At 40.6% G+C, this 576,716-nt stretch overlaps 9 protein-coding genes and 1 pseudogene across 9 annotated transcripts in view; all 10 read right to left on the bottom strand.

Moving 5' to 3' along the window:
• LOC139315007 (protocadherin beta-16-like) overlaps positions 1 to 57 on the bottom strand; it is a 2,373-nt gene extending 2,316 nt beyond the window's left edge. Inside the window, exon 1 of the mRNA XM_070941031.1 lies at positions 1 to 57. This exon is cut by the window's left edge and continues 2,316 nt beyond it. Within this exon, the coding sequence (XP_070797132.1) occupies positions 1 to 57 (57 nt within the window).
• A 30,558-nt stretch (positions 58 to 30,615) lies between these two features.
• LOC139315006 (protocadherin beta-16-like) lies at positions 30,616 to 33,105 on the bottom strand. The gene has a single exon (XM_070941030.1). The coding sequence runs from the start codon at positions 33,103 to 33,105 to the stop codon at positions 30,616 to 30,618; it is 2,490 nt and encodes an 829-aa protein (XP_070797131.1).
• A 22,215-nt stretch (positions 33,106 to 55,320) lies between these two features.
• Positions 55,321 to 61,844, bottom strand: LOC139315005 (protocadherin beta-16-like). Its single transcript, XM_070941028.1, has 2 exons — positions 59,493 to 61,844; positions 55,321 to 55,365 (listed from the first exon to the last, which is right to left on the bottom strand). The coding sequence occupies exons 1-2, from the start codon at positions 61,842 to 61,844 to the stop codon at positions 55,321 to 55,323; spliced, it is 2,397 nt and encodes a 798-aa protein (XP_070797129.1).
• Positions 61,845 to 76,971: 15,127 nt separating this feature from the next.
• On the bottom strand, positions 76,972 to 79,960 carry LOC139315004 (protocadherin beta-16-like). The gene is made up of 2 exons (XM_070941027.1): positions 77,537 to 79,960; positions 76,972 to 77,106 (listed from the first exon to the last, which is right to left on the bottom strand). The coding sequence occupies exons 1-2, from the start codon at positions 79,958 to 79,960 to the stop codon at positions 76,972 to 76,974; spliced, it is 2,559 nt and encodes an 852-aa protein (XP_070797128.1).
• A 4,911-nt stretch (positions 79,961 to 84,871) lies between these two features.
• LOC139315003 (protocadherin beta-16-like) lies at positions 84,872 to 87,244 on the bottom strand. The gene has a single exon (XM_070941026.1). The coding sequence runs from the start codon at positions 87,242 to 87,244 to the stop codon at positions 84,872 to 84,874; it is 2,373 nt and encodes a 790-aa protein (XP_070797127.1).
• A 10,740-nt stretch (positions 87,245 to 97,984) lies between these two features.
• Positions 97,985 to 100,420, bottom strand: LOC139315001 (protocadherin beta-16-like). The gene has a single exon (XM_070941025.1). The coding sequence runs from the start codon at positions 100,418 to 100,420 to the stop codon at positions 97,985 to 97,987; it is 2,436 nt and encodes an 811-aa protein (XP_070797126.1).
• Positions 100,421 to 168,108: 67,688 nt separating this feature from the next.
• Positions 168,109 to 212,220, bottom strand: LOC139315000 (protocadherin beta-16-like; annotated as a pseudogene).
• Positions 212,221 to 321,747: 109,527 nt separating this feature from the next.
• LOC139314999 (uncharacterized) lies at positions 321,748 to 565,015 on the bottom strand. Its single transcript, XM_070941024.1, has 8 exons — positions 562,679 to 565,015; positions 537,599 to 539,938; positions 526,815 to 529,085; positions 445,872 to 445,878; positions 434,504 to 434,520; positions 350,814 to 350,872; positions 346,574 to 346,662; positions 321,748 to 323,943 (listed from the first exon to the last, which is right to left on the bottom strand). The coding sequence occupies exons 1-8, from the start codon at positions 565,013 to 565,015 to the stop codon at positions 323,633 to 323,635; spliced, it is 7,431 nt and encodes a 2,476-aa protein (XP_070797125.1). The 3' UTR covers positions 321,748 to 323,632.
• PCDHAC1 (protocadherin alpha subfamily C, 1) lies at positions 452,496 to 456,151 on the bottom strand. Its single transcript, XM_070940843.1, has one exon. It carries the CDS (start codon positions 455,986 to 455,988, stop codon positions 453,505 to 453,507), a length of 2,484 nt encoding a protein of 827 aa, XP_070796944.1. The 5' UTR covers positions 455,989 to 456,151; the 3' UTR covers positions 452,496 to 453,504.
• Positions 565,016 to 569,385: 4,370 nt separating the features above from the next.
• The window catches only part of LOC139314998 (uncharacterized), a 24,377-nt gene continuing 17,046 nt past the window's right edge, over positions 569,386 to 576,716 (bottom strand). The window contains exon 3 of the mRNA XM_070941023.1: positions 569,386 to 571,800. Coding sequence (XP_070797124.1) covers positions 569,386 to 571,800 — 2,415 coding nt within the window. The remainder of the gene's footprint in view (positions 571,801 to 576,716) is intronic.

Raw genomic sequence — 576,716 nt, 5'->3', positions numbered from 1 at the left:
CACCAGAAACCCCTTTTTCTTTTCTTCAGGGACAGAAAAGCGAATTGAAGCACACATTACTCTAAGGAATGAGAAAGAGAGAATGACATACAGACCTTGCCTTTTCCAAAAGCAATTCTCCATGACTCCAGTCTCTTCCTTGTAGGCTCAAATTCTGCCTCAAAATTCAGTCTTTCTTTCCTTCCTTTATGATTTAATTGTTCAAATCATAGTTAATTGTTCAGTCTTTTGTCATTTTATAATCTGCAAACGTTTCGCTGCCAAAGAGTCAAATTCCTTTTGTTCAATCTTGTATTACTGTCTGCCCTGATTCTGAGCAAGCAGAACAGAACTAAATTTCTTTGTTAATATCGCCACCATGTGGAAAACTAGGCAAAAATTCTATTTGCATGGTTTAGACGCCATAATCACATCGAATCCATTTTTATCTATCCACTAGCTAGCCTACCAAGCAGAATATCTCGTTAACTGTTTAATCATATAGAAAAAGAAACAGAGTGACAATCTGCACGCAAAAATTTCAAAGTTATTGATAAAGATTGTAATCCAGTCCTTTCACAGTTGAGTTCTGAATGATTATGGGCATATCCAGTGACTCTTTAGGTGGCTTCTGTTGTGTGCCCATGGATATCAAGTTTAACCCTGTGTAAGGAAATCATTTCTGCTTTGAGGCACTTTGGCAACATCTTTCAACGCATTCAGTTTGGATTACAGGTGACAACATCCTTCCACATTTTTTTTTTGCTGCTGCGTCTTGTCCCATTTGGGGAGAGGTGGGCTTTGAATCAGTTTTTTGCTCCTGTCAACTACCCAGACTAATCCTTACAGTTTTCTTGAAAACGGTTTTGGAATAGGTTTGCCTTTGCCTCCTTCCTAGGCATCAGAGAGAGAGAGAGAGAGAGAGAGGCCTAAGATCACCTTCCATGTTACTGTCTGTTTGTTAACTAGGGAATATTCACGTGCAAACTTTTAGTTCTGGCTCTGCTTACTATTTGATCCGCTGATCTGATGAACTAGCAGTCAGCTGAAGTAGCTGCAGTACTGCACTCTAACCATTGCACCACCTCGGCTCTTACTGGTCATACTTGAAAACTAACTGAAAAGCAGAGTTGGAAGGGGCCTTGGAGGTCTTCTAGTCCAACCCACTACTCAAGCAGGTGGCCCATACCATTTCAGACAGATGGTTGTCTAATCTCTTCTTTAAAACCTCCAGTGATGGAGCACCCACAGCTTCTGAAGGCAACCTGTTCCAATGGTTAATTGTTCTCACAGTTAGGAAGTTTCTCCTTAGTTCCAGGTTGCTTCTCTTCTTGATAGTTTCCATCCATTGTTTCTTGTCTTGCCTTCTGGTGCTTTGGAAAATGGGTTGACCCCCCCCCCTCTTCTTTTTGGCAACTCTGAAATACTGGAATACTGCTATCATGTCCCTCCTAGTCCTTTTTTTGACTAGACTAGACTTACCCAATTCCTGCAACCATTTTTCATATGGTTTAGCCTCCAGGCCTTTAATCATCTTTGATTCTGCACTCTTTCCAGCATCTTTGATTTTGCACTCTTTCCAGTGTCTCAACATCTTTTTTATATTGTGGTAACAACAACTGGATGCAGAATTCCAACTGTGGTCTTACCAAGGCATTATAAAGTGGTACTAACATTGATGATGTAATCCATCTGGTCCTGGTGCATTGAACTTTCTAACATGATCAGGTGTTCTCTTACCATTTTCTTGCCTATTTTAATTTGTATTACTTCTCTGTTCATTATGGTTCTGTTTTTGGTAGGTTGGGCTATTTTTTCCTTTTGCGTGAAGATAGATGCAGAGAAAGAATTAAACAGCTCTACCTTTTCTCTGCTGTCCATCACTTCCTTGCCATCTTCTTCACATTAGTGGACCAATTGTTTCCTTGACATTTTTCTTGTTTTTCCCATGTTGAAAGAAACTATTTTATTATATTTGACATTTGTTCCAAGTCTTACTTCATTCTCAGCTTTAGCTTTCCTGACCTCAGCTTTGTAGATTCGAAGTATATGCTGGTATTCTGCCTTAGTTTCTTATCTCTCTTTCCATTTTTTATACCGATAATAGGCAGTAAATATCCCTGTACATTACATCCCTGTAAATATCCCCACATCTTTCCATGTTGCAGAAAGTGCATTTTTTCACTGACAACCTCTGAACTATTCAAACCTTCAGCTGTTACATACCCCTTCTTTAGCAATTTAGCAAGTGTTCCTTTGTGCTATTGATTTCCTCTTTCCAGGATAAATGCCCATGTAGAAACTAAAATACATAGAAAACCAATACAAATTTCTCAATACATTACTCTAAATAAACATGTTCTCTGGAAATTCATAGAAATGTACCTTAATAGACATTCTGAGTCATTCAAACTGTATAATTACGTATATAATTATACGTAATATACGTATAATTACGTATATGTATAATTATATACGTATAATTAATTACATTAATAATTATTCTAACCTGGGATATATGCTCTCTTTCCTCCAGCTGATTAGGAAGATCATGGCAATCATTTCTAATCTATGGATTTAGCAGTTTTTGGATGCTCCATAGTTAAAACAGGAAAGAAAGGCCTAAGAAACTTAAACTCATTGCTTATAGATCCAATAGCTAAGCATACTTCATAGCTGTAGGTTTGGAAAGATGTCCCAGTATTAGGATCTACATTTGTTTTGTGATTTTGGTTCCATGGTGAACCAAATTTACCAAAAACAGAACCATAAAAGACAGAATAGGAATTCAAATTAAAATAGGCAACAATATGGTAAGAGAACACCTGTCCATTGGAAAAGAGCCAATGTGGTTCACATCTTAAAAAAAGTGGGGGGGAATGCAGATCCAGGAAACTACAGACCTATCAGCCTGACATCAATACCTGAGAAGATCCTGGAAAAGATAATCAAGCAACAGATCTTCAAACACATGGAAGAAAGCAAAATTATAATCAGAAGCCAACATGGATTCATCAAAAACCGATCATGCCAAAGAAATCTTATTTCATTCTTTGACAAACCAACTAAATCAGTGGACCAGTGAAATGTTCTGGACACAGTATATTTGGATTTTAGTAAGACATTTAATAAAATAGACCACAACCTACTTTTGGGGAAGCTAGAAAAATATGGAGTAGACAGCATCACCACTAGCTGGATTTGTAACTGGCTGACAAGCCATACTCAACTAGTAGTCCTTAATAGAACTACATCTACATGAAGGGAAGTAAGCAATGGGGTATCCCAAGTTCTGTTTTGGTCCAATATTCTTTAATATCTTCATAAACGATTTTGATGAGGGAATAGTAGGGGAACTCATCAAGTTTGCAGATGACACCAAGAGGACGGGAATAGCCAATACCCCAAAAGATATGATCAAGATCCAGAAGGCGCTCGACAAATGTGAACACTGGGCCCTATGTATCAAAATGAAATTCAATGGGGAGAAAAGTAAGGTTTACACTGAAGCTAGAAAAAAACAAATGTACAGATATGCAACAGGTGAAACCTGGCTCATTAGCAATAACTGCAAGAAGGATCTTAGAATCCTCATGGACCATTATTTAAATATGAGCCAGCAATATGCTGCAGCTAACAAAAAAGCCAATGCAATCCTAGGCTGCATTCCTTTTTTTGGGTTCGCTAATTGGACAGTTGACATTAAATCAGCTCTCTTAACTCAACTCAGTCTACTTGGATAACCCCAAGAGAACTGTGACCTAATGATGTCTAGAACAGAGCAAAATGAGTTAAGTGAAGCCTGGATTGCTCCCTCCTCAGGAGGCACCAACAGTCATCCAAGCGGATGCTGGGGCACAGACTGTGGTAACCCAATCAAAAGTGAGAGTGTAGAAGACGGAGCAGCCACCGGTGCATGAGGTGGGGATTGTGGCTGGAGCCATCTGCCCTGAACCAAAGGTGCAATGGCTGAGCAGAGGGGGGAAAGCAGCAGAGTTGGAGTTCCCCTTGGTTCTGTCTGGAGTTGCTGTGACTTGAGGGAGCAAATGGAAAGCCTGGAGGGCTGCAGACTGGGAAGAGCTAGGGGAGTGGAAATTCTTGACAGCATGCCTAGCCCATCTGTGGAGCAACTGCATAAGAGATTTGTCAGAATGGAGATGTGAGGAGCAGCACCAGTGAATCCATCAGTCCTGAGAGCAGAGCTTGGGATGGGCCAAGCATTGGCAACCCCTCCTCTTCTCCACCCCAAAGGGTGAGACTGGGGAGTATTGTTCAAGGAGCTGGGAACCCCCCAGCATGGGCTGCCATTCCCCCGGCAGCTGCAGGACAATCCCTGCGGTGGCAGGAGCTCAGGCTGAAGCAGCCTCCCAAGGAGGAGGGCTGCCACCAGGCTACATACTAGTTTGGGATGATCAGGAGCCCCCACCTCTAAAAGCCATGTTTGATGGGCAGTCAGAGAAACTAGCCCACTTCCTGAACTAGGTGTGGAATCATTTGGAGCAGTATGGGGCAATGTACCCAGACTAAGCTGCCTGCATGAACGCCATCACTTAGAACCTAGAAAATGAGGCAGCAGAGTGGGTGATATACCTCCACGATGAAGAAGCACCTGAGCTGGGGAATGTAGATGTCCTCCTGGATGAACTTCGAGCCAGATTTGGAGACTCTGCCCAGGTCCGCCGAGCAGAATCTGGGATCCATGCCATAAAGCAGGGGAGCCGGCCAGTAGCCAAATACATTTGGAAGTTCCGCAGCCTGGCTGGGAAGCTAAGAGTGTGGCCAGATCACTTACTGATCTATCATTTCCAAGATGGACTAAATAAGGAGCTATACCAAAACTGTCTACCCTGAAGAATTCCAGGCAACCTCAGGACATGGTCCCAGGTGCCGATAAGAGTAAGAGACCTACAGAAACAATATCAATTCTTGACAGGACAGTTGATTAAATACAATGTAAACTTCAGATGGTTGTCACCGAGGGAATATTAGTCACTTGGAACGATAAAAGATATAGATTGGACTCCTTAGACAAAGCACATGAATTCTATGACCACCACTTCAGTACAAATAAGGAACAAGAAAGAAGAGAGGAAGTAGAAGGTAAAAGACAAAAAAAATAACAGGAGGGAAAAATACATAAGAAGAAGAAAGTGAAGTCAAAAAAATAGAACGAGCAGAATGAGAAGGAGCAAGAGCAAAGGAACAGAGAGAAATAAGATCAGCTAGAACAACAAGACCCATTTATAAATGAAATGATGGAAGAAGAACTAAAGTTATTGTTAATTAACATATTCTCCCATGAAATGGAAAAAAACTTTTATAAAACTACAAAAATTAAAATTAGATTTAATCTGTCTACAAGAAGTTCACATTAAAAAACAACATAGTAGACTTCCGGTTTGTCTGCCACCGACGAAAGATGGTCCTGCTTTTGGACCGCCAGCCCCGCTGCCTGTAGAGCCGCTTCGACCCAAAGAAGCGGCTTGAAAATTCCTAATTCCATAGGAAGAAAGGAAGAGAGTGGGCGAGGAGCAGGTTGAGCCCCTGTGAACCCCCAGATAGTTGTTACTGGGGAGGAAACAGGTGCGGCTCCCTTTCAACTCGCTGAGGCTCCGGACGGCGTGGGACAACTCTGCCAAAGCGCAGAGTAAGTCGGCAGCAGCAACTTTTTAAATTGAACAAAACAAACTCCAATAATCAGGGGGAGATAACAACTTGAACCCCCTAACTTCGAAACTGCAAGTATTACTACTTTTGTGACTTTCTGACTCAAAACAGAAGCGTAACTGAGCGGAAGCGGCTTGAAAATGGTGCCCGGCTTCAGCGTTACAAGCTGAAAGTGAGAGTGGATTTGTAATTGTTATTTCAACTAGCTACAAAGTTGTGCTGTCTGTAATAAGGTGGAAAAGAAAAGAGCAAAAAATTTTTAAAAATAAGTCTGAGCCTGCTTCAATTTGAATCTTATCCTCAATTTGATTAAACCTGGGGGAATTTTTCAGAGGACTCTGTGGTGGTGGAAGAGGAAAAAGGATCTCCTTTTTTAGAAAAACTAGCCTATGTGGCAGAATGGCTTCTAAGCCTAAACAGGAAGGGAAGGCGGCGGGGGGGGGGGAATCCCCCACACATAAATCTGAGCAGCAGTCTTCTAGCCAGCAGAGCCAGAAAAAAGAGTTTGATTTTGAAAGTTTAAAAGATTTTATTACTCAGGCTCTGGATGAGAAATTTCAAAAATCACAACAGGAAATCAAGCAGGAGATTAATGAAATTAAAGAGGTGGTGCAAGAGAAATATGACAAGGTGACTAATAAATTGATGACTGTGGTGTCTGGTTTGTCAGAGGCAATTATTAGAACGGATGCTAAATTGGAAGAATTTAAATCAGAAGTGAATGTTAAAATGAAGGACACTGATTATAAAATTTCTGATGCTGATAATAAAATGCAGAGAGTTGAAAACGAAATTACGATGATGCAGTTCAGGTCCATGGAATTTGCTATAAGGCTTAGAGGTATAAGAGAGAATGAACGACAAGATTTGAGACAGATTTGTGCTGATGCTCTGGCTGTATTGTTAAAAATTAACCCTGAAGAGATTTTTTTACAAAATAGATAAAATTTACAGAGTGAATTCGTGGGTGGCCAGACAAATACAACTGCCTAGAGATGTGGTAATATATTTTACAGACAGAAGAATGAGAAATGATATTCTGCAAAAGTCTTTTCTTGCTGCTGTGCAAGTGGAGGGAGCTCAGATTGGAGTTTATAAAGAGTTGCCACCCAAGATGTTAAAAGATAGAAAAGATTTTTAGTGAATGAACTAAAAAAACAACAAATTCCATTTCGGTGGGATGCCCCAACTGGTATAATTTTGAGATACAATGGAGAGAGACATTGATTAAATACTGTTGAGAAGGCAGAACAATTTTATTCTACTGTTTTTAAAGAGAGATCGCCATCCCCATGTACATCTACTGTGTTGGAGATAAAGGAGAGTGACAAGGAGAAGCAACCTCAGCAAGAGATGGAAGAGCAGCTTAAGCAGTTGGAATCAGAGGCGGAGATACAGGGTGCTATAGGAGGTTTTCTGGAGGAGCCCCTGATAGAGCCCTCTCCCATTCTGACTACAAGAGATGTGGCTTTGGACCTAGTCCGGACGGCTGAAGCTAAACGTGCGTGTAACCCGAGCAATTTCTAAGCAACTTAAAGAAAAGCAGCAACAGGAAAGGTCCAAGTCACAACAATATAAGAAAGGAGTCAAGAGTACTATACAAGAATGTGAAGCCATGGGGGGAGCAAAGCCGAAGACTTCGGAAGATATTCGGCAATTCTGCTCGTCGCTTCAAAAAAGCCTACATGACGATTAAGTTTCTATCTTGGAATGTGAATGGACTAAACTCACCACAGAAAAGGAAGAAATTATTTACGTACTTGAGACAATTTAATAATGATATAATCTGTTTACAAGAAACTCACATTAGAACGCAAGACCAAAAATATTTGATAAATTCAAAACTAGGAACTCATTTTATAGCCTCAAATCTGGAAAAAAAGAATGGAGTGGTTATTTATATAAATAAAAGATTGTCAGCTAAAATCATAGAAGCAGATGAAGGCGGCAGGTTTATAGCAATTGAACTGTATACAGTAAGTGGCCAAATTCTAGTGATTTGAATTTATGCTCCTAACCAACAACAGGATCATTTCTACAAAACTTTGCATTCCAAAATATTGCAATGGGATTATAGATCTATTTTAATTATGGGAGATTGGAATGGAGTAATTGATTCAAAAATAGATAAAAAGAGTTTGGCGAAGTCAAGGACTAGATTACCACAGATTTTTTTTTTGATATGAAAGAAGATTTGGAATTAAAAGATATTTGGAGAATACATAACCCAAAAGATTTGGACTTTACTTTCTTTTCAGATGGACATAAATCCTTTTCTAGGATTGACTTTATTTTATTATCAGCTGATCTACTTGTTAAGGCAAAAAGAACAAAGATTTTTCCAAGAACTCTAACCGACCATAGCCCACTATGGATAGAAATGGAGATGGGAAAGATTGAGAGAAGATCATGGAGTGTTGTGGCCCCGCCCTCTGAGCCTGTCCCATCAGAGGAAGAAAGCTCCGAGCATGAGGAAGAGGAGTCAGCCAGGCCTCCCTCTCCAGGCCCCTCCCCTCTGGCACTGTCTCAGGTGCCGGCCGAGGGAGAGGAGATTAGCAGGGAGACAGGTGGCTCGGATGAGAGCGAAGGAGAGACATCATTCCTGGACGCACGCCTCCAAAGGCGTGATAAATGATTGCAGCAGCTCAGGAGGCGTGCTAGGGATTAGAACTGAGTCACTGGACCACATCCCAGAGACTATATAATAGAGGGTGGTGGCCAGTGATCCTTGTGACGAACAAAAGTAAACCTTGGATAGTCACTAAAGCCTCATCCAAAACTGCTGAGAGGAATAATAATTCTGTTGAACTCTTGTATGCTGAGTATATTATCTTTCTGTTTCTGTGGAAATAAAGCACTTGGCAGACGGTGTGTATATCGCTGCCAAGTTGGAGATAAAGACCTGGGTGTGTGCCAAGTGCTTCTTTAACCCTCGGCTGGCTGTGTTTGTGTGTGTGTGTGGACGGGGACAGATCATCTTGTTTGTCACCACATACTCCATCGTTAACCCACGATGGACCAACAGCTGCAGCAGCAGTTACAGCAGATGCTGGAGGTCAATCAGCTTCTGCAACAGCAAGTAGCACAGCTAACTGCCCAACTTGCTTTGGGAAATGCTCCTGCAGCTCCACCTCCTCCCCCTCCCCATCTGAGATGCCCAGTGAACGTGCCAGATAGGTTTTCTGGGCAGCAGGAGATGTTCCCGGCCTTCTTGGGGCAATGCCAACTGTTCATGGTGATGAGGCCGGAGGATTTTCCGGATGACCGGGCTCGGGTGGCATTTGTTATCAGCTCCCTCTCTGGCACTGCCGCCCAATGGGCCACACCCCTGTTGCTGCAAGATAGCCCCTTGCTCCTGGACTATCAGGGATTTTTGCAACACCTGCGCACCATGTTTGAGGACCCCCTCCAGGTGCAGACGGCAGCGAGGCACATCAAGGACCTCCGCCAAGGCAAGCGCCCCCTGCAGGACTATATTGCGGAGTTCCGACTGCTAGGCCAGGATTCGGCTTGGAATGAGGTGGCACTGATGGATGCCTTCCAGGACGGCCTCTCCAACGAGATGCAGGACAAGCTGGTTCGTGTGGAGGCGCCACAGACCCTCGACGCGCTGGTGACCCAATGCCTGCGCATCGACGCCCGCCTGCAATGGCGATGGCCCCGTCGGGCTCTTCCGGAAACACCGACAGCGTCGGCACCCCCGCGTTTCGCACCAACAGTGCTCCGGACCGCACCGCGTTTTGTGGCGATGGCTGAGGAGCCCATGGAGCTCGGAGCAGCCAGACCTCAACTGATGGCCCAGGAGCAGATGCGGAGATGCCAAGGGGGGTTGTGCCTCTATTGCGGCGAGGCTGGACATTTTGCCGCCTCATGTCCCCGGAAGCGGAGTGGACCGCTCAAGCCTGTTCCGGAGTCTCAGCGTGACCAGCTGGGAAACGGGCCAGGCCTGGCCTAGGGAAAACTCTGGGTCAGGCACGTGACCATGCCCCGCCGGAGTCGGAGGCTGTGGACTGTGAGCCCCCTCGGCACCTGATTTCGAACACCCGGGTGTTGTTGGCAAACCGGTCGGAGGGGCTCCAGGCGCATGCGCTGGTGGACTTGGGGGCCACCACGAACTTTATGGACCAGGCCTTTGTGGCCCATTACAAAGTCCCCTTGGTTTCAGTGGACCTTTCGTTGAGGGTCGAGACTATCAATGGGCGGGAACTCGTGGCGGGGCCCATCAAATTCGCTACCCAGCCCTTGCGCCTCGCCATTGGGAACCACGAGGAGGCAATCCAGTTTTATGTAATGGTGGATCTGCACTTTCCCTTGGTCCTGGGGATGGCTTGGCTTCGGGCGCACGACCCTCAGGTGGCATGGTCGAGAAACGCCATCTCGTTCCCGAGCCTGCAGTGTGTCGACCACCTTCGCCACACCTGTGCCGGCCAGGACGTCTCTGCCCCGAACGCCTCCTTGCCTCCAGAGCTGACGCCCTTCGCCGACGTGTTCAGCGAGAAGGAGACGGACCGCTTGCCCCCGCACCGACCCTACGACTGCACGGTGGACCTGATGCCCAACGCGCCCCTGCCCTCGGGACGCCTGTACTCCATGTCAGAGCCCAAGCTGGCCGCCTTCCGGGACTTTCTGGAAAAGAACCTGGCCCGTGGGTTCATCCGGCCTTCGACCTCCCCGCTCTCGGCCCCGGTCCTCTTCGTTAAAAAGAAGATGGGGGACTTACGCCTGTGTTGCGACTACCAGCGCTTGAATGCCATCACAGTGCGAAATCGCTACCCCCTGCCGCTGATCCCGGAGCTGATGGAGAGGTTGCGGGAGGCCTCGATCTTCACTAAGCTCGATCTCCGAGGGGCCTACAACCTGGTGCGCGTGAGAGAGGGGGACGAGTGGAAGATGGCGTTCGGCACTTGGTACGAACACTTCGAGTATACCGTCATGCCGTTCGGGTTGACCAATGCCCCCGCGGTCTTCCAGCACTTGATGAACGACGTGTTCCGGGACATGCTGGATCGGTTCGTGGTGATCTACTTGGATGACATTTTGATCTATTCCCGGACCCCGGAAAGTCACCTCCAGCATGTCCGCCAGGTCCTGCAGCGCCTGCGGGAGCACCAGCTCTATGCGAAGTTGGAGAAATGCTACTTCTTCCAGACTTCCATAGAGTTCCTCGGCCACATCATCACCCCCGAGGGCATCGCAATGGACCCACACAAGGTGGAGGCCTTGCGCAGTTGGGAACCCCTGCGTCGGGTGAAGGACGTCCAGTGTCTGTTGGGATTCGCCAACTACTATTGGACCTTCATCCTGGGCTTCGCCACCCTGACCTTGCCGTTGACCCAGCTCCTTCGGAAGAAGGTCCCGTTCCAGTGGGGGCCCCTGCAGCAGCAGGCCTTCGAGGTCCTCAAGCAGGCCTTCATCACGGAGCCAGTCCTGAGGCACCCCAATCCACACCATCCGTTCGTGGTGGAGACGGACGCGTCCAACGTGGCGATTGGGGCGGTGCTGCTACAGGCTCCGGTGGATGGCGGCACTCTTTTTCCCTGCGCTTACTACTCCCAGAAACTCAATCCTTCCGAGCACAACTACACCATCTGGGAAAAGGAGTTGCTGGCTATCAAGGCCGCGTTCGAGGCTTGGCGACATCACCTCGAGGGGGCCCGACACCAGGTGGAGGTGCGGACGGACCATCGGAACCTGGAGCACCTCACCATGGCCAGGAAGTTGAACCAGTGGCAGATTCGGTGGTCGTTGTTTTTCGCCCGGTTCAACTTCCACGTCACATACATTCCGAGCAACCTCAACCAGAGGGCGGATGCGCTATCCCATAAGCCGGAATACTTTTGACCCAAGGACTCCCTTTCCCCCTGGACGGTGCTGCCAGCGGACTCCTTGGCCGCGGTCCAGGAACCGGTGGACCTGCGGGCTCAGGTGCTGGAAGCGCAGCGACAGGACGACTGGTCGCAGCAGCGGAGAGCGGACGTCGGCCCCGCGTCCCCATGGACCGTGGAAGAGGGCTTGCTCAGGCACCGGGGTCGGCTGTATGTGCCCACGAGTCCGCTCCGAGCCCTCGTCATGAACCAGTGCCATGACAACCCCGTGGCGGGGCACTTCGGCTTCTTTAAGACTTTGAACTTAGTGACGCGAACTCTTTGGTGGCCTCGGGTACGGCACGACATGCATGCCTATGTGACGTCCTGTGTGACATGCCGACAGGCCAAAGCCGCATCCGGCCCCCCTCCTGGACTCCTCCAGCCGCTGCCGACACTGGAGAGACCGTGGGGAGCCGTCTCCATGGACTTCCTGACAGACCTGCCCCTGTCCGCCACGTTCACGACCGTCCTCGTGGTGGTGGATGCGCTCACGAAGATGGCACATTTCATCCCATGCCGCGGCCTGCCCTCGGCCCGCACCATGGCTCGCCTGTTCCTGCAGCACATCTTCCGCCTCCACGGCCTGCCGGACTGGGTGGTTTCGGACCGTGGGGCCCAGTTCACGGCCCGCTTCTGGAAAAGCCTGATGGCCGTGCTGGAGGTGCAGGTGTGCCTGTCGTCGTCGCACCATCTGGAGACTGACGGGGGCATGGAGAAGGTCATCGGCATACTGGAGCAGTACCTCCACTGTTTTGTCAACCAGCAGCAGGACAACTGGGCCGAGTACCTTCCCCTGGCGGAGTTCGCCTTTAACAACTCCTAACACACCTCCACCCAGATGACCCCGTTCCATGCCAACGTCGGATACCATCCACGGCTTTTCCCGTTGACCATCATGGACTCCCCTGTTCCCGAGACCCGGGACTTCCTCTTGGAGCTGCAGGCGGTGCAGCAACTGGTGCGGCGGCAGCTGATCCGGGCGAAAGAGGATTATAAACGGTTCGCCGATCGCGCCCGCCGGGCGATGCCACCGCTGGAAGTTGGAGATCGGGTGTGGCTGTCCACGAAACACCTCCCCACGGACCGGCCGGTGAGGAAACTGGCCCACCGCTTTATCGGTCCCTTCCCTATCGAGGCGGTCATCAACCCGGTGGCCTACCGGTTGACTCTACCCCGCTCCATGCAGCTCCACCCCATTTTTCATTGGTCCCTCCTGGTCCCTGAGGCCCCCGCGAGCCATCTCCGCCGCCCGCCGACGCCTGCCCCCCCAGCCGCAGCCGATGAGGACGACGCCTCGACGTATGAGGTGGACAGTATCCGGGACTCCCGTTGGCTGAAGGGACGCTTCCAATACCTCATCGCCTGGAAGGGGTACGGGCCCGAGGATTTCACCTGGGTGGACGCGTCTGCCGTACAGGCCCCTGACCTGGTGCGAGCTTTCCACGAACAGTTCCCGTCCCGACCCCATCCCGACCGTCAGACCTGGGGGAAGGGCCCTGTGGTGGGGGATAGTGTTGTGGCCCCGCCCTCTGAGCCTGTCCCATCGGAGGAAGAAAGCTCCGAGCATGAGGAAGAGGAGTCAGCCAGGCCTCCCTCTCCAGGCCCCTCCCCTCTGGCACTGTCTCAGGTGCCGGCCGAGGGAGAGGAGATTAGCAGGGAGACAGGTGGCTCGGATGAGAGCGAAGGAGAGACATCATTGTTGGACGCACGCCTCCGAAGGCGTGATAAATGATTGCAGCAGCTCAGGAGGCGTGCTAGGGATTAGAACTGAGTCACTGGACCACACCCCAGAGACTATATAATAGAGAGTGGTGGCCAGTGATCCTTGTGACGAACAAAAGTAAACCTTGGATAGTCACTAAAGCCTCATCCGAAATTGCTGAGAGGAATAATAATTCTGTTGGACTCTTGTACGCTGAGTATATTATCTTTCTGTTTCTGTGGAAATAAAGCACTTGGCAGACGGTGTGTATATCGCTGCCAAGTTGGAGATAAAGACCTGGGTGTGTGCCAAGTGCTTCTTTAACCCTCGGCTGGCTATGTTTGTGTGTGTGTGTGGACGGGGACAGATCATGGAGATTAAATGAAAATTTGTTTAGATATGAAAAAAATATAACAGAACTCAAAAAGAAGATGAAAGAATTTTTTGAAATGAATTTGAATAAAGGTACCCCTATTGAAATTGTATGGGATGCGAGCAAAGCATATATGAGAGGGGTACTTATTCATATGAATTCTAAACATAAACTGAATCGGCAAAAGAAAAGGTTTGAAATGGAAGCAGAAATAAAGAATAAAGAACAGTTACTTATTAAAAATCCAACAGATGAAAGAATACATTCTGCTATAAAACTTTTGAAAGATCAATTTCAGATGCTTATGGCGGAACAAACAGCAACAAATCTATAATATGCTAAACACAATACATTTTGTAATGCTAACAAACCGGGCAGATGGTTGGCGTATACACTAAGGAAGAAGCAGAGTATACGGACTATTGACAGTATTGATATTGGAGGGAAGGAAATTTTTCAACAAAAATTAATTAAAGAAGTTTTTGTAGATTATTATACTAAACTATATGCTAAAGATGATATGCAGAATGGACTTATAGAAAAATACTTAGAAAATAAAAGAGTTACAAAAATTACCAATCAACAAAAGGACAGAATGGATTATTTTATAACAGTTGAGGAGATTATTGTCGCAATTAAACAACTGAAAACGGCTAAAGCTCCTGGAACGGATGGTCTAACTGCGGTGTATTATAAAACTTTGCAAGCAGAAATGGTTGAACATCTTAGAGATTTATTTTGTAATATACAACAAGGGGGTAAAATACCCCCATCATGGAAAACAGCTTATATTTCTCTGATACCAAAAGAACAAACAGGTCCTAAAAAACCTGAGAATTTTAGACCAATATCTCTTTTGAATAATGATTATAAAATATATGCAAAAGTATTAGCCAACAGGCTGATGCCAGTTATTCAAGAGGTGATTCATGGCGATCAAGCGGGATTTATAGAAGGCAGATACATGAAGGACAATGTTAGGCAAGTTATAGATCTATTGGAATATCTTGAGAAGAATAAACAGATCCCTGCAGTGCTAGTTTTCCTGGATGCGGAGAAGGCCTTTGATAGAGTGGATTGGAATTTTCTATTAAAGACTTTAAAAAAGATGGACTTTGGGGATCAATTTATACAGGCGGTTTCAGCAATTTATCAAGAACAAAAGGCACAGATTATTATTAATGGAAGTTTGACAACAGATTTTAATATTGAGAAAGGAACAAGACAGGGTTGTCCGTTATCCCCATTGTTATTTATTTTAACATTAGAAGTCTTATTGAATACAATACGGGACTCGAACACTTTGAAAGGAATCGTGATAAGGCAAGAGGATTACAGAATAAGGGCATTTGCAGATGATCTGGTTGTTACCCTAACACAGCCGATGGAATCAATAATCCAGATGAAAGACATTATCAAAGACTATGGTACAGTATCAGGATTTAAATTGAACCAGAAAAAGACTAAGATGATAGTTAAAAATATGACACAAGATCGAAAACACGAACTTGAAAGGAGGGCAGGTTTTGAGATTGTACCAAAGGTTAAATATCTAGGAGTTCAGGTTGCAGCATCAAATATGAAATTGTTTCAAAATAATTACAAGGTGTTGTGGCGAGATGTACAGAAAGATATGGAGACCTGGAAAAAACTGCAGCTGTCTTTACTTGGAAGAATAGCAGCAGCTAAGATGAACATTTTGCCAAGATTTCTTTTTTTGTTTCAAATGATTCCGGTGCTTAAAAGTGATAAACAACTGAAAGCATGGCAAACTGGATTGAATAAGTTTGTTTGGAACAAGAAAAAACCGAGAGTGAAACTGAAAATTATGCAAGATGTTCCAGAAAGGGGAGGCCTTAAACTTCCAAACTTACAATTATATTATGAAGCAGCAGCTTTGACTCAAGCAAGTGATTGGTTTGGAAGGAAAAAGACTGGAACATTGAATATAGAAAGCTTTGATCTTGAATTTGGTTGGCATGCTTACTTATTTTACGAAAACAAAGTGGATAAAGTATTTAAAAGCCATATACTTAGAGACTCTTTGATGAGAGTTTGGAAGAAGCACCGATTCAAATGGGATTACAAAATACCGCTATGGCTGGATCTTGGTCATATTATGTGGAATACAAATATAATGTCACTCGGGGGTTTTTTATATAAAGTTCTTTTTACAGATGCGGGCAGATGGCAACTGAAGACATTAGAAACATTGTTGGACGAAGGGATTATCTTAACTTGGTTACAGTATAATCAACTTCAACTGAGATGGAAAGAGGACAAAAAAACTGGTATTATGTTACATGAGGAAGAATTGGTTAGACATATAAAAGAGAAAGGTCCAATGCATATTAAAAGGCTTTATAATGTTTTGTTAGAAAGGGATTCAGAAACTGAATTAGTTAAAGATTGTATGATTAAGTGGGCACAAAATTTTGTAGAGCCAGTGATGTTGGAAACATGGGAAAAAATTTGGGTTCAGAATGTTAAATTTACACAGTCGCAGAATTTGAGGGAAAATTTTTATAAAATGTTTTACAGATGGCATTTAGATCCTAAGAAATTGTCGTGTATGTACCCTAATGTTCAACCAAAATGTTGGAGATGTGACTGCTTAGATGCTACATATTATCATATGTGGTGGACTTGTAAGAAAGTGAAGGCTTTTTGGATAAAAATTTGGTGGGTCATGCAGAATGTTTTGAAGAAAAAAATCCAGTTTTCTCCACAATTGTTTTTACTGGGTATAGTTAAGGGTTTTACATTGGGTGAAACAAAGCTGATATTGTATATGATAACTGCAGCAAGACTACTGATAGGTCAATACTGGAAAAATGAAGACATGCCCACTATTGAGGAATGGACATTGAAGATGGCCAGCTTTGCAGAGATGGCGAAGATTTCAGCATATTTTAAAGATCGCTCACAAGAGACTTATGAGTGGGAGTGGAAAAAGTGGATAGACTATGTGCAGAACAAATATCAAATCAGGAAGTATCAGATAGCTTTTAACTGAAAGTATTATATAAAGATAGAAAGATAGAAATATTTGAATTTTGTGAAGATGAAAAAATATAGGGGGAGGAGGGGTTCAAGTTTTATAAAAAAAAGGGGGGGATTTTGATTTGGATTATATTCTGTGGGAGTCCGGGGGGGAGGGGTGGGTTAGGGAGGGTTAGGGGGGTTAGGGAGGTTAGGGAGGTTTGGGAGGGTAGGGGGGGGAAATGGGGAGAAAATGTAATTGTAAAACTTTTTCAATAAAAAAAAAAACAGTAACAGTGAAAAAAAAACAGTAAATTACTGGAATACCCCAAAATTGGGAAATTGTATTATTCATTAGCACAACAAAAGAAAAGAGGGGTGGTTCTATATATTAAGGAAACAATAAATGCCAGACAAATTTATATAGATGAAGAAGGGAGAATACTGATGGTGGAGGTAATAATAAATCAAAAACATATATTCTTTTTTAAAAAGGTTTTTTATTTTTTTATTTTTTACGAACATATCAAATCAATGCGTGAACAGTGTGGCACCTGGGTGTCCAACATTCTAATACAAATAAAACTAGTAAAATTAATCATAATTATTAGATTTAATCAACTTATATATTTCTAATAATGATACGCAATTATAATAAGTTGCAATCTGTCATTATTCAATTATTCCATGTTTTCTCTTATTGTTACTTTTGTTTTATTATATAAAAGAGTATACACTAACATTCCTCCTTCTCTTATTTCTATCACTTATTCTAACTTTTAATCAAATCACCTTTTCCTAAAAAAAAACAAACATTTTCTTTCTATCCTACCTAACTTCTAATCATGTAACCTACCTTAAAAAAAAAAAAGGAAAATGAGAGAAAAGGGAAAGTAAATCAAAACAACAACAGAAAAGAAAAATCATCTATCCATCATCCCTTGCCTGCTTCAATACTTTAATTGCTATGCTTCTTTTTTTCACTTGCCCCCCAAATTCCTCTCCTGGATCCCTATCTCTGTCAGAATCTGCTTCTTGGCTGTTCAATCTAGGTATTTCTCCCACTTCTACCCTCTTCCACTGCCTAGTTCCCCAAATTTCTGCCCAAGCCCTTATCTCCCTTTGAAACATCTCTTCCAACTCTCTTAATACATTCCCTCCCCCCCCCCCCCGTTTAATTCATCAATCACAGTCATTTCCATTGTTGTCTCCTCTTTGTCTTCTTCTTCCTTCGTTTCTTCTGCTGATTCCTCTCTTTCCTGGGCGTCTTGTTCTTTACTCATCATCCCTCATATGGTATTTTCCATTTTTCCCATAATCTCCTTAAATCCTTTCTCCATGGTGTATTTTGTGTTTTGGAAGAGTAACAGCATCTCCTTCGAAATGCCACCCATTTCTGCCTCATAAAGCATCTTATTTTATTTTTTAAAAAATTCAATTTTTCTCTAACAATCCAAGAACTATTTATTCAGTCCTTAAGTTGCCCTTCAGGAAGTGCACTAGTCCCAGTTCTTTATATCTCTTAGATAAACAGTAGGTTCCATTTAGGTAATCCCAAAAGTTATCCAAAGCCTCTTTACATCCCCTTTACAAGTTCAATCTTCTAGCATAACATTCAGGAATCCCTTTAGTTAAGAAAACTTCCTTATTTTCATATTTGGGTCTACAGTAATCACAGGGTAGTTAAAAGTAATCCAATAGATATTTTAACAGTCCTTCATGTAGATATTCCCAGGTTTGTACTTTTTCCTTTCATCAGCAGGTGGCACTCTCAGCTTAAATTTCAGTATTGCCACTAATCAAGTGTTCTTTTAGTTGTAGAACAATTATAAAAGCAGAATAAATTTTGTTAGTAAATGATTTCAGCATTTTAAAATACCTTCCGAGTACCACATCTTCCCAATTTGAGAGTCCAATTTTCTGTATATTTCAAAGTTTGTTATTTTCTCTCCTACACCCCTCACTTCCAATCTGGTAGTTTCTCAGAATGTTCAGATGCCACTTTAACAGATAATTCTGAGCAAATAGTTCTAAATTGTTCCTTGGGGTTGAATTTAAAGCAAAAGGAAATCCTCTCCCCCACTTCCAGTCACTGTTCACCTACTTTGCTCCAGCAGCAGTCTTAGATGTTCATCAGTTGTCCCTGCTTTGTAGCAGCCATCTTTAGCTGACTCTTCTTCTTGCTGTGGCTGAGAGGAAAAAGAAACCCCAGGTCAGACAGGAGAGCTGCGATTCTCCTTGACATCACAGGGTGCCCCTCTTTACTTCACCACCCCTAGAGGGTGGCTTTGGCTCCTCTTGGAGCCCACAAACAGGGAGAAGTCAGCAGAATGAACATGGAGACCCATTCACTGTGTCTGAAGGTGCTGCTAAGTCAACCAGAAGTCTCAAAAAAACATATATTCTTAATAGGAATATATGCACCAAAGAATAAACAAGAAGAATTTTACAAAAAACTACATAAGAAAATTATTGAAATGGATTATGAAAATATTTGTGTGGTAGGAGATTTTAATGCAATTGTAGACACAAAACGTGATTATAGAAGTAGTAAAGCAGGCAAAAAGGCAACAAAAACTTTCCCAAGGACTTTCTTTAAATTAAACCCCATCCCTCCTATGGGGGGGAACACAAGCAGCCTGAAGTCACCAAGCCACGCGAGCACCTGTTCCCTCCCCCACTTGTGTGCCTTCCAGGCCTCACTATGTTGATGTGGGTGAAGCCAGTGAGCACCCAGCTATTCTGCCCAAGCTACGGATCCCAAGGAACACAGCACACACAAACTCTGAACAAAACTTAGTTTACTCAAAAATGCAGTTTTAGCAAATGCCGGCTGTTAATAAAGCATTCTTAACAGCCTGCCAGAATTCCATAGATAAAATATTCAGAGTCTTACTTGAGTTGGCAGAAAGCCCAGAAATAAGGTTTGCAGAGATATCCCTTACTCTTGAGGAGACCTCCTCCTGAGGAACCACTCCTGCCTTTTGGAAGCTCTGCATCCTGTGCATTGAGAAGAGGCTCCTCCTCTTCATCCTCTTCACGTAAAGGAGCCTCTGGAGGTTCTGAAGGCCCTGACTGAATCCCTGTCTCTGACACCACCTCTTCTTCAGCCTCTTCGCTGTCCGACTCGAGTGCCGGCTGCACAGGCTGCTGGTGCAGCACCACACCAGCTTCCTCGTCATCGGGATCAGCAACAATCCATGCAGGCCGCTGGCGGGCCACAACACCAGCTGGAAGCCGCTGGAAATGGAGAAATGCCGGTTGGGCCAGCCGCCTGCTGCCAAGTCTTCCAGGAGCTGGGGCAGAAAGTCTTCCGGCAGCCAGGGCAGAGAGGCGGCAAAGGGAGCTGCAGCTCCACATGGGGAGACTGTGCCACCGATGCCATCCGAGCACTGAGGATGGCTTCCTCTGTGGCTTCCAAAACCCGGCTGGAAGCTGAGAAGCTGAGAAGAGGCCAGTCTTCCAGGAGCCAGGGCAGCCGCATGGAATTGAAACCATAGAGTGGGATGAGGTCTCTTCTTGGCTTCCAGCCAGGTTTTGGAAGCCACAGAGGAAGCCATCCTCAGTGCTCAGATGGCGGCAGTGGCACGGTCTCCCTATCCGAGGCTGCAGCTCCCTTCACCACCTCTCTGCCCTGGCTGCTGGAAAACTCTCTGCCCTGGCTTCCAGAAGACTTGGCAGCAGGTGGCTGGCCTAACCGGCATCTTCTCCATTTCCAGCGACTTCCAGATAGGGTTTGGAAGTCGCAGGGGAAGCCATCCTCAATGCTAGATGGGCACAAAGTGGCAAGAAAAGCTGGGTGGCTGCTCTGTTGCGAGCGGGGCAGGAATTTACAGGTGAGGGGGTGGATGGATGAATGGATGGGAGGCAGGCGAGCACCAAGAACGCTGGGGGGAAAGAGAATGAGAGGCAGCTCCCAATCAGCTAAGCTGATCTGCATGTCACAATTAAGGGGCCCAGCTGCCATTAGCTGACGGGGAAGGGAAGGGCTGCCTCCTGTGCTGGCCATGCCCACCCCTTCACTAGGGCTTATTTTCAGGGGAGGGTGTATATTTACACCCACCCCAAAAATCAGGCTTGGTCTTATTTTCGGGACATGTCCTATTTTCGGGGAAACATGGTGTGTGTATGTGTGTGTGTGTGTGTGTGTGTGTGTGTGTGTGTGTGTGTGGTGTGTGTGGTGTGTGTGTCACACATACACATATGTGTCAGTGGTGGGATTCAAATTGTTTTACTACCGGTTCTGTGGATGTGGCTTGGTGGGCGTGGCTTGGTGGGTGGGTCATGTGACTGAGTGGGTGTGGCCAACTCGACATCACTCATGGCAAGATCATGTCACCCACCAAGTCACGCCCACCAAGCCATGCCCACAGAACCGGCAGAAAAGGCAGCTCCTGCAGCCTGTCCCTTTATGGTCCCCCCTCCCCCTGTGTCAAAGTACCTTAAAGGGACTTAAGTCCGGCTGCCTTCTTAGCAGCTCCACTGCGATGCCATCCCTCTGGCGCAGCATCCCCTTTGCATTTTTGGAGCAAAATGACCCTCACTGCCACATCCCTGGCATCAGCTTGTATTATCTATCTATCTATCTATCTATCTATCTATCTATCTATCTATCTATCTATCTTATTATATCTATCTCTACAGATAGAGATAGAGATAGAGATAGAGATAGAGATAGAGATAGAGATAGAGATAGAGATAGAGATAGAGATAGAGATAGAGATAGAGATAGAGATAGAGATAGATAATACAAGCTGATGCCATTGATGTGGCAGTGGGGGCTGTTTTGCTCCCAAAAAATGCAAAGGGGATGCTGCAACCCTGCACCTACACTTCTCAGAAAGGCATTGGGTGGTGTGGGAGAAGGAACTGTATGCTGTTTGATTGGCGCTACTGACTTGGAGGCAATTCCTAGAAGGCAGTAAGCTTCTGTTTGAAGTGTGTACTGACCACAAGAACCTGGAAGCCTTAAGAACCCCAAGGAAGAGTTCCACTGTAGCTTATTGAAGGCCTTCCTTCACTTTGCCAGTGAACTGAGGAGAAGGAAATGGAATGTGGAGAATATATGCAGAGATCGTATATATGCAAAGCATGGAACCAGCAAGGTCACTGCTGCAGGTGCTTGAGAAAGAGATCATTCTCATAAAAAAAGACAGTCTCATAATTGGACAATGTGATCAATCGGGGTGGGGAGAAGGAGAAAGTATTGTTTAACAGGGCAAGTGTTTGCAGGGGAAACTAGAGCTGCTTTTCCAAAGCACCTGAAGGCCAGATAAGGAATAATGGATGGAAACTGATCAAGGAGAGATTCAACCTAGAAATAAGGAGAAATTTTCTGACAGTGAGAACAATCAACCAACGGAACAGCTTGCCTTCAGAAATTGTGGGAGCTTCATCACAGGAAACTTTCAAGAAGAGACTGGACTGCCATCTGTCAGAAATGGATTGGGGTCTGCTGCTTCGGCAGGGGGTTGGGCTGAATGACCTACAAGGTACCTTCCAACTCTGTTATTCTGTTCTGTTCTGACCACACTTGGAATACTGCATCTAGTTTTAGTCACCACCACAATATAAAAAAATATATTGAGAATCTGGACAACATGCAGAAAAGAGCAACAAAGATGATTTGGCGGCTGGAGATTAAAACATATGAAGTACGGTTGCAGAAATTGAGTATCTAATCTAGTGAAAAGTACAAGGGGAGACAAGATAGCAGTGTTCCAATATTTAAGGGGCTGCCACAAAGAAGAGGGGTCAACCCATTTTCCAAAGCATCAGAAGGCAAGACAAGAAGAAATGGTTGGAAACTAATCAAGGAGAGAAGCCTACTTAGTTCTAGTAGAACTAGAAGTAGAACTGAGTAGAACTAAGAAGTATAATAACTTATCAACCTTCCTTTACCATCATGGTTAAAATACCTTAGAGATTTGCCTTGTATAATACAGGTTTGTACCTATGGAAATTGGTGTCAAGATTGAACCATTTTGCATCTTTCAAAACTAATGCTTTTCAATTTGCCAGGGAACTGAGGGGAGGGAAATGGAATGTGGAGAATGTATGCAAAGATCATGAGAGCATGAAGCCAGCAAGGTCACCGCTGCAGGTGCTGGAGAAAGAGATGGACCATTCTCATAACAAAAGACCATCTCATAATTAGACAATGTGATCACCCAGGGATGGGGAGAAGGAGAAAGTATTGTTTAACAGGGCAAGCATTTGCAGGGGAAACTAGAGTTGGTTTCGTTTCTTCAGTATCAACATGGTGTATCCAATAAAGCTTTACTTTTGGGAATTCAATTCTCCCGAGAGTGTTTCCTTGTTTTGGGTTCGCTAATTGGACAATTGACAATTGGGATGGATAGAAGGAAGAGGAGGAGGAGAAAGACTACTTTTCCTACTGCACTAGGAACTTTTCTGTTTCTGCTCTCTATAAGTGGTTGAAACCCCTTTCAGGTCACAGGGCAACTAGGCAATGTAAATCAAGCCACTACGACCATCCCTTTGGAATGAGCTGCTTATACTAAGTGTACTGGTCATCCTTGGAAATAGATAATATCCAGTAAATATCCCAGTATGTTAGCATCCTGTCCCCACATCTTTCCATGTTGCAAAAAGTGATACTGGAAAAGATAATCAAAAAACAGATCTGCGAACATCTAAAAACAAATAGTTAAACTAGAAGCCAGCATGGATTTGTTAAAAACAGACCATGCCAAACCAATCTTATTTCATTCTTTGACAAAGTGACTAAGTTAGTAGACCAGCGAAATGCTGTGGACATAGTATACTTAGATTTCAGTTAGGTATTTGGCAAAGCAGATCGCAACTTCTTGGTAAGCTAGAAAAACGTGAGATTGCCATCAGAAATTGTGGGTACTTAGACTTCCGGTTTCCTTGTCTTCGGCGACGGCGGTGCCTTTTGAAGCTCCGCCAGCCCCGCCGCCTGTAGAGCCGCTTCGCGACCCAGAAGCGGCTCGAAAACTTCAAAATCCTCAGGATTGCTGAAGCAGAGATCGCAGGGCACAGGTCGAGCCCCTGTAACCCCCCAGGGAATTGTTTCTGGGGAGAGAACAGGCGCGGCTCCCTCCCAGCCTGCTGAAACTCGGGGCGACGTGGGACGATTCTGCTTTTGCAGAACAAGCCGGCTGCAGGAAACTCAAAGTGAAAAGAACCAGCCTTAATAAACAGCGAAATTACCTGAACCCTGAAACTTGGAAACGCAAGTATCAGCGCTTTGTTGACTTTTTAATCTGAGAAAAATGCGAATGAGTGAAAGTGCTTTGAAAAAACATGGCGCTTAGCCTTAGAGTTAACGAGCCAGCGAGTGTGGATTGGTGAAGTTATCTTGCTTTGTTACAAAGTTTCCAAGTTGCTACAAAGTTGCTTTGTTTGTAATAAGAGAAACAAGCGAAAAATTTCTCCTTTTTCAATACTTGACTTTGCTTTACTTCAGCTTTTATCTGATCAAATCTGGGGGACTTTTTTAGAAGTCTTTGTGCAGGAGGGAAAGGAAAAGGAACTTCCCTCTTTAGAAAAACTAGATTACGTGGCAGGATGGCTTCAAAGAAGCAGGAAGGGAAGGCAACAGGGGGGGGATCCCCCACACACAAACATGAAACGCAGCTTCCCCCTGCTCAACAGCTACAGACTCAGAAAAAAGAATTTGATGTGGGAGATTTAAAAGAATTTATTTCTAAAACTTTGGATGATAAATTTCAAAAATCTCAACAGGAAATAGATGATAAACTTCAAAAATCACATCAGGAATTTATGCAGGAAATTAATGAAGTTAAAGATATGGTGAAACAGAACCAAAACAAGGTGACCAAAAAAATATCAGAAGTGGCATCTGGCCTGGCAGAATTTATTGGGAAAGTTGATTTTAAAGTTGAAGAACTTAAATTAGAAGTTAATGTTAAGATGAAAGACAATGATTATAAAATTGCTGATGTTGACAATAAAATGCAAAGAGTTGAAGACGAGATTGTCATGATACAATTCAGGGCAATGGAGTTTGCTATACGGCTCCGAGGAATTCGAGAGGAGGAAAGACAGGATTTGAGACAAGTTTGTTCTGAGGCCCTGGCCAAGATTATACAAGTCAATCCTGATGTGGTTTTTCACAAAATAGACAAAATTTACAGAGTGAATTCCTGGGTGGCCAGACAAAGACAATTACCTAGAGATGTGGTCATATATTTTACAGATAGAGAAATAAGAAACGATATCCTGCAAAAATCCTTTTACACTTCTGTGCAAGTGGGGGGCTCACGAATTGGAATTTATAAAGAATTACCTCCTAAAATGCTGAAAGCTAGAAAAGAATTTGGCTTTCTTGTTAAGGAATTGCAAAATTTGCAGATACCTTTCCGGTGGGACGCACCAGCTGGTATAATTTTCAGATATAAGGGAGAAAGATATCGTTTGAATACCGTGGAGAAGGCACAGCACTTTTACACTACTATTCTCAAGGAAAGAACACCATCTCCACGTACATCTACAGTTTTGGAGATTAAAGAGAGTGAAGAGAAGCAACCTCAACGAGAATTGCAAGAACAGTCTAAGCAGGATTTAGAGGAAATGCAAGGCGCAGAAGGAGGTTTTTTAGATGAGCCTTTGCTGGAATCTTCTCCAATCTTGGATTCGGTTCGGATGATTGAAGTTAAGGATCAACGTATAACTCGAGCTCAATCTAAGCTACTTAAACAAAAGCAACAACAACAACAGGAAAGACAAGACAAGGAGGCAGTTAAGAGTACTGCACAAGAGACTGGAGCCATGGGGGGAGCGAGATCGAAGCTTTCGGATGACCTTCAATTATTCTGCTCTTTGCTCCAAAAAGAGGGAGATGATGTTTAAGTGTTTATCTTGGAATGTTAATGGGTTGAATTCAGTACAGAAAAGGAAGAAATTATTTACATATTTGAAACAATTTAATAATGATATAATTTGTTTACAAGAAACGCATATCACAACTCAAGATCAAAAATATTTGATAAACTCCAAACTAGGAATACATTTTATATCTTCAACTTTGCAAAAAAAGAATGGTGTGGTTATTTATGTAAATAAAAAGTTAACAGCTAAAGTTATAGAAGCAGATGAAGATGGTAGGTTTGTAGCAATTGAATTGCTTACAGCAAATGGCCAAATTCTCTTGATTGGAATTTATGCTCCCAATCAACAACAGGACCATTTCTATAAGACGTTACATACTAAAATACTGCAATGGGATTACAGATCTATTTTAATTATGGGAGACTGGAATGGAGTAATTGATTCTAAATTAGATAAAAAGAGTTTGGCAAAGTCTAGGATCAGATTACCACAGACCTTTTTTGACATGAAAGAAGATATGGAACTAAAAGATGTTTGGAGAATACATAATTCAAAAGAATTGGACTATACTTTTTTTTCTGACAGACACAGATCCTTCTCTAGGATTGACTTCATTTTGTTGACAGACGACTTACTTGTTAAGACAAAAAGAACAAAGATTTTTCCAAGAACTTTGACTGACCATAGCCCAGTATGGATAGAAATTGAGATGGATAAGGTTGAGAGACGTTCTTGGAGATTAAATGAGAATTTGTTTAGATATGAAAAAAATACAACAGAACTTAAAAAGCATTTGAAAGAATTTTTTGAAATAAATTTGAATAAAGGTACCCCAATTGAAATTGTGTGGGACGCAAGTAAAGCTTATATGAGAGGGGTACTTATCTACATGAACTCTAAACATAGACTGTTCCGACAAAAGAAAAGATCTGAACTGGAAATAGAAATAAAGAATAAAGAGCAGTTACTTATTAAAAATCCAACAGATGAAAGAATACGTAGTGCTATAAAGCTTTTGAAAGACCAATTCCAAATGCTTATGGCGGAACAAGTTGCAACAAACTTACAATATGCGAAGCATAACACATTTTGTAACGCTAATAAACCGGGCAGATGGTTGGCTTACACATTGAGGAAAAAACAAAGTATACGGACTATTGATAGTATTGATATTGGAGGGAAAGAAATTTTTCAACAAAAATTAATTAAAGAAGCTTTTGTGGACTATTATACCAAACTATATGCCAAAGAGGAGGTGCAGAATGGACTTATAGAAAAATATTTAAATGATAAAAGAGTTACAAAAATTACTGATCAACAAAAGGAAAGAATGAATTATCCTATAACAGAGGAGGAGATAATAGTAGCAATTAAACAGTTAAAAAAAGCCAAAGCTCCTGGCACGGATGGTTTGACTGCAGTGTATTATAAAACTTTGCAAGCTGAAATGGTGGGACAACTCAGAGATTTATTTTGTAATATTCAACAAGGGGGTAAAATACCCCCATCACGGACAACTGCTTATATATCCTTGATACCAAAAGAACAAGTCGGTCTTAAAAAACCAGAGAATTATAGACCAATATCTCTTTTGAATACAGATTATAAAATCTATGCGAAAGTACTAGCCAACAGGTTGATGCCAGTAATCCAAAAGGTGATTCATGATGATCAAGCAGGATTTATCGAGGGCAGACATATGAAGGATAATGTAAGGCACGTAATAGATTTATTGGAATATCTTGAGAAGAATAAACAGATTCCTGCAGTGCTGGTCTTTCTGGATGCAGAGAAGGCCTTTGATAGAGTGGATTGGAATTTTCTATTAAAGACTTTAAAAAAGATGGATTTTGGGGATCAATTTATACAGGCGATTTCAGCAATTTACCAAGAGCAAAAGGCACAGATCATCATTAATGGAAGTTTGACAACAGAGTTCAAAATTCAAAAAGGAACAAGACAGGGATGTCCGTTGTCCCCACTTTTATTTATTCTAACACTAGAAGTCTTGCTAAATACAATACGGGACTCTAATATCTTGAAAGGTATAATGATTAGGCAAGAGGATTACAGAATAAAGGCATTTGCAGATGATCTGGTTGTTACCCTATCACAACCAATGGAATCAATAATCCTGATGAAGGACATTATACAAGATTATGGTAAAGTTTCAGGTTTTAGACTGAATCCAAAAAAGACTAAAATGATAGCTAAAAACATGACACAAGATCGTAAACATGAGCTTGAAAGGAGGGCAGGTTTTGAGACTGTACCTAAGGTAAAATATCTAGGAGTTCAGGTTGCAGAATCAAACATGAAATTGTTTCAAAATAACTATGAGGTGTTGTGGCGAGAGGTGCAGAAAGATATGGAGACTTGGAAAAAACTGCAGCTGTCTCTACTTGGAAGAATAGCAGCAGTTAAGATGAACATTTTGCCAAGATTTCTTTTTTTGTTTCAAATGATTCCGGTGCTTAAAAGTGATAAACAATTGAAAGTCTGGCAAACTGGACTCAATAAGTTTGTCTGGAACGAGAAAAAGCCGAGAGTGAAATTGAAAATTATGCAAGATGTTCCAGAAAGAGGAGGTCTTAAACTTCCAAACCTACAGTTATATTATGATGCAGCAGCTTTAACTTTAACAAGTGATTGGTTTGGAAGTAAAAAGGCTGGAATATTGAATGCAGAAAGCTTTGATCTTGAATTTGGATGGCATGCTTACTTATTTTATGATGACAAAGTTGATAAAGTATTTAAAAGTCATATACTTAGAGACTCTTTGATGAGAGTTTGGAAGAAGCACCGACTCAAATGGGATTATAAAATACCGCTATGGCTGGATCTTGGTCATACTTTGTGGAATACAAATATAACGTCACTCGGGGGGGTTTTATACAAAGAGGTTCTTTTTACAGATGCGGGCAGATGGCAGCTGAAGACATTGCAGACACTGTTGGACGAAGGGATTAATCTAACATGGTTACAATATAATCAATTACAATTGAGATGGAAAGAGGACCAAAAAACTGGTATTATGTTGCATGAGGAAGATTTGGTTAGACGTATAAAAGAGAAAGGTCCAATGCATATCAAAAGGCTTTATAATGTTTTGCTAGAAAGGGATTCAGAAACTGAATTAGTTAAAGACTGTATGATTAAGTGGGCACAAAATTTTGAAGAACCAGTGATGTTGGAAACATGGGAGAAAATTTGGGTTCAGAATGTTAAATTTACACAGTCGCAGAACCTGAGGGAAAATTTCTATAAAATGTTTTATAGATGGCATTTAGATCCCAAAAAGTTGTCATGTATGTACCCTAATGTTCAGCCAAAATGTTGGAGATGTGAATGTTTGGATGCTACGTATTATCATGTTTGGTGGACCTGTAGGAAAGTTAAGGCTTTTTGGATAAAAATTTGGTGGGTCATGCAGAATGTTTTGAAGAAAAAAATTCAATTTTCTCCACAACTGTTTTTATTGGGTATAGTTAAGGGTTTTACATTGGGTGAAACAAAATTGATATTGTATATGATAACAGCAGCAAGATTGTTGATAGGCAAATACTGGAAGAATGAAGTTTTGCCCACTATTGAGGAATGGACTTTGAAGATGGCCAGTTTTGCAGAGATGGCGAAGATTTCAGCATATTTAAAAGATTGTTCACAAGAGACTTATGAATGGGAATGGAAAAGGTGGATAGAATATGTTCAGAACAAATATCAAACTAGAAAGTATCAAATAGCTTTTATTTGAAAATAATGTATTAGAAATATTTTAAAGTAATGAGGTAAAGAGAAAAATTATACAGGGGAGGGAGGGGTTCAAGTTTACATATAAGTGTTATATTAAGGGTTCTTTATGAGTATGAGTATATTATAGGGAAGTCTGGGGTGAGGGGAGGGTTAGGGAGGGTTAGGGAGGTTGGGAAGTTTGGGGGGGAGGTGGGGGGGAAAAAAGGGGTGAAAATGTAATTGTAAAACTTTTGCAATAAAAAAAAAGAAATTGTGGGTACTTCATCACTGGAAGTTTTTAAGAAGAAACTGGATAGTCACTTGTCTGAAATGGTGTACAGTCTCTTGCTTGAGCAAAAAATGGTGTATGGTCTCTTGGTTGGACTAGAAGACTTCCAAGGTCCTTTCCAGCTCTATTCTGATTGATTCATTTTGGGGAGAAACCTCCTGCAGTCTGTATGGCAAAAGTTTGTTCAGTTCTGACTCTCTGCCTACCCAAAATTTTCATTTTGACTGAAGAAGTTACTTGGATGAGAAACAAAATGTCTCAGTTTTAATAAACTTCAGTCCACTTGCCATGATTTAACCTTTTTAGATAAATTGGTTAATTTTCACTGACCAGCTCTGCATTATGCAATCCTTTAGCTATTTCATACCCCTTCTTTAGCCATTTTAGTGGTATTCCTTTCAGATATTTGTTTCCTTCTTTCCTTCAATTTGTTTTTCATGTTTCTGGAAGTCTTTAATATATAGTTCCCCAAATCCTGACCTGCTTAAGCATTTAATCACTTGTATCACTCTTCATCAAATCAGATCAGGCCCCAAGCTAACTGGCAGAGTCAGTTCTTCAGGCCCGCAATGAAAGGATAGGAGGGTTAGGGTGACTTCACACCAGGGGGCAAGATGTTCCAGAGGACAGATGCAAGAGCAGAAAAGGCCCTTCTACTGGACCCCACTAGCTAGAACAATCGGGCCGGCAGGGCCTGCAGCATGACAGGGCCTCCTCTACTGGCACGGGTGGGATGAACCAATCCCAGTGGGATGAGACGGTCTCTCAAATAGCTTGGACCCATGCCATGAAGGGCTTTAAAGATGAATACCAATACCTTGAATTGGACCTGGAAGCAGACAGGCAGCCAATGCAGATTGCGGAGCAGTGGTATTACATGGTCATCCCTCAGACTCCAAGAATTGCCCGTGCCACCGCTCGCTGCACCAGCTGCAGCTTCCAAATTTGAAAAACATACTACATTGTTTCCTTCTTGGAGAATTGTATGATTTTCCTTTAAGGCAGTGTGTATTTTATAGCTTCTCAACTACCAAATTACATTTGGTACAATTAAAACACAGGATAAATACCCACATAGAAACTAAAATACATGGAAAACCAATACAAATTTCTCAATACATTACCCTAAACAAACTAGTTTTCTGGAAATTCACAGCAACGTCCATTAATACACAATATTTTATTTTTAGAAATTCATTATTTCTGGGTTACTCAAACCATATAATGTAATTACATTAATAATTATTCTTACCTGGGTTATATGTTCTCTTTCCTCCAATTGATTAGGAAGATTATGGCAATCATTATGAATCTGTGGATTCAGCAGAGTTTTTTGATGCTCCATAGTAAAAACAGGAAAGAAAGGCCTAAGGAATTTAAACTCACTGCTCAGAGACCCATCAGTTAAGCACACTTCATAGCTGTAGGCCTGGGAAGATGTCCCAGTATTAGGATCCACACACTTCTCTTGCAAATTTGGTCCCATCGGAAAATTCGATGCAGAATGAGAACTTCCTAAGAACTTCTTTTGCTTCTGAAACTTGGTTGCAATAAACACCATAACAGAAAGCAGAAAAATGGATGAGATGGCAACCAAACAGATAATCAAATACAGTGTCAGAGTATGATCTCCCTCCTGCAGGACTTCACCCTTAGGATTATCCATAATTTTTATGTAAGGATCAGAGAAGCCGTCCACTAGAAGAATTCTTAGGGTCACAGAGGCAGACTGAGGAGGATGCCCATTATCCCTAATTGCCACAATAAGAGTGTGTTTGAAACTGTCTCGGATGTTCACCGGCCTCATAGTTTTCACCTCCCCATTCTGAGTCCCAACAGTGAAGAGACTCGGATCTGTGGCCTTCAGCAACTGATAGGAAAGCCAAGAATTCTGCCCTGAATCTCTGTCCACTGCCACCACTTTGGTGACTAGGTAGCCTGTCTCTGCTCCCCTGGGAACCAGATCATTTGATGGAGAAGTGCTGTTCTGAAGGGGGCAGAGGATGAAGGGGGCATTGTCATTTTCATCCGTGATAAGAACTCGGACCATCGTTTCTGAGCTCAGGGGAGGTGAGCCCTTGTCTACAGCCCTCACCATCACCTGGAAATCTTGTATATCCTCATAATCTATAGATCGAATGGCATATAAATTCCCAGTTTCAGAGTTGATGGAGATGTAAGATGATGCAGGCTCTTCCCTGATCTTTCCAAACAAAAGAGAATAGGTTACTTTGGCATTCTGTTCTGTGTCCACATCTGCAGCATGGACTGATCCAATGAACAGTCCTGGAATGTTGTTTTCTCTTAAGTGCAAATTGTAGAAACCTCTTTCAAACATTGGAGGGTTATCATTGATGTCTGAAAGTTGAATGCTAATAACTGTGATTGAAGTGAGTCTGGGAGAACCTTGGTCGATGGCTGTGATGGTGATGTTATAACATGACATTTGTTCTCTGTCCAATGGCTGTTGAGTCACAAGCTGGTAATAATTGTTCTCAGTCAGTTTTAGAATAAAAGGCAGGTTTTTCTCAGTGCTGCAGGTAGTTCTGCCATTGTCTCCGGAGTCTTGATCTCTGATGCCAAAAAGTGCCACCAGTGTTTCTGGGGGAGAATTTTCTGGTAAAGGATTAGTGATGGATGATACAATTATTTGTGGAGCATTGTCATTCTCATCTTCAATGTCAACAAGAACTTTACAGTAAGCAGACAATCCTCCTCCATCTGTGGCTTTGATATTGAGTTGATATTTACTGTTTATTTCATAATCAATTTTCCCTACGAGTGTAATTTCCCCAGTATGATTGTTTAACCTGAATGATCGGAGTACATCTGCTGGTGCTTGGCTAAAAGTGTAAATGATGTGAGCGTTGGATCCAATGTCTTTGTCAGTGGCTTCAACTTTAGCAACCAATGAACCTGGATGACTATTTTCCATTAGCTGCACTTTATACCCTGTTTGTTCAAATTGGGGCACGTTATCATTGATATCCAGAATATCAATAATTATCTGTGCTGTTCCAGTTCTCCTTGGGATCCCTCCATCCACAGCTTCCAGAGTGAGAATAAACTGAGGGATCACCTCGCGGTCTAACGGTTTTGCCAAAAGCAGTTCTGAATATTTGCTGCCATCGTTTTGACTTTGTATGTCCAGCTTAAAATATTCGCTTGTGCTAAGTATATAGTTCTGGATAGCATTTTTTCCTTTGTCTAAATCGTGGGCTGTCTCCAAGGGGAAACGTGCATTTATGGGAGTCTGCTCAGGTATTTCAAAAAGGAATTGATTCTGAGAGAATATAGGGGAATTATCATTGACATCTTCTACCTGAACTTCAATTTTGAAGAATTGAAGAGGATTTTCCAGCAAAATTTCAGAGAATAGAGTGCAAGGATCACTCAGACCACACAAAGCTTCTCGGTCAATTTTATCCCTCAATATTATATTTCCAGAATGGGGATCCAGCTGGAAATCCTGCCTGGAACTCTTAGAAATCAACTGTGCTCTGCGAGCAGAAAGCTCCTTCACATCTACTTTCAAATCTTTTAGCACATTTGCTACTATTGATCCAGCTTTCTTCTCCTCAGGCACTGAATAGCGGAATGGTTCACACAACACACCAGAGCTACATAGAGAAATAAAGAATAAGACCACTTGCCTGCTAGGACGAGAGACTTCCATTTTCCCAGCCTCTTTCAGGGAAGGTCATGCATTCAATAAGATTCTTTGTAAAGCAATTCCTATAATTTCCTTCATAGTTGTGATCAGAATCCAATGGGAGTTATTTTTTGGTATTCATACTGGATACTTTCTTCGAAAATTTCTCAAGATTTAATTGAAAGCTGTTGCCTTTTGTTGTGAGATTCCTTTGTCTAATGACTGGATCATTCTGAAATAAATGAATCTCTCCTTTTACTGTTTGGTGCAATAGCACCACCTTGTGTGTAAAGTAAAATGTAGCACTGAATTTCTGAAACTCCTTTGAAAAGGGCATTTATTTAAAGTACAGAAAAGTGTGTGCATCTTTTCAAAAGAACAAAATGTTATACAATCTTGGTGTCTTTTGTCATATCAAAATAATATATTAATAGCTTTCAATTTAGAGAAAAAGGATTCCTCCCAAAATGTAAGAGCTATCATTTTTGGTATGGTTGTGATATGAATGTGTGTATAAGAATGTGTATAAAGTACTGTAAGTACAAGAATCCAGAGGAATATCACTTGTGTTTTTTATTTTTACTTGCACCTTTTCATGTCATATGTTTATAATGACCATGTAGGAAGGAAATTAAGCAGCCAGGAATCTAAATTAAAATGTCTCCATTTGCAGAGGTTGCCACTGCATTTGTTTGTTTCTTTTTTCTTATTACTTTCTAGAGGTTTTTTCCTCTCTTGTCTGTCTAATGTTTTGTTTTGGATTTTTAAAATATATTTGTAACAAATATGATGTAAACAGAAGAGAAGAACAGGAATGAACAATTGACTATCATGTTAGACCATCTTGGAAAAGGGATGCAGACTGTATTCTTATATATCATCTCTAAAAATTCAGACATTTTCAATGTATCTTTGAAGCTGAGGTGTAGACAGACAACAACCTGTGTCACATTCAAATTTCCAGAGGCATAGCTTTAATAAATTATCTAGCAAAGGTTACACCTTAATATGTAATGTTGTTTACCTTTCATGTCTTAGAGCTGACTTAATCAGCTGCATGAAGTATAGGTTTTTTTAAATATAATAATAAGCTGACTGTGTGATGAACCATAATAATAACAATTGCAAGGGGCAATTTTCCTTGGAACAGCTTACATTGTGCAATGAAATTGTTAACACCATTGAACAACATCTGCCTATCCCAGCTCCTTGGGAGGGACACAATAGGTGAATAAAAGTGTCAAATCCAGTTTGATCCAGTTGATTGTGAGATGCACTAACATGTTTGTTACTGCACTGATTCTCCTGTCAACTATAGTGAAAAGGTCAGGCCATAGTTATCAAACATCCAAAATATCTGCCAGACTATCACATCTCCTTTACATGGATATATGAATCTGTATGGAAAAGCGCTATCTGAAATAGAATCATTGTTCAATTATGTCCATATATAAGGTCAAGACATTGCAATAGAATTTGGGCTCAACCAATGTTCCACTCTCACCACCAACAGGGGGAAAATGGTGAAAACCATTTTAATTCCATAGGGAATTAAGATGCCCTATGGAAACTGCATTAAGAGTCTGGAGGAAGACGATCAGTACAAATACCTGGGCATCCTTCAAGCTGAACATCTTTCAAGCACACCAAAGTTAAGAAGAAGATCAGAAATGAATACATCATGAACGTGAAAAAGATTTTAAAGTCCAAATTCAGTAGAGAAAATGACATCAAGGAAATTAACACCTGGGCAATCCCAATCATTAGATTCACCTGGGCAATCCCAATCATTAGATTGAATAATGGATTCAACTCAAGCAGAACTCAAGCCTTGGCTAGGAAGACCAGAAAAATAATGACAATGACTTAAGCCAGAATTAAGAAGACAGCAACGGACAGCCAATAACATTTCTGCAAAGAAGCTGAAGAAACAGTGGACCACCTAGTTAGCTGCTGCAAGAATATCACACAGATTGATTACAAATAACAGCATGACAAAGTAGCAGCAACAACGGCATGACAAAGTAGCAACAATGCTACTTTGCAGAGCTGCAAGAATACTGTTGGCCTGCAAGCAAGAACTGGTGGGATCATAAAATGGAGAAAATAATAGAAAATGAAGAAGCTAAAGTGCCCTGAGACTTTAGAATTCAAACAGTACCTGCCACATAACATCCGAGACTTAATAATTGTTGTTAAGAAAGACCAAAAACAACAACACCTGGATAGTGGATGTGGCAATACCTGAAGACAGCAGAATACAAGAGAAAGAACTGCAGAAGATAACAAAATACAAAAACCTGCAAATAGAAATAGAACAACTGTGGCAAAAGAAAGCAAAGGTAGTACCAATAGTAATAGGCAACTTGGTTGCAATCCCAAAATAGTTGGAGCATCACTTGAAAACCATGGGCATTGAAAAAAATCACCATTAGTCAATTGCAAAAGGCAGCTTTACATCCTGCAATGATACTTTTAACATCATTAAACATCAACATCTACCAGATCTTTCAGAAGGATTTAATAGGTGGATATAAATGCCAAACTCAATCTAAACATCTGGCTGATTGTGCAACCAATCAATATTAATATGATCCTTCAATTTTAGGCAATGTTATTAGGTGGTTCCAGTTTTTACTGATGCTTCTGATATCCAGGAACTACAAAATCTTTATTCAGTCTGTTACACCATTATAGTTTTTACTAGGCAAATCTGCCTTGGACTTTCAGATAAACTTAGGGCTGTGATATCAAGCAGGTAATAAATAAATGGAACCTTTCCCAAAACAAGATAGATATATTTCTGAAAAATGTATGGCCAATACAACTTAGCAATTCATTGTTTGCCCATCCTCTATTCCTACTTCCAAATACAGCTACTTTTTGTGTTTGTGTGAGCAAATATTAAACAAATCAAAAATGTATCCTCAATCATGGGTAGGAATTGAATCTGGGCCTCTTATTTATTAAAAAAACAAAATAAATAAATACTCTCTGACACTGAACTGCTCTGGTCCTTCTCAAACTTGGTACTAACCATGTACACTTACAAACTGCATGCTATTTTCCCCAAATCCAGGCTGGCAGTGCGGAAGTTGGATTAAACATCCTTGGGAGTTGAATGTAGAGACACAAGAGTGATGAAAAGTTGTGCCTTCCAAGATGGCATGCACTGTTCCAAAGGACTAAGGTTAATGTATACCGGGTTTTACATAGTTTCTCAAACTGGATTGCAACTCAGAGAAATTTAAAGAAATGTAGAGGGCAACCTTGTCTTGACAAAATGATAATACTATCAACATTTGCTCTGGGTTGTTAGAATTAACCAAAAGATTCTGATAGAAAATACAGCCATTTGTCCTTTAAACTAAGCAGTGAGTAAAAATACAAGCTGCAGAATAAAAGCTCACCAAGAAAAACTTCTTCCCATCTCTCAGTCTAGGGAAAGTTCCAGGCAGACTGCCAAGAACCACTTAGCAAGATGATACATTGTTGCAATAAAGAAAACCACAGGAATGCAGCTAGAGGCAGCACCTTTGCTTTCAGCTAAAGCAATCAGTATTGACAGGATTAACACAAGAAAGCTAAGGTAATCAGTATTGACAGGATTACGAAAATAGCCACATCCAAACTCACTGGCTTTACATCTCCATCCCCTTCCAGTGGCTAGGATTAACCTCTTCCTCCCTGAATGACCACGCCCAAAGAAATTATCCCATCAAAAGGCACACCATCAGACCCCAGAAAGAGCATGAGCATAGTGAGGCCTGGGGAGAGGGTACAAGGGTGTGTGAGTGTTTGGCAAGGTGCAACGTGACTGCAGAGAGGCTGGGGGAATGCATGCGGCTGGGTAAGATTTACCTGAGCAGTTTGCAACCCTGCCTGTCAGGTTCTCCATTGAAACTGCTTGTGGGAAACCTGTACCGAAGGTTGCAAATTGTGGCCACATGATCATGGGATGTAGGGCCATCCTATGTGTTAGCTGGCTGCCAAGTGAATCTCAAAATCTAGAAAGAGTATAACAACTCCAATAATTGCTTCACTGGTCAGCTGGCTGGCTCGGAACCCACTGCTGATGTCACTGTCTTCCTAAAATAAACTTCTTTCCAGCAGCTTGCTTCCTTGTCTATTTGTTCTCAAGCGCTGACAGCTTCATCCCAGCTGGAGGGACGAATCTTGGAAAGTTTTTTTTAAAAAAAGTTTTTTATTTTTATTTTTTATCAACATATTCAAATGTACATTTTTTTATTCATCAGTAATCATTATTCAATCCTCTTATTCTTTAATTTCCATTTGTTAATTATTTGTTTGGGCCTGCTCTCCTACCATCTCTTTTTTTTATTTTAATACAACCTTTCCTTCTTCTTCTCTCTCCTCTTCTTTCTGCTTCCCACTTTCTTCATTCCTCCTCTCCTTCCCTTTTCTACTTCCTCTCCTCTTTCCCCTTTCCTCTCTTCTTCCTCCCTATCTTACCCTCTCTCCTCCTCTTTTTTCCCCTTCTTTCTTCCCCTCCTTTTCCCATTCTTCTTTTCTTCTCTTCTCATCTTCCAACTCTCCTCCTTTCCCCTTTTCCACTTTTCCAATTTAGTCTGAGATGATATTCAAGCAACCCCGATTTCTAATCACATATATCTTCATTTCAAATTTCTTTTCCATTTTATAATTATATCTCTTCTTACATTCCTGTACATTATTAATCAATACATGTATCATCTGGGTATAACATTCTTGTGCCTCCATATCATCATTTCTCAATATATACATTTATCTTTCTTTTTTCATTTAATTCTAATATAGTACACCTTACTTATCCCAAAATTCTTATCTCTGCCATGGTTATTGTCTATACTCACTTTCTATCCATTGATAAAATTTTCCCCATATGTTGTAATACTCTGATTTTTCTTTCCCTTTAATTGCCAATGTCAACCTATTCATTTCTGCACAGTCCAATATTTTCTTAATTACCTCTCCCTTTGTAGGAATTTTTTCTGTTTTCCAGTTTTGTGCAAATACAATTCTCGCCGCCGTTATTACATGTATTATCAGATATATGTGTTCTTTACTATATTTCTCTGAAAGAATACCTAACAGGAACAATTCTGGTTTTAAGTCAATATGTTGTTCTGTCATTTTCTCTAGCCATATTCTAATCTTTGTCCAATAAATTTCTCGCTTCTGGACATGTCCACCACATATGATAATATGATCCCAGCACCTGATGGCATTTCCAACATTTAGCTGATTTATCTTTAAACATTTTTGCTAATCTTTCTGGTGGCATGTGCCATCTATAAAACATTTTATACAAGTTCTCTTTGTATGCTGTGGCCATTGTTAATTTACAATTTCTTTTCCATAGTTGCTGCCATTTATCTAATTCAATCAAATATCCAAATTTTTTTGCCCATGCTATCATTGTTTCTTTGACTTGTTCTTCTTCTAACTTCACTTCCAGTAAATAATTATACAGTTTCCTAATCACTTTTCCTCAGTTCCTGTGAATTTCTCATCTAATACTGTCATTTCCAAGTAAAAACCGTATAACTTTGCATCTTTTTCATATCTCGATTGTATTTGCAGCTGAGTATACCATTCCATTTCAATCCCTTGTTTGTCTAATTCTTGTTTTGTTTTCAATTCCCCTTTGCTGATAACATATCTTTATATCTTATAATATTTCTCATGTTAATAAGATTTGAATGCACAAATGCTTCCATTGTTGAAAGCCATATTGGTATTTTCAAATAATGTTTCTCTCTAATTTTTTCCCATACTAATAATAATGCATTTCTCACATAGTGCCTTTGAAAATAGCTATGCATCTTGTTCTTCCCATACCATAAAAAAGCATGCCAACCCAGTTGTAGATCATGCCCCTCTAAAGTTAATAATCTTGTGTTTCTCAACACAATCCATTCTTTTATCCAAGATAGTGCTGCTGCTTGATAATATAGTTCCCAGTTTGATAATCCAAATCCCCCTCTTAATCTTGCATCTTGTAGCATTTTCATATTAATTCTTGCTTTTTTCCCCTGCCATATAAATTTCAATGTCATTTTATTCAAGTTTTCAAAATATTTCTTTTCCAATTTTATTGGTATTGTCTGAAATAAGAACAGCAATCTAGGTAATATATTCATTTTAATTACTACTATTCTTCCCATTAGTGAAAGTTGCAATTTTCCCCATTTTCCCAAATCCTTTTCGATTTGCCCTTTTAACTTATAAGTTATCTTCTTTAATCGTTGCACACTTTGCTGTTAGTTGTATTCCCAAATATCTTACATTTTTGGTAATTTGAATATCTAATTTCTCCATTATTTCTCTTTTCTCCTTCTCTGTAATGTTTTTCACCAATATCTTTGTTTTATCTTTATTAATTTTCAGTCCTGCCACTTCTCCATATTCCTCTATTTGTTCTATCAGTTTTTTATTCCTCTAGAATAAATACTAAATCATCGGCAAATGCTTGTAGTTTATATTCTTCTTTCTTAATCCATGTCCCTTTTATCTTCTCATTTTGTCTTATATTTCTATTTAACACTTCTAATATCAACACAAATAATAATGATGATAGAGGACATCCTTGTCTTGTTCCTTTCATAATATCTACTTTTTCCGTCATATCTCCATTTATTATTATTTTTGCAAATTGTTTATTATAGATCGTCTCAATCATTTTTATAAATCTTCCCCCGAAGTCCATAATCTGTAATTGTTTTGTCATAAATTTCCAATTCACATTATCAAAAGCTTTTTGTGCATCTAAAAACATCAATGCCATTTGTTTTCCTGGGTGTCTTTCATAGTATTCTAAAATGTTCAAAATTGTTCTGCCCCAGCTACGGGTCCCAAGAAATGTAGCACACACACACAGCTCCAAAAACTCCGTTTAATACAAACAGACCCCTTTCAAAATGCAGGCTTTAACCACAAATGTCCTTATCAGCCTGCTATGAATTACAAAGATTAAACAAAGTCCAACAAGGGTTGGCAATCAGCCCAGAAACCAAGTTGTAACAAAAAACTCACTCTCAAAATGCTCTGCGTAGGATCAAATGTTGTTTCCAGCAACGTTTGCTATCTGTGTGCGAACTTAAATAGGCTAAGGGAGTGGCCAATTAACCCCAAGCCTTACTCTCAAGGAGACCTCCTCCTGAGTAGCCACTCCTGCCTTTTGGCAGCCCTGCGTGCTCGAGCATTGAGAAGAGGCTCCTCCACTTCACTCTCTTCACTTGAAGGAGCCTCTGGAGGTTTTGAAGGCCCTGGCCGAGTCTCTGCCTCTGGCATCACATCCTCTTCAGCCTCCTCACTGTCCGACTCGAGCGCCAGCTGCACAGGCTGCTGGCGCGACACCACACCAGCCTCCTCGTCATCGGGATCAGTCACAATCCGCGCAGGCCGCTGGCAGGCCACAACAAAAATTATTCTCATATTATGTCTAATTTGTCTTTTTGGTAAAAAAAACCATTTTGATCTATATGTACAAAATCATTTAACAATCTCTTCAGTCTATTCGCCATTATTGATGCAAATATTTTATAGTCTACATTTACCAAAGAGATCGGCCTATAGTTTTTAGTTTGTTGTAGATCTGTATCCTCTTTCGGTATGAGAGTAATATACGCCTCCCTCCACGAATCAGGTATTTCTGCATTTATTAAAAGATAATTAAACACTTCCAGCATTACATTACTCAGCACATCCTGAAAAGTTTTATACAATTCTACTGGTAATCCATCTGGACCTGGTGTTTTGCCATTCTTCTGTCTTTTGATGCTCTCTATCACTTCCATCATTGTTATTCTTCCCTCTAAGACCTCCTTATATTCTTCTGGTATTTTTGGTAGATTAGACTTTTCTAAGTATTGTATAATCTTCTCTTCTGATACTATCTCTTGCTCATAGAGTTTCTTATAGTCTTTCTGTACCACTTTTTTCTTTTCCTCATTTCAGTAACATGTCTGTCCTCTCTCATCTATTAGTTGATTAATTGATTTTTTCTCCTTCTCCTTTTTCATTTTGTATGCCAACCATCTACCTGGTTTATTAGCATTTTCAAAAAAGTTTTGTTTGGACATCTTTATTTGATAGGTCAAGTTTTCTTTTTCAATTAAATTCATTTCATGATTTTTTCAAATCCATTTCATTTTTATTCCTCCTATTTTGCGTATTTTTTTTGTAATTCCATCTCTAATTCTTTGAATTCTTCTTCCAATTTTCTCTGTATTTGTCTTTTCTTTTTATTTCTTTTTTCCAAATAGGTCATTGCCAGTCCTCGAATATATGCTTTAACTATATCCCACACATTTTGCAGTAAGGTGTCTTCTTTTCTGTTTTCTTTAAAAAAGAAACCTAATTCTTTCTCTACAGATTGTTGAAACTCTTTTTCATTTAATATTGTTTGATTCAATGTCCATCTTAGTCTCTTTCTTTGTCCCTTCCATATGGTTATAATTGGATTGTGGTCTGCCCAAATACTTGTTTCAATGCTTAGTACATTTGCTAGTAAATCAGTTGACATCCACATCATGTCTATTCTGGACCATGATTTGTGTCTGTTTGAATAAAAAGTATATTGTTTTTCTTTCAAATGTCTTTCTCTCCAAACATCTTTGATACCTATTTCCTCTATCATTGTGAAGAAGGCTTTTGGGAGCATTTTTCTAGGTTTCTTATTAACTTTTGTCATTTTATAGTCCCAATCTGTTTCCTTTATCACGTTGAAGTCTCCCATTATACATATATTGTCATATTCAAATTCTATTATTTTCCTGTGCAATTTCCAATAAAATTTTTCTTTTTTTTTTTATTGAAAAAGTTTTTCAAATACAAATTTTCCCCCTTTTTCCCCCCTCCTCCCTAACCCCCCCTCCCCCTCCCCTCCCCCTGTGGCTTCTTCATAAAACCCAAATTCATAACAGATTATATAATACTTTACCATCCCCTTACTCCATCCCCATATGCTGACCCTTTCTTTCTAATAATATTATCATATCCCCCTTATACTATAACATTATATAATAACTCCTAATTTAGCATAATAATATTATTATATCTCCCAGTTTAGCAATTTCTGCTCATAATCTACCCTTTTTCTACCCCCATACATATATCTCTTAAATCAAATCTTTTATGTATATTAATATAACATTTCAAAGCAACCTTCCTCTATAAAACTAAATAATAAATCCTAATTTAACATTTATTCAATTCATAGTCTACCCATTTCCTTCACCCCCATCGTTATATCTCTTAACTCAAATCTTTTACATATATTCATATCTAAACATAATATCCCTTTTCTTAAACTAAACAATCAATAAACTAACCTGTCTCCACCCACTTTCCTACAAGACTACCATACTTAATAATTCGTAATATCTTTATTCTTCTGCCCACACCATTAAAAAATATTCCCTTATGTAAATAAAATCTTCTTAAAAAAGACTTTAAGCTTGTAATCCATATAATATCTTCTGTAATGTCTTTCAGCTGGATTGTAAACTCCATCACCCATGTTAGGGTAACATCACATCCTAATTCCAACAGTATGTTCGGTATCTTCAATTACCATCTGCCCCCATCAATAGCAAATATCTTCATAAAAAAAAAAAAAAACTACCCGAGTGACTTTATATTTGTATTCCATATAGTGTCTATAGAGGTGTCTTTTATCCAAATTATTAATTCCAACCACCGTAATAGGGTAACAGCCAGATCATCTGCGTGCCCCAATTCCATAACTCTCTCTCCTTGTAGCTCAGCATAAACGTAGTATATTTATCAAAGAGTCCCAAAAAAAAAAAAAAAAGATAGTTCCAATCATTTCAGTTTAAGGCCCTTTTCACATCCCAAAAGTACAGCATTGCAGAAGTCTGTCACTCTCCTCAGGATAATATAAACCAATACTTCGACTCAACTATCTTTTCATATATTCCATCATCTCTTAAATAACTGGCATTACACTGTTGTTTGGTTTAAAAGTTTTTGTTTTTGTGTGACCTGCTTCTTCTTTTCTTGACTTTTTGTGGGTTAGATCTCCATCCTGATTTCCTTTCTATAAATTGTATATCAACTGTTTGGTTTTCATGCTGATCTATAACTTGATTTTGTTGGTTTTGCTTTTGTGGCTTAAATCTCCATTCTGGTTCTATGAGTTTTATATCAACTGATTGATTTCCATGCTGGTCTGTAACTTGATAAGTCATCACTTTAGAATCCAGAACCGCCTCTCTTGTATTTATAAATAGTCCAGCTGAGACCTCTGAAGGAGAATCCAGAAGCGGCTCATCTACGGGGACCTCTGTAACTTGTTGTTTTTCCATTACTTCCACCTCCTTTTGCTTATCTTGAATTTCTATCTCTTGTTGATTTTGCTTTTGGAAAACCTTGTAGTTGGACTTCCGACGGCGACCTCAGCACGTTAGGGACAAAAGGGACGGCGCTCCATTCCTGAGTCTCTAACAATCCCACATCTGGAGCCGAAATAGGCGCTATCGATCTCGGAGGGATTGATAGTTTAAAGGGGAACGTCTTAGGACCTCGGAGGAGACCGCAACTCCCTCGAAGGTACAAGACAAACCCTTAATCCAGAGTGAGGAAAAACCAGCCTTTTGAGACTGGCCGGAGGCGCTGACAACTCCGTGAGTGGGAAATGAAGATTGAAAAAAGAAAAGAAGTCATCAACAGAGGACTTTAACCTAAAAAAAAAAAAACCCAAAAAGCATTTGATGAAGAAGCAGACGCTGGTGGCAGAGATACCGGGAAAAGACATTAGACAAGCGGCGGCAGAAAAGATCGAGTGGATTGGAGCCATTTTGAACAGATATGACAGCGCAAAAACTTTGAACAGCCGAGAGAAAAGAGAGAGCGACAAGAATTGCGGAGGATTTAACTCTGATATAACCGGATTTTATTGGGGTGGACTGGATCGAGAGGACTAAACTGAGAATAAGAATAAGAACAGATCTTGCGAGATTGAAGGAAATAAAGAGAGAGTGAGGAGACTGGTGTGCCGGAGATTGGAAGGAGGATTGAAGGAAATAAAGAGAGAGTGAGGAGAGCGGTGTGCCGGAGATCGGAAGGAGGATTCTGGACAGATTTCTAAAAACTGATTGCATTGGACTCTATTGGTTTTGGCCGGGCAGATTGGACTGAATTGGAAAACCGAGTGTGAAATAGACTGAAGGAGAGTGTGGACATTGCATTGACAGAGACGAAACAAACTTTGATATAACGTATTTTGAGCGGACTTTTAGAAGCTACCAATATTTTCGCCATTTCCACTGGCACTCTTCTAAAAAACTGGGATATATAACGATCTAACCGTTAAATATTGAACTATTTAACTATTGAACCACTGAAACAACTGGTGAACAAACGGACAATATAGCTATTAATCTTATCATAATATACTAGAACGCAATAGAATTGAAAAGAATATTTAATAATTTAGTAGTTTTTCTTTCTTCTTTTTTCTGTTTGTGACTATATAAGAATAAGTTGATTATAACAATAACAAGTTGATCATTCAAACAACTATAGAGTACTACATGTGTGATAAATATTGATTGAAAGCTAATTAATTTAAACAATTTAATACAGTTATAACAATTAAGATAATTAGCAATATAAATTGATATAAATTGATTTTAGAATTACTACAAATACTGCTAGTGAAATAGATCTTTTAACTTAATTAAAAGAATTAATTAATTCAATTAATTTAAGAATAAGGTAATTTATGAATTGCTAGAAACGTGCCCTTTCCCCGCTGTTTTCCCCATTTCTACCTTCCCTCCCCCTGCTTTTCTCTTCTTTCTATATATATTATTATTATATTGCTGATTGCTGATTAGAAGTATTTCCACTAATATTAATTCCAACAATAACATTTATTTAAGCCATTAACATAAAATAGGCAATACATAATTATATGAAATTGTGGACAAGTCTAACACGTACAATAGACATGGCTACTTCAAGTATATCAACTACCATTAAAACAACCAAAAAGGTACCCCAAACTCAAACACTACTAGTGGCCTCCCCAGTACAGCAAAAGACGGGAGAAGAAAAGACCAATACTATCATAGGCATGCAGAATATACAGGCTGCCCTCGCAATGATACAAGAGGGAATGAAAAGGATGGAAGATAAGATGACGCTAAATCACGATGAAACTAGAAAAAACCATGAACAATTGTGACTGGATGTAGGGGAAATTAAAGATGACATAAGAAACATAGATGAGAAGATAGTGAAAATCCAGCAAAATATCATAGAAAATGAACAGAGAATACATAAAGTGGAGGAAAAAACAGAAGCTACAGCCTCGAGGCTGGAGAGGATGGAGAACCAACAAACGATGAAGAGCCAAGACACCGAAGATGCACTCACGTTTCTTGAAATGGAAAAGGCATCCTTCTTCCTTAGATTCCAAAATATAGAAGAACAGAGAGATGAAGACCTGGGCGAGACTATGATTGAAATACTGGCAAAGGCAACACACAAAGATAAGGATGAAATTAGAAATGGAATTGATGAAATTTACAGAGCCTTTACAAATTATGCAAGGAGAAATAAACTCCCCAAAGAAGTCCATATTAGGTTTACAAAAAAAACAATGAGAGAAGAAATATATAGAAGAATGAGAGAGGAGACAGTCATGTACAAAGGGAGGGAAGTTCTAACATTGAAACAAGTACCGAGAAGAGCCAGAGACAGGAGAAGAGACTACAATTTCTTAAGTAGACAACTGAATAAACTCAAGATAAAATTTAGATGGCTCATACCGGAAGGCCTACTTATTTCATGGGAAGGAAGGAAAATCAGAATAGATACAATAGAAAAAGCTCAAGACTTTATGGACCAATATCTAGGAAATGAAGGAGAACAGGAAAGCAGAGATAGTAGAGAAGAACATAACCCAAGTGACCAAGAGACACAAATGACAAACAAGGAAGACAAAGAACAAAAGAAGGGAAGGTTGGAGAAGGAGGAAACAGCGGGGATCTCACAAAGAGTTACAAGAAACACAACAAAGCTCAAAATAACAGACAAATAAACACTAGCGGAAATGGAAGAAGAAATAAAGCTCATTTCCATAAATATAAATGGTTTAAACTCACCAAGCAAAAGACATCAAATGTTTACAAGGTTGCAAAAATTAGAGGCAGACATAATTACATTACAAGAAGTACATATAAGAAAACAACAGAAAAAACTACTTGAAAATAAAAAATTAGGAGTAATATATACATCTTTAGGAGATTGCAAAAAAAGGGGAGTGGTAACATATATTAGAGACCATATAAGATCTAAACTGATTTACACTGATAAAGAAGGCCGAGTCTTAATGGTAGAACTAAAATTGGAAATAAAAACAATATTGTTAGTAGCTATTTATGCTCCAAATGGAAACCAATTAGATTTTTACAAAAAATTACATGACGAACTAAAGGAGTTGGACTACGAAAATGTATGCATTGTCGGCGACTTTAATGCGATAGTAAACTTACGAGAAGATTACCACAGCACTAGGAAGAATAAAATTAAAAGGAAGACATTGCCACAAACATTCAAAGATTTAGTACAAGAAATGAGCCTACACGACACCTGGCGAGAACTAAATACCAAAACAAAACAATATACATATTTCTCGGGCCCACATCAATCGTGGTCCAGGCTGGATATGGCTTGGATGACACCTCAACTAAGCAAAGAAACACACGAAGTAGAAATTATGTCTAGTATATGGGCCGATCACAATCCTATTAAAATAGTCTGGAAAGGTTTCCAAAAACAGAAGAGATGGAAAATGGACACAAGTATAATAAAAGAAAAAGAATATCAGCAAATGATAGAAAAGGAAATCAAGATATTTCTACAAATAAATACAAAAGACACAACATCATTACAAAACCTATGGGATACCACAAAAGCCTATATTAGAGGCCTAACTATTGCATATATGGCAAGAAAGAAAAAGGAGAAACAAAGAATTAGAAATGAATTATTGGAAGAAATTAAGACAGAGGAACTTAAATTACAACAACAGCCCAACAACTCGAGTGTGCTACAAAAGCTAAATTTGGCCAAACATAAACTGAATCTAACCACAAAAACCGAATTGGCACAGAAAATAAGAATGGTAAAACAAAATAATTTTGAACATGCTAACAAAACTGGACACTGGTTAGCATATAAGCTAAAAAAGCAAACAGAAAAAAGAATTATACACCAACTCCAAGACGAATCAGGAACTCTTTACCACACACATCTGGAGAAGAAAAACATAGCCAAAAATTTTTTTCAAAAACTTTATCACCAGGAAGAGGTCCCGGAAGACCAAATCAAAAAATACCTCCAAAAAACCAATCTCATGCACTTCACAGAAGATCACAGAGAGATGTTAAACCGGCCCATAACAATGCTGGAACTAATGGAAGCCCGCAAAAAACAAAAGAACAATAAGACTCCAGGACTGGATGGAATTCCTACTGAATTCTATAAACTTTGTCAACAATCGATAGACCAAATACTGTTACAAGTTTTTAACGAAGCACTACTGATAGCAGAAATTCCAAAATCTTGGACAGAAACTATTATTACATTAATACACAAAGAAGACTCAGATCCGACGCAAATTAAAAATTACAGACCAATTTCATTACTCAATGTGGACTATAAGCTATTCATGTCAATACTAGCTCAGAGACTCAAAGCAATAATACATAACTATATACATCCAGACCAAAACGGTTTCATACCTAAAAGACAAATAAAGAATAATTTGAGAATGATTATAGATATTCTGGAATATTATGATCAGAAGATAGACAGAGAAATGGCCATAATCTCCCTTGATGCCCAGAAGGCCTTCGACAATTTGAATTGGTCCTTTTTCATAAAACAACTTGAACTAATGAACTGTGGAGAGAAATTACATAACCTGATTAAAAAAATTTATTCCCAACAAACAGCAAAAATCTCAATAAACGGTGACATGACACAAATTTTGGATATTCAGAAAGGAGTACGACAAGGATGTCCCATGTCACCGCTAATATTTATAATAGCATTGGAGGTATTATTAAACGAAATAAGGAACGAGGAAGAAATCAAAGGACTCAAGATCCGGGGAGAGGAGTACAAATTGCTCGCCTTTGCAGACGATGTAATTTTCAACTTGGAAAACCCAAGACGATCTGGACCCAGACTGATGTCGATGATAGAACAATACGGGGAAGTTGCAGGCCTCAAAATAAACAAACAAAAAACAAAAATAATGACGAAAAATATGACCCAGACTCAGAGATTGGAATTAGAAGAAGAATTAGGAATCCAATTAGTAAAGAAGATAAAATATTTAGGTATTTGGCTGACGGCGAAAGCAACCACGATCAAAGAAGACAATTACACGAAATTACTAAAAGAAATTTAAAAAGACCTGGAAATCTGGAACAGGCTACAGTTGTCATTGATGGGCAGAATCAGTTCAATTAAAATGAATATATTACCGAGGGTACTATATCTATACCAGGTAGTACCATTACATCCAGGAAGGGACTTCTTCAAAAATCTCAACAAAATTAAGATTAAAGCGCTACAAGACACACGAGACAGAGGAGGCCTCGCAGTACCAGACTGGGAGCTATATTATAAAGCAGCCGGATTGACCTGGATCAAAGAATGGATGAGATTAGATGACAAAAGAATGTTATATCTAGAAGGCTTTGATCTCATACGAGGATGGCACGCGTTCCTATGGGATGGACCAGACAAACAACACATGTACTTCCAAAGACACATAATTTGGGCCTCACTCTTCAAGATTTGGCAGGGAATTAAGAAAACCTATTATACTAAAATACCAAAATGGTGGTCCCCGATGGAGGCATTGATATTTCCAAATACCCTTGAAATCGGAAAAATTATGAGATACCAAGATTTACTGAATCATGAAGGAGAACTTACTCCAAGACATCAACTCCAAAATGGCGATATAAATATTGATTGGTGGCACTATACTCAAATATACTCAAGATACAAGGCAGATAAAATCAAATATGGAATTGCAAAAGATCTGAACGAACTGGACAGAATTTTATTAGGAGCAGACCAGAAAATGATTACTAAAACATATAACTACCTTTTGAGAGACAAATTAATAGAAGAAACAGTTAAACATAATATGACAATGTGGGCCAGGGACATAGGACATAATATTCAATTGGCTGACTGGGAGAAATTATGGAAGCAGAACATTAAAATGACAAGAACCACATCTTACAAGGAGAACCTCATTAAAATGTTTTATAGATGGCACTTACCACCAGCCCGACTTGCCAAAATACACCCAAACACTTCGGCGTTGTGTTGGAAATGTAAATCAAAAAAGGGGACATATTATCACACTTGGTGGAAATGTAGGAAAGCCCAACACTATTGGCAAGATATAAAAAATATTATTGAAGAAATAACGAACATTCAAATAGAAAACAGTCCAGAATTTTTTCTATTTGGCATGATAACGGCACAACATCTTAAGGAAACGAAATATCTCATCATACATATCTTGACAGCAGCAAGACTACTGTTCGCGCAAAACTGGAAATCAGACCAACTCCCATCCAAAGACAAAATCGTTGCAAAGATAACAGAGTGTGCTGAAATGGACAGATTGACGCTGGAACTCCAGGAAAAGGAAGAAAGCGAATACTATCTTGTATGGCACCAATGGTATCAATGGCTGGAAAGGAAAATCAGCAAAAATGTAGAGGACAGAAATTAGGGTAAAGACTTTCAAAAGGAGATGAACCCATAAGAAATGTAAATTTGTAGTGAAAAGTTATAACATTGGAATTAGACATTTAATAATTACTCTTTATTAAACTATATAAGCTCAATAACATATATTCTGTTGATGACAAAAGCGTAAATGTAAAATGTTAGGTGGGTTTGTAGGTGGTGGGTTTTTTGTTTGTCTTTGTATTGTATTGTATTGTATTGTATTGTATTGTATTGTATTGTATTGTATTGTATTGTCTTTATATCTGTGTTTATATTTAATAATAATAATAAATATATATATATATATATAAAAAGGAAAACCTTGTAGTAAAATTCTTCCGCTTTTTCAACAGTATTTAGCTGATATCTTTCTCCTTGATATCTCAATATTATACCAACTGGAACGTCCCACCTGAATGAGATATTTTGTTTCTTTAGCTCAGTCACCAAAAATACAAATTTCTTTCTATCTTTTAGAATCTTAGGCGGAAACTCTTTATATATCCAGATCTTTCTTCCATACAATTGTAGAGTAGAATTAAAAATTTTTTGCACAATATCATTTCTTATTTCTTTGTCTGTGAAGTAAATCACCACATCTCTAGGCAATTGCCTTTGCTTTGCAATCCAAGAATTTACTCTATAGGCCTTGTCAATCTTACAAGATACCTCCTCAGAATGAACCTTTAAAATCCCGGCCAGAACTTGAGCAGATATTTTTCTTAAATCATCTCTATTATTTTCCTGTAACCCTCTCATTCTAACCGCAAATTCCATAAGCCTGTATTTCATCATTGTAATTTCTTTTTCAATCCCTTGCTTTATATTTTCTGCATTGTAAGTCTCGTGAGCAGCTTCCTTTTTAGACTTTACTTCTAAACTATTGTCTTGAATATTTGTCAAATCATTTTCAATTATTTGTATTTTATTGTCCAAATTATTAATCTTATCATCAACTTCCTCCATTTTAGACTCTAATAACTTGATATTTGTATCCATCTTTATAACAATTTCTGAAAAAGCATTAGTCACTGTTACAATCTTTCGTTGCAAATTATCATACTTTAGTTGTATCATTTCTTTAATTTCTTGCCTAAATTTTTCAAGTTTCTGGTTCACAGTCTCGTGATATCTTGCCATTTCCTCCTGGACAAATTCTTTTAAATTAAAGCCATTCTGCTGAGTCTGTAAGCTCAGAACTTGTTCACATAATTGTAAATGGGGGAACACCCCCCCACTGCTTGTTTGTCAGGCTTTATTAGTTTTAACGCCATCCTGCCACACAAACTCTTTTTAAAGAAAGAAAACTTTTCCCCAAGCAAGATCAAGTACAAATCTCCAAGAGAAAAGAAACTTAAAATAGATATTTTTCTTCCAGATTCTAACCAGCACTGTTTATTCCGCTACTTTATAGCTTGTTACGGAAGGACTTTCACTTTCGGCTTTCTTCTTCTTCTCAAGCCTCAGCAGTCACCATTTTAAACCTTTTTTTTTCCTTCACTCTGAAACGCTTGTAAAATCATTAAAAATACTTGCGATTTAGGGTCCCAAGTCCAAAACTCATCCTTTTTAATTAGTCCATCTGTTAATTTTGTTGATTGGTCCGGTTCCAGCGCCTAGCTCTGCAAAAAGGCAGAGTTCTCCTGAAGCCCGGAGCAGCGGCGAGCGGAAATAGGGAGCCACAACCTGCTCATCCCCAAGAGTAAAAAAAAAAAAACTCTGGGGACTTCGCAGAGGGCTCTACCTGCCCTCGCCTGCTCTGTCTCACATTTCCTTCAGGAAATGGAGTTTTTGAGACGCCTTTCAGATGTAAAGGAGGCTTTTTACAGGCAACGGGGCTGGCGGTCTCAAAGGACTGTCTGGTGGCGATGGAAGCCAGACCGGAAGCCTCAAAATTTTTCTTGTTTATCATTTGGTGCATATATTGCCACCAACAATATTTGTTTATAGTTCATTGTCACTTCCACCATTAGAGTCCTCCCTTCTTCATCAGCATATATTTGTTTAGGTTCTAGTCTTTTTTTAATATATAATGCTATGCCTCTCTTACTTTGATGTGTCAATGAAGTAAACAACTCGCCCAATTTTGGATGTTCCAATAATTTTTTATGTTGTTTTCTAATATGGACTTCTTGTAAGCATACAATATCCATTTTTAGTTTCCCTAATTTATTGAAGGTTCTTTTCCTTTTAGTACCGAATTCAAACCATTAATATTTATTGATATTGCTTTGGTTTCTTCTTCCATATTTTACTTATTACTAGATTTTGTTGATCTTGTTGCTCTTGTCTCTCTTTGATCTTTGGGCTCTTTTGGCTTTGCCCCCTCTCTCATGGCCTTTTCTTCTTGTTCTTTTATCATCTCTCTTTTTTGATCTTCTTTTTCTTTTGCTGCTTCATCTTGGACTTTAGTTTCTTTTTCCTCTCTCAATCTTTGTTCTTCTTGGGGCCCCAAATATTGGTCATAAAATAATTTCGCTTTCTCTATCGAGTTCAGTCTATGTCTTTGTGCTTGCCAATAGACCAATACTCCTTCTGGGATTAACCACCTGAAATTTATTCCTTTTTGAATTAAAAGTTTTGTCAAAAATTGATATTCTCTCCTCAAATCCCTCACTCTCCTAAGAGAGTGAGGGACAAATCTCTTTGTCTTTGTATTTTATTGGAGTGTTTCTAGCTACTTGTAATATTTCTCTTTTTATTGTTTTCCTAGTGAATCTTACATGTACCTCTCTTGGCAATTTACTTCTCATTGCATATTGAGTATGCACTCTGTACATCTCGTCAATCCCATTTAATATCTTTTCCTTGGTTTCCTCCACCACTTCCGCCAGTATCTCCGCCACCACGTCTGCCAGATTCTCTCCCTTCTCTTCTTCTATGTTTTGAAATCTTAAATAGTACTCCGCTCTGTCCATTTCAAGGGAGATAATTTTTTTCTCCTGGTTCTTGTCAGCCATTGTAAGTCTGTCATCTATTTTCTCCACTTTTTTTTCTGTTGAATCTGCCTTTTCCTCCACTTTCTGCATTCTTTCTTTATTCTTTCCAATCATTGTCTTCACTTCTTTGAGTTCTCCTTCTACTTTCTCCATTCTTTCTTTAAAGTCTTCATGAAAGACCTGTATCATATTTTTTAATTCTAGTTGGATGGCCATGGTGTCCAATGTCCTCTGCACTGCAGGACTTGAAGCTGGTGTTGCGGAAGGTAACTGTGTTGTTGTCTTCTTCATCTTGTCCTGTCTTGTCTATTATAATCCACTGAATTTGTAATTCAAATCAAGTTTGATTTTGTAATCCAAATACCCAATCCACCCCATTGAATGGATTGGTTAAAAATAAAAATAAAAAAACTCCATCACACCCAAAACCACATAGCAAAAGGACAAGGGAATAAAACACAAAAAAATAAAAAAAATAAATAAAAGAAGAGAGAAAAAAATTGAAAAAGAAAAAACCAAAAACTTCAAATACTTCAGGTTCTTTTTACCTTAATCCAATTTTTATTTCCCATCAAAATTCAACTACTCAAAAAACCAACCAGTCAAAAAGGAGGGACAAAACATAAAAGGTAAAAACAAAGAGGTTATAAATCTCAATCCAATCAATGAAAATAATTCAAGAGAAAAAAAATCACTAAAAATGGTCAATTCCCAAGCCAAAAAAAAAAAAAGAGGGTATGCAAAAAGGAAAGGGAAAAAGAATTGTTTTCTCAATTGTCTTGCTCTTATTTCTATTTCCAAAAACTTCAAAAGGCACACTGTTTCGACTTCTGTTGAAGCTATCTATCTCAATATGCAGTTCTTCCCAGACACAGCTGTTACTCATCAGTCCAAGCTTACCATCTCAAGGTCAGTCTTCTCAGTCAATTTTATTTGAAACAAAGTCTTTTAATTTGTGTCTCTAGATGGCGCTGTAAATCACTTTCACTCAGAAAAAAAAAGCAAACATGGAAAAAAAAATTTAAGAAAAGTTTTATAACTGTAAAGAATTTCCACTCAGTCTCATTGGTTTAGCATAAATCCACAAGTCCAAAGTTTACAAATATTCAATCAGGCTTCCTGTTTTTATTTTCTTTCTCTCCAAAATTAATTTTGTTACTTCATTCAATTCATTTCTTCCACTTGGGCCAATCCACTTTCTTCGCTGCTACACAGCTGAAGGTAGAGAGCTGACACACGCCCTGCTCTCCCCTCTTCTCTTTGCACCCTTCACTTTCCTTTAAATTATTTCTCAGGGTTTTTATAAAAAGAACTTCAAATCAGAAAGCAAAAAGAAAGATCGGCTTCTCAACCAGATGAATCCACATCCGTTGCCTCTCCGGTCCCGCTGTGACCGCCCCGGCTTTGTTGCGGCTCATTCAATGGCTGCTTTCTAGATCGTTTGGTTGAAAGGCTACTTCTGACTAACCAGGGAATTGCAATTTCCCTGTGTTAGCCAGTCCATGCCCTTCTTGCTCACTGTCCCTCCGAGACAGTTTTCGGTCAGTAAAGACCCCAAATGACTTTGATATGAACATTTTCTCAGGAGCATCTGAGAAAAGCATTGTGCTGCCGTGACATTGGCCACGCCTCTCAAATCTTGAAAAGTTTTTCTTCCAACAATTTGGCAACCACGAAGGGACTCCCAGCCCAACCCAGCTATAGGAGCTACAGGGCCAATATTGTGCTGGTAACAGACTTCTTTTGTCTGTTGGTAAGCCCACCGAACCTGTCTGGGTCGCACAGGGTAGTAAAGGGAGTCTGAGTTTTGCACTCAAAAGCTGCATGGAAAGAGGGTAAATACCTCTAAATTCTGATTCTTGGAATTTTTGGGGAGTGGAAGGATGTGCATGTGAGAGAGTGCAAGGGGCCTCATCATTTGGCTGCAGCTGGATCCCACTCCCTCCGGTGATAACTAGCCACCCCTGACCTGCTGCTAGCTCCACTGAACCAGAATCAGCAGAATCGGGAAAGCAAATAGGTTTTGCCAGAGCATAGGACCTTCTGCAAGGAGAATGAGAGAGCCAAGCAGGTAACGGTTGAGAAGGTGTGGGAACAAAAATGGAGTCCTGATAAAGTCCAGAAAGCAAGCCCAATCCTTGGAGATTTCCATACTCACTACTAAGAAGAGCAGCAGGTCATCCCAGACTCTCCTGGGTCTAAAAAACATGTGACAGGAAAGGCCAGGGAAGGAGGTGCATAAACTCATTGCAAGGGGAGCAGCAGGTCCTCCCAGATCCTTTTTTTTTGCGGGGTCTGAAAACCATAGCAGGAATTGCCAGGAAAGGAGGTGCCTTTATTCTGCCAGGGAACCAGAGTTCTCCTAGACCCCATTTTGGTCTGAAAAATGACAGGTGGGTGACAGGTAATGTGCGGGGGAAGGCCCGGCTAAGCCAATTGAACACTATATCTGAAGGGGAACATGGGAAGCTATAGTTCGAGGATCATGCTCAGGTCCCCTCTAGGAGACTTGCTCATGGCATGGGATGAGAGGTGAGTGCTCATCCTATGAAGAGAAAACAAGCAAAGGATATGTAAGGAATGGGCTTTGCTTAAGGACAACTCCACAAGACAAATTTCGCCAGAAGCAGTACTTTTTAATATCAAACACTGAAAGCACTTAATCCCAAATAAAAGCCAACCCAGATACTCTATTGGTGTTGCTGGGTTGAACTCTTCAGGTCAAAAGATCCAGTTCTAAGAAAACCACAAGTCAGCATTGAACCCCCTCCCCTCCTGATGACCAAAAGCCAAAACCTATGGCCCCTCTGCTGAGCAAGCCTGTAGCTGGGCAAGGAAGGGGCCCTTACAGATTCTATTCACCATGCAGACAGCAATCAAAATAGCAGAAAAGAGCTCCTGGATACATGGGACTCATGTAAAGCTGGCAGTACTGGACCATAACTCAGAACCTATGACAACACCAGAGGTGCCACCCCTGTGACCCAGGAAGGACCTGGAGACTGAGGAGTAGACTCTTAAGGACTCCTTTTGAAAGCAAAGAAAATTGGGCAAGGGACAGCAAAGGGGAATAAGGCAAAATCTGTTAAAATGTATTATAAGCTATGTTGTATGTTTATGTCTGGTTTGGTGTTCTGCAACTCAACAAGACAGACACAGACTTCAGATGATAATTAGAACTGCAGAAAAAACAATTACTACCAACCTGCCTTCCATTGAGAACCTGTATACTACATGAGTAAAAAAGAGGGCTGGGAAAATATTTACAGACCCCTCGCATCCTGGACATAAATTGTTTCAACTCCTACCCTCAAAATGATGCTATAGAGCACTGCACACCAGAACAACTAGACACAAGAACAGTTTTTTCACGAATGCCATCACTCTGCTAAACAAATAATTCCCTCAACACTGTCAAACTATTCACTAAGTCTGCATTACTATTACTATTAATCTTCTCATCATTCCTATCACCCATCTCCTCCCACTTATGACTGTATGACTGTAACTTTGTATCTTTACATACATATATTGATTGTTTCCTAGTATGAGTTGATTGCTTATTTGTACCCTATGAATATCATTAAGTGTTGTACCTTATGATTCTTAATGAATGTATCTTTTCTTTTTATGTACACTGAGAGCATATGCACCAAAAACAAATTCCTTGTGTGTCCAATTGTATTGTATTGTATTGTATTGTATTGTACTGTACTGTACTGTACTGTACTGTTATCAAACATCCAAAATATCTGCCAGACTATCACATCTCCTTTACATGGATGATATGAAGCTGTATGGAAAAGCGCTATCTGAAATAGAATCATTGTTCAATTCTGTCCCTATATAAGGTCAAGACATTGCAATGGAATTTGGGCTCAACCAATGTTCCACTCTCACCACCAACAAGGGGAAAATGGTGAAAACCATTTTAATTCCATAGGGAATTAAATATGATGCAGTTTCCACTAATATGAAAACTGCATCAAGGAGGAAGACGGTCAGTACAAATACCTGGGCTTACTTCAAGCTGAGCATCTTTCAAGACACCGAAGTTAAGAAGATCAGAAATGAATACATCAAGAACGTGAAGAAGATTTTAAAGTCCAAATTCAGTGGAGAAAATACCATCAAGGCAATTAACACCTGGGCAGTCCCAATTATTAGATTCACAACACTTTGAATAGTGGATTTGACTCAAGCAGAACTTCCTAGTCTTGGCTAGGAAGAGCAGAAAAATAATGACAATGACTTAAGCCAGAATTAAGAAGACAGCAATAGACAGCCAATAACATTTCTGCAAAGAAGCTGAAGAAACAGTGGACCACCTAGTTAGCTGCTGCAAGAATATCACACAGATTGATTACAAATAACAGCATGACAAAGTAGCAGCAACAACGGCATGACAAAGTAGCAACAATGGTGTGTTGGAAGAGCTGCAAGAATACTGTTGGCCTGCAAGCAAGAACTGGTGGGGTCATAAAATGGAGAAAATAATAGAAAATGAAGAAGCTAAAGTGCCCTGAGACTTTAGAATTCAAACAGTACCTGCCACATAACATCCAAGACTTAATAATTGTTGTTAAGAAAGACCAAAAACAACAACAACAACAACACCTGGATAGTGGATATGGCAATACCTGAAGACAGTTTTTAGTGATGCTTCTGATATCCAGGAACTATAAAAACTTTATTCAGTCTGTTATACCATTATAGTTTTTATATAGGAAAATCTGCCTTGGACTTTCAAATAAACTTAGGGGTGTGATATCAAGCAGGTAATAAATAAATGGAACCTTTCCCAAAACAAGATAGATATGTTTCTGAAAAATGTATGGCCAATACAACTTAGCAATTCATTGTTTGTCCATCCTCTATTCCTACTTCCAAATACAGCTACTTTTTGTGTTTGTGTGAGCAAATATTAAACAAATCAAAAATTTATCCTCAATCATGGGTAGGAATTGAATCTTGGCCCCTTATTTATTAAAAAAACAAAACAAATAAATACTCTCTGACACTGAACTGCTCTGGTCCTTCTCATACTTGGTTCTAACCATGTACACTTACAAACTGCATGCTATTTTTTTTTATTTTTATTTTTATTTGCTTTAATTCATATGCCGCCCTTCTCCGGAGACTCAGGGCAGCTTACAATGCGTTAAACAATAAACAATTTCCCCCAAATCCAGGCTGGCAGTGTGGAAACTGGATTAAACGTCCTTGGGAGTAGAGTGTAGAGACACAAGAGTGATGAAAAGGAAACCTTATTGCATCCTGGACAAATGACTATCCAGTCTTCTCTATAAAATTCCAGTGATGGAGCATCCACAACCCTGGGAGGCAAGCTGATCCATTGATTAATTGATCTCACTGTCAAGACATTTCCCTCAGGTTGGATCTCTCTTTAACAAGCTTCCACTCATTGTGCTGCGCTCAGGGGCTTTAGAGAAATAAGGCAAATAATATTAAATATCAGATATGTTTCTTGAATGCTTGGATGGGTGGGTAGGTGTTGACTATCAGAAAAACTCTTGAATACATTTTTTAGTAAAAATATTGTTCAGTATTTTCAACTTTTTAAATTATAATAAATTGTTCAGAACATTAATTGCTCCAAAATACTGATATTCTTTATCATATTATATAATATGTATATATATTTCTATCTCTCTCCCCCCCTCCTCTCTCCTTCCCTCCTCTTGGATCAGTATTAAAAGTGAATCCACCTAAACATGGAATAAGAGAATAAATGAGAACATCTTGATCAGTTGATATATGTTTTTGAAAACATACAGTATTTCAGATACCCCTTGTGATAGGAAAATATGAAGAAATTAAAACAACATTTTTAAAAGAAAGATAATTTAAGTTGATATACTGTCAGATCATCATACAAGTTCCCTAAATTCAATATTGGCAATAGAATCTTTGAATTCCAGTTGGTAAATTGCTTTGACAATCTCTAAATGGGGAAATACTCCAAAGTATTTATTTTTATAAAAGTCAATCATTTCTCAAAAATTCTAGAAGACAGGAATAAAAAATAATTATAGTAGGAGAAAAATGCTCTTGTAGGGAACTGTAATAGAAACTTTAACTCCAGATTTTCAATGTTGCTCCTTTTAGGAGGATTTTTGGAACACTTTGATCTGTGCTCTAATTTATAACATTCCTGTGACTCAGATTAAATTTATATTGCTTACTTTGCAAGTAAAATACCCCTAGACTGGCATAAGAAGCTGAAACATTGTGTCTGGCTGCCAGTCAGGCTTGGTACAAATCTTTAAGATTCATATAATTTACTGTTCCCAAACAACTGTTATGGATTAAGCGATGGCCTGCTTTACTAGGCCATGCTAGGACAGTGACTTATTTCCTGAAATACATGAATCAGAAATTATCTTAGGTATAATTATGTCTGGCTTATGCATAAAGTGTAAATCAATGTGTAGAGAATCCTTAAGATATGACAGCAGTTGGGACTAGAATTTCTGCCACTAAGCAATGCATTCATAAATCATGCGATCTATGTTCTCAACTAAAATTAAAGTAAAATTACTTGTTTCTTTAATAAATAACCAGCATGTAGTTCAAGAATAACTGATAGAGCAAAAAGAATAGAGGGAGAATGAATAGGAAGAGGCTAAATTAATTGCATGTTTTCCTCACCTCTTTCTTTGCGCCATTAACTGCAACCTGCTCAGAAGTATCTTGGATACCTGCAGAAATACTATTGTTCCCTGGGACATTAACATCTCCCACTGAAAAGACCGGAAAGAGGGGCCTGAGAAATCGGAACTCGCTACTTAAGGATCCACCAGTCAAACAGACATCATAACGGTAAGTCCTGGAAAGCGACCCATTCTGTGAATCAGCACAGTTCTCTGGAGTATCAGCATTGGCAGGTGGGAAGTGAGGAACAGCTGCAGTAAAATGGCTTTGGGGGTCCTTCTTGAGGATTTTGACCACAATAAACACAACAATACAGACAAGGAATACAAAGGAGACTGCAGCCAAGCAGATCACCAAATACTTGGTCAAAGTTTTATCTTCTTCTGGTTCTTGCACACTGACATCCACCCTCCTTAGGAAGGGATCCGAAAAGCCATCCACAAGAAGAACATTAAGCAATGCCGTGCTGGTCTGTGGAGGGAGACCGTTGTCTCTGGCCAGTATCACCAGCCTCTGCTTATTTGTGTCTCGCTCATTCAGGGCTCTCCTCGTTTTCACTTCCCCATTCTGTACTCCTATGCTGAAAAGGGCTGGATCCGTGGCCTTCAGCAATTCATAGGAAAGCCAAGAGTTTTGGCCAGAATCTGCGTCCACTGCAACCACTTTGGTGACCAGATAGCCAGCCTCGGCTGACTTGGGAAGCAGCTCATTGCATGGGGATGTGTTGTTCTGGAGGGGATACAGGAAGAAGGGAGCGTTGTCATTCTCATCTATGATGTGGATTCGGACAATCACTTCTGAGCTCAAGGAAGGAGAACCTCCATCACATGCCCTCACAGTAACTCTGAAGCCTCTTATCTGTTCATAGTCCAGGGATCGGAGGGCATACATGTTTCCAGTTTCAGAGTTAACTGAGATGTAAGGGGTCACCAGGCCATCACCCTTCCCAGGCACAACTAAGTAATTCACTTTAGCATTCAGCGTTGTGTCTAGATCCAGAGCGTGGACTGAGCCGATGAGGAAGCCTGGAATATTATTCTCCCTGATCTGCATGTCATATGAAAACTTTTCAAAAAGGGGAGAGTTATCATTGACATCGGAGATCTGAACATTGATCAGTCTTGTTGAAGTGAGCCTAGGAGATCCCCAGTCAATGGCAGTGATGGTGATGTTGTATTCGGTGACCGTCTCTCTGTCTAGGGGACTTTGGAGCACAAGTTGATAAAAGTTGTTCATGGTGGCTTTCAGCACAAAAGGGAGATTCATCTGCATGGAGCAGACCGTTTTGCTGTTGTCTCCAGAGTCTTGGTCTCTCACACTGAAGAGGGCCACCATTGTGTCTGGCGGAGAGTCCTCCTTTAAAGCATTGGTCAGAGATATGATGGATACTTCTGGGGGGTTGTCATTCTCATCTTCAACTTCTATCAGTACATTGCAGTGCCCTGGAAGACCCCCTCCATCTGTTGCTCTGATACTCATGCTATAACTCTTTTCTTTTTCATAATCAATCTGTCCCCAAACAGTTATATCACCAGTAATTTCATTTAAATAAAACAAATTGTTTATTCTTTCAGGCACTTGATGGAATGAGTAGAGTATCTGTGCATTTGAACCCAAATCCAGATCTGTAGCTTCCACCTTAATCACAAGAGTGCCCTTAGGGAGATTCTCCTTTATTTTTGCTTTATATTCAGACTTACTAAACAGAGGAAAGTTATCATTATTATCCAGAACATTAATATTAATTTGAACTGTGCCGGTTTTCTTTGGAACTCCTCCATCAATAGCCATTAGAATCAATTCAAGGTGTGACATCCTCTCCCTATCTAATGTTTTCTTCAAAACAAGGTATATATTGTCTTTTCTATCTTCATTCTTTTGTACTTCAAGCTGAAAATGCTCATTGGGACTAAGAGTATAATTTTGGATGCTATTTTCTCCCAAGTCATCATCCTGAGCTAATTCTAAGGGAAATATCATATTTATTGGAATATTTTCAGGAATGTCCACCTTAACTTCATTTTTCCAAAATTTGGGTGCATTGTCATTCACATCTTCTATCTTGATTTCAATATTAAAGATATCTAAGGGGTTTTCCAAGACAAGCTGAGAAAGAAGTAGACAAGGATCATTCTGGCCACATAAAGCTTCTCTGTCTATTTTATCATTAATCAACAGATTCCCAGTATGAATATCAAGATGGAAGTATTCCTGAATGCCCTCAGCAACTAAATGTGCTTTGCGTGTGGAGAGCTCTCCTGTTTTCAGTTTCATTTCCTTGATGACATTAGCCACCAGAAACCCCTTTTTCTTTTCTTCAGGGACAGAAAAGCGAATTGAAGCACACATTACTCTAAGGAATGAGAAAGAGAGAATGACATACAGACCTTGCCTTTTCCAAAAGCAATTCTCCATGACTCCAGTCTCTTCCTTATAGGCTCAAATTCTGCCTCAAAATTCAGTCTTTCTTTCCTTCCTTTATGATTTAATTGTTCAAATCATAGTTAATTGTTCAGTCTTTTGTCATTTTATAATCTGCAAACGTTTCGCTGCCAAAGAGTCAAATTCCTTTTGTTCAATCTTGTATTACTGTCTGCCCTGATTCTGAGCAAGCAGAACAGAACTAAATTTCTTTGTTAATATCGCCACCATGTGGAAAACTAGGCAAAAATTCTATTTGCATGGTTTAGACGCCATAATCACATCGAATCCATTTTTATCTATCCACTAGCTAGCCTACCAAGCAGAATATCTTGTTAACTGTTTAATCATATAGAAAAAGAAACAGAGTGACAATCTGCACACAAAAATTTCAAAGTTATTGATAAAGGTTGTAATCCAGTCATTTCACAGTTGAGTTCTGAATGATTATGGGCATATCCAGTGACTCTTTAGGTGGCTTCTGTTGTGTGCCCATGGATATCAAGTTTAACCCTGTGTAAGGAAATCATTTCTGCTTCGAGGCACTTTGGCAACATCTTTCAACGCATTCAGTTTGGATTACAGTGACAACATCCTTCCACATTTTTTTTGCTGCTGCGTCTTGTCCCATTTGGGGGGAGGTGGGCTTTGAATCAGTTTTTTGCTCCTGTCAACTGCCCAGACTAGTCCTTACAGTTTTCTTGAAAACGTTTTTGGAATAGATTTGCCTTTGCCTCCTTCCTAGGCATCAGAGAGAGAGAGAGAGAGACAGGCCTAAGATCACCTTCCATGTTACTGTCTCAGAGGAAAAAATGTTTGTTACATTCCTTCCTTGGTGTGCTTTAAATATGTTTGCAGCACTTGCAAAAGAGATTTCAAACAAAAAATCCATTTTTGTTAGTCCTTTTGCAGTATAATAACTTATAAACCTTCCTTTACCATCATGGTTAAAATATCTTAGAGATTTGCCTTGTTTGATACAGGTTTGTACCTATGGAAATGGAGGAGGCTGGAAGGCAAAAGAGGAGGGGGTAGAGGTTCTACTCTTTTATCATTTCTCTAGGAAACAGGATTCAGAAGTAGCCCCTTGCCTACTGAGGTTAGCCAGTAAGGAAGTAAAATACTGCAGACAAAATGGTCAAGATTACGTAGTAGGAGGAAGATTCCTGTCAGAGCTGCCATCCTTCCTTCACACCTATGCTTCACTAAATGCCAATCTGTCATTAGCCATGGAGGGATGGAGCTGTGGGGAGATGGGGGAAACTGAAAGCAGTCTTCATGCCATCCTGAGACATCGCAAGGCTGCAGACCTGGGAATGGAATGCAACACCTAGCCATCTACCCAACCGTTGCAATGACAGTTACCAAAGCATCTTCTCTGAATATGAATGGACAATGGGGAGATAACAGGAGGGTGGACCAGAGAAGGGAAAGTTAACTAGGGAATATTCACGTGCAAACTCTTAGTTCTGGCTCTGCTTACTATAACCACTTGGCTTTTAGTAAAAGTAACCTTTTCGCTATCAAGAGTGTTTCTTTCCCAAGGGATGAAGCTGAGCCAGATCTGATAATTACTTTCAAACTACACTAGGAAAATGTGCCTGGTAGTCATGTTTATTGAAATTAATTGCTTATTCTAAATATACTGGTCATACTTGAAAACTAACTGAAAAGCAGAGTTGGAAGGGACCTTGGAGGTCTTCTAGTCCAACCCACTACTCAAGCAGGTGGCCCATACCATTTCAGACAGATGGTTGTCTAATCTCTTCTTTAAAACCTCCAGTGATGGAGCACCCACAGCTTCTGAAGGCAACCTGTTCCAATGGTTAATTGTTCTCACAGTTAGGAAGTTTCTCCTTAGTTCCAGGTTGCTTCTCTTCTTGATAGTTTCCATCCATTGTTTCTTGTCTTGCCTTCTGGTGCTTTGGAAAATGGGTTGGACCCCCCCCCTCTTCTTGTTGGCAGCTCTGAAATACTGGAATACTGCTATCATGTCCCCCCAGTCCTTTTTTTGACTAGACTAGACATACCCAATTCCTGCAACCATTTTTCATATGGTTTAGCCTCCAGGCCTTTAATCATCTTTGTTGATCTTCTCTGCACTCTTTCCAGTGTCTCAACATCTTTTTTATATTGTGGTAACAACAACTGGATGCAGAATTCCAACTGTGGTCTTACCAAGGCATTATAAAGTGGTACTAACATTGATGATGTAATCCATCTGGTCCTGGTGTATTGAACTTTCTAGCATGATCAGGTGTTCTCTTACCATTTTCTTGCCTATTTTAATTTGCATTACTTCTCTGTTCATTATGGTTCTGTTTTTGATAGGTTGGGCTATTTTTTCCTTTTGCGTGAAGACAGATGCAGAGAGAGAATTAAAAAGCTCATCACATAGTTTCCCAAATCTTGACCGACTTAAGCATTTAATTGCTTGTACCACTCTCCATCAGTCAGGGTTGAGCATTGATCATGAGCTGCATTACAAATATGCTGTTTCTGATCAATGTACTCAAATCTCATTTAAATACTTTTTCACATTCCTTTCCCCAAATACCCATTTAACTACCTGCAGAATTTCAAATACCTTGCAAATTGTTTTCTTTCCCGAAAATTGTAGGATTTTGTTTTAAGGTTTATTTCAGAATTTCTGATCCACCAAATTGCATAGGAGAAAGCAGGATAAATACCCACGTAGAAATTAAAATACATGGAAAACCAATACAAATTTCTCAATGCATTACCCTAAATAAACATGTTCTCTGGAAATTCATAGAAATGTACCTCTTTAATTTTACAAAAATATTTCTGAGTCATTCAAATTGTATAGGTTTATAACTTAACTATGTTAATAACTATTCTCATTTGGGATATATGCTCTCTTTCCTCCAACTGATTAGGAAGATCATGGCAATCATTTCTAATCTATGGATTTAGCAGTTTTTGGATGCTCCATAGTTAAAACAGGAAACAAAGGCCTAAGTAACTTAAACTCACTGCTTATAGATCCATCAGCTAAGCACACTTCATAGCTGTAGGTCTGGAAAGATGTCTCTGTAAGGTCTTGCCTCAGCAGTTCCTTCAAGGAAGCAGAACTCCTGAAACAGGCAGCATTTCAAAAGGAACTTTTATTGAGAGACAGTGATAGCAAAGAAAATAGGCAGGATCTGAAGTTCCTGTGCTAAAACGTTAGATTAAAAGTTACTCATTCAAATGCCTCCCCACTGCTCAGTCCGACGCCAGCCAATCACCAGGTGTTGAGTTACTGTGAGAACTTTACACTGGGAAGGTGATAAGAAGTTGTTCTCAGGCACCATGCTCTTGTCTTCTTTTGGAGCTGAGACAAAACAGTTGGCCCCAAGCCTATCCCCCCCTCCCTAGCCCAGGAAGATACATCAAAGTGAAGAAAGCAGGTGACAGGTCATAAAAATACCAGGGCCCCCTCCTTCTGCCAGAATGGTAATGTCCCTATAGGGATCTATGGGGACCTGACATGCTGCCCCCCCCCAAGAAAAGGAGAGATCCACCTGGTGTAAAAGCAAGTAGGAACGGGGAGAGACAAGAACAGGTTATTAATTAGATTTGTCTGGGTATTGAGCGTGGAAGCATTTGAGGAGCCTAGGAGCTCTAACATGTTTCTTGTGGACCCATTCATTTTGGGCCGAAGGGAGGTTTTTTTCAGCTACTAAGTATTGAGTTGCTTCATGGTGTTTTCTGGAGCCAAGGATTTCCTTAATTTCAAAATGTTGTTCTCCTTCCACCATGATGGGCTGTGGTGCAGGGGCAGCCACCGGCTTTAGGGGTGAGATTATCTCCAACTTTATGAGGCTACAATGAAACACTAGGTGGACTTGCCTTAAGGCTTTGGTAGCTCAAGTTCCACTGTGACAGGATTTATAATACATGTTATGGGGAAGGGTCCGACAAATTTCGGCCCCAACTTTTTTAAGGGCCATAGAGATTGCATGAACCTTGTTGAAGGGTATACGTGATCCCCCATGTTAAATGGTTTAAGCTCCATTCTCTTTTTGTCTGCCTGTGCTTTGAAGGTAGCTCAGGTTTCATCTAGCACTTTTTGAACCATCGGCCAGGTATTTTGTAGCAGATTTATCCACTCCTTTAAGGATTGTATTGTGGGTTCACTGGCTGGCAGCTCTGGCATTGGGTTGAATTCCTGACAGGTGGCTACCTGGAAGGGAGTGAACTCTGTGCTTGACTGCACAGCATTGCTATAGGCAACCTCTGTAAACAGCAGGAGGTCGGTCCAGTCGTCTTGTTGATAGTTAATAAAGCATCTAAGATATAGTTTCAGAACTGAATTCTTACGTTCCATCCTGCCATTTGTTTGGGGATGATGACTCGAACTCAGACCCTGGTCACTCTCCAAAAGGGCCAAAAATACTCTCCAAAATTTGGAGCTGAACTGGACTCCCCTGTCAGAGATTATACAACGTGGGTGATAGATGTGGTGGAGGAACAGTTTTGCCAGTGTTTGGCAATGTTTTGGGAATCTTTTGTCATGGGATGAAGTGGACCTGTTTCAAGAACAGGTCAATGACCACCCATATGACGGGGTTTCCCACACTTTCTGGCAATTCTACTATAAAGTCCATAGAAATCTCTCTCCAGGGTGCTGAAGATTCCACTACTGCTGTAGAAGGCCCGGCGTTTTCCCTTGCCTCCATTTGACAGCTGCACAGATGGGGCAGCTGGCTACATAGCTCTCAATGTCTTTTTTGAGGGATGGCCACCAAAATTGTCTTTTCAGAAGAAAAGTGCCCCGCTAGCCTTGATTCATGGCAGGTTTGCATGGTTTTAAGTCTCTGGCTGGCTGGAATGTACATCTTCCCTCCCAACCAGGGCAAACCTTTGTGCATGGAGCAGGAGTCTTTGTGGCTGAGGAATCACTCATCTTCAGTTAAGGCAGTGGTTCTCAACCTTCCTAATGCCGCGACCCTTTAATACAGTTCCTCATGTTGTGGTGACCCCCAACCATAAAGTTATTCCTAAAACCATTGAAAATATGTGTTTTCCAATGGTCTTAGGCCAGGGGTCCCCAACCTTTTGGACCTCAGGGACCACCAAGTTCATAATTTTAAATTTTGTGGACCACAAATATGAATCCAGTGTGCCGCTTGCTGAAGCACCTGGATTCCCAGTGACAGGATGGGGTCTTTCAGGCACTCTCCCTCCTCTCTCTCTCTCTTTCTCTCTCTCTTTCTCTCTCTCTCATTTTCTCTCTCTCTCTCTCCCCCTCTCTCTTTTTCTCTCTCTCATTTTCTCTCTCTCTCTCTCCCCCTCTCTCTTTCTCTCTCTCCCACTCTTTCTCATTCTCTCTTTCTCTCTCCCCCTCTTTCTCTCTCTCTCCCCCACTCTCTCCCTCTCATTCTCTCTTTCTCTCTCCCCCTCTCTCTTTCTCATTCTTTCTCTCTCCCCTCTTTCTCTCTCTCTTTCTCCCACCTTCCCTCCCTCCCTCCCTCTCTCTCTCTCTCTCTCTCTCTCTTTCTCTCTCTCTCATTTTCTCTCTCTCTCCCCCTCTCTTTCTCTCTCTCCCACTCTTTCTCATTCTCTCTTTCTCTCTCCCCCTCTTTCTCTCTCTCTCCCCCACTCTCTCCCTCTCATTCTCTCTTTCTCTCTCCCCCTCTCTCTTTCTCATTCTTTCTCTCTCCCCTCTTTCTCTCTCTCTCTTTCCCCCACTCTCTCTCATTCTCTTTATCTCTCTTCCCCCTCTTTCTCTCTCTCCCCCCACTCTCTCTCATTCTCCCTTTCTCTCTCCCCCCACTCTTTCTTTCTCTCTCTTTCTCTCTCCCCCTCTTTCTCCTCCCTCTCTCCCAGTCTTTCTCTCTCATTCTCTCTCCCCCACTCTCTCTCTCTCTCATTCTGATTCTCTTTCATTTTGTCTCTCTCTCTCTCATTCTCTCTCTGATTCTCTGATTCTCTCTTTCATTCTCTGTCTCTTTCTCTGTCTCTCATTCTCTCTCACTCTCTCTGATTCTCTCTGTCTCTTTCTCTCATTCTCTCTCTTTCATTCTTTGTCTCTTTCTCTCTCTGTCTCATTCTGATTCTCTCTTTCTCTCTCTTTCATTCTTTGTCTCTTTCTTTCTCTCTCTGTCTCATTCTGATTCTCTCTTTCTCTCTCTCTCATTCTCTCTTTAATTCTTTGTCTCTTTCTCTCTCTCTCTCTCATTCTGATTCTCTCTCTTTCTCTCTCTCTCTCATTCTCTCCCTCTTTCATCTCATGGGCCAGCCAGTGTCTTGGGGCTGAGAGGAAGTCAAGCATCTCCCTGAGAGACCGAGGGCCGGAAGAAGTATGGGAGCGAAGCACTACTTGAACTTGTGTGGCATGAGCATTCGCCTTGGTATATTTGCGCCAACCAATGGCCAAGGCAGCCCTCATTTCTCCGCTGAAAGTGCGGCATCAGGATTCTGCCTTGGTATATTTGTGGCGCAAGGCAGCCCTCATCTCCTGCTGCTTGGGACTCAGAGCGGTAAATGGTGACTGGTCCAGGGAGCAGCTGGATTTTGCTCTCCATTGTGGATGCCAGATCGGCCCCCTGCAAGCTCTCATCTCTTGAGGAGCCCAACCAAAGTTTCCAGCCCTGCTTCAGGGAGCACTCCTCGAGAGACGAGAGCTTGCAGGGGGCCGATCTGGTGTCTGGATTAGAGAGCAAAATCTGGCTGCTCCCCGGATCAGATGCCATTTACCGCTCTGAGTCCCAAGCGGCAGGAGAGGAGGGCTGCCTTGCGCCACTGGCTGGCACAAATATACCGAGGCGGAATGCTGTTGCTGTGCAAATGAAAGTAGTGCTTTGCTCCCACAGCTTCCAGCCATCGCAAATGCAGCTTCTTCCTGCTTCTGCCGCCCCCTCCCCCACTGCCACAACAGCACCATTCATTCCGGATGGTGAGGGCTGCATTCCTTTTTCCGTATTGCACCACCTGCAAAAATACGAAAATTTCTCCGCGGACTACCAAAGGACCACCGGTTGGTGACCACTGTCTTAGGCAACCCCTGTGAAAGGGTTGTTCGACCCCCAAAGGGGTCGCGACCCACAGGTTGAGAACCACTGAGTTAAGGCCTGCTTAAAGGCCAAGGTAGTGGCATTATTTGGGGAATGAGCCCCCTTCCCTTGTGCTCTAGTGGTTACTCAAGTGACTAATTATGATGCTGGGAGGAAGGGCTTGACTATTTCTGGCTTTCCACTGTTGTACTGTGGGAGCCTTGATAGGGCATCCACCAGGAAATTCTTCCCCTAGTAAGTAGCGAAGGGTGAAGTTGAAACTTTGAAAGTATTGGGGCCACCCTGCCTGTTTAGGGGACAGTTTTCTTGGGCTCTTTAGAGCTTCCAGGTTTTTGTGATCGGTCCACACCTGGAATAGAATCTTGTTCCCCTCCAGAAACTGGCACCAAATGAAAAGAGCCCATCAAACAACATAGGCCTCCTTCTCCCACACTGCACAATGTTGTTCAGTTTCAGTTGATTTTTGGGAGCTGTAAGTCCATGGCCATAGTTGGCCCTATGTGTTCTCCTGCAGTAGGACAGCCCCGATGGCCACATTGCTGGCATCAACCTGAATGACAAAAGGCTTCTCCGGGTCCAGAAGCCTTAGTACCGGTTCAGTGGAAAAAAGTCTTTTTAACTTTTCAAATGCTGCTTGGCACTCCATTGTCCATTTTAGGGGTTGGCTGGGTTTTGTCTTGTTTTTGTTTTCAGCAAGGAAATGCTGCAATTATTTCCTTATGTAGGGAGGTGCCAAATCTAGCACCACCTCACCTTATCTGGGTCCATCTCCACCCCCTCATGGGAGATTTGGTACCCTAAGTAATCTATCTTGTCCTTGGAACTTGCATTTGGACAGGTTAGCGTACAGTTTGGCTGCTTGGATTTTGTATAAGTCTGCTCTGACCAACTTCATGTGCTCCACTTTTGTCTCGGTGTAAATTAATATGTCATCAAAGTATACCAAAAACCCCTTATATAGGTGTTCATGGAGAACCTCATTTATCAGCTGCATAAACACAGTGGGGGCTTCCTGTAGTCCAAATAGAAGCCCTTTAAACTGGAAACATCCTAGGGGGCAATTAGAAGCAGTCTCCCATTCATCCCCTTCTTTAATTCTGACCCGGTAGTAGGCCTCCCATAAATCCAGCTTTGAGAATATCATACTCTTGAAGAGGTGGGCCAGCATGTCTTTCATGAGGGGAAGAGGGTACAGTTTTCCATGCACACTGCATTCAGACCCCTATAATCTATGCAGAAATGAAGAGATTCTTCTCCCAAAACAGTACTGGGGCAGCCACCTTGCGTCTAGCGAGTTGAATGAAGCCCTGCACCAGATTTTTATCTATAAAATTTCACAGCTCGTCCAGCTCCCTTGGAGTCATGGAATACAGCTTTGGTTTTGGTAGCCAACCCCAGGGATGATCTTGATGGCACAGTCTGTGGGTCGGTGGGGTGGGATTTCATCAGAGCTTTATTTGCTCTGATGAAATCAGAACATCTCGGTTAAGTTCTGGTATTCTTGGCACATGCCCTGCAGCTGCTCTTCCTTTGATATGGCCACCACTTCTCTGCGGGGCTTGCCTCTTGCCTTGGGGCTGCTGCTGCAGGGGGCTCACTATCCTTTTGGGAATTTCAGAAGCCCCTCTTTCCAGTCCAGCTGCGGATTCCACTTTTTTAGTCAGGTTAGCTCTAGGATGAGAGGCCATTCCATGCCTGGCGCTATGACAAAAGGCGGAGTCTCAGAATGATCTTTCATTATTAGCTCCAGGGACTTGGTGGAGACTGTGGCCAGGAACCGCCCTGCGATGGACCCATCTAACTGGCAGAAGGGATCAGGTTCTTTAGTCTCCTCAGGATGACCTCCAACTTCCCCAACAGGGTTGGGCTCATAAGACACCTGGTGCATCCCGAGTCCACTAAGACTTTCTTCCCTAAAACAGTTCTATGGGCAGGGTGACCAGTTTGATTAGCCCACTTACCAGGGGGTCATCACCAAAGTTGCTATACAATGGCCCTGGTTCTTCTTCTGATGGGGTCGGAGTTTCCCCTCCAGGTTTTGGGGAGGGACAGAATTGCACAATCTTGGCGCTCTTCAGGGCTTTGTCGTTTGTGTGTTGTGGGGTTTTATTTGGCTTCCCTCTGGGTAGGCAATCTCCTTTCTTAGTTGGAGTCTTTGTGTGGCATTCAACAGCTCGGTGACCCTCCCTTCTGCACTTGAAACAGGGCATCGAATGTGGCAGCACTGCCTGGGGCTTGGCAACTTCTCTCTTTCTCTTGGGTGAAGAATGCTTCCACATTCTGCTGGAGTGGTATTGATTTCTCACTTGGTTGATTTCGGCCTCTTCTGCAAGGATGTACCAGTCGTGGAGGCGATTCGGGGTACCTCTGGCAAAGCAGGCATGGTACAAGTCATCATTCAAGCCATCCTTAAATCAGCTTATTAGGATGTCTTCCAGCCAGTTTAGGTGGCAGGCTAGGCTCCGGAGTTCTTTGGTGTACTCAGGTAGCGGACAGCAGTCCTGCCTTATGGTTTTGATCCAGTTCCTAGCCTTGTAACCAGCCAGGGGTTCCTTGAATCTCCATCTCAGCACCATTGTGAAACAGTTGATGCTGCAGAGTTCTGGGGCATTGGCATTATGGAGGGTCTCCATCTACCGGGTGGCAGTGCCTTCCAGAGCCAGGGTGACAACACTGACTCTAACTCCTTCAGTGGGAAAGTGTCATCCATATTCCTCTATGTAGGTGAGGACATGGGTGAGGAAGAATCCCATTTGCTGGGGCTGTCCATTAAACTTGATGCCCAGAGGGGGTGCTTTTTTTTTTTATAAATATATATATAATTTTTATTCATAAGCATTTTTGAAAAACAGTGCCTTGTCAGTATAAAATTTAAAAATAGGGCAAAACCAAAGAAAAATTGATAGTAAATCTTAACACACAAACTAATAACAATAATAATAATATAATACCAGTAATTATAATAGTATAACCAAAAAAGTGAACTAAATTCCTTCTTGCATTAGCTTATTTACATTTTTATCCCTTACTATAGTTATAGTTTTATACATCTTTATTTTCCATACTAACAATTATTAACATTCGTACTCTTACTTTCTCTCATTTCTACCTCTTGTCTCTATCCATTCATAAAATTTATTCCATGTCCGATAAACCAAATAATCTTTGGTCCTTCCTCCCCAGTCCTCCTTCTTCCCCATGCCAACAGACCATCTCAGCTTCATGGGGTTTTCCATGGTAGCCGCTTCCTCTGCCATTCGCTGGAGGCTGTGTCAGGTTGAGCCTTGGTGAAGGTTTCTCCCCAGCATTCAACTTCTTCGTGCTCGCTGCCCTGGTTTGACATCACATGCATGGTCCCCATGGTAGGGCAGGTGCCTCTCTAGGTTGACCACTTTGCAGATACTGCCTAATGTAAGGTCTTGCCTCAGCAGTCCCCTGAAGAAAGCAGAACTCTGCAAACAGGTAGCATTTCAAAAGGAACTTTAATTGGGTAACAGTGATAGCAAAGATAATAGGCAGGATCTGAAGTTCCCATGCTAAAACATTAGGTTAAAAGTTACTCATTCAAATGCCTCTCCACTGCTCGGTCTGACACAAAGCCAATCACCAGGTGTTGAGTTGCTGTGAGGTCAAAAAAATACCAGGGTCCCCTCCAGAATGGCAGTGTCCCAATAGGGATCTATGGGGACCTGACAGTTCCAGTATTACGATCCACACAGGGAACTAAACCTACCAAAAACAGAACTATAAAAGACAGACTAGGAATTCAAACTAAAATAAGCAAGAATATGATAAAAGAACACCTGTCCACTGGAAAACAGCCAATGCGGTTCCCATCTTCAAAAAAAGGGGGGGGAAACATCCAGGAAACTACAAACCAATCAGCTTGATATCAATACCTGAGAAGATCCTGGAAAAGATAATCAAGCAACAGATCTGCAAACACATGGAAGAAAGCAAAATTATAATCAGAAGCCAACATGGATTCATCAAAAACTGATCATGCCAAAGAAATCTTATTTCATTCTTGGACAAACTGATTAAATTAGTGGATTGGTGAAATGCTGTGGACACAGTATATTTGGATTTTAGTAAAACATTTAATAAAGTAGACCACAATCTGTTTTTGGGGAAGCTAGAAAAATGTGAGATAGAAAAACAAATGTACAGATACACAATAGGTGAAATCTGGCTCAATAGGAGTAACTGCAAGAAGGATTTTGAAATCCTCATGGACAATGATTTAAATATGAGCCAGCAATATGCTGCAGCCACCAAAATAGCCAATGCAATCCTAGATTGCATTAAGAGAGGGATAGATCGACAATCATATGAAGTTTAGTACTGCTTTATAATGCCTCCTATCTAACAAAATGAAATTCAATGTAGAGAAAAGTAAAGTCTAACACTTAGACAAGAAAAACCAAAAGTACATATATAGATTGGGTGAAACCAGGCTTAATAGCAGTAACTGTGAGAGGGATCTTGGAGTCTTAGTGGACAATCAATGAAATATGAGCCAAAAGTGTGCAATCCTAAACTGCATTAACAGAGGGATTCAATCAAGATTACATGAGGTACTAATACCACTCTCTAAAGTCTTAGTAAGAGCACACCTAGAATACTACATCCAGTATTGGTCACTACACTATAAAAAGATGTTGAGACTCTAGAAAAAGTGCAGAGAAGAGCAACACAGATAGTTAGAGGACTGGAGACTAAAACATATGAAAAACAGTTACAGGAACTGGGCATGGCTAGTCTAGTGAAGAGAAGGACCAGGAGAGTCATGATAGCAGTGTTCCAATATTTGAGGGGATGTTACAGAGAGGAGGGAGTCAACCTGTTTTCCAAAGCACCTGAAGGCCAAACAAGGAATAATGGATGGAAACTGATGAAGGAGAGATTCAACCTAGAAAGGGAGGAAGGAATGCAGGAGAGGGGGAAGGATGGATGTTTCAGATGCTATTGGTATATTATGATTTATCAATTGTTCATATCTTATTATTTATGATTGTATCTTATGATTTATGATCTATGAGTTATCACTTTGTTGTTTGCATGTACTCATGAGAGCTTATCTCCCGGAGACAAATTCACACTTGGCCAATAAAGAATTCTAGTTCTGTTCTGTTCTGTTCTGTTCTGTTCTTTCATTTGCTATTATGCCTTTGTACTTTGGGTGTGCATGTGTGCATGTGTGTGTAAGGGAGAAAGAGAGGGGGGGGAGAGAGGGAGAGAGAGAGGGAGGGAGGGAGGGAGAGAGAGGGGGGAGTCTGTCTTTGATCAGTGTTTGGCTTCTGTCAAATGTCTAGGCAAGTCCTTGCACTTTTGTCTAGGCAAGTCCTTGCACTTTTCTTAATGTCTTTAGCTATGCCTTGCCATTGCTTCCTAGGTATCAGAGACACAGAGAGAGAGAGAGATACTGGCCCAAGATAACCTTTCTACCTTATTGTCTCAGAAAAGCAATTGTTTGTTACATTCCTTTCTGGGTGTGCGACCATGCATTATCGGTCCAAAGAAGGATAATTTAAGCCTGATAATCTGTGCCTTGAGTGAAAACTGTGCATTAATTTGTTAAAGCTTGAAAAAGCATCTATATTCAGCACTTGCAAACAGATTTAAAACAAAAATTCCCATTCTTGTTAGTCCTTTGTCAGTATAATAAACCTTCCTTTACTATCATAGTTAAAATACCATAGAGATTTGCCTTGTATGATACAGGTTTGTACCTATGGAAATTGGTGTCAAGATTGAACCATTTTGCATCTTTCAAAACTAATGTTTTTCAATTTGGCAGGGAACTGAGGGGAGGGAAATGGAATGTGGAGAATGTATGCAAAGATCGTGAGAGCATGGAGCCAGCAAGGTCACCGCTGCAGGTGCTGGAGAAAGAGATGGACCATTCTCATAAAAAAAGACTATCTCATAATTGGACAATGTGATCACCCAGGGATGGGGAGAAGGAGAAAGTATTGTTTAACAGGGCAAGCATTTGCAGGGGAAACTAGAGCTGGTTTCGTTTCTTCAGTATCAACATGGTGTATCCAATAAAGCTTTACTTTTGGGAATTCAATTCTCCCGAGAGTGTTTCCTTGTTTTGGGTTCGCTAATTGGACAATTGACAATTGGGATGGATAGAAGGAAGAGGAGGAGGAGAAAGACTACTTTTCCTACTGCACTAGGAAAATGTGCCTGGAAGTCATATTTGCAGTTGGCGGGAGATAAATAAAGGCTGACATTTTCTGTTTCTGCTCTCTATAAGTGGTTGAAACCCCTTTCAGGTCACAGGGCAACTAGGCAATGTAAATCAAGCCACTACGACCATCCCTTTGGAATGAGCTGCTTATACTAAGTGTACTGGTCATCCTTGGAAATAGATAATATCCAGTAAATATCCCAGTATGTTAGCATCCTGTCCCCACATCTTTCCATGTTGCAAAAAGTGATACTGGAAAAGATAATCAAAAAACAGATCTGCGAACATCTAAAAACAAACAGTTAAACTAGAAGCCAGCATGGATTTGTTAAAAACAGACCATGCCAAACCAATCTTATTTCATTCTTTGACAAAGTGACTAAGTTAGTAGACCAGTGAAATGATGTGGACATAGTATACTTAGATTTCAGTTAGGTATTTGGCAAAGGAGATCACAACTTCTTGGTAAGCTAGAAAAACGTGAGATTGCCATCAGAAATTGTGGGTGCTTCATCACTGGAAGTTTTTAAGAAGAAACTGGATAGTCACTTGTCTGAAATGGTGTACGGTCTCTTGCTTGAGCAAAAAATGGTGTACGGTCTCTTGGTTGGACTAGAAGACTTCCAAGGTCCTTTCCAGCTCTATTCTGATTGATTCATTTTGGGGAGAAACCTCCTGCAGTCTGTATGGCAAAAGTTTGTTCAGTTCTGACTCTCTGCCTACCCAAAATTTTCATTTTGACTGAAGAAGTTACTTGGATGAGAAACAAAATGTCTCAGTTTTAATAAACTTCGGTCCAATTGCCATGATTTAATCTTTTTAGATAAATTGGTTGATTTTCACTGACCAGCTCTGCATTATGCAATCCTTTAGCTATTTCATACCCCTTCTCTAGCCATTTTAGTGGTGTTCCTTTCAGATATTTGTTTCCTTCTTTCCTTCAATTTGTTTTTCATTAAAGACTGAAAGTCTTTAATATATAGTTCCCCAAATCCTGACCTGCTTAAGCATTTAATCACTTGTATCACTCTCCACCAATCAGATCAAGCCTTGATCTTGAGCTGCATTATAAAACCTTCAGTTTCTAATCAGTATACTCAAATTTCATTTAAATAGGTTTTCACTCAGTCCACATTCTTTCCCTCAAACGCCCATTCAATCCCCTGCAAAATTTTATTTTTTATTTATAAAATTTATTGGAGCAATGTGGTGGCCTAGAGGTGAAGATGCTTGCTTCCAATTGGGAAGGTTGAGACTTCAGTCCTAGTCAGTGACAGATGTTTCTTTATCAGGGCGCAAAGAGAAAATATCTGCTACAAACTCCATGTTGGCATCAAGAAGGGCATCTAGCCAGTAAACGCTCATTCAGTCACCCCAACTCCACCCCTAACTCCACCCGGAATCAAGGGATTACAAGAAAGGAAAACATTATTAGCCACCTGTCTTACCACAAGGTAATACTTGGTGGGTTATAATCAGAGAAAATGAAAATAGAAAAATATTAAAATAAAATAAAATAATTAAGGTAAAAATATTAAAAACATAAATAAATTAATACCCATGAACACTATGATCTAATTACAGATGGGGAGGATGGGGGCAGGATGTGGGGGAATGGAATCTATTGTTAATCGATCAACCACCGCCACTGTGATGCTCCCCCATTGGGGCCCCAAGCTAACTGGCAGAGTCAGTTCTTCAGGCCCGCAACGAAAGGATAGGAGGGTTAGGGTGACTTCACACCAGGGGGCAAGATGTTCCAGAGGACAGATGCAAGAGCAGAAAAGGCCCTTCTCCTGGACCCCACTAGCTAGAACAATCGGGCCGACAGGGCCTACAGCATGACAGGGCCTCCTCTACTGGCACGGGTGGGATGAACCAATCCCAGTGGGATGAGACGGTCTCTCAAATAGCTTGGACCCATGCCATGAAGGGCTTTAAAGGTGAATACCAATACCTTGAATTGGACCTGGAAGCAGACAGGCAGCCAATGCAGATTGTGGAGCAGTGGTATTACATGGGCCATCCCTCAGACTCCAAGAATTGCCCATGCCACCGCTCGCTGCACCAGCTGCAGCTTCCAAATTTGAAAAATATACTACATTGTTTCCTTCTTGGAGAATTGTAATTTTCCTTTAGGGCAGTGTGTATTTTATAGCTTCTCAACTACCAAATTACATTTGGTACAATTACAACACAGGATAAATACCCACATAGAAACTAAAATACATGGAAAACCAATACAAATTTCTCAGTATATTACCCTAAACAAACTAGTTTTCTGGAAATTCACAGCAACATCCATTAATATACAATATTTTATTTTTAGAAATTCATTATTTCTGGGTTACTCAAACCATATAGATTTATAAAGTAATTACATTAATAATTATTCTTACCTGGGTTATATGCTCTCTTTCCTCCAATTGATTAGGAAGATTATGGCAATCATTACGAATCTGTGGATTCAGCAGAGTTTTTTGATGCTCCATAGTAAAAACAGGAAAGAAAGGCCTAAGGAATTTAAACTCACTGCTCAGAGACCCATCAGTTAAGCACACTTCATAGCTGTAGGCCTGGGAAGATGTCCCAGTATTAGGATCCACACACTTCTCTTGCAAATTTGGTCCCATAGGAAAATTCGATGCAGAATGAGAACTTCCTAAGAACTTCTTTTGCTTCTGAAACTTGGTTGCAATAAACACCATAACAGAAAGCAGAAAAATGGATGAGATGGCAACCAAACAGATGATCAAATACAGTGTTAGAGTATGATCTCCCTCCTGCGGGACTTCACCCTTAGGATTATCCATAATTTTCATGTAAGGATCAGAGAAGCCATCCACTAGAAGAATTCTTAGGGTCGCAGAGACAGACTGAGGAGGATGCCCATTATCCCTAACTGCCACAATAAGAGTGTGTTTGAAACTGTCTCGGATGTTCACCGGCCTCATGGTTTTCACCTCCCCATTCTGAGTCCCAACAGTGAAGAGACTCGGATCTGTGGCCTTCAGCAACTGATAGGAAAGCCAAGAATTCTGCCCTGAATCTCTGTCTACTGCCACCACTTTGGTGACTAAGTAACCTGTCTCTGCTCCCCTGGGAACCAGATCATTTGATAGAGAAGTGCTGTTCTGAAGAGGGCAGAGGATGAAGGGGGCATTGTCGTTTTCATCCGTGATAAGAACTCGGACCATCGTTTCTGAGCTCAGGGGAGGTGAGCCCTTGTCTACAGCCCTTACCATCACCTGGAAATCTTGTATATCCTCATAATCTATAGATTGAATGGCATACAAGTTCCCAGTTTCAGAGTTGATGGAGATGTAAGATGATGCAGGCTCTTCCCTGATCTTTCCAAACAAAAGAGAGTAGGTTACTTTGGCATTCTGTTCTGTGTCCACATCTGCAGCATGGACTGATCCGATGAGCAGTCCTGGAATGTTGTTTTCTCTTAAATGCAAATTGTAGAAACCTTTTTCAAACATTGGAGGGTTATCATTGATGTCTGAAAGTTGAATGCTAATAACTGTGATTGAAGTGAGTCTGGGAGAAGCTTGGTCGGTGGCTGTGATGGTGATGTTATAATGTGACATTTGTTCTCTGTCCAATGGCTGTTGCGTCACAAGCTGGTAATAATTGTTCTCAGTCAGTTTTAGTATAAAAGGCAGGTTTTTCTCAGTGCTGCAGGTAGTTCTGCCATTGTCTCTGGAGTCTTGATCTCTGATGCCAAAAAGTGCCACCAGTGTTTCTGGGGGAGAATTTTCTGGTAAAGGATTAGTGATGGATGATATAATTATTTCTGGAGCATTGTCATTCTCATCTTCAATGTCAACAAGAACTTTACAGTAAGCAGACAATCCTCCTCCATCTGTGGCTTTGATACTGAGTTGATATTTACTGTTTATTTCATAATCAATTTTCCCTACGAGTGTAATTTCCCCAGTATGATTGTTTAACCTGAATGATTGGAGTACATCTGCTGGTGCTTGGCTAAAAGTGTAAATGATGTGAGCGTTGGATCCAATGTCTTTGTCAGTGGCTTCAACTTTAGCAACCAATGAACCTGGATGACTATTTTCCATTAGCTGCACTTTATATACTGTTTGTTCAAATTGGGGCACATTATCATTGTTATCCAGAATATCAATAATTATCTGTGCTGTGCCAGTTCTCCTTGGGATCCCTCCATCCACAGCTTCCAGTGTGAGAATAAACTGAGGGATCACCTCGCGGTCTAACGGTTTTGCCAAAAGCAGTTCTGAATATTTGCTGCCATCGTTTTGACTTTGTATGTCCAGCTTAAAATATTCGCTTGTGCTAAGTATATAGTTCTGGATAGCATTTTTTCCTTTGTCTAAATCGTGGGCTGTCTCCAAGGGGAAACGTGCATTTATGGGAGTCTGCTCAGGTATTTCAAAAAGGAATTGATTCTGAGAGAATATAGGGGAATTATCATTGACATCTTCTACCTGAACTTCAATTTTGAAGAATTGAAGAGGATTTTCCAGCAAAATTTCAGAGAATAGAGTGCAAGGATCACTCAGACCACACAAAGCTTCTCGGTCAATTTTATCCCTCAATATTATATTTCCAGAATGGGGATCCAGCTGGAAATCCTGCCTGGAACTCTTAGAAATCAACTGTGCTCTGCGAGCAGAAAGCTCCTTCACATCTACTTTCAAATCTTTTAGCACATTTGCTACTATTGATCCAGCTTTCTTCTCCTCAGGCACTGAATAGCGGAATGGTTCACACAACACACCAGAGCTACATAGAGAAATAAAGAATAAGACCACTTGCCTGCTAGGACGAGAGACTTCCATTTTCCCAGCCTCTTTCAGGGAAGGTCATGCATTCAATAAGATTCTTTGTAAAGCAATTCCTATAATTTCCTTTATAGTTGTGATCAGAATCCAATGGGAATTATTTTTTGGTATTCATACTGGAGTATTTTCTTCGGAAATTTCTCAAGAGTTAATTGAAAGCTGTTGCCTTTTGTTGTGAGATTCCTTTGTCTAATGACTGGATCATTCTGAAATAAATGAATCTCTCCTTTTACTGTTTGGTGCAATAGCACCACCTTGTGTGTAAAGTAAAATATAGCACTGAATTTCTGAAACTCCTTTGAAAAGGGCATTTATTTAAAGTACAGAAAAGTGTGTGCATCTTTTCAAAAGAACAAAATGTTATACAATCTTGGTGTCTTTTGTCATATCAAAATAATATATTAATAGCTTTCAATCTAGAGAAAAAGGATTCCTCCCAAAATGTAAGTGCTATCATTTTTGGTATGGTTGTGATATGAATGTGTGTATAAGAATGTGTATAAAGTACCGTAAGTGCAAGGATCCAGAGGGATATCACTTGTGTGTTTTATTTTTACTTGCATCTTTTCATGTCATATGTTTATAATGACCATGTAGGTTATATTTGGAAACAATTATAATTTTCACTTCCACTCATATCTAGACATTTCATATTTCCTTTCAAAAAGGAAATTAAGCAGCCAGGAATCTAAATTAAAAAGTCTCCATTTGCAGAGGTTGCCACTGCATTTGTTTGTTTCTTTTTTCTTATTACTTTCTAGAGGTTTTTACCTCTCTTGTCTGTCTAATGTTTTGTTTTGGATTTTTAAAATATATTTGTAACAAATATGATGTAAACAGAAGAGAAGAACAGGAATGAACAATTGACTATCATGTTAGACCAACTTGGAAAAGGGATGCAGACTGTATTCTTATATATCATATCTAAAAATTCAGACATTTTCAATGTATCTTTGAAGCTGTGGTGTAGACAGACAACAACCTGTATCACATTCAAATTTCAAGAGGTATAGCTTTAATAAATTATCTAGCAAAGGTTTAAGGGCTACCATCTTAATATGTAATGTCGTTTACCTTTCATGGCTTAGAGCTTACTTAATCAGCTACATGATTTTTTATATATAATAATAAGATGACTGTGGTGACGAACCATAATAATAACAATTGCAGGGGGCAATTTTCCTTGGAACAGTTTACATTGTGCAATGAAATTGTTAACACCATTGAACAACATCTGCCTATCCCAGCTCCTTGGGAGGGACACAATAGGTGAATAAAAATGCCAAATCCAGTCTGATCGTTTAGCTGATTGTGCAACCAATCATGATAATAGTATCAAGAAAGGACTCTTTCAAGGAGATGCACTACCATGTTTGTTATTGCAGTGTTTCTCCTGTCAACTATAGTGAAAAGGTCAGGCCATAGTTATCAAACATCCAAAATATCTGACAGATTATCACATCTCCTTTACATGGATGATATGAAGCTGTATGGAAAAGCACTATCTGAAATAGAATCATTGTTCAATTCTGTCCGTATATAAGGTCAAGACATTGGAATGGAATTTGGGCTCAACCAATGTTCCACTCTCACCACCAACAGGGGGAAAATGGTGAAAACCATTTTAATTCCATAGGGAATTAAATATGATGCAGTTTCCACTAATATGAAAACTGCATCAAGGAGGAAGACGGTCAGTACAAATACCTGGGCATACTTCAAGCTGAGCATCTTTCAAGCACACCGAAGTTAAGAAGATCAGAAATGAATACATCAAGAACGTGAAGAAAATTTTAAAGTCCAAATTCAGTGGAGAAAATACCATCAAGGCAATTAACACCTGGGCAATCCCAATTATTAGATTCACAACACTTTGAATAGTGGATTTGACTCAAGCAGAACTTCCTAGTCTTGGCTAGGAAGAGCAGAAAAATAATGACAATGACTTAAGCCAGAATTAAGAAGACAGCAATAGACAGCCAATAACATTTCTGCAAAGAAGCTGAAGAAACAGTGGACCACCTAGTTAGCTGCTGCAAGAATATCACACAGATTGATTACAAATAACAGCATGACAAAGTAGCAGCAACAACGGCATGACAAAGTAGCAACAATGGTGTGTTGGAAGAGCTGCAAGAATACTGTTGGCCTGCAAGCAAGAACTGGTGGGGTCATAAAATGGAGAAAATAATAGAAAATGAAGAAGCTAAAGTGCCCTGAGACTTTAGAATTCAAACAGTACCTGCCACATAACATCCAAGACTTAATAATTGTTGTTAAGAAAGACCAAAAACAACAACAACAACAACACCTGGATAGTGGATGTGGCAATACCTGAAGACAGTTTTTACTGATGCTTCTGATATCCAGGAACTATAAAAACTTTATTCAGTCTGTTATACCATTATAGTTTTTATATAGGGAAATCTGCCTTGGACTTTCAAATAAACTTAGGGATGTGATATCAAGCAACATGGCGCTCCCATGTAACACCGCTCCTGAGCGAGCTGCACTGGCTCCCGGTGGTCTTCCGGGTGCGCTTCAAGGTGTTGGTTATCACCTTTAAAGCGCTCCATGGCATAGGGCCTAGCTATCTCCGAGACCGCCTGCTGCTACCAATGACCTCCCATCGACCCGTGCGCTCCCACAGAGAGGGCCTCCTCAGGGTGCCATCAGCCAAACAATGTAGGCTGGTGGCCCCCAGGGGGAGGGCCTTCTCTGTGGGGGCTCCCACCCTCTGGAATCAGTTGCCCCCGGAGATAAGAAGAATCCAGGACCTCAATGCCTTCCGTCGTTCCCTGAAAACCTATCTTTTTCAGCAAGCCGGGTTGGCTTAAGAAGAAATTTTTAAAATTTTTAAATTCTTTTAATTAGTCTGTGATTCTTAACTTTCGGGCCAAAATTTATATATATTTTTAAATGTTTTAATATTTGTATTCTATGTTTTTTATCTTGGCTGTACACCGCCCTGAGTCCTCAGGGAGAAGGGCGGTATATAAATTGGAAATTAAATTAAATTAAATTAAAAGCAGGTAATAAATAAATGGAACCTTTCCCAAAACAAGATAGATATGTTTCTGAAAAATGTATGGCCAATACAACTTAGCAATTCATTGTTTGTCCATCCTCTATTCCTACTTCCAAATACAGCTACTTTTTGTGTTTGTGTGAGCAAATATTAAACAAATCAAAAATTTATCCTCAATCATGGGTAGGAATTGAATCTTGGCCCCTTATTTATTAAAAAAAACAAAACAAATAAATACTCTCTGACACTGAACTGCTCTGGTCCTTCTCATACTTGGTTCTAACCATGTACACTTACAAACTGCATGCTATTTTTTATTTATTTATTTATTTATTTTGCTTTAATTCATATGCCGCCCTTCTCCGGAGACTCAGGGCGGCTTACAATGCGTTAAACAATAAACAATTTCCCCCAAATCCAGGCTGGCAGTGTGGAAACTGGATTAAACGTCCTTGGGAGTAGAGTGTAGAGACACAAGAGTGATGAAAAGGAAACCTTATTGCATCCTGGACAAATGACTATCCAGTCTTCTCTATAAAATTCCAGTGATGGAGCATCCACAACCCTGGGAGGCAAGCTGATCCATTGATTAATTGATCTCACTGTCAAGACATTTCCCTCAGGTTGGATCTCTCTTTAACAAGCTTCCACTCATTGTGCTGCGCTCAGGTGCTTTAGAAAAATAAGGCGAATAATATTAAATATCAGATATGTTTCTTGAATGCTTGGATGGGTGGGTAGGTGTTGACTATCAGAAAAACTCTTGAATACATTTTTAGTAAAAATATTGTTCAGTATTTTCAACTTTTTAAATTATAATAAATTGTTCAGAACATTAATTGCTCCAAAATACTGATATTCTTTATCATATTATATAATATGTATATATATTTCTATCTCTCTCCCCCCCTCCTCTCTCCTTCCCTCCTCTTGGATCAGTATTAAAAGTGAATCCACCTAAACATGGAATAAGAGAATAAATGAGAACATCTTTGATCAGTTGATATATGTTTTTGAAAACATACAGTATTTCAGATACCCCTTGTGATAGGAAAATATGAAGAAATTAAAACAACATTTTTAAAAGAAAGATAATTTAAGTTGATATACTGTCAGATCATCATACAAGTTCCCTAAATTCAATATTGGCAATAGAATCTTTGAATTCCAGTTGGTAAATTGCTTTGACAATCTCTAAATGGGGAAATACTCCAGAGTATTTATTTTTATAAAAGTCAATCATTTCTCAAAAATTCTAGAAGACAGGAATAAAAAATAATTATAGTAGGAGAAAAATGCTCTTGTAGGGAACTGTAATAGAAACTTTAACTCCAGATTTTCAATGTTGCTACTTTTAGGAAGATTTTTGGAACACTTTGATCTATGCTCTAATTTATAACATTCCTGTGACTCAGATTAAATTTATATTGCTTACTTTGCAAGTAAAATACCCCTAGACTGGCATAAGAAGCTGAAACATTGTGTCTGGCTGCCAGTCAGGCTTGGTACAAATCTTTAAGATTCATATAATTTACTGTTCCCAAACAACTGTTATGGATTAAGCGATGGCCTGCTTTACTAGGCCATGCTAGGACAGTGACTTATTTCCTGAAATACATGAATCAAAAATTATCTTAGGTATAATTATGTCTGGTTTATGCATAAAGTGTAAATCAATGTGTAGAGAATCCTTAAGATATGACAGCAGTTGGGACTAGAATTTCTGCCACTAAGCAATGCATTCATAAATCATGCGATCTATGTTCTCAACTAAAATTAAAGTAAAATTACTTGTTTCTTTAATAAATAACCAGCATGTAGTTCAAGAATAACTGATAGAGCAAAAAGAATAGAGGGAGAATGAATAGGAAGAGGCTAAATTAATTGCATGTTTTCCTCACCTCTTTCTTTGCGCCATTAACTGCAACCTGCTCAGAAGTATCTTGGATATCTGCAGAAATACTATTGTTCCCTGGGACGTTAACATCTCCCACCGAAAAAAATGGAAAGAGGGGCCTGAGAAATCGGAACTCGCTACTTAAGGATCCACCAGTCAAACAGACATCATAACGGTAAGTCCTGGAAAGCGACCCATTCTGTGAATCAGCACAGTTCTCTGGAGTATCAGCATTGGCAGGTGGGAAGTGAGGAACAGCTGCAGTAAAATGGCTTTGGGGGTCCTTCTTGAGGATTTTGACCACAATAAACACAACAATACAGACAAGGAATACAAAGGAGACTGCAGCCAAGCAGATCACCAAATACTTGGTCAAAGTTTTATCTTCTTCTGGTTCTTGCACACTGACATCCACCCTCCTTAGGAAGGGATCTGAAAAGCCATCCACAAGAAGAACATTAAGCAATGCCGTGCTGGTCTGTGGAGGGAGACCGTTGTCTCTGACCAGTATCACCAGCCTCTGCTTATTTGTGTCTCGCTCATTCAGGGCTCTCCTCGTTTTCACTTCCCCATTCTGTACTCCTATGCTGAAAAGGGCTGGATCCGTGGCCTTCAGCAATTCATAGGAAAGCCAAGAGTTTTGGCCAGAATCTGCGTCCACTGCAACCACTTTGGTGACCAGATAGCCGGCCTCGGCTGACTTGGGAAGCAGTTCATTGCATGGGGATGTGTTGTTCTGGAGGGGATACAAGAAGAAGGGAGCGTTGTCATTCTCATCTATGATGTGGATTCGGACAATCACTTCTGAGCTCAAGGAAGGAGAACCTCCATCACATGCCCTCACAGTAACTCTGAAGCCTCTTATCTGTTCATAGTCCAGGGATCGGAGGGCATACATGTTTCCAGTTTCAGAGTTAACTGAGATGTAAGGGGTCACCAGGCCATCACCCTTCCCAGGCACAACTAAGTAATTCACTTTAGCATTCAGTGTTGTGTCTAGATCCAGAGCGTGGACTGAGCCGATGAGGAAGCCTGGAATATTATTCTCCCTGATCTGCATGTCATATGAAGACTTTTCAAAAAGGGGAGAGTTATCATTGACATCGGAGATCTGAACATTGATCAGTCTTGTTGAAGTGAGCCTAGGAAATCCCCAGTCAATGGCAGTGATGGTGATGTTGTATTCAGTGACCGTCTCTCTGTCTAGGGGACTTTGGAGCACAAGTTGATAAAAGTTGTTCATGGTGGCTTTCAGCACAAAAGGGAGATTCATCTGCATGGAGCACACCGTTTTGCTGTTGTCTCCAGAGTCTTGGTCTCTCACACTGAAGAGGGCCACCATTGTGTCTGGCAGAGAGTCCTCCTTTAAAGTGCTGATCAGAGATATGATGGACACTTCTGGGGGGTTGTCATTCTCATCTTCAACCTCTATCAATATCTTGCACTGCCCTGGAAGACCCCCTCCATCTGTTGCTCTGATGCTCATGCTATAACTCTTTTCTTTTTCATAATCAATCTGTCCCCAAACAGTTATATCACCAGTAATTTCATTTAAATAAAACAAATTGTTTATTCTTTCAGGCACTTGATGGAATGAGTAGAGTATCTGTGCATTTGAACCCAAATCCAGATCTGTAGCTTCCACCTTAATCACAAGAGTGCCCTTAGGGAGATTCTCCTTTATTTTTGCTTTATATTCAGACTTACTAAACAGAGGAAAGTTATCATTATTATCCAGAACATTAATATTAATTTGAACTGTGCCAGTTTTCTTTGGAACTCCTCCATCAATAGCCATTAGAATCAATCCAAGGTGTGGCATCCTCTCCCTATCTAATGTTTTCTTCAAAACAAGGTATATATTGTCATTTCCGTCTTCATTCTTATGTATTTGAAGCTGAAAATGCTCATTGGGACTAAGAGTATAATTTTGGATGCTATTTTCTCCCAAGTCATTATCCTGAGCTAATTCTAAGGGAAATATCATATTTATTGGAATATTTTCAGGAATGTCCACCTTAACTTCATTTTTCCAAAATTTGGGTGCATTGTCATTCACATCTTCTATCTTGATTTCAATATTAAAGATATCTAAGGGGTTTTCCAAGACAAGCTGAGAAAGAAGTAGACAAGGATCATTCTGGCCACATAAAGCTTCTCTGTCTATTTTATCATTAATCAACAGATTCCCAGTATGAATATCAAGATGGAAGTATTCCTGAATGCCCTCAGCAACTAAATGTGCTTTGCGTGTGGAGAGCTCTCCTGTTTTCAGTTTCATTTCCTTGATGACATTAGCCACCAGAAACCCCTTTTTCTTTTCTTCAGGGACAGAAAAGCGAATTGAAGCACACATTACTCTAAGGAATGAGAAAGAGAGAATGACATACAGACCTTGCCTTTTCCAAAAGCAATTCTCCATGACTCCAGTCTCTTCCTTGTAGGCTCAAATTCTGCCTCAAAATTCAGTCTTTCTTTCCTTCCTTTATGATTTAATTGTTCAAATCATAGTTAATTGTTCAGTCTTTTGTCATTTTATAATCTGCAAACGTTTCGCTGCCAAAGAGTCAAATTCCTTTTGTTCAATCTTGTATTACTGTCTGCCCTGATTCTGAGCAAGCAGAACAGAACTAAATTCTTTGTTAATATCGCCACCATGTGGTGAACTAGGCAAAAATTCTATTTGCATGGTTTAGACTCCGTAATCACATTGAATACATTTTTATCTATCCACTAGCTAGCCTACCAAGCAGAATATCTTGTTAACTGTTTAATCATATAGAAAAAGAAACAGAGTGACAATCTGCACACAAAAATTTCAAAGTTATTGATAAAGGTTGTAATCCAGTCATTTCACAGTTGAGTTCTGAATGATTATGGGCATATCCAGTGACTCTTTAGGTGGCTTCTGTTGTGTGCCCATGGATATCAAGTTTAACCCTGTGTAAGGAAATCATTTCTGCTTTGAGGCACTTTGGCAACATCTTTCAACGCATTCAGTTTGGATTACAGTGACAACATCCTTCCACATTTTTTTTACTGCTGCGTCTTTGTGACTTGTTTCTAGGATCTTACCCAATAACTCCAAACACAGGATGCAGTGAACCAATGCTCTTTATTGATCAATGTTTCTATTACAGGTATTTGGCTGGAAGTGACCTCTGGACTCCTGGACCATGTCTTAAGTACCTGGGAGGCGGAGCTGAGGTAAGAAGGGGTCAGGGGAGGATCTAGGTGGATGTAGAGTTAACCCTTATCATACCTGGAATGGTTAATGGTGGGCATTTATACATAACAGTCTTGTCCCATTTGGGGAGAGGTGGGCTTTGAATCAGTTTTTTGATCCTGTCAACTGCCCAGACTAGTCCTTACAGTTTTCTTGAAAACATTTTTGGAATAGGTTTGCCTTTGCCTCCTTCCTAGGCATCAGAGAGAGAGAAAGAGACAGGCCTAAGATCACCTTCCATGTTACTGTCTGTCTGTTAACTAGGGAATATTCATGTGCAAACTCTTAGTTCTGGCTCTGCTTACTATAACCACTTGGCTTTTAGTAAAAGTAATCTTTTCACTATCAATTGAGTCAAGAATGTTTCTTTCCCAAGGGATGAAGCTGGGCCAGATCTGATAATTACTTTCAAATTACTCTAGGAAAATGTGCCTGGTAGTCATGTTTATGACCATCTCTTTGAAATTAATTGCTTATTCTAAATATACTGGTCATATTGGGCGGCTTACACCAAAGACAGTATCCTAAATAGCCTATTGCCCCCAACAATCTGGGTCCTCATTTTACCCACCTCAGAAGGATGGAAGGCTGAGTCAACCTTGAGCCGGTGAGATTTGATCCGCTGATCTGATGAACTAGCAGTCAGCTGAAGTAGCTGCAGTACTGCACTCTAACCATTGCACCACCTCGGCTCTTACTGGTCATACTTGAAAACTAACTGAAAAGCAGAGTTGGAAGGGGCCTTGGAGGTCTTCTAGTCCAACCCACTACTCAAGCAGGTGGCCCATACCATTTCAGACAGATGGTTGTCTAATCTCTTCTTTAAAACCTCCAGTGATTGAGCACCCACAGCTTTTGAAGGCAACCTGTTCCAATGGTTAATTGTTCTCACAGTTAGGAAGTTTCTCCTTAGTTCCAGGTTGCTTCTCTTCTTGATAGTTTCCATCCATTGTTTCTTGTCTTGCCTTCTGGTGCTTTGGAAAATGGGTTGGACCCCCCCCCCCCTCTTCTTGTTGGCAGCTCTGAAATACTGGAATACTGCTATCATGTCCCCCCAGTCCTTTTTTTGACTAGACTAGACATACCCAATTCCTGCAACCATTTTTCATATGGTTTAGCCTCCAGGCCTTTAATCATCTTTGTTGATCTTTTCTGCACTCTTTCCAGTGTCTCAACATCTTTTTTATATTGTGGTAACAACAACTGGATGCTGGTATTCTGCCTTAGTTTCTTGTCTCTCTTTCCATTTTTTATACCGATAAAAGGCAATAAATATCCCTGTACATTGGCATCCTATCCCCACATCTTTCCATGTTGCAGAAAGTGCAATTCGTCACTGACAACCTCTGCATTATTCAAACTTTCAGCTGTTACATATCCCTTCTTTAGCAATTTAGTGGGTGTTCCTTTGTACTATTGTTGTCCTCTTTCCATCAATTTATTTTTCATGTTTCATCACATAGTTTCCCAAATCTTGACTGACTTAAGCATTTAATCACTTGTACCACTCTCCATCAATCAAAGTTGAGCCTTGATCATGTGAGCCTGTGTCTCAATAAAAAAACAGTTCCCATTGGCTGAATCGTTGCCATGGCTATTCCAGTTCATAATTTTTTTATACGCTGACACTCCTCCCTTTATGACTGGAAAAGACATAAAACCAAATAATTTAATATTCTTCCCATGGTGCACTCCAATCAATGGCTTGGTCATTACATCTGCTAGATTGTCTTCTGAAGAACAGTGAAGCAAGTGAATTAGTTTACTTTTGATAGCTTCTCTGACATTACAATACTTAATGTCCACATGCTTGCTTCTATTTTTCACTCTGTCACCTGTTGCCATTTTAATACAAGTAGCATTATCTTCAAACACTGTTACAGCTTCATTAACCTCTATGTTTAACTCTTTTAACAGCTTTACGTACCAAGTTACTTCTGAACAAAGTTCCAATAGAGCAATAAATTCTGCCTTCGCAGTAGAAATGGCTATAGTAGTTTGTTTTCTGGACTTCCATACAATTAAAGCCCCTCCAAATAATACCACAATCCCAGAATTGGATTTTCTGGTTTTCATATTATTGGCATAATCACTATGAACATAACATTTTAACATTCAATCTTCAGAGACCTGTATTTGAAGACCTAAATTCACAGTTCCCTTCAAATACCTGAGAATTCTTTTTACACCCATCCAATGTAACTGTATTGGTGCAGCAGTAAAGCGACTTAAGATGCTTATTGCACAAGCTGTGTCTGGTCTGGACCACTGTGACGGATATAACAAGCTCCCTACTGCTGACTGATATATCTCTTGATCACAGGTTTCATTTTTGTCCTCACCCATATTGTTGTGAAAATCTGTGCTCATAGGTGTTGGAACAGAATTACAATCACTCATGTTGTATCTCTCCAATAGCTGTTCAATTTTCCTTCTTTGACTGAGAACGTAACCACCTTTCTCAGTTTTTTGTATCTCTACATCAAGATAGTTTTGTATTTCACCCAAATTTTTCAATTCAAACTTTTTCTCCAACTGATTACCAAATTCTTTTACCTGTATCAGATCTTTTGCAATGAAGCAAAGATCATCCACAAATGCTAATAATTGACAATCCACACCGTGTAACCTTGCAGTATATATGCAACCATCAGCCTTGCAACTCTTGAACCCAAGACCCTTCAATGCCATATCTAAACAGATGTTCCACTTTCTGGCTGACTGCTTCAGCCTTGTTCAGTTTATAAACAGTGTCAACCTTTTTACTTTCATACCCTGGTGCTTGAAGCATGTAAATTTCTTCCTCTAATTCTGCTTTGAGGAATGCTGTGGTTATATCAAGGTGCCGATTTTATGGCCACATGCTGCTTCTAACTCTAGTGCCAATCTTATAGTTTCACTTTTTACTGTTAGTGCAAACACCTCATCATAGTGCACATTTTTCTTTTGCAAAAAACCTTCTGCTACTAATCTTGCCTTCTATTGAACTTCATTGTTGGGTAATACTTTTTTTGTATACCGATTTACATCCTATAGCTTTGTAACCTTATGGCAAAGTCATAGGTGCGAACACTTTATGTTCATTCATGGATTTCATTTCTTTGTCCATGGCTTCTTTCCACTTCACTTGCTCGACTTTGAGAGTGCCAATACTTCCTTATAGTTGCTTGGCTCATACCGCACTTTACACACCTTTACTTTACTAGCAGAATACCTGTCAGGTGGAATCTCCTTGTTCCATTGCTCTGACCTGCGTGTCATTGACTGCTCTTGTGTGTCAACCCTTTCTTGTTTCATATCAGTCATCCCCTTCTCCTGACTCTTTTTCTTGTCCTTTTTCAGCTTCTCCTCCTTGAATGTTGACACCATCACTAAGTGAGTTACCATTACTAAATGGATCATCCCTAAAATTGGCATCAATTCTGCTCCAATTTTGCTCTGCAAAGCTAGCAGACCTGGACATTACTATCCTTCTGCTCCCATCACTAAAGCAATAGCTCTTCAAGCCAGGCTCATAGCCCATAAACCTGAGCTTTTTAGTTTTTGGTTGTCCTTTTCTCCTTATTGCCTTTGGAATATGCACCCATGCATTGCTTTCAAATACCCTTAAATGTGCCAAAGATGGCTTTCTCCCATATAGCACAGCATATGGAGTATCATTAATAAAGGAACTCCACAGCCTGTTGATCAAATAATTAGCAGTCAACATGGCTTCATGCCAATACGACCTGTTCAGACCAGAATCCTTTAGCAATGAATCTTTCATTGTTTGTAAGACTCCATTCCATCTTTCAACTATGCCATTCTCATTTGCTGTGTATGGATTAGTGTGTCTATGTCTTATTCCTAACTGTCCCAACCGCTTGCTGACATGAATTCTAAACCTCTTTCAGTTTCCAGCTGGCATACCTGTTATCTATTTCTGCTCTCTACAAAGCTAACCTATTGCTTAAATTTCTGTAGCACCTCTATTTTACTCTTTAGCAAGTAGCAGAACCCAAACCTGCTGTAGTCATCTAAAATGACCAGTGCTCCTCCCAAACTGGTTTACATTGGCCCAACCAAATCTGCATGTACCAGCTCTAGAACTCTTGTTGTCTGCCTTGTACTATTCTTGCTTACTGGGACTTCTATGATTTACATACTGGACAGTCTAAGTATGTCTTACACCCTTTCAAGGTTAACCCTTCTCCAAACTGTTGCATCTTGCACAACACTCTGAAACTGGCATGTCCAAGCTTTCTGTGCAAGAGATGAATGCATGAATCATGTTGTGCCACATTTCCAAATGTTTGGGCACATTGAACCTTTTGTCTCTGCAACACATAAAGATTATCCAGTTTTATGCCCTGTGCACATACATTCCCATTTCTTTTTATGAGACATCTCCCATCTACAAATGTGATCTCAAACCCTTGTTGTCTAGACTGGAGACACTCAGTAAATTATGCTCCATTTCAGGCACACATAATATATTATTAAACTTTTCCTCCAGACATGGAATCAGCACCCTGCCTTTTCCTGTGACTTTAGTCTTCTGGCCATTTGCTAAGGCTACTGCATCTCCTCCAGCTGGACCCAATCTGAAAAACAACTTAGAATTATTAACAATTGTTTGACTAGCCCCACTGTCTATTAACCATTTGTCTCTGCTATTACAATAGCTAAATTTAGCAACAGCTGCTTGTCCATTTGTTTGTTTTCTTCCTTGTAAACAGTCTTTCTTTAAATGAGTTTTATCCCCACAGATAAAACATTTCTGTTTTTTCTGTTCTTTCTTCTTGGGAATTCTTTGCTGGGATATAATCCAATCTCTTCTGTTGCTCTGATCTCTGCAGACATCCAGTCTGTTGCTTTGCTCTCTCTGCTCCTTGGACCTCCACCTCAGGCATTTCTCCTCGTGGTTCCTTCTAAAATGGTAGTTTTGTTCTTCAGAAATCAAACAGGCTTTAAGGGTTTCCATATGTAATTCCTGTTCTGGTTTACATTCAAAAATGGCTGAAACAATGTCCCACATTTCATCAAGACTATTTAATACCAACAGCACTTTCTGAGATTCAGGAATTTGCATTCCACGCTGTTCTAATTCAACAAACAGTGTCTGCAGCAGATGCTTTTCTACACTCTCTTGTGGCAGCAATCGGGCTCAGTAATTGCACAATATTGCATGCTGACGCACTCACACGCACACTTTTCAATTTCAGCCAAACCTTCTTTGCAATTTTTAAATCAGCTACATTTAAGAATTGTTCATCTTTCAAACTTAAAATGATGTAAGCCAGTGCCTTATTATGCCGCCATTGATCTGCAGCTGCTAATGGCCCCTGGGGTGGATTAATGATGATATCTCAGAGCTCTTTAGCTTTCAGGAAGCATTCCATTTTTGCAGCCCAAATAAGATAATTCTTCTGTCTCAATCGAGGCAGAGAGCTCTCCTTGAAATCAACAGCCATCCTTCAAACTTTCTCTGCCTTGTTTCCTTGTGTTTATAACACAGGCAGTCTCTCAGCTTGAATGCAGTTCCATGTTGAGCCTCAATCCTTTTTCTTCAATTTGACTGTGCATGAGCTGGCTGGGTGTTGTTGCCCGCCAGCGGCCTGCGCGGATTGTGGCTGATCCTGATGACGAGGAGGCTGGTGTGGTGTCGCGCCAGCAGCTTGTGCAGCCGGCGCTCGAGTCAGATAGCGAGGAGGCTGAAGAAGATGTGGTGCCAGAGGCAAAGATTCAGCCAGGGCCTTCAGATCCTCCAGAGGCTCCTTCAAGTGAAGAGAGTGAAGTGGAGGAACCTCTTCTCAATGCACGAGCACGCAGAGCTGCCAAAAGGCAGGAGTGGTTACTCAGGAGGAGGCCTCCTCGAGAGCAAGGCTTGGGGCTAATTGGCCACTCCCTTAGCCTATTTAAGTTTGCACGCAGCTGGCAAACATTGCAAGAAACAACGTGTGTTCATCTGGTTGTTCATTGAGCATTTGAGAGTGAATTTTTCTTGCAAACCTGGTTTCTGGGCTAATTGCCAACTATTGTAAGCCTTTATCTAATCTTTGGAATTTCTGGCAGGCTGTTAAGGACATTTTTAGTAATAGCCTGCATTTGAAAAAGACTGTGTTTGTAGTAAACGGAGTTGTTCGGAGTTTTGTGTGTGCTACATTTCTTGGGTTCTGTAGCTGGGGCAGAACACTGGGTGGGATCTGGGCTCATAACCTGTTAGTTTATTTGAGAATCACCCAGCACATATTCAAAGAATTGAGCAGGATTCATAATATAGAAAAAGCTTCTTTATCTACAAAATACAAAAACATGATATAAACAATACCCATGCATCTCTTGCAACGTGGTAGAGAAAAGAACGAACTCTGAACACTGAATAACTAAACCACACCCAGACTAAAGCTGGCTCACATGGCTCTCACAGCAAATCCTATGTCTCAATCAAAAAATATTTGCCATGGCTATTCCAGTTCACAAATTCTTTATACACTGACATAAAATACTCCAGCCAAACTGGTCAAGATTACTCACAGTAGGAGGAAGACCAATTGGTCTTCTATACTAGGAAAATGTGCCTGGAAGTCAAGTTTACGACCATTTCTTTGAAATGAGCTGCTTATACCAAATGTACTGGTCATCTTTGAAAACTGATAATATCCAGTAAATATCTCAGTATGTTGTTATCCCATCCCCACATCTTTCCATGTTGCAGAAAGTTCAATTTTTCATTATTCAAACCTTCAGCTATTTCATATCCCTTCTGTAGCTATTTTAGTGGATGTTGTTTTCTGACAATTTTTCAGGTTTCTGGAAATCTTCACCACATAGTTCCCCAAATCCTGACCTGTTTAAGCATTTAATCACTTGTACCACTATCCAACAGTCAGATTTGAGTCTTGATCATGAGCTGCATTATAAAACCTTCTGTTTCTGATCAATGTACTCAAATCTCATTTAAATAGTTTTTCATTCAGTCCACATTCTTCTCTCAAACACCCATTCAATCTCCTGCAAAATTCCAAATATCTAGCATAGAGGTCAGCAACCTTAAACACTCAAAGAGGCACTTGGATCCATTTCCTACAGAAAAAAAACATACTGGGAGCCACAAAACCTGGGTGGGCATGGCCAACTCGATGTCATTCACTCCCACCCAGTCACATGACACCCTAGCCACGCTTATCCAGCCACAAAACCATTCTCTATGTCTCTCTCCCCCTCTCCCTATCTCCCCCTCTCTCCCCCCTCTTTCCGTATCTCTGTGCCTGTCCTTCTCCCTATCTTCCCCTCTCCCCCCTCTGTTTCTATCTCCCTCTCCCTCTCTTCCCCTCTTTCACCCCGTCTCTGTGTATCATTCTGTATGTGTCTCTCTATGTCTCTCTCTCTCTCTCTCTTCCTCTCTTTGTGTGTGTGTGTGTGTCTCTCCCCCTCCCTTCAGGCGACTGTCCTTCTCCTCGCCCCCTCTTCTTGTAACCCCCTGGCCGGCTGTGGCTGAGTCATGAGCATGCGCACATGCGGGTAGACCCTCCTCAAGCAACGCCAAAGCTCAGGAAAGGCACATGAGAGGCAGGCAGCAGCTCACTTAAGCAGGATCTCCCTGCATGTGCGCATGCTCCCGGCTCAGCCACAGCTGGCCAGGACATCACAAGAGGAGGAGAGGGAGGAGGGTCGCTGGAGAGTGTAGAAGCAAAGCGGCCCTGTATCTGCCTTTGCGCCACATTTTGCGTACGGCAGCCTTCGCTTCCTGCTACTTCGGGCTGGAATTCACGCCCTCTGCACTCATCTGAAAAGCTGCTGGGGGTGGGGGATGACATGGCAAGACCAGAGCATTAGTGCAGGAGAGAAGCCATGTCCTTTTAAGACCCTCCTAAGCGAGCGGCTGCATACCCCACACGCTTTGCTGTGCTTTGGCGCTTGCTTGAGGAGGGTCTCCCTGCACATGCGCATGTTCCCAGCTCAGCCACAGCTGGCCAGGAGACAGGGCCAGATTTTCCTATAGGCTAACTAGGCTTCAGCCTAGGGCCTCAAGATCAAGAGGGGCCTACATTCAAATTGTTAGCAAAATTAAAATTACACTTTCACTATAGGTGAAAGAGCCTCATAAGTGGAATAGCCTAGGGCCTCTTTTCATCTAAATCTGGCCCTGCCAGGAGGTTACGAAAGGAGGAGGGGGAGAGTGCAGGAGTGAAGCTGTCCTGAACCTGCCTTCGTGCCACATTTGCACGTAAGGCACCCTTCGCTTCCTGCCACTTCAGGCTAGAGTCCAAAAAAGAAATAAGAGGGGCAAGGCCAACCAGTGATGGGAAACGAAGCCACAGCAGAGGGCCCAAAGAGCAGCTTGCAGCTCTGGTGCCGTGGGTTGCCGACCCCTGATCTAGCAAATTATTTGCTTTTCTTTTTAAGAAAATTGAAGGATGCTCCCTTTGAACCCCTCCCAGATGCAAGGGCTGTAAAATGTTGGGTGCAATGGATGAAAAAAATGGATGAGATGGCAACCAAGCAGATAATCAAATATTGGAGTTGATCTCCCTGCTGCTGCCCTTTACCTGTGGATGGTAGAAGATACTTGGTCAATTTGGAGAAGGAAGGAAAATAATTCATTATTTGGTCAGAAAATCTTTTTTTATTCAGTCACATTCCTGTCAACTCTAGGCGGATTCAGGTTACTGGGTGCTGATGGACTATATCCCAGAGGGAACAGGCAGATGTAATTTCAGAACTATTGAACCATAACTTTCAAAGTTCTTGGAGCACTGGGGAACTATCGAGGACTGGAAAAGAGCTGATGTGGTCCCCATCTTCAAAAAAAAAAAGGTGGGGGGAAACAGATCCAGGAAATTACAGACCAATCAGTCTGACATCAATACCTGAGGAAAATTCAGAAAATAATCAAGCAACCAATCTGTGAACATTTAGATGCAAACAAGGTTACAACCAGAAGCCAACATGTGTTCATCAAAAATGGGTCATGCCAAACAAATCTTATTTTATTCTTCAACAAAGTGACCAAATAAGTAGATCAGCAAAATGCTGTGGACATAATATACTTAGATTTCAGTAAAGCATTTAATAAAGTAGACCACTACTTCTTGCCATGCCAAGAAGTTTTACAAAGCCATAGTAAGACAACTCTTGGGGAAAAGCATCCAGTTCTGGTCACCACAATAAAAAAAAAAGATGTCCAGACTCTGGAAAGAGTGCAGAGAAGAGCAACAAAAAAGGGTTGCTAGAGGCTAAAACATATAAAGAACGGTTACAGGAATTGGGTATGTCTAGTCTAATGAAAAGAAGTGACAGACATGGTAGCAGCATTCCAATGTTTGAGGAGCTACTACAAAGATGAGAGGGCCAAACTATTTTCCAAAATAACAAAAGGCAAGACAAGATACAATGGATGGAAATTAACCTTGGTAGGAGCCTTGGTAGCACAGTGGACTAATGCACTGTTATTAACATCTGCTGCTTGCAATTACTGCAAGTTCAAATCTCACCAGGCTCAAGGTTGACTCAGCCTTCCATACTTTCAAAGGTAGGTAAAATGAGGACCCGGATTGTGGGGACAATAAGCTGACTTTGTATAAATATACAAAAGTATGAAGGCTATTGCTTAATGCATTGTAAATCGCCCTGAATCTCCGAAGAAGGGCGGCATATAAATTAAAGCAAAAAAAAAAAAAAACCATTAACAGTGAGACCAAACATCCAATCAAATACTTGCCTTCAGAAGTTGTGGGCGTTCCATCACTGGAGGCTTTCAAAAAGAGACTGGAAAACCATTTCTCTGACATGGTATAGCATCTCCTGTTCAACCAGGGAGTTGGACTAGAAGACCCCCAAGGTCCCTTTCAACTATGTTATTCAATGTTCTAAACATAAACTTCTTCGTTAACAGATTATACTCACCTGCGATATATGTTCTCTTTCCTCCAATTGATTAGGAAGATCATGGCAATCATTTCTAATCTGTGGATTCAGCATACATTTTTGATGCTCCATAGTAAAAAGAGGAAAGAAAGGCCTAAGGAACTTGAACTCACTGCTCAGAGACCCATCAGTTAAGCACACTTCATAGCTGTAGGCCTGGGAAGATGTTCCAGTATTAGGATCCACACACTTCTCTTGCAAATTTGGTCCCACATTTGATGCAGAATGAGAACTTCTTAAGAACTTTCTTCGCTTCTGAAACTTGGTTGCAATAAACACAGTAACAGAAAGCAGAAAAATGGATGAGATGGCAACCAAACAGATAATCAAATACAGTGTTAGAGTATGATCTCCCTCCTGCAGGACTTCATCCTTAGGATTATCCATAATTTTCACGTAAGGATCAGAGAAGCCGTCCACTAGAAGAATTCTTAGGGTCGCAGAGGCAGACTGAGGAGGATGCCCATTATCCCTAACTGCCACAATAAGAGTGTGTTTGAAACTGTCTCGGATGTTCACCGGCCTCATGGTTTTCACCTCCCCATTCTGAGTCCCAACAGTGAAGAGACTCGGATCTGTGGCCTTCAGCAACTGATAGGAAAGCCAAGAATTCTGCCCTGAATCTCTGTCCACTGCCACCACTTTGGTGACTAGGTAGCCTGTCTCTGCTCCCCTGGGAACCAGATCATTTGATGGAGAAGTGCTGTTCTGAAGGGGGCAGAGGATGAAGGGGGCATTGTCATTTTCATCCGTGATAAGAACTCGGACCATTGTTTCTGAGCTCAGGGGAGGTGAGCCCTTGTCTACAGCCCTCACCATCACCTGGAAATCTTGTATATCCTCATAATCTATAGATCGAATGGCATACAAGTTCCCAGTTTCAGAGTTGATGGAGATGTAAGATGATGCAGGCTCTTCCCTGATCTTTCCAAACAAAAGAGAGTAGGTTACTTTGGCATTCTGTTCTGTGTCCACATCTGCAGCATGGACTGATCCGATGAACAATCCTGGAATGTTGTTTTCTCTTAAGTGCAAATTGTAGAAACCTCTTTCAAACATTGGAGGGTTATCATTGATGTCTGAAAGTTGAATGCTAATAACTGTGATTGAAGTGAGTCTGGGAGAACCTTGGTCGATGGCTGTGATGGTGATGTTATAATGTGACATTTGTTCTCTGTCCAATGGCTGTTGCGTCACAAGCTGGTAATAATTGTTCTCAGTCAATTTTAGTATAAAAGGCAGGTTTTTCTCAGTGCTGCAGGTAGTTCTGCCATTGTCTCCGGAGTCTTGATCTCTGATGCCAAAAAGTGCCACCAGTGTTTCCGGGGGAGAATTTTCTGGTAAAGGATTAGTGATGGATGATACAATTATTTCTGGAGCATTGTCATTCTCATCTTCAATGTCAACAAGAACTTTACAGTAAGCGGACAATCCTCCTCCATCTGTGGCTTTGATGCTGAGTTCATAATTATGATTTTCTTCATAATCAATTTTCCCTACGAGTGTAATTTCCCCAGTATGATTGTTTAACTTGAATGATTGGAGTACATCTGCTGGTGCTTGGCTAAAAGTGTAAATGATGTGAGCGTTGGATCCAATGTCTTTGTCAGTGGCTTCAACTTTAGCAACCAATGAACCTGGATGACTATTTTCCATTAGCTGCACTTTATATACTGTTTGTTCAAATTGGGGCACATTATCATTGTTATCCAGAATATCAATAATTATCTGTGCTGTGCCAGTTTTCCTTGGAATCCCTCCATCCACAGCTTCCAGAGTGAGAATAAACTGAGGGATCACCTCGCGGTCTAACGGTTTTGCCAAAAGCAGTTCTGAATATTTCCTGCCATTGTTTTGACTTTGTATGTCCAGCTTAAAATATTCGCTTGTGCTAAGTATATAGTTCTGGATAGCATTTTTTCCTTTGTCTAAATCGTGGGCTGTCTCCAAGGGGAAACGTGCATTTATGGGAGTCTGCTCAGGTATTTCAAAACGGAATTGATTCTGAGAGAATATAGGGGAATTATCATTGACATCTTCTACCTGAACTTCAATTTTGAAGAACTGAACAGGATTTTCCAGCAAAATTTCAGAGAACAGAGTGCAAGGATCACTCAAACCACACAAAGCTTCTCGATCAATTTTATCCCTCAAAATTATATTTCCAGAATGGGGATCCAGCTGGAAATCCTGCCTGGAACTCTTAGAAATCAACTGTGCTCTGCGAGCAGAAAGCTCCTTCACATCTACTTTCAAATCTTTTAGCACATTTGCTACTATTGATCCAGCTTTCTTCTCCTCAGGCACTGAATAGCGGAATGGTTCACACAACATACCAGAGCTACATAGAGAAATAAAGAATAAGACCACTTGCCTGCTAGGACGAGAGACTTCCATTTTCCCAGCCTCTTTCAGGGAAGGTCATGCATTCAATAAGATTCTTTGTAAAGCAATTCCTATAATTTCCTTTATAGTTGTGATCAGAATCCAATGGGAATTATTTTTTGGTATTCATACTGGAGTATTTTCTTCGGAAATTTCTCAAGATTTAATTGAAAGCTGTTGCCTTTTGTTGTGAGATTCCTTTGTCTAATGACTGGATCATTCTGAAGTAAATGAATCTCTCCTTTTACTGTTTGGTGCAATAGCACCACCTTGTGTGTAAAGTAAAATGTAGCACTGAATTTCTGAAACTCCTTTGAAAAGGGCATTTATTTAAAGTACAGAAAAGTGTGTGCATCTTTTCAAAAGAACAAAATGTTATACAATCTTGGTGTCTTTTGTCATATCAAAATAATATATTAATAGCTTTCAATCTAGAGAAAAAGGATTCTCCCTGGTACAAGCTATAACTTTTGTTTTGATTCTGCTGTAAAAGTATATATAGAAACATCTGTGGAGATTCTGAGTCATCTTGGTCATGGTTGTTTTAAAGATGCTTCTTCAAAAGGCAACTGGAATATTTTTTCCATGAGGAAGAAGAAGACATTTTGCTTCTCATCCAAGAAACCTCATCAGTTATTACATCGTTCCTACCTTTCTGCCAGTACCAATATGCCAGGATTTGCATAACTAAATCTGCTTTCATCTTTCAGATCAACTTTGTCCTGGAATGTCTATGGAGATTCTCAGTCATCCAGATCATGGTTGTCCCAAAAGTGGGGTTTTTTTCCCCCAAAAGGCAACTGGATTTTCTTGATTATTTTTTTCTTTGAAAGCATTTTACTTCTCATTCAAGGTTCTTCAGTTTGTCCAGGGATAGTGAATATTCTAGCAGATATCAAATAGTGAAGCAGATATTGAATATATGAAATTTTTTCAATCACTGGATAGAGATGTTATAGAATATTATATTGCTAATGCATTTTTTCAATATGTCATTCTCCCATTCCTGCATCACCAATCCAGCCACTATTTTAGTTATGAGCAGAAAATAAACAAATCCAAAATTGATCTACAAATCTTTCATAGATGCCTATCTCAGCTATCCACAGGGCAAATGCACTCTGATATGTAACTGCTATGGCCTCCTCGGTCTACATTTACAACCCAGATACTATAGTTCCTTGAAATTTGGACTGAATTCAGCCAAATACATATCCAAGGAATAGAATAGAATAGAATAGAATAGAATAGAATAGAATAGAATAGAATAGAATAGAATAGAATAGAATAGAATAGAATAGAATAGAATAGAATAGAATAGAATAGAATAGAAGCAGGGTAGGGTACGATAGGGTAGGGTAGGGTAGGGTAAGGAGAGGGTAGGGTAGGGTAGGGTAGGGTAGAAGAGGGGAGGGTAGAAGAGGGTTGAGAGAGAAGAGAAGAGTTGGAAGGGACCTAGTCCAACCCCTTGCTCAGGCAGGAAACCCTATACCATTTCAGACAAATGGTTGTCCAATCTCTTCTTAAAAACTTCCAGTGTTGGAGAATTCACAACTTCTGGATGCCAGTTGTTCCATGGGTTAACTGTCAGGAAATTTCTTCTTAGTTCTAGGTTGCTTCTCTCCTTGATTAGTTTCCATCCATTGTCCTGCCCTCAGGTGCTTTGGAGAATAGCTTGTCTACCTATTCTTTGTGGCAACCCCTGAGATACTGTATCAGAACACTGCTATCATGTCACTCCAGTCCTTCTTTTCATTAAACTAGACATACCCAATTCCAGTAATTATTCTTTATATGTTTTAGCCTCCAGTCCCCTAATCATCTTGTTGCTCTTCTCTGCACTCTTTCTAGAGTCTCAACATCTTCTTTACATCGTGGTGATCAAATATGGATGCAGTATTCTGAGTGTGGCCTTACCAAGGCATTGTAAAGAGGTATTAATAGTTTATTGTGGCCTTTCGGCCACCGGCCCCTTCAGCAGCCGAATCAGATGAGGAGGCATGGGAGTCAGGGTCAGCATCAAGGCAAACTGAGAGGTCTGAGGGGGAAGAGGGAATGGAGCTGGCAGAGAGAGAGAGACAGAGGCGGAGCCTGGGCCGTCCATCAGCCCTCAGATGGAAAGTCAACAGCCCCCAGGTCTGGAGTTGGTTGATGAAGAAGAGGAGAAACAGCTGGGTCCAGTGCCCGATGCGCGATTGTCATGTATAAATGCCTCATTCTTGCATGGAAGAAACATATATTCAGGAGTATCAAGAGTTAACTCATTCCCCCCTTTCTAATGTATTCCTCACTAACCACTCCCTACTTCTAATCCCGCCTCCCTGGTATAAAAGATGATGCACAATCTTTTCCCTTGCTTCTTTCTGCAATCACTCTGTGAATAAAGAATGCCTTCTGTAAATAAACTATCTTCTGTTTGAATATAAGAAGTCTGAATCCATTATTGAGTCTGATCCTCGAATTACGGCAACAATCTGGTAGCAGAGGATGGTTAGACTGACTCAATAAGAAACAGAAATGCCAAAGAAAGAAAACTCCAGAAACAAAAGAAAAAGACCCAACACCAGGGCACACACCAAAGAAATGGAAACAGATCAAGAAATGATCAACGAAACTACAATAAAAATGACAAAAGAATCTGAAAACCTCACTACAGACGACGAAGAGGTAATCGATGAATCCAGCGATCAAGAAGCGAGCGAGACAGAAAACAACACACTCAGATTAGAAATACTAATACTACTGAAAAGTCAAAAAGACGACAAAAATCTCATCGCGAACCTCCAAGACATTATAAAAGATAGCGGAGCAGCGAGAGAAAACTACATCAACACATCAGGACCAAAAGACCATGAAATGGTGAGCAAATTACCCATAGATTAAAATATAACTAAAGAAAAGACTAACGATCCCGCACAAAATTTTGAATGGCAGCCATCTTTGATTTGTCAGCCCGCCAAAATGGCTGACTCAGAACCAATCAGAAAGCAGAGTTCAAAATGGCTGGCGCGAAAAACTCTACACAACATAAGAAATAAAAAAGAAAAATTCTACTCATCAGAAGAATCCGATACAGACACCAAAGAAACATCAACCGAACTACAAATCGAAACAGCTATGAAAACACTCTTTGCAGCCTTCGGCCCGAATTTAAAAATCACAAAAGAACCTACAAAAGTACCAAAGACAGTCAATCAAATAATAAAGAAAAAACAAACTACACGATCCAATAACAAAGACACAGGAACGAACACACAAGCGTCCCAACATCAATTAAAGTCTACTCCGATCCGACCGACGAGAGCACTAACGCCCGAACCCAGAGAGCCTTGCAAGTACTCGCCCACACCGCAGACGCTTCTGGGAGCCAGAAACCTCAGCCGAGATGACTACAGTGAGAAGAAACAAACCCCGATCCACACATGGACACCCAAAGTCGAGCCAGAAAGCGAATCTTCAGAAGAAGAGCACTGCGAGGGAGCTGCAGTGGCGAGACCCTTCCCCGACAGCTTCAGGAACGAAATGATCTACGCGCATGCGCAAATACACCCAGACGAACTTAGAGATAATAAAAGACAGAGGGAACCATTCAGACAAATCGCGAGTATACCTACACCATTCTGCAATTATCAGCATATACAGGACCATGGACAGCCACCAGCTGTAACTAATGCAACAAATAACATTGGAAATTTGCCTAATGATTTTCCAAAATTGAGAATAGACGGTGTTAACTTACAGGAATGGAGTCAGCAACTCCAGGTTGTTTTCTTAAAAGAAAATTTATTATTTTTCATAACTAATCCTCCTAAAAAACCATGGACACTGAAATTGGACTGCCTACATCACAGAGCATTTTATTTACTAATCTCTAGTATCTCACCTGCTATTTATCATAGTATTAAGCATAACTTAACTGTCTCAGAAATAATTCATTGTATGTTTAAACTGTTTCATAGTGAAAGTGTGGCAACCACAACTAGAATGTCTAAAAACTTTTTCTCAGCCAGGATAAAACCTGGGACTACTATAAGTGAACATCTACTATTACTAAACACAACTAGAGCAGAACTTCATTTAAGGGGAGAAATAATATCTGACCAGACAATGAAAAACGTTATTATTAATTCATTAGACTCATCATGGGATAACTTCATATCACATCTAGACACAATTAACTTAGGCTATCTATCTATAGAGAGTTTGTCAAACAGATTAATTGCTGAAGATAATTTGAGAAGAAGCTGCTAAAGTGTACATAAAGAGCATAGACAACTCAAAAGGGTAGTATTCCAAGACAGACATCAGGACACAATAGAGTGTTATAACTGTGGGTCTAAAGAACATTATAGGAGAGACTGTCCAAAACCTCCTAGAGAGAGACAAAGACATGACACAAGAAACAGATATCATGATAGACAATCATCCATTGACAGATATAGACACAGAAATTCACCAAACTTTAGAGAACATAGAGGGGGCAGAGACAACTCAACGGACAGGAAGTCCGGATCATTGTACGAAATAGATAAACTCACAATAATCAAAAATCAAGACTCAAAAGACAATGCTTGGCTCATTGATTCCGGAGCAACAAATCACACAACACACGATAAGAAAATATTATCTTCCTTCGTCGAAGATAAATTTTTAATTAAAGTAGCAAACCAAGAGGAAGTCCAAGTTGTTGGAAGAGGAAATGTAGAATTACCCGGTCTAGGGAAAATAGAGGGGGTACTATTAATACCCAAAATACCTCACAACATTCTCAGTGCAGTAAAGCTAAGCAGGGACTCAAACATAAATATAATATTCTCAAAGGGAAAAGTAACTCTAGAGAAAAACAAAATGAACATAGGTAATATAATTACCAAAGGAGACCTACCATACTTAATTACAGAAGAAAAATGGTTACACAACATTAATTCAAGCATAGAAACTAACACTAACGCAGAAACAGAAAATGATATAGATAGTGACAATGAAGAACATGAACCAGAACATGATGATGAAACTACATCTAACAACAATACACACATAAACAGAAAACCCATAATTGGAAAGCCAATTCATGATGAATGTCCACACATATTACATAGAAAATTAGGACATGCCAGTTTTCCTGTAATACAAAAAATGAGTGAACATGCTGAAGGTGTTAAAATAAAAGACTGTAATAATTACCTGGAATGTTCAGTATGTAAGTCTTCAAAACTGAAAACTATGCCCAGACCCAAAAAGGCAACAAGGTCATCAAATCATATTTTTAATCTAGTGCATATGGATCTAGTTGGTCCATTAACTCCATCAATTACATACAAAAAACAATATTTTCTCACTATTGTAGATGACTTCAGTCGTTATGGTTTTGTCTACACCTTAAGACATAAAGATGAAACATTTCAAAAATTTAAAGAATTTTATAAATGTGTAGAAACACAACATCACATACAGATCAAACAAATCATGACAGACAGAGGGTCTGAATTCATGTCAAGAGAATTCTCTCAATGGTTAAAATCAAAGGGAATGTTGCATTTCACCTCTAGTCCTTTCTCTGCTTTTCAAAATGGAGTAGTAGAACGACGAAACTTGACACTACAAACCATGATTAGGTGTACATTAGAGGATGCAGATTTAGGTAAGCATTTCTGGTCAGAAGCCCTGTTATACACTTCCAATTATACACTCAACCGACTTTGGTCTAGCGTCATAAACAAAACACCATACAAATTGATGTATAGTAAAAAACCTAAGATAGCCCACATGCATGTGTTTGGAGTTACAGCAGATGTACATATACCGAAACAATTAAGGTGTAAGGGGGATAATGTGTCCAGAAGGCTTAAATTCATGGGTTATGAAACAGGTACAAAAGGATATAGATTTATTGACAGTAATAACAAATTTATAATCTCTAGGACCGCTGTATTTCACGAACAAACCAATTGGTCCAAGATACATCTCAATGAAATACTCCCAGTAACAAGGCCTAATGTCAAAACACAAGGTAAAACAAAACAAGAAGAACAAAATCGTAACACACAAAAGGACAATACCAAAACGTGGATAGGAAATTGTCCCAAAATCAAAATAGATTCATTAACACAAAAGGAGGCAAGATATTTACATGATAATAATGATAGACCAGAAAGAACAATTAGATGTAACAGAAATCAAGTACCTGAACGATTTAAAGATTATATAATGCACATACATAATGAAACACCAACACCAAACACTTATGAAGATGTATTAAAACTCCCTTTAGAAGAAAGAAACAAATGGGAACTAGCCATGGCCAAAGAAATGGACAACTTACGAGAACTTAATGTATTCACTCCAGGACCAGTTCCGAAGGATAAAACAGTTATAGGCACTAGATGGATATTTAAGATTAAAAATTTAGAAGAGGGTAACACACTTTATAAAGCAAGATTAGTAGCACAGGGTTTTGCTCAAAGATGCCCTGAGGATTATACCGACACATATTCTCCCACAGTGAGGACTGAAAGTGTTAAGACAGCTTTAGTGATAGCCTCAGCTCTTAATCTCGAAGTTTTTCAATACGATATACAAACTGCATATCTACATGCCAAACTCGATAAAGAAATTTATGTAAGAGCTCCACACAGCAAAAACACAAATAGAAATGACACATGGTTACTGAACAAAAGTTTGTATGGATTGAAGCAATCCGGCAAACGTTGGTATGAATGCTTGGTCAATGTACTCAAGATCATGAATTTCAATGCCACAACGGCAGACAATTGTTTTTTTGTTAGAAGAGAAGGTGAATCACTAGAATTTGTATTAATTTATGTGGATGACATTTTGTATATTGGCAAACATAAAGACAAAAGAGATATTTTTGTAACAAAACTAGGAGAACATTTCTCATTAAAATCATTGGGGAAAGTAAACAAATATCTTGGAGTACACATCAGTAAGACCAAGGGAGGATTTAGTTTATCACAAAAGGATAAAATAATTGAGCTCTTGAATAAATGTAATATGAATAATGCAAAACCTTGTGACACTCCAATGCAGACTGATTTCATAAAAAACATGAATGAATCATCTCCTGAATTTAATGACAATACGCTTTATAGATCAGTTATTGGTTCTCTTTTGTATATTGCTAATTGGACCAGACCTGATATTGCTCTACCCCTTAATTTGTTATCTAGATATGTCAGTAAACCTCTAATTTACCATTGGGAAGCAGTTAAGAGAGTATTGAGATATTTGAAACACAGTTTAGATTTCTGTCTGTTACTAGAACCAAACAATGTTAAAGAGCCTATCCTCACTTGTTACACTGACGCTGACTGGGCAGGTGACACTAAGAGTAGGAAGAGCACTTCCGGTTATGTATTCTTCCTTAACAACTGCCCAGTCTACTGGTATACTGGGAAACAGAATTTGGTAGCCACCTCGACCACTGAAGCAGAGTATATTTGTCTGTCAAAAGCATCTAACAATCTCATCTGGTTCAATGATTTATTGACTAATGTTTGGAAGAGTCCATCACAACCCATCACTATATATGAAGACAATAAAGCCGCAATAGAAATATCAAGAGCAGACGCTATTGGCCAAAGGTCTAGGCATATAGATATCAAATACAAACATGTAAGACAATTATCTGAAAATGGATTCATCAAAGCTATTCATTGTGACACTACAGAACAAATAGCTGATATATTGACTAAACCTTTACAATCCAAACAACATAAATATCTAACCTCAAAATTGTGTGTTCAACATTATTATAATTCTGAATGTAATTATTGTTATGTATCGAATCGGCATTTAGAGGGGGATTTGTCATGTATAAATGCCTCATTCTTGAATGGAAGAAACATATATTCAGGAGTGTCAAGAGTTAACTCATTCCCCCCTTTCTAATGTATTCCTCACTAACCACTCCCTACTTCTAATCCCGCCTCCCTGGTATAAAATATGATGCACAATCTTTTCCCTTGCTTCTTTCTGCAATCACTCTGTGAATAAAGAATGCCTTCTGTAAATAAACTATCTTCTGTTTGAATATAAGAAGTCTGAATCCATTATTGAGTCTGATCCTCGAATTACGGCAACAGCGATTGCGCACAAGGCAGAGAAGAGGAGAGCAGTGGAAAGCCATGGGCCGATCCTGGGGAAAGAAGAGCCACCACTGCTAATGAGGCCCCACCCTAGCTTTGGGGATAAAGGGCAGGGGTGGAGATGAATAGATGTGGCAGACAACTATTCATCTTCCATCCAGCCAGCCTGCATTGTTCCATCCTTGTTAGCCTGCATTGAGAGAGAAACTTTTTGCCAGGGCTGCTGGCAAAATAAAGGAATAAAGGAATAAATAAATAAACTCCTAATAAAGGAATTTTTGAGTTACCTTCAGAGGGTTTGTCGTGTTTGGAGAGCTGGGTCAGAACATACTTGTGATCTTGATTCTACTGGTGAAATCCAGCAGGTTCTGACAGGTTCTGGAGAACCAGTAGCGGAAATTTTGAGTAGTTTGGAGAACCAGTAGCAGAAATTTTGAGTAGTTTGGAGAACCGACAAATACCACCTCTGGCTGGCCCCAGAGTGGGGTGGGAATGAAGATTTTGCAATATCCTTCCCCCAGGAGTGGGGAGGGAATGGGGATTTTGCAGTATCCTTCCCCTGGAGTGGGGAGGGAATGGAGATTTTGCAGTATCCTTCCCTGCCACTCCCACCAAGCCATGCCCACCAAGCCACATCACACCACGCCCACCAAGCCACGTCCACAGAACCGGTAGTAAAAAAAAAATTGGATTTCACGACTGATTCTACCCTTCTGTTAATGCAGTCTAGAACTGTGTTGGCTTTTTTGGCAGCTGTAGCACACTGTTGGCTCATATTTAAGTGATTGTCCACTAGGATTCCAAGATCTCTCTCACAGTTACTACTATTGAGCGAGGTACCACCTATACTGTATCTGTGCATTTGATTTTTCTTGCCTAAATGTAGAACCTTACTTTTTTCACCATTGAATTTCATTTTGTTAGATAGCACCCAATGTTCAAGTCTGTCAAGATCCTTCTGAATCTTAAGCCTATCTTCTGGACTGTTGGCTATTCCTGACAGCTTTGTGTCATCTGCAAATTTAATGAGTTCCCCATCTATCCCCTCATCCAAATCATTGATGAAGATGTTGAAGAATACTAGGCCTAAAACAGAGCCTTGGGGTACCCCACTGCATACTTCCCTCCATGTGGATGCAGTTCCATTGAGGACTACTCATTAAGTGTGGTTGGTCAGCCAGTTACGAATCCATCTTGTGGTGATGTTGTCTAACCCACATTTTTCTATCTTATCAAGCAGTAGATTGTGGTCTACTTTGTCAAATGCCTTGCTAAAATCCAAGTAAATTATATCCACAACATTCCTCTGGTCCACTAATTTTGTCACCTTCTCAAAGAATGCAATATGATTTGTCTGGCATGATCTGTTTTTGACAAACCCATGTTGGCTTTTCATTATGACTTTGCCTCTAGGTGTTCACTGATTTGTTGCTTGATAATCTTTTCCAGAATCTTCCCAGATATTGAGGTAAGGTTGATAGGTCTGTAGTTTTCTGGATCTATTTTGTTTCCTTTTTCTTTTTTTTTTAAATACATTTTTTTATTTTTCAATATAATAATTCCATCTTCAATTAAACAGTGTGTCGTCCAGTTACAGATATCTTTATAAAATAATAATCAAAATTCACAGCAATATTCATTACTTTAATATTAATTCTATAGTATTAAAATGGTAATATTGAACATAATAATCATAATATTTGCTTCTCTCTCTTAACGCATTTTCTTTATTTCACGAATCTTGGTTAAAATGGTCTTTTTTGTTTCCTGTTTCTAACTCCTGGTTTTTATTGCCTAACCATTGATAAAATAAGTCCCATGTCATGTAATATTCAGTCTGGTCATTTCTCCATTTACCATAACCTTTGCTGTTTGTTTACCATATATCACCTTAATCATATTAATAAATCCCTCCCCCAAATCCATATCTTTTAATTGTGCTAGCATAAACTTCCAGTTCACCTTATCAAATGCTTTCTCTGCATCTAGAAAAATCAACACCATTTGCTTCCCTGGGTGTGCTTCGTAGTACTCCAGTGTATTTAAAATTATTTTCATATTGTCTTTAATTTGTCTCTTAGGTAAAAATCCATTTTGATCTGAATGTAGAAAATTGGTTTAAGAACCTTTTTAGACTTTCTAAAATTATTGAAGCATATATTTTATAGTCAGCATTCAGTAAGCATATCAGTCTGTAATTTTTTATCCGTTGTAAGTCTGAATCTTCTTTTGGTATGAGAGTAATATATGCTTCCATCCATGAATTTGGTACTTTCGCTTCCAGCAGTACTGCATTGTACACTTCCAACATTGATATACTTACAATATTTTTTAAGTCTTCATAGAGTTCTGCTGGTAGACCATCTGGGCCTGGTGTTTTACCATTCTTTTGTCTCTTAATTACTTCTGTTAATTCCATCATTGTTTTACATCAATCTAACATAGCTTTCACTGTTTCAGGTATTTTAGGTAATTGCGCTTTTTCTAAATATTGCTTTATTTTATCTTCTGAAATTGTCTCTTGATCATATAATTTTTCATAATAGTTTTGGATCACTTTCTTTTTATTGTTATTTTGATGATGAAGTTTTCCTTCCTCATCAATTAATTGGTATATCCATTTTTTTCCCTTCTCCTTTTTCAATATATATGCCAGCCATCTTCCTGGTTTATTTGCATTTTCAAAAAAAAAAATTGTTTAACACTTTTAATTTTTTGTGCTAGTTCTTCTTTATCTATTAAGTTCATATTATGTTTTATTAATTCCATTTGATTTTTTTAGACTCTTTTTTTGTGATTCTTTTTGTAATTTCATCTCTAACCTCTTATATTCTTCTTCAAATATCTTTTGGTTTTGTTTCTTCTTATTATTTTTCTTTCTCATGTAAGTTATGACTAAACCTCTAATATATGTCTTTGCTGTGTACCATACATTTTGTAATGAGGTCTCTTCTTTTCTATTCTCTTTAAAGAAAAAGTCTAATTCTTTTTCCATGAATTGAATAAATTCCTTGTCTTTTAATATTGATTGATTCAGCATCCATCTTGATTTCCTTTTTTGTCCTTTCCATTTAACTTTTATTGGATTATGGTCTGCCCAATTACTTGTTTCTATGTCTATTTCTTGTATATTAGATCTTAGTTCAGCTGTCATCCATATCATATCTATTCTTGACCAAGACATATGCCGATTTGAATAAAATGAATATTGCTTTTCCTTGGGATGTACCTTGTGCCATACATCTCAAATAACTAATTCTTCCGCCATTTTAAGAAAAGCTTTTGGTAGTGTCTTCCTAGCTTTTTATTTACTTTCCTAGTTTTATAGTCTAATTCTGCATCCACAATTGCATTAAAATCTCCTACTACACATATATTTTCATACTCCAATTCTATCATTTTCTTATGAAGTTTACCATAAAAGTCCTCTTGATTGCTATTTGATGCATAAATTGCTACCAAAAGTATCAGTTTGTAATTCATTCAAAATCTTCAAAATCTTCCCTTCTTCATCCGTGAGAATTTGCTTAACATTTATTGTTTCTTTTATGTAAAGAGCTACTTCTCTCTTCTTAAGTTATTATAGAGAGGTATGTAATTTCCCAATTTTAGAATATTCCAACAGTTTTTTATGTTGTTTTTTTAATATGAACCTCTTGTAGGCAAATTATGTCCAACTTAAATTTTTCTAATTTACTAAAAGTCCTTTTCCTCTTTATAGCTGAATTCAATCCAATTATATTTATTGACAGTAATTTTATATCTTTTTCCATGGTTTTACTTATAAATGGGTTTTGTTGCTCTGGTCGTTCTTGTCTCTCTCTGATCTTTTACCTTTGCTCCTTCTCTCTTTGTAATTTCCTCCAACTCTCTTTCATCCTCTTTTTGTTGCATTTCTCTCTCACCTGTAGTTTCCTCTTGTTGTCTATCGTCTTTTTCCTCTCTTACTCTCCTTTCCTCTTGCGGCCCAAAATAGTGCTCATAAAATTGTTCTGCTTTTTCTATGGAATCCAACCTATGTCTTTGCTCCATCCAGGTCACCAATATTCCCTCTGGTATCAGCCATCTGAAATGTACTCCATTCTTAATAAGCTGACTTGTCAAAAATTGATGTTCGTTTCTTATTTCTCTCTCTTCTGGGGATCTGTTTTAAAACTACTATTTCCCTTTATATTTTAAGGGATCATGTCTCACTCTTTGTAGTATATCTGCTTTTATTGCTTTTTTTAGTAAATCTCATGTGTACCTCTCTAGGGTGTCTATTTCTTGTGGTATATCTAGTGTGAACTCTAAATATTTCATCCATCTCAGCAAGCACCTTTTCTTTGGTCACCTCTAAAGCATTTGCCAGCAGTTCTGCCATTATCTCCGCCAAATTTTCTTTCTCAATATTTTGAAATTGCAGGTAATAATCAGTCTTATCCATCTCTAGTGATATTATTGTTCTTTCATGACTTTTATCTGCTAGGGCAGTGATGGCGAACCTTTTTGGCATTGCGTGCCAAAAATCTGAGCGGGCGAGTGCTGTTGCACTCCCGTATGCCGGAACCCATAATGCAATGCACACTCCCATTTACGCATGCGTGCACGACACCCCCCACGCTCCCTCTACACATGCGCCCACACTGAGCATGCGTGCCCCCCCATGCGCCCCCCCCCACTTTTTCCAAGTGGGCTGGCATACCTCTTACCAGAGGACAACTAGGTACCGGCCCGTTCCCTGGTGAGACAGCTGTTTCCCACCTGGCGCATGGCGCTGCCAAGATGGCAGGGCCAAGACTCCCCCAGGAAACTCTGAATGCGAGGCTTGCCTGGGCTCCTTCCCACTGGGAGCTGCAGGTCGAGCAGGTGGTGGACGGGGGACAGGCTGCACCTATCGCCACCTAAGTGGAAAGCCCAAAGATGCATATGCTGCCCTCAGCGCTTCCCCGACACCTGGCGACACCTACCTGCCGCTGCAGCCACCACGCCTTGCCTGTTTCCCCAGCTCCTCTTCTCTAAATGAGCACTCGACAGCTGGGAAAAACAGGAGCTGCCACATTCGCTCTGCCCCACAAGTCTGCTCAGCTCAAGTTCATGGAAATCATGTGGTGGCCCTTGAAACTTTAGGAGGGAACTGGCTCCGAGACTGGGAGGCAGCCTTTGGCGGAGCCAGCCCGATGGGAAACTGAAAAGAGAGAGGCTTTTCCCTTCTTCCGCCTCGCTCATGGGCTGTGGGGTTTGGGATGGCTCTAGAGCCGAAATTCTGATGAGCTTGGCTGATGATCGGGCAACACCAGAGCTTCCTGCTACACGTGTTCATTCTCTTGTCTGTCTTCTTTCCCTGTTTAAAAGAGCCACACATGTAGGGGGGAGAGATCTGACTAAAGAGCTGTGCTTTAGCTGTGCTAAAGAGCTGCCTCCTGCCTTCCATGATCGCCAAAGTTCCTCCCCCATGGAATCATAGCTTTCTCCTGCCTTCCATGATCTCCAAAGTTCCTCCCCCATCGAATCATAGCTTTCTCCTGCCTTCCACGATCTCCAAAGTTCTTCCCCCATCGAATCATAGCTTTCTCCTGCCTTCCACGATCTCCAAAGTTCCTCCCCCATCGAATCCTAGTTTTCTTCTGCCTTCCACGATCTCCAAAGTTCCTCCCCCATCGAATCATAGCTTTCTCCAGCCTTCCACAATCTCCAAAGTTCCTCCCCCATTGAATCCTACTTTTCTTCTGCCTTCCACGATCTCCAAAGTTCTTCCCCCATTGAATCCTACTGTCAGGCTTCGGTGCTATCTTAAATAAACTTCCCCCATCGAATCATAGCTTTCTCCTGCCTTCCACGATCTCCAAAGTTCCTCCCCCATCGAATCCTACTTTTCTTCTGCCTTCCATGATCTCCAAAGTTCCTCCCCCATCAAATCATAGCTTTCTCCTGCCTTCCACGATCTTCAAAGTTCCTCCCCCATTGAATCCTACTTTTCTTCTGCCTTCCACGATCTCCAAAGTTTCTCCCCCATGGAATCATAGCTTTCTCATGCCTTCCACGATCTCCAAAGTTCTTCCCCCATTGAATCCTACTTTTCTTCTGCTTCCACAATCTCCAAAGTTCCTCCCCCATCGAATCCTACTTTTCTTCTGCCTTCCACAATCTCCAAAGTTCCTCCCTCATTGAATCCTACTTTTCTTCTGCCTTCCACTATCTCCAAAGTTCCTCCCCCAACGAATCCTACTTTTCTTCTGCCTTCCACGATCTCCAAAGTTCCTCCCCCATTGAATCATAGCTTTCTCATGCCTTCCACGATCTCCAAAGTTCTTCCCCATCGAATCCTACTTTTCTCCTGCCTTCCACTATCTCCAAAGTTCCTCCCCCATTGAGTGCCTCCTGCCTTCCAGTACTCCTCAGATCTTTGCAGTTTCTCCCACCATCGCGTGTTAGCTTTCTCCTGCTTTCCTGCAGAGGCATCTGCAGAGGGTAGAACCTGCAGAGATCGGGGAACGCTCTGCCTCCGTGCATGCGTGGCAGAGACTGGAAGACCAGCTGGCTGATGGGAGGTGCGCGCATGTGCGGTGGACCTGGGCTGGGGCGACGGCTGGCGTGCTGGCAGAAAGGGCTCTGCGTACCACCTGTGGCACGCGTGCCATAGGTTCGCCATCATGGTTCTAGGGTAAGTCTGTAATTAACCTCTTCCACTCTTTTCTCTATCTGTTCATCTTTCTCTTCTACTTTCTGAATGCGTTGTTCATTTTTAGGCATTACTTGTTTATTTTATTTATTTATTAAATTTATTTATTAAATTTATATGCTGCCCCTCTCCGGAGACTCCGGAGACTTTGTTGAAAATTCTCTATTTTATCCTCTACTTTTCCTATTCTTTCCTTAATATCTTCATGCATGGTCTGAATCATGGTTTTGATTGCGTTCATTTTCCCTTGCTACAACATAGCATCCAATGACCTTTGACCTGCTGGGCTAGATGCTGCTGCTGCTGCTGCTGCTGCTGAAGATGGTACAGTTGTAGTTTTCTTCATTTTGAAATATTTTAACAAATTTAAGCATAATTGTAATCCACAAAAAAAGGGAAAGTAAAACTCTTAATTGTAATCCAAGAGGAGAGTGAAAATATAAATTGTAATCCAAAACTTGTTAAACTGTTGACGCCTTTATTCTTCAAAAGCTATTCTCTTCTTCTCTTGTTAAATTTATAATCCACATAGGCACACCATACCCCAAAATTCAAAATTCAACCACCGTCTTATATTTTCTGAGGGAGAGTTCACAGAGCTGAAAATAAAAGAGAAGGAAAATATTTTGCTGTTTTCAGCTTCTGTTCACTTTATCTGTTTAGGTTCCGCTTGAGTTCCAAGAGCTACACTATTTTAAAAAGTCTCAGTGTTTCACTCTCTGTCTCAGTTATCTAACATAAACAGCTTGTTGATACAAATATTATTTGCTTTAACAGCCAGTCTTTATCTTCTTCAGCCTTTCAAGGTTATAGTCCTTATTTCCTTCTGCCTGTAGGTGTCACTATTGCTCTGTTTCTCTTTCTTTTCTTCCTTTTATTTTATATTATATTTTCCTATCCTAGTTTCAAAAAAAAAAAAAAAGTTTCTCTAAATCCAAATTTTATAATCCCCAAAATCTTCCAGGTTAGTCAATATTATATTTGAGGTCCCCAGTCCGGTTTCCTAGTTTTCAAGTTCTTTCACTCTTTTAAAAAGCTCATTTAACTTTATAACAGTTTTAAAAATGGCTCTTAGGCTTGCTTGCCACTTTTCTTGAGAGGTGGAAGGAAAACAATTCCACCTCCTCCTTTAGGGTCCCACTTTCACCGAGGCTAATTTCCAGGGGGCTCGTTTCTCAATAGAAGTCAGGAATTAGAAATCTCTTACCCAGATCGTTCACTGTTCCTCAGTCTTCCATGCTTTCTTCATCGGTGGCTGTCACAGCTTCGGTCAGGCATGCAATGGCCACCCTTTTCTTCCTGCCAGATTAAGAGCCTTTTCTGGATCAATCAGGAAGATTGCAGGCTCCCTGAGATTGGCAGAGTGTGCTCTCTTACTTTATTAACCCTCCGAGGTGGTTTAGGTCCATCAGAACCTCCTGGCAGTTTGAATTTTGGCATGATCCCATGGAAATGCGTAGTATTGTCGCGATGTCAGCCCTGCCCCCCTCCTTTTTTCCCCCCTTTTTTTGAAGATGGGAAGTACGTCAGCTCTTTTCCAGTCCTCTGGTAGTTCCCTGGTGCTCCAAGATCTTTGGAAGATATAGTTCAGTGATTCTAAGGTCACATCTGCCAGTTCCTTCAGAACCTTGGGGTGTAATCCATCTGGTCCTAGTGATTTAAACTCATCTAGGGTGGACAGGTGCTCACTTACCATTTTCTTATCTATTTTAACTTGTGTTTCTAATCTGTTTTTTATGGTACTGTTTTGATAGATTGGACTGTTTTTCCCCTTTGTGTAAAAATGGATGCAAAAAACGAGTTTAATAGTTCTGCTTTCTCTCTGTTGCTTGTCACCTTCTTGCCAATTTCTCCCACTAGTGGACCAATCATTTCCTTGACTTTTTTCTAGGTTTTTTTAAATCTTGAAAGAAGCTTTTTTGGGGGTTATTTTTTACTTTTGTCGCAAGTCTTACTTCATTTTGAGCTTTCCTCACTTCATCTTTGCAGGCTCAGGTTATTTGTTGATATTCTGCCTAATTATGTGCCCCTCTTTCCACTTTTTATATTTGTCCTTTTTGTCTTTCAAATTATCAGAGAGTTCTTTATGCAGCCATGCTGGTTTCTTTTGAGAGATGTTATTTTTCTTCTTCATTGGTATTGTGCTTGATTGGGCTTTTATAATTTCGGTTCTCAAAATTTCCCAAGCTTCTTGAGTTGTTTTCCCCTTGAGGATTCTCATCCATGGAATCCTTCCCAAGGTCTCTCTAAGTTTATTGAAATTAGCTCTCTTAAAGTCTCTAGTTTGACTTTGTTCTATTGTTTGTGCTTGCATAATGTTGAATTCCAATATTGCATGATCACTGCCTCCCAAGGTTCCTGTAGCTTCAACACCTATCATTTCATCTCTGTTAGTGAGAATTAAGTCCAATATGGCTGATCCCCTAGTTCCCTTCTCTACTTTTTGGGAGACAAAAAGTTGTCTGCTAGGTTTGTTAGGAATCTGTTTGATCTTCCACTTGTAGAGTTTGTCTCCCAGTTGTTGTCAGGGTAATTAAATTCCCCCATTACTATTGTGAAGTGATTCTGGCATACCTTAGCTAACTGACTAGCAAAAAATTAATCTATTTCGTCTTTTTGGTTGGGTGGCTTATAGTATACACCTATGACAGTATCATTCCACCCCCCCCCTTTTATATTGACCCAAATGCATTCAAGACAGTTTTCATCATTATTGCACTCTATTTCTGTAGAGATGTAGTTATTTCTTATATGTAGTGCAACTCCGCCTTCTCTTTTGTTTGGTCTGTTTCTTTTAAATAATTTAAATCCCTCTAGCTGTATGTTCCATTTGTGGGTTTTATCCCACCAAATTTCTGTAATGGCAACAATATCATATCCACCCTCATTTATTGTATTTTTCAGAATATAAGACACTCCGGAATATAAGACACACATTAGTTTTTGGGGAGGAAAACTAGGAAGAAAAAAAATTTCTGCCTCTGCCTACCAGCATCCATCGGTATTCATCTGGTTAGCATCCTTGCAGCAAATAGCAAACAGCCTGGTCAGCTTCAGCACATTATCACAGCCTGATTCAGCATGAGCAGCTGATTGGTGGGTGGATTGGCCTCCTGGAATACTCCCAATCAGCTTTTCCAGGCTGCAGGGATTGCCACAGACCATCACCGCCTCTGTGCCTCACATTTTTGGCCTCTGTGCCTCACATTTTTGGCCACCAAATGCTACATTTTAGACCTTCTTCCAGACTGTGGGGATCGTCACAGCACATTGCTGCCGATCGCTGCTTCCGTGCATCACATTTTTGGCCTCCGCGCATCACGTTTTCCGCCTCCACATGCCCCATTTTTGGCCTCTGTGTGTCTCATATTCAGGCAGCTCCAGATGGTGGTGATCACAGCTGCCACTGCTCCCCACCACCTGGAACCACCCAAAAATGTGACACACAGAGGCCAAAAGTGGGGTGTGCAGAGGCAAAAAGTACGACGCACGGAGGCCAAAAACACGAGGCACAGAGATGACGATGTGCTGTGGCGATACCCGCAGCCTGGAATGGGTCTAAAATGGAATGTTCAGAGGCCAAAAATGCAATGCATGGAGACCAAAAACGCAATGCACGGACGCAGCGATGTGCTGTGGCGATCCTCACAGCCTGGAACAGGTCTAAAACAGCATGCAGAGCCTGAAAATGCGACATGCGGAGGCCAAAAATGGCCAAAGGGTGGGGGCTGGTGGGTGGGCAGGGCTACATTCGGTGTATAAGATGCACCCAAATTTTCACCCCCTTTTAGGGGGGAAAAAGTGTGTCTTATACCCCGAAAAGTACACTACTTGAATTTCTAATTTACCCTGTTTATTGTTCATATTCTGTGCATTGTGTATAGACATTTGAGTCCTTTTTGACTGACTCTGTGTTTACTTCATTACCTCCTGTTTGATTAGTGCACTTCGTATGGCATTCACTATTAAAAGCTTGATTTTGCTTGACAGCAAGGTTGATATTTTTACCTGTACAAACATCTATGTTACATGCACCGATAACCCTATTAGTTTTGGGTTGCTGGGGACAGAAATGTTCTATACCAATTAACTAACTGTCCCGATTGTTTAGTTTAAATGTTTCTCCAGAAAATTTGTGAATCTAATGTTAAGTAAGTCAGTCACTTTCTTTGATGGATGCAAGCCATCTCTTTTATACAGTTTTTCATTGGACCAGCTGCAGACCTTCCCCTTTGCACCACTCCTTCAACCACATATTGAACTCCACTATACGCTGGCCTTTTCCTCCCCCCCCCACTTATATATTGGTAAAACCTCTGAAAAAGCAAGCCTACAGCCTATCCTATTAAGTTCCTGCCCTAAGCTGTGGAAATCATTCTGCACAGAGAACACATCTTTTTGGGATAGATCATTTGTGCCAAGATGTACAATAGTATCAATATCACAGTCCTTACTGGCATTCTAATTTTGTAAACATTCTAATTTTGTAAACAACAAACTTAAAGACTCGAGATCCATCCCACCCCTAAAAGAGCCAAACAATGAAGATTGTATTGACGAAGCCGTTAAAGCCAATCTCTTTAACACATTCTTCGGCTCAGTCTTTGTAAACAGCAACAACACATACCCAATATTTCCCAGTCATACTACAGACAATTACGATTACAGTGATCTTATATATTGATTTTACAGAAGACAATGTTGAAAAGGCACTACGCAATCTAAAACCATCTCTATCTATTGGACCTGATGGACTATGTGCATATTTCTTAAAAAAGCTTTCCACTGCAATTGCAGAACCTCTAAGCATAATTTTTGAAAAATCTTTCAGTACCAGCACCTTGTCCTACCAATGGTCACAAGCCAAGGTCATCCCTATCTTCAAAAAGGGAGAGCCTAACATAGTTGAAAATTATAGACCAATCTCTTTATGTTGCATCACTTGCAAAGTCATGGAATCAATCATTAACCAATCTATTACCCTACACCTAGAACAAATAATCTACTTTCTAACAAACAATTCGGTTTCAGAAAAAAATTATCCTGTAATCTACAACTACTACATTGCAAAAACATATGGACTACACATCTTGATCAGGGCAAAGCAATAGACGCAGTTTACATAGACTTCTGTAAAGCTTTTGATTCAGTGGTACATGACAAATTACTTCTAAAACTAAAATCCTATGGCATTTCTGGACTCCTACATAAATGGATAGCTGCCTTCCTGTCAAACAGGCAACAAGTGGTCAAAATAGGAAGCGCTCTATCAAATCTTATACATGTTAATAGCGGTGTTCCCCAAGGCAGTGTCTTTGGTCCAACACTCTTCATACTTTACATAAATGACCTTTGTGATCATATTAAAAGCAACTGTGTTCTCTTCGCTTATGATGTTAAACTATTCAACACCACCGACAATGCAACTACCCTTCAAAAAGACCTTGACTATGTGTCAGATTGGTCTAACAAGTGGCAACATCAAATCTCAACCAACAAATGCTCTGTCTTGCACATTGGCAAAAAAAATCAAAACATAAAATACAAATTAGATGGACATGACTTTGTAGATGACCTTCACTCTGTCAAGGACCTTGGAGTACTCATTTCTAAAGATCTAAGTGCCTGAGCCCATTGTAACAACATTGCCAAAAAGGCATTAAGAGTTGTTAACCTAATTTTGCGTAGCTTCTTCTCTGGTAATGTTGTACTACTAACTAGAGCATACAAAACATTTGTAGACCAATTCTTGAATACAACTCATCTGTCTGGAACCCGCACTGCATATCGGACATAAATACAATGGGTGTTGATTTTATCTGGTTTTTAATTTTTTTGTATCTATGTATTTTATTGTTTGGCTGTTCACCGCCCTGAGTCCTTCGGGAGTAGGGCGGTATACAAATCAAATAAACTAAACTAAACTAAACATGAATCCTGCTGAATATTTACTTGTGTGCTGGTTGGATTGCTGCAAACTCTAACAGGTTATGGGTCCAGAGGACACCAGAGCACACAGTAAAAACTGAACTATAATTAAACTGAAGGACAGCCTGTGTTAAAAGGAAAAGAGAACAAGGCTGAGAAGGCTTGCAGGATGGCTATTGATTTTGAGGAGAGCTTTCTCTGCCTCAATTGGGACAGAAGAATCGAGGTTGTTGGTGTTGGTGTTAAATAGACTTGATGAAACGTGGGACATTGTTTCAGTTGTTTTTGAGTGCAAACCAGAAAAGGACTTAAAAATGGAAGCCCTTAAAGCCTGTTTGCTTTCTGAAGAAAACAAACACCATTTTAGAAAAAGCCATGAGGAGAAATTCCTGGGGGCCCAAGGAGCAGAGAGAGAAAAGTAACAGACAGGATGTCTGCAGAGATTGGATTACAGCCTAGCAAAGTTTTTCCAAAAGGCAAGACCAGAGGTGTTTCATCTGTGGTGATAAGACTCATTTAAAGAAAGACTGTTTGCAAGGAAGAAAGACAACAAATGGACAAGCTGCTGTTGCAAAAGTTAGCTATTGTAATAGCAGAGACAAATGATTAATAGACAGTGGGGCTAGTCAAACAATTGTTAATAATTCTAAATTGTTTTTCAGAATGGATCCAGGTGGAGGAGATCCAGTAGCCTTGGCAAATGGCCAGAAGGCTAACGTCATTGGAAAAGGCAAGGTGCTGATTCCATGTCTGCAGCAAAAAAATAGTAACATATTGTGTGTGCCTGAAATAATTTACTGAGCATAATTTACTGAGTGTCTCTAGTCTAGACAAACAAGGTTTTGAGACCACATTTGTAAATGGGAACTGTCTCATAAAGAGAAATGGGAATGTATGTGCACAGGGCATAAAACATGATAATTTTATGTGTTGCAGAGACAAAAGGTTCAATGTGCCCAAACATTTGGAAATGTGGCACAACATGATTCATGTCTTCATCTTTTGGAAAGCTTGGTCATGCCAGCTTCAGAGTTTTGCAAAAGATGCAACAGTTTGGAGAAGGGTTGAACTAAAAGGGTGCAAGGCATACTTGGACTGTGCAAGTATGTAAATCATCAAAGTCCAAGGTCTTTCCTGTAAGCAAGAGTAGCACAAGGCAGACAACAAGAGCTCTAGAGCTGGTACCAATGTAAGCCAGTTTGGGAGGAGCAAAGTATGCATTGCATTGCTCATTGTAGATGACTACAGCAGATTTGGGTTCTGCTATTTACTATTTACATATGACAGCGGTGGCCAGGGGGGCTTTTTGTCAGGTTCGCCTGATACGCCAGTTGCGCCCCTTTCTGGACCGGGACTCCCTACGCACGGTCACTCAAGCACTCGTCACTTCTCGTCTGGACTATTGTAACACTCTCTACATGGGGCTCCCCTTGGGGTACACCCGGAGGCTCCAACTGGTGCAGAATGTGGCTGCGCGGGGGATTATGGGAGCGACGGGGCGCTCCCATGTGACTCCTCTCCTGCGCGAGCTGCATTGGCTTCCGGTGGACTTCTGGGTGTGCTTCAAGGTGTTGCTGATCACCTTTAAAGCGCTCCATGGCTTAGGGCCAGGATACTTACGGGACCACCTTCTGCCACCAATAGCCTCCCACCGGCCGGTTCGCTCCCACAGAGAGGGCCTCCTCAGGGTGCCGTCGGCCAGACAATGCCGGCTGACGACCCCCAGGAGGAGAGCCTTCTCTGTGGTGGCACCTACCCTATGGAACAATTTACCCCCAGAGATACGAGTGATCTCCGACCTCCGGATTTTTCGTCGGGCCCTAAAAACTTATTTTTTTCAGTTAGCCGGTCTGTCCTGATTTTAGGGTTAGTTTTAAAATTTTAATATTTATTTTAATTGACAAGTTTTAAATTATGGGCCAAATTTATAAATTATTTTAACTTTATTTTTTAACTGTGATGTTTGTATAGATGTTTTTTATCTGGCTGTTCACCGCCCTGAGTCCAAAAGGAGAAGGGCGGTATAGAAATTCGAATAAATAAATAAATAAATAAATAAACAAACAAACAAACAAATAAATAAATAAATAAATAAATAAATAAATAAATACTAAAGAGTAAAATACAGGTGCTACAGAAATTTAAGCAATGGGTAAGCTTCGTAGAAAGAAGGTATAAAAACTGATAGAGGTTCAGAATTCATGTCGAAACTTTTCAGCAGTGATTGGGACAGTTAGGAACTCAGACACACAAATCCATACACAGCAACTGAGAATGGCATGGATGAGAGACAGAATGGTATGTTACAAACAATGAAGGACTCACTGCTGGAGAATTCTGATCTGAGTAGGTCGTATTGGGGTGAAGCCATGTTGATTGCTAATTATTTAATCAATAGGATGTGGAGTGAAACACAGGAGCAGTCAATGCCACACAGGTCAGAACGATGGAACAAGGGGATTCCACCTGACAGGTATTCTGATAGTAAAGTTAAGGTGTGTAATGTGTGGTATGAGCCAAGAAACTATCAGGAAGTATTGGCACTATGCAAAATTGAACAAGTGAAGTGGAAAGAACCCATGGACAAAGAAATGAAATCCATGGGTGATCATAAAGTGTTCACATCTATGACTTTGCCACAAGGTTGCAAAGCTGTAGGATGTAAATGGGTGTACAAAAAGAAAGTACTGCCCAACAATGAGGTTATAATATAAAGCAAGGTAAGTGGCATAATAATAATAATAATAATAATAATAATAATAATAATAATAATAATAATAATAATAATAATAATAATAATTTTATTTCTATACCGCCCTTCTCCCGAAGGACTCAGGGCGGTGTACAGCCTATTTAAAAACACAGACAAAACAACAATATAAAATTTAAAATAATTAAATAAAGTGGCTCAGATTTAAAACCCCAATAAATTTAAATACCCCAATTTAAAACTATTGTGTTGATAGTCCAGCCTGGCAGAACAACAGGGTCTTCAATGCGCAGCGAAACACCCGGAGATCGGAGATCTTACGAATTTCCGGGGGCAGTTCGTTCCACAGGGCTGGGGCTCCCACAGAGAAGGCCCTCCCCCTGGGCGTCACCAGCCGACATAACTTGGCTGATGGCACCCTGAGGAGACCCTCTCTGTGGGAACGGACTGGTCGGTGGGAGGCTATTGGTGGCAGAAGACGGTCTTGGAGGTACCAGGGTCCTATGCCATGGAGCGCTTTAAAGGTGGTAACCAGCAGCTTGAATCACACCCGGAAGACCACTGGGAGCCAGTGCAGCTCGCGCAGGAGGGGTGTCACATGGGCACAACGGGTTGCGCCCATAACCACCCGCGCGGCCGCATTCTGGACCAGTTGGAGCCTCCGAGTGCTCTTCAAGGGGAGCCCCATGTAGAGAGCATTACAATAGTCCAACCAGGAAGTAACAAGGGCATGAGTGACCGTGTGCAGGGCGTCCCGATCCAGAAAGGGCTGCAACTGGCGAATCAGGAGAACCTGATAAAAGGCCCCCCTGGCCACGGCCGTCATATGCTCTTCCAAAGACAGCCGCGCATCCAGGAGGACACCCAGATTGCGAGCCCTCTCCGTGGGGGGCAAAGATTCACCCCCAATAGTCAGCGATGGCACCTGCTGACTATATTGGGGCGCCGGAAGCCACAGCCACTCGGTCTTGGAGGGGTTGAGTCTGAGCCTGTTCCTCCCCATCCAGACCCACACGGCCTCCAGGCAGCGAGACATCACATCAAGGGCATCGTTGGGGTGGTCTGGGGTGGAGATGTACAGCTGAGTATCATCAGCGTACAGATGGCACTTCACCCCAAAACCACGGATGATCTCACCCAGCGGCTTCACATAAATGTTGAACAGGAGGGGCGAGAGGACCGACCCTTGCGGCACTCCCCATGCGAGATGCCTCGAGGTCGACCTCTGTTCCCCTGCCAACACGAACTGCGACCGGTCGGAGAGGAAGGAGGAGAACCACCGCAAAACGGTGCCCCCTATTCCTAACCCCCTCAACTGCTGCAGCATGATACCATGGTTGATGGTATCAAAAGCTGCTGAGAGGTCTAATAGGACTAGGACAGAGGAGCAACCCCTGTCCCGAGCCCTCCAGAGATCATCCACCAACGCGACCAATGCAGTTTCTGTGCTGTACCCCTGCCTGAAGCCCGACTGGTATGGGTCTAGATAGATAGCTTCATCCAGGTGCCGGGGAAGTTGTCGTGCCACCACGCTCTCAACAACCTTTGCCACAAAACAAAGGTTGGAGACTGGACGATAGTTGGCTAATTTAGCCGGGTCCAGGGAAGGCTTCTTGAGGAGGGGCCTCACTACCGCCTCTTTCAAGGCGGCAGGAAAGGCACCCTCACTCAGAGAAGCACCTATAATCCCCTGGAGCCAGCGTCGTGTAACCTCCCAGGAGGCCAGTACCAACCAGGAGGGACATGGGTCCAATAAACACGTGGCGGCACTAATCTTACCCAGAACCCTGTCCACATCCTCGGGAGTCACAGGATCAAACTCCTCCCAGATAACATTCTCAAGACCTGCCCCGGTCTCCTCCCGTGGACTCATCCAATCGGAGTCCAAGCCATCCCGAATCCGAGCGACTTTATCGTGCAGGAATTGCACAAAATCCTCAGCACGACCCTGCAAGGGATCTTCCCGCACTCCCCCCCGAAGAAGGGAGTGGGTCATCCTAAACAGGGCGGCTGGGCAGTTCTCTGCAGATGCGATAAGAGCGGAAAAATGGTTAGATTTTGCCGCTTTTATCGCCACTAGGTAGGTCTTGATATAAGACCTCACCTGTGTCCGGTCGGAATCGGATTGACTAGTCCTCCAAATGCTCTCTAGGCGTCTTTTCTGACACTTCATCTCTCTCAGCTCCTCAGAGAACCAAGGAGCTAATTGAGATCGGCATCGGGTCAGAGGCCGCAAAGGCATGACGTGGTCCAAAGCTCCAGCGGCCGCCCTTTCCCAGGCGGCCACCAGCTCTTCAGTCGAGTCATGTGTTAGAGTCTCAGGAAACGGCCCAAGCTCCGTCAGGAACCTTTCGGGGTCCATCAGGCGCCTGGGACGGAACCATCTGGTCGGTTCCGTCTCCCTGCGGCGGGGGCAGGCGGTAGGAAAGTCTAGTTGAAGGAGTGAATGATCTGTCCATGACAAGGGTTTAATATCTAGGTCCCCTCTACCAAGATCATTCAACCACTGACCAGAGATAAAAATCAGGTCCAGAGTGTGTCCCCCTATGTGAGTGGGGCCTTGAACTAACTGGGTCAGGTCCAAGGCCGTCATGGAAGCCATGAACTCCCGAGCCACCTCTGACGCCTCACCTGCGGATGGGAGGTTGAAATCCCCCATGACAATAAGTCTGGGGGTATCGACCGCCACCCCGGCAATGACATCGAGTAGCTCGGGCAGGGTCGCTGCCACGTGGCAGGGAGCCAGGTACGTGGTCAGCAAATCCATCTGCACCTCACGGCCCCACTTCACACAAAGGGACTCACATCCGGCTATCTGAGGAACAGTGGTCTCCCTCGGACAAAGACTCTCCCTAATGATCACCGCCACTCCCCCACCCCTCCCCTGGGCCCTTGGCTGATGAAATGCATGGAAACCTGGCAGGCACATCTCTACGAGGGGGACCCCCCCCTTGGCCCAACCAGGTCTCCGTAATACCTTTTCACAAAAGAAAAATGTGCACTATGATGAGGTATTTGCACCAATGGTGAAGAGTGAAAGCAAGGTTGGCACTAGCGTTGACAGCAGCACATGGCCATAAAATTTGGCATTTTGACAAAACCACTGCATTCCTCAATGCAGAATTAGAGGAAGAAATTTACATGGTTCAAGCACCAGGGTATGAAAGAAAAAACCTAACAATGTATATAAGTTGAACAAGGCCATATATGGGCTGAAGCAGTCAGCCAGGAATTGGAATATCTGTTGAGATACTGCACTGAAGGGTCTTGGTTGCAACAGTTGCAAGGCTGATGGTTGAATATATACTGGAAAGATACAAGGTCAGGATTGTCAATTATTAGTGTTGTAGATGATCTCTGTTTCATTGCAAGAGATCTGTCACAGAGGAAGAAATTTGCTAATCAATTAGAGAAAAAAATCAAATTAAAAGATTTGGGTGAAATAAAAAACTATCTTGGTGTAGAGATACAAAAAAGTGAGAAAGGTAGTTATGTTCTCAGTCAAAGAAGGAAAATTGAACAGCTGTTGAAGAGATACAACATGAAGGATTGTAATTCTGCTCCATCACCTATGAGCACAGATTTTCACAACAATTTGAAGCCTGTCAAGCCTATGATCAAGAGATATATCAGTCTGCAATAGGGAGCTTGTTATATCCTTCACAGTGGTCCAGACCAGACATAGCTTGTGCAGTAAGTATCTTGAGTCACTTTACTGCTGCACCAACACAATTGCATTGGATGGGTATAAAAAGGATTCTCAGGTATTTGAAGGGAACTGCGAATCTGGGTCTTCAAATACAGGTCTCTGAAGAATTGAAATTACAATGTTATGTTGACAGTGATTATGGCAATGATGTAAAAGCCAGAAAGTCTAATTCTGGGATTGTGGTATTATTTGGAGGGGCTTTAATTGGTTGGAAGTCCAGAAAACAAACAACCGTAGCCATTTCTACAGCAGAGGCAGAATTAATTGCTCTGTCTGAGCTTTGCTCAGAGGTAACCTGATATGTACAGCTGTTAAAGGGTTTAAATGTAAAAGTAACTGAAGCTGTGACAGGGTAAAGAATAGAAGCAAGCATGTGGATATTAAATATTGTAATATAAGAGAAGCCATCAAATGTAAATTAATTAGCTTGCTTCACCGTTCTTCAGAGGACAATCTGGCAGATATAATGACCAAGCCATTGGGTGGAGTGCACCATGGAAAGAATATTAAGTTATTTGGTTTTATGCCTATTCCAGTCATGAAGGGAGGAGTGTCAGTGTATAAGAGTTTGTGAATTGGAATAGACATGGGAACAAGTCAGCCAATGGGGACTGTTTGGTGACTCAGACAGTTTGGAGCTGGGCGTGGCTTAGCTTGACTATTATGTATAAAAGAGTTGGTTTGTCCTTGCATTATTGCTTCTGTGATTATATTGATTCTGTGCTTCTGGATTCTGGGTATTGTATACATGCATCATGCTTTATATTACTGTATATAAAGAAGTTTCTTTTATACATGAATCCTGCTGAATTATTTACTAGTGTATTGGTTGGATTGCTGCAGACTCTAACAAAACATATGAAGAACGGTTGCAGGATTTGGGTTTGGCTAGTCTAGAGAAAAGAAGGACTAGGTGGGACATGATAGCAGTATTCCAGTATTTGAGAGGCTGCCACAATGAGAAGTGGGTCAGCTTATTTACCAAAGCACCAGAGGGCAGATCAATAAACAGTGGATGGAAACTAATCAAGGAGAGAAGCAACTTGGAATTAAGGAGAAATTTCCTAACAGTGAGAGCACTCAATCAGTGGGACAGCTTGCCTTCAGACATTGTACACAAATCGTACTCAACGAGTAGTCCTTAATGGGTCTACATCTACATGGAGGGAAGTAAGCAGTGGGGTACCACAAGGTTTGGTCTTAGGCCCAGTACTCTTCAATATTTTCATAAACAACTTAGATGAAGGAATAGAAGGAGAACTTACCAAATTTGGAGATGATACTAAGCTGGCAGGAATAGCTACATCAAAGGCTCAAGATCCAATGTTGCTCCTCAGGAGATTCAATAATCATAGTCCTTTACATCTCAGGATTATTACTCAGTTCCATTTAAGTAGTCCAAGCAGCTTCCACAAATCAAAAGCCACTTTACTTTACTTAAGAGTCTTCCTTATTCTCACAATAGAGTCTCCAGTAATCATAAAATAGATAGTTATAGACAGTGGTGGGATTCAATTTTTTTAACAACAGGTTCTGTGGGTGTGGCTTAGTTGGGGGTGTGGCTTGGAAATCATGTGACTGGGTGGGCGTGTCTAGCTGGTCATGTGACTGGGTGGGCATGGCTAGCTGGTCATGTGACTGTGTAGGTGTGGCTAGCTGGTCATGTGACCAGGTAGGCATGGCTATGTGCATAGGGACTACTCAGAGGGCTGAAAAAAAGTCATTTCTGACTGGTCCTCGCACTTTTGACTGGTCCTCACACTTATGACCATCCTCACATTTATGCCCATACAGCATTCTTAACAACCGTGTCAGTATTTCCACTATTTCTCTTCACCACGGTGACAAGATAGGGTGCAAAACGTAAAATGTGAGGACAGTCGTAAGTTCAAGGACTGGTCAAAAGTGCGAGGACCGGTTAAAAATAACTTTTTCGGCCCTCTGAGTAGTCCATTTACTACCGGTTCTGTGGGTAATGCGACTGGGTGGGCATGCCTACATTTGGAAAAACACACCCAGAATTCACTTTCTGCCACACATTTAACTATAACTTCTATACATTTAGAACATTACACACACCTTCAGATATTCTTCCCTATCTAGCTTGCACATGACTGTTAGAGCCAGGAGAGGTCATGGATTGAGTAAAATGTGGTGAAATTCACTTAACAACGCTCTTGTTTAGCAACGAAAATTTTGTGCTCAATTGTGGTCATAAGTCAAGGACTATCTCTGCCTTCCTCCGCATGGCAGCCTTGTCCTAGTAAACTCCTTTTCCTTTCTGGCAATTTTCCTCTCTGTTGGAGGCACCAAAACAATCTAGACGATATAAAGTTTCCTGCTGGAGCAGGGGGTTGGACTAGATGGCCTCCAAGTTCCCTTCCAGCCCTATATTGCTATCCTGTTTCAAAGCATCTTCTGAAACCACATCTAGTGCCATGGTTTGTGGTCCTTCCTTCCTTCCTGCCTTTCTCTTCTTTCTTTCTCTTTCTTTCTTTCTTTCTTTCTTTTTCTCTCTCTCCCTTGCTTCCTTTCTTCCCTCCTTCCTTCCTTCCTTTCTTTCTTTTTTTCTCTCTCTCTTCCTCCCTCCTTTCCTCCTTAAATGCCAGCAAAACCCATTACTTTGCTCCTAAAATGGTCTAGGGCAGAGGTCCCCAATCTTGACAACTTTTAGACTTGTGGACTTCAACTCCCAGAAATCCTCAGCCAGCAAAACAAAGCAAAGCAAAGCTGGCTGAGGAACTCTGGGAGTTGAAGTCCACAAATCTTAAAGTTGCCAAGGTTGGAAACCCCTGCCTTAGGAAAACAATCCACATTGCTAAAACAAACAAACAACCCACATTGCATCTGTTTTAGGGGAGGAGGTTCAATTCATTGCCCAGTTGGAAGACTGAAATGAAATGCTCCAAGCTGACAGCATTGCTTCTAATGACATTTGGCTCCAGATCAGATCGGGCTTTTTTTTTTTTTTTGCATGAAAGAGGAACACACAGCGCCTCCAGCCTCCGATGTGAAGCAAATTAAAGCCTCTTTCTCTCCTTCTCTCCCCCCCTCCCCCTGCTTCCCTTTTACCTTTGTTTAATGCTCTGGAAGTTTTTCTCTCCCAGGCAAGAAGCAGCAGGGGACAGAAGCAGCAGCCACTGACTTGCAGACCACATGGAGCCCTTCTCCGGCAAGCTGCTTTCTCCATCCTGCTCTCTTGCGTCGGGAGCCGGTGGGGAACCATGTGGCAGCCCACGTGGATCCCAGGCAGCAGAACTCAGGCTAGGGAAGGGGTGGGCAATTGTGGCTCTTTTACAACCTGTGGCCTTCAACTCCCAGAATTCCTGAGACAGCCAAGCTGTATCAGGAATTCTGGAAGTTGAAGTCCACAGGCTGTAAAAGAGCCACAATTGCCTACCCCTGGCTATGGTAGGCTGGCGCTGCATGGGTGGGAGGCGGGGCGGGGCGAGGGGCGGGCAAGCCAGCAATTTAACAAACGGTTCGGTGTGCTGCGGGGCCAATAAATTACAAAAAAACACCGAACCGTTTGTTAAATTGCTGGCTCGCTCACCCCATTTATTGGGAATAAATAGTAGTGCGGAGGGGCGGGGCAAGGGGTGGGGTGAGCCAGCAATTTAACAAAGGGTTCGGCCGAACCCCCTAGAATCCCCAGAATCCCACCACTGGTTATAGAACAGTAAGTATCACCACAGTCCTCCAGATGAATGTTGTTTATTTCTCTTATCAGAAATTCCTAGTCTTGTGGGGGTATGGTATATTTTCCATTCACCAGTAGATGGCACCTTCAACTTAGGTTTCAGCATTGTTTCAAGTCTGATAAATTGATTAATCCAATTTTAGTTCAGTTTTTTATAAACTCCTCCTTTAAAGTGCTGATCAGAGATATGATGGACACTTCTGGAGAGTTGTCATTCTCATCTTCAACCTCTATCAGTACCTTGCAGTGCCCCTTAGCCCCACATGCATAACAGCGTTTAACAATATTGACATTCTCATATACAGCTTCCACTTTTGGTTGCTGTTGCATCCTTAACTGGTCTCATTCTTGCCTACGTTTGGCCTCATCCAGTAACCTACCAGTTATACTGGCCAATGTTAGTTCATCTCTAGACAATACTTCTAATGATGAAACAAAAGAGTCATAACTGTCATCCAACGATGAAAGAATAATATAAACTTGCTGCAGTTCAGTAAACACAAGGTCTTTCTCATGTAGCTCCTGGAAAAGCCCTGTCATGGAGTCCAGGTGAGCCATCATGTCTCCTCCTTTCTGAAGATGTAAGCGAAATAATTTCCGTGTCAGGTAGATATGGACACTCACAGAATCACGAACGTAAAGCTTATTTAGCTTTGTCCAACACCTCGCAGCAGACTCTTCGCCCTGGAAATGGACAAGTTGCTGGTCTCCCAGTGTCAGGCCAATGATGCATAAAGCACGCTCGTTGTCCCTGTGAAACTTCGCTATTTTTTTTGGCATCTTCTTCGTCAGCAGTATTCAATGCAGTTATGTCCTGTGGATTATTAACCATGTCCCACAGTCCTTCTTTTCGCAAAAGTAGACAGCATTTTGTGGACCAGGTAACAGTTTGTATCATCTAACCGGGTTATGGTAGAATAACTTGTACCTTGCTCAAAAGCCATCATCTTGACTACTACACCCACTGCCTGCACTTCTCACTTCCGCAAAAACAAATTAAAGAGCCCTGGAACGTTCTGGGCCCATAACCAATGTTATGTGTGTAAAAAGTATTTGTTGCTTATGCAACGAGCAGAGCAGAAAAACACAGGGAAGGAGATAAACATGCAGCTCGTGTGAGTCCACAAGTCCAGTGTTAAGTCCACAAGTCTTAAAGTTGCCAAGGTTGGAGACCCCTGTTCTATTGGGTAAGTTTTTTTCCCCCTTGGGAACTTTAAAAAAAATACTAGTTAATTGGGTTTTTTTTTAGCTGTTCTTTTTTTAGACCTAGCCATTTAAAGTTTAGGAAGTTTTAAATTTAGCTGCTTTTATATAAAAATAAAAATAAATTAAAATAAAAATATTTGTGCAGCTTTCTGAGATTTAGTGTGTTTCTGTAATGTTTCACTCTAACTACACAAACACACAAAATCTCACAAAGCTGTATATGGAATTTTGTGTGTGTAAAGTGTGAAAGTTGGTTTTTGGGGCTTTTTGGGGCTGTGTGAGGTTCCTGCTTGTTGCAGGGGCCATTTTGGGTCTAGCACAGCTGCTTTTACATTGTGGGTGAGCCAGTTGTGTTGTGTTGTTTGTGTGTAAAGTTTGAAAGTTGTTTTGTTGGAGGGGGGGTCTTTTTGTGGCTGTGTGAGGTTCCTGCTTGTTGCAGGGGCCATTTTGGGTCTAGCACAGCTGCTTTTACATTGTGGGTGAGCCAGTTGTGTTGTGTTGTTTGTGTGTAAAGTTTGAAAGTTGTTTTGTTGGAGGGGGGGTCTTTTTGTGGCTGTGTGAGGTTCCTGCTTGTTGCAGGGGCCATTTTGGGTCTAGCATAGCTGCTTTTACATTGTGAGTGAGCCAGTTGTGTTGTGTTATGTTTTGTAGGTTAAAAAAAGGCAAAGAAGTGACATTGACTTGGCCACACCCACCCAGTCACCTTACCACCAAGCCCCGCCCACTAATTAAGCTACACCCACAGAACCGGTAGCAAAAAAAATTTAGATTTCACCCCTGGCAGCAGACCATATACCAGTGGTTCCCAACCTTTCCAGATTTGTGGACTGGTGTGTGGGGGGGAGAGGAAATGATTCTGTACAAGCAGCAGGCACAAGCACTCATGTACGTAGCTCCATTTGCATGAGTGGTGGGTGTTAAGGATATTGTTGTTGTGTTACCAACCAGCAGAGTGTAGAGCACAGAGAAACGTTGCTGAGAGCAATGAATAAGAGATGTGCAAACTGGTTTATCAAAAGTTTACTTTATAGTGTAAAAACAATCTCATAGTCTTTAAATCAATCCAAGTCTTTGCCAGTTAAATCAGTCCAGTGATCAAAAACTCTTCTTACCACACAAACAATAGTTGGTTAGAATAACAAACTCACTCTGGTTCACAAACCACGATGGTAGCAGATCCATCCAATGATGATAGCACAATGATAGCAACTCCTCACACTATGGTAATGTCGAGCCTCAGTTGGGTCTCGCCATCACTGGGGAGGACGACGAGGAGGGGGCAAGCTGCTGGACTCTCCGGGGGCGTGTCATCAGCTGTTTGAGAAGTCTTTACCATTCGCGCACAAAACGAAGCAAACTCTTTCATCGGAGATAGGGGGGGCATGGAGTTTGCAGATGACACTGCCTTGTGATGTAACAGAGACACGCTCCTCCTACAGGCCAGCTAGGGGAAGGAGGGATGATGTTGACTGTTTGATTGCTAATTGATTTATTGTGCTCCTCCTACAGGCCTGCTAGAGGAAGGAGGGGTGATGTTAACTGTTTAATTGCCACTTGATTTATTGCTGCGTATATAAAAGGCGCTACACTGCAATTGCATGTAGCGCTAACTTTAAACTTTGTTTCCGGCTTGTGCCTTTGTCCTGCCTGTGTTTGATGTGCTGAACCTAATTAAAGGATTGCAACTGCTTTATTTCAATCTGGTGTTGGCTTGTTTCCAGTGCAGTTGGGTGGACTGGCCGAGAGAAAGTTAGCGCTCCCCCACCCACCAATTTCAACTGCCTACGTTCCCTAGCTGCGGTCCGGTGAGAAAGGCTGTCAGTGATGGCAGAAGGGATGGCGCTAGGTGATTCGGAGTTGGAGGTCCCTCTAGAGGCTGACGTGGAGGAGGTGGTTGTGGAAGAGGAGAAGCTACAAACAGCAACCCCTCACCAACTGGTGGTCAGACCCAAGCTGCGCCAACCACGTGAGGAGGACTGTGTGGAGACAGCTGGTGTGCAGAGTCAAGGGCTAGACCCTTCGGGACAGGTTTCCGGTGGGGGCTGGTGGTCTAGTTCTACTCATACCGGGCCCCAATGGCCATCAACCCCCCCATTGGGTCCGTCATTTAGAGGTTGGCGGGAAAGACATTGGACAGATGACGAAGAGGCGGATTGGGGCTATGATACTATAGGGCCTGAACCCAGTGCTATGGAAGCCATAAGAGATCGGTTTGGAGAAGGGAGTTTCCGGGACGCCCCATCTTGGCAACCCTGGGCCACTGGGGCGGAGCCGTTACAAGGCACGTCTTGGCAGGATGAGGGCCTTTCCAGGCCAGAGACTCGGTTTCGCATCACTAGCCCCAAATTCCGAAGGGAACAGGAAACAGGAAAAGGAAAGGGCCAAATTGAAGACCGGGACTACCACCTACCTAAGAGGGAGGATAGCACCAGGGGCTCTGAACAACCATCGACCAGAAGAGAGGTAGGAGCTGGAAGGTGGGCACAACGTCCTGTGGGGGAACGGAGGCCCATTGGAGACCTGAGGAGAGATGGGGAGAACAGACTGCCTGTACCACCCCCAGCATGGATCCCGGTTCCTGGGATGTGGGCATCACCTCCAATCTGGGGCCCTTCTGCACTGCAAGCCACCTTTGACGGGAGCCCAGACTGTGTGGCGTTGTTCTTAAGCCAGGTGGTTAGTCATCTAGTCCAGTATGGTCGCTGGTATCCATCACAATGGGCCATGGTGGTAGCCATTACGGCTGTGTTAACCAGCGATGCAGCAGACTGGGTGGCGGGATTACATCGCAACCATGCTAGAGAACTGGTGGACGTGGGTAGGTTCTTGGAAGCTCTCCGGTCTGCTTTTGAGGATGACTCCAGTGTACAAATTGCGGAAGGAGATCTTGTAGCCCTCAAACAGCGGGGTGTTCCTGCAAAGGACTATGTACGTGATTTCCGGAAAATTGCTAGTTGCTTAAGGGACTGGCCCGAACGGATGCTAGTCCAGCAATTTCGGATGGGGCTGGATCGTGAGTTACGTCAAGCCTGTGCGTACCGAGGCCTGGCTCCGCGCCTGGCTGTTTGGTTTAAAGCCGCTATTGAACTGGACATTACACTCCGGGAGTTTAGGCCTCGGTCAGAAGTTAATGTCAGACAGAGACAGGTTCCTACGGAGAGGGCCTCAGAAAAGCTGCCAACCACGGGGGTTCAAGTACCTCTGCCCAGCAGCGTCCCACCTGAAAGGTCTCAGCGACCGGCGTTTCGTTGTTTTCGCTGCAAGCAGATAGGACACAGAGCGGCTGAATGCCCTGTACATCCATTACAAGTACAGGCCCAAAAGCCGGCTACGGGGGTAGCGACCAGAGGCCGACCACGGCAGCCACAAGAACGTACCCAAGCACTTCAAGGACCAAAGTCCGTCATAGAACATCAGGCTCGTGATATTACACCAACCACTGTGGCGGGGAGATTCCTGGTGGTGTCGGGGGACAGTGATGACGACGAGCCGGAGGACCCTATGGTGAGCAAAACTGTGTTCCCTTTTGTCATACCTGAGGTGCTGAGGAATCCCTGAAGCACAACGGGTTTTCAGTATGGTGCTTTAATAGACACTGGATGTACCCGTTGTCTGGTGCGGAGAAGTGTGGTGGATGCTCTGGGCCTACAGATAAAAAAGCTAAAAGTTCCTGTGAAGTTCGAACAGATGGACAGGTCGTTATTGGGGGGGGCGCCTGCTAACCACGTAACTGAACAAGTGTTGTTGGCGATAGGTGAACATCAAGAGTCCATCCAGTTTATTGTGGTTGAAAAAATGATAGAGCCAGTTATTCTGGGTCTCACATGGTTAGATAAATGGCAACCTCACATCTGGTGGGAGGGAGGTTATCGTAAGCTTAGAATCCCTTTGGGACCTGCTGTCCCATCCCCTGCTTCTTCAGTGGGACAGTCGAATGAGGGACAGGACAATAGCTGTGCCTCCACAGAGGTGTTGCTTACACCGGACTTTCCTATTGTTTACCAAGACCTTTCAGCCGTGTTTAGTGAAGAGGAATGCGAAGTATTACCCCCCCATCGGACTACGGATTGCGCTATCAAGTTGGTGCCTGGGGCTAAGTTACCGAAACCTCGAATGTATTCCATGACCCAACAAGAATTATCCGAGTTACGACAATATATTGACAAAAATTTAGCTAGAGGTTTCATCATCCCTAGTAGATCTAGGATGGCTGCCCCAGTCTTCTTCAGGGAGAAGAAGGACGGTGGGGTTCGGTTATGTGTTGACTTCCAAGGTTTGAATGGAGTATGTATAGAACATCTATACCCCCTTCCGCTTATGAAGGATTTGTTAGCTGCACTATCTACAGGACGGGTATTTACAAAACTCGATTTACGGGAAGCGTACTACTGAGTACGTATCAAACAGGGCGATGAATGGAAGACCACTTTCAACTGCCCTCTTGGTAGCTACCAATATAGAGTTATGCCGTTTGGATTTCAAGGCGCTCCAGCAGTGTTCATGCAGCTTATCAATGAAGTTTTGCATGAACATTTGTATAGAGGAGTTCTTGTTTATTTAGACAACATTCTAATATATACGCTCACATTGGAAGAACACGTTGTGTTAGTCCGTCAGGTTTTGGAGAAGTTGTTAGCTGTTAAACTGTTTATAAAACTTTCGAAATGTGAGTTCCATAAGTCAAAAATAGATTACCTCGGGTACAGGATCTCAAGCGATGGGATAGAAATGGATCCACGTAAAGTCCAAGCTATAGTTGAGTGGCAAGCACTGAAAACCAGGAAACAACTCCAAAGTTTCCTTGGTTTCACGAATTCTATCGCCAATTCGTCCCTGCATTTGCCGCTATAGCACTGCCGTTAACAGACCTGTTACGCACTAAATCCCCTGTGATAAAACCAAGACCAAACCAGTTATTGCAATGGACAGCTCAATGTCAAAGTGCGTTTGAACAGTTGAAATATCTTTTCACCAGAGAACCGGTACTTAAACACCCTGATCTGTCTCGTGAATTCATCGTTCAAGCCTATGCTAGTGACGTTGCTGTGGGAGCTGTGTTGCTGCAAAAAGATGAACAGGATAGGATACACCCTTGTGCTTATACCTCACGCAAATTAAACACCACAGAGGGAGGGTGGGCGATCTGGGAAAAGGAGGCCTTCGCTGTCCGTTGGGCTCTACTTACGTGGCGTCACATCCTGGAAGGGGCTACTATCCCGTTTGAGGTATGGACAGACCATAAAAATTTAGAGGCATTACAAACGCCTAGACGTCTGTTCCCAAAGCAACTACGCTGGGCACAATATTTTCGAAGATTCAATTTCAGACTCAAATATGTGCCAGCAGGAAAGAACTTCCTCGCCGATGCACTTTCTCGTATGCCACAATATAACAGTAAGCGCGAGGAAGTAGTGGAATCTCTTATACCACCTATTGAGAGTGGGCATGCGGTTGCGGCAGTGTTACGGAAAGAAGCGTCTTCGGATAGCTGTCAGCCAGGATACGTGGGTAAATCAAAACCAAACGTCAGTAATCCTACGAGATGGATTAGGGTGGAATGGGGATCGTTTCTACATTCCAGAACTGCTTTGAGCTACAGTTTTAAGACGGTGCCATGATGTCAAACCAGCAGGTCACTGTGGTTTCCTTAAAACACTTCACCTGATTAGACATCAATTTTGGTGGCCACGAATGCATGGTGAAATTGAACGTTACGTAAAAACGTGCCCAACATGCGCGGCAGCGAAACCATGGTCAGGGAAACCACTCGGTCGATTACAATCGGTGGCTGATCCTAGTCGTCTGTGGGAGGAGGTGGCGATGGATTTTATAGTGGACCTTCCGCCCAGCAATGGACATACCGTTATTTGGACAGTAGTAGACTTATTTTCAAAGCAGGCGCATTTTATACCCTGTCGGGGTTTACCATCTGCCCGACGATTGACAGACATGTTTATACAACATATCTACCGCCTTCACGGGGTCCCAAAACGTATTATAATAGATCGAGGTGTCCAGTTCACCGCCCAGTTTTGGAGGTCTTTCGTTCATAGGATAGGGTCTACTCAAGGATTAAGTTCAGCCTTCCATCCCAGTACAAATGGAGTAGTTGAACGAGCTAATGCCGCTGTGGAACGATATCTACGTTGCTACGTTTCGTATCAGCAAACTGATTGGTCTGCCTTACTCCCGTTCGCTGAAGTCGCGTACAACAATATCAGCCACCGTAGCACGGGATTTTCTCCTTTCCAAATCATCTATGGAAGAGAATTCCCTGCCATACCTGAGGTAGAACCTCCAGCTACAGGGGTATCTACGCATTCCGGATAGGCCGACAAGATCCGACAAACGTGGCCAGTGGTAAAAACGGCGCTTCAAAAAGCAGCAAATGAATACAAACTTTATGTTGATAAAAAAAGAGCTGACCCAAAACTGTTTTCTGTAGGGGATCATGTGTATCTATCTACAAAATACTTGAAATTACGATTACCTAGTAGGAAACTAGGTCCCAAATACATAGGTCCTTTTCCTATAACACGTGTGATCAACCCTGTCACTGTCATGCTTAAGCTACCTTCACTGTTAGGAAAAATACATCCTGTTTTTCATAGCAGCCTCCTTAAACCTGTCAAAGAGGAAAGGCCCACACATCAGCCTGTTTCCCCGGGACCGAGTCATTCAGATCAATATGAGATAGATAAAGTATTGGATTCACGTCTACGTAGAGGCAGGTTACAGTACTTAGTACGGTGGAAGGATTATCCACTAGCACAAGCATCTTGGGTGGCAGCTCCAGACGTTCATGCCAACCGGTTGCTCCGTCGGTATCATCATAAATATCCAAACAAACCAGGTCCCAGTGGGTAGAACGGTTGCTATGCTAACATCTTTATTTTATTCCTGCAGGTGGACTCCTGGTAGAGAGGAGCCGCCTGTCGAGCCTCGGTTGGGTCTCGCCATCACTGGGGAGGACGACGAGGAGGGGGCAAGCTGCTGGACTCTCCGGGGGCGTGTCATCAGCTGTTTGAGAAGTCTTTACCACTCGCACACAAAACGAAGCAAACTCTTTCATCGGAGATAGGCGGGGCATGGAGTTTGCAGATGACGCTGCCTTGTGATGTAACAGAGGCGCGCTCCTCCTACAGGCTAGCTAGGGGAAGGAGGGATGATGTTGACTGTTTGATTGCTAATTGATTTATTGTGCTCCTCCTACAGGCCTGCTAGAGGAAGGAGGGGTGATGTTAACTGTTTAATTGCCACTTGATTTATTGCTGCGTATATAAAAGGTGCTACACTGCGATTGCGTGTAGCGCTAACTTTAAACCTTGTTTCCGGCTTGTGCCTTTCTCCTGCCTGTGTTTGCTGTGCTGAACCTAATTAAAGGATTGCAACTGCTTTATTCCAGTCTGGTGTTGGCTTGTTTCCAGTGCAGTTGGGTGGACTGGCCGAGAGGTAGCATATCAGCAACTGAATACTTTACAGTACCTTTCTTAAATATGTTTACAACTAGTGATTATCTAATTACAGCATGACTCAGCATTACAATGAATCAGCAGTAAAACTTTAAAGTCACACAATACATATTCATATTAAAGTCACAGAACAATATATTGCCTGGACAACTTGTTAGGCTCAAACCATATCCTAACAGTGGGCACTCACGTGTTAGGTGAAACTCCATTTGTGCAAATGGTGGGTGCATCTGCTGCTCTCTCAAATGGAACTACACACATACGCTTGCCTGCCCCTTGTGCACCCCAGTCCTGAACAGGCTGCGGACCAGTCCCGAGCTGTGGCCAGGGGCTTGGAGACCCCTGCCATATACCATTTCAGACAAATGGCTGTCCAATCTTAAAAACCTCCAATGATGGAGAACCCACAACTTCTGAAGTAAGCTGTTCCACTGATTAATTGTTTTAACTTCAGGAAATTTCTCCTTATTTCTAGGTGGTTCTCTCCTTGATTAGTTTCTATCTATTAATTTTTGTCCTACCTTTAGATATTACTTCAGATACTTCTTTGTGGCAGCCCGCTCAGATATTAGAAGACTGCTATCATGTCACTTCTAGTCCTTCTTTTCATTAAACTAGACATACCTAATTCCTACAACCTTTCTTCATATATTTTAGCCTCCAGGCCCCTAATCATTTTTGTTGCTTTTCTCTTTCTAGAATCTCAACATGTTTTTTATATCATGGTAACCAAAACTGGATGCAATATTCCAAGTGTGGTCTTATTATCCAGGTATTATAAAGTTATACTAACACTTCATGTGATCTTGATTCTATCCCTCTGTAAATGCAGCTAGGACTTCATTGACTTTTTTGGCAGCTGCAGAACACTGCTGGCTCATATTTAAGTAGCTGTGCACTAAGACTCCTAGATCCTTTTCACAGTTACTTCTGTTGAGCCAGGTACCACCTATTCTACATCTGTGCATTTGGTTTTTCTTGCCGGAATGTAAAACCTTACTTTTCTCACCATTTAATTTCATTTTGTAAGATAGGGCCCAATTTTCAAATCTGTTGAGATCCTTCTGTATTTTTATTTATTTATTTATTTATTTGTTTAAATTTCTATACCGCCCTTCTCCAAATAGGACTCAGGGCGGTGCACAGCCTAAGTAAAAACAAAGCATACAAAATTTAAAAAACAGTAATAAAATAATTAGATATTCTGGCCGTAAATTAAAACAACCCAATTTTGAGCCTATGTTCTGGGGTGTTGGCTATTCCCACCAGCTTAATGTCATCTGCATCAACTACTTCATCAACTATAAACTATAGGAACTGCAGAGTAATATTATATCAATAATCAAACATCCTTTACTTTAAGATGATATCATAAGGTTGATGTGAATTCAAAAAAACAAAAACAGGTTTTAAACTATATGTATATGGAATTTGTTCAATCTCATAGTTTATTGTGGCTTTATATGTCTGGATTTGCAGCAAATTTCCTTGATCAACTCAACTAGCATAGAGGCATTCAATGTAACCCAAGCAATTACTCAATGGGTGGAACTTTCCCCATCACCTGTTAGAAATGATCCTGATGAATGTATAGCTGATGCAACTTTTCAATATTTGGTTCTCCCATCGTAACCCATTTATTATAGTGGGAGCCTTTTATTATTAAAGGCAGATATTAAACAAGTTCAAAGTTCATCCATAAACTTTTCCTAAAGATATCTACAACAATTTCTACCTCATGTGCTGTGATATGAGAAAGTGTTATATGAACTATCAATAAAGAAGTATTAAAGAGGCTCACAATTAACCCATATATATTCTTTATTTTAAACTTTTTGTGTGTGATTTCATTAGTTGTGTTTTGAACTTGAATACCATAGATAGGTGCAGATTTCTTCCTTATTGATGAAAGAGAAAGAGAAAAATACTTTGTTAAAATGGGAGCAAAGCTGGGAGACAAAAAGGGATTTGAGTTTTGCATCTCATCTTCTATAGCATACAGATTGTTTTAATGAAAATTCAAAACTTTAAATATTGAGGGAAATTATCTTTATTTATGTATTATGTTTATAAATATATTTTATATTTTTATCTTTTCCTCTTCTGTTGTCTTCCCCTATCCCTTGTTTGCTATTAACCCTAGAAAGAAAGTTCTACTGAATATTGTAGGAGGATTCTCTTATGAAGTTCACAGCATTTTTCTTAGAGCTGGAAATCAAGGACGGAAAATATAAACCTCTTTTCTAACAGCCTAAATTATGTCTTAAAAGAAATCTGAAGTTAATTTTGCTCTCAAAATATTGAATTTGTTTCTTATTTGCACTAAATACCTTGTAGTGGACTTCTCTTATCCTGCCTACTGCAAATAAGGATACCATTGCTTGAAATATTACATTTTCTATCTTTTTTGTCATACTCCAGTATTATTGCAGTTAGGAGAATGCTTTACTACATTAATAAAATATCCACACTATATAAAATTTATTCATTTTTCCTAAATATACTTTATCTTTCAGAAGATATCACATTTGAACTTCTCCCCTTATGTTTTTCTGTTTTTCATACCTGGCAAACATTTTTTTACCCCACTATAAATCCTCACTGTATCTTTTCCATGCTACATTGAATTCCTTAATTCACATACCTAGTCAGATTTGAAGTCCTCTGCATCTAAATTCAAACATCAGCTTTCAAATACCTAGCTGGATTCCTTTAAAAAGGTAACTTTCAAAGGTAACTGTATTGAATTACCAGCAGCCAAAAAAGGGACCTTTGCAGAGAGGAATTGTCAATGCCTTTGTTTTTCTTTCCCCAGATTAGAAAATATTTTGATTTAGAGGAATCAGGCACCCGGTAGTTAGGTGCCACTGCAGAGAAACCTATGGACAGACAACTAGAGGGCAAGGAGGCCATTCATTGCTTTCTTGATTTGGTTAGCAAGACTCCCAATACTGCATTTTCATATGAGTGACAGAATAATGCTGTAGTGGAGAAACAGGTATCTCAATACTAATTTCTTGATCATTGAAGAAAGTGAGACCACTGATCAAGATTACCCTAAACTGCCTCTACACCCATGTGGATCCTAACAATCTCCTTGGTTAACTGAGAGCATGAGAAATGAAGAAAGTGAAAAGATACCCACAGCAATGGAAAAAAAGTGAATTGCCTGATGATGGTTGTGTATCCTTCTCTGAGATAAAAACTACAAAAAATGCTCATTTGTCTATTTTATTTTATCTGCAGACTCATGTGTAGTATCTCTGTTCAAAATTATTTTTTCTCTTTTGGGAAGAACAGAGCAAAGCTCCTTCTACCAGCTTTTCTGACATATCTGCCAATTTGTTTGTTCATTTGTTTGTATATAAAATTGCTAATTTTTACTCCAAGGTGGATTTTTTTGGCAGTCTGGCAAGATGACTTGGGCAATTTTTGTGAGATTATCTAAAAATCTTTTGAGCTTCTTGTCTATTGTCTATTGAGATTTTGAGCTTCTGGAGACTCAGCCTTCAGTGACATGAGCTCACCTTATATAAGCTTGATCAAGGACCCAGTTGGTTTAATTATGTGGTTGAATGAAACCTATGGGGCTGGATTAATGCCTCTTCAAGGGAGGAACTGGGGTAACACTCCCCTCCCAACAGATTGTGTCTTTAGCCAGCTATTTTGGGCCAAACTCCAAATGTAAGGAATGGCTAAACACTAGAAAGAAGACCAATCATGGAGAAGATGAGGTATGTAGGTAATTGGTTCTTTGTATATTTAGGAATATTTCACAAGCAATGCTGTGAGAAATAATTCAATTATTAATAATATATCTTGGATTGCTACATTCTTTAAAAAAATAATATTTAAGAAAAGAAGGAATTTCAGAAGCAAAAGAAGCAAATGCGTTTCTTGGGGGAAAGCAATTTCTAAATAATTTGTGATTCATTCCTAAGCCAGTATTTAATTAGTTACTTATATGGAATGTTGGCTGAAAAATGAGGTCTAGTTCTATAAGCTACTCTGTAATATAGTAGGCTATGAGTAGAAGATGAGGATGGCTTGAGGCAACAGACCTACATTTTTCTTACATTCAGAAGACTACTTGATTACTAAAAAATTTTAAGATAGCCTCTGAAGCCAAGAGTTGAAAAGAACAGGTAATATTTTCCATGACAATAATATGCATGACTGATTATAGGTTCATTAATGTTTTTCTATATATTCTCCCTGCTGCAAATGCTGCATAAGCACATAACTTTATCTTAACCACATGGCCTACTTTGTATAACATACTAAGACATAGTTTCAATTTATTAAAAATATATATTTAACACAACTTAATATTTGTATTTATACTGTATAAAATGCTAGACCCAACTAAATATCATAATCTCAAGTGATGCAAAGTTATAAAAAGACAGTTACCGCTGTCCCAATTTATTGTACTTCATTGTATAATATAAATAAGTAATTAGAGGATACTCACAGAAAAAATGATACAAAAGAATATAGAAAAAGAAAGATAAGAAATCTGTACTTTCATCTAAAGGTTAACTCACCTCTTCCTTTAATTGGCTATCTGCACTCTGCTGAGCAGTATCTTGGGAATCAGAAGATGTTTTGTGACCCTGGGGGTTGTTTAGCTCTCCCATTGAAAAGACCGGAAAGAGGGGCCTGAGAAATCGGAACTCGCTACTTAAGGATCCACCAGTCAAACAAACATCATAATGGTAAGACCTGGAAAGAGATCCGGTCTGTGGATCAGCACAGTTCTCTTGTGTATCAGAATTGGCAGGTGGGAAGTGAGGATGAGTAGCAGGAAATTGGCTTTGGGGACCCTTCTTGAACACTTTGACCACAATAAACACAACAATACAGACAAGGAACACAAAGGAGACTGCAGCCAAGCAGATCACCAAATACTTGGTCAATGTTTTATCATCTTCTGGTTCTTGCACACTGACATCCACCCTCCTTAGGAAGGGATCCGAAAAGCCATCCACAAGAAGAACATTAAGCAATGCTGTGCTGGTCTGTGGAGGAAGACCATTGTCTCTGACCAGTATCACCAGCCTCTGCTTGTTTGTGTCTCGCTCATTCAGGGCTCTCCTGATTTTCACTTCCCCATTCTGTGCTCCTATGCTGAAAAGAGCTGGGTCTGTGGCCTTCAGCAATTCATAGGAAAGCCAAGAGTTTTGGCCAGAATCTGCATCCACTGCAACCACCTTGGTGACCAGATAGCCGGCCTCGGCTGACTTGGGAAGCAGCTCGTTGCATGGGGATGTGTTGTTCTGGAGGGGATACAAGAAGAAGGGAGCGTTGTCATTCTCATCTATGATGTGGATTCGGACAATCACTTCTGAGCTCAGAGAAGGAGAACCACTATCAGATGCCCTCACAATAACACTGAAGCTTCTTATCTGCTCATAGTCCAGGGATCGGAGGGCATACATGTTTCCAGTTTCAGAGTCGATTGAGATGTAAAGGGTCACCAGGCCATCACCCTTCCCAGGCAGAACTAAGTAAGTCACTTTAGCATTCAGCTTTGTGTCCAGATCCAGAGCGTGGACTGAGCCAATGAGGAAGCCTGGAATATTATTCTCCTGGATCTGCATGTCATATGAAGACTTTTCAAAAAGGGGAGAGTTATCATTGACATCAGAGATCTGAACATTAATCAGTCTTGTTGAAGTGAGCCTAGGAGATCCCCAGTCAATGGCACTGATGGTGATGTTGTACTCAGAGGCTCTCTCTCTATCTAGGGGACTTTGGAGCACAAGCTGATAAAAGTTGTTTGTGGTGGCTTTCAGCACAAAAGGGAGATTCATCTGCACGGAGCAGACCGTTTTGCTGTTGTCTCCAGAGTCTTGGTCTCTCACACTGAAGAGGGCCACCATTGTGTCTGGGGGAGAGTCCTCCTTTAAAGCGTTGATCAGAGATATGATGGACACTTCTGGGGGGTTGTCATTCTCATCTTCAACCTCTATTAGTATCTTGCAGTGACCCGATAGTCCTCCTCCATCCATTGCTTTGATGTTTATGATATGACTGCTCTCCCTTTCATAATCAATCTGTCCCCTAACAGTGATCTCTCCAGTCCTTTCATTTAAAAGGAACAAATTATTTATTTTTTCAGACACTCGATGAAATGAGTAGAGGATCTGTGCATTTGAACCAAAATCAGGATCTCTCGCTTCCACCTTAATCAGCAGTGTGCCCTTAGGAAGATTTTCCTTTATTCTTACCTGATATTCAGAATGAGAAAATTGAGGAGAGTTGTCATTTATATCTAGAACATCAATATTAATTTGAACAGTGCCTGTTTTTTGTGGCACTCCTCCATCAATGGCCATCAGAGTTAATTGAAGATAAGGCATCTTCTCCCTGTCTAGTTGTTTCTGCAGAATAAGGTCAACATTTTTCTTTTCATGTTCATCAGTCTGTACTTCTACTATGAAATGTGGATTTTTAGTGAGTGTGTAATTTTGGATACCATTTTTTCCTAGATCAGCATCTTGAGCAGACTCCATCTGAATTCGGGTGTTCACCAGGGCATGTTCTGATATTTGTATAGTAAATGTATTTTTTGTGAAGTTAGGAGCATTATCATTCACGTCTTCTACCTGTATTTCAATACTATGGAATTTCAGTGGGTTTTCTAAAACAATTTGAGAAAAAATTAAACAAGGCTCCTTTTGACCACATAAAGCTTCTCTGTCTATTTTATCATTTATCAACAAATCCCCATTTTGGATATCAAGGTAGAAATATTCCTTAGTGTTGTCAAAAATTAAACAGGCTCTGCAAGTAGAGAGTTCTCCTTTTTTCAATTGCAAATCCTGCAATATATTAGCCACTACAAACCCATTTTTCTTTTCTTCAGGGACAGAATAACGAACTGAACTACACAGTGTTCCAGAAAGACTGAGGAAAAGCAAAAGATACAGACCTTGTTTGTCCTTGAGGAAGTGATCTTCCATTGTGTAGGAAATTTCTTTGTTCCAAATGTAATCTTCCTAATTTTTATCCAGTGAAAATGCCTGCTGACAAGAAAATCTGTTTTGTTTTGCAATGTGGATATTTGGTTCCACTGAAATTTTTTTTTTTTTTAATTTGATTTATATGCCGCCCTTCTCCGAAGACTCAGGGCGGCTTACAATGTGCTCAGCAATAGCCTTCATCCTTTTTGTATATTTATACAAAGTCAGCTTATTGCCCCCACAACTGGGTCCTCATTTCACCTACCTTAGAAAGGATGGAAGGCTGAGTCAACCTTGAGCCTTGGCGAGATTCGAACCCTGCAGTAATTGCAGGCAGCTGGTCTTAAGCAGCTTAATAACAGGGTGCTTTAAACCCTTGTACTACCAAGGCTCTTATTCTTATTCTCTTATTTGCTCATATTCTGCTGAGTTTTTGTTTCATTCCCCAATTTCATCTCTAATAATCATTTCCTCAGCATTCCTCAAAGACAACATTCTGAGTGTCCATTAATATGTTAGCCTGTGCTGCCACTACATGGTTGAACAAGGAAACAAATTACTTTTGTATGGCACCTGATTACACAATAGACGTACCTTGAAAATCTGAGATATACAGTATTACTTAGTTATTTGGAACAGATTATTTGATTTTGAAAGTACAGCAAAAGTTAGTAAAGTTTCTGGAAAACATGCTTAAGATCTGTAACTGAAAAAGTATTGAATGCTTTGTGTTATAAATACCCTGACTTTTATTTTCAGTCTCACTACCTTTTGAATTGTCTTTATTAAGAAAAAGATAAAATTTGAAAATGGGATGTTTATGTGAAATTTCCAGTTAAATTCTATGGTATTTTGTTGATAAAGATCTTCTAAAAGTATATCTGGGAGCCTATTCCATGTGTTCATTTCTTATTTCTCTGTGTTTTAGTTGATATCATTAACTTTTCTACTAGCAGAAATAGTTTGGAAAGTCATAATCATAGAAATATAACAAATTACTTAGAATAGACAAGAATAGCAAAATCATTAATTTCTCTCAATTTATAAAAGGAAAAAGAATACAAAGCATTTTAAGGTATCTTTATGTTACAATAACAAAGAAAAAAGAAGCATTCTGAAATCAAATTTATATTTTTAAATATATTAAATTCAGGTCTACACTTTGCACAATAAATTAGAACAAATTCAATAAAAAATAAAAATATTAGTGCAATGGAAAATTTCCAATACTATTTTCAAATTCACCATAAAACAAAAAAACCAAACCAAAATTATTCTCACCTGGCATACAAGTTTCATCTCTACTTCATGACCAAAAGGTTCTACAGATTTAATCTGGACATTCATGCGAATGCTAGTAGGATCCATCGAAACAGGAGATGAGAGTCTGAGAAATCTGAACTCACTATTCAAAAATCCACCAACTTCCCATTACCATATAATATTCATTATAAAATTCAGAATATAGGTAAAATATAACTGTAATAAATGGTAATGACCTAGACAGTACGTTAGAAAGGTATATACACCATCTATCTCTAATGTCATGTCATATGAATACATATGGGGCAAAAGGAAGAACAAAAACTATTCATTGAAATCCTTGCTATGATTTTATTTATTTAACATATGGCAATTGGGTCGTTGTAAGCTCTTGATGGACATTAGGACACAATGTTATAGATATTTTGTCAAGGAGCACCACAGTCACACTGAGGGATAGAAACAAGACCCCGCTTAAACAATGAGTCCTGGAAGATACCATGTTTGGTAGGGATCCTGTTCAGAGTTGACCAAGGCTAGTGAGGAAGGTCAAAACCTGTCACCTTTTGTGTAGGGTCATCTATGTAATTGCCTTTATCTAGGCATTCAGCAGCCCATTTGGCTTTCCACTGTTTGTTGATGTCAAAGTTGTTAGACAGCTGTTGAGCGAGTGCCAGAGAGGGCTTCCTGGATTTAAGCCTGCCAATTGATAGATGAGGAAGATCAGCATGCAGAGGAAGAAGTGGGTTTCTAAAAATTTTGTTGTATATACCTTCACTAAGGCTTCCTGCCTTCGTAGAGCTGATGGTGCAATGTGGCTCAAGACAGGGAGCCAACAAATAGGAGTAGATTTTATGCAACCACTTATGATCCTCATTGTATCATTTAGTTTAGCATCGAACTTGCTAATATGGCAGCTATTAAGCCAAACAGGGGTGCAGTATTCAGCTGTGGAGTAGACCAACCCTAGCACTGATATTATGAGAGTATAGGCTGAGGCTCCCCATCTTGATCCTCTTAGTTTCTGGAGTAAGTTGTTCCTGGTATTGATTTTAGCGGACATGTTCTCTAGGTGTTTTTTATAGGAGACAATTCAAGGTTACTCCAAGGTCTTTGGGGTGAGGATCATTTATTTATTATTTATTTATTAGTTTGATTTATATGCCGCCCTTCTCCAGAGACTCAGGACAGCTTACAATGCTTTTAAGCAATAGCCTTCATATTTTTGTATATACCTGCTTAGTAGGGCTTTCACTCTCCCCCCAAGCGATGTTCTATTTTATACCAAGTCAGCTTATTGCCCCCACAAACGGGTCCTCATTTTACCTACCTCGGAAGGATGGAAGGCTGAGTCAACCTTGAGCCTGGTGAGAATTGAACTCGCAGTAATTGCAGGCAGCTGGCAGCTAAATACTACTTTTAACAGTAGTTTAGTCCACTGCACCACCCGGCTCCTTACTCCTCATAAGGGAGTAAGTTATTATTCAGGTAGGCCTTCAGGATGGCATTGGTGAGTTTGTTGTTGAGATGGAAACAGGTGGACACTGTTTTGCTGACACTGGGTATGAGTCTCCAGTCAGCAAAGAATTTTCCCAGGGACTTCAGGTCCTCAGAGAGGAGACAGTCCAAAACTTCCAAGTTTTTATCTTGCGCTGCTAGGGCAAGGTCATCTGCATATCCAAATTTATGTCCCCTTGTAGCTGGTATATCTGAAATGTAAAGATTGAACAGTGTAGGTGCCAGTACAGAACTTGTGGAAGGCCATTGTTGAGTCTTCTTAACTTGCTAACATAATGATAACATGGGTAGCTACAGCTACCCATCTATCTTGGCCTGCTGAATTATTCCTAATTTTCCCCCTTCTCCATCTAGCTTGTCTGAACTCCCTGCCATGTAAAATCTCTTTGACGTGAATTTACGAACTTAAACCTCCTTCTGAGCAGGATACTTGGACTCCCGGATGCTACTAATCCCAGGAGGGATACTGGTTCTATGGACATAAGGCCAGTTGGAGGCGGAATATGGCTATCTTCACACCCGGATTTCCATCAGAGTTTCCATGGGTGGCCTAGGTGAGAGCATGGCTGCCCTGGAAACTTCCGGGGTCGAATGATACGCACCCCCTTTGCCATTGTTGTGAGAGGACAATGGAGCTTGGCGGCCAGACCATGGACTGGAACTTTCCCTATGTTTGTAACATTGGTGGTACCCCCTACCCTTGGACTTTGGCTTCCCTGATGATTATATGTACTCGGTGTCGGAACTCCTCGCCCTGCAAGATTCTCCCCTCTCGCAGGTTTGGCCCTCCACATTATCAAGGGCCTATCTCGATGACGGAATTTGGAGTCCAGAGAAATAGCATGGAGCAAGGAAGAATTTGTGGGGTTTTTTAGGGAATTTTTTTAAGATTTTAAGGGGTTCTGGGAGGGGGGTTTGTAATGATCTTTCTAGAGAAATTGGGAAGAAGACTTTGGGGGATGGGGGGGAAATCCACCAGGGTCAGAGCCGAGCCCGGCACAGGGTAATGATTCGGGAGGTGCTGGTCGAGGGATTGGGAAAGGGATGGGGGACGATACCTATGAGGTCTGTACTATCAGCACAGTAGATGGGAGGGGCAGATATGGCGGGAGCAGGGGATCATATCATGTGTTGGGGGCTCGCACTCGCTGTTTGAGAGCAATTGCTTGCCCCAGTCCCCATGGCTCCTCTCAGAGACTAGGTGGCTTAGACACTCAGGATCTGGGCCTTCGGCTGATGTTATGCAACACTAGGTCTGTGGTAAATAAGGCCCCCCTCATTCACGATCTTATACAAGAGGGAGGAGCGGACCTGGCGGGTATTACGGAGACCTGGTTGGGCCCGGAGGGCAGTGTCCCTCTGGTTGAAATGTGTCCACCAGGCTTCAGAGCATTCCATCAGCCGAGGGCCCAGGGGAGGGGAGGGGGGTGGCGGTTATTATTAATGAGGATCTGGGTCCTAGGGAGACCACTGTGCCTCAGATAGCCGGATGTGAGTCCCTCCTTGTGAGGTGGGGTCGTGGGGTTCAGATGGGCTTGTTGCTTATGTACCTGGCTCCCTGCCTTGTGGCAACAGCCCTACCTGAGCTACTCGATGTGATAGCCACGGTGGCAGTAGATACACCCAGGCTTTTAGTCATGGGTGATTTCAACTTGCCATCCATTGGTGAAACATCTGAGGTGGCTCGGGAGTTCATGGCTTCCATGACAGCCATGGATCTGACCCAGTTAGTTCATGACCCTACTCACAGAGGAGGTCACACTCTGGATCTGATTTTTGTCTCTGGCCAGTGGTTGAGTGGTCTTGTTATTGGGGATATAGACGTGGAACCCTTGTCATGGATAGACCACTCACTCCTTCGCCTGGATCTTCGAACTGCTGTCCCCCGCCGCAGGGAGGCGGATCCAATTAGATGGATCCGCCCCAGGCGCCTGATGGATCCTGAGAGGTTCCAGATGGAGCTTGGGCCATTTCCTGAGGTTCTAGCACATGACTCGGCCGAGGAGCTGGTAGCCGCCTGGGACCGGGCGGCTGGTGGGGCCTTGGACCGAGTTGTGCCTTTGCGGCCTCTGACCTCGTGCTGATCCCGTGTGGCTCCTTGGTTCACTGAGGAGCTGAGGGAAATGAAGCACCGGAAAAAACGCCTGGAGAGCGGTTGGAGGGCCAGTCTCGCTGAACCTGATTGAACACGGGTAAGGTCGCATATTAAGGCCTACCTAGTGGCAATAAAGACGGCAAAGTTTAATTACTTTTCCGCCTCTATTGCATCATCAGGAAATCATCCGGCCGCCCTGTTCAGGGTAACCCGCTCCCTGCTCCATCCGGGAGTGCGGGAGGATCCCTTGGAAGGCAGGGCGGAGGATTTCAGACAATACCTGTATGACAAAATCGCTCAGATCCAGGGGGATTTGGACTCTGACTGGGTAGATCAGGGCAGGGTGACGAGGAATAGTCCTGAGAATGTTATCTGGGAGGAGTTTGATGCTGTGACTCCTGATGATGTGGACAGGATTTTGGGGAGACTTAATGCGGCCACATGTTACTGGACCTGTTTCCCTCCTGGTTGGTACTGGCTTCCCGGGAGGTTACACGAGGCTGGCTCCAGGGTGTTATCAATGCTTCGTTGAGTGAGGGTTACTTCCCCACCGCCTCGAAAAGAAGCCGTCCCTGGATCCGGCAATATTGGCCAACTATTGTCCTGTCTCCAACCTTCGCTTTATGGCAAAGGTTGTTGAGAGTGTGGTCGCGCGACAGTTTCCGCAATTCCTGGAGGAAACATCTTATCTAGATCCGTTCCAGTCGGGTTTCAGGTCTGGGCACAGCACGGAAACGGCATTGGTCGCGTTGGTTGATGATCTCTGGAGGGCTCGGGACAGGGGTTGCTCCTCTGTTCTGGTCCTGTTAGACCTCTCAGCGGCTTTTGATACCATCGACCATTGTATCATACTGCACCGGCTGGAAGAGTTGGGGGTGGGAGGCACCGTGTTACGTTGGTTCTCCTCCTTTCTCTCCGACCGGTTGCAGTTTGTGTTGGCAGGGGGGCAGAGGTCGACCTCGAGGCCTCTCATTTATGGAGTGCCGCAGGGATTGGTCCTCTCACCCCTTCTGTTCAACATTTATGTGAAGCCACTGGGTGAGATCATCCGTGGCTTTGGGGTTAGATACCACCAGTACGTTGATGACATCCAGCTGTACATCTCCACCCCAGGCCACCCCAACGATGTCCTTGAAGTGATGTCCCAGTGCCTGGAGGTTGTGCGGGTCTGGATGGGGAGGAACAGGCTCAAGCTCAACCCTTCCAAGACTGAGTGGCTGTGGCTCCCGGCATCCCGATATAGTCAGTTGACTCCATCACTGACTATTGGGGGCGAGTCGTTGGCCCCCACAGAGAGGGCTCGCAATCTGGGAGTCCTCCTGGATATGCAGCTGTCTTTGGAGGAACATCTGATGGCTGTAACCAGGGGGACCTTTTGTCAGGTTCGCCTGATTCGCCAGTTGTGGCCCTTTCTTGATCGGGATTCCCTGTGCACAGTTACTCACGCCCTCGTCACCTCTCGCCTTGACTACTGCAATGCTCTCTACATGGGGCTCCCCTTGAGGAGCACCCGGAGGCTCCAGCTGGTCCAGAACGCAGCAGCGCGGGTAGTGACGGGAGCAACATGGCGCTCCCATGTAACACCGCTCCTGCGCGAGCTGCACTGGCTCCCAGTGGTCTTCTGGGTGCGCTTCAAGGTGTTGGTTATCACCTTCAAAGCGCTCCATGGCATAGGGCCTAGCTATCTTCGAGACCGCCTGCTGCTACCGATTACCTCCCATCGACCCATGGGCTCCCACAGAGAGGGCCTCCTCGAGGTGCCATCAGCCAAACAATGTAGGCTGGTGACCCCCAGGGGGAGGGCCTTCTCTGTGGGGGCACCTACCCTCTGGAATCAGCTCCCCCCAGAGATAAGGAGAATCCAGGACCTCAGTGCCTTCCGTCATGCCCTTAAAACTCATTTTTTCAAGCAAGCCGGGCTGGCTTAAGAAGAAATTTTTAAATGTTTTTAAATGTTTTAAATGTTTCAATTGGTAGTGAGTTTTAATTGGACCAAATTTATATATCTTTTAATTGTTTTTTTAATATTTGTCCTGCATGTTTTTTTAATTCTGGCTGTACACCGCCCTGAGTCCTCAGGGAGAAGGGCGGTATAGAAATTCAATAATAAATAAATAAATAAAATAAATAATGATCTGAAAAGATCTATCGCTGAGCATGTTGTTTATTAGGTGACAGAGGATTTTACAGGGGATGATGTGACTCAGTTTGTAAAGCAGACCCTTCTTCCACATGGTATCTTATGCTGCAGTAAGGTCAATGAACACAGCTGTGGTTTGCTGGAAGCCAGCCTCAGTATGTCCTGTTAGGCTCAGCACCTGATCAACACAACTGCGATTATGATGAAAGCCAGCTTGTTCCATGGGCAGAAATATATCTATTGTGGGTCCAATTCTGTTTATATAAGTTTCTCCAGTAATTTGTAACAAGAACTCAGAAAGGCAATGGGGCAGTAGCTTTCCACTCTGTCTTGTGGTTTGCCAGGTTTCAGAAATGATATTACTTCGGCTTTTTTGAATTCTGGTGGGAGGTGTCTGCTAGAAAGTATGTTTGAAAAGAATTTGCTGAGCCAATTCCTTGTTAGTCTCCCAGAATGAATTAGAAATTCAGGGTGGATGCCATCAAAACCTGGTGCTTTGCCGGACTTCAGACTGTGGATGGCTGTGTTGATTTCGTCCACAGAGAAAGGGTGGGTGAATTCAGAGTATGATGGAGCCGACCATCAAAAGCCTGAGAGCACTTTCTTGATGGTAGTTGAGTGCTCTTTCACCCTTGGGGCTTTAGAGAGGGAGACAACTCAGGAGGCTACTTGGTCGGCAGTTACACTGGGTGTTTGTCAAGCAGGTTGTCTGGCAGCTCCCAGTTTCCTTAGTAGGCTCCAGGCTTTCCTGCTGGATTTGCTGAAATTTAATGAGGTTGTGAGTTGTTCCCATGTCTTGCGATGAGCTGCATCCAGGCTGTGTAAGAGATAATCAGCAATCTCTGGATCACCATTCTGTAGAAAAGCCTGGTAGAGGTCTTCAGTCTCTTTGTTCCATCCAGGAATATAATATTTTCTGAATCTTTGAGGGATGTATCTTTTAGCTGAAGCAAGTACAGCCCTTACAAACCTATGGTAATGTTGACTTGTTCGTAGGATCCATTGTATGATACAGTCAAGGCTTTTGGCAAATTCTGGCCATTTGGCTTTATGAAAATTCCATCTGGGTCTCAGTGTGGAAAGAATTAGGGGAATCTGAATTCCGATTTCAAGCAAAACAGGATGATGTTGAGGAAATTTGTTCAGAACTTTCCTGGTTATTGGAAGTGGCTGCATGTTTGGGCCTTCTGAGATAAAACACAAATCTGGGTTAATTTTTTTTTTTTAATTTGATTTATATGCCGCCCTTCTCCGGAGACTCAGGGCGGCTTACAATGCGTTAAGCAATAGCCTTCATTCTTTTGTATATTTTATACAAAGTCAGCTTATTGCCCCCACAACTGGGTCCTCATTTCATCTACCTTAGAAAGGATGGAAGGCTGAGTCAACCTTGAGCCTTGGAGAGATTCGAACCAGCAGAAATTGCAGGCAGCTGTGTTAATAACAGGGTGCACTAAACCCCTGTACTATCAACCCCTGTACATTTCCAGGCAGCAGATTGGAGTGCCCTTGTCTTTGGCATCAAAAATCAAGTGGACTTTATTTGCAACAGCCCAGTCATAAAGCTGACCCCCATTTTCGTCAGAAGAGCGATAGTTCCAATTTACATGATGGCTGTTAAAATCACCTATGTAAATTGCCGGGTGAGGTTTGACGTCCAAAACATGAAGTGGCCAGGATATCTGAGGTGGCTTGTAAATGTTGACTGTTGTGAGATCACCTAATTTTGAAACAACTTCATGTATATTGTTATTTGTGGAGGTTGACAGTAGAAAAGCATTCTCTATATTCCTTCTGACATACATAGCTGTGCCATAACTATGGTAGTACATGGCCTCCAGTAGCCCAAATCCTTGGATTTTACCTCTGCTGTATTGCTGATCATCGTTCTCTATATGTGTTTCTTGGAGGATGGCCATATCTATATTCCTTTCAAATAAAAGTTTGGAAACTAATCAAGGAGAGAAGCAACCTAGTACTAAGGAGAAATTTTCTGACAGTTAGAACAATTAATCAGTGGAACAACTTGCCTCCAGAAGTTGTGAATGCTCCAACACTGGAAGTTTTTAAGAAGATATTGGATAACCATTTGTCTGAAGTGGTATAGGTTTCCTGCCTAAGCAGGGGGTTGGACTAGAAGATCTCCAAGGTCCCTTCCAACTCTGTTATTCTGTTTTCTGGAAATATATTGGTTCTTAGATTTGCTGAACCCTTCAACATTAATTTGGCATGTTCTGACAATGTCCCCAGTCTGTCTAGTCCTTTGCGCCTAAAAAGGCCCATTTTGTTTATCCATTGCCTTGTATTTAGAGAGCCAGGAGTTCTTCAAAGATGTCTAACTGCCAACTGTCATTAACTGCCAATTCTTCAATGTAGTCTGGCTGCCAATTGTTGCTAGTTGTTTGGTTCACACTACCATGCTATCCAGGGTGCACCACGAGGAGGTGAACTAACATCACACCTTGCTATGAAATATTTATTGATGGCTAGCACAAATCTTGTAATGGTTTCTACGTTTTTAATTATCTGCTCAGTGTGGGAGGGCCTGTTATATTTAGTTTTGGATTTTTTTCTAGGGCTTTTGAATGTTTCCAGTTCTGCGCTCTTGTAATTTTGTTTGAATCCACAAGTGATATATATTTTCTGTTTTTAATTAAACCTCAACTGATTCAGAAATTCAATATAAAATCCATATAGTAATTATCTTGTCAAATTAAAGGAAATATGACTTCATTTTTGCTTAGGAAATAGTTATGAAAGTACTTCTAGTTGCCTTTAAAATAATAAAGACTGGTTTTGAAGGGGAAAAAAAAGATCCACCAACTAAACACACCTCATAATTGTAGGCCTGATAATATGCATCACAATTAGGATCTCCATAATTCTTGTGCAAATTTTGTCTCATAGGAGATTAGATGCAGAATTACAACTGCCTATGAATTTCTGTCACTTTTGAAACATGGTTGCAAGAAGCACTATGATAGAAAGAAAGAAAATGGATGAGATGGTGATCAAACAGATAGTTAAATACATTGGTAGGTTATGATCTCCCTCATGTGGAACTTCACTATTGGGATTGTCTATAATTTTCATGTAAGTATCAGAGAAGCCATCCACTAGAAAAATTCTTAGGGTCACAGAGGTAGTTCAAAGAGGATGCCCATTATTTCTACCTATCACAATATGAATATGTTTGAAACTCTTGGATGTTCACTGGCCTCATGGTTTTCACTTCCCCATTCTGAGTCCTCACAGCAAAGAGATCTGTTGCCTTCAGCAATTGATAGGAAAGCCCAGAGTTCTGCCCTGAATCTCTGTCCACTGCCACCATTTTGGTGACTGTTGCCTTGGGAACCAGATCATTTGATGGAGAAGTGCTGTTCTGAAGGGGTCATTGTCATTTTCATCCATGATCAGAATTTGGACCATCGTTTCTGAGATCAGTGGAGGCAAGCCCTTGTCTACAGCCCCACCATCATTTGGAAATTTTGTATATCCTCATAATCTATAGATTGAATAGCATACAAATTCCTAATTTCAGAGTTGATGGAGATGAAAGGTGATGCTGGGCCATCCCTGATCTTCCCAGGCAAAAGCTAATAGGTCACTTTGACATTCTACTCTGCATCCAAATCAATTGCATGGATGAATCCAATGAACAGACCTGGAAATTGTTTTCTTATAAGTGCAAATTATAAAAAGATTTTTCAAATATCAGAGAGTCATTGATATCTGAAGTATGAATAGTAATAATTCTTGTTGAAGTGAGTCTGGGAGAGCCTTGATCAGTGGCTGTAATGGTGATGTTATATTTTGTGCTGTCCCACTCTCACAGACACACAACACAGGTGTTAGGAGTCTTTATTAAGGCTTCCAAGCCTGAGTTAATATTCCTCAGCAATTCCCTTTGCTAGCACCAGCCCAATGAGCTCAACAGGCTACAGTGCAAAGTCAAGGCAAGTCCACTAGGCAAAGGCAAGTCCAGAGTTGAAGAGGCACAATCTGAGTTCAAGGCAAGAATCACAACAGCTGAAGAACACACATCAAAGAAACAGACATATTGTTCCCAGCATCATTTCACTCCTCTTACTGAGCTAAACAGTGGCTTCTTGGTGCAACCAATCAAGAGGGGGCAAGGCTGCCTCCTAACAAATAGCTTTACTGACCATAGTTGTGCATGCCTCTCAGCCCTACATGCTCTTGAATAGGGAGGAGGAAACAGTTCTTCTTCATCTCCACTGAGCAGTTGCAGCTATGTGCTGTCTCCACCTGAAGCCTCTGGGCTTCCCAACTGCAGCTGTCTCTAGCTCAGGCAGCTGCTTGTCTGGTCACTCCCCTGGGCTTGCTTACTCCACTCTTGCCTTGTAACCCTCTGCTGCCTCCCCTCCTGATGTGCCTGAGATCGGCTCATCCTCCTTTGAACTAGTATCTGGAGAGGTATCTGTGGAAGCATGCAGGGGAGTCATCACACATTTGTTCTCTGTCCAATGGCTGTTGAATCACAAGCTGGTAATAATTGTTCTTTGTGGATTTTATGATAAAGGGCAGGTTTGAATCAATGTTGCAAGTAGTTCTGCTGTTGTCACCAGAGTCCTGGTCAGTGATACTGAAAATGGCTGCTTCTGTTCCTAGAGAAGAATCTTCTGGTATGGGGTTAGTGACAGATGACAGGGTCACTTCTGGGGTGTTGTCGTTCTCATCCTCAATGTCCACATGGACTTTACAGTAAGCAGACAGTCCACCTCCATCTTTGGCTTTGATATTCAGTTCATACTTGCCATTTTCTTCATAATTAATTTTCCCTACAAGAGTAATTTCTCCAGCATGATTGTTTAACTTGAATGATATAAGCACATTTCCTGGTACTTGGCTAAAAATGTAAGTGTGGTGAACATAAACATCCTTATCATCAGATGCATCAATAGAATAATTTATTTACTTTTAACCTTAGAAAGAAAAATCACTTCCAAGTAAAAATAAGATGCTGTATGAATTGGGGATATTACAAACTCCTGTTTTATTTTTGTTTTGGAGTAACTACCTTGACAGTCTGAAATTTACTTCCTGACATTGAAAAATTAAATTATAAATTAACAGGACACTTCTGTCTTCAGTCAGTGTTTATGTCAATCACTGCCAGCATTGATCATGTTAAAACACAGAAAATCTAGAATAAGCCTTTCTTACTGAATGGATAGAAAGGTGAGCTCCATTTTTCCTTACTGTGTATCTCATGTACCAATAGGGTAAATAACATAGACCAATGGCTGTCCAGGCTCTTCTTGAAAGCCTCCAGAGTTTGGGCACTCCCAACTTCCAAAGGCAAACCATTCCACTGGTTGATTGTTGGTTGTTCTCACCATTAGGAAATTTCTCCTTAGTTCTAGGTTGCTTCTCTCCTTGATTAGTTTCCATCCATTGTTTCTTGTCTTGCCTTCAGGGGCTTTAGAATATAGTTTGACCCCTCAACTTTTGCTGCCTCTCAAATATTGGAACACTGCTATCATGTCATCCACTTGGACTTCAAAATACCTCCCACAATTACTGGCATTACGCTCAGTTTCACTTAGTTTGTATCTGTAGATTTGTTTTTTCTAGCCTAAGTACAAAACCTTACTTTTCTCTATATTGAATTTCATTTTGTTAGATAGGGCCCAGTCTGTCGAGATCCTTTTGGATCTTGAGCCTATCTTTTGGGGTGTTTGTTATTCCTGCCAACTTAGTGTCATCTGCAAATTTGAAAAGTTCCCCTTCTATTCCCTCATCTAGATTGTTTACAATGGTATTGAAGAGTACTGGGGCTAAAACCCATCCCATCCTAATGAGGGATGTACTATCAGCAGGTGGATGGGAGGGGCAGATACAGCGGGAGCAGGGGGCCATACCATGTGTCGGGGGGTGCTGTTTGAGAGCAATTGCACACCCCGGTCCCCAATGCTCCTGTCGGGTACTAGGTTGCACAGATACTCAGGACCTGGGCCTTCGGCTGATGCTGTGAAATGCCAGGTCCGTGGTAAATAAGGCCCCCCTCATCTACGATCTTATACAGGAGTGGGGAGCAGACCTGGCAGGTATTACGGAGACCTGGCTGGGCCCGGAGGGAGGGGGCCCTCTGGTTGAGATGTGCCCACCAGGCTTCAGAGCATTCCATCAGCCGAGGGCCCAGGGCAGGGGTGGGGGGGGTGGCGGTTATTATTAAAGAAGGTCTTGGTCTGAGGGAGACCACTGTGCCACAGATTGCCGGGTGTGAGTCCCTCTTTATGAGGTGGGGTCAGGGGGTTCAGATGGGCTTGTTGCTAACGTACCTGGCTCCCTGCCGCGTGGCAACAGCCCTACCCGAGCTACTCGACGTGATAGCCATGGTGGCAGTTGATACACCCAGGCTTATGGTCATGGGTGATTTCAATCTGCCATCCATTGGTGAAACGTCTGAGATGGCCCGGGAGTTCATGGCTTCCATGACAGCCATGGACCTGACCCAGTTAGTTCATGGCCCCACTCACAGGGGGGGGACACACTCTGGACCTGATTTTTGTCTCTGGCCAGTGGTTGGGTGGTCTTCTTATAGGGGATATAGAGATGGAAACCTTGTCATGGACAGATCACTCGCTCCTTCGCCTGGACCTTCGAACCGCTATGCCCCACTGCAGGGAGGCGGAACCAATAAGGTGGGTCCACCCCAGGCGCCTGATGGATCCTGATAGGCTCCAGATGGAGCTTGGGCCATTTCCTGAGGATCTGGCACACGACTCGGCCTGGTAGTTGCCTGGGATCGGGCAGCTGGTGGGGCTTTAGATCAAGTTGTGCCTTTGCGGCCTCTGACCTGGTGCCGATCCCATGTGGCTCCATGGTTTACTGAGGAGCTGAGGGAGATGAAGCACCAGAAAAGATGCCTGGAGAGTGGTTGGAGCGCCAGTGTCGCTGAATCTGACCGAACACTGGTAAGGTCGCATATTAAGATCTACCTAGTGGCGATAAAGGCAGCAAAGTTTAATTACTTTTCCGCTCTTATTGCGTCATCAGATAATCATCTGGCTGCCTGTTCAGGGTGACCCACTCCCTGTTACATCTGGGAATGCGGGAGGACCCCCTGGAAGGCAGGTCCGAGGATTTTGGACAATATCTATGTTGGATGCTTATCCTACGGTTGGGTAGATAATATATAGAAAACTATGGTCTGTAACTTTAACTGCTACAAAGATAATTAATTGGCTGTGTTAAGCAGACATATAAGGAAGGCAGGAAGTTCGTTCACTTCTGCTCTCACTCTTATTTCTGCTCCTGCTCCTTCTCCTGCTCCTACTATTGAAGGTTGAACTGCTTGAAGGAACTGTGTCTGTGTTTGAAGAGAACTGGAATTGTAAGCAAACTATGTTTTGTGTTAAACCGTGATTGTTTGAAGAAGTTGTTTTGAGAAGCCAAGTTTGTTTTTATACTACAAGTAAAGACTGTTTATTTTTCTTTAAACGTTCAGAGTCTGTGACTATCTGTGTGTTTTGCTAAGCATCATATCTATTCGCTGTCTGGTCCATTGCTCTACTTTGCAGAGGGCAGTTTTACCCTCAACACTGTATGACAAAATCGCACAGATTCGGGGGGATTTGGACTCTGACTGGGTAGATTCGGGCAGGGCGGCGAGGAATAGTCTTGAGAATGTTATCTGGGAAGAGTTTGACTCTGTGACCCCTGATGACGTGGACAGGATTTTGGGGAGACTTAGTGCGGCCACATGTTTGTTGGACCCGTGTCCCTCCTGGTTAGTACTGGCTTCCCAGGAGGTTACACGAGGCTGGCTCCAGGGAATTATCAATGCTTCGTTGAGTGATGGTCACTTCCCCGCTGCCTTGAAAGAGGCAGTGGTGAGGCCTCTCCTCAAGAAGCCTTCCCTGGACCTGACAGTATTAGCCAACTACCATCCCGTCTCCAACCTTCGCTTTGTGGTGAAGGTTGTTGAGAGTGTGGTTGCACGACAGTTTCCACAATACCTGGAGGAAACGTCTTATCTGGATCCATTCCAGTCAGGTTTCAGGCCCAGGTACAGCACGGAAATGGCATTGGTCGCACTGGTAGATGATCTCTGGAGGGCTCAGGATAGAGGTTGCTCCTCTGTTCTGGTCCTGTTAGACCTCTCAGCGGCTTTTGATACCATCAACCATGGTATCATGCTGCACTGGTCGGAAGAGTTGGGGATGGGGGGCACAGTGTTACAGTGGTTCTCCTCCTTTCTCTCGGACCAGTTGCAGTTTGTGTTGGCAGGGGGGCAGAGGTCGACCTCGAGACGCCTCATATGTGGGGTGCCTCAGGGGTCGGTCCTCTCGCCCCTTTTGTTCAACATCTATGTGAAGCCGCTGGGTGAGATCATCTGTGGCTTCGGGGTGAAGTACCACCAGTACACTGATGACAACAACTGTACTGGGCCACCCCAATGATGCCCTTAAAGTGATGTCCTGGTGCCTGGAGGCCGTGTGGATCTGGATGGGGAGGAACAGGCTCAGGCTCAACCCATCCAAGACTGAGTGGCTGTGGTTTCCGGCATCCCGATATAGTCAGTTGACACCATCACTGACTATTGGGGGCGAGTCTTTGTCCCCCACGGAGAGGGCTCGCAATTTGGGCGTCCTCCTGGATATGCAGCTGTCCTTGGAGGAACATCTGACAGCTGTAGCCAGGGGGACTTTTTATCAGGTTCACCTGATCCGCCAGTTGCGGCCCTTCCTAGATCGGGATTCCTTGTGCACAGTCACTCATGCCCTCATCACCTCTCGCCTGGACTACGCAATGCTCTCTACATGGGGCTCCCCTTGAGGAGCACCCGGAGGCTCCAACTGGTCCAGAATGCGGCCGCGCGGGTAGTTACGGGAGCTGCATGGCGCTCCCACATAACACCTCTCCTGTATGAGCTGCACTGGCTTCCAGTGGTCTTCTGGGTGCACATCAAGGTGTTGGTTATCACCTTTAAAGTGCTCCATGGCATAGGACCTGGATATCTTTGAGACCGCCTGCTGCTACCGATGGCCTCCCACCGACCTGTGCGCTCCCACAGAGAGGGCCTCCTCAGGGTGCCATCGGCCAAGCAATGTAGACTGGTGGCCCCCAGGGGGAGGGCCTTCCACTGTGCCTTTTCTTTTTCAGCAAGCCGGGTTGGCTTAACACATTTTAAAATGTTTTTAATAGGTTTGTTATTGTTTTTTAACTATGGGGCTAAACGCATATATATATCTTTTTAACTGTATTTTAATGTTTGTATTTATGTTTTTACTTTGGCTGTGCACCGCCCTGAGTCCTTTGGGAGAAGGGCGATATATAAATCTGATAATAAATAAATAAATAAAATAAAACGGAACCTTAGGGTACCCCACTACTTACTTCCCTCCATGTGGATGTAGTTCTGTTGAGGACTACATGTTGAGTATGATTTGTTAATGGGGTTACAAATCCATCTGGTGGTGAAGCTGTCTATCCCACATTTTTCTAGCTTACCAAGAAGTAGGTTGTGGTTTACTATGTCAAATGCCTTACTGAAATCTAACTATACTATGTCCATAGCATTTCACTGATCCACTAATTTCATCATTTTGTCAAAGAATGAAATAAGATTTATTTGGCATGATCTGTTTTTGATGAACCCATGTTGGCTACTGGTTATAACTTTATTTGCTTCTATATATTCACAGATTTCTTATTTGATTATCTTTCCCAAGATCTTCCCAGATATCGATGTCAGGCTGATTGGTCTGTAATTTCTTGGATCCAATTTTTTTTCTTTTTTGAAGATGGGAACCACATCAGATCTTTTCCAGTCCTGTCTTTTAAGGTTATGCTTTTTATAAATTGGGTTGTATTTTCTTTTTGTATGAAGACAGATGCAAAGAATGGTCAAACAACTGGCAACTCCAAATCTCAACTAACAAATGCTCTGTCTTACACATTGGCAACAAAAATCAGAACACCAAAAACAAGCTGGGCGGATTCGACCTCATAGATGACCCTCACTCTGTCAAGGACCTAGGAATACTCATCTCAAACAATCTAAGCCCCAGAGCTCACTGTAACAGCATTGCCAAAAAGGCATTAAGAGTTGTTAACTTAGTTAACTGAAAAGCAGCAAATAGACTCTTTCCTGCAGTCTGATAAACTTTATCATGACAATTTTTGGCTTGATAGACAGAATCAATTTTGAAGGAAGGAAGTGACTGATTATATAAGCAGGAAGAGTCGAAATGGAGGTTTCAAATTGAAGGAGATAAATTTTAGAAGAGAACGATTTCTAAAGATGCATCAGCCTCAAATCTAAATTCAAAAATTTTCGAAAATAAAAGCAGGGGGAGGAGCAATGTTGAAGAAGAAAGTACTATTGAAGAAGAAGGACTGGAAAAAATATAGAAAGAAAGGAAGAATTGAAGATTAGTTTCTTTTCGGGAGGATTTTAATAATAAATTTGAAAAGTTTACTGAAATTAGTATTTTTTAAGTTTAAGTAAAAATGTTTAACTAAAAATGGATAGCTTTTTTAAAAAAAATTATTGAGGTATTAAAATGCTTAACTTTAAACTTAATTGATAACTTTCTGAAAGCTTTGAAATTGTTATTTTGAAGAATGAACTCAAGAGAATGGATTATTAGTACTTTTAAGATTATATGGATAGCCTTTTGAAGGAAAAAAAAAGTTTTGAAACTTATATCTTGAAGAATGTTTTATTAAAGGTATTAAGAGATTTTAAAAGGTTTAACTTAAAATAATATATCTTTTTTTTCCTTTTCTTTTAAAAAGATATGCTTTAAAGAAAGTGTTAAAATGTTTAATTTAGAATTTTAAAAGGGGAGGCTGATGAATAATTTTTAAAAGAGGAGTTAAAGAGTTTGAGGGAGTTTTGAATCTTGTAGTAAGTTAGTATATTTTAGCCTATGCTTCTTTAATGTTACACCCTGTTTTTGCTCTGGGAAGTCAGGGTGGGGGAGGGGAGAGGGGGTTGAAGGTTGTTGGCGATAAAATTGTTGTTTAATTTTTAATAAAACTAAAAGATAGATAAATGTATTAATAGAGAACTAAGAAACGTGGGGGAAATGTCATAATAAAGGAAATGATAATATTAAGATATGATAAATATTGGAGGAGTAAAAAGAAGATACAAAAGATGTATTCAGAAGATATATTGAATGATTGATTATGATTGATTATTGTTTGTTTGTTTATAAAATAAAAACTTTTAATGAGAAAAATTGGACACACACAAAAAAAAGAGTTGTTAACCTAATTTTGCTAAGCTTCTTCTCTGGTAACACTGTACTGCTAACCTTTGCCAGACCAAATCTCAAATACAGCTCGTTTGCCTGGAATTCACACTGTATATCAGACATTAATACAATTGAGTGGGTCCAGAGGTATTTCACAAGAAGTGTACTCCACTCCTCTGCTCACAGTAGAATACCTTATGCCACCAGGCTTGAGATTTTGGGCTTGGACAACCTTGAACTACGCTGCTTACGGTTTGACCTAAGCATAGTACACAAAATTGTCTGCTACAATGTCCTATCTGTCAACGACTACTTCAGATTCAACCGCAATAATACATGGGCAAACAATCGATACAAATTCAAGGTAAACCACTCCAAACTTGATTGCATAAAATATGACTTCAGCAATAGAGTGGTTAATGCCTGGAATGCTCTACCTGACTCTGTTGTTACTTCCTCAAACCCTCATAGCTTCAACCTTAAACTGTCTACCGTGGACCTCACAACATTCCTAAGAGGTCTGTAAGGGGGTGTGCATAAGCGCACCAGCATGCCTACTGTCCCTTTCCTACTGTCCCCATTTATTTGTACTCATTTCATGTGCTCATGTCCATGTTTATACTTACAGTACACCTGTTATCTCATACATGTTTGAAAAACTAAATAAAATAAAACATAAAATAAATGAATTGAGCAGTTCTGCTTTCTTTCTACTGCCTGTTACTTCCTTGTCATCTTCTTCCATTAGTGTATTGATTATTCTTTGACTTTTTTCTTGTTTTTTATGTTTTGAAAGAAACTGTTTTTTATTGTTTTTGATGTTTGTTGCAAGTCTTACTTCATTCTAAGCCTTAGTTTTCCTAACTTAGTCTTTGCAGGTTTGGGCTATTTGTTCATATTTTGCCTTAGATATATGTCCCTCTTTCCATTTTTTGTACTTACCCTTTTTTTCTTTCAGTTGGTCAGAGTTCTTTATGCAACCATGCTAATATTTTCTTGGATTTCTTGTTTTTCTTTTTCAATGGTATCGAGCTGCTGGATTATGTTTTTTTTTTTTAAATACTTTATTGAATTTTCCAATTTTTAAAAAGACAATGTACAATCACAATCTTGATCCGAGGTGCAATGTTTACACATTTCATAGATCAAACATTAAGTGAATTCCATCCATAACTATACAATATACAGTTCTATACAATTCTCTACATTTCTATACAATTAAGTCCATTTCGGGTGTCTAACAAATCGTAGCCTATTATCATATTTTTATCCTATTCTTTAACCAGTTATACCAAATTCCCCATACTTCGTAGTACTTAGAGTTCTCTTCATTTTTTAGCTCGCTCGTCAATTTAGCCATCTCTGCGCACTCTAGAATTTTATTTATTAATGTTTCTTCAGAGGGGGTAGAGTTGGATTTCCAGAGTTTCGCAAAGGCTAATCTAGCCGCAGTAATAATTTGAATTGCCAGTTGGGTTTTATTGTTGTCGAGACCATCTTCAATCATACCTAAGAGGAAGGATTCCGGGGCCAGGACTATCTCTTGTCCCATTATTTCCGAGAGCCAGAGTCGAATCTTTAACCAAAACTTTTTGGTCTCAGGGCAAGTCCACCACAGATGGTAAAAGGTGCCGACCGTCTTTCCACATTTCCAACATAAAGCAGAGGAATTTGGAAATATTTTGGCCAGCCTGTCCGGGGCTAGGTACCACCTATGCAACATTTTGTAGTGATTTTCCCTGAATGTTACCGATTTCGTTATTTTGAGATTTCTGTTCCAAGCTATCTCCCAGTCATTGAAATTAAGGCCATATCCTAAGTTTTTCTCCCAAATGCTTAGCTGATTTTTAGCTATCGTCTCGGCTCTATCCTCATCTAATATAAAGTTATAGATTTTCGATAGCATTTTCTTATCTGGTCCCCAAATAATTTTGTCAAAATATCCATATTTCATTTCAATACCACATTTATCTCTATCTTCTTGAAATCTAGACTTAATCTGAAGATATTTCCACCAATCCAGAATAAACCCCTGGTCCCTCAATACTTCCAAGGGTTTGAGCTTCCCTTCTTCATCTAAGATATCCTTATATGTGCCCATTTTATAGTTCCCTCTTCTATTTGGGGCCACTAGAGCATCCATAATCGACAACCAGCTAGGAACCTTGGTATATATCTTCTGTCTAATTTCCAGCCACGTACGAATCAATGTCTCTCTAATTTTATGTTTATAGAAATGAGTTTTCTTCCTATCCTTTATATCCCAGAGGTAAGCGTGCCATCCTTCAAGGAGATCGTGTCCTTCTAGTGTCAAAATTCTACCTTCTTGTAATTTGATCCACTCCTTTATCCAAATTATTTTTGCCGCCTTTTGATATAATTCCCAGTCAGGGAGCCCGAACCCTCCCAAATTTCTTTTCCCTTGAAGTGTCTTGAGAGAAATCCTCAATTTCTTACCCTCCCACAAAAAATTCCTGATATGTTTATTCAGATCCAAAAAAAAAATTTTATCTAGTGATATCGGTATATTTTGAAATAGAAATAGAAATTTCGGTAAAATATTCATTTTGATCGCCGCAATTTTACCAGTCAGGGACAATTTAAGCCTCCTCCACCTATCAAGGTCTTGATTAGTTTTCTGCAATAAAGGGATATAGTTATCATCTTTTAATGAAGAAAGTCTCGCCGTAATCCATATTCCCAGATATTTTATCTTCTTAACTACCTGGAGGCCTAATAAATCTTCTAATTCTTTCGTTTGTAGGTTTGTCATATTTTTCACAATTATTTTGGTTTTGTTCTTATTAAGTTTAAGGCCCGCGACTTCTCCATAATTCTGAACTTCCTGCATTAATTTTGAGCCGGTGTCTAATGGGTCTTCTATTATGAAGGCAACGTCGTCCGCAAAAGCCTGTGTTTTAAATATTTCCTTCCTAATCTTCAAGCCTTTGATATTTTCATTAGTTCTAATCCTTCTAAGTAAGACCTCTAATGCTAGAATGTAAAGTAAGGGGGATAGGGGACATCCCTGCCTGACTCCTCTTTGGATCTGAAATGTCTGGGTTCTGTCTCCGTTAACTAATATATTTGCCCTCTGATTTTGGTAAATATTCTCTATCATCCTCCTAAAATTAGTCCCGAATCCCATTAGATCTATTTGGTTTATCATGAAGGTCCAATTCAGATTGTCGAATGCCTTTTGGGCATCGACAAACATTAAAGCCATCTGTTTTCCAGGGTGTTGTTCATAATATTCAATGGTATTTAGGACTGTTCTCAAATTGTCTCTAATCTGTCTCCCTGGGAGAAAACCATTTTGATCCTTATGTATCCATCGGTTTAGAATTTTCTTGAATCTCTCCGCTATTATAGTCATAAATAATTTGTAATCTGCGTTAAGCAGTGAGATAGGTCTATAGTTGGAGATCTGCTTCGGGTCGGCACCTTCTTTCAGAATGATCGTCAGGTACGCTTCCCTCCAGGAGTCTGGGATTGTTATGCCAGCAATAACATCATTTAGAATTTCTAACAATTCCAGTTTCAGAGCATCATCAAGTTTTTGATATAATTCTCCGGGGAGACCATCAGGGCCTGGGGTTTTGTTCTTCTTTATTTTGGATAAGGTGGTTCTTAACTCCCCTATGGTAATCTTTTCATTTAACATTTCCTTTTCTTCTTCCGGAATTTGAGGAAGGTTGGCTTCCAACAAATACTGTTCTACCTTGTTTAACTCAATTCCTTCGTTTTTGTAAAGACATTCATAAAATTTTCTTATGCTTTCTAATTTGTCTTCTTCCTTCGTCAACAGGATGCCCTGTGGATCTTCTAAAGCTAGTATTTGGTTTTTTTCCTTCTCTTTTTTTAATTTATATGCCAGCCATCTCCCCGACTTGTTAGCGTTCTCGAAACAATAGTGCTTAGATCTTCTTATTTTTTGAGCTACCTCCTCCTGGTCCAATAGATTCAGTCTATGTCTCATCATCAACCACTGTTGTTTCATCGCCTCATCTCCCGGTCGTTGCTGTAGTTCAGCCTCAGTTTGTAATAATTTTTGAGTAAGTTCTTCTCTACTCTTTCTTTTTTCCTTATTTTTAAAGGCAGTATATGAGATAGCTACTCCTCTGACATAGGCCTTCATAGTGTCCCACACAATTTCTTTGGCTGTCCCTCGATTTCCGTTTTCTAAGAAGAAGCGTTTGATTTCTTCATTCAATTTGAGTGTGAACTCTTTTTCATTTAGGAGATTGGTCCTTAAGCTCCATCTCTGTTGTATTTTCTTCGTATCATGGGACCAACTGATTTCAAGGAGCTTATGATCTGCCCAAGTATTGGTGCCCATGTTAACTTTCTTAATTTCTAACGCCAATTTTCTAGTAACCCAAACCATATCAATTCTGGACCAGGAGTTCTGTGGGATGGAATAAAATGTAAATTGTCTGTCCTGGGGGTGTAAGGTACGCCACATGTCAATTAGATTTATCTCATCCACCAAATCAAAGAAAATCTTTGGTAAGGGAGATCTTTTATTCTTTTTGGTTATATCGCACTTATAATCAAGCTTTGGATCTACAATTCCATTAAAATCCCCTAGCATACATATTTCAAGATGTGCCCAATTTGCCAACTGTTCCTGCAGTTTCCTATAGAATTTCCCTTGTTTTTTATTCGGTGCATAAACCCCTACTAATAGCAGTCTAGAGTTACCTCTCATTATTTCAACTATGAGTATTCTCCCTTTTTCATCTTTATATTTACATTCTGCCATTATTCCTTTCTTAACATAGATAGCGACCCCCCTTTTCCTTTTCTCAGCTAGTGAGGAAAATACTTTACCAAATTTACAGTAATTTAAATATTCAGCTTCATCTTTTTTTATATGGACCTCTTGGATGCAGATAATATCGGGATTTTGTTTCACCAATTTCAACAATATTATCCTTCTTTTTTTGTAATCGTTTAATCCATTCACATTTACCGATATGATCTTGGTATCGTTCATTCCTGAAATTAGTTTCTAGTCTCTTGTTCTTATTTACCTTTTAAAGTTACTGCTCTCACTGGTCTTGATTTTTTTCCTCTTTCCTCAGTATCCTCCTTTTTCTTCTCCTCTTCTATGTCTTCCCTAGTAATTTGCTCTTGGGATATCTCTTCCTCCGTATTTACTATCTCGTTATCCTCCTTACTGGTTTGTTCCTCCTCTCCTCCCCTTAGTTGTTCTAAAAAGTCTTGAGCATCACTTAGACAATCAATTCTTATTTTCCTCCCTTGCCAGGAAATTTGCAGTCCTTCTGGCAAAAGCCACCTAAAAATTATATTTCTCCTGTTTAGATGATTTGTCAAAAACCTATAGTTTCTCCTCCTTTCCCTCACTCTTCTCGGAATTTGTTTCAGAATGTTAATTTCTTTTCCCCCATAGATATTTTTTTCCTCCCGAGCTATATTATACAGGATATCCCTAACTTTTTTTCTAGCAAAGCGCACATGGACCTCTCTGGGGAGTCTGTTTCTTCTTACGTAATTTGTCTGGACTCTGTACACCTCATCAATCTCACGAATTATTTCCTGCTTGTCTTGCTGCAGAGTTTCTGCAATCAACTCCGCTATCTTATCACCTAAATCCTCATCTTTATCTTCCAGGATGTTCTGGAAACGCAAGAAAAACGAGGCCTTGTCCATCTCAAGTTGGATCAGCGCGTCTTCCGTTTCTTTGTTTTGTGCCGACAAAGTTTGGTCTACTGTGTCCAGTTTTTTCTCGTTTTTTTCAATTCTTTGTTCTGCTTTTAAAATTCTATTTTCGTTACTAGCAATAGCAGTTTGAATCTCATTCATTTTAAAATCAAGAGCATGGATGTCTGATTTTAATTCGGAGTGACTATTCAAAAGTTTTTCTTGCATCACAAGCATTGTTTCTTAGATTGACTGAAGGGATGTTTGTACCGTTTGCAGTGTAGGAGTTATAGGGGGTTTGTCTAGTTTCTGGAGACCTTCTACTGATTTCTGGGTGGCTGGGGAAGACATCGCTAAGGTAGGTATAGATGTCGCTTTTTTAGCAGTTTTTGCAATTGTGGAGGTCAGACTTGCCATTTCTTTCAGAACCGATTTTTGGTCTCTTATTATCTCCTCTATCTTTCTCCAAATTCTCATCCAGTGGCACTTGCCACGTTTTCTCTGAGGAGCTTTCTTAGACCTTTATTTTGCTCCTTTATTGGTCCTCTCTACACTCTCAATAAGTTCCAATTAATACTAGGTTCTAAATTTCCAAAGTACTGTAGTAGGCTACTATAAAGTTTCCAGCAATTAACAATCACTAATTATATAATTATATAATTCTCCTCCAAATAGGTAGACAAAATATCAATACAAATCAATTAATCACTTAATAAAATCTAAATTCAATCTTAGAAAAGAGTAAGTAATATATGTAAATTGTTAAAGGCTAGCAATACAAGTAATTATTTTAAGTTAATAAATTCTAATTTCAGATCCTAATGGATAGTATTGATATAGATAAATACAGATAGATATTCTAAATTGTATAAGTTGGCCACAATAAGTTAATGAACTAATAAATTCTAAGTTCAGATCTTAATAAAAGTTGGATATAAATAGATATAATAGATATAAATAAGTATAAATAGGTATAAATAGATTACAATAAATATAAATAAATATAAAATCCTATATAATAATTTAATTAGTAGGATACAAATCCAACCCTTTTTTTTCCCCTTAACTAGTAATAATTATAGAAATCTAAATTCTCATATATAATCAACCTTTTTTTTTTGTATATATCTATAAAATGGCTTAACAGGTCTAATTAATATTAATTATAAAATTATAAAGTTAGAGAGAAAAACAGAGTTCACTTATTAATATCACAGATACTCAAGAGAAGGATAGGAAAGATATAAACATATAAATATGTGGGTATAAGTATATTGTTTTATAGTATTTATAGTATTTACGGAGTTTTAGAGTATAAATAGGAGATCTTCAATTTCCCACTTTGCTGGGCTCCAACCAAACTCGATGGTAATAGTCTCTGCCAGAGCGTCTTCTTGTTCAACCGCTGCTGTTCCACTCTTCCGATTCAATGGAAGCACTTCCTGTTTGCTGAAAGCCTCAAACAGCTAATCACTATATTTCTTCTGCTTTCTTCCACTCAATCCCAATACCAAAAGCCAGCCACACCAATGGTCTTTCCTTTTTCTTTTACTCTCTCACCACACCGCACTCTCCAAAGCTCCTTACAGACGCAATCCACTCCCCCCGTTTTCTCGTCTGCTCTTCGGCTTGTCAGATCGCCGGGAGTACAAGCTGCTCCACCCTCTCCGTCTCTGCCTCTTGCTGCTCCGAGCACTCCTCTCCCGACACCACCGATCCCCTCTCTACCGCACGATCGTAGGTATAGGGAAATAGGCTTAAATCTGTCACCGCACCTCCGATCTTCTTTTTAGCTTCCCGTCTTTGTTGGCTATTGCTGCTTCGCGCCCGCCATCAATGGCCGGCTCATTATGTTTTTATTATCATATTTTTCAAAGTTTCCCAAGCTTCTTGAGGTTTTTTTCCCTTTAAGATTTTCATCCATGGGATCCTCCCTGAGTTTGTTAAAATCAGCTCTTTGAAAGTCTAAGACTCTGGTTTGAATTTTAATGTGACATGGTCATTTTCCCCCAAACTTCCTGCAACTTCAATCCCCTCTATCACTTCTTCTCTGTTAGTAAGAATAAGGTCCAGTATAGCTGTCCCTCTAATTGCCTCCTCTACCTTTTGGGTATCACGGTTGTCCCACTTGTTGCAGTGTTTGTGTCCCAGTTAATGTCAGGGTAGTTAAAGCCCCCCATTACTACTCTGTTTCTTACATACATTTGTTAACTGATTAGCAAAAAAGGTCACCTATTTCTTCTGCTTGGTTGCGTGGCCTACAGTATACACATATGGCAATGTCATTCTTTTTTCCTTTTATGTTGATCCATAAGCATTCTAGTGTAAGGTCCCAGAAGTTTTCCCAAGCCACTGAGATGCCAAAGAGAATGAGATTCGAGACGAGGCTTGCAAAAAATAACAGCTTTTATTTTTGGCCAAAGCTAAAAGAACTGGGTGACAAACTATTTCCAAAATGTAGGCAAAAACATATAAGGAATAGCCACATCCCTGCGAGAATGGCTGAGAGTATTATATACATTTTACTCTATTAGAGACAAAGTTAGCCAATCAGAGACAAAGGTTCGTAACCAAAGTGGGTCTTTATCTTCAAAGGTTTCTTTTTTCAGGCCCCTGTCTCTGCCTACTTTATTTATGGTGCATCCCTATAGCCCTGTGTCGGGGTGGGGAGAGTGGGTGTGTTCCCCTCCCTGGCCAAGTTGTTTATTCAGCAGAATGTTTTCAGGTAGCACCCTGCTGTAGTACTATCTATGAGGCAGGAAATTCCCCACCCTGTTTCCTTTATCTATGGGGCCTTTTATTCCTGGGTAATAATTTCTTTTATATTTTCAAGAATGTGCCTAGCTTTGAAGCAAAGAACTGAAGTGAGACACAGAAGCGAGATAACAAGTTTTGCACTAATGCCAACCAGTATCAAGGTTACAATTTACTAAGCTAGAATTAGTTCCTAACAACTAATTTCTGACAGTATACAATAATATAAGTAGGAGCCAATAACAAAGCTCAATTCATAACAAATGATTTCTAGCAGTATATCATATCAGAAGCAAACAGCAAATATTAGTAACCTAAGCTTATTAGTAACCTATGACTATCACTAAGTGTTGTATCTTATGGTTCTTGATGAATACATTTTTTTTCTTTTATGTACACTGAGAGCATATGCACCAAAAACAAATTCCTTGTGTGTCCAATCACACTTGGCCAATAAAGAATTCTATTCTAACATTGGTTTGATCATTATGCTCCTTCATTAATATCCTTGGTTTTGTGTATGGCTGGCCTTACTGTCTCCTCTTGTGGTTGCCTTGTTGAGGTGAAATGGAACCTTGGAAAGTTTTACTTAAACTATAGTTGCACTTTGTAGCAGAGTGGGAATTGAAGGTCAGTGAGAAGGTGCATCCTCTGTCTCCCAGAAAGAACACATCAAGTTGTAGCATGATGGGCTTAGTGATTTAGGAGAGAAAAAGCATCTTGAAGGATGTTCCTCTCTTCCTTCTAGGAAAAAATTGTTTATTTCTACAGAAATAAGAAATATATTTGTGCCTGCAGGGACTACGAATTACAAGGTGTCTCTTACAGGAAGGCCATCTTGGCATGTCTGCTCTCCACCCATCATCAACCAATCAACCAGAACATAGTGGGTTATTGGGTTGTGTATAAAGTCTTCTTTGGTGGGGGGGTTAATATATATATGAGATTAATTGGATTGTAAAATCAGTTTATGTGGTGCAGTATTGGACCAGGCCTGGGGACATCCAGGTTCAATTTTCCATTCAAATATGGAGCCTGTCCCTTTGCCAAATCTAACTTAAGATCATGTTGTATGGATAACCTAAGGAGTAATCTCAGCTAGCCCCTATGGAAGGCCACAAAGAAAATGTGGGATATACCATAGGTTATTAAACAGGCCTTTAAAGAACAAGTCAATCTGACATGCCTAGAGGGAATTACCTGATTCCTGAGAGCCAATAAAAGAAAAGAAGGGAGTTTTAATAGTTAGGGTGGGAAGAGTTTTAGTGTCCTTTGAGCAGGGTTGCCAATGAGATGGTTTTAAAACTAGATCTGGATATTTTTTCAATCCCCGTCTGCGTTTCTAGTTTTCTTTTATTTCAAAATTTATTAAAACCCAAGGTTTTTTTATATATTACATTACATTGTATGTGTATGTGATGTCTTGCTTTATGACTGCATCACTTAGCTAACAAAATTCCAGTCCCAATTTTGGTCAAAAGTTGGGATTACTTATAACTTTATGTTGTACCTGGCAATAAGTAGGTAAAAATAATTTAGTTTAAAACTGATGTATTATATTTCTTGTTATCTGGGTTTTTTTTTTTTTAAAGAAATTCCTCTGGCAACCTTGCTTTTGAGGAGACAGTTGGCTGGAGTTCTGGATGAGGAAATTACCTCAGACAAGGCTGGAAATTCAGATGTGGTTATATTTAGAATAGTGTTAGGGATTTTTTTAAAAAAACTATGTGCTACAGGTGAATCTTATATTCTTTTGGCACCTTTAAGAAAGTTTTTGGAATTTTATAATACAACAATTGGAAGTGATGGGTTTTGGGTCTCAATTTACAAGGGAAGTTCAAGCCATCTATTCTAAACAGTCGGCAAGGTTACTGTTTAATGGATCACTATCAGATGAGATACAGATTTATAAAGGTACCAGACAAGGATGCCCTCTTTCACTGCTGCTTTTCATTTTAATACTTGAACCACTTCTTATAATGATTAGGCGGGATTCGGAAATTAAGGGCTTAAAAGTTAAAGGGGAAGAATATAAACTCCAAGCTTTCGCCGATGATTTGGTTTTCATATTAGAAGATCCCCTTATTACGGGACCAAAATTACTTACTAAATTAGATGAATACGGGAAGGTAGCGGGATTAAAAATCAATAAGGACAAAACCAAAATGTTAACAAAAAAATTGTCAGGTGCCCAAAAGGAACAGATCCAAAGTATTATGGGAATTAATTGTGTCAAAAAAACTTAAATACTTAGGTATTTGGCTTACAAATAGATGTTCTTCTATCAAAGAGCTCAATTATTCCAAATTATTAATAGATACAGCAAATGAAGTGGAAAGATGGCGGCATATTCAGATCTCATTTTTGGGTAGAATTGCCGCGATAAAAGCCCATGTTTTACCAAAATGGATCTTTTTATTCCAAACGGCTCCTGCAAGATTGGATAAAAACTTTTTTAGGAAATTAGATCAAATTCTAAGCAAATTTATTTGGCAGAGTAAAAAACCCCTTATAAAAAGAAAAATGCTGCAAGAGCACAAAACAAGGGGTGGGTTGGGGCTCCCTATGTGGGAGCTTTATTACCAAGCTTCATCCCTGGTTTGGATAAAAGATTGGGTGATCCTCTCAAGAAAGCGCATTTTGGCAATTGAAGGATATGATTTGCAGCAGGGATGGCATTCCTTCTTGTGGTCTCAGAAAGACAAACAATCCAAACATTTTACTAATCATTATATTAGAGGAATTTTATTAAGAGTTTGGGAAACGGTGAAGAAGCAAGTTTACACACAGATTCCTAAGTGGGTGTCTCCATTAGAGGCATTGATCCTTCCGACTGTGCACAATATAAAAAGGAACTGGGTTTATGGTGACTTGTTGGATGAAGTCGGGAGACTTAGACCTAGAGCCGATCTCCAAACTAGAGGATTAGACATAGACTGGTGGTCCTATGTGAAAATTCAAACTAGATTTGCTAGGGATAAACAGGAACATGGTATTTCCCTTCATTTACAAACGTTTGACAAGCTTCTCCTAGGTGGCCGAAGGAAATTTATTTCCAACGTTTACAATCTTCTTCTGTCCAATTTTATGGTGGATGAGATTGTAAAGGACACAATGATTGCCTGGGGGAGAAATATTGGAACAACAATTCAGCTTGATGCATGGCAAAATGTATGGAACAAAACTATGAAACTGACCCTTTCTTCCCCGTTCAAAGAAAACTTTTATAAAATGATCTACCGTTGGTACCTCCCCCCCACCAGAATCGCTAAGATGTTCCCAGGATCTTCTGATAGATGTTGGAAATGTGGGTCGGCCAAGGGTACTTTCTTCCATCAGTGGTGGATTTGTCTGTCAGCTAGATGCTATTGGGGGAAAATACAGCAGTGGCTGTTGGAAATAACAGGTGTGAGCTTCCCTCTACACCCAGACCTCTACTTACTTGGAATAAGACCGGACTACATTGATAAGAAGGATTGGTATATATTTGTCCATGTCTCAACAGCGGCGAGAATGGCATTTGCTCAACTGTGGAAAGATGCAGACATGCCCCCTGACCATCTGATAATAAACAAGATTCTTCGATGTGCTGAGATGGACAGGCTAACGTATATCTTAAAAGACAAGAAAGATTCAGTATATAATAGAAGTTGGGACAGATGTTTTGTTTGGCTCAAAAGAAGATTAAACTTAGGAGAAGGGTGATAAGATCGTCTAATTAGATTAACTAGATATTTACTAGGCTTTATAACTCTTTATAATTTTGATAAAAACAGACCAATTGTTTTGTAGTTAGTTAAAAGAACTTGATTGTATTGAAATGTTTGGCTAGGATGATATTAGTTAATATTAATTGGAGAGTGAGCTTAACTCTCGGTTAGTCATGTTTGTTGTTTGGTTTTAGTCCTGTGTTTATGTGTTTTTATATTTCGCTTCCTATATTGCTTTTCAACCATTATTGTGTGTTAATTTTATTGTAAATATTTAATAAAGATTATTTTTTTAAAAAAAAAAAGTAAGTTTAAAAAAAAAATCCTAGAGTTAATTAATGGCCTACTAGCACCTGCCTCAGCTTGGTCGGCTACTGACACCAATTTTGTTGTTGTTTGGTTTCCTTTTTTGTAGTTAGACAGACCCAGGAAGGATGAGGATTTCCTCTTCAGTTGTTTCCTACAATTTTGTGATGAGAAAAATAAGGTCCCATACGTAGGCAAGAAAAACCAAATGCACAGGTATAGAATAGATGGTATCTGGCTCTAGTTGGTACCTAGATCTTTCTCAACTGTGAGAAAAATCTAGGAATCCTAGTGAACAACCATTTAAGTATGACCCAACAGTGTGCTGCAGCTGCCAAAAAACCCAATTTAGTCCTGGATTGCAATAACAGAGGGATAGCATCAAGATTATTTGAAATGATAGATGTGTATGTACTGTGCATTATGGATAAAAAATGCTACAGATAGCAAACGCTACCACCAATAAATGCATCAATGGAATAGCTAACATCTCATTTTGTTAGCATAAACTGTCATCAAAAATAGTTCAAGACACATCTAAAACTAGTGTATTTTGAAATGGAAAGTAATAAATATCTTATGCCTGCTTAATATATTTTGAGTATAATACTGGGGACATCTTTATGTCCTTGTAATTTCTTTTCACCCAACTCATCCTTCTAAAACAGCGGTCCCCAACATTTTTGGTTTCATGGAAGACAATTTTTCCATGGACCAGAAGAGGAAGGAACGTGAAACCTAGATCCTGCGCATTCGCAGTTTCACTCACCTAGCTGCATGGCCTACTTTCTAACAAGCCATGGATTGGTACCAGGCTATGGCCCAGGGGTTGGGAACCCCTGTTCTAAAACATTTTGTTTGTTTTACTGTTTTCATTGTGTCTACACAGTATACTTTTCCAATTGTGATACATCACCAAGACCTTTGGAGGAGAATGACAAAACTGTTGCAGCTGGCTGAGAGCAGTTTACATTGTTCTTTGCAGATAAAGTCTGTCTTAATTTCAACTGCAATGTTGGAGGGCACAAGAAAATAATCTCAGCAACTTTTCTTGTTTCCTTACATTCATTTCAAAGGGCAAATAAATTGTGCAAAGAAATGAGGGACATCACCTACTGAAGAATGATAAAGGTGAATTAATATATATAATAGAAAAAGTAAGTTACGGCCTTGAAAAAAATTCTTGTCATGCTAAAAATTGTCTCCTTCTTTGACCAGAAGAACCCAGAAGAGTGTTAGCTGTTTAGACCTGATATTAAAAAAGAAGGCTTAGAATATGGTATTCTAAAGTCATTAAATGTTTAGAGTTTTTTAAAATAAAAAATCTGATTAATATTTTGTCTATTATTTAAAATTAGTATACTTAGTCATCATAGGAAAAGACAAAAATATTTACTCTATTATAAAAATATACATATTGTTTAAAATATAATCACTTTGGTGATAAAGGTGAAATCATCCAAAATAGCTACCGGGCAAAGATTCATTATTGCTATGTATGTATGTACGGTATGTCTGTCTGTCTGTATGTATGTATGTATGCATGCTGTATTTGACTTCAATATATACATACATAGTAACAATAACAGAGTTGGAAGGGACCTTGGAGATCATTTAGTCCAATCCCCTGCTCACGCAGGAGACCTGTACTAGGAATTCAAACCACCAAACTGTCAACCTTTCTGATCGACAAGCTCAGTGTCTTAGCCACTGAGCCACCTAGTCAGGCTGATATCCCTGATGCATCCACCACATCCACACCAGATGTGGGTTCCTCCCGGTTTGGCCCGGTTCTGCCGAGCCGGTAGCAGTAACAATATGACATAATGAACCGGTTCTGGGCCCCCCCGCCCCCCTGCCCACCTTATTCTTACCTTTTATTTGGCCCATCCCCAATCTATTGCTGCCTCCTAAGTCCCAGCTGATTGGCTAGAGGGGAAAAAATTGTTTAAATTCTTGCTGCGGGGCTTCAAAGGGCCACCCTACAGCTGATCAGTGTTAAAAGAAAACAAATGAGTAGACCAGTGGTTCCCAAAGTGGGCGGTACCGCCCCCTGGGTGGCGTTGGGATGCCTTGGGGGGGCGGTAAGAGGCAAGGGGGGCAGCAGGGGGGCACTAGAGGCAAAAGGGGGCAGCAGGGGAGCGCTAAATGGCAAGAAGGGTGGCCCCCACCCTTTGGCCTGTGCAGTTACCTCCTTGCAAGCAAGCAGCAAGAAAAAACAACTCCTTTCAGCTTCAGCATAGGCTAATTAGCCCGTTGAGTAGATCGGCCTCCCGACTCTCAGCTGATTTGCTCTCAGCTTTTTGCGCAGGGCTCTGCTGCTTGCTGCAAAGAGCTAAATTGCTGGAGCAGATTTTTTTTTCTCCTTGTGTAAATCAAGCTGAAAACAAAACTGAAAGTAAAGTAGGCTGTTGGCTTTGCTGTTTGCTGCAACGTTGGAAAATTAGGTAGAGGCAGATTTCTTTTCTTTTTCCTCACCAAAAAAGGTAGGTGCAAATAATGGGAAATTTAGGGCAAAAGAGGAGAGTTCAAGATTTTAAAACACAAAAGAAAAAAAAGCTCTATTTAACTAGGGAATTGTAATAATTGAGATACTATTAATTGTATATTGTGTTGAAAGCAGAAATGGTTAAGTTGTGGTTTGGAGGAATATATGTGGGAAATTATTTGGTTTATTATTATTGGTAAATATAATTAATTGATTTGTAAGAAATTGGATTGCATGGAAATAATAGGAATATTCATGTTCATATTGATTAATATAAAAAAAAGATAGTTATATAACTAATTGATTTATATTAAAATGTTGAATTTGTATTAAACAACTGTAATATTACATAATTAACCAATGTGAGGATGGATATAAAAATAGATGACAATGGGAAGGAGTATAATATAGAATAGAAGGGGAAAATTGAATTTGATTAAGATTAGAGATGAGGAGGAAGGGTAATATTGTTTTTTTAAAAAAATAGATGAGGAATAAATATGGCAAAAAGGAAATATAGAAATTGTAAATTTAATTGAAATGACTAAACACTGTTTAAATTTGTGAACCGGCCAAATACTCTGTTCAAAGAAATACATTGTATGTTTGTATGTGTGTTTCTAATTATTGCTATTTATTCATATTTGTTCTCTTTTATTCTTTAAAGTTTAACAATTCATTTTTTATCTTAATATCTTTATATTTGTTTGGGGTTGCCTTTCTTCCATTTCATCTTTTTTATTGTACAGCAATCTTTCTCCTCAAATCTATCACCTCTCTCTTTTTTTTCCTTCTTACTTTCTCCTTCCCCCCTTCTTCTCCTCCCTACTTTCTCTTCCTTTCTCCTTCTCCTCCTCTCTTCCTCCCTCTCTTACCCTCACTCCTACTCTAATTTCCCTTCCCTTCCTTCCTCCCTTCTCTTCCTTCCCTCTCTCTCCTTCCTTCTTCCATCTCTCTTCTCCTTCCTTCATCCCTCTCTATTTCTGTATTCATTTTCAATTTTATATTTTCCACTATGGAGTCCCCAGTCTTTCTTTCATATATCAAGTATATTTCTCAAAATTTCCCCTCATCTTTTTAATTATTAGTAGTATATTTCATCTTATTCCATTTTTTCTATTGAATCCAGTGTAATCATCTTTATCTTTGTTTTCAATTATTTCCTTTTCAATATTATCTCCTTGTTTCTCTTGCTTCTCATTCATCTTTTCTTTCTTTTTTTTTTTGCAAGCTAACCAATTCTCTGCTTATTTATTTCCCTTAAATGCCTCCCTTACTTTTTGAAACATCTCCCTTAGTGTCTCATATTCATCCTCCCAATTCTCCATATTTTCAATTTTAAAAGGCTAGGATTTTTAAGCTTATTCTTTTCATTTACATATGTGGGGGGGGATGCTTTTCAAGGAGCCACAAGGGGGGCTGAGAGCAGAGTCATTCTGACAGTGTCTTTTAAAATTGTTTGGAAGACCCATTTTTTCCCTAACAATAATGGTTTGTATACTTTGGAATAAAACATATACCTGGAAAAAGTACTTGCAAAACTTGGACAGAAGGAAAAGAAAGGCAGAACTGGACTCATTATCAGTAGCTAGTTAGTTCATTGTTATCAGTGACTCCCACTGATTCTAAACTCATTTTAAGACTGGGATTGGTGACTACTCAGGGGTGAAATGCTCCCGGTTCGGACCGGCTCTGACGAGCCAAGCTCTGACGATCCCAGCTGAGTTGCCTGCTAATCAGGCAACTCAGGTTGGATCGCCAGAGCCATGTAAAAGAAAAAAACTTTTTCTTTTACTGGTGAGCAATACAAGTGGTGAGCCAGTTGTGTTGTGTTGTGTTTTGTAGGTTACAAAAGGGCAAAGAAGTGACATTGACTTGGCCACACCCACCTGACCAACAAGCCACGCCCTCCCAGTCACCTTACCACCAAGCCCCACCCACTAATTAAGCCACGCTCACAGAACCGGTAGTAAAAAATTTTAGAACCCACCCCTGATCCACACATAATACTCCTGGTATCATTGCCAGCCTGATTTAAAATGCAGATGCTCCATTCCCTTCATCACTTTATTTTTACTTTCTTTTAACTAAAATTTATTTTTAAATAGACAAAAAAGCATCCAGACTTTGCTGTATAACAACATGCAATTATTATTCTATTGCAGCTGATCTCCTCTATCTTCAAATCACTTCCATGCCCCTAATCATTGAACCTTGAAAAATTAAAAGGATACTTATTTCAGATCAGCTCTACTATGCACTTCCTTTTTTAAAATGTCATTAGGTATCCTGAATAAGTCAACTCCTTTACTTCATCCCTAATTAAAAAACAATTAGTGAAAAAGATAATGGGAACATTGAGAAAGGTGATAGTGGTACACAGTGCAAATACTTAATTCGTATATAAGGAATATTTTTCTGCACACAGATGGCTAAGTTCATACAATATACTAAATTCTTAACTAACTAAACTACAAATACGTGCTGTGTTCACCCAAATGACTATACTCAAATGTGGCTTAATACGATGGCCTGATTCAAACAAAACAGTGATGATGATTGGTTCCTATTTTATGTTGAATTCAAATTATTTTATTTCATGTTACCTTAATTTAGCAAGTTGTGCTAACCAAACCTTACAGTACTGACAGGAAACCTGCAGAAAGAAATGCTTTGAAATAGTTCAGTTTAATTAATTAATTTAATTTAATTAATTAAATTTATATCCCACCCCTCTCCAAAGACTCAGGGCGGCTCACAATACATTTATAAAATCACTATAAAAAGACATTGAAAAATTAAAAACACTAAAAACATTAAAAACTCATTCACACCATTCATGGCTGGATCTTGCCAGATCACAAGAGCGAGATCAACGGCCCCAGGCCTGCCGGAAAAGCTAGGTCTTCACCGCTTTTTGGAAGGCCAATAGGGTGGGGATGGTCTGGACCTCAAGAGGTAACTGGTTCCAGAGAGCTGGGGCAGCCACAGAGAAGGCCCTCCCCCGCGGGCTCACCAGCCGACATTGTTTAGCTGACGGGACCTGGAGGAGACCAACTCTGTGGGATCTTACCAGTCACTGGGAGCTATGCGGCAGAAGGCGGTCTCGAAGATAACCTGGCCCTGAGCCATGTAGGGCTTTAAAGGTAATAACCAACACCTTGAATTGTGACCGGTAAATAGGGAGCCAGTGCAGCTCGCAGAGAATTGGTGTAATGTGGGTGTACCTAGGTGCACACACGACAGCTCGCATGGCTGTGTTCTGGACCAACTGTAGTCTCCGAAGTTGATCTTTGAAATGGATTAGTTCATCTACTGAACTAGTTGTCAGGGTTCCGACCGATGCCCTAATAAAATCAGAAGCCTCAAGCAAAGTTTCAAGAAAAATCCAGTTGTTTATTAGGAGCATCATGTCAGCTCTGACCCCACTCAGTTTGCACCCTGCCTCTGACCCTGTTTCCCCCACCCACCCACGCCCCAAGATCATCAGTCACATTCCCCAACGAAGCAATTTTGTGGGTCATAGAAGTCATTCCCTCCAGCCATTACTGTTTTCTGTGGAGATGGCCTTGACTTTGTCCAGCTAGGATGTATATTGTTTCAACTGAGGTGCAAATTCCTCTATGCAGCTGCAAGGCTCAATTCCCCATCACCCTGCCTATGGCAACTCAGGAGCAGGCTAGAGAAGCTTTGCGAGTTGACACTAGTCTAATCACAGACAATAGAAATGGAGTAAGCAGAATAATCATTGTCTAGAGTTGGGCTTCATGCAGACAATGTCAGTGCCAGGGATTTACAAGCAATGGTCATAATATTTACTAGGACTGCAGATTATTATTGGGCAAGCCGTATCTTTTTCATATAACTTTGGAGCAAAAGTAGCATCAGTAAAAGATTCAACACATTGTCAAATCCCAGCCTCCAAATTAGTTTTCAAAACAAGAGAAAAAAGTCTTTGTGAAATAATATGAAAAAATATATAAATACTTAAAGGTAACTCACTTGTTCATGTAATTGGCTATCTGCACCCTGCTCAGAGATATCTTCACAGCCAGAATTCTTGTGAATAGGAATATTTACATCTCCCACCGAAAAGACTGGAAAGAGAGGCCTGAGAAAATGGAACTCACTACTTAAGGATCCACCAGTCAAACGAACATCATAACGATAAGTCTTTGAAAGAGATCCGGTCTGTGGATCAGCACAGTTTTCTGGAATATCAGAATTGGCAGGTGGGAAGGGAGGATGAGTAGTAGGAAATTGGCTTTGGGGGTCCTTCTTGAACACTTTGACCACAATAAACACAACAATACAGACCAGGAACACAAAGGAGACTGCAGCCAAGCAGATCACCAAATACTTGGTCAAGGTTTTATCTTCTTCCGGTTCTTGCACACTGACATCCACCCTCCTTAGGAAGGGATCCGAAAAGCCATCCACAAGAAGAACATTAAGCAATGCTGTGCTGGTCTGTGGAGGGAGACCGTTGTCTCTGACCAGTATCACAAGCCTCTGCTTGTTTGTGTCTCGCTCATTCAGGGCTCTCCTCGTTTTCACTTCCCCATTCTGTACTCCTATGCTGAAAAGGGCTGGATCCGTGGCCTTCAGCAATTCATAGGAAAGCCAAGAGTTTTGGCCAGAATCTGCGTCCACTGCAACCACCTTGGTGACCAGATAGCCAGCCTCGGCTGACTTGGGAAGCAGCTCATTGCATGGGGATGTGTTGTTCTGGAGGGGATACAGGAAGAAGGGAGCGTTGTCGTTCTCATCTATGATGTGGATTCGAACAATCACTTCTGAGCTCAAGGAAGGAGAACCACCATCAGATGCCCTCACAGTAATACTGAAGCCTCTTATCTGTTCATAGTCCAGGGATCGGAGGGCATACATGTTTCCAGTTTCAGAGTTAACTGAGATGTAAGGGGTCACCAGGCCATCACCCTTCCCAGGCACAACTAAGTAATTCACTTTAGCATTCAGCGTTGTGTCCAGATCCAGAGCGTGGACTGAGCCAATGAGGAAGCCTGGAATATTATTCTCCCTAATCTGCATATCATATGAAGACTTTTCAAAAAGGGGAGGATTATCATTGACATCAGAGATCTGAACATTAATCAATCTTGTTGAAGTGAGCCTAGGAGATCCCCAGTCAATGGCAGTGATGGTGATGTTGTACTCAGAGACTCTTTCTCTATCTAGGGGACTTTGGAGCACAAGCTGATAAAAGTTGTTTGTGGTGGCTTTCAACACAAAAGGGAGATTCATCTCTATGGAGCAGACCATTTTGCTGTTGTCTCCAGAGTCTTGGTCTTTAAGACTGAAGAGGGCCACCACCTTCTCCAAAGCTGAATCCTCCTTTAAGCTGCTGGTCAGAGATAGGATGGACACTTCTGGGGCATTGTCATTGACATCTTCAACCTCTATAAGTATGTTGCAGTGCCCCGAAAGTCCTCCTCCATCTGTTGCTCTGATATTTATGCTATAACTCCTTTCTTTTTCATAATCAATCTGTCCCATAAGAGTGATTTCTCCAGATCTTTCATTTAAAAGGAACAAACTGTTTATTCTTTCAGGTGTTCTATGGAATGAGTAGGTGACTTGTGCATTTAAACCCAAATCAAGATCTGTAGCTTCCACTTTAGCCACCGCAGTGCCTGTAGGAAGGTTTTCCTTTATTTTTACCTTATATTCAGATTGGAAAAATTGAGGAGGGTTATCATTTATGTCCAGAATATCAATGTTAATTTGAACAGTGCCTGTGTTCTGTGGTACCCCACCATCAACAGCCATTAGGGTGATATTGAGATGTGGCACCTTTTCTCTATCTAGTGATCTCTTTAGAACAAGATCCACATTGTTAATTCCGTCTTTGTTCCTTTGCACATGAAGCCAAAAATATTCATTAGTGCTGAGTGTATAATTTTGGATGCTGTTTTCTCCTAGATCCTTATCATCTGCAGATTCTAAGGGAAGTGCCATATTTGTAGGAACATTCTCAGGAATTTTTATCTCAAATTCATTTTTAGAGAATTTGGGAGCATTGTCATTTATGTCTTCTATTACTATTTCAATATTGTATGATTCCAAAGGGTTGTCAAGCACAATTTGAGATGTAAGTATGCAAGGATCTGTCTGGCTACACAGAATGTCCCGGTCTACTTTATCATTTATCAATATATCCCCAGTATGAATATCAAGGGAGAAATACTGCTTAGTGCTTTCAGAAATGAGATGGGCTCTGCGATCAATGAATTCCTGTTCTTCCAGTTTCAAATCCTTCAACACATTAGCCACTTTAGAACCACTTTTGGTTTCTTCAGGTGAAGAATAGTAGATTGAAATACATAATGCTCTAGGAAGACAAAGCAACCAAAAAAGATACATACCTTGTTTACTCCTAATGCATTGTTCCATGATTCAGGACTCTCCTTAATTCTTGAACAGAATATAAATCTCCTTACTTTCATCCAGTTTTTGTCTCTTACAAAGAACTAATTTCCTGCTGCTTTACCTCGCAGCTTTCATCTTTTCATTGGTTAAAATCTTCTTGTCTTCTTGCAGAACCCTAGTCGTAATTTTTTGTTTTTTTCGGCTCACACCAAAATTCCGAGTTCCCAGTAATATGTTTGCCTATTCTGCCATCATGTGGCTGTCTGAGGAATCCGCTCTTCTAAAGGCAGTAAAAGCCTTTACTGTTAAAGGCAATAAATCGTAGTTTTGAAGACTCTCTACCTGTTCAAAATATGAAGATTCCACAGGAAATGATGGCTCTTAAGGTTGGTGAGATTCCAGTTACCTAATCCACAAAAAATATTATTGTTCAACAGCACATTGAGAGAAGGGGATACAACTCTAGCATTGCAATATAATTTTCCCTGAAGGTGCCCAGAAATAAATTGTTTAAATTATATCAGAACAGAACAATAAGAGGAAAGGATCTATGTTAATTATCTCCATTTAGATTTAACTAATTTCAGTCACAGAAAAATATGAATAAAATCCACTCAGTATGTAACTGTAGGGAATCCTTATTAAATTGTATTAGATTTTTAATGTTAAAAAAAGTATTGGACCTGGCTAAATAATTTATTTTCCTTTACATGACGATAAACATATTAGGAGTGAATTGAAGTTGATAGCTTCAACTTGGTAGATGGAAATATTTATTTATACTGAAAAGCAAAGATCTAAGATTTTGCCATCCACTAGAATGCGGAGGAAGGCTGTTGATAAAACCAAAGTCTGATGTCACTCTAATGATAATGCAATTTTCTAGGAAATGTATATATTATGATGTACTGACCTTTCTTTATCTACACAACAGAATAACACAGTTGGAAGGGACGTTGGAAGTCTTCTAGTCCATCCCCTGCTGAAGCAGGAAGTATCATTTCAGAAAAATGGGTGTCCAATTTCTTCATAAAAACCTCCAGTGTTAGAGCACCCACAATTTCTGTAGGTAAGTTGTTTCACTGATTAGTTTTTCTGTCAGAAATTTCTCCTTAGTTTCTAGGTTGGTTTCTCTCCTTGATTAGATTCCATCCATTGCTTCTTGTCCTGCTTTCTGGTGCTTTGGAGAATAACTTGACTCTCTCTTCTTTGTGGCAGCCAGGGGTGGGTTCTAAAATTTTTTACTACCGGTTCGGTGGGTGTGGCTATATGGGGGGGCGTGACTGATTGTGCGTGGCCAACATGATGTCACTCACGCACTCAGTCACATGACCCCCCCAAGCCACGCCCACCGAAAAGGTGGCTAAAATTTTTGGGACTTTTTGAAACTTTTTTTTGACACTCCGGCCCCATATCCAGGTCGGGACGCATGGGGTGGCAGTGGTCGTCTCGGCTTTCCCTCCATTGCCCTTCCTGGCCGAAAAGCGCCCCTTCTCGCCTCTGACGGGCCTTTCTTGTGGTTGCAGCCAGAGCAACCCACTCCGCCACCTCAGGGCAGCAGACTCAGTTGTAGCCCAGATGAGCCAAGGAACTGCAGGGAGCCTCCCGCGTGTTGCATCGCCTCCCAGCCTTTCCCCCCGCACCTCCGCACCACTTTCGGGGACCCAGCTTACTGGGCTATCCCCATCCCTGTCGCGGCTCCAACAGCGGCTGCTTCAGGAGACGGTGGTGGCACGGAGGCACGGGTGAAGGCTGGGAGGGGGATGCAACATGCAGAGGGCCAAGTCCACTCCCCTTCACCTCCCCACACTTGTTTAACCATTCTAGAGAGCTCAGGCTACGCCTCCCTCCGACCCAGCCGCCTTCCTTGCTGGTGTCGCTCCTGAGCGAACTCTTCTGTCCTCGGCTGTTGCGAAGAAGCGGCAGCTCTGGGTGCGCCACGCCTGCTTCATTCTCTTTGAGAGCCGCTTTGCACCTTGTTTGCAAAGCATCTCTCAAAGAGAAAGAAGTGGGCATAGCGCACTCAGAGCTGCCGCTTCTTCGCAACAGCCGAGGACTTCTTCCGCTTGGCACTCCAAGCTGTGGGGAGTGGGGGGCGGCTGCAACACTGTCAGCTTCGGTGGGCTCCTTCCCTTTCTTTTACCTCATCTAGGCGACTTTGTAATTAAAGGCTGCTCCGCGCCTTTTGATCCTTCTCCAGCGTGGAGAAAAGTGAGCCTGTGCGAAGAGACTGAGCCTGCTGCTGAACGTGGAAGCCGAGAGGCTTCTTTTCCACCCAGCCACTGGCACACAGCGCCGGAAAGACCTCCGGTCGCTGCCGCCATCTTCGCGCATGCGCAGCTTTCTTCTCACCGGCTGAAGGACTTTTCGGGACCCTGCGGCCAGGCGGCTGAGAGGCTTCTTTGCTCTGGTCAGCTTCAGGTGGGTGAGCAAGCAGTGACGGGGAACTGGTTCAGGGGCGTGGCCTGGCTGCCGTTACTACCAGTTTGGAGAACTACTTCCTAAAGTTACTACCTATTCGGTAGAACCGGGCCGAACCGGGAGCAACCCCACCACTGGTGGCAGCCCTTAGAAATTGGAACACTTCTATCCTATCACCCCTACTCCTATTCCCTACACCCCTACTCCCTACTCTTTCATTAAACTAGATATACTCAATTCCCACAACCATTCTTCGTATGTTTTAGCCTCCAGTACCCTAATCATCTTCTGTTGTTCTTCTTTGCACTTCTTCTAAAGTCTCAACACTTTTTTTATATTGTGGTGACCAAAACTGAATGCAATATCTCAAGTGTGCTCTTACCAAAGCATTATAAAGTGGTATTAACACTTCACTTGGTCTTGATTCCAGCTTATCCTATCCTATCCTATCCTATCCTATCCTATCCTATCCTATCCTATCCTATCCTGTCCTGTTGCTCTGATAATGCAGCCTTAGAATTGCATTGGCTTTTTTGATGGCTGCAGCACACTGCTAGCTAATATTTAAGTGATTGTCCACTAGGTGTCCAAATGTCCTCTTGCAGTTACTACTATTGAGCCAGGTATCGCTATTCTATACCTGTGCATTGGTAGCACTGAATATGCAAAGTCTTCAGTTGTGTGACACCATTTGAATGATGGCACTAACAAGGAGTAGTGAGTTATGTAAGTCTGTTTTTCTATCGCATGTTAAAAGCAAATGGAAGATTTTGTTTAAAGCTGAAGATTTTACAAAGTGCTCGTTCAAAGTCCTTCTCTGAAGTGGTGGGGGACACCAGTTTACACACTGGGCTTTCATTTTGCTAGGCAAAAACTTTTCTGAGTTTTTTGGGCCAATATGTGCAGATTGTATTCATTCAGCTCTTTGTATAAGATGTATAAAGATGTTCATGTGATCACATCTAAAAGCTCTCGAATCATGATCAGTATACCCATATTGCCCACCTGTTTAAGAATGCCTGTGTATTTTCAAATAAAATATTGTAACATCATAACAACAATTATTAATATGAGAATAGCATTTGCAGGGAATCCAGCTTTAATTGGAACACCTGCATTCCCAATTTCATATCCCACAATATACTGACATTTAGATGCCTTTTTTCTATTTTAACCAGAAAATAATGTGAAATGGAATATATATCCTGACCATCAATGCACAAGTGAGGAAGAGAACATAGGAGGGATTCTTTCTAAAGTGAAAAGTTTTTTTATTCAAATCTTTAACTTTCCTTTCAGCTGCAGTTCTTTCCAGCCTTTCTGAGACTCAAAGAAACATATGAAAATTCTCTACCTTAAATAGGAAAGACGATTTTGACTTCTTCAAATGATGGGCAGAAATGAACATTACAAAAGACGACTACAGAAAAATAGTGAGAAAAAAACCCAAAGGAAAGTTTAAAAAAGTAAGCAAAACAAAAGAATTTATTCAGAAATAAATGCATAACAATACAGTCTATCCATGGACACAACTTTTTTAAAATTAACCATAGAAAAGCTGCTCCCTATGGCATCTTTAAATAATCAAATATTAGAAATTTAAGATAAAAAACTGTTCGAAAGGTTTAACATTATACTTACCTGAGACATCAGTTCATTTTCCTTGACATGAGTTTTGGTATCCTGAGAGTCTGTTGAATTCCTTGGATCCATTGAAAAAATAGAGAATATTGGCCTGAGAAATCTGAACTCACTATTTAAAGACCCACCAAACATACTTCATAATTGTAGGCCTGACAATATGTATCAGAAATATGATCTCCACAGTTTTCTTGCACATTTTGCTCCACAGAGAAATTCAATGCAGAATGAAAACTTCCTATGAACTTCCTTCACTTCTGAAACTTGGTTGTAATAAACACCATGACAGAAAGCAGAAAAATGAATGAGATGGTAACCAAACAGATAATCAAATACAGTGTTAGAGTATGATCTCCCTCCTGCGGGACATCACTCTTAGGATTATCCATAATTTTCATGTAAGAATCAGAGAAGCCGTCCACTAGAAGAATTCTTAGGGTCGCAAAGGCAGACTGAGGAGGATGCCCATTATCCCTAATTGCCGCAATAAGAGTGTGTTTGAAACTGTCTCGAATGTTCACTGACCTCATTCTGAGTCCCAACAGTGAAGAGACTCAGATCTGTGGCCTTCAGCAATTGATAGGAAAGCCAAGAATTCTGCCCTGAATTTCTGTCCACTGCCACCACTTTGGTGACTAAGTAGCCTGTCTCTGCTCCCCTGAGAACCAAATCATTTGATGGAGAAGTGCTGTTCTGAAGAGGGCAGAGGATGAAGGGGGCATTGTCGTTTTCATCCATGATAAGAACTCGGACCATTGTTTCTGAGCTCAAGGGAGGTGAGCCCTTGTCTACAGCCCTCACTATTAACTGGAAATCCTGTATATCCTCATAATCTATAGATCAAATGGCAAACAAGTTCCCAGTTTCAGAGTTGATGGAGATGAAAGATGATGCAGACTCTTCCCTGATCTTTCCAAACAAAAGAGAGTAGGTTACTTTGACATTCTGCTCTGCATCCAAATCAATTGCATGAATTAATCCAATGAGCAAACCTGGAATGTTATCTTCTCTCAAGTGGAAATCATAGAAAGATCTTTCAAATATTGGAGGGTTGTCATTGACATCTGAAATATAAATAGTAATAATTCTTATTGAAGTAAGACTGGGAGACCCTTGGTCAGTGGTTATGATGGTAATGTTATATTGTGACATTTATTCTCTGTCCAATGGCTTTTGAGTCACAAGCTGGTAATAATTGTTCTTTGTGGATTTTAGGATAAAGGGCAGGTTTGAATCAATGTTGCAAATAGTTCTGCTGTTGTCCGCAGAGTCTTGATCTCTGACACCAAAGAGGGCCACCACGATTCCTGGGGGAGAATCTTCTGGTATGGGATTAGTGACAGACGATAGGGTTATTTCTGGGGCATTGTCGTTCTCATCCTCAATGTCCACCTGGACTTTGCAGTAAGCAGATAGTCCCCCTCCATCTGTGGCTTTGATATTCAGTTCATATTTGCTATTTTCTTCATAATCAATTTTCCCTACAAGGGTAATTTCTCCAGTATGATTGTTTAAATTGAATGATCTGAGCACATTTCTTGGTACTTGGCTAAAAGTGTAAGTAATGTGAGCATAGACATCTTTATCACCATCACTGGCTGCAACTTTAGTGACCAATAAACCTGCCGGTGCACAGATTGTACACAGATTGTTCAAAATGAGGAACATTATCATTTGCATCTAAAATATCAATTATTATTTGCACTATACCAGTTCTCCTTGGGAACCCTCCATCCACTGCTTGTAGAATTAGGGTAATCTGAGGAATTGTCTCACAGTCTAATGCTTTCTCTAAAACCAGTTCTGCATATTTGCTACCATCAGTATGAGTTTACACTTCTAGTTTAAAGTGTTCATTAGGAGTAAGCGTATAATTCTGAACATCATTTTCTCCTTTGTCTAAATCTTTAGCCCTTTCCAAAGGGAATCTGGTCTTTGTTGGAATGTGTTCAGATATTTCAAAAAGGAACTCAGTTTTAGAGAATTTGGGAACGTTATCATTCACATCTTCTACTTCAACTTCAATTCCATGTTGCAGTAATGGATTTTCTACCACAATTTCAGAGAATAGAATACAGGGCTCATTCTGACCACACAGAACCTCTCTGTCGATTGTATCCTTTAATATTAAGTTCCCAGAATGAAGATCCAGCAGGAAATACTCTTTAGAGCCCTTTGGAACTAGCTTGGCTTTCCTAGCAGATAATTCCCTTACATCTGTTTTTAAATCTTTCAGCACATTAGCTACTAGAAACCCAGTTTTCTTTTCTTCAGGCACTGAATAGCGCAAAGACTCACACATTTCTAGACAGAGAATATTTAGACAGAGAAAAAAAGCCAGAACTTGCCTTCTAATACCCCCTCTTTCCATTGATACAGGTTAACTTGAATGCAGAATGAAAATACAGGAATCACTGTCCATAGTTATTCCTCCCAAGAAATCTTTATTTTGTCCTATCTCTGTATCTTGAACTGGATGTATTTTTCCCCAGATATCTTAAGTCTGCTTTTCATAAAATCTGTTGCCTTTGTCTTTAAGGTTTGTGTGCATAATAATGTCTTATTTTTTCAGGCCACCAGAAGAGCAGATGGCTTTTGGATATTGTTCTCTGTTATGCAATAGCATCACCTTGTGCTGCATTTGTGATACAATATGATCCTTCATTTACAAATCCTCTATAATTAAAAAAGGGATAGTATTGTTTATCATGACTGGAAATCACTCTCTGGGCTTTGGGAGAGGAGACTAGAGAGGACAGGAATGACTGGAAGATTCTGAATACAAAACAGAAGCTTTCTTTCATATTGAAAAGAGTTGTCAGGTTCCAAGTAATGCATCCATCATAAATTGATGGTGGAAATCTTTTAGTGAATAGTGAGTTGCAGCAAGATTTTTTTCAAATTGGATAGGGAGGAATGGATGTAGTCGGCCAGGGTTGGTACTCACTTTACTTTTACATATATCATTAGTTTTATTTAAGCAGTTTTGTGGTACAGGTAGCAACTGAGCTCAAAATTTCTGTTGCTAAGGAAGACAATTGTTAAGTGAATTTTACCCCATTTTATGACCTTTCTTGACACAGTTGTTAAGTGAATCACTGCAGTTGTTAAGTTAGTGACAGGTTGCTTGTCAGAAGGTTGCAAAAGTTGATCACATGACCCTGGACACTGCAATGTCATAAATATGAGTCAGTTGCCAAGTGTCTGAATTTTGATCATGTGACCCAGGGGATTCTGCAACTGCCTTAAGTGTGAAAAACGGTCATAAGTCACTTTTTTCAGTGCCATTGTAACTTTGACGGTCACTAAATGAAATGTAAGTCAGGGACTACCTGTAATTGAAATTTACTGTATATTGTACAACTATTCTTAATAATATGTGTTATAGGAATCCCAGAATTGCAGGTATTTAGATTCAGTTTTTATTTTTAATAAATAGAGGCTTGATGGTATCAGAGAACAGGCCTGGACAGCATATTGTATGGTGGCGCAGTGGTGCAGAATGCAGTATTGCAGGCTACTTCTGTTGATTGCCAGCTGCCAGAAGCTCAGCAGTTCGAATCTCACTGGCTCAAGGTTGACTCAACCTTCCCTCCTTCCAGGGTCAGTAAAATGAGGACCCAGATTGTTGGGGGCAATATGCTGACTTCTAAACCTCTTAGAGAGGGCTGTAAAGCACTGTAAAGCTGTATATAAGTCTAAATGCTATTGTTATTGCTATATTTACCAAATAGATAAGCCTTCCTTTGAGAGTTGGTGTTCTGTATTTCCCCTTACAGAGCGAATCTGGAATCCATATAATTAATTTTTCCCACTTATGTAAAATCCAAGATGAACTGAAGTGATACAAATAAGTGGCTTAAATATCATTCAAATAAAAGTCAGTAAAAATCATCTTGATACTTAGTTTCTCAGGTTCTGGTCTCACTTTTGTAGGTAATGAGTTGCTTATATCACAGAATTCTAAAATGTGTTTGGCTAAAGTATGGTGAAATTGATAAAAAGGTTTTAACGGATTCTCTTGTGCTTGGAGACAAAAACCTAGAGGTAATCTATCAGTACATGAATTTTTAAACACTATATAGTAGAGCTTGAAGTATGGGAAATAAGCATGCATTTATATTCTTAATACTGGAAACCAAATATGATTGGTTGGATTGTTCTCATGATTGGAATATGACAATTGAAATATGTAACTTTTTTCAAAAGAAGAGAAGTAAATACACAGAGAGAATGAGGTAGTTGTGCAAAATATCTCTTTTATGGGGAAATGCCTCTGAGTTGGTGTTGACTCATGGCAACTGTAATTTTCTTGGCAAAATTTCAGAAGTGGTTTGTCATTGCTTCTTCTAGGGCTAAGATACTATGACAGACCCAAGGTTATACAGTAGGCTGCATGCCTAAGGCAGAACTAGAACTCAATGTGTCTCTGTTTCTAGCGTAATGCTTTAAAACCACTACACCAAACTGGCTGTCATGGAAAAAAGTTTTCATTAATAAAGCAGAGAAAACTGTATTTTTATTTTCTTCTCAGTTTAAGTCTAATATACAGTATTAAGATGTAGAAAATCTTGGCTGGATTCAGAAAGGCTAAGACTTGGTGGATCTGATTAGAACTCCAGTTGGAAATCATCAGGAAATTCTAACGCTCTAGTTAAAAAAAAAATCTCAGAAGTGGCAATACACTCCTATATTGTTGTCAAGGGAACCACATATGGACATGTCTCTATAATCCCTACATGTCAAGTTCTAGATGAGGGATGAAATACTGGATGAAATCAGACAGAGAGAAACTGAGCTGCAAAAGACACCTACAGATGCTAAAATTTTACATCAAATTAAATTGCTATGGCAACAACTGTCCATGTTAACAGTACAAGAAATAGAAACAAAATAGAAACAGGAAGATGTTGGCATATAAACTAAGAAAGGAAAGAGAAAAGAGAATGATGGAGAAAATTTGTGAAGGCAGCAATGTAATAACAGATAATGAACTTATCAAAACATCTTTTCATAATTTTATTCTAACTTATATAAAAGACAGGAGTTAGAAATGTCAAAAATAGATGAATATCTTTCAAGACAACAGCTGCCTAAATTATCACAAATTCAGAGACAATATATGAATGATCCAATAGCTGCCTTTGAGATATCAGATGCCATTAAAAAAATGAAATATGGTAAAGCTCCAGGCCCAGATGCCTTACAAGCCAACAGTATAAGTGCTTTGAGGCAGTGGTAGGATTCAACCGGTTTAACAGAACTAGTTGTTAACTTTGTGAGCAGTTTGGTGAACCGGCTGTTGGAAGAAATCTCCTTCCAACAGCCCTTTGTTTTTCCCACTTTAAGGGGTTAATCCTGTCAGGAAGGCAGGAAGGAGATGTTTTAATGTGCCTCTGTGTATTTTTTCCTAGCCTAATCCTGTTTATCTTTATTGCCCTGCTGAAGTGTTTTCAGGAACTGCCTCTTCAGATAAGCCTTCTTACATTGTAACAGCTGTTAATGATTCTTGGCAGTACACCCAGACTTTCTATAGCCTGAGCGGCTTTTATGCAGTTTTTCTTCCTTTGTTGGTACTTTTATTCCAGGGCTTGACTTTTTTTAAAGGGGAAGGGTTGTTTTAAGCTTTTTACACTGCTTTAGTGGTTCCTGGCACTGTCCTTCTGGGATGTACTTCCAATATGGCTGAATCCCCTCCCAGCCACTCCTTGCTTCCTCCGTCCCCAATTAAGGGTGGGAGGGAGCAATGGCAGGCCTCTTTCTTCCCTGGATCCATAATCTTCTCTAAATGGAGCGATCTGGCTAGTCTTTGGCTTTTTTGTTTGTTTGTTTGTTTGTTTGTTACAAAAAAATAGAGCTTTGGGAGGTCTCTCCCCCCCCCCAATGGAAAGCGATGAGGTAATCTTTTCGGACCGCTGCTGCCTGCCTGATCAAGTTAAGCAATGCTGCCTACAAAAAAAAATTTTTTTTTCCAAGCTGCGTCTTTCCCTCTTCCCTCCAACACAATCTTTCCTTAAATCTGGATGATTTCCTTAGGATATCTTGTGAGGTGAGGTGAGTGAGACCAGCTGGTATCTTTAAGTGGTGCAAATGGATCTAAGGATTGCTTCTCCTGGGTGGAAAAGGGTGCTCTGTTAGTTCACTAAGCACAGGAGTCTCTTGTCTATAAGGTTTCTCCAGTTGTCCAGGTCATGGTTGTCCTAAAGGTGCTTTTTTCAAGAGGCAACTTGGCTTTCTTGGTTTCCAGAAAGTCCAGTTGCCTCTTGAAAAAGCACCTTTCGGATAGGAGTCTCTTGCATTGTTTTGGAGTGGCCAAGGCACATGATTGCTCACTGATAGTAAGATTAAAAAAAATAGGAGGTAGGGGTGTGGATCCTCCCTCCAATTTGTTTTAGTTTTCTCTCATGATAATAAAACTTAGTAACATGGCACCAGGCTTGAAGTTTATTTAGATATCTGTGGCATGTACTAATTTTATTGTGATCCTGACAAACTTGTGAGGGAAGAGACTTAAACCTGAGTCCCCTATATACTTTGTTAATTTGTCTCTAGCTCAGCATTTTGTAGCCCAAGTATGCCTACCCATTTTCTGGAGACCTTAAATGACCTCTCTGCTAAAGGGTTTTGTTGAGGGTAAAACTGCCCGCTGCAAAGTGGTGCAACGGACCAGATAGCGAATAGATACTTTGCTTAGCAAAACACACAGATACTCACACTCTGAACGTGTAAAGAAAAATAAACAGTCTTTACTTGTAGTAAAAAAACAAACTTGGCTTCTCAAAACAAAGATAACACTTCTTCAAATAATCACAGTTCAACACAAAAACATAGTTTGCTTACAATTCCAGTTCTCTTCAGTAACACGGACAAGGTTCCTTTCAGCAGTTCAACCTTCTAATAGCAGGAGCAGAAGTGAATGAACTTCCTGCCTTCTTTTATGTCTGCTTAGCACAGCCAATTAGTCATCTTGTAGCAATTAAAGTTACAGAACATAGTTTTCTATATATTATCTACCCAACCATAGGATAAGCATCCAACAGGTTTCACTTTATGAGCAAGAGTTGGCTGCTGATAGTTATTATTGCATTTTAACTATTTTAATTCCTCAAGGTGCTCTGACACACTGCCTGATTTGTAACTTCAAGTTGCAGGTATTGCTGATGAAAAGGAAAGTATTCAGACAGAATGGTTTAGGTTTCCATGATGGCTGTGACTCATTGATCTTTAGTGTATATTCCCCCATTTCTAATCTAATGATTGGTAAGGGCAGCTCTTTGCAAACAAAGAAGCTATTTGTATTTTTGTACAGGTAATCCTTGACTTACAACTGTTCATTTAGTGATCATTCAAAGTTACAATGGCACTAGAAAAAGTGACATGACCATTTTTCACACTTATGACCATTGCAGCATCCTCACGCTTACATGATAAAAATTCAGATGGTTGACAACTGTCTCACATTTATGACAGTCATATGATCCCCTTTTGCAACCTTCTGACAAGCAAAGTTAATGGGGAAGCCAGATTCAATTAACAGCCGTGTTATTAACTTAACAACTGCAGTGATTCACTTAACAAATATGGCAAGAAAAGTTGTGAAATGGGGCAAAATTCACATAATAAATTTGTCACTTAGCAACATAAATTTTGGGCTCAATTGTGGTCGTATGTCAAGGAGAGGTGAGGCCAGATATGACAAGGAGTGGTTGGGAGGGGATGGGAGGGGAGGGGAGGAGTGAGGTAGGGCTGGGCTGGGCTGGGCTGGGCTGGGCTGGGCTGGGCTGGGCTGGGCTGGGCTGGGCATGGCGAGGCAAGGCAAGGCAAGGCCAGGCAAGGCAAGGCAGGGCACCCCTTGATATGAGTGATGTGGAGTTGGCCACGCCCACCCAGGTCACATGGCCACCCAGCCATGCCTACCCAGATGATCATTAGGGCAGAGAACCGGGTATTCAATTATTTGAATCCCACCACTGCTTTAAGGATGAGCTTATTCAAGCATCAAAAGATACAATGAATGATATATTATAGAGGGGAAAGATACCTCAAATGTGGAAGGAAGCTAATATTGTGTTGTTACCAAAGGAGGGTCAAAGAATTACAGACCAATTTCATTATTAAATAAGAACTATAAATTCTTTGCTGCAGTTTTGTCAGAAAGACTAATATATATATATGAAGATCAATCTGGCTTCCTGACAAAAAGACAACTAAGAGATAATGTGAGGACTGTATTGAATATTATTGAATATTTACAATATCATAATGAGAAACAGGCAGCTTTAATAATTTTAGATGCAGAGAAGGCCTTTGACAATTTATTTATTTATTTTTAATTTGATTTATATGCCACCCTTCTCCGGAGACTCAGGGTGGCTTACAATGCATTAAGCAATAGCCTTCATACTTTTTTATATTGATACAAAGTCAGCTTATTGCCCCCACAAACTGGGTCCTCATTGGGCTTTTATATTTAAAGTGCTGGAAAAAATGGACTTTGGAGAGAACTTTATTCAAGGAGTTAAAGCAGTTTACACATCCCAGAAAGCAAAAATTGTTTTTAATGGTGATTTAATTAACTCATATGAAATTAAAAAGGATACGAGACAAGGATGCCCTTTGTCTCCTTTACTGTTCATCTTAGTGTTGGAAGTTTTGAATAGAGATATAAGTTAAGATGAGAAAATAATAGGTATAACTATCAAGAGAGAATCCCAAAGATGCTTTTTCAAGAGGCAACTGGACTTTCTCTTTGAAGACATTTTGTTTCTCATCCAAGAAGCTTCTTCAGCTCATCAAGAGAGATCAAGAGAGAAGTTTATAAATTGAGGGCATTTACTGATGATCTGGTTATATTTTTGCAAGACCCAAAAATAATATAGAATATTTGTTGAGGAAATTAAATTAGATTGGGGCTTTGGTGGGTTTTAAAATAAGCAAACAGAAAACAACATTGATCAAGAACATGTCATCTCAGGACCGTGATACATCGACTAAAAAGTGGGGTTTTAAGGTTGAGAAAAAGGTGAAATACTTGGGGATTATATTGACAAACACAAATATAAAATTGTTTCAAAATAATCACGTGCCTCTTTGGAATGATATTAAAAAGGATTTACAAAGATGAGACAAATTGCATTCATCACTATTGGGTAGAATCTCTGTAATTAAGATGAATGTTTTGCCAAAGATGCTTTTTCTGTTTCAGACATTACCAATACTTGCAACCAGGAGTGGGTTCTACTTACCTTTACTACTGGTTCGCAACTGGAGTGCGTGCATGCGCACATGAGCTTTTGCACATGCACAGATCATACCTTATGACATCCAGGTGGGTGGGCGGAGCCTCCCGCCGCTTTTACTACCGGTTCTTAAGAACCGGACAGAACCGGGAGCAACGCACCACTGTTTGCAACTGATAATCCATTTAAACAATGGCAGTGGGACATTTCTAAGTTTATATGGCATGGGGGAAAAAAATTAGAATTAGATACAAAGTAGTGCAAGATGCAAGGAAAGAGGGGTTCCAGATTTGGGTTTACCAGATTTGAAATTGTATTTTGGTGCATGCTGTCTGGCCTGGTTAAAAGAGTGGGTAAACCTCCAGAACAAGAGGCTACCTGATTTAGAGGGCCATGAATTAAAGTTTGGATGGCACTGTTATCTATGGTATGAAAAAGTCAAACTTAATGTTGAGTTTCGAATAAATATATAATAAGGTTTTTTAGAAGTTGCCTCTTTGGGTGTCTCCTCAGGAAGCCTTTTTTAGAAAAGAAAAGCCAGACTGGTGGACTTATGGTAAAATAAACCCTTTCAACTCTCGTGATCCTACCCTAAAGTCGAGGGAAGAGCTAGAATCAGAAGGTTATTTTTGCCATTGGTTCACATATCAGTAATTGAAAGAAATATTTTTTAGAATAGAATATAATAGAATAGATTTTTTTATTGGCCAAGTGTGATTGGACACATAAGGAATTTGTCTTGGTGCATATGCTCTCAGTGAACATAAAAGAAAGGATACATTCATCAAGAATCATAAGGTACAACACTTAATGATAGTCATAGGGTACAAATAAGCAATCAGGAACAATATCAATATAAATCATAAGGATACAAGCAACAAAGTTGCAGTCATACAGTCATGAGTAGAAGGAGATGGGTGGTGAGAATGATGAGAAGATTAATAGTAGTGCAGACTTAGTAAATAGTTTGAAAGTGTTGAGGAATTATTTGTTTAGCAGAGTGATGGCGTTCGGGAAAAAACTGTTCTTGTGTCTAGTTGTTCTAGTGTGCAGTGCTCTATAGCGTCATTTTGAGGGTAGGAGTTGAAACAGTTTATGTCCAGGATGTGAGGGGTCTGTAAATATTTTCACAGCCCTCTTGTTGACTCGTGCAGTATACAGGTCCTCAATGGAAGGCGGGTTGGTAGCAATTGTTTTTTCTGCAGTTCTAATTATCCTCTGAAGTCTGTGTCTGTCTTGTTGGGTTGCAGAACCAAACCAGACAGTTATAGAGGTGCAGATGACAGACTCAATAATTCCTCTGTAGAACTGTATCAGCAGCTCCTTGGGCAGTTTGAGCTTTCTGAGTTGATGCAGAAAGAACATTCTTTGTTGTGCTTTTTTGATGATGTTTTTGATGTTAGCTGTCCATTTTAGATCTTGCGAATTTCTTGCAGAAATTTGAAGGTCTCTGCTGTTGATACTGTGTTGTCTAGTATTGTGAGAGGTGGAAGTATGGAAGGGTTTCTCCTAAAGTCTACCACCATTTCTAGGGTTTTGAATGTGTTCAGTTCCAGATTGTTCCGGTCGCACCACGAGGCTAGTTGTTCAGCCTCCCATCTATATGCAGATTCATCATTGTCTTGAATGAGACCGATCACTGTTGTGTCATCTGCAAACTTCAGTAGTTTAACAGATGGATCATCTGCGCACTCAAGACCCTGTTGTTCCGCCAGGCTGGGTTAGCAACATAATTTTAAATTGGATGTTTTAAATTTTGGGGGTTTTAAATTAAGCCAAATTTATTTAATATTTTTAAATTGTTTTAAATTGATGTTGATTCTGTTTTTAAATAGGCTGTACACCGCCCTGAGTCCTTCAGGAGAAGGGCGGTATAGAAATAAAATTATTATTATTATTATTATTATTATTATTATTATTATTATTATTATTATTATTATTATTATTATTATTATTGATCCAGTCATTGGTATAAAGAGAGAAGAGAAGTGGGGAGAGCACACAGCCTTGGAGTAGCCCTGTGCTAATTGTACAGGTATCTGATGTGATTCTGCTTAGCTTCACCTGCTGCTTCCTATTTGTTAAGAGGCTTATGATCCACTTACAAGTGTGTTTATCTTAGCTGGTTTAGCTTAGTTAGAATTGTGTCTGGAATGATGGTATTGAATGCTGAAGTAAAGTCTACAAAGAGGACCCTTGCATAGGTCTTTGGAGATTCAAGATTTTGTAGGATGTAGCGCAGAGCCATATTAACAGCATCATCTGTTGATCTATTTGCTCGGTATGCAAATTGCAAGGGGTCTAACAGCGGATCCGTGGTGGTTTTTAAGTGGGACAGCACTAGCCTTTCAAAGGTTTTCATGACTACAGATGTTAGAGCAACTGGTCTGTAGTCATTCAGTTCCTTGATGGTGGGCTTCTTTGGCACTGGGATGATAGTAGAGCATTTGAAGCAAGAAGGAACATAGCACATCTCTAGCAATTTATTCAAGATATGGGTGAAGATGGGGGCCAATTGGTCAGCACAGACTTTTAAGCAAGAAGGAGTTATCTTGTCTGGGCCTGGAGCTTGTCTGTGAAATAGGTCTTGCACTTCCTTTTCTGTGATCACTAGGGGTCATGAACCCAATGGGATGGGGTCAGTTGTAGGAAGCTTGGCTGTTGTTGGTTTGTCTGAGATGGGGGTTGTGGAGATAAGTGGCTGCAGTTTCCTTTCAAACCTGCAGTAAAACATGTTCAGGTCATCTGCCAGTTGTTAATTTCCTTCAGCCTGGGAAGGAGGTTTGCCGTAGCCGGTGATATTTTTAAGAGTTTCCCACGTTTGCTGGTTCATTTGTTGAGAACTGATTCTTTAGCTTTTCAGAGTAGCTTCTTTTTGCTGCTCTGATCTCCCTTGTTAATACATTTCTGGCCTGATTGTACAGCATTTTATCACCTTTTCTGTAGGCTTCCTCTTTGGAATGACATAGCTGCTTAAGTTTAGCTGTGAACCAAGGTTTGTTGTTACTGTATATTCGCAAGTTCCTGGTCGGTACACATAGGTCTTCACAGAAGCTGACATATGATGTTACAGTATCTGTGAGTTCATCCAGGTCTGCAGATTAAGTTAAATTATTTATTTATTTATTTTATTTTATCATATTTGTGTACCGCCCTACTCCCGGAGGACTCAGGGTGGTGAACAGCCAAGATAAAAATACAAATAACATACAAAAGTTAAAAACTATTAAAAATAGATTAAATAATTTGGGCTCAAAAAATTTAAGACATCCAATTTATGTAAAACATTTAAAACCCAATTTAAAAGGGAGAGTTAGATAAAAAGAGTTATGGATTTGATTTGTTAAAAATGAATTGGAAATCTTACTGTGCAGCAGTAATGAACATATTATTGCTAAGGTTTATAAAACATTACTGAAACTGAATTTGGAAAGTGAACATGTAAATCATTGTATGATTCAGTGAGCAAGGAACTTTGGATATAATGTGATGCTTGAACAATGGGAAAATATGTAGACGAAAAGTTTAAAATCCACATTAAACTATAATTTAAAAGAAAAATTTTATAATGTTATAATTTTATAACATATAATAATATATGTATTGTTCGTATTTAACACCAGATAAGTTATTTAGAATGTATAAGGATATTTCAAATGAATGTTGGAAATGTCACAGTAAAAAAGGGACCTTTTATTGTTTATAGTGGACATGTGATAAAGCAAAGAAATTTTGGAGTAAGATTCATATTTTAATACAAAGCATTCTTAAAATGAAGATGGAGATGAAGCCAGAGACTTTTCTTTTGGGTTTAATGGGAAAAGACTTGGAAAAAAATTTTGGAACTTTTTTCTTATATATGTCGATGGCATCTTATATATGTTGATGGCAGCAAAACTACTGTATGCACAAAAATGGAAGGACACTTCGATTCCCACCATGGACGAATGGCTACAGAAGTTGATGGAACTGTATTGTACATTTAGTTTTTTTTCCCCTAAGTGTTAAATCTTACTTTTCTTTTCCTTGCAGACAGCTGGTCATTTGCACCCTTTAAGAGCACGGGTGTCAAACTTGCCACATCACATTGCCATCACATGCCGTTTCGTGACATTTTCCCCATTCACGGATCTGAGATGGGTGTGGCCTGCACGTGATGCTTCTGGCCCATGGAAATCCATTCCTACTCCCACACCATTCAAAGGGTGTTCATCCCAAATTCTATAGGGGCAACCATGACCTGGATGACTGAGAAACTCTACAAACTTTTAGCTATACAATTTGGGATGAACACCCTTTGACATAAACTCATTAAGGATTACTCGTTGAGTACAGTTTGTCAGCCAGTTGTGAATCTATCTGGTGGTGATGCTATCTATCCCATATTTTTCTAGCTTACCAAGAAGTAGGTTGTGGTCTACTTTGTCGAATGCATTGCTGAAGTCTAAGTATATTATGTTCACAGTATTTCACTGGTCTACTAATTTAGTCACTATGTTGAAGAATGAAATAAGATTGGTTTGGCATGATCTGTTTGTCAGGCCTGGAAGCCATCTTTTGCATTGGAACTTCAGGCCTGCCACATTTAGTGCTGTGGAAAACTGGGAGGGGGGATTGTATGGAGCAGGGGAGATATATACCAATAATAACATTCCTTTCTCTGAGAGTCAAGGACATCTTGCCCTGCACCCGGGAGGCATCTCCAGTTGGGACGGTGCATTGATTGGGCCATGTGATGGACATGTGGGTGCTGGGCAGGGACTTGGACTTTTCTATGGGTGGGGGAAACCTGGAAGCTTTCAGATTCGGGTTTTCCCAGATGTGCCAATATGACATCTCTAATAAAATGGAACTTTGAGGAACTTCTAGCCTGGAGTCTTCTTTCGTTGGGGATGTTACTTAGAACTCTGACACTGTTTTTAACAAACCCCGTGCTGACTGCTAGTTATTACTTTACTCATTTCTAGCTGTTGGCAGATCTTTTTTTATATATTATCTTTTCCAGTATCTTTCCGGCTATTGATGTTAGGCTGATTGGTCTGTAGTTTCCTGGATCTGGTTTTTTCCCCTTTTTTGAAGACGGGAACCACATCAGGTCTTTTCCAGTCCTCTGGTGCGCCAAGATTTTTGAAAGCTGTGATGCCCTGTTTCCCCCAAAACAAGACATCCCCTGATAATAAGCCCAATCGGGCTTTTTAAGAGCATGGCAATAAGGCCAAGCACTTATTTCAGGGTTCAAAAAAATATAAGACAGAGTCTTATTTTCGGGAAAACATGGTACAGTGGTTCTGAGATGACATCTGCCAGCTCCTTTAGAACTCTGCGATGTAATCTGTCAGGTCCTGATGATTTCCCAGTGATCAAGATCAGACAGGTGTTCTCTTACCTTTTTTTTTTTTTTTTTGCTTGTTTTAACTTTTATTTCTAGTCTGCCTTTTACAGTTATGTTTTTGGTACGTTGGGCTATAATTTCTTTTTGTGTGAAGACTGATGCAAATAATGAGTTAAGCAGCTCTGCTTTCTCCCTACTGCCTGTTACTTGCTTGCCATCTTCTTGTTTCCTTGACTTTTTTCTTGTTATTAATATGTTGGAAGAAACTTTTTTTTTATTATGTTTGACTTTTGTTGTAAGACTTTGTTCATTCTGAGCCTTTGCTTTCCTGACTTCATCTTTGCAGATTCTGGCAATCTGCTGATAATCAGCCTTAGTTAAGTGTCCCTTATTCTATTTTTTGTACTTGTCCCTTTTGTCTTTCAGTTTATTAGAGAGATCTTTATGCAGCCATGCTGGTTTCTTTTTGGATTTCTTATTTTTCTTTTTCAGTGGCATTGTGCTAGACTGGGCTTTTATGATCATATTTTTCAGTTTTCCAAGATTCTTGAGTCGTTTTCCCCTTTAGGATTTTCATCCAAAGAATCTTTCCCAAGTTCTCTCTGAGTTTGTTAAATCAGCTCTTTTAAAATCTAAGACTATGGTATTGTGTTCTATTGCTTGTGTTTGCATTATGTTGAATTCCAGTATGACATGGTCACTCTTACCCAAGGTTCCTGCAGTTTCAACTTCCTCTATCACTTCTTCTCTGTTCATGAGAATTAAGTCCTGTATGGTTATCTCTCTAGTTCCCTCCTCAACCTTTTGAACAACAAAGTTGTCAGCTAGGTTGGTCAGGAACTTATTCAATTTCTCACTTGGTGCAGAATTAGTCTTCCAGTTAATGTCAGGGAAATTGAAGTCCTCCATTATTATTGTAGTGTGTTTCCTACATGTATTTGTTATTTGGTTAGCAATTAACCAATACTAGCAATCTACTTTTCCTGCTTGGTTGGGTGGCCTTTAGTATACATCTATGGCAATGTCATTCCTTTTTTCTTTTAAATTGGTGCATATGCATTCTAGGAAGTTTTCGTCTTCGGTTTCATGCATTTCTGAAGCAATATAGTGGTCTTTTACATATAGTGCAACTCCACCTCCTCTTTTATGGGGTCTAGGTTTTTTGAACAGTTTGCATCCTTCTATCAATATGTTCCAGTCATGAGTTTCATCCCACCAAGTTTCAGTAATTCCAACTATATTGTATCTACCTTCATGTATTAATAATTCAAGTTCACCCTGTTTGTTCCCCAAACTTTGTGCAGTTGTATATAGGCATTTGAGATTTTTATGTATAACTCTGGGTATGCTTCCTATGTCTTTGTTTGGTGTTGGACTTTGTCTTCCTTTCTATCCCTCTTTACCTCATTATTTGATTTGTTTTTTAGGGCTTTTTGCTTGGAATTTGGTCCTGGAGATTCTAAAGATTGGTCACCTTCCCCGCCCCCCTCAATTTTAGTTTAAAGCCCTCCTGATAAGTTGAGCTAGTCATTTTCCAAAAACATTGTTCCCAGTTTTTGTGAGGTACAGCCCATTGCCAAAAGCCCATCATGGAGGTAGTGCAGACCATGGTCCAGGAATCCAAAGTTATTTTGGTGAGACCAACCCTTTAGCCAGTGGTTCACTTCTAAAATTCTTTGTTCTCTTACTAGATGTTGATCTTTTGTTGGCAGTACAGATGAAAAAACTACTTGTGCACCTAACTCCTTAGCATTCTTGCCTAGCTGCTCGTAATCACTCAATATTATTTTCAGGTCCATTTTCATGTCATTCATCCCTATGTGTAGTAGTAGAAAAGGGTTTGATTATTTTGGTTAGTTTCTCTGCCACATCTTTGATTTTTGCTCCAAGGAGACAACATATATCTCTAGATTGATTGTCTGATTTACAGATGGCTGGTTCTGTTCCCTTGACAATTGAATCTCCTAATAACATTATACAGAATACAGTCATATCCTTTCATCAACCTGCTGATTTTAACATTTTATATAACAATATTCATTGTAGTATTCCCCCTTTCTGATTTCCATCTCTATTTATATCTTGATAATACCAATCTTATGTTAATAAGTATTCTATTTCTATCCATCATCTCTTATCAATTTTAATTATATTAGTTACATTAGTCATACTTACATCATTATCGTAGCATTATAAATATGCTATTAAAATTGTTGACATTGTAATATTTACTCCACCTTGTATATAATCCCTCATTTAGTTATTCTATATTATATTATATTATATTATATTATATTATATTATATTATATTATATTATATTATATTATATTATATTATATTATATTATATTACTCAATGCTAATAACCATGATAACCTTAATAATGCTATTTAATATTTCAGCTTCTGATCCTTCCTTCTGCATACTAATTTTAAAATATTATATAGGAATGTACATAACAATATTTTCCCTTTTTCTAATTCCTACCTCTATTCTAAATCTTGATAGCATATATCTTATATTGGTGAATATTCTATTTCTACCCGTCATCTCTCAGTCGTTTTAGTAAATCAATTCTTATTGATTTTTTAGCATGCTTTCCATACTCCTCCTTTGAAGTATTATGTCTCCCTGTATCATTCTTTCTTGGTCTAAGTGTTCCCTCTTCTACCTCTGCCTCTCACTGCCAGATCTTCACCATGCCTATAAGTGTCTCTGTCCTCACTTCAAGAATATCTTTCTGCTTATTCAATTCTATATTTAAGTCTCTAAGTATATTGTCAGCTTAATCTGTTTCATCCATTTTAGTTATCTCTTCCTTCTCCTTATCTTTTAGCTTCGTTTGTTGTTTTGTCTCTCTTCCTCTGTTTTTTTCTATTCTATCCTCTATTTCCTGGGTATCCTATTCATATTTCATTGTTATTTGCTGAACATTTTCTAGTCTCATGTCTGTATCATACAGATCCTTTATCTCCCTGTGTTTCTTTGTTATCGTTTCATATACTTTGAAACATTGATGACATTTCTTTTTGAAATATGCTTGTTATTTCCTGTTGAAACATTTTATCTTATTTTAATAAGTCCAAAAATTACTCACAAATCTATCAAAATCACAAACTCTTAGTTGTCTGTAACATGAAAAAGCCAACCTTAAAACTATTCACTCAGTCCCAGAATCATTCCTCGAAGTACACAATATTTATAATTCTTTATAGTCCTCCACCAATTACTTTACTCCTTCCATATTTTCCCTTGTCTTCATCAGCCACCTAACCAGCTCTTTGATTCCAATAATAGTTCCAAGTGTTTGTGAACCACTCTGCTTAGCAATCTTCAAGGGTCTCAGAAATTTTCCCTCCTTAGTCATGAAACAATTAGGTATCAAATGTTATACAGCAAAAAACACAGTCTTCCTGATGTGTTTACCTCCACTCAGTATTAAAGATTATTCCAAGGTCTTCCCAGCCTTGTAAAAATATAGTGTATTTCCTTTCTTTCACCATCCTCAGATAAGATTTCAATGTGACACCCAATTTAACAGCATTCCGATTTCTTCAAATTATTTCTTTCACTTTTTCCCAATAATGAGACCAATATTTCCAGCATTTTAAAATGCCTTTTCAAGATGTTCCCAATAAAATGTTCAAATCCAGTCATTCTATATTTTAAAAATTATATCCTCTCTTAGGTTTCATTTTCTTTTGGGTCTATAGTTGCTTTAAACATTTTGGAAAATTGTCTTTTCAGAGTTTCTTTTCTTTGGGGTTTAATCCCTAGTAAAGAAGTTGAAGATCATCTCACCCAGCTCCAGTCCACTATTCAAACACCGCTCCAGCACATTTCTTTCTTTGGTTGTCCCAGCTTCCCGGCAGCCATAATGGTCGCCTCTCCTTCCTTGTTGTTGGATAGGAGAGTGAGCCTCGGATCAAGCAGAAGGGTTGCCACTCTCCATGATCTGCAAAGTGTCCTCCTTTCTTCGTCACTCCTATGAGGTGACTTTAGCCCTTTAAGGGGCCCCCAGTGAGGAGAGTTCAACCTAGGTTTGCAGAATCCCACTCCCTACGACTGTGTCGTAGTGATGCCAAACAAGAAGTCTTTTTTTTAAATTCAATTTTTTTATTTTATATTGTTTATACATATCAATGCGTGAATGGTGTGATACCTGGGTATCATACATCTCAACACAAATAAACATAATATTATTACTCCTAGTTATTACATTTCATTTTCATTGTTTCATATTATTTACCCATATCTTTTACTATCGTCCTTCAGTTCTAAATCTTTTTGTTCTTTCATATATCTTAACACACACACACACACACACACACACACATTCTATTATTCCCCTCTTATTTCTATCTCTTTTAACTTTTTTCCTTTCCCATATCGCTGTAATATTCAAAGACATTTTTTATTCATATTTCCCTTAATTAACTCTTCACATCAGTTTATATCAAAATTTCATCCTTTATTCTTTCATTATTCAGTGTCTCAGTAGACACTTCTAGTACCAATCAAAATCGTTTATACATTTAAAGTACATCTATTCATGTTCTTTCCAATCCTTCAATCCATATAATACACATGTTTACATTAAAATATATTCTTTCATTATCTAATCACCCACTGTTACATTCTAGCATTTCACTGCTAATCATATTTTTATGCATATTTAATAGTACCATCATTCAAATTCTAATTTTCCAATTGTTACTTAATTCTTATTCCCCTATCTCACTCTTCATATCTGTTTATATTAAAATATTATCCTAATATTTATTATACTACATATAAAATAATTATCTAACCTATATAATTATAATTCTAATTCCCCCCCCTCCCTTATCCGTCATTTCTTGCCACATCCGAACTTTTGATCTTATTTTCTTTTTGGCTTGCCACAGTTAAACAATTGGAAATTGTGGATTGCAGAGAGACACCTTCTGGAGTAAAAAGGAACATTGCAACTTGGTTTTTGTTTTGGGAAATCATGAACTTTACAGATAACAACCGTGAGAATTTCTGGAGGATGATTTCTTTGTCTGCAGGTGGCTTGACTGGGGGGGGGGAAGAGGAACCAAAACGGAACTCTTACAATTGGGATAACGTCAACTTAAAAAGAATAAAATGGCGCAGGAATCAGAGAAGAAACAAATTGATGTATTTGACTTGGAATGGAAATAAGAAAAATAATTAAAATGCCACGTGGAGGACAAAATTAGAGGACACTGAAGCTGAAATGAAGTATACAGAAGCAGACAAGAAAATGAAGAAACAAGACATAATGGCTGGAAATAAAGAAGACAAAGACAAGGTGATTAAATATGAATAAGTAATGCACAGGTGGATAGTAATAATAAAAAGGAGGTTATTAGAGACTATATTGTGAAAAACAATAGTTATAAAGATGATTACAGTGGAATTAATAGTGAAAGAATTGGGGAATATGGGGTAAGATAGAAAAGTCCAAGACTTTGATCTACAAAATAACTATATTGAGATTAATGATGGTTAACAGAAATATGAGAAGAATATGTTACAGATACTTAAAATTGAAATATGGATGGAAGCTATAATATATGAGAAATAGACTATGTTAAAAGAAAATATATCAGTGGACATAATGAATCAATTTTTATTAAGATGTTACATGGTATTACTTGAGAATAATTGATGACTATAACAACTGGGATATTGTTTAAATACTTATAACAATTGCAATAATTTGAATATTTTCAATAACTTTAATATTTTAATATTTTCAATATCTTTGATAATATATCTAAGCAAAAAAGAAAAGAAGATTGAAATAATATAGGACTATGAATTACAAATAAGAATTACTCAAACTGGTTTTTATACAAATGGTATGGTTAAAGAGATAGAATTGTGGGAAATAATTCGAGAATTGTATTGTAGTCTTATTTGAATTAAGAACTATGTTTCAATGTTAAATTGCTATATTTTTGGGATTAGAGATAGGATCTAAATTTGGTGAAGTAATAGGGAAATAAAGATTTATTGAGCATTATACGAAGTAAAAAATGTGAGGAAGTTTTAGAAAGGGAAATAAGATTTTGAAACATAAACATGTTTGACCTGTATTCTTAATAGTGAGGATTTAGGCTAAGAATTGTGAAATGTATTATGAGGTATTAATTGAATTGAGATTTAAAATGGATTAATAGAAGGGTACTTGTTTTGATTAAATAAATAAGAGTAAACTTTTTATCAGATGGTAATAGGGGAGATAGGTGATTTAAGTTTAAGTATTGTTAATAGTGAGGATTTAGGGTAACAATTGTGAAATGTACTATGAAGTATTAATTGAATTAAGATTTAAGGGGGGTTACTAGAAGGGTAATTGTTTTGATTAAGTAAATTTGATTTAATTTTTTTAAAGATGGTATTAGTTGAGATAGGTGAGTTAAGATTAAGAAATAAGTGTTATGGCAAAATGGAATATACAAAATTTTGTTCAAGATGGGGGGGAAAAAACTGTATAAATTGATGACCGAATCAGGGCTCTGTTCTGAAAAGATGTAATTTGTGTGTTGGAAAAAATAAAAATAAAAATAAACTTTTTGCAAAAAAAAAAAAAAAAAAGCCGATAAAAGTTGTTTGTGGTGGCTTTCAGGAAGGTTCATCTCTATGGAGCAGACCGTTTTGCTGTTGTCTCCAGAGGGCCATCACCTTCTCCAAAGCCAACTCCTCCTTTAAACTGCTGGTCAGAGATAGGATGGACACTTCTGGGGCATTGTCATTGACATCTTCAACCTCTATAAGTATCTTGCAATGCCTGAAAGTCCTCCTCTGTCTGTTGCTCTGATATTTATGCTATAACTCCTTTCTTTTTCATAATCAATCTGTCCCATAAGAGTGATTTCTCCAGATCTTTCATTTAAAAGGAACAAACTGTTTATTCTTTCAGATGTTCTATGGAATGAGTAGGTGACTTGTGCATTTAAACCCAAATCAAGATCTGTAGCTTCCACTCTAGCCACCGCAGTGCCTGTAGGAAGGTTTTCCTTTATTTTTACCTTATATTCAGATTGGAAAAATTGAGGAGGGTTATCATTTATGTCCAGAATATCAATGTTAATTTGAACAGTGCCTGTGTTCTGTGGTACCCCATCAGCAACAGCCATTAGGGTGATATTGAGATGTGGCACCTTTTCTCTATCTAGTGATCTCTTTAGAACAAGATCCACATTGTTAATTCCATCTTTGTTCCTTTGCACATGAAGCCAAAAATATTCATTGGTGCTGAGTGTATAGTTTTGGATGCTGTTTTCTCCTAGGTCCTCACCATCTGCAGATTCTAAGGAAAGTGCCATATTTGTAGGAACATTCTCAGGAATTTCTATCTCAAATTCATTTTTAGAGAATTTGGGAGCATTGTCATTTATGTCTTCTATTACTATTTCAATATTGTATGATTCCAAAGGGTTGTCAAGCACAATTTGAGATATAAGTATGCAAGGATCTGTCTGGCTACACAGAATGTCCCGGTCTACTTTATCATTTATCAATATATCCCCAGTATGAATATCAAGGGAGAAATACTGCTTAGTGCTTTCAGAAATGGGATGGGCTCTGCGATCAAACTGTTTATTCTTTCAGGCATTCTATGGAATGAGTAGGTGACTTGTGCATTTTGTAAGGTCTTGCCTCTCCAATCTTCCCAAGAAAGCAGGATTTTGTAACTAAAGTTGTTCCGAAAGGAACTTTTATTGAAAGAATTATGAAAGCAAGAGGTCTAGGCAGGAACTAAATTTTCCTACTTAAAAAAAGCAGTGCAAACAAAACCTCTCCCATAGCACAGCAATGCAGGAAACAGAAACAGAAACTTATATAGAGATCTCTCCAAGCAGGAAATAGAAACAGAAATTTCATATAGAGATCCCTCCAATCCTCCCCCACCCCAGAATACCAGCATCCTAATATAAATATATGGGACCTGACATGCCCCCCCTTAGAAAAGGGCCCAGGGCCCAGCTATTTAGACTGCTGCAAAGATTTTAGAAAATTGATGGAAAGGTAAACTTTGTCTCCCACTTTGTAAGGTCTAGGTTGTATATGTTTCTTGTCTGCTTGTGCTTTATAGGCAGCCTTGGCTTCATCCAAGGCTTTGCGGATCCCTGGCCAAATGGTTTGGAAATGACTGATCCACTGTTTCAAGGAGGGATTTTTGGTTCATATGAAGGCAACTCAGACATAGCATTAAATTCTTACCCTGTGGCCACTCTGAATGGGGTAAAACCTGTGCTAGTGTGAACTGCATTATTATAGGCCACTTCTGCAATAGGCAATAGCTCAGTCCAGTTGTCCTGCGGATAGTTAATAAAACACTGCAGGTACTGTTCCAGAACTGAGTTTGTTCATTCTATGGCCCCGTTTGTTTGTGGATGATGACTAGAACTAAGTCCCTGTTTGGTTCCAAATAGATCCAAAAAGGCTTTCCAGAAATTGGATGTGAATTGGACCCCTCTCTCCAAAATAATATGTCATGGGGCCCCATGCAAGCAGTATATGTGGACCAAAAACAGCTTAGCCAAGGCTTTGGGCATAGTGATCTTTTGGCATGGGATGAAGTGAACCTGCTTTGAGAAATGGTCTGTGACAACCCAGATCACTGTGTTTCCAGAACTCTTGGGCAATTCTACAATGAAATCCATGGAGATCTCTCTCCATGATGCTGAAGGGTTGGCCACTGGCTGCAGCATACCAGGGGTTTTCCCCTGCCTGTGTTTAGCAGCAGTAAAAATGGGGCAGCTTGCTACATAGCTTTCTATGTCTTTTTTCAATGAGGGTCACCAGAATTGCTGTTTCAGTAAATGTAACATTTTTACAAAACCAAAGTGACCAGCCAATTTGGAGTCATGACAAGCTTACATAGTTTTCAGCCTTTCCCTAGCTGGAACATACAATTTATTTCCCACTCAAGCTAACCCATCTTTTATTATGCAAGTATTTTATGAGCACTAAACCACTCATCTCTTTCCAAGGCCTTTTTGTATTCGGTGGTGGTGGCATTGTCTAAGGTGGAGAGGTTATTCTTTGCCTGAGAGTGTGTGACAACCTTAGCCACTAAATGGGAGGCTGGGAGCATGGGCTTAATTACTTCCTCCTTGACACTGTTGTATTGTGGTAGTCTGGACAAGGCATCTGCCAAAAAGTTTTTCTCTCCCGGTAAATACTTCAAAGTGAAATTAAAGTGTTGGAAGTACTGTGCCCAGAGGACCTGTTTTGGGAACATTTTCTGTGGGGTTTTGAGTGCTTCCAAGTTCTTGTGGTCGGTCCATACTTGGAAAGGTATTTTGCTTCCTTCTAAGAAATGTCTCCAAGTTAGGAGTGCCCACCTGATTGCAAAAGCCTTTTTCCCATATAGCCCATCTCTGTTCAGTTTCAGTTAATTTCCTAGAGGTGTATGCACATGGTTGTAATTTGCCTTCTTCATTCTCTTGGAGTAAAACTGCACCAACTGCCACATCACTGTCATTGGCCTGGATTACAAATGGTTTCTCTGGGTCTGGGTGTTTTAACACAGGTGTGGCTGAAAACAGTCTTTTCAGTTTCTCAAATGTCGCTTGGCAGTCCATAGTCCACTTCAGTGGTTGGCTAGGTTTTGGTTTATCTATCTCCTTGGTTTTTAACAGATTTGTAATCGGCAATGCTATTTAAGCAAAAGAGGGCTAAATTGCCAATAAAAGTTAGTGAACCCCAGGAAGCTCTGCAATTGCTTGCGAGTGCGGGGGGTTTCCCACTCGAGGATTGCTCTGACTTTTGTGGGGTCCATTTCCACCCCCGGTGAGAGATTCGGTACCCTAGATAATTTATTTTATCTTGGCGAAACTCACATTTGGAGAGTTTGACAAATAACTTAGCTGCCCTTCAAGACCTCTAGCACCAATTTAACATGTTGAGTCTTAGTTTCATTATAAATTAATATATCATCAAGATATATTCAGCAAGCTGGCCTGGCCTAACTCCCCTCTTTTAAATTTTTTAAATTTTTTAATTTGTGATTTTATAAATTGGGTGTTTTAATCTGTGTTTCGGCCGAAATATTTAATAATTTTAAGGGACTTTTTAAATATTTGGATTATCTGTATTTTATCTTGGCTGTTCACCGCCCTGAGTCCTTCGGGAGTAGGGCGGTAGAGAAATTTGATTAATAAATAAATAATAAATAAATAAACCAAAACTCCCTTATACAAGTGCTCATGCAGATCTCATTAATCAGCTGCATGAACACGGCAGGAGCCCCTTGGACCCAAATGTTAAACCTTGAACTGAAAACATTCCAATGGACAATTAAATGCTGTTTTCCATTCATCCCCCTCCCAGATCTGGATCCAGATCCAGTAATAAGCCTCCCTTAAGTCTAGTTTGGAAAAAATTCTCCCCTTCGCCAGATGGGTCAGCATGTCCTTCATTAGGGGTAGGGGGTAGAGATTTTCCTTGCAAATAGCGTTTAAATTTTTATAATCCACACATAAGCATAATGAGCCATCCTTCTTCTCCCAGAACAGGACTGGAGTGGCCACCTTGGGTCTTGCCAGTTCAATGAGCCCACACTCAAAGATTTGTCTATAAATTGTCGCAGTTCATCCAGTTCCTGGGGAGTCATAGCATAAAGTTTTGACTTAGGTAGTTTGGCCCCTGGTAAAATCTCAATGGCACAGTCTCTAGACCTATGGAAGGGAAGTTCATTTGAGGCTGCTTCGCTGAAAACATCCATCAAGTCTCAGTACTCCCTAGGGATGCCCGGTAGGGGTTCATTCGCCGCAGTTGCAACTACCTCCTCACTGTGCGGTATTCCAGTCTGGTGGGGTTCCTCACTCCAGATTAATTCATTATTAGAGAATTGAAGGGTCCCCTCCATCCAGTCCACCTTTGGGTTCCACTTCTTTAACCAGATTAGTCCCAAAACTAGGGGCCAATCCATCCCTGATGTCACAATGAAAGCAATGGTTTCAGAGTGATTTGCCATTGTGGTGGCCTTCTTTCCACAATTAAAGGCGGCTGAGCACATTGGGGTAGAGCAAGGTTTGGTTCCTTCCCTTCTCCCTTCCAATGGGGATCTCTTCCAGGAGTGGCTTGCGCGGTACTGGTTTCGAGTTTGGTCAATTTCAGCTTCCTAAGCCAGGCAGACTGAGGCTCCACGGGCAACACAGGTATTGTACAGGCCATCATTTAAGCCATCTTTGAACCAACTCACGAGTATTTCCTCTAGCCAATCTGCATGGCAAGTCAGGTCACAAAACTCTTTGATGTACTCGGCAACTGTCTAATTTGCCTTATGTGGTCTCTATCCTTGCGGTCGACTAAGGGGTCCTCATATCTCCATCTCAGGGCTGTCATGAAGCAGTTGAAGTTGCAGAGCTCCGGTGCATCTGCACTATGGAGGCTCACTATCCAACATGCAGCTGATCCTTCTAGAGCCAGTGTGACAACCCTGACTTTGGCCCCTTCTGTAGGGAGGTCGCTCCCATACTCCTGCATGTAGGTCAGCATGTGTATAAGGAAAAATCCTAGTTGCTGGGGATTCCTGTCAAATTCCTCTCAAAATTCCTGTCAAACGGAATCCTTCTATTCTAAGGGTGGAAGGCTCCTCCTATTGAATTGTAGGCCTTGCTTTGCAGCGAGATGTCTCCTGGGCAGATCTTCCATGGTGGCAATGGGTTTGCCAATAGCCCCTGTGATTTCAGTAGATGCGCCTGGGGTTGGGGAGCCCCTCCTTTTCCACTCCTGCCTCACTCGCAGTGCAAGCTAGGGAGCCCTAGATCCGCATGCCATGGATGGCCTCCCTTATGAGGTTCATGGCTTCCCTCAGGAGTTGTTTGGGCCAGTCTGGGGCTTCTTCCAGTTCGTTGTCATCGTAGAGGTCTTCCATCTCCTGTTTCCAGCCGGGTTGGCAGCTCCCATTGGTGAGGGTGACATCTTTGGTCCTGCCGCCCCAGGCTTCCTTCTTCCCAACACCGATGGACCACCTCAGCTTGGCAGCAGTGCTTGAGGCAATGTTCTCCTTGATCTAGGCATTGGGGGCCTCCTCTGCTTGGTTTTTTTGTGGGGGTTCTCCCCCAGCATTCAGCCTCTTCGTGGTTGCTGCCCTTGGCAGACATGGTATGCACGGTCCCCTTGGTAAGGTTGTTACCTCTCCAGCTTGACCAGTTTGAGTTCCTGCCTAATGCAAGGTCTTGCCTCTCAAATCTTCCCAAGAAAGCAGGACTCCTGAAACTGAAGTTGTTCCAAAAGGAACTTTTATTGAAAATATTGTGATAGCAAGAGGTCTAGGTAGGAACTAAATTTTCCTACTTAAAAACAGCAATTTAAAGCAGTGCAAATAAAACCTCTCCCACAGTACAGCAATGCAGGAAATGGAAACTCACAGCACAGCAATGCAGGAAACATAAACAGAAACTTATCTAGAGATCTCTCCAAGCAGGAAATAGAAACAGAAACTTCATATTCTGAAGTTAGAATATGAAGAAACAGAAACTTCCAAACCTCCCCGCTCCCACCAGAATTCCAATAGAAATATATGGGACCTGACACATATAAACCCAAATCAAGATCTGTAGCTTCCAATTTAGCCACTACAGTGCTTATAGGAAGGTTTTCCTTTATTTTTAACCTTATATTCAGATTGGAAAAATTGAGGAGGGTTATCATTTATGTCCAGAATATCAATGTTAATTTGAACAGTGCCTGTGTTCTGTGGTACCACACCATCAACAGCCATTAGGGTGATATTGAGATGTGGCACCTTTTCTCTATCTAGTGATCTCTTTAGAACAAGATCCACATTGTTAATTCCATCTTTGTTCCTTTGCACATGAAGCCAAAAATATTCATTGGTGCTGAGTGTATAGTTTTGGATGCTGTTTTCTCCTAGGTCCTCACTATCTGCAGATTCTAAGGGAAGTGCCATATTTGTAGGAACATTCTCAGGAATTTCTATCTCAAATTCATTTTTAGAGAATTTGGGAGCATTGTCATTTATTGTCTATTACTATTTCAATATTGTATGATTCCAAAGGGTTGTCAAGCACAATTTGAGATCTAAATATCAGTGGTGGGTTTCAAAAAATTTTACTATTGGTTCTGTGGGTGTGGCTTGGAGGGCATGGCAGGGGAAGGATACTGTAAAATCTCCATTCCCACCCATTCCAGGGGAAGGATACTGCAAAATCCCCATTTCCTCCCAATCAGCTTGGATTTGGGAGGCAGAGAATAGATGGGGGTGGGGCCAGTATTTACCAGTTCTCCGAGCTACTCAAAATTTCCGCTACCAGTTCTCCAGAACTGGTCTGAACCTGCTGAAACCCACCTCTGGTAAGTATGCAAGCATCTGTCTGGCTACACAGAATGTCCCGGTCTACTTTATCATTTATCAATATATCCCCAGTAAGAAAATCAAGGGAGAAATACTGCTTAGTGCTTTCAGAAATGAGATGGGCTCTGTGATCAATGAATTCCTGTTCTTCCAGTTTCAAATCCTTCAACACATTAGCCACTTTAGAACCACTTTTGGTTTCTTCAGGTGAAGAATAGTAGATTGAAATACATAATGCTCTAGGAAGACAAAGCAACCAAAAAAGATACATACCTTGTTTACTCCTAATGCATTGTTCCATGATTCAGGACTCTCCTTAATTCTTGAACAGAATATAAATCTCCTTACTTTCATCCAGTTTTTGTCTCTCACAAAGAACTAATTTCCTGCTGCTTTACCTCACAGCTTTCATCTTTTCATTGGTTAAAATCTTCTTGTCTTCTTGCAGAACCCTAGTCATAATTTTTTGTTCTTTTCAGCTCACACCAAAATTCCGAGTTCCCAGTAATATATTTGTCTATTCTGCCACCATGTGGCTGTCTGAGGAATCCGCTCTTCTAAAGGCAGTAAAGGCCTTTACTGTTAAAGGCAATAAATCATAGTTTTGAAGGCTCTCTACCTATTCAAAATATGAAGATTCCACAGGAAATGATGGTTCTTAAGGTTGGTGAGATTCCAGTTACCTCATCCACAAAAAATAATATTATTGTTCAACAGCACATTGAGAGAGGGGGATACAACTCTAGCATTGCAATATAATTTTCCCTGAGGGTGCCCAGAAATACATTGTTTAAATTATATCAGAACAATAACAATCTATGTTAGTAGATTTAACATAGATCACATTTTACATTTAGATTTAACTAATTTCAGTCACAGAAAAAGTCCCTATATGTTACTATAAAGATAAAGATAAAGGTTCCCCTCACACATATGTGCTAGTTGTTCCCGACTCTAGGGGGCAGTTCTCACCTCCATTTCAAAGCTGAAGAGCCAGCACTGTCCAAAGACAGTGGTCATGTGACCGGCATGACTAAATGCTAAAGGCGCATGACATGCTATTACCTTCCCACCAAAGGTGGTCCCTATTTTTCTACTTGCATTTTATACGTGCTTTTGAATTGCTAGGTTGGCAGAAGCTGGGACAAGTAACAAGAGCTCACCCCGTTACACGGCACTAGGGATTCGAACCGCTGAACTGCCGATCTTTCGATCGACAAGCTCAGCATCACCACGTCCCTCTAAAATAGTATTAGATCTAGCCTAACTTAGGAAGAGAAGATAAGAAGGATAAGAGGGATTCTTTCTGAAGTAAGAGCTACTTTATTCAAAGCCTCTATGCTCCCTATCTGTTGCATTTTTCTTTCAAAGTAAGTTTTCAAATGCAAAGAATCACATGAAATATGATTGTGACTTCCTCAAAATGGTCAGGAATGAAGATTATAAAAGCGAAATACAGAGAAACAGTGAAAAAGGAAAACAAAAGAAAAAGGAAGCAAGGCACAGCAAAGAGATTTATTAAGAAATGCATACCAGACAAAGCAATTTTTTCTAGAATTAATCACAAGAAAACTATTCTATAGTTGACAACATATTCAAATAATAAAATATTATAAATTAAAATGTAAAACTGTTTGAAATGTTTTAATACTATTCCCATTTTGGATATCAGTTTATCTTCCTTAATATGAGTTTTGGTTTTATGGGAATCTGTTGAATTTCTTGTATGCATTTGAATGCAAACAGGATCCATTAAAAAAAAAAAACAAGGAAACAGGCTTCATCAAAAATCAATCAGTGCAACCTACCACATAATTGTATCAGAACTAGGACCGTCACCATTTGCAAAATGTGTCCCAAAATTACATTAGATACAGAATTAGTGCTGCCCATGAATTTCTGCCATTTCTGAAATTAGATTACAATAAACACTATGACAGAAAGCAGAAAAATGAATGAGATGGCAACCAAGCAGATAATCAAATATAGTGTTAGAGTATGATCTCCCTCCTGCAGGACTTCACCGTTAGGATTATCCATAATTTTCATGTAAGGATCAGAGAAATCCACTAGAAGAATTCTTGGGGTCACAGAGGCAGACTGAGGAGGATGCCCATTATCCCTAATTGCCACAATAAGAGTGTGTTTGAAACTGTCTCAGATGTTCACCGGCCTCATAGTTTTCACCTCCCCATTCTGAGTCCCAATACTGAAGAGACTCGGATCTGTATATCCTTATCATCCATAGATCTAAAGGCATACAAATTCCCATTTTCACAGTTGATGGAGATGTAAGATAATACAGAACCATCCCCAATCTTCCTAGGCAAAAGTAAATACATAAATTTTGCCATTTTGTTCTGTGTCCACATTCACAGCATGGACTGATCCAATGAACTGACCTTGAATATTGTTTGCTCATAAGTGCAAATCATATAAGGCTTTTTCAAACATTGGAGGGTTATCAGTGAAAACTGAAAATTAAATATTGCCATTGAAGTGAGTCTGAGAGAACCTTGGTCAGCAGTTGTCATGTTACCATATTTTTCGGAGTATAAAATGCACTGGAGTATAAGACGCACCTTAGTTTTTCGGGAGGAAAATAGGAAAAAAAATTCTGCCTACCAGGAATTCATCTGGCTAGCATCCTTAGTCTGGTCAGCTTCAGCATATAGTTTGCTAGTTTTGAGTGTGATCACGCTTTTTATCCCATGGTTGGGAATAAAAAACAACTTCTAAAGCACAGCTGATTGTTGGAGAGAGAAGCAATGAGAAAAGCAGGCGAAGCATGGAAGTTCATTTCACTCACTAGTGCCTCATTAGGGCTGAAAAAAAGCTTTGAAAAAGCTACATTCAGAGTATAAGATGCACCCAAATTTTCAGCCTCTTTTACGGGGGGGGGGAGTGCGTCTTATACTCCAAAAATACGGTATATTTGAGACACAATAGTTGTTGTGTCACAAACTGGTAATACTTTTCCAGTGGGTTTGTGGGTTTCAGCTGGAAAGGTAGGTTTGCATCAATGTTGCAGGAAGTTAAGCCATTGTCTCCAGAGTCACCATCTGTGACACTGAAGAAAGTCACCATTCAGGAGAGTCTTCTGGTAAAAGGTTAGCCGAAGATGATATAATCACTTGTGGAGAATTATTCTCATCCTCAATATTCACAAGGATCTTACAATAAGCAGCATCCTCCTCCAACTATGGTTTTGATGTTCAGTTTATAATTACTGTATTTTTCATATCAATTGTTCCTGCAAGAATAAGTTCTCCATATTTCTGTGTAACTGAAATGATCTGAGTACTCTTTCTGATATTTGGCCAAAAGAATATGTAATATGAGCATTGGTTTTGATGTCTCTGTCGCCGGCTTCCACTTTAGCAACAAAGGTATCAAACTGTTTTCTCTTAATTTCACTTAGTAAACTGACTGTTCAACATAAGGACAATTATCATTAATGTCTAAAACATCAATAGCTATGTTGTTCCAGTTCTAAGTGGAAAGCCTCCATCTACAGCATTAAAATCAACTGTGAAATATTCTCACGATCTAATGATTTGTCTAGTATCAATTCTGCATATTTACTACCATCACTGTTATTTTGTGCTTCTAGCCTAAAATATTCATTTTACCTAAGTCTGTAGTTCTGAACAGAATTTTCTCCTTTGTCTGAATCTTCAGCCTTTTCTGAGAGCAAACAGGTGTTGATGGAAATCAGCTCAGGTAACTCAAAAAAGAATTCTTTTTGGGTGAATTTGGGGTAGTTATCCTTCACGCTATCTGTTACAATATCAATTCTGTAGCTGCAATGCATAGTCCAACAATTTCATAGAGTAGAATACAAGGGTCAGTCTACCATAGAATCTCCCAATTAATGTTATTCTTTATTATCACATTTCTTGTATGAGGATCCAGATGAAAATACTGTTTGGAACACTTAAAGCTCAGTTGGTTTTTCTGAGAAGAAAGTTCTTTAACATCCACTTTAAAATCTTTTAATATGTTAGCTATCATAGAATAACAGAGTTGGAAGGCACCTTGGAGGTCTTCTTGTCCAATCCCCTTTTCAAGTAGGAGACCCTATACCATTTCAGACAATTGGCTCTCAAGGCTCTCTTAAAAGTGATGGAGTACCCACAAGATCTGAAGACAAGCCATTCCATTGATTAATTATCCTCACCATTAGGAAATTTCTCCTTAGTTTTAGATTGCTTCTCTCTTTGATTAATTTCCATCCATTATTTCTTCTCTTGCCTTCTGGTTCTTTGGAAAATCAGTTCACACCCCTCCCCCCTCTTCTTTGTGGCAGCCTCTCAAATATTGAAAAACTGCTATCATGTCTCCCCTAGTCCTTCTTTTCAGTAAACTAGACAAACCCAATTCCTGCAACTGTTCTTCATATGTTTTAGTCTCCAGTCGCCTAATAATTTTTGCCGATTTTCTCTGCACTCTTTCCAGAATCTCAACATCTTTTTCATATTCTGGTGCCCAAAACTGGATGCAGTATTCCAAGTGTGGTCTTCCTAAGCAAGAATCCAGTTTTTGTTTCCTCAGGTACTGAATACATAATGCATTCACACATGGCTGAATACATGCAAAGATAAAGAAAGAAAAAACCCTGCAAAAACTTGCCTGCTGTTGAGATACATTTCCATTGTTTCAGGCTCACCACAGAGCAGATGGTTGAAAGAACAGGTTTCTAGGTTGTCCTTTTGACATTTTATCTGTCCAGTTTTTACATTTTATAATATGATTTTCCTCCTCTCATCAATGTAGAAACTAAGTTCAGCTATCTTTTTGTTGCTGTTGTCTTATGCCACTCCTTTTACCATCTGGCTACAATTCCCTAAAAGGGCAGGTACTCCCTAATCTGTTATTCTGCATTGTGATAGCACCACCTTGTGTTTGATTTGGGTACAACTTCCATTAATACTGATCTACACAAAATTTATGACTTTTGCAATAAATGTTTTTATAATTTAAATGTTACAATGTAAGCTTGCAATAATTAAGTATTAAACTACATTTCTCAGTTTATCTTATTTAATATAGAAACTCACTAGCATGATATCTTATGTGGCCTCTAGAAGGAACCAAATTAGTTGTTTAAATATAACAAAATTCATAGCATTAATTTCATACATATTTATTAATATGCATCTCATCTCTCAACTATATTTGCCTGACTGGGACAGTCAGTTCTGCTAATGCATAAAACTGCCATCAATGCCAAGCTTGTCTCCACAACCCAGATTCTAAAAAGCAGCATAAAAAAGCAGCTGCTGACAGCACTGGCTCCTGTACCATTTTAGGCATTGTTGACCATAGGTGAGATTGCCATTTGCCATGCTTCATATGATGAAGTAGTAGTGTTACCTAATTGTAATTTAGGAGCTTTAATATATTGTAATCTATTGTCAATGCCCATAAAGTTCCTAGTTCCATGCTTGGAAGAGTGGGGGAACTTAACGAGTACCATATTTTTCGGAGTATAAGATGCACCGGAGTATAAGACGCACCTTAGTTTTTGGGGAGGAAAATAAGAAAAAAGCTGATTGGCAGATGGATCGGCCTCCAGGAATACCCCCAATCAGCTGTTCCCACAGGTGAATTTTAGCAACAGGTTCCTTGGTTGTGAGCTCTGTGCCTTGCTTTTTTTGCTTTTTTTTTCTGCCTCTGAAACTTCTGAAACTCCATTTCAGAAAAAACTTTTTTTCCTGCCTCTGAAACAGAGTTTCAGGGAAAAAAGCCTCTGAAGCTCTGTTTGGGGGCTTTTTTTCTGAAGTTCTGTTTGGGGGCTTCTTTTCTGAAACTTCTTTTCTGATGCTTTTTTCAGCCTCTGAAACCTCCGTTTGAGAAACTGGGCGGGTCTACATTTGGAGTATAAGACATACCCAGATTTTCACCCTCTTTTTTGGGGGGAAAAGGTGCGTCTTATACTCCAAAAAATACGGTAGGTAGTGATTTTGCGAACTCCTGGTTCTGCAATCAGACAGGAAGATCACAGTAGCTGTTATTACTATGAAGCAATGAGAACCCCCAAACTCCTTCAAAGGAAGTATAAACTCATCCAAAACAGGTAGAAGGTTATCCAGAGAAGAAATGAATTCTAAAAGAAGTTTTCCATCATTACTATTTCTGAAAACGCTGCATTTAATTAGGAAAAATACTGCCAATCTTTACCATTTTTCCATGCCTCACAAGCATAAAATAGGGCAGACAAATGGTCCTATGAAAAATATTGTATTTTGCAGAGCTCCTTTTCAGAAACTCATGTCATTTCCAAATTTTTCTGTTCCCTTACTTCCTGTTTTCTCACCCCACCGACCCCTTTCAAAAAACAATCAAAATTCATACACCAATTAAAATGTCATTCATTTGAACAGCTGATATAGAATCATAGGGCTGGAAGGGATTTTAGAGTTCTTCTAGTCCAACCCCCAAGGCAGGAGACCTTACTTCATCCTGGACAAATGGTTGTCCAATCTTTTCTTAAAAATCTCCAGTGATTGAGCACCCATAACTTTTGCAGGCAAGCTGTGCCATTGATTAATTGTTCTCACTATCAGGATATTTCTCCTTAGTCTAGGTTGGAACTCTCTTTAATAAGTTTCCACTCATTGCTTCTTATTTATTTATTTATTCATTTATTTATTTATTTATTTATTTATTTATTTATTTAAATTTTTATACCGCCCTTCTCCCGGGGAACTCAGGGCAGTGCACAGCCAACAATAAAACACATATATCCATGAAATTTAAAAAACAGTTTAAAAACATATTAAATAATTTGGCCCCAATATTATTAAAAACTAAAATAAACCATTAAAATTCATGTGTAAGCCAGCCCAGCTTGTTGAAACAATAATGTCTTGAGGGCACGGCGAAAGGTGCGTAGGTCAGGGATTATACGTATCTTTGGGGGCAATTCATTCCAGAGGGCAGATGCCCCCACAGAGAAGACTCTCCCTCTGGGAGTCGCCAGTCAACATTGTTTGACCAACGGCACCCTGAGGAGTCCCTCTCTGTGGGAGCATATCGGCCAGTGGGAGGCTATCGGTGGCAGAAGACGATCTCGTAAGTACCCAGGTCCTAAGCTATGGAGTGCTTTAAAGATGGTAACCAGCTTGAATCGTACCTGGAAGACCACCAGGAGCCAGTGCAGCTCGCGCAGGAGAGGTGTTACATGGGTGCACCATGTCGCTCCCATAATCACCTGTGTGGCCTCATTTTGGACCAGTTGGAACCTCCGAGTGCTCTTCAAGGGGAGCCCCATGTAGAGAGCATTACAGTAGTCCAGACGACTCCAGTCTTGTCCTACCCTTAGGTGATATGGCGAATAAGTCAACCCTCTCTACTCTGTGACAGTCTCTCAAGTAGTCCTTAATAGTACTACATCTACATGGAGGAAAGTAAGCAGTGGGGTAGCACAAGGTTCCGTCTTGGGCCCAGTACTCTTCAATATCTTTAAAAATGACTTAGATGAGGAAATACAAGAGAAACTTATCAAATTTGCAGATGATACTAAGCTGGCAGGAATATCCAACACCCTAGACCAGTGATGGCTGACCTTTTTGCCATTGTGTGCCAAAAGTGGAAAGAGCGCGGGGGAGTTGTGCATGTGTGTGCCCACACCCATAATTCAATGTGCCCTCCCCACGCATGCACGTGTGACCCCCCCCTGCACTCCCCCCGCTTTTGGCACACGATGGCACGGTGGGACCAGAAGGGACCCTTTCTCCAGGCTCCAGAGGCTTTCTAGGAGCCTGGGGAGGGTGAAAAAGGCTTCCTCACCCCCCCAGAGGCCCTCCAGAGGCCGGAAACGGCCCATTTGCTGACATCTGGAAGGCCCGAAAATCAGCTGGCCGGCATGTGCATGCCCAACGGAGCTGACCTAGGGCAATGCTTGCATGCCCACCAATATGGTTCACATGCCATAGATTCGCCATCACGGCTTTAGACGATAGACTCAAGATCCAGATTGATTTTGACAGACTTGAACACTGGGCTTTATCTAACAAAATGAAATTCAATATAGAGAAAAGTAAAGTCTTACACTTAGGCAAGAAAACCCAAAAGTACACATATAGAGTGGGTGAAATCAGGCTTAATAGCAGTAACTATGAGAGGGATCTTGGAGTCTTAGTGGACAACCAGTTAAATATGAGCCAGCAGTGTGTGGTGGCAGCCAAAAACGCCAACACAATCCTAAATTGCATTAACAGAGGGATACAATCAAGATCAAGTGACGTACTAGTACCACTCTATAAAGCTTTAGTAAGACCACATCTAGAATACTGCATCCAGTTTTGGTCACCACACTATAAAAAAGATGTTAAGATTTTAGAAAAAGTGCAGAGAAGAGCAACCAGGATGATTAGGGGACTGGAGACTAAAACATATGAAGAACAGTTACAGGAACTGGGCATGGCTAGTCTAGTGAAGCAAAGGACCAGGGGAGACATGAAAGCAGTGTTCCAATATTTGTGGGACTGCCACAGAGAGGAAGGGGTCAAGCTATTTTCCAAGGCACCCGAAGGCCAGACAAGGAATAATGGATGGACACTGATCAAGGAGAGATTCAACCTAGAAATAAGGAGAAATTTTTTGATCATTAGAACAATCAACCAATGGAACAGCTTGCCTTCGGAAGTTGTCGGAGCTTCATCACTGGAGGCTTTCAAGAAGAGATTGGACTGCCATTTGTCAGAAATGATGTTGGGTTTTCTGTTTGGGCAGGGGGTTGGACTAGATGACCTACAAGGTCCCTTCCAACTCTGTTAACCTGTTAACATGAGCCAGTAATGCACTTGCCATTGCCAGTGCAAAGGCTAAAGCAGCAAAAGCACTGACAAGAAATAGAAATGAAAAGAGAGAGAGCACGGTTAGAAGTTGAAAGAATGCAGCAAGAGACATCCTGGGAAATGCAGAAAGCACAGTTAGAGACTTAAAGAATGCAGCAAGAATCACCCCTGGAAATGCAGAAAGCACAGTTAGAAGCGAGTCTAGAGCTGGTTGCCATAGAGAAAGAAGTAGCAGCTGCCACAGCCAAAGTCAGAGCCCTAGAGAGAGCTGTATATTCTGATGACGAATGCAGTAAACACAACAATGTGCTTGGGCCAGAAGCTGAACCCCAAGATCCTCTGCAACATACTTCAGAGTATGTCTATCACAGGGGTGAAATGTAAAATTTGTTACTACCGGTTCTGTGGGCGTGGCTTGGGAGTGGGGTAATGTGACTGGAGTGGGCGTGGCCAATTTTTTTTTTAAACTTTTCAAAGCATTTTTTCTAATGCTTTGAAAAGCCTCTGCCAATGAGGCAACTCAGCTGGGATCGTCAGAGAGGCTTTTTAAAAAATACCTCTCTGCTGATCAGGCAACTCAGCTGGGATCGTCAGAGACTTTTCAAAGCATTTTTTTTACCACCTCTTCAGCCAAGAGGTTGCAGAAAAAAAATGCTTTGAAAAGCCTCTGACAATCCCAGCTGAGCCGTGCGATCATCAGAGACTTTTTTTTTTACTTTTAAAAGCATTTTTTTGTCGGAAGAGGTTGTAGAAAAAATGCTTTTAAAAGTAAAAAAAAAAAGCCTCTGATGATCATGCGGCTCAGCTGGGCATGTGGGGGGGTGCAGAGATTTTTGCTACTGGTTCTCCGAACCACCCACCGCCATCGCTACTAGATTGGGCGATCCAGGCATTTCACCCCTGGTCTATCAGCACCCTAGGCCAAGCAGCAATGCTTACCTCGGTAGGAAAAACAACCTACAAGAAACAAGCCAAAGATGCTACTCACCACCACTACAGGCTAACAGCAGACCCCACCACCCAATGTACCTGAGGCTGCAAATCATCCTACAAGATCAGCCTTCACGTCAGAGCAGCATAGAAAGGACCAGCTGAAACCAGAGTCTCCTAAAAGGTATGACTACACAACACCTTTTCACCACAACAATGCACAATCTGTTAATCAAGCCACCATAGATCTTGCCAAGTTCCTTGCACAACATGAGCTAGTCACACAAGAACTTGAAAAGTTTAATAATTGTCCTGAAAGCTATAGACCCTGCTTATTTTCCTTCCAAAATGTCATCAGAAGCTTAGATTTGTTGTGTAATGAGGAGATAGATTTAATAATTAAATGGCTCAGAATTGAATCTGCTAAGCATGCAAAACGAATCAGGACAATAAACATAAACTACCCCGAAACAGGCCTTAAAACAATCTGGGACAGACTTGATGAGTGCTATGGCTCAGCAGAAGCATTGGAAAATGCACTGTTCAAAAGACTTGATAGCTTTCCCAAAATACCTAACAGAGCCTATCAGAAACTTAGGGAACTTAGCAACTTATTAATGGAACTTCAAGTAGCTAAGTCGGAAGGGGACTTGCAAGGACTTGCATTTCTTGACACAGCTAAAGGTGTCAACCCCATTGTACAAAAGTTACCTTATATCTTACAAGAGCAGTGAATCACACATGGCTCCAAATACAAAACAGAGTACAATGTTCCATTTTCCCCCTTCTCTGTTTATGTGGACTTCATGTGCCAACAAGCTAAAACAAGAAATGATCCCAGCTTTGACTTCACATTGTCATGTGCTGCTCCTTCAGAACATAATCCTCACAAGCCTCCAGTAGCAGTCCACAAAACTAATGTGACTCCTCCAGATTCCCTTCACAGGTCTGCCAGCTCCTCTTACATAGAAACTCTATGTCCTCTACACCAGAAGCCACATCCTCTCCTAAAATGCAGAGCCTTCAGGGAGAAGTCCATGGAAAACCGCAAAGCTTTCCTGAAAGCAAACAATATTTGCTACAAGTGCTGCTCATCAGTCCCTCTCTTTGCCAACAACTATAAGGTCAGTGTAAAATGCATGGAATGTGGCAGCATAAGTCACAATACAGCTTTACACCCTGGGCCAGCACCATGGACTTTACAACACACTTACAATGGCAGTAAGCACAGCAGGGAGGAAGAACACACTGCTACAACCACAACAGAAATCCATAAAAAGTGCACAGAAGTCTGCAAAGAGGTTGCACATGGCAAGTCCTGTTCTAAAATCTGTTTAGTTAAGAGTCTACTTGGCAGGCCAAAGAGACAAAGCCATTAAGCTTTACACCATTCTAGATGACCAAAGTAACAGGTCTTTAGCCAGTTCAACCTTCTTTGGTGCCTTTGGCATTAAAGGCCCCAGCACGCCATCTTCCTTAAAAATTGCAGGAATTGTGGAGACGGTGGGGAGAAGAGCATCTGGTTAGCAAGTTGAGTCATTAGATGGGAAAACATGCCTGACTTTACCAACTCTTATTGAATACAACCAGATCCCTGACCATAGATCTGAAATCCCTACACCAGATGTAGCAATTCATCACCCACATTTGAACAGCATAGGGCACCTGATACCAGAACTCGATCCTCAGGCTCAGATAGACTTGCTCCTAAGAAGAGATTTTTTATGAGTCCACAAGGCAAGAGCTCAGATCAACAGTCCTCATAATGCTCCATATGCTCAGAAATTAGACCTAGGATGGGTCATTATAGGAGATTTAGGAAGTGTGCACAAACCAATCTTTGTTAACAGCATGCCTACAAGGACTTAGAGAATGGACATCCTTCTATTTTTCAGCCACAACCAATTCCTCTTAAAGGAACCACCACACATTACCCATTTGCCTTGTCCCTTCACAGGCTCCATTAGTGACAACCTCGCCTGTGACAGTGACCAATGCCATTTAAGGTGCACAGTCTTCCAAAAGATGAAAGATGACAATCAGGTAGCAACATCTACTGAGGACAAACTCCCTTTATGAACTTTAGGAAAGGCAGAGCAGGGATTAGTCAAAGAAGATATTGACAAACAGGTCACCCCTCTCCCCTTCAGACCACAGAAATGATGCCTATCTAACAATAAAGAACAAACTGTAGCATGTTGCCTACCACAGCGTCCAAAGTCTATCTATGCTACTTATACCACAGAACCTGTGGAAAATACTACAGCTCAAATAGTGCAGCAGCTTACAGCCACATCACAAGCATCAGCAAAGGTCAAAGAGCAATTGGACCAGTCTTCTGCAGTGTCTTCCATGGTATTTGTTCAAAAGGAACTTCCATTCAGTCAGTCACAGGAAGATCCTGACACAAATACATCAGAGACTGTTGCATCCTCAGAACAAACTGGTTTCCTCATTTCAGAGGCCATTTCCCCAGCAAATATGCCTGTAAGGATCGCCTCTCCTTCCAACTTAAGAAAGTACGAACTCTTGAAATGTAGTTGTTCAAAAGGATTCTTTTATTAAGCAGAAGTGAAAACCATCCAGCTAAAGCACAATCTAAATGCCCTTAGGCAAAGCAGTAGGATTAAAGTGGTAGAGACCCCTCCCTTTAGGTCAGAATGCAGATTTCAGCCAATACACAAGTGAAGATGTTTTCTTTACTATTTCCTTTGAGAACCCGAACAAACATGCATTCCCACCACTTCCCTTTAAAGTGAGACAACCCACATGGCTATCATATAAATTCCTGCAGGTAAAGGGAATCTCAGGCTTCCTTGGCGCCAGGATATAGGTTGTAAAATATCTGATGACACAGGCCATCCACGTCCCCCCTTCCTTCACTTGAATGGCAGTATCACTTTTAGGGATCTGACATGGCCAAAGATTCAGTTTCATCCATCCAAACCAAATGCAGAGAAAGAAAGAGCAGTTCACAGAGGGCAAATTCCCTGAACTGCATCTGCTAGTGGATATGGTTTGCAAGCAAGAACATTTTCTGAAGGAAGAATGTTCATCACCTCACAGATCCCGGATGAATGGAGATTCTTCATCAAACGCAGAATCTGAGGGCAGCCTCACAGTAACAGAAGCAGTGATGTGCCAGCCTCAAAGTCAAGCCACTGTCCTGATACCTTCTGACATGACTCTGGTCCCGTTGCTACAGAATGGTGCTGGATATATATCAGAGGACCTCAGCAATCCTAAGAGAGAAGATAGCAATGGGATATTATATTCCAGACTTAGATCACTGTCAAGTTCCCAGAAGCTTCATCGGGAACTGCAGTGGCACCACCTTATTGATCATCATATCAGCAAAAAAGCAATGGCAGCTCACCTCAGAATGCTAACATCTCAGAACTCAAACAGTGGTATTGATAACAGACAGGGAGTGTCATGCCCCAACATATAACTTTATATACTGTTGTTGCTCTCTAGCCCATCTAGTGGCCGGAGGGATAAATACCAAGTATATTGTTTGAAGTGTCAGCCCGCACTCTCAAAACAAGTGCATGCTGGGAAGCCAGACATTTTCCTTTAGCATTTGAAGAAGGCAGAAGCACAAAGAAGAATCCATCTTAATCTGTGGCACATGGTCATTCAAGGACAAATTTACATCCCACACACAGAGCATTGCTGGTGAGATTTAGATTGCTTGTATTTATTAACTGTTATGTTCAGCAGTAACTCAATACTGCCTATCTTGTATTTGGTTCTCATTGTATGTATTCCTATTTTCCCCAGTTTCACCATATCCTGTTCTTTCAATAAAGCATTCAGATCAGGTCAATAAAGCACACACAGTCTGTTTTATTGGAGGATAAGTGGGTTTAGTTGCATGTCGAGCTGCACACACACTCTAATCTGTAGTGAGAACAGAGCAGCTTGCTTCAACCTGACTGAAAGCTCACAGAAAGTGACATCAAACTTCTAAAAAGGAATTGGCACAAAATATTGGATACTATAGATTTTCTTTTTACCTTCACTGGCTGAAAGCTCTCCTTTTGGGCGCCATTGCCATAACAATCATGGGACTACTTCTCTGCTTCCTCCACTGATGTATTTCTGTTGCTTCAGTAGTCTGAAAAATCACCTCCCATCTCAACAAACACCCAAGTAAGGATGCCAGCCAAATATCCCTCATGATGTGTCAGGTAGACTGGAAGTACAGACACCATTCTGATAATGGCTAGATTGGACAATATATGTAAATACCGTGTTTTCCCGAAACTAGGACATGTCCGGATAATAAGCCCAATTGGGCTTTCGAGCGCATGGGCTAAAATTTCCCCCCCCAAAAAATAAGCCCCCCAATACTTAGATGCATGTGCAGCTGCTGTGCAAACAACACGACTTGAGGAGGAAAGGCCAGAAAGGGAGGAAGGGAGGGGTAACATGCCCCACATGCCTCACATGCCCCTGCCATCCATATAGAATGGCCTTGTGGAGGCCACTCCCGGAAACCCTAGCTCGCCTGCCCCTTCTCTTAGTGGCGAGCCGGACGCACTGCTGCCACTCGGGAGAAGAGAGAGAGGAGGCGCTGCAAGAGAGCCAATTTCTGACGTTCTTCTCCTCCCGGGCAGTGGCAGCCTGTTCAGCTTTCTGAATCTGTCTTGTCAATCTCAGCCAGCGAGGGGATGTGGCAGGTGGGGAGGGGTGGGCTGACGGAGAAGCGAGATGCATGGAGCAAGACAGGACTCCCCTTGCCGTCTCCTCGCCCGGCATGGCAGGAGCTGGAAAGGTAAGACACGGCAGAGAAGACAGGCAGAGGGACAGACAGGGAGAGAAGCAACAGGAGTGAATATCCTCCCATCTGCTTTTATTTGGTAATGGCATACTGACCATTTAGCCAGATTTCAACTCCACATCCTTTGGAGATTTGGGAGGTGACTATTCTTTAACTGGGAAGGGAGGGCCTGGGATGAGGTGTTTCTTGCTTCAGCTGCACAAGTGGCCTTAAAGCACTGCCCCCCCCTCTCAGCTCCGAACCCAACAGCAGAGTGAAGCCTCCCCCCAGCCTTCAATGTCCGGGCCTCGCGAACTGAACCCAAGAGATATAAAGAAGCAGATTGGTTTTCCGTTAGTGGAAAAAGCTGGGAGAGAAGACTATGCCGCGAGTTGCAGCCTGCCCTCTTCCAATCTGAGATGAACAGACATCTCAATCATGAAGCCCCAAAGAATGTGTAAAAGCCTACCTATCTCAACCAGGGGTGAAATGCTCCTGGTTCAGACCGGATCGGGCGATCCGGTAGCAATGGCGGGTAGTTCGGAGAACCAGTAGCAAAAATCCCTGGCAGGGGGGCCCATGCCCACCCAATTGCCCAGTCCCCACTTGCCCATTTGGCAGCTTGCTGCTTCTTTTGGGCTCGCTCACTTTTCCTGCCTTGCTTCGGCTACTGCAATCAATTGCATCAGCTAGCAACTCAATCTGCCTGCCTGCAATCAATCCAATCGGTGAGCAACTCAATCTGCCTGCCTGCCTGCCTGCCTTGTGCCTTCAAATTGGTAAGTAACTGGGGGTGGGGGTTGTTTTGTTTTTTTGGGAGCTTTAAAAAAATAGTTAATTGGGGGTTTTTTTTAGGAGTTTTATTTTTTTTTAGACATAGCAATTTAAAGTTAAGGAAGTTTTAAATTTAGCTGCTTTTATCTAAAAATATAAATAAAATAAAATCATAAAATAAAATATTTGTGCAGCTTTGTGAGATTTGGTGTGTTTCTGTAGTGTTTCACTCTAACTACACAAACACACAAAATCTCACAAAGTTGCATGTGGCATTTTGTGTGGAAAAACTGTGGAAGTTGGTTTTTGAGCTTTTTGTGGCTGTGTGAGGTTCCTGCTTGTTGCAGGGGCCATTTTGGGTGAAGTGCAGCTGCTTGTATATTGTGTGTGTATCAGTTGTGTTGTGTTGTGTGTGGGGGTAAAGGGTAAAAGTTGGTTTTTGGTACCTCTTATTGTTTTTTGTACTTTTTTATTATTTTTATTATTTATTATTATTGGCCCCGCCCACCTGGTCATCTGACCACCAAGCCACACTCACTAATTAAGCCACGCCCACAGAACCGGTAGGGAAAATTTTTAGATTTCACCCCTGACCTCAACCCCATTTTGTTGGCCACTCCAGAAACACTGCTGTCACTGAAGTTTTTGGCTACCAAATAAACAGAGACCTTCTTTCCTGCAGCCTGCCTCCATTTTATTTCCAGAGTCTTTCTCCCAGTGTAGAACCAGACCGGATTTTTCTTCCAACATCACTGATCTCAGCTCATTTGTAGCTTTTGCTTTCCTGACAAAGTTCTACAGCTTTGTACAGTATATATGTATCCATTTTTAGATCTTCACTACTTTTTTTTTTAGCTTCTGCTGTTCCCCATTTCCCCCCTCATGGGAGCTGTTTACAGTTGGACTTTTAAGAATTTCCTTCTTTAAGAAATTCTCCTCCCCCTGCCATTCCATTAGCTTTTCTTGTTTGCCCTGTGTTCCTACTCATTGTTGCTCTGAGTTCATTACAAGCAGAGTTTCAATTTTATTTTCCTCTAATAGTTCTCCTACTACTGCTTCTGCAGCTAATCTTTTCTATTGATTAACAATTGATTAATATCCAGGATAGTTGATTCTCAGTATTCCTCATTGTCAGCAAGCCAAGTCAGAATTTCCTGGAAAGGACTATCTGTGAATATGGCTGATGGTTGACAAACCCAGAAAATCTTCTCTTTCTGGATTATTGTTTTTTTCAATTTACTAACAGAAGGAACAAGCTTTATTTTCATTTATATGACTTTCCTAGGTTAGGGAGAGTCCTAGAATCATCCCACAAGATCCTCCATACAGCGATGGTCTTCAAGTAGCTTCAGAAGTTGTGCTTCAGAGCAGCTTCTGAGCTGGCAGCTAGGGGTGGGGGCTGCAACCACTTAGTTGTTGGAAAATGTAAATATTCTCTTGTTTCTTAGTTGTACCCAATCTTTTAACCAAGTTATTGCTGCTGCCTGATAATATAATTCCCAATCGGATAGGCCGAAGCCTCCTTTGGTTTGAAGTCTTGCAGAAGTTTACGTTTTATCCAGGCTTTTTCCCCCAGCCAAATGAATTTACCTATCATTCTATTTAAATGTTCAAAAAATGGTTTCCCTAATCTAATTGGTATCGATTGAAACAAATATAACAATTTGGGTAATACATTCATCTTTATTACAGCTATTCTCCCTACTAAAGATAGCTGTAATTTGGCCCATATATCCAGATCTTTTTGTAATTGTTGAATCAATTTATCATAATTATCCTCTTTTACAGTAGAGCATTTTGCCATAAGCCAAATTCCTAATTATTTCACCTTTTTGGCAATTTTAATCCCCAATTTCCTTTCCAATTCTTCCCCCTGCCTTTTAGTACAATTCTTCATTAACAATTTAGTTTTTTCCTTATTTATTTTAAGCCCCGCTACCTTACCAAATTCTTCAACTTCGTGCATCAAGATGGTTCCCGTCTCCAAAGAATCTTCCATAATAAATACCAGATCATCTGCGAATGCTTGAACCTTATATTCTTCCTGTTTGATTTTCAATCGTTTAATAATTTGATTTTTCCTAATTTGCATTAATAGTATCTCCAAGGATAATATAAATAAGAAGGGTGACATGGGACATCCCTGTCTTACCCTCTTATCTATATCAATCCTCTCTGTCGTTTCCCCATTCATTATTATTCTGGCCGATTGTTTCAAATAAATTGCTCTAATTAACTCTGTAAATTTCTCTCCAAATTTCATAATTTCCAATTGGTTAATCAGAAAGTTCCAGTTTAAATTATCAAACGCTTTCTGGGCGTTTACAAACATCAATGCTAGCTGCTTATCCGGATGGGCCTCGTACTATTCTAATGTATCCAGAATCGTCCGTGTATTATTTCTTATATATCTGTTTGGAAGAAATCCATTTTGGTCTGAATCAATAATTTCACTTAAAAAAATTTTGGCCCTTTCAGCTATTATTGTTACAAAAATTTTATAGTTCATGTTAAGCAGCAAGATTGGCCGGTAGTTCTTGATCTGCTGGGTGTTTGTAGAATCCTTTGGGATGAGTGATATCAATGCCTCTCTCCATGTTTGTGGTAATTTCGATTGCCCTAAGGCTTCATTATATAGATTCAGCAATAACACTTTCAGAGGTCCCTGTATCTTTTTATAAAACTCAGAGGGGATGCCATCAGGTCCTGGTGTTTTATTATTTTTTTGTTTTTGAATAGCTGCCTTCATTTCCATCATAGTAATCTTGCTATTTAACATTTCTTTCATTTCCTCTGATATTATTGGAAGATTCCTATCTCTTAAGTATTTCTTTATATCTTCCTCCTCCACCTTCTCCTGGCTATAGAGTGTTTCAAAATAATTTTGGGCTATTCTCTTTTTTTCTTCTAGCCGATGGTGAATATTCCCCTCTTCATCTTGTAGTTGTGTTATAAGTCTTTTCTGCTTATTCTTTTTTAATTTATAGGCAGCTCTGAGCCATTTTTATAGTTAAAGGACAAGGAAAAAGGTTGCTGGAGGTAAGCTAAAATAAGGAAGTGTAGTGTATCTTTTCTTCTTAATTCTAATGGAGAAACATAAGGATAGAAAGATGTGGTTCTATTTCACTATTTTTAAAACAATATGTAGCCCTGGATTGCTTTATTGTGGGTGATCTGTAATTCCCTGATTTTCATGAACTCTGATTGGCAAATAAATAAACAAATATGCTTTTTGACCACTAGAGGGTGCTACAGAGATGCTTAAACCTGAGTTTGAATTTGTTATTAGGGAAGCCCTTGAAAATTCTCATTTTGTAAACACGCACACACATACACACACACACACACACACACACGATATAAAAACCGAGCAAGAGGTACAATTAGGTGTAGAAAATTGTCAACCCACTGAGACAGCTTCACAAATATCTGACAATGCAAATAACTCAACTGCAACTTTGAAATAAAAATCTGACACCTTCTATTATGATGATGGTTTGAATACAACCCTCTCAGGGCAATTGAAACAAGAGTTTCCAGTAAATTCACAACTCTTAAGAGAACAAGTTTGGAACGTTTTCTTCATAGATACTAACAAGGTTGAGAATTTGAAAAAAAAGATCTTACAGACATCTCTGTTGTGTTTCTGCGGTGGAAACCCCCAGACTTATTGTTATGGGGGATTTTAACCTGCCATCCGCTGGTGAGATGTCGGAGACGGCTCGGGAGTTCATGGCTTCCATGACGGCCATGGACCTGACCCAGGTAGTTCAAGGCCCAACCCACTTGGGGAATCACACTCTGGACTTGATTTTTGTCTCTGATCAGTGGCTGAATGATCTAAGAATAGGGGATATAGACATCAAGCCCTTGTCATGGTCTGATCATTCTCTCCTTCACATGGACTTTCAAGTCACTTCCACCCACCGCAGGGAGATGGAACCAACCAAATGGTTCCGTCCCAGGCGCCTGATGGACCCCGAAAGGTTCCTGATGGAGCTTGGGCCATTTCCTGAGACTCTGGCTCACAACTCGACTGAGGACCTGGTGGTCGCCTGGGACAGGGCGGCTACTGGGGCCTTGGACCGCGTTGTGCCTTTGCGGCCTCTGACCCGATGCCGATCTCGTCTAGCTCCTTGGTTTTCCGAGGAGCTGAGAGAGATGAAGCATCGGAAAAGACACCTGGAGAGCGATTGGAGGACAAGCCAATCTGAATCTGACCGAACACAGGTGAGATCTTATATTAAGACCTACCTAGTGGCGATAAGAGTGGCGAAGTCTAGCTACTTCTCCGCTCTTATTGCATCTGCAGAGAACCGCCCAGCTGCGCTGTTTAGGGTGACCCGCTCCCTACTTCAGGTGGGGGTACGGGAAGATCCCTTAAAGGGTCGAGCTGAGGATTTTGTACAATTCCTGCATGATAAAGTCGCTCAGATTTGGGAAGGCCTGGACTCCGATTGGGTAGATCCAGGGGAGGAGGCGGGGGCAGGTCTTGAGAGCGTTATCTGGGAAGAGTTTGACTCTGTGGCTCCTGAGGACGTGGACAGGATTCTGGGCAAGCTTAACACTGCCACATGTTTATTGGACCCGTGTCCCTCCTGGTTGGTACTGGCCTCCCGGGAGGTTACATGAGGCTGACTCCAGGGGATTATAAATGCTTCTCTGAGTGAGGGTGTCTTTCCCGCCGCCTTGAAAGAGGTGGTTGTGAAGCCCCTCCTCAAGAAGCCTTCCCTGGACCCGGCTATATTATCAAATTATCGTCCAGTCTCCAATCTTCGCTTTGTTGCAAAGGTTGTTGAGAGTGTGGTGGCGCGACAACTACCCCGATACTTGGATGAAGTTGTCTATCTGGATCTGTTCCAGTCGGGCTTCAGGTCACGATACAGCACGGAAACGGCATTGGTCGCATTGGTGGATGATCTCTGGAGGGCTCGGGACAGAGGTTGCTCCTCCATCCTGGTCCTATTAGATCTCTCAGCGGCTTTTGATACCATCGACCATGGTATCTTACTGCACCGGTTGGAGGGGTTAGGAATAGGGGGCTCCCTGCTTCGGTGGTTCTCCTCCTTCCTCTCTGACCATTCACAGTTTGTGTTGGCAGGGGGGCAGAGGTCGACCTCAAGGCACCTTATTTGTGGGGTGCCGCAAGGGTCAGTCCTCTCACCCCTTCTGTTCAACATTTATGTAAAACTGCTAGGCAAGATCATCCGTGGTTTTGGGGTGAGTGTTCATCAGTATGCTGATGACACACAGCTATACATCTCCACCCCAGACCACCCCAATGATGCCCTTGCTGTGATGTCCCGTTGCCTGGAGGCTGTGCGGATCTGGATGGGTAGAAACAAGCTCACACTCAACCCCTCCAAGACCGAGTGGCTGTGGCTTCCGGCGTCCCGGTATAGTCAGCTGGTACCATCACTGACAATAGGAGATGAGATCTTGCTCCCCACAGAGAGGGCCCGCAACTTGGGTGTCCTCCTGGATTCACGGTTATCTTTAGAAGATCATTTGACGGCCGTGGCCAGGGGTGCCTTTTATCAGGTTCGCCTGATCCGCCAGTTGCGTCCCTTTCTGGATTGGGACGCCTTGCGCACGGTCACTCATGCCCTAGTTACCTCCCGTATGGACTACTGTAATGCTCTCTACATGGGGCTCCCCTTGAAAAGCACCCGGAGGCTCCAACTGGTCCAGAACGTAGCCGCGGGGGTGATTATGGGAGCAGCTCATTACGCCCATGTAACACCTCTCCTACGCGAGCTGCACTGGCTCCCGGTGGTCTTCCGGGTGCGATTCAAGGTGTTAGTTATCACCTTTAAAGCGCTCCATGGCTTAGGACCTGGGTACCTACGAGACCGTCTTTTGCCACCAATAGCCTCCCACCGACCAGGGAGGGACTACTTAGGGTACCATCAGTCAAATTATGTCGACTGGCGACTCCCAGGGGGAGGGCCTTCTCTGTGGGGGCTCCAACCCTTTGGAATGAACTGCCCCCGGAGATACGGAATATCCCTGATCTCCGTGCTTTCCGCCATGCCCTCAAGACCCTGATGTTCCAACAGGCGGGGCTAAACATATGAACATGTGAATGATTTTTTAAATGTTATCTAATTCTGAGTTTTATTTAATTGACCAAACTAAGTAATAATTTTAATTAGCAATTTTATGATGTTTGTGTGTCTATATTTTTCTTGACTGTACACGGCCTTGAGTCCTACGGGAGAAAGGCAGTATAGAAATATAATAAATAAATAAATAAATAAATAAATAAATAAATAAATAAATAAATAAATAAATCTCAGAGAAGATTATTTTATTCCTCGAGGAAGAGTTCCAAGTTAAACTACAATTTTTAATAGAACAACTTTGGGATTTCTTTTTCATGGTTATTAACAAGATAGAGAATTTCTTGAGAAAAGGGACTTGGTAGATATTCCTGAGAAGAAGAGTTTATTTTATGAGGGTAAGCTGGAGGGGGTGACTTAAATTTAATGAGTTAATCAGAGTTATGATAGATTTTTATAAGTCTGACATGTGTATTGAAAGAAAGCTTTGGTGTAGTTTTGTGTCTAAAAAATGGGTTTGTATACAATGTTTGAATAATTCCCAAAGTTTGTAAAATATTATTGAAATCATATTTGAAAATATGAATGGTTAAAAATACTTAAAAGTGAACAAAAAGGATAAATTGGAGGGAGAGACTTAAATTTAATGAGCTAATTGGAGTTAATTGGATTTCTATTGATGTGATATACATAATTGAAAGACAGCTTTAATTCAGTTTTGCGGTTTGGGTTTATAAAGTTTGAAAATAAAGTTTTCATGAAAATGAAAAAGTTTGAAAATGAAGGTTTCTTTCCTTTATATATAATTGAGTAATTGTTAAATTGTAAAATATTATTAAAAGAAAAAGATGTATTAGAACTTATTGATTTTAAAAATGTTTTTAAAGAAAAGTTAACTTTTAAAATTTAGAAAAAGTGTTTTTTTTAATCCTTTCCGGTTAAACATTTGAAAAATATAGAATTCTATTAATATAAATTATGACAGTGTATAAAGATTGAGCAAACAGAAATATATCCTATTTCTCACAGCAAGGAAAAGCAGTGATGATTACATTTATTTCTTTATCCAAAGAAGAGAATATATTTAGTTTTGTTTCTATTTGGAAATTGCTTCTGGATTTTGTGCTTGTGATGGGGGAAAAAATGAAAATTTGATTTTGGTTTTGCTGATTAGATAGGTTTGTTGTTATAGAAATGGCTAGTTTATTCTATTGTGTACAAGTAAAAAGTTGAGGTTGTAAATGGTATTATCTAGTTGGAAGTCAAAGCTTTTTTTTCTTTTTCCCTTTCTATCCCACATCTTCTCTTCTTTCCTTTTTCCTTCTCCTGGTTTTCCATTACTTTTTATTTTCCTTTGTATTTTATATTTTGGTAAACTAATAAAATTTGTAAACTGCAGGAAATTCCTAGAAATACCAGGATGACTAATTAAAATCTCCTGTTGCTATGATTTCACCTCTCTTTGAATAATCTGCTATTTGTTTAGAAAAGGTATCATCCAAAGGTATGATGATGTTGTTCTTTAACATCACCAGCATCGTATTTGTTTCTCTACATTTTAATTCAGAATCCCTCTATAGCATTATCAAGTTCTTTTATTTGGATTTTTGAGCAAGAATGCATTATTATTATTATTATTATTATTATTATTATTATTATTATTATTATTATTATTATTATTATTATTCATATTTCTATGCCACCCACTCTCCGAGGACTCTGGTCGGCTTACACCAAAGACAGTATACTAAATAGCATATTGCCCCCAACAATCTGGGTCCTCATTTTACCCACCTCAGAAGGATGGAAGGCTGAGTCAACCTTGAGCCGGTGAGATTTGATCCGCTGATCTGCTGAACTAGTAGTCAGCTGAAGTAGCTGCAGTACTGCACTCTAACCACTGCGCCACCTCGGCTCTTTTATATTATGTTTTGTAACATAAAATGCAACTTCTCTTCCTTTTCCATTATTTCTGCTTCTTTGAACAGTTTAATTACTATATTCCAATCAATGGAAGTCATCCTGCTAGGATTCCATAATATCTAATCACCGCACTGTATATGCTTTTCTGCAGAAAGAGCTCAAGCGTGTTTATTCTCAGTACACTGGACATAGCTGTATATTTCATAAAAGTTATGAAATTCACCCAATAATGTTTTCTTCCTTTCTACTTGCTTTTCATGTTGGTGCCACAAAGGATTTTGTGTATGAATGGTTACAGAACAGAACAGCTCTGAGGATCAAAATATGGCTTCTAGGCTCATGTCTCAGCACACATATTTTCCAATGAAACAAACTGAGCAAGAACATAATTTTATTACAATTTATTCAGAACTTTCTAATTAAAAAGGATTCTTCTCATTCAAATAGGGAATCCGGAGATTGTTCTGACCTAGGCTTCCTGAGTCAGTAAAATACATGAGTAGTCCCAAAAACCTCTTTTATTGCAACAGCTGTGAATTCTGTTCATTCACAGATGAGTCCCAATAGTTGTAAAGAGTCCTTCAGGATGAGGCTGATAATCACCCACCTTTATCTCCCTTGACACGCTGCCAAAGACCTAATTGGCAAAGCCACACAGAATCCAGAATCAAACAGAGCTTCAGACTTTAAACTGAACAGAATTAACAACGTTGCTTCCTGCAAAGGCCCATGTGCCTTTGCTCTTCAAGCCCTACTCCTGAATGGTCCCTTTTGTTTTAACTGTTCTTGCCTTCTGGCAGCTCTACGCATGCACGCACTGGGAACAGGCTCCCCTTGTTCCTCTGCCTCACTGAGGTCTGACTCTGGAGGCTCCGGAGGCAGCACGTACCTCCCCAATGGCCCTTACTCTGCCTCTGATGCAGAGCTCTTGTCCAAGCCTTCCCCAGACTCCAGGACTGGCCCATGTTCCTCCCCAACCTCCTCACTGTCCGACTCTGCTGCCAGCTCCGCAGGCCGCCGGTGGACCACAACAGAAATCCAGCTTTTGATCCCTTTTATAGTTCAAAGGAAATTTGAACTATAAATTTGATCCCTTTTATTTTCAAAGGAAATTACAAGAGAGAAGTTGATTGGATAAGACAAAAGTAACCCTTCCTTAGCATAGAAGACCAGTGTCAGGCCTGCCTCCATTCAAAGCTCAAGAAAGAAAACCCCCAATTCCATTGAATTAGAGAAGAGGCACTTTTACTAAGTTTGAAATGATAGCAGCAAAAGCAAGGCAAGATCTTATTCAAAATGCATGAAGGTTACACACTGAAAGTCACCCCAAATCCCTCCCACCAGGGTCTAGCATAGAGAATCCAATCAACGTCCAGTATGATGTTATGGGAAAGCTCCTCTTCAGATATTTCTTGCACCTGAAGTTTCAGGATGATTGGCCTTGATGGAGTATAAACAATTCCACTCAGCAGCGCCATGATTCATGAGTACAAACCTCCCTTCCAGTTCTCATGGGACTACTACACACCAGCTTGCTTCCCCATCCCAAATGCCCATGCCCCCCTCCCCATTTCTACGGCAGTCGATAGCAAGCATGCTGCAGAAACCCATGCTGAAGATCTGGTTGACAACCAGCTATATGGTGTTAAACATATTAAATGAGACCACACACAAGTCCATTTACATGAAGTCTAATGAAAGCAGGGGCGTAAAATTTAAGATGTTAATGAGGGGGGGGGGAAAGTCATGTTAATAGAAGACGAACCAGATACCAATTAGCACTAACAATTTTTTTCTTATAAGGAGACAAACTCCAGATATTCCATCCTATCCTAACCTGGAAAACAAGACAATTTTTATTTGAAATTTAGGAATGTTAGAAGTTATCAATCAAACCATTAGCATCATGTAAAAAGAAAAAAAAATAAGTCAAATTAAAATAAAAATAACTGTTTGCAAATACAATAATACTACAAAGTCCACGTTGTTGGTATCTCAAAGTCCATCCTTTGTGACCTCAGCTCTCAATATAGCGGGGTTGAAAGAAGGGGTTGAAAGTCAAAATGGTGGCTACACAAAAAAGGGGCTGGACTTCGATCAAGTTGTCATAGATACCATCTAGACTTCTTGACACACATACCCCAGAGATAATCTTGTGGTGAGGGCCATTCCTCAGTGGGTTATCAGTTGAGCACAGGATCAGCCAGCTGAGTAAGAGGACTCCTATCACCCTTTTTATCTCCAAAAGACTGAAACTTCCATACCACTATGTTGATAAAAAGGAGTTTGTCCTTATTCAAGGTTATGGGAGAATAAAGTTTTGGATATTTAGTTCTTGCCTAAAAACATCTTTGGATTTACTGACTTCCGATTCAGCTAATTTCATAGTTATAGAATGGCTTCTGAATAGCTCTACTTTCTACAATATACTTTGAGGAAATAAAACTAATAGCAGGAAAAGCAGAGGAAGAAACAAATGTTTATGAAAGTTGCATATGCCCAGAAAGTTTCTGTTGTGAAAATATGTATAAAACAATGTAATAACATAATACAATAAGTAAATATGTTTTAAAAAGTAAATAATACACTATAATAATATATTATTATAATGATATAAGTATGATTGTGATAATCATATATACTGTAAAATGTAATGTAAATGTAAATTGAGATGTTCTGTAATAGACTGTGGTGTTATAATTTAAATATAAACCAAACACTTTATGAATGGATGATTGAGGGGAAATAGTTGCCTCTTGACAAATATATAATTGTACACAAATATAGGCAAATATGAAGATTGTGATCTGATTTTATCAAGAATGCATTATGAACAAAAGCCATTACCTCTACTGGATTTTGAGTCTGATTGCTACATAGAGTAAAATCCAGTAGTGAGCCACAAGGTGGCAGGCGCTCCTCTTGCCTTCTTTCCTGACTTCATTAGTCCAGTCATAATATAGCCTGAGGTTTACACTAATTGTAAAAGAAGTCATTCCTGTCTAATTTATATAAAAATATTAAAAATAATCAACATTTAAAAATAATAATTAGGAAAGTATTTTAAAGATGATTACCATTCTAGTTCTGAATTTGTGTATTTTCCTAGCATGTAGTTTCCTAGTATGATTTGATTGCTTATTTAGTATCCTATGTCTACCACTAAGTATTGCATCTTATGATTATCGATGAATGTGTTTTTATGTACACTGAGAGCTTATGCACTGAAGACAAATTCCTTGTGTGTCCAATCACACTTGGCCAATATAGAATTCTATTCTATTCTATAAAAATAAGTTATGAGGGAACAACATACATTTTTTTTCTACTTTCTACAATTATATTTATTAAAAACTTCAGTTCCTTTAAGGAAAAACAGAAAAATAAAATTACAAAGTTAGAACAAAGGGAAGGTGAGGGAAAGGTGCAGCTACTTTGGAAGGGGCAGAAAGGAGACCACTCAGTGGAGATGAAGTGAAGTAACATTCCTCTGCTTTTCCCAATTACTACTTTGGCAACCCCATTGTTTCTGCCCAGATTACATCACTGTTATGTGCAGTACACAAAGAGATGTATTTTGTGATACAGATTGTGAGCTTGATGTAGTACAAGCAATTGATTTATACAGAGAACACACATACACACATACACAGAGAGAGAGAGTTAGACACAGAGACAGAGACAAAGACAGAAATATACAACAAATTTACAACAACAACAATTTATTATTACAGTCTTAGACCAGAGACCAGAACAAATAAAAGCACTCAGTATATGTACAATTAAAAATTCAGGACTTCCTGTTGGCACCGCAGGCTCCGTGGATGGTCATTTTTGACCGCCAGCCCTGCGTCTCCGTAAAAGCCGTTTTGACAGCACAAATCAGCTGTCAAACGGCTGAAAAAACTCTCCTTCGGGAAAAGAAGGAGAGGAGAGCCGGTGGGCGAGAGTAGAGCCCCCCGAAAGCCCTCTGGATCATTTCCAGAGGCTTGGAGGGTGTGAGCTCCTCAGGCAGCCCGCCAAGAAGCTCCGGAGCCAGGACGCCCCTGCAAAAGCAGGGCGAGAAGCCGTGATCCGATCCTGCTTTTAAAACGTGAGTTTGACTGATCCAAAGCGCAGGCAGAGCGGAAAACAAGAGAACAAGCCTTAAAAATACAGAGCTTACCTCCAAAGTTACTTTGTTTCGATCTGAATCTTGAGCTGAAGGCAGAAGATGGCGTCTTTGTCAGGGCTTTGAAAGTGAAAGCCTGAAACGAAAGTGCTTGAGAACTTTGCGCTGGGAGAGTGGATTGGCTGCCTATTAACTGCTGGGAACGGAGAGTGCGGAGGGAAGAGAACAAGGAGAAAAAAACTACTTTGTCTGGCAACTCAGAGGCTTTAAATTAACATCATTAAAGACTTTGTCATTTTCAAAGAAAAGAGGGGGGGGATGGAAAAAAAGGAAAAAAATGGCTTCTAAGCAAGTGAAACCAGGAGTTGCTAAAGGAGGGGGAGGCTCCCCAGTTGTGTCAGTGGTGACACAGAAAGCACAACTTCCGGCTGATTCACAGAGCCAGACCCAGAGTCAAGAAGCAGCACTTAATGATTTTAAGGAAGCTATGAAAGAAGCCATGAATAATCAAGCAATAGCAATGAGAGAAGCAATGAACAATTTAACTTTACTTATTGAAGGGAAATTTAAGAAAATAGAGGAAGATATAGGTTCGATCAAGGGAGCAGTTGCAAAGGAGCATGATAAAATAAGAGCTGATATCGTTTTTGCTGTATCAGGACTCTCAAATCTTGTTATCCAGCTTGATGGGAAAGTTGAAGAAATTAATGAAGCCAATTTAAATCTGGAGAGCAAAATGGGTGATGTCATGACTAGAACAGAGAAAGTGGATGATGAATTGGTAATGTTACAATACAGATCTATGGAGTTTGCTCTGAGACTCAGAGGCCTGAAGGAAAATAGCAAAGAAAATTTAAAAGACATTTGTGCTGATGCTATGGCTGAGATAATTAAAGAAAAGCCAGAAGATGTGGCAATCCAAATTGACAAAATTTACAGGGTTAATTCCTGGTTGGCAAAACAAAGACAGCTGCCATGAGATGTGGTGATTTATTTCACATCTAGGAGGATCAGAAATGAAATTTTACAAGCTTCTTACAATAATAAAGTTCAGGTGGCTGGACAGGAGGTGGTGGTTTTGAAAGAAATTCCTCCAAAGATGTTGAAGAGCAGGAAAGACTTTGGCTTTTTGGTAAATGAGCTGAGAAATCAACAGATGGCATATAGATGGGATGTTCCAACTGGTCTAATAGTGACTTATAAAGGAGAAAGATATCGATTAAACACAGTTTGGAAGGCAAAAGATTTTTATGTAAACGTGCTACAGGCTGGATACCCACCCTCACCGGGGGGGGGGGGGAAATGGAGATGATACAACAAGGAAAAGATGGAAAACAGATACAAACCTACGCTGAAGCTGCAGCTGGAGGAATTATTATGGAAGAAGATTTGGATCTTGGGGATTTACCCCCAACTTTGGAACCACCTAAGAATGGAGAGCCGAAAACACAACGACTGACCCGAGCAACCTATAAATTGCAACAACAACAACCAAAAGGGCAACAATCTCAAGATTCATCTCAAGTAGTACAAAAAACAGAAGCAGTGGGGGGAGCTAGGCCGAAGAGTAAGGTAGAGGAGGAGCTTCAGCTGATGCTTACAAGACTTTGAAAGGCTAAAGAGGCAACTAAATTCCTATCTTGGAATGTTAATGGCCTAAACTCTCCACAAAAAAGAAAGAAAGTATTTCACTACTTGAAACAATTTAACAATGATGTTATTTGCTTACAAGAAACACATATTAGATTATCAGACCAAAAATATTTGATAAACTCAAGATTAAGTACAAATTTTGTGGCATGAGCGCCAGAGAAGAAAAATGGATTAGTCATATATGTAAGGAAAGGACTATCAGCTAATTTAATTGAGGCAGATGATCAAGGAAGATAAATTGCAATTGAGTTATTGACACAGTCTGGAAAAATGCTTCTTATCGGAATATATGCCCCTAACCAGCAACAAGACAAGTTTTATAAATTTTTACATACTAAAATAATACAATGGGATTATAAATCTTTTATACTAATGGGTGACTGGAATGGAGTAATTGATATGCAGAAAGATAAAAAAAAGCTTATCAAAGACTTCAGCACATGCAAAACTACCTACATCTTTTTTTGATATGATGGAAGATATAGAATTGAGAGATATCTGGAGACAATGTAACCTGGAGGAAAAAGATTTTACCTTTTTTTCTGATAGACATCAATCCTTCTCCAGGATTGATTTTATACTAATCACAAATGATTTTATTTCCAGGGTGAAGAAGACGAAGATATTTCCAAGAACTTTAACTGATCATAGTCCAGTCTGGATTGAATATGAACAAGAGAGGGGAGAAAGGAGGTCTTGGAGGTTGAATGAAAACTTATTCAGATATGAAGAAAATGTAAAGGAGCTTAAAAAACAGATGAGAGAATTTTTTGTTATTAACATGAATAAGGGTACTCCTATGGAAATGGTTTGGGATGATAGTAAGGCTTATATGAGGGGTATCTTAATATATATGAATAATAAATATAGATCAAAACAACAGAAGAAGCGTAAAGAGATAGAGGAAGAAATAAAAAAGAAAGAACAATTACTTATATCTAACCCAGGAGATAAGAAAGTAAAAGAAACAATAAACATACTACGAGGACAATTCAATATGTTAATGGCTGATCAGGTGGCAACTAGTTTACAATATGCTAAACATAATACATTTTGTAATTCCAATACACCAGGTAGGTGGTTGGCCTACATGTTGAGGAAAAAACAGAAAGCACGAGTCATTAGTAAGATAGAATATAGAGATAAGGAAGTTTACCAACAGAAGTTGATTTAAAAGGCTTTTTTGGAATTTTATACAAAGCTATATACTAGTGACTCAATACAAGGTATAGATATAGATAGATATCTAAAGGAAGGGAATATTTTGGAATTAACGCTGGAACAGAGGGAAGGATTGAATCAACCAATAACTTCGGAGGAGATTGTTGCGGCAATTAAGCAGTTAAAAATAGGGAAAGCTCCAGGAACAGATGGACTAACAGCTGTTTATTATAAGAACTTACAGCTTGAAATGGTAGAGCCGCTTAAAACTCTATTTTGTAAAATTCAATCAGGGGGAGGAGTCCCACCCTCTTGGAGAACAGCTTTTGTTTCATTGATTCCGAAGGAAGATCAAAACTGTACCAAACCTGAAAATTTTAGGCCAATTTCACTTTTGAATACAGATTACAAAATTTTTGCTAAGATACTATTGAATAGACTAATGCCAGTTATGCAACAAATTATTCACAATGACCAATCAGGTTTTATAAAAGGGAGACAGATGAAATATGTTAGGCAAATTATAAACTTATTGGAATATTTGGAGAAAAATAATCAGGTCCCTGCAGCGTCTTGCTGAATAAGATACGTGATTCTGACAAAATAAAAGGAATTGTAATTAGACAGCAGGATTATAGATTAAGAGTGTTTGCAGACGACCTGGTTCTTACTTTATCTCAACCTATAGAAGTGGCTCCCTATATGTTGGATATGGTAGCTGAATATGGTAAAGTATCTGGATTCAAAGTAAATTTACACAAGACAAAGATGATAACTAAGAATTTATCTATAACTCAAAGAGAAGAGTTAGGGAGGATAACGGGGTTTGAAGTAGTTAAAAAGGTCAAGTATCTAGGAGTATATATTGCAGCCTCAAATACGAAATTGTATAAAAACAATTATGAAATTCTTTGGCAAAAAGTACAGAAAGAAATGGAGAAATGGAAAAAGTTACAACTATCACTACTGGGAAGGATAGCAGCAATAAAAATGAATGTATTACCTAGGTTTTTTTTTGTTTGTTTCAAATGATACCAGTGCTTAAAAAAGATGGAAATCTGATGGAATGGCAGAAAGGGGTTAATACTTTTATTTGGGCTGGGAAGAAACCAAGAGTGAAACTGAAAATTATACAGGATATACGTGAGAGAGGAGGTCTTAAAATGCCTAATTTAAGATTGTATTATGAAGCTGCAGCATTATCACAAATTAGTGACTGGTTTAACTTAACTGAAGAAAGAATGTTAAATATAGAAGGTTATGATTTGTTATATGGATGGCACGCTTACTTGTTGTATGAAAAAAAAGTGGATAAAGTGTTTAAGGGTCATATACTTAGAAATGCATTGTTGAGGGTGTGGAAAAAGTACCAATATAAGCTGAATTACAAGATACCTATATGGGCAAACCCCAGACATGTAATAGAAAATATAAGTACAGAGCAAAGAATAGAGGTGATTGCTTATAAAGAGCTTCTTCTTTTGGAAAGGGGTAAGTTGCAATTGAAATCTCTAGAGGAATTAAAAGAAGAAGGGATAATTTTTACTTGGTTTCAGTATGGTCAGCTCCAAGCTAGATGGAGGGAGGATCAAAAAATTGGGGTTATGCAAAATGAGGAAAATTTGATGAAACAGATTAGAGATCAAAGTCAGATGCGTATTAAAAGGTTGTATAACGCATTATTGGAAATAGACTCAGAAACTGAATTGGTTAAAGATTGTATAATTAAATGGGCACAAAACTTTCAGGAACCAGTGATGATGGAAACGTGGGAAAAGATTTGGGTAGGAAAGGTTAAATTTATGCAAGCACAAAATTTGAGAGAGAATTTTTATAAAATGTTTTATAGATGGCACTTAGATCCTAAGAAATTATCATGTATGTACTCGAATCTGCAAGCTAAATGTTGGAGATGTGAATGTAATGATGCAACCTATTATCATATATGGTGGACTTGTAAGAAAATCAAGGCATTTTGGATAAAAATTTGGTGGGTGATGCAGAACATTTTGAAAAGAAGGTTGAAATTTACTCCTCAATTGTTTCTATTGGGTATAATTACAGACTGTACAGTTTCAGAGACTAAATTGATTTTGAACTTAATAGTAGGTAGCTCAATATTGGAAGAAAGACTCTTTGCCTACTATTGAAGAGTGGACATTGAAAGTAACAAACCTAGCAGAAATGGCGAAAATCTCGGCGTACTTGAAGGACCACACGCAAGAAAGATACGTATCGGAATGGAGAAGATGGATTGATTATATTCAAAATAAATATCAGACAAGAAAATATCAAATAGCTTATGAATGATTGTTAGTATTAGAAGTATTTGGTTATCGGTAGTAGAGTTAAGGTTTCAGTGGGGGAGGTAGTACTTTGAGGATAAGTAGATTAATCTAGTTTATGTTTGACTAAATGAAATACCTTGTATTTTGCTCTGGGAAGTCGGGGGGAGGGTGGGATGAAGGGGGGCAAAGGGTGGGGGGAACAGGGGGGGAAATTCTTTCTTTTTTGTAAAACTTTTCAATAAAAATTCTAATATAAAATAATAAATAACAACTAAAATCTATAATAAAATCCACTCTGTCAATTATACATGGTCTGACAATAAGATAGTTGCAATCCATAAACCAGTGGTTCTCAACCTGTGGGTCACGACCCCTTTGGGGGTCAAATGAGCCTTTTACAGGGGTCGCCTAAGACCATCGGAAAACACATATTTTCAATGGTTTTAGGAATAATTTTATGGTTGGGGGTCACCACAACATGAGGAACTGTATTAAAGGGTCACGGCATTAGGAAGGTTGAGAACCACTGCCATAAACTGTGTGGCCCATTGTAGATTCAACACTCAAAGGGAAATGACTAAGCAATGCAAAGGGTTTGCCACAATTGTTATATAACATCGCTATGGTGGAGAAGGCACATGTTTGCAATGAATCCCCAGTGCTGCTGCGCAGAATCTGTCCACCTGCACTGTAGTTATGGACTGTTCATCCTTAAGCAGCCACTGAAGATAAGTAGTGTTGGAACAGCCAGGATACCTAGCACTTACTGGCAGAATTTTTTTTTTCCCAATCTCCATATAAAAGGAATATCTAAGGAGCATGTGACCCACAGTCTCCACCTCTCCTGAGCCACAGGGACAGAGTCTTTCCATCAATGGTATCCTTTTATACTTGCCATACAGGACGGGCCGATGGAAGCACACGGCACCATGTGAGTGATAATGCTTTCCGGTGGTTTGCTGACTCCAACTGACTAAGATAGCTGGCAGGAGCAACAAAACATTTAATGGCATCTGAAGCCAGAAACAACAGAACTTTCCCTAAGTCTGCCTGCCTCTCGATGTCCTCCACCCTTTGTTGCAAGGTTTGTCTTGCTAGGTTGTAGTCAATCTTGAGTATTAAAACTAGAGAGAAGCCTAGTTTGGCAAGGTTGGACTTGACAGCCTTGATCCATGATGAAGAGAATTTGTCTTGGAGGATTAATGGAGCAAGGCCTTGTGGAAAGAAGTTTTAAGTTTTTAAGCTTTAGCCTCAGATTTAAGGAGGCTATCCAGATTCTTGCTTCGATTTTTGTCAATCCTGTCTCCAGGCACAGAAGTGCATTTGAAACACAATGCGGCATCTGGAGAATTTGGATAGAATTATTTCTAATTATGTAAAACACGAAGCTGACAGTCCGAGCAAGGACCCATAATGAAGCTGAGCTAGCAACTTGGCCACAAAAATTGCAGCAGGGACATAATATCCTGCCTTTAGGCAGAAATATTTAAGAATGGTGCTCTCTGATCTTTGGCCCAAGGCAGTTGCATATTCTCCATGTGCTTTTCTTGAGCCATTGGACTGAATGACCACCCCCTGGTATTTGAAGGTGGTTACCTGCTCTATTTTGTGGCCATTTAGAAACCATGAATAAAGTTTTAGCCTCTTTGCAAAGGCCATGATCTTTGTTTTCTCATAATTTATGTTCAGTTTATTGTAATTACAATACTGGACAAGGGCTCACAAGCTCTTTTAAGGCCTACTGGGGTCCTGGAGAGGATCACAGTGTCATCTGCATAGAGCAGGAGGCCAATGCTTTGGTCATCTATTTTTGGGGGGTGGTGATTTGATTTGTTTAGCCATTTTACCATGTTGTTTATGTAAAAGTTGAAAAGCAGGGGGGCCAAAGTGCACCCCTGTTTAACCCCCTTTTGAGTTTTAACTGAGAGGGACCCTTGCATATTACACCTCACCTTGAGGGATGTTTTAGTATGTAGGGCACGTAATAGATGAAGAAGCCTGTGTCAATTGAGGCAGCTTCCAGCTTCTCCCATAGCTTAGTCCTGGTAACCGTATCAAAGGCTGCCTTGATAATCTATAAAACTGGTGTATACTGATACAGGTCTATTTGATATGTATTTTTCAATCAGATGATGAAGAACTAAGCACTGATCTGTGGTGCCTCTCCCCTCTCTAAACCCAGCTTGCTCTTCAGCTATCAAATTCTCAATATCCAGCCACTCTTTTAGTTTACCTTGGAGTGTTTGGCGTAGAGTTTGTTGATTTTCTTTAGCAAATTTATTGGTCTATAATTGGCAGGGTCATCTCTCTTTCCCTTTTTAATAATTGGGATAACAATTGCCAAACCCCAATCTTCTGGGACATAGCCAGTGCAGTTGATACAAGTGAATAGCGCCGTCAGAACTGGCATCCACCACTCCAAATTGTTCTTTAGTAATTCAGCAGTAATGAAGTCAGCTCCTGGGGCCTTCCCAGTCCTGAGTTGGCCAATGAGCGTGTAAGGATTGCCTCTCCTTCCAACTTAAGAAAGTAAAAACTCTTGAAACGTAGTATCTCAAAAGGAACCTTTTATTAAGCAGAAGTGACAGCAATGGATTCAAAGCAACGTCTGAATACCCTTAGGCAAGACAAGTAGGATTAAAGCAGTAGAGACTTCTCCCTTAAGCCAGAATGCAGATTTTAGCCAATACACAAGTGTGAAGATGTTTTCTTTACCAGTTGCCCTGAGAATCAGATAAGTATGTATTCACATCATTTCTCCTTTTTTCTTTAAAGTGAAACAGCCCACATGACTGTCATAAACATTCCTCAATGTTAAGGGGATCTCAGGGCTCTTTGGCGCCAGGATATAGGTTGTAAAATATCTGTTGACACAGGCAATGCTTGTAAATCGAATCCAAGTCTCCTTCTTCTCCCAATTGAATGGCAGTATCACTTTTAGGGATCTGACATGCTACCTTCCTTAGAAAACGAAAGGGTACACCTGTGAAAAAATATAAACAAAAAAATTATGATAGTATATTAACAAGGTTTGTTAGGGTGTTGGGAGTGAAATTTTCTCAGTAAGGTTGGAGCCCTAACATGGAGTTTAGCGACCCATTCGTTGTGGGCTGAGGGTAAATGTTTCCAAGCAACTTAGTATTGGATTTTCCCTCTGTGGATCCTAGAGTCAAGGATTTCCTTGATTTCAAAGTGTTGTTCACCTTCAATCATGATGGGAACAGGTGGTGTACATGCAGGTGGGCTGAGGGATGAGATTACTTCTCGCTTGAGTAAATTAATGTGGAATAGTGGGTGGACTTGCCTGAGTGTCTTTGGAAGGAGTAGTTCAACTGCTACTGGATTGATGACCCTAGTGATAGGGAAAGGTCCAATGAACTTTGGCCCTAGTTTCTTCGATGACTGTAATGATTTCAGGAATTTTGTAGATAAATATACTCTATCTCCCACATGAAAAGGTTTGGGTTCCATCCTTTTCTTGTCAGCTTGAATTTTAAAAGCCTCCCTAACTTCCTTTAAGGTTAATCTAACCATTGGCCATGTGTTTTGCAAATTATCCATTCCACTTCAGTGGTGGGTTGCTCCCGGTTTGCACTGGTTTGCACGAACCGGTAGTAAAAATTTGTAGTAGTTCGGAGAACTGGTAATAACATTGGCTGGCCACACCCCTGAACTGGTCTCTGGCCTGGTCGCTGCTCGCTTACCCCGCCCATCTCATCAGAGGCTTTTTTTTTTACTTTTGAAAGCATTTTTTTTACAACTTCTTCGGCCGAAAAAATGCTTTTAAAAGTAAAAAAAAAAAAAAAAGCCTCTGATGTTCGTGTGGCTCAGCTGGGATCATCAGAGGCTTCTAAAAGCATTTTTTTCTGCAACATCTTCAGACGAAGAGGTTGTAGGGGAAAAAATGCCTTTAAAAGCCTCTGACAATCCCAGCTGAGTTGCCTGATCGTCAAAGTCTTTTAAAAGCATTTTTTTCTGCAACCTCTTAAGGTTGTAGAAAAAATGCTTTTAAAAGTAAAAAAAAAAAAGAGAAGTTGGCCACGCCCACCCTGTCACATTACCCCCACCACCAAGCCACGTCCACAAAATAAGCCACACCACAGAACTGGTAGTAAAAATTTTTAGAACCCACCCCTGATCCACTCCTTAAGTGAGGGGATGGTGGGTTCTTCTGTGGGTAGTTCAGGCATGGGGCTGAAATCCTGGCCTGTCGCTGCTCTAAAAGAGGTAAAACCAGTGCTTGAGTGTACAGAATTATTAAATGCAACTTCAGCAAAAGGTAAAAGTTCAGTCCATTTATCCTGTTGAAAATTAATAAAACATGTTGGATATTCATCCTACGGTTGAGTAGGTAATATATATAAAAACTGTGTTTGTGACTTTAAATGATATAAGAAGAATGATTGGCTGTGCTATTATCAGGCAGCCATAAAAGTAGACAGGAAGCCCGGGAGCTCCTGCTCCTGCTATTTGATGATTGATCTCCTGAAGAGGGACTGTGTATGACTGAAGAGAACTGTAAGCAAACTATGTTTTGTGTTGGAGAGTGATTATTCGAAGACATGTTATCATTGTTTTGAGAAACCAAGTTTGTTTTTTCACCAAGAGTAAAGAATGTTTTTTTTTTCACTGTTCAAAGTCTGTGAGTATCTGTGTGTTTAACCAGCAACGTATCTCTTTGCTGTCCGGTCTGTTGCCTACTATGCAGAGGGAAGTTTTACCCTCAACACTGGTTATGGGCCCAGGTTGTACATACCGGTTATAGTAATAAGAGAGTTGCGACACACATTACTCCTCCAGGCGTTCTGATATATTTCATATCCTGGTGAGGATGGCACACGGTCAAGCTCCAAATTTATCGCTGATTACCCAGCTGGATGGCACCAACTACAAATCCTGGTCCACCAAATGCAGTCTACTGTTGCGCAAAGAGGGGCTATGGGATGTAGTGCAGACCCCACATCTTAAATATTGTTCTAGCACTTAGTTCAATCTCTCAGAATTGCCATTAGTACATGCATGATGTGACAAGCTTAATCCCTGGCCACTGCCAAGTAGGTCCAAAAATGCCCTCCAAAATTTGGAGGTGAATTGAACCCCTCTGTCAGAGATGATCCTTTGTGGAGCTCCATGAAGCTGATAAAGGTGTATTAGGAATAATTTGGCTAAGCTTTTAGCAATTGGGATCTTTTGGCAAGGTGTAAAATGTGCCTGTTTTGAAAACAGGTCTGTCATGACCCAAATAACAGTATTTCCCACACTGTTTGGCAATTCTACAATGAAATCCATAGTAGTTCTGGCGGTGATGTCAGCATGTTTGGAACGAAAGAACGGGGCTCCGTTCTTGAAGTTCCAATATTCCTAACCAGGAAGCCAATTTAGGCACTATTGATCCCGGAGAGATCAATAGAAAAAAAGATGAGTCTTCAAGGACCTTGGGGAGAAAAGCAATTGCCCCGAAGGTTCAGGAGAAACCTCTTAATTCCAGTGTGGAAAAAACCAGCCATTTTGGCTGGCCCGAAGCGCTGACAGCCAAAGAGTAGGAAGCAAAAACTGAAACATTAGATCGCAATGGTAAGAGAAACGAGGAAAGAAAAAAAGTATATACAGTGAGGTACAGTTATATAGTGGAAAAAGAGAAAGAGAACAGAGATCGAGACTCCAAAGCAAGCGGCAGAATGGCAGCCAGATAAAGCGGCAACGAAAAGGAGAGACGAGCGGAAGAAGAAACCTTTGACAGGTAGTGACTGTGTGAAAGAGAAAGAGAGGTGGAAATGAGGAAACTCCAACGGGTACACTCGGACTTTGACTGGATAGAGGTGTGGATTACAAAACAAATAAATTGAATAGAGGAAGGTGATTCAGAATTGAACCATGAGTTTGATGAAAGTATCTAGAGATCAGAGGAGATAACGAGCGATGGAAGAAAGAAAGAACTTTGACAGGTAGTGATTATGTGAAAGGCGATAGAGTGGCGGAGACGAGAAAAGAAATTTCAACAGATATATCTGGATACCAACTTGAGAGAGGTGTGGATTACAAAAAAAATGGAATTGCAGGAAGACGGAGTTAAGGATTAAGGACTGTGAGACTGATGGAAGCCATTAAAGATCAGAGAGAGATAGAGCAGTGGAAACAGAATGGTGACTGGAAAAGTGGTGACTTTAACAGAGTGATAGAATAACGAACTTTGAACTTGCTGCCTAAAAGTGTTGAATTTGGATATTTGGACATTGCTGGTGAGAGACATTAAAAACTATACTTCAAGAGAGTTTGGAAAAAGAACTGTACAGATAACCGAGCAGAAAATGATGCAAGTGTGAAAGAGGATTTAATAACAAACCATATATATAATTGATTAACCTGAATAGAAATATATACTACTTATTAATAATTGTTGACTGTTGACCATTGATTGGTAATTAGTGCTTAACAACTGAGATAAAATAGTTGAGATTGATATTAATTTTAATAACACCTAGTTTTACTTACTTATTGTTATAGATTGACTATATATATTGTGCTAACTATATAAAAAACAGATTAATGAATTGTTAGAATTTTAAATTTTTTCCCTCACTTCCCTCCTCTTATTTTCCTTCTCCTTTACATAAATGTTTATATAAGTTAGAATTTACAAAGCTGGAATAAGTATATAGAAAGATATATAGTACTATATTTTGCCTGATAGAGTGGTTAAATAGTTATGTACTTATTAGAGTGATAAGAGTATTTATATAGATAAATTTATAACACTATAAATATAGACTGCCATTTAAAGATTGTCATTTAAAAACTCATATGATATAGAAGTTAAATACGGTTATAGACAACAAACTTAAAGATATCAAAAGTAAGCTAGTCTATGAAATTTTGGGAGAATCTACAAGAAAGAGTAAAAATGATAAGCACAGGCACAACAACTATAACCAAAGTAAATAAGAAAATAACCTCGAATCAAGCATCCCTTACAGCATCTCCTACACTACAAAGGTTGATAGAAACCATGCTGGGAACAGATAAAGAAAAGGCAGCCTCCACTTCCAGTATACAAAATATCCAATCAGTATTAGCAATGATTCAAGAAGCAATGAATAAGACACAAGAATCTATCGCAAACGATCACGAGGAAACAAGAAGAAACCATGAGGATCTGAAATCTGATGTGGGAGAAATAAAAGACAATATAAAGAAAATGGACGACAAAATAGAAAAGATACAACAGAATATTGTTAAAAATGAACAAAGGATCCAAAAGATGGAATCAAAAATGGAACAAAAGGACAAGAAGATAGAAACATTGGAACAAAAACATGTCGACCAACAGAGAACTGGAAGAATCGATTACATATCTGGAAATGGAGAAGGCATCCTTTTATCTTAGGTTCCAGAACATAGCGGAAAGTAAAGAAGAAGATCTAGGAGAGATAATGGTGGAGATCCTTGCAGAAACAACACAGAGGGATAAAAAGGATATACGAAGGGACATTGACAAAGTTTATAGAGTGCATACAAATTATGCACGCAGGCATAAATTGCTGAAGGAAGTGCACGTCAGATTCACCCAAAAAACGATAAAGGAAGAAATCTATAAAAAGATGAGAGATGAGGCAATTTTGTATAAAGGGAAGGAGATAATAACACTCAAACAGATTCCAAGAAGAGTAAGGGATCAGAGGAAAAATTACCATTTTCTCACAACACAATTAAACAAATATAAAGTGATGTTTCATTGGCTAATACCAGAGGGCATCCTAATCTCATGGCAAGATAAGAAATTTAGGATAGACAGTTTGGAAAAAGCCCAGAAGTTTTTCGAACAACATTTCATCCTAGAGGAAGATCAAGAAACCAGAGAAGAACTGGAAAATAAAAGCCAAGAGGAACATTCCATAGAAGAAACAGAAGGCGAACAAGAGGAAAAGAGAAGATTGGAAAGAGAAAGAATGGAGAGAGAAGGAGCGAGGGAAAAAACACAAATAGTAACAAGAAACACAAGAAGACTAAGGACAACAAATAGATAAAAATAAAAATGGAACAGGAAATAAAAATGATTTCAATCAATATAAATGGATTAAATGTGCCAACCAAAAGAACCCAGACATTTACAAAGTTACAAAAATTGGAGATGGATATTATAAATTTACAAGAAGTCCATATCAAAAAACAACACCAAAAGATGTTAGAGAATCCAAGATTAGGGAATCTATATACCTCATTAGCAGAACACAAAAAGAGAGGTATCGTAGTTTACATCAAAACACACTTGAAAACAAAACAAATATATTCAGATGAAGATGGAAGGGTCTTGATGATTGAGATACAAACAGAATTAAAAACAATATTACTGATTTCGATCTATGCACCAAATGGGAATCAAAATGAATTTTTTAAAAATATACATGATACAGTAAAAGATTTGAAATATGAGAATATTTGTATTATAGGTGATTTTAATGCAATTACAGACATGGAAAAAGTAACAAGAAAAACAAAACTAAGAAAAAGACTCTTCCAGATACCTTCAAGGAGATGATACAAGAATTATGTCTTCAAGACGCATGGAGGGAGGTAAATAGAGAGAAAAAACAGTACACATTTTATTCTAGCCCACATCAATCATGGTCTAGAATAGACATGGTTTGGATGACGACAGAACTCAGGAAAGACGTAGAGGAGGTAGAAATAATGGCAAATACCTGGGCAGATCACAATCCTGTAAAAATAATATGGAAAGGATATCGGAGAAAGAAAAGATGGATGATGAATAAGGAAATATTAAAAGACAAAGACTATGCACAGATGATGGAAAAAGAAATGAATATATTCTTTAAGATAAATACAAAAGAGCAAACCTCTCTTCAAAATCTATGGGATATGGCAAAAGCCTACATAAGAGGCCTGACAATTGCATACACGGTGAAGAAAAACAAAGATAAACAACAAATAAGAGATAATTTATTAAAGGAACTTAAAAAATATGAATCTGAGTTACAGAAGGAACCCCAAAACAAAACGATTAAAGAAAAAATAAATTTAACAAAACACAAAATTAATTTGATCACACAAACAGAAATAGCAAGGAAAATTAAATTAGCAAAACAAAACCATTTTGAACATGCAAATAAAACAGGGCGTTGGTTGGCATATAAATTGAAGAAAGAAAGAGAAAAGAACAATACACCAACTACAAGATGATACAGGAGAGATATACCATAGAAATGAAGATAAAAAGAATATAGTGAAAACCTTCTTCCAAAAATTATATGAGCAAGAAGAGATTTTGGAAGAAGATATTAAACAATATTTAAATAAAACAGATGTCAAAGAACTAGAAGAAATGCATAGAGAATTACTGAACAGGCCAATTATGATGACAGAATTAATAGGCCTGGTGGCTCAGCAGACTGATAGCATTGTGATTAACACCAGCTGTCTGCAATTACTGTAAATTCTAATCTCACCAGGCTCAAGGTTGACTCAGCCTTCCATCCTTTCTAAGGTAGGTAAATTGAGGACCCAGTTTGTGGGGGCAATAAGCTGACTTTGTATAAATATACAAAAGTATGAAGGCTATTGCTTAACACATTGTAAGCCGCCCTGAGTCTCCAGAGAAGGGTGGCATATAAATCAAATTTAAAAAAAAAAATAGAGGCAAGAAAGAAACAGAAAAATAATAAAATCCCAGGACCAGATGGTATACCGTCAGAATTCTACAAAACATGCCAGCACCCAATAGATGAACTTTTACTTGAAATCTTTAATGATGCACTCTTGAAAGCTTCAATCCCTAAATCCTGGACTGAAGCCATTATTACACTGATTCCAAAAGAAGAGACAGATCAAACACTAATCAAAAACTACAGGCCAATATCACTATTAAATGTAGATTACAAATTATTTACACTGATTATCACAGAAAGATTTTAAAAAGTAATAAATGAATACATTCACCCAGATCAGAATGGCTTTCTTCCAAAAAGACAAATAAAAAACAATATGAGGTTAATAATTGATGTACTAGAATACTACGAAATAAATTCAGACAAACAATTGGCATTAATCTTTTGGACGCATAGAAGGCATTTGACAATGTAAATTGGAAATTTCTCATACTACAGCTGGAAAGCATGAAATTTGGTGATAAATTTATAAACATGATAAAGAAAATCTACTCCTCCCAAACTGCAAAAATAACAATAAATGGAGACATGACAGAACAATTCACAATATCAAAAGGAGTGAGACAGGAGTGCCCTCTATCCCCCCTGTTATTTATATTATCTCTAGAAACATTACTAAATGAAATTAGAAGAGACAAAGGAATAAAAGGATTAAAAGTCAAAAAAGAGGAGTACAAACTTCAAGCCTTCACCGACGACATGGTTTTTATTATAGAACAGCCACTATTAACAGGAACTAAACTATTAGCAAGAATAGAAGAATATGGGAGGGTAGCTGGACTTAAAATTAACAAGCAAAAAACAAAGGCATTAACGAAAAACCTCACAAATCAACAAGAGAATTAGAAGATAAAATGGGTATACAAATGACAAAAAAGGTAAAATATCTAGGAATATGGCTTACTAACAAAGGATCATCGATTAGAGAAGATAACTACAATAAATTGAGAAGACAAATAAAAAAAGATTTAGAAATTTGGAGTAAACTACAACTATCATTCCTTGGAAAGATTGCCTCGATTAAAATGAACGTGCTACCCAGAATCCCATATCTATTTCAAGTGATTCCGATAAAACCAGAGAAGAACTTCTTTAAATATTTCAATAAATTAATTGCAAATTACATCTGGCAGGGGAAGAAAGCAAGGATCAAAATAAAACACCTTCAAGATACAAGGGAGAGAGGAGGACTAGCATTACCGGACTGGGAAACATATTATAAAGCATCATCACTGATTTGGATTAAGAACTGGATAGAACTCAAAAATAAAAGAATACTGACACTAGAACGATTTGATCTACAAAAAGGATGGCACGCATTTTTATGGGAGGGAAAAGATAAGCAACATGGATATTTCCAAAGACACATTATCAGACAAGCATTGTTCCAGACATGGCAGGAGATAAAAAAAGACACACTACGATAAAGTTCCAGAATGGCTATTGACTATGGAGGCACAGATTTACCCTAATGCTATGGACACTGCCAAAATGAAAACCTATAAAGACCTGTTAAACAACCAAGGGGAACTTAGATCGAGACAAGATCTGAAAGAAATGGGTACAGACATTGATTGGTGGCCATACTTGCAAATAAAATCTAGATATAAGACAGATTTGGCACAATTTGGATTTCAAAAAGGTCAATATGAATTAGATAAAATTTTAAAAGGAACAGACGACAAATTGATTAAAAAAACCTACAGTTACCTACTAAGATACAAATTAGAAGAAGAAGTGGTTAAAGAAAATATGATAATTTGGGCGAAAAATTTCGGATATAACATTGAATTGGAAAAATGGGAAAAACTATGGAACACAAACTACAAACTAACAATGTCTGTACCCTATAAAGAAAACATATACGAAATGTTCTATAGGTGGCACCTCCCACCAGCCAGACTGGCGAGGATGTTCCCGAATACCTCCCCAACATGCTGGAAATGCAGACTCCAAAAAGGAACCTATTACCATATGTGGTGGTCCTATCAGAAAGCAAAACAATATTGGCAAATAATTAGAACACAAATAGAAGAAATTATACACCAAAAAATAGAAATGAAGCCAGAAATCTTTTTATTAGGAATAATTACAGGACAATATGAAAAAGAAATAAAATATTTAATCATCCACATATTAACAGCAGCACGAATAGTCTTCACCCAAAATTGGAAGAATAATGATATACCAACAGAGGAGAGAGTAATTAGTAAAATTATGTAGCTCGGCTACATTCTGCAAGAGATCTGGGGTTTTCCCCTGACGTCTTTTTGCTGCTGCACAAATGGGGCAGCTAGTTACATAGCTTTCTATGTCCTTTTCTAGTGATGGTCACCAAAATTGTCTTTTAATTAGGTGTAAAGTTTTCACAAAACCAAAATATCCAGCTAATTTGGAGCCATGGCACCTTCCCATTAAGCATAGTCTTTGGCTGGCTAGAACATTCAACTTCCCTCCCACCCAAGCCAAGTCCTCTTTCATCAGAAACCTGGATTTGTGGTTCAAAAACCATTCATCGGTGGCCAATGCTTATTTAAAAGTTTGGGTGTCATTGTCCATCAATGTTTCTTGTTGATTGTTGATTGTTGATTGTTGATTGTTGATTGTTGTACTATGGGTTTGATTACATCTGACTTCGCACTATTGTATTGCGGCTAGTTGATTGTTTTGTACTATGGGTTTGATTACGTCTGACTTCGCACTATTGTATTGCGGTTTTCTGGATAGCGCATCTGCCAGAAAGTTCTTTCCCCCGGGAAAGTATTTTAGAGTAAAATCAAACCATTTAAAGTACTGAGCCTATCATACTTGTTTTGGGGAGAGTTTCCTTGGGGTCTTTAGGGCTTCTAAATTTTTATGATCAGTCCAGACTTCAAAAGGGGTCTTACTCCCTTCTAGGAAATGCCTCCAGGTTAACAGTGCCCAACGAACTGCATAAGCCTCTTTCTCCCAAATGGTCCACCTTTGCTCAGTGTCATTCAACAATTTTTGGATGTGTAAGTGCATGGTTGTAGCTGGTCTTGCTCATTTTTCTGAAGCAGGACCTCTCCTATTGTCACACCGCTGGCATCTGCTTGTATGACAAATTGTTTCTCCGTGTCTGGGTGTTTTAGAATTGGTTCTGCTGAGAACAGCCATTTAAGTTTTTCAAATGCCATAGATAATTAGCTTATGTTAGCTTATGATTGTCAAATGTTATACCCTGTATTTTGCTCTGGGAAGTGGGGGGGGAGGGAGGGGGAAGGGGAAATGTTTGTAAAACTTTTTAAAACTTTTCAATAAAAAAAGTTTTTCAAATGCCACTTGGCATTCCATAGTTCAGTTCAAAGGCTGTTTCGGTTTAGGGTTGCCCTCCCCCTTCATTTTTAAGAGCTTGGTAATGGGGAGGGTAATTTGAGTGAAAGCAGGGATAAACTGGTGGTTAAAGTTAGAAAAACCCAGGAAGCTTTGTAACTGTTTACACATGCGTGGTGGTTCCCAATCAAGTACAGCCTGCACTTTTTGAGGATCTATTTCTACACCCTGGTGTGACAAGTGGTACCCCAAATAGTCAATCTTTTCTTGGTGGAATTCACAGTTAGAAACTTTAGCATAAAGTTTGGCCGAGCGGACTTTGTTTAAGACAGCCCTGACTAGTTTTACATGTTCTGCTTTGGTCTCGGTATATATTGAAATGTTGTCTAAGTAGACCAGGACCCCCTTATACAAATGCTGATGTAGCACTTCATTTATTAATTGCATAAACACTGCAGGGGCTCATTGTAGATCAAAAGGGAGCACCTTGAATTGGTAGCACCCGAGGGGGGTGTCAAATGCCATTTTCCACTCGTCCTCCTCCTTAATTCTGACATGGTGGTAAGCCTCCCTTAAGTCCAGCTTTGAAAAAAAAATTCCCTTTAGCAAGGTGTGCTAGCATATCTTTCATGAGGGGGAGGGGGTACATGTTCTCCACACTGATTGTATTCAAATTTCTAAAATCAACACAAAGATGTTTTGAGCCATCTTTTTTTTCTCTAAATAACACTGGAGCTGTGGTTATGGTCGGGCTGGCTCAATTAAGTCCCTTGCTAGATTTTTCTCAATAAATGTTCTCAGCTTTTCCAGCTCCCTTGGGGACATGCTGTACATCTTGGGTTTAGGGAGTTTAGCACCGGGTAAGATTTCTATCAAACAGTCAGTGGCGCGGTGGTGGTGGTGGTGGTGGGGCTTGTCTGAGGCTTTTTTGCTAAAAACTTTAGCCAAATCCTTGTATTCTATGGGTATGCCCTAAGTTGACATGGCGTGACCAGGCATGGCTGTTTCTCGGTTCTCTGCTCCCTCAGTTTCTTTATGTGGATTCTTGGCAAAAGTCACGTGCATCTGAAATTTTATGATGCCTTGCTTCCAACTGATTTTGGAGTTCCATTTTTTCACCCATGGAAGACCCAAGACTAACAGCCATTCCATGCCAGGTGCCACTATAAATATAAGTATTTCCTCATGGCTTCCAATGTCTATATGTAGAGGCCCGGTGGCCAAAGAAGCTGGCTCCCCCCTGCTATTGACCCATCTAGTTGGCAGAAAGCAATGGGGTTTTTCAGCTTCTTACGTTAATCCCCAACTTTCCTACTAGGGTTGGGCTGATCAAACAATGGGTGCACCCTGAGTCCACTAGAGCGGAGATATTTATCTCCCTGTCCCGATTTGGGATAAATAGTCTTAAGGGGAGGGTAAGCGGTTTAATTGGTTTGCTTACCAGTGGTTCATCTTCTGGCTCGCTTCCGAAGAGTGTGATTCCTCCTGCTGAGATGCCAGGGTTCCCTCCCCCAAAAAGGGGGGGATGGAAATTCTATGATCTCCCTGCTCCTCAGGACAGTCTCCTTCCTGTGCTGGCCAGGTTTTTCAAATCCCCCCCCTCCGATGGGTGGTTCCAGGCAGTTGATTGCAAACGACACTCTGCAGTTCGGTGCCCCTCTTTTCCACACTTGAAACAGGCTGAGAAAATGCGGTTTGTGGTTTGAGGGGCTCTTGCTTCCATTGGGGTGGGGATTTCTTCCATGCTCGCCCCACTGGGTACTGGTTTCTGGCCATATCAATCTCTGCTTCTTCGGGGTTGATGTATCACTCATGTAGGTGATTCGGTGCACCTCAGGCTACGCAGATCATCCCTCAACCCATCCTTGAAACAGCTCACCAAAATATCCTTCCTTTTGCTCCTCTTTCTATCCTTTCTTTTTCTTGTTTCTTTTGTAAGTCTTTCTCTATTTCTAGTTCTTCCGATTTCTCTTCCTCCTGACTTCTAGTCTCTAATTCTTCCCTGTTCCCTTGATCATCCCCCTGCACGAAGTGGTGTTCATAAAATTCTTTTGCCTTCTCCAGTGAATCGATTCTATACTTTTTTTCTTGCCATGTCACAAGTAAACCCTCAGGTATCAACCATTGATACAGTACTTTATATTTAATTAATTGCGTTGTTGAAAATTGATATTGGCATCTTTGATCTCATAGCCTTCTTGGTACCTGTTTCAATACTATGATTTCTTTGCCTCTATATGTTAACGTTTCCTCTCTTGTCCTTTTATATACTTTGTCTCTTATTGACCGTTTATTGTCATTTTCTCTCCTAAATCTTCTTCTTTCTCTTCAACAATATTTTGAAATCTAAGGAAATAAGAAGCTTTCTCCATTTCCAGAAATATGATCGATTCGGCTAATTCTCTATTTATTTGCATCAATTTCTGTTCCCACATTTCCATTTGGTTGTCAATCTGATCAGTTTTTGTTTTCACTTTTTGGATTCTCTGTTCATTTTCTACCATTGTTTGTTGTATATTCTCCATTTTATCATTCATATTTTCATATTTTCATTTCCCCAATTTTGTCTTTAATTTCTTTGTGGTGCACTCTCGTCTCCTCGTGGTTATCTGCTATGGCCTCCTGGGTCTTCATCATTGTTTCCTGTATTAATTGTAATGCTATCTGCATACTTTGTGTACTCATTGCCTGTTCTGTTTTTTCTTTTCCTAACATAGTCACTATCGATCTTTGACTTGTGGGAGAATCTGTTGGTGTAATGTTTATGGCTGCGTTTTTGCCTGTTTTGGTTATTGTTGCTGTGCTTGACATCTTTATCCCCTGTACAATATTCTTCCAAATTAACATATATCAATATACCGGTATTAGGATTTAAATTCAATCTGAGGATTACCTCTACTATACTTTAACAGCACTATTTTCCTATTTTCTCTCTCACCCTTATATATTATATTTTATGATATTCTTATCACTTTATAACTCTAATCGCAATACTTATACCTATAAAATTTTCTAAATTTCTATTGTCACTCTTATTTAACTAAGTATATTTCTTTACAATACAATAATATTATTCTTCAATCAATTCACTTATTCCGTTATATCTCTATTCCTTAATTCAATTCATTCTGACCATTTCATTTACATCAATGTCTATAATCACTTTCCTTCTTATCACTTATTATCCGCTCGTGTCTGTCTGTTGCAATCTTGCATCAGCCTTCTCTCCAGATTTTCCTTGCCTTCAATATATCCACCACTCTACCAGATGTCTCCTCTTCTTGTCTTCCTTCCAGTATATTCAATATCTCCAAATTATTCAACAAACACTGTCCCCTTCTTTGTGTCAATAATTTCTTGTTTGTAGCTATCTTATCCTTCCTCAAAGTTCAGTTCTCTTAGTTAACACTTCATTCTCCATTGTCCAATTGTCCCTTCAGCTTTTTATAATCCTTCATGTCAGTTTCTCAAAATCCTTCAATCACCATTTTCATTCAGTCAATACATCCCTAATGGTATCTTCCATTTCCTTTCCCTTTCACAATCTCTTTAATCTGTTTCTAATCTTTTCTTTTTTATCGGCTCCTCTATTTGGATTCTTTCCTTCTTCACGATTTTCTTAATCCAATCTATTTCTCAATTCTCTGCTTTGCACTCTTTTAGTGGCCGCCTTCTCAACACTTTGTGTCTTTCCTCTTATTTGCCTTACTAATTTCACACCGTCTCTCACCAAAACCTCCTTACCTCTTTCTAGGATTCTTCACGTTTCCGGAATGAAGCTGTCACTTTAAATTTTCACTTTCCACTCTCGCGGACACCAGCGCTCCAGGCCGATCTTCAAGACCAGCTCCTTCTTCACTAAGTTTTAAGAGTGCCACTCCAGTCTACTCAGAGGTTTGCCTTCCACCCAATTCTCTGGAGCTTCCTGTTTAATTTGCCATTTTCTACAGGATCAGTAATGCCCTAAACTGGCCCTTAGTGAAGATATTTTGAGCTTCAGGAATGCAGCTCTGTCCCCTCACCCACTCCACACTGATGTCACCGCCAGAAGCCCCGAGACACTCAGTAAATTATGCTCCATTTCAGGCACTCACAATATGTTACTAATTTTTTCCTCCAGATATGGAATCACCACACTGCCTTTTCCAATGACTTTAGCCTTCTGGCCATTTGCCAAGGCTACTGCATCTCCTCCAGCTGGATGCATTCTGAAAAACAATTTGAATTATTAACAATTGTTTGACTAGCCCCACTGTCTATTATCCATTTGCTCTGCTATTGCAATAGCTAACTTTTGCAACATAATTTGTCCATCAGTTGATTTTCTTCCTTGCAAACAGTTTTTGTCTTGCAAATAGTTTCTTCCTTGCAAATAGTTTTTCCTTTGCAAACAGTTTTTCTTCAAATGTGTCTTTTCACCACAGATGAAACTCCACCATTGTTCCTGGTCTTTCTGCTTAGAAAATCTTTGCTGGGCTTTATTCTGGTCTCTTCTCCCACTTTTCTCTTTGCAGTCATCTTGTCTGTGGCTCTGGTCTCTGCAGACAGCCATTCTGTTACATTTCTCTTTCTGCTCCTTGGGCACCCACCTCAAGAATTTCTCCTCATGACTTTTTCTAAAATGGTGTTTCTGCTCTTCAGAAATTAAACAGGCTTTAAGGGCCTCCATACACAACTACTGCTCTGGTTTGCACTCAAATAGATGGCTAGTGCACAAGTTAAAAAAAGAGAGGGAGAAGAAAATAATAAAATGTTTACAAGATGGAGAAAGGAAATTACAATATAGAATTGAAGATAAAAAGAAAATAACTCAAAAATATTATGAGCAACTCTACTCTCAAGAGAAGATTCTGGAGGAAGAGATACTAAGCTATTTGGAAAAATCAGATTTGACTAAAATATCAGAACAATACAAAGGAATGCTAGAAGAAAAAAATAACAATGATGGAAGTAACAGAAGCAATAAAGACAAAAAAGTGGGAAAGCACCAGGACCAGCGGAGTTATATAAAACATTACAAGAAGTCATCAGTAATATAATGTTGGACTTATTTAATGGTTTATTAATAAAGGCAAAAATGCCAGATTCATGGAAGGAGGCATTTGTAACACTTATACCTAAAGAAGATATGGATTTACAATTAATAAAAAATTATAGACTGATCTCATTGTTAAATGCAGACTATAATATTTTATATTATATTTTATATAATATTCAATAATGGCACACAGACTGAAAAAGCCGCTAAATGAATATATACATGCAGATCAAAACGGATTTTTACCAAAAAGACAAATTAAAGATAATATGAGGACAATTTTGAATGCTTTGGAATATTATGAGAACCATTCAGAAACACAGATGGCATTAATGTTTTTAGATGCCCAAAAAGCTTTTGATAATGTGAATTGGCAGTTCATGATAAAACAATTACAGAGAATGGATTTTGGGGAGAGATTTATAAATGTTATAAAAAAAAGTATATGATAGGCAATTTGCTAAAATAATGATAAATGGGGAAATGACAGAAAAGATTAGCATAATGAAAGGTACTAGACAAGGATGTCCTCTTTCGCCATTGTTGTTTATCTTGATATTAGAAGTTTTAAATAGAAATATAAGACAAGATGAAGAGATAAAAGGGATAAAAGTTAAAAAAGAAGAGTATAAATTGCAGGCCTTTGCAGATGATTTAGTATTTATTATAGAAGATCCGCTCATAACAGGCCCTAAATTATTAGAACAAATAGAAGACGATGGGAAAGTCTCCAGCTTGAAAATAAATAAAGACAAAACAAAAATTTTGGCTAAAAATATGACAGAAAAACAAAAATGAGAGATGGAAGAAAGATTGAATATACAAATAGTGACAAAAGTTAAATACCTTGGAATATATTTAACATCAAGATGTGTAACAGTAAAAGAAGATAATTATTATAAATTAAAGCAGCAAATTGAAAAAAATTTTGGAAAAATGGAAGAAACTTCAACTATCACTCATGGGACAGATTGCACTGATAAAGATGAATATATTACTAAGATTATTGTTTCTATTTCAGACTGTGCCAATAAAAATTGAAAATACCTATTTTCAATATCTCAATAAGATAATAAGGAAATATATATATGGCAAAGGAAAAAGACAAGAATAAGCATAAGAATGATGCAAGATATAAGATTGAGAGGTGGGAGGAGGGCAAAGCTGATGTCACGACAGGATTACAGAAGGTTTCAGTGCTCCGAGACCACCGCCGATATCTTCACAACTGGACGGTCCAAATTGGTCGTCACTGTCCCGTAGAGACAGTGATACAGGAGGGCACATCCTGCCGATCCCAGGGACACTGCAAAGTCCAGGAGAAGCCCTTTTTTCCGGCACTGAAGAGGCAGCCATTAAGCTGCTGAAGTTGGGACAGCTCCGGAACGGAAGAGAATGAGTGATAGTGTTACGATTTGGTGAGAGACTTTTAAATTAAGATTTTAAGAACACCCTGAAGTGGAAATATAATTAAAATTGAAGATAGAAGAAATTAAGCAGCGGAATTGAGCCTGAATTTAAGTTAATTTTCCTGCAATACAATTTATTTTTATTTGTGGATGCTTGTGGAGAGTTCTACTTCTAAATTTGACGGGACTGGATTGGAAGGGAGCTTTCCTTTTTTTACCTGTTTAATTACTAAATTTTTGGTGCCTTTTTTTAGTTTACAAGATTTTGGATTAGATTTGTTACCTTTCCCTTTGGCCAAATTGTAACTTTTAATCCTTTTTTTCTTTTCATTGGCTTTATTGTATATTGGAGATAGAGGGAGAATGGAAGAAGCAGGAACTATTGCCATCTAGTGGACTGAAACATTGTATCTCTTTTTTTCCCCCACTGATAAAAGAAAGTAGCAACTGTGTTATAATTCAAGGCCATTGAGCCTGTTTATGATAAAACTTAAAAGAGCATCAAAGAGTGTTTACAGGATTGTTTATGCAGGTGCTCTTTGGAGAAACTATTGTTGACAGGCGGATAAAATTTGAAAGAAGATAACAGTGACTCTGGAAAGAGAGCTGTAAAATTGAGTGAGATATATAAAAGAGCTTTTGAATACTACACAGTTGTGGACTTCTATATTAGATAGAAAGTTTTCTTTTTTAAAAAAATTTATTGTGTGGGCACTGTTTTTTATTATTCCACTTCTTCCCCTTCTAACTATTTTTAATAGGATTGTGTCTGCTTTTAGGAGACATTTAGTATTTTTAAGTTTTTGAAATAGATTTTTTCTCTTTTGTTTTCTCTCCTCTTTCTTTTTTCTATTCTCCTTTTTACTCTTTCATAATATGTTATTGTTTAATTGGATTAAGGCATACAAGAGCCTGAAGAAATTATTTTTTGGTTTTTTCTTTTTTTTTAATTTTTCCTTTTTTTTTCTTTTTTTCCTCCATTAATTGGAGACTGTTAATTAATTTGGTTTTTACCTTTCTATTTAATTGGATTAGAGCACACAAGAGCCAGAAAATTGCTTTCCTTGGATTTTTTTCTTTCTTTTGCCTATTGTTATTTGAGATAATATTTGCCCCCCATAAAAACGGATTAGGATTGAGAAGAATCTGAAGATACTTTTTTTTCTTTTTTTTTATTTGAATAGATTGCAACTACTTTATAGATATGAGTAAAAAGGCAGCAGTTATTAGTTCTTCTGGATCGACTCCTTCTTCATCATCAGGAGGACAACAATCAATACAGGCAATGTTGCAACAGGAAAAGGAGAAGGAACGGGAGAAAGAGAAGGATGCGACAATGCAGATGATTTTACAAGGAATACAAGATATAAAATTAAAAATAGAAAAGATTGAACAAAGAACAGAAGAAACAGATGGAAAAGTGGAGAACATACAACAGATGATGAAGAAATATGAGGATAGACTTGAAAAAAATGAAGAAAAAAAGGAACAAAGAGACAAAAAAATTAAAGATATGGACAGTAGATTAAAGAGGTTGAACGTGATAAGAGTGAATTAGGATGGGAGATGAACAAATCAGAATTTTATTTAAGATTTCAAAATGTTGAAGAAGAAAAAAGAGAAAATTTGGCAGAAAAAATGATAGAAATTTTGGCAGAAGCATTAGAAATCACCAAAGAAAAATGTTTGATGGCATTGACGAGATGTATCGAGTATATACAAGATATGCAATGAGAAATAAACTACCAAGAGAAGTTCATATAAGATTCACCAAGAAATCAATTAAAACACAAATATTGCAGATTACAAAAGAGAAAACACTGCAATACAAGGACAAGGAAATTGTGGTTCTGAAGCAAATACCAAGAAGAGTGAGAGAGATAAGAAGAGAATATCAATTTTTGACGAAAATACTGTTTCAGAAAGGTGTGAACTATAGATGGCTGATACCAGAAGGTTTGGTGTTTACATGGCAACTGCAAAAATTTAAAATAGATTCAATTGATAAAGCCAAAGCATTTTATGCTGAATATCTAAGAGAGAAGGAAGTAGAATTAAGAAGAGAAGAGTCATTGCTTCAATTACAAGAGGAGGATCTAGTGATGATTGAAAAGGAAGAAGGTGTAGTAGAAGGTGCAGTAGAAGGCATTGTAGAAAGAACAACCTGAATTGAGATCCACTAGAGCAGTAAAGCCTTCATATAAAGTATAAACATGGAAGAGAAAAAATTGATTACAATGAATATAAATGGACTTAATATAGCAACTAAAAGAAGAAAGGTATTTCATAAATTGGAGAAATTAAAACTGGATATAATTTGTTTACAAGAAGTGAATATTAAAAAACAAGTTGAACAACTTTAGGGAAATTATTTGCTTCACTGCCACAATGCAAGAAAAGAGGAGTGGTTTTGTATATTAGAGATATAATACCAGTGGAAAAAATTTATACAGATGAAGAGGGAAGAATCTTGATGATGGAAATGATAGATAACAACAGGAAAATATATTTTTTTAATTGAAAAAGTTTTTCAAATACAAATTTTCCCCCTTTTTTCCCCCCTCCTCCCTAGCCCCCCTCCCCCTGTGGCTTCTTCATAATAAAACCCAAATTCATAACAGATTATATAATACTTTACCATCCCCTTACTCCATCCCCATATGCTGACCCTTTCTTTCTAATAATATTATCATATCCCCCTTATATTATACATTTCAAAATGACATTCTACTATAACATTATATAATAACTCCTAATTTAGCATAATAATATTATTATATCTCCCAGTTTAGCGATTTCTGCTCATAATCTACCCTTTTTCTACCCCCCATACATATATCTCTTAAATCAAATCTTTTATGTATATTAATATAACATTTCAAAGCAACCTTCCGCTATAAAACTATATAATAAATCCTAATTTAACATTTATTCAATTCATAGTCTACCCATTTCCTTCACCCCCATTGTTATATCTCTTAACTCAAATCTTTTACATATATTCATATCTAAACATAATATCCCTTTTCTTAAACTAAACAATCAATAAACTAACCTGTCCCCACCCACTTTCCTACAAGACTACCATACTTAATAATTCGTAATATCTTTATTCTTCTGCCCACACCACTAAAAAATATTCTCTTATGTAAATAAAATTCTCTTAAAAAAGACTTTAAGCTTGTAATCCATATAATATCTTCTGTAATGTCTTTCCGCTGGATTGTAAACTCCATCACCCATGTTAGGGTAACATCACATCCTAATTCCAACAGTATGTTCAGTATCTTCAGTTACCATCTGCCCCCATCAATAGCAAATATCTTCATAAAAAAAAAAACAACAACCACCCGAGTATATTTGTATTCCATATAGTGTCTATAGAGGTGTCTTTTATCCAAATTATTAATTCCAACCACCGTAATAGGATAACAGCCAGATCATCTGCGTGCCCCAATTCCATAACTCTTTCGCCTTGTAGCTCAGCATAAACGTAGTATATTTATCAAAGAGTCCAAAAAAAAAAAAAAAGATAGTTCCAATCATTTCAGTTTAAGGCCCTTTTCACATCCCAAAAGTACAGCACTGCAGAAGTCTGTCACTCTCCTCAGGATAATATAAACCAATACTTCGACTCAACTATCTTTTCATATATTCAATCATCTCTTAAATAACTGGTATTACACTGTTGTTTGGTTTAAAAGTTTTTGTTTTTATGTGACCTGCTTCTTCTTTTCTTGACTTTTTGTGGGTTAGATCTCCATCCTGATTTCCTTTCTATAAATTGTATATCAACTGTTTGGTTTTCATGCTGATCTATAACTTGATCTTGTTGGTTTTGCTTTTGTGGCTTAAATCTCCATTCTGGTTCTATGAGTTTTATATCAACTGATTGATTTCCATGCTGGTCTGTAACTTGATAAGTCATCACTTTAGAATCCAGAGCTGCCTCTCTTGTATTTATAAATAGTCCAGCTGAGACCTCTGAAGGAGAATCCAGAAGCGGCTCATCTATGAGGACCTCTGTAACTTGTTGTTTTTCCATTACTTCCACCTCCTTTTGCTTATCTTGAATTTCTATCTCTTGTTGATTTTGCTTTTGGAGAACCTTGTAGTAAAATTCTTCCGCTTTTTCAACAGTATTTAGCTGATATCTTTCTCCTTGATATCTCAATATTATACCAACTGGAACGTCCCACCTGAATGAGATATTTTGTTTCTTTAGCTCAGTCACCAAAAATACAAATTTCTTTCTATCTTTTAGAATCTTAGGCGGCAACTCTTTATATATCCAGATCTTTCTTCCATACAATTGTAGAGTAGAATTAAAAGATTTTTGCACAATATCATTTCTTATTTCTTTGTCTGTGAAGTAAATCACCATATCTCTAGGCAATTGCCTTTGCTTTGCAATCCAAGAATTTACTCTATAGGCCTTGTCAATCTTACAAGATACCTCCTCAGGATGAACCTTTAAAATCCCAGCCAGAACTTGAGCAGATATTTTTCTTAAATCATCTCTATTATTTTCCTGTAACCCTCTCATTCTAACCGCAAATTCCGTGAGCCTGTATTTCATCATTGTAATTTCTTTTTCAATCCCTTGCTTTATATCTTCTGCATTGTAAGTCTCGTGAGCAGCTTCCTTTTTAGACTTTACTTCTAAACTATTGTCCTGAATATTTGTCAAATCATTTTCAATTATTTGTATTTTATTGTCCAAATTATTAATCTTATCATCAACTTCCTCCATTTTAGACTCTAATAACTTGATATTTGTATCCATCTTTATAACAATTTCTGAAAAAGCATTAGTCACTGTTACAATCTTTCGTTGCAAATTATCATACTTTAGTTGTATCATTTCTTTAATTTCTTGCCTAAATTTTTCAAGTTTCTGGTTCACAGTCTTGTAATATCTTGCCATTTCCTCCTGGACAAATTCTTTTAAATTAAAGCCATTCTGCTGAGTCTGTAAGCTCAGAACTTGTTCACATAATTGTAAATGGGGGAACCCCCCCCCCCACTGCTTGTTTGTCAGGCTTTATTAGTTTTAACGCCATCCTGCCACACAAACTCTTTTTAAAGAAATAAAACTTTTCCCCAAGCAAGATCAAGTACAAATCTCCAAGAAAAAAGAAACTTAAAATAGATATTTTTCTTCCAGATTCTAGCCAGCACTGTTTATTCCGCTACTTTGTAGCTTGTTACGGAAGGACTTTCACTTTCGGCTTTCTTCTTCTTCTCAAGCCTCAGCAGTCGCCATTTTAAACTTTTTTTTCCTTCACTCTGAAACGCTTGTAAAATCATTAAAAATACTTGCGATTTAGGGTCCCAAGTCCAAATCTCGTCCTTTTTAATTAGTCCATCTGTTAATTTCGTTGATTGGTCCGGTTCCAGCGCCTAGCTCTGCAAAAAGGCAGAGTTCTCCCGAAGTCCGGAGCAGCGGCGAGCGGAAATAGGGAGCCACAACCTGCTCATCCCCTAGAGTAAAAAAAGAACTCTGGGGACTTCGCAGAGGGCTCTACCTGCCCTCGCCTGCTCTGTCTCACATTTCCTTCAGGAAATGGAGTTTTTTGAGCTGCCTTTCAGATGTTAAGGCGGCTCTTTACAGGCAATGGGGCTGGCAGTCTCAGAGGACCGTCTGGTGGCGATGGAAGCCAGACCGGAAGCCAGGAAAATATTGTTAATAGCAATATATGCTCCAAACGACAATCAAGCTAGATGGAAAGAAGATCAGAGAATTGGTATCATGCAGAACGAGGAAAATTTGGTAAAACAAATTAGAGATTAAAGCCAAATGCATATAAAAAGATTATATAATATATTGATAGAAATAGATTCAGAAACAGAATTAGTTAAGGATTGTATGATAAAATGGGCACAAAATATTCAGGAACCAATAATGATGGAAACGTGGGAAAAAATATGGGTTAGAAATGTGAAATTTACGCAAGCGCAAAATTTAAGAGAAAATTTTTATAAAATGTTTTACAGATGGCATTTAGATCCTAAAAAGTTAGCTTGTATGTATCCGAATTTGCAATCTAAGTGTTGGAGATGAGATTGTGATGATGCCACCTATTAACATATATGGTGGACTTGTAAAAAAGTTAAAGCATTTTGGATTAAAATATGGTGGATTATCCAAAATATTCTTAAAAAGAAGATAAGGTTTACTCCACAGTTGTTTTTGTTGGGTATAATTACAGATTGTACGGTTATAGAGACTAAATTGATTTTAAATTTAATAACTGCAGCTAGACTTTTGCTGGCACAATATTGGAAGAAGGAAGATCTGCCTACTATTGAAGAATGGACATTAAAAGTAGCGAATTTAGCAGAAATGGCAAAAATTTCAGCATATTTGAAAGATTATTCACAAGAAAGATATATATCGGAACGGAGAAGATGGATTGACTATATTCAAAACAAATATCGGACTAAAAAGTATCAAATAGCTTATGAATGAATAGAAAAATTAAGAGTATTCATATTTAGTTAAGTAAAAGGAGAGTTAAAGTGTGAAGGGGGGGATAGGAGTCCATAGATAGTTATCTTAGTTTAGTATATGATTGTTAATTGTTATACCCTGTATTTTGTTCTGGGAAGTTTGGGGATGGGGTGGGGGGGGAGGGAGGGTAAGGAAGGGAGGGGGGAGGGGGAAATATTTATAAATTTTTTTTTGTAAAACTCTTTAATAAAAAAAAAGAAGATTTTTATAGAAGATTACATATGAAATTAATTGAGCTGGACTATGATAATATTTGCATGATGGGAGATTTTAATGGCATAGTGGATGAGAAAATGGACTATAACACACAAAAGACAACAAAACAAAGTAGAAGAATTCTGCCAAAATCTCTTTTTAAGATGATAGAGGAAATAAATCTAAAAGATGTATGGAGAGAAAGAAATGTAAAAAAATAGACAATATACGTTCTATTCTAATAGACATTTATCATGTTCTAGAATAGATATGATATGGATGACAATGGAATTGACTTCGAACATAGAAGAAATTGATATAGAAACTAATACTTGGGCAGACCATAATCCAATGATGGTGAGATGGAAAGGACAAAGGAGAAGGTCCAGATGGACTTTAAATACTACAGTATTTAAGTGTTTTACTTTGGCTGTTCACCGCCCTGAGTCCGAAAGGAGAAGGGCGGTATAGAAATCTGATAAAATAAATAAATTAATTAATTAAAAGAAAAGGATTTTGTACAGAAAATGGAGAAAGAATTGGCTTTTTTCTTTAAAGAAAACAGAAAAGAGGATACATCATTGCAAAATTTGTGGGATACTACAGAGGCCTGATAATTGACTATACAAGGAAAAGAAATATTAAGAAAAGACAAATCTATAAAACATTAGAGGATGTTTATAAGGAACTTGAAAAAGAATTACAGAAATTCCCACAAAAAAAGGATATTAAAATGAAAATGGATACAACTAAACATAAAATGGGATTAATAGAAAAAGAAGATTTAGCACAAAAAATTAGAAGTGCCAAACAGAACTATTTTGAAGATGCTAATAAACCAGGCAGATGGCTAGCATATAAATTGAAAAAAGAGAGAGAATCAAGGAAAATAACACAATTAGTAGATGAACAAGGACAAATTAAATTTGGGAATGATGAGAAGAAAAACATTACACAAGATTATTATTAAAAATTATATGAAAAAGAAAATATAGAGGAGGAAAGTGTTAAACAATATTTATTCAAGGCGAATCTACCCCAGATCTCAAAAGATACTGAGATGATGCTAGAAGGAAATATAATGATGATGGAATTGACTGAAGCACTTAAAAAACAAAAGACTGGGAAGGCGGCAGGCCCAGATGGATTGCCTGCGGAATACTACAAGACTCTACAGGAATCACTGAGTCTCCCACTGTTAGAAGTTATGAATGAAGTAATGTCAAAGATGGAAATACCCAAATCATGGTTGGAAGCATATATTACACTTATCCCAAAAGAGGATGCTGATCCACAACAAGTCAAGAATTATAGTCCTATATCCCTGCTAAATTCAAATTATAAAATCTTCACTACAATATTGGCAGAAAGACTCAAAAGATATTTAAATAATTTTATACATTCAGATCAAAATGGATTTCTGCCAAAAAGGCAGATCAGAGACAATTTGAGGATAATTCTGGACACTTTGGAATACTATGAGGCATATCCTGAAAAGCAAATGGCTTTGATGTTTTTAGATGCACAGAAAGTCTTTGACAATGTGAATTGGTGATTTATGCTACTACAGCTGAAACAGATGGGCTTTGGGAGGAAATTTATTCAAGCCATAGAAGCCATATATCATAAACAAACAGCAAAAGTAATGATAAATGGAGAATTGATAGAATCTATTGAAATACAAAAAGGAATGAGACAAGGCTGCCCACTGTCACCACTGTGGTTCGTGTTAACATTAGAAGTATTAAATAGAAATATTAGAGAAGAAAAAGAAATAAAAGGAATGAAAATTCAAAATCAAGAATATAAATTTCAAGCATTCGCAAATGACCTGGTGTTTATTCTGGAAGAGCCGCTTGAATCAATAAATAAACTGATAGACAAAATAGGAGAATTTGGCAAGGTAGCAGATTTGAAAATAAACAAAGACAAAACGAAGATTTTGACAAAAAATATATTTAAAAAACAAAAAGAAGAATTGGTAGAAGTATCAAAGATGCAGGTCATGAACAAGGTTAATGTGAAGGAGGGGTTCTGTGTTCGAATGGACCGTGACCCGATACGCACACAAACGCACTGAAGCATGGAAGTTGACAGAGGAGTCTTAAAAAATTACTTTAATAAAAACACATAAAAACAAAACCTACAAGAAGGCATCAACAGCCTAAAAGATTCTCCTCTCAGCAAAATCCATTAGCTCTAATCTTCTTCCCAAGCATGGGAGGCTCTCTGCGTTCTTTGTCAGTCTTCTCAGGAGCAAGGCAGTTACTCAGCTCTTTGTAGTGACTTCAGCATGCTCTCATCAAAATCTCATCTAGTCTCGGAGTGAGGAGAGGGAGGAGTAGAGCGTGAGCTCAGGATCGTTCTGTTCTCTTCTGAGTGAGTGATCTGCTGCTGCTGCTTATATGCTCATCAACTGACCGTTGGAAAGTGTGGGAAACTCAGAACCAGGAAACTGTGCTCTGATTGGTTCATTCAAACTGTTCAAACCAATCAATCAATTAGTTGCAGCAATATGCTGAGAGGTTTTTCCTCTCCCAATCCCCTTCTCTGCAATAATTGATTACAGAAATATATGTACATACAATTCATGAGCATATACATTACAGTAGTAAGAAATACAATCTTACACAGTCATAGATATCTTATCCAAGAGATATTGGTGTTGATCCCTAGGCAGTGGCTTCGTGAGCAAGTCTGCTATCTGCTCCTTTGTTTTGCAGAAAACTGTCCTAACGAAACCTATCCTGGTCAATTGTCTGACATGTGTATACTTGATGTCAATGTGACGTGACCTCTGTCCCACTGCATCAGCCTGTGAGATATTGGTAGCAGCCATATTGTCCTCATAAATATCAATAGGATACACTGGTTCTTCCCACAAGTTTATTAGAAGATCATCAAACCATACCAGATCGTTAGATGCTTTCGATAAACACACATATTCTGCCTCAGCAGTGGAAGTTGCAATTAACTTCTGTTTACCTGAGTACCAATGGATGGGACTCCCATTCAGAAATATGACATAACCTGAAGTACTCTTTCTGGACTTAATGTCCCCAGCCCAATCAGCATCTGCGGAGCAGCATAAACTTGGTTTATCTGTGTATCTGGCTCCAGTAAAAGTGAATGTTTAACAGTGTTCTTTAAATACCTTAAAACTCTTTTTTATTGAAAAGTTTTTATTTTTTTATAAACAAACATACATACAATATATAATCAATCAATCAGTGTATCATCTGAATACATCTTTTTTCCTCTTACTCCTCCAATATTTATCATATCTTAATATTATCATTTCATTTGTTGTAACATTTTCCCCACATTTACTTTTATATTTGTACCTTTATCTATTCAACAATTTTATCCCAACCCAACCCTCCCCCCTCCCCACCCCCCCACCCCCTGACTTCCCAGAGCAAAAACAGGGTATAACATTTAACAAGCAAAAGCTAAAATATACTAACCTACTACAAAGTTTAAAACTCCCTCACACTCTTTAACTCCTCTTTTACAAATTCATCAACCTCCCTTTTGTAAATTCTCAAAATCAATTGGGTTAAATTCTTTCTTCCTGAATATAAAAGCCTTTTTCTTGGTATATAATCCAGTAACTTTACCAATATTACAAGCATTAACAAACACTGATAAGTTTCATTTTCATCCCTCAAACACCTTTCTTTTTCAACATTGCTCCCTAATAAGATTCTAAATTAAACATTTATCCTCTTTATTCCTTCATAAACCAATTATCAATTTCTAACTATTCAGCATTAAAAATTCTAAATTAAACATTTTAAAACTTTAAACATTTTATCACCTATACCTTTTAAAATAATATAATCTTATATTAAACATTTTAAAAACCTCTTAATGCATCAATAAGACCTTCTTAATTCATTTCTCAAAATATAAATTCCAAAACCTTCAGGAAACTATCCCTTAAATTTTTAATTAATCATTTCTATATTTTTTCCAGTCCTTCTTCCTCAATCAACATTGCTCCCTAATAAAGTTCTAAATTAGACATTTATCCTCTTTAATCCTTCATAAAATTAAACGTTTTAAAACTTTAAACATTTTATCTCATATATCTTCTTAAAATACTATAATCTTATATTAAACATTTTAAAAATCTCTTAATACATCAATAAGACATTAAGTCATTTCTTAAAATATAAATTTCAAGCCCTTCAGAAAAATATCCCTCAAATTTTTAATTAGCCATTTTAATACCTCGATACCTCTTAAAAAGCTATCATTTTTATATCCAAAACCAATTGTAATAACACACTATATTATTATCTTAGAATAAACTTTAAAAATACAAATTTAATTAAGCTTCTCAAACTATAGCCAAAATCCTCCCCCCCAAAAAAATTAATCTTCAATTCTTCCCTTCTTTCTGTATTTTTTCCAGTCCTTTTTCTTCGATAATTCTTTCTTCTTCAGCATTGCTCCTCCCCCTGCTTTTATTTTTGAAAATTTTAAAATTTGGATTTGAGGTTGATGTCTCTTTGAAAGTTTTTGTAAAGTTATTTTCTTTTTTTTTTTTAAATTTTTATTAATAATAAAAAGAAAAAACAAAAACCAACATAAATACATAAAATGACATACAAAACTAACAAACATCGATTCAGTCCAATGACTGACTCTTAGAAGTTACTATAACGGTGGGGTATTTTCCATTTTTCTATTTGTATCAATGTCTATAATCATCTGTTTACATGGTTATATATATATATATATATAATTGATTCCTTATTTACAACTATACACTTCTATTGATTAGTCATAAGTTATCTTTGTGTTCCTATTTTTGCCTCCAGCCAGCCGTACCATCTTTGCCATACTAAATAGTAATCAGTATCATCTTTCTCTTGTATTTCTTTTGTAAGCTTATCTAATTCTGCGCATTCTGTAATTTTAGCTATTATTTTGTCTTCTGTAGGTAACTGTTCGGATTTCCAATGTTGGGCAAAGAGTATACGTGTTGCTGTGAGGATATGAATGATTAAATATTTTATTTCTTTGGTATAATTTGCTGTGATGATTCCCAATAAAAAGATTTCCGGTCTCATTTCAAGTTTTTGTTTCGTAATTTCTTCAATCATTGTTTTGATTTGTTGCCAGTATTGTTTTGCCCTTCGGCATAGCCACCAGAGATGGTAATATGTCCCTTTCTGTGATTTACATTTCCAGCACATGGGAGATGTATTTGGGAACATCTTGGCTAGACGCGCCGGTGGGAGGTGCCATCGGTAGAACATTTTATAAAGGTTTTCTTTGTAGGGTATGGACAATGTCATCTTGTAATTTATCTTCCACAAATTCTCCCACTTATCCAATTCAATAGTATATCCTATGTTTTTGGCCCATGTTATCATGCTTTCTTTGACGACCTCCTCTTCCAATTTGTATTGTAATAGGTACTTATAAATTTTGGTAATCATTTTCTCATCTGCACTTTGTAATATTTTATCCAATTCATTTGGTTCATTTTGGAATCCGAATTGTGCCCGATCAGTTTTGTATCTTGATTCTATTTGCATGTATGGCCACCAATCAATGTCTATACCCTGATTTTGTAATTCTTGTCTTGTTTGTAATTCTCCTTCCCTGTTCAGTAGTTCTTTATAAGTCCTCATTTTCGCTATGTCCATGGCATTGGGGTATATTTGTGCTTCCATTGTCGATAACCATCGTGGGATCTTGGTGTAATGTTTCCTAACCTCTTGCCATGATTTGTACAATGCTTATCTAATGATATGTTGCTGAAAATACCCATGGTGCTTATCCTTTCCCTCCCAGAGAAAGGCATGCCATCCGCGTTGTAAATCAAAGCCTTCTAGTGTCAACATTCTTTTATTCTTAAGATCTATCCAGTCCCTTATCCAGTTTAGCGACGCTGCTTTATAATATAGCTCCCAGTCCGGTAGGCCTAGGCCTCCTTTTTCCCGGGTATCTTGCATACATTTTATTTTAATTCTGGCCCTTTTCCCATTCCAAATAAATTTTGTTGTTATTTTAGTAAGGTCCTTAAAGAAATTCTTTCCTGGCCAGATTGGGGCTACTTGAAAAAGGTAGAGTAATCTAGGGAGTATATTCATTTTTATGGATGCAATTTTCCCTAAGAATGACAGTTGTAATTTATTCCACGTTTCCAGGTCTTTTCTAATTTGTTTCATTAATTTATTGTAATTATCTTCTCTGATTGTTATTGCCTTGGCAGTAAGCCAGATTCCTAAATACTTTATTCTCTTTACAATTTGTATTCCTAATTTGTCTTCTAGTTGTATCTCTTGTACCTTTGTCAAGTTCTTTGTTAACACTTTAGTTTTTTGTTTGTTAATTTTAAGCCCTGCGACTCTTCCATATTCCTCTATCCTCGCTAAAAGTTTGGCTCCTGTTGTTTCCGGTTGCTCCATTATAAACACCACGTCATCAGCAAAGGCTTGCAATTTGTACTCCTCTTTCCGTGCTCTCAAACCTTTTATTTCGGGGTCTTTCCTGACTTCATTTAATAATATTTCCAAAGAGATTATAAACAATAGTGGGGATAAGGGGCAGCCTTGTCTCACTCCTTTTTGTATATCTAAGTTTCCAGTCATATCTCCATTAATCATAATTTTGGCCGTTTGGAGGGAATATACTCTTCTAATCATTTGTAAAAATTTAGCACCAAAGTCCATAATTTCTAATTGCGATATGAGGAAGTTCCAGTTTAAATTATCAAAGGCCTTTTGTGCATCTAAGAAGAGTAAAGCTGCTTGTTTATCGTTTCTTTTCTCGTAATATTCCAGGACATTAATAATTGTTCTTATGTTATTTTTGATCTGTCTTCTTGGAACAAAACCGTTCTGATCTGTATGTATGTATTTATGAATAATTGTTTTCAGTCTTTGCGTTATGACCAGCATGAAGAGTTTATAATCTACATTAAGCAGTGAAATCGGCCTATAATTTTTAATTTGTGTGGGGTCTGTGTCTTCTTTAGGGATAAGTGTAATGATGGTTTCAGTCCAGGATTTAGGAATTTCTGCCTCTAATAATGCATCGTTAAGAACCAGGAGTAACAGTTCATCCATTGCATTTTGACAGTTCTTATAAAACTCCGTTGGTATACCATCCGGGCCTGGAACTTTATTGTTTTTTTGCTTTTTCCTTGCTTCCGCCAGCTCAGACATCGTAATTGGTCTATTTAATGCTTCTCTGTGGGACTTCTCTAATTTTGTAATGTTTGTTTTACATAGGTATTCCTTAATGTCTTCCTCCCGAATCTCTTCTCCCTTGTAGAGACTTTGAAAGAAATCTTTAACTATACGTTTTTTGTCTAGGTTGGTATGGTATATTTGTCCTGTTTCGTCTTGCAATTGAAATATTGTTCTCCTTTCTTTTTCTTTTTTCAATTTATACGCTAACCAGAGCCCCGTTTTGTTTGCATGCTCAAAGTGTTTCTGCTTTGCTAATTTAATTTTCTGTGCGATTTCTGTCTGAGTAGTCAGATTGATTCTGTGTTTAGTAAGATTTAATTTTGCTTTTATTGTTTTGTTTTGGGGGTCCTTCTGCAATTCTAATTCATATGTTCTGAGCTCTTCTAACAACTTATTCCTTGACTGTTGTTTCTCTTTATTTTTTCTTGCCATATACGCAATTGTAAGACCTCTTATATATGCTTTAATTGTGTCCCAAAGATTTTGAAGTGATGTCTGTTCTTTAGTGTTTATTTGTAGGAACATTTTAACCTCTTTCTCGATCATCTGTATATATTCCTTATCCTTTATTATTCCCGTATCCATCATCCACCTCCTTTGCTTTCGATATCCCTTCCATATTATTCTAATGGGGTTATGATCTGCCCAGGTGTTCACTGCTATTTCGATATCTTTTACCTCCTCTCTGAGGTCTGAAGTCATCCAGGCCATGTCAATCCTTGACCATGACTGATGTGGATTTGAATAATATGTATATTGTTTCATTTGCATGTTTGCCTCTCTCCATACGTCATGTAGATGTAGTTCATTGATCATATCCTTGAAGGCTTCCGGTAGAGTTTTCTTTCTGGTTTTACTTTGTTTGGTACTCCGGTAGTCTTTTTCTATGTCCGTGATTGCGTTAAAGTCTCCTACCATACAGATAGCTTCGTACTCCAGGTCTTTAATTATATTGTGGAGCTTTTTGAAAAAATCATTTTGATTTGCGTTGGGTGCATATATAGATATTAATAGTATTGTTTTAGATTCTGTTTGTATTTCTATTATTAAGAAACGTCCTTCTGTATCTGCATATATTTGTTTTGTTTTTAGGTATTTCTTCACATATATATTACGACTCCTCTCTTTTTTTGGTCTCCAAGCGCTGCATATAGTCTTCCTAATCTTTGATTATCCAATAGTTTTTGATGCTGTCTTTTAATATGTACCTCTTGGAGTGTTATAATATCCATTTCTAGTTTTTGAAGTTTTGTAAATGTGTGTTTTCTTTTTGCTGGTGAATTCACCTGTAAAGTTATTTTCAATAATATTTTCTCCTTCAGCATTGCTCCTCCCCCTGCTTATATTTTCGAAAATTTTTGGATGTAGATTTGAGACTGATGCATCTTTGAAGATTGCTCTCTCCTAAAAGTTATCTCCTTCATTTTGAAACCTCCATTTTGACTCTTCCTGCTTATATAATCAGTCACTTTCTCTCTTAAAAGTTGATTCTGTCTGTAAAACCAAGAATTGTTGCAATAAAGTTTATCAGTCTGCAGGAAAGAGTCTATTTGCTGCTTTTCAATTAACTGCATAGAAGCCTCTGCCAAAACTTCTGTTTTCAATGTGGTAACTTCAATTGTGTTCCTGACAGACTCTTTTCCCTGCTCCAAAGACAAGTTAATTTGATTTCCTTCCTCTTTTCCAGCCAGCAAATCATTTTTGTTCTCCAGATTATAATTTTGAAAAGTCCTTTCAATTGATTCCAGTATAGCAGAAGTATAGAAATTTAAAAGTTCTTGTAAAACCTCTACAGTCACAACTTGTGAATTTGCTGGCTCATATAGTAATGATCCTCCATCCTTGATGTCAGCCATATTTCAATTCCCAATTTAAGTTTGTTCAGCTATCAGGTCAATAAATCCAATAATTTTCGACTCAATTTAGAGGTATAAAGTAGTTAAGGTCAATACCATAGTCTTTTTCATTTCACTAGCACTTTAAATCTTTTTCTTGCCGCGTAATCCAGTAGCTTTTACAATGTTGCAGCTTTAACAATCACTTTCACTTATAAGTTTCGTTTTAAACGCCCTTAAGTGCCATCTTTTTTCCTTTTTCTTTTAAACGGAGTTAAAGTTTAATACTTGCATTTTTTATTCTCCTGATTTCCTCTGCCAGCATCCAGGTTCGAATTTTCTCATAGTCCTTAAAATTGCGCTGCTGGTGTGGTTGCGACCCCTTGTTCTGCTTAAAGCAGAATCGTTCCGGATCCGGAGCACTGAAGGGCTTTCAGGGAGCTCTCACCCTGCAAACCCCAGACTTAAAAAAAAAAGCCTGGGGGTCTAGAGGAGCTCTACCCAGACCCTTCCGCTCTTCTCTCCCCCTTTTTCCCTGGGGGAGAGTTTCGAGCTGCTAGAACAGCTGATTTTCGCTGTTCTAGCGGCAAACAGAATTGCGGGGCTGGAGCTCCTAAAGGAGCGTCTATTCGGGAAACGCGGAGCCACCGGAAGTCCCAATATCTTACCTTAAAACTCTTTTAATTCCACTCCAGTGGTATTGAGTGGGATTCTCAGAATGCCTGAACAGAACATTTATGGTCAGACTAATATCTGGCCTAGTCCAGCTTGGACTATACAGTAATGATCCTATTACTGATTTATAAAGTGATGATCCTATTACTGATTTATAAAGTGTCTTTTGCTCAAAAGGTTCACTTTCAGCATACATATTCTTGAGGAAATCTGTCTGCATGGGTGTGTTATAAGGTTTGGCCTCTGTCATGTTGCATCTTTCTACCAATTTTATAATCTTGTCCTGTTGGGAGAGTTCATACCCTTTCTCCGTCTTTACAAATTGGACTCCTAAGAATTTATCAATTCGACCTAGAGGCTTTAGGGCAAACTTTTTACTTAACTCCTTGGAAAACATCTTACATCTGTCCTCAGACTTGCAGACATACAAAATATCATCCACATAAACCAGAACTATTTCTTTAATACCCTGGTGATTTTTTAATGAACACACATTCATCAGCTGATGAGATTGTAAAACCCATCTGTTTTAAACTACTGGTAAGGCATTCATACCACCTTCTGCCAGATTGTTTAAGACCATAGAGGCTTTTGTTTAAAAGCCAAATATCATTTTCTTGGTGATCTACACCTTGAGGAGCCTTAACGTATATTTTCTTATCTAACTTGGCGTGTAAGTACGTCAAATTGGTACACACTCTCCCCTTGTATGGCAGCTATAGTGAATGCGGTCTTCACACTTTCAGGCCGCACTGTAGGCGAGAAGGTGTCAACATAATCATCAGGGAATCTTTGTGAGAAACCCTGTGCAACCAACCTCGCCTTGTAAATAAACTTCCCATCTTCAATGGGCTTTTTCTTAAAGACCCATCTTGTGCCAATTACCTTTTTGTTTGTTGATAACTCCATTGGGGTGAATACCTCTAGTTTTTTCAAACTCTGCAATTCGGTATCCATCGCAGCATGCCAGTTTTGTTGTTCTTTATCAGATAGCATTAACACAACTTCATACCTTTGGGGTATGACTGAAACCTGGTCAACAGAAGTGACAAAACCTTCATACCTTTTTGGCTTCGTCCTCCTAGTGGATCGAACTGATTCTTCATCCACTCCAGTACTATCTGATAAGTTGTCCTCCTCACCATCACCATTCTTTACCTTTAAAGTGGGATGCCCTTCTTTCCATACTGTCTCCGTCTTCCACTTTAAAATTCCCTTCAAGGGTTTGGGAGGTGTACTATCCTCCTCATCTCCAAAACCAGAGGTGTCGCTATCAGTAGATTGTCAAGTTTCGAGGTCGTCTCAAATAAATTGCATTTCAAACAAAGTCTTTGAAGAAAAACTCCTATTTATTAAGCACGACATTCTAAACCCGACTCCAATCGAAGCCAACACTGATTTCCAGCCCCAAAACCCTCCCTTTCCGTTCCCCACTCCCCTGCACTCTTTGGCCATCTTCCAAGTCATTCTACCCCTAATCTACTCCAGCTCAAAGGAATTTCCCCCCTCCCATCCCATCTCCTAGGGGATATTATCTCCAGGGAAAATAAGTAGGTGAAAAGTCAAATGTCCCTTTCCAGATGCCTTCGCTTCTCCTTCTTATGTCAGCACTAGAGTAAATTCAGGTTGAACTGCTGACATAGATAGGCCTTCAGACACTTTTTCTACGTTTTTATTTTTACTATGAGGGGGATCTTGAGCCAGGATCTCATTTGCATGGATCCTGCTCCAATTAGCGCCTTCATAAAAAGTAGCTGACCTAGATATTACTATTCTCCCATTTGAGTCCACAAACCTAAAAGCCTTAGAACCTGTCTCATAGCCCATAAACCTCAGTTTGGCTGAGACTTTATCCCCCTTCTTTCTAAGCTCTTTTGGGATGTGGACATCAACCATCACTCCAAATACATGAAGATGCGCCAATTTTGGCTTATGACCATACACTATCTCATATGGGGTCTTTTGTACCATACTGGACCATACCCGGTTGAGTGTATAATTTGCATACGAAACAGCTTCCACCCAATATGAAAAACTTAAGTCAGCATCCTCAAGTGCGCACCTTACCATTGTCTGCAGCACGCCATTCCGTCTTTCCAAAATTCCGTTCTGAAATGCGGAGTAGGGTGCGGTTCGCAAATGTATTATGCCTTTCCGTTTTAGCCAATCAGAGAACTGCACTGAATTAAATTCAGTTCCTCTGTTGGTCAAAATCTTTTGAATATTGACCTTATGCTGGTTCTCCACTAGGCGGCAGAATTCCTTAAATTTAGACAATGTCTGATCCTTGGATTTGATAGGGTAAACAAATCCAAACCTACTATGGTCATCTACAATTGTCAGAAAGTAACGATTCCCACCAAAAGAGGCTTTCAAGGGACCCACCAGATCCATATGTACCAACTGGAATATGTGTTCAGAATATCTCCGGGATTTCTTGGGTGCAGGACTCACTTTTGACTTCGCAATTCTGCAAATAGAACAGTCCAGAAAAATGTTACAATCTTTAACCCTAGTTCCATTTGAAGATTCAGATACCTTTTGTACTATTGGGAAGCTTACATGACCCAATCTGTGATGCATAAGATGAGCACATTCATCATGTAACGGCTTGCCAATGGAGATTGCATTGGTGTTCTCAGGCTCACTCCTTCCCTGTTTTAAGTTTTAAGTTTAAAGTTGATTAGATTTTTATACCGCCCTTCTCCCGAAGGACTCAGGGCGGTGTACAGCCATATTAAAACACATAGATTTATAAAATTTAAAACCAAATTAAAATCAATATATAAAATTGGCCCACAAATTAAAACATACATTAAAAATCGTATTAGGCCAGTCCGGCTTGCTGGAATAAGAGGGTCTTAAGTGCGTGGTGAAAAGTACGCAGGTCAGGGCTAAGACGGAGCTCTGGGGCAGCTCATTCCAGAGGGCTGGTGCCCCCATAGAGAAAGCTCTCCCCCTGAGTGTCGCCAGTCGGCATTGTTTGGCCGACGGCACGCTGAGGAGCCCCTCTCTGTGGGAGCGTATTGGCCGGTGAGAGGTTGTTGATGGCAGAAGGTGGTCTCGTATATACCCCAGTCCTAAGCCATGGAGTGCTTTAAAGGTGGTGACCAACACCTTGAATCGCACCCGGAAGACTACCGGGAGCCAGTGCAGCTCGCGCAGGAGGGGTGTTATGTGGGTGTGCCGAGTCACACCCATAATCACCTGCGACGCCGCATTCTGGAGCAGTTGGAGCCTCCGAGTGCTCTTCAAGGGGAGCCCCATGTAGACAGCGTTGCAGTAGTCCAGATGGGACATGATGAGGGCATGAGTGACCATGCGCAAGGTATCCCGGTCCAGAAAGGGATGCAACTGGTGCATCAGGCGAACCCAATAGAAAGCTCCCCTGGCCACGGCCATCATATGATCTTCCAAAGACAGCCGTGCATCCAGGAGAACATCCAAGTTGCGAGCCCTCTCTGTGGGGGCCAGGATCTCACCCCCAATAGTCAGCGATGGAGCCAGCTGACTATACCAGGACACCAGAAGCCACAGCCACTCGGTCTTGGAAGGGTTGAGCTTGAGCTTGTTTCTCCCCATCCAGATCCACACAGCCTCCAGGCACTGGGACATCACGTCTTCCTGAATCTGAGTGACTTTGTCATGCAGGAATTGCACAAAATCCCAGCCCTGCCCTGCAAGGGGTCTTCCCTTGTTCCCAGATGAAGGAGGGAGAGGGTCACCCTAAACAGGGCAGCTGGGCGGTTCTCTGCAGACCCAATAAGAGTGGAAAAATAATTAAATTTTGCCGCTTTTATCGCCACTAGGTAGATCTTAATATGAGACCTCACCAGTGTTTGGTCAGATTCGGAGCAACTGGCCCTCCAATCACTCTCCAGGTGTCTTTTCTGCCGCTTCATCTCTCTCAGCTCCTCAGAGAACCAGGGAGCCAGTTGAGAATGGCACCGGGTCAGAGGCTGCAAAGACATGACACAATCCAGAGCTCCGGCAGCCGCCCTATCCCAGGCAGCCACCAGTTCTTCAGTCACGCCATGAGCCAGAGCCTCAGGGAATGGCCCAAGCTCCGTCAGGAACCTATCCAGGTCCATCAGGTACCTGGGGCGGACCCACCTTATTGGTTCCACCTCCCTGCAGTGGGGTGTAGCAGTTCAAAAGTCCATGCGAAGAAGAGAGTGATCAGACCATGACAAGGGCTTGATGACTAAATCCCCTATTTCCAGATCACTCTGCCACTAACCAGAGACAAAAATCAGATCCAGAGTGTGTCCCCCCATGTGAGTAGGGCCTTGAACTAGTTGGGTCAGGTCCAAGACCGTCATGGAAGCCAGGAACTCCCAAGCCGCCATAGATGTTTCGCCGACAGATGGCAAGTTGAAATCCTCCATAACCATAAGCCTGGGGGTATCAACTGCCACCCCGGCTACATCAGGCAGCTCAGGCAGGGCCGCTGCCATGCAGCAGGGAGCCAAGTATGTAATCAGCAGGCCCATCTGCACCCCACGACCCCACTTCACAAGGAGGGACTCACATCCGGCTATCTGAGGTACAGTGGTCTCCCTCGGACATAGACTTTCTTTAATAATAACCGCCACCACTACCCCGCCCCTACCCTGAGCCCTCGGCTGATGAAATGCCCGGAAACCTGGTAGGCACATTTCAACCAGGGGCACCCCCTCTTCTGTGCCCAACCAGGTCTCCATAATACCCGCCACATCCGCTCCCCACTCCTGAATAAGGTCATAAATGAGGGGGGGGCTTATTTATCACAGATCTGGCATTGCACAACAACAGCCGATGGCCCAGGCCCTGAGAGTCCGTGCTACCTGGGGAACGAGAAAAGCCTTGGGGACCAGAGTGCGCAATCGCTCACTCAGAGATAGTGAGTGCGCACTCCCATAATATGATATGGCCCCCTGCTTCCACCATATCTTACAGACTTCTTACTGCTTAAAACATTTTTACAATTACCTTTAAAATTCCCCTTCTCTTGTGTATCTCCAAAATCATCATCTGAATCAAATTGAGATTCATCATCATCACTATCAAGAGTGGTAACCTGGTTAGTAACATCAGATTCCTCAGCCTTTGAAATAGGAAAGTAATAGGGTAAACCGCTGATTTTCAACACTTCCCCAACCACATGCTTATCATTGGTAACCACAGCAGTTCCCTCTGTGAACAATATTTCTATCTTAGAATTCTCACTTATCTTCACAGTGCTGAGCAAATTATGGTCAATGTCAGGTAGATATAAAACATCATTAACTTCCCCAAGCCCCAAAATAAAAAGCTTATCAATGCCAGTAACTCTTACCCTTTTATCATTTGCAACCTTTACCATAGATTTATATCCCCTCAATTCAGTAAACAGCCTTTGGTTATTCACAATATGTTTACTTGCCCCACTATCCAACAACTACAGTTTTGCACGTTGTTTCCTTGAGAGATCTGATTCAGACGTCTCAACCACAGTGACAAGGTTATTAGCAAAACCAAATTTGTCTTTCTTATCATCTTTCTTCGGCCATCTACCCTTTCTCTGACTGGAAGGGTTACCTTTTGGCTTCCCATGTGGGGTGGGTGATCTTTTCCTATTCCGACCACCAGAGGGTGCCCTTTGGCACGCTCTAGCATTACGCGGGCAATCCCTTTTGTAATGACCCTTAGACCCACAATTAAAACATTCTCCAACAGTATAAATCTTATCAGGGCTTTTTGACCTTCTCATTTGCCTATCCTTCCTGTGGAAAGTTGCCCTATCCTTTCTCAAATTGTCTTCAGCAACTAATTTACCAGACAGAATTTCCAGGGACGTGTATTCAGGATTAATGTTATCCAGTCGGGACACAAAATTATCTCAACTAGGGTCTAGGGAGTTAATTATGATAGTAATCAAACTCTGTTCGTCTACATGCTGTCCCCTTAAAGTTAATTCCTCTTGCATTTTATTAAGTTCACAAAGGTGTTCATTCATATCAATACCTGGTTTCAATTTTGCAGAGTGAAATTCCCTGGAAATTCTGCTTGTTGTATTTGAATTCTTGCAACAAAACAATTTAAACAATTTCTGCCAAACCTCACATATATCTCTCAAACCATGTGGGATACTGGGATACAAAGCAGGGTCAATGGCTGATAACAAAACACAAAACGCTTGTGATGCAAAAGGTCAGTTTCCATAGTCCAGGGTTTGGGGGGAGGGTCAACCAATAAAGATAACACATCTTCCCTCATTAAAATCACCTGTACATTTTTAGACAATTCCTCTAAGTTCTTTCCACTAATGTGTAAGGTTTTAAAACCAGATGGCAAAACATTTGCATTTGTAGGCATAGGATTAGGGAGATGCTGCCTCCCATGATGTCGTAAATTTTTAAACTGATAATAGGGCATAGGAATCATGGCGGTTGACTTAAAAACTGCTGGTTGATCACTTGATGATGGCCCCCTTTCAATTGGGGGGGGGGTCAAATTCTCAGGCTGTGTGTACTCAGAGATCATCCGTGCCTGCGATGCAGAATGCGAAGACCTCCTCGACTGCCCCCCTGCAGAAAACCTTGAGCGTTCTCCTGGAACATCAACTTCGGTTGGTATAGTCCCAGAGGTAGTTCCAAAAACTGGGGGCACTGTAGGAGTGCCCACCTCATTTACAGCAGATGAAGAGCGGGTCGTAAATATCGAGGGAGTATTAATACGAGTTGCAGTTTCACATTGAGCAAGAAGTAACTGAAAATCAGTTCCAAAGAACGCAGTTAACGTCTCAATTGCACTTGCAACTTCAGATTCAGGAGGTGAACTCCTTACATTCAAGGCTGTGCTCGCCATCACTGTATTAATCATCTGGGTAGTAGCCCAGGCAGCATTGGTGACATTTCTGATGCAACCGAAACTAATGATGCTGCAGTCGAGGGGGGGATAGAACTTCCAGCTGGCTGATTTAAAGCAGTTTGGGCAGTAGATGGCGCCATAACATTTGGTGGGAAAGTTAAAACAGGCAGTACTTTGTTTCCTGCCTTGGGTTTACAGCCAGCAAGGGGGGTTACAGGAGAAGTTTGAAAATCCCTTACCAGCCTGGTGTTTTCAGTTCTGTCTTGAACTGCCACTGGCATAGTTGTTGCTTGCATCAAGACGTTGAAATCAGCAGCTGGATTCTGACACGTTGTAGGGAGACCGAGGGTTCGAAGTATTATCGACCTCACTTCATCTTCTCCCACCGGTCTTACACTCTATGCCATAGGGGACGCCCATCTACATACTGCTCCTCCAAGCAGGGGAAAATCACCTTCTGCAACATGCATCTAGAGAGCTGGGGCATCTGCTTCGAAATTCACAGCTTCTTCGCTCTCCTGCGCAACCGTTGCTTGGAGTCCTCCAGCTGAGGCCATCCTGGCTTGTTCTTCCATCAATCGGCCTTGGAGTTGCTTACTCTTAGTAAAGGCCCGGGTCTCGACTTTATCCTGTTGCGTTGGTTTAATGGTGGGCATGCTAGTGCATTGTGCTATGAATCAGGTCCATTGAACCATCCTCTTGCTACCAATTGTGAAGGAGGGGTTCTGTGTTTAAATGGACCATGATCCGATACGCACACAAACACACTGAAGCATGGAAGTTGATAGAGGAGTCTTGAAAAATTACTTTAATAAAAACACATAAAAACAAAACCTACAAGAAGGCATCAACAGCCTAAAAAATTCTCCTCTCAGCAAAGTCCATTAGCTCTAATCTTCTTCCCAAGCATGGGAAGCTCTCTGCATTCTTTGTCAGTCTTCTCAGGAGCAAGGCAGTGACTCAGCTCTTTGTAGTGACTTCAGCATGCTCTTATCAAAGTCTCATCTGGTCTCGGAGTGAGGAGAGGGAGGAATGTCACTGCGTTATTTTATTTACCAGCTGAGCCAATTATTTCTGGACTATCTGACTTTCCGTACCTTGCCAAGAATTGTTATCAGAAGCTACTACGCATGTGCATCCACCCACATTCCTTCACTTGCTTCACACACTCTTTCCTTTGTTCTCTTGCCAGCAAGGTCCGGCTGAGAAATAGCCAGCAAGAATTATTTCAAAAATGTAGCAATTACTTTTCTTAGTTAGTGAGGTGTTTTATTTTCTTTATAACAAATAAATGAGTTTTATTAGAAACTTTTCTTCGCGTTTCTTTTTCAGAATATTGCAACAAGGAATAAGCCTCAATCCATCCTCTAAACCAGGGTGATTTTTCCCAGAGCCAAACATGGGATTAATCAACGCCCTGACATCTGGTAGCTCGGACGGTTGATTTATGGCTTTTTTCCTTGTTTTGTTATTTCTGATAAGAGTGCATAGGCAATTAGTTTTTAGCTACTGAGGTACGCTAATTATTTTGCTAAGATGCCGAAACAGAAGAAAAACAAATACAAAATGTATTTTGCTGAGAAGGTGGCAGAAAGGAGGTTTTCAGATTTCCAGCCCCTTACTACAGCCACACGCCTGGAACAAGAAGAAGCCATGGGAGAAGGAACGAAGGGAGATAACAGACAAATTACTTTTGAAGATAACGTACTGGAATTGAGGTCAGTGACGTCTTCTTCTGAATATGCATGCTCTCAAAAAGTCCTCCCAGAAACTTCTGAATTTGTAATGCTCAGTGCAAGGCCAAAGTAAACTGCTGAGCAAAATTACTCCCACGCAGAGAGAGAAACAATTCATTATTCTCCTCGAAGCTCTAAGCTCACCCTGGATGAGCTGGCTATGAAAGCCTATCGTGACCGTATAAAATTCTATGAACAGGAGCTATCCCAGGCAAAAATGGCTATATCTATGCTTGAGCAAGATAAGGGAGATAATTTAAGATTTTCAAAAAGCGCCATATTGTCTTCTTCCTCGGAGCCAAAGACACTCCCCCTGGTGGATTTTGTGTCAGGCCAATTAAGACAGAGGGCACTGCATACGTCACATGAAAGTCTCCCTGATCAAGTTACATATAAACCTGCCACGCAATCATTCCTTGTAACTGCAAAGCTGCCCAAAGCTAAAGGTGCAGCACCATCTGCTGGCGAAAGCAATTTACTACAGGAAGCTGAAATGCCACAAGTGTTTCCACAGGCCCAAACTCAAACACCCTCTGGTGGTGTTGGTATCTTTTTAGATGGAACACAATCACGCTTTATGCAGCAAAGGCAAATGACTGCATCTCCAGCAGGTCATGCCAATATTGCAGATCAAGCACAAATGACAACTGGAATACAGCAGATTCCAGTGCATCAGTCACAGCAGCTACAAATGCCTGCATATATGCCCCAGCCACAAGTGCAAATAGGGCCAGCTCCTGGCCCACCTCCAATGGCACAACCAAGACCATTTTTAGGTCCACAACAGGCACAGCAAATATCACAGGCATTTCTGCCAGCACAGCCAGCATATCAAGTGCAGGCTCCTTACCAGGCATTTTCTGTCTCTCCACTAACTGGTGAGTCAAAACTAAAAATGTCAGGACACAATTACAAAGCCTGGGTCAGTGAGATTACACTATTGCTTCTTAGAGAAGGCACTCACTCCATGGTTTTTAATCCTCCTGCTCAACCTTGGACTTATGCAATAAGAGATTTAGAGATAAGGGCTCGCACGACATTATTGATGTCCATGGATACTGAACTGCAGGTCACTTTTCCACCAAATACAACAGCCCAACAAATTTGGGCTGAATTGGAAAATTGCTACAGGCCTATCTCAATTGAATTTTCATGTTTACTCATGTCTGAACTCCACAGTTCGAGATTGAAACCCAGTGAACAAATTGGAGGACATTTGACCAAACTGAAAGGACTGAGAACAGAATTGAGAGAAAGAGGCCATAATATTGAAGATATTCAAATGATCAGCATCATTATTAACTCTTTGAATTATGAATGGAAAGATGCTGTTACAAAAATTAACCAAGTCCCAATTGCTCAACGCACAGTGGACAATGTCTGTAGACTTTTAATTGAAGAAGAGGCATTCATGTTGGCCACGCCACATTTGAGAGGACCACCCGCATCAAGAGCTCCAGCTAGGCGCCCCTTCCGAGGAAGGACCTATGTTCCAAGGATACCAAGATGCTACACCTGCAATCGTGTGGGACATGCCACCCGGGATTGTCCCCAATGAGTTCCAGCTCCCGTCACGTACCAGCCCAGAGGAACAGACTCCAGAGGCAGAGGCAGAGGCGGAAGACAAGGTCATCATGGTCCCCAGCGTGATCCACAAACTCCACTCGCCACATTGGCTTTAACCAATGATCCACAACCTCAACCAGAGTACAACAGACGACTCCTGTGGACTTTGGACAGTGGTGCAGCATTGCATGTTACCTACAGAAAGGAACTTTTCACAGAAATGCACGAGCCAGAACCTGAACTACGTGAACTTTATTCTTTTTCCAATCATCCTTGTCAGGTCAAAGGAAAAGGAACTGTTTATGTTGAAGAGCTCGATGCATTCATTCCTGATGTTTATTACATACCAACAGCAACCAGTAACTTGCTTAGTCAGAGTCACTTGTCTAGAATGTTAAAATTCCAGGTTCACCACCTTGAAAATGCAAGTTACATAGTTAAAGATGGAGCTATTGTTGCTGCAACCATATTAATTGGTGGTGTTTATTACTTAAAGCCAAAGCCTAAAACACAAACACAGGCAAGTATACAAACTCCAAAAAGGGAACGCACAGGCCCAGAGAGAGATGCTCCAGAGAGAGATCCTGTTGCTACCCCTAAGGCTCCTAAAGCCAACAAAAAGAAAGTTGGTAAACAGGTTGCTCAGAGCAAGCCTGAAGTTCCGCATAAAAATGTTAATGTTGAGAATTCACTAACTGGTAAACCTTTGCATTCCAGGTGTATCCATAAATGGCATAGAAGATTGGGGCATGCCAGTTTCCGTATTCTTAGGAAGATGCCGGAATTCGCAAAAGGTTTGGATCTAAAGGGGTGTAAGGTGTTTTTGGATTGTGCTGTCTGCAAAAAGGCCAAATCCAAAGCAGCAGCCATTCCCAAACACACTACACGCCTGTCAACATGCATTTTTGATTTGGTTCACATTGACATAGTTGGTCCTTTCCCGCCATCATTTGGTGGTAGAAAATATTTTCTAACAATTGTTGATAATTATTCTAGATATGGATATGGATATCCTATGAAAGAAAACTCAGAGACTTTTCAGATCTTTAAAGACTTTGCAGCCCTTGTTTCTACCCAACACCAAGTTCGCATCGCCAGAATCCAGAGTGATCGTGGTGCCAAATTCATGTCTCAGCGTTTCCAGGACTGGATGCATAAGAATGGAATTATTCATCAGACTTCAGCCCCTTACACACCGGTTCACAATGGAGTCACAGAACGAAGACAAGGGGTACTGCAAACCATGATGCGTTGTCTCCTAGAAGACGCCAACTTTGGTAAGATATACTGGGGTGAAGCTATCAAGTATGCAAATTACATTGTAAACCGTACTTGGAGCAGTGTAACAAATCAGACTCCTTTCTTCATGTTGTATGGCTACAAGCCCGATCTTAAAAACATCCATATTTTTGGTTCATACGCTATGGTGAACATTCCCTTAGCTCAAAGAAGAAAAGGAAGTCCAGCAGCAAAGAGACTGAGATTTATGTTGTTATGCAGATTCTGATTGGGCAAGTGATAAGAAATCACGTAAAAATACTTCAGGTTATATGATGTTCTTAAATGGATGTCCTGTTTATTGGCAAGTACGTAAACAGAATTTTGTTTCTTGTTCATCTACTGAAGCTGAATATGCTTGTGTTTCAGATGCATGTAATTCTCTAACTTGGTTTGATGCTTTAGTCACAGATATCTGGACACACCCGATCAGACCGATCACCGTGATGGAAGACAACGAATCGGTGGTTTATATTTCTGAATCTCATTTCACAGGTTCTAGGTCCAGACACATTGACATCCGTTATCAAAACATAAAACATTTAGTGAAAAAAGGTTTTGTCAAAATGCAATATGTATCTACACATGATCAAATTGCTGATATGCTCAACAAACCACTTCCAGCAGCTCAACATGAGTATCTGCGAAAGAAGATGTGCCTTATTTGATGATGTACTGATACTGGCAAAGAAGGGGAATGTCACTGCGTTATTTTATTTACCAGCTGAGCCAATTATTTCTGGACTATCTGACTTTCCGTACCTTGCCAAGAATTGTTATCAGAAGCTACTATGCATGTGCATCCACCCACATTCCTTCACTTGCTTCACACACTCTTTCCTTTGTTCTCTTGCCAGCAAGGTCCGGCTGAGAAATAGCCGGCAAGAATTATTTCAAAAATGTAGCAATTACTTTTCTTAGTTAGTGAGGTGTTTTATTTTCTTTATAACAAATAAATGAGTTTTATTAGAAACTTTTCTTCGTGTTTCTTTTTCAGAATATTGCAACAAGGAATAAGCCTCGATCCATCCTCTAAACCAGGGTGATTTTTCCCAGAGCCAAACATGGGATTAATCAACCCTGGTTTAGAGGATGGATCGAGGTTTATTCCTTGTTGCAATATTCTGAAAAAGAAACGCCCTGACAAGGAGTAGAGAGTGAGCTCAGGATCGTTCTGTTCTCTTCTGAGTGAGTGATCTGCTGCTGCTGCTTATATGCTCATCAACTGACCGTTGGAAAGTGTGGGAAACTCAGAGCCAGGAAACTGTGTTCTGATTGGTTCATTCAAACTGTTCAAACCAATCAATCAATTAGTTGCAGCAATATGCTGAGAGGTTTTTCCTCTCACAGTTAAGTATTTGGGGATATATTTGACAGCAAGATACAGTACACTTAAGGAGAATAATTACAATAAGCTTAAACAACAGATAGTGACAGATTTGGCTAAATGAGAGAATTTGCAATTATCATTGATAGGGAGGATATCAACTATTAAAATGAATATATTGCCTAGAATTTTATATTTGTTCCAGACAATTCCAATTAGGTTGGGAAAAGATTATTTTGAAGATCTGAATAAAATTGTGTTAAAATATATTTGGCAGGGTAAAAAGGCAAGGATAAAATTAAAATTGTTGCAAGATGTTAGAACAAGAGGAGGTTTTGGTTTGCCGAACTGGGAATTATATTATCAAGATAGTAATTTGATGTGGATTAAAGAATGGATAATGTTAAGAAATATTAGATTGTTGGTTTTAGAAGGACATGACTTGCTGTTGGGCTGGCATGCTTTCTTATGGTACAAGAGTACAAAAACACAGGGTTATTTTAGAAGACATGCTATACGAGAGTCTTTGTTATCAAATTGGGAGAAGATTAAAAGATATCATTATTTAAAAATTCCAGTCTGGTTATCCACCATTGAAGCATTCTCATACTTAATAACATTTAGAAAGGAACAAATTGTTAGCTATAGTGAATTATTGAATGAAAAGGATGAACTTAAATCGAAGCAAGAATTAGAAGAACAAGAGATAAAGATGGATTGGTTTTCATACATGAAAATACAATCTAGATATGATAAAGATTCTAAGACAGAGGGTTTTTTACAGTAATTTCACTAATTTAGATAAAATTTTAACAGGTTCTGATGACTATGTAATTAAAAAATTGTATGGTTATTTATTAGAAGTAAAAAGAAAAGTTAGAAAAAGAGAGAAGCAAGAAAAAGAAGAATTACAAGTAACAAGAAAAGATATTGTAAGGATTGATTCTCCTTCGAACTTAAGAATGTAAAGACTCTTGAAACGTGGTAGTTCAAAAGGATCCTTTTATTAAGCAGAAGTGATAGCAACCAAGTTAAAGCAAGATCTGAATACCCTTAGGCAAGACAAATAAGATAGAGACCCCTCCCTTTAAGTCAGAATGGAGATTTTAGCCAATACACAAGTGTGAAGATTCCCTGAGAACCCGAACAAACATGTATTCACACCATTATCCTTTAAAGTGAAACAACCCACATGGCTATCATAAACATTCCTCCACGTTAAGAGGATCTCAGGGCCCTTTGGCGCCAGGACATAGGTTGTAAAATATCTGTTGACACAGGCAATGCTAGTAAATCGAATCCAAGTCTCCCCCTTCTCCCAATTGATTGGCAGTATCACTCTTAGGGATCTGACAGATATAGGAAAAGAGAAAAAGAGTAACTTCCTAATTTCTTCAAAACAAATATATAATAGCCTCTTAATCTAAGTTTAAACAAAAACAAAGGTATAACATGTTAAAATATACTTAGGAAACAATAACAATATACAATATTTCTATAATCAAACAGACCTATCATCAAATCCCAGAATCAGACTTTCATTTCTATAGTTTTTAAGCAAGAAGTCCAAAAGTGGATTCCAAATGGAAACAAGTTAGATAACTTTTTGTTTTTCATCAAAGCCATCAGTTTTGTCATCTCAGTCAACTCTATTTCACAATCTATTTTTCTTTTGTAGAAGTTCACAAAGGTGGAAAACCTTTGTGAATATAGAAGTCTTGCTGCTGTTATTATATATAACAACAAAGTTCTACATAAGGAACAAAATGAAAATTAAATACATTATCCCATAACTGCTGCCTACTTTTGCAGCTTTCTTGGCACAACAATTCAAGGTTTAATTTCTAGTTATCCTTTTGTTACTTCAACATAGTATTCCTACCCACTGTAATTGAGGGATTCTGCCCATTTTCAAGAACATACACATTCCAACTAGACTTAGATGCCTAATAACTCTTTCTGGTTATTTCCATCTACCAACCTTTATGCTTCCTTTCCCCTTCCATTTGGCCTCTATTTTCACTTCTAAAGCAATTCAGTTGAGATAACACTTGGAAACATTGGCCACTGATTCTTTAGCCTATGTGACTACATGTTTCCTATATTCAGAGTTGATTTACTATATTTATATTATGAGCAGCTTCATAATAGGAACATAAAAATATAAACTCAAATGGCTGGAAAGGACATTGGAGGTTTTCTAATCCAACCTCCTGCCCAAGGCAGGAGTCCTTATACCATCCCAGATAAATGGATGTCCAATCTTTTCTTGAAAATCTCAAGTGATGGAGCACCCACAACTCTGGGACACAAGCAGTTCCATTAATTAATTGTACTCACTTGACAGAAAATTTCTCCTTAGTTCCAGGTTTGATCTCTCTTTAATGAGCTTTCCACCCATTGCTTCTTGTCCTGCCCACAGGTGCTTTGGAGAATAGTCGACCTCCACCTTTCTATGGTAGCCCTTCATGACTGGAAGACAATTATCATGTCACCCTAATTGTTCTCCTCTTTAGGCTAAACATACCTATTTTCTTGTATGGTTTATCCTACAGACCCCTCCTTGTCATAGTTGCTCTTCTCTGCACTCTTTCTAGAGTCTCTAGAGACTTTTTTGTATCATGTTGACCAGAACTGGATGCAGTATTCCAAGTCTGGAATACTCAAAATTTTGGGCTTAGACAACTTAGAACTATGCTGACTTCAGTCTGACCTAAGCATAGTACATAAAATTATCTGCCACAATGTCCTTCCTGTCAATGACTACTTCAACTTCAACCACAACAATACACGAGCAAATAATAGATACAAACTCAAGGTAAACTATTCCAAACTCGATTGCAGAAAATATGACTTCAGCAACAGAGTGGTCAATGCCTGGAATGCACTACCTGACTCTGTAGTTTCTTCCCCGAACCCCCAAAACTTTAACCTTTTACCTGTAATCTTATATATATATATTGTTGACCTCACCCCATTCCTAAGAGGTCTGTAAGGGGTATGCATAAGTCCACCAGCGTGCCTACCGTTCCTGTCCTAATATTCGTTTTTACTTACTCTTTTCATGTATTCAAATTATGTTTATACTTTTACCTGTAATCTTATATATGCTTGACAAATAAATAAACTTAAACTCATTAATGCAATATAAAGTGGCACTATTGTTTCTCATGATCGTGATGCTATCTTTCTCAGTCATCCATGTCATAGTTGTCCAAAAGTGCTTTTTAAAAGACAACTGGGCTTTCTTTGTTTTTTCCTTGAAGATGTTTCACTTCTCAGCCAAGAAGCAAAACTGAAGAAAAAAAGCACTTTTGGGACAACTATGACATGGATGACTGAGACTCTCCATAGGCATTTATCCCTGTGTTGATGCAGCCTCAGACTGCATTGGCATTTTGGCAGCTGCAGCACACTGCTGGCTCATACTTCAATGGTGATCCACTAGGACACCTAGATACATCTCACCGTTACTGCTGTTGAGGCAGATACTGCCTATTCTATACCTGTGCATTTGATTTTTTTCCCTCTGTAAGTGCAGGACCTTACTTTTCTCACCACTGAACTGCATTTTGCCAGCTAGGGCCCAATGCTCAAGTCTGTCAAAATCTTCTGAATCTAGAAGTCTATCCTCTAAAGTGTTAGAAATTCCCCCCAACTTGGTGTCATCTGCAACTTTGATGAGCACCCCCTTTATTTATTTATTTATTTATTTATTTATTTATTTATTTATTTATTAAATTTCTATACCGCCCTTCTCCAAATAGGACTCAGGGCGGTGCACAGCCAAAGTAAAAACAGAGCATACAAAATTTAAAAACAGTATTAAAATAATTAAATATTTTGGCCATAAATTAAAACAACCCAATTTAAAATCAATTTAAAATTTAACTCAAGCCAGCCCAGCTAGTTGAAATAAATAGGTTTTCAGGGCCCGACGAAAAATCCGGAGGTCTGTTATTGTACGTAACTCTGGGGGAAGGTTGTTCCAGAGGGTGGGCGCCGTCACAGAGAAGGCTCTCCCCCTGGGGGTCGCCAGCCGACATTGTCTGGCGGACGGCACCCTGAGGAGACCCACTCTGTGCGAGCGTACTGGCCGGTGGGAGGCTATTGGTGGCAGAAAAAAATGAATTGAAAGATTTGGGTGAAATACAAAACTATCTTGGTGTAGAGATACAAAAAATTGAGAAAGGTGGTTATGTTCTCAGTCAAAGAAAAAAAATTGAATAGCTGTTGGAGAGATATAACATGAAGGATTGTAATTCTGCTCCAACACCTATGAGCACAGATTTTCATAACAATTTGGGTGAAGACAAAAGTGAAGCCTGTGATCAAGAGATGTATCAGTCAGCAATAGGGAGTTTGCTATATCTGTCACAGTGGTCCAAACCAGACATAGCTTGTGCAGTAAGCATCTTAAATTGCTTTACTACTGCACCAGCAAAATTGCATTGGATGGGTGTAAAAAGATTCTCAGGTATTTGAAGGGAACTGTAAACTTGGCTCTTCAAATACAGGTCTCTGAAGAATTAAAGTTGAAATATTATGTTGACAGTGATTATGCCAATGATGTAAAAAAAAAAGTTTCCTCCAATTCTGGGATTGTGGTATTAATTGGTTGGAAGTTCAGGAAATAAACAACTGTAGCCATTTCTACTGCAGAGACAGAATTTATTGCTCTATCTTAACTTTGTTCAGAGATAACTTGGTACATACAGCTGTTAAAGGATTTGAACGTAAATGACGCTGTAACAGTGTTTGAGAATAATGCTGCTTGCATTAAAATGGCAACAGGTGACAGAGTAAAAAATAAAAGCAAGCATGTGGATATTAAATATTGTAATGTAAGAGAAGCTTACATTACAATAATTAATTAGCTTGCTCCACTGTTAGACAATCTGGCAGATATAATGACCAAGACATTTGGTGGAGTGCACCATGGGAAGAATATTAAGTTTTTCGGTTTTATGTCTATTCCAGTCATAAAGGGAGGAGTGTCAGTGTATAAGAATTTATGAACTGGAATAGCCATAACAACAAGTCAGCCAATGGGAACTGTTTGGTGACTGAGACACAGGATTTGTTGTGAGCCATGTGAGATGGCTTGGAGCCTGGGCGTGGCTTAGCTTAACTGTTCTGTGTATATAAATTTGTTTGTCTTTGCTTGGTGCTCCTTGGTTCTTGTCCTTGTACTTGCTACTTCTTTCTACCATGTTGCAAGAGCTGCATGCATATTGTATACATGCATCATGTTTTATATTATTGTATATAAAGAAGTTTCTTTTATAAATGAACCCTGCTGAATTATTTACTTATGTGCTGGCTGGATTGCTACAAACTGTGACAACTTGACTGCAGGGCTGTTAGTCTACCATAGAGACCTATAACTCTGCTACACATTTAGTCATGAACCATTCTAATAAATTCTTCTTTAGAATTTAGTAAGGCAGAGTGTCTATGAACCAATTGATAACTGACATAGATAAATACTGTTTAATTATTCAAGTGTTCAGTTAAGTGTTATTATTGAAACTCATCCTAAATATGAGCATTAAGCACTTTAGAAGCACTCTAGCTCTAATATGCATATCTGGATATATGTTATAGAATAAGAACAAAGGCTGAAGGAGGTGGCCAGAAAAAGTATCCCAGGAGAAAAACAAACACAGACACACACACACAAAATTTGAAGGCCTGTAACAATTACTAATCTTGACATGTTACAATGATATTATCAACTTCAGATGTTATTTGAAAGCCACCTAATACTTTGGAGGAAATTAAAAAAATAATCTGATGGTTATCTGTGTAAAAAGCATTGCTGTGGAATTACAGTAATAAAATTATTCATATTCATATCAGTGGAAGGCTTTCAGATGGGCAACTTTCTGATAGTGATTTTGTCATTGTATAATTTAATGTTGACAGCAAGAGCCACATTTATTAAATTTGTGCTTTTCTAATTATTAAAATACTAGCTGTACCCGGCCACGCGTTGCTGTGGCCCAGTCTGGTGCTTCTGCTGGGCTAAAACAGCGAGGCTGAAGTTCCAAACTCTCCACGAACATTTGGTGGGCATGGCCAACTCGACGTCACTCACTTTCATCAGTCACATGACAGCCCCTGAGCCACGCCTACACAGTTGGTGCTTAGGGCAGAGAACTGGTTGCTAAAAAACAATGGGAACCACAAAATCCTCCCTCTCTGTCTCCCCCTCTCTTTGTATCTCTCTATGTCTCTCTCTCTCTCCCCATCTGTATCTCTCTATGTCTCTCTCTCCCCCCTGTATCTCTCTATGTGTGTCTCTCTCCTCCTCTGTGTATCTCTATGTCTCTCTCTCTTCCCCCCTCTCTGTATCTCTCTGTCTCTCTCCCCCCCCTCTGTATCTCTCTCTGTCTCCCCCGTATCTCTCTATGTGTCTCTCTCTCCCCCTCTCTCTATATCTATGTCTCTCTCTCTCCCCTCTGTATCTATGTGTCTCTCTCTCCCCCTCTCTCTGTATCTCTCTGTCTCTCTCCCCCCTCTGTATCTCTCTCTCTCTCTCTCCCCCCCCCTGTATGTGTGTCTCTCTCCCCCTCTCTGTATCTCTCTCCCCCCCGTATCTCTCTCTGTCTCTCTATCTCCCCAGTATCTTTCTTTTTTTTTTTTTAAATTTTTTATTGTAAACAAACATACACATATAGACATAAACATTAAAACAAACTAGAGATAAACTAACTATACAATGAAATCAAGTCGCATGACTTGAACTTTGAAAGTAGAGCTACTTCGGTAATTATATATCAATATATCTATATATATTATCTTTCATCTTGTATCAATGTTTATATAACGATATTTCCTGTTATTTACTTATTTTTGTAGTATTGGGTGGTAATCTCTTATTTCGTGTCTTTTTTATCTAACCATTTGTACCATTCTTGCCAAATTAAGTAAAAGTCTGTATCGTCTTTTCCTTGTATTTCTTTGGTCAATTTGTCCATTTCTGCACATTCCATAATTTTTTGTATTATTTTTTCTTCTGGTGGCGTGTTTTCCAATTTCCACATTTGTGCGAAGACAATTCTAGCTGCAGTTAGGATATGTATTATCAAATATTGTGTCTCTTTTTTATAGTCCTTTGTCAGTATACCTAATAGATAAGTTTCTGGTCTGAGGGGTACTTTTTGGGCGGTAATTTCTTCCAGCTGACTTTGAATTGTTTTCCAAAATTTTTTGACTTTGGGGCATGACCACCACATGTGGTAGTAGGTCCCCTTCTGTATTTTACACTTCCAACAGTTCTGATTAGTATTGGGAAACATCCTTGCCAACCGTGCAGGGGGGAGATGCCACCTATAAAACATCTTGTACGTATTTTCTTTGTAGGGCACGGACATTGTCAGCTTAGTATTTACTTTCCATATTTTTTCCCAATTCTCTAGGTTAATATTATATCCAAAATTTTTGGCCCAAATAATCATATTTTCCTTCACCACTTCTTCTTCCAATTTGTATTTTAATAGATAGTTATATATTTTAGTTATTAATTTGTCATCTGATTGCATTATAATTTTATCTAATTCATTTCTTTCTTTTTGGATTCCAAATTTTTCCATATCACTTTTATATCTTGATTTTATCTGTAAATACGGCCACCAATCAATATCCGTGCCTTGTTGTCTCAGTTCCTCTCTTGTTTTCATATCTCCCTCTGTGTTCAACAATTCGTCATAGGTTTTCATCCTGTCTGTGTCCATTGTGTTCGGGTAGATTTGGGCCTCCATGGTTGATAGCCATCTTGGGATTTTGTCGTAGTGTTTTCTCCTTATTTCAGTCCAAATTTTTGCCAGTGCTCCTCTGATATAATGTCTCCTGAAGTGTTCATGTTGTCTGGGCTTTTCTTCCCATAGAAATGCGTGCCAACCTTTTGACAGGTCAAATCCTTCTAGTGCTAGTGTTCTTTTATCTTTAAGTGTCATCCAATCCTTAATCCAAGTTAAAGCTGTTGCAATGTAATAGGTTTGCCAATCTGGTAGTCCCAGACCACCCCTTTCTTTAGTGTCCTGCAAGTGTTTCAGTTTAATCCTGGCTCTTTTTCCATGCCATAAATACTTTAATATCATTTTGTCAAGGTCTTTGAAGTATGATTTTCCTGGGTTTATCGGTATTGTTCTAAATAGATATAGTATTTTTGGTAGAATTGTCATTTTAATTGAAGCAATTTTGCCTAGTAGTGATAATTTCAACTTACTCCATACCTCTAAGTCCTTCTGGATTTGTTTGGCCAATTTGATGTAATTATCTTCTTTGAGGGATGATATCTTATTGGTGAGCCAGATTCCTAGATATTTTATTTTGGTTGTTGTTTGTATTCCTAATGTCTCTTCCAATTCTTTCTCCTGGGTTTTTGTCAAATTTTTGGTTAGTAGTTTTGTTTTTTGCCTAATAATTCTCAATCCTGCCACTTCGCCATATTGATCTATCTTCCTTAGTAAATTCAGTCCTGATTGTTTTGGTCGTTCTAAAATGAATACTACATCGTCTGCGAATGCTTGTAATTTATACTCCTGGTTTTTTGTTCTTAATCCTTTTATTTCATTGTCGTTCCTGATTTCATTCAACAGTGGTTCCAATGCTAATATATATAATATAGGAGAGAGGGGACATCCTTGTCTCACTCCCTTAGATATTTTAAATTGGTCTGTTGTCTCTCCGTTTATCCATATTTTTGCAATTTGGTCTGAGTATATTGTTTTAATCATATTTAAAAATTTGTCGCCGGTTCCCATTTTTTCTAATTGTAGTATTAAGAATCCCCAGTTAAGATTGTCGAACGCCTTTTGTGCGTCAAGGAAGAGTAGAGCCATCTTTTCATTCGATTTTTGCTCATAATATTCCAGTATATTTATTATTGTTCTTGTGTTCTTGTTAATTTGCCTGTTTGGAATGAATCCATTTTGATCAGGATGGATGTAATTCACGATAATTTTCTTCATTCTCTGGGCCATGATTGATGTAAATAGTTTATAGTCTACGTTTAGAAGTGATATAGGTCTGTAGTTTTTGGTTTGGGTGAGATCTGAGTCTTCTTTGGGTATCAGAGTGATGATTGTTTCAATCCATGATTTGGGAATTTTGGCTTCTAAGATTGCTTCATTTAGGACTTGTAATAAAATATCATCTATTGGCTGGTATTCAATTTTGTAAAATTCCGTTGGGATGCCGTCTGGACCTGGTGTTTTATTGTTGTTCAGCTTCTTCTTTGCTTCCATTAATTCTGACATCGATATTGGTTTGTTCAAGAGTTCTCTTTGAGTTTCCTTTATTTCTTGAATGTTGGATTTATTTATATATTCTTTCACTTTTTCCAATTGAATTTCTTCCTGTGCATATAGTTCCTGATAAAAATTTCTTACGATTCGCTTTTTTTCTTCGTCCATGTGCTGTAATTGCCCTTGTTCGTCTTGTAGTTGGTGTATTATTTTTTTTTCCTTTTCTTTCTTTAGTTTATAAGCCAACCAACGTCCTGTTTTATTTGCGAATTCAAATTGGTTTTGTTTTGCCATTTTGATTTTCCTAGCTATTTCTGTTGTTGTTATTAAATTTATTTCATGTTTGATGAGATTTATTTTCCCCTTGATCTCTTTCTTGTCAGGTCTGTTCTGTAATTCTGCTTCCTGTTTTCTGAGCTCCGTCAATAAATCGTTTCTTCTTTGCTGTTTCTCTCTGTTTTTCTTCGCCTTAAATGAGATTGTTAATCCTCTTATATATGCCTTTGTAGTGTCCCATAGGACTTGCAATGATGTTTGTTCCCTGTTATTTATTTGGAAAAATATCTCCATCTCTTTCTTTATCATCTCTATGTATTCTTTATCTTTAATGATCTCTCTATCCATCATCCATCGTCCCCTTTTTGGTTGGCCTTTCCAGACTATTGTTATAGGACTATGGTCCGCCCATATATTCGGTGTGATTTCAATTTCTTTTATATTTTCTCTTAATTCTGTGGTCATCCAGGCCATGTCTAGTCTGGACCAGGACTGATGGGGATTTGAATAATAAGTATACTGTTTTTTAGTTTTATTCAGTTCTCTCCAGGCATCTTTCAATTGTAACTCTTGAGTCATGTCCTTAAAAGAATCAGGTAGTGTCTTTTTCCTAGAGTTATTTTTTTTATTACTTTGGTAGTCATATTCCATATCAACGATTGCATTATAGTCCCCTATTATACATAGATGTTCGTAGTCTAATTCTTTAATTTTATCGTGTATCTTTTTAAAGTATTCTTTTTGGCTCCCATTCGGGGCATATATTGATATCAATAACATATTTCGGGTCTCCATCTTAATATCTATCATTAGTATCCTGCCATCTTCATCTGTGTAGATTTGTTTTGCCTGGATGTGGCTTTTAATGTATACTGCGATACCTCTTTCTCTCTCACATATCTCTCTATGTGTCTCTCTCTCCCCCTCTCTCTATATCTATGTCTCTCTCTCTCCCCTCTGTATCTATGTCTCTCTCTCTCCCCCTCTCTCTATCTATGTCTCTCTCTCCCCCTCTGTATCTCTCTGTGTCTCTCTCTCCCCCTCTCTCTGTATCTCTATGTCTCTCTCTCCCCCCTCTGTATCTCTCTCTGTCTCTCTCTCTCCCACCCTCTCTCTGTATCTCTGTATGTGTCTCTCTCCCCCTGTCTCTCTGTATTTCTCTATGTCTCTCTCTCCCTCTCTCTCTGTTTATTTCTGTCTCTGGCCCGGCCTCTTCTGCATCCCCCGCCATCGCCCTTACCTTTTCAGGCCAGGCCTTCGCAGCTTTCTGCACCACAGCAGAAACTCAGGGGCCCCCTCCGTCCTCCCTACACAGATGTTCTCTGGGGGCTCGACGGGGAGACACATAGCAAGGAAGGGAAGGGAAGGGAAGGGAGGGGGGTGCGGCAGGGGTTCGAGGCTGGTTTGAGGCTTCCCGCCCAAAGGAAGAAAGCGGCAAAGCCAGGAGCCACGCATACCGCATTGGACCCCTGCTGCGCAGTTCTCCTCTCCTGCCTGCCAAGGGCTGGGGAATGATTAAATCCCCCGCTCTTCCAGATGAGACGAAGGAGGGCCGGCCATCCTCCCTCCTGCTCGTTTCCACCCCCCGAAGCCTCCCCGGAGCCCCTTTTCTGCCAGAGGCCAAAATTTCTGTGTAGGTTCCGTGAACTGCCAGAACGCCCACCTGGGAACCAAAGGCGGCACTGGTCAAAGGCGACCCCGAGGCTCCAGTTGCCTCCATCTCCCGCTCACCGACCGGATTTGCATAGCACTGGTTAGTGTCTGGTCTTTCTGACCTCGGGGCCCGTTGTAGCGCTGGGCCAGGCGCGATTCAGGTGAGGCAAGGGATGGAGGGTTCCCGCTTGGCGGATCCAGGCAGCCTCATTGCCAGGTGTTCTTTGGAGGGAGCCCCGAGGGCGGCTGGCGAGGGGGATGGGCAGCAGCAGTGGGTGAGGCTAGTTCGCGGGGTGGCCGGGGGAGGGGGAGGTCAGAGCCAGGCTCGAGTGGGCCCCGCCCAGCCCTAGAAGCACCGGCTGTGAGGGCTTCCCGATGGGGAGCCGGCTGCCTACCTGCCGAGCCTGGTGCCAGGATATGGCCCTTGGGCGTCTCTGCCTTCCAAATGCGCAGTTTCTTGGAAGCAATATGGAGAGTCTAAATATAAGGAGCAGAAATCTGTTGAGCGTAATCAGGGCTGGGAGGCTGCCATGTTGGTTTTACGTCCAGCAAGTGGCGCTGCTTTTCAATGTTTTTCAATGTTTGTCAATCTCTTTCAATGTTTTCCAATGTTTTTCATGTTTTTACCTGTCACAGGTATGCCATGTATATAATATAGGTATATAAAAACACGCCCGTAGTCGAATGCAACATTGTGTCAAAATTTGAAAGCAATTGGTGAAGAATTTTCGGAGATGTGCGATTATGTACAAATGGACATTTATATTTTTATTTATATAGATTTACTATCTATAAGACTTTCATTGTTCCCACATCAAAGCATTCAATAGTGGAAGTAAGAATAGGTTTGTGAGAACTTTTCCAGTATTCTAAGAAGAAACAGACCCTTCCCCAGACTGAACTGGATTGATCAGATTAGGGGAGTATTAATAATATTTAGTAACATTCACTTTCACAATTACACTATGTGCACAATTATTAGGCAAGCTGTATTTTGGAGGATTAATTTTATTATTAAACAACTACAGTGCTCTCAGTCAATCAAAAATGTTAAAAAACCTCAAACCTGAATATTTAAGAAAGTAAAAGTGAGGTTATGGCTTTCTTAGGAAAATATCTATATGTGCACAATTATTGGGCCACTATTAGTGTGCAGAATTATTATGCAACCAGATGAAAAATGAAATTTTTCCCATCTCACTCATTTATTTTCACCTGTTAAAGTGAGAATAATAAACAAACAACTCAAAATGTACAAATAAGCATTTCTGACGGTTAAAAAAAACCCACAATGACCAATATAGCCACCCTTCTTTTCAATAACGGTCATAAGCCTTCCATTCATGGAGTTTGTCAGTTTCTTGATCTGTTGACGATTAACTTTTTGTGCAGCAGCAACCATAGCTTCCCAGACACTATTCAGAAAGGTGTACTGTTGCAGAAGCGAGAAACTATTGGGCAAAAAATTGATTCTGGTTAGAGAAGATGATGCACCAACATATTGATTTAAAACTGGAGCTGTTTATGTTGGGTATTTTATCTGAGAAATATAGTAAAGAAAATGTATATTTTCTTATAGAAATTTAAACAAATAAATAAATAAATATTTGATTATTCATGTAAAAACTGCAGCGAGAATTGTATTTGCACAGAATTGGAAAGCGGAAAAAATCCCTATAGAGGGAGAGGTAATTAAGAAAATATTAGAATGTGCAGAAATGAATAGATTAACATTGGCAATTAAAGGGAAGGAAGAATTGGAGTATTATGATATATGGGGGAATTTTATCATTGGATGGAAAGTGACTATGGACAAAAAGTGGTAAAAAATTAAATAAATTTGGAAGGAAAATGCTTTAACAGGAGATATAATAAATTGAAATGTAAAAGTAAAGATATGTACATATTAAGAAAATGGTGGTAAGCATTAAATATGATGACACAAAAAATTTGTACCCAGATGACGCACTGATTGATCAATGATGTAATATTTGTTATGAAGAGAAAAAATAAAGAACTTTTTTAAAAAAAAGAAAAGAAAGGTGTACTGTTTTCCTTCACCATAAATCTCCTATTTAAGAAGGACCCACAAGTTCTCAATATGGTTTAGGTCAGGTGAGGAAGGGGTTATGTCATTATTCTTTCATCTTTAAGGCCTTCACTGGCTAGCCACTCAGTGGAGCACTTCGATGCATGCAATGGAGCATTGTCCTGTATAAAAATCATGGTCTTCTTGAAAGATGCAGACTTTTTCCTGTACCACTGCTTGAAGAAAGCGTCTTCTAAAAACTGGCAGTAGGTTTGGGAGTTGATTTTGAGTCTTTAACCCAAAAAGGTCCAATTATCTCATCTTTCATAATACCAGCCCATACCAGTACCCCACCTCCACCTTGCTGGCATCTGAGTCAAAATAGAACTCTGTGCCCATTACCGATCTAGTCATGGGCCCATCCATCTGGTCTGTCAAGAGTCACTCTCATCTCATCAGTCCATAAAACCTTTGAAAAATCTGTCTTCAGATATTCCTTGGCCCAGTCTTGCCGATATATCTTGTTCAGTTGTGGTCGGGTTTCAGCGTTCCTTACCTTGGCCACGTCTCTGAGCACTGAACATCTTGTACTTCTGGGCACTCCAGGTAGGTTGCAGTTCTGGAATATGACAGCACTGGTGGATAATAGATTCCCAGTAGCTTCATGTTTGACTCTTCTCAAATCTTTTGCAGTTAAGGTTTTTTTCTCAATACATTTCTTGCGACCATGTTGACTATTTGCAGCAAAATGTTTGATGGTTCTGTGATCAGGTCCCAATATCTTAGCAATTTCAAGAGTGCTGCATCCCTCTGAAAGACTTTTTACAATTTTTGACTTTCCAGAGTCAGTTAAATATCCTTTTTAGCCCATTTTGCCTGAGGAAAAGAAATTGCCTAATAATTATGCGCACCTTGATATAGAGTGTTGATCTCCTTAGGCCACATCTTCCTTTATTACACAAATATAAATCACCTGATCTGATTATATCTACTAAGGATTTAAGCTTATACAGCTTAGAGGTGGAAAATATGCATAGAAAGGATGATATGGTCAAAATACTCACTTGCCTAAAAAATGTGCACATGGTGTAATATTCCACTTATTGAAGGGTGGTGTCAGGGTTTCAAGTAACACACCCGTAACAATCAAAACTCCAAGGCAGTTGGATTCCTTAAAGAATAGATTTATCGGATATGTCATATTGGCATGAACTGGTGAAAACCAAGTCTAAATGTTCCCACAGTTTTCACCTAATTAAAAGTAAAAGTTCTTTCACTTTCTCCAAACAATCAGTCACATGGACCAATCAGGATACAGTCCAGTTGCTAGATGATTCCAATCCCCTCCTTCTGAACACCTGGTGGGAATGTCCTTGGTTCCCAGGAGAAAGTATTTTATTTTGGCTACAGCACCCCAGCTATCTCTACTCCCCCTCCCTTTCCCACAGCTCGAGTTATTGCAGCACTGAAGCCCGAAAATGCCCATAGCCAGGTTAGCTTCAGGGTTGACAGATGCCCTCCCTCAATTGAAAAAGACTTCCTGCAAGAGAAGAATTCAGAGAGTGATTAGTTAAAACCCATCCTAACCACCACTTCCCTCCGCAGGAGAACCCCTAGGCTTTGGGGGAAACTCGTCATGAAATTGCTTGACCAATTTGTCTGCCTTCACATCCCAGCTCTTAACCCAAGTGGCCTCTGAGAGAGGGTATCCCTTCCAATGAACTAGATACTGTAATCAACCCCTGTTCAATGTAGAGTCTAAAATATTTTTTACTCATAGTGTGTCTCAACCTGCACTACAATTGGCTTGGGGGCTGCCTGATCTATCGGTCTGATCTGGGAGCCTACCGCTGGCTTTAGCAGCCTGCTGTGAAAGACCGGATGCATTTTCCCTAGTAAGTGGGGGAGTTTAAGTTACACTGCTCACTTGAAATGGCAGCTGGGGGGAGCGGCATTTGTCAGCTTGGACTTTGGGATTTTGCCGCTTCCCACAAAGCCCGCTTGGTGTTCTCCCAGGCTTCTTTTAGTGACTCCATCCACTCCCTTAATGACATGGATGGGGAGGGGGGGTGTTCCCTAGGCAGTTCAGGCATGGGGATGAACTTCATGCCACTGTGACCTGGAAAGGGGTCAGGCCAGTGCTACTATGCACCACATTACTGTACGCCACCTCGGCGAATGGCAGCAGTTCAGACCAGTTGGACTGCTGGTAGTTAACATAACACCTTAAATATTGTTCCACCATGGCATTCACTCATTTCGCCACACCATTTGTACTCGGATGGAAAGCTGAGCTAACTCCTGGGTTAGGACCCTATGGCCCACACAAACTCCCTCCAGAACTTAGCAGTAAAGTGGACACACAGACTCCGTCAGAGATGATTCTATGGGGAATGCTATGCAATCTATAAATCTGCTTTATGAACAATTTAGCAAGCTTCTTTGTGGATGGGAGCCCTGAACAGGCAATGAAATGGGCTTGCTTAGAAAACAAATCTATCATGGTCCAAATGACTGTATTCCTGCCACTCTCAGGGAGCTCAACTATAAAATCCATGGCAATCTCCTCCCAGGGTCGAAATGGGTCTGCCACCTGCTGAAGGAGCCCTGGAGGCTTCCCAGGTCTTTTTTTCATGGCTGCACAGGTGGTACAGCTTTTTACATAGTCCTCCACGTCTTTCTTCATCTTTGGCCACCAGAACAGTCATCTGACCGGGTGCAAGGTTTTTAGGTAACCAAAGTTTAGAGATTAACCAAACCTTGCTTAGAATCATGGCTTTTTTTGAAGTATCTGGAATCACAGGCTACTAGGCACATACAGCTTGGAACCTTTCCAGGTTAATCCATTTTTGAGTATCAATACATCCTTGTTGATGTAGGATCTGCCGGCAGCTCATCCCTTAGCATTTGGGTGGGAAACATGTAAAAGCCCCCACACTGTTAAGGAAATTCCACCTGAAATACCCGTACAAACCATCCTAAACCTTACTGTATTATATGTTTTATGTCTTTCTAGGTGGATTTTCCATTTTTTGCAGGAGGGCAATATGTCAGATCTGTGTATCTGCCATTCTTCGTGGAAGAAGCGGGGGGGGGATTTGGAGTTGTCACATTTAGTTCTTTTTCCTATGTGTCCTATATCCTATTTCCTGCCTGGTCCTCTTTGTATAAACTTTAACCTGATTTATAACTGTTGCCCGACACCAGGAATGCCTGGAGAATTCTTACCCTTGGGAAATGAAAGGGGAGGGGGAAATGAGTGGATTGCAAGATGGCCCTGAGAAGCTCTTCTTATCTGTTTCTCAGAGAGGCTGGTACAATTCATCTTCACATCGGCGAAATTGGTCGGAATCCACATCAGATAGTGGGGAGGAGGTTCCTAATTTCTTTTATCCTGAACTGCATGCCCTGAGGGACCCCAGAGCCTATTTTAAGTTTTGACTTGCTTTTATCCCTTTCAATAAAAAGCTCCTTTTGAAATACAAAGTTCTCAAGAGTTCATACTTTCTTGGAAGGGAGGGGGGGAAGAAGCTGGTCCTTACACCGTCTTTAAACCAGCTCACCAGGATGTCTTTTGGCCAATCTACTCAGCAGGCGAGGTCTCGGAACTCCTCAATGTACTTGGCTACTGGCCAGCAACCCTGGTTCCTGGTTCTGATCCAGTCAATGGCCTTCCGATCTGCTAGTGGTCTTCAAGGGTGACACCTCCCACTATGGGACCTGACAGAAAGAAGGAAAGAAGGAAAGAAGGAAGGAAGGAGCTTCTCAGGCTCTCAGGTTAGATGAATTAACAGTTGATTGAGAGAGAAAAAACCTGTCTTCAAAACCTAGCCTTAAACAGATTGCCAACAATCTGTCAGAAGAATAATTTGGGGTTCCAACTGGAGTTAGGGCTGCATAAGAGTAAATAAAAAAGAGACTCAGAAAGCTATAAGGAAAAAAAAATATTTATTCCTAAAAGCAAAACAGTTTGCACCCAAGGGCAAGCTACAGAGAAATGGGGTACAGTAGCAGATTTTTATAGGGGGATCTTGTCTGGGGTGTCACGTCCTGATTCTAGGGTGACACTTCAGGGGTGTGTGTGTGTGTGTGTGTGTGTGTGCGCGCACACACACACACACACACACAGGTATATGTTTATTCTATGGGAGACATAATTTAAGTAACTCTGTTTGTGTTTGCAGACCTTATCCTTTGATATGTGGATTAGGCCTGGATAACTTATTTGGGGGATTAAGAACATTTGAGAAAGGGATTTTCCCGTTTGCTATTTTTTACATAATTAATTTAGTTTCAGCTTGACTGTCAATTATCTAGTGGAGACACTGATTCTCAGACAATTGTGGATTCCGTTAATATTATAAGGGAAGATGGAAAGAGTATAAAGAGTAAAATATATTTTGATATAAAATTTCTCACACACCTGTTAAACCTGTTAAGAGGTTTAACCTGTTAAACCTTCTGGTCTGCTTATTATCTGGCAACTGAATATTTTTCTTGCAGCCTTGCAGTATTATTATTGCCTTTCCCTTCCTGTTCTGTTTTTTCTTATTGATCACTATTCATCTTTGACCCAAGCTAATTTCTCTCAACCAGCTAAGACTGCCTGTTTTAGATCTTTTTTGCTCAGAACATTTTCCAATTATCTAGCTTGTGCAGCCTCTCCCACTTTCCCTGTGCCAATTTCAAAGAACCTGGGGAAAGAACCAGCTCATAGTACATGGCAAATGTTGTTTGCATTGATTTTGTTGGTTTCTACACAAATCTATCTGAAGATTTTGTACTAATGGAATTTGACTCCCATAAGAATTCCATAAGAAATCAAGATAAATGTTGGATGAGTTATAGAGAAATATTCTTCCTGTTTTAGTGGATAATGAAAAAGTATCAGATTTTGGGGGGTATTTGATAAATTGAATGTTATGACTTAAGCAGAGAATTAAATTTTCAGAAAAATTGGGATTATTATGTAGATTTGATGAAGAATATATGCCAGTGATGGTTAACCTTTTCGGCACTGAGTGCCTAAACTGGAGTGTGCGTGCATGCAAACAGAGGTTTCAGAGGCTGGAAAAAAAGCAAGGCACAGAGCTCACAACCAATGAACCTGTTGCTAAACTTTACCTCTGGGAACAGCTGATTGGGGGTATTCTGAGAGGCAGATCCACCAGCCAATCAGCTTGTTTCTTATTTTCCACCCCAAAAACTAAGGTGTGTCTTATATTCTGGTGAGTCTTTTACTCCGAAAAATACGGTATATGCTGGATTGAGTTCCTAGAATACAGGTTGCTAATGAATGCAATAAATATGATATCCTCTAAGAATATCCAATCACACAGAGATTGTGCAGATTGGGGGGCCCATGTAACTGAACAGATTGATACTGAAAGGTTCAACTAATGTAAACATGTTATATTACAGTAGGTTATGTTGTTTATGTTATCTTTAAGCCTCTGGTGTTCTATTGGATTCTGAGCAGCATTTCTGCCCTTTGAATGCCAGAGTCCTAATTTAGATTTGCTTCTCTTCAGCATGAAGATGCAAAGTATAGAGGTGCTCTAAAAGTTACAGCACTGTGACTATGATAATGGCATATTTTGAAAAAATGGCGATAACAGGAAGGAAATTACACTTTAAATTACAAATACAATGTTATGTAAACTTTAATTAATACAAAGGATACCTCTCACACCATAGCAACTCAGGTTATCTGAACTTGAAATCTTAAGTGAGGGAAAAAGAAAGCCTAGTAAGGAAACATAAAAGTACCTCATTGAGGATTTGTTTAAACCAAAAAAGGAAAGTTGTAAGATGACCAAATATAAAAATTCATTGCACAGGGCACCAGAGCCTATATTTAAATAGATACTTAATTTATTTTTATTTATTTTTTAATGGCTAAATTAAATGAATTTCAATTGGATAGTAAAAATAGTTTGCTAAAATATATATCTAAAAACTGCAGGAAATGTTTGATGAATGTATTGGCCAAGAGAGGCATGGGTTCAACTATTATGTTTATGTTTATGTTTTATTAAATTTGTATACCGCCCTACTCCCGAAGGACTCAGGGCGGTGAACAGGCACAGAATAAAATACAGAAATACAAAAGTTAGAAACAATTTAAAACCAAATTAAATAATTTAGCCCAAGACAATTAAAATTCCAATAATTTAAAACAAATTAAAATTTCAGTTTAAAAATTTAAAAGAAAGGGGAGAAAATTAGGCCAGGCCGGCTTGCTGAATAGGAGGGTCTTAAGAGCATGGCGGAAAGTGTGCAGATCCGGGATCCTCCGTATCTCGGGGGGGAGCTCGTTCCAGATTGTAGGTGGCCCCACAGAGAAGGCCCTCCCCCTGGGAGCCACCAGTCGACACTGCTTGGCTGATGGCACCCGGAGGAGCCCCTCTCTATGAGAGCGTACCGGCCGGTGGGAGGCTGTTTGTGGTAGTAGGCGGTCCCGTAAATAACCAGGTCCTAAGCCATGGAGCGCTCTAAAGGTGGTAACCAAAACCTTGAAGCGCACCCGGAAGACCAACGGGAGCCAGTGCAGCTCGAGCAGGAGAGGTGTCACACGGGAGCGCCATAACCACCCGCGCGGCCGCACTCTGCTCCAGTTGGAGCCTCCAGGTGCTCTCAAGGGGAGCCCCATGTAGAGAGCATTACAATAGTCCAGGTGGGAGGTGACGAGGGCATGAGTGACTGTGTGTAGGGAGTCCCGATCCAGAAAGGGACGCAACTGGCGAATCAGGCGAACGTGATGAAAAATCCTCCCGGTCACGGCCGTCAAGTGCTCTTCTAAAGACAGACGTGAATCCAGGAGGACGCCCAAGTTGTGAGCCCTCTCCGTGGGGGCCAGCGATTCGCCCCCAATAGTCAGTGATGGCGTCAACTGACTATATCGGGACGTTGGAAACCACAGCCATTCGGTCTTGGATGGGTTGAGCCTGAGCCTGTTCCTCCCCATCCAGATCCGCACAGCCTCCAGACACCGGGACATCACTTCAAGGGCATCGTTGGGGTGGTCCGGGGTGGAGATGTACAGCTGAGTATCATCAGCATACTGATGGTACTTCACCCCGAAACCACAGATGATCTCACCCAGCGGCTTTACATAAATGTTGAACAGAAGGGGTGAGAGGACCGACCCTTCTGGCACCCCATATATGAGGGGCCTCAGGGTCGACCTCTGCCCCCCTGTCAACACAGACTGCAACCGGTCGGAGAGAAAGGAGGAGAACCACCGTAGTACAGTGCCCCCCACCCCTAACTCTTCCAACCAGTGCAGCATGATACCATGGTCGATGGTATCAAAAGCCGCTGAGAGATCTAATAGGACCAGGACAGAGGAGCAACCCCTGTCCCGAGCCCTCCAGAGATCATCGACCAATGCGACCAATGCCGTTTCCGTGCTGTACCCAGGCCTGAAGCCTGACTGGAACGGATCCAGATACGTCGTTTCATCCAGGTACTGGGGGAGCTGTCGTGCAACCACACTCTCAACAACCTTCACCACAAAACGAAGGTTGGAGACCGGACGATAATTAGCCAACACTGCTGGGTCCAGGGAAGGCTTCTTGAGGAGAGGCCTCACCACCACCTCTTTCAAGGCAGCGGGGAAGTCACCCTCACCCAACGAAGCATTTATAATCCCCTGGAGCCAGCCTCGCGTCACCTCCTGGGAAGCCAGCACTAACCAGGAGGGGCACGGGTCCAATAAACAAGTGGTCGCGTTCAGTCTGCTCAGAATCCTGTCCATGTCCTCAGGGGTCACAGGATCAAACTCATCCCAAATAACATTCTCAAGACCTGCCCCAGTCCCTCCCCCTGAGACTATCCAGTCGGAGTCCAAATCTTCCCGGATCTGAGTGATTTTGTCATACAGATACTGAACAAAATCCTCGGCTCTACCCTCCAAGGGGTCCTCCCGTGCTTCCTGGTGGAGCAGGGAGCGGGTCACCCTATACAGGGCGGCCGGGCGGTTATCTGATGATGCAATAAGAGCAGCAAAATAGCTACATTTCGCTGCTTTTATCACCACTAGGTAATTTCTAATATAAGATCTTACCAGTGTCCGGTCCGATTCTGAAAGACTGGCCCTCCAACTACTCTCTAGGTGTCTTTTCTGGTGCTTCAACTCCCTCAGCTCCTCAGTGAACCAAGGAGCCAAATGAGATTGGCGCCGGGTCAGAGGCCGCAAAGGCACAACCCGATCCAGAGCTCCAGTGGCCGCCCTATCCCAGGCGGCCACTAGGTCTCCAGCCAAGGCGTGTGCTAGAGCCTCAGGAAATGGCCCAAGCTCCATCTGGAACCTGTCAGGTTCCATCAGGTGCCTAGGGCAGAACCATCTTACCGGCTCTGCCTCCCTGCGGCGGGGTGCAGCGGTTCGAAGGTCAAGACGAAGGAGAGAGTGAGAGGAGATAATACTATCAATTATTAATAGACATGCACTTCTCTAATAGTAACAGTACAGGTAATCCTTGACTTACGACCACAACTAAGCCCAAAATTTATGTTGTTACGTGAGAAATTTGTTAAGTGAGACTTGCCCCATATTATGACTTTTCTTGCCATCGTTGTTAACTGAATCACTGCAATTGTTAAATTAGTAACACGGTTATTAAGTGAATCTGGTTTTCCCATTGACTTGGCTTCTCAGGAGGTTGCAAAAGGTGATCACATGATCCCAGGATGTTGCAACTGTCATAAATATGAGTCAGTTGTCAAATATCTGAACGTAAACCATGTGACCATGGGGATGCTGCAATGGTCATAAGTGTGAAAAATTGTTATGTTTACTTTTTTCAGTGCCATTGTAACTTTGAATGGTCACTAATGAACTATTCATTGTAAGTTGAGGACTACCTTTATAGATTTCACATATTTTATTAATGATATATTTTATAGAGTATTCTTGCCTTCCTTGTGGATTTTTTAGGAAGCTTTGTGTGCAGCATAATATCAAGGAAATTTATTTTGTTTGCTGTTTAGCTTAGATAATAGTCACAGTTCATATAATGGTCTGAGCTCAAAATAATACCCTGCAACTTACTGATTTCTTGATTTAAGAAAGGTATTTTACTTGTGTTTCAATTCATACACAAAAACTGGTCACTAACAGTGCTTAAAAATATTAACACTACTCCACTTGTTCACAAATGTACAAAAAAATAATAGATTTACATTCAACTACTAAAGCTTAATGTCCACACTAGATAATAGTTGCATTGACATTTACATACATAAGCACAGAATAAATATTTTAGGATGCTTATAAGAGCATGTTGCATACATACAGTACTTTAATTTTACATAATAAGCAATAATTTGAAGGGTCAGAAATTCATAAAATCTTAGAGAAACTAAACCCAAGAAGATCATGTAGGCAAATACATCAAGACACTGAACAGAGCTAGCAGATTAGTAAAGTTGCTTGGTGAGAAAGAATTTTTTTCCACTTCCCCTGATTATCATCATCATCATCATCATCATCATCATCATCATCATTATTATTATTATTATTATTATTATTATTACAAAAGGAGTGTACTCAAAGTGCAGAATAAGGAAAGCAAAATGAGAGTAAGAAAACCTTGTATTTCTTTAATGCATGCAAGAGGCAGTCCCCATTCCCAATCTAGTGACCTGATATAATAAAGCGGTGATTGCCAGATATAATACAGTGTTTCAGGCATTTTTTCTAAAGCACTTTATTAGCAGCAATTATATTTTCTAATGGCTGTAAATTTACTTCGGTTTGGGAGTAAAGGACATAATATTTCTTCATTTACAGCGATTCTCCCTTTATAAATATATTAAATCACTAATAGCATGGATAAGACTACTTCCTTTTATATTTTTGCATATGTTTTATGGAAATACTCTGATATTTTCAGAGATGCTGTGTGCAAAGGAATGTTAAATAGAGTGGAAACAAGGACATAAAGGAAACATCACAGTCATTTACATTCCTGAGATGTCAGCCCTTAATTCCTTTGTTAAACTCTGAGAGCTTGTCAGTTTCATAACAGCCTTGGACAATGTCCCCAGAGGGACATTCAGTTATCTGGATTGTAGACACTTCTATCCACACAGCTGCACACAAGATGTGAAAAAGGAATCCCCACTCTCCAAAGTTACTTATGTTTTTTTTTCCAAGAGGGAGATTTTCCACACACCTTGTTTAGCTCTACAGTAGCGAGTCAAGGATATGGGAGGTTGCCATGCAGACGTTCCCTGAGGGACATCCTTGCTAGGAGATCAAAGGCCTTGTTGCGGCAATATGGTCAATGGCTTGGAAGCAGACATATCTCATGGTTTCTCATATGAGTTGTCTGAGTTAAACTTGTTTTTTTGCTGGAGTGTGCATATAAAATATAGAAAAGCTTGCGCTCACAACATACATGGATAAATCTGATGGAATACAAAATAATCACAAATTTAAGGTAGATCCTCGGGCACATTGATTTAACAAATAATTTGTTCATGTTTTGCGAGTGCTTTTGCATCATATTAACCTGACCTTGCATCACCTAACCAGCCATCAGTGCACCGGAGTTTTCAATCAGCTACAAGGTGCACAATAACAAAACTGTTTAACTCTCCACTCCCATATATGTCATCAGGATAGGGTTACAGACTCCAATTTTGCTTGGGCTATGTTGTGAAAAAATTCTTTTCCAGAGGTGGAGAAAAGAAACATCTGCTTTTTTATAATCTGAAAATAAGCCAGGGTGGAGAAAAATAGTTAATGTCAGGTGTGATAAAGCTTTCAAGACAAAACCTGTCAAGCAAAAGACATTGTGAATTCCCTGCAGTATTTTTGAAGTCTTGCACATACAGAAAATTAGTTAACAGTAGGAAGAATTTGGGAGTTGCTACATGGGAGAGCTCTTCTAAATTGCAAAAATTGGCTAAATTGATTGTTCAGTATAAACCCTTCACTGATCACTGTTGTCAGTGGTGCTGTTGGTCTTTTCTTTTTTATCCTGAGCCTTGTTTCCCTTCTTTTTTTTCTTCTTTTTCTTGGTCTCCTCTTTCTTGCCAAAGGTTATGAAGTCACTTTTATCAGTTTGGCTATTTGGTGGATCTTGACGAATGGAGATGATGGCAGGAGATCCTGGGATAATGAATTTGTCTGGCAACTCACTTGGGCCTGGCTGCTTGGAATTGCCAGGCCCATATTTGAAAGTCCAGCTGTTGCTGTTCACACCAGCTCCCACTGGAGGGGACACTTCACCAGCTTCAGGTTCTAGGGGAAAAAATAAAATAAAATACAATAAAGCATTAAAATATTCAGCTAGAAATATATGCAGGTAACTTGCATCTGTTAGTATTATGTTCTAAGAATTATTTCAAATAAGGGTCAAAATGATGTTACAGGTACATATCAAGTTTTCACAGGTGGGATTTATCTTCTCTAATCAAAAGAAATCACATTTCTTAATGTTTTTTCAAAACCCTGGAAATCTACAACTTGAATTGCCAAATTACAATTAAAAGTAACATTTTTAATTTTATATTTATATTGATTTTATATTGAAAAAAAACCACCTCATGCATCTATCAAATTGGATTCTACCCACAAAGGCTTGTGTCCAATAGGTTGAATATTATGGCATGTTAAAACTACCTCACAAAGATCAAAGCTGTTTCATTTGAATTATTAAGAGCTGCGGTGGTGCAGTGGTTAGAGTGCAGTACTGCAGGCTACTTCTGCTGACTGCTGGCTACCTGCAATTTGGCAGTTCAAATCTCACCAGTCTCAAGGTTGACTCAGCCTTCCATTCTTCCAAGGTTGGTAAAATGAGGACCCAAATTGTTGGGGGCAATATGCTGACTCAGTAAACCACTTAGAGAGGGCTGTAAAGCACTGTAAAACAGTATATAAATCTAAGTGCTATTGCTATTGCTATTATTTGTAATCTTGCATAGCTGATTAGTTAGAAATCAAATCAATATAAAATGGAAGACTGAAATAAATGCAATTATTTGCCTTAGCTCCTTGTGCTTGACAGACTTGGATTAAAACAAAAAGCTAAGTAGTTGGTCTATTGTTTATCATTAGGCTATAAATGGGGAGAAATTAATTCAGTTTGCATCTGTACATTTTGAACTAGTACATGATACAAACATGCTTTATTCCCCAGTGTTTATACTTCTCCAATTTTTGTGATGTGGTTCTCTGATTTTTTTAAAAAATATACATGTATACTATTTTGCTGGATTATAAGAATGGAGGGTGGGAATATACCATTATTCTGGCATATTGTATATAATTCCGCCCAGTGACATGAATGGTTGGGATGAGCAAGATGAGAGAAGAAAAATAGAGCCAAATGGAGACCCAAGAATGAATGAGAATGATTATGCGACAAGTATTCGCTTAGAAAAAGGAATATTTATTTCAAACAGTGGTTTAAGCATAGGTCTACTCAAACATACAAATAACAATGAAATGGAGATGAATCTAAAAACATGATTTATTTGATTGTTTTTAATAAAAGAATGAAAAGATACAAAGATGATGAGAGATTCTGAATATAGGACAGATCATCTTTTGGGCTGTATGAAATGTGAGTCTTGTGGGATTAAAAAAGAACACAAAAGTAAAAAAAAGAATACTGTAAAAATAGAATGACTGCAGGAAGAGAAAATACAAGTCCTGTGTGTGTGTGTGTGGGGGGGGGAAATTGCAGAATGAATGAAAAGTGAAAAAGAAACATGGAAGCTGCATGGAACAGAGTGAAATGTGTGTTACAGAATTGCCACAAAACTACATGAATGTGCTAATGAGAAATCAGAAAAAGGATGGTTTTCTGATCGTTATAAAGACATGACTATAATATTTAAAAGTTTGCATTCCTCTTGTAAGAGCATAATTGTAACTAATTCCTCTATAACTAAATATATTTCTTTTTGTGTTTTAATATGAATTTCTACAGAAATTCTTTTGTAATATAACATTTAATTTTTGCTAATATTACTTTCCAGAGTCCAGTGTTATTGAACTTGATGAAATTTCTCACAATAGCTGAGATCACTGCCCCTGCTTTTATGTGCCAACAACACAATTACTTTAGTATAATCTTTTTTATATGGCAGATTCTAGCTAACTACTTTATTCACAGAATCAGCAGAAAAGGTGAGGGAAGAAAGATAGGAGAAGGCAAGGAATAAAAAAAAACAGGATAGAAGATGAATAGATATCGCAGAATAGATAGGCTCTATGAAAATGTAGTTTGTTAATTATTTGTTTTGAAAAAAGTACAAATTGGGCAAAAATGGACAGCAAGACCTCTATGTCTTTTTGTGGCTACTTTATGCTACGTAGTTTCAATTTCTGCAGCCCAGCCTTGAAACCCCACCCTCAAGATGGCTGCTTATCAAAGAAAGAGCAAAGCATGAAGCAGAGGGTTAGCATTGCAGGATTATGGGAACAATGCCAGAAATAGATTTTTTTCCCCTGCTGCTCTCCCTCCCTCCTGAATATATCTCTTGGGGATGGAACAGGGCATACACTTGTCATCTCTGCACAATCCTAAATCCAGTCTGTTATTTCCTAAATAAGGTGAGGCTGCAGCACAGAAATTCTGTTTCAGATCCCTCTGGTCTTCTATGAATACCTTTCTCTGTTAAAAAATTGAGCTTTTCAAAATCTGAAAGACTCAGGAACCATGTATGGTAACATTCCAAGCAGATATATTCTTTAGTTCATTGATTTTATTCCAGAATGCACGTCTCCACATCTTTTTTCAAGTCATTACATCGTATTCCCTTCTCTGTCTCTTATATTGTTGCTATAGCTCCAAGAGGCTATCACCTTCTTACCAAACTACATCTAGAATTATATTAGGTAAAACCATAAACCATTTAAATATATGCCAATTTAAAAGGCATTTTTAAATCACAGAGGCAGCGGTGAGCAATTGCAAGAACCTGATTTTCCTATCTTTTCATGTTATGCTGGTTGCTGTTTTTTCCTCTGGTTGATATGATGAATATTTATTGTTACAAAGAAGTCATATATTGTCTGCATTAATTCTGAAAAGCTTGCAGAGCATAAACATAGCTGGGAAATGTGTGTGTGGTACATGGGCAATATGCAAATCAGTGAATGACTTTCTCTGCAAATATTAAAATAGTCTGACTTTTTCTCTGACTTTTCTGGATTAAATTATCCATAAAAACTGGTTGCATATAAAAAAAGTAATAAACATTGCAATTGACAGAAAAGAAGCTAAACATATTATGCTGCAATCTTATCACCCAGCCTTCCTAAAAAAGAGGAGCCTTTTTTTAAGCAGGTACTTTCTTCTCTGTTGTGATCTCATGTCTTGTTGCCTGAGTGACAGATGCCCTGAGGTCATATAGCTGTTTATGGGATTACAGGGAATTTATCCTCTGTAAACCATCTGGGTCAGCTTTCATGGCAAGGATGCCAAAGGTTAGGGCCTGCCATCAGTTAGGTTTTTACTGTCCTCCGTGGGATGCTTCAAATAATATTTGAAATAATATCTAGAATATTATGAAAATAATATTTCTGAACAGTTTCCAAGCCTCTCCTTACCTCATTCTCTCCAAACAAAATGTTCTGCTCATTATTTCATATTAGCAGCATGCATTGGATTGGAATGCATTAGATTGGAATGAAGCTTAAGGTTCAAACTAGAGTGGCTTCTTTGGAACAGATTTTTATTAGGCATCACTCCATTTCAATTCTGCGGTTACAGAAAGGTCAGTTATTGTCAAGCTCTATATGGTGTTCAAAGAGGGGGAGAATACAAACTGAAAAGAAAAACAGTTTCTCTCAACCAAACCTTCTGAAATATCTGAATTATTGCTCACCCTAGGAAGCTATTATCATAGTAAATTCATTACACTCTGTTTAACAGTAATTATTACAACAGAGATTTAGATTAGACTTCTAAAGCAAGTGCTTCAATACTTCCATAATGATTACTTTATAATTTGAAGTACTTATTCTTTTCATATTATTTTATTTATATTCCGTCTTTATTATTTTCATAAATAGCTCAAAGCAGGGAGCATATCTCCTATTCCTTACTCCTATTTTTTTTAACAAAAATGGGGGAGCTGAGAGTGACTGGCCCAAGATCATCCAGCCAGTTTTCTAATCCCTAAAGTGGGATTAGAACTTCAAGTTCTCTGGTTTCTAGCCTAGTGCCTTAAATGCTAGAACAAACTGGCTCTCTTATTTAGCAGAATTGGCCCCTTACAATTTGCTCTTTCCTGCAAATTTCATTCCATTATGATAAAAAAAACCCAGTCCCTGAATTTTTCCCATGAATAAATTAGATCTCTATAATACTTATCACTAAAGTCTCTAGGTAGGTAAATGAATTCTGCATCAGTACTGTTCAATATCTTCATAAATGATTTTGATGAGGAGATAGAAGGGGAACTTGTCAGATTTACAGATGACACCAGGCTAAGGGGAATTGTCAACATTTTAGAAGATAGACTCAAGAGAATCTAGACAGACTTGATCATTGGGTCCAATCCAACAAGATGCAATTCAGTGATGAGAAAGGTAAGGTCCTGCACTTAGATAGGAAAAATCAAACATACAGGTATAAAGCAGATGGTACCTGGCTCAGCAGTAATAACTGTGAAAGGGAAAGCCTCTCTAGTCTAGGAGTCTCTGGAAGCTGGGGACAGCAAAAAATGTCACTTCCTGTCCAACTGGAAGTTGGGAAATGGGCTGTTTCTGGCCTCCGGAGGGCCTCCGAGGAGGTGGGGAAGGCCGTTTTCGCCCTCCACAGAATCATAGAGAGGCTCTGGAGCCAGATGAGAGAGAAAAATGGGCCTACCAGGCCATCGTGTGCCGGGAGCAGGGGGGGGGGGGGTCATGCGCATATGCACGGGGATGGGGCGCATAGAATTATGGGTGTGGGCATGCGCGTGTGTGACCCCCCTGCACCCCCTCCTGGCACATGATGGCAAAAAGGTTAGCCATCACTGGTCTAGCCTATCGAAGAGAAAGGTTGGTGTTACATGATAGCTATCTTCTAGTACTTAAGAGGCTGCCTCCAAAGCACCTGAGGGTAGGACAAGAATAACAGATGTAAACCTATCAAGTAGAGATCCAACCTAGAACTAAGGAGATATTTCCTGATAGTGAGAACAATCAATCGGTGGAATGGCTTGTCTTCAGAAGTTATGGGTACTCCATCATTGGAGATTTTTAAGAAGAGATTGGACAGCCATTTTCCGGAATGGTATAGGTTCTCCTGCTTAAACAGAGGGTTTGAGTAGAAGTCTTTCAAGGTTCCTTCCAACCATGCTATTCTATGTTCTATGTTCTAATAAATTTCAAAGACCGTTAAACAGATGTATAATTAAATGAAGCAAATTTCTAATTCTGTTTAATGATTTTAATTCAGAATTATTAGATATTTTGTTCTGATGTTGTTCACAGTTTTATAATTCCCTGGCTTTATTCCATCACCTCATTTATATGGTGCCAATAAATAGAAAGAACCACAGAAATTCTGAAACTCATAAGTGCATTTTCAAAAGATGCATAAATAGCATATCAGTAAAATTGCCTCAATTAAAGAAAAGTAGAGTATAACATGCTAGATCTAACTTCCCATATTATTTCCAATGACAACTACTGACAATTTGGCTTAAAAGATCCAAATAAGACATTTTTAGAACAACGGTCTTTATCTTGCCTGATCAAGATAAGGCAACTGTTTAATTGTTCTTTGCAATCATTCAGCCAATATTGGTCCCAGTTTAGCAGGAAATAAAAATGGTGGAAGGTGCAGAGACAAATGACTGATCCACACTTTGCACAAGAACAGGCCACCATTTTGGGAAGGCAGACATGGATAACATTCTCAGCCTGCCCCTAGCCCAGTAAGAAGGCAATATTTACCCAGTTTTCTGGCTTCACATCAAACAGTATTTTTTATCCTGAAAGGGTCCCTGAAAGGATTAGAGCATATACAGAGGGTGCCTAACTTGACCTTTGACAGAGCTCTGAGTTATATGCCAGAAAATGTATTTCTTTCCCCTTCTAAGGTCCATTGTTTTCAGAGCGCTGAGAAAAATAATGAGGTTTGATTTGATATGAAATAATGTTTCTATAGCAATGATGATCTGTGCAACCTGTGTGAACTATAAGAAGTTTGGAAAAGTTTTTTTTGCACACCTGCTTTTCTCTCTCTGCCTGCTGTTTTAGGTGGGAGACTAAAATGGGTCACCCAGTTTTGCTTTCTGCAGAAAATAAAAACTGATTATCAGTAGCCTCATGTTCAGAGTTTCATTGGACTTATCAGATACTGAGCTGAATTCAAAAACCTTACAATCCTCTGCTGACACAAGCACAGCAATTTAGTTCACCCACTGTACTTCATTCTGTCCTACACAAGTCTCCTTGTTCAATGGTGGGATTGAAATAATTTAACAACTAGTTCTTCCTAATGACTGGCTGGGTGGCATTGCTGGGGGGGTTATGTGACTGAGTAGGTGTGGCCAACTTTATGTCACTTATGTGGGTGGTGCCTGTATGGGCCAGGCGGGATTGGGGAGGGAATCCAGGGGTCTCTGGTGGGTGGGGCAGGAGCAGGGGTGGGTTCTAAAATTTTTTACTACTGGTTCTGTGGGCGTGGCTTATTTTGTGGGCGTGGCTTGATGGTCATGTGACAATTCTTTAGGATTTAGCAGAGGTACTGGTCTACCGGGCTTTTAACTGGTAGACCAGTAGCCCAAGACCCCCTTGGAATCAACCTGCAGCCCTCCCCTGCCTCCTAAGGTGGTGAAGCATGTGGGGGGGGATGCTTTTCAAGAAGTCACAAGGAGGACTGAGAGCTGGTTTCTGTCCCACCAGTAAGATTTGGTCCAGAACCAACCCCAACATGAAGGTCTTTTATTTGCTCCTTGTACTCCTTGTCTTTGCATTTTTAACAGGTAATAAATTAAATTTCTGATGACATAAAAATAGCTCATAACTCACCTTTCTAGACAGCTATTATCATGTCTAAAAGCAAGATACGTTTCTCCATCTTTTGTCTGGAGTACCATTTAATCCAGAGCCTTTTAATTCCAGAAGTCCAAGTTTAAAGAATGGACTTCTGGAATTAAAGCTCCATTTTTTAGCTAAAACTTAATTCACACCTGTTAGTTTTGCTTGAGCAGTGTGAACAATTGACAGTGTGATCCTCCAAAGGTTAGAAAAATATATCATTGATTTTTCTTTGGCATTTAAACTAGATAACCAATGTGAAAAAGTGCATCAAGGAAGGACTGGAAAGCCAATTCTTACTGAACTGTATTGGGTTTTCTGTTTTTATTTGAATAAAATGAAAAGAAATCAAATAGTGGTACCTAGTGCGGAAAAAGAGACGAAATAATGGGTCATTCTCAACACTTGAATTCTCTACACTTAAAATATCTGGAAATTATTATGGTTAAGTGAATTTTGCCCCATTTTATGATTTTTCTTGCCATAGTTCAAATCAAAGATTTGATAGTTCAAATCAAAGATTTCTGAGACCAATGTTGAATACTTAAATTTCAGTAGTCACCAATCCCAGTCTTAAAATGAGTTTAGAATCAGTGGGAGTCACTGATAACAATGAACTAACTAGCTACTGATAATGAGTCCAGTCCTGCCTTTCTTTTCCTTCTGTCCAAGTTTTGCAAATACTTTTTCCAGGTATATGTTTTATTCCAAAGTATACAAACCATTAGGGAAAAAATGGGTCTTCCAAGCAATTTTAAAAGACACTATCAGAATGACTCTGCTCTCAGCCCCACTTGTGGCTCCTTGAAAAGCATCCCCCCTCCACATATGTAAATGAAAAGAATAAGCTTAAAAATCCTAGCCTTTTAAAATTGAAAATATGGAGAATTGGGAGGATGAATATGAGACACTAAGGGAGATGTTTCAAAAAGTAAGGGAGGCATTTAAGGGAAATAAAAAAACAGAGAATTGGTTAGCTTGCAAAAAAAAAAAAGAGAAAAGATGAATGAGAAGCAAGAGAAACAAGGAGATAATATTGAAAAGGAAATAATTGAAAAAAGATAAAGATGATTACACTGGGTTCAATAGAAAAAATGGAATAAGATGAAATATACTGCTAATAATTAAAAAGATGAGGGGAAATTTTGAGAAATACACTTGATAAATGAAAGAAAGACCGGGGACTCCATAATGGAAAATATAAAATTGAAAATGAATACAGCAATAGAGAGGGATGAAGGAAGGAGAAGAGAGATGGAAGAAGGAAGGAGAGAGAGGGAAGGAAGAGAAGGGATGAAGGAAGGGAAGGGAAATTAGGGTAGGAGTGAGGGTAAGAGAGGGAGGAAGAGAGGAGGAGAAGGAGAAAGGAAGAGGAAGTAGGGAGGAGAAGAAGGGGGAAGAGAAAGTAAGAAGGAAAGAAAAGAGAGAGGTGGTAGGTTTGAGGAGAAAGATTGCTGTACAATAAAAAAGATGAAATGGAAGAAAAGCAACCCCAAACAAATAAAGATATTAAGATTGTTTATTATTATTAATAATAATAAATAATAAATAAATAAACAATAATAATAATAAAGATATTAAGATAATGAATTGTTAAACTTTAAAGAATAAAAGAGAACAAATATGAATAAATAGCAATAATTAGAAACACACATCCAAACATACAATGTATTTTCTTTGAACAGAGTATTTGGCCGGTTCACAAATTTAAACAGTGTTTAGTCATTTCAATTAAATTTATAATTTCTATATTTCCTTTTTGCCATATTTATTCCTCATCTATTTTTTAAAAAAAACGAATATTACGCGTCATACTCATCTCTAATCTTAATCAAATTCAATTTTTCCCTTCTATTCTATATTATACCCCTTTCCATTGTCATCTATTTTTATATCCATCCTCACATTGGTTAATTATGTAATATTACAGTTGTTTAATACAAATTCAACATTTTAATATAAATCAATTAGTTATAAAACTATCTTTTTTGTATATTAATCAATATGAACATGAATATTCGTATTATTTCCATGCAATCCAATTTCTTACAAATCAATTAATTATATTTACCAATAATAATAAACCAAATAATTTCCCACATATATTCCTCCAAACCACAACTTAACCATTTCTGCTTTCAACATAATATACAATTAATAGTATCTCAATTATTACAATTCCCTAGTTAAATAGAGCTTTTTTTTCTTTTGTGTTTTAAAATCTTGAACTCTCCTCTTTTGCCCTAAATTTCCCATTGTTTGCACCTACCTTTTTTGGTGAGGAAAAAGAAAAGAAATCTGCCTCTGCCTAATTTTCCAACGTTGCAGCAAACAGCAAAGCCAACAGCCTGCTTTACTTTCAGTTTCGTTTTCAGCTTGATTTGCACAAGGAGAAAAAAAATCTGCTCCAGCAATTTAGCTCTTTGCAGCAAGCAGCAGAGCCCTGCGCAGAACAGCTGAGAGCAAATCAGCTGAGAGTCGGGAGGCCGATCTACTCAATGGGCTAATTAGCCTATGCTGAAGTTGAAAGGAGTTGTTTTTTCTTGCTGTTTGCTTGCAAAGAGGTAACTGCACAGGCCAAAAGGTGGGGGCCACCCTCCTTGCCACTTAGTGCCCCACTGCCGCCCCCTTTTGCCTCTAGCGCCCCCCTGACACCCCCTTGCCTCTTACCACCCCCCTAAGGCATCCCAATGCCCCCCAGGGAGCGGTACCACCCATTTTGGGAACCACTGGTCTACTCATTTGTTTTCTTTTAACACTGATCAGCTGTAGGGTGGCCCTTTGAAGCCCCGCGGCAAGAGTTTAAATAGTTTTTTCCCCTCTAGCCAATCAGCTTGGACTCAGGAGGCAGCAATAGATTGGGGGTGGGGCCAAATAAAAGGTAAGAATAACAGGGGGAGGGGAGGAGGGGGTGCCTAGAACCGGTTTGGTGACGTCATATCGTCACCGCTACTGGGTCGGCGGAACCGGCGGAACCCACCACTGGGAGGGAGGGAAGAAAGAAAGATCCAACCTCTCTCTCTCTCTCTCTCTCTCTGTGTGTGTGTGTGTGTGAGTGTCTGTGAGAGAGAGAGAGAGAGAGAGAGAACACCGCCGCCAGCCCTGATATAAGTCTCCAAGATTGGATCAGATCTCTCTCTCTCTCTCTCTCTCTCTCTCTCTCTCACACACACACACACACACACACACACACACAAACACACAGAGGCTGGATTGGAGATATATATATATATATATCCCTCTCTTAGAAAGTCTGCTAGGCTGAGGGAAAGTGCATGTGCTATGGCATGTTGCAGATGCCCCTCGCTCGCACCTTTGCCTGGCTTCCCTCCTCCTGCTGTCCCTCCCCAGTCTAGCTTGACACAGGTGGAAGCTCACAATTGCCCTTTCCAAGCCCACTGTTGGTGAAGCTGGGTGCCAGTGAGAGCTGGCTTTTTGCTAGGTTTGTCCTGACAGCTGGGCAAACCTGGGCAAAAAGCCAGCCCTGACCAGTGCCCAGCTTCAAATGCAGGCTTTTTTGTGACCTTTCGCCTGCATCAAGCTAGACTGGGGAGGGAGAGCACAAGCAGTGGGAGGAGGGAAGCCGGGCAAAGGGGCGAACGAGGGGCATCCGCAGCACTCCATTCCACTGTCTCTCAGCTTGCCTGCAGCTGCGCCAAACAAGCACCAGCACAGCACATCAGGATCGCCTGCCCCCCAATGCTTCTGCCTCCACCTGCTGCTGGTGCCAACAAACAGAAAAAGATGATCAAAAGTCATGCTGCCAGCTGCACGCAATTTGCTCCATCACCCAGCTAAGAAGGCAGAAGGTGGAGCTGTGCACAATGCCCACAAAACCTTTCCCACTCCTGCTGGGTTAACGTGCAGCTCCTTGCTTTCACTCTTGCTCCCCCTTGCTCACAGAGCCCTCATTGCCGCCCCCAACCTGGTCCTCTTTTGACTCTTTGGTTCTTCTGCAGCCAGAAAGGAGGTCGTGCTTCACTTTCAGCACATGGTGCTCTCCAAGCACAGCTGTGCTTGAGGGGTGTAGGCAGCACTTCCCCCAGCCAGGCTTGTGTGCCAGGCAAGGTGACCCTCCAACTTGCAGAACTGGCAGAAGCAGCCAGTTGAAGGAATGCCAGAAGCTGCATTTTTGGCACACAGTAGGATTTTGAGGAGCTTCATCCTCTTCTGCACAGAGAACTTATTACAGGTAGTGAGGCCTTACAGAGGGCGGAGGAACGCGCACCAGTTTCCTTTTCATGGCAACCAGCTAGAGTGCTGGGTGTGGGAGAAGAGAGAGAGAAATCCTCTTGATTCCTGTGCATGTCTTTTCTCTTTTCACTAAGTTTAAACATGTGTGTGTGTGAGAGCTGTTCCCAAGAAGAAATACGGAGATTGCTGTGTATTTTCAGGGCAGCAAGAAGACTCAGGAAGAGCTCCACTATACACACATATACTCCACGATACACACATATACACACACTCATACATTTACACAATGAAAAGTGAAAAGAGATGTATTGGAATCAAGAGGATTTCTTTCTTCTCCAACACACCCGCACTATGCTGCTACACATTGATCGGAGCAGGCCTCCCCCACCTTCTGAAAAGGAGACACCATGCATGCTTCCATGCTTCGAATTAGCAGTATTTGCATTGTCCCAAGAGGTGGAAATGCCAGAGAGGCCAGCGGGCAAGGCCGGTAGTTGGTGAGGGCTCTGCGTCCACCCACACAGTCAGGTTGTGGGAGACCCGGGGCAGAAAGACAGCCAAGCCTTGCCATGTCTCCCACCCAGGCGGCCCTTTGGCCGAGCACAGCGGGCCTGGAGCTGCTGGTCTCCCTCTCCCACTGTCAGCCTTACCTTCTCAGGCCAGGTAAGGAGTGGTTGGCTGGGCCTGGGAGGGGAGGGGCAAGGAGTGGCCATCTGCAGGCCACCACCCACAAAGAGGCTGCCTGGGCAGTCGCATAGCGCGAGCTGCAGCTCGTGGATCATGGCGCTCCACATGGAAACCAGCTCGCCCGAGCCCCTCTTCGCAGCAGGCCCAACGAAACCCCTGGCCTCCTTAGGACAGAGCCGGCTCTGGGCGCTAGACTGGCCCCCTGCAAAGCCCATTGTCTGCTGAGGAGCCCAGTCAAGGACTTGCCCGCTGCCCGCTAAGATGCACCTGGACTCCCATTGATGAGATGGGGTCCTTCAGGCACTTGTCAGAGCTGCCTTCGGCTTTTGCCTGCACGGACATTGCTTGCTTGGAGGGGGCTGGTAGGCCGGTTAGAGGAGCGCTGAGATGCAAAAATGGCTTCAGGAGAAGCCAAATGAGGCGAGGAGTGCTGGGGAGGGGCAGCCAGTGGTGGGATCAGCTGGTTTGTCAAACTGGGCCCAAAGTTAACAACTGGTTCAGACGAACAGGGCTGAATAGGCTGAATCCCACTTCTGTCCCTGTTCCAATTGGCTGGCTGGAAAGGCTATGCTTTGGGTAGTTTCATTTCGTATTGTTTTGTTTTTTTTAAGTCAAGGTTTTTTTATTTATATATAAGTATTTTGAATACAGTGTTTTCTGGCCATACCATTTTACAAATGGAAAGGGGAGAAAAAAGATTTATTATTATTATTATTATTTTGTCGCATTTCTATGCCGCCCAACTCCCAAGGGACTCTGGGCAGCTTACAACAAAGAATAAAACAATGCGAACAATCCCATAAAAAATGTTAAAAAGAAAAACATTAAAACATTAAAAACTTTAAAAACGTTAAAACACATGCACTCCAATTCATGGCCGGGTCTTGCAAGATCATTATAATGAGATCAACGGCCCCAGGCCTGCTGGAAGAGCCAGGTCTTCACTGCTTTGCGGAAGGCCAATAGGGTGGGGGCGGTCCGGACCTCAGGAGGTAATTGGTTCCAGAGAGCCGGGGAGCCACAGAGAAGGCCCTTCCCCGCGGGCCCACCAGCCGACATTGTTTAGCTGATGGGACCCAGAGGAGACCGACTCTGTGGGATCTTACTGGTCACTGGGAGCTATGTGGTAGAAGGCGGTCTCAAAGACAGCCTGGCCCTGAGCCATATAGGGCTTTAAAGGTAATGACCAACACCTTGAATTGCACCCGGAGACCAATAGGGAGCCAGTGCAGCTCGCGGAGAATTGGTGTAATGTGGGTGTATCTAGGCGCACCCACTATAACTCGCGTGGCTGCATTCTGGACCAACTGTAGTCTCCGAACACTTTTCAAGGGTAGCCCCATGTAGGGCACATTGCAATAATACAACCGTGAGGTGACAAGGGCATGAGTGACTGTGAGGAGAGCCTCCTGATCCAAGTAGGCTCGCAATTCATGCACCAGACGAACCTGTGCAAAGGTCCCCCTAGCTACAGCTGTCAGATGTTGTTCCAGTCTCAGCTGTGAGTCTAGAAGGACACCCAAATTGTGAGCCCATTCTGAGGGGGGCACTTTCTCACCCCCCAGAACAAAGGATGGACAATCGACATAGTCTTTAGGGGGCAATACCCAGAGCCATTCGGTCTTGTCTGGGTTAAGTCTGAGCCTGTTGACTCCCATCCAGATCCTCACAGCCTCCAGGCACCAGCACATCACATCTACTGCCTCACTGAACTGATGAGGGGTGGAGATATACAGCTGGGTATCATCAGCATATTGCTGATATCCCACCCCATGTCGTTGCATGATTTCACCCAGTGGTTTCATGTAGATGTTAAATAGGAGGGGAGAGAGGACCCCCTGAAGCACCCCGCAAACGAGGGGCCTAGGGGGTCGACCTCTGTCCTCCTACCAGCACCAACTGTGATCGACCAGAGAGATAGGAGGCAAACCACCGCAACACGGTGCCTCCCACTCCTAGCTCCCTTAGTCGCCCCAGAAGGATACCATGGTCAATAGTATCGAAAGCCGCTGAGAGGTCAAGTAGCACCAAGATAGAGGAATGACCCCTGTCTCGCGCTCGCCAGAAACCATCCATCAGCATGACCAAGGCAGTTTCCGTGCTATAGCCAGGTCTGAAACCGGACTGAAAAGGGTCCAGATAATCTGTTTCATCCAATGACCGCAGGAGTTGAAGTGCCACCACCTTCTCTACAACCTTTCCCACAAAGGGTAGGTTAGAGACTGTACTGTACTATACAGTACATATAACACATATACTGATAGCAATAATAATAATATAACAAACTAATTCTAACCATATTTATAATTATATTCGCTTGTTTCTGTTCCTATTAAATATATTGGCATGCATATAATTATAACCAACATTCATATTTTACTTAAACATAACAATACTTTCTTCATCTAATTTCTACCTCTTATCTCTAACCATTGATAAAACCTATTCCATGTTAAATAGTATTCTGTGTCTCCTTTATCTTTTATTTTCAATGTCAATCTATCCATCTCTGCACAGTCCAATATTTTCCGGATTATATTTTCATCTGGTGGAGTGTTCTCATTTTTCCGATATTGTGCAAATACGATTCTCACTGCTGTCAATATGTGTAACAATAAGTATATGATCCCTTTGTCATAATTTTCTGGTATTATACCTAACAAAAATATTTCTGGTTTAAAATCTATGTGTTGCTTAATCATCTTCTCCAACCATGTATGTATTTTTGTCCAATATTTTCTTGCCTTCACACATGTCCACCACATATGATAATAAGTACCTGGAGTCTGATTACATTTCCAACATTTGGCGGACATGTTGTTAAACATTTTTGCTAACCTAGCCAGTGGCAAATGCTGCCTGTAAAACATTTTGTAAAAATTTTCTTTATATGTAGTAGCCATTGTCAGTTTATAGTTTCTATCCCAAAGCTTTTGTCATTTGTCTAATTCTATCAAATAGCCAAAGTTCTTTGCCCATACTATCATTGTTTCTTTTACTTGTTCATCTTCCATTTTAAAATTTAGTAAATAATTATATATTTTCCTTATCAATTTTTCATCTGTCCTTAATAACACCTTGTCGAGTATTGTTGGTTCTTTATAAAAATCCCATGTTTTCGCATCTTTGTCGTATCTCAATTGTATTTGCAGGTGTGGCCACCAAGCTAAATCCACCCCTTGGTTTTGTAATTCCTGTTTTGTTTTAAGTTCCCCATTCTCATTTAAAATGTCTTTATAAGTTACATTTTTCCCCAAATTAACAACATTTGGATGTATCAATGCTTCCATTGTAGAGAGCCAGACTGGTATTTTCATTTAATTTTGTGACTTGATTTTTTCCCCATGCTAAAAATAAAGCATTCCGCACATAGTGTCTTTGAAAATATCTGTGTGCCATGCTCCTTCCATACCATAAAAAAGAATGCCATCCTAATCGGAGATCATGTCCCTCCAAAAATAGTAATCTTCTATGCCTCATATTTATCCATTCTTTTACCCATGCAAGTACAGATGCCTGATAATATAGTCCCAATCCAGTAGCCCAAAGCCCCCATGTCCTTTAAAATCCTGTAACATTTTTGTTAAATTCTGGGTGAAGAATGGAGGTGAGGCCAAAGTGATTTCTAACAGTTCTTTATTCAATACTGCCTATGAGGCAATAACACTCCCTGGCTGACACAGCTCCTTTATATGAAACTGATCAGCCAAACAACCAATTAGGAGAGAGTATTTTCCCATTCCAACAGAGGACCAGAATGAGAATTTCAACTGACAACTATACACTATATACAATACATAACACCCCTCCCCACCAAGATGGAGCATTATGGTGATCAAATAACAATTTAATATATGTAGTCTTTTAGGTAGGCAGGGAGGCGATATGTCCATCCTGACCTACAAGGTTCCGTCTCAAGACCAGTAGCTCTGGAGCCTTGTCTAGGCGGAGTGGCTGATGCTGCTTCGGGTGCAGCTTGTGGCAGCAGCAAAGGCTCGGTCAATGGTGCTTCTAACACAAAGGGAACCAAGTCAGTAGGCATCTGTGCCACACCACAGTCCCTTGTCAGTACCGTTGTTGTTGGTGGCTGAGTTGGCATATCCTTAGCTGGGGTTGTCTCTGGTGCAGTCCATTCTGGCTGGCGGCAGATGGTGGTTCCAAGGCAGCCGTGCAGTTGGTAAATGTGGTGGCACCACAACCTGCCATCTTCAAGCACCACCCTGTAGGAACGTGGCCCAATAATGTCCACTACCCAGGCAGAAATCCAGGAAGGGCCTCCAGCATAGTTGTGGGCATAGACAAGGTTACCTGATGAGAATGACCGGAGCTGGCTGGTTGAGCCTGCAGGAACCTCCAAGGAGTAGCCCGGGTGCAGCCGGTCCAAGTCGGTCTGCAGGTAATAACCAATTAGGAGTTCGGTCAGATTCCTGTTGGTGATGGAGTTTGGTGTGATGTGCTGAACCAGGAGATACTTGGCTATCCATGTTTGGCAGTTCCCTGGGCCCATCCTTGCTAGTGCTTCCTTTGCTGATCGGACCATTCCCTCAGCCTGCCAATTGCTAGCATGATGGAATGATGCAATCAGGGCATGACGAATGCCATAACCCACCAGGAACAGCTCGAACTGTGGTCCACCCGCAGCCTGCGGAGCTGGCAGCAGAGTCAGACAGCGATGAGGCTGAGGAAGAACATGGGCCAGTCCTGGAGGCTGAGGAAGGCCCGGATGAGGGCTCTATGTCAGAGACAGAGATGGGACCAGGGCCATCAGAGAGTGATGTGCGGACTTCAGAGCCTCCAGAGGCTGAGAGTAGAGAGGCAGAGGAACAGGAGGAGTCTGTTCCTAGTGCATGTATGAGAAGAGCTACCAGAAGGCAGGAGCAGATAAAGCAGAGAGGACGACTCGGGAGTAGGGCCAAGAGATGATTGGCCCCTCCCATAAGGCTTAAAAGACCAGCAACGGCTCTTGGCCTCTGCCAGAAAACAACGTTGATAGAATTGGTTCTTGTTTCACTGTCGGTGTCTTCTGCTTCTGAACTTTTGTCAAGAAAAGCCTTTGGCAGTTTGCCTAATTATCTAAAGGTCAGATGATAAATTGTGGAATGGTGTTTTGAAGAATTTGCTTTAATTTAGTTTGGACTATGCTGAGAATGAGTTAATTCTCAGTTGTTCTAATAAAGTCTGTTTGTTTTTGAACTGTTTTATTTAATACTAACTACTTGGGCCTGGGTCACAACAGTGAGCTATGGCCCATTGTCCAAAACAAAGACGTCTGGCAGTCCATGGGTCACAAACAGCCTCTTAAGGGCCCTGATCATGGCATCAGAAGTGGTCAATGTCATGAGTACCACCTCAAGCCATTTTGAGTAGGCATCCACAACCACCATAAAGATCTATCGATGGAAAAGTCAATATGCACCCTCAACCAAGGTGTCTTGGGTGCTTCCCACTCGCGTGTTGGAGCAGATGGGGGGGGGGGGGTCTGGCCTTGACTCTTGGCAAGGCTGACAAGATGCGACCCAATCAGCAATTGCCTTGTTTAAGTCAGGTCATCAGACATAACTGCGGGCGAGTGCCTTCATCCACACGATGCCTGGGTGGCCTATATGAAGAGCTTCCAAAACTGACCATTGCAGCCTCTGGGGTACCATCACATGACTCCCCCAGAGTAGGCATCCCCATTGAGCAGATAGCTCATGTTGCCAGGTGTGGAAGGGAAGGGACTCTGTGCTGACTGGCCCCTTCGGCTACCTCCTCCACACCCAGTTGAGCACTTAGGTGATGACATGGTCCTTGGTGGAGTGTGCAACAGTCTCTGATGCTGTAATGGGGCTGGACAGCAGGTCTTCAGTTAATAAAATAGATGATGCTGGAGCCGGATCCTCCACAACAGTCAGGAGCACGCATTGGCTGAGGGCATCAGCGTGGCTAAGTGTCTTACCTGGCAGATGCAGGAGGCAGTAGCTGTATGCAGCTAGGAACACAGTCCACGCAGCATGCGAGGGGACAAAACTTGTGGCATTTGACGGTCCCCAGTGAGCAGGCCCAGTAGCGGCTTGTGATCAGATTCCTGGATGGCTTAGAACTTTGCCTGTGTAGGGTGTAACCTAGAGGCATTTATAAGGTAGCCAAGGAACTCTACCTGTGGAAGAGCGATCTTGCACTTTTCTTAACTTTGAGGCCAACTTCCTGGAAATGGGTGAGTACCGCTCACAGACAGTTGAGGAGTTTGGCGTTGTTGGCTGCTGACACTGAGACATCATCAAAATAGGGGATGATACCTGGGATGCCTTGCAAGAGACGCTCCATCAGGCTCTGGAAAAGTCCCGGTGCTCGTGGATAAATTGGCTCAAAAATCCTCTTAATCTGTCTGCCAATACTGTCGCAAATAGGCTTGGGCAAGGTACAGTTTAGCGAAGATCTTACCCGCACCCAGAGAGTGCAGCAGATGTTGGACTACGGGCACAGGGTATGCATTTTGCTGTAACACTTTATTTAATGTACATTTATAGTCTGCGCAGATGCGGATAGAACTGTCTGGCTTCACAGGGGTCACAATTGGAGTCTCCCATTTGGCGTGATTGAGAGGTTCCAGGATTCCTTGGCTGATGAGCTTGTCAAGTTGCTCATCAACCTTTGAGCATAAGGCAAATGATACTCTTTGCGGCTTCATTTGGATTGGAGGAACCTGGGGGTCAAGGTTGAATGAGATCGGTGTGCCCATATATCTGTCCAGGTTTCTGTCAAAGACATCTGCAAAATCTGAGATTAAGGCCTCGATATCAGAATCACTGATGGAGTTGATGCCTGTGATTTCCAGACCCAGGGAGGAGAACCAGTCCAGTCCTAGGAGACTCAGTAGGGAGCCGTCCATTACGAGCAGTTGTAGTGGGCTGAGAAGTCCTTGAAAGATACTCTAAAGGTGCCAGTTCTGATGACAGGAATGCTGTTCCCTGGTAGTCTCGGAGGTGAATATGGTTGAGTCCAACTATCTTTTTGATATTTTTGGCACCAATCTCTTTAGTGTGCTCCAGGAGATGATGGTCATTGAAGATCCCGTGTCCACCTTCATGTGGCAAGGGAACCCCTCAATCAGAATGGTGAGATGGTCCTTCTTACAAGAGGAGAGACTGGCTTGACCAATGACTGCTTCTGCCTTGCAGGTGCCTCTGGAGATGGTGAAGCAGTCTTCTCCATGATTCTGTTGTCTTTTCTGCATTCTTTTGAGGCAAGTTTCTGGGCTCACAGTGGTAGCTATCGGTTGGTTTGCATGACGGACCCTGGCCAAATGTCCTTTTTTTCCACATCTTTGACAGATGGTGTTCTTGAGCGTACATGCCATTCGCGGGTGTTTGCCACCACAACCAACACATGCAGGTTGCCTCTTTTCTGTGACCACATTCCTCCCCTTGGAAGATTTGAGGCAATAGACATCATCGTCCTCATCTGCTGATTCACCATGGTTACTGTTGTGACCCAGGCCCACGTAATTAATATAAAATGCAAAACAGTTCCAAAAAACAAACAGATTTTATTAAAACAGCTGAGAATTAACTCATTCTCAGCGTATTCCAAATTAAATGAAAGCAAAGTCCTCAAAACATCATTCTTCAGTTTATCTCTGACCTTGGGATAATTAGACAAACTGCCAAAGGCTTTTCTTGGCAACAGTTCAAGAACAGAAGATGCTGACAAGAAAGAAATACAGCCAAACACAAAGCAAATCTCTCAACCACAACAGTTACTATCTTCATGGTGCACAGTGACTAGTTTCCGTGATGCTGGTGGGCTGTTTGATTTTTGAATCTCAGCTGTTGACTGATTGGACATCTCAGCTGCTTGTGCCTCATCAAGCATCTTCTGCAGGGTGAGGTCTGTTTTTGCAAGGAGGCACCATTGTAGCTTGGTGTCCCTCACACCACAGACCACTCTATCCAAGAGAGCATCATCTAAGTCCCTGAACTTACAATACAGGGCTGCCTTTCGAAGGGTGGCAACATATTTGTTGATGGATTCACCAGCAGCCTGATTCCGATGATGGAAGGCATGTGGACATGCAATTCACGAAGGTTTGGGCGCATAGTGAGTCCATACTTTGCTCTGCAGCACATCCCATGGTGCAGACTGAATGGCCAGTGGAGCGTGGAGAGCCCTTGCCATCTCAAAGATCTCAAAGACACCCAGGAGTCTCCACGCAGCCCATTTTGGATGCCAGGTAAGTGCAGGGCCCGTACAGAGCCTGGGGGAGGGTGAAAAATGGGCCTCCTGGAAGTTCCGGAAGCCTGGAAACAGACTTGTTTCTGGCCTCCGGAGAGCCTCCGGAACCTGGGGAAGGCTGTTTTCATCCCCCTGCCATGGTGCAGGTCAAGTAGGTCATGCCCACCATGGCCACGCCCACCCAGCAGCCAGGCAGAGAACCGGTTGCTAAAGTTTTTGCATGTGTGAGGGTGGGTGGTAAAGCGTGGGGGTTGTGCGTGCATGCGCGGGGGCTAGCATTGCATTACGGGGGTGGCATGCACGCACTCTGGTGCATGCATGTACCCGCTTTTGGCACACGAAGAGAAAAAGGTTAGTCAACACTGCTGTATACAATACATAACAATTTTCAATTTTATTCTTGCTTTTTTCTCTTGCCAAATATATTTCAAAGTCATTTTATTTCTTCAAAATATTTTTTCTTTAGTTTTATCAGTACTGTTTGAAATAGGAAAAATAGGAAATAGTAGTATGTTCATTTTTATAATAGTTATTCTCCCTATCATTGAGAGTTGTAAGTTCTTCCATTTCTCCAGACCCAACTTAATTTGTTGCATTAACTTTGTATAGTTATCCTCTTTAATTGTTACACATCTTGCTGTCAGATATATTCCTAAATATTTCACTTTCTTTACTATCTGAAGGTCTACCTTCTTTGCCAATTCATTTCTCTGTTTTTCTGTAAGATTTTTAACTACCGGTATTATTTCAGTTATTTATTTATTTATTTTCAATACTGCAACTTCTCCATACGCCTCAATTTTCCCTATCAGTCTGGTGCCAGTTTCTAATGGTTCTTCATCCGCAAATGCTTGTAGTTTATACTCTTCTTTTTTTATTTCCATTCCTTTTATTTCTGGGTCCTGTCTAAAATTTCAAGTTAATACTTCCAATGTTAATATAAATAACAGTGGGGATAATGGACATCCTTCTCTCGTGCTTTTTTTATATGGATCTTTTCTGTCATATCTCCATTCACGATCACTTTTGCTCTCTGGTTTGTGTAAATTGCCTTAATCATGTTTATAAATCTTTCTCCAAAGTCCATACATTTTAGTTGTTGCACCATAAATTGCCAATTTACATTGTCAAATGCTTCCTGATCATCTAAGAAGATTAATGTTAGTTGTTTTTCACAATATATTTCGTATTGGTTTTTAATAGGTTCAGCAGATGAAAGGATTTTATTATTTTATTTTTAATTGAGTAAACTTGATTGGACATCTGCCAATTTCCCCCTCCTAGCTCAAGTGACAGGTAGAATTGTAAAAAAAAAAAGTCTTCAAAAAACATGCTCATCGAAAGAAAAGCAATTAGCATTTGTTTTGCTGGCATGGTGAGAAAGAAAAAACAGGGAAATCCACCAATTCAGGGTTATGTTAACTGCACTCTGGGCAGACGCCCAGGTCATCAAAATGGAAGAAAGGCCTGAAATCCAGAAACCCTTCCCTGAAGTCAGCTTTACTGCCAGCTACTTTATGCATGACAGATAAACAGCAGAAGGCTAGAATGCAAAGACTCTAAAAAATTATTTCCTGACATTATTAGCCAAACATTTTCTCTGTTAGCTGACTGATTCTGTTTTTTCCCAGAAGGTATTTTATTTGATTTTATTACAGTTCAAACCAATATTGATTGAAGAGCTCTCCTAATAATTCTTTAAATAAAGATTAATTCCTCAAAAAAGTAAAGAAGTAAAATGTTTAAGATATTCTGTCCTCGACATTTTGCTCAGATGGTCAAAAAGGGAAGGTTAACAAAAATTTTAGTTGGAATAACATCAGGTGGCAATAAACATCTAAACTAGCTATCCTCCATCCTATATGTGAACATTAAATATTCTTTTTTAAACTATGTGAATTAAACTATGTGTTTAAATTACCCTGTATTTATTTGAAACAAATCAAGTTATATTTCTGTGGTAACATCACACTCCCTTGCCCTTAAATCTTTTCTAAAATGAGGCAAATGTTTCCACCTGAGCTAATAAAACAAGAAAATATTTCTGTACCATTCAATCCAAATTACAATTATTTGTAATATTGTATTATTTTGGGTCCTTTTGCAAAATAATTTATTCTTTTTCACATTTAAGAAATGGAATGTTACTTTGTAATTACAGCATATTTAGGAAGGGGGGTCTCCAATCAAAAGAAGTTTACTAATCATAAAAATATTTCCTTCAAGCAAAAATTCCTGCCCTGAATCTCCCCGAATTATCACCTAATAAGATAGTGAGATTTCATTCAGCCAGTATCTACTACCTATTATCTCCTACCCTGTTCCTTGCATTACAACCATTCATTTTGAATGGTTTGAAGTTACAATGGCACTAAAAAAAGTGACTTATGACCATTTTTCACACTTATGATTTTGTAGCATCTCCATTATGACATGATCAAATTCAGATGCTTTTACAGTTGCAATGTCCAGGGGTCATGTGATCACCTTTTTCAATCTTTCCACAAGTAAAGTCAGTGGGGAAGTCAGTTTCACTTAATAACCATATTACTAAGTTAACAACTGAAGTGATTCACTTAACAACTGTGGAAAGAAAGATCATAAAATGGTGCAAAGCTCACTTAATAACTGTCCTGATTAGCAACAGAAATGTTGGGCTCAATTGTGATTGTAAGTCGAGGACTACCTGTAGTTATTCATTTATGGACAAACAAGTGCATGCTTTTCAAATCAGTTCAAAAGTGCTCTTTATAATAGTAAATATATATATAGCATACTGCTATTTCCTTACCTGTTGTTGCACTGGATACTGTTGGCCACTGTTGCTCGGGTCCTCCTGATCCAACACGCAGGCCTCCTGTCTCTTCCATGTGTACAGCACTAAACAAATCACAAGGTTTAGATTATACACTTCTCAGAAAAACAGTTTCTGATATAAATAACCAATCTGTACTCGGTAACTCTATGAATCAACAGCTAACCACTTTTATTCTGACTCAGTTACAGTATAGTGCATCTAAAAGAATACCAAAGCTCTCTAGAGCATGTGCAGAGCACATTTCCCCACTTGCAAGAATTATTCTCTCACCAATTTTTCTGACTCCTGGGATTCAGATCTTTCAAATGGAAAGGTGCTTTGATTTGTAAATTCCCCCTCACAAGAATTATTTTTGTATGTTACCAGACAAATGCATGTAATAAAAATGGGGAGGGGTGTGTGCAATAATTTTCATTTTAAGTGGAGTGGAGTGGAAGGATTTTTCTCAGTGCAGGACCAGCATCAGTTTAGGTTGCAGTTCCAGCATTTAAAGGATGGCAGATTCAAAGGCTATTACAGATTATCTTCCAAGTGCTTTCAAGGAATTTGGAACTGGAAGTGTTAAACAGGTTGAAACAATTTCAACCTTCTTAAGCTTCATCGGAAAATTAGAAAGGGAGAGACCTAGCTTGCATGCCATAGCAGAAATAATAACTGTCAGACCATAAAAATAAAAATCCCTAAAACTGTTTTTCATTTATGAAAATACCATGTCTCCAAAGATCTGAAGCATTTCAAATTTCTAGCACAATATATTTCTTGTTATTTTTTTATTATTATTTTTTATTATGCAATTTCCTTTGTAATATATAAAATTTCCATATCCACAATGGCAGTGTACTGTCTGGGTACAAACTCTTTTAAATACAAATAATCTTATATACACAATAGTTATAACCTTTATTCTCAAAGCCTATTCACCATGATCTTCACTTACCCTTATTAAACATTTTCTGTTATTTAATTAATCACTCTATTCAGTTTTGTCTATAATTAGTTAACAATATTAAACATTATAAACATCATATAAACATCATATTTGTAACCATTATCCTCCAAGTCTATTAATCATAATGTTTACTCATCCTAATTATTCAATATTCATCCTAATTATTCAATATTCATTATTTAATGAATATTCATTTTTATCCTGCTTAATTCTAAATTTCTAACTTCTGCTTCTATTTTTTAACCATTGATAGAATAATTCCAAAGTTAAAAAGTATTCTGTTTCGTCTTTATCCTTAATTTTCAATGTTAACCTATCCATTTCAGCACATTCTAATATCTTCTTTATTACATTTTCCTCTATAGGTATATTTTCATTTTTCCAATTTTGTGCATACACAATTCTTGCTGCTGTTACCACATGTAAAATTAAATATGTATTTCTTTTATTATATTTCACTGGTAGGATACCCAACAAGAACATCTCTGGTTTTAAGTCTATTTGTTGTTTTGTCATTTCTTCTAGCCACATTTTTATTTTTAACCAATATTTTTTTGTAAAATCCGTACATTTCTGCATCTTTCTTGTATCTTGATTAAGGTGACCAGACGTCCCGCTTTTGGCGGGACAGTCCCGCTTTTGAGCAATTTGTCCCGCGTCCCGCGGCGTTTCAAAAAAGTCCCGATTTTTCTTGAGCCCCAGCTGATGGCTAGAAGAAAAAAAAACTGTTTAAACTCTTGCCCGGGGCTTCAAAGGGCCGCCCTACAGGCAATCAGTGTAAAGCAGTTTTTTTTTCCCCTAGCTAAGCTTCAGAAACGAAACCGAAACCAGGGTCTTTGGTGCAGCGTGACAAAATGAGGCAGAGAGAGATTTATTTTTATTTTTATTTTTATTTTTCCTCCCCAAAAAAGGTAGGTGAAAAACTGCAAACAATGGGAAATTTAGGAGGAGAGTTCAAGATTTTAAAACACAAAGGAAAAAAAGCTGTATTTAACTAGGGAATTGTAATAATTGAGATACTATTAATTGTATATTGTGTTGAAAGCAGAAATGGTTAAGTTGTGGTTCGGAGGAATATATGGGAGAAATTATTTGGTTTATTATTATTGGTAAATATAATTAATTGATTTGTAAGAAATTGGATTGCATGGAAATAATTGGAATATTCATGTTCATATTGATTAATATACAAAAAAGATAGTTTTATAACTAATTGATTTATATTAAAATGTTGAATTTGTATTAAACAACTGTATTACATAATTACATAATTAAACAATGTGAGGATGGATATAAAAATAGATGACAATGGGAAGGGGTATAATATAGAATAGAAGGGAAAAATTGAATTTGATTAAGATTAGAGATGAGGATGAAGGGTAATATTGGTTTTTTTAAAAAATAGATGAGGAATAAATATGGCAAAAAGGAAATATAGAAATTGTAAATTTAATTGAAATGACTAAACGCTGTTTAAATTTGTGAACCAGCCAAATATTCTGTTCAAAGAAAATACATTGTATGTTTGTATGTGTGTTTCTAATTATTGCTATTTATTCATATTTGTTCTCTTTTATTCTTTAAAGTTTAACAATTCATTCTTTATCTTAATATCTTTATATTTGTTTGGGGTTGGCTTTCTTCCCTTTCATCTTTTTTATTGTATAGCAATCTTTCTCCTCAAACCTACCACCTTTGTCTTTTCTTTCTTACTTACTTTCTCTTCCCCCCCTCTTCTTCTTCTCCCTACTTCCTCTTTCTCCTTCTCCTCCTCTCTTCCTCCCTCTCTTACCTTCACTCCTATTCTAATTTCCCTTCCCTTCCTTCATCCCTCTCTATTGCTGTATCCTTTTATGCATATGGACTACTCAGAGGGCTGAAAAAGTTATTTTTGACTGGTCCTCACACTTTTGACCAGTCCTCGAACTTATGACTGTCCTCACATTTTACATTTTTGCCCTATCTTGTCATCATGGTGAAGAGAAGCAGTTGTGAAATGAGTGACATGGTTGTTAAGAATGCTGCATGGGCATAAATGTGAGGATGGTCATAAGTGTGAGGACCAGTCAAAAGTGCGAGGACCTGTCAGAAATGACTTTTTTCAGCTCTCTGGTTAGTCCTTTTGTGCATATGGACTACTCAGAGGGCTGAAAAAGTTATTTTTGACTGGTCCTCACACTTTTGACCAGTCCTCGAACTTACGACTGTCCTCACATTTTACATTTTTGCCCTATCTTGTCACCATGTTGAAGAGAAGCAGTTGTGAAATGAGTGACATGGTTGTTAAGAATGCTGCACGGGCATAAATGTGAGGATGGTCATAAGTGTGAGGACCAGTCAAAAGTGTGAGGACCTGTCAGAAATGACTTTTCAGCCCTCTGAGTAGTCCCTATACACATAGCCATGGCCACCCGGTCACATGACCAGGTAGCCACGCCCACCCAGTCACATGGCCTCCAAGCCACGCCCACACAATAAGCCACGCCCACAATGGTGTCCTTCTTACCAATGTTAAAATCTGTTCACCTTACCCTATAGACATAGCCATGGCCACCCGGTCACATGACCAGCTAGCCACGCCCACCCAGTCACATGACCAGCTAGCCACGCCCACAAAATAAGCCACGCCCACAATGTCCCTCTTTACCAATGTTAAAATCTGGTCACCTTAATCTTGATATTTCTTCTTATTTTTACACAAATAAAAAAGACTACACATAAAGAGAAAAATAATCATTCCTCTTTCACAAGGCTGTTGCTTGTACATTTTACAATCTATTGGTCATCTTCTATGCTCTTTGTCATGTTTATAAAAATGGCACCATTTTTTAAACACTATGTTTCATAAAATTTGCTACAAGCTATTCATCTGAAATGTATCAAATTGATCCATGCAGAAAGGTATTTTGTAGCTACTTTTAATTTAAAACTCAGGAAAAAAATCACTGTTGTTGACTTAATAAGCAATCTTGTGGCACCTCCATCTGATTTTTTGCCACTAACAGGGGCCCCCTACAGCATTCTTGACTTCAGTGTTAGCCAGCAGGAAGCACATAAATTCAGATTTTTTAATTCAGAATTAGGTGGCCTCAAATTAAAACATTTTTCCAAATTATTATATTTCACATTTGTACTGAATCTGATGATTGGTACACACTTCTAATTTTCCAAACTTTTGCAGAGAAGCACAGATAGGAGAACTACCTAGGGAATTATTTCATTTAAAGTAACACAATAGCCAAAAAATTTTGTTGTAGTACATACCCTTGCATTCCAGTTCGTAAAGATGCAGAATAACGCCAATCGGGATTGGGTGGTTTTGGCTGCAAAGTGAAAACACAAATATTAGTCTTAATTTGTACTTGAACATGTTTTAAAGGCTATGCATAGCACACTTCAATTTGATCATTTGTTTTAGTTTTTCTTTGCCAAAGGATCAAATAAATGTACTTACTTTGTTGAATGCAGTAAAATCCGCAATCCTCTCATCCCCAATTCATTTAACAGAGAAAAACAGATGTTTTTAAAAATGCTTTTAGATTTAATTGGTTAAAAAAAGATGGAGAAGGAAAAAAACTGCTTTTCTAATTTTTAAAATTCTTTAATTAAATTATTTCTTTCCTCAAATCCATTCTGAAGTGGCTTTCAAAGTACGTAAAAAGAGTTAACAATATTTGAAAATGAACGGAATATTTAAAAGCAGGAATGGTAATTTTAAAAAGGACAATCAGCATCTAGTCAATTTAGGCTGATCTTAGAAAAACAAATCAAGGTCAGACATGATTAGTATTTGGATGGCGATGACCAGCAGATTCCAAAATTGTACACCTAATGTAGAAAAGGAAAAGAAAAACCTCAAGCAAAACAAACCATTTCCTTACTGGTGCCAGAAATATTCTGCATGAAACTCAGTTTAACTCTGGAGTTCAGGTCACCTGAAGGATTCCTTTATTTTTTTATTCCTATATGTTATGCTTTTGTTTTCAGAAAGGAAGTTGCTAAAAGATCCAGGCAAATCTTTTAAAGTGATAGGTTTTACTCATCAAGAATCTGCATCAGTTATACCATTTTATTTTATTTTATTTTATTTTATTTATTTTATTTTTATTTTATTATTTTATTTTATTTTATTATTATTTTATTTTATTTTATTATTTTATTTTATTATTATTTTATTTTATTATTTTACTTTACTTTATTTTATTTTATTATTTTATTTATTTTATTTATTTTATTTATTTTATTTTATTTTATTATTTTTTATTTTATTTTATTATTTTATATTATTTTATTATTTTATTTTATTTTATTTTATTTTATTATTTATTTTATTTTATTATTACTTATTTTATTTTATTTTATTTTATTATTTATTTTATTTTATTTTTTGTTTGTTTAAGAAAATAATAATAATTATACTCCAAGTATCTACAATTTCTTTTTCTTTTTAAATCAGGGTCCTGTTTTGCAATTTGTACAGGTAATTCTCAATTTGCCACCATGATCTGATATTATGACCTTGTTTGTGGCACCTATTAAGCAAACCAACATGTTAATTTTGCTGAAAATTAGAAGTAAATGCCACTTCTCAACAAAACACTTGTAAAACATGGTCATGTGACATGGAATGCCACAAACATGCTACATTCAGGATATCATGTGCCCAAAAGTCAGTCACATGTCCATGGGGGCTGTGACCATCATAATACTGAATCAGAGGTGGTATTCAGACAGTTCGGACTGGTTTGGGTGAACCGATAGCGGAAATGTGGACTGGTTTGCCGAACTGGCAAATACCACCTCTGGTTGACCCTGCCTCCACCCGCCCAGTCACCCAGTCACTGCTTGCCCTGTCCAGTCACTCCTCAGTGTGTGTGGGTCCTCGCTTGCGCATGTGCACAAGAGCATCTGCTCTAAGTTGCCTGCCTAAACTGCCTTCCCACGCTGTGCGTGCCTGCTGCGCCCCAATTTAGCAGCCCTGATCTGCCTGCGAGTTGCGCTAGCCCCCCCATCCCCAGAGTTCCCCCCCGTTCCTGGAGATTGCCTGGCTGGCTTCTCCACTGCACGGCTCCATCCCACATGGCGGTGCTGGCTGTGACCTAGCTAGCTGCCTCCCCATCCCCACCTGCCTTCCCCTACTCCCTTCCATGTGGCCCACAGCCCCGCCATGCTTCCCTGCCTTCCCTGTAGCCTTCCCGGCAGTCCCTGACTCCCCATGGCCAGGCTCGTTGCCCATGCTTGCCTAGAGAACCCTGCCCTAGCCTCAGTGTTCCTCCACCCCACAGCCAATTTACCCGGCCTGTGGCCTGCCACACTTAGCCAAAGAGCCACGGGGGGGACAGCGAGGGTGGGGGATGGGCAGGGCGGCACAGGTGCAGGTGGGCTGAAGCGGTTTGGAACCTACCTTACCGAACCATCTTTAAAGCGTTGCGGCAGAGAGAAGCAGCTGCTGAGCCGGAGAGCACATGGAACCGCTCCACGTGTTCTCCAGCAACCTGTTTTCTCTCCCCTGCAGCTCTTCCTGGGAAAGCGTCTTTCGCACAGAGAAATTTACTTTAACAACCAGGAGTTGCTGCTTTGGGTCCTGTAAGTCCCACTTCCATCCGGAAAATGCTGCGGGCAGCAGAGAGAAACAGGTGCTGGCTGCTTCTCTCTGCCGCCCGCAACACTTTCTCGATGGGAGTGAAGTCAGACATGAAGCTACATTTCACTGTGCTTTACAAGATGCTTTCCCAGCAAAAGCAGCAGGGGAGAGAAAACAGGTCACTGGAGAACATATGGAGCAGCTCCATGTGCTCTCCGGGTCGGTGGCTGCTTCTCTCCACCACTGTTCTTGCTGGGAAAGCACGAACATCTTTCACAGCACAGCGAAATTTAGCTTTGGGTCTGACTTCACTTTCATCGGGAAAGTGCTGCAAGTGGCAGAGAGAAGCATCCAGCACCTGTTTCTGGATGGGAGTGGGACTTACAGGAGGACCCAAAGCGGCAACTCCTGGTTGCTAAAGTAAATTTTGCAGCATGGGGTGGAGAGGAGCAGGGGAAGATTTAGAAAACTCATCTTCATAAATGGGAGAAAACAAACTGATAGGGAAGCAACATGCCAAGCGCAAAAAAAACAAAAACAAAACAAAAAAACCCCCCAATCCCACGCATGCGCACCCCTGGGTGGATGGGCATATACTATTTTCCTTCCGCTCTATGTGCGCGTTTCCCCCACTTCTCTGTCTTCTTTCTGTTCCCCCTGGGCTTCTTCTGCTCTGTCTATGTGCATGTTTCTCCCACTTCTCTGTCTCCTTTCTGCCGCCCATGCAAGCCTTGCCTTTCCCCACGCTGCACGGCTCCAAGTTTCTGCTGCCTGAGCCCTAAACTGCCTGCCTGTGCTTTTCCCACAGACTCCTATCCTCCCTGCTCGCTCTCTTTCTCTCTCCCTCCCTCTCTCTCTCTCTCTTTTGCTGATATCCATATCTATTTTTAAAATATGTCTTAAGTTTGTATTCAACCCTTATAAAAGTTGGTCTAGTGATGGGCTCAGTTGATTAGGGTTCTTTCCTCTGCAGGATCTGTCCCTGCATCTGAAAAGAAAAGGAGTGAATAAAGCCATGCTATGGAATTGTTACTTGTTTTTCAGAATTAAAACTGGACACTACTCTTTTTTTAAGTTTTATTTTTTTAATAAGCATAAAAATTCATTATCTACATATATAGTGTGTTATCTGGGTAGTTAATTTTGTATTTCAATGATAGTGATAATATTCATAACAATATTTATTTATTTATTTATTATTCAAACTTCTATACCGCCCTTCTCCTTTCGGACTCAGGGCGGTGAACAGCCAAGATAAAAAACATTTATACATAAGTTAAAAATAGATTTAAAATAATTAAACAAATTTGGCCCGAAATTTAAAACTTAACAATTTAAAAATCCATAACAAATTTTAAAACCAACCCTAAAATCAGGACAGACTGGCTAACTGAAAAAAATAAGTTTTTAGGGACCGACGAAAAGTCCGGAGGTCGGAAATCACTCGTATCTCTGGGGGTAGATTGTTCCAAAGGGTAGGTGCCACCACAGAGAAGGCTCTCCTCCTGGGGGCCGCCAGCCGACATTGTCTGGCCGACGGCACCCTGAGGAGGCCCTCTCTGTGTGAGCAAACTGGCCGGTGGGAGGGTATTGGTGGCAGAAGGCGGTCCCTAAGCCATGGAGCGCTTTAAAGGTGATCACCAACACCTTGAAGCGCACCGGAAGTCCACCAGAAGCCAATGCAGCTCGTGCAGGAGAGGAGTCACATGGGAGCGCCCCGTCGCTCCCATAATCCCCCGCGCGGTCGCATCCTGTACCAGTTGGAGCCTCCGGGTGTACCCCAAGGGGAGCCCCATGTAGAGAGCGTTACAATAGTCCAGACGAGAAGTGACAAGTGCTTGAGTGACCGTGCATAGGGAGTCCCAATCCAGAAAGGGGCGCAACTGGCGTATCAGGCGAACCTGATAGAAAGCCCCCCTGGCCACGGCCATCATATGCCCTTCTAAAGACAGCCGTGCATCCAGGAGGACACCCAAGCCCTCTCCATGGGGGCCAATGATTCGCCCCCAATAACCAGCGATGGCATCAGCTGGCTATACCAGGACGCCGGCAGCCAAAGGCACTCGGTCTTGGAAGGGTTGAGTCGAAGCCTGTTTCTCCCCATCCAGACCCGCACGGCCTCCAGACACTGGGACATCACTTCCAAGGCATTGTTGGGATGGTCTGGGGTGGAGATGTACAGCTGAGTATCATCAGCGTACTGATGGAACTCCACCCCAAAAAACCATGGATGATCTCACCCAGCGGCTTCACATAAATGTTGAACAGGAGGGGCGAGAGGACCGACCCTTGTGGCACCCCACAAACAAGGTGCCTTTGAGTCGACTGCTGCCCCCCTGTCAACATGGATTGCAACTGGTCGGAGAAATAGGAGGAGAACCACCGCAAAACGGTGCCCCCCACTCCCAGTCCCTCCAGCTGGCGCAACATGATACCATGGTCGATGGTATCAAAAGCCGCTGAGAGATCTAACAGGACCAGGATAGAGGAATAACCCCTATCCCGAGCCCTCCAGAGATCATCCACCAACGCGACCAATGCCATTTCCGTGCTGTACCCAGGTCTGAAGCCGGACTGGAGCGGATCCAAATAGACAGCTTCATCCAGGTACTGGGGAAGCTGTTGTGCCACCACACTCTCAACAACCTTCGCAATAAAACGAAGGTTGGAGACTGGATGATAGTTAGCCAAAACAGCCAGATCCAGGGATGGCTTCTTGAGGAGAGGCCTCACCACCGTCTCTTTCAAGGCGGCCGGCAGGACACCCTCACTCAAGGAAGCATTGATAATCCCCTGGAACCAGCCTCGTGTAACCTCCCGGGAGGCTAACACCAACCAGGAGGGACACGGGTCCAATAAACATGTGGTCGCGTTCAGCCGTCCCAGGATCCTGTCCACATCCTCGGGAGCCACAGGATCGAACTCCTCCCAGATAACACTCTCAAGGCCTGCCTCAGTCATCTCGTCTGAATTAACCCAGTCAGCGGCCAAGTCTTCCCGAATCTGAGTTATTTTATTATACAGATACTGTACAAAATCCTCAGCTCGGCCCTGCAAGGGGTCCTCCCGCGCTCCCAGATGGAGGAAGGAGCAGGTCACCCTGAACAGGGCGGCTGGGTGGTTATCTGATGACACAATAAGAGCAGCAAAATAGCTAGATTTCACCGCTTTTATCGCCACTAGGTAGGTCTTAATATGAGACCTTACCAGTGTCAAGTCAGATTCGGAACGACTGGCCCTCCAACCGCTCTCTAGGCGTCTTTTCCAGCGCTTCATATCCCTCAGCTCCTTGGAGAACCAAGGAGCTAAGTGAGTTAAGTGCCGGGTCAGAGGCCGCAAAGGCACGACCCGGTCCAAAGCCCCAGCAGCCGCGCTATCCCAGGCGGTCACCAGGTCATCAGCTGAGTCATGAGCTAGAGTCTCAGGAAATGGCCCAAGCTCCATCTGGAACCTATCAGGATCCATCAGGCGCCTGGGGTGGAACCACCTGGTAGGCTCCGCCTCCCTGCGACGGGGTGCGGCGGTCAGAGAGTCAAGTCGAAGGAGCGAGTGGTCAGACCATGACAAGGGTTCAATATTTATATCTCCTGTATCAAGGCCACTCAACCACTGACCAGAGATAAAAACTAAGTCCAAAGTGTGTCCCCCCCATGTGAGTAGGGCCGTGAATTACTTGGGTCAGGTCCATGGCCGTCATGGAAGCCATGAACTCCCGAGCTACCTCAGATGTTTCACCAATGGATGGCAGGTTGAAATCCCCCATGACCACAAGTCTGGGGGTATCAGCCGCCACCTCGGCTATGACATTGAGGAGTTCGGGCAGGGTCGTTGCCACGTGGCAGGGAGCCAGGTACGTGATCAACAAACCCATCTGCACCCCACGACCCCAGTTCACAAAAAAGGACTCACATCCAGCTATCTGAGTTACAGTGGTCTCCCTCGGATCAAGACCTTCTCTTAGAATGACCGCCACCCCCCCCGCCCCTGTCCTGGGCTCTCAGCTGATGAAATGCACAGAAGCCTGATGGGCACATCTCCACGAGAGGAACCCCCACCCTCATGGCCCAACCAGGTCTCCGTAATTCCTGCCAGGTCCGCTCCCCCCTCCTGAATAAGATCACAGATGAGGGGGGCTTTATTTACTACGGACCTGGCATTACACAACATCAGCCAGAAACTCGAGATCATAACAATAATGATCATATACTAATAATAATATTTGCCTATCCATTTTAGTGAACTTTCCTTATATAATTGGTCTTTTCTTTTATACTATGCTGTTACAGATAGTGAGTTGTGGTGAGTTAGTTACCTTAAGAATTAAGAGCTGTCTCCTTAAGAGATTGCATTGTGGGAGATGTAGTGAGAGATTGCATTATGGGAAATGTAGTCCATGACATGTGACCATATCTGTGTACCTGCTTGGCCACCGAGGCTCTCAGCCAGGGTTTTAGAACAAAGACCTGGCATATGTTGAATTACCTCAGAAGAGAGAACATGCTTTCTGAACAGGGGGACAAACTACCATCCTTTTACACTAGGAAATGGGATAGATTATGAAATATTGGATGAACCTCATGGTGACTCATCATAATTGTAAGTCTAAGTGTTCAAGGATTCCCAAATAAATATAATCTGCATGAAAACCTGTTTGCTAGAGTTTATCTGCCTGTTCCCAGTGGAGCCAGATGCCTGGGGAACAGAACATATACTATTAGATTTCTAACTTCTCTTTCTGTTAGTTAGCCATTGATAAAACAAATTCCAGGTTAAAAAGTATTCAGTTTCTTCCTTCTCCTTAATTTTGTTAATCTATCCATTTCTGTACATTGTAATATTTTTTTATTATATTTTCATCTATAGGGATCTCTTCATTTTTCCACTGTTGTGCAAACATAATTCTAGCTGCTGTTAACACATGCAATTAAATATGTACTCCCTTTATTATATTTTTCTGCTTTTCAACAAAAATATTTCTGGTTTTAAATCTATATGTTGTTTTTCCCATTTTTTCTAACCATGATACTACTATTGAATAGCTACTTGACTTGAATACAAGCTTAAGCATATAGAGATATAGAATATATGGAAATCATGTACTTATAAATTATCTATATATATAAACACTGGTAATGCACTAAGAATATGGCAGCATTGATGGAGAACTCTGGAGATTAATCTGACAGGTGGGGTGCAGACATTTCATTTCAGATTTTGGAGGTGGGTTGAATGAAGGGTAGGGTATCTTAGAAATATCTAAAGGCAATCCCTGGTTTAGATAGCATTTACACGAATCTTTTAAAATATTTTTTAAAAATATTGGGGCAATGAAGCACCCTCGAGTTGGGCACGCCCACCCAGTCACATGCCCACCAGCCACACCCACCCAGTCACATGGCCAACCATGCCCACCCAGCTATGCCCACCCAGTCACATGGCCACCAAGCCACGCCCACCAAGCCATACCAAGTAATAGTGAATTAGTTACCTTAAGAATTAAGAGCTGTCTCCTTAAGAGATTGCATTGTGGGAGATGTAGAGAGAGATTGCATTATGGGAAATGTAGTCCATGACATGTGACCACATCTGTCTGTCTGATTGGCCACTGAGGCTCTCTGCCTGGGTGCAGAACAAAGACCCGGCCATTATGAATTACCACAGAGGAGAGAAGCATGCTTTCTGAACAGGGGGACAGAACTACCATCAGAACTTACTCTAGCAACCAGGTTTTCATACAGATCGTTTATTAGGGTATCCTCAAAAATCATAGACTTACAATCATGATGAGTCATGGTGAGTCATGGTGAGATTCATCCTTATTTCATAATCTGTCCCATTTCCTAGTATAAAATACCACTAAAAAAGAGCCTTGGTAGTACAGTGGTCTAAAGCACCCTGTTATTAAGACCAGCTGCCTGCAATTACTGCAGGTCAAATCTTGCCAAGGCTCAAGGTTGACTCAGCCTTCCATCCTTTCTAAGGTAGATAAATTGAGGACCCAGTTGTGGGGGCAATAAGCTGACTTTGTATAAATATACAAAAGAATGAAGGCTATTGCTTAGCGCATTGTAAGCCACCCTGAGTCTCCGGAGAAGGGCGGCATATAAATCAAATTAAAAAAAAAAATGAAAAATAAGAGATCCAAGAAGAAACCAGCATGGTTTCATAAAGAATTCTGGTAAACTGTAAGACAAAAAGAACAAGAATAAAAAATGGAAAAAGGAATACATAATTAAGGCGCTGGAAATAAAAAGGAGGCTGATTGGAAAGAAGGATTCTGTCAGGTCCCCATAGATCCCTATTGGGATGCTGCCATTTTGGCAGAAGGAGCAAGCCTTGGTATTTTTATGATCTGTCACTTGCTTTGGTTCTTCTTTACTTTGATGTATCTTCCTGGAAAGGGGAGGGGGGAGGTATGAGCCTGGGGCCATCTGTTTTGTCTCAGCTCCGAAGAAGACAAGAGTGCAGCGCCTGAGAACAGCTTCTTATCATCTTCTCAGCTCAAAGTTCTCACAGCAACTCAACATCTGGTGATTGGCCCGCATCAGACTGAGCAGTGGGGAGGGGTTTTGATGAACAACTTTCAACCTAATGTTTTAATGCAGGAACTTTAGATCCTGCCTATTCTCTTTGCTATTACTGTCTCCCAATAAAAGTTCCTGTTGAAATGCTGTTTCAAGAATTCTGCTTTCTTGAGGGGACTGCTGAGGCAAGACCTTACATTAGGCAGGATCTGCAAAGTGGTCAACCCAAAGAGGTACCCGTATAAGGCAGCGAGCATGAAGAAGTGAGTGCTGGGGAGAGACCTCTACCAAGGCTCAACCCGATGCAACTTCCAGTGAATGGATGGAAAAAGTAGCCATCCTGGAGGACCCCATGAAGTCGAGATGGTCTGTCAGCATGGGGAAGAAGGAAGACTAGGGAGGAAAGACCAAAGGAGTCACCCTCACCTTAGACAGCCAGCAGCATGGCTGGAGATGGGAGATGGATGCATTATACAATGACAATGACCTGGATGAAGAGTCAGACTGCACTAATAGTCTCATGAAGCAAGCAATGCACTTCATGATGGAAGCTTTTCAGAATCTGAAGACCTGAGAGGCCATGGCCCGCATGAAAGAAGGCAATGGAGAGCATGGTGAAGCCACAGACGGAAGGGGAGAGTCCCCTGTGCTGGGGACGTCTGCGGGCACTACTGGGACTGCAGACAGAGCAGCCACCACACCAGTTAATCCCCCTCAGAGAGACCTAGATGGCGCAAACGTCCAGAGCTAGGGGAGGAAGAGCCCCACAGCTGGAACGAAAGCCCTCCCCAGGCATCAAATTTGATGGAGACCCCCAGAAACTGGGATTCTTCCTTGCCCACATCCTCACCTACATGCTGGAATATGGATGAGGCTTCCCCACTGAAGGGGCCAGGTGATCCTGCCTCATGGTTTTGATATGATTCCCTGGCCTTGCAATCAGCCAGAGGATCCTTGAATCTCATTCTTAGCATCATCATGAAATAGTTGAAGTTGTGGAGCTCTGGGGCATTGGCATTATGGAGGGTCACCATCCACCGTGCGGCAGCTCCTTTCAGGGCCAGGGTCATCACCATGACGATGCTGAGAATGAGATTCAAGGATCCTCTGGCCGATCAAAACCATGAGGCAGGGTCACCATCCTGTGGCCAACTATACTGAGGAGTTCTGGGACCTAGCCTGCTGCTTAAACAGAAGACATCTTAGTAAGCTGTTTCAAGGACAGCCTGAACGATGATTTGTACCATGCCTGCATTGCCAGAAGAGTCCTGAATCGCTTCCATGACTGGTACATCCTCACAGAGGAGGCTGAAATTGACCATTCGAGGAAACAAAACCACTCCGGCAGAGTGTGGAAGTGATCTCCACCCAAGAAAAAGAGAGAAGTTGCCAATTCCCAGACAGCGCTGCCGCGTTCAATGGCCTGCTTCAAGTGTGGTAAGGAAGGTCACCAGGCTGCCAAGTGCCACACAAAGACCCCAGCCAAAAAAGATCACCTGCCTGGAGGGAAGCTGACCAAACCCTCGCAACATGCCAAAGACACAGCCCTGAAGAGCACCAAGGTCATGGAGTTCTATCACTCCCCGAAAATGGAAGAGGGAACTCTGACCCCATCAGAAGAAGAAACAGGGCCTTTGGACAGTGATTTTGATGATGACCCCCTGGTAAGTGGGCTGATCAAACCAGTCACCCTGTTGATCCCCAACTTGGGGGAAAAAAAGTAATGCTAAAGGCCTTACTAGAGGTGCCTTATAAGCCCAACCCTGGTGGGAAAGTTGGGGGTCCACCTGAGGAGATTAAAGAACCCAATCGCTTTCTGCCAGCTAGATGGGCCTATTGCAGGGGGTATTCTGGCCCTGTTCACCATCGAGCCCCTGGAGCTAACTATGAAAGACCATTCCAAGACTTTGACTTTTGTTGTAGCACCAGGCATGGAATGTTCCCTTGTTTTAGGGCTAACCTGGCTAAAAAAGTGGAACCCATGGGTGGACTGTAGAGCGGGGCTTCCGAAATTCCCAAAAGGACAGTGCACCCCGTGCAGCAGCAATCCAGCTAGATGGGCTGGAGGGGTGAGATGGGCCCCTCAGAGAAGTGGTGGCTGCTTCAAAAGACAAGCAACTACAGGCCATACCCTGAAAATACCAGAACATAGCTGAGGTGTTTAGCGAAATGGAGCTCGGATGAGTTCCCACCCCACTGCCCTACAGACTGTGCCATCAAGATTGTCCCTGTGCCAATTTACTGAAACCAAACCTGTATTCCATGACTCCAAGGGAGCTAAAAGAACTGTGAAATTTTATAGACTAAAATCTAGAACAGGGTTTCATTCAACCTGCTAGACCCAAGATAGCTGCCCCAGTATTGTTCCGGGAGAAGAAGGATGGTTCTCTTTATCTGTTTGTGGATTATAGAAGACTGAACATGGTATGAGTGGAAGACATATACTCCCTCCCCTCATGAAAGACATGCTGGCCCACCTCTCAAAAGGCAAAATATGCTCAATACTAGACTTATGGGAGGCCTACTACTGGGTCAGAATTAAAGAGGGGGATGAATGGGAATCTGCCTTTAACTGCCCCCTAGGGTGTTTCCAATTCAAAGAGTTCCCTTTTGGACTATAGGGAGTCCTCACCATGTTCATGCAGCTGATTAATGAGGTGCTCTATGAACACCTATACAAGGCAGGGGTGAAATACTCCTGGCTTGGACTGGATCAGCTGATCCAGTAGCGATGATGGCTGGTAGTTCGGAGAACCAGTAGTGATGGCAGCTGGAAGCTCCGCCCACCTGCCCAGAAGTCATTACTTCCTGGTTTTAACCAGGAAGTAACCTGGTTTTTTGAGCCTCTGCACATGTGCTGGGGCCAAGAGAGGCAGTGGTGGCGGCACTGCATCTGCAGCCCCGGGACATATGCCCTCTCTCCCGGAACGCCGCTGCTGCCCCAGAGCTTGCCTTCGCCTCTGTACCCCACTGGCCCCTCTTGCCCTTCTCTTTCTGGGTGCAGCACTTCTGCTTGTTGAACCACTTCCCCGCAGAGCTTCTGCTGGTGCCACCATGCAAGCCTCCCATGAGGAAAAAGAGAGAAAAAGCAAAGCAGCTGGCTGCGGAGCTGTCAGCTTCAGGAAGTGGCCCAACAGGCAGAAGCAATGTGCCAAGAAAGAGACTCCGGCCTTGCCCCAGAGCCACCACCCACTCGCCGCCTGCTCGTCACCCACTCGCCCTTCGCCTTGGGTCGGGGGCCGGGGCCCAGGGTCGTGCCATTCCCCAAGGCCTTGGAGCCGCTGCCTCCTTGTCGCCTGCCTCAATCGGGTCAAGGAATGTACCATTCCCAGTCTCTGGCCTTGCCCCTGAGCTGCCACCTGCTCGCCACCCGCTTGCCGCACACTCGGCCTTCAACTTGGGTTGGGGGCCAGGGGCCAGGGATGCACCATTTCCCCAGGCCCCGGAGCCTCCCCCTGATCGCTGCCTGCCTCAACCAGGTCGGGGAATGCACCATTCCCTGACTCCAGCCTTGCCCCGGAGCTGCCGCCTGCTCGCCACCTGCTTGCCGCCTGCTCGCCCTTCACCTTGGGTCGGGGCCCAGGGACGTACCATTCCCCAAGGCCCCAGCACTGCCACCTGCTCACCGCCTGCCTCAACAGGGTTGGGGAATGCACCATTCCCCAACATCAGCCTTGCCCCGGAGCCACCACCCGGAATCCCTTCGCCACGCGGCGTGTCCTTACCTTTCTCCCATGGCTGGCTGCCAGGGAAGGCAAGCGCCGGAGGCGCTCTCCTTCTTGAATGTGCTGCCACCATTGCTGCTCTGGTCCATGCACCGGCTGTGCAAGCGCACACCGTTTATTTCATTCATTCATCAGCGGCAGATTGGGTGTGCGAGAAGTTTGATTGAACTCGCGAGAAGGCTTTCTTTTACAGTGTGTTTCCCTGGACACAACAGCAAGGAATGTGATGGAGCTGGAAAGGTAAGATGCACGTCCTGCTTCTCACCCACCCTACCTGTCACTGCCAAATTGCATCCCTAAAGGGGATGGGTGGCTAAGCGAGGGGCAGGAGCCCTGTCATGCCCAGCAAGGGGGGAGAAGAGGCAGCAAGGGGAGCCATGTCTCGCTCCACACCTCTCGCTTCTCCCCTGCCCCACCTGCCACCTCTTTCGGTAAAGAGACGGTGGGGAAGGGAAGCAGCCAAGCTGCTGTTGCCATTTGGGTGGGATGGGACGTGTTGGGCCACTTGGCCGGCGCGAAGAACAGGGAGGGGAGGGCATGTCCCCCTCCTGCCTCGCCTCCTCAATTCATTTTGGTTGTGCAGCAAGCAACCAGAGGAAATGGCAGGACTGGCTGCCCATGCGTGTAAGTAGTTGGTGAGGGGCCTTATTTTGCAGGGGTGGCTTATATTATTGCATGCGCTGAAAAGCCCAATCCAGACAAGTCTTATTTTCAGGAAAACACAGTATTCTCCAAAGCACCTGAATGCAAGACAGGAAGCAATGGATGGAAACTAATTAAGGAGAGAAGCAACCTAGAACTAAGAACTAAGGAGAAATTTTCTGACAGTTAGAATAACCCCAGCAGAGAAGCCTCCTCAGAGAGCTTTGGCTAGACGGCCCCTTTCAAAGCCTGCTGAAGTCACACACCCCTCAACTGGCAGGGGTGATTAAATGCTATCGGTGTGGACAACTGGGACATCGAGCTTCTGAGTGCCTGGCCCCTGCCCCAGTTCCACAACAACGTCTTGCCACAGCCGCTTGAGGCAGAAGGGCTCCAAGGAAGGCCCCAGACACCAGTCAATTCACCAGACAAGCCGTAGAGGTTCCCCTCCCCACTGAAGAGAGCAAGGAACCTCTGGCCAAAGAAGCCCCTCCCGACGAGGCTAGCAGAGATGAAGACCCGATGGTGAGTTCACCCATCTCCCCCTTTTCAATTAAAGTGAAACTGGTAGTGCCAGAGACAGGGGAGCAAGGAGAACTGCAATAATAGATACAGGCTGCATCAGATGTTTAATTGGACTTCCAATTGTTGAACAATTGGTGATCAGAACAAGAGCCTTAAAGTGCCCAATTAAATTTCACCAGGTGGATGGGACGTTAATTGGAGGGGTACCCGCCACCCATATTACAGAACTGGTTAGATTAGAAATTGGAAGACATCATGAATTTATACAATTTATAGTAACCCCAAAGATGTCAGAATCTGTCATACTGGGCCTGGCTTGGCTGGACAAATGGGCCCCCACCATCAAATGGGAAGATGGATACCGGAAAATCATAATGGGTGTTGGCCTACTACCCCCTGCCCCTCCTCCCAAGGAACAGCCTACTCATAAGGGCCAGCTGCCAGAAACAGCAGCTGCTTGTTCAGACAGGCCTCCAGGTGAACCCTAGATTCCTAAGGTATATACAGACTTAGCCGAAGCATTTTGCGAGGAAGAATGTAACCTCCTCTCCCCTCTTCGGCCCACAGATTGTGCCATCGAATTAGAACTGAGAGCCAAGTTGCCAAAACCCAAGATGTACTCCATGACACCTGCTGAAATGACCAAGTTGAGGAAGTACATTGACACCAATCTAGCCAGAGGGCTCATCGAGCCTGCGAAATCCAGGGTGGCTGCCCTCTTATTGTTTAAAGAGAAGAAAGATGGGGGGCTGAAATTATGTGTGGACTTTAGATGTGTAAACTGCATTTGCATACAAAATACCTGCCCCCTACCACTAATGAAAGACTTGCTGAACCATTTGTTAAAAGGCAAGATTTTCACCAAGTTAGATCTAAGGGAAGCCTACTACCAGGTTCGCATAAAGGAGAGAGATGAATGGAAGACTGCTTTTAAGTGCCCCTGGGCAGCTTCCAATTCCGGGTCATGCCTTGTGGACTCCAAGGGGCTCCCGCAGTCTTCATGCAACTGATCAATTAAGTTCTGCATGAGCAACTGTATAAGGGGGTCCTTGTTTACCTGGATTACATTCTTATATTCAGCAAAACTATAGAAGAACATGTCAAATTAGTCAGGCAAGTGCTGAAAAAACTCCTAGCGGCCAAACTTTATGCAAAGCGGTCAAAATGCGAATTCCACAAGGAGTCCTTGGACTACCTGGGATACAGCGTGTCAAATCAAGGAATCAAAATGGACCCAGGGAAGGTGAAAGTGGTGCTAGACTGGCAACCCCCATGAACCCATAAGCAACTTCAAAGCTTCCTGAGGTCTGCAAATTTTTAGACAATTCATCCCTTCCTTTGCTGAGGTTACTCTCCCCTTGATGGAATTACTAAAAACCGGTCCGTCTCCCACCAAGCCAACTCCTAGCTTGGACAATGGACTGTCAAAAATCTTTTGAACAATTAAAACGCCTATTCGCAGTGGAGCCGATCCTCCAGCACCCTGACCCAAATAAACTATTTGTGGTCCAGGCTGATGCGAGTGATGTGGTGGTGGCTGCTATTCTATTGCAAAGGAATGCCCAAAACGAACTAATGCCGTGTGCTTATGTATCGAGAAAGTTAACATACACTGAGCGCAGATGGGCGGTATGGAAGAAGGAGGTTTTTGTAGTGCAATGGGCTCTCCTATCCTGGAGACACTTCCTAGAGGGGATTAAGGAACCTTTTAAAGTGTGGACTGACCACAAAAATCTTGAGGTGCTGAAGACCCCACGGAAGCTTTCCCCCAAGCAGGTTCACTGGGCTCAGTATTTCAAATGCTTTAACTTCAACTTGAAATACATTCCGGGGGAGGGGGGGAGTAAAAACCAATTGGTTGATGCCCTCTCCCGTAAGCCCCAGTTTGACAACCAGTGGGAAGAGATAGTTCATGTCATGATCTCTGAGACTCAGCCAGCAGCCCAAGCCTGCACTAGAGCGCAAATGCGCCGTGGTTCCAACCTCCCTGAAGACAAATTGACAGGAGAGCTAAAAGCGGTCCTCTCAACCAATTCCTGGTTCAAGGAAAACCAGACGGACCTAACTCTAAGAGAGGGATTGGCTTGGAAGGGGAGTAAGATTTATGTGCCCAGCAGCATGCAACTCCTGATGCTAAAGAGGGCTCATGATTCTCTACTAGGGGGCCACTTTGGATTTTTAAAATCCCTTCATTTGACTAGGAGACAATTCTGGTGGCCAAGAATGAAAGCTGATGTAGAGGATTATGTTAAAAACTTCACCACCTGTGCCACCATGAAATCCAGATCAGGGAAGCCCCCTGGGCTTCTCCAACCCATGGCTGAACCCACCAAACCCTGGGAGGAGATTGCAAAGTACTTCATAGTCAAACTCCCTGACAGCGGAGGGAACAAGGTGATTTGGACTGTCATTGACTTATTCTCCAAACAAGCACACTTCACTGCCTGCAATGGACTACCCTCGGCCAAGAAGCTGGCAAAGATTTTTGTGAAGCATATCTACAGACTACATGGGGTTCCAAGGAGAATAATATCAGATCGCGGGGTCCAGTTTACTGCTAAGTTCTGGAAGGAGTTTCTGCGGTCCATTGGGTCATTCCAGGGGCTTAGCTCAGCGACTAACGGATCTGCTGAAAAATTGAACGCAATGGTGGAATAATACATTAGATGTATTATCTATTACATTAGATGTATGATCTAATTATCAACAAGAAAACTGGGCGGAGTTATTACCGTTCGCAGAAGTGGCTTCTAACAATGCAGTACACAGCAGTACTGGGTTGACTCCTTTTCAGATAACTACGGGCATGGATTTTGTACCGATGCCTGAGTTGCTTAGAGAGCAGCCCATTTCCATGTCCCTAACAGAATGGATGATCTCATTAAAAAAGGGTTGAGAGAATACTAAGAAAGCTTTAGCTGAATCAGCGGAAAAATATAAGGCCCAGGCCGACAAACGCCCGTCTCTCCAACCACCTTTCCGAATAGAAGATAAGGTGTATTTTGCAAACCAAATACCTAAGATTGAGTTACCTAGCAAGAAGTTTGGACCCAAATTCATAGGTCCCTTCCCTATAGTGAAAGTGATTAACCCAGTGACTGACCAACTGAGCCTCTCTCGCATATTAGGGAAAGTACACCTAGTTTTTCACAGTAGCTTATTGAAACCAGCAAGAGAATCTAACTTAAGGCCTTTACCAGCTGTCCCCCCCCTCCTTTGGTAGTATAAGGGGAGACTCATTATGAAGTTAAGAAGATCCTTGACTCTAGAATATACAGGGGTCGATTACAATATTTGGTACACTGAAAAGGGTACCCATTGTCTGAAGCTACTTGGGTGAAAAGTTGGGATGTGAATGCTGATACTCTAGTAAAGCAATTTCATAATAAATTCCCTGAGAAACCAAAACGTTTGCCTGGAGGGGGGGAGGGGTTAAGGAGTCCTGTACAAAGTGTTAACCCCTTCTTTTGTGTTTTGTCTGTTTTATTTTTCAGGGTATGTGTTTTTCTGCAGGGGAGGACACCTGTCAACTTTGGAAGCCATATTAAGCTAGAAGCTTCCATGCTGCTACCTTCTCATGTGTGGGAAAGTAGGAAGGGGGATTTAATAGAGAGGTTGTCTGAAGACATAATAGCACTCTTCCTGTCAGTCAAGGTCAGGGCGATCCTGCATCTGGAGAAGGAGTGGTTGGAGTGATGTCTTGAAATGGGATGGCAGTTGATTGGAGCATGTGATCGACTGAGAAATGAGGGCATGGTTTGGGAGGTTTTGATTTACTGAGGGAATACCCAGACCTCTCAGATTCAGGTATTCCTAGATGTGCCAGTTTACCTATTCTAGTAAATAGAACTTTGAAAAATGCTTGCTTCAGAATCTTTACTTGCAGTTGGGGTTTTTCTGGAACATTGACACCTTTACCTTAAATGCTGTGTGTGTGGAAATGTGTACCCCTGCCCCTGATGAAAGATATGCTAGCCCATTTGGCAAAACGTTCACCAAGCTGGACCTGAAAGGCCTACTATCGTGTGAGAATTAGGGAGGGGGATGAGTGGAAGACCACCTTCAACTGTCCTTGGGGATGCCTCCAGTTCAAAGTTCTCCCATTCGGCCTCCAGAGTGCCCTGGCAGTGTTTATGCAGTTGATAAATAAGGTCTTACACAAGCATCTGTATAAGGAGTACTGGTGTATCTAGATGACATTTTAATCTACATCAAAATAAAGACGGAGCATGTGAAACTAGTGAGGACCATACTCAAAAAACTGCAAGCCACCAAACTTTATGCCAAACTTTCCAAGTGCAAGTTTCACCAGAGCAAAATAGACTATTTGAGTTATTGCATCTCATATGAAGGCATTGGGACGGACCCCCAAAAAAGTCCAAGTGGTGCTGGACTGGGTTCTACCCATACCAGGAAGCAACTGCAGAGTTTCCTGGGTTTCGCCAATTTCTACCACCAATTCATTCTGTCATTTGCACAAATTGCACTCCCCATCATAAAGACAAAAGGGAAGGATAAACCTAAACCCAGCCAACCTCTTAAATGGACTTTAGAATGCCAGGCAGCCTTGAAAAAGCTTAAACAATTGTTTGCAGCTGAGCTAGTCTTGAAACATCCCGATCCAAACACCCCTTTTGTCATCCAGGGCGATGTGAGGGATGTGGCCATGAGAGCTGTTGTTACAGAAAAATGAGAGTGACCAACTGGAACCCTGAACTTACATTTCTAGAAAACTATCAGAGACTGAGCAACGGTGTGCAGCCAGCTCCAGCCTGGTTCCAAGGCCATCGTGCCCTGAGAGTGAACTGTTATCTCCCTAGCACCTCAGAATTCTCTAAACAACCTTGCAGCATCACTTTGGTCAGGGGGGTTGGGTTTGGGGAAATGGAATAATTGCTTTTTGCTTTATGTTCTGCTTTGCTCTGCTGCAACCACTTTTTCTCAGTAAAAGTTCTTTTGATTCAACTTAATGGATTCAAGAGTTTTACTTTCCTGAGGGACCAGCTGGGGCAGGTCCTTACAATTGCAGTGTCCCAGAGTCATGTGATCACCTTTTGTAACTTTCAGACAAAGTTAATGGGGAAGTCAGATTCATTTAAAAACCATGTTATTCACTTAACAACTGCAATGATTCACTTCACAACTATGGCAAGAAAGGTCATAAAATAGTTCAAAACTCATTTAACAAATGTCTCACTTAGCAACAAAAATGTTGGGCTCAATTGTGGTTGTAAATCAAGGACTACCTGCAAAATACTCTTCAGAGAATCTTAGGGGTTAAATTCAAAATAAAACTTTTGTAACTGTGTATAATTCTAAAACATATCAATAAAGATGAGATAATTATTAAGATGTATGCTATGGCTGCAAATGTTTTGTTCAATTCTAGAAAAAAAGCATAGCACTGATGCAAATGAACTTGGAGAAAATACAGCAATAGCAAAACTAAAAGTATACAGTACATACAAACACAAATTTAACTAAATTCAAGCTACAGTGGCTCTCATATATATTACACATTATGCAGCAAAGCAAAAATAAACATTTAGAGCATGGCTTCTAAAGTTTACACCAATAGATACTGCGAATTCATAGGAGAACAAAGAAAGGGAAGTTTTAAAAATCCAATATTTATTCATATTTATTTTGGTCTCCTCCCTCCTTTCTTTTCTTTTACTATTTATAAATAATAAGAGCTTTTGTTACTAAGCTCAAACTTTTATATTTCTCTTTTCTTTTTTAATATTATGAAAAAAAATATTTTGTTTGGTATCTTTTATTAATATTACAGTATTTACTCTCTTCAGCTTCTTCCTTCTAGTGTTCTGTTTCATCTACTAGGTACATTTCATTAATATAATCAGGCAGTGTTTCCATCACCATAATCATCTGTAGTCAAAGAAACAAGTTTCCTCGTCATTCCTTTTAAGACTCTCTTCCACCATTACCGTTGAATTAGTAGTGACACAAATATCTCCAAATGCCCATCAGCTCAAGTCTGCATCCTCACTCCCCACCATCTCTTCACTGTTACATGATCTGCACAAATAGTAAACACATGAATACTAAGAGTTGGGAGAAATTTCTGCATAACATTTGAAAATGTTTAAGGAACTGAAATGCAGCTCTAAATTTTCCCCTCAGTTTTAAAGCAGATCCATATTTTTTTCTACAAATTACTTTTGATATTTTGCAACTACAACCTAGTTGGCTCTTCCTAAGAAAGAGAACTGAAGATGGCAGCAGAAGAAGGCAGGAGTGGAACTGATTTGTATAATTTTAGATATGCTGTATGATAATATTTCACAATGCATCTTTGCAGAAATCAATAGTTTTAAATGAATTTTATTTGTCATAATAGTTGAGACAAACTGAATACAGTAGATTGAATTACAGGTAACCCTGAACAGAACAGAGCAGAATAACGGACCTTGGAGGTCTTCTAGTCCAACCTCAAGACAAAATCATTTAAGCAGTGGTGGGATTCAAGTAATTTAACAACCGGTTCTCTGCCCTAATGATTTCTTCCAACAACCAGTTTGCCAAACTGCTCAGAAAGTTAACAACCAGTTCTCCCGAAGTGGTGCGAACTGGCTGAATCCCACCACTGCATTTAAGTACTACAGCTGAGTACTTAAGTACTTAATGCTGAGTGGTAGGAGCAAGCCCTTTAGTCTTTTAAAGAGTTATGAATGGAGCAAAGCGCTGGATATGTGAGAAGCCCAACACTCAGGCAAAACATCTTTCCTCCCCCTGCAAGAGATGCAGATTTCAATCTCAAAATGTTTCACTACAGAACATTTGCCAGAACTTCTTGTCACTTGATGTGTTAATCCTGCCCTGATTCCCCTGTTCATCAGCAGTGATGAACTCTAATTCTGTTATCCTGAGCCTTGACTCTACCTGGTGGATCTTGACTATTAATGCCTCGAAATGCCTTTTTCTTCCCTTCCCTTTTCTTTTTTTCTTTGCAAATAAGCATCATGGTCTATTTAAGGCTATCATTCACAGACAGATTAAACACTTCAGAACCAATGAATTATATTCATGCCTGAGGGACATCATCACAAGAATTCACACACATGCTTAAGAAAAAGTATTTCTTCTGCTGTAGTTGATGCTAGGATTTAGCAAGACAAATCTAATTTGGAATTCTGCAAAACCAAAAATGCTTATTTCAATGGTTTTAACTCATATGCAATTATATATTTAGATACATATTTATTCATATGTATGTGTTTATGTATTTACATTGATGAAAAGTGCAACTCAACATTCAGAGAAGTGTGAAATTGTACTGACAGCTGAATTTGACTCTATCTTATTCTAAGGCAATGTGGATTGATGGCATTTTGCAAGTCACATAAAGCAAAAGCTGGTCTATTAATTTAGAAACTAGGTCAAGTCTCAAATTCAAAATAGTGCTGGTAGATGGAATTTGGTTGTTAGGATCGGTCCCTAATTCCCTCCGGCTCCAAGATCACAAATGCCATTAGCCCCCATCTCTTTCTCACACCTAGCAATGCTCAATATGACAGTGCTACAGTAGCAATACTGTGCTAGGTTGCATTAGCAAGATAAGGCTTTCTGCACTGGAATTTGCAAGATTCACTTTCCTCACAGCTTCTTGCATCCACCACTCCATTTCTACTCCCCAATCTTTTAAAAACAGTTTGAAAATTACATACACTGTTGCTGATCTAACAATGCTAACAGGAAAAAGCAAAAAAAAATCCTCATAGTTCCTGGAGAAACAAGCATTCCTTCCCTCCCTCCCTCCCTCCCTCTCTCTCTCTCTCTCTCTCACACACACACACACACACACACACACACACACACGGAGGGAGGGAGGGAGGGAGGGAGAGAGAGAGAGAGAGAGATGGGAGGGGGATAAATTGCTTGCAAAACATTTCCCCAATTAATGTCCTTGTTTCACGTCGCCCATATGGAAATTTTTATTTATATATATATTGTAACCTGTTTAGAATTACTATTCATTCTGATGTTGGAACTGCTAAATAGGACATTAGACAAGATAATAGAGTAAAAGGACTACAAATTAAAGCACATAAGCACAAACTCTGTGCTTTTGCTGATGGCTTGCTATTGATGGTACAAGATTCCCTAGATAATATTGAATATGTTAAGAGGAAGATTACAATTTTGGAGAGATGGCAGTTTAAAAATAAATAAACTAAAAATAACAATTTTGACTAAATATGTATGTGGAAGACAAGAAAAAATTGGAATGTAAAACTGGTTTTAAAGTTATGAAAAAGCTACAGTATTAGGGGGTGATTCTTACTAACAATATTTCTAAGTTATATAAAAAGAATTATGTTAAAATATGGAAGGAGATAAAGTTCGATTTAAGCAGATAAAGAGAACTAGATTTGTCATTGATAGGAAGAATTTCAGTAATTAAGATGAATGTACTACCTAGAATATTATTTTTATTCCAGACCATACTGATATTGGTTAATATCAAGGATACAGCTATAGAAGTGGTCAACAGTATTAAGTATCTGGGGGTGCAGATAACTAATAATTTGAATTGATCTCTCCACACTTCATCCTTAGTGAAGCATGCAAACCAGTGTCTGCATTTCCTACGTCGGATAAGGAGATCACATCTTTCCCCTTCTGTCCTGGCCACTTTTTACAGAGGCATGATTGAGAGCATTTTAACCAACTACATCACTGTTTGGTTTGGTGGTAGCAGTGCCACAGATAGAGAGTCCATACAGAGAGTGGTAAGGACAGCTGAGAAGATTATTGGAAGCTCGCTTCCCATTATTCAGAATACTGCTTATAATTGCTATGTGCTTAGAGCTCAAAGAATTATTAGAGACCCCACACACCCATTTTATGGTCTGTTTCTGTTGCTCCCCTCTAGGAGGAGGTTTTGAAGTATTTCTAGCAGAACTACCCAATTCTGTAACAGCTTTGTTCTAGGGGTGAAATCCAGCAGGTTCTGACAGGATCTGGAGAACCGGTAGCGGAAATTTCGAGCAGTTCGGAGAACCGGTAGCAGAAATTTTGAATAGTTTGGAGAACCGGCAAATACCACCTCTGACTGGCCCCAGAGTGGGGTGGGAATGGAGATTTTGCAATATCCTTCCCCCAGAAGTGGGAAGGGAATGGGGATTTTGCAGTATCTTTTCCCTGCCACGCCCACCAAGCCACACCACGCCCACCAAGCCACGCTCACAGAACTGGTAGTAAAAAAAATTGGATTTCACCACTGCTTTGTTTCCTATGCCATCCGTCTAGTAAACTTGCAAAATTCATTTTTCTGGCCATCTACATATATGTATCCAAACTAAACTGTGTTGTTTCTCTGTGTCATATAATATAAGTGGGTATGTGGGTATATGCATAATTTATTTATTTATTTATTTATTTATTTATTTATTTATTTATTTATTTATTTATTTATCTGTCATGTTTATGTAATATATATTGGAGGTGGCGACCCTTTGAGAGCTGTGTGCAACGAAATTTCATTTTAATGTATGCCGATTAGTGTACATTTAAAGTAACAATAAAGTTATTCTATGTCTAAGTCTAATTAGACAGATTTCCACATTCAAAATATTTATTTTATATAGCATTTTTGATAAATATGGTTGGTAAAGCTTATAACTATTTTGTTAGAGTTTGTAGCAATCCAACCAGGACACAAGTAAATAAGTCCGCAGGATTCATGTATAAAAGAAATTTCTTTTTTTTTTAAAAAAATTTTTTTTTATTGTAAACAAACATACACATATAGACATAGACGTTAAAACAGACTAGACATAAACTAACTATACAATGAAATCAAGTCATATAACTTGCACTTTGAAAGTAGAGTTACTTCGGTAATTATATATCAATATATCTATATATATTATCTTTCATCTTGTATCAATGTTTATATAATGATATTTCCTTTTATTTGCTTATTTTTGTGTCCTTGGGTGGTATTCTCTTTTTTCGTGTCTTTTTTATCTAACCATTTGTACCATTCTTGCCAAATTAAGTAAAAGTCTGTATCTTCTTTTCCTTGTATTTCTTTGGTCAATTTATCCATTTCTGCACATTCCATAATTTTTTGTATTATTTTCTCTTCTGGTGGTGTGTTTTCCAATTTCCACATTTGTGTGAAAACGATTCTAGCTGCGGTTAAGATATGTATTATCAAGTATTGTGTCTCTTTTTTATAGTCCTTTGTCAATATACCTAGTAGGTAGGTTTCCGGTCTGAGGGGTACTTTTTGGGCGGTAATTTCTTCCAGCTGACTTTGAATTGTTTTCCAAAATTTTTTGACTTTAGGGCATGACCACCACATGTGGTAGTAGGTCCCCTTCTGTATTTTACACTTCCAACAGTTCTGATTAGTATTGGGAAACATCCTTGCCAACCGTGCAGGGGGGAGATGCCACCTATAAAACATCTTGTATGTATTTTCTTTGTAGGGCACGGACATTGTCAGCTTAGTATTTACTTTCCATATTTTTTCCCAATTCTCTAGATTAATATTATATCCAAAATTTTTAGCCCAAATAATCATATTTTCCTTCACCACTTCTTCTTCCAATTTGTATTTTAATAGATAATTATATATTTTAGTTATTAATTTATCATCTGATTGCATTATAATTTTATCTAATTCATTTCTTTCTTTTTGGATTCCAAATTTTTCCATATAATTTTATATCTTGATTTTATCTGTAAATACGGCCACCAATCAATATCCGTGCCCTGTTGTCTCAGCTCTTCTCTTGTTTTCATATCTCCCTCTGTGTTCAACAATTCGTCATAGGTTTTCATCCTGTCTGTGTCCATTGTGTTCGGGTAGATTTGGGCCTCCATGGTTGATAGCCATCTTGGGATTTTGTCGTAGTGCTTTCTCCTTATTTCAATCCAAATTTTTGCCAGTGCTCCTCTGATATAATGTCTCCTGAAGTGTTCATGTTGTCTGGGTTTTTCCTCCCATAGAAATGCGTGCCAGCCTTTTGACAAATCAAATCCTTCTAATGCTAGTGTTCGTTTATCTTTGAGTGTCATCCAATCCTTAATCCAGGTTAAGGCTGTTGCAGTGTAATAGGTTTGCCAATCTGGTAGTCCCATGCCTCCCCTTTCTTTAGTGTCCTGTAGGTGTTTCAGTTTAATCCTGGCTCTTTTTCCTTGCCATAAATACTTTAATATCATTTTGTCAAGGTCTCTGAAGTATGATTTTCCTGGGTTTATCGGAATTGTTCTAAATAGATATAGTATTTTTGGTAAAATTGTCATTTTAATTGAAGCAATTTTGCCTAGTAGTGATAATTTCAATTTACTCCATACCTCTAAGTCCTTCTGAATTTGTTTGGCCAATTTGATGTAATTATCCTCTTTGAGGGATGATACCTTATTGGTGAGCCAGATTCCTAAATATTTTATTTTTGTTGTTGTTTGTATTCCTAATGTCTCTTCCAACTCTTTCTCCTGGGTTTTTGTCAAATTTTTGGTTAGTAGTTTTGTTTTTTGTCTATTAATTCTCAATCCTGCCACTTCGCCATATTGATCTATCTTCCTTAGTAAATTCAGTCCTGATTGTTTTGGTCGTTCTAGAATGAATACTACATCGTCCGCGAATGCTTGTAATTTATACTCCTGGTTTTTTGTTTTTAATCCTTTTATTTCATTGTCGTTCCTAATTTCATTCAACAGTGGTTCCAATGCTAATATATATAATATAGGAGAGAGAGGACATCCCTGTCTCACTCCCTTGGATATTTTGAATTGGTCTGTCGTCTCTCCGTTTATCCATATTTTTGCTATTTGGTCTGAGTATATTGTTTTAATCATATTTAAGAATTTGTCGCCTATTCCCATTTTTTCTAATTGCAATATTAAAAATCCCCAATTAAGATTGTCGAATGCCTTTTGTGCGTCAAGAAAGAGTAGAGCCATCTTTTCATTTGATTTTTGCTCATAATATTCCAGTATATTAATTATTGTTCTTGTATTCTTATTAATTTGCCTATTTGGAATAAATCCATTTTGATCAGGATGGATGTAATTCATGATAATTTTCTTCATTCTCTGGGCCATGATTGATGTAAATAGTTTATAATCTACGTTTAGAAGTGATATAGGTCTGTAGTTTTTGGTTTGGGTGAGGTCTGAGTCTTCTTTGGGTATCAGAGTGATAATTGTTTCGATCCATGATTTAGGAATTTTGGCTTCTAAGATTGCTTCATTTAGGACTTGTAATAAAATGTCATCTATTGGCTGGTATTCGATTTTGTAAAATTCCGCTGGAATGCCGTCTGGACCTGGTGTTTTATTGTTATTCAACTTCTTCTTTGCTTCCATTAATTCTGACATCGATATTGGTTTGTTCAAGAGTTCTCTTTGAGTTTCCTTTATTTCTTGAATGTTGGATTTATTTATATATTCTTTCACTTTTCCCAATTGAATTTCTTCCTGTGCATATAGTTCCTGATAAAAATTTCTTACGATTCGCTTTTTTTCTTCGTCCATGTGTTGCAATTGCCCTTGTTCATCTTGTAGTTGGTGTATTATTTTTTTTTCCTTTTCTTTCTTTAGTTTATAAGCCAACCAACGTCCTGTTTTATTTGCGAATTCGAATTGGTTTTGTTTTGCCATTTTGATTTTCCTAGCTATTTCTGTTGTTGTTATTAGATTTATTTCATGTTTGATGAGATTTATTCTCCCCTTGATCTCTTTCTTGTCGGGTCTATTCTGTAATTCTGCTTCCTGTTTTCTGAGCTCAATCAATAAATTGTTTCTTCTTTGCTGTTTCTCTCTGTTTTTCTTCGCCTTAAATGAGATTGTTAATCCTCTTATATATGCTTTTGTAGTGTCCCATAGGACTTGCAATGATGTTAGTTCCCTGTTGTTTATTTGGAAGAATATCTCCATCTCTTTCTTTATCATCTCTATATATTCTTTATCTTTAATAATCTCTCTATCCATCATCCATCGTCCCCTTTTTGGCTGGCCTTTCCAGACTATTGTTATAGGACTGTGGTCCGCCCATACATTCAGTGTGATTTCAATTTCTTTTATATTTTCTCTTAATTCTGCAGTCATCCAGGCCATGTCTAGTCTGGACCAGGACTGATGGGGATTTGAGTAATAAGTGTACTGTTTTTTAGTTTTATTCAGTTCTCTCCAGGCATCTTTCAATTGTAACTCTTGGGTCATGTCCTTAAAAGAATCAGGTAGTGTCTTTTTCCTAGAGTTATTTTTTTTGTTACTTTGGTAGTCATAGTCCATGTCCACAATTGCATTGTAATCCCCTATTATACATAGATGTTCGTAGTCTAATTCTTTAATTTTATCATGTATCTTTTTAAAGTATTCTTTTTGGCTCCTGTATACAGTACACAGTATACAGGGACTTAGATATTAAACCCTTGTCATGGACAGATCATTCGCTCCTTCACTTGGACTTTCCTACCGCTTCCCCCTGCCGCAGGGAGACGGAACCGACCAGATGGTTCCGTCCAGGCGCTTGATGGATCCTGAAAGGTTCCTGACGGAGCTTGGGCCGTTTCCTGAGACTCTGACACACGACTCGACTGAAGAGCTGGTGGTCGCCTGGGAGAGTGCGGCCGCCGGAGCTTTGGATCGTGTCGTGCCTTTGCGGCCTCTGACCCGATGCCAATCTCAATTGGCTCCTTGGTTCTCTGAGGAGCTGAGAGAGATGAAGCATTGGAAAAGACGCCTAGAGAGCATTTGGAGGATTAGTCATTCTGATTCCGACCGGACACAGGTGAGGTCTTATATCAAGACCTACCTAGCGGCGATAAAAGCGGTGAAATCCAACCATTTTTCTGCTCTTATCGCATCTGCAGAGAACCACCCAGCCGCCCTGTTTAGGGTGACCCACTCCCTTCTTCGGGGGGGGGGGGGGAAGTGCCGGAAGATCCCTTGCAGGGTTGAGCTGAGGATTTTGTGCAATTCCTGCACGATAAAGTCGCTCGGATTCGGGAAGGCTTGGACTCTGACTGGGTGAGTCTGGGGGAGGAGACGAGGGTAGGTCTTGAGAATATTACCTGGGAGGAGTTTGATCCTGTGGCTCCAGAGGATGTGGACAGGGTTCTGGGTAGGATTAGTGCCGCCACATGTTTATTGGACCCATGTCCCTCCTGGTTGGTACTGGCCTCCCGGGAGGTTACACGAGGCTGGCTCCAGGGGATTATAACTGCTTCTCTGAGTGAGGGTGCCTTTCCCGCCACCTTGAAAGAGGTGGTGGTGAGGCCCCTCCTCAAGAAGCCTTCCCTGGACCCGGCTGAATTAGCCAACTACCGTCTGGTCTCCAACCTTCGTTTTGTGGCGAAGGTTGTTGAGAGTGTGGTGGCACGACAACTGCCCGGGCACTTGGATGAAGCTATCTATCTAGACCCGTCAGTCGGGCTTCAGGCATGGACACAGCACAGAAACGGCATTGGTCGTGTTGGTGGATGATCTCTGGAGGGCTCGGGACAGGGGTTGCTCCTCTGTCCTAGTCCTATTAGATCTCTCAGCGGCTTTTGATACCATCGACCATGGTATCATGCTGCAGCGGTTGAGAGGGTTAGGAATAGGCTCAGACTCAACCCGTCCAAGACCGAGTGGCTGTGGCTGCCGGCGTCCCGATATAGTCAGCAGGTGCCATCGCTGACTATTGGGGGTGAATCTTTGCCCCCCACAGAAAGGGCTCGCAATCTGGGTGTCCTCCTGGATGTACAGATGTCTTTAGAAGAACATATGACGGCCGTGGCCAGGGGGGTCTTTTATCAGGTTCGCCTGCTCCGCCAGTTGCAGCCCTTTCTGGACCGGGACGCCTTGCACACGGTCACTTATGCCCTTGTCACCTCCCGGCTGGACTATTGTAATGCTCTCTACATGGGGCTCCCCTTGAAGAGCACTCGGGAGGCTCCAACTGGTCCAACTGGTCCAGAATGCGGCCGCGTGGGTGGTTATGGGCGCAACTCATTGTGCCCGTGTGACACCCCTCCTGCGCGAGCTGCACTGGCTCCCAGTGGTCTTCCGGGTGCAATTCAAGGTATTGGTCATCACCTTTAAAGCGCTCCATGGCACAGGACCCGGGTACCTTTGAGACCGACTTCTGCCACCAATAGCCTCCCACCGGCCAGTTCGCTCCCACAGAGAGGATCTCCTCAGGGTGCCATCAGCCAAGTTATGTCGGCTGGCGACACCCAGGGGGAGGGCCTTCTCTGTGGGAGCCCCAGCCCTGTGGAATGAACTGCTCCCGGAAATACGTAAGATCTCCGACCTCCAGGTGTTTCGTTGTGCACTGAAGACCCTGTTGTTCCGCCAGGCCGGGCTATCAATATAATAATTTCAAATTGGGGTATTTTAAATTTTTTTGGGGGGGTGGGTTTAAACCGGCCAAATCTATTTAATTATTTTAATTTTTAATCATTGTTGTGTCTTGTGCTTTTAAATTGGCTGTACACCGCCCTGAGTCCTTCGGGAGAAGGGCGGTATAGAAATAAAATAATAATAATAATAATAATAATAATAATAATAATAATAATAATAATAATTATTATTATTATTATTATTATTATATAAAGCGTTATGCATGTATACAATACCCATGCAGCAGAAGCCAGAACCAGAACTCAGAATCCAGAAGCATAGAAGCAATATGATCACAGAAACAATAATAATCCTTAGATGGACTTCCGGTTTGGTCTTCGCTGCCGCCAGACGGTCTTTTTTTAGACCGCCAGCCCTGCTGTCCGTAAAGAGCCGCTTCGAGAAAGGAGAAGCGGCTCAAAAAGCTCCAAATCCGAAGGGAATTGTGTGCAGAGCCGGCGGCATCTGGTTGAGCCCCTGTGAAGCCCCCAGACTGCTTTTTTTGCTTCTGGGGGAGGAAACAGGCATGGCTCCCTCTCCAGCCCGCTGAAGCGCCGGACCTTGGGGACGCTTCTACTTCGTAGAACAAGACGGCATGACCATCCAAACAAGCGAAAGTAAAGTAAATCTCCAAATTGAACAGGGCGAAATTGGGACTTGAACCTCAAAACCGCAAGTATTTTTGCTGTGCTGTGCTAGCCCTGTGATTAAGTTTAAGTGGGAGAGTGAAAGTTTCCTGAAAATGGCGCCCGGCTTCAGCGTAGAGGAATGCTGAAAGTGAAAGTGGATTTGCCTAGTTACTTTAATACGTTACAAAGTCTCACTGCTTGTAACAACTGAAGAGAAAGGACTAAAAGATTACAATAAGCAAGTTTGATTTTGACTTAATTTTATTTTTTAATCTGATCAAACCTGGGGGAATTCTTTAGAGGACTTTGTGGAGGAAGAAGGGAAAGAAGAACCTCCCTTTTTGAAAAAGTTAGGCTACGTGGCAGAATGGCTTCTAAACAGACAAAGCAAGACACGAAGGAGGCGGGGGGGGCTCTCCCACCCATAAGCCACAACAACAGCCTTCTAGCCAGCAGAGCCAGTAGAGCCAGAGAAAAGAGATTGATCTTGAAAGTTTGAAAGAGTTTATTGCCCAGGCTTTGATGAAACAAGATGAAAATTTGGATGAGAAGTTCAAAAAGTGACAACAGGAAATTAAGCAGGAGATTAAAGAAATTAAAGAGGTGGTGCAAGAAAAATATGAAAAGGTGACTAAAAAATTAATGACAGTTGTGACTGGATTGTCAGATGCAATTATTAAAACTGATAAAAAAGTGGAGGAACTTAGATCAGAAATGAATGATAAAAAGAAGGAGACTGACTGTAAAATCTTTGATGCTGACAATAAAATGCAGAGACTTGAAAATGAGATTACAATGATGCAGTTCAGGTCTATGGAATTTGCCATAAGGCTGAGAGGTATAAGAGAGAATGATAGGCAAGACCTGAGAAAGGTTTGTGCTGATGCATTAGCTGTGATGTTAAAGATTAGTCCTGAAGAGATTTTTTGTAAAATGGACAAAGTATACAGAGTGAATTCTTGGGTGGCCAGACAAAGACAATTGCCTAGAGATGTGGTGATATATTTTACAGACAGACAAATGCGAAATGATATTCTGCAAAAGTCCTTTGTCTCTGCTGTGCAATTGGATGGAAAGGAGATTGGAGTCTATAAAGAGCTACCACCCAAGATGTTGAAAGATAGAAAGGACTTTGGATTTTTAGTGAATGAACTAAAAAAACAACAAATTCCACTTAGATGGGATCTCTCTTTATATTGAGATATAAAGGAGAAAGATATCGATTAAATACTGTCGAGAAGGCGGAAGAATTCTATTCAAATATTTTAAAGCAAGTTCACCATCTCCACGTACATCTTCTGTGTTGGAGACAAAGGAGTGTGATAAGGAGAAGCAATCTCAGCAAAAGATGGAAGAGCAGTCTAAGCAGCTGGAATTGGAGGCAATGGAAATGCAGGGAGCTACAGGAGGATTTCTGGATGCGCCCCTGCTAGACTTTCCTTCAGAAATTGTAAATGTACCACCCAAGACTACAAGACAAGTGGCTTTGGATCTAGCTCGGATGTGTGAAGATCAGCGCATAACTCGAGCAGTTTCTAAGCAAATCAAAGAAAAACAACAACAGGAAAGGCCCAAACCACAGCAATATAAGAAAGGAGTTAAGGGCAATATACAAGAATCTGGAGCCATGGGAGGAGCAAAGCCGAAGACTACTGATTCAGAAAATCTTCAGCACGAGCTCTTGTCGCTTCAAGAAGGTGTACATGACGATTAAATTTTTATCTTGGAATGTGAATGGATTAAACTCACTACAGAAAAGGAAGAAAATAGTTAACTACTTGAGACAATTTAATAATGATATAATTTGTTTACAAGAAACTCATATTAGAATACAAGATCAAAAATACCTGATAAACTCAAGATTAGGAACACATTTTATAACTTCGAATCTGGAAAAAAAGAATGGTGTAGTAATTTATATAAATAAAAGACTGTCAGCTAAAATTATAGAAGCAGATGACTATGGTAGGTTTATAGCAATCGAACTCTACACAGCAAATGGTCCAATTCTGGTGATTGGAATTTATGCTCCTAATCAACAACAAGAAAATTTTTACAAAATTTTGCATTCTAAAATATTGCAATGGCACTATAGATCTATTCTAATTATGGGAGATTGGAATGGAGTAATTGATTCTAAAATAGACAAAAAGAGTTTGGCAAAGTCAAGGATTAGATTACCACATACTTTTTTTGATATGAAAGAAGATTTGGAATTAAAAGATATTTGGAGAATACATAACCCAAAAGATTTGGACTTTACTTTCTTTTCAGACAGACATAGATCCTTCTCTAGGATTGACTTTATTTTATTATCATCTGATCTACTTGTAAAAACGAAAAGAACAAAGATTTTTCCAAGGACTTTAACTGACCATAGCCCGGTATGGATAGAAATTGAGATGGGAAAGAGTGAGAGAAGATCATGGAGAGTAAATGAAAATTTGTTTAGATATGAAAAGAATATAATAGAACTTAAAAAGCAGATGAAAGAATTTTTTGAAATGAATTTGAATAAGGGTACCCCTATTGAAATTGTGTGGGATGCGAGTAAGGCATATATGAGAGGGGTACTTATTCATATGAACTCTAAACATAAATTAAACAGACAAAAGAAAAGAGCTGAAATGGAAGCAGAAATAAAGAACAAAGAACAGTTACTTATAAAAAATCCAACAGATGAAAGAATACGAGGAGCTATAAAACTTTTGAAAGACCAATTTCAAATGCTTATGGCGGAACAAACAGCAACAAATTTACAATTTGCGAAACATAATACATTTTGCAACGCTAATAAACTGGGCAAATGGTTGGCTTATACATTAAGGAAGAAGCAGAGTGCACGGATCATTGATAGTGTTGACAGCGGAGGGAAGGAAGTTTCTCAGCAAAAATTAATGAAAGAAATTTTTTTAGATTATTACACTAAATTATATGCCAAAGATGATATACAGAATGGACTTATAGAGAAATATTTAGAAAAAAGAAGAGTTACAAAAATTTATAGTCAACAAAAGGAGAGAATGGATCATCCTATAACAGTTGAGGAGATTATTGCCGCAATTAAACAATTGAAAATAGCTAAAGCACCAGGGACAGATGGTTTAACTGCGGTGTATTATAAAATTTTACAAGCAGAAATGATTGAACATCTTAAAGATCTATTCTGTAGTATACAACAAGGGGGTAAAATACCCTCTTCATGGAAAACAGCTTATATTTCACTGATACCGAAAGAGCAAGTAGGTCCTAAAAAACCTGAGAACTTTAGACCAATATCTCTTCTGAACAATGATTATAAAATTTTTGCAAAAGTATTAGCCAACAGGTTGATGCCAGTTATTCAAGAGGTGATTCATTGTGATCAAGCGGGATTTATAAAAGGCAGATACATGAAGGATAATGTAAGGCAAATTATAGATTTATTGGAATATCTTGAGAAGAATAAATAGATCTCTGCAGTGCTGGTTTTCTTGGATGCGGAGAAGGCCTTTGATAGAGTGGATTGGAACTTTCTATTAAAGACTTTAAGAAAGATGGATTTTGGGGACCAATTTCTACAGGCGGTTTCAGCAATTTATCAAGAACAAATGGCACAAATTATTATTAATGGAAGTTTGACAACAAATTTTAGTATTGAAAAAGGAACAAGACAGGGTGTCCGCTATCCCCATTGCAATTTATTTTAACATTAGAAGTCTTGCTGAACACAATACGGGACTCGAGTACCTTGAAGGGAATAGTGATAAGGCAAGAGGATTATAGAATAAGGGCATTTGCAGATGATCTGGTTGTTACCCTAACACAGCCGATGGAATCAATAATCCAGATGAAAGACATTATAGAACAATATGGTATGGTATCAGGATTTAGATTGAATCAGAGAAAAACTAAGATGATAGTCAAAAATATGACACAGGATCGAAAACAGGAACTTGAAAGCAAGACAGGTTTTGAGATAGTACCAAAGGTTAAATATCTAGGAGTTCAGGTTGCAGAATCAAATATGAAATTGTTTCAAAATAATTATGAGGTGTTGTGGCGAGAGGTACAGAAAGACATGGAAATTTGGAAAAAACTGCAGCTGTCTCTACTTGGAAGAATAGCAGCAGTTAAGATGAACGTTTTGCCAAGATTTCTTTTTTTGTTTCAAATGATTCCGGTGCTTAAAAGTGACAAACAACTAAGAGAATGGCAAAGTGGAGTGAATAAGTTTGTATGGAATGAGAAAAAACCGAGAGTTAAGTTGAAAATTATGCAAGATGTTCCAGAAAGGGGAGGCCTTAAACTTCCAAACCTACAATTATACTATGAAGCAGCAGCTTTGACACAAGCAAGTGATTGGTTTGGAAGAAAAAAGACTGGAATATTGAATATAGAAAGTCATGATCTTGAATTTGGTTGGCATGCATACTTATTTTATGAGAACAAAGTGGATAAAGTATTTAAAAGCCACATACTCAGAAATTCTTTGATGAGAGTCTGGAGGAAGCACCGATTCAAATGGGATTATAAAATACCGTTATGGCTGGATCTTGGTCATATCATGTGGAATACAAATATAATGTCACTCGGGGGGGGGGGGGGTTATATAAAGAAGTTCTTTTTACAGATGCGGGCAGATGGCAACTGAAGACATTAGAAACGCTGTTGGAAGAAGGGATTAATTTAACTTGGTTGCAGTATAATCAACTTCAATTGAGATGGAAAGAGGACCAAAAAACTGGTATAATGATGCATGAAGAAGAATTGGTTAGACATATAAAAGAGAAAGGTCCAATGCATATTAAAAGGGTATATAATGTTTTGTTAGAAAGGGATTCAGAAACTGAATTGGTTAAAGATTGTATGATAAAGTGGGCACAAAATTTTGCAGAACCAGTGATGTTGGAAACATGGGAAAAATATGGGTTCAGAATGTTAAATTTACACAGTCGCAGAATTTGAGGGAAAATTTTTATAAAATGTTTTATAGATGGCATTTAGATCCTAAGAAATTGTCGTTTATGTACCCTAATGTTCAACCAAAATGCTGGAGATGTGATTGCCTAGATGCCACATATTATCATATGTGGTGGACTTGTAAAAAAGTGAAGGCTTTTTGGATAAAAATTTGGTGGGTTATGCAAAATGTTCTGAAGAAAAAAATTCAGTTCTCTCCACAATTGTTTTTATTGGGTATAGTTAAGGGTTTTACAATGGGTGAAGTAAAGTTGATATTGTATATGATAACAGCAGCGAGATTACTGATAGGTCAATGTTGGAAAAATGATGCTATGCCCACTATTGAAGAATGGACTTTGAAGATGGCTGGTTTTGCAGAGATGGCGAAGATTTCAGCATATCTAAAAGATCGGACACAAGAGACTTATGTATGGGAGTGGAAAAAGTGGATAGATTATGTGCAGAATAAATATCAAACTAGGAAATATCAGATAGCTTTTAATTGAATGTATTATATAGTGATAGAATAATTGGATTGTGAAAATGTGAAGAACATATAGTGGGTGGAGGGGTTCAAGTTTTATAAAATATGTCTTTGATTTGGATTATACTCTGCGGAAGTCCGGGGGGGGAGGGAAGGGTTAGGGGGGGTTTGGGAGGGTTAGGGGGGTGAAATTGGGGAGAAAATATATTTGTAAAACTTTTTCAATAAAAAAAAATAATAATCCTTAGATATATAAAGGTCAGTCAAGCTAAATCACGCCCGGCTCTGAGCCATCTCCCCTGGCTCACAACAGATCATGTTTCTTAATCATCAAACAGTTCCAATTGGCTGACTTGTTGTTATGGCTATCCCAGCTCATAATTTCTTACACACTGACACTCCTTCCTTTATGACTGGAATAGACATAAAACCAAATAACTTAATATTCTTCCCATGGTGTACTCCACCCAATGGCTTGGCCATTATATCTGCCAGATTGTTCTCTGAAGAACAGTGAAGCAAGCTAATTAATTTACATTTGATGGCTTTTCTTACAATGCAGTATTTAATAGCCACATGCTTGCTTCTATTCTTTACTCTGTCACCTGATGCCATTTTAATGCAAGCACCATTACAGCTTCAGTTACTTTTATATTTAAACCCTTTAATAGCTGTATGTACCAAGTTAACTCTGAGCAAAGCTCAGAGCAATAAATTCTAAAACTGTAGAAATGGCTACAATTGTTTGTTTTCTGGACTTCCAACCAATTAAAGTCCCTCCAAAAAATACCACAATCCCAGAATTGGACTTTCTGGTTTTCACATCATTGGCATAATCGCTGTCAACATACTGTGTTTCTCCAAAAAGATGACCTACCTTGAAAAGAAGCCCTATTATGTTTTTGAGTGCATGCAATCAAATTAAGCCCCACCCACAAAATTAGCCCTAATTAAGACCCCGCTCACCCTGGGGTACAGGGGGTGGGGTAAGGCACATAGATAAAAAATAAACTAGGGTGAGGATGGGGTGGAGCTGCCCTATTTACCAGGCCTCGCACACCCCAACACCTGCCTCACCTTCTTCTGCAGCCGCTTGCTGCTACTCGCACGCATCGCCCTGGCCTTCGTTTTGCCTTCAGATGTCTGCCAGACGACATCTGCAGCCGATAACAGAGCTCTTTATTTACTTTATTTTATTATTTACTATTTATTTTATTATATAAACATTCCCCCTTTTGTTATTTCTATCACTTATTCTAACTTTTAATCATGTCACTTTTTATTGAAAAACATTTTTGTTAGAATATTCATGACTGGGAAGACATGGTAACAAGGTCAGCCAATGAATAGGCATAGCAACTAAGTCAGCCAATTGGGAGCTGAGACAGACTGGAGCCAGGGCATGTCTTAGTCTGCAGCTTCTGAGTCTGCGCAGAGAAAAGAGAAACTGAAACCAGTGTGTGTTAAGCTCTGAGCTGTGAAGCTGTCTCTGTAAACTTGTCTGCTGATCTGAGCTAAAATGAAACTGTGAATCTGCTGTTGGTATTGTAAATTTACTTCATGTATTATTTTGAATATAAAGAAGTTAATGAATCCTGCTGCATCAGTTTATCTGTGTGTGCTTCTGGATTTGATTTTTGCAAGAAACTCTGACAATTTTCCTTCTATCCTACCTGGCTTCTAGTCGTGTCACCTATCTAAAACAAAGAAAAGAAAAGAAAAAGAAAAAGAAAAGAAAAGAGAGAGAAGGAAAAGTAAATCAGAACAACAACAAAGAAAAGAAATCATTTATCCATCGTCTCTTGCCCGCTTCAATACTTTAGTTGCTATGCTTTTTTTAATTTGCCTCCCACCTTCCTCTCTAGGATCTTTTTTAAAAGTTTTTTATTAGTAATACAAATTAAAAACATTGGACATGGTGTGGCATCTCCAGTTTAAACATTTTTGTCAAGTTTTACCTTACAATTAATATGGAAAACTGCGTTTAACTACCCACTGGGATGTTTCCAGTTTCGAGTGCTCCCTTTTGGACTACAAGGAGCCCCTGCTGTGTTCATGCAATTGATTAACAAAGTAATGCATGAGCACCTGTATAAGGGGGTGCTGGTTTACTTGGATGACATTCTTATCTACTCTGAGAGCATGGACGACCATGTGAAATTGGTGTGAACTGTCCTGAAAAAACTCAGGGCTGCTGAACTATATGCCAAACTCTCTAAATGCGAGTTCCACCAAAGCAAAATTGACTTTCTTGGATATCGCATATCGCATGAGGGAATAGAGATGGACCCTGGAAAAGTTCGGGCAGTATTGGAATGGGCCAAGCCACGCACCCGCAAACAACTACAAAGTTTCTTCGGTTTTGCTAACTTCTATAGACAGTTTATCCCCTCGTTCGCCAAAATCGCACTGCCAATAACAAATCTTCTGAAAACAAAAGGTGAAGTAAAACCAAAGCCCTTCCGGGCCCTTGAGTGGACTATGGACTGTCAGGCAGCATTCGAAAAACTAAAACGGTTGTTTGCTGCTGAACCAGTCCTCAAACATCTGGACATGGAAGAGCCTTTTGTAGTACAGGCTGACGCAAGCGACGTAGCAGTAGGAGCAGTACTTCTGCAAAAAAATGCAGAAGGGAAATTACAGCCCTGTGCCTATACATCCCGGAAATTGTCGGAGACTGAAAGGAGATGGGCCATATGGGAGAAGGAAGCTTTTGCAGTGCGATGGGCATTGTTAACGTGGAGACAATTTCTTGAAGGAGCTAAGCATCCTTTTGAAGTTTGGACTGACCATAAAAACCTGGAGGCTTTGAAAACATCGCGTAAGCTGTCACCAAAGCAAGTTCGCTGGGCTCAACATTTCAACTGTTTTAATTTCACTTTACGCTACCTTACCTGGTGGAAAGAACTTCATGGCAGATGCACTTTCCAGATTGCCTCAATACAACAGTACCAAGGAGGAAGTGGTTCGGCCTATCATACCTGTGACACAACTAGCAGCGCCAGTAACTACCAGAGCACAGATGAGGGCCGATCCAGCCTTCTTGGGCGATTTGCTTCAGGAACTACAAGAAGCTCTAAAGACTGATGAGTGGTTTCGAACCCACTCAAATGAATGTACACTCCGTGATGGACTAGCTTGGATTGGGGCCAAATTGTATGTTCCAGCCAGTTTAAGAGTAGTGGTGTTGCAGCACGCTCATGACGCCAAGACGGCGGGACACTTTGGATTTGTTAAAACTCTACATCTCGTTAAAAGACAATTCTGGTGGCCTTCACTCAAAAAGGACATAGAGGCATATGCAGTTAGCTGTCCGGTGTGTGCCTCAGCTAAGAGACCTCCGGGGAAGCCACCTGGTTTACTTCAGAGTCTGGCAAGGCCAAATGCTCCTTGGAAAGAGATATCCATGGATTTTATTGTAGACCTGCCGGAGAGTGGGGGGTGCACAGTCATTTGGGCAGTAATGGATTTGTTTTCCAAACAAGTGCATTTCATCCCTTGTTCTAAAATCCCTTCAGCTAAAACCTTGCAAAAATGTTTATTCAACATGTTTATCAATTACATGGGGCTCCAAAACATATAATCTTGGACAGGGGTGTGCAATTTACCTCCAACTTTTGGAAGGAGTTTTTAGGGTTAATAGGCTCCGCCCAGGGGTTAAGCTCCACCCACCACCCCCAGACAAATGGGGCTTGTGAGAGAACCAATTCCATGTTAGAACAGTACCTGAGATGTTACATAAATTACCAGCAAGACAGCTGGGTAGACTTATTGCCATTTGTGGAGGTGGCATATAATAACTCCATACATAGCAGCACCGGTTTCACTCCGTTTAAGGTGGCCTCTGGCCAAGAGTTTGTGCCAATCCCAGAGCTACCATAGGATAACCCACAGAACCCCTCTTTAATTGAGTGGATCGAACAGCTACCGGGTACTTGGGCAGTAACTCAAAAAGCTTTAGATGATGCACACTGAGCACATAAAGCCCAAGCTGACAAAAAGGTGCCTGGCACACGTTTAAAAGTGGGTGATATGGTTTATCTTTCCATCAAATATTTACAGACTTCCCAGAAATCAAAAAAGCTCGGACCCAAGTATGTGGGCCCTTTCCCAATCACTAGACTCATCAACCCAGTCACAGTTGAATTGGAATTGCCAAAAAATTTGAGACGAATCCACCCTGTGTTTCATGTTAGCTTACTGAAACCGGAACATTCATCCCCTTTGCATCCAAACCAGGACTCTCCTCTGGTCCCCATACTGATAGAAGGGAAACAACATTGTGAAGTTAAGGAAATCTTAGATTCTAGGAAGCATCACGGTAAAGTGCAGTATTTGGTGGCCTGGAAGCATTTCCCATTATCTCAAGCTGAATGGGTGAATAAACATGATGTCCGGGCGCCAAAGAAAGTTCAGTTGTTTCACACCAAATATCCTGATAAACCCTAATTTCTGTGTTGTGTTGTTTTCTCTTTCCCTATTTAGGACTAACATCTCTTCTGCAGAGGGGCCGAATGTCAGCCTCCGCTTTTACTGCTTTGGCTGCCATAGTAACGGGAGGGGGGAGAGCTAGGTAGCATGGGGGGGGAAGCGTGCTGGAGGAATCTGGAGGAATCGAAAGTGATAGTTAAGCCACCGGACTGTATCTTTGAAGCTGCTGTCGGGTCAACGGTCATGGCATTCCTGATTGATGACGCTGCCAGACGTGTGCTTCCACCTAACCCCTGGGAGACCTTTGGATTGGATGATTTACGGTGGACAGTGGGAGGGGATGCTTTCTATATGCAATTTTCGCGCTTATTGCCTTAGATTCTGCTTTCCTTTGGTTGCGTTCACTTCATTTTCTAGTAAAAGTACCTTTCTCTATAAACAATGGAGTTTGGGTCATTCTTTCCTGGACTTTGAAGGAAGCACATCTGACACAGCATTCCTCCTCCTGTCAAGCCAGTAATAGAATTTGTTCCAGATTTCATAATACTCTGTTTCATTCTTATCTTTAAGTTCCAGAGTCAGTCTGTCCATTTCTGCACAAGTTAATATTTTAACTAACACTTCTTATTCTGTGGGGGTCTCTTTATTTTTCCATTTTTGTGCAAAAGCCAAACTTGCTGCTGTTAAAATATGTAACATTAGATAAATTGTACATTTGTTTTAGTTGCCTTCTATGATGCCCAGTAAAAAAAATTCTGGTTTTGATTCTATATTTTGCGTTAATATCTCTTCTAAACATTGTTTTATCTGATGCCAAAATTTTATAGCTTTGGGGCATTCCCACCATATGTGGTAAAAGTCCCTGGCACTACCTCACACTTCCAACACACTGATGAATATTTTTTACTTATTTTTGCTAGTCTTGTGGGTGGGAGATGCCACCTATAGAACATCTTGTATAAATTTTCTTTGTATGTAGTAGCTAGAGTAATTTTTATATTTCTTTCCCATAGATTGTGCCAATTGTCTAGATCCGTAATGGCGAACCTATGGCACGCGTGCCAGAAGTGGCACGTAGACCCATTTCACCTGACATGTGAGGCGCCGCCCATTCCTCTTCCAGGTTTCTGGCACACACGTGCATCGGCCAGCTAGTCTTCAGGTTACTGGTGCGCATGCGCGCGTGACAATCAGCTGACCTTCATGTGTGCGGCAGTGCCAGAAACAGAAAGATCAGCTGGCCAGCTGATTGTCATGCATGCATGCGTGCCAGTAAACAGAAGACTAGCTGGCCGGTGCACATGCGTGCCCCAGGACATCCACCCCCTTGTCAGCCAGGAGCACTCCCCCAGTCGCTCCCCTGCACCTGCTCGCCTGCCTGCCTACCTTGAAATTGATACCACAAGGAAAGGCCCCGAAGCTACACTGCCTGGGATCTAAATGGGCTGCCGCAGGGAGGAAGGGAAGCCCTGGCCTGCCCGGCCTTACCGCCGCCACCCTCTTGCCCCTTCTCTGGCAGCAGCAGGAATAGTGGCCTGGGGCTTCCCTCCCTCCCCGCTGGAGGCTTGGGGCCGCTCAGGCGGGGAGACAGGGAAGCCCTGGCCTAACCGGCAGCTCTGCTCCTTTTCCGCTTCTAGGTTCCAGCATGCCCCCTCACCCCTCACAGCCAGGAGAAGGAGAAGCGAGCTGCCCCCAGGAGGACCGGAGGAGAGTGTGGTAAGTGGTAAGAGGTGCGCCAGCTGGGAAGTGGGTAAGAAGTGGCTGGAGAGGGTTGCACCAACCTTTGCCAGCCTGAATGACCATGCTGGATGCTGCCTGGAGCTCGAGGCTGGCAGGAGTAGGAGCAGCGGTGGCAGACTGTTCGTGTCAGCAAAGTTTGGTGCAGGAGCCTTTCCAGGCCCAAAATGGGGCACAGGGGGGTGAATGTGCAGGTGGTAGTGGCAGCATCTTGACCGGGCAACTTCACCCTCCGAATGCGCGGCCTCTGCCACCCTGCCTGGGCTCCTCCCACTGGGAGCCGCTGGATGAGCAGGTGCAGCTGGCGGGGCTTTGGCGGACCAGCAGCCGGTGAGGGTGGGGGAGATGGGCTGCCTGAGCAGGTGACCACATGGCCGCCATCAAAGCAGGACTGAGGGACTTCCGGTTGGCTCTGCGAGCCTCGTTGACGCTCCTCCGTGGGCGCCTGATCCCCGGCACCGTAAAAGCCTCCAGAACAGTCGAAAAACAGCTGTCTGGCGGCTTGGAAACCCTCTCCCCGGGCAAAGGGGAGAGAGAAGAGCCGACAGGTGGAGGTAGAGCCCCCCAAGCGCCCTAGGAAAAATCTTGGGGCGCGAAGGGTGAGAGCTCCCTAGAAGCTCAATCTGTCAATCTGCTCTGGACCTGGGACGACTCCGCTACTTAGCGGAGCTAGAAGCCACGACCAATTCTGCTAATAACAAGTGAGGGGATTTTTAACATCTTCAATTGCTGCAGGCAGAACAAGCCAGGAGAAGTCAGACTGCAAGTATTTACACTTAACTCCAATGTTTATAGCCTCCTTCGGAAGTTACAATTTAGCAATTTGCAACAAAATGGCGATTGAGGCTTGAAAGGGCATGGAAACTGAAAGTTACAAGAAAGTTTCATTTCGCTGATAGTCTCTCGCCTGGAAAGAACTTTTGTGTTGAGAGAAGGAGGATTTTAAACATTAATTTATGATTGGGGAAATCCTTTGACTTTGAGGAACTTTTCTTTTTGGCTTCTGATTAAAATATAATGACCAATTTAAACTGAAAATGGCCTCAAAATCTGTAAAGACCGTTCCTATTAAAGGAACTGGGAGCGCTGGAAGCTCCCCAGCTCATACTCCTAGATTGCAAGCCTGTGCCCCTCCAACAGACCCACAGACTTTAATGTTTGAGATGATACAAGAAGCCCTACAAGCCACACAAAATAAAATTGCTACTGTGATTAATGAAAAAATTAATGAAACTAATGAAAAAAATTAATGAAACTAATGAAAAAATACAGGCTGTTTCAGAGGAGATCTCAACTCGGAATTGGCAAATTAGAGAAGACATATTATTGGCATTTAAATGATGGATGATAAAGTTGAAGAAATTAAGCAATCCACGGAAATTTTGGATAATAAATTAGAAGAGACTCAGAACAGACTTGAAAGGGCTGAAGTTGATGTAACGATGTTACAATATAGAGATATGGAATTTGCTTTAAGATTCAGAGGGGTGAAGGAGAATAAACAAGTGAATTTGAAAGAAATGATGTCAGAGGCATTGGCACAGCTGCTGGGGGAGACGAAAACTGAGCTGGGCTGGCAGATTGACAAGGCATATCGTGTCAATTCTTGGGTGGCCAGACAGAAACACTTACCAAGAGACATTGTAATATATTTTACTACAAGGAGATTATGTAATGAAATTTTGCAGGCTACTTTTAAAAACAAGCTTCAGATTGAAGGCCAGGAGGTGATGACAATGAAAGAAATCCCCCCCAAGATGTTGAGAGTCAGAAGGGAGTATGCTTTTCTGGTGGATGAGCTGAAAAAACATCAATTACAGTATAGATGGGAGGTGCCAGCCAGCCTAGTGGTGACTTATTCAGGAGAGAGATATCGGCTTAACACAATATGGAAAGCAAGAGATTTTCACATCAATGTATTAAAGGCTGGGACACCCAAATCACCAGAAGGAAAAAGAAAGAAGGAAGTAATGGAAGGAGAGAGAGAGGAGCTACTGACAGTAGTTCAGGGGGGAGCCTTGACTGGTCAAGAAGAACCACTACAAATTCAGATGGCTGTTCAAGATTTGGATTTAATTGATATATTAGAAGAACCAAAGGATCAAAGACTGACCAGAGCAGCAACAGCTAAGCACAAGGAAGAATTAAGACAGCAACAACTTCAGATGGCAACCCAAGAAACTACTAAAACAGAAGCTGTGGGAGGAGCAAGACCTAAAGGTCAAATGAGGCAAGATCATCAGAAATTGCTCCAGATGCTTCAGAGGCCCAGAGATGGGAACTAGATTTTTGACTTGGAATGTCAATGGTTTGAATTCTCCACAGAAGAGAAGAAAAATATTTAACTATCTTAAACAATTCAAGAATGAAGTAATTTATTTACAAGAGACTCATATTAGGATACAAGATCAAAAATATTTGACAAATACAAGATTAGGTACACATTATGTAGCAGTAGCACCAGAGAAGAAAAACTGTATAGTTATATATTTGAAAAGAGACTTAATTGCAAAATTAGTTGAAGCGGATGATCAAGGAAGATTTTTAGCGATTGAACTTTTAATAAAAGGAGAAAAAACACTTGTAGTTGGAGTATATGCCCTGAACCAACAAGAAAAATTTTATAACTTACTACATTCAAAGTTGACACAATGGAGATATAAAACTTGTATCCTATTGGGGGATTGGAATGGTGTTTTGGACGTAAAAAAAGACAAGAAGGGACCTAAACAAAATGTTTTGACAAGAGCAAAATTGCCCAAACCGTTTTGGGAGATGATGGACGACTGGGAGTTGAGGGATATTTGGCGTGAAAGAAACCCAGAAGAAAAAGACTACTTTTTTCTCGGATAGACATCAGTCTTTTTCAAGGATTGATTTTATACTAATTACTAATGATCTTTTATCTAGGGTGAAGAACACGAAAATTTGTTCAAGAACATTGACAGACCATAGTCCAGTCTGGCTGAAATTGGAGTATGGAAAAGGGCCTAGGAGGTCTTGGAGGTTAAATGATAATTTGTTTAGATATGAAGTAAATGTAAAAGAGTGTAAAAAATTTATGAAAGAATTTTTTGCTATGAATATGGAAAAGGGTACATCTATGGAAATGGTATGGGATGCAAGTAAAGCGTACATGCGAGGAATTTTGATATATTTGAATAATAAATATAGAAAGAAACGGGGGGGGGAGAAAAGAATTAGAAGATGAGATCAATAAACAGGAATGGCCTTTAATAGCCAACCCAACAGATAAGAAAATTAAAGAGGCAATCAATTTATTGAAGGGTCAGTTTAATATGTTAATAGCAGATCAAGTGGCAACGAATTTACAATATGCAAAACATAATACTTTTTGTAATGCTAATAAACCAGGCAGGTGGTTGGCATATTTGTTAAGGAAAAAGCAGAAAGCAAGGACAATAGAGAAAATAAAATACAAGGGTAAGGAGGTTTATGAGCAAGAATTGATTAAAAAAATCTTTTTTAGAGTTTTACTCAAGGCTGTATACTGGTGATAAAATTCAAGATACAGATATAGATAGATATCTGCAGAAAGAGAATATTTATATAACTTCAAAAGAGCAGAGGGATAGCTTAAATCAATTGATAACTTCCGAGGAAATTTTGTTTGCAATTAAGCAGTTGAAAGTGGGTAAAGCTCCTGGAACGGATGGTTTGACAGCTACTTATTATAAAAGTTTACAGGAGGAAATGGTGGAACCATTGAAAGAATTATTCAATAATATACAACAGGGAGGAGAGGTACCTCCAACTTGGAAGACAGCATTTATTTCGCTGATCCCTAAAGATCGGCAAGACAATACAGATCCTAAAAACTATAGGCCGATTTCACTTTTAAATACAGACTATAAGATTTTTACTAAAGTTTTAGCAAATAGATTAATGACAGTTATGCAGCAAATGATTCATCATGATCAAATTGGTTTTATAAATGGTAGACAAATGAAAAGTAATGTAAGCCTGGCTTGGTGGTGGGGGTTGGGCGGGGGTGCTGTGCCACCTGCGATTGGACCCGTCACCTGATTTCCACCATGCCCATTTCTGCGCTGCCGGCCGATCCAACGCTGGAGAAGGAGCAGCAGGTGGAGCAGCTGGCCACCTTTCTGCTCCTTCCCCGGCGTTGACTCAGGGACACAACTGCAAAACCGTCCGGAGTCGAGAAGGGACTTTGAGACAGGGACACAATCATCGCCCTGCATCCTCCTCAGCTTGCAACAGATGGCTCGGGTGGGCGCAAGAAGGCAAAGCCGGTAGAAATGGCTGCTGAGCGCACGGTGTGTGTGTGTGTCCTTGGGACACGGAAAAGCCAGTTGGGTTTGGATTGCGGGATGCTGAAATGTTACCCCTCAACTCTCTGCAGATCCCCCCTACCCACCAACCAGCACCTGGATAGGGATGCTGAAAGTAGAGGCGCATGTAAATTAACGTGCGGCTGCAGTGCAGGTTCAGTTCATGTCTGAAGGCTACTCAAGAGAGATCGTTGGCTCAGCTGGTGACGCAGTGGCAGACATGGTGGAGGTCGGGCGAGGGGCCCAACTGCAGGTGGCACAGCACCCCACAATGCTGACCCCCACAACGCCGGGGAAGGAGCAGAAAGGCGACCAGAGTTTCTCCTTTTCCATGTCCTGAAATCTTTTGAGACTAAACTAAAACTGATACCTGAAGAATCTGAATCTCTCTCTCTCCTTCCCTCACCCCCCTCCACCCACCTCTCTCTTTTCTTTCTGAAAAATTGATTCGGCAAATAAGCATCCCGGTCCTGATCTCTCCTGAGTAGCCTTCGGACATAAACGCACATTAATTTACAGGAACCTCTACTTTCAGCAACCCTATCCAGGCATTGGTGGGTGGGTAGGGGGGATCTGCAGAGAGTTGAGGGTTAACTTTTCAGCATTGCACAATCCAAACCCAACTGCCTTCTCTGCGTCCCAAGGAGACACATACACACCCTGCACTCAGCAGCCACTTCTACCGGCTTCGCCTTCTTGCGCCCCATCCGAGCCATCTGTTGCAAGCCAAGGAGGACACGGGGCGATGATCGTGACCCTGTCTCAAAGTCCCCTCTTGACTCCAGATGGGTTTTGCAGGTGTGTCCCTGAGTCAACACAGGGGAAGGAGCAGAAGGGCAGCCAGAGTTTCTCCTTTTCCATACCCTGAAATCTTTTGAGGCTAAGAGGAATCTTAAATCTCTCAGGAGAGATCGGGACTAGGGTGCTTATTTGCCAAATCAATTTTTTCAGAAAGAAAAGAGAGAGGGGGGTTGGGGTGGGGAGGGGAGGGGAGGGGGGGGAGAGAGACAGATTCAGATTCTTCAGGTATCAGTTTTAGTTTAGTCTCAAAAGATTTCAGGATTTCATGCCTCCGTCTGCCTGTCTCTCGGCGAGGAAGCTTCCCGGAGAGGCGGCCGAAAGCTCCATGTGGAGGCTGCCAATCACAAGCCCTGGGGGCACCTGCTTCCAAGGGAATGGCTTGGCTATTTCAAAGCGAGAGGCCAGGAAGCCGAGAGACAGGCAGACGAACGCTGTGTGTGCTCTTGTCTCACTCGCCGATTGAAAACAGTGCTGAACTGCGGAGAGCGGCAAACTCCAGAGCTGAAAGAGGCTGAGGAGAGGAAAGGCAGGGCCAGGATTGGAGTCAGCCAGGGGGAAAGGGAGGTGTGTGGTGTCACTCCCCACTACAAGCGCAGTGTCCGTCTGCCCCTCTCTTGGCGAGGAAGCTTCCCGGCCACTCGCTTTGAAGTAGCCGAGCCGTTCCCTTGGAAGCAGGTGCCCCTGGAGCTCGTGATTGGCAAGAGACAGGCAGATGTTCTTGCCTCACTCACTTGCTCGCTCGCACTGTGTGTGGAGAGACCGGGAGCTCCGCTTCAGCTGCTGATTGAAAACAGCGCTGAGCTGCTGAGAGTGGCAAACTCCAGAGCTGAAAGAGGCTGAGGAGAGGCAGGGCCGGGATCGGAGTCAGCCAGGGGGAAAGGGAGGTGTGTGGTGCCACTCCCCCCTACAAGCACAGCGTCTGTCTGCCCCTCTTTCGGTGATGAAGCTTCCCGGCTGCTCGTTTCAAAGTAGCCAAGCCGTTCCCTTGGAAGCAGACATCCCCGGGGCTTGTGATTGGAAGCCTCCGCATGGAGCTTTTGGCCGCCTTTTCCCAGGGCCCCGAGGCATAGCAGCTGCATGTTCCTCCTTCTCTGCCTCCTGCCCACCCTCAGCCCTGCACCGAAGTTTGGGAAGCATCGGGGAAGGCCTGTACTTTAAAATTTTCTTTCTTAATTTCTAAACCTTTAATTTGGTCATCTTCCCGAATTATTCTAGTCAAAATTTCTAATGATAGTATAAACAATAGCAGTGATAGTGGACAACCTTGTCTTGTGCCTTTTTGAATTTGAAAATTTTTAGTTGTTTCTCCATTAATTACTACTTTGGCTTCCTGTTTCAAATAAATTTCTCTAAACATCTTTATAAAATTCTCACCAAATTCCATATAATTTAGCTGGTTCAACATAAACTCCCATTTAACATTGTCAAACGCTTTTTGTGTGTCGACAAATATCAACACCATTTGCTTTTCATTGTGTACCTCGTAGTTTTCTAAGATATCTAATATAGTCTTAATATTATTTCTTATTTGCCTATTGGGCAAAAAGCCATTCTGATCAGTATGAATGAATTCTTCAAAAAAAATTTTTAGTCTTTTGGTCATTACTGTCATGAAAATTTTGTAGTCTGAATTTAATAATGATATGGGCCTATAGTTTTTAATAAGTGTTAGATCGGGATTCTCCTTGGGAATCAGTGTAATAGTCACTTCTCTCCACGAGGCTGGTGTTTTTGCATCTTTCAATACTTCATTAAATACCTCTAGCAATATGGAGCTTAATGTCTCTTGATGGTTTTTGTATATTTCTGAAGGTAGTCCATCGGGGCCTGGCGTTTTGTTAATTTTTTGTTTTTTGATTGCCTCCATTAATTCTAAAGGTATTATTTCCTTATTCAGCATATCTTTAACATCTTCTGAAACTGGGTAATCCTGCTTTCCGAAGGTATTGTAAAATCTTTTCTTCACCTATACATTCCTCTTCTTTATACAATTTTTTAAAAAAACTCATATGTCACATTTTTCTTTCCTTCGTTCTGGTGTATTATGTTTCCCTCATCATTGCATAGTTTACTAATCCATCTCCTATCTTTCTGGTTTTTCAATCTATGTGCCAGCCAACGCCCGTTTATTCGCATTTTCAAAAAAAAAAAAAAATATTTAGTACTTTTTATTTCCTGTGCCAAACTTTCCTTCTCGATAATATTCAGTTTATGTTTAATTACGTCAATTTGTTGTTTCACATCCCAGCTTTGTGGTTCCTTTTGTAATTCTCAGATCGACTAAGTTCTTCTTCCAAACTTTTCTGTCGTTGCCTTCTTTGTTTGTTTTCCTTGGCATATAGGCTATTGCAATACCTCTCATAAAAGCTTTTGCTGTATCCCATAGATTTTGGTTATTAGTATCTTCTTTCTTATTATCTTGAAAGAACAGGTGCATTTGTTCTTCCATCTTTAATTTGAATTCCTTATGATTCAAAATTGCCCTTTTTAAAGTCCATCTCTTTATTTTCTTCTGTCCTTTCCATTTAATTTTGATAGGATTGTGGTCTGCCCAAGAATTTGTATTAATTGCAAGTTCCTCAACTTCTGAATTTAGTTCTGTTGACATCCAAATCATATCAATTCTAGACCATGATAGGTATTGATCCGAATAGTATGTGTATTGTTTTTTCCCCAAATTTCTCTCTTTCCAGCTATCTTGAATGTTCAGTTCCTCCACCATTTTAAAAAAGGTGTTAGATAGTATCCTTCTAATTCCTTTCCTTATTTTATCATTTCTATGGTCTAGATCTCTGTCTACTATTGCGTTGAAGTCGCCCACTATACAAATATTATCATTTTCAATCTCCCCTATAATATTGTGTAACCTTGTAAAATAATTTTTGTCCCTTGTTCAGGGCATAAATCCCCACAAGAACCACTTTTTTAAAATTCAGAATTACCTCTATTATTAATATCCTACCCTAATTGTCCTTATAAATTTGTTTTGCCGAAATTTCCTCCTTGATATATGCCACAATTCCCCCTTTCTTTTGTTGGGATAGTGATACAAACATATTCCCCAACTTGAAGTACTTTAATAAATGTTGATGCTGCCTCTTTATATATGTTTCTTGTAGTATTATTATGTCCAAATTCATCTTATTAAGTTGATGGGGAGTTTAAACTATTAACATTCAAAGATAGAATCACTATTTCTTCTTGTGAGTCTCTACCTATATCTAGATCTTGTCGTCCTTGTTGGTCTAGCCTCTTTAAATTCTTTGAGTCTACCTTCATCATATTTTCCATTATCTACTTTTTCTCCTCTTCCATTTTCCTTTTCTCTAGTTTGGGGTTCCTTTACTTCTGTTGCCTGTACTCTTATTTCACCTTCTTCTCTTATCTCTCTGTCTTCTAACTCTTCATCACTACTGAAATTCTGCCTATAAAACTCTTCTGCTTTGTCTATCGTGTCTAATCTGAATCTTTTTTCTTGCCATAACACCATAATTCCTTCCGGTGTCAACCATCGAAAATTGATGTTTTGTCTTGTTAATTTAGAAGTTAAAGGTTGATATGGCTGTCTTAAATCTCTCACCCTTCTAGGCACTTGTTTGAATACCACTAATTGTCTTCCTCTGTATTCTAATGGGTCATCTCTTGTTCTGTGTAATATCTCATCCCAAATTGATTTCTTGACAAATCTAATGTGAACTTCTTTGGGTAAGTTATGTCTTCTTGCATAATCTCGTCCATCTCGTTCGCCATCTCCTCTTTTCCAATTCCTAGGGCTCTTGCTAATAAGTCCACCATCATCTCCAGTAGGTCTTCGCCTTTGTCTTCTCTCATGTTTTGGAAGCGTAAATATTGGGCTGCCTTTTCTGTTTCCAGGAAGATAACTGTCATGTCTAACTCTTTATTTGCTTGTATTAATCTTTCATTCATTTCATCTACTCTTTTTTCCTCCTTTCCCATTCTCTCTTTCATCTCTTGTAGTTTCTGCTCATTCTTCATGATTTGTTGTTGAAAGCATTCAAATTTCCCATCTATCGATTTCATCTTTTCTTTGAGTTCTCCAGTGTCACTCCTCACTTCCCCTATCTCTTTTTCCAAGTCTTCATGATTTTTAACATTATGTCCTGCATTGATTATAGCATGAGTTGTAGGTCTTTAAACGAATTAGATCTTTCCCATTACATCATCTTTTCTATACACCTTTGTCCCGCCGAGGTCAATTCAACTGTTGTAGTTTGGGCTGCCTGCCTCCTTTCTGTACCAATTCTCGTTAAATTAGGAATACTTGTCATCTTTAACACTAATTTAAACCAACTTCTCCACTTGTTTGCAATCCTTGTATTTCCTTCCAGCACTCCCAAACTATCAATTAATCTATTTCATGCCTACTCACCACAAAACGTATGTTATTGTATCTATCAATAAATTCTGTACAAAATATAGTAAGTCTTGTGAAACCAGATTGTATAATGCGTGGTACAATAGATATTGCTAAATATAAAACACTATTAACAAAAGATACTTAAATGGCTTATAGGTTTTAAATATTTGTATCAAACTATAGTTCTAAATTGCCTATCTATTACAGCAATCAATAGCAGGAGTAAGTTGATAAAGGTATATATTGTAGAGTCATTTATATTAGTGATAATGTTAAGAGTAATAATAATAATTTCTTCTTGATGCAGCATCCACCGTCTTATTTAAGATGCTGTATTTATTTTCTTAGGCAAATAAGTTTTAGTCCACAGTCTTTCCTTCTTTCTGGAGCAGAGTTCTTCTAGTTCTTTTATTTTATTAGTTTTAAATGTCTTTCTTCCTCTGTAGTTTATATCTGATTTCTTCTTGACCAGTAGGTGTCTCCCTTGCCTCACTTTATGTTAGCATTCATTCCTTATTCAAGATATCCACCTCCTCTGATTTTTCAGCACTTTCGCTTTCCAACTTGGAATTGTTTTAGTTTCTTAGTATAAGGTCGTTGAAAACAAGAGAAACCACCCTTAATCTTTTTTTCCTTTCACAGCCAATAATGACACACATTGCAGTAAACCCTTCTAAGCCCAAACTTGCCTTTCGCCACTATATCACGGAGAGAAAAACTTACTTCCCTCCTTCTTCCTGGGGCCCCTTTTCTCCTCTTCCCTTTTCAGAAATCCTCCGGGAAAGTCTCTTGCCCCAGATCACCACAAGAGGTTGCCAAGATCAAATTTCACCAGATCTGTCTCACCGTTATCCCGCTACTTCACTGCTATCTTTGTCCAGCTGTCTGCTGTCATTTTTTCATGGCCACCATTCTAGGCCTTCTCCTTCCCCCAACCAGCTTCTCCAAGGCTTTCCTGCCGACCGCTGTCCCAACCACTGTCTAGCACAGCTCTGCAGGGCACCTCTTTCTCCCGATCCCCCTCTGAGGGACCTGGGACTCCAAAAAGTCTGCCGCTCAGTTGGAAGCAGCTGTAAAAGTGTCTCTCTGAGTCAGAGAGTCGTCTTACACAGCCTTTCTCTTTGACAGCTGGCCCCGCCTCCTCTCTAGGATCTTTATCTCTATCTGTAACTGCTTCTTGACTATTCAATCTAGGCATTTCTCCCACCTCTATCCTCTTCCACTGCCTAATTTCCAAAATTTCTGCCCAAGCCCCTACCTCCCTTCCAAACGTATTTTCCAACTCTCTTAATACATTTTTCCCCTGGTTTAATTCATCAATCACTGTTATTTTCATTGTTGTCCCTTTCTTGTTTTCTTCTTCTTTCATTTCTTCTGTTGACTCCTCCCTTTCCTGGACATCTTGATCTTTACTCATCATCCCTCATATGGCTTTTTCCATTTTTTCTGTGATCTCCTTAAGTCCTTTCTCCATGATGTCTTTTGTGTTTTCAAAAAGTAATACCATCTCCTTTGAAAGTTCACTCATTTCTTCCTTAAAATGCATCTTATTTTATTTTTTAAAAAATCAAGTTTTGTCCAACTGTCCAAAAACTATTTATTCAGTCCTTGAGTTGTCCTTTAAAAAGTATACTAGTCCCAGTTCTTTATATCCCATAGGTTAACAGTCAGTTCCATTTAGATAATCCCAGAAGTTATCAAAAGCCTTTTTGCATCTCCTTTACAAGTTCAATCTTCTAGTATAACATTCATGGGTCCCTTTAGTTAGAAAACTTCCCTATTTTTATACCTGGGTTTCTAATAGTTCAGAAGTCATAGGATAGTTAAAAGTAATCCAATAGTTATTTTCGCAAATCTTCATATAAGAAATTTCCAAATTTGTAAATTTCCCTTTCATCAGCAGGTGGCACTCTCAGCTTAAATTTCAATATTGCCACAATTCCAGGGTTTAGTCATAGAAGAATTATAAAAGCAGAATAAGTATTGTAAATAAATGGTTCCAGCATTTTAAAATGCCTTCCCAGTACCACATCTTCCCAGCTTAAAAAACCAATTTTCTTTATATTTCAAAGTTTCAAAGTTTATTGTTTTCTCACCTGCACCCTCCTGCACCTTTCACTTCCAGTCTGGTGGTTTCTCAGAATGCCTAGACATTGCTTTAAGAGATAATTCTGAGCAAATAGTTCTAAATTGTTCCTTGGGGTTGAATTTAAAGTGAAAGAAAATCCTTTCCCCCAGTTCCACTCACTGTTCACCTACTTCACTCCAGAACCAGTCTTAGATATTCATCGGCTGTCCCAGCTTTGTGACAGCCATCTTTAGGCTGCCTCTTCTTCTTGCTGTGGCTGAGAGGGAGAAAGAACCCCGGGGCTGACAGGAGATCTGCAACTCTCCTCGATCTCACAGGGTGCCCCTCTTTGCTTCACCACCCATACAGGGCAGCTTTGGCTCCTCTTAGAGCCCATGAACATGGAGAAGTCAGCACAGGGAACACGGAGACCAATTCCCTGTGTCTGTATTGCCATGACATCAACCAGAAGTCTCTAACTGATATATCTCTTTATCACAGGCTTCACTTTTGTCCCCACCCAAATTGTTGTGAAAATCTGTGCTCATAAGTGTTGCAGCAGAATTACAATCCTTCATGTTGTATCTCTCCAACAGCTGTTCAATTTTCCTTCCTTGACTGAGAACATAATCACCTTTCTCAGTTTTTTGTATCTCTACACCAAGATAGTTTTTTATTTCACCCAAATCTTTTAATCCAATTTTTTTCTCTAATTGATTAGCAAACTCTTTTACCTGTGACAGATCTTTTGCAATGAAACAAAGATCATCCACAAATGCTAATAATTGACAATCTCCACCTTGTAACATTCCAGTATATATACAACCATCAGCCTTGCAACTCTTGAACCCAAGATCCTTCAATGCAATATCTAAAAAGATAGTCCAATTCCTGGCTGACTGCTTCAGCCCATAAATGGCCTTGTTCAATTTATATACAATGTTAGGCTTTTTGCTTTAATACCCTGGTGCTTGAATCAGTGGTGAAATGTAAAAATTGTCGCTACCGGTTCTGTGGGTGTGGCTTGGTGGGTGTGGCCAACTTTACATCACATACGTCACTCACTATTAGAGCCAGGAGCTGCACATTCTGAAGCACATTCTGCCCTTCTGAAGCCCCCAACACACAGAAGGTGGAGGGAAAGGCAGTTTCCCTCCGCCTTCTGGTTTGACTCCCCAAGCAAATCTCAGAGGCTTCTCTTGCCTGGCTCTCCATCCCAGAGGGCCACATATCCCGCTCAATCCTCCGTACAAACTGCCCATCCCGATCTGCAAAGGCAGAGCCCCCCCCTGCAGGGTGATCCAAAGAGGGGAGGGGGATGCTACAGAAAAGGCTGCCTTCCACCCATGCCAGCTCCGTGGGGCTTGGGACTCTGAAGCAGCCCACTGAATTCCCACCCGGCCACCTGCCTGCTCTCTTTGCAGATCTTTCCCTTTGGCCTGGGCGGCGGCGCATACCCAGGCAGGCCAGTGAGGTTAGCCCTTTATCTTGGTGCTCCCTTACCTGCCAACTCCATGCGCTGCACTTGGAAGGGGCTGCAGCCATGCCAGGAAGGGCCTAGCATTTCCCTCAGCTGCAAAGGCTGAGATTTGAGATCTACAAATCGTGTTAAAGCAGGGGTGAAATGCTCCCAGTTCGGACCGGATCGACCAATGTGGTAGCGATAACAGCGGGTGGTTTGGAGAACTGGTAGCAAAAATCCCTGCCCCCCCCCCATGCCCGGCTGAGCTGTGCGATCATCAGAGGCTTTTTTTTTACTTTTAAAAGCATTTTTTCTACAACCTCTTTGGCCGAAAAAATGCTTTTAAAAGTAAAAAAAAAAGCCTCTGATGATCGCCTGGCTCAGCTGGGATCATCAGAGCCTTTTAAAAACATTTTTTCTACAACCTCTTGGGCCGAAAAAATGCTTTTAAAAGTAAAAAAAAAAGCCTTTGATGATTGCGCGGCTCAGCTGGGATTGTCAGAGACTTTTAAAAGCATTTTTTTCTGCAACCTCTTCGGCCTAAGTGGTTGTAGGAAAAAAAATGCCTTTAAAAGCCTCTGATGATCCCAGCTGAGTTGCCTGATCGCCAGAAGCTTTTAAAAGCATTTTTTTCCCTGCAACCTCTTAAGGTTGTAGAAAAATTGCTTTTAAAAGTAAAAAAAAAAAGTTGGCCATGCACACCCAGTCACATTACCCACCACCACCACCCTAACCCTAACCATGCCCACAGAACCGGTAGTAACAAATTTTACATTTCACCACTGTGTTAAAGGATGAGGTATTGATGGTTGTGTGGAAGGAAACGAACTGAGCATGGGATGGAGAGAGCACGGGGAAAAGTCCAGGCAGATTGAGAAGGAGCAAGAGGTGGGATATGGGAAAGTGGACAGAAGCATATGGGCAGAAGGGCTCGTTTTTTAAGTGTGCTCAAGGCTGCCTAAAGAAAGATTGGGAAGCTCAGCCCCGGGCCCTTTCCTCCTCGGTGGCCAGTCCCATTCTAAACTTCCTGTAAAATTCCTGAGGTCGAAGAGCTTTAAACGGGGCCCAGGAACCCAAAAGCTGGCTTTCTCAGAACTCGCACAGGACTCCCTGTCGCCCATCAAATTTACTTAGGGGGAGGGTTTGAATCCTGAAGTGATGGGGAAATTAGCGCCTTTTAGCTCTTCGCCAATGCCTCAGGGTTGAAGTGCGCACTAGCTCCTCACCTGAAGCCCGAGACCCTCGTTCAGCGCTGCACACAGAGCCGAATACTTCATAGGCGGGCCACAGTGGGATGATGCAGGTGGCCACAGCCAGGGCCAGCCCCGTGCTCTCTCTGTCCCATGCTCAGTTCATTTCCCTTCCACGCAACCATCAATAGCTCACCCTTTAACACAATTTATAGACCTCAAATCTCAGCGTTTGCAGATAAGGGAAACACCAGGCCCTTCCTGGAACATCCCACTGCCCTCCCTCCCTGCCTGGCTGCAGATCTCCATCTGCCCTCCCGAAAGACCACTGTCGCCATTTACTTTCATTTCATGGCAGGAGAAGGAAGAAAGCGAATGGCGGCGGTGCTCCTGGAGGGGAGGTGGAGGCTGCAGCCAGGCGGGGAGGGAGGGAGGGTGGCGAGAGAGTCAGTGGCAGTGGTCCCTTCCATGTGCAGCGCACAGAGGAGGCGGCAGGCAAGGCGGCCCCAGCGCGCCTTTTGCTGGGGAGGTGCAGCAATCGCTTGGCCAGGGCAGCCTCAGGGGGGACTGCATCGGCCTCTCTGCCCACACCATGTCCCACTGTGGCCGGCCATGAGACCAAAAGGACGGCGACCTGGTCCTTACCCTGGCCCGCCTGGGTAAATGCCGCCACCCAGGCCGAAGGGAAAGTACCGCGGGCTCTGCAGTGGTGCAGGTGGGCCTGGCCCTCTCCCCACACAGGGAGCTGCCACCCAGCTGGCAGCTTCTGTGCCTCTCGCTCCGCTTCTTCGCCAGTGGGAAGCCACTCTGTGGGCCAAGTTATTGGAGTGGTGCTGGCAGTCAGCCAGACCGATCTGCAAAGAGAGAAGGCAGGTGTCTGGGTGGGAAGCCAGTGGGCTACTTTGGGGCCCCAAGCCCCATGAAACCAGCACAGGAGGCACGCAGGCCTGGGTGGAAGGCAGCCTTTTCTGCAGCATCCCCCTCCTCTCTTTGGATCGCCCTGTGGGGGGGGCTCTGCCTTTGCAGAAATGGGGCAGGCACATATGCAGCAGCCACAGCCAGGATGTCCTCCTGCCCTCCCAGAGCACCACCGCAGCAGCACCATTCGCTTTCTTCCTTCTCCTGCCACAAAACGAAAGTGAACGGTGGTGGTGCTTTGGGAGGGCACTGCATGTGCAGCACCATCTGGGACATCAGCTTGCCCTCCTGGAGCATAGCTCCAGCGGTGCTGCCCCTCTCAGCCCCAGAGAGCAGCTGCATCTCCACCAAGGGCCACCCGCCCCCCCACTGGCCAGGCCAGGCTGGACGCCAACCTCAGAAGGCAAGTGAGTGTGGGGGACCACTGGGAAGGCAGCGTGGAAGACAGGCAAACATGGCAGGCCTCCGGGGAAGGGAGTAGACTGCTAACTCCCTTCCCCGCAGCCCTGCTATGCTTGCCTGCCTTCCATGTGGCTTTCCACTTGCCTGCCTTTGCAAGCTGGCCACAGGGATGCCGGGTAGGCCACATGGAAGGCAGGGAAGCATGGCAGGACTGTGGGCCACGGACCGGTTCAGCTAGCATCACTACCGGTTCAGCAAACCAGCCCCAATCTCTGCTATCAGTTCGTCTGAATAGGTCCAAACTGATAGAATTTCACCCCTGGCTTGAACCATGTAAATTTCTTCCTTTAATTCAGCATTGAGGAATGCTGTGGTTATATCAAAATGTCAAATTTTATGGCCAGATGCTGCTGTTAATTCTAGTGCCAACCTTATGCTTTCACTCTTTACCATTGGTGCGAATACCTCATTATAATGCACGTTTTTCCTTTGTGAAAAACCTTGTGCCACTAATCTCGCTTTATATTGGACCTCATTGTTGGGTAGTACTTTCTTTTTGTATACCCACTGATATCCTACGGCTTTGCAACCTTGTGGCAAAGTCATACATGTGAACAGTTTATGTTCACCCATGGATTTCATTTTTTTGTTCATAGCTCCTTTCCACTTCACTTGTTCAATATTGGACAATGCCAATATTTCCTGATAGTTTCTTGGCTCATACCACACATTACACACCTTAACCTCACCAGCAGAATACCTATCAGTGGAATCCCCTTGTTCCATCTCTCTGACCTGCGTGGCATTGACTGCTCCTGTGTTTCAACCCTCTCTTGCTTCATATCTGAGTCATCATCTTCTCCTAACTCCTTTTCTTGTTTTTTAGTTTCTCCTGAATGCTGACACCATCACTAAACAAGTTACCGTCACTAAGTGGTTCACCATCACTAAGTAGATCATTCCAAAAATTTGCAGCAATTCTGTTTCAATTTTGCTCTGCAAAGCTAGCAGACCTGGAAATCACTATTCTTTTGCTCCCATCACTAAAGCGACAGCTCTTTGAGCCAAGCTCATAGCCTGTAAACTTGAACTTTCTAGCCTTTGGTTAACCTTTCCTCCTGATTGCTTGTGGAATATGCACCCATGCATTGCTTCCAAACACCCTTAAATGTGCCAGAGATGGCTTTCTCCCATATAACACTGCATATGGAGTATCATTAATAGAGGAACTCACAGCCTATTGATTAAATAATTAGCAGTCAATATGGCTTCACCCTAATATGACCTGCTCATACCAGAATCCTCCAGCAGTGAGTCCCTCATTATTTGTAAGACACCATTCCACCTCTCAACTACACCCTTCTCAGCTGCTGTGTATGGATTTGTGCATCATTTGTTTTATTCCTAACTGTCCCAACCACTGTTGAAAACTTGTTGACATGAATTCTGAACCTCTGTCAGTTTGCAGCTGACACATCTGTTGTTTATATCTCCTTTCTTCAAAGCTTATCCATTGCTTAAATTTCTGTAGCACATCTATTTTACTCTTTAGTAAATAGCAGAAACCAAATCTGCTGTAGTCATCTACAACGACCAGTGCATACTTTGCTCCTCCCAAACTGGCTTGCATTGGCCCCACCAAATCTGCATGTAGCAGCTCTAGAGCTTTTGCTGTCTGCCTTGTGCTACTCTTGCTTACTGGGAATGCCTTGGATTTTGATGATTTACATACTGCACAGTCCAAGTATGCCTTATACCCTTTCAAGTTTAATTCTTCTCCAAACTGTTTCATCTTTTGAAAAACTTTGAAGCTGGCATAGCCATGCTTTCTATGCAAGAGATGAAAACATGAATCATGTTGTGCCACATTTCCAAATGTTTGGGCACATTGAACCTTTTGTCCCTGCAACACATATGGCTGAGAGGCTGGAGAGGAGACAGCTTGCAAGGTAAGTGACCCGGCGCAGCAGGGTGGGTGGGTGGGGGAAGCAATTGTGGGGAGCATGAGGTATTTCAGTGGGTCGGGGAGGCCTTGGGTAATCTTAAGCAGGTGGCCTATTCCATCACTAGCCCCCCCCACCCGATGGGCTTCCTCACCCTGAAATACCTCTTGTGCACTTAACCAACCTTGCATTTGATTAGCGAATACGTGGGTGAAAGGAGAGAGTGATCGTGTTCAAAGTACGAGATTTACTCCCACGAATCCTTGGGTAATGAATGGAATGGGCAGGCTCCATTACATTCGTAACTCGAGGACTATCTGTATGGTATTGATAGCTTTGGTCTGTGATGGCAAACCTATGGCACGGGTGCCACAGGTGGCACACAGAGCCATATCTGAGGGCACACGAGCATTGCCCTAGCTCAGCTCCAGCACACATGTGCCCACCAGCCAGCTGATTTTCGGGCCTTCCAGGCCCACCGGAAGTCGGGAAATGGACTCCAGGGGGGATTGAGGAAGGCTGTTTTTGCCCTCCTCAGGCTCCTAGAAAGCCTCTGGAGCCTGGGGAGAGTGAAAAACGGGCCCACTGTGCCATCACATGCCAAAAGCAGGGGGAGCGCGGGGAGAGCGCGGGAGGGCGGGGCACAGGTGAGCATTGAATTATGGGTGTGGGCACACATGATCCCCCACTCTCCCCCCGCTTTTGGCACGTGACAGCAAAAAGGTTAGCCATCACTGGCTTTGGTGGTGTTTCCACCATTCAATTTTGTCTTTAGCACTTTTCTTAATCTTAGCATGTATTATTTACTAATTACATTTTTAACTTGTCCATGCTTGATGTTATCCAAATATAAAATGCCCAGTAACGTGTAGGCTTCATCCTGATAGTTCTTAATCTTTATGATGACAATTCATTATATGCTTCTGTTTCAAGGCAGCCGAGTAGGGATCTTCAATTATTTTATCTTCATATTAAACTTGCAATATGATGACTGGTTCAAAGCCAGCTGATTAGCTACATAGTCAAGTAGAAATTTGAACCTGTGGGTCCCAGGCAGAGGTGGGTTTCAGCAGGTTCTGACCAGTTCTGGAGAACCGGTAGCGGAAATTTTGAGTAGTTTGGAGAACTGATAAATACCTCTGACTGGCCCCGTCCCATCTATTCTCTGCCTCCTGAGTCCCAGCTGATCAGGAGGAAATGGGGATTTTGCACCCCCTGGAGTGAAGTGGAAATGGAGATTTTACAGTATCCTTCCCCTGCCATGCCCACCAAGCCATGCCATGCCCACCAAGCCACACCCACAGATCCGGTAGTAAAAAATTTTGAAACCCACCACTGGTCCCAGGTACTAATTCAACACCATAACTACTAACAAAGCACATAATTTTTACACTGCAAGTGCTATTTTCACAATGTGAAAAACATATCTATTTACTTTTGATATCTCCTTCTACAAACAACACATGGAAAACAGTGTCCATTGACAGCACTAATCCCCCAAGAGGAGATTTCATGAGGAATAAACAATCATCTGCATCCTCCTCCCTTTTTCTCCCACCCTTCTTTAATTATCACATCCTGGTAAGATTTCAGTGCCAGCTCCCTCATTTGGAAGGCTCTTTTTCACCCTTATTTTGCAGTATTTATGCCCTTTTTCATGTTGAAAGCTTACTTGGCCTATGGTTCTGACCTCAATTAAAAGTGTTGGTTTTAGTCTTAAAGTCACAAAATAGCACAGAATATAATTATCTACCTAGGCATTAAGAAGTAACTTGTCTGGATGATAAATTGTACAGAGAAGCCCCTTCTGAAAACTGCCCTTCAATAGGTAAGGAATGCAATTTCAAAATTATAGAACGTATTTCCTCTGGAACTATATTTGTTTTTTACATGCTCTGCATCCAAAGGATGCATAATATTATCTATTCTTCCTGCTGAAATGGTTTAATCAAAAGCTACTGTAAAGTTTATTAATTTTGTTTTAATTGTTTTTATGATTACAGCCATATTCATATTACTGCAGACTATTCAGCCATATCTCAGATAGTGAGCTGACATTCACTTTCAGTTAAGCATGACTGGGGGTCATTTACAAAGGAGGTTTTCCAGGGCCCGTCACTCTTTGCTAGAAATAAGGACATTATGAGTCCTTTTAAAGGTAAAGGAAAAAACCATGGGCAGGACCAGGTTTGGGAGCTCTTTTGATCTCCTTTGCAGCCTTGGCTTTAACCTGCTGAAATTCCAAAAAGTGGAAAAGAAGGGATTTTTGTTTAGAAAGCTGCTATCTCTGAAAAGATAGACAAAATGTTTAAGTAGGAATGTTGTGTTGACTTTTATCATTGTCATTTTATTGTCATCATTATCAAGCACAGTTACAGTTACAGTTTTACTTAGTGACTGCTTTCCTTAATGGTTCAGCTACCAGTTCCAATTGTGGTCGCTAAATGAGGACTACCTGTATGCTATTTAAACAGCAGGTTGCATTATAGTGTTTTGGTTTTCTTAATTACCTTTTCAACTCTGAAAAGGCAGTACAGGTTGTGAGAACTCTGTCTCTATCACACACCTATCTCCTTGGAATGATCAAGCCACAAAGGAGATGGAGTGAAGAGTCAGAGGGCTTCTGGGGAAGGCATGTGGATTCAGCCATTCCAGTACTGTTGCATTGTCATTGATTTATTACACTTTATTTTCATGTACCATTAATGTACTAATGTTTTTTCTTTGGGTAGAACATCCACCCAAATAAAAATCAAGATGAATGATAATTGTGGATTATTTGATATATTCAAATTAATAAAATACATTCTATGTAATAAAAACAATTAACCAAGTTAGTTATATATCTAATACCAATGCTTAATACTCCTCAACATTTTGCTCTCTTTTATTAGCAGGATTCCAAACAATGTGCAAAAGATACGTATCTGCAGGAGGATATCTGCTAAAACTTATTTGAATGCAAATGCTATTACTGCAAGACAAAGTTAACAAAATGCTTTAAGATTCCAAAGGACTGATTTTCCATACCTAATAGAAATTTCTATAAATTTTGAAAAAACCATATAGAACACAATTTCTCATTCACGTAATATTCAAAACTCAAAGATATTTAAATGCTGTACCTGCAACAAACATTAATGCAGAATATCCTTGTTTAGGATTTCAGCTAACCAGACTCCAAGATACTCAGTTTCATTCCCACTCTATCCATTAGTTTTCAAGGTTTTCCACACTGAGTGCCCTATGACCACAAAATTTATGTTAACTTCTTTCTGAGTTACTTTTGGGTTTTGTTTTGCCCCCTAAGAGGTTTCCTCAAATATTTATTGTATTTCTGCAAACATTAAACTTGAGAAATCAGTTTGTTGCCTGATCCTGATGTCATGGAGTGAGAGACTGACCCAAAATCTCCCAGCCATGCCTAAAGTGGAATTAAAACTCACTCTCCTGGTTTCTAGCCTGGTGCCTTAACCACTAGACCAGCGGTTCTCAACCTGGGGGTCGCAACCCCTTTGGGGGTCGAAGGGCCATTTCACAGGGGTCGCCAAAGCCCTCTCTCGCCCCCCCACGCCTTCACTCACCCTCACCCTCTGCCTGTTGGATCACCGTTCGCCATTCGCTTACCCCGCCCACTCCCAATCTATTGCTGCCTCCGGGGGCCCAGCTGATGGCTAGAGGGAAAAAAACTGTTTAAATTCTTGCTGCGGGGCTTCAAAAGGCTGCCCTACAGCTGATCAGTGTTAAAAGAAAACAAATGAATAGACCGGTGCCTGCAAAAATAGAAAAAACAGCCCTTTTCAGCTTCAGCATAGGTTAATTACCATAAATTGATTTGATCAGCCTCCGGACTCTCAGCTGATTTGCTCTCAGCTGTTTTGCAGAGGGCTCTGTTGTTAGATAGCTGCAAAGAGGTAAATTCCTGGAGCAGATTTTTTTCCCCCTAGCTATGCTGAAAAAGAGAAATTGAAAGTAAAGCAGAGTCTTTGCTGCAAGGTGACAAAATGAGGCAGAGAGAGATTTCTTTTTCTTTTTCCTCACCAAAAAAGGTACGTGCAAAACTGCAAACAATGGGAAATTTAGGGCAAAAGAGGAGGTTCAAGATTTTAAAACACAAAAGAAAAAAAGCTATATTTAACTAGGGAATTGTAATAATTGAGATACTATTAATTGTATATTGTGTTGAAAGCAGAAATGGTTAAGTTGTGGTTTCGAAGAATATATGGGGGAAATTATTTGGTTTATTATTATTGGTAAATTTAATTAATTGATTTGTAAGAAATTGGATTGCATGGAAATAATTGGAATATTCATGTTCATATTAATAGTTAGTTAGTTATAGTTTATAGTTTATTTGATTTGTATACCGCCCTACTCCCGAAGGACTCAGGGTGGTGAACAGCCAACAATAAAATACATAGATACAAAAAATTTAAAAACCAGATAAAATCAAATTAAATCATTTTGCCCCAGACAGATTAAAACACCCCAATAATTTAAAAACAGATTAAAATTTACATATTTAAAAAGGGAAGAGATTAGGCCAAGCCCGCCTGATGGAATAAAAAGGTCTTCACAGCGTGCCGGAAGGTGCGCAGATCCGGGATCCTCCGTATCTCCGGGGGGAGCTCATTCCAGATGGTAGGTGCCCCCACAGAGAAGGCTCTCCCCCTAGGGGCTGCCAGTCGACACTGTTTGGCTGACGGCACCCGGAGGAGTCCCTCTCTATGAGAGCGTACTGGCCGGTGGGAGGCTATTGGTGGTAGTAGGCGGTCCCGTAGATAACCAGGTCCTAAGCCATGGAGCGCTTTAAAGGTGGTAACCAAAACCTTGAAGGGCACCCGGAAGACCACCGGGAGCCAGTGCAGCTCACGCAGGAGAGGTGTTACATGGGAGCGCCATGTCGCTCCCGTTACCACCCGCGCGGCCGCACTCTGCGCCAGCTGGAGCCTCCGGGTGCTCCTCAAGGGGAGCCCCATGTAGAGAGCATTGCAATAGTCCAGGCGGGAGGTGACGAGGGCATGAGTGACCGTGCGTAACGAGTCCCGGTCCAGAAAGGGACGCAATTGGCGAATCAGGCGAACCTGATGAAAAATCCTCCCGGTCACGGCCGTCAAGTGCTCTTCTAAAGACAGCCGTGAATCCAGGAGGATGCCCAAGTTGCGAGCCCTCTCCGTGGGGGCCAATGATTCGCCCCCAATAGTCAGTGATGGCGTCAACTGACTATATCGGGACGTCGGAAACCACAGCCACTCGGTCTTGGATGGGTTGAGCCTAAGCCTGTTCCTCCCCATCCAGATCCGTACGGCCTCCAGGCACCGGGACATCACTTCAAGGGCATCGTTGGGGTGATCCGGGGTGGAGATGTACAGCTGGGTGTCGTCAGCGTACTGATGGTACTCCACCTCGAAACCACGGATGATCTCACCCAGCGGCTTCACATAAATGTTGAACAGGAGAGGCGAGAGGACCGACCCTTGCGGCACCCCACATATGAGGGGCCTCGGGGTCGACCCCTGTCCCCCTGTCAACACAGACTGCGACCGGTCAGAGAGAAAGGAGGAGAACCACCGCAACACAGTGCCTCCCACCCCTAACTCTTCCAACCGGTGCAGTATGATACCATGGTCGATGGTATCAAAAGCCGCTGAGAGATCTAACAGGACCAGGACAGAGGAGCACCCCCTGTCCCGAGCCCTCCAGAGATCATCAACCAACGCGACCAATGCCGTTCCCGTGCTGTACCTGGGCCTGAAGCCCGACTGGAACGGATCCAGATACGTCGTCTCATCCAGGTGCTGGGGGAGCTGTTGCGCAACCACACTCTCAACAACCTTCGCCACAAAACGAAGGTTGGAGACCGGACGATAATTTACCAACATTGCCGGGTCCAGGGAAGGCTTCTTGAGGAGAGGCCTCACCACCGCCTCTTTCAAGGCGGCAGGAAAGACACTCTCACCCAACAAAGCATTTATAATCCCCTGGAACCAGCCTCGTGTCACCTCCCGAGAAGCCAGCACTAACCAGGAGGGACACGGGTCCAATAAACAAGTGGTCGTGTTCAGTCTACCCAGAATCCTGTCCACGTCCTCAGGGGTCACAGGATCAAACTCATCCCAGATAACATTTTCAAGACCTGCCCCAGTCCCTCCCCCTGAGACTTCCCAGTCGGAGTCCAGATCTTCCCGAATCTGAGTGATTTTGTCATACAGATATTGAACAAAATCCTCGGCTGTACCCTCCAAGGGGTCCTCCCGCGCTTCCTGGTGGAGCAGGGAGCGGGTCACCCTAAACAGGGCGGCCGGGCGATTATCTGATGACGCAATAAGAGCAGCAAAATAGCTACATTTCGGCCTCTGACCCGGCACCGAACTCACCTAGCTCCTTGGTTCTCCGAGGAGCTTAGAGAGATGAAGCGCCGGAAAAGACGCCTGGAGAGTAGCTGGAGGACCAGCCGCTCCGAATCTGACCGAACACGGGTGAGGTCTCATATTAAGACCTACCTAGTGGCGATAAAAGCGGCGAAAACTAGCTATTTTGCCGCTCTTATCGCGTCATCAGATAATCGCCCAGCCGCCCTGTTTAGGGTGACCCGCTCCCTCCTCCATCTGGAAGTGCGGGATGACCCCTTGCAGGGTCGAGCTGAGGATTTTGTGCAATATCTGTATGACAAAATCGCTCAGATTCGAGAAGGGCTGGCCTCTGACTGGGTATGTCCGGACGGGATGACTGAGGCAGGTCTTGAGAGTGTTATCTGGGGGGAGTTCGATCCTGTGACTCCCGAGGACATGGACAGGATCCTGGGACGGCTGAACGCGACCACATGTTTATTGGACCCGTGTCCCTCCTGGTTGGTACTGGCCTCCCGGGAGGTGACGCGAGGCTGGCTCCAGATGATTGTTAACGCTTCTTTGGGTGAGGGGGTCCTGCCGGCCGCTTTGAAAGAAGCGGTGGTGAGGCCCCTCCTCAAGAAGCCCTCTCTGGATCCGGCTGTTTTGGCTAACTATCGTCCAGTCTCCAACCTTCGCTTCGTTGCGAAGGTTGTTGAGAGTGTGGTGGCGCAACAGCTTCCCCGGTACCTGGATGAAGCTGTCTATCTAGACCCGCTCCAGTCCGGCTTCCGGCCTGGGCACAGCACGGAAACGGCATTGGTCGCATTGGTGGATGATCTCTGGAGGGCCCGGGATAGGGGTCATTCCTCTATCCTGGTCCTGTTAGACCTCTCAGCGGCTTTTGATACCATCGACCATGGTATCATGTTGCACCGGTTGGCGGGGTTGGGGGTGGGAGGCACCGTTTTGCGGTGGTTCTCCTCCTACCTCTCCGACCGGTCGCAATCTGTGTTGACAGGGGGGCAGCGGTCGACCCCGAGGCACCTTGCTTGTGGGGTGCCACAAGGGTCGGTACTCTCGCCCCTTCTGTTCAACATTTATGTAAAGCCGCTGGGTGAGATCATCCGTGGCTTCGGGGTGGAGTTCCATCAATACGCTGATGACACCCAGCTGTATATCTCCACCCCAGGCCACCCCAATGATGCCCTTGAAGTGTTGTCCCAGTGCCTGGAGGCCGTGCGGGCCTGGATGGGGAGAAACAGGCTCCAACTCAACCCCTCCAAGACCGAGTGGCTGTGGCTTCCGGCGTCCCGATATAGCCAGCTGACGCCATCGCTGACTATTGGGGGTGAATCACTCGCCCCCACGGAGAGGGCTCGCAACTTGGGCGTCCTCCTGGACGCACGGCTGTCCTTGGAAGATCATTTGACGGCCGTGGCCAGGGGGGCTTTTTATCAGGTTCGCCTGATACGCCAGTTGCGTCCCTTTCTAGATCGGGACTCCCTACGCACAGTCACTCAGGCCCTCGTCACCTCCCGCCTGGACTACTGCAACGCTCTCTACATGGGGCTCCCCCTGGGGTGCACCCGGAGGCTCCAGCTGGTCCAGAACGCGGCCGCGCGGGGGATCATGGGGGCGACGAGGCGCTCCCACGTGACACCTCTCCTGCGCGAGCTGCACTGGCTCCCGGTGGTCTTCCGGGTGCGCTTCAAGGTGTTGGTGACCACCTTTAAAGCGCTCCATGGCTTAGGGCCGGGGTACTTACGAGACCGCCTTCTGCCACCAATAGCCTCCCACCGGCCAGTACGCTCACACAGAGTGGGCCTCCTCAGGGTGCCGTCCGCCAGGCAATGTCGGCTGGCGACCCCCAGGGGGAGAGCCTTCTCTGTGGTGGCGCCTACCCTCTGGAACACCCTCCCCCCAGAATTACGCATAATAACAGACCTCCGGATTTTTCGTCGGGCCCTAAAAACCTATTTATTCCAACAAGCTGGGCTGGCTTGACCAAATTTTTTAATTTTTAAATTGATTTTAAATTGGAAATGGTTTTAATTCGGCCAAAACATTTAATTATTTTAAATAGTTTTTTTAGATTCACCATGTTTGTATATATGTCTTGTTTTTACCTTGGCTGTGCACCGCCCTGAGTCCTATTTTGGAGAAGGGCGGTATAAAAATTTAATTAAATAAATAAATAAATAAATACATTTCGCTGCTTTTATCGCCACTAGGTAATTCCTAATATGAGATCTTACCAGTGTCCAGTCAGATTCAGAAAGACTGGCCCTCCAACTGCTCTCTAGGCGTCTTTTCCGGCGCTTCAACTCCCTCAGTTCCTCAGTGAATCAAGGAGCTAAATGAGATCGGCGCTGGGTCAGAGGCCGCAAAGGCACGACCCGGTCCAGAGCTCCAGCAGCCGCCCTATCCCAGGCGGCCACTAGGTCTCCAGTCGAGGCGTGTGCCAGAGCCTCAGGGAATGGCCCAAGCTCCATCTGGAACCTGTCAGGTTCCATCAGGCGACTGGGGCAGAACCATTTTACCGGCTCCGCCTCCCTGCGGCGGGGTGTAGCGGTTCGAAGGTCGAGACGAAGGAGAGAGTGATCAGACCATGACAAGGGCTCGGTGACTATATCCCCTATCTCGAGATCACTCAACCACTGTCCAGAGACAAAAACCAGATCCAGCGTGTTTCCCCCCGTGTGGGTAGGGCCATGAATTAACTGGGTCAGGTCCATGGCTGTCATGGAAGCCATGAACTCCCGAGCCACCTCAGATGCCTCACCGACGGACGGCAAGTTGAAATCCCCCATGACCATAAGCCTAGGGGTCTCAACCGCCACCGCGGCGATGACGCTGAGTAGCTCGGGCAGGGCTGCTGCCACATGGCAGGGAGCCAGGTACGTGATCAGTAAACCCATCTGAACCCCGTGACCCCATTTCACAAGGAGGGATTCACAGCCGGCCGTCTGAGGAACAGTGGCCTCCCTCGGTCTCAGACCTTCGTTGATAATAACCGCTACCCCCCTGCCCCTACCCTGCAACCTCGGCTGATGGAATGCGCGGAAACCTGGTGGGCACATTTCAACGAGAGGGACCCCCCCCCTTGGCCCAGCCAGGTTTCCGTAATACCTGCCAGGTCCGCTCCCCCCTCCTGAACAAGATCACAAATGAGGGGGGCTTTATTTACTACAGACCTGGCATTGCATAACATCAGACGGAGGCCAGGGCCCTGAGGATCTGTGCCACCTGGAGAACGAGTGGAGCTTTGGGGGCCGGAGCGTGCCACCGCTTGAAGACAGCGTGTGCGCGCTCCCCTAACATGATATGGCCCCCTGCTCCCGCCATATCTACCCCTCCCACCCACAGTACTGATGGTAAAAACTTTATCTGGATGAACTTTAGCCCCCCCTTTGACCCCGGGCCCCCCACCCCCCGTGCCGTGCTCCACAGCCATACCTGGCCCTCCCCTTAGTGGGTCATCCCCCATACCCACGGCCTTACTTCTGATCCAACCCTCCCCCCCCGGAACCCCTTAAGACATTTGTTAAAACTTTATATAAAAAACCACTCAACCCCCTCTTCGCGACATGCCACCTCTCTGGGTTCCAAAGCCCTTCATCGAGGTAGGCCTTCGATAACGTGGAAGGCCAGGCTTGCGAGAGGGGGGAGTCTCGCAAGGCAAAGAGCTCAGCCGGTGAATACATTCCTGCAAGTCCGCCTGGGGAAATGGAATAAGGCTAAGGATTCAATGATGGTACATTTAAAGGTCCAGGAGAGACAGTTCACCATTTTGGCGCGGATCAAAACTGGGACTCCACTGTCCTCTCACAGCAGTGGAGAGGAGTCTCAAGCCGATGCCCCGAAAAGCAATGACCAAGCCACCCTCTCACGGCGGCTGGTATCGACAGGTCTAATTCAGTGGCAATAACAGCAAGGTGACTCCCTCGGTGACCACACCCAGGCTTAAGCCTCTCCACACAGCAAGGTATTATAAATGTGACTGGGACTGATGATATAGCCGGAAACCGGGGGTCAATTATAGTCAGGTCAGGTCAGGGGTCCAATAAGTCCAATGCAGTCCAGTGCCGGTGCAGATAAGGTCCAGATCAAATGGCCATAGCCCCAACAACGCCCATAACCAGGCCGTGGCGGGGAGGGGAAAATGGATACAGGCCAGGGGGAGGCAGGCCAGTCACCCAACTTTGCCAAACCCCCAGTCTCCATTAAGTCTTCTAATCCCCTTTAAGTCCCCGGTCTTCAGGGGTCTTCAGGAGTCAGCAACCGGTCAGACTGCGTTCTTCCCTTCCTCCCCTCCGCAGTAAATAACCGACCCTGGTAGAAAGGTCTAAAGTCTGTCTGAAAACAGCCAGGGCAGCGCCGTTCCACCCAGCACCGCCCCAGCGGGCGTCGTCTCATCCCCAGCCGCCGCAGCCGCCGCTCCAACCGTCGCGGCCGCTGCTGACAGCTGGGAACCATGTCGGGGTGCTTTTCCGGGGGGGGTCCAGGGACGCTCCAACGAGCCGCTTTCTCCCCACACCCCTCCCTGCTCCGGCCGCTGCTGGAGGGGGCGCCAAGGCAACCCGGCCGCCGCTGGGGGGGCGCCAAGGCAACCCGGCGCTGCCCCGACCCTGTTCCAGCCTCCCGTTCACCGCTGCCATAGCCTCGCGGCCTTTCTCGGCTCCAGCCGCCCACGCCGATCATCCAGGGAGCTCAAAAGCTCGCAACAGGCCGCCCACACATTTCTCTTGCTGGGCCAGGGCCAACAGCTGATATTCGGCCCCCCGAGAGTTCTCAGCAGGCCCTACTTCTCCCCCGAGGCATCGGAGCTTCACCTACAAGCCGCCATCTTCGCGCATGCTCAGAAGAATAATATAATTATTTTTATAATAATATAAACAAAGATAGTTATATAACTAATTTATATTAAAATGTTGAATTTGTATTAAACAACTGTATTACATAATTACATAATTACATAATTAACCAATGTGAGGATGGATATAAAAATAGATGACAATGCGAAGGAGTATAATATAGAAGAGAAAAATTGAATTTGAGTAAGATTAGAGATGAGGATGAAGGGTAATATTGTTTTTTTAAAAAAATAGATGAGGAATAAATATGGTAAAAAGGAAATATAGAAATTGTAAATTTAATTGAAATGACTAAACACTGTGTTGGAAGAAATATCCTTCCGGGTTCTGCTCCAAGTGGGGAAAAAGACACTGGAAACATGGAGACTGCTTGAAAAGATGGTTTAATGGTGGACAGGATCACATGGCTTGAGTTCCTGAACAGAAAAGGGGCAGATACAGTAAATCCTCGGGTTTTTATGCTCTCTCTGGCTTTGCATTTCTTGGGGCCCCGAAAGAGTATCCTGATTGGTTGTCAGACTCCCAGGGGATGGGGGTCTTAGCTAGCCTTGCTGGCTGATGGTCACATGTGCTTCCCAGGTCACGTGTGGTGAGTGCTAGATGGGGCCCATTGTGTTAGTTTCTGTTGCTATTGTGTTGCAAATGTCCTTTGACAAAGGATTGACTTTCTGCCTCTGGCCCATTAACAAAGGGTGGGGGGCAGGAAGGTGGGAGCTGCTTTGTCTGTAAAATATGCTTCTCCATTTCTCATCCAGGGAAATATAATATTCTGCCTTCTGGAACCTGAAATGTGTCTTACAATGTCAGGAACGATTTGGGAATCCCTGTTCACCACAATCATGATTGACACAGAGGAAGATAAGGGTGGCTCTCCGTTGTCCCTCACTATGATGGTAAGATTGAATGTAGCCTCTGTTGTCTCCCTCAGTTTTTGAGTAGTCCAAATTTCCCCACTGTGAACCACTACTCTAAAGGTGTCTGGAACAGAGGTTTGGGCTAGATGAAAAAACAGCCATGCATTTTGTCCCGAGTCTCCATCAATGGCTATCACTTTAGTGATTAAGTATCCAGAACTGGCTGACTGAGGAATCATCTCTATGGCTGTTCAATTATTTATAGAGATGGGATACAAAATTTGTGGCACATGATAATTTTGATCCAGCACATAGATGTGCACGGTGGCTGTGCTGCTGAGAGATGGCATCCCTGAGTCTTGAGCCTGCACAACAATCTGGAATTCCCTCAGCGTTTCATAGTCAAAGGATCTGACAGCATAAATGTTGCCAGTTTCAGACTGAATTGAGACATAGAAGGACACAAGTAGCCCCTGAATTTCTCCCATTATATATATATATGATGCATTAGCATCACAATCAATGGCCTTTGTTGTGCACAGAGAAGATCCAGGAGCATTGTTCTCAGATATATAAACAGAGTAAGAGAGTTCTTCAAACTGTGGTGAGTTGTCACTGATATCAGAAACATCTATTTTAATTATTTTATGGGAAGAGAGTGGAGGTGTTCCAGCATCTGTGGCAGTGATTGTAATGTTGTAACTAGAAGTTCTTTCATGATCAAGGAACTCCTCAGTGACAGGAGTATAAGAATTTTTGAAAGAATTAAGTTTAAAAGGAAGGTTGGCAGGAATGTTTATATCGACTTGCCTGTTCAGGCCAGAATCCAAGTCAATAACACTCAGCATAGCTACTACAGTTCCAAGCTGAGCATTCTCAGAGACTGGGCTATACAAGAAAGTCAGCACCACTTCAGGGGCATTATCATTGGCATCCACAATGTTAACAAACACCTTACAGTGACCAGTCACAGGAACAGAGCCCTTATCTGTGGCTTGCACGTAGATTTCATAGGAGATGTCTTCCTCGTAGTTCAAAGATCCATTGACCCTCACCTCTCCTGATACTGGATGCACAGTGAACAGTTGACACACTTTCTGTGGAGTGTAATTGCTAAAAGAATACAGCAAATCACCATTGGAGCCCTCGTCTGGATCCAAGGCCTTTAGTTTTACAACTAGCATGCCTGGCTCTGTTTTCTAACAGAGTCACCATGTAAATGTTACAATCAAATTCTGGGTGGTTGTCATTCATATCTAAGACCTGTACAGAGATTTGGGCAGTGGCAGTGTTGTGGCCCGCCAGTGGCCTGCGCGAATCGTGGCTGATCCCGACGATGAGGATGCTGATGTGGTGTTGCACCAGCAGCCTGCGCAGAACCAATCAGAGGGATTCCTGCATGAGGGACCGAGAGCGAGTCCCCCCCTGCTTGTTCACGTGAGCCTTGGCCGAGCCTTTTTCTGTGAGGACCAGGACGTCTCGACCAAGGACATGAGGCTCGAGGCTTAAAAGAGCTAGGTAGATGGCCCTCAGTTCCAGTATGTTGATGTTGAGGCTCTGTTCTTGCTGAGACCAAAGGCTCTGCGCCATGTGAGACTCCAGATGGGCGCCCCATCCTGATAGGCTGGCGTCCATCGTGACGACAATCCTGTGGACGTCCCCGAACGAAGATCCCCGGGATACCGCTTGCGATGTGCACCAACGCAGAGAGTCGACTACAGCTGGAGGCAGAGGAATTCTGGAGGCCGAAGTGCCGTTGGTATGGCAGCAAGAGCCACTTTAGCTCCCTGCTGTGGAGGCGAGACCACGGTACAATGCCGTAAGTGGAGACCATCTTACCTAACAGACTAGAGAGCCCTAGGAGAAATGCGGAACCTCGCCTCCAGAAGCAGGTTGCCATGTCAGAGAGACTAGATTGGCGATCCTGCAACAGGAAAATCTGCAGGCCTACAGAATCAATGACTGCCCCTAGATGCTGGAGGCATGTGGCCAGTGATAAATGGCTCTTAGACCAATTAATGGAAAAGCCGTGTCTTTGCAAGATGGAAATAACAGAGGAAATGTCCCAGAGAGCTTGCGCGTGGGACTGGGAAAGGATGAGAATATCATCCAAATAATATAGGGCTCTGATAGGAATGGAACCTATATGGCCCATGAGGGCAGCCATTATTTTAGTAAACACCCTGGGGCCGAGGAAAGGCCAAAAGGTAAGGCCACATACTGGAAATGGTGGCCATTATAAGAAAATCAAAGAAATTTGCGATGGGAAGGGAGGATGGGGATGTGGAGGTAGGCCTCGGTTAAATCGATGGAAGACATAAGGTCCCCCTGCCTGATGCAGAACAGAATGGTGTGAAGCAACTGCATCTTAAACTGGCAGTAGACTATGTGCCGGTTTAATGATTTTAAATTGAGAATAGCCCTCCAACCCCCTGAAGCCTTTGGAACTAGGAATAAACGGGAATAGAACCCGTGACCATGTTGAGAAGGAGGTACCGGTTAGATGGCTTTAATGGCCAGAAGGTGTTGGATGGCCTCATCAACCTGGGCACGTTTGGAGGGGTCCAGGGACATGGGACAACGAAGGAAGAGCTTCGGGGGAGTGGAGCGAAATTCGAGCGAAAGGCCAAATCTAATAGTGTCCCTGACCCACGAGTCAGAGACAGATAAATCCCATTGATCGGCAAAAAATGATAAGCAGCCGCCAATCAAAGAATCGGGAGGGCGATTACCGAGACCGCCGGAAGGGGCGGCCCCTCCCACCTCGAAAGGGCCGTTTGGTGGCAAAACGGGGCCTCTGTCTGACCTGGCTGTCATGCTGCTGAGGTCCCCTGGAGTGGAAGGAACGCTGCGGGCGTTGTTGGAAGTATGTAGAGTCGAAGCCTCAAAAGAAAGAGGAACGAAAGGACCCCTGAGGTGATACTCCGACCGACGGGAGAGGGAAGGCAGAACCTTGCGGTGATCCTTCGTCTCAATAAGCAGGGGATCCAACTGCGAGCCAAACAACTTGTCACCAGAATAAGGCGATGAGGCAAGGCGCCATTTATTCCTGGCGTCTACTTGCCAATTTCGGAACCAAAGAAGTCGTCGGGATGTTACCGATATGCCAATCGCCTTGGCGGAGAACCTAGCAGCGTTAAGGGTGGCATCAGCGGAAAATTCCACAGCCACTAGGATCTTGTTGATATCCTGATGAGTGTGCTGGTCAGAAGAAGGAATCCACTCTTGAAGCTGGCGCAGCCATAGCATAGAGGCCCTGTTGAAAAAAGATGCTGCCGAGGATGCCTGGACCGCCCAGGCTGAAGCCTGATGACCCTTGATAAGAGTCCTCTTGGCTTTCTTTTCCTCTGGTCGCAAGTATTCCTCCGGTGGGCCCGTAAGGGGAGAGGAAGAGGAAAGAGCAACAACCAGAGAGTCCATGGAAGGAACTTTTAACAGGCTGGAGAAATCTGTGGCCATATTGTAAAACCTTCTGTCCAGATTATTAGGGACCGGACCAGAGCTTGGAAAGGACCACTGCCGCTTCACCACATAAGAGAATAATTTGGGGGCAGGGACCACTTCTGCGTGAACAGTGGGCTCCTGGAACAAAGCTGAAGTTGGGTCAGCAGGGGGATGGAGAGAGTCTGGGCCAGAGGCTCCACACCCCAAATGGGTGGTGGTCTGCGCCTTGTACAGGAGAGAATGAAACATATGGGGCTTGAAGAGGCCCACAAAGGCTGGCTGAGCAGGCTCGAGCCCCTCGTCCTCTGAGAGGTCCTGTTCAGGAGCGGTCTCCTCCTCAGAAAGTGAGTCTTGGCTGGCTGAATCCTGACCATAAAGATTGGCCGTAGAGTCCTCAGGGTGGGAACGAGATCGTGGCTGTGCTGGTTGAGCCCTTTGATCAGAAGGTGCAGCCGCAGCATGGTATTGGAGGCCCTGGGCGATGCCGATGGATTGCCTCGGAAATGAGATCAGCCAAAGAAAGCTGCACATCAGGAGTGAGCTGGGAGCCCAGTGGCGCCTCCAGTGAGTGAGGAGCAGAGGAAGACAAATGGTCACTGGGAGCGGGAGACAAGGCCCGCTGGACCTGCATCCGCAGTTCCTCAGATTCAGATGGAAACACTGAAGCCACGTCAGTGGCATGTGGGGCATCCCCATGTAGAGACCTGTCAGGGGATAAGGCTGGTGTAGGAGCAGACTGCGCAGAGGGAGGAACAGGGCCGGGAGGAGGAGGAGCTGAAGAGGTAGCTGAAGAAGAGGGCCTAGGCTCTTGCAAAGCCCTGGAATGAGCCTTCTGGAATGCCTTCTTCATGGTCCTATGGCATCTGTCTTCAGCCTTAAATGAAGAGGATCGCCTGGGCAGGGAAGAATTGTCAGAACCCGTTGCCCTGAGCTTGCCCTTATGGGAGGAAGAGGTGCCTTCCCCAGCGTCGTCTTCGCACTGCCATTTGCTCTTAGATTTGGTGCGGACCGATTTTTGGGCGGGAGCGTTGGCCATTTTGATTTCAAATTAGGCGCATCGAGAAGCAACGGGCAGCCGATAAAATGGCGAAGCTCCGGTAACAAGGAAAACCTCCCTTTTCGACCAAGCCTGGGCCCCAGTACTTGCGATTAGAGCCGCTGCTGAGATAGGATGAAATGCGGCTTGCCCTGTGCTCTCGCTAGCCGTCTGGCTTGAGCGCAAGATAATTAGGTGCGGAATGCGACTTCGCGCCGATCAGCTGCTGAGCGGAGTCTTCAATGCAGCAATTCTCAACTGCCGCAATGAAAGCGGGCGGGAAGGCAGGGCAGAGTGCGGCAGAGCAGGCTTGTGCGCGCTATGGTGGAAGATCTGCCAGCCAACAATCCTCGCCGCTCCGCGGCCTTCAGCGGAATCAGGCAAAGCCCTTCGCGCTGGAACGGTGAAATCCACGATGACTAGATGTGGAGAAAATCGCTAGGAACAAGAGAGAGAACTACAGACACATCTGTCCAGAAACAGACCAAGTCGAAAAACTGGACTGAAGCAGGAAGAGGCAGTGCTAAAGTTCCAGTAGACTCGATCCTAATGGATACCAGATGTGTCACTTCCCAGTCGTGACTGCCCTGGGTGCCAAATAGGAGAACAGCGACCTCGAGGCGGGTGGGAGGCAACCAAGACAGACGATCCAGATCGGCAGTGCGCAGGCGAGACACAAGAAGGAAAGACAGGCAAGGCGGTCATTCTCTCACTCTCAAAAAATACTAGGCAGGGTCCAGGATCCTGTCTCTCCGCTCACTGCACCTTGCCAAATTATTCCTAGCCTTGGTCTTGGGAAACTTTTAAGCTACAAACAGCATGAGTTGAAGAGGAATCCTTGCCTACCAAGAGCTTTAGTTATAGCAACTCCATGCTGCGGACCGTGAAAGCCACCCCCTAGCACTTAAACTGCAATTTTGGGTGGGAGATGCCGATCTCCAAACATTTCTTGTTCCAGAATCGACTCCAAATTTGGGATTCAATTAGTACATATTTTCTTTTTATCCTGCATTAGGATACCAATATTAAAGCCAAAAACATAATATTTCATTTCTGACAGATAATACTTAACAATTAAGGTTCTGGAGTAGTATAGGGAAATGCAGTTCCAGCTCACTCTCAGCTTTGGGCCACGCACTCTCTCAGTCCAACATTTCACTGGGTTGTTGGGGAAAAAAATAGGAGAAGCCTTGAGCTCCTGAATAAAAGCTTGGATATAAATCTAATAAAGAAATAAAATATATATTAAACAGAGACAGCACATAGAAAAAGGGAGTATCAAAGTAAAATAAAAAGTATTGAAGTACTGGTACTTAAATTAATTTTCTGTTAATTTATTTAAAGCTTTAAATAAATAAATAGATTCGGTTAAGGACATATTATGTGCACATCACCACCCAATCTATTCCAGGCAATTGAAGGGTCCTGCAGTAAGAGAGGGAATGCTCACAGAAACATTCACAAGTTATTGTTTAGGAATCTGAGAAACATCCTGGGTGCTTTTAAGTCAGACTTGAAGTTTTGTTCCAGCATCAGGACTAAATGGGACAGCCATGTTGCTGTCTCTCAATCCATTTTCATTTCATTTCCCTAACCTTGGGACTTAGGAGAGGATATTAGCCAATAAAGAAGGCATCAGTTTAATTACTGCTGCTATGGAGAAATTGGAGTTATGGTATAACCTTGCTATCAGTTATGCCTTATTTAGGGAAGTACATAGTTAGACAGATAGGAGGATGCAAATCTGTACATTGTCTGGCTACAAAGCTCTTGATTGAACTTTATGATGGCTAATATAAAAACCCTCTGATTTTGTTTGTTCTGAATTTGCCAAATGTACAGGTATGCATTGTGTGTGTTAACACTGTTGAGCTTTTGGATAAATAACTGCATGTAAAAACTATGTTGCTTTCTTTCTGTTTGTTACCCTCTGCAGAAAGGCAGTCAAATGTTATTAGGAAACAAACAAACAAACTCAAGCCAATAGCTAGAGAAGTATAGCTTATGATTGCAGTGTTCATGGACTGTGTTGAAGTGACTCCATTTCTGTTGCATACAATCTGCAGAGCTCTCTTCTGTGGCTATCTGTGCAGAGAAGGCTACAAAATAGCATCTACTGGATTTTTTCTCTTCCATTGTAAAATCCGTTGGGAGGATTGTGAAAAGAATTTTTTTTACAAAAACCATCATTCCTTGAGCCAATTTTTTTTTTTACTTGAAATTACCACATCACCTACTTTATGGTCAGAGGTTGAAAAATTAGGTGGCATTATTTTTTCCAAGTTCTCTTTGTCCCTCTGGCAGAACCAGCAAAGTATTTGAGATTTGTATTCTGTCAGAATAAAAAAAATTGACATATTCAGACTGAACGTCTGCTTTACTATATACTTGGGAAACAGATTCCCCTCCTTTCATATCTCATTCATTCTCTTAATACTCCTGAAATCTATGAAAGATAAACATGCAAAATTTGTTGTTTTCTACCACCATTCTAATTTTTCCATGATCATTTTAAGACTTTTCCACATTTTTATTTGGTTTGTATAAAGAGGTAGAGTGGTGCATATTAATCCTGCAGGTGATACTAAAGTGAGCTAATGTTCTAAAACACAGAAATATTTTTTTGTGAAATTAAAATAAGGGCAAATAGAAAGAGGTAAATTTTTATAGGTCTACAGGCTGCATTATCAACAGGATTAGCATTCCTAATAATTGGATTAAAAAACCTTATTAGGTTTTTTAAAATAAAACCTTATTAAGTGTCATCAATGATGCGTCCTCAGCAAAGTGGATGGAAGTATTATCTGGATGCCACAATCAAACATTTTCACTAATTATTTGGATTAAAGATGGAAACAAATCTTCACAGTTTGTGCTAATTGGTGTAACTAACATCTTTGAAATTAGAAATAAAATGGGAAGCAATCTTGATGAATTAGAGAAAGGGCTGAATATAACAGAATTAGATTTTGATAGAGAAAAATGTAACACTCTTCATTTAGGAAATCAAATTCAAAGGTATAGATCAGGGACAGTGGATTCCTGGTTTCATATTCTACTGGAAAAACTGAACTGATTCTGTTGATCACAGAGTGTGAGTCAGCAATATAATGTGGCTTCCAGAAATGCAAATACAATCAATGTAGTTGATAGGAAATAAATTATAAATCAATAATTATTGATTTATAATTCATTATTTGTAAATTAACTCTTTTGTGCATAGTTTAGATTCCTCCCAAACTATTTTGCCAGTTATGGGCCCCCATGCTTTAAGAATTCAGAGAAATTGAAATTATCTAATCCAGCATACTATAGTGGCCAACAAAGTATCATAACAGCTTTCTCCCATCCAAATCTCCGTCAACTGATATTGAGAATAATGCAGTCCAAATACAGTATATTCATTACATGTAGCAACCATGTAATTTTTATAAATAACATTTTTAAAAAAGTATATTATTTATGATGTCATTAAAATGCCAATAATCAATGAAACAAATTATTATATTTATAGATATCTTAGCTCCTATAATATTCTTGATTATTTTCTTTTTCCCTATGTGTCCTTTATTAGAAATGAGAAGCCGCTTGTGAAGAAGCAATTTTTGGCCATGTACTGTTGTACAGGGAGTAATATTGCACATTTTATGACCTAGTTCCTGCTATGATGGTATACAATATCTGCATCCAGTGGTGGGATTCAGCCAGTTCGCACCATTTCGGGAGAACCGGTTGTTAACTTTCTGAGCAGTTTGGCAAACTGGTTGTTGGAAGAAATCATTAGACCAGAGAACCGGTTGTTAAATTACTTGAATCCCACCACTGTCTGCATCTATCTTATCAAGGTTCTGTTAGGTAAAACCACACAGAAATGCTCTTCCACTTAGAAAATAGATGAGAAATATGTTAGCTTTTCCTTGACAATTTTCTTCCTTTCTTTATTGTATTTTTTTATTGCATTACTATATTATTTGTTTACAAGCCATTATTTTCCAGGTTCCTTTCTACATGTATCTGAAACAAAGGTTTACACTTCAAAGAAAAATTGGAGAAAAGTCTGTTTCCCCATGAATCTAAATAGCCTCAAAGTGTCATAAATAATAATGGTTTTCATTAAGATTTGGTTTAAGAAGTTATTGTAGAGTACCAGGTTCAGCCATATTAAGCAGCTAGGGTTGCCAGGTCTGCTTTCAAAAAATAGCGGACAAGCGGGGGGGGGGGTTAAGTAGTAAAAAAATAAAAAAAAATTTACAATTAAATTATATATTTTCTTACAAACATTTTAACACGTATTAAAATAATCACTTCAAAACTTTACTTAAAATTCAAAACATCAAATATATTATAATAATATGTAAAATATTAAATTACATTTTACTTTGCTGTCGTGTGTATTTTTTATTTGACTGCGCAGCTTTGATCAATTCTTTGTGTTTAAGGAATAATTCTTTAATTTCAGTACAACGTTGAGAAATATTAAAAAATATACAAAGTTCACTTCGAACTGATGGTACAAGCAGTCGGTTACGTTCGTCAGTCCACAAATTTCCCATGACGCTGAAAATTCGTTCAACGTTTGCATTTGATACCGGAATTGATGCACAATACTGGAACAGTTTCAGTAAACTCGGAGCTGGCTCTTTCTTGAAAAAGTACGTCCACTTATCAAGGGATGAATCGCCCTGCAGATGAACATAAACTTCTTCTAAGGCAGAAATTTCATCGAAGAGAGTGTTGGGTGGAAGTTCTTCTCGCCATGCTGATAATAACCAGATGTTCGTCATTTCTTCTAAAGTTGGAGGATTATTGCAATCAATTAGATTGAAACAACTTAGCGTCTCATATACTGAATCGGTGAAATTATACCACTTTTCTAGGTACGCAATGGCTCTTTGATACACGTTGATGGCTTCTTTCTTGAACTTTTGCACGGCATTCTCAGGCAAATGTTTTTTATGTAAGGCAAATAAAACTTTTCATTCCAAAAAACTGCTCATCGTATTTTTTTGCAAAGAATCACGCAGCTTACACATGATAATGTGAAGATCACATGCAAGAATTTTCTTGCTTTCCAGCTTCAGTAGGGTGTCTTGCATTATTGACATAAAAAAGTGCGTGAAATATAAATACAATTCTGAAATTGTTGGTTCATCGTCCTTTGCGAGTTCATTTTCCTGATCCAAAATAAGGTTCCAGATAACCTTATGGCACTCATCAGATCCAAGAGAAATAAAATACGATTTTAGAGGTATCCAGTTTAAAAGAAGTCTTTTGACCGCTTTAAACAAACTTAACCAACGTGTTGGAACATGGCGCAAAACTTCATGGAATTCTGACTCGCAAAACTCAACAAATGATTTCAACTCTTCTTGTTTCTTCGCAGAATTCAAAAATTCGGCAAAAACCTTCAGCACTACATTTTCAATATCAAAAGATAACTGCTTTAATGCATTTTTTGCACTGTTGTGTAAAATGTGATTATTGCAATGAGCAGCTACAATATTGTCATTTTCCAGCAATAATTTTTGGTAAACAGATTTGTTCACTCCATAATTGACCGGTGCATTATCTGCTGAGTAAGCTGAAACATTATTTATTTCCAATTCGTTATCACTAAGAACTCGACACAGCTGATTTTTTATTGATGTAGAATCTTCGAAAAAATCCTCATAAAAGTCTAAAATTTTCACACACAGTCCTTCTTCACAAGTAAAATATTGTGCAACAACGGGATACATTTTGCGATTTCCCTTGTTTGATGCGTCAGTGGAGAGAGAAAATGGAATTCCAGTTTTAAGATCATTGAGAACCAACTCAATAGAAAAAGGATACAAAACCTCATTGACAATAGCTGATGATTTGGTTCTTCCACAAGACATCTTTTTTACAATTTCTGAATCATCAAAAATTTGCTTCATTAACTTAATACCGCAATCTTGAGCCAGGAAAGAAATATGGTGTTTGATCCCATGGTAAATTTCAGCCATTTCAGCTACAGTCACTTTCTCACTGAAAGAGGAGTCTTTAACAATGAAAAACAAATTGATTCGCTTGTTGTTGGAAGCTATTTTCTCCTTATCTAAATTATTTTTTGTGCTTGCATGCTGTGTGACAGCTTTTATACCATTATATTCAATTGTGAACGATTTCTGACACAATTTACAGTAGGCCGTCGTATTTGTTCTGTCGGTTTCGTTGTTGGTAATCCATGCAAAAGTAGCTTCTCAGTCTTTGGTGTATTTGCACACTCCTCTCTTTTGTTTTAAAGAATTCGAAATCTCGCCGCTGTCACTCTCATCACTCAACGCCATTTTAGGTCAGTCAACACAAGCTGCAATACATTTTAAAAATGTGAACTGTACATAATTTTATAATATATTTTTATTTTAATCTCATCATTAATTTTTTCGGAGAATCGAGTTCAATGGATATTCGATCTTTGTCTCATTCTAACTTATGAAAAAAAAGACAAAACACGATTCTCCTATCCTTATTCTCTTAGACTGAACAGCTTTAGATTACGTACCATTTCATCATAAAGCTTTTGAATAAAAAAAATGTCCACTATTTTGTGAAAAAAAATAGTGAACATAATGTGAAAAAAGCGGACTGTCCGCTCAAATAGTGGACACCTGGCAAGGATATAAGCAGCATAAATTAAATTTGGAGCTAAAAATTTTCTTATACTAGCACTGTAGAATCCTTGCATCATTTTTTTCCCTCAAAGTATCTGATCTTAATTCTTTCCTCTTAAATTGCGCATTAGCACTAATCTCTTCTCTCCTTATTTTTTATCTCAAAGCTCATCTTTAGCTATTACCTGAAAAAAAATCACTACAGTTACAATGTAAATTATTCATTTTGGGAAATCCTTTTATAGTATGAAGTATGAAGATTCCATGCTCTTGTCCTTACATGTATCAACCCTTATGTTCAGCATATATGAGATTGATCTTAACTTCTAACTATAAATTAAGCTTTCAGTTACAGGCAATAGAATCTGAGTTGATAAAATCTAAACCTGTCATTGAGTTGTGATGCTGCACTAAAAAGCATTTGAAGGAGAAGATAAGCTATCCCTAAAACCCTACTGTCTTACTGTTCCTTTCTTCAACCCTTTTCTCACATATCTTGTTCAGATCATGTGGTGCTCTATATTCATTTTCTGGTTGCATTAAGGATAAAACATAGCTTATTGAAACTAAGTACAGAAGGTAATAATAATTTCAGTCATGAGCCATGAATTGTTTTCATTATGGAAAATGATTACGGTAATTTTCCTAGTCAAAAAGTACCAGTAGAATATTACAAATAAATATACTGTTTATTTACAAATTTAAATGTAATCATAAAACATCAAATATTGTCATCAAATATTGCTTAACAATTTAGTTTCCCATACCCTTCTTGTGTCTTTTATTGGCAGAAGCATTACTGAGAGTATTTTAACAATAATCTGAACAAGCATCAATTATGATGGTGGCTTTTAAATCCCTGCCTTGATTTCTATATAATCTGGAATCTTTCCACTCATAAATATCTTACATAAAAATGTTTCTTGCAGATTTCATCTCCTGCCCTTCTTGACACATATGCGGAGCAAAAAAAGTCTATGGAGCTAGAGTATTCATAAACCAGATTGTAAGGAATGAAATTCAAAACCTCTGCATCTATTCTTAGGACATCTGAAATTGTAAATTTATCTGGTGATGATCTAAATGATAAAAATATAAATTGTTCTTTGAACTGAGCCTTACTATTGATGATTTCTTGGCAACAGGAAAGAAATGGTTTGTTGCAAAGAACTTATTCTAAAATATTTTTTTGACTTTTCACCTAGCCTACAACCCTGGGACTTCCTGGTAGTTTTCTATCTGAGAATGAAGCAGGCCTGATCCTGCAAGTCCCAGCAAGAACAGTCAAATGTTGTCATTGACTAAGATAGTAAATAATCCAACTTTCCTGCAACAATAAACAATAGACAAAATAGACAGACATGTTTATATTTGGCTCATGTTTGTTAACTGAAAGGTAAAGTGCCAGTTTTCCTGAATAATTCCAGAAACAGGACCAGATTTGGATGGCCTATAAACCTCTGGACTGACACAAGATGGGTCCGGCTATTTTCCGAGCTGAGGATTTGGTTGCAAAGTGAGTCAGTCTATTTTGCAGAGCCCTACAACTTTTCAATTCAGAATTCCAAATAAGATAGTTAATGCAAATAAATAAGACAATGAAAGCCATTGGCTTGTGGGCAGCATAAGCCTTTGTGCAATATGTCAAAAGCCATGCATGATCATGGTTGACTTTGGTCTAGCCCAGTGGTGGGTTTCAAATTTTTTTACTACTGGTTCTGTGGGTGTGGCTTGGTGGGCAGGGCATGGCTTGGTGGGTGTGGCTTGGTGGGCATGGTAGGGGAAGAATACTATAAAATCTCCATTCCCACACCACTCCGGGGGAAGGATACTGCAAAATCCCCATTTCCAAAATCCCAGATCAGCTGGGACTTGGGAGGCAGAGAATAGATGGGGGCAGGGCCAGTCAGAATTTTTACTACCGGTTCTCCGAACTACTCAAAATTTCCACTACCAGTTCTCCAGAACTGGTCAGAACCTGCTGAAACCCACCTCTGGTTCAGCCACTGTCTCTCAGTCTGCCTACCTCACAGTCTGTGTGAAAAATCTGAATGCCTACTGAAGGTCCCCACCTGGGTTCAAAATTGAAAGAGCAAGTCCCCAATGAAAGAATAAATCCCACTCTTGTGGCCTTCCAGAAAGCTTTACAGACATTGATTGATTGATTGATTGATTGATTGATTGATTGATTGATTGGTTCAATTTATATGCCGCCCTTCTCTGGAGACTCAGGGCGGCTTACAATGCGTTAAGCAATAGCCTTCATACTTTTGTATATACCTGCTTAGTAGGGCTTTCGGCCCCCCCTAAGCGGTGTTCTTTTTTATACAAAGTCAGCTTATTGCCCCCACAATCCGAGTCCTCATTTTACCTACCTCGAAAGGATGGAAAGCTGAGTCAACCTTGAGCCTGGTGAGATTTGAACTTGCAGTAATAGCAGACAGCTGGTGCTACTTAACAGCACTTTAGTCTGCTGCGCCACCAAGGCTAATTTAAAGTATATTATTATATTTTATAGTTAGTATTTCCATAGTCTATGACTGCTGCTTTGCTACTTTTGCATATTGCTTACTCACCTTGACTGAACCAATTTATAAATTAAATAATAAATATAATAAAAATATGTAAAAATATTAAATAAAAATATTAAATAAAATCCTCAGAACAATTCAGAAATGAGCTTGCGGGCCTAAGTACGTATATAAACTGATGACTGGAGAACAAGCAAATTATTAATTAAAGATTGCACCTTTTCTAGTGAAATACTGTAACTTTGAAATAATAGAGAACATGTTATATTGTTTACAATAAAAATAGAAACTCTTTCTGACTGAACTTCAGTTCTATTATAGCTTTATAATTCATGGAAGCAAAATGTCATTATTAGAAGGCTTTCATTACATTTAAATAACATTTCTAAAGAAATAATCTAAATATTATTAGATAACATTTCTAAAGAAACAAAATTATTTTTTAATGTAATAATCAATCAAAACTTAAACTGTGTAGAATTGCATAGGCGCATGGTCCAAGGCAGTCCAGTCCAGTCTAATGTCTGTACACACTACAGCTCAGCCTCAGCAAACTTGCTTTTCTGTTGCTTGGCCAAGAAAAGTGGCAAGGAAAGCCTGGCATGGAACTGACTAGGATTAGGTTTTGCCCATATCAGCCAAGCTAGAAAAGACGGAACTTGTGTCTTTGCAGTCAACCAGATTGTCTAAGCAAAGGTGGCATACATTTATTCATTTATTACATTTATGTTTTTCTTATATCTAGCTGTATTAAAAATACTGGGATTTAAGAACAAACTAAGGAATTTAATTTCTCTTCCTTTGCTTTTAATAGAATTTGATGTCCGTATTTTGATTTATGGGTGAAAACTTCTCTTTTATATGTATATTGTGTTATATGTATATTGTTATATGTATATATGTATATTGTGTTTCTGATCTAGATCTCAACTTCTCATTGGGAGGAATCATAACAAGTCACTACAATGTGCCATTTCAATGTCTTTTTTTTTCTCCCCAAAAATAACCATTTTTGGAAAATTATTTTTTTACAGTCTTATTGCTGCCCAGTTCCTGAATATGACTGTAAAAAAAGTACACTGCTCAAAAAAATAAAGGGAACACAAGCAGAAAACATCTGAGATCTGAATGAATGAAATAGCCTTATTAAATACTTTGTTCGTTACATACAGTAGTTTTGTGTTCCCTTTAGTTGTTTGAGCAGTATATAAACTACTGTATGTAAAGAACAAAGTATTTAATAAGGCTATTTCATTCATTCAGATCTCGGATGTCTTCTACTTGTGTTCCCTTTATTTTTTTGAGCAGTATATTTTCAAATATGATTACAGTAGATAATAATAGGTGAATAAGTGAAGATGTTTTATATACAAAACAAGATTAGCATTTTAATCGACTTCCGGTTGGCGCCGCCGTCATCGCTAGACGGTCCCTTCAAGACCGCCAGCCCCGCCGCCCGTAAAGAGCCACCTCTACAGCTGAGAGGCGGCTTGAAAAACTCCGTGATCCACAGGAATCGGGAGGAGAGCCGGCGAGACAAGGTAGAGCCCCCTACGAAGTCCCCAGACTGTTTTTCTGGGGAGGAAGCAGGGTAAAGCTCCCTATCCAGCACGCCGAGGCTCCGGACTCCGGGGGGCAACTCTGCTTTTTGCAGAGCCAGACAACGCGACCAACATAACGAGCGAAAGCCAAAAGAACCTTTCAAAATAAGCAGGGTGGAATCTGGACTCGAAATTTAAATCGCAAGTATTTTGATTAGCCCTGTGAATGAATCTAACAACTGAGTGAAAGTAATCTTGTTAAAATGGCGTCCGGCTTTAGCAACAAGGAAAGCTGAAAGCAAAAGTGATTTTGCTTGAGTGTCTAAGGCGCTACAAAGTAACGAAAAGTAACAGCGCTGGCCAGAAGAAAAGGGAAAAGTTCTTTTAAAAGTGATTTGATCTGTTCCCTCTCCCTTGGGACTTGACTAAAGCTGGGGAAATTTCTGAAAGGTTTTTGTGGTGGAAAGGGAGAGAGGACATCTTTCTTAGAAAGAATCAGGCTGCGTGGAAGAATGGCTTCAAAGCAGACAAAGCCAGCTAAAGCTGCGGGGGGGGGGGGTTCCCCCACTCACAAGCCACAAGAGCAGCCTTTAAGTTCGCACACACAGAGCCAAATGCAAGAGTCTGGATTTAAAGATTTGAAGGAATTTATTGCTGTGGCTTTGAGGAATCAAAATGAAGTTTTAGACCAGAAATTTGAAAAATCTCAGCAGGAATTTAAGGAGGTGGTTCAAGAAAAGTATGATAAGATGAAACAGGACATACTGACAGTTATGACTGGTTTGTCAGAAGTTGTGGTCCAGATTGATAAAAAAAGTGGAACAACTTAGCTCAGAAGTAGAATCCAAAATGAAGGAAGCTGATCATAAAATTTCCAATGTTGATAATAAAACGCAAAGGCTTGAAAATGAAGTGACAATGATGCAATTTAGATTTATGGAGTTTGCTGTAAGACTCAGAGGCATAAAAGAGAACAATAGAGAAGACTTGAGAAGGGTTTGTGCTGATGCTCTTGCTGTAATGTTAAAGGTTGATCCTGAGGAGATTTTATGCAAGATTGATAAGGTCTATAGAGTGAATTCCTGGGTGGCAAGGCAAAAGCAATTGCCCAGAGATGTGGTGATATATTTTACAGATAGAAGAATAAGAAATGATATCTTACAAAAGTCTTTTGTTTCTACTATTCAAGTGGATGGAAGAGAGATTGGGATCTACAAAGAGTTGCCACCTAAGATGTTAAGAGATAGAAAAGATTTTGGATTTTTGGTGACTGAATTAAAGAAACAACAAATTCCATTCAGATGGGACACTCCAGTTGGTATAATATTGAGGTATCAAGGAGAGAGATATCGGTTAAATACTCTTCAAAAAGCGGAAGAATTTTATTTCAATGTTTTTAAAACTGGTGCAGCATCTCCACGTACTTCCTCAGTGTTAGCTATAGTGGAGGGTGAGAAAGAGAAGCAGTTTGAACAAGAGCTTGAAGAGCAGAGGAAACAGATGGAGAGGGAGGCAATGGAGACTCAAGGAGCAACAGGGGGTTTTTTAGATAAACCGTTGCTGGATCTTCCCTTAGAGCCTATAGGTGAACCACCTAAAAATACAAGAGAAGTGGCAGCGGATCTTGACCTGATGTTGCATAGTGCTAAAGATCAGCGTATAACTCGAGCAGTTTACAAACAGATTTTAGAGAAACAACAACACCAGAGCTCTAAGCTACCACAAGACAAACAGGGAGTCAATGGTAAAGCACAAAAATCCGAAGCCATGGGAGGAGCTAAGCCGAAGACTACTAGTTTGGAACAGCAACTTCAGCAAATGCTCTTAACGCTTCAGGAAAATACAAATGACAATTAAGTTTTTATCTTGGAATATGAACGGATTGAACTCACCACAGAAAAGGAGGAAGATATTTCATTATTTGAGACAATTTAATAATGATGTTATTTGCTTACAAGAAACTCATATTAGAACACAAGATCAAAAATATTTGATAAATTCTAGATTAGGAACACAGTTTATAGCTTCAAATTTGGAGAAAAAGAATGGTGTAGTGATTTATATAAATAAAAGACTGCCAACAAAAATTATAGAAGCAGATGATTGTGGAAGATATATAGCAATAGAACTTCTTTCAGATAATGGTCCAATTTTGGTGATTGGAATTTATGCTCCTAACTAGCAACAAGAAAACTTTTATAAATTATTGCATTGTAAAATACTACAATGGGACTATAGATCTATCTTACTTATGGGAGATTGGAATGGAGTAATAGATCCTAAAAAAGATAAGAGTTTGGCAAAATCATGTGTTAAACTACCACAGATCTTTTTTGATATGAAAGAAGATTTGGAATTGAAAGATATATGGAGAGTGCATAACCCAAAAGAATTGGACTTTACTTTTTTTTCAGATAGACACAGATCCTTCTCTAGGATTGATTTTATTCTACTTACGGTTGACTTACTTTTAAAAACAAAGAAAACAAAGATATTTCCGAGGACTTTATCTGACCACAGCCCGGTATGGATAGAAATAGAAATAGGAAAGAATGAGAGAAGATCTTGGAGAAATGAAAATTTGTTTAGATATGAAAAGAATGTAAATGAACTTAAAAAACAAATGAAGGAATTTTTTGAACTTGAATAAGGGTACCCCTATTGAAATTGTTTGGGATGCGAGCAAGGCGTATATGCGGGGGGTACTGATTTATATGAATTCTAAACATAAATCAAATCGACAAAGAAAAAGATTAGAACTGGAAGGGGAGATAAAGAAAAAAGAGCAGTTGCTTATAAAAAATCCAACAGATGAAAAACTACAAGGAATTATAAAACTTTTGAAAGATCAATTCCACATGCTCACAGCGGAACAAGCAGCAACTAATTTACAATTTGCGAAACACAATACATTTTGCAATGCCAATAAACCGGGCAGGTGGTTGGCTTACACACTGAGGAAACAGCAGAGTACTCAGACTATTGGTAGTATTGAGTATAGAGGGAAGGAAGTATTTCAACAAAGACTAATCAAAGAAGCCTTCTTAGATTATTATACCAAACTATATGCCAAAGATGATATACAGAATGAACTTAAAAATAAATATTTAGAAGAAAAGAGAGTTATAAAAATTTCTAGTGATCAAAAGGAAAGAACGAGTTTACCAATAATAGCTGAGGAGATTATTGTTGCTATTAAACAACTGAAAACAGCTAAAGCTCCAGGAACAGATGGTTTAACTGCGGTGTACTATAAAACTCTACAAGCAGAAATGATTGAACATCTTAAAGACTTATTTTGTAGCATACAACAAGGGGGGAAAATACCCCCTTCATGGAAAGTAGCTTTTATCTCTTTGATACCGAAAGAGGAGGCAGGCTCTACAAAACCGGAAAATTTTAGACCAATATCTCTCCTGAATACAGATTATAAAATTTTTGCGAAAGTATTAGCCAACAGATTAATGCCAGTTATTCAAGAGGTGATTCATCATGATCAAGCAGGATTTATAGAAGGCAGATATATGAAGGATAATGTGAGGCAAATTATAGACTTATTGGAATATCTTGAGAAGAATAAACAGATCTCTGCAGTGCTGGTGTTTTTGGATGCGGAGAAGGCCTTTGATCGAGTGAATTGGAACTTTCTATTAAAGACTTTAAAAAAGATGGACTTCGGGGATCAGTTTGTACAGGCGGTTTCAGCAATCTATCAAGAGCAAACAGCACAAATTATTACTAATGGAAGTTTAACTACAAATTTTAGTATAGAAAAAGGCACAAGACAAGGTTGTCCATTATCCCCGTTGTTGTTTATTCTAACTCTAGAAGTCTTGTTGAATACAATATGGGACTCGAGCACTTTGAAGGGAATAGTGATAAGGCAAGAAGATTATAGAACAAGGGCATTTGCAGATGACCTGGTTGTTACCCTAACACAGCCGATGGAATCAATAATTCAGATGAAAGACATTATAGAAGAATATGGTATGGTATCAGGATTCAGACTGAATCAGAAAAAAACCAAGATGATAGTTAAAAATATGACAGTTGATCAAAAGAAGGAACTGGAGAGGAAGGCAGGCTTTGAAATAGTATCAAAGGTGAGATATCTAGGAGTTCAAGTTGCAGATTCAAATATAAAACTGTTTCAAAACAATTATGAGGTGTTGTGGCGAAAGGTACAAAAGGATATGGAAACCTGGAAAAAACTGCAGCTGTCTCTACTTGGAAGAATAGCAGCAGTTAAAATGAATGTTCTACCTAGATTTTTATTTTTGTTTCAAATGATTCCGGTGCTTAAAAGTGATAAACAGCTGACGGAATGGCAAAAAGGAGTGAATAAGTTTGTTTGGAATGAGAAAAAGCCAAGAGTTAAACTGAAAATTATGCAAGATGTTCATGAAAGGGGTGGTCTTAAACTTCCAAACCTGCGATTGTATTATGAAGCAGCAGCGTTTACACAAGCAAGTGATTGGTTTGGAAGGACAAAGACTGGAATATTGAATATTGAGAGCTATGACCTTGAATTTGGTTGGCATGCATATTTATTCTATGAAAACAAGGTGGATAAAGTATTCAACAGCCATATACTTAGAAGCTCCTTGATGAGAGTTTGGAAGAAGCACCGACTCAAATGGGATTATAAAATACCGTTGTGGTTGGATCTTGGTCATATTATATGGAATATAAATATAAAGTCACTCGGGGGGGGGGGTTTATATAAAGAAGTACTTTTTAATGATGGGGGCAGATGGCAATTGAAGTCATTAAACACACTGTTGGAAGAAGGGATTAACTTAACTTGGTTACAGTATAATCAACTTCAATTGAGATGGAGAGAAGATCAAAAAATTGGATTAATGTTGCATGAAGAAGAACTGGTTAGACATATAAAAGAGAAAGGCCCAATGCATATTAAGAGGGTTTATGTTTTGTTAGAAAGAGATTCAGAAAATGAATTGGTTAAAGATTGTATGATAAAATGGGCACAAAATTTTGGAGAACCAGTTATGATGGAAACGTGGGAAAAAATATGGGTTCAGAATGTTAAATTCACACAGTCGCAGAATTTGAGGGAAATTTTTTATAAAATGTTTTATAGGTGGCATTTAGATCCTAAGAAATTGTCATGCATGTATCCTAATGTTCAACCAAAATGCTGGAGATGTGATTGCTTAGATGCTACATATTATCATATATGGTGGACATGCAAGAAAGCAAAGGCTTTTTGGATAAAAATTTGGTGGGTTATGCAAAATGTTTTGAAGAAAAAAATTCAATTTTCTCAATTGTTTTTATTGGGTATAGTTAAGGGCTTTTCAGTGGGTGAAACAAAATTGATATTGTATATGGTGACAGCAGCTAGGTTATTGATTGGTCAATATTGGAAAAGGGATGATATGCCTACAATTCAAGAATGGACTTTGAAGATGGCCAGTTTTGCAGAAATGGTGAAGATATCAGCATATTTAAAAGACCGGACTCAGGAGACTTATGTATGGGAGTGAAAGAAATGGATAGATTATGTGCAGAATAAATATCAAACTAGGAAGTATCAGATAGCTTTTAGCTGAATGTTGTGTAGAAATGCATAGTATATAGGGGTTAAAATAGCATATTGTTATGTAGAAATGTATAGTGCACAGGGGGGAGAATAGAGGGGTGGTAAAGTATGATATAATATAATGTGGACGGATTTCACCTTGGGGAAGTCATGGGAAGAGGGGAGGGTTAGGGAGGGATGGGGGGGAAATGGGGAAAAATTGGTTTTTGTAAAACTTTTTCAATAAAAAAAAAAAAAGATTAGCATTTTAATCCTTCACTCACCAAAAAAGTATACATTATGACCCAGCTTTTTCATCAAAATAGATGCACATTATTTAGAATGAAATATATTTATTTTGAATGCAATCTTGTTTTTATGTAAATAAGGACACCTATACAGGTGTTGTATTTGCTAGTGTACGTAATAGGAGGAGGGAAGTGTGTTTATATGTTCACCTCCTTGAATTATTTGTAAAAATAATAAAGGAGTGATATCAATCAATCAATCAATCAATAATAAACACTGAAACAAAATGTCTGATATGTAGTTCAGAAGAAATAGTTTAAACTTCAGGAAAAAAAACCATTGCAGGTTAAAAACGTTCAATTTGTGCAAGCAGTGCTGCAAGTTCAAAATCCATCCAAGAGTTATTGTTCAATTGTTTAAAACATCTGCCCAGAAGAAATGGAAACCCCAGACTACCCAATTCTTTTCATTTGATATCTGGAATAAATATGCTTTATTCTTCCTTCATACAGCTTTAAAGAAGTCTAGCACTGAATATGGTCATAAATTGTATCTGGACAGTTCAGTGCAAACACTGAAAACCTCACTATGAATTGCTTAGAGGCACACACACAAAAAAGGCAAGGAACATGCTGTATCAACAAAACTCATTCCTGACTTCCAGCGGTGACGTCAACGTGTTAGGGACGAAAGGAACGGTGCTCCGTTTCCAAAGCCCCTAATATCCTCGCTGCGGGCGCTGATTTCGGCGCTACCGACCCCGTAGAGGTCGGTAGAAGAAGGGGAAATTTCTGAGGACCTCGGGGAGGGCGGCAATCCCCCCGAAGGTTCAGGATAACTCCTTTAACTCGGAACGAGGAAGAACCAGCCATCCGGCTGACCAGAAACGCTGACAGCTGTTAAGAGGGAAGCGAAGATTGAAAAAGAAAAGCATCGGTGAAAACAGAAGTGAGGATTAAAGATTGAAAAGGTATATCTGCATTTTCTAACAGTTGGGAGAAAGCGGGCGGAAGGAACCCTTGAGTAAAGAGGAGAAAGAGAAGCGGCGACCGATAAGTGGAGTGAAGGGGAGGAATCCATATTGAAAGTGACAGCACGTAATCTGGTAGTCAGTGGAATCCGAAAGAATCCAGAGGGAATACGGTTGAACGAAGTGTGTGATTGATAACCAAAGCTTCATAACAAAAAGCTGCGAGAGCGAAGGTCTCTGAAAACTTAAAAGACTTAACGGGAGGACTTTTAGAGCCCCGGATATCCATAGAAGAAAGGACGGTGAAGCCATATTGAGCAACGGCAGGGAGAACACAGTCAACTTAGAACTTATAACATTGTTGCCGATACTTACTGGACAATCCAGATAAAGGCTTCCTTAACAGGATCGAGTTTATTGATCAAGTTAATTGGATAATTGGATAATAAAGTAACGGGACTATTGGATTGAGTTATTTGGGGAAGCAGACGCTTGATACTTTTGGTGCACGATAGGTGTGTATTGGACAAAAAGTAAAGTAAAGGGAGGAAAAAGTACGATCGGACGTGAAATACATAGGATTTATAATTTTTGTTTCTGCCACGGCTTATCCCGGTGAGGACTTGAACTGAGGATTACAGAACAAGTGGATAATACATGGATATATTATATTGAAACTATTGACAGTTGAAAGGAAGTGGACTTGAACTATAATTGGATATTTGTTATAAAGATTGCCAGAATACAAGATACTACCAAGACCAACTACTAATTACCAACAGTGACTAAGAAGTAACTTTTATTTATAGTTCTGCAAATGGCATGTTTAATATTTATTTATTTATCTATTTATCAGAATTGTCTTTTGGTAATGAATGATAGCAAGAATAAATCAATAATTCATCTAAAAATATATGGTCTGTATAAGGTATAAAAACTGCACAATCCATGCAAAACAAAATGCATTTCCCATTTATTTTCATGGAAAAGAACAGCACATGCTAAAATCTGCCCCACATCTTAAAGCAATGAAAAATAAAAATAAATGAACACCCTGATTCTTGGAGAGATTTAAATATACATGAACACATAGCTCATCAGTCAGATTCAAAATATTTATTTCAGTCACAGACTATAACAAATGTAAATAAACACAATTGGAATTAAACAAGAAATATGATAACAATACATAAACATAAAGTTATTAATCTAAATATATATAAATTATAAATAAATAAAATTATCAGTATCATTTCAGTGCCAGACAGCTATAATGATATAGCAACAAAGATACCGAGTAGTGGCAATAAAAAACTTTGAATCTTTGTTGCTGGAATACCTTTATACAGATTCACTGTACCACCATCACGATTCACTGTATTTGCTATTAATAACTATAATAGAGACTACTACTATCTTGTAATAATATCAGCACATGGCCTTTTATGCTCTTATTATCTTGTTAATCTTGGATTAGCCTTAAATCTACAATTGAAGAATAATAGAAGTAGGTGTATACTATTTTAATGTAACTGCAATCAGTTAAACAAATAAATAAATCACTAAGAACATATTAAAATGTCTTATATGAATAAATAACAAGTGCAATGCATATTAAAAACATATTTATGTGTCAAATCAATTATGAATTTTCTTGGAAATCTATTTTCTTTGCCAAAGCAGGGAGGGTGCGGATTCTGGGGGTAAGGGGGACATCAGAGTCCATTCTGTCGAGGGCTTTTCTATCAATGTGTTGAGTGGGAGGGGCAGATATGGCGGGAGCAGGGGGCCGCATCATGTGGCGGGGGCGCGCACTCGCTATCTTCGAGTGGTGGCACGCCCCGGTCCCCATAGCCCTTCTCGTACCCCAGGCTGTTCAGACTCTCAGGGCCCGAGCCTTCGGCTGCTGTCATGCAATGCCAGGTCCGTGGTAAATAAAGCCTCCCACATTTGCGATCTTATTCAGGAGGAGGGAGCGGACCTGGCAGGTATTACGGAGACCTGGTTGGGCCATGAGGGGGGGTTTCCCCTCGTGGATATGTGCCCACCAGGTTTCCGAGCATTCCATCAGCCAAGAGCTCAGGGCAGGGGCGGGGGGGGTGGCGGTTATTATAAAGGAAAGTCTTGATCCGAGGAAGACCACTGTTCCACAGATAGCTGGATGTGAGTCCCTTTTTGTGAAGTGGGGTCATGGAGTACAGATGGGCTTGTTGATCACGTACCTGGCTCCCTGCCACGTGGCAACGGCCCTGCTCGAGCTGCTCAACGTCATAGCTGAGGTGGCGGTTGGTACCCCCAGACTTCTAGTCATGGGGGATTTCAACCTGCCATCTGTCGGCGAAACGTCTGCGGTGGCTCGAGAGTTCATGGCTTCCATGACGGCCATGGACCTTACTCAGTTAATTCATGACCCTACTCACACGGGTGGACACACTCTGGACTTAGTTTTTGTCTCTGGTCAGTGGTCGAGTGGCCTTGATACAGGGGATACAGTCATCGAACCCTTGTCATGGTCTGACCCCTCGCTCCTTCGATTGGACTTTCTAAACGCTGCACCCCGCCGCAGGGAGGCGGGACCGACCAGGTGGTTCCGCCCCAGGCGCCTGATGGACCCTGATAGGTTCCAGATGGAGCTTGGGCCATTTCCTGAGACTCTGGCTCATGACTCGGCTGAGGACCTGGTGGCCGCCTGGGATAATGCGGCTGCCGGGGCCTTGGACCGTGTCGTGCCTTTGCGGCCTCTGACCCGGCACCGAACTCACCTAGCTCCTTGGTTCTCCGAGGAGCTCAGGGAGATGAAGCGCCGGAAAAGACGCCTGGAGAGTAGTTGGAGGACCAGCCGCTCCGAATCCGACCGAACACTGGTGAGGTCTCATATTAAGACCTACCTAGTGGCGATAAAAGCGGCGAAATCTAGCTATTTTGCCGCTCTTATCGCGCCATCAGATAATCGCCCGGCCGCCCTGTTTAGGGTGACCCGCTCTCTCCTCCATCTGGAAGCGCGGGATAACCCCTTGCAGGGCCGAGCTGAGGAGTTTGTGCAGTATCTGTATGACAAAATCGCTCAGATTCGGGAAGGGCTGGCCTCTGACTGGGTATGTCCGGACGGGATGACTGAGGCAGGTCTTGAGAGTGTTATCTGGGGGGAGTTCGATCCTGTGGCTCCCGAGGACATGGACAGGGTCCTGGGACGGCTGAATGCGACCACATGTTTATTGGACCCGTGTCCCTCCTGGTTGGTACTGGCTTCCCGGGAGGTGACACGAGGCTGGCTCCAGAAGATTGTTAACGCTTCTTTGAGTGAGGGGGTCCTGCCGGCTGCTTTGAAAGAAGCGGTTGTGAGGCCCCTCCTCAAGAAGCCCTCTCTGGATCCGGCTGTTTTGGCTAACTATCGTCCAGTCTCCAACCTTCGCTTCGTTGCGAAGGTTATTGAGAGTGTGGTAGCGCAACAGCTTCCCCGGTACCTGGATGAAGCTGTCTATCTAGACCCCCTCCAGTCCGGCTTCTGGCCTGGGCACAGCACGGAAACGGCATTGGTCGCGTTGGTGGATGATCTCTGGAGGGCTCGGGATAGGGGTTGCTCCTCTATCCTGGGCCTGTTAGACCTCTCAGCGGCTTTTGATACCATCGACCATGGTATCATGTTGCACCGGTTGGCGGGGTTGGGGGTAGGGGGCACCGTTCTGCGGTGGTTCTCCTCCTACCTCACTGACCGGTCGCAATCTGTGTTGACGGGGGGACAGCGGTCGACCCCGAGGCACCTTGCTTGTGGGGTGCCACAAGGGTCGGTCCTCTCGCCCCTTCTGTTCAACATTTATGTAAAGCCGCTGGGTGAGATCATCCGTGGCTTCGGGGTGGAGTTCCATCAGTACACTGATGACACCCAGCTGTACATCTCCACCCCAGGCCACCCCAACGATGCCCTTGAAGTGATGTCCCAGTGCCTGGAGGCCGTACGGGCCTGGATGGGGAGAAACAGGCTCCGACTCAACCCCTTCAAGACCGAGTGGCTGTGGCTTCCAGCGTCCCGATATAGCCAGCTGACGCCATCGCTGGCTATTGGGGGCGAATCACTCGCCCCCACAGAGAGGGCTCGTAACTTGGACATCCTCCTGGACGCACGGCTGTCTTTACAAGACCATTTGACAGCCGTGGCCAGGGGGGCTTTTTATCAGGTTCGCCTGATACGCCAGTTGCTTCCCTTTCTAGATCGGGACTCTCTACGCACAGTCACTTAGGCACTCGTCACTTCCCGCCTGGACTACTGCAACGCTCTCTACATGGGGCTCCCCCTGGGGTGCACCCGGAGGCTCCAGCTGGTCCAGAACGCGGCCGCGCGGGGGATTATGGGGGCGACGAGGCGCTCCCATGTGACACCTCTCCTGCGCGAGCTGCACTGGCTCCCGGTGATCTTCCGGGTGCGCTTCAAGGTGTTGGTGACCACCTTTAAAGCGCTCCATGACTTAGGGCCGGGGGTACTTACGAGACCGCCTTCTGCCACCAATATCCTCCCACCGGCCAGTACGCTCGCACAGAGTGGGACTCCTCAGGGTGCCGTCCGCCAGACAATGTTGGCTGGTGACCCCCAGGGGGAGAGCCTTCTCTGTGATGGCGCCCACCCTCTGGAACAACCTTCCCCCAGAGTTACGTACAATAACAGACCTCCGGATTTTTCGTCGGGCCCTGAAAACCTATTTATTTCAACTAGCTGGGCTGGCTTGAGTTTAATTTTAAATTGATTTTAAATTGGGTTGTTTTAATTTACGGCCAAAATATTTAATTATTTTAATACTGTTTTTAAATTTTGTATGTAGTCCTTTTTGGAGAAGGGCGGTATAGAAATTTAATTAATAAATAAATAATTAATAAATAAATAAAATGGGGGAGGGCATTAATTTTGACCAGTTTTCATGACTGCAGTAGTAAGGATTATTGAGATTTTTAAAAGCCTATCTTTATTACTTTCAAAGTTAAAGCAGTGAACATATCTAATACTCCTTCCCCTTCCCATTTTCCCCATAACAACATCCCTGGGAGGTGAGGTGAGTCACCCAGCCAGGTTTCATGCCTAAGGCTAAACCAGTTTCTAGCCTGATGTTTTAATCACTAGACCAAAGTGGCTCTCTTTGAATAAAATTTTGAATGAAATGAGACTTCCGGTTTGGCGTCACGGCGAGACAGTTGGGGAATTAGCGGGCTCCGATGAGCTCCGCGAAAACCCCAGTTGATGAACCGCTGCCAATGGGTCTGCGGACCAGAACCGTCCTGCAGGGACGGGGAAGAGAGAGGCACCTCGGACGACCAAGAGGTACAGGCAAGTTCCTCGAAGGTCAGAGGGAACTCTCTGTGACTCGGCAGCAGGGGATGGCAGCCATGGCAGCTGCCATGAAGCTGGGATGACCGGACTAAGTATAGAGCTGGAGAGAGAAGAGGAACGGAACAGAGTTTTTTGAAGCCAGGTGAGTGACAGCCAACCCAGGCATGAAATAACAACAAGGGAAACATCTTTTAATTATAAGACCCCTAATGATAAATAACGGCTAAGGAGCATGGGGGCAAAGAAGATTTTGAAACGTAACTTTAAAGAGACGAATATCCGATAGAAAATAGATTTTTAAACAAACTATTTGGAAACCTTAAAACATTTGAGAATGGTCAAAGGATTGGAAAGAAATAAAGAGATCCTTTTTTTCCCCTTCTCTCTTTTTAAATTTCAAAAAAAATAAAGAGAATGGATAATAAGCTTTAAAAAAGAAGTGATGTACAAATAAAAGGGGGAAAAGGGGGGGAAAGAAGTGAGAAAAGATATTTAAATTTGGACTGGACTTTAAATATGATTTGGTACTTTTAAACCTAAAAGAAAAAGAGAAGCTAAATAAGACTGTTATGTAATTGAAACAAAATGGATACTTTTTAAACAACCGGAAATTGTGGATTGCAGAGAGACACCATCTGGAGTAAAAAGGAATATTGCAGCTTGGTTTTTGTTTTGGAAAATTGTGGACTTTACAGATAACATCCGTGAGAACTTGCGGGGGAGGATTTTCTTGTCTACAAGCGGTTTGACTTTTGGAGAAAAAATAAAAAATAAAAAGAAGGGAACACAATAGAACTCTTATAATTGGAATAATATTAACTTAAAAAGAAAAATGGTGCAGGAATTAGAGAAGGAACAAATTGATCTAGACTTGGACAATGGAAATAAGAGAAATAATTATAATGTTGCACAGAGGACAAAAATTTGAGGATACAGAAGTTGAAATGGAGTATATACAAATGGACAAGAAAATTAAGATGGAGGAATAAGATATATAGGTGGAGAATAAAGAAGATAAAGATAATGTGATTAAATATGAATAAGTAACTGAACATGTGAATAGTAATAATAAAAAGGAGGTCTCTAGAGATTATATTGAGATTAACAATAACACAATGATGATTATACTGGGATTAACAGTGAATGATAAAAGAATAAAAGGTTGGAAAATATTAAGGAAAATAAAAAAGTCCAGGACTTGGATTTATAAAACTATATTGAGATTAATAAATGTGAGAAGAAATATGTTACAGATACTTAGAAATGAAATATGGATTGAAGTTAAAATATATGAGCAGTAGACTATGTTAAAAGAAAATATATTAATGGATATGATGAAGCAATTTTTATTAAGATGTTGGATGATATTATTTGAAGAAATTGATAGCTATAATTGGGATACTGTTTAAATATTTATAGAGATTACACTGGGATTAACAGTGAAAAAATAAAGATGATTACACTGGGATTAACAGGGAAAAAAATAAAGATGATTACACTGGGATTAACAGTGGCATAAAGATGATTACACTGGGATTAACAGTGGAATGATAAAAGGTTGAATTAGATTATGTAAAAAGAAAATATATCAATGGATATAATGTATCAATTTTTATTAAGATGTTGGACGGTATCATTTGAGAAAATTGATAGCTATAATAATTGGGATATTATTTAAATATGTATAACAATTGTAATAATTTGAACATTTTTCACTTAAGCAAAAAAAGAAAATTGAAATAATATATGATTATGATTTACAATCAAAAATTACTTAATTTGTGTTTATATAAAGGGTATGGTTAAATATATAGAATTTAGGGAAATAATTGGGAAACTATTAAATAGCATTATTTGAATTAAGAACTATGTTTAAATGTTAAATTGCTATATTTTTAAGATTAGTGATAAGATTTAAATTTGATAAAGTAATAATGGAATAAAGATTTAATGAGCATTACATGAAGCAATAAATAAATGTAAGGAAGTTTTAGAAATGGAAATAATTTTGGAATATAAACATGTTTGAACTGTATTGTTAATAGTGAGGATTTAGGGTAAGAATTGTGAAATGTATTATGAGGTATTAATTGAATTAAGATTTAAAGTGGGTTAATAGAAGGATAATTATATTGATTAAGTAAATATGAATAAACTTTTTCTAAGATGGTATTAGTTGAAATATGTGATTTAAGATTAAGAAATAAGTGTTATGGCAAAATAGAATACATAAAATTTTGTTAAAGATGACAAAAAATTGAACAAATTGATGACCGGATCAAAGCTCTGTTCCGAAAAGATGTAATTTGTATGTTTGAAAAAACAAAAACAAAAAACTTTTATATATATATAAAAAAGAAATTTTGAATGAAATGTATACCTTCATTTCAATGCTGAGGATAATTCTTATTGCTAGTGTAATCTAACATCATATTTTCTGTGAATATTACACAAACTTATTTCAGTTGTGATTATAGCAATTCTCTTGTTCAACAAGATAACTTCAGTGGATGGCACACAACAGACTCTTTCAGGAAGTTAAACTAAGAATATTAATGTTTTAAAATTATTAGATTTTATTTAATGATATATTAAATAAATATTATTTATCTCTGTTGATGGATGAAAACGCAACCACCAATCCTAGATTGGTGCAAATGTGGAAGGGCCCTGAGTTTTATCCTAAGATAGCTATGTTTTAATTTCGTAAAGTTAGTGTTAGTAGACATGATCTTACCAAGGCAACACAAAATTGAAGGACAACTAATTTTTGTTTTATTCAAGCCCTTTATTGATGAAATATATTTCACCTTTTGTCCAAAGTTCTAGGAAAGTTGTAACTGTAGGGAGTCCAGATCTAATACTCTGATAATAGCCTGCCTAGCCCTAGATTCATCTGAGATTGCAACTCATTCCCATTTCTGGAATTTAATTTAGAAAATGCAACTTCATTCTTGCTGGGAGGATTCTTGCCGTATAATTTAAAAAACTCATCCTCCCTAGAGCTGTTTCTTTACATTATTCTTCAAGAGAAATTATTGGAGCCCAGTTGCTATATACAGTCAAAACCATTTTTATCCCTATCCATTTTTTTAAAAATTAGGAAAAGAGTCTTCTAAATCTTCAGCATGAGCGTTGCACAATGTCTCATAACATCTTGTCCTGAAATATTTCCTTGCTGTTTGGCCACAAGAACCTACATGTTTGAATCACATACACAACATTTTCAAAGCAATCAGTAATTATTTCTGGGTGCAATTTGACTGGTCTTCTGAAAGGTTTGCTGGTTGATCTCCTATCCTACCCAGTATCAATTCTATTATCATAATCTCACCAGCCATCCCAAAAAAGGGTTGGTCTGAGTTACATAAATCCAATAATGAGTAGATCTAATTGCCTTCCCTCCCTTACCCTTCCCACCAAGGAATTTTGATAGGCACATACCAAAATCATGTTGTTGCTTTTCAGTGCTTTGTAACACCAGAAAAACCAAAGTTATCATGGAATCAGTTAACATCTAATGAGAATTCTAAACAGTACTACCGTGTTTTCCTGAAAATAAGACCCTGTCTTATATTTTTTTGAACCCTGAAATAAGCGCTTGATCTTATTGCCATGCGCTCAAAAGCCTGATTGGGCTTATTATCAGGGGATGTCTTATTTTGGGGGAAACAGGGTATCATGAAAGGGGGGGGGATATAAAGGAGCATATTCTATTCATCACTGGGTCATTAGAGTAATGATAATATTAGGCCCTAAATTTAATGATCTTATTTCAGTTTGTTTTTCTCATTTGCAAATAGACTCTTTTGTTGCAGAAAGAATAAATATTAAAATGAGCACTTTTCATTATAATCAAACATAAATATTGGAAGAACATCTACTCCAACTCTTTGCCCAGGGAAGGAACCCCATACTACAGCATTTCCAACTGACAATAATACAACCTGGGTTTAAACATCTCCAGGAAAAGAAAATTCCAGCATCTCCCCAAAATAACCCCTACTGTTACTATTTTGTATGTGTGTGTGTAATTTAAAGCGATTGGTTCTTAGTTCTCTTGGAATAACTCTGAACAATTCTACCTCATTTTCAATATGACAAGAAACTTCCAGAAACTTGAAGATTGCAATTAGGTTTCTCCAATTTTCTTGTTTCCAAGTTGAATATACATAGCATCTTGAACTGTTCATCATAAGATTTTCTTTAAACACACTGTTTTGGACCCACTCCAATATGTACACCCAGTTTTTTCTTATGAAACATTTCTAAAAATAAGAAAATATACTGAGGGAAGAGTTACACTTCCATCATGACTCTTGTCAGCTCATAGGCTGTACCTATGCCCATCCTGTTTTTTGGATTATCATTTTAGGTATTGGTTACTGCAGGACATTGGACTTCAAGCTACCCCATTTCATTTATTTTGTTTTTAATTTGCAAGATGTTGGGAGGACAAACCATCTTCCTTCTGCAAATGAAATGACATCCATTCCAGCCCTTTTTTCTCTAAATCATTTTCTTAATTTTCATTGTTGGATCAAGACATGCTTTTTGGTATTTACTTTCCCATCCCACCCAATACCAAGAGAGGCAATAGATATTTGAAAGCACTGCTTACCACCAAAATGGCATTAAAATGGTCACTCTTCACCTTCTGTACTTGAATGCAGGATGCTGGCACTTGCAATAATCCCGCCCCCTTGGAAAGGTTCCCGGCATCTCTGTTGGACATCAAGTTGTTATTGCTAGTCCCTACACCTAGGGCTGCCCTATATAAATAGGTGTGTGTAAGTTTCCCCATCCCTGCAATCTCAACCATCTCTGGGGTAAAATGAGAGCTTGGGAGCATGCGCACATTGTACCGATAATTTTCATACTCATCCGTGGGGCAACAACAATTGCAAGAGGGGTTAGTTCTACAGTGGAAAAGTCGAACAGCAAAAAGGAAAATGATAAATCCAAAAAAGACAAAGGAAAGGCAGCCCAGAGCAATGATCAAGTAGAAGTTCAAGCTAGACAGCTGCTGCCCGTGTGTTTCCAGGCTGTCATCAAAGTCTGGGAGTGCTTGTGGGAGAGTGTCAGCTAGTAGGATGCCCAAAGTTACAGTAGAGGAGAGGGAAGGATCCCCACTGTCTGTCACCAAGATCACCACTTTGTGCTTGATAGGGTCACTAGATCTCATTGAACGACTAGTCCTAAGTTCCCCGGAATTTGGTAAAACCTGAAATAGGCTTGTGTCAGAAGAGTGCAGAAGGTGGTAAGAAAGCCAAGCATTCTGCCCACTGTCTGGGTCATGGGCCACCACCTTAGTCACTAAATAGTTGGTATCTGCCAAGCGTGGCACAATTTCAACTGCCACTGAAGCATTTCTCACATCTGGATACAAGATGACTGGGGCATTGTCATTTTGGTCTAAGATGGTAACACTGGCAATAAAAGTAGCAGTCAGAATTGGGAAGCCATTGTCCTTTGCCTCTACTTGGAAATGAAAATTTTGGAGTTGCTCAAAGTCAAAAGTGTCTTTTGCATAGATGATTCCATTGCCTGCATCAATGGCTAAATATCTGGACAAGGAGCTGCCCTGGATGTCAATGTCCCTGAGAAAGTAAGATACCCGACCATTCTCCCAGAGATCTGGATCAGAAGCTGACACCTGGAAAACAGATGCCCCAGGCTTATTGTTCTCTGCTATGTAAATTTCACGCATCTGGTTGAGGAATTTGGGAGGATTGTCATTCACATCCGCAATCTGCACCCACAGTGCTTTCTGAGTGGCAATGGGAGGGGAACCCAGATCAGAGGCAGTGACTGTAATGTTGTATTCACTGACCTGTTCTCGATCAAGAAGACCACTTGTGATCAGGCTGTAGTAATTATCAAAAGAGGACTTGAGTTGGAAGGGGATGTCAACAGGAATCTTACAAATGATTTTCCCATTCTCACCAGGATCTTCATCAGTAATACTCAAAAGAGCTACCACCGTGCCCAGCAAAGAATCCTCTGGGATGGGGCTGGAGAGCGAAGTGAGTGTAATCTCTGGGGCATTGTTGTTCACATCAGTAATTTCCACCAACAGTTTGGATACAGTGGACATGCCAAAGACTCCTTTATCCCTTGCCTCAATGAACATCTCGAGCAGGGGCTTTTGGACATTTAAAGCACCACTGACTTTTATCTCTCCATTCTGGGGGTTGATGCTGAACATCTTCTGTAGCTCAGGGGATGTGCTGTTGCTAAACGAGTAGAAGACCTCTCCATTCTGACCTTCATCTAAGTCTGTGGCTTGCACTCTAGTGACCAGAGTGCCTCTAGGAGAGGTTTCCAACACGCTGGCCCTGTAGACAGAATGCTCAAAAGTAGGGGCATTGTCATTTGTGTCCAGGACGGTTACCACAACCTGGGCGTCTCCAGACCTCTGGGGGCTTCCTCCATCTTTAGCTGTGATAGTAAGCCTGTGTGTAGCCAGCTGCTCCCGATCCAAGGGCTTTTCTAATACCAGTTCAGGATATCGGCTCCCATCCCCACGAGTCTGCATTTCCAGTCTGAAATGCTGGTTGGGGCTTAGAATGTAGCTCTGGACACTGTTGATGCCTTCGTCGAGATCTTGGGCGACCGGGAGAGTAAACCGAACTCCCGGAGCCAGGAACTCGGCGACATTCACATGATATTCCTCTAGCAGAAAAGTAGGAGTGTGATCGTTCACGTCCAATATTTTAAACTGCAGTTTATAAAGTTCCAGGGGGGTTTCTAACACGAGTTCGTAATTCAGAGAGCAGATAGGTTCTTGTGCACAGATCTCTTCCCTGTCGATGCGCTCGTTAACAGACAAAGCTCCGGTGCTCACATTCAGGTTGAAATATTGCTTACTTGAACTGGTGATCATGCGGAATCTGCGGGAGGGCAGCCTAGCCGCATCAATACCCAAATCCTGTGCTAGGTTCCCGACGGGCGCGCCACGCTCAGTTTCTTCGGCGATGGAGTACTCTACTTGTCCACGCACGGTGTAGAAAACAAGGCAGCACACCATTAAATAGACCCGCATTCTTTTTCCCTGGCTTCCTTCCCGCTCACCTCCCTGCAGATCGAGTTAGTCGTAACATAATCCCCCGTTTTCAACAAAGAGTTGAAGTAAGCGATGCCGCAGCTGACGGGAGAAAAGGCCAAGCCATGAAGCCCGGTTGCTTAAACGCACGGGGAATGCACGGGCTCTTCCAGGCGCCGGCCGAAGACATGGTTCGCCCTTGGCCCTCCCGTTCTGAGCCAGCTCGAACTAGTCCTCCGCCAAGGCAGCCGCCGCTGACGCCGCCGGCTCGAGATGAGATCATGTGTAAAGAGGAATGCTGTACTGGAGCCGGCACCACCCTGGGCCACAGCGCCGCTTAGAGGCCTCTTTCACAACGGCGAGATCCGTAGCCCTTCCTACTGTATCACGAGGTCTCCAGGAAATGGAGAGGCTCCAGAGCGCCGAATCTGCAAAATCATGTGGTGCGGGTGAGAGCGTCCTCATCTTCTTCTCCGGAATTGACAGAAAATGGAGCCGTTTTAGAAAAGGAAAATATTTCTCCGACCGTGGGTTCTGGTTACTTCCTCAGCTGGAAAATGACGGAGCGGCATGTAGAAGGGACGCTTATCTCGAAGGAGCAGTGGCTCGAAAGAGATCCAAGATCAGTCTTCTGACGGGACTTCGTTCAGAAAAGCTGCCTGAAGAAATAACGGATTTTTTAAAATAAAGAGTCTCTGTTTCCTCCACTGTCTGCGGCATATAGTTGACGCCGAAGTAATTATACGTTAAGCCTAAAAGCCAAAAAAGACCAAAGGAAATAATAGCAGCTGGGAAATGTCCACTCATTGTAATTCTGCCAAAAATGAACTGCTGATAAAACATAAACATGATTCTGAAATGGGTTGAAATTATCCACAGAAATAAAATTAGTTGAATTGGATTGCTACTTTTGTTGTATTATTTAGAAAAACAGATTGTATTGAGTTAAAAATGGGTCCTTTAAGCCACTGAATTCAGTGTAAGCATCCAAATTGAAGTGTCCCTGATAGATGATTGTCCAGACTCCAATGTTTCCAGACACTGAAGGTTTTCAAAAATGGACTGGACAACCATTTGACTGGGATGGCATAAGGCTCCTGCCTTGAACAGGCAGTTGGACAGAAGATCTCTGCAGTCCCTTCCAGCCCAATGATTCTGTGATTTTATGATCACCTTCATAAGCACATCCAACCAATGTTCAATCACAATCTATTGTTCTATAACTTAAAATACATTATTGTACATCCTACCAAACAGAATGAAACAGAACAAGTCTTGGGGTCTTTTTCCACTTCCACCTAACACAGCTCCTGCAAAGTGTTATTTTTCCATCCCCTGCTGACAACACACACACACACACACACACACACACATCAACTCCATCCCATGCGGAGGACAGTGAGATGGGGAATATTTTCCAGCTGGCTGGTGAGTTTAACATGAGGAAAGTGAAACAAAGGCAAAGAAATTCACCAATCTCTGTCCTTAATATGCCCTGCACAGAGCAAAGAAGAAGAATACCTTTTCTTGGTTTATGCTGTGAAAAGATAGGGATTGACAGTGGAGTAATGAATATTATGCCAATGTAATTTTCTGCCAGCTCAAAGTTAGTAGTTTTCAACCAATTCATGAGAAGACTCCTTAGACTTCTAGGTAACAGTGTCACTTGTACTTGAAGACCATCATTCTGTGTCCTGCACGCTGAAATACGTCATTGACTTGAACAGGTATCTCGGGGTGTCAAACTCAAGGCCTGGGTGCTTAGATCTGGCCATGGGGTCGCCCTGGAAATAGCAAAGGACTGCCCCGCAGTGCCTCTGCCAGCAAAAACAGAGTTTAGACATTTTTGTTGGCAGAGGGTTGCAGGACGCTGTTGCAGCCAAAAACGGAGCTCGGGAGCCTGTTTCGCTGGCAGAGCGCTTGGGCCACCACAGCCTCCCCCCCTCCGACACAAGTGGTGTCGAACTGGCCATGCCCACCCTGGCCCCCCAAAATCAAACACAACCCTGATGTGGCCTTCAGTGAAATTGAGTTTGACACCCCTGAGATATCTCATCTCAAGTTTCATCTCAACATTCAGTTTCCTAAATATTCTCATAGCAACTATTTGCAAAATTGCTGACACACTATCTTCTTACTTTCATAGTTTGCAAGATATTTTAAATGCAAGAGGAATAGATGTTTGTGAAAGATATCTTCCTTTTTTAACTACCACTGGGGGGGGTGTTTTTGTTTTTACAAAGCAAACAAATGCACATAATGTATCAGAAATGAGAACTGGAAGGGCAGGTACTAATCTTTTTTATTTCTCTTTGTTTTTGCTGCTTCGAAATTAGTAGATTGGGGTGGAGCACTAACTAAATGATATCCTTTGCATTTTCCTATTGGTTAGCTCAATAGAACATTGTTTGGCTCATATTTCCAGATTGATAGGAATGAAGATGATTGTAGTCCAGTTTTAATCTGATTTTGAGGAACTGAGATTGTAAGTAATAATGTGTGCACCTTTATTTTCCAGTTTACTAATGATCTTCATTACCTTTTTTGTATTCAGATTATCTTAATCCCTCTCAATATGAAATCCTTAGAAGTGGCCACAGTATTTGAGATAATCTAATTAATGAAAAATAGTGTAGAATTATTGCTTCCATAATTTGGAAATCATATTTTTTTTTTTTTAATTTGATTTATATGCCGCCCTTCTCCGGAGACTCAGGGCGGCTTACAATGTGCTCAGCAATAGCCTTCATACTTTTGTATATTTTATACAAAGTCAGCTTATTGCCCCCACAAACTGGGTCCTCATTTAACCTACCTTAGAAAGGATGGAAGGCTGAGTCAACCTTGAGCCTTGGAGAGATTCGAACCAGCAGTAAATTGCAGGCAGCTGTGTTAATAACAGGGTGCTTTAAACCACTGTAGTACCAAGGCTCTTTATTTTAATGGTGCCTAAAACTACATTTGTCTTCACAGCTACAGTATGTTATGACTCATATTCATTTTACAATAAATTACAACTCCAAAAGGTTTTTCACATATGCAGGTATTCTCCTGTATTTCTGCATTCTCTTAATTAAGAATTTTTATTTTTCTCTGTAAAAGTTCATTCTCTTACTTTAGTTCACTTTTAAAAACTTATAGTAGATTAAATTAATCAAATGAAGATTTTCTTTCTGTCCTCCATAGAATTAGTTATACTGTTCATCTGCTCCTTGATATGCATTCCTTCCACTTCCTTACCCAACTCAAAATATTAGGCCAAGAAATAAATCCTCTGATTCCATATTTAATACTGCATTCAAATTCAGTTAAAATCCATTGATAAACAACCTGTAAGAATGTTTTTTAAACCAGTGAACTAATCTAAATAAATATGTCCACATTGAATGTTAGATGTGAGCCCCACAAATGTTAGGATGGCTCAGAATAGAAGGATGGGCAAAAAATTGTAATGTAATTCCCCTGCCTGGAACAATGTGTTATATATGTATAACAACAGGGAGATAGCTGCCTAACAGCCCATTTCCACCTATCATTGTGAGGTTACTTTTTAACAAGCATGGAAAAAATGCTATTGTGTAGTGGAGATGCACAATAAAAATATTTGCAAATCATATTAATCCTGGTGACAAATTTATAAAAAAGAAATCGTCAAATCTCTCTAGGTAATTTGCATGCATTGTTTAAGCCAGAGGAAGTTAAAAGAACATTCAGTTGGTTATATTTTAGATACCTTAGTTATCTTATTTCTCCATTTTGAAAATATATCTCTAATTCAAAATTTATGTTACTGGCATAACAGGTACCTTTATTTATATGTTATATAATACTTTTGCTCCAACATTTTATTAACAAAAAACTTTATTATATTTGATTTTGAGTTGTACAAATACACTTCCTGTTCATATTTTTAAATCTCATCCATTTAAATTTTCTCTTTAGTTTTACAGGTGCTCAACCTTTTCTATCCCAAGGGCTACATGCAAGACCAGGTGATGGAATAAGGGTAGCAAAAAGAGAGCCTTTCTGCTAGTATCTCAGGGCAAGTGAATTAGTTGGAAAGTGAAATTTTACATGTTTGTTGTAGTGAGATTCCTAGAACAGAGAACTTTTACTTTCAGAGCAAACAGGAACAAAATCATATGGGGAGGAGAAATATGGCTTTACCAGAAATCCCATTGTTTTTCTGGTGCAATAACCTCTCCAGCAGTTCATCTGTTTGTATTTAGGGCTATCTTCTTGTCCTATAATTTGGCTTATTTATGACTATCAATATCTAATTATTTTTATTAACTCTTTTCATTTTTTTTCATTTGGACTTTTAATGCAAGATCCTTTGCACTGCTTTGAGATGAGTGAGTTAGCAATTGTTCCTTCCTGAAAATTCCAATATTTTTTTTTTAAAAAAAGCTTCCTAAAAATGTTGGAACAAATGTTGATATTGGCACTAAGGTTCATATAAGAAGGAAATGTTTTTTTCTGATATCATTAATGCAATTAATTACACATGAATATCACAGAACAGAGACAGGCTGTCATTAAACAAGGGCTGCTATTTTAACTGCAGAGCTAGATAGAGAAGGGATTTCCATCCCTTCACTATCATTGCAGTCCAAGGGGCCATCACTCCAATCCCACATCTAGTTTTCCATTTCAAAGATCTCTTTAGTATTCTAAATAATATAACAGAAGAAGCAACATATTCAAATAATTTTAAGGCCGTTACATTTTCTATTTCCTTTCAAAATCATTTCCAAGTCTTGGGACTTCCGGCTTGCTTCTCGTCGCTGTCAGACGGTCCCTCGGGACCGCCAGCCCCATCGCCTGTAAAGAGCCGCCTTTACAACGGAAAGGCGGCTCAAAAAACTCCATTTCCAGGAGGAAATGAGAGATAGAGCAGGTGAGTGTAGGTAGAGCTTTCCGCGAAGCCCCCAGAGTTTTTTTTTTTACTCTTGGGGGCGAGCGGATGAGGCTCCCTATATCACTCGCCGTTCGCTCCGGGCGTTGGGAGACCTCTGCCTTTTTGCAGAGCAAGGCGACGAAAACAAGCTTTTCAAGATAACTAACAGACTAAGTAAAGAGGATGAGATCTGGACCTGGACCTGTGACCCTAAATCGCAAGTATTTATATTTATTTTGCAAAGGATACTGAACAAAGTAAAAAAGAACTTTTAAAATGGTGACTGCCGAAGTTTGAGCAGGGAAGCTGAAAAGGGAAAGTCCTTCCGTTTCTTATTAAGCCACAAAGTAGTGGAATAAATACTCCTGGCTACAATTGAAGAAAAAGCTCCACTTTTGTGTTTTCTCTTTCCTGGAGATTTGGTATTGATCTTGTTTGGAAAGAAGCTTTTTTCTCTTTCTTTGTTTTTCTTTTCTTTTCTAAGAGAGTTTGTCTGTGTGGAAATATGGCGTTCAGACTTACAAAGCCAGACAAACAAGCAGTGGGGGGGGGGATTCCCCCATGTATAAACTACATGAACAAGTTCTAAACCTACAGACTCAGAAAACTGATTTTAATATAATTGAATTTCTCTTGGAGGAGATTGTAAGAAGGGATGAGATTGTGAATCAGAACTTTGAAAAATTTAAGCAGGAAATTAAAGAAATAGTGCAATTAAAATTTGATATTTTGCAACAAAAGATTGCAAAAGTGACTAATGGTTTTTCAGAAATTGTTATGAAGTTGGGTACAAATATTGACTTATTAGAGTCTAAAATGGAGGAAATTGAGGATAATTTGGACAATAAAATACAAAGAACTGAAAATGATTTGATAAACACTCAAGATAATAGCCTAGAAGAAAAACTTAAAATGGAAGCTGATTATAAGACTTGTAATGCAGAAAATATAAAACAACGGATTGAAAAAGAAGTTTTAATGATGCAATATAATCTCACAGAATATGCGATTAGACTGAGAGGATTACAGGAAAACAACAGAGATGACTTAAGAAAAATATCTTCTGAAATTCTGGCTGGGATCTTAAAGGTTCATCCTGAGGAAGTATTTTGTAGGATTGACAGAGTTTATAGAATAAACTCCTGGATTGCAAAGCAAAGGCAATTGCCAAGAGATGTGGTGATTTATTTTACAGACAAAGAAATAAGAAATAATATCGTGCAAAAATCTTTTAATTCTACTCTGCATTTGTTTGGAAGAAAGATTTGGATATACAAAGAGCTACCACCTAAGATGTTATTTGAAAGAAAGAAATTTGGGACTTCCTGCGGTGACGTCAGCGTGTAAGGAGCGAGGGGAACGAGGCTCCGTCCCCGAAGCTTCAATTTTCTTGATTGGAAGCCGTTTTTGGCACTATCGACCACGGAGAGGTCGACAGAAAAAGGAGGACTCTCTAGGACCTCGGGGGCGACAGCAATCACCCTGAAGGTTCAGAGGAAACCCTCCTAATTCCAGCCAGGAAAAAAACCAGCCACTTTGGCTGGCCGGAGCGCTGTCAACCGATAAGTGTGGAAGCGAAGATTCAAGAGAAACATCGGTAAAGACTAAGTAGATTGAGATATAAAGGTATAATCATAAGGACCTAAATACACTGGCGAGAATAGGACTCCAAAAAGCGGCGGCAAGATCGTCAAGCAAGCGGCGAGAGACAGTGATCGGAGCGAAGCTCAATACACACAATGACAACGCAGATCTGACAGGCGAAAGGAACGAGTGACAGACAAAGAGGATTATAAGTAAGCGGTGGATTATAACCTTAAAATAACACAATTTGACTTAACAGAGGAAAAAAGGATTATTTAAGAGAAAGATTGTAGAAAGTAAACCTAAAGAACTGAGACTTTTTTAAGATCGTTGTGAGCGGAAGGAAACCAACTGAACAGTAGCGAATGGCGGACTGAGGATTTGGAGAAGGAAACTTTCACTTTGTATCCAGCGACAATAGTAAATTCAACTACAGACACGAGACGTGTAGTGAGACATTAGATACATTGACGCTGTTGCCAAAGGAGATACAACCTGCTACACAGGAATATTGGAACAATTGATTTACTTGATTTACTTATGGATTTAATAGAGGATATTGAAACAGAACTGGGACAGCTGAGTGAAAAGAGGGCGAACTGAAGAACGAAGGAAGAAGGAAAGGAGAAGGAAGCAACCCCAATTGGTTTGAGAGTGATATACTTGAGAACTTTAAATATTAAACTACTAAATTTCATCTATTTTAAAACTTACTTAACTTTGCTTAAAGAATATTAATATCCAATTTGAAATTATTATAATACATAATAAGGAATTGATTTAACATTACTATTATTATTATTATTATTATTTTCTCTTATTGTCTTACTATTTCCTACCCTATTGAAACAACTATATAGATTGCAAAATAATATATTGATTAAGTGGAATTATATTGCATATTGACTAGAAAGTTAGATATTAATATAGACATTGCATAGAGATTGTTATAGATATCATTAAGGAATAATAATTGTAATAATTAATATAGGTAGCATATATTGGTAACAGTGATACAACTCAATAGAATACTTTAGATGATTTATAGAGAACTTTAATCCCATTGATCTATTATAGAAAGGTTATATAGAGATTGTTTAATTTTAAAGTGAATTTAAGTATTGTGATTATTTAGTATTTAAGTATTAATTGCATTATACTGTTTAGGGATAAGAATAGAAGAATGAATTGTTAAAATATTGTTTTTTCTCCCTAACCCCTTCGAATTAATTATCCTGATCCTTATATAACGATATTTCACCCACCCCCAACCAATTAGTATATGAAAATTTGGGGAAAATTAATACAAAAGACAACGATGGCAACATCTTCACTAACAATAACTAAATCAGGGAAAAAATTAACAACAAACCCAATACCTACACAATCTTCACCCGCACAACAAAAAACTATAGACACGATGTTAACGACAGACAAAGAAAAAGCTGCTAGTGCACACAGCATACAGAATATACAGTCTATACTAGCTATGATTCAGGAGGGGATGAACAAAACCCAAGAAACAATTGCTAATAACCACGAAGAAACAAAAAAGAACCATGAGGAATTGAAATCAGAAGTAGGACAAATAAATGATAATATTAAAAAAATGGACGATAAGATTGAGAGAATACAACAAAACATAGTTAAAAACGAAGAACGAATCCAAAACATGGAAGCCAAAATGATTCTAACGGAGAAAAAGATGGACAATATCGAACAAAATCAAATGGAGTCAACTAGAGAACTCGAAGAGTCAATTACCCATTTAGAATTAGAAAAAGCATCATTCTTCTTACGATTTCAAAATATTGCAGAAACAAAAGGAGAAGATCTAAGAGACCTGATGACAGATATATTAGTAGAGGCTACCCAAAAGGAAAAAACCGAAATTAGTAGGGAAATTGACGAAATATATAGAGTCCATACAAACTATGCTCGTAGGAACAAACTACCTAAAGAAATACATGTTAGATTCGCACGTAAAACTGTAAAAGAAGAGATCTACACGTCCATGAGAGAGGGAAAACCCTGCTACCAAGGGAAAGAAATAATAACCTTAAAACAAGTTCCAAGAAGAATAAGAGAATACAGAAAAAACTACAACTTTTTGACAACCCTACTGATTCAACACAAAATAATGTTCCGCTGGCTGGTGCCAGAGGGAATCTTAATATCCTGGGACGACAAAAAATATAAAATCGATACGATAGAGAAGGCACAAGAATTCTTTGATACTCACTTTATAATAGAAGAGGAACAGGAAACTAGACGTGATTCAGATAATGTAAACCAGGAATACCCCACGGGGGAAACAAAAAAAGGGAAGGAAGAGAAGGAGCCTAGGGAAAGGGAGAAGATGGAGAGAGAAGGGGCTAGGGAGAAAACGCATATGGTAACAAGAAACACAAGTAAACTTAAACTAATAAAGAAAAACTAAAGGAAATGGGACGAGAGTTGAAATTAATCTCAATTAATATAAACGGCCTTAATCTACCAACCAAAAGAACACACACTTTCAGAAAACTTCAAAAATTAGACATAGATATTATCAACCTACAAGAAGTACATATCAAAAAACAACATCAACAGTTACTAGAAAACAGAAAACTTGGAACACTATTCACCTCACTATCAGATAAAAAAAAAAGAGGTATCGCAGTATACATTAAAAGCCACATCCAGGCAAAACAAATCTACACAGATGAAGATGGCAGGATACTAATGATAGATATTAAGATGGAGACCCGAAATATGTTATTGATATCAATATATGCCCCGAATGGGAGCCAAAAAGAATATTTTAAAAAGATACACGATAAAATTAAAGAATTAGACTACGAACATCTATGTATAATAGGGGACTATAATGCAATCGTTGATATGGAATATGACTACCAAAGTAATAAAAAAAATAACTCTAGGAAAAAGACACTACCTGATTCTTTTAAGGACATGACTCAAGAGTTACAATTGAAAGATGCCTGGAGAGAACTGAATAAAACTAAAAAACAGTATACTTATTATTCAAATCCCCATCAGTCCTGGTCCAGACTAGACATGGCCTGGATGACCGCAGAATTAAGAGAAAATATAAAAGAAATTGAAATCACACCGAATATATGGGCGGACCATAGTCCTATAACAATAGTCTGGAAAGGCCAACCAAAAAGGGGACGATGGATGATGGATAGAGAGATCATTAAAGATAAAGAATACATAGAGATGATAAAGAAAGAGATGGAGATATTTTTCCAAATAAATAACAGGGAACAAACATCATTGCAAGTCCTATGGGACACTACAAAGGCATATATAAGAGGATTAACAATCTCATTTAAGGCGAAGAAAAACAGAGAGAAACAGCAAAGAAGAAACGATTTATTGACGGAGCTCAGAAAACAGGAAGCAGAATTACAGAACAGACCTGACAAGAAAGAGATCAAGGGGAAAATAAATCTCATCAAACATGAAATAAATTTAATAACAACAACAGAAATAGCTAGGAAAATCAAAATGGCAAAACAAAACCAATTCGAATTCGCAAATAAAACAGGACGTTGGTTGGCTTATAAACTAAAGAAAGAAAAGGAAAAAAAAATAATACACCAACTACAAGACGAACAAGGGCAATTACAGCACATGGACGAAGAAAAAAAGCGAATCGTAAGAAATTTTTATCAGGAACTATATGCACAGGAAGAAATTCAATTGGAAAAAGTGAAAGAATATATAAATAAATCCAACATTCAAGAAATAAAGGAAACTCAAAGAGAACTCTTGAACAAACCAATATCGATGTCAGAATTAATGGAAGCAAAGAAGAAGCTGAACAACAATAAAACACCAGGTCCAGACGGCATCCCAACGGAATTTTACAAAATTGAATACCAGCCAATAGATGATATTTTATTACAAGTCCTAAATGAAGCAATCTTAGAAGCCAAAATCCCCAAATCATGGATTGAAACAATCATCACTCTGATACCCAAAGAAGACTCAGATCTCACCCAAACCAAAAACTACAGACCTATATCACTTCTAAACGTAGACTATAAACTATTTACATCAATCATGGCCCAGAGAATGAAGAAAATTATCGTGAATTACATCCATCCTGATCAAAATGGATTCATTCCAAACAGGCAAATTAACAAGAACACAAGAACAATAATAAATATACTGGAATATTATGAGCAAAAATCGAATGAAAAGATGGCTCTACTCTTCCTTGACGCACAAAAGGCGTTCGACAATCTTAACTGGGGATTCTTAATACTACAATTAGAAAAAATGGGAACCGGCGACAAATTTTTAAATATGATTAAAACAATATACTCAGACCAAATTGCAAAAATATGGATAAACGGAGAGACAACAGACCAATTTAAAATATCTAAGGGAGTGAGACAAGGATGTCCCCTCTCTCCTATATTATATATATTAGCATTGGAACCACTGTTGAATGAAATCAGGAACGACAATGAAATAAAAGGATTAAAAACAAAAAACCAGGAGTATAAATTACAAGCATTCGCGGACGATGTAGTATTCATTCTAGAACGACCAAAACAATCAGGACTGAATTTACTAAGGAAGATAGATCAATATGGCGAAGTGGCAGGATTGAGAATTAATAGACAAAAAACAAAACTACTAACCAAAAATTTGACAAAAACCCAGGAGAAAGAGTTGGAAGAGACATTAGGAATACAAACAACAACAAAAATAAAATATTTAGGAATCTGGCTCACCAATAAGGTATCATCCCTCAAAGAGGATAATTACATCAAATTGGCCAAACAAATTCAGAAGGACTTAGAGGTATGGAGTAAATTGAAATTATCACTACTAGGCAAAATTGCTTCAATTAAAATGACAATTTTACCAAAAATACTATATCTATTTAGAACAATTCCGATAAACCCAGGAAAATCATACTTCAGAGACCTTGACAAAATGATATTAAAGTATTTATGGCAAGGAAAAAGAGCCAGGATTAAACTGAAACACCTACAGGACACTAAAGAAAGGGGAGGCATGGGACTACCAGATTGGCAAACCTATTACACTGCAACAGCCTTAACCTGGATTAAGGATTGGATGACACTCAAAGATAAACGAACACTAGCATTAGAAGGATTTGACCTGTCAAAAGGTTGGCACGCATTTCTATGGGAAGAAAAGCCCAGACAACATGAACACTTCAGGAGACATTATATCAGAGGAGCACTGGCAAAAATTTGGACTGAAATAAGGAGAAAACACTACGACAAAATCCCAAGATGGCTATCAATCATGGAGGCCCAAATCTACCCGAACACAATGGACACAGACAGGATGAAAACCTATGACGAATTGTTGAACACAGAGGGAGATATGAAAACAAGAGAGGAACTGAGACAACAAGGCACGGATATTGATTGGTGGCCGTATTTACAGATAAAATCAAGATATAAAAGTGATATGGAAAAATTTGGAATCCAAAAAGAAAGAAATGAATTAGATAAAATTATAATGCAATCAGATGACAAATTAATAACTAAAATATATAACTATCTATTAAAATACAAATTGGAAGAAGAAGTGGTGAAGGAAAATATGATTATTTGGGCCAAAAATTTTGGATATAATATTAACCTAGAGAATTGGGAAAAAATATGGAAAGTAAATACTAAGCTGACAATGTCCGTGCCCTACAAAGAAAATACGTACAAGATGTTTTATAGGTGGCATCTCCCCCCTGCACGGTTGGCAAGGATGTTTCCCAATACTAATCAGAACTGTTGGAAGTGTAAAATACAGAAGGGGACCTACTACCACATGTGGTGGTCATGCCCCAAAGTCAAAAAATTTTGGAAAACAATTCAAAGTCAGCTGGAAGAAATTACCGCCCAAAAAGTACCCCTCAGACCAGAAACTTATCTATTAGGTATACTGACAAAGGACTATAAAAAAGAGACACAATATTTGATAATACATATCCTAACTGCAGCTAGAATTGTCTTCGCACAAATGTGGAAATTGGAAAACATGCCACCAGAAGAAAAAATAATACAAAAAATTATGGAATGTGCAGAAATGGACAAATTGACCAAAGAAATACAAGGAAAAGAAGATACAGACTTTTACTTAATTTGGCAAGAATGGTACAAATGGTTAGATAAAAAAGACACGAAATAAGAGATTACCACCCAATACTACAAAAATAAGTAAATAACAGGAAATATCGTTATATAAACATTGATACAAGATGAAAGATAATATATATAGATATATTGATATATAATTACCGAAGTAGCTCTACTTTCAAAGTTCAAGTCATGCGACTTGATTTCATTGTATAGTTAGTTTATGTCTAGTTTGTTTTAATGTTTATGTTTATATGTGTATGTTTGTTTACAATAAAAAATTTATAAAAAAAAAAAAAAAAAAAAGAAAGAAAGAAATTTGGTTTTCTGGTGACTGAGCTTAAAAAGAGAAATATTATATTTAGGTGGGATACTCCAGTTGGTATAATATTGAGATATCAAGGAGTAAGATATCAGTTAAATACTGTTGAAAAAGCGGAGGAATTTTACCAACAAATTTTGAAAATGAGTTCAACATTTTTATGCACAACACAAGATAAGCAGAAGGAGTTGGAAATAAAGGAAAAATATCGAGCTACAGAGGCCTCTGCAGATGAATCGCCTTTGGATTCTTTAGATACCTCAGCTGGATTATCCACAAATAAAAGAGATGTGGCATTGGATTCTAATGTGATGATTCTAATGTGATGATTCATCAAGTCACAGACAAGCATGGAAATCAATTAGTTGATACACAACTTATAGAAAAGAAATACGAGTCACAAAAGCAAAACCAACAAGATCAAGCTATAAATCAGAATGAAAACCGATCAGTTGTAGAAAGGAAATTAGGATGGAGATCAAACCCACAACAAGTCAAGAAAAAAAGAAATAGATCTCGCAAAAACAAAAATTTCTAAATTAGGCAACAGTGAAGCCAGTTATTTAAAAGATGACTGAATACATGAAAAGATAGTTGAGGCGAAATATTGGTCAATATTATCCTGAGGAGAGTGACAGACCTCTGCAATGCTGTAATTTTGGGATGTGAAAAGGGCCTTAAATTGTTGGATTGGAATTATCCATTTTGGATTTTTTTTTTTTTTGATAAATATATCATGCTTATCCTGAGCTATATGGCAAGAGAGCTATGCTGGGGCATGCAGAAGATCTGGTTGTTACCCCATTATGATGGTGGGAATTAATAATCCTGAAGAAATCCACTACTACAGATATTATATGGAATATAATTATAATGTCACTCGGGTGGTTGTTTTCCTTTTTTATATACATGAAGATATTTATTGTTGATGGGGGCAGATGATAACTGAGGACTTTTTGAACATTCTGTTGCAATCAGGATGCTATGTTACCCTAATATGGATGATGGAGTTAACAATCCAGTGGAGAGACATTAAAGAAGATATTATATTATATGGATTATAAGTTTAAAGTCATTGGTTTTATCTATATAAGGGAATATTTTTTTTAGTACGATGGGCAGAAGAATAAAGATATTAAGAATTGTTATGTATGGTAATTTTGTAGGAAAGTGGGTGGAGACAGGTTAGTTTATTGATTGTTTAGTTTAAGAAAAGGGATGTTTAAGAGATACATTTATGGGAGTGGAGGAAATGGATAGAGCTGAATAAATGTTAAATTAGGATTTATTATATAGCTTTTTAGGGGAAGGCTGCTTTGAAATGTTATATTAATATACATTAAAGATTAAATGTTAAAATAGGATTTATTATATAGTCTTAAAGTGGAAGGTTGTTTTGAAATGTTATATTAATATATAGATATATGTATGGGGGAGGAGAAAAAGGGCAGATTATTGCTAAATTGGGAGTTAAAATAATGTTATTATGCTAAACTAGAAGTTATTATACAATGTTACAGTAGAATGTTATTTTGAAATGTATGGTAAAAGGGGGATGTAATAATATTATTAGAAAGAAAGGGTCAGTATTTGAGGGATGGAGCAAGGGGATGGTAAAATATTATATAATCTGTTACGAAGTTGGATTTTATTTTGAAGAAGTCACAGGGGGGTGGGTGGTGAGGGGGGGTTAGGGAGGAGGGGGGAGAAAAAAAGGGGGAAAAATTTGTATTTGAAAAACTTTTTCAATAAAAAAAAATCATTTCCAAGTCTCGTTTACATGGGCTTGAGTCCAGTAATTATATATTATGTCCAATGGCTGTTCTTGTTCTCCCTTGTAGAATGGTCTTTTGATAGAAGAAAAAAAACATCCTGCTTAAAAAAAGCAGTATTTTAGTCCATTAAATGTTTTTTTACTTAAACATAAATTCCAAACTATAGAAAAATGTTTCCTGGGTATGTTTTGAGGATGTTAGATATAAATTCAGGTTATGAGGTTAGAGACTTATTATGGGCAGCACAGTAGAAACTGTGGAAACATTTCTTAAAGCTTCACATTGGATTTCACATCTTTTTCCAGGCATATTTTTAAAAAGTAACCATGTGAAACTGCAGTTTTTGATTTTGAAAGGAAATTAAAACTAAGGGTAGTTAAACATGGATCTTGGAGCTCAAGAAATTGAATTTTAATATAGTCAGATCAGCAGGATTCTGTGGCAGCAGATGCTAATAGGAAAAGGAGCTCAAACTGGGTGCAAGCTCCTAACGAAAAGAATATTAAAAGCACAAATGCAAAGTTTTTTCCCTTGGAGGTACTATTACCAAGATGGTAGGTATCCTGTATATATATGTATGTAAATATAGACATATTTGTCATTCCGTTATTTTCAGCTAGTTTTTCTCTGCTATCAAATTCATTTTGAATTTTCTTTCTGACATCTAGAGAACTACCTATCCCACCCAATAATGTTTCTCTCCATTTCTTTATCAATGATATTAATAAAAATATTGAAGTATAAAGAACTCAGAGCTAAATCTTGTGGCTCCCCACACATTAACTCACTCCAGTTCAATGTGGAGTGATGAAAACTTTTTGAGTATGTTTTTTGAACCAGCTAAGTTTTCATTTCAGTGTTATGCTGTCCAGCCACCTGTAAAACAGATGAAATACCAGATATGAGAGTCGTTATCCTGATGATTAGTACCACAAATCTGACTTTCATGCTCAGCCTCTTTGCCCTCACCATAATTATTGTTGTGCCAGCGGCATGAGTGATTAGGGGAAAATACAACTATCAGATAAACACCAACTTACATAGAAAACCTACTGATTGTTATACCACCTTACATGTTTTCTTATTGTAAATCATACCATAAAATCCATCATGGTCATTTAGGCCCTTTGATTAAAACCACATCTCTATAGTCCGAACTGACAGGGATATACTAAAGCAGGGGTCCCCAACCTGTGGGCCACAGCCCACTAGTGGACCAAGAGGGATGAATGGCAGGCACTTGTGCATGCCGCTCATGTAAATGGATCAGCATGCGCTTGCCGCTCATGTGGAACCCCCACCCCCTGTCTGCAAAGCTGGAAATGTTTGGGAACTCTGTACTAAAGGATTCAAATTTACATTTATAGGTATATTTATTTATTTGCTTATGTATATAGTTTTATTAAGGACTTTTTAAAAGTATATAAACAATACAAAATGAAATAAAGTCATATGTAAATTTTAAAAATTGCCAAGAAAATATTCAAAGAATACAAAAGAAAGGAAAATAGAAATGATAAAGAAGCAATTTGCAATCTTAATAGTAATGACAAATGCATTAACCTTTTACCTTCTCTTATCAAACCCTTAAATCACAAGTTAATTTTTGATATAGGAAAAAAAATCCATAACAGGTTTTCAGTTTTATAATAATAAGGCTCAATGGTGCAGTGGTTAGAGTGCAGTACTGCAGGCTACTTCTTCTGCCTGCCGGCTGCCTGCAATTTGGCAATTCAAATCTCACCAGGCTCAAAGTGGACTCAGCCTTCCAAGGTGGGTAGAATGAGGACCCAAATTGTTGGGGGCAATATGCTGACTGTAAACCGCTTAGAGAGAGCTGTAAAGGACTGTAAAGCAGTATATAAATCTAAGTGCTATTGCTATTTATTGCTATTTATTATTTATTTATTGTACTTATAATAAAAGTTATTTATTTTTCTTTCCCTAATCAGACAACTGAATTTTGCCATCTCTGTTAATTGTGTCATTTTCACAAATCATTTTTCTACTATAACCAATAAATATAGCTAGCGGCCTCAATCAGTTGAGCCTAAATGTTCTCTGAACTGGAGGCTGGTGATGTTTAGCTGGATATCATACCATATTCATGAAACCAACCACAAATTGACAGATGATCCCCCTCCCCCCAGCATTTTTATATGCATATTGAAAAGCAGGAAGAAGAAGATTAAACCCTACTGCACTTTCCATTAGGGTAGCTGCTGGACCAACTGCTTTCCACCTCTGTAGGAGTGGAGGCCCTAACTACAAGTAGTCCTTGATTTACAACAGTTCATTTATTGACCATTTGAAGTTACAATGGCACTAAAAAAAGTGACTTATGACTGTTTTCACACTTACGACTGTTGCAACATCCCCATGATCATGTGATCAAAATTAAGAAGTTTGCCAACTGGTTCATATTTATGACAGTTGCAGTGTCCTGAGGTCATGTAATCACTTTTTGAGACCTTCTGATAAGCAAAGTCAATGGGGAAGCCAGATTCAGTAACCATGTTACTAACTTAACAACTGCAGAAATTGACTTAACAACTGTGACAAGAAAGGTCATAAAATGTGGCAAAATTCACTTAACAAATGTCTCACTTAGCAACAGAAACTTAGGCTCAGTTGTGGTCATAAGTCAAGGACTACCTGTACAATGAATGTCTCAAAAGGCCAGATGTGTTCTAAAGGGGGCTGGAAGAATTTGTGATTGGTTCCACCCATTATTATACTACTGCCTTGGTTGAAACCTAGAACAGGAAAGTCATTTGGTTAATTGCCACGGGGAACTAAATTTATATGATTTGTTGTTATTAGTTGCGAAATCGTGTCCAACCCATCATGACCCCATGGACAATGTTCCTCCAGGCTTTTCTGTCCTCTACCATCCCCTGGAGTCCATTTAAGCTCACGCCAACTGCTTCAGTGACTCCATCCAGCCACCTCATTCTCTGTCATCCCCTTCTTCTTTTGCCCTCAATCGTTCTCAGCATTAGGCTCTTCTCCAGTGAGTCCTTCCTTCTCATTAGGTGGCCAAAGTATTTGAGTTTCATCTTCAGGATCTAAAGAACAGTCAGGGTTGATCTCCTCTAGGATTGACCAGTTTGATCGCCTTGTAGTCCAAGGGATTTGCAGGATTCTTCTCCAGCACCATAATTCACGGGCCTCAATTCTTTGGTGCTCAGCCTTTCTTATGGTGCAACATTCACAGCCATTGCAACTGGGAAAACCATAGCCTTCACTATATGCACTTTTGTTGGTAGGGTGATGTCTCTGCTTTTTAGTATGCTGTCTAGATTTGCCATAGCTTTCCTCCCCAGGAGCAAGCATCTTTTAATTTCTTGGCTGTAGTCCCCATCTGCGGTGATCTTGGAGCCCAGGAAAATAAAATCTGTCACTACCTCCATTTCTTCCCCATCTATTTGCCAGGAATTGAGAGGGCCAGGTGCCATGATCTTTGTTTTGTTAGTATTGAGTTTCAAGCCAACTTTTGCACTCTCCTTCTTCACCCGCATCAAGAGGCTCTTTAGTTCCTCTTCATTTTCTGCCATTAGAGTGGTATCATCTGCATATCTGAGGTTGTTGATATTTCTCCCGGCAATCTTAATTCCAACTGGTGATTCATCTATCACCGCCTTTCTCATGATGTGCTCTGCTTATAAGTTAAATAGGCAGGGCAACAGTATAAAGCCTTACCGGACTCCTTTCTCAATTTTGAACCAATCAGTGGTTCTGTGTCCAGTTCTCACTGTTGCTTCTTGATCCACATATAGGTTTCTCAAGAGACAAATAAGATGGTCTGTTACTCCCATCTCTTTAAGAACTTGCCACAATTTGTTGTGATCCACACAATCAAAGGCTTTAGCATAGTCAATGAAGCAGAAGTAGATGTTTTTCTGGAACTCCCTAGCTTTCACCATGATCCAGCATATGTTGGCCATTTGATCTCTAGTTCCTCTGCCTCTTTGAAATCCTGCCTTACTTCTGGTAGTTCTCAGTCCACATACTGCTGGAGCCTAGCTTGTAGGATTTTGAGCATAACCTTACTAGCATGTGAAATGAGTGCAATGGTGTGATAGTTTGAACATTCTTTGGCATTGCCTTTCTTTGGAATTGGAATGTAAACTGACCTTTTCCAATCATGTTGAGTTTTCCAAATTTGCTGGCAAATTGAGTGTAGCACTTTTACTGCATTGTCTTTTAAGATTTTGAATAGCTCAGCTGGAATACTGTCACCTCTACTAGCTTTGTTGTTGCTCAGACTTCCTAAGGCCCATTTGACTTCAAATTCCAGGATGTCTGGCTTGAGTTCAGTGACCACTCCATTGTGCTTATCAGGGATGTTAAGCTCATTCTTGTATAGTTCTTCTGTGTAATTTTGCCACCTCTTCTTAATCTCTTCTGCCTCTGTTAGGTCCCTGCCATTTCGGTCCTTTATCATGCCCATCTTTGCATGAAACGTTCCCTTCATATCTCCAATTTCTTGAAAAGATCTCTGGTCCTCCCTATTCTATTGTTTTCTTCTATTTCTTTGCACTGTTCATTTAAGAAGGCATTCTTATCTCTTCTAGCTATTCTCTGGAATTCTGCATTCAATTGGGTGTATCTTTCTCTTTCTCCCTTGCATTTCGCTTCCGTTCTTTCCTCAGTTATAGAATAGAATTCTTTATTGGCCAAGTGTGATTGGACACACAAGGGATTTGTCTTGGTGCATATGCTCTTAGTGTAGATAAAAGAAAAGATACATTCATCAAGAGTCATAAGGTACAACACTTAATGATAGTCATAGGGAAACAGTCAATATAAATCTTAAGGATACTAGCAACAAGGTTACAGTCATACAGTCATAAGTGGGAGGAGATGGGTGATAGGAATGATGAGAAGATTAATAGTAATAGTAATGCAGACTTAGTGAATAGTTTGACAGTGTTGAGGGAATTATTTGTTTAGCAGAGTGATGGCGTTTGGGAAAAAACTGTTCTTGTGTCTAGTTGTTCTAGTGTGCAGTGCTCTATAGCATTGTTTTGAGGGTAGGAGTTGAAAGAGTTTATGTCCAGGATGTGAGGGGTCTGTAAATATTTTCACAGCCCTCTTTTTGACTCGTGCAGTATACAGGTCCTCAATGGAAGGCAGGTTGGTAGCAATTGTTTTTTCTGCAGTTCTAATTATCCTCTGACGTCTGCGTCTGTCTTGTTGGGTTGCAGAACCGAACCAGTTATAGAGATGCAGATGACAGACTCAATAATTCCTCTGTAGAACTGTATCAGCAGCTCCTTGGGCAGTTTGAGCTTTCTGAGTTGGCGCAGAAAAAACATTCTTTGTTGTGCTTTTTTGAAGACGTTTTTGATATTGGGTGTCCATTTTAGGTCGTGAGATATAGTAGAATTTAGAAATTTGAAGATCTCTACTGTTAATACTGTGTTATCTAGTATTGGTACATATGGTAGTATAGGAGGGTTTCTCCTAAAGTCCACCACCATTTCTACGGTTTTGAATGTGTTCAGTTCCAGATTGTTCTGGTCGCACCACGAGGCTAGTTGTTCAACCTCTCATCTATTTGTAAAGCTTCCTTAGACAGCCATTTTGCTTTCTTGCATTTCTTTTTCTTTGGGATAGTTTTAGTTGCTACCTCTTGTACAATGTTGCGAACCTCCGTCCATAGTTCTTCAGGCACTCTGTCTATCAGATCTAATTCCTTAAATCTATTTGTCACCTCTACTGTATATTCATCAGGAATATGATTTAGTTCATACCTGAGTGGCCTAGTGCTTTTCCCTACTTTCTTCAATTTAAGTCTGAATTTTGCAACGAGAAGCTCATCAACTGAGCCACAGTCAGCTCCTGGTCTGGTTTTTACTGACTGTATAGAGCTTCTTCATCTTTGGCTGCAGAGTACATAGTCAATCTGATTTCTGTGTCCATCTCCAGACGGTCATCTCTTGGGATGTTGGAAAGGAATGCTTGCTATGACCATCATATTCTCTTGACAAAGTTCTACCAGCTGTGCCCTGCTTCATTTTGTACTCCAAGGCCAAACTTGCCTGTTATTCCAGTTATCTTTTCGCTTCCTACTTTAACATTCCAATCCCCCATGATGATAAGGATGTCAGGGTATGAAAAGTTAATAGCAGGGGTGAAATGCTCCTGGTTTGGACCGGATCGCCCGATCCGGTAGCGATGGAGGCAGGTGGTTCGGAGAACCGGTAACAAAAATCTCTGCCCCCCACCCCCCATGCTCAGCTGAGCCGCACAATCATCAGAGGCTTTTTTTTTACTTTTAAAAGCATTTTTTCTACAATCTCTTCGGCTGTTTTAAAAGTAAAAAAAAAAAGCCTCTGATGATTGCGCGGCTCAGCTGGGATTATCAAAGGCTTTTAAAAGAAAAAAACCCTTTTTTTCTTTTAAATGCCTCTGACAATCCAAGCTGAGTTGCCTGATCGGCAGAGACTTTTTTCTTTAAATGCTTCTAACGATCAGGCAACTCAGCTGGGATCGTCAGAGCCTTTTGAAAGCATTTTTTTACAACCTCTTTGCCGAAGAGGTTGTAGAAAAAATGGTTTTAAAAGTAAAAAAAAAAAAAATTTGGCCACGCCCACCCAGTCACATTACCCCCCCACCAAGTCACGCCCACAGAACCGGTAGTAGCAAATTTTAGATTTCACCACTGGTTAATAGCTGTAAACTGATGAGAAGTTATAAGCGGAAGCAACCAGAAGCTGATGCAATGGAATGAAGCAGCAGGGTTACTGACACTTTAAGAAGCTGGGTAAGGGAGCTGCCTATATAAGGGAAGCCATTAGAGGGCATTTCCCTTCTTATCATGCATTCTACTCATGTTCTCTCATCGTGTATCTTATTGCTCTCCGTGTATCAGTAGCTGTAAAAGTATTTAACCACGAATAAGTTTGTAAATATTTAACTGTTGATAAAATCACTGTTATTTATCTAAAAGGGGCTGTATGCTGTGTTTTGCTCTTGGGTTTATCTCATAATACTAGCTACGCTGCCTAAACTCTGACAAAGGACATCATTTTTTGGTGTTAATTTTAGAAGGTGTTATAGGGCTTCTTAAAACTGGTCAACTTCATCCTCTTCAGTGTTGCCGTAATTCGAGGATCGGACTCAATAAAGAATTCAGAATTATATTATTCAAACAAAGTAATGTTTATTTACAGAAGGCATTCTATATTCACTGAGTGATTGTAGATAGAAGCAAGTAGAAGGAGTGTGCATCCCCTTTTATATTATTGAGGCGGGATTAGGAGGTAGGAGTGGTTACAGAGGAATACATTAGGGAAGGGAGAATAAATTAACCCTTAGTACTCTATGAGCATATGTCTCTTTCATTTGAGAATAAGGCATTTATCCATGACAAATCCCCCTCTAAATGCCGATTCGACATACAGCAATAATTACATACAGATTCAGATTCAGGACAATATAAAACATGCAGTTTTGAAGTTAAATATTTATGTTGTTTTGTTTGTAAAGGTTTAGTCAATATATCAGCTATTTGTTCTGTGGTTTCACAGTGAATAGCTTTAATAAATCCATTTTGAGATAATTGTCTTACATGTTTGTATTTAATATCTATATGCCTAGATCTCTGACCAACGGCATCTGCTCTGGATATCTCTATAGCAGCCTTGTTGTCTTCATGTATAATAAATGGTAGTGAAGGACTTTTCCAAACATTGGTTAATAGATCATTGAACCATATGAGATTATTGGAGGCTTTTGACAAGCATATATACTCTGCCTCAGTAGTTGATGTAGCTACTAGATCTTGTTTTCCAGTATACCAGTAGACTGGACAATTGTTAAGAAAGAATATATAGCCGGAAGTACTCTTCCTGCTTTTAGTGTCGCCTGCCCAGTCAGCATCAGTGTAACAAGTGAGAATAGGCTCATTAACATTGTTGGGCTCTAATAATAGGTAAAAATCTAAGCTGTGTTTCAAATACCTTAACACTCTTTTAATAGCTTCCCAATGATAATTCAAAGGCTTACTGACATATCTGGACAACAAATTGAGGGGTAGAGCAATATCGGGCCTGGTCCAATTAGCAATATATAAAAGGGAACCAATAACTGATCTGTAAAGTGTATTATCATTAAACTCAGGGGATGATTCATTCATATTCTTTAGAAAGTCAGCATGCATTGGAGTATCACAAGGTTTTGCATCATTCATATTGCATCTATTCAAGAGTTCAATAATTTTGTCCTTCTGGGACAACCTAAATCCTTTTTTAGTTTTACTAATCTGTACTCCAAGATATTTATTCACTTTCCCCAATGATTTCAATGAGAAATGTTCTTCTAATTTTGTCACAAATGTATCTCTCTTATCTTTATGTTTACCAATATACAAAATGTCATCCACGTAAATTAACACAAATTCTAATGAATCACCATCTCTTCTAACAAAGAAACAATTGTCTGCAGTTGTGGCATTGAAGTTCATAGTTTTGAGTACGTTGACCAAACATTCATACCAACGTTTACCGGATTGCTTTAATCCATATAAACTTTTGTTTAGTAACCATGTTTCGTTTCTATTTGTGTTCTGACTATGAGGAGCTCTTACATATATTTCCTTATCGAGTTTTGCATGTAGGTATGCGGTTTGTATATTGTATTGAAAGACTTCAAGATTAAGGGCTGAGGCTATTACTAAAGCTGTCTTAACACTTTCAGTTCTTACAGTGGGAGAATATGTGTCGGTATAATCCTCAGGATATCTTTGGGCAAACCCCTGTGCAACCAGCCTTGCTTTATATAAAGTGTTACCCCCTTCTAAATTCTTAATTTTAAATATCTACCTAGTGCCTATAATTGTTTTATCTTTTGGAGCTGGTGATGGAGTGAATACTTTGAGTTCTCGTAAACTGTCCATTTCTTTGGCCATGGCTAATTCCCATTTCTTTCTTTCTTCTGTGGGAAGTTTCAATACATCTTCATATGTATTAGGTGTTGATGTATCATTATTTATATGCATTATGTAATCCTTATATCTTTTTGGTACTTGATTCCTGTTACATCTAATTGTTCTTTGTGGTCTGCTGTCGTTATCATGTAAATATCTTGCTTCCTTTTGTGTTAATGAGTCTGTTTTGATTTTGGGACAATTTCCCATCCATGTTTTGGTGTTGCCCATTTGTGTACTGTAGTTTTGTCCTTCTCTTTCTGTTTTATTTTGTGTCTTAGTATCTGGTCTTGCTGTTGGAAGTATCTCATTAAGATGTATCTTAGACCAATTGGCCTGTTCGTGAAATACAGCTGTCCTAGAAATTATGAATTTGTTATTATTGTCAATAAATCTATATCCTTTTGTGCCTGTTTCATAGCCCATGAATCTGAGCCTCCTAGATACATTATCTCCCTTACGTCTCAATTGTTTCGGTATATGTACGTCTGCAGTAACTCCAAATACATGCATGTGGGCTATCTTGGGTTTTTTATTATACATCAATTTGTATGGTGTTTTATTTATGACACTAGACCAAAGTCTATTAAGGGTATAATTGGAATATATTAGCGCTTCTGACCAGAAATGTTTGCCTAAACCAGCATCTTCTAATGTACATCTAATCATGGTTTGTAGTGTCGAGTTTCTTCGTTCTACTACTCCATTTTGAAAAGCAGAGAAAGGACTAGAGGTGAAATGTAGCATCCCTTTGGCCTTTAGCCATTGGGAGAAATCCTTTGACATGAATTCAGATCCTCTGTCTGTCATAATCTGTTTTATTTTTATGTTGTGTTGTGTTTCTACACGTTTATAAAATTCTTTAAACTTTTGAAATGTTTCATCTTTGTGTTTTAAGGTGTAGACAAAGCCATAACGACTATAGTCGTCTACAATAGTAAGGAAATATCGTTTTTTGTATGTAATTGATGGAGTTAATGGGCCAACTAGATCCATATGAACCAGGTTAAAAATATGATTTAATGTTCTTGTTGCCTTTTTGGGTCTGGGCTTGATTCTGAGCTTTGAGGACTTACATACTGAGCATTCCAAGTAATTTTTACAATCTTTTATTTTAACACCTTCAGCATGTTCAATCATTTTTTGTATTACAGGAAAACTGGCATGTCCTAATTTTCTGTGTAATATATGTGCACATTCATCATGGATTGGTTTTCCAATTATTGGTCTTTTGTTAGTATGTGTATTACTGATAGATAAGGTTTCATCATTATGTTCTGGTTCGTGTTCCTCATTGTCACTGTCATTGTCATTTTCATTCTCTATGCTATTGTCATTTTCTATGTTTGAATCAATGTTGTGTAGCCATCTTTCCTCTGTGATTAAATATGGTAAATCTCCTTTGGTAATTATATTACCTATGTTTATTTTGTTTTTCTCTAGAGTTACTTTTCCCTTTGAGAATATTATATTTATGTTAGAGTCCTTGCTTAGCTTTATTGCACTAAGAATGTTGTGAGGTATTTTGGGTATTAATAGGACCCCCCCTATTTTCCCTAGACCGGGTAACTCTACATTTCCTCTTCCAATGACTTGGACTTCTTCTTGATTAGCCACTTTAATTACAAATTTATCTTCTACGAAGGAAGATAATATTTTCTTATCATGTGTTGTGTGATTTGTTGCCCCTGAATCAATGAGCCAGGCATTATTCTTTGATTCTTAGTTTTTGGTTATAGTGTACTTGTCTAACCCATATAATGATCCAGATTTCCTATCTCTTGAGTTATCTCTGCCCCCTCTATGTTCTCTAAAGTTTGGTGAGTTTCTGTGTCTGTATCTGTCAATAGATGATTGCCTGTCGTGGTATCTGTTTCTAGTGTCATGTCTTTGTCTTTCCCTAGGAGGTTTTGGACAGTCCCTTCTATAATGTTCCTTGGAACCACAATTATAACACTCAATTGATTCTTGATACCTGTCTTGGAATACCACCCTTTTGGTTTGTCTGTGTTCTTTGTATGTACTGTAGCGGTTTCTTCTCGAATTATCTTCAGCTATTAATCTATTTGACAAACTCTCTATAGATAGATATCCTAAATTGATTGTATCCAAATGTGATATGTAATTGTTCCATGATGGGTCTAATGAATTAATGATAACACTTTTCATTGTCTGATCAGATATTATTTCTCCCCTTAAATGAAGTTCTGCTCTAATTTTGTTTAGTGATAATAAATGTTCACTTATGGTAGTTCCAGGTTTTATCCTGGCTGAGAAAATTTTTTTAGACATTCTAGTTGTGGTTGCCACACTTTCACTATGAAACAGTTTAAACATACAATGAATTATTTCTGAGACAGTTAGATTGTGCTTAATACTATGATAGATAGCAGGTGATATACTAGATATTAGTAAATAAAATGCTCTGTGGTGTAGGCAGTACAATTTTAGGGTCCATGATTTTTTAGGAGGGTTAGTTATAAAAAATAATAAATTCTCTTTTAAGAAAACAACCTGGAGTTGTTGACTCCATTCCTGCAAATTAATACAGTCTATTCTCAATTTTGGAAAATCATTAGGCAAGTTTCCAATGTTATTTGTTGCATTACTTACAACTGGAGGCTGTCCATGATCTTGTACATGTTGATAGTTGCAGAATGGTGTAGGTATACTCGCGATTAGTCTGAATGGTTCTCTCTGTTCTTTATTGTCTCTGTATTCTTCTGGGCGTATTTGCGCATGCGCGTTGTTCATTTCGTTCCTGAAGCTGTCAGAAGAGGTTCTCGTCGCCGTAGCTCCCTCGTAGTGCTCCTCCTCCGATGATTCGCTCTCCGGTTCGACTTTGGGTGTCCAGGTGATGATTGGTGCTTGCTTCTTTCCATCGAAGTCGTCTTGGTTGAGGCCTCTGGCTCCCGGAAGCGTTTGTGGTGTGGGCGAGTACTTGCAAGGCTCTCTGGGTTCGGGGGTTGGTGTTCTTGTCGTTCGGGTTGAAGTGGATAGATGCTGAGATGTTTGCTTGCTTGCTTCTGCGTCTTTGCTTTTGGATTGTGCTGCTTGTCTTTTCTTCGCTGTTTGATCGGCTGTCTTTGGTGTTTTCGTCGATTTCTTTGATATTTTTAAATTCGGACCGAAAGTTGCAAAAAGCGTTTTCATAGCTGTTTCGATTTGTAATTCGGTTGGTGCTTCTTCGGTGTCTGTATCAGATTCTTCTGAAGAATAGAATTTTTCTTTTTTATTTTTCACGCTGTGTAAAGCTTTTCACGCCAGCCATTTTGAATTCTGCTTTCTGATTGGTTCTGATCCGGCCATTTTGCTGGTCTGGCGAAACCAAGATGGCTGCCATTCAAAATTTTGCGCGGGACAGTTAGTCCTTCCTTTAGTTACACTCTCATCTATAGGTAATTCGCTTACCATTTTGTGATCTTTAGATTCTGGTGCGTTGGTGTGATTTTCTCTCGCTGCTCCGCTATCTTTTATGATGTCTTGGAGATTCGCGATGAGATTTTTGTCGTCTTTTTGGCTTTTCAGCAGTCTTAGTATTTCTGATCTGAGAGTGTTGTTTTCTGTCTCGCTCGCTTCTTGGTCGTCGGATTCATCGATTACCTCTTCGTTGTCTGTAGTGAAGTTTTCAGATTCTCTTGTCATTATAGTTGTAGATTCATCGATCATTTCTTGATCTGTTTCCATTTCTTTGTTGTGTGCCCTGGTGTTGGGTCTTTCTCTTTTGTTTCTGAAGTTTTCTTTCTTTGGCATGTCTGTTTCTTATTGAGTCAGCCAACCATCCTCTGCTACCAGATTGTTGCCGTAATTCGAGGATCGGACTCAATAAAGAATTCAGAATTATATTATTCAAACAAAGTAATGTTTATTTACAGAAGGCATTCTATATTCACTGAGTGATTGTAGATAGAAGCAAGTAGAAGGAGTGTGCATCCCCTTTTATATCATTGAGGCGGGATTAGGAGGTAGGAGTGGTTACAGAGGAATACATTAGGGAAGGGAGAATAAATTAACCCTTAGTACTCTATGAGCATATGTCTCTTTCATTTGAGAATAAGGCATTTATCCATGACATTCAGCACCAGTCGCTGGGACATAGACTTGGACTACTATGATGTTGAATGGTTTGTCTTGGATTTGAACTGAGATCATTCTGTCATTTTGGGGATTGTATCCCAGTACTGCTTTTCCTACTCTTTTATTGACTATGAAGGCCACTCCATTTCTTCTGAGGGATTCTTGCCCGCAGTAGTATACCTGATGGTCATCTGAATTAAATTCACCTATTCCTGTCCATTTTAGTTAGATGATTCCTAAGATGTTGATGTTCAGTCTTGTCATCTCTTGTTTGACCTCGTCCAGCTTGCTTTGATTCATGGAGCTTACATTCCAGGTTCCTATGGAGTATAGATCTTTACAGCATTGGACTTTCCTTTCACCACCAGATACATCCACCGCTAAGTGTTCTTTCGGCTTTGACCAGTCGCTTCATTCTTTCTGGCGCTACTAGTACTAGCCCTCTGCTCTTCCCCAGTAGCATATTGGATATCTTCTGACCTGAGGGGCTCATCTTCCAGCGTCATATCTTTTTGCCTTTTGGTACTGTCCATGGGTTTTTCATGGCAAAGATACTGGAGTGGGTTGCCATTTCCTTCTCCAGTGGATCACGTTTTTTCAGACCTCTCTGCTATGACCTGTCTGCCTTGGGTGGTCCTGCACGGCATAGCTCATAGCTTCATTGAGCTGTGCAAGGCCCTTCACCATGACAAGGCAGTTGATCCATGAAGAGGTTTATATGATTAGGCTGGATAAATTTTTATGTATGATACTCAAGTATATGTCAATCCATTGGGTGTTGTACATTGTATTGCTGGTCTTTACCTAACATAGCCTGACCCTTTGTTAACAAATTGTAAGATATATGTTAACAGTATTATAAATGTCTCATGGATGAATAGGAGGTATATACTTCCTTTTTGGTTAAAGGAAATGATCATTCAAACTTCTTTTAAGGAATTTTTCAGAAATGGCAACTATAGATAATCTCCAAGGTGACCTTGAAAGTGGTAATTTCTCTTTTAGAGGCAATCCTGGACCCATTTCAAAATGGCATTGGACTCATTTCAAAATGGCATTGGAGCAGATTTTGGGATTCAGATTATCTTGGTCAGCCTGGTGGATGATTTTTATCTGGAGTTCAGTGTTCATGTATTTATTAAACTTATATGTTGCCGAAATCACAATGACTCTGGCATATTTCTCTTCTTGAGCTTTTGGTGGCATTTAGTCTCACTAATTGTGCTATTCTTTTGGATTTCTGGGAGATACGTATATGGAACACATTACTTTCCAGAGATTCTCTTTTTCCCTTTCAGGGCATAACCGCACTACCAAGTTACTCTGCTACAAGCATTAGCCACCACTGTCACCTTAAACCACTCAAATGCATAATCAATTATCTACAACCCATTCTAAATAATAACATCATTGTTTCACAGGTTGGCCTGTATTTGCTCATAGAATTCATAAACTCCCTTTCCTGATACCTCACTTCTTATTGCTGGTGAAAGTACAGTATCTTTATTGGTTTTACTGCCAATAATACTGCCAATTAATATGATTGTTCCTGTCAGATCCCTAAAAGTGATACTGCCATTCAATTGGAGAAGGGGGAGACTTGGATTCAATTTACTAGCATTACCTGTGTCAACAGATATTTTACAACCTATATCCTGGCGCCAAAGAGCCCTGAGATCCTCTTTACTGGGAGGAATTTTTATGATAGCCATGTGGGTTGTTTCACTTTAAAGGATAACAGTGGGAATGCATGGTTGTTCGGGTTCTCAGGGAAACTAGTAAAGAAAGCATCTTCACACTTGTGTATTGGTTAAAATCTGCATTCTGATTTAAAGGGAGGGGTCTCTACTGCTTTAATCCTACTTGTCTTGCCTAAGGGTATTCAGATCTTGCTTTAACTGGGTGGCTATCACTTCTGCTTAATAAAAGGTCTCTTTTGAACAACCACGTTTCAAGAGTTCTTACTTTCTTAAGTTGGAAGGAGAGGCAATCCTTACAAAAAGCAAGATCTGCAAAACGGTCAACCTAGAGAAGCAATCTTCACTTTACTGAGGGGACCTTGCAAACCATGTCTGAACGAAGCAGAGTACTGGGAGAAACCGATTGCTGGGGGGAGACATCAACCGCCACCCAGTCGGATGCCTGATTTGTACACCCCATCGGAGAGGATGAGGTAACCCTGGAGAATCCTGAAAAGCCCTGCTGGTCAATTGGCATTGGGAAGAAAGATAGCTGAGGAGTCATCCTCAGCTGTGGCAACCGAAAACTGGGGTGGAAACTGGAACTAGAAGCCCTTGCTGACCAGGGGGGACTGACTGAAGCACCACTGAGGGAGGATTATCTGAAGAGGCATATAACCCAATTGGTGATAGAGACATTGGAAAATCTCAACATCCGAAGGGAGCCAGGACAACAACCAAAGGGCGCGGAAAGGGCAGCAGTCACGGATGATGCCACGGGAGGCACCCCTCTTCTGGAGCCTGCCTATCAAGCAGATGGCGCAGCAGCAGTGGGAGAAGACTCAGCAAACCCTCCCCCCCAAACAGCACGCACACCGGCGCCCATTCCCAACCAGCCCTGAGTCCCGCAACTGGAAAGAGAAACTCCCTCCCTTGGGGTGACGTTTGATGGGAATCCGCAACAATTAGGATTCTTTGTGGTACATGTGCTAACCTACATGCAAGAGTATGGACGTGATTTCCAAACCCAAGGATCCCGAGTGCGAGTTGTGACCCTAGCCCTAGAGGGTGCCGCAGCCAGATGGATGGTGACCCTGCATAACGCCAACGCACCAGAACTGCAGGATTTTGACCGTTTCATGATGGCCCTGCGACGTAGGTTTGAGGACCCACTAGCAGATTGCAAAGCATGTGACCGCATTAAGGTGGTGAGGCAGGGGTGACGGCTAGTAGCAGAGTATACTGAAGAATTCCGGGACCTCGCATGTTGTGTGCATGGGCCGGAAGATATTTTGGTGAGCTGTTTCAAGGATGGGCTGAGTGATGATTTATACAATGCCTGCGTGGCCCGAGATGCACCGAATCACCTACATGAATGGTATGTCACCGCCGAAGAAGCTGAGATCGATAAGGCTAGAAACCAGTATCGAGTGGGGTGAGCATGGAAGAAATCCCCACCCCAATAGAAGCAAGAGCCTCTCAAACCACAAACCGTATTCTCTCTGAGATCTTCAGCCTGTTTCAAGTGTGGAAAGGAGGGGCACCGAGCTGCAGAGTGTTGTTCGCAAACACCCGCCCGGAACCACCTACCGAGGAAGAACCCTGCAAAACTGCGCTGGCATGGGAAGGAGACTGCCCTGAGGAGCAGGGAGACCGTAGAAGTTCCATAAGCAAACCACTTAAACTACTTACCCTCCCTTTAAGACTATTTATCCCAAACCGGGACAGGGAGATAAATATCTCCACTCTAGTGATTCAGGGTGCACCGGTTGTTTCATCAGCCCAACCCTAGTAGGGAAGTTAGGGATTAATGTAAGAAAGCTGAAAAATCCCATCGCTTTCTGTCAACTAGATGGGTCAATAGCAGGAAGGGAGCCAGCTTCTTTTGCCACCGAGCCTCTACATATAGGCATCAGAAGCCATGAGGAAATGCTTACATTTATAGTGGCACCTGGCATGGAATGGCCGTTGGTTCTGGGCCTTGCATGGCTAAAAAAATGGAACCCAGGCATCATAAACAAGGCATCATAAAATTTCAGATGAATGTGACTTTTGCTGAGAATCCACATAAAGGAACTGAGGGGGCAGAGAATCGAGAAACAGCAATGCCTGGTCACACCATGCCAACTGAGGGCATACCCATAGAATACAAGGATTTGGCTGAGGTTTTTAGCAAAAAAACCTCAGACGAGCTCCCCCCCCCATCGCGCCACCGACTGTGCAATAGAAATCTTACCCAGCGCTAAACTCCCGAAACGCAAGATGTACAGCATGTCACCGAGGCAGTTGGAAGAGCTGAGAACATTTATTGAGAAAAACCTAGCGAGGGGTTTCATCGAGCCAGCCCGACCAAAAATCGCAGCTCCAGTGCTATTTAGAGAGAAAAAAGATGGCTCAAAACGTCTATGTGTTGATTTTCGTACCCTGAATGCTATCAATGTAGAGAACATGTATCCCCTCCCCCTTATGAAAGATACGTTAGCACACCTTGTTAAAGGGAATTTTTTTTCAAAGCTGGACTTAAGGGAGGCTTACTATCGTGTCAGAATTAAGGAGGGGGATGAGTGGAAAATTGCATTTAACACCCCCCTCGACTGCTACCAATTCAAGGTGCTCCCCTTTGGGTCACAAGAATCCCCTGCAGTGTTTATGCAGTTAATAAATGAAGTGCTGCATCAGCATTTATATAAGGGGATCCTGGTCTATTTGGATGACATTTTAATCTATACCGAGACCAAAGCAGAACATGTAAAACTAGTCAGGGCAGTTTTAAACAAACTCCGCTCTGCCAAACTTTATGCTAAACTTTCCAAATGTGAATTCCACCAAGAGAAGATTGACTATTTGGGGTACTGCATTTCATACCAGGGCATGAAGATGGATCCTCTAAAAGTGCAGGCTGTACTTGATTGGGAACCTCCATGCACACGTAAACAGTTACAAAGCTTCCTGAGTTTTGCCAACTTTTACCACCAGTTTATCCCCGCGTTTGCTAAGTTTGCCCTCCCCATCACCAAGCTCTTAAAAACTAAGGGGGAGGACAACCCTAAACCAAAGCAGCCACTGAACTGGACTATGGAATGCCGGGCGGCATTTGAAAAACTTAAATGGCTGTTCTCAGCAGAACCAATTCTAAAACACCCAGACACGGAGAAACCATTTGTCATACAAGCAGATGCCAGTGATGTGGCAATAGGAGCGGTCCTGCTACAGAAGAATGAGCAAGACCAACTACAACCATGCGCTTACACATCCAAAAAGTTGAATGAGACTGAGCAAAGGTGGGCCATTTCGGAGAAAGAGGCTTATGCAGTTCGTTGGGCATTGTTAACCTGGAGGCACTCCCTTTTGAAGTCTGGACTGATCATAAAAATCTAGAAGCCCTAAAGACCCCAAGGAAACTCTCCCCAAAACAAGTACAATGGGCTCAGTATTTAAACAGTTGATTTTACTCTAAAATACCTCCCGGGGGAAAAAATCTTTCTGGCGGATGCGCTATCCAGAAAACCGCAATACAATAGTGCAAAGTCAGATGTAATCAAACCCATAGTACAAAACAATCAACTAGCCGCTAAAGTAGTCACCAGATCCCAGGCAAAACAAGAAACATTGATGGACAATGACACCACCTAAACTTTTAAACAAGCATTGGCCACTGATGAATGGTTTTTGAACAACAAATCCAACTGTCTGATGAAAGAAGGCTTGGCTTGGGTGGGAGGGAATTGTATGTTCCAGCCAGCCAAAAACTATGCTTAATGGTAAGGTGCCATGACTCCAAATTAGCTGGACATTTTGGGTTTGTGAAAACTTTACACCTGATTAAAAGACAATTTTGATGGCCATCACTAAAAAAGGACACAGAAAGCTATGTAGCTAGCTGCCCCATTTGTGCAGCAGCAAAAAGACGTCAGGGGAAAACCCCAGATCTATTGCAGAAGGTAGCTGAACCTTCAGTGCCTTGGAGAGAGATTGCTATGGATTTCATTGTAGAATTGCCAAACAGTGAGGAAAATACTGTTATTTGGGTCGTGACAGACCTGTTTTCAAAACAAGCACATTTTATACCCTGCCAAAAGATCCCAACTGCTAAAAGTTTAGCCAAATTGTTCCTAATACACATTTATTGACTTCATGGAGCTCCACAAAGGATCATCTCCAACAGAGGGGCTCAATTCACCTCCAAATTTTGGAGGGCATTTTTGGACTTACTTGTTACTGGCCAGGGGTTGAGCTCTTCCCATCATCCAGCTACTAATGGAAATTCTGAAATTTTGAACTCGGTATTAGAACAATATTTAAGATGTTTCATTAATTTTCAACAGGATAACTGAACCGAACTTTTGCCTTTTGCTGAAGTTGCGTTTAATAATGCTGTCCATTCAAGCACTGGTTTTACCTCTTTTAGAGTAGCGACAGGCCAGGATTTCAGTCCCATGCCTGAACAACCCACAGAAGAACCCACCATCCCCTCACTTAAGGAGTGAATGGATAATTTGCAAAACACATAGCCAGTGGTTAGATTAGCCTTAAAGGAAGCTAGAGAAGCTTTTAAAATTCAAGCTGACAAGAAAAGGATGGAACCAAAACCTTTTCATATTAGAGACAGAGTATACTTATCTACAACATTCCTGAAATCATTACAACCATCGAAGAAACTAGGGCCAAAGTTCATTGGACCTTTCTCCATCACTAGAGTCATCAATCCAGTAGCAGTTGACTACTCCTTCCAAAGACACTCAGGCAAGTCCACCCAGTATTCCATATCAGTTTATTCAAGAGAGAAGTAATCTCATCCCTCAGACCACCTGCATCTACACCACCTGTTCCCATCATGATTAAAGATAAACAACACTTTGAAATCAAGGAAATCCTTGACTCTAGGATCCACAGAGGGAAAATCCAATATTTAGTCGCTTGGAAACATTTACCATCAGCACACAATGAATGGGTCGCTAAACACCATGTTAGAGCTCCAATCTTACTGAGAAAATTTCACTCCAAATACCCTAACAAACCTTATTAATATACTATCATGAAATCTTGTGTATACTTGTTTTTTTTACAGGTGGACCCTTTTGTTTTCTAAGGAGGGTAGCATGTCAGATCCCTAAAAGTGATACTGCCATTCAATTGGAAGAATGAGGAGACTTGGATTCAATTTACTAGCATTGCCTGTTGTCAACAGATATTTTACAACCTATATTCTGGTGCCAAAGAGCCCTGAGATCCTCTTTACTAGGAGGAATTTTTATGATAGCCATGTGGGTTGTTTCTCTTTAAAGGATAACAGTGTGAATGCATGGTTGTTTGAGTTCTCAGGGAAATTAGTAAAGAAAGCATCTTCACACTTGTGTATTGGTTAAAATCTGCATTCTGACTTAAAGGGAGGGATCTCTACTGCTTTAATCCTACTTGTCTTGCCTAAGGGTATTCAGATCTTGCTTTAACTGGGTGGCTATCACTTCTGCTTAATAAAAGGTCTCTTTTGAACAACCACGTTTCAATAGTTTTTCCTTTCTTAAGTTGGAAGGAGAGGCAATCCCTACAGTTCCCTTGGAACTAAACAATCCATCTGATGAGCTTCCTGTTGGCACCGCAGGTTCCGTGGACGGTCATTTATGACCGCCAGCCCTGTGTCTCCATAAAAGCCATTTTGACAGTGCAAATCAGCTGTCAAACGGCTGAAAAAACTCTCCTTCAGGAAAAGAAGGAGAGGAGAGCCGGTGGGCGAGAGTAGAGCCCCCTGAAAGTCCTCTGGATCGTTTCCAGAGGCTTGGCGGGTGTGAGCTCCTCAGGCAGCCCGCCAAGAAGTTCTGGAGCCAGGACGTCCCTGCAAAAGCAGGGCGAGAAGCCGCGATCCGATCCTGCTTTTAAAACATGAATTTGACTGATCCCAAGTGCAGGCAGAGTGGAAAACAAGAGAACAAGCCTTAAAAATACAGAGCTTAACTCCAAAGTTACTTTGTTTCGATCTGAATCTTGAGCTGAAGGCGGAAGATGGCGTCTTTGTCAAGGCTTTGAAAGTGAAAGCCTGAAACGAAAGTGCTTGAGAACTTTGCGCTGGGAGAGTGGATTGGCTGCCTATTAACTGCTGGGAACGGAGAGTGCGGAGAGCAGAGAACAAGGGGAAAAAAACTACTTTGTCTAGCAACTCAGAGACTTTAAATTAACATCATTAAAGACTTTGTCATTTTCAAAGAAAAGAGGGGGGGGAAGGAAAAAAAATGGCTTCTAAGCAAGTGAAACCAGGAGTTGCTAAAGGAGGGGGAGGCTCCCCAGTTGTGACAGTGGTGACACAGAAAGCACAACTTCCGACTGCTTCACAGAGCCAGACCCAGAGTCAAGAAGCAGCACTTAATGATTTTAACGAAGCTATGAAAGAAGCCATGAATAATCAAGCAATAGCAGTGAGAGAAGCAATGAACAATTTAACTTTACTTGTTGAAGGGAAATTTAAGAAAATAGAGGAAGATATAGGTTCGATCAAGGGAGCGGTTGCAAAGGAGCATGATAAAATAAGAGCTGATATTGTTTTTGCTGTATCAGGACTCTCAAATCTTGTTATCCAGCTTGATGGGAAAGTTGAAGAAATTAATGAAGCCAATTTAAATCTGGAGAGCAAAATGGGTGATGTCATGACTAGAACAGAGAAAGTGGATGATGAATTGGTAATGTTACAATACAGATCTATGGAGTTTGCTCTGAGACTGAGAGGCCTGAAGGAAAATAGCAAAGAAAATTTAAAAGATATTTGTGCTGATGCTATGGCTGAGATAATTAAAGAAAAACCAGAAGATGTGGCAATCCAAATTGACAAAATTTACGGGGTTAATTCCTGGTTGGCAAAACAAAGACAGCTGCCACGAGATGTGGTGATTTATTTCACATCTAGGAGGATCAGAAATGAAATTTTACAAGCTTCTTACAATAATAAAGTTTAGGTGGCTAGGCAGGAGGTGGTGGTTTTGAAAGAGATTCCTCCAAAGATGTTGAGGAGCAGGAAAGACTTTGGCTTTTTGGTAAATGAGCTGAGAAATCAACAGGTGGCATATAGATGGGATGTTCCAACTGGTCTAATAGTGACTTATAAAGGAGAAAGATACCGATTAAATACAGTTTGGAAGGCAAAAGATTTTTATGTAAACGTGTTACAGGCTGGATACCCACCCTCACCAGGGGGGGGGGGAAGGAAGAAAATGGAGATGATACAACAAGGAAAAGATGGAAAACAGATACAAACCTACGCTGAAGCTGCAGCTGGAGGAATTATTATGGAAGAAGATTTGGATCTTGGGGGTTTGCCCCCAACTTTGGAACCACCTAAGAATGGAGAGCCGAAAACACAACGACTGACCCGAGCAACCTATAAATTGCAACAACAACAACCAAAAGGGCAACAATCTCAAGATTCATCTCAAGTAGTACAAAAAACAGAAGCAGTGGGGGGAGCTAGGCCGAAGAGTAAGGTGGAGGAGGAGCTTCAGCTGATGCTTACAAGGCTTCGAAAGGCTAAAGATGGCAACTAAATTCCTATCTTGGAATGTTAATGGCCTAAACTCTCCACAAAAAAGAAAGAAAGTATTTCACTACTTGAAACAATTTAACAACGATGTTATTTGCTTACAAGAAACACATATTAGATTATCAGACCAAAAATATTTGATAAATTCAAGATTAGGTACAAACTTTGTGGCATCAGCGCCAGAGAAGAAAAATGGATTAGTCATATATGTAAGGAAATGACTATCAGTTAATTTAATTGAGGCAGATGATCAAGGAAGATATATTGCAATTGAGTTATTGACACAGTCTGGAAAAATGCTTCTTATCGGAATATATGCCCCTAACCAGTAACAAGACAAGTTTTATAAATTTTTACATACTAAAATAATACAGTGGGATTATAAATCTTTTATACTAATGGGTGACTGGAATGGAGTAATTGATACGCAGAAAGATAAAAAAAAGCTTATCAAAGACTTCAGCACGTGCAAAACTACCTACATCTTTTTTTGATATGATGGAAGATATAGAATTGAGAGATATCTGGAGAGAACGTAAGCTGGAGGAAAAAGATTTTACCTTTTTTTCTGATAGACATCAATCCTTCTCCAGGATTGACTTTATACTAATCACAAATGATTTTATTTCCAGGGTGAAGAAGACGAAGATATTTCCAAGAACTTTAACTGATCATAGTCCAGTCTGGATTGAATTTGAACAGGAGAGGGGAGAAAGGAGGTCTTGGAGGTTGAATGAAAACTTATTCAGATATGAAGAAAATGTAAAGGAGCTTAAAAAACAGATGAGAGAATTTTTTGTTATTAACATGAATAAGGGTACTCCTATGGAAATGGTTTGGGATGCTAGTAAGGCTTATATGAGGGGTATCTTAATACATATGAATAATAAATATAGATCAAAACAACAGAAGAAGCATAAAGAGATAGAGGAAGAAATAAAAAAGAAAGAACAATTACTTATATCTAACCCAGGAGATAAGAAAGTAAAAGAAACAATAAACATACTATGAGGGCAATTCAATATGTTAATGGCTGATCAGGTGGCAACTAGTTTACAATATGCTAAACATAATACATTTTGTAATTCCAATACACCAGGTAGGTGGTTGGCCTACATGTTGAGGAAAAAACAGAAAGCACGAGTCATTAGTAAGATAGAATATAGAGGTAAGGAAGTTTACCAACGGAATTTGATTAAAAAGGCTTTTTTGGAATTTTATACAAAACTATATGCTAGTAAGTCAATACAAGGTATAGATATAGATAGATATCTAAAGGAAGGGAATATTTTGGAACTAATGTTGGAACAGAGGGAAGGATTGAATCAACCAATAACTTCGGAGGAGATTGTTGCGGCAATTAAGCAGTTAAAAATAGGGAAAGCTCCAGGAACAGATGGACTAACAGCTGTTTATTATAAGAACTTACAGCTTGAAATGGTAGAGCCACTTAAAACTCTATTTTGTAAAATTCAATCAGGGGGAGGAGTCCCACCCTCTTGGAGAACAGCTTTTGTTTCATTGATTCCGAAGGAAGATCAAAACTGTACCAAACCTGAAAATTTTAGGCCAATTTCACTTTTGAATACGGATTACAAAATTTTTGCTAAGATACTATCGAATAGACTAATGCCAGTTATGCAACAAATTATTCACAATGACCAATCAGGTTTTATAAAAGGGAGACAGATGAAATATAATGTTAGGCAAATTATAAACTTATTGGAATATTTGGAGAAAAATAATCAGGTCCCTGCAGTGTTTATATTCGTGGATGCAGAGAAAGCATTTGATCGATTGAACTGGCAATTTTTGTTTAAAATAGTAGAAAAATGCACTTTGGGGAGTATTTTATACACTCAATTAGAGCAATATATCAGGAACAAACAGCACAAATAATAATCAATGGAGGTTTAACAGATGTGTTTAAAATTGAGAAAGGTACGAGGCAGGGTTGTCCATTGTCGCCATTGTTGTTTATTTTAACTTTAGAAGTCTTGCTGAATAAGATACGTGATTCTGACAAAATAAAAGGAATTGTAATTAGACAGCAGGATTATAGATTAAGAGCGTTTGCAGACGACCTGGTTCTTACTTTATCTCAACCTATAGAAGTGGCTCCCTATATGTTGGATATGGTAGCTGAATATGGTAAAGTATTTGGATTCAAAGTAAATTTACACAAGACAAAGATGATAACTAAGAATTTATCTATAACTCAAAGAGAAGAGTTAGGGAGGATAACGGGGTTTGAAGTAGTTAAAAAGGTTAAGTATCTAGGAGTATATATTGCAGCCTCAAATACGAAATTGTATAAAAACAATTATGAAATTCTTTGGCAAAAAGTACAGAAAGAAATGGAGAAATGGAAAAAGTTACAATTATCACTACTGGGAAGGATAGCAACAATAAAAATGAATGTATTACCTAGGTTTTTATTTTTGTTTCAAATGATACCAGTGCTTAAAAAAGATGGAAATCTGATGGAATGGCAGAAAGGGGTTAATACTTTTATTTGGGCTGGGAAGAAACCAAGAGTGAAACTGAAAATTATACAGGATATACGTGAGAGAGGAGGTCTTAAAATGCCTAATTTAAGATTGTATTATGAAGCTGCAGCTTTATCACAAATTAGTGACTGGTTTAACTTAACTGAAGAAATAATGTTAAATATAGAAGGTTATGATTTGTTATATGGATGGCATGCTTACTTGTTATATGAAAAAAAAGTGGATAAAGTGTTTAAGGGTCATATACTTAGAAATGCATTGTTGAGGGTGTGGAAAAAGTACCAATATAAGCTGAATTACAAGATACCTATATGGGCAAACCCCAGACATGTAATAGAAAATATAAGTACAGAGCAAAGAATAGAGGTAATTAGTTATAAAGAGCTTCTTTTGGAAAGGGTAAGTTGCAATTGAAATCTCTAGAGGAATTAAAAGAAGAAGGGATAATTTTTACTTGGTTTCAGTATGGTCAGCTCCAAGCTAGATGGAGGGAGGATCAAAAAATTGGGGTTATGCAAAACGAGGAAAATTTGGTGAAACAGATTAGAGATCAAAGTCAGATGCATATTAAAAGGTTGTATAATGCATTATTGAAAATAGACTCAGAAACTGAATTGGTTAAAGATTGTATAATTAAATGGGCACAAAATTTTCAGGAACCAGTGATGATGGAAACATGGGAAAAGATTTGGGTCAGAAACGTTAAATTTACGCAAGCACAAAATTTGAGAGAGAATTTTTATAAAATGTTTTATAGATGGCACTTAGATCCTAAGAAATTATCATGTATGTACTCGAATTTGCAAGCTAAATGTTGGAGATGTGAATGTAATGATGCAGCCTATTATCATATATGGTGGACTTGTAAGAAAATCAAGGCATTTTGGATAAAAATTTGGTGGGTGATGCAGAACATTTTGAAAAGAAGGTTGAAATTTACTCCTCAATTGTTTCTATTGGGTATAACTACAGACTGTACAGTTTCAGAGACTAAATTGATTTTGAACTTAATATCAGCAGCTAGGCTGCTGGTAGCTCAATATTGGAAGAAAGACTCTTTGCCTACTATTGAAGAGTGGACGTTGAAAGTAACAAACCTAGCAGAAATGGCGAAAATCTCGGCGTACTTGAAGGACCACACGCAAGAAAGATACGTATCGGAATGGAGAAGATGGATTGATTATATTCAAAATAAGTATCAGACAAGAAAATATCAAATAGCTTATGAATGACTGTTAGTTTTAGAAGTATTTGGTTATCGGTAGTAGAGTTAAGGTTTCAGTGGGGGAGGTAGTACTTTGAGGATAAGTAGATTAATCTAGTTTATGTTTGACTAAATGAAATACCTTGTATTTTGCTCTGGGAAGTCGGGTGGGGAGGGTGAGATGAAGGGGGGCAAAGGGTGGGGGGAACGGGGGGGAATTCTTTCTTTTTTGTAAAACTTTTCAATAAAAAAAAAACAATTCATCTGATGAAGATGTTTCTTGAATAAATTTTTTTAAAACCCTATTAGTAACATTCAGTTTTTACAATTTCACATCAATTTTATCCTAAGATAATTGTTATCAAGTATCCATAAATTGACATAGAGTCAAATGAAATAAATATAATATCACAGAATGTAAAGGCTTGGAATTGGAGACAACCTAGTCCTATCTCTTGCCCAGTGCAGAAATATACTATCACCGTAATCGATAGAGAAATGTACTGTACTACTATTACTACTACCACTAACATTCACTCTACTTCCATTCCAGCAACATTTCTGAACTTGTCATATTGTAGAAAATACAGTGGGCCTCCCAATGTTGTGGATTCCTGTTTCAGAGAAACAGACACTGAATGAAAGGACATCCATCCGTATTATTACCAGTAGCCCCAAATTTAGGTCAATGGGACCAAAATTCTATGGTTCTAAGTTTTAATTTTTATTTATGTATTTATAAAATTTGTATGGCTTCCCATCTCAGAATATCTAAACCTAGGCAGCTAACAATATTCAAAAACAGAGTAAAAACAATATAACAAAATTGTACAGGTAGTTCACACTTAATAATTGCCCTGATTAGGGCTGGTTCAAAGTTATAACAGCACTGTAAAAGTAACTTTACAACTGTTTCTTGCACTTGCAACCATTGCAGAGTCCCATGGTCACATGATCAATGACACATGATGTTTTGCCTAATAACTGCTTCATTTAGCAACAGAAATTGCATTAGAGTCATCGAGAACTACCTCTACTTATTTAAAGCCAGCATGGAGGATGTAAACTGGACTAAAAGTAATGATGGGTTGTTGTTTTGTAAACATAGAAGAAATGGTTGCAGTCAGCATCTATATTTTTTCTCTTCCATGTTAAAGAATAGAAGTCAGAATTAGCCTGAAGTGCTAAGATTTGTTTACTTTTAGCAGGAAAATCCTCTCAGTAAGAATGGGGTGCTTTTCAGGCTATAAATCAAAGAAAGAAAACATCATTTCTATCAAAACTGAATCATGAATTTGAATTTTTAAGTTACTCAATATTTTTATCAATAAAAGATTCATATAGTAGTTATTTCCTCCTCTCCACCCATGAAATAAATTTCTTACTGAAAAGAAATCCTAATAGGCAGAAGAACTTTGTTTTTGGAGATCTTCTTATGCCATAGAGAACCAGTTTGGTGTAGTGGTAAATGCACCAGTCTAGAAACCAGGAGACCTCCCTCTCTAGTCTTAATAATAAAATTGAAACACGGCAATGCAAAAAAGCACTGGCAGCACTGGAATCAATCGATATTTAAAAGGCATGGAAATCTAACACCTAGGTCCATGTTTTATACCTATGAAAGACAATGGAGAAAAACCAAAGAGATTTTTTAAATAAAGGAGATAACAAGCAAAATATTTCCTCTGGCCATAAAAACATGTTATCACACTTGTGTTTCCTGCTTCTCTGGTTATAAAATCATATATCTCACTCACATGTCTTTCATAAAGGGCTCAAAATTATATAAAAATCTTACTGATGGCTCAGTTTATTGCCAGTTATCCTAAAAGCAAACTTTGTATTGTTTTTGGGAATAATAAAAGAGAGAGAGAGAGAGAGGCCTCCTTTCCAGCAGCTGGTCTTTGCATCTTGGTTACTTACGTTTTCTTCCCAGCTCAGAAGAAAAGAGACCCAGGGAAATTCTCACAACAATGCTGTCCCTGTGATAATGCAGACTAGGACTGATTGGGTTTTTTGGCAGCTGCCGCACACTGCTGGCTCATATTTAAATGGTTGCCCCTCTCTCAGTTACTGCTTTTTAACAAGGTACTGTATTTTTTGGAGTATAAGACGCATCTTTTTCCCCCCTAAAAGAGGCTGAAAATTTGGGTGTATCTTATACTCCAAATGTAGTTTTTTGAAGCTTTTTTTCAGCCCTAACTAGGTGCTAGCCGAGTAAAGCGATCTCCCGCCCCCCCTGCCCCCCCGCTTTGCCTGCTTTTCTCATTGCTGCTTCCTCTCAGCTGTGCCTTAGAAGCTGTTTTTTATCCCCAAGCAGGGGATAAAAAACCAGCAAACTAATGTGCTGAAGCTGACCAGATTTAGGATGTTAGCCAGATGAATACCTGGTAGGCAGATTTCCTTCCCCCCTATTTTCCTTAGTTTTTCTCCCCAAAAACTAAGCTGTATCTTATACTCTGGTGCGTCTTATACTCCAAAAAATATGGTAACTAAACTATGACAATGACAAACCACTTCTGAAAAACCTTGCTGCAGGGACCTGTCTAGGCAGTCACCAGAGTCAATACTGACTCAATGGCACCCATTCAGTAGCCCCGACTCCACCCTGATAAAAAGAGATTACGGGTTCGTAAAAAGAAAAGAAAAATGTAAGGTCTTTATTAATTCCTTCATCAAGATCAATTGCATCAAGATTGATGATTAATGTTCCCTTTTTTGTATTTTCAAAAAGGTTTATTTTATATACAATTTGATTAAAAACTGGTGCATTGTCATTTGCATCCAGCACATTGATGACTGACAGAGCAGTTCCAGTTTGTTCTGGTTTGACTGCATCAGTAGCTGTGAGTAATAAATTATATATATGGATTAATTCTCCATCAAGAGATTTTCTTAGCATAAGGTCTAAAAATTCACCATACTGTTCATTGTTTTGAATATCCAAGATAAAATGTTCATTTAAACTGATTTTATAGCTGAGCTGGGAACTGGTGGATCAGGCAAACCTGATAAAAAGCCCCCATGGCCACAGCTGTCAGATGGTCTTCTAAAGACAGCTGTGAGTCCAGGAGGACACCCAAGTTGCAAACCTTCTTTGAGGGGGCCAAGATCTCACCCCCTATAGTCAGTGAGGGAACCAACTGACTATGACGGGACTTCGGAAACCACAGCCACTCGGTCTTGGAGGGGTTGAGTCTGAGCTTGTTTCTCCCCATCCAGATCCGTATGGCCTCCAAGCACCGGGTCATCACTTCAAGGGCATCATTGGGGTGGCCCAGGGTGGAAATGTACAGCTGAGTATCATCAGCGTACTGATGGAAATCCACCCCGAAGTCACGGATGATCTCACCCAGCGGCTTCACATAAATGTTGAACAGGAGGGGCGATAGGACTGACCCCTGTGGCACCCCACAAACTAGGCACCTCGGGGTTGACCTCTGCCCCCCTGCCAACACAGACTGCGTACGGTCAGAAAGGAAGGAGGAGAACCACCGTAACACGGTGCCCCCCCACCCCTAACCCCTCCAACCGGCGCAGCATGATACCATGGTCAATGGTATCAAAAGCCGCTGAGAGATCTAATAGGACCAGAACAGAGGAACAACCCCTGTCCCAAGCCCTCAGAGATCATCAATCAATACGACCAATGCCGTTTCCATGCTATACCCAGGCCTGAAGCCCAACTGGAACGGATCCAGATAGTCCGAAGTAGGTAGAGACAACTTGTGGCAGTCAGTGTAAATGCCACACATCTTTATTCATCTCCATGCTGTAATGGTTAATTTAAAAGAAATATGCTGCTATTGTCTTCTAATACTGTGTTTTTCTTTCCAAGCCTGAGTATTATTTCATCAAGCTGGCCTGGCCTAAATCTTCTCCTTTTTTAAATTTAAATTTTAAACACAAATTTTAATCTGTTTAATTATGGGGTATTTTAAAATTCAGCCTAAATTATTTAATTTGTTTTAATCTATTTTAAATTTTGTATCTCTGTGTTTTATCCTCTGGCTGTTCACCTCCCTGAGTCCTTCGGGAGAAGGGCGGTATAGAAATTTAATAAAATAAATAAATAAATAAATAAATAAATAAATAAATAAATAATGGGTGGATAAATACCCTGTTTTCCCCAAAATAAGACAACCCCTGATAATAAGTCCAATCAGGCTTTTGAGTGCATGGCAATAAGGTCAAGAGCTTATTTCAGGGTTCAAAAAAATATAAGACAGGGTCTTATTTTCGAGGAAAAACGGTAATATAGCATTATAGAATGAAGTTTTTCAATTGAAATCATGTACATTTGATTATTCAGAATACGAAAATATTCGTATTGAATATGAAAAACAGAAAAGACATCACAACATTTGAGTTGACATTACAAACATTTGATATTCATGTTTGATATTTTCTTGCATTTTTACTACTGAGTCAAACACGTGTGTATTCTAATATTTAAAAATCCTATCTTAATTTGCATTATTTTGTCTCAATTCCTTTTGCAAAAAGAACTGGGATTTGAAGCAAAATATGCTTTCCTACACTGTTCTTTAATAGAAACAATTAAATTTGCTTGGGGTTTTTTTTTAAATTAGCAATTTAGAGATAAAGATCAATAGTATGCCACTCGCTTCCTAAAATACTAGTCTTCTTTATATTAGTGTCTATTATTTCTTTAGAATTTTGATCTGCTAAACCTGACTGTTGCTTTTAAATCAAGAACTGAAGTTGGTTTGAAAACATCCATTCTGAACCTGGATGGAAATAAAACAAAACAGACAAAAACAAAAACTTTAGCAGTCCAAACTAAGAACTCAAAATAATATTCAAAACAAAATGCCTAACCATGAATAGAGACACAATTGGCAGTGGTAGTTTGATATTCTCTACCATACACCATCTCAATAAACTCTTCAGTTTCACCTGTGGGTGTGAAGGCATCATCTTGATTATGTAGTCCCCAATTCTCTATACTCCCTCCTGACTTTCCAGCTTGAGAAACCACTTTTATTTTCTGCCCAGACAGTAAGTCAAGGCCAAGCAACATAAAAGGGGATGGAGCAGTTTTCTTCTACAATTTAATAAGGATTGTTCAATAGTAGATTTCAGTCTATAGTTTTCTTTTTGCCAGCTCTTTTATCTTTTTTTTCCACCTCTCCACCCCATACCTTTATCATTCATCAGCGTACTCTTTATGCACAGCAGGCACTAAGTCAGCAAACACTCATTCCTTGTTGCTGTTGCTTACTCAGAAGGAGGCTGCAATTTTCCCTTTATCACAACCTCATTTCAACAACAGCTCACACCAGGGCAGCTGGCTACATAGGCTTCTATGTCTTCCTTCATCCGTGGCCACTAAAACTGCCCCTTTACGAAGTGAAAGGTTTTCACGAATCCACCTTTGCATCATGGCTCTGCTGCAATACCAAGGCTTGATGGGATCTATAATTTGCTCCCCATCCATGCCTTAAGGACAACTCATCTTTGTGTTGTTGGAACCACTCATCTGTGGCCAAGGCTTCTTTTAGGGGTTACGTTGGGTCTTCAGTCAGCTGTGATGGCAATGCTTCCTTTGTCTTGTGAGGGCCGGTGCTGCTACTTGCCTGGAGGGAATGATGGAATTGATGACCTCTTCTCAAGCACTGTTGTATTGTGACATTCATGAGAGGGTGTCTACCAAAAAATTTCAGCCTCCCAGTAGATAGCGGAGAGTGAAGGTGAAGAGTTGGCTCCATCAACTTGTTTAGGAGACAGTTTTCAGGGAGCCTTCAGTGCTTCCAAGTTCTTGTGGTCCTTCCACACCTTGAAAGGAATTTTACCGCCTTACAAGAATTGCCTCCAAATTAGGAGAGCCCAGCAGACTGTGTAGGTTTCCTTTTCCCAGATAGCCCATTGTCTCTCAGTCTTCAAAAGCTTGCAGGATGTGTAGGTGCATGGTTGCAACTCCCCTTTTACATTCTTTTGGAGCAGCACTGCCCCCATAGCCATATCCCTGGCAACTGCTTGTAATACAAAAGGTTCATCTGAGTCAGGGTGCTTTAGGACCAGCTCAGTGGCAAAGAGATGCTTTAGATTCTCAAATGCAGCTTGGCACTCAAGTGACCAGTTCATGGGTTGGCTGGGCTTGGGCTTTCCTTTCCTTTTCATCTTCAATAAATTCATGATTGGCAGAGCTATCTGAGCGAATGTGGGAATGAATTGGCGATAGAAGTTTACAAAGCTGAGAAAACTTTGCAATTGTCTTCTCATTCACGGGGGCTCCCTCTCTAATATTGCCCGGACCTTCCCAGGATCCACTTCTATGCCATTTTTAAAAATCTGGTATCCTAGATAGTCTAGGCTAGTCTTATGGAAATCACACTTAGACAACTTCGCCTAAAGTTGCATCTTTCACAGTTTTTCAAGCACCGCTCTGACCAATTTCATATGCTCATATTCATATATCCTTGGTTTTGGTATAGATTAATAAATCACTCAGATACACCAGGACTCCTTTATACAGGTGCTCATCCAATCCATCATTTATCAGCTACGTGAACACTGCTGGGCCCCCTGTAATCCAAATGGCATCACTCAGAAGTGGTAGCAGCTCAGGGGGCAGTTAAATGCCATTTTCCACTCATCCCCTTCCTTAATTCTCACTCGATAATATGCCTCCATCAAGTCTAGCTTAGTGAAGATCCTCTCTTTTGTGAGGTGCCCCAACAGATCCTTCATCAATGGGAGGGGGTACATATTTTCCATACATATATAGTTTAGGCCTCTATAGTTGATGCATAGCCTAAAGGTCCCAGCTTTCTTCTCTTTAAAATGCACAGGGGCTTCCATCCTCCACTTGGCTGGCTGAATGAAGCCCCTGGCTAAACTTGTGTGTATGTAGGTATGGAGCTCCTCCATCTCCATCAAATATAGTTTTGGCTTTGGCAACTTAGCTCCAGGCATGATCTCAATTGTACAGTCTGTGAGGCGGTGAGGTGGAAGTGTGTCAGACTTCTTCTCACTGAAAACTTCAGCCAGATTGTGATACTTTTTTGGAATCAGTGGCTCTAAGCTATCTCCCCCCTCTAGTTCATTGGCAGGTATCACCTATGCTTCCTTAACCACAGGCAAATGGTGGCTTCTTAGCACTTTCACTAACTCTCATCGGTTGATACTTTCCTTCCTGTCTGCCATTTGCCTCTATCCCAATCAACAGATGAGCTCCATTTTTTCCAACAAGCAGGCCTAGGACCATGTCATCCCAGGAGCCACAATAAATAAATAATCTCTGTATGGGTCCCAGCTTTCAGCTTCACAGGCTTAGTTAGGTAGGTCACCGGCACCCTGCCCGTTATCGAACCATCTGGTTGGGGAAATGCTATAGGTTTCTTTAGCTTCCTTAGTCTCGTCCTTAGCCTCTTTACCACGTGGGAGCTAACCAGGCCTCTAGTGGAACCTGAGTCCAACAGGGGCATAAGGACCCCTTTTACACCCAAGGTTATCAAAATCTCTACCCCCTCCCCCAGTAGTCATTGAGGTGATGGGGCCACTTACCATCAGGTCATTTTCTCATTCACTGTCGCTCTCGTAGAATACGAGGGGCAAGGGTTGGGGTTCCCTCTCCATTGCCAGACAGAAGGGAGAACTTCACAACTTCTTATCCTGCACACATTTTCTCTCGTGACTTCAGTGGAATCTCTTTCAGTTGGCTCAGAGGTGGGGGAGCAGTCATCAGTCATGGTGCAAGACACCCCACAATATGGTGACTCTCATTCCCTCAGCAAAAGCAGCCACCAAGATTTTTTTGGGGGGTCCTCCTTTGGCTGAAGATGCACCCCCCACATTTGAATTTCTCAGAAGCTGCTGGGAAGAGCTGCTAGCTGTGAGTTCAGGGGGACTGAGATGAAGTCCAGTGGAGCAAGGTAAGCACCTGGAAGCGGCCTGCATGTCTAATAGCACGCAAATCATATCATGAAAAATCTAAAACAGCAGTATTACATTCTTGGTAAGTGCATCTGTGATTGCAATTCTATTTTATTTTAGAATGTCTGGCTTAGTTCAGTGCAATACTTGTTTTGCAGCCTTCTTTCCCAGTACCCTTTTCAAATTTGGATACTGTTCTATTTGTAAAATAATTACTTGTATCCATGGGCAGATTGCTTACTCAGAGTCTCTAGTCTGGCTCAGCCATTCAGTTCCATTGAGCTGCCCTGCTATCAGCCTCCTCTACCACAAAGATCCTGCAGAAGAAGGACAGTATGGATAACCATGGGATCTGGCAAGGTGAGATCCATGAACCATAAACACAAAGCTTTTGCTGTTTCCCTGCATAACAGATAAAGTATCCTTGCTGACCTTATCGGGGATATAAGGTGGTAGGTCAAGCTGGTTGTGATGACGATGATAACTCAAATGAGCAGGAGATCATGGTCCAAGACAAAGAACTTGTTTTGGATGGGGGAAAGTGTGAATCAGATATTATACAATAGCGATGCAAGGAGAGCAAGGTACTCAAAAAGAGAAGTCACCTTCTGGTTAATGATTCAACTGTAAGGGATGTAAATTTAGGAAAGGATTCAGAGGTTTTGAAAGAGGTCAGATGTCTGGCAGGTGCAACTACCACCAGAGACAAGAGGCGTATTTTTAAGATAGTCAAGAATGCCAGTAAGGACTGTGATGTTGGTGCCATTGTACATCTTGGCACGAATGATTTGTCCCAAAAAGATGTACTTCCTGTGCAGAATGATTTCCAGAGCTTGGGGCATGAACTTAGTAGGATAGGCTGTAGGCTTACTTTTTCAGAGGTTTAACCAGGATATAAGGAACAAAAAGGAAAAGGCCAGCGTATAGAGGAGTTCAATGTGTGGCTAAAGAAGTGGTGTAAAAGGGGAGGGCTTTGGTTATATTAGTCACGATGTCTGCAGCTGGACCAATGAAAAACTGTACAAAAGAGATGGTTTGCATCCATCAAAGAAAGGGTCTGAGTTACTTGGCATTAAATTCACAGATTTTCTGGAGAAACATTTAAACTAAACAGTGGAGATAGAGAATAAATTGATACAGAATATTTCTGTCCCCAGCAATCTAAAATTAATAGGGTTATCAGTGCATGTAACATAGATGTTTGTACAGGTAAAAATATCAACCTCGCTGTCAAGCAAAATCAAGTGTTTAATAGTGAGTGCCATACCATGTGCAGTAATCAAACAGGAGGTAAGGAAGTAGACCAAGTCAGGCACAACACAGGTTATGTAGAAAGTAAACACAGGATCAGTCAAAAAGGACTCAAATGTTTATGCACCAATGCATAGAGCATGAGGAATAAACAGGGTGAATTAGAAATTCAAGTAAATGAGGGGGTGATATGATATGATTGCCATTACAGAAATTTGGTGGGATAAAACCCACAAATGGAACATACAGCTTGAGGGATTTAAATTATTTAAAAGAAATAGACCAAATAAAAGAGGAGGTGGAGTTGTACTATATATAAGAAATAACTATATCTCTTTAGAAATAGAACACAACAATGATGAAAACTGCCTTGAATGTATTTGGATCAATATAAAAGGAAGAGGGGGAATGACATTGCCATAGCTGTATACTACAGGCTACCCAACCAAACAAACAGAAGAAGTAGATGAACTTTTTGCTAATCAGTTAACTAAGGTATGTAGGAAGCAGGGGTGGGTTCTACCTACCTTTACTACCGGTTCGCAATGGGGCCGTGTGCATGTGCTTGCTTCACTCATGCGCGTGCGCTCTTCTGCAATGCACAGAAGCGTTCTGATGACGTCGGGGTCGGTGGGCGGAGCCTCCCGCCGGTTTTACTACTGGTTCTATAGAACCGGTCTGAACTGGGGGCAATCCACCACTGGTAGGAAGAACATCAGAATAATGATGGGGGACTTTAACTACTCTGACATCAACTGGGAGACAAACTCTGCACCAAGTGGAAGACCATACAGGTTCCTGACAACCTAGCAGACAACTTTGTTTCCCCAAAAGTAGAGAAGGGAACTAGGGGATCAGCCATATTGGACTTAATTCTCACTAACAGAGATGAAATGATAGATGATGTTGAAGCTACAGGAACCTTGTGATCATGCAATATTGGAATTCAACATTATGCAAGCACAAGCAATAGAACAAAGTCAAACTAGAGTCTTGGACTTTAAGAGAGCTAATTTCAATAATCTTAGAAAGAGCTTGGGAAAGATTCCATGTAGTGGTGGAATTCAATTTTTTTTTACTACTGGTTCTGTGGGCCTGGCTTGGTGGGTGTGGTGTGGCTTGGTGGGCGTGTCTTGGTGGGTGTGGCAGGGGAAGGATACTGCAAAATCTCCATCCTTCCCCACTCTAGGGGAAGGATATTGCAAAATTTCCATTCCCACCCCACTCTGGGGCCAGCCAGAGGTGGTATTTGCTGGTTCTCCAAACTACTCAAAATTTCTGCTACCAGTTCTCCAGAACCTGTCAGAACCTGCTGAATAGCACCCCTGATTCCATGGTTTAGAATCCTCAAGGGGAAAACAAATCAAGAAGTTTGGGAAATTTTGAGAACCAAAATTATAAAAGCCCAGTCTAGCATAATACCAACGAAGAAGAAAAATAACAGCTCTCAAAAGAAACCAACATGACTGCATAAAGAACTCCTTGATAAATTGAAAGACAAAAAGGACAAGTATAAAAAATGGGAAGAGGGGCATATAATAGGGTAGAATATCAGCAAATAGCCCGAGCCTGCAAAGATGAAGTGAGGAAAGCTAACACTCAAAATGAACTAAGGCTTGCAACAAAAGTAAAAAACAAGAAACAAACAAAAAAGCTTCTTTCAACATGTTAAAAACAAGAAAAATTCAAGGAAACAAGTGGTTCATTAGTGGAAGAAAGTGGCAAGAAGGTGACAAGCAACAGGGAGAAAGTAGAACTACTTAACTTGTTTTTTGCACCCGTCTTTACACAAAGGGAAAAAAACAGTCCAACCTATCAAAAACAGCATCACAAAAAAACAGATTAGGAACACAAGTTAAAATAGGGAAGAAAATGGTAAGTGAGCATCTGTCCACCCTAGACAAGTTCAAATCAACAGGGCCAGATGGATTACACCCAAGGTTCTGAAGGAACTGGCAGACGTGATCTCAGAACCACTGAACTATATCTTTCAAAGATCCTGGAGCACAGGGGAACTGCCAGAGGACTGAAAAAGAGCTGATGCACTTCCTATCTTCAAAAAAAGGGGGGGGGGGGATAGATCCAGGAAACTACAGACCTATCAGCCTGACCTCAATACCTGGGAAGATTCTGGAAAAGATAATCAAGCAACAAATTAGCAAACACCTAGAGGCAAACAAAATAATAACCAAAAGCCAACAAGGGTTTGTCAAAAAGATCATGCAAGATAAATCTTATTGCATTTTTTGACAAAATGACAAAATTATTGGACCAAAAGAATGCTATCAATATAATTTACTTGGACTTCAGTAAGGCATTTGATAAAGTAGACCATAACCTATTACTTGATAAGATAGAAAAATGTGGGTTACACAGCCTCACCACCAGATAGATTTTTAACTGGCTGACCAACCACACTCAACATGTAGTCCTCAATAGAACTACATCTACATGGAGGGAAATATGCAGTGGAGTACCCCAAGGCTCTGTTTTAGGCCCAGTACTTTTCAACATCTTCATCAATGATTTGGATGAGGTGATAGATGGGGAATTCATCAGATTTGCAGATGACACCAAGCTGGCAGGAATAGCCAATACTCCAGAAGATAGGCTTAAGATACAGAAGGATCTTGACAGACTTGAACATTGGGTGCTATCTAACAAAATGAAATTAAATGGTGAAAAATGTAAGATTCTACATTAAGGCATGATAAATCAATTTCACAAGTATAGTATAAGTGGTACTTGGCTCAATAATAGTAACTGTGAGAGGGATCTTGGAATCTTAATGGGCAAACACTTAAAAATGAGCCAGTAGAGCCAACACAGTTCTAGGCTGCATTAACAAAGGAATAGAATCAATATCAAGTGAAGTGTCAATACCACTTTATAACTTTTTGGTAAGACCACACTTGGAATACTGCATCCAGTTTTGGTCGCCACGATGTAAAAAAGATGTTGAGACTCTAGAAAGAGTGCAGAGAAGAACAACAAAGATGATTAGGGGTCTGGAGGCTAAAACATATAAAGAACATTTGCTGGAATTAGGTATGTCTAGTTTAATGAAAAGAAGGACTAGGGATGACATGAGAACAGTGTTCCAATATCTCAGGAGCTGCCACAAAGAAGAGGGAGTCAATCTATTCTCCAAAGCACCTGATGGCAGCAATGGATGGAAACTAATGGACAAGAAGCAATGGATGGAAACTAATCAAGGAGAGAAGCAACCTAGAACTAAGGAGAAATTTCCTGACAGTTAGAACAATTAATCAGTGGAACAACTTGCCTCCAGAAGTTGTGAATGCTCCAACACTGGAAGTCTTTAAGCAGAGATTGGATAACCATTTGTCTGAAATGGTATAGGGTTTTCTACCTAAGCAGGGGGTTGGACTAGAAGACCTCCAAGTTCCTTTCCAACTCTGTTATTCTGTTCTATTCTGTTCTGTTCTGTTCTGTTCTGTTCTGTTCTGTTCTGTTCTTGCCCCTCTAGGAGCTGCTCGCTCTCCGCAGGGTGGCAGGATCATCTCTCCTACCCAGTGTGCTTATGGAACTCAATCAAGTTGATCTCTACCTTGGTGGCTACATGGTACCACGCTTGCAGGTTGCACAGCACCCCCCTGGGGTAAGGAATTTTGGTACAGCATCTTATTCAGTCCCTCTCAGAAAAGGTAGACCAGCAAGCATTCAGGCCAGTCTCCCAAGGACAGGCTCTGGAAATCTTGAATGTACTCCAACACCGGTCACTTCCCCTGCTTTAGGGCATGGATGTGGTCATCTGCATGCTGGGCCACCATGGAGTGTTTGAATCACTCTTGCATGAAGGCGTCAAGATCATCCAGCTCTGACGTGCAGTGATACCAACCACTCTGAAGTGCTCTCTTCCAGGTTGACTGAAATGACATGGACCCAGGCCACATCATCTGGGTACATCGTTCCATAACACTCCATGTGGTGCCAAGCTTGAGCCAGGATATGGGCTAAGTGGTTTGGGCACCCATCAAAATGGGCCACCAGGGGTATTGATGCTCCTCCCACACCAGGATGAACCCCTGGGGCGGAATGCCAGCTGCAGCTATCCAGCTGCCAGTGCTGGGATTCTAGCCATGGCTGTTTGTGCCGAGGCTCTGATCACAGCCTGGCCCACCAGCACCACTGGCTGCAATGGAGGAGAAGGAATGGTGAAGCCTTCTGTCACTACCACCTGTGCTGGGGCCCCAGCCGAAGAATAGGAGGAGAAAGAGTAGCCAGGACTGTCAGGGTTTTCACAATTCCTGGCCCACTGGCAGTGGTTGTGGCTCCCAGCACTGCTGTGGTACAAATCTCAATGCCTCCGAACCTCTCCCTCAACTGCTCCATGGATAAGCTGTGGCAAGCGATTGAGAGCTTCCACTCAGCAGGGTTATCCCATTTGGCTAGCCACTTCGCTTTCCATTTGCCACCTCAGACCATGTTGACCCCAGAAGGGAGAAGGGGGTCTTTGGCCTCTGTGTCAGGTCCCCATAGATCCCTATTGGAATGCTGCCATTCTGAGTGGAGGGGACCTGTTGACATTTTGTGAGCTTTTTAAATCTTTGACCTTTCCTTTACTTTGATGTATCTTCCTGGGCTAGGGAGGAGGGAGGGATTGACTTGGGGCCATCTGTTTTGTCTCAGCTATGAGGAAACTTAGGACCAGGCTTAGGACCAGGATATTTGGCGGACCACCTACAGCCAGCAACAATATCCCATCGCCCGGTTCGCGCCCATAGAGAGGGCTTACTCAGGGTGCCGTCGGCTAGACAGTGGCGGCTGGCGGCCCCCAGGAGTAGACCCTTCTCGGTTGGGGCACCCACCCTCTGGAATCAACTCCCCTTGGAGCTCCGACTAGCGCCCGACCTTCGCACCTTCCGCCGGGAATTAAAAACTTGGCTTTTCAAATCCCTTGACCTGGTCTGATGATGGGGTTTTTAAGGGTTTTAATGGGTTAATTTTAAATTTTTTAGATTTTAGTCTTTATTTTTATTGTGGCTTGTGTTTTATTGTTGTGAGCCGCCCTGAGTCCATTGTGAGATAGGGCGGCATATAAGCCGAATAAAATAAATAAATAAATAAATAAATAAATAAATAAATAAATAAATAAACAAACAAACAAACAAACAAACAAACAAACAAGCAGTCCCTGAAAACAACTTCTTATCATCTTCTCAACTCAAGGTTCCCACAATAACTTCACACCTGTGGATTGACTCGCCTCGGACTGAACAAGGAGGGGTGAATTTCTATTATGTTTAACCTAACGATTTTGAGCGGAAGCTTCAGATCCTGTCTATTATTCTTTTTTTTTTTAATTTTTAAAAAACTTTATTGTTAAAAATAATTGGACATGGTGGACCCGTCTTGGTGATATCTCGACCATACAAAATGTAACATAAGTCTCTTATGTATTCAATATACATTACGACTTACTACTACTTACTACTTATAGATTATAACTTACTTACTTACTACTTATGTATCCTGCCTATTATTCTTGCTATCACCATCTCCCAATAAAAGTTCCTATCAGGAAAGACACCTCCTGCAATCTTCCCCCCCTTCGCCCCCTTAACTGGTCCCTCCCCCCGTTTCTTATGGCAGCTGAAGCAGGCAAAGCTGAGGCTGACATTCGGCCCCTCTTGCAGAAGAGACGTTATTCCTAGATAAGAGGAAGGAAAAGAGAGAGAAACAGAATATATACAATAATTATGGTTTATCTGGGTATTTGGTATAGAATTGCTGTACTTTCTTGGGAGCTCGGACATCCCGTTTATTTACCCATTCAGACTGAGACAAAGGGAAATGTTTCCAGGCTATCAGATATTGGACTTTACCATGGTGTTTCCTAGAGTCCAAGATTTCCTTAACTTCAAAATGTTGCTCCCCCTCTATGAGAATGGTAACTGGAGGGGTGCTTTGGTCAGCCCTTAGGGGAGACGAGTGTTCAGGTTTTAATAAACTAACATGAAATACAGGATGTATACGTCTCAACGTTTTTGGCAATTCCAATTCAACTGTTACTGGATTAATCAGTCTAATCACACGAAATGGTCCCACATACTTAGGGCCCAGCTTTTTTGACTTCTGGGTAGTCTGTAAGTATTTAGTAGACAAATAGACTTTATCACCCACTTTATAAATGTGAGCTGGGGACCTTTTCTTATCGGCTTGCGCCTTATGGGCCCGGTGTGCCTCATCTAATGCCTTCCGAGTTACTGCCCATGTGCTCTTTAATTGTTCAATCCAATCCATCAAAGAGGGATTCTGGGGGGGCTTCCGGTTTGCTGCTGGCCGCCGCCAGACGTTCCCTTGGGATCGTCAGCTTCCTTTGCCTGTCAGAGCCGCCTTCACAGCGGAATGGCGGCTCGAAAAAACTCCGTTTCCATGAGGAAACAGAGATAGAGCCGGCAGGGGTGGGTAGAACTCTCTGCAGAGTCCCAAAAGTTTTTTTTTACTTTTGGGACGGAGCGGATGAGATGCCCCATATCCCCAGCCATTGCTCCGGGCTTTGGGAGACCTCTGCTAATGCAGAGCCAGGCGTGAAGAGCAAGCCTGCAAATTTAACAGATTACTCAAAGAAAATGTGAGCTGGACCTGTAATATTGAATCGCAAGTATTTTACTTATCTTTTAAAAAAATTATTTAAGAGAAAAGAGGAAAGGAAAGGGGGAGAAAAAAAGCCTTTTAAAATGGTGTCTGCCACGGCTGGAGAAGAGGCTGAAAGGAAAAGTCCTTCCGTTTTCTATTAATACAATGTAGCGGAATAAACACCACTGGCTACATTTGTAGACAAAACTTCGCTCCTGTGTCTTTTTCTCTCTTTTTTTTCCCTGGAGACTTGACATTGTTATTGATTGGAAAGAAGTCTTTTTTCTTGTTTTTTTTTTTCTTTTAACAAAGCTTGCCTGGGCGGAAACATGGCACTGAAACTTATAAAGTCAAACAAACAAGTAGTGGGGGGGGATTCCCCCACTAACAACTTAAAAGAACAAGTTTTAACTCTTCAATCTCAGAAACCTGATTTTAATATAATAGAATTTCTTTTAGAGGAGATTGTAAGAAGGGATGAGATTTTGAATCAGCATCTTGAAAAATTTAAGCAGGAAATTAAAGAATTGGTGAAATCTAAGTTTGATTTTTTGGAGCAAAAAATTTTAAAAGTTGCTAATGGTTTGTCAGAATTTATGATACAGTTGGCTACAAATACTAATGTACTAGAGTCTAAAATGGAAGAAATTCAAGATAAATTCGACAATAGAATTCAAAAAATTGAAAATGATTTGATAAACACTCAGGATAATAGCTCAGAAGAAAAACCTAAAATGGAGGCTGATCAAAAGTCTGGTAATGTAGAAAATCTGCAACAGAGGATTGAAAGAGAGGTTTTAATGGTACAATATAATTTCACAGAATATGCGATAAGACTGAGAGGTTTGCAGGAAAATAATAGAGATGATTTAAGGAAAATATCTTCTGAATTTTTAGCTGGGATTTTAAAGGTTCAACCCGAGGAAGTGTTTTGTAGGATTGACAGAGTTTACAGAATAAATTCCTGGATTGCCAAGCAAAGGCAACTGCCTAGAGATGTAGTGATTTATTTTACAGATAAAGAAATTAGGAATAATATTGTGCAAAATTCTTTCAATTCTAATTTGCAACTGCATGGAAGAAAGATTTGGATTTACAAAGAACTCCCACCTAAGATATTAATGGAAAGGAAGAATTTTGCTTTTCTGGTGACTGAGTTAAAAAAGAGAAATATCCCATTCAGGTGGGACGCTCCAGTTGGTATCATATTGAGATATCAAGGAGAAAGATACCAGTTAAATACAGTTGAAAGAGCGGAAGAATTTTATCAAAACAGATTGAAAATGAACTTAACGTCTTCAGGTATAATACAGGATAAGCAGAAGGAGTTGGAAATAAAGGGAAAATATCGAGCTACAGAGACTGTACCAGATAAACTGCCATTGGATTTTTTGGATACCCCAGCTGGATTATTTACAAATCTGAGAGAAGTGGCATCTGACTTTAATGTGATGACCTATCAAGTCAAGGACAAGCATGGAAACCAATTAGGGGATATACAAGGGGCAAAAAAGAAAGATGAGACACAAAAACAAAACCAACAAGATCAATCTACAGAGCAGAATCAAAACCGACTAGTTGATATACAATCCGTAGAAAGGAAACCAGGATGGAAATCAAACCCGCAAAAAGAAAAGAAAAAAAGAAATAGGTCGCATAAAAATAGAAATTTCTAAATCAAGCAACAGTGAAGCCAGTGACTTTAAAAATGAATGAGTATGTGAAAATATAGAGGAGGCGACGTATTGGTCAATATTATCCTGAGGATGGTGACAGGCCTCTGCATTGCCGTAATTTTGGGATGTGAAAAGAGCCTTAAACTGATGGATTTTAATTATCTACTTTGGAACTCCTTTTTGTGCTGATAACTATATTATAATTATCTTGAATTATAAGGCAAAAGAGTCATACTGGGGCATGCAGAAGATCTGGTTGTTACCCACTACGATGATGGGAATCAATAATCCTGATGAAAGCCACAATTATCACTACATGGAATATAACTATAATGTCACTCGGGTGGTTGTTTTTACTTTCATACATATAAGAGGATATTTACTACTGATGGGGGTAGAAATGATTGAAGATTTTGAATATACTGTTGCATCAGCAAGCTATGTTACCCTATTATGGATTATGGTTTTAATAATCCAGTGGAAAGACTTAAAGAAGATATCATATGGATTATAAATTTAAAGTTATTGTCTTTTCTTTTTTACTTAGATATAATGGAATATATATACATATATTTTTAAGTAGAGTGGGCAATGAATTAAAGATATTAAGAATTGTTGTGTATGATAATTTTGCAGGACAGTGGGTGAATAAGCTAGTTTGCAGACTGATTAGTTTAAGAAAAGGGATTTTTAAGTGATATGTTTAGGGGAGTGGAGGAAATGGATAGAGTGGAATAAATGTTAAATTAGGTTTTACGGGGAGGGCCGCTTTGAAATGCTATAGTAATATATATAGATCAAATGTTAAAGTAGGATTTATTGTATAGTTTTAAAGTGGAAGGTGGTTTTGAATTGTTGTAATAATATATAGATATAAGCTTGGGAGAGGAGAAAAAGGGTAGATTATTGCCAAATTGGGAGTCATAATACTATTTTGCTAAATTAGAAGTTATTATACAATGTTATAGTATAATGTCTTTTTTTTTTTCCTTTCTTGAAATGTATGGATAAAGGGGGATGTTATAATATTAATAATATTTTTAGTAAGTAAAGGTCAGTATTTAGAGGAGGGGGTAAGTAATCTGTTATGAATTAGGTTTTTTGTTATGAAGAAGTCATAGGGGGGGACGGGTGGGGAGGGGGGGTTAGGGAGGGGGAGGGGGAGGGGAAAAAAAGGGGAAAAAAATTTGTATTTGAAAACTTTTTCAATAAAAAAAAAAAGAGGGATTCTGGGGATCATCTTGTGGTAGCTCGGGAATGGGTACGAAATCCTGGCCCGATGCGACCTTAAAAGGAGTGAAACCGGTGCTACTGTGTATGGAATTATTATATGCCACTTCTGCAAATGGCAACAAGTCTACCCAATTGTCTTGCTGGTAATTTACGTAACACCTCAGATATTGTTCTAGAATTCCATTGGTTCTTTCACAGGCCCCATTTGTTTGAGGGTGGTGACTGGAACTCAGCCCCTGGGCGGAGCCTATAAACTTCAAAAACTCCCTCCAGAAACTGGAAGTAAATTGCACACCCCTGTCAGAAATTATTCTTTTTGGAGATCCATGTAGTCGGTAAATCTGCCGAATAAATAGTTTTGCAAGGGTTTTTGCTGAAGGGATCTTTGAGCAAGGGATGAAATGTACTTGTTTGGAAAACAAATCAGTTACTGCCCAAATGACAGTGCAGCCTTCACTCTCTGGTAAGTCCACAATAAAATCCATAGATATTTCCTTCCATGGGGCATTCGGTCTGGCCACACCTTGCAGTAATCCAGGGGGTTTTCCTGGAGGTCTTTTAGCCGAGGCACATACTGGACAGCTAGCCACATATGCCTCTATGTCCTTTTTGAGTGCAGGCCACCAAAATTGCCTCTTAACAAGATGTAGAGTCTTGGCATCATGGGCATATTTCAATACGGTTGTTCTTAATGTGGTCGGAACATACAATTTCGATCCAACCCAAGCTAGTCCATCACAAAGTGTGCATTCATTCGAGTGGTTCTTAAACCACTCGTCAGTTTCTAGCGCTTCTTGCAATTTTTTGAGTAAATCCCCCGAGAGTTCTGGTTCGGTTTTTGCCTGCGCTCTGGTAGTAGCAGGTGTTGCCAATTGTGTCGAGGGGATCATAGGTTGAACCACCTCCTTCTTGATGCTCTTGTACTGAGGCAATCTGGAAAGTGTGTCCGCCATGAAGTTCTTTCCACCAGGAAGGTAACGTAGGGTGAAATTGAAACGATTGAAATGTTGGGCCCAACGAGCCTGTTTTGGTGACAGTTTGCGTGGTGTTTTTAATGCCTCTAAATTCTTGTGATCAGTCCAAACTTCGAAAGGGTGCTTCGCTCCTTCTAAAAATTGTCTCCATGTTAATAGCGCCCATCTAACTGCAAAAGCCTCCTTCTCCCATATGGCCCATCTCCTTTCCGTTTCTGATAGTTTACGGGACGTGTAGGCACAGGGTTGTAATACCCCGTTTTCATTCTTTTGCAAGAGTATTGCTCCTACAGCTATGTCACTGGCGTCAGCTTGTACTACAAAAGGTTGTTCCATGTCTGGGTGTTTGAGCACTGATTCAGCTGCAAACAGCCATTTCAATTTTTCGAAAGCGGCTTGACAGTCCATAGTCCATTCTAGTGGTTTCGAGGGTTTGAGCTTTACTTCCCCTTTCGTTTTTAGCAAGTCTGTAATTGGTAGTGCAATTTTCGTGAATGAGGGGATAAATTGTCTATAAAAGTTAGCAAACCCCAAGAAGTTCTGTAACTGTTTACGGGTGTGTGGTGCGGCCCATTCCAACACTGCCTGAACCTTTTCAGGGTCCATCTCTATTCCCTCATGCGATATACAATATCCAAGATAGTCAATTTTGTCTTGGTGGAATTCACATTTAGAAAGTTTGGCATAGAGTTCAGCCGCTCTGAGTTTCTTCAAGACCGTCCGCACCAACTTTACATGGTCGGCCATGTTGTCAGAATAGATCAGAATGTCATCCAAATAGACCAACACCCCCTTATACAGGTGCTCATGCAATACCTCGTTGATCAACTGCATGAATACAGCAGGGGCTCCCTGTAGTCCAAAAGGGAGCACTCTGAACTGGAAGTATCCCAGTGGGCAATTAAATGTTGTTTTCCATTCATCCCCCTCTTTTATTCTCACTCGGTAGTATGCCTCTCTTAAATCAAGTTTGGTGAAAATTTTCCCCTTCCCTAAATGGGCTAACATGTCCTTCATGAGTGGGAGGGGGTAGACATTTTCTACGCAAATCGCGTTGATATTTCTATAATCGACCACCAAACGAAAGGATCCATCTTTCTTTTCACGGAACATTATTGGCGCCGCCACCTTGGGTTTGGCTCGTTCGATGAATCCCCGTTCTAGGTTCTTGTCAATAAAATTTTGCAATTCCCCCAATTCTCGAGGTGTCATGGGGTAAATTTTTGGTTTGGGAAGCTTCACCCCAGGGAGTATTTCAATGGTGCAGTCGGTAGCCGTGTGGGGAGGCAGAGCATCTGATGCCTTTTCGCTAAAGACTTCCTTGAGATCCCAATATTCCTTTGGAATCTTCTCTTCTCCCTCAATATAGTCAATGGCTACTGCCACCCTTTCTGGTTTTATGTCATCCCTTGGGGGGGGCTTCCTTCCCCGGAGTCGGTTCTGCCATGCGGATGCGCAGGACCCCCGTCTTCCAATTCACCTGTGGGTTCCATTTTCGAAGCCAGGGCAGTCCTAGAATGAGGGGTCTCTCCATACCAGGGGCCACAATAAATCTGAGATTCTCTATATGATTCTCCAACTACAATTCAAGGGGTTCGGTCATAAAACTAGCTGGGGCCCCTCCTGCAATTGACCCATCTAATTGACAGAATGCAATGGGTCTTTTTAAAGTTTTTAGTCTCAGTCCCATTTCCTCCACCACCTTGGGGCTAATTATGCACCTAGTGCACCCCGAGTCCAATAGGGCTAACATTTGCGCATGGGCCCCTGTGGATGGCACCCTTACTTCTATGGGGATGAGCAAGGGTTCTTCCGTGTGACTCACCCGATCGTCGGTGTCGGAGTCGGAGTCCGTCTCGCTGTCTTCATCGTGGGTCGGAGTTCCCAACTCACCCGGATATCGGGGAGCGAACTCAACGACTTCTCCTTTCAGGATGGTGCCGCGGGTTTTGGCGGGTATTTTGTCGCCTTTCTTCGGCCCGGCCCTGGCAGCTTTTGGCAGTGGCTTGGAGAAGCATTCGGCAGCCCGGTGTCCTTCTTTCCCACATTTGAAACAGGTGAAGGGCTTTGACTTGGGTTTGAATTCGGCCTTTCCCCCAGCCATCTTTGGTGCCCCCTTACGGTGGAAAGAAGATGACTGGTCCCCCATACGCCCTCCTCAGAGTTGGCTCCATCTCAGTTCGATCTCCACATCCTCAGCTACTATGTACCATCTCTGCAAATCTTCGGGGACCCCCATACTTCTACAGTCTCGATATATCTCTTCATTCAACCCATCTTTGAAACTCTCCAAGAGTCATTTCTGACCAGCCTGTCATATAGGGTGCCAGTTCACGAAACTCTTGGATATACTCTGCCACCGGTCTCCAGCCCTGCTGGATACTCTTCATCCTGAGTCTCGCCTTTCATTCAGCTAAATGGTCTTCAAAACGCCTCCTAAGGGCCCCCATGAACTGGTTGTAATTTCTCAGCAGGAGGGAGTTGTTATTGTGGAGAACCACCATCCACTCAGCGGCTACTCCCTCTAAGGCGTTCGTGACACTTCTCACTCTGGCAGCATCTCATACGTAGTCCTCCCCCCAATCCTGCATGTGGTTCCACACTTGGGTCAGGAAAAATCCCAAGGTTTTCGGATTTCCATCATACTTCCCAGGAAGGAGGGGGGATTTTTGGCTTTTTACATCTGTGAGGGGGGCCCCTGCAAGGCTGGGGTTCTCTGGCCAGCTGCATCTCTTCCTTGAGCTGCCGAAGCCTGGGATGTTTCTTCCTCAAATCTTCCTCTCCCCCACAGGCTGTCTCTTCTGGCTCCCCCCTGGGGCCTTCTCCCCCCTTCTCCACAGGAATTCCAAAAGACTCACGGTTTTTTCTGCTTTCTTCCACATCACGGATAAGCTGCAAGGCTTGTTCCATCATGAGATGTTCCTTTTGCTCCTGCATCCACACTGCCTCTTTTTTAAGGGGTCTGGAAGTCGTCACTCCCTGGGGGTTCTCCCCCCAGTCCGGTAGCCTCCCTACTCCTTTCGACCATCTGGCTTCCTCCGGCTCTAATCAGAGTTTTTCCAACCATTCCGCATTCTCTTTCTCCGCTTGGAGGGCGGCTGCAGTTGAACTCGCTGCCCCCATTTGTTCTCCGTCACTCTCTTGATCTGACATAATTTGGATTTACAGTCCCCGCGGTTTTTGTCCGGGATGACTGGATGGGACTTCCAGCTTAATGTCAGGTGTGCTTCCTTCAATATCCAGGAAAGAAAACCCCAAACTCAATATTTTAAAAGAGATTAGTACTTTTACTGAATATGAAATGATCACAACCCAGGTAAAGCTGGAAGTGAGCAAAACGCGCGAAATAGCAGCTAGTAAGCTTCTCCCCCCCCCCCCGTGTCCATTGACCATCATCCAATCCAAAGGTCTCCCAAAGGTCAGGTGGCATCACATCTGGCAACATCATCTATCAGGAATGTAGGGCAGTTGGTCAGCCGGCCCCTTTGGAGATTCAGTTTCATTTCTTGGAAAAACAACTCCTGCAAAGACACCTCCTGCAATCTTCCCCACTTCGCCCCCTTAACTGGTCCCTCCCCCCGTTTCTTATGGCAGCTGAAGCAGGCAAAGCTGAGGCTGACATTTCCTTTTGAAATGCTGTCTGTTTCAAGAGTTTGCTTTCTTGAGGGGATAGGAGAGGTAAGTCCTAACCTTGCCTTGCCCATGTTTGCTTCCCAACAAGTCTTCAGCTCCTACTCTGGGACATCCCTTGCTCACTCTGTTGTGGCTGTGGCCAGTTGCTCTGACTTCGGTTTCAGACACATGCCAGCTGGCTGCGCTCCTGCTCTGGCCTAAACTGGTGCCGGCTCTTCCTGAGCCAAGACCTCTCCCAGCTTCTTCCTCTCTTCTGAGTCTTTGCTCATAGCTGAGGTTGACCTCCTGGTGGGATCCAGATAGGCTGTTTCTATGAGAACTGATTTAATGTCAACCGTCCCACTGAGTTAGACAACAAAAGAAACTCCTGGGACATTTTTTTCTCCAAGAGTGTAACTTTACTGAAGATTCCATATGGGTATAGAAGTAGAAAAGCCAGTTCTAATGATTTTGCACAAAAACAGCATAGGAAAATTTCCTTTTCCCCCTGGACCCGCCATTGTCCACTGTCCACCAATCGTTTTCACTCTCTTTGTTTTGGGACTGGTGGTTGTTTGCCTCAGACTTCCCCAGCTGGTGGCCTTGCGGTGTTGGATCTGTCTCAGGCTTCCAGTCAACACACTTGCATTCTAAGTTTCCCTCCAAATCTCCCTTACATTTCTTCCCTCCTCCTTCCCATTATAATTGTCTGGTTACAAGTGGGGCTGTGTAGCGAGTCAACCATGATATAGAGGGGCAGCTATACTGAACCTTATTCTCACTAACAGAGAAAAAGTGATAGAGAGGATTGAAATTGCAGGAACTTTGGGGGAGAATGAACATGTCACATTAGAATTCAATATAAAACAGACACAAGCAACAGAACATCAAACCAGGGTTTTAGACTTTAAAAGAGCTGATTTTAACAAGCTCAGAGAGAGCTTGGGAAAGATCCCATGGATGAAAATCTTAAAGGAGAAAAGAACTCAGGATGCATAGGAAACTCTGGAAAATATGGTTATAAATGCCAAGCCCAGTTCCATACCACTAAAAAAAGAAAACCGAGAAAACAAAAAAACAAAACAAAAAACCCAGCATGGTTGCACAAAGAACTTTCAGTCCAACTAAGAGGAAAAAAAGGACAAGTAAAAAATGGAAAGAGGGACACATAACTAACGCAGAATACCATCAAATAGCTTGAACTTGCAAAGATGAAGTTAGGAAAGTGAAGGCTTTGAATGAAATAAGACTTGCAACAAATGTCAAAAACAATTTAAAAAGTAATGTAATAACAGATAACGAACTTATTAAAAAGTCCTTTCATAATTTTTATTCAAATTTGTATAAAAGACAGGAGATTGACATTAAAAATAGATGTATACCTTTCAAAACAACAGTTACCTAAATTATCACAAACCCAGAGTAGACCACAATCTACTTCTTGGTAAGCTAGAAAAAAGTGGGATAGATAGCATCACCACCAGATGGATTTGTAACTGGCTGATAACTGTACTCAACAAGTACTCCTTAATGGGTCTATGTCTACACGGAGGGAAGTAAGCAGTGGGGTTCCGTTTTAGGCCCAGTACTCCTCAATATCTTCATAAACGACTTAGATGAGGGAATAGAAGGGGAACTTACCAAATTTGCAGATGATACTAAGCAGGAATAGCTAACACCTTAGAAGACAGACTTGAACACTGGGCCTTATCTAACAAAATGAAATTCAATATAGAGAAAAGTAAAGACTTACACTTAGGCAAGAAAAACCAAGAAATACACATATAGACTTGGTGAAACCAGGCTTAATAGCAGTAACTGTGAGAGGAATCTTGAAGTCTTAGTGGACAACCAGTTAAATATGAGCCAGCAGTGTGTGGTGGTAGCCAAAAAAGCCAATGCAATCCTAAACTGCATTAACAGAGGGATACAATCAAGATCAAGTGAGGTACTAATACCACTCTATAAAGCCTTAGTAAGACCGCACCTAGACTATTTCATCCAGGTTTTGATCACCACACTATAAAAAAGATGTTGAGACTCTAGAAAAAGTGCAGAGAAGAGCAACCAAGATGATTAGGGGACTGGAGACTAAAACATATGAAGAACGGTTACAGGAACTGGGCATGGCTAGTCTAGTGAAGAGAAGAACCAGGGGAGACATGATAGCAGTGTTCCAATATTTGTGGGACTACCATAGAGAGGAAGGAGTCAAGCTATTTTCCAAGGTACCTGAAGGCCAGACAAGGAATAATGGATGGAAACTGATCAAGGAGAGATTCAACCTAGAAATAAGGAGAAATTTTCTGACCATGAGAACAATCAACCAATAGAACAGCTTGCCTTCGGAAGTTGTGGGAGCTTCATCACTGGAGGCTTTCAAGAAGAGGTTGGACTGCCATTTGTCAGAAATAGTGTAGGGTCTCCTGCTTGGGTGGGGGATTGAACTAGATGACCTACAAGGTCCCTTCCAACTCTGTTAATCTGTTAAAAATCTGTTAAAAACTCATGAATGACCCAATAATGGCTTTTGAGATATCAGAAGCTATAAAAAGAATGAGGCCAGGAAAAGCCTCGGGCCCAGATGGTCTTACAATATTACAAATGCTTTGAGGATGAACTTCTTCAACCACTGAAAGATACAATGAAATGGTATATTACAGGGGGGAAATACACACCAGATGTAGAAAGAAGCTAAAATTGTGTTGCTCCCAAGGGTCAAGATGTTAGAAAGACAAAGAATTATAGATCAATTTCACTATTAAACAATGACTATAAATTTTTTGTCACTATCTTGGCAGAAAGACTAAAGAAGATTTTACAGGTATACTTACATGAAGATCAAACAGGCTTTCTGCCAAAAAGACAGTTAACAGATAATGTGAGGATTGTTTTAAATATCATTGAATATTTACAATATCATAATGAGAAACAGGCTGCCTTAATTTTTCTGGACGCAGAAAAGGCCTTTGACAATCTGAATTGGGGCTTTCTGTTTAAGTGTTGGAAGAAATACTTTGGAGTGAATTTTATTCAGGGAATTAAAGCGATCTACACGTCACAGAAAGCTAAAATGGTCATAAATGGTGATTTAATTAAGTCATGTGAAATTCAAAAGGGTACAAGACAAGGATGTTCTTTGTCCCCTTTGTTGTTTGTTTTGACTGTAGAAAACTTGAATAGAGCTATTAGACAGGATGATAAAATAAGGGGTATAAATATTAAGAAAGAAATTTATAAATTGAGAGCCTTTGAGGATGACTTGGTTATATTTCTACAGGACCCAAAACATAATATAGAACATCTGATGAAGAAACTGAATGAGTTTGGGGCCCTGGCAAGTTTTAAATTAAATAAACAGAAAACAACAATATTGATTAAGAATATGTCCTTTCAGGAGAGTGATATATTGAATACAAAGTCAGATTTTAAGGTCGAGGAAAAGGTGAAATATTTAGGGGTTATGTCAACAAACACGTATTTTACCAAATATGCTTTTTTTATTTCAGACATTACCAATACTCACATCTGATAATCAGGGGTGAAATGCTCCCGGTTCGGACCGGCTTGGGCGAGTAGGTAGCGATGGCGGCGGGCAGTTCGGAGAACCCGTAGCAAAAATTTTCAGATTTCACCCCTGCTGATAACCCATTTAAACAATGGTAGAAGGATATCTCTAAGTTTATATGGCAAGGGAAAAAACCAAGAATTAGATATACTATTGCAAGATGCCAAGGAAAGAGGGGGATTGAGTTTACCACATACGAAATTGTACTTTGATGCATGTTGCTTGACCTGGGCAAAAGAATGGGTGAGTCTTCAGAACAAGAGGTTACTCAAATTAGAGGGCCATGAATTATGGTTTGGATGGCATGGCTACCTATGGTATGATAAAAATAAAGTTAATGTTGATTTCAATAACCATTTTGTTAGACATGCAATACTAAACATTTGGAATAAAAATAAAACAAAGCTCTCTATGAAGTTGCCCCTTTGGTTGTCACCACAGGAAGCCTTTTTTCAAAAGGAAATGGAGGCAAAGCCAGATTGGCTGACGTATTATCTTTCAATTCTGGTGACCCAATACTAAAGACGAGGGAAGAACTTGAATCAGAAGATTACATTTGCCATTGGTTTACTTATCAACAATTGAAAGAAAGGTTCAAATTGGATAAAAAAGTGTTATGGATTTGACTTTGTTAAAAATGAATTGGAAACTTTGCTATGTGGTAACGATCAGTGGTGGGTTTCAAAAATTTTTACTATCAGTTCTGTGGGTGTGGCTTGGTGGGCATGGCATGGCTTGGTGGGCATGGCATGGCTTGGTGGGCATGGGAGGGGAAGTATACTGTAAAATCTCCATTCCCACCCTACTCCAACCACCCTGAAGAGGTTGCAGAAAAAAATGCTTTAAAAGTTTCTCTGATGATCCCAGCTGAATTGCCTGATGGTCAGAGAGACTTTTCAAAGCATTTTTAAAAACGATTAGGCAACTCAGCTGGGATCATCAGAGGGAATTTTAAAGCATTTTTTTCTGCAACCTCTTCAGCCGAAGAGGTGGTTAAAAAAATGCTTTGAAAAGGCTCTGATGATCCCAGCTGTGTTCCTGATCAGCAGAGGCTTTTCAAAGCATTTTTTTTTTTGCATTTGCAGAAAAAATGCTTTGAAAAGTTAAAATAAAAAAAAAAGTTGGCCACGCCCACCCAGTCACATTACCCCACCACCACCAAGCCACACCCACAGAACCGGTAGTAACAAATTTTACATTTCACCCCTGGGACACACATACATGCTCGGAGTTGTGCGTGCATACATGGGGGTGGGGCGCATGTGTGTGTGGGTGCTCGCATTGCATTTTGGGGGTTTAGGCATGCACGCGGGCATACTTCTACTTTATGTATGAAACACAAAGCAACATAAAGGTGCTAAAGTATTTTATACTTATTTCCTGCACTAAGATACTATATAGTATTTGAAATTTAAAAAAGCATAAGGAAGATTGCATTTTTTTAAAAGTTAAAAAGAGAATAATATAAAAGGCATCATTGCCATGCACCATATCTTAATATAAAAAAGAAAATGCATTGTTAGTAATCACTTATGCTTTGAGAGTTCAATAAACTGTACCTGTTCAAAATATAAAACCACTTTTTGATAGAGACAAACTGAATTCTTCAACTATTAGATTAAAAAAAGAATGCAGAAATAAGATCTGAGGATCATGGGCAAGGGTGTCAAACTCAATCGCATCACAGGCTGGAATCATGACATATCGTGATTTTTTTGCCTTTGCGGAATTAGGGTGGGCATGGCCTACACGGGCCGGATACGTCAGTTTGACAGGCCTGATCTAGGGTGAAAAAAATCTCATTATCAAAGCTCTCAAACTGAAGACAACAATTATATTGCAATAGTATAAATAGCTTTCTCTTTCTAAGATATACAAATATATACAAATATGGACATACAGTGGTACTTCAGTACTCATTGTTAATTGATTCTGGGAGGTGCAATGTGTTCCAAAAACAATAAGTATAAACACATTTTTGGTAAGAATAATGACAAGTTCTAGCCTCTGTATTGAGTACCAAACAAATGATGAGTACCTGGACAAAATTTTTATATCAAAATGCATCGACTACTGAATTTGATGAGTTTCAAAGCAGTTGAGTACCAAGGTACCACTGTATTTCCAACTGCCATCTGGGTAAATCATGATTTACTTTCAATTTCTGCACTGAATGAAGGAAGGGGGATTTGATGATTTGAATTAGCCTATCCAATTTTACAATTCTATAGTTCCAAACTACCTTGTCACCTGAACCAGTACCTAGAGAAATGATATTTATTAATTTATTAATAAACTAAGAGCAATTATAAAATTAATTATTAATAATTTATGATTATTCTTTATGATTATTCTTTATTAATGATAAAAAAAGAAGTAGGGGGGACAAGGAGCCTTGGTGGAGCAGCGGACAAAAGCGCTGTAAGTAGCACTTAGCTGCCAGCTGCCTGCAATTACTGCGAGTTCAAATCTCAGCAGGCTCAAGGTTGACTCAGCCTTCCATCCTTCCAAGGTAGGTAAAATGAGGACCCGGATTGTGGGGGCAATAAGCTGACTTTGTATAAAAAAGAACACCGCTTGGGGGGGCCAAAAGCCCTACTAAGCAGGTATATACAGAAGTATGAAGGCTATTGCTTAATGCATTATAAGCCACCCTGAGTCTCCGGAGAAGGGCAGCATATAAATCGAACCAATAAATAAATAAATGAATGAATGAATGAATGAATGAATGAATAAATAAATAAATGATAGCAGTATTCCGGTATTTGAGAGGCTGCCATAAAGAGGAGGGGGTCAATTTATTTTCCAAAGCACCAGAGGGCAGTACAAGAAATGGATAGAAACTAATCAAGGAGAGAAGCAACCTGGAATTGAGGAGAAACTTCCTAACAGTGAGGATAATTAACCAGTAGAACAGCTTGCCTTCAGACGTTGTGGGTGCTTCATCACTAGAGGCTTTTAATAAGAGACTGGACAATCACTTGTCTGAAATGGTATAGGATCTTCTGCTTGAGCAGGGAGCTGGACTAGAAGACCTCCAAGGTTCGTTCCAGTTCTATTCTGATTCTAATATTAACAAATACATCAAAATAATTGCTGTACTCCCAATTGCAACTCATTCACAAACACTGTGTAAGCTAAAAAGAAATGATAAACAATACTGTAGAATACTATATTTTAGTTATCCTTGTATTTAAAAGCTATTTGTTACAAATCTAACACTAACAAATAGTGACTCAAATTCGGAATCAGAGAAATAGAATGTGGACTGAATGCCAAGCACTAATAAAAGGACCAAAACTCACCTCTTTAGATGCATTTGGAGGCAGTTCTGTATCATTTTGAAGTTCTCCATTATTTGCGAAAACAGGAGCGTTGGGACTGAAAATCATGAGGTCACTCTTGGCACCACACTCTGTATTCACTCCTGCGAGAATATGGCTGTGGCGATTGGAATAGGACCAACTTCCCACTCCATTGGCACACACCAGGGTGGCCATACCAGGGCCATAAACCATGGTTTCTTTTGCCTTGCAGTGGCATCGCAAGGCCACATAGATGAGAATAGCCAGCAAAAAGAGGCTGGAAACAGAGCAAATGGCAATGATCAGATAGATGTTGATCGAGTCCACCAGGGGCATGAAGGTCTCCCCTGACCAGTGGAAATGAATATCTGTCCTGATGGCCTGGGAATTTGTCACCAATGACACACTCAGGGTAGCTGTGGCTGAGAGTTGAGGTTTTCCATGGTCCTTCACCAGAACCAACACACTCTGCATTTTGCTTCCTTCTGACTCATCCAGAGAATATTTGGTAGTCATCTCACCACTATACTGTCCCACTGACCATGGGCCATTGCTTTCTTCAACCAGTTCATACCTTAGCCATGCATTGTATCCGGAATCTGCATCCAAGGCATGGATCTTGCCTACAATATGCCCAGGCATCACCGGGACCACTAGAAGAATCAGGTTCTCTTCTGATGATCCTGACACAGCAGGTGCATTGTCATTCTCATCCATCACAAAGATTTGAACAGTTGCATTGCCACATAAGGAGGGAAGTCCAGCATCCTTAGCTCTCACCTGAAACTCCAACAGTTTCAACTCCTCATAGTCCAAGGACTGCAAAGCATAAAATTTTCCACTCTCTGAATGTACAGAGATGTAGCTTGACAATGGCCAGAGCTTCTCATCTATCCAATAGGTGATCAAGGCATTCTCAGCTATGTCTGGGTCCGAGGCAGATATTGTGAAGATGTGAGCACCAGGGGGATTGTTCTCCTTAACAAAAACGGTGTAGGAGGGCTGTTTAAAAGCAGGTGCATTATCATTTATGTCACTAATAGGCACTAAAATGGTGATGCTAGAAGACAGTGGTGGAACACCTTGATCTTCCACTGTCACAACCATCCTGTACTCAGTCACCTGCTCTCGATCTAGTGGTGCAACAATAATCAGGGAATAGTAATTCTTGAATGTGAACTGAAGTTTGAAAGCTACTCCAGTGGGCCAGAGGAAACAATTTATCTGTCCATTGTTGCCAGAATCCTTGTCAGAAGCACTGATGATGGCTACCACATTCCCTGGAGGGGAGTTCTCTGGCAAGGGCACAGAGAGAGAATTCACAGATAATTCTGGAATATTGTCATTTATGTCCAATACTTCAATGAGAACTTTACAATGTCCAGATAAAGTACCCTTATCTTCTGCCACAATTTGAAGTTCGTAGAAATTAATATCTTCATAATCCAATTTTCCAATTACTATGATTTCTCCAGTATCAGAATTTATACTAAACATATTTCTGACATGTTGAGGTAGGCTATTACTAAAAAAATAATAAATTTCTCTATTAATCCCTTCATCTAAGTCTGTTGCATTCAGAGTAATGACTAATGACCCACTAGCTGAATTTTCTAGCAACTTTATCCTGTAAACAGATTGGTTAAACACAGGAGGGTTGTCATTGACATCCAGCACATTGATGACTAGCTGAACAGTTCCTGTGAGTTTTGGTTCACCCCCATCAGTGGCTGTCAGTACTAAACGATGCATAGGGCTCTCCTCTCTGTCAAGTGGAACCTTCAGTACAAGAACTACAGATTTACTCTCATCTTCATCATTTCCTGAATCCAGAACAAAATGGTTGCTTGGGCTGAGCTTGTATGTTAACAGAGCATTAGTACCAATATCTGCATCAGAGGCTCTCTCTAACGGGAATCGGGTACCAGATTTTATCAGTTCAGCCATGCTCAGGATCTGTTCCCTGGCTGAGAAGATGGGAGGATTGTCATTCATGTCTTTGACTTCAACCTCCACATGGAAGACCCTCAGAGGTTTTTCCACAATCACCTCCAGATGAAGGACACAGTTTGCATTCTTGATACACAACTCCTCCCTGTCTATCCGGGAATTTACAAACAAGATCCCATTCTGCAGGTTTACCTCAAAATAGTCCTTCTCTCCTTTGGACAGCATCCGGAACATCCGAGGCACCAGCTCGCTCACCTCCAACCCCAGATCCTGGGCGATGCGGCCCACAAAGGTGCCGTGCTGGGATTCCTCCAGCACAGAATAATGGAGCTGGCCGCACCCCATTTTCCAGGCGGTGTGGAGCAGAAGCAGCTGCAGTAGCACCTTCGGCCAGGTAAGCATTACAGACACTGGCACAACACCAACAAGCTCTTCTCTTTTTCTCTAAATATCTTGCCTTAAAGGTGTCAGGAGCACAGCCCACCTACCCCAGCCATACTGGCAATGTGTTCATAGGTTGAATCTTGAATTGTTGAGCTTTCTCTGGTTTTTTCCCCCCCTTTCTTCTTTTAATATTCCCATTGTGGATCTGGGTGGTAGGAATGTCTGTCCCTTTAAGGGAGGGGCTCTGCATTTTCAGTTTCACTTAGAGTGTTTCCTTAGGAAACAGCGACCTCTTGTGACTGATTTTCAAAATGTAGAAACAGATTTCCTTCTGTATTCATGACAAATTTCTAATAATCATTCCATCTTCATTCTCAAATAAATAGACTTTTACATAGAGTGCTTGGCTTTATTTATAAATTTTATACATGCATTTATTCTTCTTTCACTGAGTACACATTATATTAATTTACCTTGTACGTTTTTGGATACGTATTTTCATTTCTATATATAGCGATGGCAAGTGTACTTGTTTACCTTTCTTGTTCCCTTCTCCATTGCTCAAGGTGACTGTGATGCCATTAAAAGAAGACTGGACTGGCTTGAAACATTTGAACCAAAGTTTCATCCAAGATGAGGAACAATATATTGGTAGTGCCAAATCCAAATTTGTCTCAGGCTTCTACAGGAAGTTTAAAAAATGATCAGGACACTTGTCTATGCATATGTATTCATTTCCTTCTTACTTACAATAGTACTTAGAAATGTGACAAATGTTACATAGATATCTCATCTGATATATTATCCAATAGGCTGACATATACTGCAATCCATTTGAGCATATGCACAGTGTATAAACATTATATATATTGGGAAGAAATGTTTTGGATCTTGCATGAGCACAGCACCTCTGCGCCACTGAATAAACTAGCATATCTTTACCTGGCTTCCTAGCTAGCCTCAGGAAGTAAAAGTTGCTTCACAAATTGCATTTCTGATGTTGCTGCACTAATAAGTTTTCCAGGCAAAAATATACAAGAGGTTTAGGCTTAAGTTTATAGTGAGTTATAAGGTTAAGGTTTATAGTCTCCTAAAATAGGTACTAACAGCTTAACTAATCAGCAGAAGTAATGAGTAGCTTTTTTAATACATCTCAATGTATATTTTTCCACTGCTGTATAAATGTGTGCTCTTCATTTGGAAAGCAGAATGGATTATCTGAACTTAAAAAAAAAATCTGAATTATGGCCTGCCCTGATCATATCTCTTTTCCCACTCATGTATTCCCATGATTTTGGGTGGAACTGTTGCAATATCAATATACAAAACAGATAGAAACAGCAATTTCTAACTATCACCCACTTAGCTTCCTAAGTATAATTTATCATTTTATTAAACTTCTATGTTACCCTACTCCCAAGATGGGTGGCTCACAAGTAAAAAAATTAAAACAAGAAAAAAATACAGTAAGAGGCAAAAGTTAAAAAAAAAATGTTGGCAAGAATGGCAAAAACCAGACAGGAACAAAAGAGAAGCAAAGCCACACAATACAAGTCTGGGCAGAGACAGGTCTTCCTGTCTGGTCCCTCAGCCCTCAGGACCTACCTCCATTCTCTGTGCTTCCCTCTGAAGCCCAGGCTTAAGCAAAACAACCCCAAAAATAGGATCCACACCAAGAAGGTGTCCTGGTTAGTAAACTATATGCAAAACATCTGAGCCACATATTATCAGATTTAAAGAGTTAAAGAGTCAGATTTTTATCAGAGTTAAAAAATGTACACTTGGGGAGGAAATAGCAAGATTTAGCTAGGAACATTCAAGCAATATATTAGTTGTGTACTATTTTGTAGAAAAAAATGTTTTGTTTTGTTTTTTAAAAAATTAACTTGTAGATGTATATGCAGATATTTTTACATTACCTTCCCCAGTTTCAAATTCAAATGTGATTCAATCTCTAGTTATTCTGTAGGAAAAACACAGATACCACAAGTGACTTATTCTTTTTAAGATAGAACTTGCATATGAATGCAACCTTGAAGTGAAATGTAACCCACAGGGTTTCAAGATCAATTTCATCAAATCAAAAGGTTATGCAAGGATGTAATTTGGGACCTTTATTGCTTAATTTTTATATCAGCTCCTGACTACCATTCACTGTTATGGGTGAAGAAAAAATGTTTCCAACTTCTATATGTGGATGATGCAGCTGTCATCTCCGCCCCAATACATATTTTAAAAATATTGTAAACCTATTGAAGAGAACACAGACTAAGTATTAATTTCCAAAAAAGCAAAGTAATGTTTGCAAACAGAACTAAAAAAATACAACTAAATAGTGGACAGTAACAAGATAAATCAGCAATATCATTTCAAATAACAAGATGATGTGCTCCACTGTAATGGGATCTGGAGCACCCATACACCTACAGTCAGAGAGTATACTAAGCAACTACATCTAAATCTGCTATCAAAATAAAGAATTGCTTATTTATAACAGGTGAATAATTAGTTTTAGCAGCTGACAATTTTTTATATCAAATGTTTGGCCCAAATTATGTATGGAAATTGGAATATGCCATTATCAGGATGCAATCTCTTAAGTATGGCCTTGAGCTAAACTTTACCCACATTCCTCCTAAAACCTTCTTTCAAGTCTCTTGATAATTCTTATTTATCTTATTTGCACAAATTTGATAAGTGTTTTGTACAAAACTGGACATACAGTAGTCCATGAAGGGGGTCTGACCAATGCAGAATAAAGTGGTATTACTGCTTCCCATAACGTGAAAACTAAATTTATATTATTGCAGTCTAAAATTAAATTTCTCTTTTTGTTATGACACATTATTATCTCATGTTCACCTTTAAACTGATCACATTTTTATCCTCTAATATTCACCTGAATCATCTACAAATTTTATTGTTTTCTTTCACCTCCTTGTTCAGATCATTAACAAAAATGTTGAAAAGTAGTAGATCCATATTCAAACTTGGTGGTACTGTACCATCCTTCATGTGAAAAGTAAGCCACATTCCAGCATTTCTTAGGGCTAAATTGAAGTTATATAAATATCTAGCAACAGTTGACAGCACAGCTTTATAGATCATTATTATTGTATGTAATTAAGTTCTTATCTAGGTAAAATGTGACTGATGCTTTTGTTAAGTTCTTTCCTAGGAAATAAGTGTAGGAACTTTTACTTGGTAATGGTGATATGCCAAATTTAGGAACTGGTTCCTCCATGAGTTTAGGGAGTTACTTCCTTTTGTCTGTCTTTGTTTAAATGGACTTTCTCTCTGCCAGACCCCGCTGCTGGGAGGCAGAACCAGTGAGATGGTTCCGCCCCAGGCGCCTGATGGCCCCTGAAAGGTTCCTGATGGAGCTTGGGTCATTTCCCACCTCCTTAACCCATGATTCATCCGAGGCCCTGGTGGCGGCCTGGGAACAGGCTGCAGTGGGGGCCTTGGATCGAATCGTGCCTTTGTGGCCTCTGACCAGACGCAGATCCCGGGTGGCTCCATGGTTTATTGTGGAGCTTAGGGAAATGAAGCGTCAGAAAAGACGCCTGGAGGGCAGTTGGAGATCCTCCCGGTCGAAATCTGACCGAACACAGTTAAGAACCCATATTAGGTGGGCGATCTTGTGGCGATGGAAGCGGCGAAATGCCATTATTACACCACTATCATTGCATCTGCAGAAAACCACCCAGCAGCCCTGTTTAGAGTGACCCACCCTCTTTTCAATCATGGAGCGAGGGAGGACCCCTTGCAGGGCAGAGCTGAGGATTTTGTACAGTTTCTGCAAGATAAAATTGCTCAAATCTGGACTGGGTTGGAGGTAACATCTGGGTTGAGTTTGAGCCTGTTTCGGTGGATGAAATGGACAGGATTGTGGGTCGGGTCAGTGCCTCCACGTGTTTATTGGACCCTTGTCCCTCCTGGCTTGTTTCTGCAGCCAGAGAGGTGACTGGAGGCTGGATCCAGGCTGTTATCAACGCTTCTTTAAAGGAAGGGGTCTTCCCCGCCGCACTTAAAGAGGTGGTGGTTCGACCCCTCTTTAAGAAGCCTACCCTGGATCCAGACTCCCTTAACAACTATCGTCCAGTCTCCAACCTTTGCTTTATAGTGAAGGTTGTCGAGTCCGTGGTGGCACAGCAACTCCCTCAATTCCTGGAGGAAACAGACTACCTTGACCCGTACCAATCAGGTTTCACGCACAACACAGAAACGGCATTGGTCGCCCTGGTGAATGATCTCTGGCGGGCCCGGGATGGGGGCTGTTCCTCCATCCTGGTCCTACTTGACCTCTCAGCGGCTTTTGATACCATCGACCATGGTATCCTGCTGCAGCGACTCGGGGGGCTGGGGATAGGAGGCACTGTTTTACGGTGGTTCTCCTCCTACCACTCGGGTTGCTCGCAGTTTGTATGGGCGGGGGGACAGAGATCCTCCCTGAGGCCCTTCACATGTGGGGTTCCTCAGGGGTCGGTTCTCTCCCCCCTGCTCTTTAACATCTATATGAAGCCACTGGGTGAGATCATTCATGGTTTTGGGGTGAGGTATCATCAATATGCTGATGATACTCAGCTTTATATCTCCACCCCAGACCACCCTGGGGATGCCCTTTCTGTGATGTCCCACTGCCTGGAAGTGGTGCGGGCCTGGATGGGAAGAAACAGACTCAGACTCAACCCATCCAAGACCGAGTGGCTGTGGTTGCTGGCATCTCGGGATCTAGTGGTTCCGTCACTCGTGATAGGAGGCGAGGTACTTACTCCCTCTGAAATGGTTCGCAATCTGGGTGTCCTCCTGGATTCACGGCTGTCTTTAGGAAATCACTTGACAGCCAGAACCAGGGAGGCTTTCGCACAGGTACACCTGGTGCGCCAGTTGCGCCCTTTCCTAGACTGGGATGCCCTCGCCATGGTCACTCATGCCCTTGTTACTTCACGGTTGGATTACTGTAACGCCCTCTACATGGGGCTGCCCTTGGGATGCACCCGGGGGCTTCAGCTAGTCCAGAATGCGGCCACGCAGATTGTTATGGAAGCCTCTCATTACTCCCGTGTAACACCTCCCCTGCGCGAGCTGCACTGGCTGCCGGTGGTCCTCCGGGTTCGTTTCAAGGTGCTGGTGCTTACCTATAAAGCCTTACATGGCTTAGGCCCGGGGTACTTGCAGGACCATCTTCTGCCATCCTCCCATCGTCCTGTGTGCTCTCACAGAGCGGGCCTCCTTAGGGTGCCATCAGTCAGACAATGTCGGCTGGCGGCTCCCAGGGGGAGAGCGTTCTTTGTGAGAGCGCCGACCCTCTGGAACCGTTTGCCCACCGGGCTTAGGACAGCCCCCGACCTCCTCTCCATCCGCTGCGAATTGAAGACGTGGCTTTTTCATCAAATGGACTGACCCGTTGAGGGGGGGTTTTACATTGTAATAATTTTAATTAATTTTAATTGGATTTTAATTTATATTTAATTCATATTGTTGAATTTTTATCTTGTAAACTGCCTTGAGTCCTTCGGGAGAAGGGCGGCATATAAATTGCAATAAAATAAAATAAAATAAAAATAAATAAATTACTACTCGGTAGTGATAAATTTGGGACCTGAAGTTAAGAAGAGAAATAAAATAAAAGTCATTCCATTCATCCAAGAGCATACAAATACCGATAGTTGGAACTAAAAAAAGAAATATGTGGATAACTCCTAACTCACAACAGAATGTAAGAAAGTTATACAGAAGGAAACTGTAGAGAGCCGCATATATCGTTAAAAGTTGTTTCTGCTGATTTACACTCTTTTAAAAAGACAGAATTAATGCAGATAAAAACTGTACTGGATAAGGGAAATAATGTTTTGTAGATGAAGCAAAGAATTGATTATTCCTTTCACATAATGGCAGAATTAAGTTTTAAATTAAAAAAGAAATCATATAGCTCGACGCTTCTGCAGGCAATATGTCAGGGTTGAAAATAAATAAATGTCTTATTTACAATGCTAACTTCCCAGAAATAATATATTATTTTTAAACATTCCTTACAATGCCAACCAAGATCCATCTATAATTATTGTTATGTAGGAACTTCTATTTAAGATCTTTTCACTTACAGCTAGAATACAAGCTGAGAATTGAAACTGCTTCTTAGATATATGTCTGCTTCCATTCGTACAGAAACCCAGCTTTATTTGGGATAGATTTTTAAGATCTACAATATGGGATCATATCTTGTATCTAAGCAAGTTGGAACTTTCAATGAAATTTAAAGATGATGATTTTTTCCAAATCTGCTTTCAGCAATAGTTCTTAAATCCAGGACTTAACAAAATGTGTAAATATATCAAACATATATTTTTCTCTATTGATTTTTGTTTATTCCTGGATTCTGAAAAGGTTGTTCTTTGTCCAGAGCAGTTTATTGGTCTCAGCCATTGCAGTAAAAAAGGAGCCCCCTGGGTATTGGACCACCTGGTAGTCGCAGGGAGGGTGTTCTACACTATATTTTCAATATCTTTGAAGTCAATGTAGAATTAGTTCTTTGTTTGGTTTTTAGCTTCTCTTTTTAGTTTATGTTTTGCATTTTTGTTTTATATTTTTAAGACTTACCATTGCATATTTTTCCACGTAAGAAAGGTATCAATAACATTTGACTATTACAAATTGCAAACAAACCAATATTCCTCAACCAAGATATGCTTTTAAATCTATTAACTAAACTTATTAAACCTAGCAACTTAATAATATTTTAAAAGTATGTAATCCTCTGCATTTCACATCGTGACCACATCACTAATGAAGAGGTACTACAACCAGCACATTTAGAACATCTATCGAGAACTGTGAATGAATGTCAAATGCATCTTATTGGCCATATCTTAGGTATGCTTAAAGATTGGCATCCAAAAATTGCACTACATTGGATACCTTCTAGAAAAAGGAGGAAATCAGGCTGGCTTCGGAAAACCGGGCACCAAATGTTTAAGGAAGATCTTAAGATTATTAATGTCCCTTGGGGCAATACTGAAGATGCTATGAATGATCAAAATAGCTGGAAAATACTTGCTGCCCAATGTGCTTCGCACATGACCTAATGACAATGACAAATCCATGTCTAGACACAAATATTGTTTTAAAAAGAGGCATGATTATCTGTGAAGAAGTTTCTTATCTGAATGAACTGTCTATCTATGGCACAAATGTCAAATTCATGGTGTCATGCTGTCATCACATGACGTATCAGGACATTTTTCCCCTTCACAGAGCTAGGGTGGAAGTGGCCTGAGTGTGACGCATCTGGCATGCAGGCCACCAGTTTGATAACCCTGATCTATGGCATTACTGGGGAGTTCTTAAAGAAATGAAAGAAGAAAGGGTATTATTACTAATATCCCATCTGTTTATTAGATGAAATATAAATGGAAAAATTATTATTTATGTACAAATCAATTTCTTGATTTAGAAAAGAACTGATATATCCAATTTTGGCTTTTTTTTTTTTTTTTGCTTTAATTTATATGCCGCCCTTCTCCGGAGACTCAGGGTGGCTTACAATCCGTTAAGCAATAGCCTTCATACTTTTGTATATTTATACAAAGTCAGCTTATTGCCCCCACAAACTGGGTCCTCATTTCACCTACCTTAGAAAGGATGGAAGGCTGAGTCAACCTTGAGCCTGGTGAGATTTGAACTTGCAGTAATTGCAAGCAGCAGATGTTAATAACAGTGTTTAGTCCACTGTACTACAGGCTCTTCCTTTTGTTTATTATCAAAACTTGAAACCTACTTTATGCAAGTATGTACTGGTAGTCCTCATGTAGCAACCAAAATTGGGACCAGCAACTCAGTCATTAAATGAAGTGGTTGCTAAGAAAAACTTACTGTGCTTATGATCTTCCTTCAGGTTTCCTTTCCTTACAGACCTGTGAAAGTAATAAATGTGAGGACTGGTCACAAAATTACTTTTTCATCACTGTTGTAACTGCAAATGTTCATTGCATTTGACAGTCACTGAGGACTCCCTGGAGGGCAAAATCAGAAACTATGTTCCCATTTGGATTGAAAAGGATTGGTTTTTTTTTTAATTTGAAAGGACTTTAATGTATTAAAATGTCCTTTAATTACTTAAAAGTATTAAAATTATCTAATTTATTTTTTTAATTATAAAAAAGTAGAAATTACTTTTTAAAAAAATGAAATTAATGATGCATCATCAGTAGGTGAATTATAAACAAAAGGTTAAAATAGCAGGGCGCAGTGAAGATCTTATTTATTTTTTATTCTTTTGAAAGACAAAACTAGTCACTGTTAAATAAAATATATTTTTGAAAAGGATTTTTTTCTACCATCCTATTCCAAAAATATTTCCCTGGAAATAAGGAAAAATTTACTATTGTTTTACTTATATATTGTGATTTTAAGGATAACAATTATCAAAAGAAATGCTTTATATAGAGATGATCCAAAATTGTTAGCCCAAAATATGATTTTGAATCATATCTAAAACCAGACCAACTCACCTCCATAGATGCATTTGGGGACATTTCTGTCCCATTCCTAACTTCCCCATTATCTGCAAAAACAGGAACATTGGGACTGAAAATCATAAGGTCACTCTTGGCACCAGCCTCTGCACTCACCCCTGCTAGGATGTGACTGTGGCGATTGGAGTAAGACCAGCTGCCCACTTCACTAGCACAAACCAGAGTAGCCATGCCAGGACCACACACTATGGTTTCCTTTGCCTTGCAGTGGCACTTCAGAGCCATGTAAACGACAGTGGCTAGAAGGAACAGGCTGGAAACAGAGCAGATGGCAATGATCAGATAGACATTAATTGAGTTCACCAAGGGCATGAAGCTCTCTCCTGATATTGAATGTAGATTATTGTAGTTTTTGAAGTTCTGGGTACTTGTCAACAATGACACACTCAGGGTAGCTGTGGTTGAGAGCTGAGGCTTCCCATGATCCGTGACAAGAACCAACACACTCTCGATTTTGCTTCCTTCTGACTCATCCAGAGAATATTTGGTACTCACCTCACCGCTATACTGTCCCACAGTCCACAGACCACTACTTTCTTCAACAAGTTCATATCTTAGCCAAGCATTATATTCAGAATCTGCATCCAAAGCATGGATCTTGCCTACAATATGCCCAGGCATCACCGGGACCACTAAAAAAATTAGGTTCTCTTCTGGTGATCTTGACACAGCAGGTGCATTGTCATTTTCATCCAGCACAAAGATTTGAACAGTTGCATTGCCACACAAGGAGGGCATTCCAGCATCCTTGGCTCTCACCTGGAACTCCAGCAGTTTCAACTCCTCATAGTCCAAGGACTGCAAAGCATAGAGTTTTCCACTCTCTGAATGTACAGAGATGTAGCCTGACAATGGCCAGAGCTTTTCGTCTATCCAATAGGTGATCAGGGCATTCTCAGCTATATCTGGGTCTGAGGCAGACATTGTGAAGATGTGAGCACCAGGGGGATTGTTCTCCTTCACAAAGACTGTGTAGGAGGGCTGTGTGAAAGCCGGAGCATTGTCATTTATGTCACTAATAGGCACTAAAATGGTGAGACTAGAAGACAGTGGTGGAACGCCCTGATCTTCAACTGTCACAACCATCCTGAACTCAGCCACCTGCTCTCGATCTAGGATTGCACCAATGATCAGGGAATAGTAATTCTTGAATGGAGATTCAAGTTTGAAGGGTACACCAGTGGGCCAGAGGAAACAGTTTATCTGTCCATTGATTCCAGAATCCTTGTCAGAAGCACTGATTATAGCTACCACAGTCCCTGGAGGGGAGTTCTCTGGCAATGGCACAGAGAGAGAATTCACAGATAGTTCTGGAATGTTGTCATTCATGTCCAAAACCTCAATGAGAACTTTACAGTGTCCTGATAATTGAGAACTGCCGTTATCTTCTGCTACAATTGGAAGTTCATAGAACCTACTTTCTTCGTAATCCAATTTTCCAATCACTATGATCTCCCCAGTATCAGAATTTATACTAAATATCTTTGTGACATGAGGAGCTAAGCTATCAGTAAAAAAATAAGAGATTTCCCTATTAATCCCTTCATCTAAGTCTGTAGCATTCAGAGTAATAACTAATGACCCACTGACTGTATTTTCTAGCAACTTTATCCTGTAAACAGATTGGTTAAACACAGGAGGGTTGTCATTGACATCCAGCACATTGATGACTAGCTGAACAGTTCCTGTAAGTTTTGGTTCACCCCCATCAGTGGCTGTCAGAACTAAATGATGCACAGGGCTCTCCTCTCTGTCAAGTGGAACTTTCAATAGAAGTACTACAGATTTACTCTCATCTTCATCATTTCCTCTATCAAGAATAAAATGTTTGTTTGGACTGAGCCTATGGGTTAACAGAGCATTAGTACCAATATCAGCATCAGAGGCTCCCTCTAAGGAGAATCGGGTATCTGTTATCAGTTCTGATATGCTCAGGATCTTTTCCATGGCAGAGAAGATGGGAGGATTGTCATTCATGTCTTTGATTTCAACTTCCACATGGAAGAACCTCAGAGGTTTCTCCACAATCACCTCCAGGTGAAGGACACAGTCTGCATTCTTGGTACACAGCTCCTCCCTGTCTATCCGGGAATTTACAAACAAGATCCCATTCTGCAGGTTTACCTCAAAATAGTCCTTCTCTCCTTTGGACAGCATCCGGAACATCCGAGGCACCAGCTCGCTCACCTCCAACCCCAGATCCTGGGTGATGCGGCCCACAAAGGTGCCGTGCTGGGATTCCTCCAGCACAGAATAATGGAGCTGGCTGCTCCCCATTTTCCAGGCAGTGTGGAGCAGAAGCAGCTGCAGCAGCCCCTTCGGCCAGGTAAGCATTGCAGACACTGGAACAACACCAGCAAACTCTTCTTTTTTTCTCTAAATATCTTGTCTCAAAGGTGTCAGGAGCAGAGACCATCTACCCCAGTCATACTGGCAATGCGTTCATAGGTTGAATCTTGGCTTGTTTGGCTTTCTCTGTTGTTCAATATTTTCCGTGTGGAATGTCTGTCCCTTTAAGGGAGGGGCTCTGCATTTTCAGTTTCACTTAGAGAATTTCCTTAGGAAACAGTGACCTCTTGTGACCAAAAGTCAAAATGAGATACAGACTTCTGTACTTTATTGATGTGACCAGAATTACTTTTCTAGTTTTGTTTCTGAGTCTTGGCTGGACATGCAGCTCTTGAACCTTTTAGGCAAATGGTAAGTAGGGTAAATTGTCAAACCCATTTGATGTCTTAACTGACTTTATTTCTGAAATATATTTTTCATATTAAAACAAAAATTGGGGTCTGGCTCAGTCTTCCATTGGAAATAGGATTTGTTTTAACTGAGTGCACTTTTCTAAATTTAGAGGTACATTCCTATTTTTTGCCATAATGCTGTGAATAATATTTCACAAAGGCAAGTATCTGATAAGCCTTAGGAATGTGACAAATTTTAGAACAAGAAGCAGTTTTACCTAATGCAATTATATATACTAGTGAAATAGATAATTGTTTGCACTAGTTTGTGTTTCCAAAGGGTAGTGATTTTTGGTCCTTTCCATTGATTAGCCTGTTACAGCACTTTTTTTTAGCATCATCCAGCTATTGCTGAGTCTAAAAAATGTTATTCCTTGCCACTATTATATTACTAAAATGATTTTTATGTGATTCTAGAAGACATTCTAAGTCACTAGTCAGTAAGTTTCTTGTAACAATTGCAAGCTTCTGTTAATGTATCCTAATAATAATAAGTACTTCTGGGAATGCTTCTGGATTACCTTGTAAAAATGACATATCTCTTGCAAGCCTGAAATTACAATCTCTCCCCCCTTGCCTTTACAATCCAAGAAACTAGAGGGGGTCCCTTCTGAGACATTTGTCACGCCCCCATTGCTTCTGAGAACTCAATTGGTGTTTGTCTGACCTTTGCCTAATCTATAGCTCTTCTATCTGTCTCCTAAGATTATTCCCACATACTATCGCAATGGCATATTTTTTCACTGCATATTCCTTTTTCTTAATAGTCAGTCCTAAAAGATCAAAGCTACCCCAGTGTTGAAATCTTCATTATCAACTTCAAGCCTTGTTAATGTACATGTCATTAGTTTGGTCTTCTTTATATTTAACTGTAGACCAATTGTTTTAATATGATTTTCATTGCCAGCGTTTTCAGATCATTCAGTTGTTCAGCTGTCAAAGTAATATCATCAGCATATACAGGTTATTGATGTTTCTTCCTCCAGTTTTAAAACTGCATTCGTGTTCTTTCAGTCTGGTTCCAATAATGTACCCTTGGTCTATAGATTTAAAAAACAAGGGGAGAATATACAGGTTTGTCTCATTTCTTTGCTAATCTGGAATGAGTCTGTTTCACCAATGCTCCCTCCAGACTGTGGCTTCCTGACCTGTATAGGTTTCATATGAGGATTCCCAATTTCTTAAGCACATGCCACAGCTAAACATAACTGAAGGCTTTTCTGTATTCAGTGAAGAATGTGTTGCCTTCTTTTTGGTATTTTCTACTTTCTCATTTATCCAGAGTGTATCAGCAATAAATCCTTTCTTTCTTCAGCCTTTTCTAAAGCCATATTGAACATCTAGTATCTCCCTTTCCACTTAAGGTTCTAATCTGGGTCAGATTAGACTTGTTTAAGCATGATTTTCCTATCATGTTAATTAAATGATATTGTGTGATGGTTTGCCCACTCTATTAAGTCTCTTCTCTTTGGCGTTGATAAACAGACTGCTCTCTTCCCATCTCTTGGCCATTGTGTCACCCTTCAGAGTTGCTGCTATAGTTTTGTTAGAAACTTTAGAGATTCATCTTCTGTTGCTTGCTGTATTTCTGTAGACTCTTCAACTATTTCTGTAGCCTTCCAAATTTGTTTTTTTTAATAGTTTTTTTTTAAAAAAAGACAAACAAACATTTAGTACATCATTCATTTCTTCCATGTGACATTTCGGTGTTATCTTCAAAGATTTCTTCTCTTCTCTATCTCTTCCATCTTCAATCTCACCGAGTCCATTACAAAGGTTTTCCATTAGTATAATATTCTAATTACAACGATTATTTTTTCCTCAATCTCTTTAAAACTTATTTATATCTCTTTTCTAACCAATAGTAAAATTTATTCTATATCTTAAAATATTCTGAGTCCTCTCTTTCCTTTATCATCATAGTTAATCTATTCATTTCTGCACAATCTAAATTTTTTTTAATTACTTCTCCCTCCAATGGTATATTCTCTGCTTTCCAATTTTGTGCATAAACAATCCTTGCTGCTGTTATTACATGTATAATCAAATACACATTATCTTTACTAATTTTCTCTGGTAAGATACCCAATAGTTTTAAGTCTATACATTGTTGTATCATTTCTTCCACCCATAACTTAATTTTATTCCAATAGCTTTTTGCTACTTTTTGGTGGCATTTCCAACATTTAGCTGATTTATCTTTAAACATTTTTGCCAGTTTTCTCAGAGGGCATATGCCATCTATAAAACATTTTGTATTGATTTTCCTTGTATGCAGTGGACATTGTTAATTTATAATTTCTTTCCCATAATTGTTGCCATTTATCCAATTCAATTGAATATCCAAAATTTTTTGCCCAGGCTATCATTGTTTCTTTTACTTGTTCTTCCTCTAGTTCTATATTTAATAAAAAAAATTATAGCATTTTAAAATTAATTTATCCTCTGTTCCCAAGAGTATCTTATCCAGCTCAGTCTTCTTTGAGTAAAAACCCTGTAGTTTAACATCTTTTTCATATCTAGTTTGTATTTGCATATACATATACCAATCCATTTCAATTCCCTGTTTTTCCAGTTCTTGTTTCCCTTTCAATTCCGCTTTATCTGTTAACAAATCTTTATATCTAACAATATTCCCAAAATTAAAAACGTTTGTGTGAATTAAGGCTTCCATTGTTGATAACCATATTGGTATTTTCACATAATATTTATCTCTAACTTTTTCCCATATCAATAACAATGCATTTCTTACATAATGTCTATGAAAGTACGAATGTGTCTTATTTCTACCATACCATAAAAAGGCATGCCAACCCAATTGTAAATCATGACCTTCCAATGTTAATAGACTTGTATTTCTTAGTTCAATCCATTCTTTCAACCATGTCAAGGCTGCTGCTTGGTAATACAATTCCCAGTTCGGGAGTCCAAATCCTCCTCATAATCTCATATCCTGAAGCATTTTTAAACTTATTCTTGCTTTTTTAGCTTGCCATATAAATCTCCTTATTATCTTATTTAAATATTGAAAATAAGTCTTTTCAATTTTTATCAGTATTGTCTGAAATAAAAATAATAATCTTGGTAGTATGTTCATCTTTATGATTGCTATCCTTCCATGAGTGACAATTGAAGATTCTTCCATTTCTCCAAGTCTTTCTCAATCTGTTCTTTAAGTCTATAATAATTGTGTTCTTTAATCGTTGCACATCTTGAAGTCAAATATATCCCTAGATATTTAACTTTTTTCACCACTTGTATATCTAATGCCTCTTCTCTCTTTTTTGTTTTTCTGTAATATTTTTAATCATTTTTTTTGTTTTTTCTTTATTTATTTTCTGTCCAGACACTTTTCCATAGTTCTCTATTTCAGCTAATAATTTTGGTCCTGTATCTTGCGGTTCCTCCACAATGAATACTAGATCATCCACAAATGCTTGCAATTTGTATTCCTCTTTTTAAATTTTTATTCCCTTTATCTCTTTATCTCGCCTAATATTTCTATTCAGTACTTCTAAAGTCAGAATAAACAATAATGGTGATAGAGGACATCCTTGCCTAGTACCCTACATAATTTGAACATTCTCTGTCATTTCTCCATTTATCATTACCTTAGCAGATTGATTGTCATAGATCGTTTTTACTGTATTTATAAATCTCTCTCCAAAGTCCATTCTCTGCAATTGTTCTGTCATGAATTGCCAATTCACATTGTCAAAAGCTTTTTGAGCATCTAAAAACATCATCACCATATGTCTGTCTGAATGTGTCTCATGATACTCCAAAGTGTCCAAAATTACCCTCATATTGTCTCTAATTTGCCTTTTCGGTAAAAATCCATTTTGATCTGTATGAATAAATTCATTTAACCATCTTTTTAATATGTTTGCCATTATTGAGGCAAAGATTTTGTTTAGGTTGTAGGTTTTTTAGGTTTTATTAAATTTGTATACCGCCCTTCTCCCGAAGGACTCAGGGCGGTGAACAGGCACAAAATAAAACACATAAATACAAAAGTTAAAACATGATTAAAACCCAATTAAATAATTTTTGCCCGAGACAATTTAAAACTCCCAATAATTTAAAACGAATTAAAATTCCAGTTTAAAAAATTTAAAAGAAGGGGAGAAAATTAGGCCAGGCCGGCCTGCTGGAATAGGAATGTCTTCAAAGCACGGTGGAAAGTGCGCAGGTCCGGGATCCTCCGTATCTCCGGGGGGAGCTCGTTCCAGATAGTAGGTCCCACAGAGAAGGCCCTCCCCCTAGGGGCCGCCAGTCGACATTGTTTGGCTGACGGCACTTGGAGGAGCCCCTCTCTATGAGAGCATACCGGCCGGTGGGAGGCTGTTTGTGGTAGTAGGCGGTCCCGTAAGTAGCCAGGTCCTAAGCCATGGAGCGCTCTAAAGGTGGTAACCAAAACCTTGAAGCGCACCCGGAAGACTACCGGGAGCCAGTGCAGCTCGCGCAGGAGAGGTGTCACACGGGAGCGCCATGTTGCACCCATAACCACCCGCGCGGCCGCACTCTGCGCCAGGTAGAGCCTCCGGGTGCTCCTCAAGGGGAGCCCCATGTAGAGAGTGTTACAATAGTCCAGGCGGGAGGTAACGAGGGCATGAGTGACTGTGTGTAGGGAGTCCCGATCCAGAAAGGGACGCAACTGGCGAATCAGGCGAACCTGATAAAAGATCCTCCTGGTCACAGCCGTCAAGTGCTCTTCTAAAGACAGCCGTGAGTCCAGGAGGACGCCCAAGTTGCGAGCCCTCTCCATGGGGGCCAGCGATTCATCCCCAATAGTCAGCGATGGCGTCAACTGACTATATCGGGACATCGGAAACCACAGCCACTCGGTCTTGGATGGGTTGAGCCTGAGCCTGTTCCTCCCCATCCAGATCCGCACGGCCTCTAGACACCAAGGCATCACTTCAAGGGCATCGTTGGGGTGGTCCGGGGTGGAGATGTACAGCTGGGTGTCATCAGCGTACTGGTAGTAATTCACCCCGAAACCACGGATGATCTCGCCCAGCGGCTTTACATAAATGTTGAACAAAAGGGGCGAGAGAACCGACCCTTGTGGCACCCCACATATGAGGGGCCTCAGGGTTGACCTCTGCCCCCCTGCCAACACAGACTGCAACCGGCCGGAGAGAAAGGAGGAGAACCACCGTAGTACAGTGCCTCCCACCCCTAACTCTTCCAACCAGTGCAGCATGATACCATGGTCGATGGTATCAAAAGCTGCTGAGAGGTCTAACAGGACCAGGACAGAGGAGCACCCCCTGTCCCGAGCCCTCCAGAGATCATCAGCCAACGCGACCAATGCCGTTTCTGTGCTGTACCCGGGTCTGAAACCCGACTGGAACGGATCCAGATACGTCGTCTCATCCAGGTGCTGGGGAAGCTGTTGCACAACCACACTCTCAACAATCTTCGCCACAAAATGAAGGTTGGAGACCGGATGATAATTAACCAACATTGCCGGGTCCAGGGAAGGCTTCTTGAGGAGAGGCCTCACCACCGCCTCTTTCAAGGTGGCGGGGAAGTCACCCTCACCCAATGAAGCATTTATAATCCCCTGGAGCCAGCCTCGCGTCACCTCCCGGGAAGCCAGCACTAACCAGGAGGGACACGGGTCCAATAAACAAGTGGTCACGTTCAGTCTGCCCAGAATCCTGTCCACGTCCTCAGGGGTCACAGGATCAAACTCATCCCAGATAACATTCTCAAGTCCTGCCCCAGTCCCTTCCCCTGAGACTACCCAGTCGAAGTCCAGATCTTCCCGGATCTGAATGATTTTGTCATACAGATACTGAACAAAATCCTCGGCTCTACCCTCCAAGGGGTCCTCCCGCGCTTCCTGGTGGAGCAGGGAGCGGGTCACCCTAAACAGGGTGGCCGGGTGGTTATCTGATGACGCAATAAGAGCAGCAAAATAACTACATTTCGCTGCTTTTATAGCCACTAGGTAATTCCTAATATGGGATCTTACCAGTGTCCAGTCTGATTCAGAAAGACTGGCCCTCCAACTACTCTCTAGATGTCTTTTCCAGCGCTTCAACTCCCTCAGTTCCTCAGTGAACCAAGGAGCCAAATGAGATCAGCGCCGGGTCAGAGGCCGCAAAGGCACGACCCGATCCAGAGCTCCAGCAGCCGCCCTATCCCAGGCGGCCGCTAGGTCTCCAGTCGAGGCGTGTGCCAGAGCCTCGGGAAATGGCCCAAGCTCCATCTGGAACCTATCAGGTTCCATCAGGCGCCTGGGGCGGAACCATCTTACCGGCTCTGCCTCCCTGTGGCAGGGTGCAGTGGTTTGAAGGTCGAGACGAAGGAGAGAGTGATCTGACCATGATAAGGGCTCAGTAACTATATCCCTTATTTCAAGATCACTCAGCCACTGTCCAGAGACAAAAACCAGATCCAGCGTATTTCCCCCCGTGTGGGTAGGGCCATGAATTAACTGGGTCAGGTCCATGGCTTTCATGGAAGCCATGAACTCCCGAGCCACCTCAGACGTCTCACCCACGGACGACAGGTTGAAATCCCCCATGACCATAAGCCTAGGGGTATCAACCGCCACCGCGGCGATGACGTTGAGTAGCTCAGGCAGGGCTATTGCCACGTGGCAGGGAGCCAGGTACGTGATCAGCAAACCCATCTGAACCCCATGACCCCACTTCACAAGGAGGGACTCACAGCCAGCCGTCTGAGGAACAGTGGCCTCCCTTGGTCTCAGACCTTCTTTAATAATAACCGCTACTCCCCCACCCCTGCCCTGTAACCTCGGCCGATGGAATGCGCGGAAACCTGGTGGGCACATCTCAATGAGGGGGACCCCCCCTCCTGGCCCAACCAGGTCTCTGTAATACCTGCCAGATCCGCTCCCCCCTCACAAATAAGATCACAAATGAGGGGAGCTTTATTTACTACGGACCTGGCATTGCACAGCATCAGCCGAAGGGTTGGGTCCTGAGGGTCTGTGCAACCTGGGGAATGGGTGGAGCCTTGGGGGCCGGAGCATGCCACTGCTTGTAAACAGCGGGTACGCGCTCCCTTGACTCGATATGGCCCCCTGCTCCCGCCATACCTACCCCTCCCACTCACGGTAATGATATTCAGAGCACTATCTGGACAAACTATGACTCCCCCCTCGACCCCGAGATCCCCACCTCCCACGCTGTGCTTCCTTGCCAGGCCTGCCCCTCCCCTTTGTGGGCTATCCCCCATACCCATGACCCACATTCCAATCAAACCCTCCCCCTCCCTAGAACCCCTTAAAAATTTACAAAATTTTTTGATATAAAACCCCTCAACCCTCTAGTTTTCGCATGCCACCTCTCGGGGTTCCAAAGCCCGTCATCGAGGTGGTCCCTCGATAAAGTGGAGGGCCAAACTTGCGAGAGGGGGGAGTCTCGCAATGCTAGCAGGTCGGCTTTCTTGTACATCATGTACATCCAAGTCCAAGGTGGAAAAGAGGGCCAGTCCAGGGTTCAAAGTCCAGAGAGACCCTTCAGGGTACATGTTAGGGTGTGTGTAAAAAGTATTTGTTGCTTGTGCAACGAGCAGAGCAGAAACACACAGGGAAGGAGATAAACGTCCAGCTCGTGTGAGAATAATACTTTATAGATAACAAGCAGTCTCGGTGTAAGTAAAACAGTCCAAGGTCATAAACAGTAATATCAGTCCAGTAAGTATCTTCCCTTACCAAAGCAAACAGACTTTAGTAACTATTGGTATACAGTACCATATAATAGACTCAGTAAGCAACAGGATACAATCAGGTATCAATCCGGAAGAAGCAGGAAGAACCAGGAAGAACGAACGCTTCTCTGTGCTGCTTATTTATGCACTGTAGCCTAATTACAGGGTTCAGCAAACCCTGATTACATGGCTCAGTTGTTTCTTAAAGGAACAGATATATTGCCTGACCAACAAGTTAGGAGTAAGCTGCAAGCTGAACCTAACATTCTCCCCATTGGGCAGGACAATATACACAATAGATACAGAAACAAAAATACACATCCAAATCATACATTGTACAGTGGTATCAGTTACTTTTCAGATTCTTAATCCAAATCTTTCACAACAATTGGTGTGTTTAATGGCACCTTGCGCTTTAGTAAAATTATCGGCAATATTGTCCTCTGATGCGCAATATTCCAATGTAATCATGTTATCCTTAACACATTGCCGAACATTCAGATAACGTATATCAGTGTATTTAGTCCTTGTCTTTACAGCAAGATTCGTTGCCATTTTAATGGCTGCCTGGTTATCCTCATAAACCGTAATAGGATAATCCATTTTGAATCCAATATCTTCCATCAACTGTTTATAATAAATCAGTTCAGTACATGTAAGTGATAGACAAGAAAACTCCGCTTCCATGGTAGACAAACTTATGTGTTTCTGGCGAATTGATTTCCATCCAATCAGGCAGTTATCCAACATGATTGCTATTCCAGATGTAGATTTTCTGGCAAAACTGGCATCAGCATATGCCTTTAATATCATATTGGCATTTGGTTCTAAATACATAGCAAAATGCAATGTTCTTTTAAGATATCTAAGAACACGTTTAGCAGCCTGCCAATGCCTATCAGTAGGCTCTGAACTATATTGTGCTAGTTGATTAACACTAAAAGCTATATCAGGCCGTGTCCAGTTGCTCAAATACGACAAACTGCCTATTAATGATTGATACAGTTCTTTACTGAACTGTGGACTCTGCAAACTATCCTGCTGGAATTCCTGTGCCATAGGAGTCTTGGCAGGTTTACATAATTCCATCCCATATTTTTTCAACAATTTGCAGATCTTATTAGACTGTGAAATTTTAAATCCTCTAGATGTTTTTAGGATATCCAGCCCTAGATAATGCCGTATATGTCCTAGATTTCTAAGTTTAAATTTTGTTTGCAACTGACCGATAATCTCTCTGGCCTCAGCGTCAGTTCTGGTAATTATGGCAATGTCGTCTGTAAAGAGTAACAAGAATGAAACACATCCATCCTGTTCTTTTTTAAACAGACATTTATCTGCTATGCCCTCATAGAACCCAATGTTATGTAATTCCTGCACTATACATTGGTTCCACTCGTAACCTGATTGCCTTAAACCATATAGGCTTTTCTGTAGCCTCCAACACTCAGTTCTATCCTGTGTATCATAACCAGGAGGTTTCTTCATATATATTGTATGCCTCAACGGAGCGTTCAAGTAAGCTGTTTCGACATCTATATGAGTAATAGAGCATTTATTTCTAGCTGCCCAAACAAGCATCGTTCTCAAAGTGCTCGCTCGTAGACTTGGAGCAAAAACCTCATCATAGTCTCTATCTGTCTGTGAGAACCCTTGTGCAACAAGCCGAGCTTTATGGGTTACTACCCCATCTACACTTTTCTTTACCTTATAGACCCACCTACAGCCTATAAGTTTCTCATTTGGTGGTATTCTTACAACTTCATAGACACCAAGCCTCTTCAAAGAATCAATTTCTCTATCCATTGCCTCTTGCCAGGCTTTTTGCTCCTTTTCTGGATATAATCTTATATCATGATAACTGGATGGTTCGATATCTACTTGGCAAACCACTGTGGCTTTATAGCGATCTGGTGGATGCCGGTCCCTGGAAGATCGTCTAGGCATAACAGGACTAACATCAGGTATATTGGGTTCATCCTCCCCTAACCCTAATTCCTGTTCCTGTTCTTCAACCTTAATAGATGGTTTATCATCCATCTCAGATGAACTATCATCAGGAATATGGTCTATCCTAACATCTACATCTGTAAAACCATAGTCTGCTTTTTCTAACCTGTCCCAGCCTTCATGTTCTAGGAATTTAGCACTTGCGCTACACAAAACTTTTGTTGTTCCTTTTTCCCAGAACCTATAGGACCTATGGTTAGCCTCATAGCCAACAAAAATCATTTTCTTTGCTCTCTGTTGGTCCTTCCTTCTCTGACTAACCGGTATATGCACCCAGGCTGGTGCACCAAAAGTATGTATATAACTTAAATCAGGCTTCCTCCCGTGCCATAAAGTAAAAGGTATTTTTCCTGTAGAGGAGTGCACCACATTATTTAAAATATGATTGGCACATAGTATTGCTTCTCCCCACAATTTATCAGGTAAACAAGCATCAGCCAGCATAGTCCTAGTCATAGCTTGTAGGGTCTGGCCTCTTCTTTCTATATATGCATTATGTTCTGGCCGAAAAGGGGCAGAACGTTTATGCTGTATCCCAGCATCCTTCAAAAACTTAGCCAACTGATGGTTAGTAAACTCAGTTCCATTGTCAGTAACAATGCATTTCACCTTAAACCTCTGCTTCCTTTCAACAAAACGAAGCCAATTTGTGATACATTGGAACGTATCACTTTTGGACTTCATAAGGTAGCAAAAACCATATCTAGTAAAGTGATCAACTATACTTAAAATATAGCATGCTCCCCCTAAACTGGGTTTCTTTGGCCCTATTAAGTCTAAAAAGACTACCTCCAAAGGTTTAGTTGTTTTAAACCCATTGCAGCGGTTTGCAGGTGTAACTTTACTTTTATGCTGGTTACAAGTATTACAATTCAGGTATTTGCTGCAAGCCCTTAACTTGATGCCGTTAGACTGCTTAACAGTCAAATGCAACAACCTGAAATTCAGATGACCAAGCCTTCTATGTAATAAATGTACGCATTCATCATGAGGCTTTACATTTCCAAATTTAGCTTTTGACTGAACTAACAGTAATGACTTATCCCTAATAACAAATAAGTCGTCTTCTAATTCTGCAGTAACTACAGTGCCTTCACATTCAAGCAAACATCTGTTGTTTTTAAAAGTTACTGTAAAACCAGAATGTAGTAATGACTTTACAGATAAAAGGTTATATTTCAAACTAGGGATATAAAGCATGGGTAAAGGGTGCTTACTGATAGAACATTGAACAAGTCCCTCCCCAGCTACAGTCACATTCCAGCCATTAGCTAATTTGACCTTTTTAGTACTTTTCTTCATATTTAGAAACAGTTTTCTGTTTTTTGTTATTGATTGAGAGGCACCGCTATCAATCACCCACCAATCATCTTTTATATTATTAGATGAACTGGTTGCTAAATTACACCCTTTCCTGGGTTTAGCAGAGTTTCTAGCAGACACTTTCTTATTACAATATTTTGCAATGTGCCCCTTAGCCCCACAAGCATAACAGCGTTTAACAATATTAACATTCTCATATACAGCTTCCACTTTTGGTTGCTGTTGCATCCTTAACTGGTCTCGTTCTTGCCTACGTTTGGCCTCATCCAGTAACCTACCAGTTATACTGGCCAATGTTAGTTCATCTCTAGACAATACTTCTAATGATGAAACAAAAGAGTCATAACTGTCATCCAACGATGAAAGAATAATATAAACTTGCTGCAGTTCAGTAAACACAAGGTCTTTCTCATGTAGCTCCTGGAAAAGCCCTGTCATGGAGTCCAGGTGAGCCATCATGTCTCCTTCTTTCTGAAGATGTAAGCGAAATAATTTCCGTGTCAGGTAGATATGGACACCCACAGAGTCACGAACGTAGAGCTTCTTTAGCTTTGACCAACACCTCGCAGCAGACTCTTCGCCCCGGAAATGGACAAGTTGCTGGTCTCCCAGTGTCAGGCCAATGATGCATAAAGCACGCTCGTTGTCCCTGTGAAACTTCGCTATCTTTTTGGCATCTTCTTCGTCAGCAGCATTCAGTGCAGTTATGTCCGGTGGATTATTAACCATGTCCCACAGTCCTTCTTTTCGCAAAAGTAGACAGCATTTTGTGGACCAGGTAACATAGTTTGTTCCATCCAACCGGGTTATAGTAGAATAACTTGTACCTTGCTCAAAAGCCATCATCTTGACTACTACACCCACTGCCTGCACTTCTCACTTCCACAAAAACAAATTAAAGAGCCCTGGAACGTTCTGGGCCCATAACCAATGTTAGGGTGTGTGTAAAAAGTATTTGTTGCTTGTGCAACGAGCAGAGCAGAAACACACAGGGAAGGAGATAAACGTCCAGCTCGTGTGAGAATAATACTTTATAGATAACAAGCAGTCTCGGTGTAAGTAAAACAGTCCAAGGTCATAAACAGTAATATCAGTCCAGTAAGTATCTTCCCTTACCAAAGCAAACAGACTTTAGTAACTATTGGTATACAGTACCATATAATAGACTCAGTAAGCAACAGGATACAATCAGGTATCAATCCGGAAGAAGCAGGAAGAACCAGGAAGAACGAACGCTTCTCTGTGCTGCTTATTTATGCACTGTAGCCTAATTACAGGGTTCAGCAAACCCTGATTACATGGCTCAGTTGTTTCTTAAAGGAACAGATATATTGCCTGACCAACAAGTTAGGAGTAAGCTGCAAGCTGAACCTAACAGTACAGATGAATTTCATAGAATGTCATAGAATTTCATAGAGCTGGACTCCACTGTCCTCTCACGACAGGGAGAAGGTCCAATGTCCTTTCCACTCCAACGGGGCAATGATCAAGCCACCCTCTCACTGGCTGGTCTCACTGGAGATAGTCATACCAGGGGTGTTACTACAGCTCCTTCGCTGGAGTAGAAATGGATCCCTCAGCTCCCCCATAGTCTCTCTATGCGGCTAAGGCATAGGTGAAATGAAGAATAAGGGGGAGGTCCCGCGTGATTGTTCTGGAAGCAGTCCTGGGGGGGAGGTGGGGGGAGAGGTGGGAGGAGGAGAGCAATATCCCCAGAGGAGGATAACAACATCACCTCCTCCGCCATGTAGTTAATCTTGGCCACCATCATGCTGTCATATCTCGGCTAAGGTCATTCGCTGCTACTGCCTTGGATCCACCTCCTCCAGTGGCGGGGGGGAGGGGGGCCATCATCCAATGTCCCAGCCACCCACCTCCTGGCTCCATCGTCTCCATCACTCCGTCACTCCTTCTCCTTCACATGGGAGAAGGAGAGGCCTCCACAGCCCAAATGTCAGGGGGAGCAGCCCGAATATCAGGGGGAGCAGTTTCAACAAACTAAATTCCCCGACTGCTGCCATCCTCGCCACCATTCTCCCTCGCACGGCGCTTCCACGTGCCTCTCCAACGCCGCCCGCCTGCACCAACCGCGATGTTCCGGGGGGCATAAAAGCCCTTCCCAGGCTGGGCAGGAGCTCTTCTCACCGGGGGCTGGGGCCGTAGATGTTTTACCAGCCCTTAAACCCCTCAGCATGGTTGACTGCCGCCATCTCCTTCACACGGCGCTTCCACGCGCCTCTCCAAATGCCGGCTCCCGCTCCAACCGTGATGTTCCGAAGGGCGTAAAAGCCCTCCCTAGGATGGGCAGGAGCTCTTCTCGCCGGGGCTAGGGTCGTGGATGTTTTTTAATGACCCTTAGACCCCTCGGCATGTCCCAAAACCACCCTGTCTCTCCCGGGAGCTACCCGGTTGCCGCCATCTTCGCGCATGCGTGGTAGAGGGTGTAATCCACATTTAATAACAAAATCGGTCTGTAATTTTTTATTAATTGTAAATCTGTATCTTCTTTGGGAATAAGTGTCACATATGCCTCCCTCCATGAATCTGGCATTTTAGCCTTCATTAAAAGTTCATTGAATAATTCCAGCATTACGTTGCTCATCGCTTCTTGTAACGTTTTGTATAATTCTGCTGGTAGGTCATCCGGTCCAGGTGCTTTCCCATTTTTTTGTCTTTTTATGGCTTCTGTTAATTCCATCATTGTTATCCTTTCTTCTAACATTCCTTTATATTGATCTGTTATTTTCGGTAGATCTGACTTTTCCAAATATTTTGATATCTTTTCCTCTGAAATTTTTTCTTGAGAGTAAAGTTTTTTATAGTATTTTTGAATTATCTTCTTCTTTTCCTCATTTCTGTAACATATTTATTCTTCTTCTTGTAAATATTTTATCATCTTTTTCTCCTTCTCTTTTTTCAATTTATGCTAACCATCTTCCTGGTTTATTTGCATTTTCAACAAAGTTCTGTTTAGTTGCTTTTAATTTATTTGCTAATTGTTCTTGCTCATTTAAATTTATTTCATGTTTTTTCACTTCCATCAACTTCTTAATTTTTTTTATTTTGTATATCTTTTTGGAGTCCTTTTACTAATTTCTTATACTCCTCTTCCAGCCTTGTCTGTTTTTGTCTTTTCTTTTTATTCTTTTTTCCCAAATAAGCTATGACCAGACCTCTAATATAAGCTTTCATAGTGTCCCATACAATCTGAAGTGATATGTCCTCTTTTTTATTTACTTTAAAGAAAAACTCTAACTCTTTTTCCATAAGCTGTTGAAAATATTTTTCATTTAATATTGTTGCATTTAAAGTCTATCTTGTCTTTTCTTTCCATGTTATTATCATTGGGTTATGATCCGCCCAAATATTTGAATCAATATTTGCTTCTTGAATATTATCCATAAGTTCTATTGACATCCATAATATATCTAACCTCGACCATGATAAGTGTCTATTTGAATAAAAAGTATATTGCTTTTCTTTCAAATGCTTTTGTCTCCATACATCTTGAATACTCAATTCTTCCATCATTGTAAAAACAGATCTCGGCAGTATTCTTCTAGACTTTTTATTAGTCTTCATTGTTTTATAGTCCAAGTCCACCTCTACTATGGCATTAAAATCATCCATTATACATACATATTCATAATCCAGTTCTAATATTTTTTTGTGTAATCTTCAATAAAATTCTTCTTGTTTTTCATTTGGTGCATATACAGCAATAAGTAATATTTTTTTTAAGTTCATTTTTATTTCCACCATCAAAATCCTACCTTCATCATCTTCAAAACATAATTTTGGTTCTAATTTTTCTTTAATATACAGTACCACACCTCTTTTACTCTGTTGTATCAATTTTGTAAATAAAACTCCTAGCTTTGGATATTGTAACAATTTCACACCTTGTCTTCTAATATGTACTTCTTGTAAACATATAATGTCCATTTTCAAACTATTCAATGTATTTAAGGATCTATTCCTTTTTATCGCCGCATTTAGTCCATTTATCTTCAGTGATATTACTTTTATTTCTTCTTCCATGTTTTACTTGTTACTAGTTTTTGACTTCATCGCCCTTGTCTCTCTTTGTTCCAAATTTGTAATGAACAGATTGCTGATCTAACTACATCATCTAGTATTAGAATTCTTAGAAGTAAAAAATACCTTCTAAGTATTTTGGATGTAGACATTTCTCTTGCAAGAATGTCAATAGATACTTTCCATCTTTGTTTGATCTGCTGTGAATCAATTTCTCACTGTTCATTAGTATCCTTTAGCATACCAATTCAATGTTAGAACTTTCTTTCGAGTTTGAAAAACTTTTGGAAGACATTCCTGGTTTTCCATATCTCTTTCCATCTTCAATATAGTTGCAGACATTGTTGTAATACGGCTTGTGTCTTTTAATAACTTTTTGAAATTCTTTGTTAAGTTCCTTTCTGACATCTTTGTTTTTCTCATCCTTGACTTCTCTTCCCTTTTTGGCAATTTCCAGAGTTCTGATATCCATATTTTCTCATATTTCTCGGTCCTTGGTGGTCTCTTTCCACGTTCACCCTTAACCAGAATATAACCAGGGCATACAAAATCTTTGCCAGACCAATACTCAAATACAGCTCATCTGCCTGGAATCCACACTGTATAACGGACATTAATACAATTGAGCGAGTCCAGAGGTATTTCACAAGAAGAGTACTCTACTCCTCTGCTTGCAATAGAATACTTTATGCCACCAGGCTCGAAATTTTGGACCTGGACAACCTAGAACTACGCTGCCTATGGTCTGATTTAAGCTTAGCACATAAAATTGTCTGCTATAATGTCCTACCTGTCAATGACTACTTCAGCTTCAATCGGAATAATATACGGGCAAACAATAGATACAAACTCAAAGTAAACTATTCCAAACTCGATTGCAGAAAATATGACTTCAGCAACAGAGTGGTCAATGCCTGGAACTCACTGCCTGACTCTATTGTTACATCCTCAAACCCCAAAAACTTTAACCTTAAACTGTCTACCATGGACCTCACTCCATTCCTAAGAGTAAAGGGGGCATGCATAAACGCACCAGCATGCCTACCATCCCTGTCCTACTGTTCCCATTTATTCGTACTCATTTATTATGTATATACTTATGCCTGTTTATACTTATATGTTTATATGTTATGTTCATACTTATATATGTTTTCTCATACATGCTTGATAAACTAAATAAATAAATAAAATAAAATAAAAATAAATAAACCACTTCTTGATTTCATTCAAACAGTTCCTCTGCTTTTTTATCAATGAGGTTTTCGAAGTGATTCTGGATATTCTTCTTGAAAATGGTAGGTTATGATAATATTATGGAAACTGGTTGACTTTCTTCTTCTTTATTTGGAACTTGCAATTTTAATTCTGTATTCTCCATAGAATTATATTCATGTATATAGTCATCATTTTAACTGCTAGAAGACTATGTTAGCCAAGAAGAAATATTGCTATTGGCAGAAATTGAAGTGTCTCTCTCATCATTTTGGTTTCCTAGGCCACATTGTCCAATTACATTGCCCTCTTTATTTCCAGTTGTAGCATTCCAGTCCCCAACCATAGGCAACACATCTTATTAGAACTACTTTATTTCAGTCTGAACCTGACTATGAAACTCATCAACCTCCTCTTCTGCATTAGTACCTGCAGCATAAACTTGGATAATGATCATATTAAAAGGTTCTCCACAAAGTCTAATTATTAGGTTATTGTGACCACTTTGTATCCAAGTACTTTTTTTACTCTAACCTTTCTGATTATGAAAGTAATATCATTCCTTCCTTGTTTTTCATGTCCTGAGCAGTAAATAGTATGATCCTCTGACTGAAAATGTCAAATTCTGATTTATTTCAATTATCTGGTCCTAAGATGTCAATGTGTATTTGATTAATTTCATCTTTCACTATCTCAAGCTTTCCCATGTTCATGACTCCTATACTTTATGTTCTCACTATAATTCTATCTTTGTAGCTTCAGATTTTCTTTTCCTGCATAGCAACATCAGCAATTAAACATCCTGAAAACTTCAATCTAGTTATGTCATGGACACCATTAATGTTCTAAAAGATCCTCAGCTCTTCCTCAGTAGCCTGTTGAATGTCATTCATTAAGGCAGCTGGCATTTTATTGTCTATCACTTTATATATTCCTGCACAGTATGTAATTAGATTTGTCCTTATCACTAAAATAATTATCATCCTCCTGCATCTTCCTATATCATTTTTGCCCCCTATGGGAGCCTGCTTACTTTAGCTGGGCAAATGGGATTACCTTCACACCTTGGTGACCTGGCTGGGATTATATATCCATGGAATAAACTGCTGGTGTTCTCCCAAAAGCAACTTCCTAGCATGATGAGGTAACACAGAGGACTTGAGGGGGCAAAGGCTTGATACAAGAATAGAATGTAAAGCTTTGGAGACATTCTGATGGATCACTCTCAAATGTCTGTTTCAAAAATTTTATCTAGTATCATAATCCAGACCTTCAAGGCCTCTTCCAACTCTGTTATTCTGTTAAATAATCCATATAAGAAACATTTATTTTAACAAAGCCATTTAAGTGCATTAAATACACTGAAGAAAAATTGATTTCCTGTGCAACGTAATCTTGGATGACATTTATTTATTTATTTATTTATTTATTTATTTATTTATTTATTTATTTATTTATTTTTGAATTTGTATACCGCCCTTCTCCCTGAGGACTCAGGGCGGTGAACAGCCAAATAAAAACATCAAATACAAATATTAAAACACATTTAAAAAATATATATAGATTTGGCCCCATTAATTAAAACGATAAACAAAACAAAACAATTAAAAAACCCTTAAAAAGAAATTAAGCCAGCCCGGCTTGTTGAAAAAAGGAAGTTTTAAGGGCACGGCGGAAGGCACTGAGGTCATGGATTCTCCTTATCTCAGGGGGCAACTGATTCCAGAGGGTGGGTGCCCGCACAGAGAAGGCCCTCCCCCTGGGGGTCACCAGCCTGCATTGTTTGGCTGATGGCACCCTGAGGAGGCCCTCTCTGTGGGAGCGCACGGGTCGGTGGGAGGTCGTCGGTGGCAGTAAGTGGTCTCGAAGATAGCTAGGCCCTATGCCATGGAGCGCTTTAAAGGTGATAACCAACACCTTGAAGCGCACCCGGAAGACCACCGGGAGCCAGTGCAGTTCACGCAGGAGCGGTGTTACATGGGAGCGCCATGCTGCTCCCGTCACTACCCGCGCTGCTGCGTTCTGGACCAGTTGGAGCCTCCGGGTGCTCTTCAAGGGGAGCCCCATGTAGAGAGCATTGCAGTAATCGAGGAGAGAGGTTACGAGGGCATGAGTGACTGTGCACAAGGAATCCCGATCAAGAAAGGGTCGCAACTGGCGGATCAGGCGAACCTGATAAAAGGTCCCCCTGGTTACAGCCGTCAGATGTTCCTCCAAGGACAGCTGCGTATCCAGGAGGACTCCCAGATTGCGAGCCCTCTCTGTGGGGGCCAAAGACTCGCCCCCAATAGTCAGTGATGGGGTCAACTGACCATATCGGGATGCCGGGAACCACAGCCACTCAGTCTTGGAAGGGTTGAGCTTGAGCCTGTTCCTCCCCATCCAGATCCGTACAGCCTCCAGGCACTGGGACATCACTTCAAGGGCATCATTGGGGTGGCCTGGGGTGGAGATGTACAGCTGAGTATCATCAGCGTACTGATGGTATCTCACCCCAAAGCCACGGATGATCTCGCCCAGCAGCTTCACATAAATGTTGAACAGGAGGGGCGAGAGGACCGACCCCTGAGGCACTCCACATATAAGAGGCCTCGAGGTCGACCTCTGCCCCCCTGCCAACACAAACTGCGACCGGTCGGAGAGAAAGGAGGAGAACCACCGTAACACGGTGCCCCCCATCCCCAACTCTTCCAACCGGTGCAGCATGATACCATGGTCGATGGTATCAAAAGCCGCTGAGAGGTCTAACAGGACCAGAACAGAGGAGCAACCCCTGTCCCGAGCCCTCCAGAGATCATCAACCAACGCGACCAATGCCGTTTCCGTGCTGTGCCCAGGCCTGAAACCAGACTGGAACGGATCCAGATAGGATGTTTCCTCCAGGAATTGCGGGAACTGTCGCGCGACCACACTCTCAACAACCTTCGCCAGAAAGCGAAGGTTGGAGACAGGACGGTAGTTGGCCAATATTGCCGGATCCAGGGACGGCTTCTTGAGGAGAGGCCTCACCACCGCCTCTTTCAAGGCCGCGGGGAAGTAACCCTCACTCAACGAAGCGTTGATAACACCCTGGAGCCAGCCTCGTGTAACCTCCCGGGAGGCCAGTACCAACCAGGAGGGACACAGGTCCAGTAAACATGTGGCCGCACTAAGTCTCCCCAAAATCCTGTCCACATCATCGGGAGTCACAGCATCAAACTCCTCCCAGATAACATTCTCAAGACTATTCCTCGTCACCCTGCCCTGATCTACCCAGTCAGAGTCCAAGTCCCCCCGGATCTGAGCGATTTTGTCATGCAGGTATTGTCCGAAATCCTCCGCCCTGCCTTCCAAGGGATCCTCCCGCGCTCCCAGGTGGAGCAGGGAGCGGGTTACCCTGAACAGGGCAGCCGGACGATTCCCTGATGACGCAATAGAGGCGGAAAAGTAATTAAACTTTGCCGTCTTTATCGCCACTAGGTAGGTCTTAATATGCGACCTTACCAGTGTTCGGTCAGATTCAGCGCGACTGGCCCTCCAACCGCTCTCTAGGCGTCTTTTCCGGCATTTCATCTCCCTCAGCTCCTCGGTGAACCAAGGAGCCGCGAGGGATCGACACCGGGTCAGAGGCCGCAAAGGCACGACTCGATCCAAGGCCCCACCAGCCGCCCGGTCCCAGGCAGCTACTAGGTCCTCGGCCAAGTCGTGTGCCAGCTCATCAGGAATTGGCCCAAGCTCCGTCTGGAACCTATCAGGATCCATCAGGTGCCTGGGGCGGACCCATCTAATTGGGTCCGCCTCCCTGCAGCGGGGTGTAGCGGTATGAAGGTCCAGACGAAGGAGTGAGTGATCTGACCATGACAAGGGTTCCATATCTATATCCCCTATAACAAGATCACTCAACCACTGGCCAGAGACAAAAATCAAGTCTAGAGTGTGTCCCCCCCGTGAGTGGGGCCATGAACTAACTGGGTCAGGTCCATGGCCGTCATGGAAGCCATGAATTCCCGAGCCATCCCAGACGTTTCACCAACGGATGGCAAGTTGAAATCACCCATGACCATAAGCCTGGGTGTATCAACTGCCACCGTGGCTATCACGTCGAGTAGCTCAGGCAGGGCTGCTGCCACGCGGCAGGGAGCCAGGTACGCAAGCAGCAAGCCCATCTGAACCCCATGACCCCATCTCACGAAGAGGGACTCACATCCGGCAATCTGAGGCACAGTGGTCTCCCTCGAACCAAGACCTTCTTTAATAATAACCGCCACCCCCCCCCGCCCCTCCCCTGGGCTCTTGGTTGATGGTATGCTCTGAAACCTGGTGGGCACATCTCGACCAGAGGGACACCTCCCTCCGGTCCCAACCAGGTCTCCGTAATACCTGCCAGGTCCGCTCCCCCCTCCTGGATAAGATCGTGAATGAGGGGGGCCTTATTTACCACAGACCTAGCGTTGCACAGCATCAACCGCAGGCCCAGGTCCTGAGTATCTAAGCCACCTAGTATCCGAGGGGAGCCTTGGGGGCCGGGGCGCGCCATTGCTCTCAGACAGCGAGTGCGCGTCCCCGACACATGATGTGGCCCCCTGCTCCCGCCATATCTGCCCCTCCCAACCATCGTGCAGATGGTATTTCCCTCCGCCCCCTCCCCATTCCCTCATCCAATGTCCTCCAAACCGTTACCCCGTGCCGGGCTCGGCTCTGACCTTGGTGGATTACCCCCCCCATCCCCTTTGGTCGTCCTCCCGGTTCCCCTTAAAAAATTATTAAAAACCCTAATTAAAAAACCCCTTAATCCCCGCTTTGAAACATGCCACCTCTCAGGGCTCCAAAGCCCGTCCTTAAGGTAGGCCTTTGATAACGTGGAAGGCCATCGCCGCGAGAGGGGGGCATCTCGCAACGCAAGCAGGTCTGTCGTGGTATAAGCCATACATAGATGAGAGGTAAAAAGTCTGGTCAGGAGTTTGATAAATAGTCTAAGATGTTGGAGCAAGATGGATCTCATCCAGAGATATGATAGATAGATCATATCAATAGGTCAATAGATATAATGTGAGTATTGTTGATGAATTAATTTTTTTCAGACAGTACAATATTGGTAGTCCTTGCTTAACAGTGGTAATTGGGACTAGCAACTCCATCACTAAGCATGATGGTCAGAAAGGACAATGTCACATGTTCACATCAACTTATGATAGCAGTTGCAGCTGTTCCAATTGCTGCTGTTAAGCAAATCCCATTGTGTCATTAAGCATAACGTCACGTGATTGCCATTAGCAACTTCCTGCAAGCTTTCCTTCTGACTTTGTCAGAAGCCAACAATGAACAACAGCAAACATATGACCTCAGAATATTGCAGCCGTCATAAATGAGAGCCCATTGTGAAGTTCAAGATATGAGATCAAATCACAGCAGAGATGCTACGATGGCCACAACTATGAGGACCAGTGGTTAAGTCTCCTCATTCAGTGATATCATGACTTTAAATGGTCGCTAAATGAATGGTTAACTGGTGATGTAAGTGAGGACTACCTGTATAAGAAACTATGTTTTTAAAGGTGCAAACAATATCTGAGCATGAGAAATTTTAAAAAACATGTAACAACAAATGTTTTAATCATTTTTATAAAATATTTATTAAAAATATAACTGAAAATTTGTATTCCATTCATGAAAGAATCAGCATATCGACAAAAAGAAAATCAGTACTGCACTAGCATCCCATTTAGAGCTCCATAGATGAATTACAAATTAAAGAATCAGGGAAACGATGAACATCTTTCTTTATACTGGAGTTGAACAGAAGACAAATTTGCTGACTGTAAAAAAAACTAGGAACTATTTGTGGCCACTCCCATTGCAAAAATATTTAATCAGAAAGACTACTAGGCATACGTAAAGAAATTACTTAAATTGGGAAACAAACTATTACCAGATTTTCAGCAATGAATTACTATAAAAATTATATATGATAAAATTTTGGAACATATATTGTAGTAACACTGATGCAAAATTGGCAGCAGGAAAATATGAAGATGAAATAATTTCAAGCAGGATAACTTACCTCTCTGGATATATATGGAAGCAGTTCACTCCCATTTCTATGTTCCCCATTATCTGTAGAAACAGGAATGCTGGGACTGAACATCATAAGGTCACTCTTGGCACCAGTCTCAACATTCACACCTGCCAGGATGTGGCTGTGGTGATTGGAATAGGACCAGCTGCCCACCTCACTGGCACACACCAGGGTGGCCATGCCAGGGCCATACACCATGGGTTCCTTTTCCTTGCAGTGGCATCGTAGAGTCATATAAACAAAAACGGCCAGCAGGAACAGGCTGCAAACAGAGCAGATGGCAAGGATCAAATAAATGTTGATTGAGTTCACCAGAGGCATGAAGCTCTCTCCTGACATGGAGAGATGAACATCTGTTTTAATGGCCTGGAAACTTGTCACAAGTGACAGACTCAAGGTAGCTGTAGCTGAGAGCTGAGGCTCCCCATGATCCTTGACAAGAAGCAGAACAGTGTAGAATTTGCCTCCTTCTGATTCATACAGAGAATATTTGGTACTCACCTCACCGCTATACTGCCCCACAGACCATGGACTATTGCTTTCTTCAACCAGTTCATATCTTAGCCAGGCATTGTATCCAGAATCCACATCCAAGGCATGGATCTTGCCTACAATATGCCCAGGCATCATAGGGACAACTAGAAGAATTGGGTTCTCTTCTGATGACCTTGATACAGCAGGTGCATTGTCATTCTCATCCAACACAAATACTTGAACAGTCGCATTTCCATACAAGAAGGGGATTCCAGCATCCTTGGCTCTCACCTGGAACTCCAGCAGTTTCAACTCCTCATAGTCCAAGGTCTGCAAAGCATAAAGTTTTCCACTCTCCGAATGTACAGAGATGTAGCTTGACAATGGCCAGAACTTCACATCTATCCAATAGGAGATCAGACCATTCTCACCTATATCTGGGTCTGAGGCAGACATTGTGAAGATGTGAGCACCAGGGGGATTGTTTTCCTTCACAAAGACTGTGTAGGAGGTCTGAGTGAAAGCTGGAGCATTATCATTTATGTCACTCAAAGGCACTAAGAGGGTGATGCTAGAAGACAGTTGTGGAACGCCTTGATCTTCCACTGTCACAACCATCCTGTACTCAGTCACCTGCTCCCTATCCAAAGGTGCTCCAACAATTAGGGAGTAGTAATTCTTGAATGTGGACTCGAGTTGGAAAGGTACTCCAGTGGGCCAGAGGAAATAGTTTATTTGTCCATTGTTGCCAGAATCCCTGTCAGAAGCACTGATGATGGCTACCACAGTCCCTGGAGGGGAGTCCTCTGGCAAGGGCACAGAGAGAGAATTCACAGATATTTCTGGAATGTTGTCATTCATGTCCAATACTTCAATGAGAACTTTACATTGCCCTGATAATGGAAAATTACCTTTATCTTTTGCCAGAATTGGAAGTTCATAGAACCTACTTTCTTCGTAATCCAATTTTCCAATCACTATGATCTCCCCAGTGTCAGAATTTATACTAAATATCTTTGTGACATGAGGAGCTAAGCTATCAGTAAAAAAATAAGAAATTTCCCTATTCATCCCTTCATCTAAGTCTGTAGCGTTCAGAGTAATAACTAATGACCCACTAGCTGTATTTTCTAGCAACTTTACCCTATAAACAGATTGGTTAAACACAGGAGGGTTGTCATTGACATCCAGCACATTGATGACTAGCTGAACAGTTCCTGTGAGTTTTGGTTCACCCCCATCAGTGGCTGTCAGTACTAAACGATGCACAGGGCTCTTCTCTCTGTCAAGTGGAACCTTCAATAGAAGTACTACAGATTTACTCTCATCTTCATCATTTCCTGAATCCAGAACAAAATGGTTGTTTGGGCTGAGTTTGTAAGTCAATAGAGCATTAGTACCAATATCAGCATCAGAGGCTCCCTTTAATGGAAATTGTGTAACTAATGTTATAAATTCAGCCATGCTCAGGATCTGTTCCCTGGCTGAGAAGATAGGAGCATTGTCGTTAATGTCTTTGACTTCAACCTCCACATGGAAGAACCTCAGAGGTTTCTCGACAATCACCTCCAGATGAAGGACACAGTCTGCATTTTTGGCACACAGCTCCTCCCTGTCTATCTGGGAATTTACAAACAAGATCCCATTCTGCAGGTTTACCTCAAAATAGTCCTTCTCTCCTTTGGACAGCATCCGGAACATCCGAGGCACCAGCTCGCTCACCTCCAACCCCAGATCCTGGGCGATGCGGCCCACAAAGGTGCCGTGCTGGGATTCCTCCAGCACAGAATAATGGAGCTGGCCGCTCCCCATTTTCCAGGCGGTGTGGAGCAGAAGCAGCTGCAGCATTCCCTTCGGCCAGGTAAGCATTGCAGAACTGGCACAACACTAGCAAGCTCTTCTCTTTTTCTCTAAATATCTTGCCTTAAAGGAGTCAGGAGTAGAGACCACCTACCCCAGCCATACTGGTAATGCCAGTATCTCTTTTGTTCGAGATTTTCCTTGTGGATCTGACTGGCAGGAATGTCTGTTCCTTTAAGGGAGGGGCTCTGCATTTTCAGTTTCACTTAGAGGGTTCGTTAGGAAACAGCGACCTCTTGTGACTGAATTTCAAAATGAGAAACAATTTCCATTGTTCTTTAACTATTAGATTATTTTAGATCTTATATTGATCCCTTGGTGCTTCCATGAAATTGCATTATAATGAAATGGATATTTGTCTGGTTTTCTGGCCATCTTTTCCACTGCCAATTGATGAACATCACATAGATGGGGAGAAGTTGAAGTAGTTGCAAACCATTTAAGTCAGACTTTTGACCACGATGACAAACATTGCTACATTAATTCCAAAGAAACTCATAACAGTATTCTAATGCTATGAAAGCAGAAGTACTTTTGTAGTTTTATTTTTGAGTTTGGCTGGATATGCAGCTCTTGAACTTTTTAGGCAAATGATAAGCAGGGCAAGTTCTCAAACTCATGGGATGTTTTAACTGGCTTATTCCTGAAATAGATTACATGTTGCAATTAATCTAACCCCCATATTTGAGTGCATTTCCAGAGTATAGTAACTGTTGGTTCTTTCCCTGATTAATCTGTTGCTTTTAGTGCCATCACTAAGTCTATAAAATGTTATTCTTTACCAGCGTTATATTGCCAAAATTATTTTTAGGAGACTATAAATTTTTTTATCACTTTTTTCTACAACTGATTTTCATATGACCCCTGTTTAGCATGTACTATTTTGTATTAAATGTTGTGAGAAGAAAAAAAGTACAGAAATTCAAACATTTACTCTTTTATATTTCATTCCCAGTTACAAAGAATCTTTTATTTAATAACCTCACATAACAATTTTGATTAACCCAGAAAGAAAATTTCATGAACACAGTCACCACTAGTAAACTCTGAATCAAGAGGGTCTGTCTGATTATTTTTTTACACAAACTTTTACTGTAGTTTTTTATTGCTTAAGTAGAGTAGCCAGAATATAGAAGCCAGCTAATAATGAATGTTCGTTTGTGCATGTAATAGATAGCAATTGTCCACTGTTCAAAAAAAGATAAACTATTGAAGAGCATATATATACTGTATAGGTTGTAGACTTGCCTCATTGTTATTGCATTCTAGTCTAACACTTGTAACTTAGTTATAGTGGTTTTGGAAAGAGAAATATGGTTTGAAGACATTTAGAATTATAGTGAAAAAATTAAATTCATCACCATATTAAAAAATATGGATTTATCCCCTTTATTTACATAATATAAAGACTGGTCAATATTATGTAATACTATATCATGCAGTGTCATGTTGCTGTCATGTTGCTGCGTCACATTACTGTCACGTGATTTATCACAATGTTTTTTCCCTTCGCAGAGCTAGGGTGGGCGTAGCCTGCGTGTGACGCATCCGGCCCGCAGGCCATCAGTTCTATATGATCAAGGATTAATTATTAAATTTTGAAGTATAGTTAAGTTTCTTTCCCTTTCCCTTTCTCCCTTTTTCCTTTGTTTTAAGTATTCTTTTCTGATATGTTTCCTCCCTCCCCCCTTTCCTCCCCTAAACTGACAAAAAGGAAAATAACTATAGCTATGTAAAGTTGTGAGCCTTGGAATCTAGTATATTAGTCACAGAAGCTTCACTCTACATACTTGCCTTCAGTTTGATGATTTGCTAACAATAAAAGGATCTTGATAGACTTGAGCACTAGGCTCAAGTCCAACAAGATGCTGTGAAAAAAGTAAGGTCCTGCACTTAGGAAAAACCAAATGTACAGCTATAGAATAGATAGTACTTGACTCAACAGTACTAACTGTGAGAGGGATATAAGTGTCCTAGTGGTCCTATCCAAGTATAAGCCAGCAGTGTGCCAAAAAAAGCCAATGCAGTCCTAAGATGTATCAAGCAGAGTGACAGCATCAAGATCACAAGAAGTGATAATACCACTTAATACCATCCTCGTGAGGCCACATTTGGAATACCACGTGCAATTCTAGTCACCATACTATAAAAAAGATGTTGTGACTGTAAAAGGAGTGCAGAAGGGAGCAACAAAGATAATTAAGATACTGGAGACTAAACCATATGTTGAATGGTTGAGGGAACTGGCTGTGTCTAGTATTTCTTTCAACGTATAAATTTTTAACATTTCTTTTAACAAGAAAACAAGAAAAAAGTCAAGGAAACAATTGGTCCATAAATGGGATAAGATGACAAGGAGGTGACAGATAGCAGAGAGAAAGGAGGCCATAGAATACGATGAATCGTAGCAGCGACTGGGTATGTCTAGTCTAATGAACAGAAGAACTAGGGATGACATGATAGCAAGACTTCCACTACTTGATAGGCTGTCAGAAAGAAGACAGGATGGATTTATTCTCCAAAGTACCAGAAAGCAGGAAGTATGGGTGGAAACTTATTAAAGATACATCCATCTAAGGAAAAATTTCCTGACAATGAGAAAAATTAATCAAGGGAATGATTAACTCCTGTTGCCTGGAGTCATGAGCGCTCAATCATGATAGCATTTCAGGAATAGAACAACTATTTGTACAGGATGGTATATGATCTTTTACCTTGAGCAGCTGGTTGGAATAGAAGGCCTCCAAGGTCCTTTGAAGTCCTATGAGTCTATGAATTTTTGATCAGCATTCTTTCAATACATATTTCGAATCAGCTATAGATTCATTGAATTGACAAGGTATCAGGTTCACATTTAACAAACTTCTTAATCAGAAAGTTACAGTATACTTTGTCAAATGCCTTGATGGAATCAGTATGTAAGATGTTCATACCATTCTTATAATTTCAGTAAATTGATGCAACACCCAACTGACCTTGGCTAATCTCAAGAAAATTGAACTGTAAGTATATAGATAGGGAAACACTAAGACATCCCAGGCTTATAACAATAGCAATAGCACTTAGACTTATATACCACTTCACAATGCTTTCCAGCCCTCTCTAAGTGGTTTACACAGTCAGGATATTGCCCCCAACAATCTGGGTCCTCATAAAATAGATTGTGAAGATAAAAATACTCCACAAAATTAAAGGACTGGAAAAGCACATCTATACTGAGAAAATTGTCTGATTAAACAAATAAGTTCCCATTTGACATGTTCTTGAAAAATCCAAGCAGATCTTTAGCATTTACTGCTTAATTGCTTTATGAGTTTCTCATAATACAACAGATATTCCTTGAGCTCTATCATTTTCAGCGATATAGGTTTGGAGACTCAGAATTCCCTGCCATCTGCCCTTTGCTAAGAATTCTGGAAGCTCAGCACCACACATCTACAACTTGACAAGGTTGGGAAACACTGGTGAGCCTCCCAACTATCAATGTCAGGCTGTCAAAACTACAGATCCCTTCATCTTATTTTGTTGAAGGTTGCAAGGATTTCCCTCTTCCAATCCCCTCATATTTCAATTCTCTCAGATTATTCATTCAGATACATAAAATAAAGACCTGGGTTTTCATATGATATAATCCGTTCCCACTCCCCAAACACATGCTAAGTTGACACCATTCTCAAAGATTTGAATTATAGAATGTAAGGATTGGGAAGGACTTTGATGTAGGAAGATCATTTGATTCCTTGCAACCTCACAAAGTGTGACACTGCAGGTGTTGCAATAGAAACAGGATAAAAGAATCCACCTAATGGTTGTTAAACTGACAAGGCCATTCCAGTTTGGATTAGAGAGCTCTAGTACAAAGTAATATTTATCATTTTATGAATATGACTATCCAGTTATCAGTTATAATTTCTGTATTTCAAACATATTACTTTTATCCAATTGTTAACTCCTGTACAATATTAGACTTTCTATTTTTAAAGTTACCAACAATAATGTTCTGTGTAATCTAGTAGATTAATAAAATTTTAACATTTGCAATTTATGCTAGCCATAAACATTGTCACAAAAAGAGGCATTACATTGATAACTGATTCATTAACTAACAAAACCATCAATAATAGAAAAATTATTCATTATTGTTCACATATAAGTTACTGTCAAACTTTTTTGAACCTTTCTATAGCTTCTCAAATTAGAAAAATATTTTATCTACAAAAAAAGGATTCATGATTTGTAATTCAATATATTTTCCACCAGTGTCTAAACCTAAAAATTCAATATTTATTTATTCATTCATTCATTTATTCATTCATTCATTCATTCATTCAATTTGTATGCCGCCCCTCTCCGAAGACTCAGGGTGGCTCTTTATAAGCATGGAAATAGGATGCCAAGTGGATGACAAGAACTCTAAGAGCTGGACTCACCTTTTTAGCAGAATCTGGGGACACATCCACCCCATTGATAAGTTCCCCATTATCTGCAAAGACAGGAATATTGGGACTGAAAATCATGAGATCGCTCTTGACACCAGCCTCTGCACTCACACCTGCCAGGATGTGGCTGTGACGATTGGAATAGGACCAGCTGCCCACTTCGCTGGCACACACCAGGGTGGCCATGCCAGGGCCATACACCATGGGTTCCTTTTCCTTGCAGTGGCATCGCAGGGCCATGTAGATGAGAGTGGCCAACAAGAAGAGGCTGGAAACAGAGCAGATGGCAATGATCAGATAGACGTTGATTGAGTCCACCAGGGGCACAAAGTTTTCCCCTGACCTTTGAAGATTAATATCCGTTTTCATTGTCTGACCATTTGTCACAAGTGACACACTCAAGGTGGCTGTAGCTGACAGTTGAGGTTTTCCATGATCCTTCACAAGAACCAAAACACTGTGGATTTTGCTTCCTTCTGATTCTTCTAGAGAATATTTGGTACTCACCTCACCACTATACTGCCCCACAGACCATGGACTATTGCTTTCTTCAACCAATTCATACTTTAGCCATGCATTGTATCCAGAATCTGCATCCAAGGCATGGACCTTGCCTACAATATGCCCAGGCATCATGGGGACCACTAGAAGAATCAGATTCTCTTCTGATGACCTTGATAGAGCAGGTGCATTGTCATTCTCATCCATCACAAAGACTTGAACAGTCGCATTGCCACACAAGGAGGGCATTCCAGCATCCTTGGCTCTCACATGGAACTCCAGCAGTTTCAACTCCTCATAGTCCAAAGACTGCAAAGCATAAAGTTTTCCACTCTCTGAATGTACAGAGATATAGCCTGACAATGGCCAGAGCTTCTCATCTATCCAATAGGTGATCAGGGCATTCTCAGCTATATCTGGGTCCCCAGCAGACATTGTGAAAATGTGAGCACCAGGGGGATTGTTCTCCTTTACAAAGACTGTGTAGGAGGGCTGTGTGAAAGCCGGAGCATTGTCATTTATGTCACTAATAGACACTAAAATGGTGAGACTAGAAGACAGTGGTGGAACGCCCTGATCTTCAACTGTCACAACCATCCTGTACTCAGCCACCTGCTCTCGATCTAGGTCTGCACCAACGATCAGGGAGTAGTAATTCTTGAATGTAGATTCAAGTTTGAAGGGTACACCAGTGGGCCAGAGGAAACAGTTTATCTGCCCATTGATTCCAGAATCCTTGTCAGAAGCACTGATGATGGCTACCACAGTCCCTGGAGGGGAGTTCTCTGGCAATGGCACAGAGAGAGAATTCACAGATAGTTCTGGAACGTTGTCATTCATGTCCAAAACCTCAATGAGAACTTTACAGTGTCCTGATAATTGAGAACTGCCGTTATCTTCTGCTACAATTGGAAGTTCATAGAACTTACTTTCTTCGTAATCCAATTTTCCAATCACTATGATCTCCCCAGTATCAGAATTTATACTAAACGACTTTGTGACATGAGGAGCTAAGCTATCAGTAAAAAAATAAGAGATTTCCCTATTAATCCCTTCATCTAAGTCTGTAGCATTCAGATTAATAACTAATGACCCACTGACTGTATTTTCTAGCAACTTTACCCTGTAAATAGATTGATTAAACACAGGAGGGTTGTCATTGACATCCAGTACCTTGATGACTAGCTGAACAGTTCCTGTGAGTTTTGGTTCACCCCCATCAGTGGCTGTCAGTACTAAATGATGCACAGGGCTCTCCTCTCTGTCAAGTGGAACCTTCAATAGAAGTACTACAGATTTACTCTCATCTTCATCATTTCCTGTATCAAGAATAAAATGGTTGTTTGGGCTGAGCTTGTAATTTAATAGAGCGTTAGTAGCAATATCTGCATCAGAGGCTCCCTTTAAAGGAAATCGAGTACCAGATGCTGTTATAAATTCAGCCATGCTCAGGATCTGTTCCCTGGCTGAGAAGATAGGAGCATTGTCATTAATGTCTTTGACTTCAACCTCCACATGGAAGAACCTCAGAGGTTTCTCGACAATCACCTCCAGATGAAGGACACAGTCTGCATTCTTGGCACACAGCTCCTCCCTGTCTATCTGGGAATTTACAAACAAGATCCCATTCTGCAGATTTACCTCAAAATAGTCCTTCTCTCCTTTGGACAGCATCCGGAACATCCGAGGCACCAGCTCGCTCACCTCCAACCCCAGATCCTGGGCGATGCGGCCCACAAAGGTGCCGTGCTGGGATTCCTCCAGCACAGAATAATGGAGCTGGCCGCTCCCCATTTTCCAGGCAGTGTGGAGCAGAAGCAGCTGCAGCAGCCCCTTCGGCCAGGTAAGCATTGCAGACACTGGAACAACACCAGCAAGCTCTTCTCTTTTTCTCTAAATATCTTGTCTCAAAGGTGTCATGAGCAGAGACCATCTACCCCAGCCATACTAGTTCACAGGTTGAATCTTGGCTTGTTGAGATCTCTCTGTTGTTTGATATTTCCCTTATAGATCTGACTGGCAGGAATGTCTGTCCCTTTAAGGGAGTGGCTCTGCATTTTCAGTTTCACTTAGAGGATTTCCTTAGGAAACAGCGACCTCCTGTGACTGAATTTCAAAATGAGAAACAGACTTCCACTCTTTATTGAGTCTGCGATACTTTTTCCTTCGAGGGCTTACTATTCCTTCATGTATCTCTGATATGTAGTTTTCCTTCTTTTGTTCTTTAAATATTATATTATATTAATTTAAATCTTATGTTAATGCCTTGGTACTCCCTGGCCATCTTTCCCACTGCCAATAGATGAACACCAGATAGATGGGGGGAAGTTGAAGTAGTTGCAACCATTTAAATCAGACTTTTGACCAAGATGACAAACATTGGAACATTAATTCCAAGGAAACTGATAATGGTATTCCAATGCTATGAAAGCAGAAGTATTTTTCTAGTTTTATTTCTGAGTCTTGGCTGGATATGCAGCTCTTGAACTTTTTAGGCGAACGACAAGCAGGGCAAGTTCTCAAAACTCATGTGATGTTTTAACTGGCTTATTCCTGAAATAGATTACATGTTGCAATTAATCTAACCCATGTATTAGAGTGCATTTCCAGAGTATAGTAACTCTTAGTTCTTTCCCTGATTAATCTGTTGTTATCAGTGCCATCACTAAGTCTATAAAATGTTATTCCTTACCAACATTTTATCACCAAAATTATTTTTAGGAGACCATAGAATACATTCTAAGTCATTAATAACGTCCCTGCCTCAGAATCAATAAATAATTAGGTAGTGAAACCAGTTTCAAAATTGTTTCTGTGTGATCCCTTGAAAATTATATTGTATTGGTATAAAAACTATGTATCTATGTCTCTGTTTTTGCATTTGTATTCTCTTTTTTTTATTTAGTTCCCTTTTTTATTCTGCATCACTTTTTTTACTTTCATAGATTTTTTATCAGTTTTTTCCACAACTTATTTTCAGATGTTTAACATGTACTGTTCTGTACTAAATCTTTTGAGAAGGAAAAAAGTACAGAAATTCAAACTTTTCCATTTTTATATTTCATTTCAAGCAACTTAATGAGTCTGTCACTAAATAACCTTACATAATAATTTTTTCACTATTGTTTCCTTTATACTCATAAACATACCGACACACTGAACATCTAATAATCATAAAGGAAATTGTACTTTTATTTTTTATAGCTCGGAAGAAAACAATGGCAAACCTATTAACCTCATTAGCCTGGTGGAAAAAATCATGAACGCAGTCTTCACTAGTCAACCTTTAATCTAGAGGGTCTATCTGGGTTTGTTTTCACAAACCTTTCCTTTTTTATTGCTTAGGTAGAGTAGCCTGAATATAGAAACCATCCGACAAGAAATGTTTGTCCGTGCATGTAAAAGATAGTAATTTTCCACTGTTCTATCTTCTCCACCCTGTGATCAAGAAAACAAGTTAGGGGGGCGGAGCCAGCTGTCAAGGGGGAAAGCTGTGTAAAACGGCGCTCCGGTTTGGAGAATTGCTTTCAAAGCTATTTTCCTTCGGTCGGCGGACTCTTCAGAGTCCCAGATCCCTTGGAGGGGGAATCGGAAGAAAAGGGCACCCTGCAGTGCAATTCTTGGCATCAGTTGGGATAGCAGATGGCAAGAAAGCCTCAGAGAAGCTGATTGGGGATAAAAGACGCCCACAATGGTGGCCGTGAAGAAATGACATCAGAGAGCTGGACAATGATAGCACTGGACTAGCCGGACAACAGAAAGATGGAGCTGGGCTAAAGCGATCTTGGTATCTTCTTGCGAGTAAGCCAGGCGAAAGACCTTCCTGGAGGATTAGCAAAGAGGGAAGAGGAAAAAGGAGGCCCCAGGAAGGGGGAAATTCCCTCCAAAACACAGCAGCGAATGGCAAGTTTAGGGCTTAAAAGAGGCTATTTCAATGCAGGAGACAACGTTGTAGAAGTGAGGGGGGAAAGTTAAGGGAGTATCTTGCTATTATTGATGATTTGATATTATAAAACCAGTCAATTTAAAGTTTGAGAGTGAAAGTGCTGATTAATTGGAGATTACGGACATTTTGAAGAGTGAGTGATGGTTGAGTAATATAACAAGGAGCAAGGGTGACACCTACTGGCCAAGAGAAGAAAAGCTAATTCAAAGGAATATAAGAGTTACATTTGAGAATTTGCTGCTAACTAACTTATAAATTGGGGAGATCCTGTGCATAACTTTGGCTATGACAGAACTTGTGAAATAGTGCTCATTTAGAAACAGAGAAAACACTACAAGGCGGTGGTGATATGGGACACTTTTAAGAAGACATTACCTTTATGAGTACTTTTATGATTACTACTTTATTTTTTCTTACTATTTGATTACTATATTTTTTTCTATCTAATATATTAAGTAATGACGGCATTGATATTGTATGTGATTTAATTATAAATTCTGTTATTAATTAATTGTTGATATTGTTGGATGTGCTAGATCGATATATTGGAAGGATAGATTAATATAAGGATGCTAAATTTAAATGACATTTAAGAACATAGGATATTAAGGGGAAGTGGTGAATTTAAGTACTGAAAATTGAATTGTGGAATTAGTAATAGCTGGGGTGTGCTGGAGAAATACAAGAGGAATATAAGGAAATGGGGAGGTTGGTGTAAAGTGGTTGGTGTAAAGCATTTCTAATTTGACAAGAATTGGTGCAGGGAAAAGACAGGGGGTACAAACTATGACAGTGGAACTGAGTCCAGCAGGGCAAAGGTCCATCGAGCAAATAATGCAAAAGGAAAGGTCCAATTCATTCAAAGACTTACAACAAATGTTACAGACAATGCAGGATGTTATGCTAAAAAATCACGAGGACTTAAAACGAGAGATAGCAAAAGTAAGGAGTGATACAGAAGAATTGAAAGAAAAGATGAGATCAATGGACGATAAATTTGAATGCTTCCAACAACAAATAATGAAAAATGAGCAAAAACTACAGGAAATGGAGGAGAGAATGGGAAGAGAAGAAAAAAGAGTGGAAGACATGGAAGAAAGACTGATACAAGCCAATAAAGATCTGGAACTGTCGGTTAACCATTTAGAAACAGAAAAAGCAGACCACTTCCTGCGATTCCAAAATGTGAGGGAAGAAAACAGTGAGGACCTTTCGGAGATGATGGCGGATTTATTGGCGGGTGCACTAGGAATTGGGAAAGAGGAAATGATCAATGAAATGGATGAAATCTATAGGATCCATACTAATTATGCACATAGGAACAATCTACCCAGAGAAGTACATATTAGATTTATAAAAAAATCAATACATGACGAGATCCTGCATAGGACCAGAGAAGACCCATTGGAGTTTAGAGGAAGGCAGCTGGTGGTGCTTAAACAGATTCCCAGAAGGATAAGAGAACTACGACGACCCTACCAAAAGCTAACATTCAAATTGACAAGAAAAAATGTAAATTTCCGATGATTTATTCCAGAGGGGATTATGGTATAGTGGAGTGAAAAAAGGTTCAGACTAGACACAGTGGACAAAGTAGAAGAGTTTTACAGACAGAATTTTGGTAATAAAGGGAAGGTGGAAGAAAGAGAAAGAAGGGAGGATAGAGAACTAAGAGGACAGTCACCAGAGAAGAGGGAATGTCAAAGTAAAGAGAAAGGTAATGTGAAAAGAGAGAATGTAGATAATGGGAAAGATGATTATGGTGGACACAAAGAATACAAAGAAATCAGACAAGTTGTATTTAGGGCAACAAGGCCTAAATACAAATAGAGATGTACAAGAGGAAATATCAATCTTATCTGTAAATGTTAATGGGTTAAATGCTCCAGGAAAAAGGAAACATTTTTTCAATAAATTGTATAAGATGAACTTGGATATAATAGTTTTGCAAGAAATGCACATAAAAAAGCAACATCACCATCTATTAAAATGTAATAAGCTAGGCAATTTGTTTATATCTTCATCACAGCACAAGAAAGGGGGAATTGTTATGTATGTAAAGGATGGAATTTTGGCTAAACAAATATGTAAAGATGAAGAGGATAGAATATTACTAGTAGAGTTAACCTTGAACGGAAAAAAATCCGATCTTGACTGGAATATACGCGCCAAGCAAGGGTCAAAAATTATTCTATAAGAAATTGTATAACATGATAGGAGATTTAGAATATGATAATATGTGGATAATTGGTGATTACAATATGATTGTGGATAGAGAACTAAACTATAGGAATGATAGATCAAAGAAAAGTATCAGAAGAATATTACCTAATATATTTTTTAAAATGGCGGAAGAACTGTCTAAAGGATAGTTGGAGGGAAAGAAATGGGAACAAGAAACAATATACATATTACTCTGGCAGACATCAATCTTGGTCCCAAATTGACATGGCATGGGCATCAACGGAATTAAATTTAGAAATTTAGGAAATTAATATTGATACAAATTCATGGGCAGATCACAATCCTATTATAATTAAATGGAAAGGACAAAAAAAATAAGGAGGTGGACCCTAAAAAAAGCAATTCTAAATTAAAGAAATTAAATTAAAGATGGATGAACAAATGAGCTTGTTTTTTCAAAGTAATAAAAAAGAGGATACAAATAGTCAAAATCTGTGGGATATGGCCAAAGCTTATATGAGAGGAATAGCAATAACATAGATGGCTAAAGATAATAAACAAAAAAGGCAGCGACAGAAAAATCTAGAGGAGGAGCTTAGCAAATTGGAGAAAGAATTAC

The sequence above is a fragment of the Pituophis catenifer genome, unplaced genomic scaffold (assembly GCF_029215685.1).
Source record: "Pituophis catenifer annectens isolate HBS135680 unplaced genomic scaffold, rPitCat1.0.hap2 SCAF_3, whole genome shotgun sequence".
NCBI lineage: Eukaryota > Metazoa > Chordata > Lepidosauria > Squamata > Colubridae > Pituophis > Pituophis catenifer.
The sequence above is the reverse complement of the archived record's forward strand: the minus strand, read 5'-3'. Positions and strand labels throughout refer to the sequence as shown.

Coding starts and splice junctions, on each gene's coding strand:
- PCDHAC1 (XM_070940843.1), bottom strand. CDS start 455,988: ATGCGGGTCTATTTAATGGTGTGCTGCCTTGTTTTCTACACCGTGCGT.
- LOC139315006 (XM_070941030.1), bottom strand. CDS start 33,105: ATGGAAGTCTCTCGTCCTAGCAGGCAAGTGGTCTTATTCTTTATTTCT.
- LOC139315003 (XM_070941026.1), bottom strand. CDS start 87,244: ATGTGTGCTTCAATTCGCTTTTCTGTCCCTGAAGAAAAGAAAAAGGGG.
- LOC139315004 (XM_070941027.1), bottom strand. CDS start 79,960: ATGGAAGTCTCTCGTCCTAGCAGGCAAGTGGTCTTATTCTTTATTTCT. Junction 77,107..77,536: donor AAAGAGAGCATATAACCCAG/GTAAGAATAATT, acceptor GTCTGCTTCCAG/GTCCAATTCAAGGTATTGGT.
- LOC139315001 (XM_070941025.1), bottom strand. CDS start 100,420: ATGGAAGTCTCTCGTCCTAGCAGGCAAGTGGTCTTATTCTTTATTTCT.
- LOC139315005 (XM_070941028.1), bottom strand. CDS start 61,844: ATGTGTGCTTCAATTCGCTTTTCTGTCCCTGAAGAAAAGAAAAAGGGG. Junction 55,366..59,492: donor TTAATGGCGCAAAGAAAGAG/GTGAGGAAAACA, acceptor TTCTCTTCATAG/GATGAGCACTCACCTCTCAT.
- LOC139314999 (XM_070941024.1), bottom strand. CDS start 565,015: ATGCTGCAGCTGCTTCTGCTCCACACCGCCTGGAAAATGGGGAGCGGC. Junction 346,663..350,813: donor TTACGAACTGGAATGCAAGG/GTATGTACTACA, acceptor TGATTTGTTTAG/TGCTGTACACATGGAAGAGA. Junction 323,944..346,573: donor AGTATCCAGTGCAACAACAG/GTAAGGAAATAG, acceptor TTTTTCCCCTAG/AACCTGAAGCTGGTGAAGTG.